A 465867-nucleotide genomic window follows, 5' to 3' on the forward strand; every position below is an offset into this window, starting at 1 on the left:
CTTTAAAATGTTTAAAATAAAAATAATTGTGGGGACAGAGCCCCAGAGAGCAGTTTCCAGGCTCTCGGCCTCATGTGGAGAGGTGCTGGCTCGGATAGTGGATGGCCGTCAGCTGTGGCTGGTTGGCCATCAGCTGTAGCCATTAAGCCATTGGTCACTGATATAACTGCTGCGGCTACGGAGGGGAGCCGAGGAGAGTGAAGGAGGAGACTGAAGGAGAGTAAGGAGAGTCGAGGAGAGTTGGTCGGTTGGCAGCAAAGCGGACAGCAGGTCGCACGTCGTGTAAACCCAGCCTCCAGTGAGACCATAGTGGTATGGCTTCCCTACCTATGGCTCCGTGGGTGTTCCTTTTTGGCCTTACCATGTCCTGCGTTCTTATGTGGGGAGTGGGAGCAGAGACCCCGCAGGCCTCCCCGCCGGACACCCCGCACGACAATAATATATAACCATAATGTAAAAATCAATTAACACATGTAAGAACTTATAATAAAGACCAACAGAACTCCATCCCAGCTTTCCGCACCCCCCATAGTTCCACTTCCCAAAGATAACCAGCTGGAATTCTTTTAGGTTTTCCTGTTGGTTACCTACACCCATATATGTATATATATCTATCCCTATCCTTATATCTATATCTATATCATCTATATCTGTATCATTTCCTGCTGTTTATCAGTTAGAAATTAGTCACTTAACAGGTGAATATTTAACTGTCTTACACCATACCCATCTCCTCTTTTTCACCCTCCCAATGTAGACATATTATCACAGTTTTTAGTTAATTATTATAAAAAACTCAGTGTTTAAACTCATGATTAGGTACCATGATCATAATTTATTTCTTGCAGTTTTAATTTTTCCCTGGTGTTTCTCATTGTCTTTCTTTTTCTTTGCACTTTTTATCTTTGTCACTCCCTTAAGTTGTTTCAAATTCTCAAGAAGGAGTGTATCAAATCTCTTGGGTTTCATCTTATTATTATTTATTTATTTATTTTTGGGAACAGGACTTTATTGGGGAACAGTGTGTACTTCTGGGACTTTTTTCCAAGTCAAGTTGTTGTCCTTTCAATCTTAGTTGCGGAGGGTGCCGTTCAGCTCCAGATCCAGTTGCCGTTGCTAGTTGCGGGAGTTGAACCGGCAACCTTGTGGTTGAGAGGACGTGCTCCAACCAACTGAGCCATCCAGGAGCTCAGCGGCAGCTCAGCTCAAGGTGCCGTGTTCAATCTTAGTTTCAGGGGGCGAAGCCCGCCATCCTTTGCAGGACTCGAGGAATCGAACTGGCAACCTTGTGGTTGAGAGCCCACTGGCCCAGGTGGGAATCGAACCGGCAGCCTTAGGAGTTAGGAGCACGGAGCTCTAACCGCCTGAACTACCGGGCCGGCCCCTTATTATTATTATTATCATTATTATTATTTATTTTATTTTATTTTTGGTGGTGGTGGCATAGCTCCTTCTGACACTTCACTTTTAGCTCTTTTGAGGACTGACTACTCTCCAGGGCTATAGCACAGCCGTCATCTAGGGACCTCCCTTCATTATTCTTCTGGTTGGACCACTCTCTCCTGAGTCCCATTGTCTTCCCCTTCTTGTTTTATGGTGGTAACATACTTAAGTAACTTCCTAGGAAGTTAGGAGAGAGAAGTAAAATGATTTCTTGCATGTTTGAAAATGTCTCCTACCCTCACATTTTTGTTGTTTGAGGCAAGGTCTCAGGGAGTCACTAGACTGGGAAGAGTTGTGGTTACCAGGTTCATGTAAATTCTAGTTTTATGCCAGTGTTGAGACTGAGGCTACTCAACAATAGTCTCAAACACACCGAGGCCAATAGCCACTCACCTGGGGTCTGTTCTACTCTGGTAGTTTTCCAAGAAACAGTGCAATGCAGGTGGGGCTGGCTGTTCAAGGAGAAAGTGCCTCTGGCTGTTGGATGGGGTGGGGTCCCAGTGAGTCAGCAGGGTGGAGCTTCGGAGCTCACCAGACCAATTAGATTCAGATTTGGTCGGAAGTGTAGGGGCGGGCTCAACACAGGAAAGATGGCGCCCATCTGCTGGCTGCATGGGCGGAGGACTCCACACAGTGAAATGGTGGCTGTCCTCCAGCCCTCAACCCAAAGCTACATAACTCAGTCTGTTCCCCGTATGTCTCTGACACCCCCGAGTTACTGTCCCTTTGCTGGAGCCCACGGTGAGTGCCTGGGAGTGAGATAGTCTGTGTGTGGGCCATTTAAGAGGATGCCTGGGTTTACTGCCGCCTTCCATCCCACCAAGATGGTCAGAATCCCACTGTTTTTCACAGCCAGATGTGGGGGCTCCTCTTCCTTGTACCAGTACTCTGGGCTGGGGAGGCTGGTGAGGGGGTGGGGCCCCTCACTCCTCTGGGGGAAACCTCTACGGCTGAGATATCTCCTGGTTCTCAACCGCCACGCGGAGGTTTGGGGTTAGCCAGTTCAGCATCCCTGGCCCTCCTCCCAGTCTCGACGTGGCTTCTTTATATACTTAGTTATAAAACTTCTATTTAGCCAGACTTCAGATGGTTCTCCAGGTTGATTGTTCTATAATTTAGTTGTAATTTTAATGTGTTTATGGAAGGAAGCAGGCACAGTGTTTAGCTACTCCGCCATCTTGGATCTTCCCTAGAAGGTTTTAGGATTTTTCTTTTCTTCACATTTAGCATTCTAAAATTTCATAGCAACATATCAAAGTGTGAGGATACTTTCCCTCCAATCATTCTTTGTGTAGAGTACTCAGTTGGCCTATTTTATCTGAGAGTATTATGTCACAGCGGGGAGTTCTCATTTCTTAAAATAAAAAAAAAATTATAAAATATGTCAAACTTGACGAATGATAGACATTCGTATATCACTGTCCAGAATTAACAGATGTTAACATTTTATCATATTTGCTTCACATCTATATCTATTCAAAACATCACAGATATAGCTAAAACATTAAACTATACCGCTCCCCCAGAGGTAACCTGAAGTTATTGTCTCAATCTCCTGCACAATTTTATGCTTTTATTACTTATAAATGTAGCAATAAACAATATTGTGTGTTTTAAAGTTTTATATAAATAATGTCATTTTGTTTGTATCTTTTTACAACTTGATGTTTTACTCATCATGTTTTTGAGGTTTATACACATTGATACATAGAGACCTGATTCATTGATTTGAACTCCCAACAGTGTTCCCTTATGTAGTATCAGTTAGGAAAGCCTTCAGCTAAAAGTAATATGAAACTTGGCTAACAGTTTTAATATATAAGGTAGAGGGGTTTTGTTGTTGTTGTTTTCTCCACATAACAGGAGCCCAGGTACAAGAAGTCTGGTGCCTGGTGATATTATCAAGAACCCAGATTTGTTCTAGCCTTCTGCTTTGTCCTTGGCCTGAGCTTGTGGTCTTCATACCTGTCACATCACTGCTGCAACATGGCTGCTTCATCTAGAAGTCTCATGTCCAAGGTCTATGCAGGAAAAGAGGGAGGGTAAAGGATAAAACATGCATTCCTGCCATTTTTTATTAAGAAAATAAAAGCTTTCCTAGAAGCCCTACCCCATGGATTTCCATTTAAATACCAGGGCTCATGGTACTGCCATGGGACGGGGAGCTGTGTCCTGCATAGCTAGACTGAGAGGCGGTGGCCCAAGAATGTGGGGTGGGGGTGGCGGACGAAGGGAAAAAAAAAGAAATTATTCTTAGTTTCCAAACATATATGTATATGTACATATATATTTACTATAGAAATATGAATACAAATTCTTTGAAATTTAAACATGGTGTGTTCTCTATTTGTTGGAGACAGATAGTTGAGCTTCTTCAATTTGTTTATACATTCTTTTGCCTTAATTTTTTCATGTGCATTCAGGTCTCCCACTATAAGTGTGGATTTGGCCATTTCTCCTTGAAATCCTCCCCTTTTGTATTGTATACATTTTGAGGTTGTGTCCATCTTTTACTTTACAGTTATGAAGGTGGAAAAGGAGAAGGCTGGAGTAGGGAAGCTGGACCCTGCTAACTATAGGAGGAGATGTCAGGATCAGGAAGGTAAGATCTCCTTGAGAACTTGATCCAAATCCTAGGATGGTCTGAGAATTCCTTGAAAATCCTTATGACAGCCCTTCTAGCTGGAAAATCTAAAGAGCTGATCCTTTTCCCTGATCCATCCCCAGTGTCTCCTCTAGATGAGTGGGACCAGCCTTCACAGTGTCTTAAAGGGACCACATGGTCAGTCTGAAGACAGGAAATTGGCACTTTGCTCCTATAGATTAGGGCACAAAATTAAACTCATCTAATTTTACAAGATCTACAAACCGTACTAAATGCCAAATATCATCATTTTATAGATTCTAAAAGTGGCAGCTCTGTTAAAACCATTGCAAGAAGGTGTTGAATGGAGGTATTTCTGTTGCTCCAGAATTGCTGACTCAGAGGACCTAAGGATCTTACACTCACCAGAGAAGCAGCCTCAGGGCTTATGAATAGGCAACAAGATGGGCTCTTGCCCCATCACTGCCCGAGCCCCACTTGGAGGGAAACACTACTGTTGCAGCCCAGTAAAATATTTCTCTGAGAGCCATCTCCCCTGATTTCTTTAATAAGCATACTTTTCATGTATATAGTCCCTTATAGTTTTCATAATCATATTCCCATATACCATTCCATTCTATCTTCTTAAAAACCTTGCTCAGCAGGTAGAGAAAGGACTTTTTATTCCCATATTACAGATGAGGACACTGAGTCCCAAAGAGGGGGATGTCCATAGGTATAGAGCAAGTGAAGGACAAGCCAGGGAGCACACAGGGCAGCTGACTCTCCAAAGTGCAGCTTGATGTGGTTTCTGTGTGATATCTGCAGTCGATCAATGCCCATGTGTCTAGCATCTGCATTTCAGGAGTCTGAGCCAAGAGGCAGTCCTCCCCTTCAGGGAAAAAAATACCAAGTTAATGTACATCTTGAAAAGCTGAAAGCGCTTAAGCTGAAAAGCTGAAAAGCTGAAAGCTGAAAGCGCTTAAGATCAGGAACATGATAAGGCTGCCCACTCTTGCCACTTTTATTAACATAGTATTATAAGTCCTAGCCAGAACAACAGGTCAAGAAAACAAAATTAAAGACATCCAAATTGGAAGAAAGAAGTCAAACTTTCTATTTGTAGATGACATGATTTTATATATAGAAAACTATAAAGAATCCACACAAAAAAACTTAGAATTCATAAATAAATTCAGTAAAGTTGCGGGATATGAAATCAATATATAAGTGAGTTGCATTTCTATACACGAATAATGAACTATCAGAAAGAAAACAATCCATTTATAATTGCAACAAAAAGAAGAAAAGACTTAGTAATAAATAAATTTAACCAAGGAGGTGAAAGGCCTGTACACTGAAAAGGATATTGATGAAAGAAACTCAAGACACACAAATAAATGGAAAGATATCCCATGCTCATGGTTTGGAAGAATAAATATTGTTAAAGTGTCCATACTAACCAAAGCAATCTACAGATTCAATGCGATCCTCATCAAAATCCCAACAGCATTTTTTTTCACAGAAATAGAACAAATAATCCTAAAATTTGAATGGAACCACAAAAGACCCTGAATAGCCAAAGCAATCTTGAGAAAGAACAAAGCTGGAGGCATCATGCATTCTGATTTCAAACTATATCACTAAGTTATAGTCATCAAGATAATATGGTGTTTGTATAAAAACAAACCTATAGATCAATGGAACAGAATAGAGAGTCCAGAAATAAAGCCATGCACATACGTTCAATTAATTTATAACAAAGGAGCCAAGAATATACAATGGGGAAAGGATAGTCTTTTCAATAAATGGTGATAGGAAAACAGGACAACCACATGCAAAGGAATAAAACTGGACCACTATCTTACACTAAACACAAAAATCAACTCAAAATGGATAAAAGACTCGAACGTAATATCTGAAACCATAAATCTCCTAGAAGAAAACATAGGTGGTAAGCTCCTTGACATTGGTTTTGGCAATGATTTTTTTTTTTTGGATTTGACACCCAAAGCAAAGGCAACAAAAACAAAAATAAATGGGACTACATCAAGCTTAAAATCTTCTGTACAGCAAAGGAAACCATCAACAAAATGAAAAGGCAACCTATGGAATGAGAGAAAATATTTGCAAATCATGTATCTGATAAGGGGTTAATATCCAAAGTATATAAAAACTCATACCACTTATTAATAGCACAAAAAATCCAATTAAAAATGAACAGAGGAACTAAATAGACATTTTTTCAAAGAAGACATCCAATCGCTAACAGGTACATGAAAAGGTACTCAGCATCAATAATCATCAGGAAAATGCAAATCTAAACCACAATGAAATACCACTTCACATCTATTAGAATATTTATTATCAAAAAGATAAGAGATAACAAATGTTGGCAGGGATGTGGAGAAAAGGGAACCCTTGTACACTGTTGGTTAAAATGTAAATTGGTGCAGCCACTATGGAAAACAATATGGAGTTTCCTCAAAAAATTAAAAATAGAACTACCATGTGATCCAGGAATCCCACTTCTGGGCATATATCTGAAGCAAACAAAATTACTATCTCGAAGAAATATCTGTACAGCTATGTTTATTGCAGCATTATTTACAATAGCCAAGATATGGAAACAACCTAATTGTTCAATGATGGATGAATGGATAAAGAAAATGTGAGGGAAAAAATGTGTGTGTGTATATATATATACATATATACATATATATGTATATATGTATATATGTATATATATATATAATGAGAAAGAAGAAAATCCTGTTATTTGCAACAACATAGATGGATCCTGAGGCCATTATGCTCAGTAAAATAAGTCAAAGACAAATACCATATGATGTCACTTATATTTGGAATCTAAAAAAACCAAACTCATAGAAACAGAACAAATGAATGGTTGCCAGCGGTGGGTGGTGGGGAGTGGGCAAAATGGGTAAAGGCCAAGGTACAAGCTTCCAGTTGTAAGATAAATAGGTCCTAGTGATGCAGTGCACGGCACGGTGACTATAGGTAACTGTCTGTGTTGTATATTTGAAAGTTGCTAAGACAGTAGATTTTAAAAGTTTTCATCACAAGAAAAAAATTGTAACTGTGAAGTGATGGATGTTAACTGAACTTATCGTGGTGATCATTTTGCAATATATACATATATCAATCATTACGTTGTACACCTGAAATGAATACAATGTTATATGTCAATTATACCTCAATAAAACATATAGGGGAAACTTTGTGGAGATGAGAGTATGTTGGGATAGGTACGTGGAAGTCTATGTACTATCTGCTCAATTGTTCTGTAAGTCTAAAACTGTACTACAAAATCTATTATTTAAAAAAAATTTTTTACCAACTCAAGACAACACTGATGAGAAGCTGGTAGCAGCATGTCCTTCCTGAGAGCTGAGAGAATTCTCTGTAAAGCCCCCATTAGGTCTGTGCACAAACCTAGTGGGGGGCTTTACGTAGCAGTCAGGCTTCTTAGTGGAATTCTGAATTTAAGGTTCTTAGTAACTCTAGTTCTTGAAAATTCTAGTTTACCAAACCAGCTTTGAGAAATCCTTTGTAACTCGCTTTTTTGATAAGTAGTTCATGTAGCCCTTAGTTGTTAGTAAAAATGGTCCTCGATGGAAGTGTTACGGGAAGTTTTGGTTCCCGTAACAACCAAAGAGGGGACTTGGCATTTTAGACTAAATCTGTGAGGGCTTCTCTCCTGGAGCGCTTCGTGAACTGTATATGGTCATCGCCGCTCTACACAAGCAAAAATGGGGAGACGGGAGTTCTGCTCATTCTAACAGTTCTAATTATAGCACCTAGGGTATCTTTTCCAGCAACTGTTGAGTTGTTCAGAAATGGAATTTTGTCAAACCTAAAATTTTGTCACATGGGGCAGTGGTCTTATGACTTCCGTGACTTCCCATGACTTCCACTTTGCTTTGGTGGCCTTCGCGCTTTGTAGCTAGAAGATAGTAAAGAGAAACGCCAATTTTTAGCAACTTTTGCTTCCCCCCCTCATTTGTGTTGTGCTCACAGGCTGCCGTTCCATCCATATTGGGCTTTCAGTCCCCAATTATGCTCAAAGGAAAAGAGACCAGCAGGGACATCTTTCAGGCCAGCAAAAGGTCTGCTGGGGCCGGTGGCCGGACAAGCCCCAGCGGGAACTGACAGGCATGGGGAGCAGGGGAAGCAGCCAGGATGGCAGCGTGGATCATGTCAGCAGGACCCGTGAGTTCTTGAGGGGTGCGTTGGGGAGCCATCGACTTGTGGGCCAGACAGGGCACAGCAGGACAAGGGGATTCTCTGGAGAACGAGGCTGAAGCCCCTCAGGCCCCCTCTGCTCTGCTGCTGCCATTGCAGACCCAAGCCTTGCTCCTCAGGGACACCTGTAGTCAGGCTGAGCTTCTTCTGTCTCTTGTGACTTTGAGTCCTTTGCTCTGACTCATTCTGTGTTGATTTATGGTGTAATTCTCAAGACGATTTCCCTCATTTCTAAATTCCTAGGGACCACATGCCGTTGCCCTAAGAATCAATGACAAACATGACTGGTGGGCATGAGGCATTGTGATCAGTAAATGGAGTTTCTTCTTACGTTCCCTCCACCCTCTCTCCTCACTGGAGCTTGAAGGAATGGTACAGAACCGTCAAGGACTCTGCATCAGGGCTTGCAGACCCTTGGGAAACTTTCTCCCAGGTCAACAACCCCCCAAGGCCTTCCTCTCCTGCTGTAGAGGAAGCAATTCTGAGCTGACTAAAAATCAGTCTTTTATTCTTTCCTGTGGAAAGAAAGGTATCACTCTTCAGAGGAGTGGAAAGACTGAAATCCTTAGATCACAACGGTGACATTTTATTCTTTTGAGATTTTACAGTTTCTAGGGACATGATTTCACCCTCAGCATACCCCAAATCTGCCTAATAAATGTTGTTTAATTGGTTTCTATTATATATTCCCACTGTTTTGTGCAAGGCAAAATTAGTTACTTTACCACCTAAACCTTCAAAGGGATGTCAGAGGCAGTAAAGGAACAGTCTTAGCGTCCCTGTGGAAGGAGACCTGACATACATGCGCCCAAGGGCCATCAGAGCCACCCCAGCCCTGCAGCTTCCCTGAACCACTGTTGGTACCAGGTCTGCCAGGGGCTGTGGCTTTTCCAGAGTAAATGTGTCTCTGTGGGAGATGGGCTAACGGAGAGTGCTGTGGAGGTGTCTAGGGTAAGAGATGGTGCTGATTAAAATACGCCTGTGCACACGTGCACACAAACACGCACACATGAGTGTGCACACACGCATGCTGGGGGTGGGAACATCAGAGACCCAGTGGAGAGCAAGGCTGGTGGGAAGAACTCCTGCTCCCCATGTTGGATCTGGATGCCTCACGCTCACTTTTGGGGGCCTTTTCCTGCCACCCCACCACTGCCCCACATTCAGGGATAAGTCACCTTATGAAAGTTGAGTCTGCTGGGTCCCTCCTGAGCCAGGGAAAAGGAAAGTGGGTTAGAGTTGGTGCTCTCTGCTCAAAGGGCTTGGAAGCGGCCTAATAACTGGTGTTTATTGACGTGATAGGGTTCATCACAAAAGTGGTTATGAATAGTGGAATTTACTTTGTTTTTGTGGTTTCTGCTTCAGTTAAGGGGACACTGGGTTTTACTGGAAACCGAAGGGGAGAGAATGTAGAATCCTTTGGCACATTTGTACATTTGATTCATTCCTCTCTCACAGCCTGCTTTCCCATACCATGTGCATGCTTTACTGGCTTGTCCCTGGTGTGGATATGGAACAAGGAGGAGAGAATGGGAGAGCCTACAAGGACATGAAATTTCAGGCCGTGTCTTTCAAGCTGGAGTGAAGTAGGGACCCCTTCAAGCTGGAGTGAAGTAGAGTCCAACTTCTTGTGGACCTGTGAAAATGCATGTGTACATCTGTAGAGCACCAGGTGGCCATAAAATCCCAGTTTCAGAAACATCTTAATTAACTCAGGTTTTATGCCATAAAAATGTGTACTAGTTGATTTAAAGGAGCCACAAAACCTGCGATAAAGTCAACAGCCACAGAGATTTTTTTCTGTATTTTCTGGGGTGCTGAGCCTGTTCCTGCCATTCTCCATGGGATGGTAGTGGTGGTAGAATGGCCGCTCGGTCATTCGCTTCTTGCCAGCCAAATGGGGCATTGTAAGTGGGATGCAGATATAAAGGCCCCTCCATCACATCACAGGGTCAGTGATGATGACCAGCAGAAGGGAACACAAAACGGTACCAGAATCCTTTTAACTGCATCATCTATATAATTGCCTGAATCTCCCGCTTTTCTTTGCTGTACGGCACCTGACCACATATGTTTTCCCTCTCCGAGTGTCCTGCGTATTCTGTGAAGCCATCCAGACAGCCCAGGCAGGAGGGGGATTGTGCATACTGTCGGGGGCCTGGGTGGGGCAGGGGTGGCTGGACGCAGCAGGGCCTAAGCGTAAGGCAGGCTGTGCAGATGAAGGATTGACAGGAGACCCCTTCAATCAGTTCCTGCCTCAACAGAATAATAGCCAGGATCCAGAAAGACAATGTATGTGAAGGAGCTTTGTACCTGTGAAATGGTACTTCATTATAATTTTGTTAATTAAATGTATAGTATTAATAAAAGGGAGCTCTTACTACCCATCTTCAGACTGGGAAATCAAGGTTCAAAGAGATACAGTGCGATACAGCTGTGATCAGTGAAGCTGGATTTGAAACCAGGTCTGTTGACTCCAAAGCCTGCGCATGGCCCTCCTACCACACTGCTGTCCTTTGTAGGAGGTCATTAGTCAGTCACTGTATTCAACACAGGCTGAGAATTACATCCTTGCAGGCAGCCAAATTGTCTTATGATGAAAGGAATAGGTAGGCAGGGAATAATATGCCACAGAAGTTGGTTTATTTATTTTCTCTCTTTCCTTACCACCCCTGTCCCCATTGTGAATATAATTTTAGCAAGTCAGTACTTAGCAGCCAATCAATTTCAACTCAAGCAGAACATATATGAAGAATACAATCATCAAGCTATGGTAAGAATTGGTAAGAATCATGCTTCTAACCCTGGTAAGGATGCATTTTCTGGCTCTGAAAACCTCTCGAGAGGCCATTAGTGGATAGAAGCAGGTTTGGAAATATGGTTGCACTTCCACTTTTCTTGGCTAATAAGAACTGGAGCCAAGATACAAGAAAAACGAGATTGACCAAGCCCAACCTGGGTGTGTAGACCCTGGAGTCTTGGTATCTTTATCTGTAGAGGGAAAGATGGTTGTAGGGTGACCAATTGTTTCAGTTTGCCTGAGACTGAGAGGTTTCCCAAGACAAGGGATATGGGACTTTCAGTGCTAAAACCAGGTTAGTCCCAAACAAACTGGGATTGTTGGTCACACTAAGCCGTTGTGAGTTGCTAAATGTTATATAAACAGATATGAAATACTTCACATGCTGCACAGTGCATGGCAGACACTTAACATACGTTAGTTCAATGTATGTATGTATGTATGTATATATATATATATTAACCTAGTTTAAGAGCAAGGAGCCCAAATCTTTTTCCTCTGCAATTGGTTATTGATTTGGTTTGGCTGATTGGTACCAAGGGCTTATGAGATCCTTCTGGTAGGAGGAGTGTGAAAAGTTATTAAGGCCATTTTCTATTTGCCAGGTATTCAACAACTCTGGAGTCACTAAAAGATCAAAACCACCCCCAAGCTGAGCAGTAAAATAGACAAAGGCAGTTTTCTAGGCAGACATTTGAGCCTCATATGGTTCCAAGGACTTAGGACCAAGGATATATATCATGTGGTCTTTCTTTCCCCGTTTCTGATGCGGAAGGAGCAAAGGTTGAGACAGAAGACATTTATTTTATTGAATGAACTCATAAAGAGTCTGGAAGTTTTGGCTAGAAATAAATGATAAAGATTTATTCAAGGGTCTTAGAGTTTGCATACTGGAAACACAGCTCGTCAAAAACCCAGAAGTGTTCCAAAGAAGAAAGGCCAAGTTAAAAGTTCTGATAGTAAAAATGTACATTCTTGAGAATAACTAGTCCTATATTCTTAGCCCTAGGATTGGTTCAGGATGTTTATCAGTCAGATGTCAGGCAGCTAGGAAGATGGACATCAGGAGGTCTGGTCATGTCCAGTGGCCTGAATAATGGATGTTAGGTGACCTGGATATATGAGTCCTTCAGGGAGTAATCAGAGGGTTATCTGGAGATCTGGTGTATGTCCAGACATATGTCCCGGCATTGACACAGGACAGAAAAGTTCAAGAAGTTCAAGAACTTCTCGGGCAAATTAGAACAAGAACACAGTCTTTCCTCATGCTTCAACCTTAATAATGTTAATAATTTTAGCAGCTTTGTTAAAGTGACTCCTCTCCTCTCCTCTCCTCTCCTCTCCTCTCCTCTCCTCTCCTCTCCTCTCCTCTCCTCTCCTCTCCTCTCCTCTTTTCTCCTCTTTCAGCCTGCTCTACCCTCTCTTTTATAGATTCCTCATTCCTTTATTCTAACTATATTTTTTACTACAGTGACTGTACATTCTAAGTCCAGTTTTGAAGAAGGTAGGCAGAAGAAAATCTCCATACCCTAGAGTTTCATATAAGGGGACTCATGATAAAGAAGGTAATTTTATCACAAGTATCAGAAACCTACTTGAGCTGGTTTGGGCAAGGATGGAGTGTGTGTGTGTGTGTGTGTGTGTGTGTGTGTGTGTGTGTGTGTGTGTGAGAGAGAGAGAGAGAGAGAGAGAAAGCGATTATATTATAACAGCAAAGGAGCTTCTCACAGCTCACAGAACAACCTGCCAGGCGCAGTGGGGGACACAGCCCCCTCTCAGTCACCTCTGGAACTGCATAGCTGCCTCCCCAGACTTCTCCTATAGATCTGCTTCATTCCCCTCTATCTCTGCAGGCTTTTCTGCCTGTCTGTGCCCTCAGCTTCCTGTTTACATGTTCTCCCAGAAACCATCAGGAAAGACCCAGCTATCTCAGAAACCTAATTCAAAATTTCCAGATTTCATGAGGTGTCCAGTTAACATTCCTGGTCCAATTAACTGTGGCCAAGGGGCACAGGTCATGCATTCTACAAACTCGGCTGCCAGAGGGTCATGCATTTTGGAGGGGGTTCGGGCTGAGCTGACTCCCCAAAGCTCCCTGTGACAGGAGGGGTTCCCATCAACACTACAAGCGGGCAGATTTTCTCCTCCTCAATCAACAAGCACATTTGGAGTTTATGGACAGCTTCCTATAAAAAGCACTTTACTGTCTCAAGACTAACTTCACACAATTGCAAGCATGACTTTGGGACCCTTGGGTTCGTCTTCCACTCCCCAATACTCAGTGGCCTTGGGCTACCCAAAGTCCCCACCCAGCTCCACCCCCAGCTCCATTTCCTTGTTCTTGGCTCTTCTCTTGCTGAGCCTAATCCCAGCTGATACACTCGTGAGTGTTAATCAGTAAAATTCATTCACCCAGACAATATTTATTGAGTGCCCATGCTGTGTGAGCCCCTGTGTCAGGGGCCAGCAGCGTAATGTGAGCAAGACAGACCCTGACTCTCCAAGTTGGCCATCCAGCAGTTCGTGTGCAGCCTAAGAGAAAGGAAGTGTCTGCAGGGACTGGCTCAGAGCCGAGCTCCCAGGACCAAGTCCTCATGCTGACTTCCTGATGGTCCTAAGTGCGTCCTGGGTCTTTATTAAGAATTGAAGGCTTGCTGGTTCATAGTCTGGTAGGTCGTTTTGTACTTTGCTCATCCAATGACTGGACAGTCCCCTCCCGGTAAAAACCCGATTCTGGTTGCTTGTTTTAGTGCTTCCTGAAGCTTGTTCCTGCCGAAGCTGTGTTTCCCCAGCAACTAACTGCTGGTTGAGTCCATTCCTACAGTTGGGCATCACTCTACGACCAGAGGGGCTATTATTTACGTGGATTAACTTCTGACATGCTGCATGTACCATGTTTCCCCCAAAATAAGACCTAACTGGAAAATAAGCCCTAGCATGAGTTTTCAGGATGACATCCCCTGAACATAGGCCCTAATGCGTCTTTTGGAGCAAACCTTAATATGAGACCTGGTCTTATTTCTGGGGAAACGTGGTATGTGGGACCCACTGTGCGTTAGAACCACTTGATCCAGTAGCTTAGCTTGTGGTGTGCTGAACCTTCCCTGGGCAGGAGGGAGGAGCAGAGAGAGGAGAGGGGCCTCAGGGTGGGGGGAGGGGAGCAGCACATAGATGGAAGCTAAAAAGGATGGAACTCTTGGAATGTTTAGAAGGGCCAGGCTGGTGACTGGTAATAAGGGAGGGAAGTGTCGTCTGTTGGCAACAATGAAAAGCGTGATATCATTTTATTGGGTGTGAAGCACATCATATATATTACCACAATGACCACCATAATCCAGTGAGGTAGGTGTAAAAATTCCCACTTTATAGATGGGGAAACTAAGGCTCAGAGGGCTTAATGCCTTGCCAAGATCCTACTGCTCGTAATTAGCAGGTCAGGAGTTGAACCCAGGTCTCGGCTCTTGAAAGCAGCACATGAATAGAACCGCCTAGCATCCTTGGTGATCTCTCTTTGGGTGTTTCTCGGGGTGTCGAGGTCACCCCCAGCCCCTGACTCGGTGTGGCGTGTAGACGCTCAGGAGGAGCTAGGTTGACTTTGGCCATAGTGCAGTGTGAGCTGTACAGCTTGGGACTCTCGGAGGGTCCCATCCCCCTCATTGTCCTGGCTGCTGAGAAGCCCACCAAGGCAGGAAATCCTTGAGGGTGGCGTTTGCTTGGATTCCACACGTAAACACACACTGCTGACCTTCTGCTGCTGTTTTCTCAGCTTTCCAGTAATCACATTTGATCCCTGAGCCTCAGGTATGAAAATGTGGTAAGTGGAGCCCCCCAGCAGGGCAGTGTGGGCGGGGGGGGGGGGGGATGTCAGCGGCTTCGCTCTCCTCCAGGCTCCCCTAACCTGGGACCTGAGGGAGCGTTCTGTGCTGTAATGTGGGTCTCAGGTTTCTCATCCGTGAAATGAAGGGTTTGGGCTGGGTGCTCACTAAGCTCCCTTCCAGCTCTAAGCTTGAGTGAATTCAGGGTTCAGAGCTCCTTGGAGCAGCAGCCGCTCAGTGACCTCTAATCAACCTTGGCGCATTCTGAGTACTCAGTAAGCACTTGTTGAACTGAACCCAGTAGATTAGGAGTTTCTCGGCAGAGCAAATAATTCCCCGGTGGGGTTCATCACACACCCTGAAGTGACCAGTTCCCACTGTTCACTGGCTCTCAGGAGACACCCATTGGGACTTTGTCTTAGAAGTAGATGAAGAGGGAAGAGAATCAGGAGTTGGGGTTTAAAGTTGGGGAAGGAAAGAAACCAGCCCCATGGAACATGATTGGCCAAGTGTGGTTGCTGTGAAATGTGAGACCCCACAGCAACCCTCCCCCAACAACCCCACCCACACTCGGGGCTGTGTGGCTGAGAGACCTACCTGGCCAGGCCACTCCAGCCAGCTCACCTGTGGGCCAGAGCTCTTAAGAAGTCCCTGGGGAGTCTCAAGGCAAATCCTGCCTCTGTCTTTATAAAGGGGCCTGAGGAGAGGTGCCTGGGGCCAGCCCCCAGGCACCTTGGACTAATTGGGGAAAGGGGATGGGGTAGTTCTGCCAGTCCCCTCACAGGCCCCTGCTGCTGTGGAGACTCGGATGCCTGCTGGAGGTTTTGCTGAGCCTTCTCTCTCCAGTGTACCTGAGTCTCTCTCTCTCTCTCTCTCTCTCTCTCTCTCTCTCTCTCTCTCTCTCTCCTTTCTCCTCTGCCCCCCTCTCTCTCTTCTCCTTAACCCACGCCTCTCCTGGGTCTTAACTGGAAACAAAAGTGAGTTTGTTGTGCCCGGCTAGAAGAGGACGTGTGGGGGCAGTGGCCAGGCCTAGGAAGAGGACGTGTGGGGGCAGTGGCCAGGGTGGCAGCAGCAGAAACAGGCTGGGGCCAGAAGCAGTGCCGACAGCTGGAGACACCAGCTCTCAGATATTCCAAGGAGCAGGTAATGCCCCAGACAAAGCTGGTTCCTGCTCTCTGCCCTGTCTTACTTCCCCATGACTATTCCATTTATTTGCCTTCTTATCTGGCCTTGAGGAGGGGAGGGGATTCCCAGCTTAGGGAATGGTAGGCACAAAGTCGGAGTGATGTGCCCTCTTCTTCAGAGAACTAGTGTGGTCTGATGTGGCTGGGGTGCAGGGCATATGGGGTCCAGGTTATCTGGGATCCAGGTGTCTGGGGTCCAGGAGTCTGGGGTCAAGGAATGTTGGGGTCAAGGGTGGCTGGAGTCCAGGGCATCTATTTGAGGGACATGACACGATCTAGAAAGGCAAGTTACGGCCAGATCAGAAGGGAAGTTTTGAGCCATGTCATAGACCTTGGGGTTTAGGTAATCGAGAACCATGGAAGGTTTTTCACCTAGAGAGTAACATGATCAAATCTACATTTTTAGAAACGTAGTTCTTGAACTGTGATCACACAGAAAGTTGGTGTGTCCTCTCAAAATCAAACAGTCTTCTCCTGATTTAAAGAAAAAGTGAGATTATTTGTTCAATTATTAGCTTTTCTTCTATACAATTTTCTTACACCTCTGACATCTGCTAGCAAGTGTCAGCAGTTAATAAGCCAACGAAAGAGATGGAAGTTTAAAGTAATACAAAAATTCAGGTATAAAATCCATTTACATAAATGAGGCCCACTGAGCTATATACAGATAAATTAATAGTGTTTTCTGCTAGTAAATTTATTTTTAACTCATATACACAATATTTATGGTGCTGCCCAAAGAGCACTGACTCCCAGGAGTCTGCCACGTGAACATGTTTGAAATGTTATAAAAGCAAACTCTGCTGAAACCTAGGGAGTAAGGATGGATGGGACAACCAGAAGCAGTGGGAGCAGTAGGGGGCAACTGCAGTGATAGGAACAGGAGATAATAAGAAACGGAACCAAGATGGTGGCAATGGGTGGGGAAAAAGGAGAGAGCTAAACAAACATTTAGGAAGCAAAGGAAAGAAGTCAGTGTCTGATTGGACATGGATGGTGAAAGAGGAGGAGGCTTCTTGAGTGAGTCCAACATTTCTTCTCTGGATGGCTGGGTAGCCAGGGGTGCTATTAATCAAAACAGAGGAGGGCAGGGTTGGGGGGCTGGAAGAAACGATGCAGAGCTGTTTTGAATATGTTGAGGTTGACTTGAGAAGGCTGCAGAACTCCCAGATGGAGCAGTTCTGTGGGCAGCTGGAAATGCTTGATACAAGCAGGACCTGAAATCATAGGTAACGTGGGGAAGATCAAGATTTAAGTGAGATGGCAAGAGGGGCCAGAGAAGGATATTGAGAAGGAGTCCTCAAAGAGATAAGAAAAAATGCCCAGAAAGTGCTGTGTTATGAGAAACAAGAGTAGTGTTTCTTTTTTTTTTCTTCATAAATTTTATTGGGGAATATTGGGAACAGTGTGTTTCTCCAGGGCCCATCAGCTCCAAGTCGTTGTCCTTCAATCTAGTTGTGGAGGCGCAGCTCAGTTCCAAGTCCAGTTGCTGTTTTCGACCTTTAGTTGCAGAGCCCACAGCCCACTATCCCATGTGGGAATTGAACCGGCAACCTCACTGTTGAGAGCTCATGCTCTAACCAACTGAGCCAACTGACTGCCCAAGAGTAGCATTTCAATTCAGGGAGCAGTCAGCACCACTGATGACCCGAAGAGATAAGCCAGACCATAGCTTCACAATACTGTTAGTTTGATTGATTTAATTAACTTAGTGCTTTGAGTATAAAATAGCAAGAAACATCTAAGGGTGGGGTTGTAAGCTCAAGTGCATAATGTATATGAGATTAGCAGGGCAAAGTAGGGAATAGTGGGGACTGTGGTAAACTAAAATGCATATGCCCAAGTAAAGCAGGCAGCCATCACTCAGCTCTGATGGATTGTTGCCAAGCAGGAATGTTGGCACAGTCATCAAAGCGTCTAAATGTTCGAGAAAAATAAGAAATTTGGATTTTTATATAAGATTTCACAATTCTTTATGTTAGCAACAATTTCAAAAACATTTATATTCTATGAGGGCTGAATCAAACACATCTTCAAGCTGCTAGTTTGCAATCTCTGCCTTACTCAATGTCCTTAGTTTGGTGGGACTGAACCAGTTGCAGCAGGTTGGGAAGTACCTGGGTCAGGAGGAAGTGGGGACAGCAAGTGTAGACCACTCCTTCAAGAAGTTGAGGGGAAAGGAAAAGAAAGGAAAGCGGGGAGTTTGGAAGGCAGGCAGGTTCAGGGGAGAGCATTTTAGGCTAGGAAGAGCTGTTGTTCATAGGCTGGCGAAAGAGGGTGGAGAAAGAGAAGTTGAAGACCTGGGTAAAGAAAGGCTAGTTGATGAAATAAGGATCCAGCAGAAGGGAATGGATGGGGCTAGAGATTAAGCTGGAGGTAGGATTCCTTTGTTCAAAGATGGAATGCAACAGTAATAAAGAATAGAGGGATTAGGAGGGAGGAAATTGATGGATTTCATGCCTGGAGGCCTGTATTTTCTTGGCGAAGTAGGGTAGGAGATGGTTCAAGAGGCTTGAAGAGAGGAGCAAAGGTTAGGAATGGCATTGAGAGACATGGGAAAGGGTGCTGACAAGGGTGAGTGGAAGGTGGCCACACTTCTGAAACCTACTAGAGTAGAAACCCTCCATTGGCACAGCTGGGTGGTTTTCTGTAGCAGGGCTCGTGATCCTGGGTTCTGGAGTTTGCGGTGAAGGGATTAGCACCTGTTAACATTCCAGGCCCCGAGTCACGTGTCACGTGTCTTGTTCTCCTTACCAGGTTTATTCCTCCCAATAGCCCTGTTCACTCAGGCTTCACTCATGAGTAAGTGGCAACTTTGAGATTCATATCAATAGCTAGCTAGATTGAAAACACATTGCCTCCACTGTTCCACTGTACCCCACTGCCTCTCCCTGTACCCCCAGGACACACCTGCCGAGATAAAGACTGGGCCAGTGAACTCTTGTTTGGGCACTGGCTGCTGTTGAAATTGTTGACCGTTGGGAGTCCATGAGGAAATAAGTGAAGGCCAAAGTGGATGACAAACTGAGGGACGGAGGAGATTTGGAGGAAGGGAAGACTTGGTGAAGCCCAGGAGACAGTCAGTGAGACACTGAACCAGGGCAGGACGATGGGATCGGTGAGGAGGGAATGTATTCTTGGAAACTTTCAGTATGGGGGTGGAGGTGAGAGGAAGAGGGCACATGAGGTGACGCCAGGGTGTCTAGCCTGTGCAGTTGGGTGGACAGTTCTGTCTTCAACCAAGACATTTGATTTGATGTCATGTCAAACCTCTTTCTCTTGCTCACCGTGCTGTCAATACACTGAGCAGCACACTCCCAGCTCGGGGTCTTGGGAACTCTGGAGCACTCTTCTTCCAGATACGTGTAGTACAAGTGGCTCCTTGCCATCTTTTATGTCACAATTCATATACGCCCTCCTCAGAGGGGCCTTTCTTGATCATGTTATCTAATTTAGCTCCCTGGTGATTTTATTTTTCAGAACACTTATCACTACCTGAAATAATTGTTTGTGGATTTGCTTACTTGTTTATTGTTTGTCTCTGCCACTAGAACAGATATTTAAGAGAGCAAGGACATATGGGCCTTCTTCATAGCTTTGTTTTGTAGCACCTGGAACATAGCAGATACCCATTCAAATTGAGAGAAAGAGAGAGAGAGAAAGGAAGGAAGGAAAGATAGAAAGAAGGAAGGAAAGAAGGAAGAAGAAAACAGGAGAAGCATGTTGGGAGGGGTAACGTTCAGTATTGGAATGCTAACTTTTGAGATACCTGAGACACACCCATGAGGCAACGTCCAGTGGGCAGTTGGAAAGCAGACTAGGAGCTCAGGAACAGGCTGTCATCGTGCCTATGAAGAAGGTGGGCCTGCGTATCACGCTGCTGCAAGTACATCCTTTCACACAGCTGCCTGTCCTGGCAAGGCCAATGTTGGAAATTGGTTTGGGGACCAATGGGAAAGGAATCCCTCTGGGATTTGTTATGCTGAAATTGGGTCAGAGTTTTTCTCATTTCACTTTTCTATTCTACTCCCCATCCTTGCTGCTGCCCCGGCGTTGGCCATTTTCCATCTTTCTTCATTGCCAGCTACAAGACCCTGGAGTTTGGAGGCAGGCTAAATCATTTCATCTCTGTTCTCTCAAAGAATATCTCACCCACATCCAATGCACAGAGACTTGAATTCAGCTTCACCCAGAAGCTGGATTTAGTTTTACTGAATTAGAAAGTACTTTTTCCTTGCCCTTGGCTCCATTTCAGTTGGACTGGCAGCCCTCTGCCCCTCACGGGGCACTCAGCGGACCATACTCTCCTCCTTTTGCAGGGTCTCCAGCTGCTGAGCAGCTCCAGGACATCCTGGGGGAGGAAGATGAGGCCCCCAACCCCACCCTCTTCACAGAGATGGACACTCTGCAGCATGATGGGGACCAGATGGAGTGGAAGGAGTCAGCCAGGTAAGCAGAGCCCCAGGTGGGAAGTAGAGGGGTCCTCCCACTGCAGTCTGCTCAGGATCCAGGCTGGGGCTGGCCCTCCTGGTGGGAAGACCACCGACCAATGCCACCTTGAATTCTGAGTTCCGCCGGGGACCTTCCTAGGCCCTAACGAGCTTCCCATCTGCCTTCCTTGGTATCCAGAACTGGGTTAGACACTAAGAAGCACATAGAAACTTAGGACTTTGCCTTTATCCTCAAGGAAATTAAAATCCAAGTGGGAAGGTAGAACAGACACCCATGAGACCATGAGAGAATAATACCAGGCCTATATTTTCTCATGTCAAATGGTTTAAACTAAATGCTATATTAGTAATAGAAAGGGAAGCACAAAATCGGCTGGGCTAGGGTTCAGGGGGCCACTGAAGAAAAGGGCCTTGGTGCAGTTTGGGGCAGGACAGGCTGCGCGGAGCCATGGAGGTGGGCGTGGGGAGCGGCAGTAGAAGGAAGAGGAGAGAGAAGGCTGGAGGGAACTGCGGGGTGAAGTCACAGGAGCCGAGAGAGGATCAGGATAAGTAGTGCTGGTGAGACCCCAGTGCCTGGGACAGAGTGACCTTTGAACTGAACTGGACTGGTCAGCAGTGCTAAATGCTGCCAAGAGCGCAAGGAGGAGGAGGGAGGATCTGACAGGAGGGGCTGAGAGGCGGAGGAGGACCCTGGGAAGGAAGTTGAGACTCTGCAAGACAGATCACACCAGTGTTTCTCAGCCTCTTCTGTGTTAGCATCCCCTACCCCGAGAACATTTTAGTTTAAGCTCACTTTATTAAATTAGAATTTATTGCTAATGAGAGAAATGAAATACTTCTGAGAAATAAGATTGCATCAGGTAAGGCTGAGCTTTGAAGTGCCACAAACCATTGTAATATCTAAAAGTTTTTTGCTCCCCCAAGAACCAATTTTCACCCCATTGGGGCTGATATTGCCCCAGTTGAGAATGCATGGACCAGCTGTGCCCAGGACTGGCTCTGCCAGGGGGCCACCATGACGCCCACAGCCTGGCAGCTGCCCCCAACCACAGCCTGGGTTCTGCCTTCTCCCACCTACCTCACTCACCTGGGTAGTTGTTCTGCAGAGTGAAGAGGGGCAGGTTTCAACATCCCTAAGCTCCCCTCCCCACCCCACCCCCCATTCCCAATCTGTCCTGGAAGAAAGGCCATTGGGTGAACTAGCCAATCTGTGCAGGCCTCAGGGAGGGAATGAATTCCTGGCCTCATGGCTGGGCTCAGGCCCCGTCTGGAAGCCGCTGAGCCTTCTCATCAGCCCATTCAGTGAGCCCCTACTATGTGCGAAACAATTCCCAGGCTCATCTCACTCAGGCTGCACAATGACCCTGACAAGGTGAGAACTATTATCTCCATTTTACAGATGAGAATACTGAGGTTCAGGGGGCAAATAGCTTGCAAGGGTCAGAACATGCCGGTAGCCAAGTCTAGATTCTAGCCCAGGCCTGTCTCACTCCCTAACTTGAGGGCTTCTGCACTTTGTCATGTTTTCCCCTTTTTCTTAGCCACCTCTCTCCTCTTCCTCCAACTTCCAGAGACTCTGTATTTTATTTCCACGGGAGGACATAAGTCTAGAGGCAATTCCACTGGGGGAGGAGATAAATGGGAACAGCCGCAGAGCCTAGGACATCTATCCAGGGCTGACAAGAAAGGGGAGGACATTTCAAATGACCAGGGCCCAGTCTGGGCTGTTGCGGATTAATTCCTCTGAGGGGCGAGAGTGTCTCTGGACAAGTGCATTTTTCTGTCCAAGGGTTCAAATAGAAAGAAGGAAAGTTGAGAAGGGCCTTCTCAGAGGCCCGATAGGGAAAGGGTGCTTTCTCCCCACCATGGGCAAGGTCTGCATCCAGAACCCCTGGTAATAATTGCCAGAACCAGACCCTCCAAGAGGGCCTCTCACGTACACCCACAGAGCCCTTTCTGAGGGCCTCAGGGCCCTCAGAGACCTGATTGGCTGTCCCCATAGATAAAACCCCCACTTTCTAGCCTCCCTGAGTGTGGATCCATAGAGCCTTTCCCACTACAGACCCTGCAACAAAGCTGATAAGCTACAGATGATGACGTTTCTAGAAGGAGGCTCCTCCTGAAATATGAAGGGCCTGACTGTTACCATCTGCAAGCTGGTGGGTTTTCCCACAAGGCAGCCTTTCTGAGGACAGCATCTGAGGAGGCCCTGGAAGGGCCTCAGTATAACCTGAGTGGACCTCAAACCAACAGTGAGAGGAAAGTGGTGACTGGAAGAAGTTAACATGGTTGAACCCCATTCCAGGCAGATCTGAGAGAGGAGTAGCTTGAGGGACAACATGGGTGCTGGAAACAGTGAGGAGAGGAGCTGGGGCCTCCTTACCACGTCTCCTTTCTCTACCCCAGGCTCCTTTAATCTCTCCAGCTGACCCCATCTGGTTTCCAGCTACCTGTTGGAGGTATGACCAGTAAACCTCTAGAGAGATCAGAGGGAGGCTTTGGCTGTTGGCCAACAAGTCCACCTTGGCCTAGGAAGGTGTGCTGGGTGCTCTTCAGGCACACTGGAACAGTAGAGGTGCTTGGGGCCAGGCCCGTTTGGGGCCTGTCACCCCCACAAAAGAATGGGAAGCATTTCCCTCAGCTGACAGGCTGTGGGATCTCCTCAGGTTAATCAGAGGTCTCAGAAGTTTCCAGAATTCAAGAATAAGCAAATCCTGGGTTCTGGGCTTTCTTGGAGTAACAGGAGAAAATGGTGGGGAGGGGGGCCAACACCTCACACAGACACTCAAGCCAGGTGGTGGGGGTGGGTCTGGGGGGGTTGCAGAACTATACCCACATCAAAGAGAACAGGGGAGGGGACCCTTTAATAAAAGTATTATATTTGCTGCAGGAGTGTTGCTTTATTGAGTTAGGAGATTAACAGTGAAAATCTCAAATCCGTGAGGAATTTTCCCGGCAGTGCTTTGTGGAGAGTTATTAGTTTGGGGGATGTTTTGGGCCCTTGGAGAAGGAGTTACCCCGAGACGGATTTAAAGGGCTTTCTGAGCTACTCAGAGCCTTGGCCCTTTGTGCACAATGGGACTGTGTGTAGGCGTCATTTCTAATGTGATCAATGCTGGTAGGTCAGGCCGTTAATAAGATAGATTTTTATTAACTGTGTCTTTAGCTTTCCCGGGAGGGAAATGCAGCTGGCCTCGGATACTGACCTTGCCTGAGGGGAGGGCTGGGTCAGGTGGGTGGGGGCCGGCAACTCCCTCCTGCCAGCAAACAAGTCACCCAGAATTCCGTCCTCTCTCAAGTCCAAGTTGGCCTGGGGACAAGGACAGGGAGGGAAGGAGAACGACCTGAGCTGGAACCTGCCCAAATGTGGGGGGCCCTTTGGGGTTACTTGAAAATATCCAGAGCTTAGAGCCTTCCAAGAGCTCTGAAATTTCAAATCCAAGCTGCCTCTGATCTCAAGTCAAGAAAAGACCAAAAGCATGAACTTGCCAGAAAGTTCTTAGGAGACACATACACTCTGAGAACATTCCTGCCGTGACCAGGGATGGACAGAAAGATAGGCAGGGGAAGTGGGTCAGCTTAGTTGGGTTAAAACATATCTGGACATTTTCAAAAGCCGTGAACTGTTCTCAGCACATCGGTGGGGATACTTTGTCACTCTACACAGGACGGAAGGGAAAGCCTGAACTTTGTCTCCACCCTGAAACTGTTCCCACTTAAGTGCTTATAGATTGCCCTCCTCGCGTGTTAGTCTGGGGCAGAACGCACCTCCAGCCCTCTGTTCTCACCGCTCACCAGGGCTCACCCTTTTGGGGCCAGAGCTGACCACTACTATGTGTAAAGCAGAGCAGGAAGCTGAGAGCTCTTAGCACAGAAGTCAACAAACCTCACTCATTCATTCAGCTAACATTTACTAAGGGTTTCCTACCTGGAAGCCCTGGGCCAGGTGCTAGAGATACAAAAATAAACACAACAGCTGCCATCCCTGTTCTCAGTCTCATGGGACACAGAAGTGAATAACGGGGCATTTGGTGCTGGGGTGTTCTGAAGGGACAGCGTAGTGACACCTAACAGGACCAGAGGGGCCAAGGAAGAAGTCCAGGAAGAAGAGGTGTTCATACTGAGACCTGAGGATGGTCAAAGTTAGCCAGGAGAGGGGACAGAAGGGGGAAGAGGCCCCGGAACAGGGGACACAGACACAAAGGAAGAGGCAGAAATTCCCTGCGGCTGGACTGTAGAGCGAGGGGCGGGAGTGGCAGGTCCTGTGCTGGCCGTGCTGTGGAGTTTGAACTCGATGCTGAGGGCTTCAGAGGGCCAGAGACGGGTTTGGGGTAGGAGAAGGACAGGACTGTGCTGGAGAGATCACTCTGGCTTCAGTGTGGAGAATGGAGAATGTACAGAAGGAGACAAGACTGCATCGGTTAGGGGGCTGGTCCAGGTGAGAGATGACGAGACCCTGAACCGGCATGTTGGCAGTGGGAATAGAGAGAGGGGTGGGGTTGGGACCTATGTTTTGAGTATATATACATATATATATATAGAGAGAGAGATTAAATATATATGTGTGTATATATTTCTTTTAAACATACTTTCTTTTTTAGAGCAGTTTTAGATTCACAGCAACACTGAGCAGAAGGTGCAGAGTTCCCGTGTGCCCCCGCCCCTGCACACAGCCGCCCCCATTACCAACACCCCCATCAGAGGGTTACGTTTGCTCCTATTGATGAACCTCCACTGACACATCAGAGTCACCCAAAGTCCATAGTTTACATCAGGGTTCACTCCTGTGTTGTGCCCTGTATGGGTTTGGACAGATAGATAACGACAGGTATCCACCGTTATGATATCATAGACAATGGTTTTATTGCCTTAAAAATCCTCTGTGCTCTACCATTCCTCTCTCCTCCCTAATCCCTGGTAACCACTGATCTTTTTACTGAATCTGAGACGTGTCTTAACAGGTAGAACTGACAGGCCTTCGTAACAGATGGCATGTAGGGGAGAAGGATCTTCAGGGAGATTCCCAGGTCTCCAGCTTGAGCAAATGGTAACTCATGGTAGCAGTTTAGGAAGCACCAGAGGAGTCGCAAGGTTTGGTTGCATTCGGAATTTTGTTTTCTTTGGGGGAGGTTGATGATGAGTTTCATTTTGGACACATTACGCTTGAGGACACTCCAAGGGGAGGTGTCCGGCAGGTCGCCATGTAGACATAGAGACCTGGAGTTCAGCTTCCAGGTGGACACCAAACCCACAGAAAAGGATATGGTTGTGCCTGAGATCTGCAAAGTGGGGAGAGAGCCCAGGACAGAGCCCCTAGGAACACGCATAAGGGATGGGCAGAGGAAGAGGACGCCTCCATGGAGACAGAGCTGGAGCAGCCACAGAGAGAAGGGAGCGAGAGGAAACCAGGGCAGGGAGACGTTAAGAGACAGGGAGGGGCCCCAAGTGGGGGAAGACCTGGAGAGTATCACAGGATGGAGAGACCTGAGCAGTCCTGGGGGAGGGACAGGGGCAGAGGCTGGAAAAGAGAGTCAGAAGGGCAAACGTGGGTTCAGTCGGACAGTTCTGTCAAGATACTCCTTTGTGGAGGGCGGGAGGTAGAGAAGACTCTCAAGGGGAACATGAGGCCTTTGTGTTTTGTTTTTGAGGATGAAAAAGATCTGAGCGTATTGAAGGCTGATGGAAAGGAACCAAATGAAAGAGAATAGTTTAAAGACGCAAGAAGCAGAGAAGGGCTGCTGGATGGAGGGTGCAGAGCCCTGGACCCAGGTTGTGGGGCTCCTAGCGGAGTTGAGAGAGTTCTGGGCTGGGGATTTTTAGACTGATCTCTTGTTGAAGGATAGAGGAGACTGGGAGAGTTGACTGGAGGAATTGCAGATTGCCAAAAGGTCCTGAGGCAGGTAAGCCTCAGGTTTTAAGGTTGTCTGACGTTGATTTGATGCTTATCTATTTGTCGTTATCAAGCTACTTTCCCATCCAATATCTAATCCTGCTCCCTCCAATAGTCAAACACTGACCTGATGCTTATGCTGGGCAAGTGGGAAAAAGTGATTTTATACGAATCAGAGCCTGGATCAAGTTCCAGAGAGAAGTGGGCAAGGTTCCCCCAGGCCTCAGAAGCCAGTGCTCTCACCTTTGACCTGTGTGAATACAGAATGGAGTCTGTGCTATGGGGGTTCCTTCCCCCAGGACTTAGTGATCACTTACAGTTAGCACAGCTTAGGGAGGGGCTTCATGAGACCTAGCCGACCAAGAGGGGCCACCTTCAAAGGTCCTGCAGTCAGATTAGGAAAGCACCAGTTCACAGCCAAGGGGACAGAGCCATCACACAGTGGACCCCGGGTGGTAAGATGGGATTAGTTGGCCAGTAAGTATGATGGGAAGGCTAGTTAAGTGAGCAGAGAAGGCAGGAGCTCTCCATGACCTGCTGGCAGCTTCTCAGAGCCCCTGGAGGCTGGTCAGCAGGAGGAACCACCTACCCCCAACAGAGGGCATCCTTGGACAGTTTCCACATTTGCAGTTGTCAGGAGGGGAGAAACCGCACCATCGACTACCTTGCATGCCAAGACCTTCTATGACTGTTATGAATCTCATTGTAAATTAAATAAATTGGCCTTTGGGTTTATACATCAGCCCTCGTGAGCTTGGTTGGCATGAGTCAGTATCCTTGGACCTAATCATCTCTGGGACAATATCTGGGTCTGGTCTGGGGTGGATACCCCAAGACACCTGTGAGGCCTTTTGGGGTCTCATCAGCCCCTCCTGGCACCTTCTAAACTTTTGGATATGCATTTTGGCCCTTGACCCATGCCTGACTTCTCAGTCTTTTGTACTTTACAATCTTTCAAATTCACCGTCGAATTGGGTTTGTGAGCATGCACACCATATGTGTCGTTTGAATCAACTATAGAAACAACTTTTTGCATTATTTCACATACATATTTTAATGCATGTGCTTGTCATTATATAGTAAGAATTGGCCAAATAAAATATACAAATGGGGAAGAATTTGCTCTTAGGAGTTCCCTTTTTGAAAAGCTTTCCTCCCATAAGTCATCTCTTGGTGCCTCTGTCAAAGACTGAACATAGGGAGTATCTGCTGGTTCCTCAGACATCTCTAGGAAAAGTCTTTGTTGACCTATAAGAGAATTCACACTGGCCTTTGGTTTCTGCCGGAAAATTCAGGTCTCTGATGTGACTCAATATGAAGTTAAATAGCTTTCCTAGATAATGGGGAAAACCTCACATTCATATTACTTTTAAGAAATGAATCTGTTAGAGTCATAAAATTTATTACCAGCAGGCCTTAGGCAGAAAAGGAAACACCAGGTCATGATAGTCTGTAACTAATACATGGTTGTCAAGGCTCAGGGTGATGGGTGATGGCGTAGGATGGGACAGTTAGAGTAAAGTCAGTGGGGCCACATAGATAGAACATTCCTACAGTATGTGTGAGTACTCACAACTTTTAGGTAAGCTTAACTTCATCTAAGAAGCAAATTCACACAAATATAAGTCTTAAAACAAATGTTTAGAGGCAACGTAACCCTGACGTTAAAGGTTGCATTCTATAGCAGATTATATTTTTTAAAAAATCTTTAAAATTAGGGGGATTTTTGCAAATTAACGATAACAATATGCAAAATAAATACAGAAAAGACCTTCACGCCAATCACAATGTTTATCTGTATTCTTCAGATTTTGCTTTTCACATAGTGGCCCACTCCTTGTTTTGTCTCCTCAAAGACCTATGTCTTTTTTTAAAAAAGCACTGATGTTGGATTCTTAGGCCCCTGAGATTCTGGGGTTCAGCCTAGATGTTGAAATTTGCTAAAATCTCCCAGATGATCCTAAAGCAGCTTAGGTTGAGAGCCGCTGATCCGTATGCCAGCCAGGGCAGGGGCAGTGGGGCTTAGAATTTAAGTCTCCATCTGAGGATGGAACTAGAATTCAGGTCTCTCAGTTTTCAGTCCTTTCCAGATCCTTCTTTAAACAGCACCTCCCTTTTCTTCTCACATCCCGTTGTTTGAGCATTGGAAAGCCCTGGTTGTACCTGGTAGCTCGCTCCACACACTTTCTACCACTCTTGAACAACAACTTCCTCTAATATCTGTGGTCGAGTTACTAGTCACCGAAAAGGCCTCCCCTCTGGACCCCCTATGCGTCACAGAGAACTGCTTTCTGTGACATGTGACTCTTCGAGGTTCTGTTTAGCTCCTTCCCAGCTGGGAGAAGGATGTCTGTGCCCACCCCTGGCCCAGGCAAAATCCCTGAGAGTCCTTTTCCAGCCCGGAGATTTTCTTTCCATTTGACCTGCTTTGCCAATTCGAATTCCCCACTGTTTGAAGCCAACTGTGGCACGAAGGTCACTTTGCAGAGTTGCTTGGGATTACACATTAACCATTTTATCAGGCTTCCAAGAGTTGAAACCTGGCTTTAGTCAGAGGCTTTTTAAAGAGCCCATTCCTTTACTCATTCTGAAAAGTGGTTAAAAACATTTTATTATGAAAAATTCAAATTTATGCAAAAGTAGTAGATAGTAGAATGAACCCCCATGTACCCATCACCCAGCGTCAATGGTTACTGGCTAACTCATGGCCAGCCTGTATCTCTAGCCCTGCCCACTGCCCCAGACCCACACACTCAGTCACGCTGACACCAATTCCAGCCACCATATCATTCCATTTGTAAATATTTCCATATGTGTCTCTAAAAGATAAGGCCTCTTTCTTTTCCATTTTTTTTAATTGTGGTAAAATACACTTACCATAAAATTTACCATCTTAACTATTTTAAATGTATTTTTAGTGGTATTAAATACATTCTTCATTTAGTGCAACCATCACCACCATCCATCTCCATAACTTTCTCCATCTTATAAAACTGAATCTCTCTACCCATTAAACAGTAACTCCCCATTTCCCCCCTCCCTCCAACCCTGGGAAACCACCATGCTACTTTCTATCTTTATGATTTTGACAACTCTAAATGCCTCATGTAAGTGGACTCATACAGTATTTGTCTTTCATGACTGGCTTATTTCACCTTGCATAATGTCATCAATGTTCATCCATGTCATAGGATGTATCAGAACTTCCTTTATTTTTAAGGCTCAATAATATTCCACCGTATGTACAGACCACATTTTGCTTATCCATCCATTGGTGGACAATTGGTTTGGGTCCACATTTTTAGCTATTGTGAATAATGTTGCTATGAACGTGGATATGCCAATATATCTTCAACACCCTGTTTTCAATTCTCTTGGGTAAAGACCTCTTTCTTTTTCTCACAACCACAAGAGCACTGTCACATTTTTTAAAAAGTGACAGTAATTTTTTATTTTCGTGGAATTATCCAGACAGTGCCCATAGTTCCCAGGTCATCTGACAGTTTTAAAATGTAATTGGTCCACACATTGCATTTGAGAGATATGTCTCTTAAGTCATTTTTAATCTACAGTTTCCTCCTTTGTTTTTCCTTTGTAGTTGTAAAAGAAATTGTGTTATTTGCCCTGTACCGTTTTCTACATTCTGCATTTTGTTCATTGTATGTGTCCCTGTGTGGCATTTAATCTGTTCCTCTGCCCCTGTATTTCCTCTAAAGTGATAGTTGGGTCCAGGCTTATCTGATTCCAGTGTGACTTTTTCACAAGACTATTTCGTAGGTGGGGGCGTCTTCTTCCATCAGGAGGCAGCTTCCGCCCGGCTGAGTTTTGTGTGTATTTCTGTGCAGTTACTAGACTATGCTGATCACTGCTGAGATCATTCTTAGTATTTTCAAACACTCTCAAACCCCATCACGGTCGAGATGTCTTTTCCCCAGTCATTTCCGCATAGCCAGACCACCCAAAGTCATCAGGGAGGCCTTGCTACCCTCACGCAGGACGAAACAATTATTTCATGAGGGGGGCTCTGGGTAGGGGCCGTATGGGACACCAGATGAGAAACAGTCCCTCTCCTCCAGAAGCTTGACGTCTGTGTGGGGAGGCAGGTACAAATGCTCCTTGATTCACCATGAGGCTAAGTCCTGAGAAACCCCAGACCTGCTGAGTCAGAATCTGCATTTTAACAAGACGCCCAGGTGATTTGTATGCACATTAAATTCTGACACGCACTGGTGTAGAGTATGCACTCCAGTTATAAAATCAGAGAAACGAAAGCGTAGCATGGCCATGCTAAGAAGGAGGTTCTGGAGACCTGGTTTCACTCTTTCAGCTGGTGTTCTCAGGCCCTTCTAAGGGAAAGAGGCCATGTCCCCTCTTATAGAAAGAGAATGGGTCCCATGTGCACACAGCCACTTGCCTGCATTGGTATCCCAAACAGGTCCAACTATCCCTAGTCACACAGCTCTATATTATTACAGAGCAAGGGCTCATCAACCCTCAAGGCACTGTCACATAACCTGGGAGTTTCCATGGCCAGGCCACTCTCCTGATGGGGCAACCATCCAGGCATCAGTATTTTAAAAATCTCCCCGGGCAATTCTATAATAATAGGGAGCCGAAGCTGAAAACCACTGCTGCAGGTCTTGGGTCCCCCATGTTTCCATGTTCCTCTCAAGGTGAAAGTGAGCTAGTTTCTAGCTGTAGCCATTAAAAACACAGAATTAAGTTCCACTGTGCAGGCTTGCTGTTTCAACATCTGGGTTCCCGAAATAGTTGCAAAGAAGACTGGAGAGGTGTTCCCTAGTGAAGTTGTCAAGTATCCCGGAATTTTTGGAAATCAAGTTCTCAAGGGATGCTGGTAGCTAGTTCTGGTATTACTATGAACCGGGATTAGGTAACTTTGCTTTTCTGCAGACTGTGCTCAAGTGGGTTGCTTGCCTACAGAGCTAATGTTTTGTGGATGCCTGTCGCAGTAGAAACAGCTGAAGTCTTGGGAGGCGGGGAGGACTCATGGTCCTTGCAATCTGGAGTTAATACAGGTTGTTTCAAAGAGGAGGCGTGCTCTCACCCCCTCCTTCCAGGTGGAGGAGCATTTGTATAGGCAGAAAGCCGAAGAATGGGGTGTCGTGGGAGAGAGCTGCCCGAGAATGTCCCCCAGGATGTTTCTGAGACAGTGCAGAGAACAATCAACTCACGTGGCCGGTTTACTGGGATACATCACCTTTGCGTGAATGGGTTAAGGCTGTGGAGTAGCAGAAGGGTCTTCACTGGCAAGGTAACAGTATAATTTGTGTATTTTTGAGGGGGAAAAAAGCAATGTGGTTGCTTTAATAGAAGAAAGACTCAGGGAGAAGGTGAGCATGCTTTTGACCAAAACATTTGGACTTGTCCTTTGATGTCTTCTTTGTAAATCTTTCTGTTAAACCTCTTAGAAAAACTTTGTATTGGTGTCACACAGACTTGGATCTTTCATCATTTAGATGATGTTCCCCGCAATAGATTTCCCCATTAAAAAAAGTCAGAGGCACTGAGTCTCCAAGACAAGTGTCTGTGTGGTCTCTGGCCCAGCCCCCATATTTTAGGTCTTCACCGCTCAGGCCTCCTCTAATCAAACCTCCCCAGCCTGTATCCACTCACACTCCCAAGGCCCTGCCAGGCACCTGGTTAACTGGTCTCAAATAAAAGGTATTGAATCAGGATGTTCAGTATTGATAATACGAAGTGCTCATGCAGTTGTGTAAAGAGGGAATCTGGCAAAGGAAAAGATCTTCAACCTCACTAGTAATCAAAATAATGCAAATGTGGTAGGATTTTTAAATTACTAAATGAACCAAGGTGAAAAAGAATGACAATACTAGAGTTTGATAGACTTCAGAGAAATGTGAGGCCTCCTGGACAGTGGTGGAAGTGTAATTGGCACAAGCTTTCTGAACAGTTTGGCAACGTCACATACTGAGAAATGTGCAGTCACAGCAATTCCACTTCTGAGAGTTTGTCCTAAGGAAATTAATGGGCAGAGGCCAAGGATATTCAAATCAGCCCTTTTTATAATAAAGACTAAATAGAAATAATCTAAGTAAGTGTCTACCAAGTGAAGATTATTCATGTCAATTATGGCCTATAAAATGGAATTCTAAAGAGCCTTTAAAATGATATGAATTTTATAAACATGAAAGGATGCCCATTAGATATTATGGTGTCAATAATGTAAAAGCGTGTGCATGCATGTGTGTGCACATGTGCACACGTGCATTCATGCACACAGAGCTCTACAATGATAGTTGTTAAAATGTCAGCCATGGTGTTTTCTGGCTTTGAATGCCTTTACCTTCTTATTTTTTTATTTTTTGTAAAATTACAAAAGCAGTGTATATATACATACATGCAGTGTATACATACATGTACTATATACATACATACAGTATGTGCATATGCTATACATTATATACATTCATACAAGATATATATAGTGTATACATACATACAGTATATACATACATACAGTATATACATACATACAGTGTATACATACATATGCTGTATACCAGCAATTAAGCACTCACCTCCTTCCCCCTGTTTTCATCAACATAGGAAGTTGTTAGTCTTTTTAATTATTGCCAATGAGAAGTAAAGAATGTTATTTCATTTGCAGTAATTTAAATGTCCTTGATTACAAGTAAACTTGAGCATCATTTCATATGTTTATTAGCCATTTTTATTTCTTTTCAGAATTGTTCATTTTTCACTTGGGTAATTTGAGGGTTTTTTTATTGATATGAAGGAGCTTTGTTATATTATAAATATCAGTCCTTTGATGCCCTGTTTGTTGCAAATATTTTCCCAATATGTTGTATTTCCTCGAACTTCATTTATGTCTTATTTTGTTATACAGATGTTTATTTCTTATAACAAAATCTGACCATTTTTTTCCTTTATGGTTTTATATTTTGTTTAGGAAGTCTACCTTCACAACCAAGAATGTAAGAATACTCTCCTATATTCTCTTCTAGCGTATTTATATATATTTTTATAGATTTAAAATTTTTTATTTACATATTTTAATTGTGGTGGAATATACATAAACTTTAATATTTTAACCCTTTTAAAATACACAATGCAGTGGCAATACGTACCTTCACATTGTTGTGGAACCAGCACCATCATCTATTAATATCTCCCGAACTCTTTACTCTTGCAAAACTGAAACTCTGTACCCACTGAGCAGTGACTCCCCCCACTACCCCCTCACCTCAGCCCCTGTCACCCACCCTTCTACTTTCTGTCTCTATGAATCTGACCACTCGAGGTGCCCCATATAAGTGGAATCGTACAGTGTCTGTCTTTTATGACAGGCTTATTGTACCTAGCATGTTGTCCTCAAGTTTCATTCATGTTGTAGCATATGTCAGAATTTACTTTCTTTTCAAAGCTCAATAATATTCTATTTTTGATTTATTTTTCTATTTAGACTTTAATCCTTGTAGAATTTACTATTGTGTTTGGTGAGAAGGAACTTTATTTTTAGGTTGGTCGTCTTTTAAACAACTCCTCCATCAGAACCCCAATTCCTGTGGGGGCCCAGGTCTGTTTCGGAACTTGTCTCTATCTGGACTGGAATCACACCCTTGTAGTTACTCAAGATTTTCAGCAAGTTTTTATATCTGCTAGAAGCATGTCCCATCACCATTCTTCTTTTTTAGACTTTCTCCAACCATTCTCAGATAGTACCTTTTTCAGAGGAACTTTAGAATTAGATAGTCATGGTCCAAAAATATTCCTTTGGGATTTTGATTGGAATAACTTGAAGCTCCCCACTGATTTGGGGTTGACGTCTTACAAAGTTCTCCTAGGAGCTCTCCCGGGCACCTGGTGCTGCCCTCTTCAGAGGAAGTATAGGCCAGTGCTGTGTCTGCATGAGGCCTTTCCTTCCCTCCACCCAGCCTATGGTTCCAGGGCTTCCGGGAAGGACAAATTCGTACTCACTCTTGGTTTAATTTCTGTCCTTCCCCTCAATGACACTTGGATTTCAGAACCAAAATCCAGAGTGGATGCTTGTAAACCTCAGGCCCTGCAGTAGAACCCATGGTCAGGAAATTCTTTCCCTGCCCCAGTAACCATACCCCATAAGGCAGACACTGACCACACGTGACCAGTGCCAGGTAACCAGGCATCAGCTGAAACGTTTTTTAAACAGCTTTGTTGTTATAGAATACCCTGAAGTCCTCTTATTTTATGTGTATATTTAAATGATTTTTAGTAAATGTACAAAGTTGTATAACCATAACCAAATCCAATTTTAGAACATTTCCACTCCCCACTCCCCAAGAACCCTCATACCCATTTATGGTCATTCTCTGGATGTCACTTTGCCTTGAGCATGAGGAGAGGAAGACAGACTGAGTGGGCCCCCAAGAAATCCTCTGCCCAGGAGTCTAATGCACTCCCATCGTGCATAGCATGACACCCCTCTCCTGAGGAGACCCAGCCAGGAACTCCCCTGAGGGCATGGCCATGCTGAGCCCCGTCCTTACCCTTCCAGGTGGATAAAGTTTGAAGAAAAGGTGGAGGAAGGAGGCGAACGCTGGAGTAAGCCCCATGTGGCCACGCTGTCCCTGCACAGCCTCTTCGAGCTCCGGACCTGCCTGCAGACGGGAACAGTGCTGCTCGATTTGGACAGTGGCTCCTTACCGCAGATCATAGGTGAGGTAGCGACCACACAAACCCGGCAGCCCCTCCCCCTCCCGCCTCATGCCCACCCTCAGTCTATGTGACTCCTTGACACCTGCCTGATTCTGCAGAGACCAGGCTTTTGATGCTCGCAAGGCAGAGTCACAGTGACTCCATGTTTCAGTCCCATGTAGAGTTCCAACGGGGAAAACTTATCATCTTCTGAAATGCCATCCAGAAATGCCAAATGGAGCAAAAGGGAAAGGGCCTTTTTAGTGACAGCCCAGACACCTGTTGCCATGGCAACTTATTTCTTATCAGGGTGAAGGGATCATCACGCATCTTTAGGAAATTAGCTCTCATTTTAGTGGGGTGCTGAAGGGAGGGGGTGGTTTGCATTATGGTCCCTAAACCTCTTTGTGAATTTTGTGCACAAAATATGTAGTTTTGCTGGAAGTATTTTGCCCAAAATACTTTTATAAAAAGAATTCATATTAGGACTAAAAACCACTTAGCACAGTACTTTCGTGTGTGTGATTTCATTTGCTTTTCACAATAGAATTGATAGAGCATTCTACATGCACACATGCACCCACATGTGTATGCACACACACACACACACACACACACACACACACGGACACACACATCCTCTTACCTATAAGGAGGCGGAGGGCTCATGATTTACCGAAGTTGCAATAGTTTGTGGCAGATCCGGGACTATTTCCACATCCCCTGCCTCCTTTAGCTCACTTTTAATCTAACAAACAACAGATGAAAATGAAGACCTCCACATCCCTGGTCATTCTGTCCCACACCACAAGGCGTGTTTGTTTCCCACTTAGATGATGTCATTGAGAAGCAAATTGAGGACGGCCTCCTGCGGCCAGAGCTCCGGGAGAGGGTCAGCTATGTCCTCCTGAGGAAACACCGTCACCAGACCAAAAAGCCCATCCACCGCTCCTTGGTGGACATTGGAAAGTCGGTCTCCTCCACCAGCAGTGAGTCGGGCCACACACTGGTGGGCTGTGGGCACGCGGGGGCTGTGGGCACCGGGGACTGCGTCGGGCCCCAGCGCCTGGTTGAGCCCACCCTAGTCACCATAGAGTCTTGGCACTTGGAAGCTTCCTGGACTTCATGATCTTGGAGACATTCTGAGGTTCTAGAGATTCCTTAGCCTCCTTCAATGGCCGGTCTGCAGGGACCCCAGATCCCTTGCAGGCATCTGGGGATATGAAACTCATCCTAATGCGCAGGCCCCGCCCTGGAGGGTTGCACTGAGTTGGTCCCGGGTGTGGCCTGGGAACAGGGAATTTAGAAGACAGCGTTGCAAAATGCTGTAGAGATGGTGTGTTTATGGTAAGGGCTTGAAGTTTTTCCCACTGAACCCCCACGAAGAGCCAAGAGTCTCGGCAGAAACCAAAGCACATCAAGATGGTAGAAGGGGCTGAGTCATCTCAAGGCTGTCAGGGCTGACCCGCCTGGTATCTGGTGTCCGTCTGATCAGTAGAGCCTGGAGCCATTAGGGAGAATGGCTGGGTCCATGCGTGCATAAACCTGCAACCTTCCTCCACTCTTGATATCCCAGAGTCGAGATGCCCAGGCACCAGCCTTGCTGGACCTATCAGCTAAATGCAGTAATCAGAACAAACTTGATACAGTTGCTAAATAAAGAGCCTTGATGAATCTCTTTAGATGAACTGTTTGAAATGAGGGAAGTGTTTAGCATATCATAATAATAGCAGATACATATCTGGCGCTTACTGCGTTCCAGGCACTGAGTGCTCAACATGTGTTAACCCACTTCATCCTCCCAATAACCCGGTGACTAGGTGCTGTACTCATCATCCCTGTTTTACAGATGAGGAGCCTGGGACACAGAGAGGTTAAGTAACTTGTCTAAGGTCACGCAGCCAGTCAGTGGGGCAATCAGGGACAAAACCAGGCCATCGACAACACCTGGTGCCTATTTAATCAATTGGGAATCTATCTCACTTTCAACAGTACAAATATGTTCTCGAATCTTGCTTAGACTATTAACTTGCTTCCCAACCCGCCCTCCCTCCCAAAACAAGAACAAGAGCAACAACAAAAAACCCGACACACCCTTTCTTCCTGGAAGGGGAAGAGACTAGTCTTGCAGTCCACTTTATTTAGGTGAAATGACAATAAATGTGTACCTCGTTAACGAGAGAGGCTGTGCCGCTGCAGCCAGGCTGCCAAGGCAAACCCCTTCTGTTCCTCCTCCCAGATCGCAGCCCCGCGCGGAGCCCTGCAGCGGGGCCCAGCCTGCACCTCTCCACCGAGGACCTGAGGATGCGGCAGAGCGCCAGTTACGGCCGTCTGTGTGAGTGTGTTCGCTGCAGCTGGGCCGCAGCTGCGTCCCGGCTGTGGCAGCTGGGGATTGTCGACTTTCATAGACTTTCAAAGGTAGAAGAGAGAAAGCCCAGGATCTGTCTAGAATTCTCAGGACAGGCATCAGGAAAACTCTAACTTTCACCCGGAACGTGGCCTTGTCTCGGAGCCTAACTTACTACCATAATTTTCTGCATATTTACTCCGAAAAATGCAGCTCTAAATCAAGTCCTGGCATAATCAATACCCAATCCTGTGTGCTAAGCATTTGTCTCTTAGTCAGTACCTTTGTTTTCATCAAACTGATCACTAGCCCTGATCGTGGTGAGGAGCCTTCCTAGAAACTGAGTTAAAAACAGGTGGGGTACTTTCTGTTAGGACAGTCGGAGAAGGTTGCCATCACGAGGTGACAGTGTCATGCCTGCACACCCCTGGCAGAGTCACAGCGCCCCCCTCCAAGTGCTGGGAATGGGGGAGAGGACTTGTGAGGTTCCTGGTGGCAGACAGGGCTTTTTCAGGGATGAACAGATGGTGAGCTGTGAGGCAAAGAAAAGAGGGAACTTGGGAAATGAAAAGAAAGAGCAGTGTGAAAATAACAGTCCGATTTTCCTTGAAATACTTTTACTAAAATGCCAAGACATGAACAGACAGCCCAGGGCCATGGCCTCCCAGGACCAAAGAATGTTTTGGGAGGATGTGTGGCCCCAGCCTGAGGTCTCGGCCGCAATTTGTTGGGGGCTTTTTCCCCTCTGTTCTTAGTGACCCTGGGGCCTCTTAGCACCCCCCCCACTTGGTTGTTCCACAGAGGGATGCCAGGGGCCATAAGTCAGCAGGTAGCCAATGCCTTCTACTCAGTGATTCATTATGTATGAGGTCGCCCCTGTGTCCTGCTACTGTGGTGGGGACAGGGATAAAAGGCATGCCGCCCCACCCCAAGGGGCACCTGGGAAAGCTCAGACTCAGTCACTCGCCTGAGTCTCCGAGAATAAGTAGGAGTTTTCCAGAAGCATGTGGTAGGAGGGTGTTCTAAATACAGGAGACAACGGAGTGACAGGCAGGAAGGCGCTGTGAAGGGTGCTGTGTGCAGGGGAACAGCCGTTCCGTTCACCAGGAGTGTGGGAGGCCCGGCAAAAGGACACAGCCTCTATTCAGAGGACAGCGGCACACCTGAGAAGTTTCAGGCAGGAGCAGACCATGCTCAGATTTTTATTTGAGAAAGAATAAACCAGAAGGGGAGACGATGAGAAGTGAGACACTGGGCCGCCTTGGGGCTATGAGAGCAAGAATGCAGAGGGTAGATCGAGGTGGGGGAGTTGATGACTGGGGAGAAGTAGGAGGTGAGGAAGAAGGGGGAGTCCAAGCTGGCACCTAGATCTCTGCTCTGATTGCCAGTGGATGGGAGGGAGGGGACACTGAGTGGGGTAGGGTCTGTGGCAGATGTCATTTGGTGGAAGACAATGAGTTCCACTTCCCAGTGTGTTGAGTGAGATGCCAGAGGAGTCCATGGAGTGGAGACCCTCCTTTTCCCCCCATCTTCCACCCATGTGATGCAGAAGCCATGTGAGTGGTGTGAGTGACCAGGATGGAGGGGGTGAAGCCTCCGGAGGGGAGGAGGGCAAAACAAGACCCTGGGGAGAGCCCAGCAAGAGAGGGTCCCAGATAGAAATAAGAGGAGGGGAGCCAAGGGAGCATGTTCTGGAAGTGAGGGGACGCACCAGGCCACAGAAAGCCAAGAAGTAACAGGTCTGAGAGTGCCCCCTGGATCTGGTTGACCTTCTCCTCCTGCCTTAATATCAGGCAGTTCAAATAAATCACCACCGCTGATCTCCCCCATGGGGAGCCCACCTTCCTTTCCTCTGCTAGCCCAAATCCCCATCTTTAAAGACTCACATGGGTCATGAGGGACGGAGGTGAAATGTCTTCGCTTTCCAACAAAATCCAAGCTTAGTGACACCTGGCACCTCACCTGGTAATGTGTCTGTGTCCCTCCCCACCTCCAGGGCCTGGCACAAAGCAGACATCTTGGTGTCTGCCCAAGAAGGTGGGGTGGAGGGTAGAGATGAGAAGGCAGCAGATTGAGAGATTGAGGAGTGAGGAAGGAGAAGCAGAATCTGGGGTCCGGCAACTCTTTTAAGAAAGCTACCATTGAAGGGAAGAAAAGAGAGCAGAGGCTAGCTCACGGGGGCTGCAGGATTAGGGGAAAAGGTTCTTGGTTTGGTTATGAAGATGGGAGAAGCATGTGTAGGGATCAAGGGAAAAGGACCTAGGAGAGCCTGGCTTCCCCTGATGGACCTTTTTTCCCTTGTCTCCTAGGTCACGCCCAGAGCAGAAGCATGAATGATATTTCTCGCACTCCAAGCACTGACCAGGTAGTAGAACCCCTGTACCAGGCCGCAGTGGAGGGCCAGGGTGGGCAGAAGCCATTGGTTTTGGGGGCAGGGAGCCCCTGTGGGCGGGGCTTCAATGCCATGAAGAAGCAGGAATCCCCAGGAAGGACCTGGGTGGAGTCTCTGGCTGCCTTGGTGACACTGCCCCGTCCATACTGACTGATCCCAAGTGCTGGCTCTGTGCCAGGCCCTGGGAGGAGTAGGGGGCAGAGAAGCATGATCGGCTGTTTCTGAGCTTGGGATTTGTTGGAGAGAGACCAACACGCTGAGTTCCACCTCCTGCATGACACGCAGTATCTTTAACAATGGATGGGGACGTGGGCTGGTTGAGACAAGCAATGGCTCCTCAGTGGTGGTGAATCCATTGGAATGGCCAGTAGAGGGTCTTCTTGAGTGGAGCAGGATAAAGTTGGTTGCTGTCTCCCACTGGCGTGGCTAAAATCCTCTTGATGAGACCAGAATCCTACAAGCAGGTAGAGTCCATGTTCTAAGGCCCACAGCCGGGGAACACTGTGACTGTGCCCCCTGAGGAAGCCCGGAGGAGCCCCCTCAGTTCCAAGCCCTATACACCTCAAGGGCACAAGCTCTCATGATCCCCTCTCTTGTGCCCCCAGGAGTAGGAAGAAAGGTGATAAAAGAACCCTGAAATTTGGTGAGGACTTGTCAGGGGCTTGGGTGGCCTTTACGACACCCCAAGTTTACTGGCAGGCAAAACAAAAGTCGTCTCTCATGTCGGTGTCCCAAGGGCCCTGTGGTGGCCAAAGTAATAACATAATTACAATAATAGCATCCACCACCACGGAAGGACCGCACACTGCGTGCACCACACCGTGCCGAAGATTTTCTGTGCGTCAGGGAGGTACTATTATCCTCTCTACTCAGGAAAACATTGACGCTTAAAGCAGCAGTTAAATAACGTGCCCAAGTTCATGCAGCTGAAAGGTGGCAGAACCATGATTTGATCTATGCAGTCCACCTCTAGAGCCCTTAATTTGGAAGTGACTTAGGAACAAGCATTCTGCGACATTACTGAGAGAGGAACCCACTTTACTACAGTCAGGCACACAAAGGGGGGAGCCACGATAAGGAAGCATTGCCAAGTCAAAGTCTTTCATAACCTATTTTAATGAATGTCTAGCTGTCACTTTCCCCAGGCAATGCTGCGTGGATTTAGGGATTGGAGCCCAGCGCTAAGGGCCCAGTGTTCAGCTCTCCTAACTGATCAGGTGACAATGCTGCTTCTCAGTATTTGCAACAGCAGCGGCTTGTTGTGGGAACAGCCATTTGTCCACCAGTGGGCACTATTTCCGGGCAAGCCCAGCGGTGTTTGCTCTGCAGGCTCTCTCTTCATCACTGCATGCGGGCCCTGGGAAGGCTGCTGGGTTCTCAGTAAGCAGAAGGCTGATTCAGACAGCATGGCTGTGTGTGATGACTCAGCAGCCCTGGAACAGAGTCCCCATGGTTTCGGGGAGTGGGGTCAGCAAGAGCCAGGTCCAGACTGTGGCTAAGCCAGGAGGCTAGAACACGAGCATGGCCCACTTCTGGGATGTCACCACCCTGGCCTCCTTACCAAACATGTTACCATCTGCAAGGGAGGACCACGGCCTCGTTTCAGTTCCTCTCCTTTCCTGGATTACGAGTGTGCTGGTTGGGCTGTCCCAAAGCGTTGTTTTCAAACCCTCGTTCTCCAGGCACTCCTGCCACCCTCTCTCTCCTCCTGTCCCCTGGACCTGCTCCTTGCCTGAGGCTCGAGGGCACAGAGAGGGCAGGGCCTGCCCTGGCACACCAAGTCCTCCACCCTGAAGAACGCTGCTTATGAATCAGCTGACTGCAGCTAGGACAAAGGAACTTTTTGAGTTGTGGGGACTCTGGCCTTCCCGTTAACTCCTACCCGTGCTTGTTCTCACTGCATTAAGGTCCTTGGGCTGTTGCTCAGTGGTTGTAGAGAGTTTTATTTTTTTGACTGAACTTAAAAGATGATAAGGGCGCAGCCCTTTCTCACATGCCCTTTCTCGTGCTGGTCGGCTACCTGGCTCAGTGTGTATCACGCCCACCGTGAGTGAATCAGAAAACAGCTATGGGCCCATATGGGCAGGACCTGCTGGCCATACCCATGCCCACAACTGATCCCTCGTCAGTATAGGAAGTGAAGCAAAGAACCTGTGTCTTTGTTGATCTTAGGAGAAGCAGACATTTCTGTGTCCACAGAGACTCCAACCAAGGAGGAGTGGGTGGCACATTTGTGGCATCCACAGGATCTCTAGGTAGTGCTCATATCTACCTTCTGGGCCCCTTCTTCCTTTGGTGGCCACAGTGGACTTCCACCAGCCCCGCCCTCCAAGATGTTCTCTCTACCCTCTCTCTACAAAATTATCTCTGTCCCTTGCTGCCCAGAGGGAAAGCAATCTGAAAAATGAGTGCATCCTAAGATGTGAGCTTGTATGTGACCTTCCCTGGGGCATTTTCATCATAAAAGAGGACTCAGGAGGAGTCAGTGTCTTACCCTAAGAATGACATCATAAACGCAGGGAATAGGAGTAAGTTGGGGAGGAGGGCTTGCCTCCAGCACCTCTCCCATCAGACCCCACTCACTTCGCCTCTCTGACCTTCCTGCCCTGAGCAGACATAGCCAGGACTGGAGAGGGGGCACCTGGACCGTCTCAGTTGGAAAGTCTCAGAAGCTACGAGTTTCCTGGGAGGTCGTGGGGGTGGACCTGGGGGTGACTTGGGGGCGAGGAAATCTCCTGCAGACTTGGAGGCATGGCCCAGGGGTTCCTGTCAGTCAGAAAGGAGATGGCAAAGGGGAAATAAAGCACGTCCACCCTGGCCATCACCAGGGGACTCAACCCTCCTGCAGCCACCCAAGGTGAAGGCAGAGAGGGAAGGGTGGAAAGCTGAAATGTAAGAGCCAAGATTCCCATCTGCTTGAGCCTCAAAGGCTGGGCCATGAGGCCTAACGTCCTGCAAGCCCAGGGCTCTCTTCTCTGACCCCTCAGCTCACACTTCAGTTGAACAAAGTTTTTACCCGTCAAGGAGCGTCTTAGAGATCAAGTCATTGCCTGTTCCTTCCCATCTAAAGTTGGTCCCTCATCTTAACCAAGTTTGAGTCTCCTCATCTGCAGAATGGAGGAGAATGCTTGGTTTGTTCTTTCAGTGTCTTGAGAAACGTTAGGAGAGCTCTTTAAAGGTAGGCCTCCACAGAGATCTAAAGAGGGCTGAGGGAGTGAGAACTGAAACCATCGTAACCCTGGGGGTCTTCTTTCCCCTCCTCACCCAGCGGAAAAACAAATTCATGAAGAAGATCCCCAAGGACTCAGAAGCCTCCAACGTGCTCGTGGGCGAGGTGGGACTTCCTGGACCAGCCCTTCATTGCCTTTGTGCGTCTGATCCAGTCAGCCATGCTGGGAGGAGTGACCGAGGTGCCCGTCCCCACCCGGTGAGGACCGTTGAAATCTGCCCACTACACCTGCCCCCAGGCAGCCAGCTGTCTGTGCAGGCAGCAGATGGTGCTGGTGGAGACACCCCTGAAACATAGAAGGAAAGTTAGGGAATTGGCTGGGGAGGAAAACCTTCTAACTAGGGAAAAGTTTTAGAGAGTTGACATAAAATAATCATTAAAAAGCGGAGCCAACAGCTAGGAGAGATGCTGTGGGGTGGGCTCTGGGACCCCAGAGCACAGTGAGGATGCTCTAGGGGGAGCTAGTGGGAGTGAAGAAGGAATGTCTCTCCAAAGCCAATGTGGGAGTCAAAAGGGGGAAGCGACAAGTACACCCAGTTAAAAAGATAAGAGTGGACACTGTTTAGAGAATCCTTCTCTTCACTGGCTTCTCTTTTTCCTTTTCACTTTCCTCCTCCTCTTCTCCTCCTCCTCCTCCTCCTTTCCTCCTCCTCCTCCTCCTCCTCCTTCCTCCTCCTCCTCCTCCTTCCTCCTCCTTCGCAGATTTCTGTTCATACTGCTGGGACCTTCTGGGAGAGCAAAGTCCTACAATGAAATTGGCCGTGCCATTGCAACCCTCATGGTAGACGACGTAAGTGGTAATGAAAAATGCGTACTCCCAAATGTCACGGCTCCTGCATCACGCACTATGCCTTCATTCATTCACCTACCCAATAAGTGCGTTTGAGCGCCTGCTGTGTACCAGGCTCTGTGCAGGGGGCTGAGGACTGTGAGAAAGAGGGAATAGTCACTGCCCTTTAGGAGTGCTAACCGTGTGGGGGAGACAGGCCTCTAATACAGGCAGTCAGGGAGCCCTCACACGAGAAGGGCTTTAAAGCTGCAGATGAGCAGGAGGTAGGCAGACCCAGCACAAGCCTAAGAGGCAGGCATTCCAGACAAAGGGAGCAGGGGCCAAGGTTCAGAGACAGAGAAGCTGGATGGAAATGGTTTGATGTAAGCTGGGTGTCAGAGCTTTGAGAGCAGGAGGTGACACAGAGAGGCAAGTCAGAGACCACACAGAGCCTGTGGGCAGAACAGAGACTTCACACTCTGTCCTTGGAGGAATGGGGAGCTTAGAGGATGTTAAACACAGGCATGATCCGATCAGATCTGCAGCTCAGACAGAACACTCTGGAGACAGTGTGGAATGAGGCAAACTGGCCCTCCAGGAACAAAGAGCTAGGAAGTTATAATATAAACAGATATGAAATAGCTGAGCTTCTCGAACTGCGCTCTGCACAGGTTTTCTAATGAGCTTGCTCTGTGCAAAACTGAAAGCAGAAAGGTGAAGTCATTCAACCAAAGTTTGACAGCTGGAACATGGAGACCTGGCCTTCTGATTCAAGGGGGGCCATATGCCCCCAAGGCTGCTGTTTCCCAGGTGGGCCATATTTCGCCTGCCGGGATATGTTCTCATCTGAAAAACTGAGATCAAATTGGCAGTAGGAACAGTGGTTCCACGCAATTTTCCTTGAAACTGTGTGTGGTGTGGTCCCAGGAGGTGGGTAACAAGGGGACCTCGGCCAGAGACCCGACTTTCTCTTCCTCTTCGCTGCCAGCTCTTCAGCTACGTGGCCTATAAAGCCCGCAATCGGGAAGATCTGATTGCCGGGATTGACGAGTTCCTGGATGAGGTAATCGTCCTTCCCCCTGGAGAATGGGACCCGAATATCCGAATCGAGCCCCCCAAGAAGGTGCCCTCTGCGGACAAGAGGTGAGTATGTGAATGGAGGGATGGAGAGAGGGAACGTGGTACAAAGGGAGCTTCAAGTCTGTCTGTTTCTTTCTTAGGATTCGAGAGAAAGATGTCAGCATACATGGGTTTATACTTATTCCCCCCAGTTTCATTTTAGTTCTCTAAAAATAAAATCAGAAGCAAATATGCTGACTTTGAACATCTGTAAAATCTGGGTGACCTGTGTGTGTGGGTATTGTTGGTCATTTTCTGCATTTTCCTCTGTATTTTAAGATCTTTTATGATATTCGTTGGAGAGGTAGAGTGTTCTGAGGACAGTCCTGGAGGGGCTGCGCCCTTCTCAGGATTGGAAGCCACACTGCCCCATGTCCCCTTTCTCCTTCCAGGAAATCTGTGTTCTCCCTGACTGAGCTAGGCCAGATGAATGGCTCCGTGGTGGGAGGTGGTGGAGCGGCTGCAGGAGGTGGCGCTGGAGGTGGCGGTGGCGGTGGCGGGGTCAGCGGCGGAGGGAACAGCGGGAATGACAAAGAGATGCCGGCCATGCATGAAGTTGGAGAAGAGCTTATCTGGACAGGAAGGTGCCCACCCCAGACCTGACAGTGACACCAGCTGTCCCTTACACTTGTCTCTTTCCTGCCTACCCTGTATGAACCTCCCCCACCTCTCCCTGCAGTGCCCACTCTGCTCCATGGGGTCTGACCCTGGGGGTCTGGCCACTGCACTCTTTTCTCCCCCACGCCCTCCAAGCCCCTCCTGCATCCAGAGAAAAAAAGTATTCCTGCAGGAGAGAGGAAGAGGGATCCAGTACGGGAGTGGAGGAACCCAAACTTTTCCCCAGACACCCTTTGTTACTTCTAGTAGTTTTCTAGGGCTCCTGTAACCAAGGATCACACACTAGGTGGCTTAAACAATAGGTACTTATTCTCTCAGAGATCTGGGCTAGAAGCTCCAAATCAAGGTGTCGGCAGGGCTGTGCTCCCTCTGAGACTCTGGGTAGAATCCTTCCTGTGTCTTCCTAGCTTCTGGTAGGGCCAGCGGACCTTGATGTCCCTTGGCTTGCAGCTGCACCACTCAAATCTCTGCCTCTGTCATCACATGGTGTTCTCTCCGTGTTTCCGTTTTTACATGGCATTTCCCTCTTATGAGGACACCAATCATATGAGATTCGGGTCCATCCTAATGACCTCATCTTATCTTGATTACCTCTGCAAAGACCCTCTTTCCAACTAAGATCCCATTCACAGGTACCAGGGCTTCAGATTTCGCTACATCTTTTGGGCAGGCACAGTGAATCTGGGACGTCTCTGCCTCCTAAATTTGGACCCACCTGTGTTTACCAAGCACAGGTGTCCTGCAGATGATCAGGGACGTGAGCAGGATGGCCATCTGTGGACCCCAGGATCTGCACCCCCGTGGAATGTTAGGTCTACTCCAGGATATAGTCTCATCAGGCCTTCCCGCCCTTATCCCGGCTGTCTGTGACCACCCTTCCCAGGGGGATGGCACTAACCACAAACTTTAGTCCTGAGAGAGTTCTTCCCTGGTCTTAAACGTTCTGGTGGAAAGATCCCTGCCCCCATCCACTCCTAGTCAGGTTCCCTTCCTTGCCCCAGACCCTCCAGGCTCCTGCCCTGCACTGGGATTTATGGGGAGAAAGCAGCCCTTGGGCCTGTCTTGAGCAGGTTCTTCGGTGGCCTGTGTCTGGATGTCAAGAGGAAGCTGCCCTGGTTCCCAAGTGATTTCTACGATGGCTTCCACATTCAGTCCATCTCTGCCATCCTGTTCATCTACCTCGGCTGCATCACCAACGCGATCACCTTCGGTGGGCTTCTGGGGGATGCCACTGACAATTACCAGGTGTGTGTGTGAGCTGAGGTGTGCAAACCTCAGGAAAATCTGCTTCCACCGGGTGGCAGTAAGGAGCTTCGCCCCATAATCCCACAACAAAAAATTATCTAGCCTGAAGTATCCATAGTGCTGAGGTGGAGAAACTCCGCCGTATGGAAATTGCCTGGTTATTTGTCTGTATCTCCCACAAAAGCAAAGATGAATTACCTTGTTCATGATGGGTCCCCAATATCTAGCACAATGCCTGGCACATAGTAGGTACTTAACGGATTTTGAATGAATGAATGGTCTACCTCCAAAAGCACCGAATCGATGTTTGAATGAATAAATGGTTGAAAGGATGAATCATTTAATAATTTGAATGAATGAATGATTGGCAGGATGAGTCACTGTCCTCTGGGAGTAGAATGGGCACGGAGACAAGCGGAAGCCTTGGCAGCCCTGTTTTCAAGGCCCTAGAGAGCCAGAAGGAAGTCACATCTGGATGTTTATCCAAATGCAATTGGAGACAGTGATGCTGGTGGTTATGGGGGTGGTGGAGGAAGAGGTGGGGAGCAGAATTTGGGGAGGAGGGAGCCTGGAATAAAGGCTGAGCACTTTGGCCTGGGAGCCTGGCAGACAGCTGGGCACCTCCTCCCATGTGTGCGGCCCCTCACACTGCTCGTCCCCCAGGGAGTGATGGAGAGCTTCCTGGGCACTGCCATGGCTGGGTCCTTGTTCTGCCTCTTCTCGGGACAGCCTCTCATCATTCTCAGCAGCACAGGGCCCATCCTCATCTTCGAGAAGCTCCTCTTCGACTTTAGCAAGTAGGTGCCCTGGGTGGCCCCCAGGGCCGCTCTCACACTTGGGGCAGTCTGCCGAGGTCGGGCAGGGGGATGATCCCAAAGGGAAGGCAGGGGTGAGGAGACACCAAAGCTGTCTCTACCTGTGCAAAGAACTGCCGGGCGGTCCCTCCTAACTCCCTCCAGCTCCCCGCCTTAAAGCCATCATAGTGCAAATTAGCATAGCTGATCAGAGCTATCCAGGCGAGATGAGAGGAGAGAATTCACACCGCTCTGCTTGTAAGCAGTTACGACCTGGGAGTCAGTGAGTGTGTGAAAAGCCTTGACCTGGAGGTCAGAAGGTTACAGTGTGACCTGGGGAGCTCCTGTTACTATTCCCGGCGCAGTTGCCTCCTCTCCAACAGGAGGCTGTTTCTGAGGCCTGCCCCAGCTCTGGCAGTCTGAAATTCTTTGTTTTTTTCATTACTCTCGGTGTTTGTTCCAAATTGTGAGAACTGAGCTGTCCTAGCACCTACCTGCCACCCGCATGAGATCCTTTCCCAGAATTCTCAAAGATCAGACAACCCCACCCAGGAATAGCCCCAGTCCCCAGTCCTTTCACAGTCCTAGGAGAGCATTTGTGCCACAGGAGGGGCAGATGAGCCCCTCCGAGTGGGTCTGGGGAGCCGAGCACAGCGCAGAGCCCCGGGCTGGAGGCCCCCCACTTTCTTCTGCCTTCCAGAGGCAATGGCCTGGACTACATGGAGTTCCGCCTGTGGATTGGCCTGCACTCAGCCGTCCAGTGCCTCATCCTGGTGGCCACAGATGCCAGCTTTATCATCAAGTATATTACCCGCTTCACCGAGGAGGGCTTCTCCACCCTTATCAGCTTCATCTTCATCTACGATGCCATCAAGAAGATGATCGGTGCCTTCAAATACTATCCCATCAACATGGACTTTAAGCCCAACTCCATCACCACCTACAAATGCGAGTGCGTCGCTCCAGACACAGGTGATCAGTAGCCTCAGTGGTGCCCTCAGCCCCCACCCACCCACCCACCCACTCCCCCGCGGCACGTCTCTACTCAAATGCAAGAGAGTGTGCCTGCTTGGGAAGATACCTACTGTCCCAAGGGAGCAAATGCAGGGTCTTGAACCCAGTGATTGGAAGAAAGCCAAACGGACAGTAGCTCTGATAAGGGTCATGATACCAGAGCCCAGGGTTGTGATCAGGAGTGATCAGGAACACCCCAAGAAGGTAAGAAGGCCTGCTTTGCCTCTGTGTGGGGGTGACGGGGAGGCCACACCTGTCAGGAATGCTGCCCAGGTTCCTGCTCCAGGCAAGAGGTAAACCGGATGGCGCCTAAAACCCCTCCCAGATCCGTGAGAGCATGAGATCCCCCTGACGTCGCTCCCAGTGAGTAAGGTGAGACTGCACCAGAGGGATGAACATCCCTACAGATGGGGACACATCCAGCGTGGAGGGCCGGTCAGGGTGAGGGAAGGCCTGGCAACCATGTCATCTGAAGGACAGTTGGAGAACCTGGTGTGATTCAGCATCGTGGAGAGGTGTGAGAGAGAAGGACTGTCATGTCTGTCACAGGGGGTCCAGATCCATCCTGTGTAACCACAGGAGGCAGAACAAGAGGAGCAGAAGCTCCAGGGAGCCGGGTGCTGGCTGAATTCAGGGGAGAACTTAGAGTGGTGGGAGCTGCCCCCCTGAGAGTATTGGCCCCCCAGGTGGTCGCAAGTTACTTGGACACTTCCTAGATGTCCATCTGCCAAGGGTGTTATAAGAAGGACCCCTACACTGGACAGGAGGCTGAATCAACCACCTGGTCAGTGCCATAATACTCAGTGTCACTCCTAGGGTTCCTTTCCGATCAAAAAACTGTTAAGTTAGGGCTTCCCATAGTCTAAACCCTGGCCTCCTTCACAGTAATAAGTATGCCCCAAAGAGCCTTCCGTGGGATGTGCCCAGAGTGCCACAGAGCAGGGGCCAGAGATCCATCCATAAGTCTCAGCAGCACCAGACTAGAACCACAGAGAGCAAACTGAGGTCCAGAGACCACCCAGGGTCACCCTGAACCTTGGTTTTCACAGCTGTAAAAGAGAGGCATCCACACTGGCCCTGCCAGTCTCATGGAACTCGCGTGAGGTTCTCAAATCGGGTTAGAGGAAACAAGAGGATATTGTGTTATTTAGCCCCTTAATGATACTATCGATCAAAGAAATTGGTCATAAGTCAATAAAACTATTTTCTGCACAGTTACTGTGCACCCTATTTTAGACTAGGCCTGTGGAGATAAAGATGTCCTGACCTCAGGGAGTACAGTTCCGGTAGCCTCTCTCCCTGCATCACTGCACTGATTTTGTAAAGAAAGCTAGACTTAATTTTTTTCTTTTATTTTTCTCTATCATTAATTTTGAGTCATTCCATTAAAATCCCCTGGGTGACGCGGTCCTTTGTCCTGACCTGGGACGTGTTGCTAGCCCAGGGGATCATGGGGATCCTACCTACAGGCCCTTTCTGTTCTGCCCTACGGCGACTCCTGTCTCTGTGGGCTGGGCCTCACCAGGGCACTCCTGTTTGCTGCTTGTGCCCTCTGGACTGTGGATTCATGGCACTGAACACAGGTATTCCCACACACAAAGCTTTTGAAAGTACACATGCTTGCTCTCTTCTAGAAACAGTCCAAATTCTGGGACCATATGTGGAACTTTGGCCAGTCTGAACCTCATGTGTCCACAGGAGAAGCCAAATCTAAGGGTGCCCTAGAAACGGCATATAGGAGCCTTAAGACAGGATTTGTATATGTGCTGCCGAAGCGAGCACACCTTAAGACAGGATTTGAGGAGCAAAAAGATACCCACGTGTCTCCAGCTAGCATCCGCTCTGGCCTTGCCCAGGTGCCTGATGTCACCTCATCATTTTGGGTCATGTTATTGCCATGGTTCTCCAGACCAGCAGCACCAGGGCCATCTAGGAACTTGTTAGAAATGCATATTCTTGGGCCCCATCCCAGACCTGCTGGATCAGAAAGTCTGGGCTAGGCCCAACTGTATATTAACAGTTCCAGGTGATTCTGACGCAGTCTTAAGTTTCTGTTGAACTATTAATTAGTAATACTGAGCCAGTATTAACCACTAACCCTAGTAAGATTGGATTTTCAGTTTCTTCACAGAAAATAAAAGAACTGAAATGAGGACAAGTTAGTTTTGATTAGAATATGAAAAGGAAAGTTCTGGACATTTAGGAGATTGGGGAGGAGGAACTGACTGAGGAGGGTTTCTTTCCCAGCCCGTGGGCCACTTGCTTATGAATTCCTAGTTTTCCTGCAAAACCCAGTCTGACTATGGCACGCTATCACTCACTGTCAGTCTCCACCATGAGAGCTTGTTTGGGGGCGTTCCTTTTTACATTTAGTCTTGTTTCCATTATAACTGATTTGTATTTTATTTATGGATGCTGCATACACTGACGTGGCTGCTTGCAATCCCAAGTGAGTACCACTTATAAGCACTAGAATTTCAAAATATTTGATACTTGGACACTCTGGAATTTTCCATGTCGAATTTCTTCCTTCTTCATCTTAAAGTCACTATCAGATAAATCCTACAAAGTTCTCGATACAAACGAATGGCTAAGCCTAAGCAAAAGACATAAAAGGGGTGTTTGGTATGACAACCTTGGCAATGGAAAGGCATCTAAGCTCGCCAGGCTCAGGCAGCAGCTGGAAGTCCTCGAGCATTTGCGTGGGTAGCCCTGAGTCTTGCCCGCCTTCTCTGCTCTATTGTTAACAGTGCGTCACGTTCTCTTGGTCAGTGGTGTGAGGAAAGGCAGCAAATGTCCCTAATTTCTAGGAAGTGAAGTTTTCTTCAGAATAATCCTAACAAACTGCTGCTGGTTGGAGAGCTTCCAGGAGTATTCTGACCTAGGTCAAGGCTGAATTCCTTAGCCACTCCCAGCCCAACTGTCCCAGAAGTGGACAACACAGACGGGCGCGGTGATCAGATCCACCAAGATAGAGGACAGCTTGTTGGAGGCTGAAGGAAGCTTCAAGAATAGCCTCTTCGTCCCTCTGGGTTCCTAACCACAGCCAACAGGAGCCATATGGGGCTTGCAGTGCATTTCAGATTTATTGCCAGCACACTGGCTGCCAGGCCTCCTCCCTCCCTCCCCAAACCTCTGCAGAGGAGCTCCCCAGTCGGCCTTCACTTGGAGGAGGAAGGCAAAGAGGACCCGGCCCTGCTCCATCCCTGCAATGCAGGAACAAGAGAGAGGAAAATGGTGGTCCTCCAAGGCCTGCCTTTATAAGGAAGGGCTGTATCCCCTAGGGAGGGGCTCATAGGTCCTCTCAACTCTCCTCATGGCCCCTGATGGGAACCCTCAGACGCTCCGTTAGAGTCAGGGATGCTGAGGCCAGGACCCAGATTTAGTTTTCTTCAGATTGTACTCAGGGGGCAGATTAGAGGAGATAATATCAAAGCCAGTGAGTTCCTAAAAGCCCAGCTGACCTGAAAAGAAAGAAAGAATGAAATCACACATATGAACAGGGCAGGAGAGAAGGGAAATGTGTGTGGAGGGGAACAGGGCAAGAAAAGGCACTCTCTGTGTAGAGCTGGGAGGTGTCTAGGCCCTGGGCCAGCCTACCTGGGGTGAATCATGGCTCCTCCAACTATGTACTGTGTGATCTTGGGCAATGGGCAGGTTACTTAACCTCTCTGGGCCTCAGTTACCTCAGCTTTAAAAATGGGGCAATGTCTTGCGGATTTAGGAACTTAGCAAGCTGTTGTGTGTAAAGGTTTGGCATAGTGCATGGCGTAGAGTAAGTTCTTTGAAACCGGTTAAAAGCACAGACACGTGTCCAGTGGTTGGTAGGGATTCACAAGGCACATAATTCACAACTCGTGTCAGCACTCTGTCTTGGCAGCAGATCCCTTATTTCAGGTTTTGAAGCCAGCCCTTCAGCATCAGGCAGGAGCTGTCTTAGCCTGGCCTAGATGGTCTGTCAGAGCTGTGGCCCGGGCTCCCCTTACCACCTGCCACCTTCCTTGGACAAAGTGAGGAGAGTGAAGAGGGTTTGATGAGCAGTCCTCACAGTAGGAAGCCATTCCTTGGCTCTAAGGAACTGGAGGGAGATGGGAAAGGGTGGGGGCCCAGGAGGGGGGTGTTCACAGGCTCCATGCCCAGCAGCTGCTGACCCTTCCCCATGTCCTGTGTTCATCCACAGCAAATACAACTGGGTTCAATGCTTCAGCCCTGCTGCCACCAAACACCAACACTTCTCTGGTAAGTCCTTTCCTCTTACGTCAGACATTTGAGAGCTTTCGTTTGTGGGCAGAGTGAGAAAAGTTGAGAAAATGAGACCATCTTATGGCAACCCAGGCTGGCAGTCAGCGCCAGCTGCCCATCAGGTCACCTGTGGAGCTTTGTCAACGCACGTTTTTATTTTACGTATGTGCTGTCAAAATCCCATTTTACAACATGCGTCACTCCATTAGATCTCTGTGCATGAATATCACACACACACACACACACACACACACACACACGAAGAGGAGGTAGATGTGAGGAATGGTACGTAGGGCTGCACAAACAATGCTGTCAGCAAAGTTTCCCATCCATCTTTCTACCTTCCTTGTTTTTCTACCGAAGACTCCCCCAATTCTCACCCAACAATGCCCCTCCCCAACCCCAGAAAGTTTATTCATGCTCCCCACTCATTGAATCTGGTCTGTTCTTTGTGCTCCTGAGTCCCCTGGCCCCCAGCTCTGGTCTGCCTTTCCAATAATAATGAGTGGTGGCCCTCAGGAGCCGGCACCCAGCCTAAGTGGCTCCAACGGTGGCAAGTCCAAAACCAGGTGAAGGTGAAGGGTAGCGCCTGGTAGGCCCTGGGGGAGATTCTGGGACCTCGCATGTCCCCAGGGTTGCTCCTGCTGACTACTCGGCTGGCAATTTAACATAAGATTTTTTCAAATATCTGATTTTGAGGAAGAATGGATTCAGTCAGCACCTATGTCTGAATACTTGCGGGCTAAAAAGACATCTAAGAAACAGACGTGGCCCTGACCTCAAACTTGCTTGTAATAAGCCTGTGGAGACAAACCTGATAAGTAATGAACAGCACAAGCAGAGTGTGCCATGTGTCAAATATGGCCAAATGTGTGCCCTGGATTGTAGGCTTCTGGGACACCAAAAGGGGAATAACTGACCCAACAAGGGTCTAACAAAAATGAAGTGTGAGCCCAAATATGTGAAGGGGTGTACACAGGGGAAGGAAAGGGGAGAGTAAATTTGCGACTCTCCAGGAGGGAGGTGCTGACAGGACCCATGGCTGATTGACTGAGTGGGGAGCCCGGCCCACTGAAGGAGAGGGCATCCCGCCCTCTGCGCTTTTCCTCTGCGCTAACAACACAGCAGTGCATCCCAAAATTCCACTAAGAGACACCTGTCAGCTCCTGATTTCCCCAGGGAGCCTCCTGTTGTTCATTCCTTACCCCGTCCCCAGGAGCCTCATTCTGTTGCTGGGTACCATGGGGCAGGAGGACTGGGGCCCCTTGGGGAGCAGGAAGGGCTGCCTGAGGACTGCGGGGGAGGAATCGCTGACCCACCAGGAAGGCCCTTACCCTTTGTCTCCTGTGCTTGGTCTCCAAGTACAACCCCCTTAACCTCACAGAGCTGGACTGGTCCCTGCTGAGCAAGAAGGAGTGTCTGAACTATGGTGGGCGCCTACTGGGGAATTCCTGCCAGTTCATCCCAGATCTGGCACTCATGTCCTTCATCCTTTTCTTCGGGACATACTCCATGACCTTGACCCTGAAAAAGTTCAAATTCAGCCGCTATTTCCCTACCAAGGTAAGCTCACCCTGCAGTTAAGAGGGGACTTATAGTAAGACCACTCACAAGACCTCCCTGAGAGGATTCTGACACACTCCCAGGATGGATGCCACAATCAGCACTCACTTACTAAGGTTTTTCAAATTAAGAGCACAGACATGGAATCAAAGAGAACTGGGTTCCCTTGCTCTCAAGTACCCTTGACGACACTTGGTTTTGTCATACTTTTATCTTTAGTCTTTCTGTGTTTTTATAATTTCCATTTCCCTGATGACTAATGAAGTTCAAATTTTTATCATGTGTTTATTGGGCATATGGCCATTTGACTTTTTTCTTGGAAGTGCCTATTTAAATCTCACACGTTTTCTATTGGGTTGTCTGACTTTTTTTTTTCTGATTTGCAAGAGTTCTTTACGTATTTTGGATAGAAACCTTTTTATGATCATATGTGTTGCCAGTATCTTCTCCCAGTCTGTGGGATTGGCCTTTTTTTTTCTTAATGGTATCTTTTGATTAACAGAAATTCTTAGTTTTACTGTAAAAAATATATCAAAATTTCCTCAAGGAAAATATTGGAGGAGTTATTCTTCTATGGTATCTTCTACAAGTTTCATAGTTTTTCTTTTATGTTAGATCTACAATCTATCAGGACTGCTTTTGACATTATAGTATGAGATAATATTTGTTTTTTGATATAGAGAGCCAGTTGTTTCAAAACTTTTTAAAAAAGATTGTTCTTTCCCCCACTGCTCTGCAATGCTTCCATTGCCACATGTTAAATGTTCACACACAGTGGGGTCCATTTCTAGGTTCTTTATTCTGTTTCACTAGTTTATTTGTATGTCAATATCACAGCCATCATTTCTATGGCTTATAATTAGTCTATGTATCTTACAGACCAACCTCTCCCTCCTTGGCCTTCTTTTTCACTAATGCCTTGGCTTTTTGCATTTCCACATAGGTTTTAGAATTATCTTAAATTTCACCAAAATGAAAAGCTTGTTGGAATTTTGATAAGATTACATGTGGGGGGGAACTGACACCCTTCAAATTTTGAGTCTTCTGAACCATGGTCTGCCTCACCATGTACTAAGGTCTTCTTTCTCTCCATAATGTATTGTTTATAGGTTTTGGTCTTAAGGTTTTGCACATTTTTTATTAGATTTATTCCTAGGTATTTGGTTTCTTAATGCTATTATAAATTCTAACTATGTTTTAATTTTATTTTCTGTTCTGTGGCCAGAATAAGACATTAATTAATCAAAACAGCCCTTGAAAATGTGAGCAATAGCTGTACCATGGGGATGAGCACTCAGAATTTTTTTTTTTAAAGATTTTATTGGTGAAGGGGAACAGGACTTTATTGGGGAACAGTGTGTACCTCCAGGACTTTTTTCCAAGTCAAGTTGTTGTCCTTTCAGTCTTAGTTGTGGAGGGCGCAGCTCAGCTCCAGGTCCAGTTGCTGTTTTCTAGTTGCAGAGGGCGCATCCCATCATCCCTTGCAGGAGTTGAACCAGCAACCTTGTGGTTGAGAGCCCACTGGCCCATGTGGGAATCGAACTGGCAGCCTTAGGAGTTAGGAGCATGGAGCTCTAACTGCCTGAGCCACCGGGCCGGCCCTAGAAGAATTTTTTAGCAACTTTCTGCCACCATAAAACCCACGGGTATTCTCCTCAAGCCACCTCCAATAAATATTACTGCTACCATTAATACTACTAATAATGATAAAAATCTTTGATATGAATAATTGGATATCCCCCCAATATTTTATAAAAATTAAATACAAACTCTTTTTAGGAAGCTTTGCAATCTATAAACTGAGTAAAAAATAGTGTGCTTGCATCAAGACAAATTCTCTCCCTTCATCCCTATTTCCAACCAGATCATTTCCCTAAGTCACCTCTTACCTAAAAAATATAGAGCAGTGACTGCATCTGAGAATGTCTGTTTCTTGAAGCACAAAATATTAATATAATTCATGTAGCATGAAATTCTTGACCATCTCCTCCCCCCCCCCCAAATTACTTACAAATTGCTCTGTTACATCCTGGAATTTAGTATTGCAGAGAAGAATGAGACCACACTATTTTATACCCATCAGATTGGTAAAAACAGAAAGGGTTTGGGATACCAAGTGTTGAAGATGAAAAGCGGTTAGTGGGAGTATAAACAGGTACACCCAGTTTAGAGAGCAGTTGGCACTCTCTGATAGAGCTTAAGGTGGATACGATCTTCATTCTGGCACTTCCACTCCCAGGTATACTCGTACACCCCAGAAAAACTCTCACACGTGTACAAGGATGTTCACAGAAACATTGATTCTAAGAGGAAAACAATGAAAATAATCTAAATGCATCTATCAACAGGAGAATAAAGAAATACATGAAAAACAACCATACAAACTAGGCTGCAATGCAGACACAGACTAGAGCTATCTCTCTCCACAAGGAAAACTATCACAAACATTATGTTGAACAAATAAAGTAAATTGCTGCTTATAAAGAAGATTACAGATAATTTGATACCATTTATATAATATTTTCAACGATGTAAAACAATATCATATTTCACTTAGGGTTATGTACATATTTAGTAAAAGTGTAAAGATGGGAATAATAAACTCCAAGTTCAGACCAGGGGGTCTCTAGAGAGCAGGGACAGTGATGCCACTGTACAATAGAAGAGTCATCAACTGAACGGGCACATTGCTATTTCTTTAGGTGGAAGGAACTTCACAGCTGTTTATTATATCCCTCTTTGTGCTAGGTTGGACCATGTGAAATTGCCTACAATGAGTCCTCACTTAACGTCATAGATAAGTTCTTGGAAACTGCGACTTGAAGCAAAACTACTTTTAACAATATCAGCTTCACCACAAGCTAATTGGTAGAAACAAAAGTTAAGTTCCTACAGCAAGCATATTTCTGGTTGCAAAAACATCACCAAATTTCTAAATAAAGAAACAAAACACTTATAATACTACACATTGAAATAAATGTGCACTATATATACATTTAAGACCGATTAATAAAAGCAAGTAAGGTAATTCTTTTCCAAGGGGCTTATTCCATTTCAGGGTGGCAGGTGGCAGGAGCTGATCCTTGCAACTCAGGGTGCCAGGTGGAACCCACCCTGGACAGGCCCCCTTCCATCTCAGGCCCCTCACACACACCCACACTCCCTCAGACGGGGACAATGCAGACACGCCAGTTCACCTCACATGCACATCTTTGGGGTGTGGGAGGAAACCGGAGTCCCTGGAGAAAACCCAGGCAGACATGGGGAGAACATCCTAACTCCACACAGACAGTGGCCCTGGCCAGGAATCGATGTTGTTTGTCATCAACATTATAACAAAACAACCTTGAACGAAATGACGTTATTTGAGGATGTGTTGTGTATTTGATGGTTTTGACCTACAAAAAAATGACAAATTCATATGGGTTAACCTACTCATGTTTTGGTCTGGATGCTGGGAATATTGTAGGAGAGCCAATTATAAACCTGGCACACTGCTTGGTTCTGTAGTGACCAGTGTTTTAAATGATCATAATAAGATAAAGCTGTTATTGATTTTCAACTTTTAGAATCCACTTATAGATAAAACCCAAAAGACATGTTTACAGAAGAGAATGTAAAGATCAAAGTGGAGCAACCACAGAATGGAAGGGGTTGGGGGAGGAGAAAGGCGATGGGAAGGAAGCTACAGCCAGCCTAGCCTCCCATCATGGACACTGACAGATCCCGGCAAAAGCTAGTGGAAAGAGAGGTTTGATTATAGAACTTGAAAGTGCAAAGGAAACCCATAGCAGGATTATGATAATAACCCTCAGAGATTGGGAAAGAGGAAAGCAGGGATAGTGCGAGTAAGCTAAATCCTCATCAATAGATAATGCCTTAAATTCGTAAATCAAAATATAAAAGTATAATATATTCATTAATGAATGGAGGAAACCACTAGAACAACTGAAGTCAAGTAGACATATGGGAGTATCCAGAAAGGGGGCTGGACTGAGAAAAGGTGAAGTGGGGGGACTTTGCTTTCTATACTATATGTGTTTTTAGATGTTATTCTAATACCAGTTTGAAAGTAAGAGGTACAGGGAGCGAATTCATTGTGCCTTAACCTGCCCCTGCCCTTCCTGATTTCTTTCCCTGTTGTTCTCTGGAAACTGCTGTCTCTAAAGAGACAGAGAAAAGGTGGCAGGGTAGCCAGTGGTGTGGAAGGCCAATGGTGTGGACGACAGAGAGGAAGGTGAACTCCAGAGCCTGGCCTAGGATGGGCCTCCTGAAACAGGGGAGCAAGAGGCGAAGGACTCTTGGTAAACAGGAGGTCTGAGAGTAGCCAGGGGTCCCCAGGAGAGTTGGGGGCTTCCCCCCACCCAGCTTGGGTGGCAGTGCAACAATCTGTCACACATTTCTAGGAGCTGAGATTTCCTTCAGAGTTCAGCCCTTGCCCTCACCACCCCTGATGGGTGACTTAGTTCAGTTGGTCATACCAGAAAATATCATCAGTGATGGCTGCCATGACACATGGCCTGTAACAATTCCCACTTTGACTAATGCAATCCCTTGGAATGCATCATAGCTCATTTATGCCTATGAGGTACGTGCTATCATTATCTCCATTTTACAGATGAGAAAAGTGAGGCTCCAAGAGATGACATGCTTCTCCGAGATCACACAGCCGGCAGGGGCAGAGTGGGGATGTGAGCCGAGGTCGGCTGACTTCAAAGCTTAAGCTCTTACCCGTTCTCCTCTTTGCTGCCTGAGGACAGGTCCGCCTGCAGTCGGGCAGGAGTTTTGCTCACTTGCTCATCTTTCTGCAGGTCCGGGCCCTGATAGCTGACTTTTCCATTGTCTTCTCCATCCTGCTGTTCTGTGGAATCGATGCCTGTTTCGGGCTGGAAACCCCCAAACTGCACGTGCCCAGTGTCATCAAGGTTTGCTCGGGACACTAGCTTGCCTGCCCACCAGCTGCAGATCCTTTCCCCTCTGAAATGATCACTTTCACACACCCTCAGCCAAGTGACCATGTGGGTGGGTTCTCTGTGCCCGCTCCACCCTTCCTGTGTAAAACAGCCTTCCAAGGGGCTGTCCTTTGAGGTGGTGTGTTGGGGACATATTCACAGTGAAATCCCACTGTGTAGCCACGGGGTGGGGATAATGCTGGAATTTAGCTGAAGCCCCTTGATTTCCACTTGAGGGTCTACAATTCCCTGGTTCCTGGCAGTCTACAAGCTGGGCCACCTGGGATTTGTTGAAAATGATCCCCGTAGAACAGTGATTCTCAAAGTGTGGTCCCCAGACCAGTATCACACCATCACCTGGGAACTTGTTAGAAATGCAGATTCCCAGCTCCAGCCCAGACCTGTGGAACCAGAAGCACCACGTGGGTGTGGAGGCCAGTGCTCTGCTTAACAAGGGGGCCTGGGGCCTGCTTACGTTTGAGAACCACTGCTTCACAAATTCCCCATTAGTCCAGACTTGGTGCCATTTGCTTGTACCTAGGCTTCAGCTGTGCTCCCTCACAAGGAGCACCCCCATCTCCACTGGGCTGGGAGGTACAGGTTCTAGAACTCGTCCTCCCTGCCTTTTGAGGGCTTGACTTTCCAAGTATTACTTCAGGGTTCTCCTAAGGAGCTTAAACACATCTCATAAAGCTGGTGTTGGCCTTGAAAATTAAAGTACCTCATTCTCTTAAAAAACAAAAACAAAAGCTGACCTTCAGCCCAACTCCTGCACAGATGGTCCTTTATCCTTAATATGCAAGGCTGAATTGATGTTCGGTATTTACAAACAATTCTAAATGCTCCCCAGACAGGTGACAGGGGAGAGACAGCAGCATCAGGCACTGGGCCCATCAAATTCTTTATTCTTGCCTCTTGGGCCTCATTTCTGCTTCTTGTTAGTTTGCAATTATGGAGTGACCGCAAGCTTTCCTTCAAACGCCCTCGGACTGCACCACCCTGTTTCCCAGGCGATCCCAGGCGGCTGCCACAAATGATCTCAGTTCTGCAGACACTGCACCCTGGCCAAGTCTGTCTGCCTTGGGTCTCTTTGTTCTAAAGTTGCAGGCGCCAATGTCTTTAAGGGAAAGGATTGCATTTGAAAAGTACCCCAGTTGCGGGAAAGGCAGGAAGGTGGGGAGAGTGGGGCCCTGGGCAGCAAGTGCATTGGGATAAGGGAGAGAGGAAAGGGCCCTCTCCGTTTGCTCCATGCAGCCCACGCGGCCAGACAGAGGCTGGTTTGTGGCCCCCTTCGGGAAGAACCCATGGTGGGTGTACCTGGCAAGCATCCTGCCCGCCCTGCTGGTGACCATCCTGATCTTCATGGACCAGCAGATCACAGCCGTTATCGTCAACAGGAAGGAAAACAAGCTGAAGGTAAGGCTGGTGCTCAGAGCAGAAGCACTACCTCTTTCCTCCCACAATTCAGAAGGAACAAAGAAGGGAGATGGTACGTCTATCAAAATTTGGGGCCATTTGTGAAGCAAAATATGAGTCCAGAGGACTGGATTTCTGGTGTGTGTGTGGAAATGTGACTTCCAGTTGCAGTAAGGCCACCAGGGCCAGGGTGACTTGATCCACGGACCAGGACCAAGCCCAGGGTGAGCCACTGGGCATCTTGTTACTTCTAAAGAGACCCTCCAGCTCTGTACCTCCTGACAGTGACCTTGGGAGTCTGAGCAGATCCAGAACCACGAGGCACAGGCATCCTTAGCCCTCCTGGTCTCTGCAGCTCCCCACCCTGCCTCTGAGGCTGGGCATTCGGGCTACCCTCTCCCCCATCCCATTCTGGAAGCCTCGAGGCTTGCTCTAGGGCCTGCCCCAGCCAAGTCCCTCATTCAGGAACTGCAGATATATTGTGGCCACTGGTAGCGTCCTTCTTCCCAAGGACCCAAGCCCAGGGCCTCTCCAAGCCTGAACACCCCTCTCCCTCACCTGTGTTTCTACCCTGGCTCACCAAGCCCTGGGGTTGGTGAGGCCTGAGCACCTCAGGGTGATGGCCCCTCAGAGTACTCTCTAGAAGGCCAAGGGGAGCCCTTGAACCATGTTCCACAAAATGGCTGCTTTGGGGAAGATTTCTGCGTAACCTACCCCACCCCAATATATGGTCAGCAACAGGCTTCTAGACAGCTTCTCCTCTCCTGCCGCCCCTGCAGAAGGCTGCTGGCTACCACCTGGACCTGTTCTGGGTGGGCATCCTTCTGGCCCTGTGCTCCTGCATGGGGCTCCCCTGGTACGTGGCCGCCACGGTCATCTCCATCGCCCACATCGACAGCCTCAAGATGGAAACGGAGACCAGCGCCCCTGGGGAGCAACCCCAGTTCCTGGGGGTCAGGTAGGTCGGGATCCGGGCCTGGGGTCCACCTGAGCAGGAGTGGTCAGGTTGAGGGAGGGGAAGCAGGTTTTCTTACCTTCAAGGTGTTTGGGTGAAAGGGCCCCTGCTCTGACAGCCCAGGAACCACATGGGTAGGAGGAATATTCCGGAAGTGAGGGAGGAGGGAGGTGAAAATGCAGTTCTAAGTGGTGCTTTTTTCCTAAAAGGTTCCAAATAGGACACCACCTTTGCCCATAAGCACGCTCTCGCCTCTCACCTACACAGGCCACTCAGGAGCCCCACATGCCACTTCTGACCTGCCCCTTTGTGTCCTCTTCAAGAAGCTCTGCGGCGACTGTCCCCCAAAGCCCTCCTGTGGCTTTCGGTCCTGCTCAATCTCCATTTCTCCAGAAAGCCTTTCAAGATCACTCCCACCCCCGGAGTGTGGCCCATGGCCTGTCACCTCTGTTCCCTCACTTGCCCCTCCTCTCACACCCACGTCAGGTCCCTGACCTGTTTCAGACAGAGAAGCACATCTTCCACCCTTTAGGGGGTCCGAGATGAGCCCATACCAGGCCTGGCATTCTCAGAAGTGGTTGTCCTAAGAGCTTCTCCCCACTGCCTCAGGAGACCTGGGCTGCCCAGCTGCCCCAGGCGAGACTTGTCTGGTCAGGGCAGGGTCCCCTCCCAGACCCCTGAGCCCCAGATGGCTTTGTCCTTGAGCAGTCTGTCCTAGAGCCCCCAGCTCTTCCCACCTGCTTGCATTGTGTCTGGGCCTGGGCATGAAGGAAAACACACCTGCTCTCCCACGCCTCAGACCTACTCTGCCAACAGCCAGGCCCCCTTCCAAATCCTCATTAGTCGTGTCCTACAAACATGGGAGCTTATTATAATCAAAGGGCAGAGATAATAAGCACTTTATATCCCATTTCACACTCACAACAGCCCACTCTCCAAGTAGGTGCCATTATCTCTCTTCTACTGGGGTGAAGACATTTAGGGCCTTGCCTGGTGCTACACAACTAGTAAGTGGCAGAGCCACCCCCAAGTTGGTCTGGCTCAAGCACCCCTGCTATTAGCCCCTGCCCTGGACAACCTCCCAAACACCCCTACAAAACTCCTTCACCTCTGTTGGGGCTCCCTCTCTCCCATGTGCCGGTCAGCTGAGCCTCTGGCGACCGGCTTTCTCTCTGGAGTCGGGGAGAAAGGCAGAGGCTAGGGCCTCGGACAAGCCTTTAGGTGCCCACAGAGGGCCGGAGGCTGGAGTGGTCCTGGAGCATCTCGTAATGCCCCCGACTGTCCCCCTGACTGTGCTCCTTTCTGCCAGGGAACAGAGAGTGACGGGCACTATCGTCTTCGTCCTGACAGGGATCTCCGTCTTCCTGGCTCCTGTCCTGAAGGTGAGACTTGGTACCAGCCCCCAGGTCCCCAGGTCCCCATCTACCTGAGAAAGCCCTGGCCCGATACCTCAGAGGTGGGGACAGGCTCTCCACATGGCCCCTAAAAAGGCAGAATCCTATTAGGCTAAAGAGATGTTTCATTATCATCATTGTTTTTTGGAATATTGCATTGTTTATTATCAACAGCAGGCAGTCCTTACTGCTCTTTCCACCCCTCCCAGGGTCCACTTTCACCTTTCTGGGAAACACTTACCTCAGAAAGTTCTGCCAAGCTCCATCTTTGCTTAGATCAGGAGCTCCCTGAACTGGTGATTCCACCTTGGTGTGTTTATGGCTCACGAGAGGCCTCCTGGCTCACCCGTTTTCTGAAGTTTAAAACTTGCAGCAGGGAAGTCGCACGCATCCGTGCTAGTATGCGTTCTGGGGGCCTGTTTTCTGCTTGTCTGTGTGGCATGTCTTAGGCACATAAGTGACTTTTCTCCACTGTCTGAAGCTCCTCTTGCTTGTGTCCCTACAAAAGCTGGAAGAGGCGAAATGAAATGGGAGTACCTTAGGAGCGTGTGTCCCCAGAAAGGTCTCTCTCTGCTCAGGTTTCTGCCTCTCTCCATTCCAGTCACTCACGTGTTGTATTTGTTTGCTGCCATAACAAAATACATACCACAGACTGTGGCTTCAACAACAGACACATTCACAGATCTGGAGGCTAGAAATCCAAGACCAGAGTGTTGGCAGTTTTGCTTTCTTCTGAGGCCTCTCTCTTTGGCTTGTGTATGGCTCCCTTCTTCGTGTCCTCATGGGCTTTGCTCTGTGTTGGCACATGTGTGTCCTAACACTTCTTCTTCTAAGGACACCAGTCATATTGAATTAGGGCCCTCCCGCGTGACCTCATTTGACCTTAATTCCCTCTTTTATAGACCCTGTCTCCAAAGTCAATCACATTCTGAGGTACAGAGGGTTAGGACTTCAACATATGAATTTGGGGAGCCAAAATTCAGCCCATAACACCCATCAATGGCCCCTTTTTCATAACCAATGCCTACAAAGGCTTTCTTCCTTTTTTTGAATTAATCTTAGTTGGAGTTGCCCCAGTCTTTTGCAGATATTTTCTCCCTTTGAATATCTCAAAACAACTCATTCAGGGATGACCTCGTGAAAAACAAAGACTGAAGAACCATGGTGTTAATTGATTCATTTACAATGGAAAATATTTCTAGCTTGAGAACTGGTGCTGGGCACACCCACACAGTAGGTTTGAGGCTAGATATTTTTTAAAGGATATTTCAATTGTGCAGAAAACAGATCACGCATAGGTGGGCAGACATTTTGTTTATTTAAAAGTGTATTTTAAACGGCCAGAGAATATTTAATTTTGTGGAGAGGGTTACAAAGAATCATTGTGCAGGTCAATCCTGACAGTGTTTAACAGAAATCATTTGCATAAAAAAGCTGAAATCTAAGAACATCCTACTTTAGGGGCCCAAAGCTGCAGGAAATACTGAGAGAGAGCTCAGGCAATCCCAGGCATGCCCTGGCTATTGGGTATGTTCGGGGATTTAGTTTTTTAACATTAGCTCTTATTAGTATCTGAATAGAACACAAAGCCGTTAGAAAATTCTGCTGCAGTTTTCCTCCTTTAGTTCCATTGACAATGTGTTCAATTATCTTATGGGTGCATTTATTATAAGCATACATTTTCTAGGCTTTTGTACTCATATGCTTGACATGTCTGATTTTAGTAAACTTTTGTTTGGGCACTAATATTGTCTATTTTCTGAATTTAAATAGTATGCCCACAGAGTATACTTAAATAAAATAATCAAAATGAAAATAGTTCTGTGACTCAGATTTGACATTGCCAAAGGCTTCGAGGGTCATCCTTTAAATGATATGTGGTCACATTGCTCATTTTCGGATGATATGTAATAGTTTTCTATTTTAAGCAGTAATGGAAACTTTTTTCTGCTGTACTTCTTGGCTCAAATGTTTGTAACTTTCCCAAGTTGTGGATTGTATTTCTGCATTAATTTATGTGCCTTATAAAAATAAATGGACTCTCTTAATAGGGTAAGACGTCATATATGGGGAGATGTTAATTATTACTCTTACCATCTTAGAAAACTTTCCATGGGTCCACATAGCTCCAAATGCTCTGATACTGTTTTTGCATTTAATCACAAAAGGATTTGAAAAATCCTGCCCATGTTCTTTTACAATAAGAGTGGAAAAAATATAATATTTTAGTTAATTGGTGAATTAATCTGTTCCACAAACTTAAAAATAATCTGGAGCCTTTTACTAGAAATAAATGATAGAGATTTATTCAAGGATTTGGAGTCTGTAATATGGGAACACAGCTAGGCAAAAACCCAGACGTGTTCCAAAGAAGAAAGTAAGGTAAAAAGTTCTTATTGTAAAAAGTACATTCTTGAGATTAATCAGTCCCGCATTCTTAGCCTTAGGATTGTTCCAGGATGGTTATCAATCAGATGTCAGGCAGTCAGGATGATGGATGCCAGGTGGTCCAGAGATGGGTGTCAGGAGGTCTGGTCACATACAGTGGTCTGGATAATGGATGTCAGGTGGATGTATGCATGAGTTTTTCAGGGGGTAATTATAGGGCTACCTGGAGGTCCAGATGTATATCCAGGCATTGACGCAGGACCTGAAAGTTCAAAAAAAAGTTTAAATTCCATGCTAGTTAGAACAAGAATGAAGTCTTTCCTCATACCTCAACTTTCATAATGTTAATTATTTTAGCAGCTTGGTTAAAATGACTCCATTTCTCCCCCATCTTCACTCTTTCCTCAATCTATTTGGTAAATTTTACAGCAGAGAAGACCCATATAGATTTCTTGATCATAAGATTTACGATTCTGATTTAAATACTAGATTGATTTTAGGTCAAGGAAGAGATATTTGGTATAGCCACTTCAAGAAAAATATAACTTAATACAAATCTGACATCTTAGATTTAATTGCAGCATTTATTTCCAATCAAGAACATTTTCTATAAAGTTTGTTCAACTTTTTGCAAAAGTAAGTTTGCTCAAATTAGGCATAGCTGAGTACTAGACTCAGAGAACTTGCACTGGAGAGCTGTTTACCTAAGACCATGCTTTAGTTGAAATCTTTAATTCTTGTTTATGTAGCCAACAGAGGAGCGGTCCCCCTGATGCTACAAATTTTAGAGCAAATTGGATCCTAGTGACTAGTGTTTCTATTAATGTTTCTATATCAGTTACTAACTATACCTGTCTTTGTACCAATTCCCCCAGTGGAGTTCTGTTCTAAGGCTTCTTAAATTTTAATGTATATAAAATCACCTGAATCTTGTTAAAGATACTGACTCAGTAGGTTTGGGTGGGACCCCAAATTCTGCATTTTCAATAAACTCACAGGGCCAAAGATGACACTTTGAGCAGCAAGGAATGAAATCTCTCTCTCTCTCTCAGGATGGTTGTACTAATTTAGACACAGTGACATTTATTGTTAGAGAATCAGTGGTAATCTTCAGTCCTTCTATGGCCCATTTGCAAACCTTTGGTTATTTTGCCAGATGACGGCACTGGGGGTGAAGTGGCCACGCAACTGATGGGCAGCATTAATGACGTTCACAGTCAGCTCTGCAGATTCCCAGTCTGTCCCAAACCCTGAAGTTTTGTTTTGGGGCTTCTTCAGGGCCCCAAGTGGGGGACCAGGTGGGAGAGCAGCTGCGCCCTGCGCTAACTACCCCAGCTTATGAAGATGGCAGGAGAGCCCCAGGGACCCTCTCCCTCTCCACGGACACTTTGGCTCCAGATCTGCTCTGAGACCCTCAATTCCTCCAAACATCCAGTTCCTTTGCTGCTTGGGTACAGCAGAGGCAGGCCAGGCTGACACTGTCATACAGAACAAGGTGGCCAAGAGTTTTGCTTCCCTCTCTTATTTCAGTACATCCCCATGCCCGTGCTCTATGGAGTCTTCCTCTACATGGGCGTGGCCTCCCTGAATGGCATCCAGGTAAGGCTTTTCCTTCCTCAAGCTGATGAGATGGAGTCAGCCCTCCAAATCTGCTTCCGGGTCATCAAGACCCCACGTGCTGCCTTTCCCAGTTCGATGGAAGAGTAATGACACTGCCATTTAGTATGTGCCAAGTAAACTAACTCTATCAGGCACTTTATGGGTGTTATGTAATTAAATCTGTATAAGTAGGTCCTCTGATACCTATTGTATAGATGAGGAAACTGAGGCTCAGAATTCAAAGCCCAGATCAGGCTGACTCCAGCAAGCATTTAGCTACATCTCTCTTTTCTCTAAGGCAACTCTGGCAGAAGAAAATATTTTGTTTTGTTCTTTATTTACCATGATACACTGGCATGTCTCGGATTGTTTGTGTGCCAATTAAGTTGCATTTTCCTTGACTGTGGATATTGTTCACTTGCGGCCAGTTTTAGCCTCACCGAGGGCTCAAGCCCCCTCCCCTAAGATCTCACTATATGTCCTCCTATCCCTCCAGTCTCCTTCCTGTACATCCTTATGGCCTGACCAGGGGCTCCCCTCTATGAGAACCCATCGCAGCACCCCTTCCCCGCCATCCCAAGCCCCCAGCAGGGCCACCTGGGTCCCCATGGCCTGGCTGAGACTCGAGCTGTCCTTGCCAGTTCTGGGAACGCTGCAAGCTCTTCCTGATGCCAGCCAAGCACCAGCCGGACCATGCCTTCCTGCGGCACGTGCCCCTGCGCCGGATTCACCTCTTCACCCTCGTGCAGATACTCTGCCTGGCGGTGCTCTGGATCCTTAAGTCCACCATGGCTGCCATCATCTTCCCTGTCATGGTAAGGTGGGGCCGGCTTCCCTCTCCTGCTCCATGGACTCATCCTGGGCAGATGTCCAAGGGGAGGTCCATCCTCGCTTTGCCTCTTGATGGCCTGACTCTCTCAGAGTCACAGAGGCAGGGACAGAACAAGACTGGGGTTGTGAGTCCAAACTAGATGGGGCAGAGGAAATGGAGAAGAGGGAAGGAGGAGAAGGTCTGTGTGGTGGGCAGAACTTGCAGAAACAGCTCAGCACTCCCAGCTCTACCCAGCTAAGGTGGGGCAGCTCAGGGAGAATACAGAAGCCACTCACCCCCCTCCCACACACGCACTCTGGGGTAGGATGGAGAAGCTGGGCAAATGCAACAAGGAGACTGAGGTCCCCACTGCTGAAATTCAGACCGAGTGCAGAAGTCGATCTGTGTTCAATATAAATCCTTTCACCACTCAAACTAACTGAATTTGAAAGGATAAATGAGGAGGGGGAGAACTAAAATCAGAGATCGAGAACTTCAAAGTCCAATGTCGTTAATATAATGTTTGGTGAAGCTGAGGGAAGTACATGAGAGTTCTTTGACTATTCTTGCAAATTTTATGTAAATGTAAAAGTATTCCAAAATAAAAAGTGAAAAGAAGAAAAAAACCGACAATAGGTTGCATCTGGCCCCTAGATAACCCCACCAGAGGGAAGTGGCCCCAGGCCCCTGCTGGGGCGTAGTGGAGCCTGAGAACTAACACTCGGGGAAAGCCCTGGGTGCGCCCCAAAGCTGGAGATGGAGCCAAAGTGAAGACACGGGGGTAGAATTTGAAATGGGGCCTCCTGAGAGGGCACTATGTCAGTGATTTTTTTCTTTTCTTTTCCCATTTATTTACTTATTTTTATTAAATTGATTAGGGTGATAATGGTTAGTAAAATTACATAGGTTTTAAGTAATTTTATAATAATTTCTATAATACTTCATCTATGTATCACATTGTGCGCTCACCACCACCCAGAGTCAGTTCTCCTTCCATCACCATATATTTGACCCCCTTTACCCTCTTCTACCCTCTGGTAACCACTAAACTGTTGTCTGTGTCTGTGAGTTTTGTTTCTTTGTTTGTCTTGTTCCTTTGTTGCTTTTAGTTGTTTTTTTTTTAATTTATTTATTGGGGTGACAATTGTTAATGAAATTACATAATTTCAGGTGTACAATTCTGTATTACATCAACTATAAATCCCATTGTGTGTTCACCACCCAGAGTCAGTTCTCCTTCCATCACCATATATTTGATCCCCCTTACCCTCATCTCCCTCCCCCCACCCCCCTTACCCTCTGCTTTTAGTTTTATATCCCACATATGAGTGAAGTTATATGGTTCTTGGCTTTTTGTGTCTGACTTATTTTGCTTAACATAATAATCTCAAGATCGATCCCTGTTGTCACAAATGGCAATATTTCATCTTTTCTTATGGCAGAATAGTATTCCACTGTGTATATGTACCATATCTTCTTTATCCAATCATCTGTTGAAGGACACTTTAGTTGTTTCCATGTCTTGGCCACCGTAAACAATGCTGCAATGAACATCGGAGAACATATATCTTTATGGATAAGTTTTTCAGATTCTTTGGGTAGATACCCAGGGGAGAGCTTGTTGGGTCATATGGTAATTCTATTCTTAATTTTTTGAGGAATCACCATACTGTTTTCCATAACGGCAGCACCAGTCTGCATTCCCACCAACAGTGTATGAGGGTTCCTTTTTCTTCACAGCATCTCCAGCACTTGTTATTGTTTGTCTTGTTGATGATAGCCATTTTTAACAGGTCTGAGGTGATAGCTCATTGTGCTTGATTTGCATTTCCCTAATAGCTAGTGAAGTTGAGCATTTTCCATATATCTTTTGGCCATTTGTATGTCTCCTTGGAAGAAATGTCTCTTCAGGTCCTCTGACCATTTTTTAATTGGGTTGTTTGGTTTTTTGTTGTTGAGTTGTTCAATGTCCGTGAACAACTCATTAGAGTCACCCAGCACCTAGCGGTGTGTGCATTAACAGCCTACCAGGCGATTTGATGCAAACTCAAGTTTGAGGAGCACTGATTTAAAGAATAACTGTAGTTCTCCAGCCCATGGTCTCCACATGGATCCCCACCTCAGTTATCACAGGCTTGTCATTTCTGGGTCACTGATAGGCATTGTCACTCGACTGAGGGAAGCCAGAGAGGAACCAAGATGAGCAGGAGGTGAATAATGGTTTGTGGGAACTTTGATATGGCTCCAAAGACACTGACCAGAAAAAGTCCCTGAACACAGCTGACTGAGGGAGGAAAAACTGTGCCCAAGTTTGGGGCCTTGAGTCTGCCATTTTCTCTGAACTCTCACCACAGATCCTGGGCCTCATCATTGTCCGAAGGCTGCTGGACCTTATCTTCTCCCAGCACGATCTGGCCTGGATTGACAACATCCTCCCAGAGAAGGAGAAAAAGGAGACGGATAAGAAGAAAAAGAGAAGGAAAGGGGCCCATGAGGACAATGAAGAGGAGGTAGGGACAATATGAGGCCCGGGCCTAGTGGGGAGACCAAGAGACCCTCCCGCTACTTCTACCAACGCCAGGAATGGGGTGACTTCTCAGGTGGCCAGCAGCAACCTAGCCCAGGATGAGCTGAGACTTCTGCTTTTCTTGGTCTGGGGTGCTGAGAGTTTATGTGTTTATGTGAATATCCTCAGGATGGGCCAAAGTGAAAGAGCCCCTCTACCCAGGGAAAACTTGACCATGTCCACTCTTTCCTATTCCTGTGGGCTCTTGAGGCCATAATCAAGAGCAGTGCAGTCCCCTGAGGGAACGGGGCGGAGACTGGCTTCATCATGGAGGAGGCTTTGAAGACTGACCTCCAAAGAATGGAGCAGGCTGGCGGGAGGGACCTGATGGGGGCTCAGCAGTAGACTGGACTTCTGGACAGACTGGAAGGCTGGGGACAAGGTTTGCTTGGTCCTGCTCCTCGGGTACCAGGAGGTGGGGGAAGAGGCACGTCTCCTCACGGAAAGGAGGGTGGCCACATTCCCCAGATGCCTGCAGTTGCCCTGACTGCCCCTCCCTTCTCTCATGTCTCCTCCCCATTCCACCCCCAGAACACTCAGGGAGTCAACAGACAAGAAGCTAGTCTACAACTTACAGTAAATCACAAAATGTTAGGCAAAAAATTGTCTCATTCAAGTGCTCATTACAGATGTTGAATCAGTTCGCCAAAAAGGAAATGATTCACCCACGATGGACCTATAGCTAAATGTCTTAGAGGGAATTAGGAAAACCATTCCTGACTTTGAATCTGATCATTTCCAATATACTAAGCTGCCCATGACATCTCCTAATCCCATGCCTGGTTCTCATTCTCCCAATTTGACCCAAAACCACAAATTGTTCTCCTAGTGACCTTGCCTTTTGCAGACCAAAGCTGTTCTTAGGTAAATCCTTGTTGACTGATTGGTGGCAATTAAACCAACTTCTGACAGTAGTGAGAGACCAAAACATCCTTGGTCCTTAATTACTGTCGTCTTCCAGGAAAGGAAGAGGCCCGCCATTCATTCACATGTTTTTCATTGATGTCTTAGATTTCCCTAGATATGTTCTGAGAACAAAGAAACCAAGAATCGAAGTGCCTTTTAAAGACAAATATTTATTCTTTCATTGATTCATTCAATAAATATTTCAGTGGCTACCATGTGCCAGGGACTATTCCAGGGTCGGGAAAAATTATCTCTGGATTACACGATATTTGATGGAAAAACAGGATCCAATTTACACAAATTTATTTTACACATGTCTTTAAATGGCTGTGTGAGGTTCACTCCCAAATGACTGGTTACTGTGACAGTTGAAACTGTTCTGATGAGTAACAGTATTGTCCCAGAAGAGGACAACGGGCTGTGTGATGCCCCTTCATTGGGCCCGAGTATTTGCAGCACGCGTTTTTAGTCTGGAATGTAAAGGGGTGATAGTTTGCACACTGTGGATGTATGTGTTTCCCATCTTGGCAAAAGAGCCAAAGCTGTTGTATTGGTGGTGTTTATCAGCTTTTCCCACTGTTTCTCTCCAGCCCCAGTTCCCTCCTCCCTCAGTTATAAAGATTCCCATGGAAAGTGTCCAATCAGATCCCCAAAACGATATCCACTGCATTGCCAGTAAGTAAAACATACGGTGTCTCTCCCTTCCTTACTACTAATCCTTTATCTCTTCCTTGAGGAGTATCTACCTTTAATTCAGAGCATCCAGTGGTCTTTGATGTGAAGCACTCCTGTACTAGGCAGAGTTCAGAGACTTGGTCCACGAGGACTGGAGCTCCAACCAGATGGAAACCCCAAACCCACCCTGCAGACTCCATCAATCTTCACTTTAGTTTAGGCAAAACCCCTCATTCCTTCCTTTCCCCTGGTGCCCTCAGATGCCTGTGGCACCACCTGGCATTGTTTCAGACCACTTCAATCCAAACATGACCAGCTGAGCCTCCCATGTTTTCTAGTGGTTGTTGAGATGATTGAGAGTTCAAATCTAAGTTGAGTTGTCCTTTAGAGAAACAGGTAGCACTGCATTTGGATTATAAATTAGTCAGAAAGTTGCACTCTTTGGCCTGTGATTCTGTATGAATCACAAGCACCTTCCACCTGCTGCGAAGGAGGCTGCCTGGTGCGGGGATCAGGCATTGCTTAGGAAGACGCTGGGGGGTTCTATAGCTGCCTTTACCCACTCCCAGCCTCAGCTCCATATTGGTGGACGGTACTGTCATGGAGACAACACAGCTTGAGATCCCAACCTGAGTCCATTGTTCCTAATACAGATCTTGCCACTTTCCTCAAAGACCCAGATTAGGGATCCTGCCAGCCCCCAACGGCCCTTGAAGGGCTTCCCATCACATTCTCCATCAGAGGTACCTCTGAGTTTCTCACGCTTCTTCCCCTTCCTATTTGTATAATTCCATCCTCCTTTCTCTTTCTTTCCTGGCCCTCCCTATGCCTCCCCCATGCCCAACCTGGCTATGAGCCCCCTGGGTGAAGGAATAACCGAATTGGAAGCCTCCCAACCCTGTGAGGGCCCTGTGTTCCTCTGTGTAGTGTTGGCCATGGGGATAGAGAATAGGAAACAATGGGCGAGGGAAAGAGGATCTTCTCCAGTATAGTCCTCTAACCTGCTCCACATCTGACATCTTGATTTTCCTTCCAGGAAAAAGATCTTCCAGTTGGAGTTACTCATTCTGATTCTTCCTTCAGTGACTCAGACCTTGACCGAAGGTAACAGCCGTGAGGTGAATTCCTTGGATGTTGGATAAGAGACTAAGAAATGGCCAGGAAGGTTGAGGGACTAGGAGCTCCAAGACTACTCAGTGTCTCAGTAAAAGGCCTTTGTGATCTACTGCAGAGAGAAAGGCTGACAGGCCTGATTACTGGATGTCCAGTGACAAATCTGTCCTCTTACTAGCGTAATAACATGATCTCAACACACAATGGTATTCCACTTTAGAAAAGGGAATTATAAAATATTAGGTAAAATGAAAATTGAAAGTAAATACTGAAAAAAGAAAACACAGAGGAAAATTAGACATGACTTAAGTATATAAATTATTGAAAGTTAAATGAATTCTAAGGATCAAAACACCTGGTAATCTAAATACTCTGTGGAATAAAATAACAGCATGGTTAATTAGCAAAGGTCAGAAAGGCTATCAAAGAAAGCTAACTAAATAACAAAGATTAAGTGGAGATAAGAACAGTCCAGAAAGGAGTTCAGATCTGGTTTCCAGGAGCCCCCATGCTGACAGTGTGATTCCCACCTGTTCTAAATGAGAAGCCATCCATGATGAAAGTGGGACTACTTGATGGTTGAAAATAAGGGGGACTCAAAAATCGAAAAAAGCATTTCAGAGGCAAGAACACCGGCCTCAGTAACTACCAGGGAAGATGGTAGGGGAAGCCCTACTCCTACACTGCACCCTAAACTGAGCAGGAATCACTTTGTACTGGGTAGGACAATAAAAGCACAAGTTATCCAAGGTCTAGAGGCAGATAAACCTCCAGACGTAGATGGTGCTCTCACAAGAGATTTTAGGAAACATGTACGGGATCTTCTGAGTTACAAGTCAGAGTTCTAATTCCATGCTAGGGTGAGAAGAAACTTAGCACCAATACAAGGCTCCCTGAGCAGTGGGCCCACGGCGGCTCTAGCCCAGGAGTGTCACATGTCCAAATTAGGTCTCTGACTGCCTTCTTATCACACCTCCCCAACCAAGGCTCGTAAGCCCATAAAGTCGCTGATCTTTATATGCAAATGTATTAGGAGAAAGCAGTCTGTCTATCCTGATTTATTTTCATTTTAAAATGGCCTATACTAAATTGAATCTCTAATTGCCTTAATTTCAGTCAGTGGAGAGAGAATTTGGACCATGACAGGGCATTTCCAGAACCCTGTTCGATTATACAAAGCATGGGACAAGATCAGAAATGTAGAAAACTTGGTAACTGGCAACTGCACCTCCCAACTCCACGGGTGTTTTACCAAATCTATGAAAGCAGATGGAAGCAGAGACCACTACATAGCAGGATTCGGTTTCAGTGAAGAAACAGGCTCAGCAACGTGCTCTAGTTTAACACACGTTCAGCAGCCAGGACCTACCAGGCACAGCGCTTATGATCCCTGGGGATAGAGAAGACAGGCATGTAACAAAAACACACAGCGCCTGGTGCCTCGAACAAGAGAGCACACAGAAGAGGAAAGACAGTAGCCCAAGGGAGGGATTTGCCTTATCTGGAACGATAAACAGGAGCCTGCCAGATAAAGTGAAGACGAGAAAAGGGCATTTCAGGCTGTGAGCAAAGGCTGGAAACACCATTTGAAAACACACACACACACACACACACACACACGCACATGAAGACGGGGATGGATGGAGCAAACTACAAGTAAACAGTAGTGTGAGCATAGGAGGCCCTGTCTTGCCGTGCTAAGGAGCTTGGATTCTATGAGGTGTGGTCACAAAATACAGTGAATGTCTAAATTTTTAAAAAAAATATTACAGTAAAAGACACCTTGCCATTAATCCCCCTCAAAATACTCCCCCTCGCTTCAAACACACTTGTCCCATCTTTCTTGCCTCTTTCTGAAGCAGTCTAGAAGTCCTCTTCGTGAGTGTCTAGTTGCGCTGTTGTGGCTGCCTCGATGTCCTGAATTTTTTGACTTTGGGGAAGAGCCAGAAGTCACACGGTGCCAGATCCGGTGAATGAGGTGGATGAGGACACACAGTAATGTTTTCATTTGACAGAAATTGCCGTACCAGTGCGATATGTGACACGGAGTGTGGTCATGATGGAGGATGAAGGAAACACACTCACGAAAGAGGACTTCCAGAACTGCTTCAGAAAGTGGCAAGAACAATGGGATAAACATGTCGAAAGTGAAGGAGAGTATTTTGAGGGGGATTAATGGCAATGTCTTTTACTGTAATAAATTTCTTTTTATTTAAACATTCACCATATTTTGTGATCACACCACCTATGTTTTGAACACTGGGAAACCATGGAAAAATTTAAGCAGGGGAATCAGGGATTTGTGATCCAGAGAGTTCACTTTGGAAGCAATGTGAGGAATAAGTTAAAACAGGGTGACACTAGTGATGGCGACAGCTGAAGACCAAGCAGATAGGATACTGCTAGTTCCTATGATACGTTAAGAGTTCCTCAGCAAAGAGAAACTTGCATTAGAGCCCTGCTCTGAGGAATAGCATGAAAAACACCAAACACTCAATAAAGCATGCTATTCTTTTTTCTCATTCAGCATCACCTTGCACTTCAAAATTTCCTGTCCAGCTTCACCTGCTTTCAACTACTCACAGAGCCCCGTGTTCATGGTGCCACAGATGAAGATAGAAATGGAGTCAGACTGTGACTTCCCAGACATGGACATATATGGAAGAGGAGCCAGCGAGACCACCCTCTAGGACAGTGTCCCCCAGATGGGGCACAGAGGTAGGGCATGGTTTAGTCTTCGCTGTGAGGGTCTGGGGCACAGCCCGCACTTCTCTGAGCTTGTTTCCTTATTTACCAGACAGACCGAGTCATTATCCCACTTGATAGAAAAGATGTCGATGAAAAGTACGACTACTAAGGGGCAAAACTCTCACCTTCCCTTTGTAGTTATGAAAACAACTAAAGCTAAATGTTATACCTTATTTTCAAATACAGTCCAGCATTGCAATTATAACATTTCTTTTGAAATGAAAAAAATGCTTGACTCCCAAAGCTGTAGTTAAGATAAAGGGGCAAGAGTCAATTTTTATTTAAGTGATCAGTTGAGAATTTTTTTAAAGGTTAGATTTTTGTCTAGATGATCTTGAAAGAACTCTTAAAGTACTCGTACTTCAATAGAGTAAGGTTGGAAAATATTTTGCAATTTTGCATATTATGCAATGCTTAAAGGTCCTATCTTTTCTCTTCATCTCATTCTGTTTGCTAAGGGTTGTATGAAAAGTTTAAACCACCGGCATTTGGGTCTTGCTCTACCAGAAGTTTGACTGGGACTTTCCCAGATTGAAAAGCCTGTTCCAAAAGTCTGTTAGTGAAAGAACCAACACATTTGAGTGGATATGCTTTTAAAATAAACTAGTTCTCATTAGAGTAAAATCGCAAACAATGTTAAAACAACAAAATGGTCCTTTAATTACTGGTTTTTCATGCCCAGAATCAAATTTCCTGATGCATTTGGCTAGGTCCTTCTTGCAAGTTTTCAATGGCCTCATTCCCCAAGTCAAACTCCCATTCACATGAACAGTGCACGTTAGGCAGAGATGATGTCAAATTCTGGAAGATTATGACTTTGCAATATTAGGCTATAGTACTTTAAAGGAATGCTTCGACGCAAATGGGGTAGATTAAAACCCATTACTCATGAAGCAAACATTTTCCTCATGTAAACTTACGATCAGTCTTTATCTTTGATCCACGATTAACAAACTCAAACTATGTTTATTTAGTATGTGCCTAATAGCCCCAATGCATCTGACGTTTACCTTCTCCAAAACTATGGATTTGAATCTTGAGTAAATCATTTAGTAAGAGTTACTACATTTACTCAAGATGACAAATGCAGGTGCTTTTTCTTTATTCCTATTTTTTAGAGTAGCACAACAGTTAAATGTCTCTCCAATCCCCAGAGCCTAGAAGTGACTGGTCCATAGAAAGCTCTCAATCAACTGTTTATTAAGTTAAATCTCAGAGCTCCCTTCCAAGGGTTACTGCCAAGAGGTAAAGCTCTAAACCTCTATCACTTCTGATAGCAGAATTACTTAGCTGCTCACTAATCCAGAACCATCACCTGAGTTTAAGTATAAATTCTCTATCTGCATCTGAATCAATACTGGGAGAGCTAACAGTCTACCCTTAGCATTTCAGTTTTAAAACTTGGCTAATTTTCAATATCACTTCGTTCAAATTAAATTGTAGAAATGTTATGGATTCAGGAGTAAATGTGCTTGATTAATCAAACAAGCTAGAAAACTACAATGGTAATTTTTGTTGTTGTAAATTGATCACTATAATTTTCACAGTATATGTCATTTATATTTTGTATATACATAAACATTTTAGTTTTTATAGCTTTGACATATTACTTCTCCATGCAATAGGTTGGTACTTTTTTCCACTTGTAACTACAGTTCAATAAAACTTAATCCTGTCTGCTCATCTTGCTCCATGTTTAATAATTTAGGTCAGTCAGCAGGCATGGCTTATGGACACGAGCTACACCTCACAAAAACATCTCTAGCAAACTATTAGCTTCTTTCATCACTAGAAAACTATGAAAAGAATAAAGGCAGCTGGCAAAGGAACAGGAGGGAGTAGGTCAACTCCCCATTGTTCTCTTTTCTTTGCCTCAAGCTGCCTGGAGCAGGAGCTGCTTCTCCCTGTGTGAAAGCCAAAATTCCCAGTTCTGGTGGGAATACACAGGGCCCTAGCCTAGGCTCAGAACGCGTACCACAAATACCTTCTAATCTGTCAAATCAAACACACCAATTTTAAAAAGTGTGTGTGTATATATATATATATATATATATGTATATATTATGTATATATATACATATATACACATATGTATGTATATATATATGGAGAGAGAGAGAGAGAATACACACATACACACGGGTAAAGAGAGAGAGGATGAATTTGGCAAGCACATCAAGTCCTGTGCAAATTAAATAATGTGTAAATTAAATACATGGTTTAGAAAACAGCCAGAACAAGACTAACTACTTAAATGAGTTTTACAGATTAAGGTCCTGCCTTGGCATGACCTGTTGGAATGTAAGATTAAAAGGACTAGTCCGGTTTCTCCACAGCTCTTTAAACCAATTTAAGGCATAGGGTTGGGTATTACCAAATATAGGAATACATCAATTATATCCAATGAGGAAAATTAACTATGGTTAGTTCATAACTAAGACAATACATTAGGAGGAAGATAAAGTATTTCAGAAATTCATTCCGTACCATTCAGAATTGTTTTATTAAACAAACAAATGAACAAATAAACAAACAAAATTCATTACTCAAGCTCTTAAAAACCTATTGGGGAAAACCAACAGGCTCTTCAGAGAAAAGCAGGCAGCTACTGACAAGTCTTTGGTGGAAAAGTTGCATACTTATACAAGCTGCCCTAATGATTATCAAGTCCAAGTTTTATTTTTCAAAAATAGGTTTCAAGATTTACCAAAGAAACCACACAGACACCCCCAACAGTACAAAAATTTAACAATGAAGTTTAAAGATACAGGAAAAACCAAATATAATAATACACTCAAGTTATTTATAAAATAAGCCTTTCAAGCCTAGAAAACTAAAATTGGGAGACCTCATGAATGGTAACACACAAAACGGGCTAATCACATATGGAACAACCCTAGACGTCTTTCCAGTGACTGACTAAGCTATAAAATGACAGCTCAGGATACTATTAACATGTAACTTTTCTTCTGGTTATCAGTCAGTACATACAAAATTAGAGTAAATATTTTTACTCAATTACCATCATTTCTTCCTTTTTACCTTTTCCCTAATTTTCTCTAGCAACAGTTTTCCTTTGGTTTGACCAGTTGAACTCGAAAGGTTTAGAACCTAACGTGAGTATCAACTCTTATTGGAATAGCACTTGGGAAATGCGATCCTAGAAAAGGCAAATTGTAACTGAAGTGATCTGACAAAGTTAAGCAGCCATTCTCAGTGTGACAACGACCTCCATGCTAATCATTAGGTTGACGGTTTCTCTTAAGGCTGGGTCACAGGACCCAGCACAATTACTGGCATGCTCCCTGGGAGGTGCTGCAGCTACGTGCCCAAACACCCACCCATTTAAGCTTTCAATAAATACAAAGCATCATTTAAAATCATTTCAGTAGAATAAATAAAAAATACTGCATTGCTATTGGCCTGTTTTGCCTCTTGCACTGGCGTAGAGTACTGTTCATGACGGGGGAGACACAACAGCTAATTAGTTGCCACTCCAAGCTCCTTAGGCTTCAGTACATCCCGTTCTTCAAGTCTTAGCACCTTTTTTGCAGCAATAATGGTATTCTTCATTAGCATTGCCACTGTCATGGGACCAACACCCCCAGGGACTGGAGTGATGTAACCGGCTTTCTTTCTGACTCCTATAGAGAAACAAGACAGGCAGATTGCTTTATTTATGACAAAGGAAATGTATATATTTTAACACATGGAAGAAGCATTCAAAGGAAAAGCAATAATATACATAAGCACCTTTATAAGCCTTGAACTCATACAGAAATCACATCTTATTACTTCAGAGTAAAGGCTTTTGAACCTACTACTAAAGTAACATGTATATAATAACCAAAGTTGTTCAATGAATATTTATACATCTAAATAACCTGTAATTTACTAGCCACTTCCCTCCATAGTAAATCAACTTAAAAAGAAACATCTCAGTAGGTTGTGTGTGAGGTATACCTATAATAACAATAAGCATTGCCTCAATTAATACCTGCCTACAACATTTTCTTAATTTTACTCTATATGCAATATTTATTTATATTGTTTACCCAAAACACTAAGCAAAGTAATTTTCTGGAGAGTAAGAAGTAAGTTATTTTTTTAACTCAATCTTAAAGGAAAAATGCTTAGATGCCTAGGTTCAGGTCTGACTGATTTAATATAAACAGAAAGCTAGAAATAGAATTATCACCATAAAATTCAAATAAATGTGATACCTTAAGAACTGACAGGAGAAATCTATCAAATTCCCAAATTTCAAGTATATGGCTTTTACCTGGACTATTTTAATATTCTGGGTCTGGGATCTCTCCTCTCAATGTGAAAAAGAGAAATCTGTAACACTTTTTAGGAGACTCAATGGTTTAGGAAAATCACTTCATTAAATTTTCAGACTTGTTAAAAGTCTTATAGTTGTTTTAATTATAAAATAACCCTAAAAAAATTTCCCTGAAAAATTTATACCTAGTCTCCATAATTTTATGATACAAACACCTAAAATAATTCTAGAATGTCTACAATTTTAAAAAAGATTTATCTTAATTCTTGTGGAAAGCATTTTAAATGGTATTATTTAAATGGTATAAGTTTAACAGTTAAAGTAAATGATTAGTCCTAAATGTCCATTAAAGATAGTATTTATTTTATATTTAAAAAAAATTACACCATTTACCTTCAAAATCCACATCTCCAACCAACTTGGGTTTAGCAGTGATGGGATCTTGAATTCTATTTATTCCCACATCAATAACGGCTGCGCCTTCCTTGATCATATCTGCTGTGATCAGATTTGGAATTCCTGGAAACGGAAACCGGAATGATCAATTTAGTATTGAAAATAAGATCCCACCTGTCAGATTCTTACCTAATTTTAATTTCAAGAAACCTAAAAGATCTAATTAGCTTGTTTTATAAAAACCTACAGAAACTATTAACCAAGGTTTTTAACATTTAAACTTCATGTAGTAAATAGAAATCTTTTAAGGCTGTAGAAATAACATTCACTCATCAAGTCTGTAATGGAATGCCAGAAACCACTATTCCAACAAACAACTCTCCTCATCTTTGTAAGTAGCTCACAGTGTCCATTCCAGAGCAGTGATGAATGCAATGGCAGTGAGGGGGGCAAATTCTAAGATAAGAGGTTCATCCTTTTAGGTGACATCCTCCCGTCCCTGGTGTTCTTACCTGCAGCAGAGACCACAATATCTGCAAGAATTGTATGTTTCTTCAGCTGCTCTTTGGGAGTGTATCGATGAGATATTGTAACAGTGGCATCACCTATGAGTTAAAAATTAGATGTCTTGATTTCTGAATCAAAGCTGGGGCTGGGCTATGTCTCAAATAGGCAAACCCTTGTAGAAATTCAACATCTCTGAAAAAATAATTGACTAAATTCATGTGCCATATTTTTGGGACAGCCAATTGTCATTTTTGAAAAAAACTAATACTTGATTTCTTGTAACTTTTACCTGTTGGTCCTAGCTCTACCCTTTGGAGTCAGATATAATTAGATTTCATCTTTATCCTAGTTAATGATTTTTCAAGAATTTGACCTTTTCTAAACAAAATATCACTAGAATTATCCAGTCTTTTTTTTTTTTTTTTATCTTTTTTTTTCTTTTTTTATCCAGTCTTTTTAAAAAATGTGCTGGAAGATACCTGGAAATATTTTATTTTGCCATTATTTCTGATATAATCACGAAGGATCGTATTATGATAATGATATACGATAACTCTGATTCAAGGCTTTTTCTCAAATTAACAGAATTTGACAAAATGACACTACAGACACATCAGTTCAATCCTTCGCAGTGGTCTTAAGACTTTTTTCCTACCAAATGACATAGAACAGAATACTAACTTTAAATAAGAATTGCTTCTTAGCTCCAACTATCAAAGCCATAACTGAAAATTTCTAAGCGCCTAACCATGCTTATACGCAAAGTTAACACGGTCAGAAATCCACAGGACAGCCTCTGAAAGCTCTCACATAAGAAAGAGGACACTCCTCCGAAAGCAATTTCCTTACCTCCAGGACGTTCGTGTGCCCCATCTGTGTGTAGTAGCATTGCAATAGGCATTCCAACATTTTTTGACCTTCCAGCTACAACCACATTCTTCCCTAGGGTTGGAATGCCTAGGAAAAAATACACATACTTGCATGAAAAGCAGGGCCAGACTGTCTTAGGATGGGAAGCAAAGGAACAGGAAGGCAGATGGCCTAGGACACAAATCTAATTGTGATAATGAAAGAAGTAGCTAAGCGTATGGCCTCATCAGTCAGTTGGCCCTATGACATAGTGAAGGCTAAAGAAAACATTTTGTAAGGTACAAAATGTTGCATGAATGTGCACCATCGCCGCTATTAAAGCTTAAGTTTCCTTCACTGAGGCTTCTGGATTAAATAACAAAAATAATCATAAGCAACTACTCTGGGAGTAGGACTAGAAGCCATGGGGTAGGAGTTTCCACTCTTTGCTACTATGAATTTTTACTATGTGCAAGTAGTACTTTTAAAATACTAACACAGACATACAATTACGGGATATACCTACCAGTTCGCTTAATTATCTCCCACACACCCCATGGAGTAGCCGGTAACATGGAATACTGGTCCAAACACATTCGTCCTACGTTAATTACATGAAAGCCATCAACATCCTTGTCTGGAGAAACAGCATTGCAGATCTTTCTCTCATCGATGTGCTCTGAAAAAGAAATCAGAGCCGGGGTCACTGTTGTATAGCTGGCACTGCTCGACTCCGGCTCATCTGATTTATTGCACAGACCCGGTCTCCTTCTACAGTTTGCCTCTACTTGCCTCGACAATTTGCTTCTTCCATCTGCACAGAAGGAACACATATCAACCAAAGCCAAATGCCAATATGAAAGCCAACATCCTCTTCCCTGCAATAACTGGTACCATGCACTGTCCTTTCCTGTCAAGATCTCAATAGCAAATCAAAGAGTAAGTTGTATTCTGACGTGGGGGAAGAAAAATGATTTTTCCTCCTACCTTTCTCAACTCTTCTGGCTAGGTTAATAATCAAAGTAACACAAAATAGCTTAACAGGAGAGAACAACCAAAATTATTATGTATGTATATGGGGTGGTCCATAAAAATGAGACCCAGGACAGACTGGGCAGTTAAGGCTTCTATGGCATCTTGAGCTAAGGAGAAGGGGAGTTTTGTTTGGGGACTTCAAAGGGCAGGAAGTCAATTCACGTGGAGATAGAAAAGCAAGTGTCTGGTAAATAAATGTTTGCTGGGCCATTTTTAACAATGGGACACAGGGAGAACTTTGACCAAAGGGCCTTGCTAGGTTCCTCCCTGTCTGTCACATCCAGTTCGTATTAAACCACAGTTATCTACAATGATAGCTCCCTTCCTGGAGCAGGTCCTCTATTTAAATTGCTTTAGGCCATTAGGAGGAAGGTCAAAGCTTTTCCCTGAGGCTTTTGTTTCTTAATAACCAGCTTAAGGTAATCAATATCCAGAAAGGCATATTTTTAGGGTGGCCAGCTGCTTCCTCCCCCTCAGTAGGTCTGTCCCGTATCTAATGAAATATTCAGTCTCTTGAGTTTCCCTCCCCTTTAAGTCCAATTCATACGAGGGGCCAGCTGTATAACGTAACCAAGTCAGTCCACTCCTCCAAAATTTTACATGGTGGCGCCCAGAACTCACCTGGAAGAGGCAGCTGAACAAGGAGGCCGTCGACATTATCATCATTATTCAGTTTATGGATTAAGTTCAACACTTCTTCCTCTGAAACCGAAGCTGGTTTCACAATTGTCTCACTGTTGATTCCTATTAAGAAAATGTCAAGGTTAAAAAACATTTAAGCATTTCACGAGCAATGCTGTAATATGTTGCCTGCCACAGTCTTCTACCTTTGAAGTTTTCTATTATCACACCCACCCTGGTAGCTGAAAAGCTTGAATCGGCTCAAAAAGCAGCCTAAAACAGTAACTTCACAAATATACACACTAGAGAACGCTGGCTTGACATTTTCTTTTTTAAAGATTTTTATTAAAAACATAGTTAACATATAATATTGTATTAGTTTCAGGGGTGCACCATAGTTAGTCAACATTTACATAACTGAAGTGATCACCATGAAACATTTGCTGTACATATTCCACGTGGTCCTCCTCAACCTCCTTTATGGGCAGGAGACTGAGGCACAGCAAAACGGAAACAAAAGCCAGCTAGTGACGAAGCCAGTCTTTCCAGTTCCAAAGTCCCTGTTCTTTCCACTGCACCATGGTACCTCCCAATGTCTTAGAAAGCCATGGTGGGCTATAGAGGTTCTAAAGGTTCTCAATGAAAAGGGCAGGAGGTGTCAATCCTCAGTAATACAGAATAGAGTAGACCAAGGACTCAGAATCCAGTAGCACCGCCCAGCCATGCCAGTGCTGTTACAGCCCTTCAGCAGGGCAGGGCACCTGGCGCTCAGACTACTGACCCACAGAAAGCCCACCCCCCTCTGGTTTACCACCACACCAAGTCCATGGCATAGCGAGGCCTAGAACACAAACCTCCCGTCGCCCAGGTCCACGCTTTCTGCATTCAAAACTCCAACCACTTCTAACCCACAGAATGTCATTGGTCTTTGAACCAATTGGTGAGGAAATCGAAGCTACTTCCCAGAAGTCATTCATTTCCTTCAAATCTGACTGTGCCCTAGGCTACCTCACTGAGGTCTCCTCCATCGTCCCCCCAACACTCTGTTGCCTTCAACCCCAAGTCCTGAAACACCTCAGTCAGAGATGCTCACCATCATGCTTAAAGCAGATGTCAGCTGTGTCCAAGCCCTCCTGTCCCACGTCAAGACTAAGAATGGCAGGCAAAGATCCGATAAACTAAGAATTCAGCTTACTTTTCAGAAGACACCAAGAATACCAACCACGCCGTTCCTTCTGTCCTAGTCTATACGCCTCCCAACTGATACAGCCTGCTTTCATTATGCCAAAGTCCTGGCTACAGTTCAATCACATTAGCCTCCTCTGCTTGGGCTTCTAGTCAGAAAAACAGGAATGATAAATTACAGTGGAGTTGGCCTGGGATCTGAGCGTGACACATACCCACATCTGCAGCAGCCCTGGTTTTGTTGAGGACATAGGAGTGACTTGCAGGATTCTCACCAACCAGAACCACGCTCAGATGCGGCCGTTTGTTGCCCGATGCCACCCACTCATCCACTTCCTGCCGCACTTCCTGCTTGATCTGCTGGGCAAGTTTCTTTCCAGAAATAACAACAGCTTCATTTCTGCAGAAGACAGGCGTCACAAAACCAAATACTAACTTGAATTATTGTAAAAAAGTGAAAAAATCAGACTACAAAAAAAGTGTTATTAAATACCCAAAAGTTGGGGGGTGTGGGAGGGGAATTGGAGGAAGGTGGTCAAAAGGTACGAGCTTCCAGTTAGAAGACAAGTAAGTACCAGGAGTGTAATGTACAATGTGATGACTATAGCTAACACTGCTGTATGATACACAGAAAGTCATGAAGAGAGTGGGTCCTAAGAGTTCTCATCACAAGAAATTTTCTGTTCTTTTTATTGGATCTTTATGAGATGAAAGATGTTAATTAACCTACTGTGGTAATCATTTCACAATATATGTAAATCAAACAATCGTGCTGTACACTTTGTGTCCTCAGTGTCATGAGGAATGCTCCAACCTCAAAACCAATGAAACATACAATTGTTTGAAACATTGAAACAATCTATTCTGCCTTGTGGCACATATTTAGTACTCAAAGACAATAGGTATCATGGTACTGGATGTCTTGTGTGGTTCAGACATGATTATGTCTCAAGGCCCATTAATTTAAATGGAATTTAAATGTTTTAACAGTCCTTAAGCCTTCAATGCCTGCTTTTTACTTGCATTACAATGAAATACCTACTTTAAACCAAATTTCAATGTCTTAGATATAATGCTGTAATTTTATACCTAACCCTTATATTAATCTGTATTTGCATCTTGTGAGGTATTAAGACGATAGCATAATTTTATAGCAAACCAAATACTTTTACCCAGATTTTATGTAATGATACTAGCACAGCACAAAATAATAAGAGCATTTTATGTACACTCATGGCACATTAAGGAATTGCAAACATGTTAATATTTACAAATTCATTTCAGAATTAGAGTTGAAGGGGACTTCATCACAAGAGCTTTGTTACACTTGATCTTAGCCAAAAGGCGAGAAGCGATGGGCTTTGTTGATACTAATACCCATGGCAACATTCCTTATCTATATAGTACCAGGAACAACCGCCCCAGGCCAGAAATACATTCCCAACCCTAGGAAACTATAGAGTGAAAGACTACTTACAGAAGGCTTAGGACACTCACTTATGTTGAATGAAATAACATATATAAAGCTCCAAACACCTATATATTCAATAAAAATCAATTTCTTACTCTCTTTTGTTGGTTAGATTTATATCTACATATACATACACATGTATCCTTAATACATATATTTTACACATACATATGTATGCTTAACATGCAGGAGATATATTTTATACATTCATAAGGAAAAAACTATTACAACTGTAATACTCAATATATACCAACAAAAAACGAATACAAGTCACGTTTGACCTCTGCAATTACAAGAGGTGCTCAAAGTGGTTACCATCAGTGTCCAGATACTTCTGATTATGGCGTACTGCTTGAGCAACGTTGACCAAAGTGTCCACTTGTATACATTTTTTTGGCATCCCTGATATATATATATATATATATATATATATATATATATATATATATATATATATACATATATATGTATATATATATATATGTATATAGTGTGTGTGTGTGAGTGAATATATATAATATATATTTAGTGAGGAGGATTTAGCTTGCAGTTCATTAAAAAGTTCCTTTTGAATGCAATAAACTTGGAGAAAATGGTAGCAGCACATTTGGGCTCAGAATGACACTAAAATTAAGGACACAGAGTTCTGGGAAAATTCAGTGTTCCAAGTCACAAAGGCAGGTTCTGGATGTTATGCCAATTTGCTTTAAAAAGAAAAAAAAACTCAAAAGTAACAAGAACCAAAAAAAAAAGAAAAAAAAAGCCACAATGCACTGTGCCTGAATAGCTCTCATAATGTAATTATTTTAGATTTCCTCTGCATACCACACAACTGTATAAAATGTGAATGAAACAGTCTTGTGAGTGAGTCATTACCTAATTTCCCATCATCCCTTTTGCCAAGAGGCAGAAAGAGTAACTACTACCCCAAAACAAACAGAAACACAGACTTAGCTCAGTCCCACAGGATTCCAAAATGTATTAGCTAATAGTTATTTTTTAATTAAATGCTCTTTTTAATTAAATGCTGATGTGTTTAGAAAATTTTCCATTAAAATTATGAACTAGAAAGAAGTCAAGAGGATTGTTCAAATAAAATTCAAAACTAAAATCCAAGTCAGTAGCATCTTCAATTTCCTCCTGATGCAATAGCTTACAGTACTGTAATTTTCCATGAAAAATTAACATCGGGTGCTTTTTACAATTCTTGATCATGTTATTTTAAAGAGTTCTGTTATCCACTAATTAATGGAAGCAGATACCAGTAAAGAAAGACACAAAGGGGAATGGCACTAATATCTGTTAAGTACTAGTAGGTGGTTTGCATGCTCTCAGTTACCTTGGGGCTGTTATAATTTGTGTTATAAAGACACAAATACAAATCTCTGCTTCCAAATTCCATTTTTCCCTGTATCCCATTGTCTCCTAGACCACAGTACTCTAAGGGCAGGCTGAGGTTCCTGAAACCCTCTCGCCTGAAACCACCTCCTTCCAAAAAAGGAATACATGTAAACTCATATTTAAAAAAAAAAAAAAAGTTTTGTTTTACCAGCCAACAGTAATCAAAGCAATATAGCAGAACTGTAAATACCAAACATAGTACTGTCCTCAGAGGTTTGGAAGTCTTACTTATTCACTCAGAAAGGCAAGTGAAAGGAGGGCAGTTGTTACTGCAGAATAAGCCAACTGGTCCAGTACTTGAGGTAATGAATTAGAGGATCTTTATAAATCTCTTTTCAGTCATGAAAGCCACAGGCACACGTGGCCAGTACTCAGGAAGACGGGAAGTGGGAGGAGAACCGTCTAGTAATGAGAGATGGGGCTGGAAAGGCAGGTCAGGCCCAGACCAAGAAAAGCCTTGAGTGCCCCCTCCCAGGTCTTCTTTCAAGAGCTCATATATCCGCATTCTGTGCTTCAATGGCACCTTGGCACTGTATCTAAAAACATTTTTAGAATGAGTGGAAATTACACGTGTTCTGCCCCCTGACTGCTAGGTGAGTGCCATTAAAGAACAGGTTTTATCATCCCTGAATTTGCAGCCTAGCCCCGTGCCTGGACGAAAGAGGGGGCTGCTGTTACCAGGCTTAGGTCTCTGGCGATGCAAAGGCTCTAAAGATTTAGGGGAGTGCACAGACCTAGGGAGAGAAACCACAGCCCCCCCCCCCCGCCCCGTTCCGTCCTCCCGCCCAAAGACTTCAACCTAGATTTAAGAATGCGAGTTTGAGGTCCAGAAAGATGAGGAGAAACCTATTACCTCCCCAGGTAAACTTCCCTTCTCCTCTCGGGTATGTATCACCTCCATTTACTCAGCCTGGCACTGACCAGCTGAGTGGGCTGCAGTCAAAGCCCTAGTGACCAGCGCAAATTGATTCTCGTGGGAGGGAGATGGGCAGCGCGAAGAGCAGCGCGAGTCACACTTACCTGGAGGAGGGAAGCGCGGGTACCACGGGAGCCAGCGGGCTCAGGATTTCATCAGACTGCACCTACCCCCTCCGCCGCTAGGGTCCCGGGAAGGGACCGCTCGCTGAAGGCAGCTCATTCAGCGCCCCGCCGGCGCTCACCAAAGCGTCTCAGCTTTCTCCAAGACCGCTCAGCATCACCGCCAAGGGCGGGGGCGGGTGCTGGCCGGTGACCTCCGTTTGTCCCCGTAAATCGGGGCACCTCAGAGCCCTCCAGTGCCTTTGCTGGGTACCCGGCCCGCCCGCGGACTGGTCACGGCACAGGGACACGCCGCGAGCCTGAAGGAGACCGGCTCCCTCCGAAAGGAGGGCTCCAGGTAACAGCCCACCCCGTCAAGCGAGCGCCCCGGTCCCCGGCTGCGGCCGCGCTGGGCTGCCACGTCGCCCCGCCACACCCTTCCCGGTGGCCACCACCGCCCGGGACGGAGATGCTCGGGGAAGTCCCTCGGCTCCCTCTGGAGCCCAGGCGGCCCCCCGCGCTCGGTTGCCCTTGGTTTCGGCGCTGCCCCAGCTCCCGACCCTCTTACCGAACTGCCGAGAGGTGGAAGGGACGATGGCGGAGGCGGCAGTTCTGGGCGGGCCGAAGCAGCCGGGTGGCCAGCGTGGACACGAGGGAGGCAGCAGCCATTGCCCACGCGGGTGTCGGTGCAGGGAGAGAAACGCGGGCGCGGGCCGCGCGATTATACGGCTGGCGCGTGTCAGGCCCCGCCTCCCGCCCGCACCCATTAGTCCCTGTCGGGTGAAGCCCTGCTTCTGATTGGACCCTGGAAGGCTCGCAAGCCTCGGCAGCGTGCGGTGATTGGCTGCGGAAGGCAAGCCCCTGCCAGACGCAGTTGGTGGTGCCCAAGCCAACACTAGCGTTTGTTCATTCATTGCTTGAACAAATATCTGAGCGCCTTCTGGGTGCAAGGCGCTGTAAAGAGTGTATGAAAAGATAGATAAAATACCAACTAATAAATGTAGACGAATGATGGAGTTAGAAAAGAACTATTTGGCAACCCATAGTAAAAATTGATTCAGAATCCTCAATGGATGTCAAAACAACTGGGTGAAGTTGGATTTGGAACAAGATATTCTCATAGAGGACTCCCAGATCCTGAAAATAAAAATACAAGACGCCCAACTAAATTTGAATTTTAGATAATTTGGGAGGAGAGTCGTACTTACATTCAAAAAAGTTTTCGTTGGTTGTGTGAAATTCAGATTAAATTGGGCTTCCTGTATTTTATCTGGCTGCCCTATTTGCGTAGTCTCAAAGTATCTCTTCCACAAAATTCGTACTAATAGAAAAGGTAAATTTACAGCCGAAAAACCTGACAGTCATCACCGTAAACACGTGATCAAAGTTACCACCAGTAATGGGAGACACACATTGTGTGTCCCCAGACATGACGCATTGGACACACCACTTCAGAACTCTTAACAAGTCTGAAAATGTAATGGTTATCCTACACCATTGAGTCCTCTAAAAAAATGTTACTGATTTTCCATTTACACACTGAGAGAAGAGAGGACAGACCTGAAATGTTAAAACAATCCAGGAAAAGGCCATATTCCTGAAATTTTGAAATATTCTATAGATCATAATTTAGTCTTGAGGAAATATCAGACTGTCGCTAGAGGCTCATGGGGATGTCCAAGAGAGGAGTGACCAGGTTCTTGTCTTCAGCAGGAGAAAGAACTCAAGAGGGAGACAGACGCGGGAAAGCACAGGAACTTTATTGAAAGTGCACACTTGAGAGGGAAGTGCTGGCCCACTCAGAGATTAAGATCCGCGGAGGAAATCCGGACCAGGGTTATTTATACCTCTCTGGGAGCAGGTTTTGGTGAAGACCCATTGACAGGCTCATCAGTTTCCTCCCAGTAGGTGGGATCCTTAGTTCCCCGCTCTTTCTTCCTTATTTGGCTCCTCTGGAACTGTCACAGCGTCAGATGCGTGCCGGGTGTCGTAGTAACTGCAACGTAAATAAGATTATAACAACATAATTAGCTAAAGGTCACGTCTGGGTGGGGGATTAGCCTTGCTGGATGAAACTGGTTCTTGTTCTTCTCCAGCTGCAGGTAGTCACTGACTGCTTGTATAACCAGTGAGGTTCCTCACGTTGTATTCTGGAGGGGGTTGTCAATTTCCCAGGACATCTATCCTGCCTCAAGAGAAGCCAAAATTGAGAGCTGTTATACAAGAAAAGTAGCCTCTACTGTTTGAAAATGTCAGTCATGAAAGACAAAGAATGAGGAACTATTTTAGATTAAAGGAGTCTAGACGTGACAATTAAATGCAATGTATGATTTCTGAATCAAAAAATTGGTTTTTTTTTCTCTTTTATTCTTTTTTTTCTCTCTGTCTTTTGCTATAAAGGACATTATAGGACAATTGGCAAAATATTGATAAGGTCTGTAGAACAGTTAATAGCATGGTATTGTTGACGAAAAAACATCCAGGCAAAAAGAAAGCTTATAAGAGTTTATTTGAGCCAAACTGACGACAATTGCCGGGAAGCAGTCTCAACGGATTGAGAAAATGCTCCGGAAAATGGCGGGTTTGCCACTTATTTTATACATTAGAATCAAAGGAGGAGGGTTACATGAAATCCATTGGGTGTACATTAAGGAGGTGGGAGAAAGCAAAATGGGGAAATCTCTCAGATTGGATAAAAAGTAAAATGGAGAGACACACACTTCTTTTACATTAGTTGGTACAGGATAGTTAATAGCATTTTATAATACGTAGAAATAGTATGGGGGGAGATAACAATGAGGGATTGTGTAGTTTCCAGCTCTGATATGGTGAGTTGTGCTCTCTGTGGCGTTCGGAAAAAGAGATTACTCTGACATTCCAAGGGTATGTTATCTTAGATGCAAAACACAACAAGTAGGCTCACTTAAGATAAAGATTGACCTTTGTCAAGGAAGCTACAGGCCAAGGATGTGACTACTGGCCAGACTCACTTTTAGTTAGGAATTTTTATGTTCAGACCATCTTATGTGGTTATTTTCAGTCTCCTGAGCTTGTCAGGCTTGACCTGTGGTCCCTTTTCCGTCCACAGTATCAGTGTTAATTTCCTGATTTAACTAGTCAATTGTGGTTACCTAAGAAAATGTACTTGCTTTTAGAGACAAAAGGGCATCATGTCTGCAACTTACCTTCAAATGGTTCGAAAAAAATATGTGTACATATAGTATAATATAATTTAGCATAATAAAATATAAATATTAGTTTGTTAGGGCTGCCATAACAAAATACCACAGACTGGTTGCCTCAAACAACAGAAATTTATTTTCTCCCAGTTTTAGAGGCTGGGAGTCCAAAGTCAAGGTATTGGCAGGTTTGTTTTCTCTTGAGGCTTCTCTCCTTGACTTACATATGTCTGCCCTCTCACTGTCCTCATGGCCTTTTCTCTGGCAGCATATCTCCAGATGTCTTAATCTCCTCTTCTTATAAGGACACCAGTCAGATTAAGACCCCTTAAGATCTCATTTTAACATTATTACCTTTTTAAGGCTCTATTTCTAAATACAATGATCTTCTAAGATACTGGGAGCTAGGGCTTCAAAATATGAATTGGGGCGGGGGACACAATCCTATCCATAACAATGTATATACATAAAGAGAAACTGATAAAGTATATGACAAACGTAACAACTTAAAAATTGGGGAATTGGGTGAAGAATACACAAGCATTCTTTGAACTTTACCCACAATTTTTCTGTGCCTGAAATTACTTCAAAATTAAAAAACAAACAAACAAACAAAAAACCAGCCCTCATGGTGTTTGGGGATAAGGTAGACATACAGTGAACAACAAAAGAAACTAAGAAAAAGAACTCCCAAGACAGCAGATGTGAAAGGCTGTATACAGTCAGAGCATTGTTCTGCAGAGGGAAAGGAACCAGAGGTGTCCAGATTTTAAGATACCTAACCCTCTCACCACTCTGCAAAATTTTAAAAATTATCTTTTCGCAAAACGTGAACTCTCAAGAGTAAAACCATAAGAACATTGTTATATGTATATATTTTTTAAATTTTTATTTATTTATTTTTCAGGAGGGCACAACTCCCAGTGGCCCATGAGGGGATCGGGGATCGAATCGGTAACCTTGGTGTTATTGGCACCATGCTCTAACCAACTTTTATTAAGCATACTAAAATTAAGCATGCTCTAACCTTTTATTAAGCATACTAAAAATATATAACCGGCCACCCCTGTAATATATTTTTAGTATGCTCAATAAAAGGATTTGCTTCTATGCTCCCACAGTATTATATAGAAATATCATTTGTTTAACAAAAATACTTCATGGTGCGATTTTTAGTCCAATTCTGTAGGGTGAAGATGGTCATGCCCTTCTACACTGGGGCCCCAACTAGCCTGCCTCCCTAACTGTTTCTTTGCTTTGCCCCTCACTGAGCACATCCTGTGTTTCTGTCTGGGGTTTGGTTGCCCTCCTCTCTCTGCTCCCCAGACCACTGCTACTCATCCGTAAGGCTGCGCCTTCAGGCTTCCTGATATAATAAAAGCTTTGCCTGTAGGCCTCCACTTTAAGTAGCTCCAAAGTTTCACTGACACATAAGGGAGAATCAGGATCACACCCTGGCAAAATAGTACTTTTGCTTCCAACACAACACAGTTAGGCAGAATGAATTGCCCTGTCCTCTGTGGGATCATAGTACATAGGGATACTCCTATTTCAGCCATCAGAATGACATCTTTTTTTTTTTTTCATTTAAATGTGTTTTTCCGGGACCATCAGCTCCAAGTCAAGTAGTTGTTTCAATCTAGTTGTGGAGGGCGCAGCTCACAGTGGCCCATGTGGGAATCAAACCGGCAACCTTGTTGTTAAGAGCTCTCTAACCAACTGAGCTAATTGGCCGCCCCTCAGAATGACATCTTAATATTATTTGTGCACCTGTTTATTTCCAGTATGGTGCAGGGTTATTTAACCAACACCATTCATATCTCATAACGCACATCAATCATGCAAGCACAAAGCACAGGAATTACCAACCCTCTATTATTAATCATTTTAATATCTAAGCTTTCTTGAACACTTAGAATGTGTCAGACACGATTTTAGGCACTTTGTGTATATGACACTTTTTTTTTATGCAATTTTATTGCAAAAACGTAAGACAAAAAGTGCAAGAGAAAAACAGCTCTCCGCAGATCGCTGAGAGGGGGATTCGAACGAAATGCCCCCTATATGACCCTATTGAATTCTCACAATAACCCCTTGAAGTAAATTCTATTATTATCTCCATCTTACAGATAGGGGAAATGAGGTACAAGAGGCGTAAGGAACGTGTCCAAGGTTACAGAGCTAGTAAGGAGAGAAGGAGGGATTGACCCCAGACAGGCTGGCTCCAGAGCCCAGGCTCTACTATTATTTACCATCTATTGAGCACTTATTCTGTTCTATGCACTGAATTCAACACTACCTCCTTTAATCCCATCAAACCTGTGAGGTAAATATTATTTTCCCCCTTTGAGTTGAAAGAAACGGAGACTCAGAGAGACGCTCCTTGCCTGAAGTCACCCACTCAGTAAGATGCGGCTGTGCCCCCAGATGGGCCTGGCATGAAAGCCTTGCCTCTAGCCTTCCACTTCGTCTGGGCCTGAATGTTTCATAGAGACACAAGGAGGAATCCAGACCTCACACAGGCAAAATCACCTAAAACTACAAATGGGTGAGAGAGAACAGTTTCACAAGAGAGGCCACGGTTGTGGAACCCACAGAGTTGACAACTAAACTACAACAGTGTTCTATGTCTGGAAGGAACCACAGAGTTTATGAACTCCAACCCACCCTACCACGGATCAAACTTCTATTTTAACTGACTAACCTGAAGAAATTAAGGAACATTTATCATCTCAGAGCGCTTTCTAAGCAATGATTATGCCTGGCACCAAAGTTTCACCCCTCATAAACTGGAGTCAACATGCACCAGGCAGGATAGCCATTGCAATGGTGAACATATTGAAGTTTTCCGTTCCAATTGATAAAACTTGCTCTCCCAAGCCCCCTGTCTACAATACCCTAGGACTCCTCCCTAGGGAAATTAATATTGACACCTAGATCATACTCCCATTTTCACACTAGGCCAGCTTGAGCCATGCACATCCATTCCACAATCCCTGAGTTTCTCTCATCTCAGAACACTCTAATTCGTGGCCAACAGGTCTGCTTTTTCAGTTCTACTGTAGCAGACAGCACTAAAGCAGGACAGCCCAGTCTCTGAAATATCCAGCCAGAAGGAGCTATATCTTTTTTTCTTACTATAAAAGCAATTCATGTTCTTTGTGTAACACACACATGCATATACATTGGAAACTACAAAAATGACTAAGGAGCAGAAACAAAATGACACCCATTGCATCACCAATCAGAGACACCCAGGATTAGATAAATGGCATTGTGCTTGAAAGTAAGGATATAAAAAAGTTAAATTAGAGGCAAACTTGTCCTAACCAGGTTTCTAGCCCCGTGGGATGGAAGACAAATCCTGTTAGTGGTTCAGTGGATAGAGATGACACAGGTATGCCCAGAGGGTTCTGGGAGCTTAATGGAAGGACCTCTGACTCACAGCAACGTCCTCTCCTTGCCTTTAAACTGTAATCACCTTTATGGCCACAGTGGATGTTTAGGCTGGGAAAGGAAGGGGAGGAGTATGTTTAGCCTTTTTGGAAGGATCTTAAGGGAGACAGGAAAAAGGAGACCTTGAGGTTCATAGGCAATGCACCCCAGCTCATAAAAAACTAAGAACTTCATACAGAAGAGTGCACAAAAACCTTCAGTGATTTTCAGGACCCGTTTGCCTATCTCTTTCATGAACCACTGTGGGAGGTTAGGGGGTAGCAGCTTGTTAAGGAACCTGTGATTGGAAAATACCAGCCTCAGAATTTTCAGGATTTAGATTCTTCGATTTTTTTCCTTTTGTCTTTTGAACTGAGGGTGCCTTCCTTTTAAGGGGCTCCTCTAGATCTGGGAGGAGTCCTTGTGGAGGAGATGTAACTTAGTTTTCTTCTAATTTCAAGGAGAAGTGAGGACACTTTACTTATTTGACCGGATAGGAAAAGGCACAGGGAGTGAGAGGGTCAGGAAGAAGGAAACTAAATACATGGACCACTTGCCAGGAACTGTGCTCGATACTTCCCCACATTTACTCATATAGTTGGAATGTTCCTGTGAGGTCATTATATTATTATCTCTGTGTTATAGAAGAAGAGACAAATTCACAAAGGTAAAGTAATTTGCCCACGGTCACCAGCTAGTAATGGTAGTGCCAGGATTGAACGTAGATTTGTCTTCATCCAAACGCATGTTCTTCCACAAAACATGATTATTACAGTCGTGTTCGTCCAGACTGAAGACAGGCCTTTGGCAGAATGCAGTGACCAGGATGTGGGACGAGGAACCTTGACATGGTTACAGAACATTTAAGAAAATGATTCTCCTTTGAAGGTCATAGTCTAACAAGCCTTCCTTTCTCTCCCTCCTTCTTAAACCTCCCGCCCTCTATTCCTCCCATCCTTCCTTCTTCCCTAGTTTCCCTTCTCCCTCTCTTCTTTCTCTCCTTCCTTTCTCTCCTCTTCTTTCTCATCCTCCTCCTTCTTTTTCTTTCTTCTTGGCCTGATAAAAGGAACTTATTAAATTTTAACCATTTACAAAATTTTGTATGATTTTTTTAAAGAATAGAGGAAACATTTTACTGACAGCAGCACCAAAAATTGTTAAGGAAAATATTGTTTGTCTTCTGAACTTCCGTACTTAGATGCCACTCCATCGTGTTTTTTGCTTATTATCTCTTTATTAGTAATTACATATCAACATATTTACATGTCATTAGTAAGCTACAACTTGTATTTTATCATGAAACAGATTCTATTTGTCCTAATTTTATTACATACAAGATTAAAGGTGGTAGTAACATTGAGGGAAATGATTTGCTGCAGAGGACAACATAACTGCCAGACACTGTTCTAAATTTTTATGGATTATAACTCATTTAATCCTCACAGTAACCCTATAAAATAGTATACTAGTATCCCCACTTTATAGATGAGGAAACTGAGGCACAGAGAGGTTAATAACTTCCTCAAAATCATGCAGCTAGTAAATGGCAGGTCCAACTTTTAAATCTATTTCTTTTCCTTTATTTTGTTAAGACACACACACACACACACACACACACACACACCCCACAAATAGTTTTTGAACTTTAAGAGAAAAGGAAGTCAATACCACAAACTTTAGTTTCTGAGACTAACAATAATAGCCAACATATATTAGACACTGTTCTGAGTATTTTATATGTATTATCCAATCCTCTTATCTGTTTTAGTAGTACCCCTATTTTCAGACACACAGCTAGGTGCACAGCTAGTAAGTTAGCAGAGTTAAGATAGCAAAGGGGAATGGCAAAACATAAGAGAAAAGGCATTAAAAATTGTAGGGTTATTGGGGTCTCTCCATGGCTAAAAGAGATATGACTTAAATTTTTGTCACCATTTCTCACTCAAGAGCACACTTTCAGAGAAGGCCTCTTTCGTGAGTGCTGCAGGACATGCCTGGGCGACAAAGGTTCTCATCAGTACATCTGGTTCCTGCCTGAATCCCTGTCCCCACAGCTGCGACATTTAACATGGCTTCCATCCTGACTCACGGCAGTAGAGCATGAAGATGAGAATGCTGTTAGAAGACTTTCCCACTTTTACAAACTTCCCCGTTAGTCCTCATCTTACTGGAACTTTCAAGATCATTCCAGAGTCGACCCCTCTCTGATTCTTCAACACTTTGCTTTTGCTTTTCTAACATCCCCTCCTAGTGTCCCTCCGACTTCTCTCACTGTTGCTTTTCAACCTCCTTTGCCAGTTTCTTCTCCTCTATGTGACCTTTAAATATCAGGGCTCATCAAGTTTCTCTCCTGGCACTTCTGTCTCTCTACCCTCCCCTCAGCTATTTTATACACTGCCATGGCTGAAAATATCTATATGCTGATAACGCCCAAGTGTATCTCCACACTGTTCTCTTCTCTGAGCCCCAGATTTGTACATATCAACATTATCGACATTTCAGAGTTAACACATTCAAAACAGACTTCCTGATCTACCCCTAAAGCTGCTTTTCCTCTCAGTCTTTTCCATCTCAGTAATTGAGAACAACCAGCTACCAGTTAGTTGTTTGTGCCAGAAACATAGGAGTTAGCCTGGACTCACATCCAGCTCATTGAAACCTGTATATTCTTTCTCCAGAATAGATGTCAATTCCATCTACTTCTCTCACATTGATCTAGTTCAGATCAATTCCATCTCCTGCCCAGACAACTACAATAGCTTCTTAACCGATTCAGTGTTTTAAAGTGTAGATGGCGTCATCTTTCTCCTGAAAACCTTTCAATGGCTGGCCACCTTGCTTCAAACAAGAGCCAAGATTCTTGGTGGCTGGTTTCAGTTCCCTTCACTTTCCCCCCTGCCTGCCACATTCTCATCACACTGGCTTCTTTCAGTTCCTTGATCATAGATCCTGCTTCAAAACCTTTGCACATGGTGTATGGACTCTAAGTAGAGCCTCTTCCCTCTTTCTTCATTCAGTTATCTCACCTCCTTGGGGTCTTGGCTTAAATAACATCTCCTAAGCCTCCCCAATCTCTCAGGTCTCCCCTGTTACAATCTCTTAATGTTCTTAATGCATTCAGTGCTTTTTCTCCTAGTGGTTACTATGTAATTATTTGACTAGTATCTATCTTTTCCAACTGAATGTAAGCTCTGGGATAGCCATGTATTTTATTCACCAATATATATAACTGATAGACGTCTGACCTTCCACTTTTATTTTCAAAGTGCAAACTTTCATAAGGCTTCTTTGCTGAGTGTGTTTCAGCGTCTGATACCTTGGGATTTCTCTTTCACAATCTGTGACCTGAGTCCTGAGATAACCGGCAGGGACAGCTTAGGAACCATATGTTTTTCACCCACTAGTGACAGGGTCTAAAACACTAGCTGCCCCAGAGAGCACCTACTAGCTGAGAGGGACAGGAACCTTACGGTGACCAAAGTGGGAAAAGGCCCTGCATGGATCAGGTTGTCAGGGTAAAGCTGAATTTCGCAAATGATGAGACAGGACACTTACACAGAATGAAAATGCAAGGTTGCAAATCCTGCTGCAGGGAGCTGGAAAGGAGAACTGTGTGACGAATGGTGTGTGAAAATGGGGGGTGGGAGAGGTTCAGAAAAGACGGTACTGGTGGCTTTGTAGTTTGCTGCTTAGCTTCTGCTTTCAAGCATCTGCTGTGACCAGATGGTGTGCAGTGATCTCTCCGGCCAGCTGAGCCAAAGAAGGAGCAAAACCTGCCCAGTCGTTGTAAGGTATAGGTTTTGTCTCTGGGGAAAAAAATGCCCTGCAGCAATTAGTGATCTTTCTATCTCTAGCTCTGTTTCTCTCTGTCTCTCTCTGTCTCTCTCGGTCTCTCTCTGTCTTTCTCTGTGTCTCTCTGTCTCTCTCTCTGTCTCTCTGTCTCTCTCTCATATCTTTATTGATATCCTGATCAAATATTGACTGATCACAAATGCCTGCGGCTCCCTGCCTCCTCCCCAAATTTAGCTGTCCTGAAAAATTTTCCTAATACATAGCTGGTTTTTCATATCCTCAGTGACTCTACAACTTGAAAAACAATACCATTAAAAGGAGGGGAGGAAACTTTCATAAATTCCTTTCTCCCTATGCAGTCTGAAAATATTTTGTATGATAATTATATTACTTAAATAATATAAATGATTATAAAAGTATAATCAATAAATGTCCTTATGTTTGTAGCTTTCATACAACTATCAAATCACACAGTTATAAATGAAACCCCAATAAAACTACAAAAGTTCAAATCAAAATAATAACATTACTTAATGTGACAGATGATTTTTCAGATGACATAAAATCACCTGCAACATGAATATGGGAATATGGCAGCGACAGATACAGGGTAAGTTCTTTTGTGCTGGGTATCCTGCGTCACCATTTGCTGAGCTGTGATTTGATTCTCCCCCAGTTTTCCTTTTCTTGCTTTCGTCATTTCACCAAGGTGTCATGTGGCTGTCACTTGGTGCTACTACATCATTTTCATACTGTATGCTTCTGATAATGTTTCATCAGATCATAACAATTTGGTACTTTGGTACCAACAAGAGCAAGCACAAATGGACCCGTGGTGCTGAAATTGTGTTTAGAATGGGAAAGTACTCTCTGGGCAAACAGATGAAACTACTTCTCAAGCTACACAAAACTTCTGAAATTCAGGGATTGCATCAGTTAAAGAATTGGTCTAAAATAATATTTAGGCAAAAATCCAATCGCATTCATTTAGCAAATATTTGCTGAGTATCTACTCTGATATAAGGCCCACAAGAGGCACATGTAAAATACAAGTAAATAGGGATTTACTTTCTGAAAGTTGGTCATCTAATAGAGGTGATAAGACATGTCAAAATTTCTTCCTATTAAATAGCAAATATTGATTTAGTGTATATATGTTCCAAGAACTGTCTAAGTGAATTCTATACCTTAAATCATTTAATCCTCACAACCCTATGAAATTCCCCCCATTTTACAGATGAGAAAACTGAGGCAAAATGTTATAAAAATAATCAAGGTTATATGGTTACTAAGTAGCAGTGGCAGGGTTCAAATCCAGACCATCACCTTCAAAATATAAGCTTTTTATCACTATTCTATCTTGATTCTCTTAAAATAAAATAAAAAGTAAAAAATAATATAACTATTTGTTTACTAGAGAAAAAATGGAATTTTCAGAAAAGCAAGAGAACATAAATCCTCCAATTCCGACTCTCTAACACAACAGCTATTTAATATGAAAATACTACTTTCTAAAAACTTGAATTGTGATTATATTGGGGGAGCCAAAAAAATGTATACAAGTGGACACTTTGGTCAACGTTGCCCAAGCAGTAGTTCACCATAATCAGAAGTGTCTGGACGCTGATGGTAACCGCTTTGAGCACCTCTTGTAATTGCAGAAGTCAAACGTGGCTTGTATTCACCTTTTGTTATCAGTATATATTGAGTATTACAATTTTAATAGTTTTTTTTCCTTTCTTAAAATGTGTATACGTTTTTTTGGTACCCTTTGTATATTGTAAGAAGGATATAAAGGTCTATAGAGGAAGAAAAGAGGACTTCTGGCTGGATCTTAAAGGACAGGGTGTGATGAGGATGTTGAGTCATTCCAGCCAGAAAGAATTTCAAGAACAGGAGCAAAGATTCAGGGAGGTCCAGGGTTTATTACAGAAATAGAAAAGAGTTGTTTGGCTGGAGCACAGTCTTGAGCAATGAAGCTAGAAAACCAGAAAACTAAAGGCCAAGTCAGAAAGAGCACTGAGTCACTTCGCCTTTCATCTTATCAGCACTGGTAATACTGCACTGATTACCACCTCTCTCTCTCTCTCTCTCTCTCTCTCTCTCTCTCTCTCTCTCTCTCAAGATTTTATTGGGGAAGGGCAACAGTGTGTTTTTTCCAGGACTTTGTTGGGCAACAGTGTGTTTTTCCCAAGACCCATCAGCTCCAAGTCAAGTTGTCCTTCAATCTAGTTGTGGAGGGCACAGCTCAGCTCCAAGTCCAGTCGCCATCTTCAATCTAGTTGGGGGGGGGCAGCCCACCATCCCATGCTGAAGTTGAACCAGTAACCCCGTTGCTCAGAGCTCGCGCTCTAACCAACTGAGCCATCCGGCCACCCCTGATTACCACTTATTTCTGTATCAATTTCCTCTATTAGACTGGGATTTCCAGTCTACATGTCCATTCATTCAATGAGCAGTTTCTGTATACCAGGCACTGTGCTGAGCATCAGATTGAATGAACAATCTATATCTCTGTCACTAAAGGAATTCACAATTTAGTGGGGAGAAAATGTAAGATAGTTCTGATGGAAATATGAACAGTGTGGGTTTTTGTCACTTGCTACCAAAAACACCTAGCTAAAGTAGACTATTACCAACAAATCTGGCCATGGTCTCCCCTTCTCTATGCCCCCACTCCCACCATATAGAAGCCAGATCATAGGGAGAAAACAAAAGAGGTTCTTAAAAAAATAAAATCACTGTTATCAAACGAGGACTCTGTTAGGATTGACCAGATAAAACTAAGTGGTGGGGGCCGGCCCAGTGGCTCAGATGGTTAGGGTTCCATGCTCCTAACTCCGAAGGCTGCCGGTTCGATTCCCACATGGGCCAGTGGGCTCTCAACCACAAGGTTGCCAGTTCAATTCCTCGAGTCCCACAAGGGATGGTGGGCAGCGCCCCCTGCAACTAAGATTGAACACGGCACCTTGAGCTGAGCTGCCACTGAGCTCCCAGATGGCTCAGTTGGTTGGAGCGCATCCTCTCAAGCACAGGTTGCCTGTTCGATTCCTAGAGTCCCACAAGTGATGGTGGGCTAAGCCCCCTGCAACTAGAAACGGCAACTAGTAACGGCAACTGGACCTGGAGCTGAGCTGCGCCCTCCACAACTAAGACTGAAAGGACAACAGCTTGACTTGTAAAAAGTACTGGAAGTACACACTGTTCCCCAATAAAGTCCTGTTCCCTTTCCCCAATAAAATCTTTAAACAACAACAACAAAAAAAACTAAGTGGCAAGTAAGACAATGACTGAAAAATGCCCATTGGATTTAGACTAAGCCAGTGGAGATCTTGGTGAGAAAAGTTTTTGTGGTAGGGTGGGCAGGGTGCAGAATCTGGACTGATGGGTGCTAAGGAATAAAGGGATGGATGGTGATGTCATGGAGACACTGAGGAAAGACTATTATTGTACCAGAACCCCTTTCTAAGTTGTTGGATGGTTCTTTGGGGGGGGGGGCCTGAGGTAACTTTAAAGTGAGATAAAAATAAATTTGTTTCAAATGGCCAATAAGCACATGAAAACATTCTCAAAATCAACCAACAGGGAAATGCAAATCGAAATTACAATGAGATGCCACTTCACACTCACTAGAATGTCTGTAATAAAAAAGATAGACAATAGCAAATGTTATTGAGGTTGTAGAAACATTAGAACCCTCAGGTATTTGCCAGTGGGAATATAAAATGGTACAGCTGATTTGGAAAATAGTATGACAGTTCCTCAAAAAGTTAAACATATAGTTACCGTATGACTGTGGGGGAAGAAAAAATAATTTTCCTCCTACCTTTCTAAGTTCCTTTGGCAGGACTAATAATCAAATTAACATGAGACAGAGTAACAGGAGAAAATGACCAACTTTATTACGTATGTATATATATGAGGGTTCCCTAAGAATATAGGACCAGAGTACAGATGGGCAGTTAAGGCTTATATACCATCTTGAGCTAAGGAGAAGAGAAGATTATAGTTGGGACTTCAAAGGACAAGAAGACAATTCACATGGAGATGAAAAAGCAAATGTTTGGTACATAAATGTTTCCCGGGTCATTTTAAACAATGGAACACAAAGAAAACTTGGATCAAAAGGCCTTGCTAGGTTCCTTCCTGTCACACTTGGTTCATATTAAATTATCGTTACGTAGGATAATAGTTCCCTTTCGGAGCAAGGTTCTCTATCTAAATTCTTTTAGGCAGTTGGGGGAAGATTAAAGTTCTCTCAGAGTCTTTTATTTCTTGAAAATAACCAGCTTAAAATAGTATCCTAAACGGCATGTTTTGGGGTGGTAACGTCTACTTCTCATGACCAACCGGTACAGAAACGTTCATAGCAGCATTATTCATAACAGCTAAAAAGTGGAAACAACAGAATGTCCATCGACAGATGACTGGATAAAATAAGGTATAATATATTTATACCATGGAATATTACTCATCCCTAAAGAGGCATGAAGTACCGATACATGCTACAATACAACATGGATAAATCTTGAACACATCAAGTTAGGTGAAAGAAGCCAGTCACAAAAGACCATATATTGTATAGTTCCGTTTACATGATGTGTCCAGCGTAGGGAAATGCACATAAAAAGGTAGACCAGTTATTGCCAGGGGTTGGGAGCAGGGAGGAATGGCGCATGACTGCTAATGGGTACTGGTTTCTTTTGGGGGTGATGAAAATATTCTAGAATTAAAGAGTGGTGATGGTTGCACAACTCCGTGAACACACTAAAGAAACACAACACTGGAGCATTTTTTTTTAAAAGTGTGGCTTCTATGCTATATGAAATATATGTCAATTTAAAATTACATCTTTACAATTGCAGCATTCATAGATGCTCCATGCTATCCAGGGAATGTAACCCGAAAGCAGCACATACAAGGCCAGCCACTCCCCCTCACAACCCGCACCCCACATACCCCCCTACACCCCCACACCCCCACATGTACCCCCACCCCGTCCAGGGCCGCAACACGACCACCCCCGTGGGAGAAGTAAGGCCCTGATTGACGGCTGTGACTGGGAGAGGTGATGACTGGGTGAGCTATAGAAGAGGGCGGGGCGAAAAGGGGCGCGTCCAGTCGCTGTCGGCGAGGGGCGGGGCAGAGCGAAGCCTTCTCTCGCGAGATTATGCTGGTTCCGCATTTGAGCTCTGTTAGGTGGGGGAGGCCGGCGAGGTGGGCGCAGCATCTTGTACCGGCTTATACCGGCTCGACCCCGGCTCGGAGCAGCAGAGCCCGGTGCTTCTGCTGTCGGCGGGCTGAGGACTGTGGGCTCCGTCCCGGTTTCCGCGCCGGCTCCGAATCCTGACCGCGGCGGGGGCCAGCGGCCCCTCCCGTGCCCTCCGAGGATAGAAGATGAGCTTCCTCTTGTGAGTGCGGCGCGGCTGAGGGGTCTAGACCTGAGGGCCGAGGGCGGGGCAGGGGGCGAGCGGGGTCTGGGGCGAGGGCCGGGCCCGGCGTGGCCCGCGCTTGCTTTGCCCCGGCTCGGGGCCACCGGGCAGGCCAGGACGTGGGCCGAGGCTGACGGTCGAGGCAAAGGAAGCGGAGCGAGAAGGCTGGGGAGCAGCAAGGCCCCAAGGCCGGTAGCGCCTCCAAACTTTTCCGCCCGGACGCCCCTGAGGTCGGAGGGACGGTCTGGGGGCGGAGCCCCAGGCCCCGGCGCGGGCTCCCAGTTCTCTGGTCCGGTGTCTTTTCTGTAGCGATTCTTTGCTGACTTAGCTTTTTACTCCACCGTGTGTCCGGCTTTATTAACGTCAGTATTAAAGGAACCCAGCGGAGAAATGCCGCCCCAGGAAAACGGGGAGCGCTGCAGTTTGAGAAGCGTTGCTCTAGCACCTGGTTAGTCTCAAGCGGCTCCCTCTACGTAGTCTATGTGTTGTAGGGTTGGATAAATATCCATTTTTAAAAAGTTACGGACATCACCCACAGACTTGACATTTTTATGACATTAAGTTGCATAGTGTTTCATAAGTAGGGGTTATCTACCTAGTTCCTTATTGTGAGAAATTTGGATTCTTTCGCTGTTACAAAATAGCACTGCTGGAAATATCTTTGTCCAAATCGTTTTTTCCCTCCTTTTGATTATTTTTTAAGGGTAGAGGCTCCGAAAGAATGTCAGAAAGTCTGTATGATTTACATTTTAATTACAAATTTCTGTGTTACTACAGCAGTCTCCCCAGTCCCCCAAGTCTTAGGAGATGGTGTGTAGTTAGCGGTTTGTTTGTGGACGCACAGTTGCTTGGTTGCGCACTGGACCAAATGTAAGGCTGTTTTATTTCTTTTAAACCTTGTGTTGTTGATGGACAGTTGAGTTTCCACTTTTGGCTTTTACGAATTACGCGGCCGTGAACTTTTGTGTACTACAGATTTTTGTATTGCATGTATGTGTTCGTTTCTGTTAGCCATATACCTAGAAGTGGAATTGATGAGTTACGTGGCAGCTATGTTTAACCTTTTGAGAAACTGCCAAACTTTTTCAAATCACTGCATCCCACCAGCACTGTTTTGAGTTTCATTTTCCCAGCGCCCTTGCTAGCTTTTGTTAGTCTTTTGGATTATAATCATCCTAGATGGTTGTGAAATGGTATCTTATTGTGATTTTAATTTGCGTTTCCCTAATGATTGAGAAGGTTGAACAGCTTTGGGTGCTTATTGGCCATCTGTAAATTTTTTTTGGACTAATGTCTTCAAATCTTGTGACCATTTTTATTTTTAATTATAGTTGACAACCTTGGATCATTTTTAAATTGGGTTGTCTGTCTTTTTGGTTTTGGGTTGTAAGAATTCTTTATCCTGGGTACAAGACCCTTATAACATCTATGATTTGCAAATATATTTTCCTATTTTGTGGATCGTTTTCACTGTCTTGACAGTGCCATTTGAAGTACAAAATTCTTAATTTAGATGAAGATCACATTGAATCATGAGCCATCATTCTGTTAGTTTTCCATATGTAGCTTTCTGTCATTCACAGCTTTCTATTTGTGAAGGACCATTCCTTCTAATTTAGTACTTCCCTGTTAAATGTAGGTATTTAGCATCTTAAGAATTTTCCATATTTAATATTTACTGTTTTTGTAATTCCTTTTTACTTCGTAATCAGCCTTATTTAAAATTCAAATTACCCGGGTAAAGTGAAAGCCCACAGTTTTTGTTCCCTTACTCCTTCTTAGAAGTAATCACCGTATCCATTCTTTTTTTTAAAACAAAAAATTTTTTTAATTTTTATTGGGGAATATTGGGGAACCGTGTGTTTCTCCAGGGCCCATCAGCTCCCAGTCAAGTCGTCCTTCGGTTTAGTTGTGGAGGGCGCAGCTCAGCTCCAAGTCCAGTCACTGTTTTCCATCTTAGTTGCAGGGGGCTGCCCACCATCCCATGTGGGAATTGAACCGGCAGCCTTGTAGTGAAGAGCTCAGGCTCTAACCAACTGAGCCATCTGGCCGCCCCTACGTGTATCCATTCTGACACTTGCAATGCATTTACAAAATGGGTTCTTGCTATACATTTGGATTTGTGTTTAACCATATCTTGAGATCTTTCCACTACATGTAGTGGATACATGTAGTTCTATCTTGTTCTTGTATCTTGTTTTTAACTACTATGTAGTATTCTATGATACGATGTATCCATTTTATTTACTCTATGATATGGATGTATCCAGTTTTATTCATGCTTCTAATAAACCTTATGATTGTTTCCAGGTTTTTTACCATTAAAAGCAATCTTGAAAAACGCGTCCTTGTCTATATCTTAAGAGAGATACCTAGAAGTGGGAGGGACAGATTGAGGAGCATTTCAGTGTTAACATATACTGCCATATTGCCCTCCCCCAAACACCTAACACTTTCACCAATAGTGTATTAAAGTACTAATTTCTCTATAACACATTTAATGTAATTAGGTGGTTTTAATTTTTGACACTCAGATTAAGGAAAAATAAATCTTACTTTAATTAAACAGGCTTTCAGATGTTCGTTGCTCAATGTTGTTTTTCCTTCTGAATTGCTTGTTCATCTCCTTAGCCCGTTTTTCTAAAGGGTTCCTTACCTTTTTCTTAACAGATAATATATTTATTATTCAGCCCATTATTATGCAGTTTATTCTTTATAATATGTGTTGCTAGTATTTTTTTTACTTGTCTTTTTGCTCTGTTACTGAAATTTTAATTGTTATGATTTGAAATCCATTTTTTTTTTTTTTAAGGTTTCTGGGTTTTGTGTCATGTTAGGAAGACCTTCCTTATGGACAGTGTGAGATAGGAATACAAACTTGTTTTTTTTTGCTCAGTAACCAGTAGTCTCATTTTTCCTGCTGAAAACTTCAAAATGTGTTACTTTCGCTGTGGTTTGCTTTGTGGCATCCCGAATATTTTAATATAGAAATTGGAGTTTTGAGCTATGTGAACCGTAAGGCTACCTCCCTCCCAGCACCATTTTTTGCAGGTGGAAATTGAGGCGAAAAGGAAGTTTAAGTTTCTCCAACAGTCAGAGGTAGTGGCAGATCAAGGACTAGAATCCAGGTTTTTTCTTCTTTTGGTTAAAGTGCCCTTTCTATTACACCAGACTGTTGCATGAAACATAGTTAAATTGCCTTCTTTGTGAAATTGTGCTGCTAATCCTGTTTCTTTGTGAGGAAAGAAATTTAAAGCATTCTTTCATTGTGATCCCGCCACCACCACTCGTGACACTAATTCTGTCACTTTCCAGGCAGTATTTTTTATTTCATTTTGCAGAGCAGTTTAATGCCTAAAATTATGCCATTCTGCTTCTAGTCCTAAAAATTGATATACTTTTTTCTTTTAACCTAATAGCAGCAGCCGCTCTTCTAAAACATTCAAACCAAAGAAGAATATCCCTGAAGGGTCTCATCAGTATGAACTCTTAAAACATGCAGAGGCAACTCTAGGAAGTGGGAATCTGAGGCAAGCTGTGATGTTGCCAGAGGGAGAGGATCTCAATGAGTGGATTGCCGTTAACAGTAAGTTTGTCATAACATTCAACTTTGCTGGTTTATAGGAGGATTTTCCTAAAATCTTTTTTTTTAATGAATTTTATTTTACAGGTATAATGGTTGTAATCCAGTAGATTATCTATAAAGGAACATGTACAAGTACATCTAAAACTGTAGTTGTCTTCAGAGTACTTGGTTGGTTGTAGCTTTTGTAGCTGAGTAGAGAGACCTGAGGAGAAATGAGGAGTGCTTTGGGGTATTTTCTAGGGAGAATGGAGCTGAGTAGGGTCAAATAAAAGATTGATAAATGCAAAGGTTCTACCTGTGGTGAACCATGACTTTGTAGGGAATCCATGTGTATAGTTGTGTTCCCACTCCCAGCAGCTCTCATCTGCCTGTGTACACAGAAAAGTCAATTGCAGTTGGCATCACCAGTCACTTGATTGTTGTGAGTTAGGAATACTCATAGGAAATTGAGAGATTGGGAGAAAAAGTAAGGACCCATGAGCTGAAAGTCACTCGAGTTCAAGAAGACGAAGACAAAGGCATGACATGGAAGGATATACTGAGGCTAGAGATTTGAATTATATCATTTCTGAGATGAGATCAGTTCTGGATGATAAGGTTTAAATCTATTAAGAATTTCAGATGTTCCAGAATATTTAAACTTTTTAATGGAAATTTTCAAACATACAGAAGTAGAGAAACTTGTACAGTGAATTCCCGGGTATCCATTATCCAGCTCCAGTAATTATCAGTTCATGGGCAATTCATGATTCTTCTATGTATCTCACCCTAATTCTTTAGAAGTGAATCCCAGACATATTATTTTATCTATAAACATTTCAGCATCTCTAAAAGATAGCTCCCCTTTTAAAGATAATTACAATACCGTCATTCCTTTGTTATCAAATATCCAACCAGTGTTCACATTTCCCCTGATTGTCTTATAAATTTTTTTTTTAATGTATGGTTTGTTTAAATCAGGATCCAGGAAGCCTGTACATGTTTCTTAAATCTCTAATTCCTAGGTTTCCCCTCATTATAGTCTTTTTTTTTTTCCTCGCTGTTTTGTTGTTCTTGAAGAAATCAGTTCATTTGTTCTCCACAGTGTGTATTTTGTTGATTGTATCCCCAAGGCATCCATTATGATGTTCTTTTCCTCCTTTTATTTCCTGTAAATGTTAGATGTGGAGCAGCACTGTCCAGTAGAACTCTCTGATGATGCAAATGTTCCATATCTGCATTGGCCATTTAGCACTTGAAATGTGGCTAATGTGACTGCAGAACTGAATTTTAAATTTAATTTCATTTTAGTGGTAAGTAGCCATGTGGCCAATGGCTACCATGCTAGCACAGATTTAGAACTTGGATCAGTCAGATTTGATTTTGTTTGTAACACTACTTCATAGGTGGTGGTATATACCTCCAATAGTGTAGATACTCCCATAGTGTCTAGTTGTCTTTTTATGTGGTATTAATCAGCTGTTGATAATTGTTGCCTTCATCAGCGCTGTCTGATAGAAATATAATGTATAAGCTACAAATGTAATTTAAAATTTTCTAGTAGACACAATGAAAAAAATTTTGTTTTTCTCAGCTCACTAAAAAGCCATTGTGCATATTACTAAGATAAAAAAAAGGTGTAGAACTATGTAAGATGTTATTTTTTGTGTTAGACAGGATAAGGAAACTTAGGGGGCAGGAGCCAAAGGGAGGATTTGGAATGGTTGGAATTCAGATTTTTTCACTGAACATTTCTATATATTTTGATATGTGAAGTACATGTATTCAAAAAAGACCCTTTTTTCAAACCTTACTCAAATGATCATCTTTTATTCTGAAGGCATCTGTTGGCCTTCTTCAGCCTTAGATTTTTCTTTGAGACTTATTGCTCTAGATCAACTGTTTTCAATCCTTTTTGTCTTAGGATCAATTTATTCTTTTAAAATTTATTGAGAACCCTAAAGAGCTTTTAATTACCGTGTTTCCTCCAAAGTAAGACTTAGCTGGACAATCAGCTCTAATGCGTCTTTTGGAGCAAAAATTAATGTAAGACCCAGTCTTATTTTACTATAAGATCGGGTATAACATAACATAACATCATTAATATAATATAATGTAATGTAGTGTAATATAATACAACATAATACATAATATAACATAACATAATATATATCGGGTCTTATTTTACTATAATGTAAGACCGGGTATTATATTATTTATATTATATTATATTATATTATATTATATTATATTATATTATATTATATTATATTATATATAATACCGGGTCTTATATTAATTTTTGCTCAAAAAGACACATTAGAGCTGGTTGTCCGGCTAGGTCTTTCGGGAAAAGGCGGTATTTAGGTTATGTCTAGGGATACTTACTGTGTTAGAAATTAAAACTGAGAAATTTTAAATAATCCTGATTTTTTTTTTTTGAAAGAATATTACTTAATTGATTAAAAGAAAAAAGGCACCTTTGAAGGTGTAAGTTTTAGGTGTTTAGAAAATTTAACTCAAATACTACTTACTTTTAAATTCATCTAAAAATTGCAATAACATACCCATTACCTGTTAACAGTTTTTTTTAATGAAAATGAATATTTTCCAAAATAAATCTTAGTGAGAAGTATGGCATTGTTTTTATATGTTTGTAAATCTTAATGTCTGACTTGATCAGAGGCAGATTCTCATGTCTGCTTCTGTATTCAGTCTGTTGTGGTGGAGCCTCTGGACAACTCCACTGTGTCTCCTGAGAGAAGGAGAGTGAAAAGGACAATTAAAATAGTTCCAACCTCACAGATTCCCCCCCCTGAAACGGAATCCCTGGACCACATTTGGAGAAGAGCTGCTTTAGACCAATAAGCTGGCACACCATCTGGGCACACTCTTTGTTTTGAATGAATATTGAGTGCTTAGTATTACTTTCTTAGAAACATGACTAAGAGAAAGGTTTACTAAAGGGAGTTTTGTACAAAATTCCTTTTGACAAGTAGAACTTTTTAGTCTTATTTTAAGAAACTTGGAGAAGCCTTAGTGGATTTTTAGGTACTCCTTTTTAGACAGGGAACTAAAACATTTTAAAAAACTTGTGTGGTTTTAAGGCTTATGTTGTTCTCTTTGCACAAGAGTGTATGTCTCACTGATCACCTTCCTCTTCCATTTTCTTCCAGATCTAGCTGAAGCTCCTTTAGGAAGTACTCCCTGACACCCTCAACTCGTCAATATGTTGCCTTTTCTCTGAACTGTCACACTTATTGTTGGCCTTTGGATACTATCTTCTCATATGTTGTGTTATTCATCTCTTATAATTGTGTCCCTTCTGTTAGCTGGAGACTCCAGGGCAATGAACATCATCCCGTGGCTTTTTTATATCCTTAGTATTCATTAGGCCTCAGGTTTTTTATGGTAAATTAGATTTTTTAAATGCCTATTAATAGCTGCTGTACTGCCTCCCTCACAATATATTCTGTAACACTCTTGTAACAGAGATGGTATTGTTTGGCCCAGATTGATAAGAAGCTATGGATTTTTTTTCATTCCCTTGGATGGAATCATTCTTTAACGATGTAGTAGTCACCATTAAGTTAGAAGTGTCTGATTTTTATTTTTCTGCTGTTATATACTGGTTAAAAGCTTAGTATATTTGAAAGTTAACTTCACTTGGGTATGAGAACTTACAAAGAGAAGAGAATTTACAGTATCTCTCTCTGGATTGTTGACTCTCCCAAGGATTTGCATTATCTATTTATCCTTCAACTGAGAGGTCTGGTGTTTTGTTGTGCTTACACAGACATTTTAATACAATTCTGCTTTTATCTTTCCAGCTGTGGATTTCTTCAACCAGATCAACATGTTATACGGAACTATTACAGAATTCTGCACTGAAGCAAGCTGTCCAGTCATGTCTGCAGGTCCAAGGTACTTGTGACTGCCTAGTATATAGGTGTTGGAATTACTGAATAAAGCTGATCACTGATAGAAATTAAAGACTTTGTTTTTCTTACCTTATTGCTTGTGTAAAAACCGTCAAATTTTATGAGGTCTTGAATACTTACCTATGAGCTTTTAGTTATTATTAAATACTTTGGCATTTGGTACTTAGGGTTTGATTTTTGTAATTGCATTATATTAAGTGTGAAAGTTCAATTGTAGAAGTAAAAGGAAAAAAATTTAGTTAGGTTTACCTTGCATTACAAAAGTTTTTGTTTTTCAATTTTATTACCGTATGGTTCTGTTTCTGGTTTTTATTTTTATTTATTTTATTTTTTTAAAAAGATTTTATTGGGGAAGGGGAGCAGGGCTTTATTGGGGAACACTGTGTACTTCCAGGACTTTTTTCCAAGTCAAGTTATTATCCTTTCAGTCTTAGTTGTGGAGGGCGCAGCTCAGCTCCAGGTCCAGTTGCCCTTGCTAGTTGCAGGGGGCACAGCCCACCATCCCTTGCGGGAGTCGAACCGGCAACCTTATGGTTGAGGTGACACGCTCCAGAGCCATCCGGGAGCTCAAGGTGCCTTGTTCAATCATAGTTGTAGGAGGTGGAGCCCACCATCCCTGTGAGACTCCAGGAATTGAACTGGCAACCTTGTTGAGAGCCCACTGGCCCATGTGGGAATTGAACCGGCAGCCTTCAGACTTAGGAGCATGGAGCTCTAACTGCCTCAGCCACCGGGCCAGACCTGGTTTTTATTTTTTTTTTAACTGCTATTTGTGTAATTCTTTTTGCCCCCCCTTCTTTCCCTTCCCCCCCACTTCGGTTTAAGCTGTTTCTCTGTCTAGTGTAGGACACAGCTCCCTGGCCCATGCTGATGTTATGAGCCTTGCAGGGGAGGGGGGGTGGGGGTGAGGCAGTTGATCTACAGTCGTTTGTCAGCCGCTCAGCGGCTCTCGGCAGCTCTCGCAGGCTGCGGTCCACTTACGGCAGCACACAGTAGTCACGGCAGCCTGCGGTAACTTACGCCAACGTCTGGGGGTGCTCACGGCAGCCCAGCTCCAGGTAGAGCTGTTGTTCACAATCTTAACTGTAGAGGGCGCAGCTCACTGGCCCATGTGGGAATCGAACCAGCGACCTCGGCGTTAGGAGCACTGCGCTGTTTCTGGTTTTTAAATCAATTTCTTGAAAGAGTTTTTAGTTGATTCTTTAGTATTTGATTATTTTTTTCTTTTGCTGATTTTGTGTTAATTACTTCCAAATAGTGCTGCTTCAGTTATCTGGCTTAAAGATGCTAGAAAAATTTGTCTATAACAAATTTCAAGAAATATTTGAGAAGGAGGTGGAACTCTTTGTCATTCTTAATGTTGGCAAGGTGTGATGGGATTAATGTTTCAGTGTGTTTCCATCTAATCTTTTTCCTATAGTAGATGACTGATTTTATGTGATAATAAATGGTATCAAGATGTTTACCTCTTGGGAAAAATTGTCTATTCTGAATTTGAAGTTGCTACAGGTATAAAGGGTAAATAGGTCCCTAATGAGTTTGTAGTCCTATTTTTATTATAGTATTTCAGGAGAGATGTTTTTATTTTGTGTTGTTTTAAGTTTTATTTCTCAAACTTTCTTAAAAGAAATTTAAGTAAAATGAGTAGGAAAATTAAAGTTATCTATGGCTTAAATGCTTTACACAGTAAAGTTTGTATAAGTTTTGTTAATCGTTCTAACTCAGCAAAGGTGAGGGGGAGGAAAGATGCATGCCTAACTAAGGATGTGTCTTTAACACTCTTTTCAAGAAACAGGGTTTATAATCTAACTCTTGGTGATAACTTGATGGCCAAGGATCTCAGAATGTGTTGATCCATCAGCTCCTTCCCCGGTCCTCTGCACCTTTTGCCTAACACAGGAATGCAGTTCCTTTATTTTTCCCAGGACTGTGTTAGAAAACATCCATTCTGGCATGCCAGCTGCCACATCATCTTCCTTTCCTCTTCCTTTCCTCCAGTTATAACCATCACATTTCAGAATCATTCTATAGGAAACTCTCAGTAATCTTCAGTATATGTTTAGGTAATTTACTAAAGATACGCATAACTTCTGTTGACAAAATGTGAACCTACTTTGATTATAAGTTGCACATTTGTTGATGTTTTTGATAACTTGATCAGTTACACCTTTCTCTCTTCAGATATGAATATCATTGGGCAGATGGTACTAATATTAAAAAGCCAATCAAATGTTCTGCACCAAAATACATTGACTATTTGATGACTTGGGTTCAGGATCAACTTGATGATGAAACTCTTTTTCCTTCTAAGATTGGTGAGTTAAGGTTGTAGAACTGTTTTTCTTTTTAAATAATAAATGTGTTCTTTTTAAAGCTCTGTTACTTTAAAACAATGTAACGGATTGCCAAATTTCTCTCCAAAAATATTATAAATGTATACTCCCTTCAGACATGTTTGTGTCTGCCTATGTTTCTTCACCAACACTGGTTGTTACCATTTTTTAAATCTTTCGTAATTTGGGTACATACATTTGTTTTAAGGTACATTTTTAAAATATTGATGAGACTGAACATTTTGTGGTTTATTAATCATTGTGTTTTCTGTTTATATCCTTTGTCCATTTCTTTGTATGTTATGGATATTAGCTTTTTGTCATACATGTTGTATGTATTTTTCTCCGGGTTGCCTTTGTCTTGTGTTCATGAGGTATTTTTACTACATATAACTTTTCTTATTTTGTCCTATTAATCTTTTCTTTAATGATGTCTGGAATTTAATCAGTGATTAGAAAGGTGTTCCCTCCTTCAGTATTATAAAACTATTTGTCCATATTTTCATTTTGGTACTTCTTTAGTTTTATTTTCACATTTAAATCCTCTGTCAGGAATTTTTTTTCTCTCAATGTTCCCTTCATTTTTTTTTTCCTATTATAAAAGCTAGTCAGTTTGTCCAGTGCTATTTGTCAAATACATGTGACTTTTCTCCCCTGATTATTACAGCGCTACATATTTTGGAGTCTTTTAATCCCTTTATCTGTTCCTGTAGAAATTCCCCACTGTTTTAATTAATCATGGCCATACATCTTTGAGCATCTTGTAGGGCTAGTCTCTTTTCCTTGCTCTTCTTTTTCAGAATATTCACGGCTATTCTGGGATATTTGTTCTTCCAAAGAACTTAGAATCATTTTGTCAAGGTAAAAAAAAAAACATCTTTGTGAGATTTTGATTATGATTTCATTCAATTTTTAGCTTAACATAGGGTTTCTTGTTCTCTTGACAATACTGTCTATCTAAGAACAAGGTATATTTCTTCATTTATTCATGTCTCTTATTATTCCTCTTGTAAAATTCTGTAGTTTATGCTAATCCTTCAAGTTTCTTAAGTTTATTTCTAGGCATTTAATGTTTTTTTATTGATACCTGGTTTCTAACTGGTTATTGTTTAGTATATAGAAAAGATGTTGATTTTTATATAAATTTTATAATTGACCATCAGACTGATTGTTTCTGTTGATTTTCTTGAGTTTTTTAAGAATACAATTACATCATACTGAGATAATAATAATTTTGCCTCTTCCTTGTGATATGTATACTTCTTGTGTAACTCTTACCTAATTGCACCAGCTGGTATTTTCAGAGCAGTGCTGACTAATGGTGATGACAGCAAACATCCTTTTCTTGCTTCCTTATACCAGGGGTGCCAAAAAATATATACACATGACTTGTATTCATCTTTTGTTATCAGTAAATGTTGAGTATTACAATTTTAATAGTTTTTCCTTTCTTAAAATGTCTCTACATTATTTTGACACCCTGTGTATATGAGTGCTTCTAGTACTTCAGCATTAAGCAGGAATCTTGCTTTTGGTGAGAGGTGTGTGAATTTTTAAGGTCAGGTATGGTTGTAGAATTTTGCCAGATACCTTTCCTGTATCTGTTGTTGATGACTATAAGGTTTTTTCCATTACTTTTTTAATGTTTTCCTGGAGGACTATTTTTTATTTGCTTGGATTAGGATTTTGGCATTGGTATTCATGGATGACATTAGTCCTTGTCATTTTCAGTTTAAGGTTGGCTTACGAAGAGCATATTGTGGGATTCTGTCTTGTCTGTTCGCGCCGCTATAACAAAAATGTCAGAGACTGTATGGCATATATAACAAGGGAAATTTATTTCTCACACTTCTGAAGGCTGAAAGTCCACTATCAGGACGCCAGCATGGTTGGGTTCTGGTGAAGGTCCAGTTCCAGACTGCAGACTGCCGACTTCTCACCTAGTCCTCACATAGAGGAAGGGCAATCTCTCTGGGGCATCTTTCATAAGGGCACTAATTTCATTCACAAGGGCTCTGCCCTAGCGACCAATTCACCTCCCAAAGGCTCTACCTACGAATGTCATCACCCAGGAGGTTAGGACTTCAACATGAGGATTTTGCTGTGGGAGGACACAAACATTCAGACCATAGCAGAGTTCTTTTTTTGCAGTCTAATCAGAGACTCTTTCCGGAGAAAAATTTACATCATGTCGTTACACTTGGTCTGTTTGCTGTTGGTTAGCTTTTCTGTTCTATTAAACCTTTTATTTCCTTTCTCACTGATTCATTATTGTATGTTCACTACGCATGACTGTTTCTGTTCAGTTGAGCTTGGAAAGTGCTTAGATTAAAACAAATTAGATTTCTTTATTCATGCTTTCCTCATGGAGGATAAAGAATATTTTTGACTTTATCTCTTTTCAGCTTCCCATTCTACAACAATTTATCCTACTGTTCTGGAATTCTTTTCTACCTAATTATTATCCACATCTTACTTATGCTGGTTATTTATTCATATTCGGTGAAACTTCATGATTCATTTTTAAAGTAATATATCCAAGTTATTACTGTTCCTTTCATTAGCAAGATGCCGATTTGTAAATTCTGAGAGAAAAGGAGTTTGTTTGAAAGGGCAAGTTGTCAGCCCAGACTTGGTGTGGGGGAACCCCCACAAAAATCAGCTTCTAAGAATAAAATATACTAAAGTTCAAGCTATTGAGGACTGATTGGGAAATAAAACAGAGAAGGAGAAAGGGTTTTTAGCGTTTATCCTCTGAAAGATTAAAGAAAGTTGCAAGAGTAATGTTCTGGAACAGACGTTTAAGGCCAACTAATCTAGGTTAGCAGATGCCTTCTTCTGTGTTTATTTACTGTACTCAGTGTCATTTGTCTTGTCTTTTTCCTATCCCTGCCTTCTAAGAGACTTTGGTCTTGTCAACCAAAATTCTCAGCAATGTAACCAGTCACATCCCCACCTGCACTGTTTGGAGAGATTACCAAACCCGTTCCCAGTACTTTTCTAAGGAGCTGTTTATTTTCTTTGAAAAGTAGGGAGCTGCCTTTCCTTCTTTTTTCAGGAAGTATATGCCCTTCTTAGACTACAAGAAAATGAAAATAGCACTTTTAAAAAATTAAAAAGTTGGGGACTTCTCGTTTAAGAAAGAAAACTAGCTTTTCGGAGTAATTCAGAAGATAAAATACTTTTTATTTGTGAATAGTAAATTATGATGTCTCAGAGTGCTCTTTGTTTTTTTCTTTTTTTTCTTTTTCTTTTTTTTTTTTTTTTTGCTTAGGAGAGTTTCCAGTCCTGGCTGAGCATGTTAAAAAAATTTTTTAGAGTTACAAATAACAAAGAGTAAAAATTTTCTATTTATAGTCAAAATGCTTATTCTTGTTGCAGTTAAGCTTAAGAAGAAACTCTTCGCTATTAAACAACTAAAATTATGTTTATTTTAACTTTGATTCAATAGCAGCTTATATAACTTTTGATACCTGTGCCTGCTATTCTAAGGCAGTTAGAAAAAGTGTGGTATGTGAACATAACCTCATATACTTAGGTTTGGGATTCTGTTTTCCCTTGTCTTTGAAAAAATACATGAAAATATTGGCTTGTATTTGTGAATGTGTGTGTTTCTTTGTTGGAGTTGTTCGTGGCTGTGTCTAAACTTGCTGCTGTTCAATTAGATAAAAGACTAATGGATATATATGTATATTTGATTATAGGTGTCCCATTTCCCAAAAACTTTATGTCTGTGGCAAAGACCATTCTGAAGCGTCTGTTCAGGGTTTATGCCCATATTTATCACCAGCACTTTGATTCCGTGATGCAGCTTCAGGAGGAGGCCCACCTCAACACCTCCTTTAAGCACTTTATTTTCTTTGTTCAGGTAAGTTGAACCTGTTGACTTCTGTGTCCTTTGAATTGGACACATTTGACTTGGTAACTTAAATAAAGAGCAACTTACAGAATCTTATTTATATATGTAGAGCTAAGTATAAGCAGGGTTCTCTTTTCTGCGTTGTTTATCTTACCGCGACGTGTGTAGCAGCATAGAAAGCATCACCCCCACCCCCCCCACCCCCATTTTGGGCTTTCTGCCTCTGGCTGCCCAGATCTCTGGTTAGGATATGAGAAGGAGCACCGAAACCCCAAGAAAGCTTGTCCATATCCTTCAGTTCCATTGCCACTGCTGCATGAAGGGATGCTATGAAAAACACCTGCAGTTGGCTTGTTTCATGAGATGTTTATGCCTAGAAGAGAAACTTTTAGAAGAACCTGTTAGCTGCTATCATGGATTGAGTTTCCAGAAGTCCCACCTCAGGCCAAATCTTATGAAATCAGTAGCTAGAAACTTAATAAAGGGCCACCCTTTCAGAAATGTGGCCCATTGCCTTATGGGCGTTAAGTTGGAATTGGAACTTTTAAAAATCAAAATAATTCACATTGCAAAAGAAATCAAAGAATGGGGACTTCTTTAGCCTCATTTTAGAGATATATAATTATGCAAAATACAAATGTGTCTAGATACTATTTTTTGGTGGAAAAACCAGTAGCTTTGTAGTAAGTATTGTGTATTAGAATTCTATGTATCACACAAAGGAGAATGTATTGTGCTCTTTCCTGTCTTCCTTCTGAGATTGTTGCAGGGCATAGATATATATACCATATAGCTATAAATACAGATATATGAAAGGAAAAGATCCACTGCTCAGAGGTGGCCACTATCAAGGGTTCAGTGTATGGTTTTCAAATAATTTCTATGTAAATGCAAACATACAGTTTTGATTTTAATGTTTTATACAGTGAGCATCATGCTAATATGTACAATTGCTTATTTAGTAAGTTATATTTTAAAAAGGGGAGTTAAAAAGTCACATTTTAAAATGTTTGCAGAGATCATTTCATCATTCTTTCAGATTTTAGAAAACTAGGGTTGAGAGTCCTTTCTCTGAATGGTATTGACAGAGTTTTAATTTGAGATCTATTTTTAAATTTTATTTTTTCTCTTTTTAGGAGTTTAATCTGATTGATAGGCGTGAGTTGGCACCTCTTCAGGAATTAATTGAGAAGCTTGGATCGAAGGACAGATAAATGTTTCTTCTAGAACACAGTTATCCTCTTGCTTCATCTAATGCTATAGAACTATCTCGTTGCTATCTGTTATAAACTAGTGATACAAACTTTAACAGGATAAAAAGACACCAATTGTCTGAGTCTACTGATAAAAATTGTCCCGAAGGATGGTTGGCCTAATATCTTCAGAGTGAGAAATGTAGGACACAGCCAAATCTGAGGCACTGTCTGACCACTCCTGTTGTTGTCACAGAATCACACTCGATTTATGTGATTATTAACCTGTAGTTTATCAGTTTACTTACTATTCTTTTATTGAAGATTTAGTCTTTTTCAGGTTACAGTATAATGGATATTAAGAATTTCCATCAATAATTTATTAATAGGTTTCCACAACAAATTTCCTCATAACATAATCAGATCAGTTTTATTCTGCTTTTATTTTACAAATAGAAGGGATATTTTTAAGTTTCCTTAAGATTTAGAATATGTGGGTCACTTTGGATAAGCTTTTAGTTTGAAGTTGTACACTAGTGTTTTTATAGAAAATACATGTATGTATATTTTTTCAAAATCCACGATTGCAATTTAAATCATCATATGATGTGTGGCAGTAACCAAAGTTATTTCAAAAATTACTTTATTTTTTAGTCTTTATTTGGGATTTTATTCATATATAAACCTAAATGTTGAGGAGTGTGTATCAGAAATAATTTTTTAAGGCATCTAAGATGGTCTTGTAGATTTTTATTTTGAAATACTTCATTCAGAATAATTTTAATATGCAGCTTCGGGCTGTGAAAAAGAAAACTTGCAAAAATTTATGACAAATTTAGATCTCAAAACCACTATCTTCATTCACATTGTCTTTCAGAGGCCTTGAAATTCCAGATAAGAGAATGGAACAAAGTATTCAGATTACTTATTTTGTTTTGAGTTTCCTTTTTTTAGAAAAACCACTCCTATATGTTTTTATTGTGACTTGAGACTTAGTTAAGAGTAGTGTAGAAATGCACAAACTTTATCCCAATAAGGATAAAACTTCAGGAAAACCGTAATAAAAAAAAACCTTGAAAGGTGTACACATTTTATAACACAGCTAAAAGTTTGGTGTGTTACCTATTCGTGTGTGTGTGTGTGTGTGTGTGTGTGTGTTTAAAGGAGACAAAAATGGGAAGAATAAGTAAAAAAAAAAGTGTTGAGCCCCCATTGGGGCTTCATCCTGTTATAATTGTTTTTGTATCAAAACTTGAAATTATTCTGTGTTTATTGGGATTAAAAGAATCTTTCTCATTAGTGAAGAAAAGATCTGATTTTCATTAGGTTTCTGACAGTTTAAAATGTATTGACCACAAGTATACTAAAGACTTGTAATATTGGCGCCACTTTGCCAGCATTCTGTTGCAGAGCTGTGACTTTTGCAATGTACTCACCAACTTCCTTGATGGCTTTGACAAAGGTTAGTTTTGACAGGGTTTTTCTGTATTTTTTATTATTATTCCACTAGAATATAAAGAAAAGAATTGCTTAGAAACTTCATTTTTATAACAATTTCAATAAATTCTTAAACATACAGAATTTTAAAGGAAACAACATTTTATTTGATTTAGGCAGAAACCATACCTCATTGTTTCAGGAATTAAAGAGTGGAATAATCAACTATGAAAAAAGAGAAAAGCCTTCTATGGGAAATTCCACAATCCACAGTTTAAGTTTATTCAAACTTATGTCAGGTGGTTTGTATGTTTATATTGATCATTTACAAACAAGAAAGCAAGTTTCTAAATGCCATGTAGAGTGTTAACTGCCTCTTGACTTTAAACATTGTTGGCTTTAATTAAGTCTGCAAGGAATGAAATTAGATTTAACTAGGGTTATACCCTCATCATCATTTCTGGTATTTCAAATATTCTCAACAAAAGGGTTCTCACTTTTTCCCATTTATTTTCAGTGATAGAAATCCTCCCTCTCTTCATGACTCAGCCCTAAAACAAACCAAAGATGGTCATGTTAGAATAGTAGTAAAGGCCTCTTATTAATAAAATATAAAATTGTTGGTAATTTGAGTCAGAATGTCCTCTTTTTAACAAAAAAAAATTGAAACATTACCAGGTTCCCAAGCTAATCTGGCTTAACCAACAATGCATCTAAACATTAGTGTTAACATTATTTGTTTACATCCAATGATATGGAGTTGAAGACTGAATTGGAGGAAGAGGAAAGGATGACACTTCCCTGACTTGGCTAAAGGGCCAACCTTTGATAAGACTTGGAAGAAATCAGTCTGTCTTTGACTCCTCTCACTTTTGATTTATCTATGTGCCCAGGGTCTGCCTGTTCACAACACTCCCTCCCTTATCCCCTCCCAATCATAAGTCATCTCTCAGTGTCTGATTTGCTGCTCCTCACACAACAGTCATGGGATGGAGAGTATTTTGTAAATTACGCAGTTAATCCTTTGGTGCTTTTATTTCCAGGCCTTTAAAAAAATCTTTTGGACAATGAGATGCAGATTTTTGTTTGAATATTGAAACTTCCTTGTACTCCAGTTTTTATATTGACAGCCAAATGCATCCTTCTCCAGACTGAATAAAGGGATTTTAGAGGGCTGCCAGCTAACAAAGTATTTCCTTTCATTTTAGACTTGTAGAGAACCCTAGCTCATGTAGCTGCCTGCTCAAGAAATGCAAATCTGTATTCATCATAACTCTGATAACAACAAAAGGAAAGTTTTCTTAGTGTGAGACGAGGAGCAATCCTGGTGGTGATTTGAACTTTTTAATCACTATTGTGCTTTTCTCAGAGCAGTGAGGTTACACAAGAAGTGGAGCTTCTGAACTTAACATTATTACCTCATAAGCGTAAAAAAATCGGGCCCAGAGTGTAAGTCCTAGAAGTTTGTGTCCAGGCAGCCCCAGTCATGGCGCTGGTGTTAACCTCTGCCTGGTTATAGGAGGCTCTCCTGTCTGTAGAACTCTGGCCTGAAAAATGCCGGCTGGGACACCAAACTGAGCACCGTCAACAGGAACATTTCCTCCTCATATCTGTTCAGTAAGTGGATTTGATTTTTACTGTTGTCGAATTCTGACAAAGGGAAAATAGTTGTCCCTCAGTCTTCCTGTGTTTTTGTGATATTTCAGACTGTAAAAGGCTTTGAAGATATTCCATGCTATAGCAGTAATTTTGTTGAAACAACTGCATTGAAATTCACTTGGGTTTTCTCATCACATTCTGTTGCAAACACATATTCTGTAAATCCAAATGGATTGCTCGTGTGCTATAGATTTATTATAGCACAACATTCTATGGTCTACATCAAAAAATAGCTTGCATAAGTGTTTTGGTTATCCTCGAAAATATTCTTAAATGTTCTTTACATGAAAATTTATGTTGTATTTTTAAACCTTTAGGGGCTTTATCTATTTTTCTAAGTCAGTTAACTGTACTTTTAAAAAAAGTATTTTGTATCTACTTTTGTAATTTCATCAGAATAAAATATATTGAAAGAAAAATGACTGATTAAAGTGTCTCAGCACACGTATTTGTGAAACTTCAGATTCTTGCAGCTTCTGTGGAAAGTTGTTTTTGCATATGATTTAGTAGCTAAAATATTTTCTTAAATCTTAAAAGAAAGGGAAGTTCTTAAATGAACTAAATATCTTATAATACCAGGGCCCCGCCCCTAAGGAACAAACTGTCGATTACAGTAGCTAAAACACCCCAGACAAAAAATAAGTAGTCTCCCTACCATGCTAACTAACCAAGCTCTTGACCTCTTGTACATTTCCTGGCAGTGAGATTGAGAAAAGGGGAGAGACTGGACTCCTTAATTTTCTGAACTTGAATTGAGTACTCAGCATATGTGAAAGACAACCCCTCACCCAGACAGCCATTTTTCATTATTATGGGAAAAATAGTTATTTTTAGAGGTCCAAATTATAGATACCTACTCGCAATTTTAGTTAGGTCTATTCAAAATACCAGTACTAGAGATGTTTTGACATTTTTTGAGTAAAGTTAAAAACTTAATAAATAATATGGATTAACACTCATTGTGTAAAAGCTATGGGTAAACAATCTGTTTTGGATTTTTTGGACAGTTATATTTCAGTAGGCTTAATTAAAATTGATCACAAAAATGTTAAGTTTATATGGGTGTCTTAAGTGACTAAATTTGAAAGCTGTTTCAAACTTTATACATGAGTAGTAGAATAAACCAAATAATCTTTGGAAGGGCCAGAGTTGGGCTGCAGAAACTATCCAAACTATGGCTTGGGCCCACCCCATTGCGGTAGGGCTAGGTGTGGACCCGACATCCTGCAGTGCTATCGGTGGGCACTAGATGTCAGTCTCGGTCTCAGCTCCTCCCAAAAGCTACCTGTGTCTTGAACAGAATAAAGGATTTTACCTACCACTTCCTTTTATGTGTTTTCCTAATCAAAAACCTGCATGGATGCCTCTGATTGGCAGGTCCTAGGTTACATACCTCTGTCCTGGCTGCAACATAGGCTGGGGAAAACTCTGGATTTTACTTAAGGGTTCAGAGCTCATAGCAAAATTGTTTAAAAGATGCTGGATGGTCCAGAAGATTGGACTGGCTGCCGATATGTGAGCTTCAGTGCGCTGTTTAGCTCAGCTGATATATATATATCTTTTTTTCTTTTTTTGGGGGGGGCTAGTATATTTCCTAAATGAAGGAAGTAGATTATTGATTCGGATTCTGGCCAAGCTCCTTATCTTGTGGTTGACCAGCATTTTGAATATCACTTTTTTAGAGGAACCTACCGGTTTTAGGGGAGTCCTTTAGTATGTTATTTAATCCTTACAGCAACCCGGGGAGTGGGTGGCAATTGAGAAGTATGTTAGGAATTTTTTGGTGTTTTTAACAGTGTCACGAAACCTCAGACTTCAAATAGCTAGGTCATAGTGAGGCAGATCTCTCTGTTGCATTTGTAAAAATTCTGTGTTCAAGAGTGCTAGAAGGCTCTATGAAATTACTGCCATTAATTTTTTAGCAGTAAGGTAAAAAAGGATATGTATCTAGGGATTCTATCTGAGAAGTTTTCTGCAGTTAACTCAGCTGTAAATATAACTGAAAACTGGGAGCGATCATAGACCAATATAGATGAAGATAAGAGAATCTCTGGGCAGACCTGTGGCTCAGTTGGTTAGAGCGTGAGCTCTGGGTAACAGGGCTGCCAGTTGATGCCCACATGGGCCAGCAAGCTGCGCTGCAACTCTAATGAAGTCTAATGAACTGCAGCTGAGCTGCCGGAGGGTCCGCCAGATGGCTCAGTTGGAGCATGGGCTGTCAACCACAAGGTTGCTGGTTCTACTCCCGCAAGGGATGGGGGGGTTCTCCCCCTGCAACTAAGATTGAAAGAACAACTTGACGTGGATGGAGCTGGTGAGTCCTGGGGAAAACACACTATTCTCCAATAAAGAGTCCTGGAAATACACATTGTTCCCCTGCCCCAATAAAATCTTAAGAAAAAAAATAAAGTTCAGGGCATAAAAGTAAAATGCAGAAGAGATATATCCATTTCCTGGGTCTAAAGGCATTACACTTATAACAAAGTAAAACTGGCCTTTTATTTGCTTCTGTCATTTAAAAAAAAATCATACTTGAACTGTGAAATTGGAACTAATTTGGAAGCCCAAGTTTGGTGAGATTGTTATACACATCTTTTCTGAAAAGGTTCAGATTCAGGCTGTGGAACTAGAATTGCTAAACCACTGTCAACTAGTTAAGTAATCACAGTGCATGCACTCTGTCCCATGGCATGCTGGGCCATTGACATAGATGAATAAAGCACAGGATCCTGTCTTGGAGCTTACGGACCAGTGGGAGAAACAGACACATAAACTGATAGTACTAAAGGGCCACATGTGCAATAAAAGTTATAAGGAGTCGTGGGCCCTTAGTTTACTGTGGGACAGTCAGCAGTGGCTTCCTGGAGAAGACAAGGCTTGAATTGGCTTAAAAGATGGGTAGCTACATAACCAAACTTGTACCATAGCTTGTACAGGTATGTACAAGCAGTCCAGTATTAGTGACGGGTGGACTTCAGTTGGACAGCTAGGTAGGGGTTAAAGCATATGAAAGAACTTGGGGCTTTCCCTATAGGTACTGAAGAGTCTAAAGGATTTTAAGTAAGCAAATAACGGACATTTTCATCTCAGATGGCTCTGATGGTAGTGTGGAAACGGCAGGGGGGGACACGAGGGCAGTGACAGCAGTCCAAAATAACAATGCGAGCAATTGTTAAAAGTATGGGTGTCATGCAGGGACTCATGCGGGTCTCTGGTCCCAGTTCCCACATAACGCAGGACATGGTGAGGCCAAAAAGGAACACCCACGGAGCCATAGATAGGGGAGTCATACCACTATAGTCTCTGGCGGCTAGGTTGGAGACACAGGAAGCAGGAGCCACATGATCCGCAACCCGCCGTCCACTTCTCTGGCAGAGAGACCCCGCTTGCTAATTGCAATCCGCGCTTGCTAGCTCAGCCACCATCTTCTTGCTAGGCCCCATTTGCTGCTAGTGTAGCCACAGCAGTTATATTAGTGGTCAGTGGCTCACTGGTTACAGCTGACAGCCAACTAGCCACAGCTGATGGCCATCCAATCACAGTTGATGGCCATTTACTACCTGAGCCAGCGCCTTTCCACGTGAGGCTGAGAGCCTGGAAACTGCACTCCTGGCTCTGTCCCCACAACGGGGAAGAGGAAGTTTGTACATAAGCAAAAGTACTGATTTTCAATAAATGAAAGAAGGAGGAATTCTGTAAATGTAGATTAGTGAGTTTAACATAGGTCTCTTAGTTACAAGTGACAAACCCAATGTAAATAATATAAATGGAGCCACTTTAAAATGGAGCCAGAGCTACTATACCAGAGGAACTACCTTGCATGTCATAACTCAAACCTTGGAACATGACCTTCAGACTGGGCCTAAGCAACCTTGTTTCCCAAAGAACTGTTTGCTATCCCAAAGATAACAACAAAAACTACAACAACAACAAAAAAACAGTTGCTGGACGGCTGGATGGCTCAGTTGGTTAGAGCATGAGCTCTTAACAACAGGATTGCGATTCAATTCCCACATGGGCCAGTGAGCTGAGCCCTCCACAACTAGATTGAAGACAATGCGCTGCCACCGAGCTGTGGGAGGGGCAGCTGGATGGCTCAATTGGTTAGAGCTCGAGCTCTTAACAAGGTCGCCTGGTTCCAATTCCCACATGGGATGGCGGGCTTTGCCCCCGCAACTAAGATTGAAAACAGCAATTGGACTTGGGGCTGAGCTGCGCCCTTCACAACTAGACTGAAGGACAATGACTTAGAGCTGATGGGCCCTGGAAAAACGCACTTCCCCAATAAAAAATTTTTTAAAAACACAGAGAAACCCCCCAAAAAACCCAGTTACTATGACTCCTGGATCAAAATTTAAAAACACTTTAGAATTAACATCACTATGTTATCTGCACCAATAAATACGCCTTCCTCCTAATGATGTAATTGTTCTCCTTCCCTATCATAAGTAACTATTGCTTTTCTCTCCTAATTGGAACATTATTTGGGTTTTTGCCTGAATTAATGATTCCAGAATAGCTATTCCTATTGATTTAAAACGCTTGTTTGCTCTCACTTTGAAAGGTCTTTTTATTTTTAAGTTAACAACAACTAAAATGACTTTAGTGCTCATTTCTGGCATTGCTGGTTTCCAGTTGCACAAGCCACCTCAAACTTCTGTCTCCTCTCAGCTCTGCTTTCTTCTGTTTCTGTTTCATTTCTGAAGTGGCGCTGCCCACATGGTTGCAAAGATGGCCACCAGCAATAGGCATTCTACCAGTTTAGCAATCCAGTTGCAAATTATCTTTTCTTTAGTTCCAGAGAAGTCCCTAGACCATCTGTCTTTGGTCTGGCTCAAATCATGTGACTAACCCTAAAACAATCCCTATGATTGATTGGCCAGACCTCGGTCTTATGATCACTCCCAGAACAGGGTTGGGTCCAGAATCAACTGAACTATGTGGTTTGAGGAGCAAGGGAGTGGTTAACCACTGCACCAGTGGATAAAATATTGTTTGGCAGTTTTAATTATATCATTGACATGAGTGAAGAAAAATTAAAAGTTAGCAAATTATCCTTAATTCCACCCAACCATAATTTTTAAGGAATCAACCAAAAATGTGAAAGGCTATTACATTAATCTAAAGGAGAAAGTAATGAGAGCCAAAATGTGGGAGTCACTCAATACATGAGTGGAATGAGCGTATTTTCAGTTGATCACTTTAAAGAATAACTAGGTCCAATTAACACATCCATTTGAAACGCTGACAGTTATTGATTGAATAGGTTGGAATGAAATACCAAAAAGACCTGGTAGAGCCCTCAGGGTGTACCAGACCACATGCTGCAACTACAACTAGAGAAAGGGCTTGGTAGAATTTCGGCCTTGATTTCTTTCTGTCTGATGTACTCCAGAGGCGGGCAGGTTAGCTGACAATCTTACCCATCCCTCGTGACATCAGCTTCCACTACATTCCTAGGACTTCACGGTCTGTGGAGTCTACACGTCTGGTGGGCGGTATCCCGCACGCACCTTCAATTCAGGCAAATCCAAAGCTGAATTTGTCGCCTCCCTTCACGCCCCACCTGGCCCTCCCCCTATTTCGTTGTCCAAGCCAGAAACTTAGGAGTCATCCTAGATGGCTTCCTCACCCTTTTCCCACCCCAATCCAGTCGCTGCATTCCACTCAGCTCCCAAATATCTCAACCCACTTCTCCCACCCCTCCAGCCGCTGCTGCTCCAGTTCAGGCCTCAAGTCGCACCGGGACCACTGCAATAGCCTGGAACTTAACGGCCTCGGCTCTAGCTCCAGCCCCTACAGTCCTCCTCCTCGCAGTTCTGGAACTCTTAATGCTTAGAATCCTGTCCCCCGGCTCCCTTTTTCTGAAGGGAGAAACCCAAACTCCTCAGCTGAGAAGCTAGGTTGCAGGTGGGGGTGGGGAGTGGGGAGTGGAGTTCCACCCAGGGCACAAGGGGCACTGGGACGAGGGACAGTCAGATCGAGGGCCAGGGACCCGGGTGGTGTTTCTAGCCGAGAGGGCAGCACCGGCTGGTGGCACGAGGTTGCGGGAGTCCAGCGGAGCGCTGCACGTGGGGGCGGGGCGCCCCGAGCGGGCGGTGCGGCGGGTCCCGGGAGGCACGTACCGGGCAGCGGCCCGCGGCCTCCGGGCGGCAGGGGGCGGCCTCGCCCACGGCCGCGCCTGTCGGTGCCGGGCCCCGCGCCTTTCGGGCCACACGGCGACCTCGGGCGGCGGGTCGCGTCGGCCGGGCATGGCGGCGTGGAGCCCGGCCGCGGCAGCGCGTCTGCTCCGCCACATTCGCCGGGTGAGCGCGGGCAGGGCCCCGGGCGCTGCCCCCGGGGTGGCAGCAGCGCCAGGGCCGGGGCGGGGGCTTCCCTCTCTTTCATTTATTCAGTCGTTGGTTTGTTCCTTCAGTGGCACCGGGCAACCGGCATTCGGGGAAGTGTCAGGTCCCCGCGCGCCGGGGGACCCCCCGGCCGGTGGAGGTGGCGCGACAACAGACACCTAACAGCCTAACACAGAGGGCGCGGGGACAGCGCTGCGGGCCCACGGAGCCGAGACGGACTCCGCGCCCAGGGTCACGGCGCGGGTGCCGGGCTCGGTGCCGGGGGCTGGGAGCCGGGGCTGCCCGCTGGCCTCCGTGACCTTGAGCCTCCCCCAAATGCCACGCACCCGTTGTCGAAGTCCAACAGGACACTCCCCACGCGTCCTCCTAATTTTCTCTCCCCGTTCTCATTCATCCTTTCCACGCGTTACCCACTCCATTTCCTTTCCTCTCACATCCTTCCTTCTCCCCCGTGGGCTTGGACCTGCCTCCCCCAAGCAGCCGCACTCATGACTTGCAGCGTGGACCCGCGGTACCGGGGCGTCGTCGGTAGATCGCGGGTTTAAAGGCCGCTGCTCACAGATCGGCTAAGATGAAGGAAAGACTTCTGAGGAATCTGCAGTGCTACCCACCCTCACCTCTTAGTGGTTATGTGTCTGCCTGCCCCCTGGTTACCTTCTGCCTTTGCCCTGCAAGGTGCTGGCCTCAAAAAAGGCGCCATCCGAACCCACACCCCGGTCTTACCCAGGTCCTCAACGTCAAGTTTCTCTCCCTCCACACAACGCTGACAGCCTAAGTCCAGAGCTGTCTACTGACTGTATTTCAACTGCCTGCCAGACGTCTTTGTGGGGGCCCAGTAGGCATGTCCTGAATTGTGGGTTCTTCCCCTCTTCCCCTGCTGGTCTGGCCATCCATCCCTCCATCCATCCATCCATCCATCCCTCCATCCCTCCATCCATCCATCCATCCCTCCATCCCTCCCTCCATCCATCCATCCATCCATCCCTCCATCCCTCCCTCCCTCCCTCCCTCCATCCCCCAACTCCTCCGGAGGGCAGGCCGTGAGCTTGACTGGCAGCCTGCAGTGACAGGACAGACTCAGTCTTGGCCTTTGAGACGAGTTGGTGAAAGAGCCCGTACCCAAGAGAGTGCTCCGAGATTCTATAACATAGGACCCTGCTCTGGGCCATTGGGAAAGGCTTTAATAGAGGATGGGCAGGACTGAGGGCGAAGGGGAGGGACCTTCAGCACCAGCTTGATGAACAGCGCTGGTGTTCTCCCACCTACCACCCTCCTCCAGTCAGGGACCCAAGCTGGCGCTACTCCCTTGGTAACATCTCTTAACCAGGTATGTTTCCTGACTACCGTGTTTCCCCGAAAATAACACCTAGCCAGACAATCAGCGGTATGTCTTATATTAATTTTTCCTCCAAAAGACGCTTTAGAGCTGATTGTCCTGCTAGGTCTTATTTTCGGGGAAACGCGGTAGCTTCAAAAGGTACTAGCTTCAAGACGTCTGCTAAGTAAGTCCAAAATCTTTAGCCTGACATTCAAGGCTTGCCATGCTCTGTTTTCAGTCTCCCTTTTCAGTGTCAACCCAGCCAAGGGGCTGCTGACCTGGTTTTCTGCCCCTTTATTCCTACGGGTTGAGACATGTTCCCCTCAGAAGCACTGGCTCCCTGTAGTTGCCATTGGGGGTGGAGGAAAGAGTGGCCAATGGCAAATAATCTAAAAATGTTCCTCCTTCAGGTCATTTAATAGAATTCTGCTTCCTTTCCCCCGTGAGAATTGGTACATGTTGCAAAGGGTAGCTGGCTTATTGGGCAGTAGGTCACACGGTCGTATCCCACTGGAGAGACTGGGATGTGAATCAGGTCTAAAGGGTGGGTGACATTTGCCCCCACCAGTGCCTGAGCAGGGGCACACTGACCCAGCAGGGCACATCTGAGGCAGGCTGCCCAGCCTCTCCCAGCTCTGCATTTTACTAACTGGTTCTGCCTTGGACATATTATTTTATGCCTCAGTTTTCTCACCTATAAAACTGACGTCATGATAGTATCTCTCATGGCATTATCGTGGCAAGTTAAACATCTATTGAATAAAGTTTGGGGCCTTGTCTCTAGAGTAAAAAGTAAGTTATTAGATTGGTGCAAAAGTAATTGTGGTTTTGCAATTATTGTTATTTAAAAAAATATTTTTTTATTGGAGAATGTTGGGGAACAGTGTGTTTTTCCAGGGCCCATCAGCTCCAAGTCAAGTCGTCCTTCAATCTAGTTGTCACTGGCCCATGTGGGAATCGAACCAGCAACCTTGGTGTTATGAGCACTGCTCTCTAACCATTGAGCCAACCGGCTGCCTTTTGCAATTATTTTTAACATTTTAAACTGTAGTTACTTTTGCACCAACCTAATATTTACAATCTCCTGACTCCCACCCCAAGAAAGTTTATTCTGTATCCTGGGAAGCTTAAGTGGACACCTGACACCATGCACACAGCCCCTCTGACTTACCCATGGCCATGGTGGCCCCGCCTCGCAAGGGAATGGCAGCTGGGGCCTGCATAGTGGCCCGGCCAGCCTGGGCAGCTTCATCGTACTCGCCATGACTCTTCTCTGTTCTGTGGCAGCTTTCTCTTCCCCACTGTGCGCAGCGGATGTTTGCCTCGAAGACTGAGGGGGAGCTCAGAGTGACCCAGATTCTCAAAGAAAGCTTTCCTCGAGCTACAGCAATCAAAGTCACTGACATTTCAGGTAAGGTTTGCTCTCATCTTCCCCATGGAGTTAAGTAGAATTTTGCCCTCTGGAGGGGCAGAGGGCAGGAGGCGTGGCGGAAGGAACTTGCTATCATGGCTTCTCAATATGTGTGTGACTTGTGGGCAGGTGTGGAACTGGGGATACAGAAACATTGAGGGAAACTGTGTGTGGGGACGAGGTCCCTCTCAGTCACCTTGAGGCTCTGGCCCACAGTCTTTAATATGACTGCAAGAGGGGTGGGCTTTCCAAAGATGTCTCCACATTCTTCTGACACCCTTGCATGTCAGAGCTGGAGTGGACCCCAGGAGGATTTTGCGCTTTTGAGGAAAGTAACTGCCTCACTTTCCACATGAGGAGCTGAGCCCAGGGAGGCCAAAGAGCCTGCCCAATCCCCCACAGGGAGGAGGTGGCAGAACCAGAACCAAGACCCATGGCAGACTCTGGCTTGAGCCCAGTTTCCTACCCCAGCCAGGCCCTGCTTTCTCAGATGGCTGCTGGTACCTCAGAAGCTCAGGCTGGCTGTGTGTTAGGAGCAGGCTGGGCAATCACCTTCTACACCCACAGGATGGGGAAGATAGGGCCTTTATAGAGACACACCCGTGGATCCGTGGCTTGGCCACGAGTGTCTGCCTGGCTCCCCACACCCAGACGTAGTCTTTGCCACTCTGCATTGCCATGATGGCTCACTAGCTTCTCTGAAAACATAACATTTACAAGGATTGGGGGAAGGGTTAGAAAGTAGTTTTCATTCTGGAAAACTAGAGGAAATGAATCAATCTAAAGATCGTTTGGAATGGTAGGTGGAATGAGCACTCTGCAGGGGTCTCAGGCAATGCTAAGGCCTGATGTCACCAGTTCTGTACCTGCCCCAGGCCCAGGTGTGGTAGAGCTGGAACGTGACGTCCTATCTGGCTGCCCAGCCCTGGACAGCATACAGAAAGGGAATTGAGGCTGGGAACCTTTATTTAACCAAAGCGTGGACTGACTCCTAGAGCCCATAAGAGAAACATAACAAAGAACTTCTCATACAGTGGCCTGGTGTTAACAGCACAGAGGACATTTTCTTTCTAGCCCAGGTTGTTTCATGCTAGGACAGCACGTTTTCTCATTAGTCATCAGCATTAGCTCTCCAGCCGTGTGGAGACTTGGTAAGGGGCTGGATGAGTCCACCACAAGCTCTGCATTGAGAGCTTCCCCGGAAAGCTGCTCCCTCCCTGCGGAAGCCCAGGATGAAACGCTCAGTGTTGCTTGCAGAGCAGGAGGTGCTGGAGAGCCCTAGCAGCCCAATGAACTGTGTGTCTGCAGTTTTTGTAATAATGCTGTGTCCCTGTCTCTCCCTCACTTCCGTGTTCCTTTCCTTTTCTTTGGGATAGTAGTCCACAGTTTTCAAACCAAATTTTAGTGTATTTTTGCACTTAAAAAAAAAAAATCCCGATTGCTGATATTTTTTGAGGTGGAACATTGAAATTCAGTCCTTCCCACCCTCTTCCATGGCATTTGCTGGCTTAATAAAATACCAGGAAAGCCTACATTTCCTAGGTTTTTCATGCTTTGTGCCTCCTCTTTCCTGTCCCACACATAATAGTCCTGTTGGTACAACTGCCTTGCAAAACGAAGAGCACGTTTTGGATCAGAGTAGCTTGCCAGGAAAAGTATGCGGTCAGATTGTCAGCCATGATCTTTGTCTAACAGTCTTAGCAACTTTCTACTGAATAATACTATGCAGACCTTCTTGAGATTGTACGGTACTTCCAGGACACATGGGACCGTGGCTGCCCTAACTTCGAGACTGAAACACTTTCAAATTGCATTTATTTCAGGAGGCTGTGGGGCGATGTATGAGATCCAGATCGAGTCAGAAGAATTTAAGGAGAAGAGGACTGTGCAGCAGCACCAGATGGTAAATCAGGTTAGTAGAGGCAACAGTGCTCCTTTGCCACCGTCTCCAGCCTCCGAAACGGCCTGCCAAGTGGGGATGGTATTTTATCGGCAGTCCTAAGGAAGGATAATGCAATACCTCAGACATGCAAACAGGACGTAGGACCTGAGAAAAATATAATCTGAAACTATCTGGAAACCGATTGTGGGCAAATACGACTTTTATTCAAAATTGAAAACAAGTCCCCCGATAGTTACTTAGATTGCATTTTTTTTGTATAACGTTACCAGTGTTTACTGTTATTGTCACATATTGAATAGTATTTGTAAATGCAAGAGTATCAAAAGATATATGTACATTTTTGTAGATTTGAAGGGTTTTTTTTAGCCTCTCTCTAGGACTGCTTTACAGATGGGTAAATTGAGGCTCGGCATGATTAAGAACTGCTCCAGCTGCCCCAGACCCAGTGACAGACAATGGGGTCTGAAACGTCAGAGTTAATGAGACAAGGCCGAGTTTATTCAAGATCTCCACTTATTTTACCTGGAATTAATACCAGCCTTGACCCCTGGGCCTGCCTATAAATAAACTCACCCCTTTCAGGAGAGGTGTTTGACATCATTCTGGAAGGTCTTGAACACTGTGAACGCTTTGGTCATGAGATTCCCTCTGTGACCCCTCGCACCTCCAGTTCAGGTGTCCCAGGTTGCTATTCCAGGCCTCCCCCACCCTTCGGGCATGCACCCTCCCTCAGCCTCTGCCTGTTGGTCTCTGTGCACCTGGATGGTTCTCCAGGTCAGACCTCCTCAGGGTTCCCCCCCTCCCTCCTCTGCCCAGCTCAAATGCTGCCTCCGCACCTGCCTTGTGTGGAAGAACGCCCTCCACCCTCTGACTCCAGTGTTTTCTGCCTTGTGTCCTGGAGACTTACCTCCCTGCCCTCTGTCCCTTGGCTCTGTCAGCCTCGTGGGGCTGGGTCTCCTCTGGATCCACCTTCGGATTCTCCTGGAGCCTAGCCCTTCCCTGGCATGTGGGCACCGAAGGCATGCTGATGGTCTGCCCGGCGAGTGGGCGTGCAACAGCTTCTAGCCCCACGTGATCTCAGGGATTGGAGTCAAGGTCAAAGACAAGGTAGAGAAGCCGTGACTTACCCAGCTCATCCCCCACTGACGGGCCTGGGTTCTGTTCAGGCCACCTCGGACGACTGGACTCCTAGGGGTGCTGTTGAGTGCATCGCCCGCCCTGAAGCCACACTTACAAGTGGTTAAAGATGCAGGTTCAGGGGTCGGATTCCGCACATTTCAAACGTAGGCTCTGCCACTTTCTAGCTGTGTGACCTTGAGCAAGTTACTCAACCTCCCTGTGCCTCAGTTTCCTAATCTGTAACACAGAGAGGAACAGCACTTGCCTCAAAGGGCTGTTTTGAGGATTAGTGATTAAGAACGCACAGAGCCCTGAGAACAGTGCTTGGCACATACATAGTAAACCCTCAATAAATGTCAGCTGCCGCCACTGTCATCAGCATCTAGGACACTGGGCAGAACCTGCGCCAAGTCCCCAGGAGGGCAGCAGTTCCTTCGGTTTGGAGGAAGGTCACCTACATCGTCTTGTGCTCAGGGTTTTCCCTGGGCCCCTGCGGAACGTGTACTCCCCCCACACCTTCCCAGCGGGAGGCATCGCCCTAGAAAGCCGATTCTAGGCTGGGCCTGGGTCTGTTTTGTTCACTGCTGTGTCCCCCACCAACAAAGGACCTGGCACATAAAGGAGCTCAGTCAGTACTTGAGTTTGCAGACAGTTAGGAGAGCTGGCCTGGGCTGGGTTATTGGCTTACAGAGAAATTACACGTTCAGTGCCTAAGAAGTGTCCCATTTTATAGAATCGCCCTCTTGGCACTGGTGTACTTTTACCCAGGGACACCACAGCGGCCCCTTTGCCCACGCGAGCACTGCTGGTTATGGAGCAGGTCCTGTGGTCCTCTAGCCAGGCGCCCACAGCTGCTGGAGCGGGGTTGGCAGGGGACGAAGGGCGTGCCGAGCCTGACCTTCAGCTTGAGCAGAGGCTCTCATTAGCCACAGCTGGCTGTTAGGGCTCTGACGTGCTTGTCTCAATGTACTGATGTGCTCGAGGGCATTTTCAGAGGATTAGGTTACATTTGCGGGTGTTGGCTATGGGAGGAGCGAAATAAAATGTCTTCAAGAGCGAATCTGTTGGCCTGTAGGCATCTAGCTGGGACCTGGAATTAGTGGCCCATCTTTTGAGGTGCTGGGAATTGGGGTCTGACAGGCACTCCACATAGGAGGAGGCCAATCGGAAGTGGGGTGGAGAAAGCAATGGGTCTGTTCCCCGAGTGCTGAGTGAGTGGGTTCTTGGGGAGTGGCTGAGAGTGGGCGGAGGTGCTCCGTCCAGATGCACTGGGTGCCCAGGCTGTCAGGTGGGGGTCTGGTGGTCCTGGGCCAGGGTGAAGCTTTCCTCATCAATCTTGCCTGGTCACCCTAGTAAAATTGAGACGCTCAGGCCCAAAGGGGCCAGGAAAGGCCTCCTGGTTCCTCTGATGTGGGAATCCCCTTCTCATCAGACAGTCCCTCCTGGCTTCCCTGGGGACTGGGTGCCCCTGCCATCATGACTCACAGCTGCTCCACCCTCCGAAGCAAACTCCCTGTTCCCCTGGGACCTGCCAGCTTGTGGCCCAGCCTCTCCCAGCTCGCATGGTTGATCAGGCTTCTCTTCTGAAATAATCACTAGCATCTGCTTTGGACCAGTCCCAAGGGAGGCCAGGTGACGGGTGTTCCTTCCCCATCCATCCTGTCCCCTCCCTGGGGAGCAGCCGTCGGGAGGACAGTGAGCACCGACTTCCCTTTTGTGTTGGACAGAGCTGGGCCCATCTTGGCTCTCAGCTCACAGTGAGATCTGAGCCTCAGCTTCTTCTCTGGCAGAGATGGTCTAAGGTATTGACCACACGTGCCCAGCCTTGTGCTGGCGTGTGGAAGGCATTGGTTAGTAGCAGTTGCCCTCTCCCCTTCTCTGGCCTCTTTCCTGTCTGGTGCCTATCACCCTCCCCAAAAGGAGTCTCCACCCATGTCTCCCCAGCTCAGAGCCCCTCCCTGTGCACCCTGGGTGCCCAGAGTCCAGGCCCACCCTCCTAGCCTGAGATTCCCGAGCCTCTGTGAGCTCTGCCTTAGTCTTCCACCCCATATGCCTCGCTCAAAGCCAGGCTTTTCCTGGTGAGTCGTGGTATGTTCCCAGCCTCTCCTCACCTGGCACTCCTGGGCCCAATGCTCTGTCCCTCTCTGCCCATTCCACTCTCAGCTGTCCAGCTCCTGGGCTGCCTCCTCCCTGAACGACCAGTGTGGTAGCAGGTGCTCCCTCCTAGTACACCCACAGCAGTCCCCAGCTGGCCTGCGGTCTGGCAAAGCCCATCACTGCTGAGTCCATTGCTCGTGGACCTGTGTTACTTCCCTTACCTTTCTCGTCATTTCTCCATACCTTTTTCATCTGGGCCCCTAGCACCGCAGCATAATGCTGTGGGCATAGCAGGTGCTGAAAAATGTTTATCCAAAGTCACTTCCCCACTAGGGCCTCCGTTTCCTCAACTGTAAACAGACCTAGGTGATCTCTAAGGCCCTCTGTAGCTGTACGATACTGTGACCTGTGCTGGCGAGTCCTCAGGGGGCTGTAAGAGAGCTGGGAGAAGGCACAGCTCAGGGCACAAGGGGTCAAGGCCTACCGTGTGACGGTGTGACCTCCCTCAGCTAGCCACGAAGGCTCAGGGATTGTGGCCTTGGCACAGGCACAGGGACAGCCTCTCGGGAGCATTCTGTGCCTGCAGAAAGCAGAGAGCATTTTTGATTGTTGAGCCAGGTTAGATTCTCACTCAAAAAAAAACAAAAAAAAGTTTTCCAAGAAAGGAAAAACTGCTTAAAGGAAGTGTGTGCAAAGTCTCCTACAAATCTGGAGCTATGTAAAAATACCCTCAGAGGGACTTACTGTAATCAATGTCAAATACAAAAGAAATGATGATTTTCTTTTACTTATTTAGGCACTAAAAGAAGAAATCAAAGGAATGCACGGATTGCGGATATTTACCTCTGTCCCCAAACACTGACCACGCCCTGGCTGGATGGATACTGCTGCTCAAACCTCGGAGGGACTTGATGAGTCTTTCCTAGGAGTTTGCCAAAAAATTATCTATTTTGTTCATAGACATTTCCATATTATAATTAAAGGAGAATATGTTATCTATTTAGATGTTAATTAAAGGCAACAGACAAGTTAGGCTTTTGAAGAGTCATTAGTAATACTTCTAGTTCCTTAAGTGGTCTCATCTTTGGATGGTTCTGTCCTGCTGCTGTAGAGGCAGAATGGCGTGCAGGCTACTTTTGTGTTGTCAAGAGATGTTCCTATTTCTCTTCTATAAAACTGCTCAGGCCCCTTACTCTTACCAAAAAGAAAAGAAAAGGTCCTTTGGTTCTGCTGTTCCCATAGTTTAACCACTCACTCTCTTTGCCTTCCCCTCCAAACTTCTTACAAGAATGATCTTGGACCCTCGGTTTGGAGCTGCCTGGATAAGGATCTTTTTCCTTTGTTTAAAGATTCCCCCACCCTTTGCATCTTGGTGAGAAGTGGAGCCTGCCTCCCCCTACAGAAGCTAAAAAGGCCTGCTTTCCTAGCTCTCCTGCAGATAAGGCACCAGCAGATGGCGCAGATTCAGCCAATCAGACACATCTGCCCTGCACTTTGAATTGGGAGCAAGTGATGCCCAGAAGCGGGGGCAGTGGTGCATTGATTCTGGCGACCGTGGCAGCAGTGTTCTGCGTGGTGGCAGAGTCGGTGTTACGAGTTGCTGTCTCGAGTCCACGGTGGTGGGCGCGGTGTCGGTGTCTGCGCTGCCATTTGCTCTGGCCACAGAGCCTTCCAGTTCCTGCCCATTTTCAGAAGCTGGTTCACCAGTGTTCCCAGAAATTCTGTGATTGCCCCCATATTCTTCCCTTAAATTCTTTTCTGCTCATATCAGCCTTGTCAGTGCCTGTTGCTTGCAACTGAGAGCCCCGATGGGTTCATTAGCAGTGTGGGTCCTGCCCTCCCACCCCCACTTCCCAGCGGTACAGCTTTCTGGAGATCCCAGGGCCACTGTTGCTCTCAATCCTCGGAGCCCCAGTCACTGTGGTGATGGCAGGTGGGTCATTCCTCACACTCCTCCTTTGTCTTTCCTGGAACTGACCACCAGTGGTCACTATTGGTCCTGACGGGCCCTCAGACCTCCCTAAGAAATAAGCGTATATAGGTAAAATAACCTTGGGCCGCAGAGTCTTAGAGCAGCACAGATTTTAAATACCCTGTTCACATATTTCATCCCCATTTTTTGTCTTAAAAATAGTCTATGTCTTCACAGTAGGGGGAAGGGATTGGTGTTCTGCCAAGGCAGAGCTGCCTCTTACATGGAATAGTCACTCAGTTGTATCAGAGCTGAGAAGCCGGGCTAAAACAGAACTCCTGAGGGCCCACGGCACCTCTGAAAGAGCTCTTAGGTGGTGTAGTGAGGAGACCCATCAAATGAGTCCCAGAGGCCAGAAGAAGGTGGTGGTCAGGGAGAACAGAGACCACAGAATAGAGTACATGGTGATTACTTGTGTGGTGCCTAATTGTCCAGGGTGGGCTAGACAGAGTGATCTGCTTCTAAAGAACAGAATAAAGTGGAAGTGACAATGTCCAGCTTCAGAGACGAGGTCATAAAAGGCACTGTGGCTTCCTCCTGGCTCTGCCTTTTGGATTGCTCGCTCTGAGGGAAGGTGGCCGCCATGTCGTGAGGACACCCCAGCAGCTTGTGGAGAGGCCCATGTGAGGAAGTGAGGCCTCTTACCAGCAGCCAATGAAACAGGCCTGCCAACAGCCAGCTGGGGTCTGGGCTTTGTGCCAAGACAAGAGCCATGTGAGGGGGCTATGTTGGCAGTGGGTCCTTCCAAGTCGCAGTCAAGCCTTCAGAAAACTGCAGCATCAGCTGACAGCTTGACTGCAACCTAACCAAAGCCACCTAGCTAAGCCACTCCCCAGTTCCTGACCACAAGGTAATAAATGTTTGTTGTTTTAAGCCATGAAGTTTGGGGGTAAATTTTTATGCAGTGATAGATAACTAATACTTGTGCATTGCTGGGAGGACTCGGGTCTTTCACATATTGAAGTAAGGGTTGAAGAGCCAAGCTGCAGAAAGGACGGGTACAGCTAAAAGTCAGGAACACCACTGCCACCAGGTCTCTGCATCTCCTGCCTGCTTCTCTCTGCAGATCAACATTATTATCTCTCACTCTGGATTGGTTTCCACCTTACAGCTGTGATTTTAGTGCCAGGAGCTCTTAATTTTTATATCTGAATGTCCAGGCCACAAAAAAAGCAGAATTTTCCTTCCAAGATCTGGTTCAAACGGCCAAGGAAGGCCTCTGATCATCCCCTCTTGAATCAGGAGCCACCTTAGACTAAACAGCTGTCATGTGTACTGGAGCCTGTCTCAGGACTCTGGTTTGCGGTGGAGGGAGGAGCAATGCCAAGGGTTCTGTTCTCCAAAGATGGGGCTGGATCAAAGCAACAGGTGTTCTCGCCTGGAGGAAAAGGCCATGAGGCCTAGCAGGCCTCCTAGGAGTCCAGGGACTCTTCCCTCTGCTGCACCCCACTCCCACCCCAGGGGACTTTTCGGGCCCAGTGAAATGTGTCACTCTTACCACCACTTATGTCCATCTGTGCCCAAATCTGGCAACAAGAACTTTTTAAAGTAGCCCCTCCTAGTTGTTATTCCACCCCACAAATTAAAAGGAAAGTTGGGAGAGGAATCACAGGGTTTCTTTTTAGTTGATTAAAAAAGAAGAAATTGTTATTGGCCAGAGTATAACATTGCATCTGATACAGCCAACTCCTAGCTTTTTGATTAAGTGCTACTTGTGGAAACTGCTGAATTATGATGAAAGATGATAGGTTTTCTGAGCTAAATGTCTTTTTAAAAACAGTGTACAGTTTTCCAGTGGAAAATCCAGAGTCCTAAGGTAGGTGCTTGCTGACTAGGCAAGTCAATCGGAGGGGAATGGCCCTGTCCACAGCCCTCGCCCAGGCCCGTTTTCTTCCATGGGTTCCTGTAGGGCCCTGTCACCCCTGACTAGACCACCTAACTTAGCAGTCATGGAGCAGACTGGCCTGTAACCTGGGAGGAGACCTGGGGCCACGAAGCCCCACCCAGACACTCACAGTGGCAAAGAATCAGTTGATCCAATTCCCTTTCTTGGGAATCCAAACTGGAAAGGGTGAGCAAATGACCCAGGGACAGCCAGCCCGCAGACTGACTAATGGCTGGTGGAAAGTTCAGGGCAAACAAATCTGAGCATTCAAATCGGGGAAAGATGGAGACAGTAGATCAGGTAAGAAGTGGAAGTTGAACAAGACCTTCTGGGAGATGTCATGAGTCGGAATTAAGAGGAAGTGGAGGGGGCCTCCAGATAGCTCAGTTGGTTAGAGGGTGAGCTCTGAACAGCAGGGTCGCTGGTTCGATTCCCACATGAGCCAGTGAGCTGCGCCCTCCACAACTAGATTGAAGGACAACCACTTGGAGCTGATGGGCCCTGGAGAAACACACTGTTCCCCAATATTACTCAATAAAAAAAAGGAAAAAAGAAGATGAAGTGGACACTACAACAAAGAAGGCAGAGTGATTTTCAATCTGGCAGTAAATGAAAACTACTTGGGGTGCTTAAAATACCCCCACCTGGGTCCCTCCCAAGTCAAAAATATTGGCTAGTGAGGGGCGGGGAGAGTGGACGCACAGAGACCACGTAGTCAAATTAAAGTTAGACTCCAGGGAACTGCCGCGACTCCTTAGAGCCGCATAGGTCAGCGCCCCCCATCTCTGCCCCCGCAGCCCCCCACCCCACTATGATGCCTGCCCAGCCCACCCTCTTGTCCCTCCAGGGAGCTGCTGCGCGCGGCATCAGTTTGCGGGCTCACTTCCATCCACCACCTGTTTGGGGGAGCAAGCCCCTAAATCCATAGGGAAAAAGGAGGGAGAGCACCAGTGCCCCCTGAGCCCGACGCAAGCCCCCGACCTGCGATATTAGAAGGTAAACAAGCCAGGCTGACACTCGCTGCGATGGTCTCCCGGGGAGCCCCTGGGAGCAGAGCGGTCTGGTCTCCGCGCCGCCTTCCACTGCCTGGAGACCACGGCCTCAGAAGCGTCGGCATCTGGCGTCTATCCGAACCCCTGGCTTGAGTCAAGAGCTGGCTTTCTTACCTGCATCCTAAGGGACCCCAGGCCACGCGGCACACAGCTCACAACTCTCCGCTACTGGGACGCGCTGGAGGGCGGCTCAGCTCCTGCCCGAATGAGCCCCACTTGACGTCTTTTATATTTGCATTTACCCTAATGATGCTGGTAAAGCCTCTCCTTAGGCACCTTATTTCAGGATGTTGATTTCATAGGTTGAAAGCTATCGCGTCACTGTGAATTTAAAAGCATATATATGAACGTTAATATTGTTGAGAAAAATATGTTTATTAGAGAGTCAGATAAAAAGGTACAGCTAAAAGATGCCAGGCTTATTCTTTTCTTTTAGAATAAGAATAAAAAGAAACGGTCATGTTGACATTCATCCAAACACAATTTATTCAGAACCCAAGTGTCTGTGATCTTCTCCCGCTAGCCTCGAGCAGGTGGTCCCCAGCAGTTATAACAACACAAGTCGGGCAGGGAGTAGAATAACCAGCTCAACAAATATGGTAGCTAAAAGAGTAAAAAGTTAAAATAACTGAAGTTCAAGTAATAACTTTAGTTTTTATTTATAAACTATTTTTAGAACAGCTTATATAACTCATAATTGTTTTTGGAACAGTTTTAGATTTACAGAAAAATTGAGAAGCTAGTACAGAGTTCCTCTATACCCCATTCCTAATTTCCCCCTATAACAGCTTACACTACTATGATCCTTTTGTTACAATAAATGAATCAACATTGATACAGTATTACAAATTAAAGCCTATGGTTGACTCAGATTGCCTTAGTTTTTTTCCCTAATGTCCTCTCCCAGGTCTTTCCTCCACAACACCCCTGTTACATTCCGTTGTCATGGTTCCTTAGGCTCCTCTCGGTCATGACAGTTTCTCAGACTTTCCTTGTTTTTGATGACCCTTTAATTTTTAAATAGCAGTATATAGAAATATAGCCTGTGGGGGAATTCTGGATGTGTTTGACAGAAAGCATTTTTAAAAACAAAAACAAGATCACAAAAGAAGTTACAATCCAGCTGGCCAATCGAAAGTTATGCTGTTCTAAACATTTTGGCTAACATTAAATAATCACATCTCAGACACCACACCAAAAAAGTGCACTGGTGTTACTAAAAACAAAACGGCCCTGAGTTACGGACATCTCCTCAGGAAGTAGCAGCTTTGCCCAGTGGGTTTTAAGGAGGGTGTTGCCTAGGGTGAGGTTTGGTAGATTTATAAACAAGGTGAGGGAGGAAAGGCTTCTACACATGCATTATTAACGTGTAAGTGTGTTACATTTAACCTGAAAAAATAAAGGAAGAAAACTTTATAAATAAGCTGAGATTTTCCTTCTTTATTTAACAGAGAGCTGTTGGAAGAAAACAAAGAATGCTTTGGGTGGAGATGGAAATTCCTGATGCGTTGGAAATTGTTTCAATACTTTTTCTAATACTTCAGGCATTGACTAGAGGAACTGAAACTACAAAATATCTTGAACTGTTGAGTCAGTGACCCACACCTTCATCTGTTCTCAGTGCTGAGGCATACAACTTAAAATAATGATCATAAATGTATGCGCAACGTGCTCCCCTTGCTCTGTACAAACCAATTAAGCTATTTTCTGCATCAAATTTGTCCAACTCTAAAGAAAACAAAACTTCAAAGAACAGGATGTTTTTCAAAGCAGGCTTTTTAGAAGCTAATGTTGACTTGCTGTGTTCTAGGCTTTCTCGGTGTTTCTTTGCTCTCTCTGACAGTTAACAGTTTGGAAATGAGGTCATCATCTGATATAGGAAGGTCAGAGTTTAATATCTTTGGTCTCCCATTCGTTTGGCTAAATACCTAAAGCTGGTTATGCACTAGTGCTGAAGTGGGGGGAAGCATTCACGGCTCACTAAAACAAACCCTATGGTTTAAGGGTCAGCTGATACTCTTGCTAGAGTGCTTAAAAAGGAGAACTGAGATCCCTGAAAGAGGTCTGTCTGGATCAAGGTAAGTGGCTTTATCAGTATCAGTCCCATCAGTGAAGGCATAATAATTCAAAAATAATTTTGATCACAACATTTAAAAAATTACACAGTTGAAAGTCAGGCTGTCATTAAGTTCACTACATTTCACTTAGGTAGCCCTGGTAAAATGTGAAGTTACTCACTGCTGGAACCTTGAAACGCTCCCACCGTTTTCTGATCCTCTAATTTCAGCTTATGAAATGAGCCCACAGTGTAGAGGCAAGAAGCTAATTTTCCCGTCTAAAAGTAGGAAGGACATGAATAAATGTTTTTTCAAAGCACATTAAAAAAACAAAAAGGAGAGTCTCAACTTGACACCTTCCATCTTACCCATTTATAGCTGGTTCTCTATGATCTCTGGGTAAATCTCATTACTGGGCATCATTAATCATTCAACACTGGATTTGGTAGCTGTCTATTCATGTGGCCATATTTCTTTAAAGAGGATGAGAAAATTGTTTTATTCTGGCCAACCTTAATCATGTTATTTTCTAAAGTGAGCCTTTATATTTACTGCTTTTAAATAATATCCAGGGGCCGGCCCGGTGGCTCAGGCGGTTGGAGCTCCATGCTCCACTCCGAAGGCTGCCGGTTCGATTCCCACATGGGCCAGTGGGCTCTCAAACACAAGGTTACTGGTTCAACTCCTCTACTCCTGCAAGGGATGGTAAGATTGAACATGGCACCTTGAGCTGAGCTGCCGCTGAGCTCCCAGATGGCTCAGTTGGTTGGAGCGTGTCCTCTCAACCACAAGGTTGACGGTTTGACTCCCACAAGGGATGGTGGGCTGCGCCCCCTGCAATTAACAAGGGCAACTGGAACTGGAGCTGAGCTGTGCCCTCCACAACTAAGACTGAAAGGACAACAACTTGAAGCTGAATGGCACCCTCCACAACTAAGACTGAAAGGACAACAACTTGAAGCTGAATGGCACCCTCCACAACTAAGATTGAAAGGACAACAACTTGACTTGGAAAAAAGTCCTGGAAGTACATACTGTTCCCCAATAAAAGTTCTGTTCCCCTTCCCCAATAAAATCTTTAAAAAAAAAAATCCAGCAAGCTCAAATTTTAGTTCTTAAAAATACCAATGATTTAAAAATCTACCTTTTGATAATCAATGTGCTGAGTTTTGTGTCTCTGTGTGACTAGTTACTGCCACACGCATTCTAGTTATAGCTCAGCCTAGGGAAGTGTGTGCTGAACACAGCTCCTGTTGCCACAAAACCTCCAGCTGACACAGAGCATAGATAATTGAGAAGTAGACGTGCACTGTTTGCATTATGGGTTTGCCTATACAGCATTAGAGCATTTGATCTGCTGTGTCAGTTTGGTGGAGAGATCACTTGGTATCATATGTAAAAATCAAGAGGTTAGTTGACCAAACTTTTCCAGCTTTCAATTTGTTATGTGGGATCAAAAATTAAAAAAAAAAAAGACATGATAGGATAATCATGATAAACTACCCATGATCTTAACCACATTTAAGGAAAAAAGAAAAATACAAATGTTCAGTATAAGTATTTTCTTATTTACTTCTTTACTCAAGAGATGTGAGCTTTTATTTTGTTCATGATTTCCTCTAAGTGAATAATAGTAAAAATTTTACAAACTACACATAATTCAATTTATTGTTACAAGTGTAAAATTCTAAAGTACTTCAATTTATGTCAGACACTGTATATACACATAAGAGAGTTGAAGTCTTCTACTCTGTACCCCCACTACTGTCTTTCCCCAAAAATAAGACCTAGCCAGACAATCAGCTCTAATGCGTCTTTTGGAGCAAAAATTAATATAAGACCCAGTCTTATTTACTATAATATAAGACCGGGTCTTATACAATATAATTAATATAAGACCCGGTCTTATATTAATTTTTGTTCCAAAGACGTATTAGAGCTGATTGTCCGGCTAGGTCTTATTTTCGGGGAAACAGGGTATGCTATATTTTTGATTCAGAAATAATGGTGAGAAGGTAGAATTCTTTTTGTTGTTATTTATAGATGCTGCCAAAAGAAGAAAAGTTTATCAGATTTCAAATGATACAGTTGTAAATTGGTAGTTGGCAGCTTTTGATGTAAAACTCCATCTGTCGTGCAGGAGACCCTGCTCACTGCGCCATTTGTCATGCAGGGCGTCCGGCGGGGTCTCAGCTCCTGCTCCCCTCATAAGAACGCAGGACACGGTGAGGCCAAAAAGGAACACCTACGGAGCCATAGGTAGGGGAGTCATACTACTATATTCTCGCTGGGCTGGCGGCTGGGCTGGAGACACAGGAAGCAGGATCTACATAATTTGCAACCCGCCATCGTAACAGCAGTCCGCGCTTGCCAGCCACCATCTTCTTGTTAGCCCCCCATTCTTTTTCTGCTAGCGTAGCCACAGCCGTTATATTAGTGGCCAATGGCTTACGGGTTACAGCTTATGGCCAACTAGCCACAGCTGATGGCCATCTGATCACAGTTAATGGCCATTTACTACCCGAGCCAGCAACTTTCTATGTGAAGCCGAGAGCCTGGAAACTGCTTTTTGGGGCTTTGTCCCCACACCATCTTAGCAAGAGGAACTTGATTAGAGTCAAAACCAGCTGAGGAAAATTCAGATGTGTGATGCCAATGTCTATGTCATGCGGGGTCTCAGCTCCTGCTCCCAGTATAAGAACCCAGGACACAGTGAGGCCAAAAAGGAACACCCACGGAGCCATAGATAGGGGAGTCATACCACTATAGTCTCACTGACGGCTGGGTTGGAGACACAGGAAGCAGGAGCCACACAATCCGCAACCCGCCCTCCGCTTCTCTGTCAACCAACCAACCCCCTAGTGTAGCCACGACTGTTGTATTAGTGGCTAATGGCTAACCGGTAATAGCTGATGGCCAACTAGTCACAGCTGATGGCCATCTACTATCCGAGCCAGCGCCTTTCCACGTGAGGCTGAGAGCCTGGAAACTGCTCTCTAGGACTCTCTAGGACTCTCCCCACAGTCCACTAGGTGACTATATGAAGACATGTACTGTGGTACTATCCACCCAGACAGCCCTTTTTTTTTTTAAAGATTTTATTGGGGAAGGGGAACAGGACTTTCTTGGGAAATAGTGTGTACTTCCAGGACTTTTTCCAAGTCAAGTTGTTGTCCTTTCAGTCTTAGTTGTGGAGGGCGCAGCTCAGCTCCTGGCCTAGTTGCCATTGCTAGTTGCAGGAGGCGCAGCCCACCATCCCTTGCGGGAGTCTAGGAGTTGAACCCGCAACCTTGTGGTTGAGAGCCCGCTGGCCCATGTGGGGATCGAACCGGCAGCTTTCAGAGTTAGGAGCACGGAGCTCCAACCGCCTGAGCCACCGGGAGGGCCCCCCCATCCAGTCTTTTTGAAGAATTATCTGTAACAGTCACAGTTATGGGAAGAAACAACTCCAGTTCTGTTTTTAAAAGTTTTAAAAGTGATATTAAATACACATCTTAGCACCGCTATCATTTTTGTCCAAACAGACTGTGACAAATAATGTAGGAATGTGACCCTTTTCATCTTCATTTCTCCAAATGCAGTCACCTTCATTTTCTTCTATAACATACAATGTTTCTGTTTCAACTACTGAAATGATGCCTTCATGCTGACCTTCAAGTACATAGAGAGACCTACAAGTCCCTAACGGTGGGAAGAGGTGTCTTGCTATCAGATTCATTATTAAAATCTGTGGCCAGAATCTTCACCTCACTCTCCTGACTTTGCTCCTTTATGTAATTGCCAGCTGTGTTCTCCCAGTCTGTGCGTAATTATTTGGGGTTTGAGGTTTCTGTACATTCCACTCTGTTGTCAGGCCTGTTCTTTTGGTGCTGGCAGGCTGCCTTCACCCTCAGCCAGCCAGACTTCAAATTTCTGAGCCTCTAGTCACAGTTCTATATTTTTGCCTGACTTTTGTTATCTGTCACCCAAACTGACTGGGTCTCCTGTCTGAGGATTCTTGAGACAGTCATTCTTCATCTTTGTTATGCCATCTCTTTGCCTCACCTCCATTTGGATTTCTTTCTTTAGGGCATTGACTTTATTTTGTAGCTTTTTCCTTCTTTGTTGAGGTGGAAGATTGCTGAAATCCTCTGGTGTGGCATGCCTACACTTTAGTTTTTTGAAGCAGTGAATTTGGGGTTTGGTGATCATGAGCTCACTGAAGTAAATGATTCCCTTTTCTATTTGGGAGACATATTTATCTTTATGAACAGACATAACTTTCCTCTGGATTTGCTACCAGATTTGACCTTCGGTTTGCCTTCTCTGGAATTTGAAAGATGATTGTCGTACCTAACACACTCCACTGGCTGAGTTGCACCCTCAGATGTCTCCAGGAGGCGCAAACTCCGACGTTAAAGTTTCTGTTACTGGCGGTGGCATTCTTCTGATCATTGTTCAGCTGCCTTTACAGTTCTGTCCAAGCCTTTCCCACTGATTGCTAGAGCCTGTTGGTCAACCCTTACATGTCTCTACTGATTCTCCAGTTCTCCCTGTCCTCCTTTCTTCCATCTCTGGTGTTTTCTGAAAGATGTCGGAAATCTGAGGATGGTAATGCTCATGCAGCTCTTGAAGAACTCATTGCATTTCTTGAAGAACTGAGGAGTAATCCGCTTTGCTGTCCTCTGCCAAAGGTGAAGCTTTTGAGCTTGTTGGTGTGCCTTTCCAATATCTGCTTTTTAAAACATTCTTGTCGGTGTCATGTCCTCAAAATATTGCTGTGCTCAGTGTTTTTGCAATCTCACTCAAGTCTTCCTTTGCTTGATTTTAGTAAGGTGCTTCCGGCAAGTATCAATGCGGAGTTGTGCCTTCTGCACCTCATGACGGTGCGATTCTCACTCAGGCTTAGGTCTTGAACCTAGCGCGCTAACTCCATCGTGACCTGTGAGGGCGCGTTCTCGAAGATAAGAGCGGTGCTGCCCAGTGAGATTGCTCATTTCGCTCACAGGGTGGAAAGGAAAGCTTTCTTTTATTATTATTATCATTATTATTATTATTATTATTATTTTAAATTTGTTGGGGTGACATTTGTTAGTAAAATTACATAGATTTCAGGTGTACAATTCTGTATTACATCACCTATAAATCCCATTGTGTGTTCACCACCCAGAGTCAGTTCTCCTTCCATCACCATATATTTGATCAAGGAAAGCTTTCTTTACATGATGTATTCCTGTATTCTTCTTCCTCCTTCAGTTTTTTTTTAGGTTGGTATTTCTTCAAAAGATTCCTAAGTGGTTCCGCATAGCTAAACTCAATCTCTGCTTTCCCTGACAAATGTGAAGTAGTTCTCAAGAATGCCCATGGCCCACTGTGCGTGTTCTTCTAAGTCAAACCAATTCCCGAGCTCGGTGCCCTAGTCCGCATGCAGGGGGTCGGAAGGAGTGCCCCAGGAGGTGGCACGGGCCCGGGTCTCTTCAGCGGCCCCTCCTCCCTGTCGCTCGTAAAACCGCGCGAGGAACCACCCCCCACCCCACCGCGCGCCCTGAGTGCTTTAATTTGTCAATGACCGGAATATTTGCCCGAATCCAGAAGCGCACACTCGCGCGTTCGTCCAGGGGAGGCGCGCCTAGGCCCGAGAGGGGACAGACGGAGAGGTAGGGACATCACCTGCCAATGTCCGGGAAGCTCGCGACCCGGGCCCAGGCCGCCCCTCGCCTCTGCGGAGGCCGCCCCCCAGGCCCAGGGATGGACCCCCCCCTCCCCCCCCCCGGGGAGGAGCCTGCGTCCTGGCCCCAGGGCTGGAGCGACCTCGGGAAGAAGTCCAACCGATCCCGGGGATGCAGCGCTCCGGGGTTGCAGCAACCTGGGGAGAACCTGGAGGTCCAAGAGGTCCTTTCGTATGAAAAAGGAGGCTGCCCATGGACTGTCCCTGAGCGCTAGTGGTAACAGGTCCCCTGGGCCCGTAGTGGGCCTTCCTCTGCACCCCCGGCCGGACTTCCCTCTGCCGCCTTCCTCTCTCCGTTGGCCACGCCTAAACCGACTGTATCCTCCCAACCTCCTTGCCCTCTGTCTGGTAGAAGTGGGCTATGTGACAAAATAAATGTTAAGCCAAAGCTAAGCATGGAATGGAATGCCATCATCAGAGAATTAACTTCAGGGATAAGTAACTTCAATCATCTGAAATTTTGTTTAAATTTTTTCCTTCTTTTCTTCCGCCTCCCCTACCCCACTCCAGTTCAAGCCATTGTTTCTCAGTCTAGTTGTGTAGGACACAGCTCCGTGACCCATGCTGGTATTAGGAGCCTTGCGCTCCCCCCGAACTGAGGCAGTCGGTCGCCAGTGGGTCAGCCGCTCACAGCAGCTCCTGGCAGCTCTCTCCGGCTGCCCGCCGCTCACGCCGGCCACGGGCCGCTCCTGGCAGCACACGGTGGCCCACCGCAGCGTAGCAGCCCATGACAGCACAGCAGCCCAGGGCAACACACAGCAGCCCCCCGCAGCTCTCACTGACCTCCAGCTGCTCAGGGCAGCCCAGCTCCAGGGAGAGCCGTTGTTCACAGTCTTAGCTGTAGAGGGCGCAGCTCACTGGCCCATGTGGGAATTGAATTGGTGACCTTGGCCTTAGGAGCATGGCGCTCCAACCACCTGAGCCACCCCGCTGGCCTTATGTTTAAAATTTTAACTAAAAGTTTAGAGTTATGAAGTATGGTGTAGACAATGTCTCAGAAGTGACAGATGTAGGGGCGGCCGGATGGCTCAGTTGGTTGCCAGTTCAATTCCCGCATGGGATGGTGGGCTCCCCCACCGCCACCCCGCAACTAAAGATTGAAAATGGCAACTGGACTTGGAGCTGAGCTGCGCCCTCCACAACTAGATTGAAGAAAACGACTTGGAGGTGATGAGCCCTGGAGAAACACGCTGTTCCCCAATATTCTCCAATAAAATTTAAAAAAAAAAAGAAAAACATGAGAAGTGACAGCTGTAGATCGCTCCTTTGCTCCCTATGCTACACATTTGCCATGTGAAACAAGGGCTCATGGTCACAGGTATATTTATTGATATCATTAACCTTAGTTCAGGAAGGAGATTTTTCAGTAAATTTTTCTAGAAGAAACTTTGTTCCTATGATTCACAGTTTGAATAGAAGTAAAAACAAAACAAAACAAAACAAACTTTCGTTTTATTCAAAAATAGTTGGCATGCTATAGTTATCTTTTGTTTAAATTTTTAGCTTTCTCAAAAATCTAGAAAAAAGACAAAAAGTTAACCAAAAGAAAGTACAAGGAAGGAAATAATAAACATGGAAGTAAAAATTAATCAGGTAGGAAACAAAAGATAGTAGAAATAATAAATCAAAATGCTAGTTCTTTGGAAAAAATTAACAACAAACCAATAACTAAACTAATATAGAAAAAAGAATAAAGCACAAAAACACAAAATAAGAAGTGGCATAGGGAAATAACCATTGGAACAGAAGAAATGAAAAAATAGGACAATTTTGTACAACTTAATGCAAATAAATTTCAAAACACAGATTACAATGAATAATTTCACAGGAAAGTACAGTTTACCATAATTGATCCCTGTAGAGATAGAAAGCATTAACATTAACAGACCAATTTCCGTAAAAATAATAAATGCATTAAATAAATACACCATACATAGGGGAATTCTATCAAACTTTTAAATACCAGATAATCCCAATACTACATAAATTGTTCCAGAGACTAAAAAATGAAGGAAAACTGCCAAATCCTTTTGTAAAGCAAATGCAAAAGTAATATGTAAATCTAATATAGCTAGCACAAAAGTAAAAACTATAAATCAATCTCACTTAAGAACTAAATAAAATATTGTACTCCTAACTCCATAGCCCATTAAGGAAATTAATCTTAATGACCTAGCTAGTTGTGGGGGAAATAAATAAATAGAGATAGTCATATGTGGAAATCCATTATATAATTCCATGTATTCTGAAAAGGTTTTTAAACAAAATTTAACGTCCCTTCCTGATCAAAACACCCAATAAAATAGTAATGTGTGGATTTTTTAAAAACATAATATATATGCTTATGTAAGTTCTAAATTCACATCTAACTTAATGGGGGTCAGAAACAAGGCAAGGATGCCCATAATTTCTACTATTTAGCATTGTGTTGGAATTATCAGGCAGTGCAATTAGGAAAACAATCAGAGCATAAGAATTGGAAAAGAAAAGGTAAAACTATCTCTATATGCAAATGACAGCATATCTGGAAATTCCAAAACAATCTATTTTAAAACTAACTCAAACAATAAAAGAATTCAGTAAATTAACAATATACAAAATTAACATACACAAATCAATAGCCTTCACATATAAAAATAACCAATTAGAATATAAAATGAAAGTGAAAGCCCCATTTACAATGCAACATAAAAAGGCAATATACTTAGAAACAAACTTAATAAATGTGCAAATCCTATATGAAGAAAACTTTAAAGCATCCCAAAAGATAGAGAAGCAGACTTAGACAGATGGGAAATGTAAGCTTGTTCTTGGATAGAAGAACTCAATAGCATAAAAAAATGTCAGTTTTAAGTTACTTTATAAGTTTAATGTGAGTTGAATAAAAGTATTAACAAGTATTCTTTTTCTGGCACTAGACAAGTGCATTCTAAAGTTCATATAGAAAAATAAACATGCAAGAATAGCCAGGAAACTTTTGAAAAAGAAGAGCAATGAAGGGACACCAGTCCTACTAGATGTTAAACTATACTATAAATATTAATATTAAATACAAATATTAAAATATACTATAAATATAAATATACTATACTATTAAGACAGTGATACTGGCACATGAGTAGACTGACCAGAGGAACAGAATAGAAAGGCCAGAGAATGGAAATTTAGTATATAACAAGGTGGCATCTCAAATTACTGAGGAAAAGATACACATTTTATATTAATTGTATTGAGGCAACTAGAGAACTATTTGGGAAAAGGTAAAATTGGATCCATTTCTTACACCAAATGTGCAAATGGCTCAGAGATCTAAATGTTAAAAATGTAACGACACAAGTAGTAGAAGAAAGAATATATACGGCCCACCCGGTGGCTCAGGCGGTTGGAGCTCCGTGCTCCTAACTCCGAAGGATGCCGGTTCGATTCCCACATGGGCCAGTGGGCTCTCAACCACAAGGATGCCAGTTCGATTCCTCGAGTCCTGCAAGGGATGGTGGGCTGCGCACCCTGCAACTAGTACTGGCAAATAGACCTGGAGCTGAGCTGCACCCTCCACGATTACGATTGAAAAGACAACAACTTGACGGGGGGAAAAAAAAAGTCCTGGGAGTACACATTGTTCCCCAATAAAGTCCTGTTCCCCTTCCCCAATAAAATCTTTAAAAAAAAGAAAAGAATATATAAAGAATTCATACAACTCAACAATGAAGACAAATATCTCAATTTAAAAATAGGCAAAAGATTTGAATAGAATAGATATTTCTCCAAAGAAATATACAAATGTCCAAAAGCACATGAAAAGCTTCTCACCAAGAATTGCCATTAGGAAAATGAATATCAAAACTACAGTGAGATAGCACTTCACACTCACTAGGATTGCTATAATCAAAACATGAACAGTAGCAAGTTTGGAGAGAATGTGGAGAAATCAGACGTCTCATATATGCTGGTGGGGCAACTGCTTTGGAAAACAGTCTGACAGTTTCTCAAAAGGTTAAACATAGAGTTACCATAGGACCAAGCAATTCCACTCCTAGCATCTATTCAAGAGAAGTGCAAACATAGGTCTGCATAAAAACTTGTACATGAATGTTCATAGCTTTGTTCATAACAGTCCAAGTGGAAACACTGTATGAACATACAGTGGAATATTATTCAGCCTTAAGGAGTGAAATTGTGACACTCTCTACAACATGGATGGACCTTGAAGACATTACTTTAAGTGAATCAAGCCAGACACAGAAGGAAAAATTTTGTATGATTCCACTTATATGAGTTACCTAAGTAATCAAATTCGTAGAGACAAAAAATAGAAAGGTAGTTGCCAGGGGCTGGGAGAGGGGCGAATGGGGAATTAGTGTATAGTGGGTTGAGTTTTTGTTGGAGATGATAAAAAAATTCTAGAGATGGATGGTGGTGATTGCACAATGTGAATGTATTTAATGTCACTGGATTGTAAACTTGTAAATAGTTAAAGTAGTAAATATTAATGTGATGTACACTTATAATAAAAAATAAATTTTAAAAATTGCTAAGGAAATAAAACCAAGGGAAAAACCCACTTTAGTAACAACAACAGCAAAAATCATGTGGCTGAGTCTGTGTGTCACAGCCTGACTTGTAATTAATTTGCCTGAAGATTATAATGCTTATTAAAGAGTAGTAATTTTAAAATGTGCTAATATGAAGGATACATATTGTTAAAATGGTAACCGCAGCAACTGTTAGACTTTAGACTGACAAAGTTGTCTTCTCAGGGAACCTCTCTAAAAACGGAGACTGGGCCTCAAAATTCCCAGCTGCGGTCTGACTTACTGTTTCTCCCCAGCACTTCTCACAGCCGACCTAGCGGCCAGAGTGACATGTCAAAATATAGATCCCATCAGGCCACTCCTCTTCCCTTTCCATTACCGCTCCTGCCTCATTTTCAACTGATAGCCCTCCTCCCTACCTGGGCTGGGAGCTTCTGCTCAGGCTTCCCGTTCTGTCTACAAGACACGAACTCTTCCCTTCCTTTCTCAAAACACACGTTAATGCAATTGAAAAGTGTTCTTTCCAGGGCGGCCAGGTGGCTCAGTGGGTTAGAGAGCGAGCCCTGAACAACAGGGTTGCTGGTTCGATTCCTACATAGGTCAGTGAGCTGTGCCCTCTACAACTAGATTGAAGACAATGAGCTGCAGCTGGGGTGGCCGGATGGCTCACTTGGTTAGAGTGAGAGCTCTCAACAAGGTTGCCAGTTCAATTCCCGCATGGGATGGTGGGCTGTGCCCCCCGCAACCAAAGATTGAAAACGGCAATTGGACTTGGAGCTGGGCTGCGCCCTCCACAACTAGACTGAAGGACAACGACTTGGAGCTGATGGGCCCTGGAGAAACACTGTTCCCCAATATTCCCCAATTGAAAAAAAAAAAGTGTTCATTCCAGTGATAAAAAGAAATGAGCTATCAAGCTACGAAAACACATGAAGTAACCATAAATGAACATTACTAAGTAAAAGAAGCCAATCTGAAAAGGCTACAAACTGTGATTCCAACTATATGACATTCTGAAAAAGGCAAAACTATGGCGCCAGTGAGAAAACATCAGTGATTGCCAGGAGTTAGAGGGAAGGGAGGGTTGAACAGGTGGCACAGAGAATTTTTAGGGCAGTGAAACTCTCTTGTATGACACTGTAATGGTGCATACATGTCATTATACTTTTGTTAAAACCCATAGGATGTACAAGACAAAGAGTGATCTGTAATGTAAAGTATGGACGTTAGTTTATAATTTTGTATGAATATTGGCTCATCAATCATAACAAACGTACCACACTAATGCAAGATGCGAATAATGAGGGATGAGGAGGTGGGTACATATAAAGGAAGTCTCTTTACTTACCGCTCAATTTTTCTATAAACCTAAAACTCCTCTAAAAATAAAGTTTATTGATTTAAAAACAAAAACGTGTTAATTCACTTTTCGTTTTTTGTACTACAATATTTAGTACATGGATTGCTTTGGCAATGACATTGTTTAGAATTGCCAGTGCCCGACCTTTGAATGTGGCCCTCTGCTCTGAAAGGCGTGGATGTCTGGACCTGGTCGCATGTGCCCAGAACCCAGCACGGCACCTGCTGAGAGCAAGACGCACAGTGCTGGTTGTGGAGTGAGCGGTCTGAGACCTGTAGGCCATGGGGCTGCCGCTTTTGCTCAGGGTTCCAGCTGAAAACATGGCTGAAGAGTCCAGATGTCTTTGCAGAAATGTTTCCCCAGCTAATTAGGAGGAAGTTAATTTCCAGGACTCACTTCTTGATGGGGTGAACCACTGCTTGCAATGCCTTTGGAGGTATCGGTTCTCATCTGATTGCACCCAGGACATTTTTCTTCCCACAGATATTTGATTACTGATTCAGAACCACCTACTCTGTGTGCTTTATTGGGAACCCCCAGTATTCTCAAGAGGCATTTTAGAGGTCCAGTCTCAAGGTTTTTTATGTCCTCGTGCAGCTCCCCGTATATTCTTTTGTATTAAACAGCTGTTTCCTGATCTGCTTTGGTTATTCTGTTCTCTGCACATCACTGTACTTTTGGAAGATTCTGGTAAGACAGTGCAAAAGTAATTGCGGTTTAAAAGGTTAAAAATAATTGCAAAAACCGCAATTACTTTTGCACCAACCTAATACTTGGTCTGTTTGTTATCTAGTATCTCGCTTTTGTTGATTAGGTGAGATGTTCTTTTTAATCTTTTTGGAAAATAGATTGCAATCATGTCTGACCTCTTATTTCTTGCAAAGGACTCATTGCTAGTCTTTGAATTCTTAATATTTGTTATTCTTTGTGCAGTAAACGATTGTCTTTGGTTTCTGATAACTTGGTTTCCTGTTTATTCCCACTCCTTTAAGTAGTATCTTGTTGATCTTTTTGTTCTTGATAATTTATTTAAAGTTGATTTACAGTTTATGGAAATATTTTAATAGATTTTAACATGAGTGAGTTCTTGATGGTATTACTTGTGCTACCATTAGCCAGAAAGCCCATTCATATTTGAGAAGCCACTTAGGGGTTGGGGCATTGAGATAATCAGACAAGTGGCCTGCAGTGGTACTGGAGGTGGGAGCTGGGGGCAGGTCCTGCAGGGCCCTATGACAAAGGATGTTGTACCTTATCCTGAGAGCTATACCCAATGGGAAGAATTGAGGAGTGTTACAGGGAAATAGCATCATCCAATTTGGTGTTTAGGAAAATTATCTGGGTAAGGTAAGTGGCGTTGGTGAGGTGTGCAGAGAGATCAAATGGGGGATAGGCTGCAGCCTTTCAAATACGGGTGCCTATTGAAAAATCGCCAAAGAGCACAAGTCTTCCTTCCAAAGCAGAGTCACTTTGTTGCAACCTGTGTTTCCTATGTCCACAGACCTCCAGGCTTCCAGCCATGCCCTAAACTCTGCTTGTGGGTAGATTCCTGCTAGTGGGGACAATGCATCTCCCTTGGGGAGATGGCTCTTAAAATGCAAAAGAAACGGGTATATTTATTTGGACAAGGCTCAGGCTTTGGTGTTTGAGTGTGGGCTCTACCACTTCCTATCTGGATGGTCTTGGGCAAGTCACGTCGTCCTTTTGAAAGGTCTCATTTTTCGACCAGTATGAGAGGCCTCTGCCTCAGGCCCCGGCTTTATAGGGCCCTTCGGTGGTCTTCTTTCAGAATGCTCCTGCTCATAGAGGGAGGAGTGTATCCCAATGACCAAAGGCAACATAATAGTCTGTATGAATTACAGACTGTATGAATTACAATCTTCCAGACTTGTGCAGTGCACAGCCTGTGCAACTGTAGAGTGTGGGCTGCTAATAACAGTGGCAAGGAAGGGCAGGATTGAGAACACTAAAGGGGTAGAATCCAGACTTGGCAGGTGCCAGGATGTGACCAGGAGAATGATGAGGACATCAATGGTCACAGGGAATTTTGGCAGAGATGAGAGGTGAGTTTTAGATGTGTTGAGAATTTGGCACTGCCAAACAGCCACCCAGAGTTATCCAGCAGCCTGAACTCATGAGGGAGACACAGCTAGATACGGTTTTGGAAATCATCAGCACCGGGGTCATAGTTGAGTTCTGGTGGCTGAATGAGTACTCTGAGGAAAGCCTATAGCCCGTGGACTAAGCCGCTTCTCTTGGGGACATCTGTGTTTGAAGAACATGAGTGCGCAAAGGGACCATGAGAGGGGCGGAGGGCTTTAGTGCCCTAGGACAATGGAATGTTACAGGTGGTACAGCCCAGGAATGAAAGGTTTTGGGGTCCACAGAGTCAAAGAGCGAAGAGCGTTCGAAGAGCGTCTTTGGTCTAGAAGACTGCTCTTTCTGGAGAGAGAAAGACATGGGCGTGGGTGAGTGAGAGGTGTGAACCAGGAGCCAGGAGCCTGTCGACACCTGCAGAAATGTGGTAGCGATCAGAAGGGGTGAGAAAGGTGGTGAGCCTGAGGGCAGAGTAGGATCAGGCTGGGGGACCTGAGAGCATCGTGAGGGGGAGAAGCTGCAGAAAGCAGGTAATTGATGAAGCCTGTCTCAGAGGAGAGGCAAAGGGTACCAAACAAGAGAACACATGGGGGGTGGGGGGAAGTTAGCCCAGAGGAGTCGGGATCAGTGTGTGTGAAGGAGTAAGATGAGACTATGTGAAGATGTTTGAAGTGTGGGGGAGGGAATTCAGGCAAGTTCACCACTGAGCCTGGGACTGGGCTTCTTGGTAGGCGGAAGCATCTGCCAAGGCTTCCAGAGGTAGGAATGGGGACGGGGCTGGAGGGAGCTAGATTTAGATGAGCTTTGGTGGTGTTCTCTATGTGTGGTCCTCATGTATCTTCTACCGTCCTGGATCTGACGGGAATGTGTGCAGGGTTATATGCGTTACACACATTTCCAGGAGAACCACCACACCTTGGGGGTGTTAAAGGATACGTTTCCTCTTACAGGATGGTGAGTGCCTATTGCTTTCAGAGTGCATGGGAGACACAAAGATGACAGCTCTCGCAGTTAAGAAGCTTACAAGAGCGTCAGCAGAAATCTGCGTCGCTGGGGAGGCTAAACCAATATTGACAACATTAAGATTCCAAACAGGAGGGAGGATGAGTTAAACAGTCCATTTAAGATGGCTAAATTTCAGTTACTGTTTGAGTAGAATTAAAAACACAAGATGAATTGTGTAAAGGCTGGAGTTGGGGACCTGACTTGTCAGTAGTTCACATAAGAAGTACCTGTGTGCTCTACAGCTAGTCTTGAACTCTTTAGTGCCCTAAGGTTTTGTATATGCCAGGAGTGATGATAGCTTCTATTATCTGCCATGTCCTGAATACCTGGTACTTTTACTGTATCTTTTTTTTTGATACTCATGTCAATCTTACATGGAATCATCAGCTTGCTTTACAGACAAAGAAAATGACATAGGGAGATTAAATGGTTCATTTCAGGACATAATTGGGAAGTGAGGGAGCCATGTTCTTTCCCCTGAGCCACACAGCCCTTAGCACGACTTAGCTGCTTAAAAAGTTAATAAGCCTTCGTGTGCGTTTATAAAACTGGTAAGTCCAGATTGTGGGAGTCCTTGGCGTCTCTGTTCTTGTCTTAGGCCAGCCAGATTCCATCTGGAACAAAGTGATGATTTCTAGAGAGTCTAATATAAAAAGGACGCTCTAGATGTGAAAAGATACGAGCATGGGGGATGATGGGTAGGACAGTGTCTGGAGCTATGTCACAAGAAGGTTCAGGGAATTAAGGACATGGTCCGTGACTGAGGGATTAATTGGGATGCTTCTTAAAGGGGAAATAAATTCAGTGGGTGGGGCTTAGAGTTCAATGTTACGTGATGATTAAAAGCTTCTATGTCCACACAATGAAATACTAGGCAACTCTTTAAAAAGATGTAGTTCTATATCACTGGTATTTAAATATAATATATTAAGTGAAAAAGATTACAACACAGTATTACGGTATTATTCCATTAAAAAATATATGTACACATATGGTTATATTTATATAACCATGTTATATCTATATAACATATAGAAAATGTTTGCAAGCAATATGTGGTTCTATTGTTCTGGGACTTCAGATAATTTTTAAAATCTTTGGTCTTCTAATTTTTCTGTATTTAACACCGAATTTGTATCAGCATATTTATAGTTACCCAGTAGTGAGTCGGCCCCTGCTGAAGTCACCGCAGACCCTGGAAATGGGGCCAACACAAGGGCTGGGGAAGGGGACAGGACTGGGTCTCTTTCAATGCACAGATGTCAAGTGGAAAGAAGCACTTTACCAAACACAGGGCAATCCCACTTCTGTAAAATCTGCAAACATGCATGAGGATCCCTGACAGCCATGCATGCCCAGGCATTTCCAGAGGGTTCTATTACAAGTATGGAGATGAAAGCCTTCGAGTCGGTCATCTGGCACCCCATTAGGATTGTGGGGTTTTCACCGTGATGCCCTCAGGTAGGCACTCTGCTCTGTGTACTGACCTAACGGGATGTTGGCATCCACTAGAAAGAATGCTGAGGTCTTTATGGACGGTAGGGTTGCTTGTCTTTCTGAGACGCTGAATCGATTTCAGTCAGATATTTCAAGCAGGAACGGACCGTTTCCCCTCCCACGTGCCCGTCTCTCTTGTTCTCCAGGATTCATAGTTCCCTTTTCACCATCACCCACCACCACAATGTGAATTACAAGAGGCAGCCTCAGGCATGGGACCTTATGGAAAACCTCCTTGCCCCAAGGAAAACAGAATCTAGGGCCCCATATTTGGCCCTCCCTACTAGACAAGGGATTCAGGCCATCAGACTGGAGCAGGATTCGGTGATCCTTTAGCAAACATAACATCAGAAGTGGACAGTTTCAAACTAATTAAAACAGATACTATACTTGATCTTAGCCAAAAGGCTGAGAAGCAATAGAAGTGAACAATTTTAATGGGGAGGGAGCACGTGGGGGAGAGAGAGGTTGGTCTCCAAACTGAATGGAAAAAGGGGACAAAGATAAAAGGGAAAGAAAGCAAAAGGAGAAACATAAATGAGACAAAGGCCATCTCTGTTTCCCCTCTTTTAGCCAGCTTTAAAAGCTGATAGCCTTTGAACATTAGTTTTTGCAGGTGGCAGAAGGGGACAAGGACAGTTCTATCACTGCCATTAGTGAGGGCTTCGTGTGTGCATCTACAACCTACAGGGGGAGGATGGGATTATAGCCAACCTTAAATACCCAAACTGGGACTGCGTCAAGGGGGGAAAAGAAGGATCGACACTGAATTTGAGTGCAAAAAATAAATATAAAATTTATTAAAACACCCACAATATTTTAAAGATACCAGGAGTAATACAGTTCACAAACCCAGTTGTTTGTGTAAATTATAATAAAATACAAATCAAAAAAGGATACATACTTGCAATTTCTAGGCACCCTAAATTAAATTTACTGAAACACTGGGGGAGAAGGGAGGGTAAGGAGGGGTAGCTCAGGAGGCAAACCAATAAAGTGGGAGGAAAAATATTAACAAAAAGGTAAAAATTATACAAAATAAAATTATCAGCATAAATTTACTGTACTAAGAATATCTACAGTTTAATAATACACATCCTATTGCCTTGAGACATTGCAAAAATCTACCATTCATCCATCAACCCCAGATAAACTTCATTTCAAGTAGCCACAGTTACAAAGTCAAGACGGAATATTCAAGTATGGTTGTTAAGTTCACCTCCATTGGAAGCCAAGTAACCAAACAGGAATTCAGAGAGAAGAAATAAAACACATCAAAAGCTACAGGGGTTCTAGATTAAGTCTAACGCATTTAAATGCCACAATATGATCTGCCCTTGTTTCTTTTGAAATTGGAGTACATGAAAAAGAAATGACATCACTCCTGTTTTTCTCCTCCTTTTTCCCCCTCAAAAGAAAAAAAAAAGTATTGGAACCAAGAAAATTTGGATGTTCAAATGAGCCAAATAGTATTTTTTAAATCCCCATGTGAATAGTGACAAAGTTATCCCTGAATGACGACGGGTAGTCAAAATGAGAAAAGAGAGCAAATAATACCACTACAAAAAGCATCCCTGATATCAGAATAGAAGCAAACGAGGAAGTAGGCCAAATCACTCACTGATTCTTAGGCAAAAAGCAACGTTAGATCTTGCATTTCTGTGCTGCAGTCTCTGCTCAGGGGAGAAGCCTATTGCTTTGCTGTGTGGGCAACTCTGCGGGAGGAAGGCCTGGGAGCGCGGAGACAGGCGCCTCACAGGTAGAAAAAACTGCACACGTGGGTGGAGGACTATAACCAATGTTGGGGGCACGCACCTCAAAAAGTATTCATTTTGGTCCAGGGTATGTTAAAATTGGCCATGTACTATTGTAGATGCAGCTGGCTAATAAAACTAGGTTTTGAAGGAGTCATTTCAAATGCCAGTAACGATGACTGAAAAAGCTCAATGAGATGGGCATAGGAAATTCACATTTTATTGAAAAGCAAAACTTAAGAAAATGAAAGTCAACCATGCTCCTTCCTTTAGACGTTCTGCCATTTTAACTGCCGAAGAATGAAAAAAATAAAATGACCCCAGATTCTTCAAGGTCAAGTACGTCATCAAATGGACAACCTGCAGGTGTCAGACCCTCACGGAATCTACTTTACCCAAGTTGTCATGATGTCCCATTTTTGAGGTATTTAAAAAAAAAAAAATTACTGTGACAGTGGATGACACAAAATGGAGCTTCCTGTTGAGTTTTTAGAACATCAACTTTTGTGGACCCAAGAAGAAATTTAGAATAGCACCAACTAAAAAACAGCCTCAGTGGCATTGAGTGAGCAAAAACAGCGCCTTCCTTTAGTCTGAATATGAGGGGTTTACCAATGAAGGACAGGGCCACGCCACGGCAAAGGCTGTGGAGCCCAGGAAGGAGCCCTTGCCCACCCTGACCAGTGCCAGGTGAGGAAGGAGATCTGTCTGGGGCACCTTGGCAGGCAAGATGCCTTTGGGACTCTCAGAGACATCTACTTAGCACCCTGCGCTGCAGGAGGAGAACAGGTGTCCTCGGCTATGAGAATGCCTGCCACGTTAAAAGAGGCAGGAGAACCTGACTCCTCTTCCTCAAGAAAAACAAAAAGCTCTTCACCCTTCCTTTCTCAGTAGGCCTGAGATGACAGATGTAAAATGGAGCACCAACCAAACCAGGCAGGCCCACTCCCATTGCAGCCAGGGAGCTAACTGCCTTTGCGACGTGCCTTTCTGTGTTTGGCCACCAAGGGAAGAACAAAAAACAAAACAGAAAAACTGCTCAGAGCAGGTTATAGCACGCGGTAAACAGAGGTCTAAGGAGACAGCACCAAAAGAGGGGAGGGGAAGCCAAGAGAGACTGGAGCCCACCTTGTTTTTGGTTGGTTGTGGTTTCAGAACCTGGATAGCACCTCAGCAGGACAGGGTCAGGGACAGTCACATGGAAACACCATAGCACCATTTTATTTAGACGGTTTCAATTCATAAAAATGCTTCCTAGGCCATAACACACACTTCAGTAACAAAAGGAAAGAGACTGGTTGAGGCACGTCAGGGATGTCATTTTCGTTTTCCACCAGCACTGCCTGGCTTTGAGATCTGGCAAACGTCACTATGTCGAGCTGGATTTCTCTCAGCGAAATCAGGTTACCAACTATTCATCGTCAACTGTCCTCACACACCTATTGCTGTTTCGGTACAAAGCAACTGAACTCTGCTACTTCTTTCTTTTTGCTTCAGCACTTTAAAAATCCCCTGCTCTGCACACTACAGTATCCAAAAGGGGCTGGTGAGAGGACCAAGATGGGGGACAGTATGATCTCTTTCCATGTGCACCACTGTCATCTCAGTGAGAAGATAAAGCAGTACCCACGAAGCTAGCGTGTGGGAAACTCAGGCCCTGCCAGAAAACAAACCAAACAACAACAAAAACAACAACAAAAATCCTCAGGATCCATGAAACACCTTTAGTCAAGATTTCTGATGGTTAGATAATGGTTTCTTGAGCTAGCACCAGTTATTTTGTGAGAACCTGCCACGAAGCGATTTTTACTTTAAAAATCTCTTAGCACAGAACTTTGTAAGCACGTCCCTTGCACCCAAAAGGCAGGGAAAACCAAACCAAACAAGAGGAACCAAATGTTTGCGCTGCACGTGGATGGTATTGGAACAGGGCACACTGGGGAGATGACGATAAGACTCCATTTTCCGTTGCTATAATATTACTCTTAAAACTTGGTCATGCTGTTAGGTTCTTTAGTTGCAATGGCTTTATTTTTCTTCTCATGATAAAAATGTCTGTTAATCATCTTTAGGACTTAAAAAAATGATAGTGCCAGTAAAAAATAAAAATTTGATTTTTCTCTTTAAGAAACCTTCAGCAGCAAGGGGGGATAAAGAGCTGTGCATAGTTACTTTTTAAATATACGTCTAAAGCATGCTAATTTTAATGACTGAGATTTGAGGTAGGTTATACGTGTAGTGTGTACAAATCAGCATGGGCTTGAGCATGGCAACAGCACCATCTAATTTTGGAAACACCATTCTGAGGGGACGGGAACGTCCAATGGAGACTGCCTCTTGGCTCACCTCTCAGCAGCCTGTTCGCTAATCTAGAAATTTATGCACCAAAGGCTGTTTGAGCTGGGGGGACAGACATCACATGCTTTGAGCTTGTACTGGATTCTCTTTTCAGCTAATGGCTTTGCTACCAAAGGGTGACGAGGGGAAGAGTATATTTAACATACATCAGGAAGATTCACACATGCCAAGTATCAGAATCACCTGGGTTACACTCGGGACCTTCCAAACCAACAGCCAACCTGGGGCTTTCCCGGGTCATACAGACGGTCACATTCTCCAAATGTTTCGTAAAATATTGTATTTCTTGCTTAAGATCATTTAAAATGAAGTTTTCAAGGCACCCCCGTATCTACCTAAGCACGGAGTCAAATGAGACCTGCATAAAAGTACTGATGCGATAAGCAAAATAGCATTTAAAGGACCGAACTTTTCCTCAAAACTAGAAAATTAGCATGCTCATTAAAGACTCTGCTTCCTTTAGCTTGTCAAACTGAAGGTCAGAGGTTTTCCTATAAATCTGAGTTCTGAATAATTCTAAATCCTGATAAGCTCTTGGGTATTTATTTCAAAAGCAATAATATTTCATTTTTGTCCTGTAAAATAAATGCAACTTTACAGAATATGGTAAAAGTGAAGGATAGACAAAGCACGTTAAATATTCAGCTACTATTTACAATTTCTCCCACAATTACATGTTAAAACATACTTTTTATTTTTCAAGTTGCTGTTTAAATCTAGGCAAAAGTGCTTAAAAAAATCTTTCACTATTTACAGTTAAAACCAGACCACATAAATGCTCAGGACATTTTACAGCGACTCTCCGCCAGGGCTTCTGGAACAGTTATAGCAAACACCCGGCGGGTCGGTTCTCAGCTCTTACACAAGGCACCTGGAAGCTCAGGAACGTGCCTTTAGCATCGTCATCTGATTGTTAAACTTGTTTTACGAAGACCCACATCTGAATAAAACTGCTCAATAGATATCTGACGTTTATCTCAGGGCTTGGTTGTCATTCACTGCGTGGCCATATTCCCCTCTGCGTGGCCTACGAAGCCTCCCAGCCTCCACATCCACATTGATGTAACTGCGGCTAATACCACCGGGAAAACAACCTCTTTAAGAAGTGTGACTTGCTGTGGATGAATGTTGCTTCCACCTGTCAGGCCCAACCTCTCTCAACATTGTGAAAATTAAGCACCACATTCTCATTTCAAAGAACTGAACAAATGCACCAGTATTTTCAAACAGATGTGTTAAAGTGGAAGGAGAGGGGAGGAAGGAAAGGAGAAACTGACTGAATAGAGAAATGGCACCAATTAGAGAGGAAAATCATAGCTACCTGCTGAAAAAGTTTGACTCTTGCATTTTAAAATTGTTAAGTGGAGGCCCAGTCCCCACATGATAGCATGGAGGGGTGGGCTCGGGTGTGAGGCATGCACCATTCTCCAACGTGAAAATCCAGGAATAAGGAAACATGTGTTAACTGCTGTTACACTGGTGTGCTGAGCTCCCGCAGGACGCGACCTGCCCGAGAGTCAAGGAAGTCCCAGCATAATACTACAGCACCAGGCTCTGCAAGCGCTGCACACAGGGCAACGCTGACTTTTCACAGCTTGGGTTCAACTTCTTGTTTTTAGATACAGTAGCCCTTTTTCGTTATCAGCATGGACTTGGGGGCATTTTTTAGAAAAACTGCCACTAAGACAAATCCCTTCAGCCCAGTATTCACTGGCCTGTCGACTTGGTGGAAAAGGCCCCTAAGAGCCTCTCAACTCCAGCTCCATCACGAGGTGCTGCCTAGGGAACCACGACATCATGTGACTTGATAAATAACGGACAGAGAGGATTCAGTGTGGAGACTAGCAAGCTTGAAGCTGTCTACTTCCAACCTGGTTGCTGGGAAAATCTACATCAGCCTCTCAGGTGTCTGGCCTGGGGTGAATCTGTCCCCCTCCCCGCCGACTCCAAGCGGTGCCTGGCAAATGGACCCCAGATGTCTTTCTACAGATTCTTCCATCCTACCGGAGAGGACAGAAAGAAGCTGTCCTGAGGACTCCGTCCCCTGAAGGGAAGGCGTATCTGTCCGGAGGGATGGACTGGGTGGCTACAATCTGCACCTGGCTCATGAGGGGCGGATGGCTGAGAGAACCACGTCAGCTCCCAAGGGGGCCAGGCTCGCTGGGCCCAGCAAGACGGGCCAGGAACCAGCGCTTCTGGCTTTTCCTGCCCATCCTTTACCATTACTATTGTCGCTTTTTAAAAATCCAATAAATACACATTTTAAATGGAATTTAAAACTACTCCTTTGTGAAAGGACACTATAAACTTTCTTTCCATTATTGTGATATACAAGGATAGAGTTTTTAAAAACAAGAGAAAATAAAAGCCCCCCAAACAAGGGGGGGGAAGCCAATGTGGAGATATAAATATTAAGATCACGAAAAAAATCACCCGACAGCCGTAGCTTCTTCTTCAAAGTGCTGGGGAAGTGGGGGGAAGGGAGGGGCGGGTCAGTTCTGAGGTTTGGACCATAAATACATATATATGCATATCTATATATGTATATATAGATAAAAAGACTTCTGCACCCCCAACCCGCCCCCAGGTGTGAGGGCAAAAGCACCACAGAGGCAGCTCGGGCCGGGCCCGACGCTGAGGTACGCTGGCACCCTGGCACCTAGATCCAGCGGCTGTAGGGACCAGTGACCTTTGTGTAGGCGTAGGAGGACACGGTGACCGCTGAGTCTGTGGGCACAGCCAGCGCCTGCCGGGTGGGGACAATCCCCTTCTTCTCCTTATGTTGGGGCTCGTTGACCACTGCGCCGCCCCACTTACGCTTCTTACCATAGAGCTTGGCCTCCTGCTGGCCCAGGCCCAGCCGGGCGGCCTCTTCCTGCCGCGCCCGTGCCCTCTCCGCCAGCTGCTTCATCTTGGCCTCCCAGAGGGCCAGCCCGTGGTTGGGCTGGTTGAGGTTCTTGTGCTGGTAGAAGACCAGCGAGATGCGGGTGGGGTGGCAGCGGTTGGGTTTCTTGAGGGGCGTGGTGGCATGCAGCTCCCGTCGGGCACACTCGATGAGGATGGAGCCGTGAGCGGGCGCCACGGCCACGCCGCCGATGTTCTCGTCCAGGAAGTTGTGTTCACTGTCTGACCACAGCTCTTCTTCCTCCTCGTCCACGGAGCCCTTCTCCTCCTTCACTGCCCCCTTGTTGGGGGGCTCCTCAGCCATCCCTTCCTCCAGGCTGAAGGGATCCCACAGCTTCTCCTCGGTCTTCAGGGCCCCAAACAGCTTCTCGCTGGAGCCCAGGGGCATGCTGAAGGACTGCCAGGCTTTGTCCAGCTGGCTGGCCCCCGGGGTTGGAATCCGTCCCTCCTCCCCTTTCAGGGGGCTCCACAACTTGTCTTGGAACCCAGGAGCACCTTTCAGGGCAGAGGTGAAATCCCCTGCCCCCACCCCCCACGGCTTCTCAGTCAGGCTGGGCCCAGCCAAGGCCGAGGTGTTGTTTCCAAACTTGCAGGGGCTCCACGGTTTGCCTCGCAACCGTCCTCCCGGCTGGGCAGCTGACTGCTGCCCGTCACCAGGGAACAGCCCCCACTGGCCATCTGGGAAGTGGGAAGGGGTCAGGCAGCCAGCCCCAAAAGAACCGAGCTTATCGGGGATGATGGCAGGGCTTTCCCCTGGAGGGAACACACCCCAGCTGCTACCCACACTGTTAGTCCTCTTGGGGGACATGCTTGAGCCTCCTGAGTACTGTCCCCATAGGTGATTGGGTCCCCCATTCTGAGATGCCTCGGGCAAAGGCATTTTGCCCATCTTACCAGGGTCTCTGGGTATGGATTCGGCCTGGACCAGTGGGTCTACTGGCTCTTGTTTGATGGACCTGTTGTAGCAGTTGGAGCTCTGTGCAAAGGGAGAGGGGTCCCTGGACACTGGGTGGATCTGGGGGGCCTTGGGGAGCAGATACTCCTTGGGGCCCGGATAAGCAGGCTGCTGGTGGTGAGGAGTGGGGTGGTGGGTATCTGTGGGAACAGCCTGGCCAGGCAGCTCGGCAAACTCAGCACCACCGTAGGCTGGGCTCAGGCTGTTGTGCAGAGCGTGGAGGTCTGGCTTCTTCTCGAAACTGCCAGTGCTGCCAGTGTGCCCCCAGGCGCCAGGCCCCAGGAACTGAGAGGGGAAGACAGGGTTGCTGGATGGAAAGCCATAGTAGCTGAATGATGGAAGAGCGAACTTGGAGTGGAAGCCATTGACAGAGGTCAGGCTGGGCTGTGCATAGTAGGAGTGGTAAGAGTACACGCTATTCATGCTGTACGGGTCCGACGGCCGGCAGTTGCCCAACACCGAGTAGCTCTCCACCACTGCGTTGCTGCCGTACTTGAAGGAGCTGAAGTGGTTCTGCGGTTCCACCTTGAGGGAGGGCTTCAGGCTCTGCTGGGACAACCCGCCCTTCAGAGATAGGCCTGGGGAGAACAGGAGGCAAAACGGAGAAGGAGCAGGGAGAAGCACAGCTGGCCAAGGCCCCGGGCAGGACTGGGGACAGAGCCTCCCTCTCCCCCTCAGAAGCTTCCTGTGTAAGACATGCACAACAAGCGAGGCTGGACTCGCTCTGGGCACAGCCTCCCACACCTGCTGAAGCCCTGGGAGAAGTGGCTCACACAGCCCACGGCCCGTGTCATGCCTCCTCCCCACCCTCGTGAACGGCACAAGTCCTCCCGGAAGCACTCTCCTCGTGCTGGCCAGGGCAGGGCCACGGGCCAGGAGCAGGGCGAGCCGGCCCACTCTGCCACCCCCCTGCAGCGCACGTGCCTAACGCTGTGGCACCCTCTGCAGACTCTCAGAGAAGTGGGCAAGCTGGAGGGGTAACCCAGCTCCTCTTGGGAAGGTAAGACGACCTCCTTGCCTTTGCTCCCCAGGTGCCTCCTACTAGGTTTGGTGTCCTGGGGCTGCTGCAGCTATTACACTGACGGACAGAATTAAGGTAATGGGATGGTCCAGATGGCTGAGAGGGGCCCCAGGACTTTTCCGCCTGGAGTTCTATCTCGAGGCAGGAAGGAGGCAGTGAGAGAGTCGTCCAGGGCCCCCACCCAACAGCACCAATGCCACCCTGGTGGGCGCCCGCGCCCCACACACCTGGGTCAGTGGAGATGCCAGCCAGCTCCAGGGCCTCCTGCTTGATCTTCTCTGGGGTGCTCAGCTTCTCCTTCTGAATCTTCTTCTTCTCGGCTGCCGCCTTCCTGGCTTCCAGCTGCCGCTGGCGGCAGGACTTGGCGGGTTCTGGCAGGCGCCGGACCTCGCGGGGGAAGGCGGTGAGCACCTGGATGGCCCCGCTGCCCACCTTGGCATTCTGGTTCTCTTCACTGCCAAACTCATCCGTGGTGGCCATCTTGTACAGGGGGAGCACGTGCAGCTGCTCGTCCTCGGGAATCTTGCCCACGCAGCGATTGTCTTCCTTGGTCAGGGTACAGACCTGCCCCAGAAGAGAGAGGGAGGGACGGGCATGGGGTTGGGGGAGCCCAGTGCGGGGAGGAGGAGCTGAGCATCCCTCACAGGCGACCCCTTCTCCACGCAGCCCCAACACGAGCCGTCGGCTTGGTCCCTCTGCTCCCTATTACTTAAGAGTGTCTAGACAGCACGTCCACCTTGGTTCAGAGACTAACAGTATCAGCAACCTTTAGTCCGCTCGGCAGCTTTCAAAGCACATCCATTCACACTATCGCATGTGATCTTAATAAGGCTGAGAGGGGATAAGACGACTGGCCCAGGCCACAGCGCTGACCAGGCGCTGGGTCAGGGCTGGGAGGCCCCCCAGCCCAGCATTACTGCCACGGCCCTAACTCACCCAGCAGAGCCTCAGAACGCCCACCAGTACCCTTTCTGCCGGAACACTCGGCCTCCTTTGGCTCTTAAAATACTTTTCCTTTATATTAAAAACTGCATGTGCTGGTTGTAGAAAATTTAGGTCAGCGAAAAGGAAATAAAGATTACCTCCATAATGCTACCACTCAGAAATAATCACTGTAAACATTTTGGTCAATGACACATGTACAGACTCACTTTTTGGTAATTAAATAGGATCATATTCTGCATGCAGTTTTAGAATAACTTCATTTTTTAAAATGTAGTACATTTTCTTATGCATTCAATATTTGCCTTCAATATGATTTAAGAGCTGATTCTACTGTATCAATGCATTAACTTATTTAACTAACATCTACATCTCATTACTACGTAAACTTATTTCCAATTTTTCCCTGTCATAAACAATACTTACATCCTTTTGGCTAAATTGTTGAAGATGCTTCATTCCTTAGGATAAACACTGTGAAACAGAGCAGCCACATATTGCTAAACTACCTTCCAAAATGATTATTGTCAGTGTTTCACTCCGATTGGCAGAAAGTGAGTTTTAATTTTCCTATACTTTTGCCAATAATTTTGCCATCAATTTCTTTAAAACTTTTTGCTCATTATCAAAAAATTTATCTCGTTGGTTTTCATGTCTCTGATTACTAACGAAGTTTGATTTTTTTCCCCTCAAGTTTACTCTCCACTCTTGTATTGACTATTTTCTTATTTTGTGTATTCTTGATACTCTGGCATTTGGGGCCTTGCTTCTAGTGGGACTGCCTCTCCCAGGGCTAGCTAATTACTAGAGATAGCAAATGATTCATTGCCCTGTGAGCACACCTTTGATATACAAACTAACCAATCCAGGGCCCACCCCCACAATCATCCTCTTTATCAAACTCTCACACCAAGATTCCCACTGCCCTAAATCACCCCAGGGCCAGGTATGGACAAGTAGGGACCACTCCTATTGCCCAGAGCCCACAGATATTATTCGAACTATCCAATTCTAAGCTTACTCAGTTTACCTACCCTGCCTCACCCATTCCTTCCCATGAAATCCCCCAATAAAGGCTCTGGGCCATGCTCTCCCCTCACTCCTGCCTCCTGACCAACCCTGGGGCTTCCTTATGTGGCTTGCTGCGCCTGTTTCTAGAGCTCTGTGAATATAAACTTCTTCCTTCAGGACAATCATTTCTGAGTCTTCCCATCTTATCCTACCTGATTAAAAAAAAAAGAGTCCTGGGTATATTTTAACACAACTCTCTGACGGTCTTCCTTTTTTTGTGAGTTTTATGCCTTTTGCTCATTTTTATACTAGATTATTCATTTGTTATCATTTATATAATCTTTGTATCATTCTCTTTGTCACTTATTACAAATAAAGTTTTCCTGTTTGTATTGGCTTTTCAATTTTGATTATGGTGTTTTATTACTGAATGTTTTTATGGAGTCAACCGTATTCATACTTTCATCTATAGTTTCGCCTTTGGTGTCAGGCGCTACCAAGTGTATTTCTTTCCAGAGTTTGTGTGGGTCTTCCGACTTACTCTGCTCTGACCAGACCCCTGTATACTTTCTGCATCCTACCATTCTCTAAAACTCAGTGTCATTAAACAACAGAGAGAAATAAAAGGCAAAAGATGAGAGACAACACAAGCTGTTTCTCTCTCCCTGACATACAGAGATACCTCAAAAACGTCAACAGATATGGCTAAAAAAATAACAGTAATAAGGACACAAATAGGATAGTCACAAAGATGACATTAACATGAGCCAAAAAAAAAAAAAAAAAGAAAAACAGGAAAAGATATTCAACCTCTCTAGTAATAAAAGAAACAAATTAAAATGAGGTCCTACGTTTGCCACTCAGGCAGGTAAAGACTAAAAAGGTTGACAAGACACTGTGTTGCCAAGTAAGCCAGAAAATAAACATGCTAAGCCTGAAATTGTCCTCAGCCTAGAACCTCAAGGAGAGTACACACCACTGCACAGGTGTGTGAGCGTGGCCCCTCCCTGTGGTTTACAGAGGGCCACGTCTGGAAGTACTAACTGTTCAACCAGAGGGGAATGGTCAAATAAATCCTACATACAGCCTTAGAACATGAAGTAAACCTACAGCCACGGACACAGAAAGCTGCCCACCATGTATCCTTGAGTTAAGAACGGCAGGTCATGGAACAGCATGTACACAAATGTGATCTCATTTGTGTGAAGCTTATATACCTGAACATGCACACACACGCATCTACGCAGGTGTCTAAACAGATGGTCATCAGAACGCTAACACTGGTTATCTCCATGAGATTTCAGGCGATTTTTACTTTATTTATTTCTACTTTCTTATATTATTTTAAACATTTTTACGAAGAATACTTGTTAATTAGTAAAAAAATACTGTTCATTTTGGAAAAAATTGACTTTTTTTCTCTTCAAACTCTAGAAGCTCTGGGATCCAAATAACCTCCGTGTGCTTCTATCTCCTGGTGTCCCGTCCTCCTTCTCTGCCTCTCTCCTAGTCCCGGAGGGCCGCCCTTTCGCTCTATTTCAGCTAGAAACCCTCACAACACAGTGTAGGCAGGAGCCTGCCCCATCTTGCTTCTCAGCCTTGGACATGGAGACATGAAACCCTAGGGTTGGGCCAGCAGTCTCCATGGGGACACAAGCTACACCACACTCTGGGAGCCCCCTTTTAGATGAATTTGTGCCAGTGTCCCTGCCTCTTCCACAGCCCCCCGGGAGCCCTGGCTGCCCAGGACCCAGGTAGAAAGCAGAGGAGAGAGCTGGCCTCACGCCTTCAAGGGTGTCCCCACCCAAGCACGAACCTCCTGTCTTCTCCATCTACACTCTCTCTCTGGGTGACCACCTCCAGCCTCATGGCTCTAACCACGAACTACATGCTCTCCAGTCCCCAGTCCATTTTTCCAGACCCTCCCTCTCCCTTCCCTTTCCACACCGCCACCTGGCCATCTAGCAGGCATCTCAAAACAGAAGTCTTGATTTTTAACCCCAACCTGGTCCTCCCCCATTATCTTACATCTCAGTAAATAACACCAACACTTGCCCAGTTGCTCAAGCAAAAAACCTTAGAGTGGTTCTCAAGTCTTCCCTCTTTTTCATCCTACATCCCGTCCATCAGCAAATATTCTCAGCTGTACTTGCAAACTCATTCAAAATCTGTCCAATTACCCCCCAGCCCCCACCCTCATTCCTGCCCAAGCCGTGCCGGCTCTGGCCTGGACAACTGTCTCAGCCTCCTACCTGGCCGCCTTCCTCTGATTCTCTCCCACCCTCCCTTACCCCCACGTCACATACTTTATTCTCCATCTGCAGAAGGAGGGAGCATGTCTAACTTTATAAATGAGATCTTACCATTCCCAGCTGAAGAACCCTCCCAGGATGTGCCATCACCATTACAACACAACCCACAGCCCTGCCCGGCCTCCTGGGCTCCCTTCGACCTGGTCCCCGCCCGCCCCTCTAACTCCCATTCCCGAGCCTCTGCCTGTGCTGGTCCTTCTGCCTGGCGTACTCCACCCCCAGACGAGCAGTCCCTTATCTCACTTCATTCACGTCTCAGCTCAGGGGCCCTCCTCGGAGAAGCAGCCTCTCTGACCACTAGGTTAAATATTTCATCTGAAATATCTCCTATCACTTCATCCCTTACCCTCCTTCGTCTTTTCCTCCCAGCCTTCCCTGTGTATCCCACAGGATATCACACACTCGGGCAGACCTTTGTCCATTTTATCCCTCGGCATCTAGAGCCGTACCTGGGCACAGCAAACATTTTCTCAATGAATGAATCGAGAGATCGTTTGGGTTTCAATCCAAGTGTTCACAGAGACCTGGAGCTGTGCTTTAGATAACTGGGGGCTCCAGGTGCCCAAGGGGCTGCTACATCCACCTCAGCACAGAAACAAGGCCAGGCCTGTGCACGCATCTGGCGAGTTTTCTCAGAGAGGCGGGCAGGAGTGGACAGGATGGAGGGCAGTCCCCGATGCTGAGAATCTGTCTCTTGGTCCCTCCCTATTCGAGCCCGCCTGACTGCACAGACCCGTTGGCCCCCTCCCAGGATGGTCCCGTGGGCGGGGCTGTGACAGGACATAGGCGTCCTTACCACTGTACAGCCGTTGTAGAGGTTATGCTGGTCCTTGTGGGCGTGGGCACAGAAGTCCATGCAGGCCGTGACCCCCGAGAAGGGCCGCCCTTCCTTCAGCCCCAGGCGGCAGTCGATCGCTATTTCCTCATTGGTCACCTGTGTGGATGGCCAAGGAGAGTTGCTCACATGGCCTGAGGTGAGTGGCCCTGATTCTGCACCTGGGGGGAGGCCAGGTCTTGGAGGAGGGAAGTTAAGGATTACCGGTGCCTTGCCTTTGGGCCAGAGGAGGGAGGTTTTCTGGCTGAGGCGCCTGTAGGAACCAGTTCCTCCTGGGTTATCTCAGGTCCCCCTAGCCTCAGCTGGGAGAGGCAAGGCTGGCAAGGGACAGGCACTCAAGCCTCGGCAGTAGGAACCAGACCAGAGGCGGTGGCCGGGAATGCAGACCAGGGATGGAGGAGAGGTGGTCTGGGGCGCAGTCAGCGGCATGGTGTGAAAAATGAATCTTATCAAAGAACTGCATCACTGCTCCATCTCTGGCTGGGCTTAAGGAGCACAGAGGAGCCCACTCCCCGATTCCCTACTTCAGGGAGCCTGGAGAGGGATGGGGATGACATGTGGGTAGAGAATGGCCCAGGAGCTAGTACCTGGTTCTGGTAAGCCTGGGGGGCCAGCCGCTTGTACAGGGGTGCAACTTCGGTAGCCAGGTCCTGAAAACTCTTTCGGAGCACTTCTTCCTGTGGAGAGAGGAGCAGTCACATATCCAGAGCAGCCTGCCTGGCAAAATGAACACTGGACATCAGCCACCACTCCAGAACCATCGCCATTCCAGAACTACCTGCCATTGGGAAGGTAGAAAGTAAGGTACCACCAGGTAGTTTTCACTGTGTTTCACTGTAGTTCACCCTTTGTGAGGGGTATGGTACCGTGTCTGTTGGAAAATTGGAGACACTGAAGCTCACCAGGAAAAGCCACTGCCTGAAGGCCCAGTCATCCCAACTGCCAAGCGACTGCTCTTCTAGGCTCTCTCCCAGTGACGCTCAGCACATAAAAACAGTTCTTGCTTTCGAGTCCTCCACACTCTGGGTTAGAGGTGCGGTATGGTAGCATGTAAAAGCATGAGCAATGAATGAGGATCCTTCTTCCCATGTTACAAACAGGTAAATAAAGGCTGAGATGGGTGATCAAGGTCTATGCTAGGAATTCCATAGCCAGCCAGGCCCACAGCCTGTCCTGAGCCAGGTAGACAGATTTCAAAGCTTTGTTCTCTACACACACCATCTCATGTGTTTCAAAGCCACGTGTGGCTATTGAAATATAAATTAATTCTAATTAAAATCAAATACAATTAAAATCTAGTCCCTCTACTGCACTAGCCACATTTCAAATGCCCAGTAGCTCCATGAGGCTCCTGCTCTGGACAGCAGAGAACATTCCCATCATCACAGAAAGTTCCAATGGACAGTGCTGCCCTAGACGAAGCAGCAGCCACCCCAACTACACTTGGTGCAAAGTTTCAGGTGTCCACAGCCGAACTCTGGTCCTCTGAGGGTAGCGAGAAGGACTGGAAGCTCCTAGCAGGCCTTGAAGAGTTTTCGGAGAAGAAAGCAGGAGAAAGCGGAGAGAGAAAAAGAACCAACTTCACAGAATTAGAAATGGAAGAATGAGACCAATGGCTCAGCTGTCCATTGAATGGGGCTGGCAGAGTTGCCAGTCACCCGACGGCACCTCTCAGGCTGCCATCCAGATGCTGCCACCAGCACAGTATGGAGGTGAGCTCGTGAACTCTGGGAAAACAGGCCTGGGCTGAAACCCTGACTTCGCCATTACTGCCATAAGGCCCTGGGCAAGTCATATGCCTCACCTGGAAAGTGAAGGGTAATGGTGCCGAGGTCATCAGGGTGTCGTGAAATTAACTGAGAGGTCCTGGGCAGAGCACCCAGCACTTAGTAAGCATACAGGGAACGGCAGCTGATGGAACGGGAAATACCAGTGAGAAATTAAATCAACACATTTTCATTCCTAGTTTCTGCATTCACCTCTTTGGGGCTCCTGCACTCATTGAAGCAAATGCATTTGCTGCTTCTGGGGAGGGTGGATGCTGTCGTAAATAAAAGTCTAGCGTCAAATCAAACCGTTAGACTAGTTCACGCAACAGTCTAAAGCTAGGCTTTGCGGATAAAAAGCGTTCTAAATGTGAATATGCTTCCTTTGACTTATGAATAGCAAAGCTTGGAAATCTGAACTAGAAGTTTCTATGTGGTATAGAACAAATGTGCCCCAGGGCAGTCGCTGCCCCAGGGAAAAGGGGGAATCTCTTCTGGTTCGAGGAGCTTTGGGAGGTAGGGGCTGGCATCGAGATGTTGCCTGGGTTCCAGCAGAGGGACCTCATAGGAGCTCAGGCAGGAGGGAGGCATGGAGGCTAGAGGGAAAGTGACAGAGAGCCCAGCTAGGCCTGAGCCTTCTTTGCATTTGGAACCTCTCAAGATGGCCTTCACCACGCAGACAGCAGAGGGGAGGTGGCAGAGGGGGAGGTGAGCTAACCTGATGCTTCTGGTACCTACAGCCTGAGTGGAGCCAACAGTGAAAACCAGAAGTCCCTGTCCTGTTGTCAATGGGCTGAGAAGGAGGCCAGGCCTCTGGTGAGGAGACTGCAGAGGAAGTCTCAGGCCTACAGGCCTTGCCACGTGAACGCCAGCCCAGTGCCTAAGGACTAGGCCAGGCCCCCAGGGAGGAGACTACCGGACAACTGCACAGAGAGGCCTGCCCAGCAGCCAGACAGAATGAGGGACGCCTTGGAAAGCCCAGCGCTGGCCCAGAGAATGGCCCAGGACCACAGGCCTCTTCCTGCTACGCCTCCCAGAAAGATGTCTTGGGAAGAATGGAGGAAAGAAATTACCCTTTTAAAGGGTCAAATTCTGATAAGGAATTCGAATATTTACCTTAAAGAGACTGTTTTAAACTGGAAGAGTCTGACGCATCTGTAATTGGTAAGCCTAATTTTTCACTCATTGCATCTCTTCACACATTATTTCACAGCAAGGTAAGCACAGAAAGCAACTTCCGTTTTCTGTACATCTGAGTCATGTTAAGCTCACCTCCCAGCTGGACAATGAAAGAAAGCAGGTGGGATGGGGCGAGTGGGAGGGTCTGGCAGCTCCGTGAGAGCTCCTCACCTCTTTGGGGTTGTCCCCGGCAAGGCGGAACTTTCGAGGCGTCTTGCTCCGAGCATATTTGCAGCCGTTGAAGTACATGCTCCAGGAACAACCAAAGGAGAAGGAGGCACCGCAGGTGTTGGGGTCTTTGCCTTGGCAAGCGCAGGTCCGGCTGCAACACACACCACGTGTTAGGCGCACACTACACTTGTCTGTTCTGGAATCTTTCCTCCTCCCTCAGGGCGAAGTCCTGCTGAGGCCTGGCATCCACTGGCTTCCCAGTGACAAGGACCACATCCTTCCCCACCCTCAACGCCTCTCCTGTTTCCTTGAGTAGAGAGCCAGCTCTGAGCACCCCATTCTGTTCCCACTCCTGGGCCTGGAGGTCTGAGTCTGTTGTTTGGGAAGTGCACGTGGGTTGTTAAAGTGGGAAGAATCTCGTCAAAAAAAAAAACACAGGAAGTTTTATATTTTGCCTTAACTCTAATATCTTGACCAGCTCCAACACAGACCACACAGACAAGGGAATGAAGTGAAACACGGGGTCTGAACACACCTGCTTCCTGCAGGCCCAGGAGTTGACGAGCCTTTAAACCAATAAACACTGCCATAACAGTTCAACTCTTAATAAAATCCAGACACAACCCAAATGCTCCTCAACTGGGGAACGGACAGGCAGTGATGCGTCCGGGCAGTGGAATACTACTCAGCAGTGAAGAGGGCCAAGCTACAGACGCACATCGGCAGAAGACGTTGGGAAACACTGTGCTCAGGGGAAGAAGCCAGAGTCAAAAAGCTATACACCGTGTGGGTCTGTTTATATGACGTTCTTGCAAAGGGACAGGAAACAGGATTGGTGGTTGCTGGGGTGGGGGAAGGGCCTGCCTATTAAGGGACACGAGGGAAAACTTTTGGATGATGGAACTGTTGTATCTCTGGACTACGGTGTACTGGTACATAACCGTGAACATTTGTCAAAACTCTTCTAACTGTATACCTCAAAGGAGGAATTTTACTCTAAGTAAAAACAGCTTGATTTTTAAAAATGGGGAACAACCCTGTAAGGATAGGTTTTGGCCTTATGTTAGTGGGGCACTCACACACTTTCACACTTACTAGCATCATTAGAGCCTCAGAGGCGATCAGGGCACAAGGGTAACCCTGAGCCAAGTTCACAGACGCTCCCCAGCCAGCATCAGAACCCGGGTCGGGATCCGTGGGTAAGCACTGTTTCTACCCCAAGCCTAACTGTAGGACAAACAGGGCCCTGGGTCTGGGGGCGAGTGATTTCCCAGAGTCCCCTGCATCTGCTGCCCGGGGCCCTGGCTACATACTCATCGTTGAGGCCACATCTCCGGCTGGTGGGGTTCCCGTACTTCCGGAGGGTATCAGTGAGCTCCTGGTAGAGGGTGTCTCCCAGGCTGCGGGGAATGCCCTCCCAGGCCAGGATAAGGATGACGATCACGGCATTCTGACAGTGGTGGCCCGCCCGCTGCCGCACGAGGCACAGCAGCTTCTCCTCCAGCGTGTGCCTGCGGATCACCTGCAGAGGCGCGGGGCGGGGCGGTGCCGTCAGCCGCATGACCAGCAAACACTCCTCTGCACAGGAAGCCACACACCCCTCCCCGCTGCCGACCAGACCTGAGCGTGCAGGCCTTGAGGGCAGTGTCCTGGGGTGTCACACCTGGGCGACAGCAACTACACAGGCTACGAGACCCTTATAATTAGGGAACGAAAAATACAGACGCTATTTTTTTTAAAGAAGAAAATAAGAAATGATTATTACACAATCTAAGTTATTGGTGATTTATGTAGACTTAGGAGTGAAAATACAGAGATAAAATTCTAAGCCAAAATATATTCAGAGACTTTCATGTTGTCCTAAAACATCTGAAGAGAAAATACTGCCTATCTGTATGTTCTTAGTTAGAAAGCAAAGACTTTGGTGCTGCAAAAAACAGTTTTTGGCAGTTCCTCAAGAAGCTAACCATCCAATTACCGCATGACTAGGCAAGCCCATTCCTAGATGTACACTTAAGGGAACTGAGAGCTGGGACTCAGATACCTGTACCCCCATGTTCAGAGCAGCATTATCTGCATCAGCCAAAGGTGGAATCCACAGTGTCCATCGATGGATGAATGGATAAACAAAATGCGGCATGGCCAGACGATGGATTATTCAGTCTTAAAAAGGAATGAAATTGTGACACCTGCTACAACGTGGATGAACCTCGAGGACATTATGCTGAGTGACACAAGGGGACAAATACTGTATGATTCCACTTCTATGAGGTACCTGGAGCAATCAAATACATAAAGAAAGTAGGACAGTGGTTGCCAGGTGCTGAGGGAGAAGAGGGAATGCGGAGTTTAACGGGTAGAGTTTCAGAATGGGACGACGAAAAAGTTTTGGAGATAAGATGGTGGTGACGGTTTCATAACAAGATGAATGTAACTGATATCACTGAACTGTACACTTAAAAATAGTTAATATGGCAAATTTTGTTATGTATATTTTAATATAATTTTTAAAAATTAATAATGTAATATACCCCAAATCACTGAATTGTATACTTCAAGTGGGTGGATTGTATCATATGTGACTCAATAAGGCTTTTGACAGAAAGCAAGGGCCACGGGCACTGCAGTGCTCTCTCCCTCAGGCTCCAGCCATTCCCTCCCCCAGGTTCTCACCTCCCTCTTCACTCACTCGCGAAACACTGTCCTGGCTAACAAAACAGTATGCCAAGGCAAAGGGTCCTGGGAGCTGGGGAAGGAGGTGGCTGAATCTCCTCAGAGGATCCCAAGTAATTCTGTGGGGGCCCGTGGAGAGGGGAGATGGGGAAGTGCTCTGAGAGGCCGGCTGATGGACAGGGACTCATGGCGGGGGTTCCAAAGACTATAAGCAAGGGGCTTATTTATGTAAATAGCTTCATGCTGTAGAAAGTGGGAGACAGATGGTTGGGAGAGCAGAGAGACTAAGGGGCCAGCTAGGAAACCATGGACGTAACACAAGCAAAACACCAAGTCTGGAACGAGAGCAGTGAAGAATGAAATAGGAAAAGGAACCGATTTCAGAGATACTCAGGAGAAGGGTGACTTTGGGACCATCTGATGATAGGGGCTGAGAAAAGTCTTAAAGGACTTTCACGTCATTTAAGTGTAGGAGAGTGGGTGGGTATTGTTAACGGGGAACACACCAGGGTTGAGGTATTTTGGAACCCCCAAGTAGCTACTGCATTTCCCCGAAAATAAGACCTAGCCGGACCATCAGTTCTAATGCGTCTTTGGGAGCAAAAATTCATATAAGATCCAGTATTATATGATATAATATGTGATATGATATGATACCTGGTCTTACATTATAGTAAAATAAGACCTGGTCTTATATTAATTTTTGCTCCAAAAGACACACTAGAGCTAATTGTCCGGCTAGGTCTCATTTTGGGGGAAACACAGTATTTCCAGTAGGTGCAGCAGGGTGGGCCTGGACGTCAGGAGGCGCCCGGGCTGAAGACAGACTTGGTCGTGAGTACATCAGTGCGGGGAGTGTCACGGGCAGCCAGGCAGGCGATGTAAATGGGGGACGCAGGCCAGAGGTCAGACCAGGGTGTGGTGTGGACCAAACCGCGAAAAGCACCGGCCCTTTCAGAAGGAGGAAGCCAGGCCGCCTCTTCATCAACGGCTGCATGGAGGCAATTCCAGCCTAGTGCAGCTACCTCTTCCAATTTTGTAAGGAGAAAATAGAAATCTATACCATTACATGAAAGCTCCCCTTAAAAGGATGAGAACACCAAATTCAATAATTTTGTGGCAAAATATACATGATACAAAATTGACCACTGTAGCTATTTTGAAGTGCACAGTACAGAGGCATTAAGTACACTCACACTGTTGTGTAACCATCACCAGAATTTTTCCATCTGCAGAACTTTTCCACCTTCCCAAACAGAAGCTCTATACCCATTAAACACCAACCAAAAGAGTTAAACACTAACTCTCCATTCTCCTGACCCCAGCCCACCCTTAGTAACCACTATTCTACTTTCTGACTCCATGAATTTGACTACTCTGAATAGCTCATATAAGTGAACTTGTCCAATATTTGTCCTTTTGTGATGGGTTTATTTCACTTAGCATAATGTCCTCAAGGTTCATCCATGTAGAAGAAGGTGTCAGAATTTCCTTCAAAATGTTAAAGAACACCTTGGATGCTAAGGAAAACACATCTCTAGGTCGCGAGTTCCTGCTTTGAGCCATGGCAAAAATGGTGCCCGCCACTGCCCCCATGGAAGCATCAATCATAGCATTATTTTTTAAATTGTTTTTTGGGATCCGTGACACCTGAACACACACATGCGTGTTAGAACTCCCGGTAAGATCGCCTGGCTTCCCACACACTGAGCTCGGCACATCAGGGCAGCAGCACAGACCTGCAGGTACTGGTAAGACGGTGTTCTGTGTGACTATGATTACTGAGCACTATGGTCAGCCTCAGCTCAGTGTCCAGGGCAGCTCACTGTCTTATTGCACTCATGGGACACGTGTTCGGAGCATGCAGGGAGACACCTGACCTGTCAAGCTGCGACTGAGCCACATCCTTTTGGTTTCCCAAGTGGCAAACACACACACACGTCACTAGGCACAAGCAGAAGCTCGCTGTGGCCGCACTTTCACCAGCCTATGGGTACAACTCAAGAAAACAATAAGGAGGCGGAACCCTACCCACACTCTATGAAGGAACCCAGGACGGAATGCACAGGACGGAATGCCAGCATCAAAGGCAACGAGAGGCACAAATAGGGCAGCACCCGAGTCACACGCCATCACAGAACCACAAACATCTCACCGAGATCCTGGGCAGGAATTCCTGCAACACTCCACTGAGAACAACACAGCACCCAACAGAACCACAAATCTATCCTCCTGTAATTCCCACCCTTGGTACTTAGCTCCACTCCCCGGGGATCCCCAGTAAGTCTCATGCCCCCGATGGGCCTTCACATACCTGCCTTCTGACATGTTACGTTTACAGACTGGCCCACCCAGCCTCTCTGCAGTTTTTCTACCAAAAGCCCTTTTTTTCTCTTCTAGCATGCCCCTGTTTATTCTGAGCCTTCAGAATGCTACGTGGGTCACTCTTTTACTCCCATGCTTGGTGACTTTCACACTTTGTCTAGGCCACCTTAAAAATCAGAGACTACCAGTGGCTCTCTGGGTCATCCCACTGCTTTCTTAACATACATTTGCTGAGTACCTATGATATGCCTCAACTTGGTTCCCAAGATCCTGGCCAGTCAGCTCTAGAACTTGTCAGGTACACTGCTTTTAGCTAAAGGTTCTGGTTAGGGGTTCAGGCTACAAACAGGGACACGAACCCTGGTTGGAAAAGAAAGCCCAGGCTCAGACATGGGACCAGGTAGGACGGGGAGAGCCACAAGAGGCACTGTCCCACTTGCTGTGGCCACATACCACTGTCCTGGGCTCTTGACACCACTCTGCTACCAAGAATAATCTTTCCTTCCTGGTGTTTGCTAGTGACTTCCTCAGGGGGGCAGGGAAGGGAATACCTGCCTCTTTCCAACTTCTAAGGAGGGGGTACTCTTTAGATGAACCCTACCAACCAAAACACGTAGGGTGTTTGGTGGCTGTGTAGACAAAAAAACAAGAAGTCCATCCCACTATAGGAGATGGTTAGAAAGCACACACACACACACACACACACACACACACACTACTGCCATTTTCTTGCCACTGTAAGAACTCTATGATCTACCACCATTTGTTCTTCTCGTAAAAAAATAATTTCTTTCTTCTGACCTTTTATCTTCACTCATCAGATACAGGAATTTCCCCACCTCTGGGAACGCTGTCACTATGCATTCCCTGCCATCTGGACTTCTCTTTCAAAGCTAGTGTCACCCAGGGCTCAGGGATGTCACCCATGAGCTGTTCCACCCTTTGGACAAAACCTTAAGTTCACAGTGCTCCCTGTGCTCCGTTCTGGGCTCTGTCCAGACCCCAGAGGACACACTGAGTACCAGTTCCTCACCCTCCATCATTCTACTCTCCTCGCACAGCCCTAGGAACTGTTGCCTCTCTCCTTCCTGCCCAGGTCACCATGCTCTTCCCAGCCCTTGGTAGGGACACACAGGTCCTGGCCAGGTGTTAACGCTTGATCATGGGTATCGAAGGGCTGGCAATGTATATTCTCTTCTTCTGTGCCATCCACTGAAAATAGCCAGCTGTTTTCTTTCCTTCAAGTGTTGTTTCTGAACCTAGAACAGTCCCTAGCTCTACCTGTGCCCTAAGGATCTTTAGTTTCCTGCCCAAGACTTTGGAATTCCTGCACTGCATGAATTAGCCGAAGAAAGGGGCAGATGTCACTTCCGTGATGGGTCCTCTGAGGGGGTAACACCCCCCCCCCCAATCAGCCCTAGACAGACATAGCCTCTCACTGAAACGACCATCTCATGAGGGTGGGGACAACGTGCTTCTTCATACCTGTGAATGCTCTACGTAGTTCCAGATTCTTTTGTTGCATATAATTCTGCAATACTGACTGAAAATTGCTACAAACAGACATGGGGTAGTTCAAGTTCAGACACCGTTTATGTTCATTAAGTACAAAGGTGCAAAGGCATGGGGTAGATACAAGATAAGAACAGGCATGCGCCCAGACGGACACAGGCTGACAAAGGGCATTTACCACCATCCCTCACCCCAAATGAGCCACATGAGAGTTCACTCAGCCTTCCTGCCTTTGTGCATATGACTCTCTCCAGGAATGCTGCTACCCTCGCCTCAGCCCGCTTAATATGGTCCTGCAAGCACAGCCCCACGCACGGCCACCTCCTCCGGGAAACCTAACCGGATGTTCCTGCCCCTGAACTCTCCAGTACCAAGTTGGCCTCTCAAAGTTAAACCTCGATGATTCACGTCGCTGTGACGTTATTTCACGTGTCGCGGCATCATAAGCAGCTGGAACATAGGGACAGAGCCTTCGCTTTTCCCTGCATATCCCCCTACCAAGCAACCAGCATGGTGCTGGGCTCAAAGCCCCTGATGACCTTGCTGCTGTCCCTGAGCACTCTTTCTGTGGTGGTTCTAGAACTCTCTTTATGGACTGGAAGCACCTTTGTGGTCAGAAAACTTTGTTTGGGTGAAACTGGTGTCTGAGTGACTGACATCTTCCTGCTGAGACACTCGGGCTGCCTTACAGGAAACAGCGGCTCAGAAGCAACGTAGGGGCAAGGCTGTCCCTGACCTGCCTAGCCTCACCCCTTCCAGACAGGAGACAGAAACGCCGGAAGCTCCAGGTACACAGAGGGGCAGAGGAGTCAAAGAGTTGGCACAGTGGGGCCCGTCTTGGGTAAGACACCATCTCCAGCTCCCCCTTCAATTCTCCAAAAAGTTCTGAAGCACAGACGGTACGCGCCGAGAATAACGACCAGAGCAGTTTGGAGGTCAGTCCAGGATGCCAGGTGCTGGCATTTAAATAAAAGGAGGACAAAGAGCTGGGGGAAAATGACTGTAACCAAGCACCAGATACCAGCTCCAAGATTCCCTGGACAGTAAACATGTCTGCTTCCTCCACACCCCAACCCTGGAGAGTGAGGCCCAGCTTTGGCCATGGGGTCAAGACACTCACCCACTTTGCAATGGGACAGCCACGTGAGCTCTTCCCCTCCTTCCCGGTGTAGATGACCTTCTCAATCCGGATGGCTTTCCCCTTCTCTCCATACCTGGAGAGGGAGACAGAAGCATCATGAGCACAACAGAGCCCAAAGGAGAGCAACTTACAGTAAGAAGGCAAGCCCCAGTGGGTTTCTAGTTACTGTGGGGGCAACAGAGAAGAAAGAGAAAGATGTGAATGTTTATTCTGCGCTTAGAGCCTCTGGGGACACAGTGGCCACTTCCAGGTTCCCAGGGCCTCTGGTCCATCTGGTCTTGCTCTGTCCCAGGGCAGAGGGGGAAGTCCAACAGAATGTGCCTGATTATTGCCTCGGAGCCTCCAGAAAGGTACTCAAACCAAAGGCCAAATGCAGGCATTTGTATCCAGCCCTGTTGGCTGAGTCACCCCCAGAGTCAGCTATTTATAAATTCAATACACAAAAGAAAATAAATGGGGACACCCTTATTACTCTCTTTCAACAATCCACAGCTGACACTTGAACATGATGAGGGCAGCTGAGGCTGGGGGGAAGTGACCCTACAAAGCACAGACTGGCTCCGAGATTCCCCCGGACAGTAAACACATCTGGTTCCCATAGAATCTCCTGCCTTGGCCCCCACACATGTGCACACACTCCAGGAGTCTGAGGCCATCTAATTAACCACAGCACATTCAGAGGTGATGCAACTATGGGCCCCAGAGCTGAACTGATCTGCCCGAGGCCACACAACTACCTGGGGGCCACGATGCTTAAAGCACAGCCTTGGAGGTCAGACAGACTGGGCTCGAGCGCCAGTCCAGCCACTTTCTTGCTAGAAGGACTGTGGTCCAACGACTGCACTTCTCTAAGCCTCAGCTTTCTCATCTGTAAAACGGAGATAAAAATAATTCCTACCTCCTAAGCTTTGAAAAAGATCAAATGAGGTAATCCACAGGGAGTGCATTATTTAAAGTGCTTTGAAGGTCCTGGCATGAGGGAAGAGCCCAATAAATATTAATTAGTCTTAATAATGTAAACAGCCATCTTACTGAATTGTCCTATTTTTAATAGCTTTTTGGTTTCAAGCACAATATTACATCATCTGCAAATAGCGGTCATTTCCCACCTCCCCCTTTCCCTCTTTATGTCTTTATTTCAGTCTCTCATCTCTCTGTACTGGCCAGAGCTTCTGAGGTGTGAGTAAGCATCTTTGCTTGTTTCCTGAATTTACCAGTTGTGAATAGTTGGGAACCAGAAACGTACCCAACTATTCACAACTGAGCACAAAGTTAGCTGACTTTGGGATGGAGACAGAGACTTCCTTATTTTGAAGGGTTTCCTGTTCTAAGGATTTTTAATCAAGAATTGATTACTTTTATCAAGTACATTTTTTTAGCATCTAAGGAGATAGACGATTGAATGGTTTTTCTCCTGTGGTCAATTAACATGGCATGCTATTTAAACAGACTGTCTAAATCAAACTGTCCTTAGATTTCTGCAATGAACCCAATTACGGCATATTATTTTAACATACTATTTAATAGAAGGTAATATTATCATAGCTATTATGATTATAATGTTGTTTACATACACTGTATAGTTACCCATATGTTCTATCTCATCCACTCCCCTTCTAGAAATCTCTACCTCAGAAATAACTGTACAAGATTTAGGAATTGGATTTATTGTTGCATCACCAACAGAAAAGTCAGAAACAACTTAAGTGTCCAGTATAGGGCTAGCTAAATAAAATATAATAAATATAGCAAATTTCCACACAGTCAATGGCAAACCACGTAGCCACTAAAAAGGAGTTGACAGAATTGCATGTACTGACATGGATGAAATTAAGGCGGGAAGCAACTGCAAACAGTGGGCATAGTATGATTGATTCCATTCAAAATTTCTTTATATCTATATGTATAGGTTTGTAAACGCTTCAGTTTTTTGGAAAAAAAATTGAAAGGTAAGCATCATTTCTTTAAAAGTTTCTTCTGGGAAGGATAATTGCTAGAAAGTTGTCTTCACTCTAAACTTTTTTTAGAAGTTCTCTTACAGACATGTTTTATTTTTGTGATTGGAAAAGACAGCAAGTATTTTTTAAAAGGTTGATCTCAGGGTTCTCTGAGTTCTCTAGTTCACTCAGGTCTCAGTGAAGAGTTGAAAAGTGTTTCTGATCATTACCACGTGAAAATTCTAAGGCTCTGTTAGTCCCTTATAGCACGTGCTTGAAGACGGGACTCGGGGGAGTTTGTATAACGTGCTGTGGCTCTAGAAAAAAGGCCAGATAGTGCCGCTTTTGTCTGGGACCTGGAAAGCTTTCAATTCAACAAGCATTTATCAGGAAGCGGCCCCTGAGTGCAGAGCCGGGGCACTCGGTGCTGGGGTCGCTGTGGGAAGAACAGCCCGAAGTGACCACACTGCTCTCACCAAAATGGACAGGATATCATGTTCCCCACAGGAGGGTGAGCTGAGGACACTGACGCGGGCTTTCTGACCAGGAACTTCTGCACCATCCCACCCTTGAGAAAAATGCTGCCTGCCGTCAACTTCATATTTGAGAGCAAATAAAAGGGCTAAGCACTGAATGACCAGCTAGACTTTTTTTTTTTTTTTTTTTTTTAAACCAGAACTGTCTCAGTGCTTAAAGACAACCAGCCAACTCTGGATTTAGTTCTTTTTATCTTGAACATGTCACTTCCTGGCCTACTATTAAGAGGCCCTTTTAGAATTTAGATGAATTCTTAGACCCTAAACTAAGTCTGCAAAGGACAGGCTGAAACCTTATTCTCGAGGGTAACCTGATCATCTTACCCAGTAGTTCTTACAGGTGGGTCCAGGGCCACCTGGGAACTCAGGAGGAAGGCAGACTCCAAGGTCCCACCCCAGACCTGCTGGGTCAGAAACTTGGGGGGTGGCACTCCGTGATGCGTACTCTCACAAGCCCTTCAGGAGAGTACAGCACGCCCAAGTTTCAGAACCACTGATCTAAAGTGCTATTTTTATCAGGGTTACCTCTATCACACAGTAATGAGACCAGCTCCCCCAAACTCTGAGGATTTGCTAGCACAGTGCTGGTTCTTCATTTCTAGAACAAACATTTAATGAACCCCTAAGCTGAAGAGAAGCCCCTTCCAATAAAGGACATGTGACACTGTGTAGCACACCATTCTCAGATGCGGATTTGAATAACTGACTGCAATTCCCTATGGAAACGAGGAGTTGGGTACCCAGGAAGTGTGGAATGCATAAATACATTGGGATAATAGTTTAGAATTTGCTTTGACTCCCCCCACTTCTCCAAATCTTTACCAGGTAAGTGAAAAGCACCAACATAAGCACACTTCCCCTCCCTGCCTCAGCCAGCTCCTGGCAGTACAGTGGTCCTGCAGAGAAAGGGTCCAGGAGAAGGTCTAGGGAAGAGACAGCCTGGCCCATTCACAAACTAGACCCCCAGTCAGGTGATATTCATCAATTGTTCATTTCCCTCCTTGTTTCCGAAAAGAATTTAAAGAGATGTCTATATGCTAAAAATAGCAGGTGATGGAATCAGGGTAAAGCAGGAAACAAACATGATGTTGTACACAAAATGTAAACAGTGGGGTCTTGTGTGTTTTTGAGATGAGCCTGGAACATTTCATCATATGAAAACTCAAGGAAGCTAATGAAGACTCCTTAGAATCAAGTCACAAGGAGGCAGGAGTGAACCTGAATAGGCCCCGATGGGCCAACGATGAGAACTTACGTTCCTCCTAACGGGGAATCTACAAATCTGCCTCGAAGCTTACTAACTGCCAACATAAAGATGGAAACGCAATCTGTTACATGATTTACAAGGTCCTCAAGATAAAAATAAACCAGTTGCTGAGGAAAAACATGAGTATTCCTGGTCTGGAAAGGAATTCCTCTCTTGGATCAGTTTCTGAAGAATCTACACTTGGCTGTTATTTTTAAAGCAATGAGAGGGGAAGAAAAGGACAAATCTCAACTTTATCACTATCTCTTAATCCTTGTTTCAAAACTGAAAATTATCTAGACAGCTATCTAGAAATCTTGTAAAATTGTGACCAAGAAACAAACACACACAAAAACTGTCTCCGATCAAACATACATTTGGACTCCCCCACAGCAAAGATAAGTGCGAGGATTCCTTACAAAAATCCATGGCCAAAATGATGTCTTATGCAACCTTGAAACTGCAATGCATACACATACATGTGGGCACATGCACACACAACACGCACACCCTGTTTTAAATCTGTTCATTCTCGTGGACTCAGAGGTCCAATTAGATCTGAATTTACAGATTGGGTCTTTGATCAACTGCTCTGCTGATGGCATGCATTGAATATGAATGTTTCCAGATGGTACAGGATGATTAAGAGTGATTACAGCAGATCACTGTCCGCCATCCATCTTACCTTTGATTCATTCAGGGGAATTATTATTCAGTTCAAAATCATGTTCCCTGCTATATTATTATAATGATGAGTTAGTCTGGCTCCCCTGGTCAGACAAAATCTGGTTCTTAAACTCTGAGCCACTCAGCCTTCCTCACATCTGTATGTGTATGTATGAACAAACATGTTTATGTCTATATAACCTTTGACTTCACTATTAAAATACTAATACTTGTTATGAAAAATGCAGCCAGTACATGTGTACGTGAGGTGGACACCCTGTGTGTAGTATTTGCTAATAAGCACGGTTTTACATATAGTCAATTCAGTTTATGCTCACAACCCTCCTCCTATCTTACCTCTCCATCTACTGGAACTCATAGCATTTGAAATCCCTTGTGGACATGTACACAGACTTTAAACTCTCTATCTATAAAAGCTGCTTAAACAACCGAAACAGAGCTATAAAGGAAAAACCCTATAGTCTTGAGTGTGAATTGGAAATGCCATTATAAACTCATGATGTATTAATAGTTAATCACTAAACAATAACAAAAATCAAAAACCTACACACACAATTTAGCGCCTTCTAATAAAATGGCCTAGAAACAATGAGCAGCACCCCAGCAGCAATGAACATGCAGAGCACCCAGAGTCTGTTTTCTAAATGCTTTTTCCCACAATAAAAGGAACCGGGACTTCTTGGGTAAACGTACACATGAGCCCAGAACAGCTTGTCACACGAGAAATCAAGAAAGTGATTAAAGAGTCCTAGGATCATGTCAAAAGGACTCAGGAGACACCCAGAACAGGCATCCACTGGCCAAAGATGACACAATACCTTCCTCCTGTAGGAGGTACAAAATATCACCCATGAAGCTGTTTTGAAAAAAAGGAAGAAAAAGCAATCTGATTCTGGTCAAGCCGTTAGATCTAACTACCAATTTATGGGACGTACAGCAGATAACCAGGTTAATACCACAGGAAAGACAGCAGCAAAATTCAGACCATGGGAAACTCTATAGGACATATGACCATTCGACGACATTTCTTCAATAAAAACCATTTCAAGAAAGAGCGAGAGAGAAAAGAGGGGAAGAGGATAGATGGAAGGCAGATCTACAGATAGAAACCCAAAAGCACCAGGGGTAAGAATCCCACATTCAACCTTCCACCGCCTGAATGTCAATATTCCTTTCTGTATGTCATCTAGTACAAGGCAATGAAAATGAGAGAGGCTTAAAAATCCATATTCTATTAATAAATTGCCCACTTTTCCTTGGACATCTGTACATCAACTCACCGCTCCTCCATGAGTTCCCGGATAGAGGCTACCGTGGGGCCAGATCCCAGGTGAGTATAATACGGACCTTCATCTTTCTCCACTATTTGTTCTGCAGAAACACAGAGTAAACATTATTTGGAGACATCAATTCATCAACATTCATTTAGAAAGGCAAACCACCAATAAAAAAATTAATGGGCACATTACAAAACAGGAAATTCAAATGGCTTTAAACATGTGACAATGTGTTCAACCCCATTAGAAATTAAGAAATACAAATTAAAATCACAATGAAATACCATTACACACAGGCCAAACTGGCAAAAATTTGAAAATCTAATAACCATGTGTTGTAAAGACCGTGGTCTACCCACGTTGGAATTCAGCTTCTTATTGTACATAGTCTAGACCACTCCACTCCTAGGTATCTGCCCAAACAAACTGAAAACAAGGGTTCAACAGTTGCTGTATGCACATGCTCGTACCATTATTCACAAAAGCCCAAAGGTAAAAACAACACAAGCATCCATCACCAGATAAACAAAATGTGTTCTAACCATTCAATATTATTCAACCATAAAAAGGGAAAAACGTTCTGGCACCTGCTGTAACATAGATGAACCTTAAAAACGTTATGCTAAGTGAAATAAGCCAGACACAAGAGGGCAAATAGTGTATGATTCCACTTATATGAACTATCTAGGACAGGCAAATTCACTGAGATAGAAATTAGAGGTCACCAGGGGCTGGGAGGAGTGGGAATGGGGAGTTATTAATGGGTGCAAGGTTTCTGTTTATGGCAACAAAAAGGTTTTGGAAATAGATACTTACATAATACTGTGAATGTAACGCCACTAAACTGTACACTTAAAAACGGTTAAAATGACAAATTTTATGTTACAATTTTAAAAAAGAAAGGAATGAAGTACTGATTCATGCTACAATATGGATAAACCTTAAAAACATTATGCCAAGTGAAACAAGGCAGACACAAAAGATCACATACGGTATGAGTCCATTCACATGAAATATCCCGAGCAGGTACGTGCACAGAAACAGAAAGCATATTAGTGGTTGCAAGAAGCTGGGAGGAGGAAGAAACAAAGGGTAACTGCTTCATGGATACAGGGTTTTATTTTGGAGTGATGAAAATGTTTTGGAACTAGGTAGAGGAAGTAGTTGCACAAGATTGTGAATATGTTAAATGTTATTGAATTGTTCACTTTAAAATGGTTAATTTTGTGTTATGTGAACTTCACTGAATTTTTTTAAAAAGGAAGAAACTACTGATTCACACAACAATATGGATTAAGTTTAAATAAAATTTTCTAAGTGAAAGAAACGAGACCCGAAAAACTATGTACTAGTAACTCTGGAAAACAGTGTTTTGACTGGGTACTATAAGGCTAAAAACAAAAAGTACTTCATACAAATACTGTACTACAGTTGGAAAGTTTGTTTCATATCTAAGGAGACAGGACAACTAAATGCAATGTAGTATCCTGTATTGGGCTCTCTAACAGAAAAGAAATACCAGTGGAAAAATTGATGAAACCCAAAGAGTCTTTAGCTAATAGTTTTGTACCAACATTAATGTCTTAGTTTTAAATGTACCATAATTACATAAGGCATTTTTATTAGGGGAAGGTGGGTACAGGGTATACAGGAACTCTCTGTACAACTCTGCAACTCTTCTACAAATGTAAAATTATTTCAAAATAAACCATTAAACAAAAAACTAGGCAGGAGGCCCAAATTTACTGATCCTGTCCTAGAGGAAATCTTGGCCACAAGCATCGAAACATGTACAAGAATTTTCACAGCAACACTAGTTGCAGTAGTCAAAACTGGAAACAACCCATAATCTAGCAACAGTGGAACAGACACATAAAATGTAGTAGTCATATAACGGCATACATCCAGCAATGAGAACTGACAACTTGCAACAACATGGCTGAATATTACAACACAGTGAGAGAAAGAAGCATAGCACAGGACAAATACAGTAAGATTACACTGAAATAATATTCAAAACCAGGCTTAACTCTACTGTTTAGAGCTCCATAGGTGGTAAAACTACTAGGTTGAAATATGAAATTGCAGATGTTAAAAAATTTTTACCTACAATCAAATGGCAATTTCATATGATTTAACTTTAATATAAAGAAAAACAAGGAAATCATTGTTTTTGGAAAGGAAACCACAAGTCAAGAGAGTGGTTACCTCTGGGGGATGGGAGAGGAATGTGATTGGGAAGGGTATACAAGGGACCTCTTAAAGCGCCCGAGCACAGACTCACTCCTCACAGACACTCATCCTGGGCTCAGGTGGAGGGACAGTGACTTGAGGGGCATCAGAGACATACAGGGAAAGAATGAGTTATGTGGCTCTGGGGCAATGACTGAAGGGACAATTGCCATTTTCCCCATGTGGGGTCCTCTTCCCATGCAGCCAGCAGGTGAGCGCCATCTTTCCTGTGTTGAGCCCACCTCCCATGGGCATGGCCAAATCTGAATCTGCACTGGCCTGGTGACCTCTGCTCATGCCACCCAGGTGACTCCCTGGGACACTGCCCCACGCAACTTGCCCAACGCCGGAAGCACTTTCTTGATGAGCAGCCAGTCATGCCCATGTAGTACTTTCTTGAACAACTCTCGGGGGTCTGTGGTCCCCACATGGGCAGTGACTAGCCTCAGTGTGCTCTGAGACATTTGTTGAGTAGCTCCAGGCTCAGCACGGGATCCAAACCAGAATCTACATAAACTCCTGAACACAACTTGTCCCACCTTGGTGACTCCCTGAGAACTCGCCTCACTCAACTCATGTGCCATACAAGGCTTTATCAGACACTGAGCCTTACGGGAGCAGCAGGTGGCAGCAAACCTCAGGGTGTCCTGGCTTTTTACAGTTACCCCAGGCCTGGTACTGGTGAAAGTGATCCTCGGTTTGAACTTGGCCTCTCCCATGTGCCTCCAGGTTTAGTACAGGGAACAACCAACTGCAGCTTGCTTTTTAGCTCCTACCAGGTAGTCTCTGGCTGGTCACAGGCAGTGGGTGAACTGGGCCTGCACTGGAGCCCCTCCCAAGAGGCCCCAGAACCAACATACTTGGAGGTGGGTTTCAGACCACAGCACAGCACAGCACCACCCAATTAGCCCTACAAGCGGTACGCCCAGAGGGTGGTCTCAGTGGCCACCAGAGTCCACTGGGGCAAATCCTGCTACATGGGGTAAGCACCCCTGCACAGCAGCCCGTAAGCTGTGGACATGGCTAAACCCCACAGCCAGTCAGCCTGAGAATCAATCCCACCTACTGATGGGCCAAGAGCAACCAAGGCTCAACTATAACAGAAGGGCACACACAACCCACACAAGGGACACTCTTGGAGCACCTGGTGCAGGTGACCAGGGACACTGCCACTGGGCCCCATAGGGCACCTACTACAAAAGTCCACTTTAAAGACTGGGAGACACAGCAGATCTACCTAATAGACAGAAACAAACAGAGAGGCAGCAAAATGAGGAAACAAAGAAATGTGTCCCAAATGAAAACAACAGGAGAAAACTCTAGGTAAAGAGCTAAACAAAATGGAGACCAGCAACCTATCAGACGCACAGTTCAAAACACTAGTTATAAGTATGCTCAAGGAACTCAGTGAGATAGCAAGCATAAAAAAGGACATAGAAACCACAAAAAAGAATGAGTCAGAGTGAAGAATACAATAACTGAAATGAATGCACTAGAAGAAACCATCAGCAGACTGGATGAAGCAGAGGATCAAATCAACGATTTGGAAGACAAGGTAGCAGAAAATATCCAAGCAGAACAGCAACAAGAAAAAAAGAATCCAAAAAAATGAGGATGGTTTAAGGGACCTCTGGGACATCAAGCATAACATTTGCATGACAAGGGTACCAGAAGGAGAAGAGAAGAAAGCGAGGAATTGAGAACCTACTTGAAGAAATAATCACTGAAAACTTCCCGAACCTGGTGAAGGAAAAGGACATACAAGCCCAGGAATAACAGAGTCCCAAACAAGATAAACTCAAAGAGGCCAACACCAAGACACATTATAATTAAAATGCCAAAGGTTAAAGACAAAGAGAATCCTAAAAGCAGCAAGAGAAAGGCCATTAGTTACTTATCAGGGAGCCCCCATAAGACTGTCAGCTGATTTCTCAACAGAAACTTTGCAGGCCCGAAGGGATTGACACAAAATATTTAAAGTGATGAAAAGCAAGGACCTACAACCAAGATTGTTCTACTCAGCAAAGCTATCATTTAGATTTGAAGGACACATAAAGAGCTTCCCAGAGAAGAAAAAGGTAAAGGAGTTCATCACCACCAAACCAGTATTACAAAAAATGTCCAAGGTACGTTTTTAAAAAGGGGGGGGAAAGATAAAAAATATGAATAAGATGGCAATAACTACGTATCTATCAACAATTACTTTAAATGTAAATGGATTAAATACCCCTATCAAAAGACATAGGATGGCTGAATGGGTAACAAAACCCTTACATATGCTGCTGATAAGAGACTCACTTCAGATTGAAAGACATATACAGACTAAAAGTGAAGGGATGCAAAAAGATATTTCATGAAAATGGAAACAAAGAAATATAAAAGCTGTGGTAGCAATACTTATACCAGTCAATTATATACATACTACTGTGTTTCCCCGAAAATAAGACCTAGCTGGATAATCAGCTCTAATGTGTCTTTTGGAGCAAAAATTAGTGTAAGACCCAGTCTTATTTTACTATAAGACTGGGTCATAATATAATATAATATTATGTAAATATATTATATATTTATTATATAAATATAATATAATATTTATATAATAAATATAATATAATACCAGATCTTATATGAAATTTTGCTCCAAAAGACGCATTAGAGCTGATTGTCCGGCTAGTTCTTACTTTCGGGGAAACAGGGTATGTATATATAGAGTGTGCCAAAAAAATGTATACACATTTTGAGAAAGGAAAACTGTATTAAAATTGTAATGATATATACCAATAACAAAGGATGAATACAAGTCATGTTTGACTTCTGCATCTACAAGAGGTGCTCAAAGTAGTTACCATCAGCATCCAGAAATTTCTGCTTGAGCAACGTTGACCAAAGTATCCACTTGTATATATTTTTTTGGCACTCCCAGTATATGTATGTGCATACACACACACACAGACACACACAGACACACACAGACACACACACATGTCTAACCACTATGCTGTACACTTTAATATAAAATAATATTGAATGTCAAGAGTAACTGAAAAAAAATGATTAAAAAATATTTGTGACTGGAAAGAAAATAAATGGATTCAGAATACCAAAAGAAAGCTGTAAGACTGAAACAATGTTTAATTAACTAGTTCCAAAAAATTTCAATATAGCATGTCTAATATGCTAGTTAGTGTACACACAATCCCACATGTGTATATATGTACACATACACAAGCATAAAGGTGTATATACTATTACCCACACTAAGAATAAGCATAAGAGGGGGCGCCTGGTTAGCTCAGTTGGTTAGAGCTCGGTGCTCTTAACAAGGTTGCTGGTTCGATCCCCACATGGGCCACTGTGAGCTGTGCCCTCCACAACTAGACTGAAACAACCACTTGACTTGGAGTTGATGGGTTCCGGAAAAACACAAATAAATAAAAGTTAAAAAAAAAAAAGCAGCAGCAGCATAGGAGCAAGTTTGGCAATGGTGTGTGCAGTTCAGTGAATTGAAGGAAGTTGCCTACTGCTTCTGGCTCTGCTCACAGAGGCTCTTCATTCCCCTCAATGTCCTGGGTCAGGCTCTTGCCTGAATTACTGTCATGGTCTCCTAACTAGTCTCAGCCCTCCGAGATCATCGTACCCAACACTACCAGTTACACTCCCCAGAACAGAAGTGCGACGTCATCACTTCCCACTGATAACTCCATGTTGGACAGAAGACAGAACCCGAATTCCAGGGCACAGTCCACACGGTTCCCGCAGAGCCACGTCCGCCTACTTCCCAGTCTTGCACCCTGCAATAGCCTCCGCAGATTCTTCCGCATTACTGGCGACATCCCTGTGTCGTTCAACATGTTCTCATTGATAACAGTGCCCTCCTTTATTGCTGTCTTTGTAAAACTCATCTCTTAAGGCCTCGTTTGAATGCCTCCTTTTCAGTGAAACCCTATTGGACTTCTCAGGTTCGTTTTCCCCCGGGATTCCCAGAGCACCTTGCATACAACAAAAATATCAAAGCACGTATCACAGGCCATTTTCAATGTTAACATGGAACAGCAGAATGAACATGGCTTTTGCAGAGACCTGGGCAACTGTGAGGAGTTACCTTCCCAGCCTCTCTAATCCTCATGCCTTCTTGTGTCAAATACGTCAAGGTCAAAGTGCATTACATGAACTCAAAATGTAGCTGCTGTCCAGACTCTGCCAAACAATTTATGTGATTGTGGCCAAGTTACACAACCCTTATGTGCCTTAAAGCAATTAAAATAATGTTTTGACATTACAGAATTGTTGAGTATTACATGACATGTGAGGTATACCTAGTCCAGTTCTCAAACTATTAACACTTAAGTATTTCATGAATGAGTGAATATTTTCAACTAAAGGATTAAAAATGACTTGCTCCAAATAGACACTATTTTGCACCATAAAACAGAGAGGATGACAGAAGGATACATGTGAGTGGGGGAGGGGAGGAGACCGAGGGGGCTACAGAGAAAGAGAATGTAAGAGTGTGGGTGTTGGAGGCAGTGTCTGAAAGCTCTTTACAGGCATTAGGATACCATACAGTATACAGAAAATAGAACGTAAGAACATGCCAGAACGTCTGGGCTGTATTCCAGTTTCTATTGTCTAGAGAAAAGTCAAAGCAATGGATTGACTGCAGGCTCTTAACACTGGAACTAGAACGTAATACAGCTCTTGGTAACTAACCTGTGTCCCAAATCAGAAAAACTCAAAACTTACAGTTAAGGGCAGAGAAAGGAGATTTTCAAGGAGAGGATGCAAACCAAATCTTGGCAACTCCATCCCAGCAGCTAGGAAAAAAGGTATCAAGATCCAAAACCAAGCCAACCTGGGCACGGAATGGTCAGGTTTTCTCTGGGGAAAGTCACAAAACATAAAGGGCAGATACAGCTCCAAGTGCCAAATAAACCCAAAGTTATTCTCTTCCTTTCAGCAGTTTACAAGGCAGCCCAAGGAGTCTCTTAGAAGTATTGTTTCTTTCAATTATATCCCTTTCCGTGATATGTAGATCCTTTTCTTTGATTATATATATCAGGGAGAAGATATTCTATGGGAAGAAATTGGACTTATAACCAAGTATGCTTATTTATAAAACCAGGATACATTTACAAAGTATCCTAATTTTTAAATATATATATATATATCCTCGTGTGTGTGTGTGTGTGTGTGTGTGTGTGTGTGTGTGTCTTTTCGTGTGGTAACAGGTTTGTACTCAGTTGTGGCACCAGACAGCTTACAACACTTCGCAAGGTTGTGGTAACGTCCAGTAATATGCAGTGTATGCTCTGAATCAGTGATTAATATATGCTTTTTTTCCCACAAAAATAACGTGTATTAACCATGTTGGTGCTGTTTAATGCCATTAATCTTAAATTCAACACAGGAGTTTACCCTATTTACATTTACGGTTATAACACATGCACAGGGTTTGTCATTTTATGTTTTCCATGTTTCCTTGTTTTCTTTCTTATCTTTTGTTATACATGTTTTATTTTTTACCACCCTCCCCCCATAATCTGGAAAATCTGTAGCATGTTCTTAGTAATGCTAATGTGACTTTTAGAGAGAAAGAAGTTAGCACCCTTATAATTCCTCCCACCTCCTCCTTCACTTTACCTCATGTTTGTTGTTCGTATCATCATGAACATACCGTGTTTCCCTGAAAATAAGACCTCGCTGGACCATCAGCTCTAATGCGTCTTTTGGAGCAGAAATTAATATAAGACCCAATATTACATTATATTATATTATATTATATTATATTATATTATATTATGACCTGGTCTTATATTAAAATAAGACCAGGTCTTATATTAATTTTTGCTCCAAAAGACGCATTAGAGCTGATGGTCCGGCTAGGTCTTATTTTCAGGGAAACACGGTATTTCCCTCTCTCTATTATAAAAGAGATATTTAAAATAAATTTATTTCAAGTATAGTGGACGTAAATATATTACATCTTGTTTTAGGAAAAAATTACTACAATTATTTAAATTTGGACTTTATATTTGAATACATTTCGTGTTCACTACCAGACCCTTCATACTACAAGCTCCCAATCTGTTAACTTATTTGATTCATTTCCAGAAAATTTGAGTTCTTGCATATTTGGAAATGTTTTTATGAAGGCTTTATATATGAATGGTAACGTCACTGAGTACAGAATCCTTAGATCACATGTTTACCTCAGTGCTCTGAGAACTGCAGTACATATATCCAGCAAAGAACTCATATCCAGAATTAATAAATAACTCTTACCAAGCGGTAAGAAAACGAAACACAAAAGAGAAATCGGCAAATGACTTGAACAGGTACTCTACAAAAGAGGACATAATAAAGGCTGCTCAACTTCATTAGTCATCAGGGAAATGTAAATTAAAGCCACAATGAGATAGGATTATACACCGACCACAATGGCAGGAAGACTGTTCAAACACTTGCCAATGAGAAGTGGAGCACTGCTGGTCGGAGTTTAAACTGTTATAACCACTTCAGAAAATGTGGTGACCTACTAAAGCTAAGCCTACATAATTTCAGTCCTATGTATACAAGTATACCCAAAAGAAATATGTGTATCTATACGTGTGCCAAGAGAGTATGTAAGAACCTCTTACATCAGCATGATTCGTAACCTCAAATTGGAAACAATCCAAAGGACTATCAACGATCTAGCAGGTAGCGGTATATTCATAAAATGGAATACTATACAGCAATGAAAATAAATGAACTACAGGTACCGCTACACACACACAGATCCGTATCACAAACACAACAATGAACAAAAGCCAAACTATAAAAGGATACACACACACACACACACACACTCATGTATGATTCCATATATATAAAGTTCAAAAACAGGCAAAACTGATCAATGTGGTTAAAAGTTAGAACAGTTACCTTAGGACGGGGGTCAGCAAACGTTTTATATTAAGGGCCAGATGGCAAACATTTAAGGCTTTGGGAGGCATGCAGTCTCATCTTCGCTGATGTAGTGCATAAACAAATGAGCATTGCTGTTTCATTAAAACTTAGGGACTAAGTTTAGAACTTTTTGGACTTCATGGAATTTTCATGAGCCTTGAAATAGCTTTCTTTTGATTTTTTTTTAACCATTTAAAAACAGAAAAATCGATTTTAGCTCACAAGTGTGGGCCAGATTTGGTCTGCAGGCCATAGTTTGCTGGAGGGGATCAGGTGTCATGACTGGGGGGGCCTGAGGGAACTTCTGAGGGGCTGTCCAAGTTCTGTTTCTTGATCTAAATGTGGTTACACAAGGCGTATGCCTTTTGTCAAACCGTATTTAGTTGTACACCTAAGATGTACATTATCTCCCTATATGTGTATTTCAATTAAAAGAATGGTTTTAAAAAGTATTTTCTTTAAAGTAAAAAAAAAAAAAAAGTTTAAAAACACCAAGTGAATGTGACCAACTCATTTTTGGGGGGTTAATTTATTTGTAGGCAATTCTTCATCCTATAATTAAGTAACTTCATCAGGATCATTATTTGTCCGTTTTTCTTCATTTTGATTTCAGACAAGTTTTCTACCCTATCTTTGACGTGCTTGCCTTTGTTCAGTTTGCTGCATGCTCTACACTGGGAACACCAAGGAATGATCCCAACTTTCCCACAGACTGAATCTGTGGAAAGGATCCCTTCTGTATCTCTTATCTCCACTCTTATGATGTTCATTTCTATTTTCTTCCCCTGTTTTGGAGGGGCCTTTCATGCTTGTCCCCCTTCTTCACTGATTAGCTTTTTCTGTAACGCTGATTCTGCTTTTCACAGCTTGTAGTATAGTTGTAAGTGCTCTGTGCAATGGCATGCTTCTTCTGGAATTTAATCCATACTTCTTGTGGCTTCTCTGTAACTTCATTCTAAAGCCCCATCTTTGCTTTCTGGTTTCACTGTGAACATTTTATTCAACTTCCTTGAAGATATAAATGAGTTGTTCCAACTCCTCTTGTCTTTCCTAATATAAATCTTCATTCTGAATGTTCTAATAACCCCTATACTTTCCACTCAGAATTTGAATGGATTGTGTGACGGATTTTTTGTTTGCTTGCTTGTTAATTTTTCAATGAAGGAAGTTTATCTCCAGGATTTCTCCTGCTTGACACTATTGACATTTTGGACTGGATGAGTCTTTACTGTGGGGGCTGTCCCATGCACTGTTGAAGGCTTAGCCACATCCCTGGCCTTTACCCACTAGATGCCAGTAGTACCACACCAATTGTGACAACGAAAAATGCCCTCAGACATTGTCAACATCCCCTGGGGAAAAGTGATAAAATAATTCCCAACTGAAAGCCAAGGGTCTAGACTCATTTGCCCCCAAAACAGAAAGGGTAGAATCTCCTTACTCCTCTCTATCTGGACATTGTCTTCTCTTAGAAATTAAGCCAGAGAATTGGGTGTTACAGAGGTTTCAAATTATTAGTTCAAATGTTCAGTAACCTGAAGGGGGATGGGAGTAATTGAAGCTGGCTGTGGACAGCTGCAACTGGGAAATTTCATCTCTGTGCTCTCTGGTTGTTGGGGCCAACACCTCTAAATTTGAGTGTTGAGAGTTGGGTTGTGCTGTCTTGAATCTGGGATTCTCATTTGTTCCCTCATATGGGAGTGAAGTGGTTACTCTGATAAGACATCAAGTTAAAATAAAACCGGACGGTTTGCAGGACTTTTGTCTGGTGGTTCAGCAAGTATTTCTCTCTGCACAATGGCCTTTGTTTGATACCGCTGGCCCTTGGCTACAAAGCTGGCTCCTAGGATATGTCTTTCCATCTGTCCAGCCAACCGTCCACACCCCACACCTTATCCCCATCAGAAGCTGGAGCAGAGAGGAAAAGGGAGACTTTGCATTCTCAACTTTCCAAAGAGCATGCCTTCTAGGTGGGTGGTCTCTAACCCATCTCTCCAAGTTGTGTGGTCCCTCTGAGTCTCCACTAATGCTTTTCCCAGTACTGAGAGTTATATATATAACCCATGTCATCCTTTATTTTAATTCAAATTGACCTTAAACTGGCAGACAGCCCTTGTAATTCATGTTTTAAGACAGGATATTTCAAATTTCAGTTGATGAAATTTCTCCTGTATTTTTTTTTATAGAAGCCTCAGTTTTGCCCATATGCCAGGGTGCTTATTTATTTCTTATTGACTATTTATTTCTTATCTATACTTTACATCCCCATGACTATTTTGTAACTACCAATTTGTACTCCTTACTCCCTTCCCCCTTATCACCCGTCCCTGCAACCCCCCTCCCATCTGGCAACAATCGAAATATTCTCTGTATGTGTGAGTTTGTTTCTTCATTTATTTTGTTCTTTAAATTTGACATATAAGTGAAATCACATGGCATTTGTCTTTCTTTGTGTGACTTACTCCACTTAGCATACCACCAAGGTTCATCCATGTTGTTGCAGATGGCAAGATTTAATTCTTTTTTATGGCTGAGTAATATTCCACTGTATATATGTACCACCTCTTCTTGATCCATTCACTCATTAAAGGACACCCAGGCTGCCTCCATATTTTGGCTATTGTAAACAATGCTGCAATAAACATTGGACGCACATGTCTCTTTGAAATAGTGTTTTGGGTTTCTTCAGATAAATACCCAGTAGTGGGATCACTGGGTCCTCCTTTGTCTCTTGTTAATAGCCTTTGTTTTAAAGTCTGTCTTTGTTTAAAGTCTGTCTTGTCCGGTACAAGTATTGCTACACCAGATTTTTGTTTCCATTTTCATGAAATGTCTTTTTCAATCCCCTTACTTGCAGTCTGTATGTGTCTTTCAATCTGAAGTGAGTTTCTGTGGGCAGCATATGTAAGGGTCTGGTTTTCCTATCCAGCCATCCTATCTTTTGATTGGAGCATTTCATACATCTACATTGAAAGAAAATGTTGATAGATATGTAGTTATTGCCACTTTATTATTCACATTTATCTTTTTTCCCTCCTTCTTAAAGAAGTCCCTTTAACATTCCTTGTAATACTGGTTTGGAGTTGATGAACTCCTTTAGCTTTTTCTTGTCTGAGAAGCTCTTTACCTCTGTGATTCTAAATACCGTGTTTCCCTGAAAATAAGACCTAACCGGACAATCAGCTCTAATGCGTCTTTTGGAGCAAAAATTACTATAAGACCTGGAAGTATATTAATTATATTATATATTATATTATATATTATATTATACTATACTATATTATATTATATTAATATAAGACTAATATAAATATAGTAAAATAAGACCGGGTCTTATATTAATTGTTGCTCCAAAAGACTCATTAGAGCTGATTGTCCAGCTAGGTCTCATTTTCAGGGAAACACAGTATAAGTCTTGCTGGGTAGAGTAATCTTGGTTGTACTTGGTTGTTCTTTTCATCACTTTGAATATTTCCTGCCATTACCTTCTGTTGAGAAATCAGCTGACAGTCTATGGGAACTCCCTTCTAGATAACTAACTGCTTTTCTTTTGCTGCTTTTAAGATTCTCTTTTTGTCTTTGTCTTTAACCTTTGGCATTTAAATTATAATGTGTCTCTTTGGGTTCATCTTGTTTGGGACTCTCTGCTCTTCCTGGGCTTGTATGTCTATTTCCTTTGCCAGGTTAGGGGAAGGTTTCCATCATTATTTCTTTACTACGTTTTCAATTCCTTGCTCTCTCTCTTCTCCTTCTGGTACCCCAATAATGTGAATGTTGGTACTCTTGTCTCAGAGGCCCCTTAAACTATCCACATTTTTTTTTTTTTGGATTCTTTTTTCTTTTTGCTCTTCAGCTTGGGTGTTTTCTGCTATCTCATCTCCTAAATCGCTGGTTCAAAAGTGTTTCATCTACTGTACTGTAGATTCCCTCTAATGTAGTCTTTATTTCAGTTATTGTATTCTTCATTTCTGACTGGCTCTTTTTTGTTTTCTATCTCCATTTTTATGTTTCCTATCTCTTTGTTGAAGTTCTCCCTGAGATCACTGAGCATCCTTATAACCAGTGTTTTGAACTCTACGTCTGGTAGGTTGCTTGTCTCCATTTTGTTTAGTTCTTTTTCTGGATTTTTGTTCTGTTCTCTGATTTGGCACGTTTCTTTGTCTCCCATTTTGGCTGCCTCCTTCTGTTTTTTTCTATGAATCAGGTAGAACTGCTTTGTTTCCCAGTGTTTAGTGTTACTATGTAGTAGGTGCCCTGTGGGGCCCAGGGGTTCAGTCTCCCTGGTCACCTGAGCCGGGTGCTCTAGGTATGTCCCTTGTGTGAGCTGTGTGTGCCCTCCTGTTATAGTTGAGCCTTAGTTGCTGTTTGCACGTCTGTAGGAGGGATTGACCCTTAGGCTGATTGGTTGTGAAGACTGGCCATGACTCATAGAGGAGTTGTTGTGCAAGAGCTGACCCTATGGAGCAGGATTTGCTTTAGCAGGGCTCTGGTGCCTGCCAAGTCTGCGCTTTGGATGTGTTCTGAGGAGAGAGCCTGGTGGTGCTCCAGCTTGGTCCAAAGCCAGCGACCAGGCATGCTGGCCTTAGGGCCTCCTCGGAGGGGCCCTGCCACAGGCCAAGTTCAGCTACAGCCTGTGCCCTGCCCAGGGCCACCTGGAATGAGCCACAAAGCCATTTGCAGATGTCTGCCACCGGGGCTGGGATTGAAGGCACTTGGGATAGGCCAAGCTGCAAACCATGGCTGGCACTGCCAAAGCCAGGTTTGGGGTTGCTCAGCAAGAGGTACGGGGCATGCTGAGGCCAGATGCTGTTAGTCTGCAGTTTGTGAATCTTTGAGAGGTTTTAGGAAATTCTGCAGCATGAGCCAAGGTCGTTTGTATGTAAAAGCCACTGGAAGAGGCTTGGGTAGGCCCACAAGTTGGGTGTGGCAGGGTCTCAGGGAATCACCAGGGTGGGGAGACCTGTGTTAGCCAGGTTGATGGAGATTCAGATACATCAGCCACCTGCGTATGCATGCCTGGAGGTGGGAGGGCCAACAAAGGAACAAGGCACCTGCCAGCACTTCTGTCTGGGAGAAAGCTGCCTCTCGAGCCCTTGCCCAGAAGTCAGACAATTCAGTTCCTCCCTGCGTGTCCCTGGCACATTTTGAGCTGCTGCCCCAGCGCTGGAGCTCAGAGCGAGTGATGCCTTCAGCGAATAAGTCTGTGCACCACGCACAGGCCATTTAACAGGAACACCTGGGACTTCAGCAGCTCTCCATCTCACTCAGCCACAATCTCCGCTGGTTTTCACAGCCAAAAGTTGTGGGACTTCTCTTTGTGACACTGGAACCTTGGCTGGGGAGTCTCGTGTGGGGCTGGAACCCCTCACTCCTCAGAGGGGAGCTCCATAGCTGAGATATCCCTCCCAATTTTTAACTTTCACACAAAGGTTTGAGACCAGCCCATTCCGTGTTCTCCATGTCTCAATGTGGCATCTTCTGTATGTCCTTAGTTGTAGGACTTCTATTCAGCTAGACTTCAGGCGATTCTCAATGATGGTTGTTCTGTAGTCAAGTTGTAATTCTGATGTGGTTGTGAGAGGATGCAAGAATAGCATTTACCTACTCCTCCATCTTGACTGGAAATCCTCTTCCTTATTTTTGTTTCATGGTTCCTTTCACTAAGTTTCAGGAAAGGGATATTTTGGTATCTTGTTAAGTCACCAGTTTTCCTTTTAGTCTCTGGTGTAATCTTTCTTCATCTTCCATAGAGGTAAAGTGACAGAGCAAGGAAACAGCTCAACAATTCTTAAAGAAAAATATGTTTCATGTCTCACTTTGAACTGTGGGAGCATAAGTGAAGTTTTTTTTTTTCCTAAAATACATGTAGAAAGCTCTGGGATAGAGCTTGGGAGGGCAAAATACAATTTTTAAGAAAATGCTGGTTATGTGGCTCCAGGTGCTTTTCTTCGCTCTGGGCACTTAATTTTATACTTTCCACTTCTGCAGTAGGCTGGGGAGAGACGGAAATGTATCCTTTCTGCTATCAGCAAGAGATACTGCACACAAGAGACTACTCCTTACTGCCTAACCGAAAGAGGGACCCTTAATTTCTAAATGCACCTTCCACCTTTCCCTCTCTCTCTACACGGAGACTAGGGCACCCACAGTTTATCGGGGGGGATCTCATGGCCAGGTGTACATATAGGCTGAGGAATTTCTTTTCTTTTTTTTCTTTTTTGGAATTTCTTTTCTTTATAACACTGATACAGGGAGATGGTTGATAACATACAATACATAGGTGTCAAGATCACACAAAGCTTTTATAGTAGCTATCTTCTTTTTCCAAACAATCCTATATAATGCCTAGGTTTCCTGATGCAATTTTTGTGAACTTAAAGCTGAACAGCTTAGCTTATGTAACTAATTAGATTGTACTTTATGACAACCAGTGGCTGCTAGCACAATACCTCCAGGCAGCCACAAATCTATGTGGAGAACAGGCAGATGTTTGGGTCCCACCCTGGATCAGGTGTGCCGGATGAACATTTTTGAACTAAAATCTCAGGTCAGTTGCCTATGAATTCATGGGCAGCATACTGGGCCTGCTGGTAGTAGACAGAAATCCTTTATAACAATGGGCACATTCACTGATGACAACAATTAAAGGTAAAGGAATCATTCCTAAACTGATCGGATGTCTTTGGAGAGTTTAAATGCGGAGGTAGAATACGGTTGACCAGTTAACTAAAGAATATGTAGCGCACTTACCATACACTCAGCACCAATCTAGATGCTTTAGCAATACAACATTAAGTCCCAATTTTTAAAGAACCTGGGATTTAATTGAAAAGACTAATGTACATGCAATATATAATGTAAGACAAAGAAGAATCCAGCATTAAATCTTGACCCTTCTTCAGTACTGGTGCTGTTAACTTTCTCAACCTCCCAAACTATCTGTTGGTTCTTTAACCTATCCTCAACTTCTTTCCACATCTCTTCCACACCTCTTTCATCGCTTCCTGTTTGAGATGCTCTCCCCTAAATGTTAGTATCTTCCATTCTCAGGTCTCTTCTTGAGCTATATATTTGTCCTGGTGAAATGACCCTGACTGAAACTTCAACTGCCATCAGTTTTCTGAAGAACCTCCAATGCACAGACAGATCCATCCAGAAACACACTTCCAGACATCTCCGAGGCTGCAGGTCCAAACTTGTTTCCCTCCCAGTATTTCAAATCTTGGTGACTGGCAACACCATTCCACGCAATCATCTAACCTGGAACCTCGGGAGTTACCTGTGACTGCTTCTTTCTCCTTCCTCCCAAATCCACCTGGTCACCAAATCAGTTCGTTCTTTTTCTTATTCTTTCTCTTTTCCACCCCCTTGTCTCCTCCCTCCTACTCAATGTCCATGTTAGTTCAGGCACCCATTATTTCTTGTCTGAACTACACTTGAGCTTGGAAACTGGTTTTTCTGCCTTTGGTACCATCCCTGCTTACCTTGAAACTTTCCTCTCTAATCACTCCCAGTCTTTTATCTAACACACCAGTCACTCTGGAACGACTTGTATTTCCCTGTTTTCTCATCTCCACATCTTAATGTGGACGCCCTTGCTTGGAACACTCTATCATCTCCCTCTTAATCTATTAAATTTCTACTTATCCTTTAAAACTCAGATCAGACATCATCTCCTCGAAGGAGTTCTTTCTGATACCCGCCTACCCAGAGTCAGATTCCCCACCTTCATACTGATGTCCAAATATCCTATCGCTTAAAAAAAAAATTTAAAAGATGAAGTTCCTCTTCAGCTCAAACTGAATATGGGGGGAATACATTCTCATAGAAACTGTAGGAAGCAGACTTTACATGAGTGTAAAAAGAGATGAGTATCTGTGCCCCCCCACCTTCAGAACCATGGTCCATATGGAAGTGACCCAGTGGACCCCACTGTTAACCACAGTTGCTGGAATATCCCTCCTTCACCCAAACTTTTACTATGTCCTAGGCAAAGGAGATGTTTTTCTTGTATTGGTCTTTACATACTTTTTTTTTTTTTTTTTTTAGGGCAGGACGATCAACTAGTTAAAAATACAGAATTTCTATGAAGGCAACCCCTAACATCTTTGTCTCCCAATCTGCTTTTGTTATGGTTTAATGTCTCCAGCTGCCTGTAGACCGTGCCTCAGAGACATGAAGACAAGACTTAAAAATTAACACAGACCTGTTTCTTTATCTATAAAACGATAAGCAGATGGTCTCAAGGATGCTTTTCTCACTAAAACATCATCTGGACTCATTCCCTGTCCTAAACTGGCTCTCCTTGTGAACTTCCCCATTTCTGAGAACAGATAAAATACAGGAGGGCCTAGCCCACAGTTCCCGTAACTCACTGTCCTGTCTCTGACCGTGATTTTAGGACGGTTAAGGCGTAGCTGGCAAGATTGCCAATGTGTGCCTCTGAACATTAGAAATATATCAATATTCTCTTCCTCTAATAATTCAATACAGAACTTCAATTTGTACTAAGTTTTCTCAAACTTGTACATGTCGTACTACCTTTTGGAGTCAAACATTTCCTTTCATGTCTTTTAAATTTATTTCTTTTAAGCCTCAAAGGGTGCCTTTAATTCTAGTATTTCCAGATACAGAGAACAAGTTCATATGAATTCCATCAATACCTTCAGAAACCCATGGTCTTTATACAAGGATAAAACAGTGCTCTGGGTGTTTGGGGTTTTTTGTATGTTTTTGTTTTTTACCTGGTGATGCCTATATTGGCCAAAATTGCTTATTTGGCAAAAATCATCACAGAGCTTGAATATTATGTCTCTTTTGCTATGCTATACAACATTTCTATGCTTTTATAAAGTTGTTTCTCTACCATGTTTCCCCCAAAATAAGACCTAGGGGCCGGCCCGGTGGCTCAGGCAGTTGGAGCTCCGTGCTCCTAACTCCACAGGCTGCCGGTTTGATTCCCACATGGGCCAGTGGGCTCTCAACCACAAGGTTGCTGGTTCAATTCCTCAATCCCGCAAGGGATGGTGGGCTCCGCCCCCTGAAACTAAGATTGAACATGGCACCTTGAGCTGAGCTGCCTCCCGATGGCTCAGTTGGTTGGAACGCGTCCTTTCAACCACAAGGTTGATGGTTTGACTCCCACAAGGGATGGTGGGCTGTGCCAACTAGCAGCGGCAACTGGACCTGGAGCTGAGCTGCGCCCTCCACAACTAAGACTGAAAGGACAACAACTTGAAGCTGAACGGCACCCTCCACAACTAAGATTGAAAGGACAACAACTTCACTTGGAAAAAAAGTCCTGGAAGTACACACTGTTCCCCAATAAAGTCCTGTTCCCCTTCCCCAATAAACTCTTTTAAAAAATAAATAAATAAGACCTAGCTGGACCATCAGCTCTAATGCAAAAATTAACATAAGACCCCGTCTTATTTTACTATAAGATGGGGTCTTTATATAATATAAGACTGGGTCTTATATTAATTTTTGCTCCAAAAGACACATTGGAACTGATGGTCCGGTTAGGTCTTATTTTCAGGGAAACACGGTAGTACTTAATTATCAATCATTTATTATGAGCACTTAACGGCGTCTCCAAATTTTACTATCACATCTACAGAAATTCTTCCTTACAGTGACATGCAATCTGCACCCCTCTACCTACCACAGCTGAGGGGTGAATTTCTGGAATAGGAGATGGTTCCCATCCAACATGAATCCCAGAGTGAGCAGCTTTATTTCTAACCCTTGTCCTGAGCTTGAGTTCACAAAGATAATTCTCCCGTGGCAGCTGACGGAAGCACCTGTCCAGATGTGGGGACCAGACGTTTCTGGAGAACAGGATGGCTCTCCCTCACGTAAACCTCAGCACCTCGAAAAACTGTTTTCCAGTGAATCCCTTCCTCTTTGGCTCTCTTCATTCCTAATACCACTGTTTGAGTTAGGAGTCATTTCTCAACTAAACAATCTCAATCACTGTGTGACATGGGTTGAGTCCAACTGCCTAGCTGTATGACCCGGGTAGGTTACTTACTGTCACTTTGCTTTCCTCACCATCATTCCTTATGTAACTACAGTACTGACAGCACCCAGCTCATATAGATGTTATGAGCATTGAATGAGGTGGGGACTGTACAGTACTTGGCACCATGCCTGGAGTAGAGCAAGGTTTCATAAATATTATTATTATCAATAGCTTCCTAACCGGTCTCTTGCCACCCCTCTTCACCAATCCATCTTCCATGTGATTTCTAAGATGTACTTTCAAAATTATTTCTTGATTATAAAATACCTATTTCATTACAGAAAATTCAGAAAACCTATGAGGGAAAAGTCACCCATAGTCTGACCATAGAAACCACCGTTGATATATTTTGTGCTGGAACTCTCCTCTCCCCTAATCTCTTCCCAGTGGCCCTGCCCATGCCCATTTGCCAAAGCAACAGCTCCCAGCATTGCACCTGCCGGGTTTCTCTGGTGCTGGCAGTCTACAGCCTGCACTCTTGCTCACTACCTTCCAGCCGAGACCTGTCTTCTGGTCCAAGGAACGCAGGAGAACACTGAGGTCCACCCCTGTGCTATGGTCTTACATCCTGCTAGCTTGCTCCTTGCTGCCCCTAAGACGGCTCATGCCTTCCACAGCCCGGAATTCCTGCTCGTCTCTCCCCATCTGTGTTCACTACATTTTTCAAGACCCAGCTCTGAAAGAGTTTGTTAAATAAAATATTACCCTCCATAATGACAACCAAGCCTGGTGTTTCAGAGCACTCTTAACAGTTTAGCCACTGCCCTATGCCAGCACAGGAACCTGCTGAATGCGTGACTGAATATTTTATTGTTTATAGTACCTCTTCAAACAAACCACAGGGTCCTTCAGAGATGAACTATTTCTCTTGATTTTTATTCTTATTGGTAGTTAGCACAGAGCTAGGTAATCAATAAATGATTGATGAGTCCAGTTAACAGCCAACACTTTTCTTCCTTTATCAGATGTATGTTTTCCCTTCTTTTTCTTGTCTTACTGCATTCAATGTGCTTCATAACAGCTAACACCCTCTGTGCTTACTGTGTGCCAGGTGGAGTTCTAAGTGCTTCACACATAGGAACTAATTTAATCTTCACAACAGCCCTGGAAAGCGGGTACTACTACCATTTTCATTTTATACACGAGGAAGTGATAGAATTAGAATTCAAATAAAAAAACTTGTTTGCTCAAGCACAATATCCACATAATTGAATAAACAATTAAAATATTTATGAAGGCTCAACTATGTCCTAAGCACTGGGTAAAGATGCTTCCCACCCTGAAGGAGGGGGAGAAACACCTAACACGAGGCAAATAGGGTAGATACCTATAAACACAGAGAGAAAATGGTAAAAGGGGCCCAATTCCTATGATCAGAACAAGCCTCTCCCAAATGCTGGGAAGTAAGGGGCCCTCAAAGTCATATCATAGTCCAGTAATAAACAGTGTTAGCACTCGGTGGGAACCACAATCCCGGAGCACATCTGTGAGCATTTGGCAGAACCCCGCACATCTGTTCATGCCTGGAGAGAAGCCTGGGGCCAACGCTTCCCTGCTCCCCAAGTGATTCCTTGTCACTGACCCTTATGCTCTGTACCCCAGGAGTCCGGGGTGGTTGGGTGGGGCAGGACAGCCCACCTCCTCCTCACTGACAAGGACACGGCATCCCAACAAGTCACACAATTGACTTGATATCAATGGCTTTTAACATGGAAGACAGCCTTTTGGTAGGACCTGTCGTGTGTCCCAAAATCAGAAGAATTCAACATAGTCACCATCAGCATCAACATCTGAAACATATGTATCTTTTAGGCAACACCATAAATACCAGAGAGCCCGGAGTCTAGAGTGGGATCAGGAGCCCAAGTATCAGCGACCCCCACCTCCCGGCCCGAGATAGCCGAAGTCCATGGAAACAGTTCTCACAGGCCTGTGTCTGCTTTGACTCCAGAAAGCAAGAGACGGACCCGAATCCTCCGTGATCTCACCTATACCACACCTGGATGCTGACTACGCCCAAAGCCCTAACCCCGATGTCCAGTTTCTCGGCCCCTCCAATCTCAGCTTGTCCAAACAGACCTCATCACGCCTCCTCCCAGTCTGTGCACTCAGTGTCCCCACCACCAAGGCAGGGATAAGCTGTCCTCATCCCCACACACCCTCTTCCTCAGAGGCCCTCAAACCCACTCACTCTGCGCCTCTCACCCACCCACCCTTTCAGTCCAGACCCTTGTGATTTCTTGTGTGGCTCAAGACACCTTTCTTACCGCTCTCCCCACCCATCTTGCCTCTCCACCACAGGCCAGTATACGCTTTCAGAAGCACAAGGTGACAGGTCATTACTCGCCTTCAAAGCCCCAGGCGCACCTATGACCTATGAGATCAAGTCAAACTCCCAATCTCGGCTCGCTGGGCTCTGCAAGACTTGATCCCTGCATGCCTCTCAGGCCACCTTTTGTTCATCCCCACAAAACCCCTCCCTTTCTGTTCCCCCCAGACCAAGAACAGTCCAAATAAGCCCCACCGTCTCACAGCCACCAAGCTCAAACCTCAGGACAAGCACCACCTCCCACAGGAAGGCCTCTAAGATGCCATCACCTCAATCTGTGCAACAAAGCACCTGTGCCCACCTCCACTGACATGCCATGTACCACATGGCATCAGCATCAGCTCCCCTAAATGTCTTTTCCTCTGGCCTGTGAGCTCGTTTCTGGGGCCCCAAACCCCCGAGTGGTAGCTGGCACGCAATAACTGCCAGATGAAAGAGAGCCTAGAAACCCAAGCCTGCCAGACCACATCCCTTTGCCCTTCCCCAACACCCAGGAGGAATTACCAACGCAGTCGCAGGTGGGGAACTCGGCCTGGGCTCTCTTGGCAGGTGTGTCCAGCAGACTCTTGGTGGGTGTGTCCAGGTACTTAAGAGGGGACTCCAGGAAGCCGCTGAGCGTGGGTGTGAGTGGATGCTCGGCCTTGGTGGGTGTGGCCTCCTGGCCCCCCTCTTCTGAATGGAAGCAGGTGGTTGAGAGCACAGTCACCGCCCCGGAAGATTCGATCTTGATTTGCTTGGGGGAGCGGGTGGCAAAAGGGCTCTCGGGGGCTGGGAGACACGTTGGCTGGTTCTCGGGATCCTGAATGGGAACAGACGGGGGGCCGGGAAGCCCAAAGCTATCCCCAAATTCAGCCTCAAACTGCCGAATGAGCTCTTCCAGCTTGTCATCGGCGGGGGGAAGAGGGCCAGTGGAGCCTGGCTGCAGGGTTGCCATGGGGCTGGGGGACCTCATTTCCTGAGTAGGGGGCAGCAGGCTGTCCCCGGAGGGACTAGGTGCAAATAGCGCAAGAGAAGGTTCTGGGGGCAGGGGAACAGCAGAGCCCTGTGAGGCGGGGACAGGGAGAGGTGGATGTGCCTGCGTATCCTCAGAGGCTGGGGACCTCAGCCCTTCCAGGACGATTTGCCTCACAGGCGGGAAGAGAGGCTGTGCTTCCCGCGGCCTGGACTTCTTGATCTGAATGGGCTTCCGGACACTGGGCTTGATCCCAGGAGCAACTTTCTCAGTTCCCAGGGGACCTCCAACTGGTGTCAGGGGCTTCTTTTTCTTCTCCTTGGGCAGTCTGTCTGGAGGCCGTGGCACAGGCGAGCTTGATGGTGCCCACCAGCTGGGAGCAGGAGGTTCCACGGCAGCAGGAAAGGAGGCATCGTGGGCCTGGTCCAGGAAGAGACTGCGCTTATGGTGGAGGTGCTGCTGCAGGGCGGTCTGGGCCTTCTGGTGGGTGTCAGGCTCAGAGGATGGTGTAGGAGCCTCCCTCTGGAGAATGGGGGATGGGGATGGAGCTGGGGCTGGGGAGGAAGAGGGCACCTCAACCTTGATCTTGGGCTTGGTGGGCAGGGCCTCGGGTCGCTTGAATACTGACTGGATGTAATCACTGGCACTGCCCAACAACTGCTCCAGTTCAGCCATGGGGTCCGGGCTTGGGCGGGGCATGGGCCAAGAGCTCCGGGGTGTTGCTGGTCGGGTGTCAGTGCCCCATGATTCAGGAAACTCTGTTCTAGGAGTTGCTGGAGGGAAGGCAGGGCTCTCAGGAGCAAAGGATGAGTGCTCTTCAGCAGGGACCACAGGCCACGAGGGGGCCCGGAGGTAGGACTGGGGAGATCTGAAAGGGGCGGGAGGGGACAAGGCCTCAGGAAGGGGGCAAGAAGCCTGGGAGGTGGAGTGAGAAGGCTGGGGGAGGGCAGAGGAGAGCTGTGTGAGGGCTTCAATGGCGATGGCGGTCTGCAGGCTGATGTTTTTCTCCTTGGCGATACTCAGGGCACTCTGCGACAGAGGCAGACCCTCTGGGGGAGGTACCTGGGGGGCCTCGGAGCTGAGGCGTGGCCTCGTGCTTGGTGCTGGGAGGCCAGCCTCACCTGGAGGCAGAGTCCCTGGGAGCCTGGCCCGCTGCTCCCCTCCCTCCACGACCACAGACTTGATCTTCCCCTCCAGCCACTCGAGGTAGTCAGGGCATTCTGGGCCATCGCAGTTGCAGTTGGGTGGTTTCATGCCATGCCGAGCGAGGGCCAGGGCTGTCTGCAGCGTGTCAAGGTCTTCACTGCCAGCAGAGCAGCTCTCGGGCCCTGACCCGGGTCCCCTGCTGTTGTTCCCAGCCTCGCGACTCATCTCACGGTTGAAGGTTTCATAGAGCCGGGTGCTAAGGGCCCCATAAGAGGATACAGCTTCGGCCACAGCCGAAAAGGCCACCAGATCGTGGGCATCTTCCAGGCGAGCAGTGTGGGCTGGGCCTGGGGTAGCGTCCCAGTCGGGCTTCTGGTCTACTCGCCAAGGACCCCCAGCCCCCAGCAGGCTGGGTCCAGCGGGTTCTCTAGCACCATTGACCGGCGCCCCTGAGGCGCTTAGCTGCCTTGAGTCCCCATGGTACACTGGCCCTGAGTCCATCTGACCTGGAACAGGTCCATCAACTGGGCTGAGCTCTGAGCCTGTCTGAAGAGAGAAAGAAAGAGAGAGAGAAAAAAAAAATAAGGAAAAAGATGAGCCATAGTATTTGAAAAGCTTGTCCTACCCTGAAGCCTGCTTTTCTTGTAAACCCTCTCTGTTTCTGATAGCTTGAACCTCAGCTCACCTTCCCACATCTCCTTTCTCAGCTAGCTGTACTGGCAGAAATGGAAGGCAGATCTTTAAGAGCCCCTAATTCTCAATGATGCGCGTAAGTTTTAGAGCCTCAGATCCGGCACACTGATGAGACTCCCCTGAAACTAAGTATTTGTTAAAGATGCACAGAAGGCCTATCACTCGCAATGACCAAGGGGCCACCAGGCCCACACCGATTTTGTTTTTTTGTCAAGGGGAAAAGAAAGCTACCCGAGTACACCAGGTAACAAAGTGCCCTAAGTGTGAAGTATGTGTAAGGAATGAGCAGCTTTGATTAACAAATTCAGCTGAGACAAAGGGTCAGCTATAGCTTCTCAGTGGAAAGGAACCCACATTTCTTTTCTGTGTCTGTTACTGTCTTCACTTAAACCCAGGCTGAGTTCAGAGTCTGGGACAAGAGGACATTCCCACTCCCAGCCCCAGGCCTGAGGGAAACACTGATGATTTGATACAGCATCTGTTTAGCCCCATGCTGAGCCAGTCATGCCTATGACAAGCCGGTTACTGCTTGGAAGAAGATCCAGGCCTCTCCCTAAGCCCCGGAAGCACCATTACACAGCTGACATCCACCAAAGCACAGAGCAGGGGAGGGCACAAGAGGAAGGGGACCAGGGGGCCCAGTCTAGCAAGTTGAAAGCTAATGCAAAGATGCAGAATTGAGTATTCAAGATTCATCCCTCTAGAAAGGAAAGCTCTTCCTTATTGTAGAATGCCAATTATATATATATACATGAAAAGAAATGACATATATAGAAGTCATCAGTAGATGCTACAACTAGTAGGTGAAAGCTTGCCAGGCACAGGATATACAGATACATGGTCCCAAAATGTGTCCTCCAAAGTTACCTAATTACAATAATAACTTCAGGGTGGAGAAATCTGGCACACACGTCCTTTACCAAATGATCAGTTATCATCACCATCAATGTCGGGACAAACCAACATCGTGTGCCTCTTGATATGATACAAGAAGAATATATCATCAGTCACACAGAAGTCCAGCCAAAACATACACCTGAACCTAATGATGAGGAAACAGCAGATAAACCCAAATTGAAGGACATGCCGGAAAGCACTTGGATTGCTCTCTTCAAAAAATTCAAAGGCAACTGGCCAAACGGCGGAGTAGGTAACCACTGTGCTTGCATCCTCTCAGGACCACATCAAAATTACAATTAAACTACAGAACAATTACTGAGAATCACCTGAAGTCTAGCTGAACAGAAGTCCTATAACTAGGAACATATAAAAGAAGCCATGTAGGACGGCCGGATGGCTCAGTTGGTGAGAGCGCGAGCTCTTAACAACAGGGTTGCCGGTTCTATTCCCACATGGGATGGTGAGCCGCGGCCCCTGTAACTAAGATTGAAAATGGTGACTGGACTTGGACCTGAGCTGCGCCCTCCACAAGTAGACTGAAGGGACAACAACTTGACTTGGAGCTGATGGGCCCTGAAAAAAACACACCGTTCCCCAATATTCCCCAACTTAAAAAAAAAAAAATTAAAAAAAAGAAGCCATCTAGAGACTGGTAAGAGGGGCACAGTTGAAGAAGGACTGGTCCCACACCCACGTGTGGCAGTTAAACATCAGGAGGGATATCTCAGTTGTGGAAGTCCCCCTAAGGAGCAAGGGGTCCCAGACCCACAACAGGCTCCTCAGCCCAGGATTCCAGAAGAGAAGTCCCCACAACTTCTGGCTGTGAAAACCAGTGGAGATTATGGGTGAGGGAGATAGAAGGCTGCTGAAGTTCCAGGCCTTCGTCTTAAAGGGCCTGTGCACGGACTTACTTGCTGATGACCTCACTCACTCTGAGCTCCAGTGCTGCAGCAGCAACTCCAAAGATGTCAGAGACAGACAGGGAGGAACTGAATTGTGTGGTTTCAGGGTAAGGACCAGAGGGGCAACTTTCTCCCAAACAGAAGTGCTGACAGAAGCCACTGTTCCTCTGTTGAGCCCTCCCCACTCCCAACATGCAGACTGAGTTTCCATCAACCTGGCTAACACTGTTTACCCCACCCTGGTGATTCCCTGAGATCTTGTCCCACCTAACTTTTGGGCCCACCCAAGCCTCTTCCAGTGGCTTTTCCATAAAAATGACCTGACTTGGCTCATGCTGTGGAATTTCCCAAAACCTCTCAAAGGTTCACAAACCACAAACAAGCAGCATCTGGCCTTGGTGTGCCCTGTACTTGTTAAGAAGCCCCAAGCCCAGCATCAGTAGCAGAAGGTCTCAGTTCACACCTCAGCCTCTCCCAGACACCTCCAAGCTCAGCCCTGGTGGTGGACATCTGTGGATGGCTTTGTAAATCATACCAAGTGGCCCCAGGCAGGGTACAAGCTGTGGCTGAACTTGGCATGTGGTGGGGCCCATCCCTGGAGGCCCTGGGATCAGCACCCTGGAGCACCATCAGGCTGCCTTTGTGGATGACACACCCAAAGGGCAGACTGAGCAGGCACCAGGGCCCTGCTAAAGCAAATCCTACTCCATAGGGTCAGCCTCTGCACAACAGCTCTTCCACTACAATCATGGCCAATCTTCACAACCAATCAGCCCAAGGGTCAATCCCTCCCACTGACATGCAAACAGCAACCAAGGCTCAACTACAACAGGAGAGCACACACAACCCACACAAGGGACCACCTAGTACACCTGGCTCAGGTGACCAGGAAGACTGCTCTACTGGCCCCACAGGTCACCTACTATATAAGGACACTCTAAAGACTGGGAGTCAAAGCAGTTCTATCTAATACCTAAAAACAAAGAGAGGGAGGCAGCCAAAATGGGGAGACAAAGAAACATGTGTCAAGTGAGAGAACAGAACAAAGCTCCAGAAAAGGAACTAAACAAAATGGAGACAAGCAACCTACCAGATGCAGAGTTCAAAACACTGGTTATGAGGATGCTCAATGATCTCAGGGAGAACTTCAACAAAGATAGGAAACATAAAAATGGAGATAGAAAACATAAACAAGAGCCAGTCAGAAATGAAGAATACAGCAACTGAAATAAACAATAGATTAGAGGGAATCAACAGTAGAGTAGATGAAGCAGAGTTTTGAATCAGTAATTTAGGAGATGAGGTAGCAGAAAACACCCAAGATGAAGAGCAAAAAGAAAAAAGAATCCAAAAAAATGAGGACCGTTTAAGGGGCCTCTGGGACAAGAGTACCAACATTCACATTATTGGGGTACCAGAAGGAGAAGAGAGAGAGCAAGGAATTGAAAACCTCATGAAGAAATAATGACAGAAACCTTCCCCTAACCTGGCAAAGGAAATAAGACATACAAGCCCAGGAAAATAGAGGTCCAAACAAGATAAACCCAAACAGGCCCACACCAAGACACATTATAATTTAAACGCCAAAGTTAAAGACAAAGACAAAAAGAGAATCTTAAAAACAGCAAAAGAAAAGCAGTTAGTTATCTACAAGGGAGCTCCCATGGACTGTCAGGTGATTTATCAAATAGAAACTTTGCAGGCCAGAAGGGATTGGCAGGAAATATTCAAATTGATGAAAAGTAAGGACCTACAACCAAGATTAGTCTACCCAGGAAGGCTAATCATTTAGCATCAAAAGACAGATAAAGAGCATACAAGACAAGAAAAACCTAAAGGAATACATCACCACCAAACCAGTATTACAAGAAATAAAGGGACTTCTTTAAGAAGAAGAAAAAAAAGATAAAAAAATATGAATAAAATGGCAATAACTACATTTTTATTTCTTTCGATGTAAATAACTACAACAATTTCTTTCAATATAGACTGGTTAAATGCTCCAATCAAAAGACATAGTATGGGGCCGGCCCAGTGGCTCAGGCGGTTAGAGCTCCGTGCTCCTAACTCCGAAGGCTGCCGATTTGATTCCCACATGGGCCAGTGGGCTCTCAACCACAAGGTTGCTGGTTCAATTCCTCGATCCCGCAAGGGATGGTGGGCAGCGCCCCCTGCAACTAAGATTGAACACGGCACCTTGAGCTGAGCTGCGGCTGAGCTCCTGGATGGCTCAGTTGGTTGGAGCGCATCCTCTCAACCACAAGGTTGCTGGACTCCCGCAAGGGATGGTGGGCTGTGCCCCCTGCAACTAGCAATGGCAACTGGACCTGGAGCTGAGCTGTGCCCTCCACAACTAAGATTGACAGGACAACAACTTGACTTGGAAAAAAAGTCCTGAAAGTACACACTGTTCCCCAATAAAGTCCTGTTCCCCTTCCCCAATAAAATCTTAAAAAAAAAAAAAAAAAAAGACATAGTATGGCTGAATGGATAAGAAGACCCAGGGGGGCAGCTGGTTAGCTCAGTTGGTTAGAATAGGGTGCTCTTAACAACAAGGTTGCCGGTTTGATCCCCACATGTGGCACTGTGAGCTGCACCCTCCACAACTAGATTGAAACAACTACTTGACTTGGCCCTGATGGGTCCTGGAAAAACACACTTCAAATAAATACAAGTTTTAAAAAAGAAAGAAAGAAAGAAAACAAGACCCATGTATATCTGCCTACAAGAAACTCACTTCAGATCCAAAGACACACTGATTGAAAAGAGATAGAAACAAACCAAAAGCTGGGGTAGCAATACTTATACCAGACAAAATAGGCTTTAAAACAAAGGCTATAACAAGAGACAAAGAAGGACCCAGTAATCCCACTTCTGGGTACTTATCTGAAGAAATGCAAAACACTAATTCAAAGGGACATGTGAATTCATATTACATGTAATCAAACAATATGGTGAATTTTTAAATTAAAAAAAATTTATTATAGCAAAAGGCACATTGCCATTAATCCCCCTCAAAATACTCCCCCTCACTTCGAACACACTTATCCCATTGTTCTTGCCACTTTCTCAAGCAGTTCTGGAAATCCTCTTTTGTGAGTGTCTTTAGTTGCACTGTCATGGCTGTTCTGAATCATTTTGACTTTGGGGAAGAATCAGAAGTCACACGGTGCCAGATCCAGTGAATAAGGTGGACAAGGACACACTATGTTTTTATTTGACAGAAATTGCCGTATATCAGAAGCGATGTGTGACATGGTATGTTGTCATGATGGAGGATGATTTACAGCACACTTTAAAACACACCTTCTCTCACCCATAGTTCACACCCAACCAACTGCACCAAACAAGTTGAAACTTGTCACATAGTGTTACTAAGGTTCGACGCACTGTTTCCCATATTGAAGATCCCTGCCTTTCCATTGGATGGCACTCGGCAGCAGCATGCACTGTATTTGTTGATATCAACAGAAAGGCTCCGTGTCACACATCACTTCTGATATGGCAATTTCTGCCCAACAGAAACATTACGATGTGTCCTCATCCACCTTATTCACCGGATCTGGCACCATGCAACTTCTTGCTCTTCTCCAAACCAAAAATGACCATGAAAGGAAAACATTTTGAATCGATTCAGTACACTGAGGCAACCACAACAGTACATCTAAATATAGTCACGAAGAGGACTTCCGGAACTGCTTCAGATAGTGGCAAGAATGATGGAATGAGTGTGTTGGAAGCGAGGAGGGCATTTTGAGAGGGATTAATGGCACTGTGTCTTCTACTTTAATAATTTTTTTAATTTAAATTTTCACCATATTTTGTGATCACACCTCATATGTTCACTGCAGAATTGTTTACAACAGCCAATATATGGAAGCAATCTGGGTGTCCGTCAATGGATGGATAGAGAAGAGGTGATACATATATACAACGGAATATTACTCAGCCATAAAAAAGAATGAAATCTTGCCATCTGCAACAACATGGATGAACACTGATGGTATTGTGCTGAGTGGAGTAGGTCATACAGAGAAAAACAACTGCCATTTGATTTCATTTATATGTGGAATCTAAAGAACAAGATAAATGAACAAACAAAACAGAAACAAACTCATAGATTCAGAGAAGATTTTGATGGTTGTCAGATGGGAGGGGGACTGAGGGCATGGGTGAAAATGGGGAAGGGATTAAGAAGTACAAACTGGTTATTAAAAAGCAATCATGGGGATATAGGGTATAGCATAAGGAATATAGACAATAATATTGTAATAACTATGTATGGTGTCAGAGGGGTACTAGATTTATTGAGATGATCACCTTACAAGTTATATAAATATCTAATCACTCTGTTGCACACCTGAAACTAATAGAATATTGTATGTCAACTGTAATTGAAAAGGTTTTTAAATATAGTTAAATAAATAAAGCAAAACATTTTTTTCAAAGACAAGGAAGACAAACACCTCTCCCAGCTTATACTAAGGAAACAGGACAGCAAAATGTATGCTCATGGGTCAGACCTGGGGAAAAACAGCTATAAAGTACATCATTGTGACAACTGATGAAATTTGAGTATGGGTGTGGATGAGACCATATTATGTCAATCTCAATCTTCTTGACTTCGCTCATTATACTATGATTACGTAAAAGAATATTCTTGTCCTTAGGGTACACACACACACACACACACACACACACACACACACACACACACACTGAAGTATTTGGTGTAAAGGGACCTGGCATCTTGAACTTATCCTCAAATGGTTCAGAAAAATTAGTTACATGCCATTGAATGACAAGGATACATTCTGAGATGTATTATTAGACAATTTCGTCATTCTGCAAACACCCCTTAAACAAACCTGTATGGTACAACCTACTGCACACTGAGGCTAGGTGGTACACCTCCATCATATATACAGTCGGGTGTTAACTTAAATGTTATGTGGTGTGACTGTACATACATATATAAAATATATATACAGACAGAAAATGATAAAGCAAATAGGCAAAATGTAAACGATTTTGGTATGTGGGAGTCCCAGGTATTCTTCTTGCAACTTTTCTGTAAGTTTTAAAATTCTATCAAAGCAAAAAGTTAAAAAAAACAAACTAGTCCCTCACGTAGAACCTAAGAGTATTAAACAGATAACAAAATGATCCTAGTCCCCAGGCTGTCAACCATCATGGGCCCCAAAGTGGTGGTGGGAAGCTGGGATTGGGGCTCAGCCCTGTGGGAGGTGAGCAGAGGCCCCAGCCTGTGGTTCCTGCCTCAACCTTGTCACTGTCCCAAATCTGGCCACAAAGAACCCTCATGCTTTTCCAGCATGCTTTTCTGAACCTTGCCAATGCAGTTCTCATTGCCTGGAATGCCCTTCCCAGCCCCTGTGAGGTCACTCTGGCTCTCCTACAGTGTAGCCTTCTCCCTGATCTGGTTAGCAGAATTACCTGTGGCGGGTTCCCGTGGCACCTGGTATGTGCCTCTGTTAGCACTTACCACATGCCACTGCCATTACTCAAGCAGCTGCCTCCCCCAGCAGATGGTGGTTCCTTCAAGACAAGGTCCAAATCTTCCTGCTCTGTGCCTCCTTAGCATAGCCACTGCAGTAACACATTCTCAGTCCAGTGAAAGGCCGCCCATCCCCCATGGCCACGAAGCCGCCAGCCTTTCCCTGATGGAGAACTATCTTTCTGAACTAGGAACAAATACCTTTCCTCTAGGAATGTGGCTGATCACCCAGCACTCCTTTCCTTCCTTCTTAGAAACCTAAACTCATGTATCTGCAAAGGCTACAAACTCTGAAGTGCTGTTTCCATGCTTATGTGTAAGATCCAGAAGGAGCTTGCATAACCAAGAAGACACGTGGGAGAGCAACATGGATTTACAAAAACAATGCCAGAAAGACTAATGCTACACGAGCTGAGGCTTCCCCAAAATGGTCAAGATAATGAAAAGGATTTAAAAAGTTATTTGCGGTGTGTCAATAAGAACAAGGAAGGCCCACTGTTGTGGTTCTGAATTCCCTGGAGAGGAAAATGCTCTTTGGATCAAAAAGAGAAGAAAGAGAAGAAAGGGAAGAGCAGACAGAAAGAAGAGGGAAGTGAAACCAGGGAGACTTTAAGAAACTCTAAATTCCAGTTTCCTGGCCAGAGGATCCCACTGATATATTCTTCACACTTGCTGGTGATCTTGGAGGAAACTTGTCATCAGGGGAAGGTGCCAACAGGTGAGAAAAGGGCAAGCGTTATTCCCAACTTTCAGGACAGTGAGTGAGAACAGCCCCAGGTGACATTCCTGAGTGGGTAACCAAAGGAACCACAGGAGTCGGTCAACCCATCAACGTCCAACTAGTCTTACTTTTTTGGGTCATGTGGTCCTTGGACTAGGAGGTGACAGGCCACACACACACTCAAGGGCTGCAGGCCAAATGGGCCACAGATCAGTTTTGTTTGGCCCATACAGGTATCTCATTTTCTGAAAGATCGCATTTGCCCTTTACCTTTGATGAAAGACCGACATTAGTACCTGCTTTTGCTAACCGACAGAAATCTGAAGAGGATTTTCACTTTTACGAGGAAAAAAAAAGTGGACTAGCATTCAGTGTTTGTTTTGCTGCGAGCCAGCATCTGCCATGAGCAGCATATACCGTGAGTAGCAGGAATGGCGCCTCCAGCTCTGTCCCTGAGAACTACACTCAGCGTCAAGCCCCGGAACACTGAACTGTGTGTGTGAGCACCCTGTTTTATCTAGATTTATTTTGTGCATCTGTTAGCAAGATGTGTCCTCAGGCACCAGAGAAGCCTAAGAGAGTTTGGAAGGGTGCTTAGTGTAAAACTGGACTTAATGTAACGTTTGGGTATGATTTGGCAGATTATTTTTTGGATCTGGGAACACTCCAAAATTTTTCCGTATAAATGAATGGTAATTGCTTCTTCACTTTACACCATTTCGGCTTACAAAAGGTTTCATAGGACCACAGTACTTTCAGATAGCAGGGGAAACCTGTGCAGTGTTAGGTTTTTATCTGTTTGTCTTGCCCATGCGAAAACATTAAATTTCACATGAAACCAAGATTTTCTCGAAGATCCACACTTCTGCCTGGCAACTTTGTCTACGACAAAGGAGCAATGGCAATGGCTCCAGCTCACCAGCAGCTTCACCGTGCGGCACTGCCTTCTTGAAACCAAGGCCAAGGGTCAGGGATCACTTATCAACCGCCTGAATTAATTATCACTTCATTCATTTGTGTTACTGCCAAGCCCCCGTAGGCATTTGGGTTTGTGACTCAGGCGGTAAACATTCAAGCTCCGCAAGGTCCACTGTGAGCCCTCTGCGGGCCAGCTACAGAGAATTACAGGCTGGCTCGGGGGGCTCAGCGCTGGCTGAATGACCATGCTCAAAGTACGAGGGGCGTATCTGCTAGGGGGAAAGGCTTTAGTGGTCTGCTACAGGGCTCGCTCCTCAGAACTGGCCTGTTCAACATAGCTGTCAGTAACGACAGCGAAGGCACACTTACTAAATAGGCAGATGCTGAAAATAGGAGGGACAAACCTATGTTAAGTGACAGAACCAAGTCCAAAAGGTGAGCACGTTGCAAAAAACAGAAAAATCTAACAGGGTAAGTAGGGTCCTATCCTTAGGCTCCAAACCACATCTGTGCAAATTAAAGACGGAAGTAGCACATGACGATGGCAGCAGTCACATAAAGATGTCTTAGCATTCGGGAGGGGTAGAAGACCCAATGGTACACTCAACATGATGTGCCTTGGCAGCTTCAAAGGGTCTGACAACCCAGGGTGTTTTCAGACTTTTTTTTACTACAATCCATAGTAAGAAATACATTGTATGCCATGATCTATTACATACTTATATATGTGACAAGTTTGCAAATAGTATTTCCCCTTACGAGGCTCATGAATCCCTCCCTCCCCACCTCTCTCTTTCTTGCAGGCTGCAACCCTCTAAGTTGACTTCACAGTCTACTAATGGGTCCCCACCTACAGTTAGATACACAGAACTGACTAGAACGGGCCCTGTGACAGGTAGTGATAACCCCGTTCTGTCCAGACAGTCCCTACCTAAAACACAGGCTTCTCTTTGGGGCTGTACCCTCTGAGGGGGGCACAGAGGAGAGCAAGCAGGACAGCTCAAAACCATGAGAGCAACGGGTGCCTTTGGTTTTGAAGAAGAGAAAACTCGAGAAGGTCTTTAAACATCTAAGGTTCTGCTGTTTGGAAAAAGAATTAGACTCGTTTTGAGTGGCCCTAAGAGGTGGAATTAGAAAACAGGTAACGCTTTAGAGAGAACTTAGGCTCGATTTAGGGAAGAGTTTTAATATTGAGAGACACTAAAATATGCATCAAACAAAATCCCGCCCCTCTAACAAGCAGGAGGTAGCAAGCTCTTATCAACAGAGAAGTTGAAAAGAAAACCAACCAGTTATTTGGTGATTATTGGCAGGGAGGCAGGACAATGGTGGAGGAAGAGGATGAATGCTAGCCTCGACCCTTTCAAACTCCCAGATCAGACATGACCCAGCCCTGAAACCCTCCACACTTTCCCCCTCGACTGTCACTCCCCTCTGGGATCCAACAAATGCCACTCGGAGATGCTCCTCAGTGCCTGCCTTTTGTCTGCCTCCAGTGAACTCCAGCCTCTGGGACGTGAGTCAGCTTCCCTAAAACAGAACCAAACCCTACCCCTACCTCCAACAGCTCCTTCTCCAGCTCATCTGTTTCTGCCATTGTTCTTACCAATGTCCTCAATCCAACATCACCCATGTTCTTCCAACGCAGCCCATCACCAGATCCAAACAATTCTAAACACAGATGCCTCTCTACTCTCTTCTGTCTCCTCCCTTTCTGTTCCTACTCTCCGGATGTCGGCCTTGGTGTGGGTGCACATTTTTTAAATTGTCCAACCTGACGGTGGCTCCTTTAAGCAACTCTACACCCCCCAAACACCTGTCACCACCATCCACACGCGTGCAACGTGCACACATGCACACAGTCTTTTCTCCACCCTACGAGCTCTGCTGTTGCTATGTGGCCCTCCCTCAAGACTCCCAGCCACCAACTCCATAACTCTTCCTCACATTCCACCCTCGTTCAACCTTCATATTTTAAGAATGCCATTTGCATACATCTAGTGTGACCGATTTTATTTTCCAAAGATGGCCACGACAAGCCCCCTATCCCACACGCATTTTTCCCATGGAGAGGCGGATCAGCATTCCTTCCCTTTGAATCCAGGAGGGATTGGGACAATGATGGAAGGGACACTACATGGCTTTCAAAGCGCGATTAAACAAGGCGAAACAGCTTCTGCCTGGTTCTCCTGGGACACTTACTCTTGGAGCCCAGCCACCATGCTGTGAGGAAACCCAGGCCACGTGGAAAGGGTACATGTAGGTGTCCCGCTGACATTCCCAGCTGAGGTCCCAGCCAACAGCTGGCATCACCCGCCAAGCGTGTGAGTGAGGGAGCCCTCCAAGGATTCCAGCCCAGTTGTCGAGTTGCCTCTAGCTTTTGAGCCTTCCCAGGTGAGGCCCTAAACATCAAGGACCAGAGACAAACTACCCATGCTGCGTCCTTTCTGGCTTCTGGGTCCACAGACGCCATGAGCATAATAAAACGACTGTTGTTTTATGTCACTAAATTCTGGGGTGGCTTCTTAACCAACGATACCAGACTGTTTATTTCAGGAATATCAAGACATTTATAAAGTAAAAGGCAAGAAACAGAACTATAAACAGAAAAATGCCCTAAAGCAGATTAGTGCAATGAAAACAGTCAAAACAGGGACCTGGAAGGCAGGCTGTGGGGTGGGGTCCATTCCCTCTGGGCAGGCAAACGTGTGTGTCAACAAAGGTTTCACCTCAAAGTAACCTTCAGGATGAGGCTCGAACAACGGGTAAATATTTAGAGGAGGGGGAAGGAGGGGGGATTCCAGATGGAGGGACTAGCAGAGTCACAAGGCACAGAATCACTGGCTGGCTGGCCAGGGAAGGATAAACTGTTTAGGGAAGGGTAAGCGGCTGGGTACATCCTGGTCATAAAATGTGGGGGGGCAGGTGTGTAGCTCACAGCATGAACACAAAAGGGCAGATTGACGTTTCAGGAGGGGCACTCACACATTCCCATAGAGCTCGGGGCTGCAGAGTTCAAGGTCAGTGGCTTGAAGACCATGTGGGAGACAATGCCACTGTCCAGATCAGTGATAATAAGGGCCTGAAGTAAGGCAACAGCAGAGACACGGGGATGGCGTGAGGTTCTGGAGGCAGATGATTAAATGCAGAGGACGAGACAGGAACGACAGCCCACCCTTTGCTGATAAAGTCCCCCTTGACCAGCCCTGCCCACTACAAGGTCCGAACCAGGTGCTACAGTCAGCAGGCACAACCACCGTCTGTTGGGGATGTTTCCTAAGAGTGTGTGACCAGCCACACTGTAAGCTCCTAGGCGGCAAGCTCTCCATCACGCCTTCGGAATCCAGCAGAGTGCTCGGTGTGTGTTCAAAAAGCTCTGCCGCACCTTCTTCCAGGGACCTGGTTGGTACAAGCCTCTTCACCCCTGGACTTCGAGAGGATGGCCTGGAGCAGCTCTGGGCAGCATTAGTGATCCACCCAGCAGTGGACACACAGGAGAGGTCGGAAAACGTCCAATGCCGTCAGGCATGCCTTTGCCACAAAGGACTCAGGACCCTGACAGCTGATCTCAACAGCCTGCCCCCCACCTGCCCTCCAGAGGGAGGTCCACCAAAGGAATCTCCTCTGGCCCTTCTTACAGCCACCTTCCAGGTACAAAACCCCACCCTGTCCTCACTGGGACACGCACACCCAGCCTTACCAGGTCTCTTCCCTGCCACGCAGTATCTCTGGAGGGCTCTGGCCCATCCCAGGGTTGGCCTTGCCCTGGCTGGGGGTGAACTCCCCTCATCTGGGGGCAGCAGGGGTCTGGTACTAGAAGACGCGCAGAGTAAATGCCCTTCTCAGATCTGAGAAGAGACCCGGCCCTCACCCTACCTCATGAAGAGACGACACGTGTATACAGCACCACCACCCCAGTCACAAGGCTCGTCTTCCAAAGATGCCAGGGCTCCCTGGGGGGGTCTAGAAACCTCTGCTGGAATCTGTCCCTGCACCCTGCCTGGTCAGGACTCCCGAGGTGCCACCTGCCTCCTGCTCTACAGCCCGCTTCCTTCTTATGCTCCCAAATCCCCACAGCTGGCCCTCCACAGCACTGGAATCCACAGTATTCAATAATAGCCTGTGCTCCCCACCCAAGGGCACCCCTCCACACACACACATTATATGTCTTTGATCTATGAAACAAAAGCAATCATTTGTCGAGTATTTTTCTATCAAGGCCTTTTGTCAACATTCTGTTCTCAGTATTTCAAGGATGTGTCTACGAAAATGTGCATCATTTCTGATAAAGATTCTTTTAGATAATTTTTTAAATGGGGGTTTATAGTTTTTAATTCTATACTATGAAGTGCTCTGGGCCCCTGTGCTCTGAAGTTTAAAAATACAAGATTTTTACCAATCGGAAAAGTATTTGTCTCTCTTCATCTTGGCTGTTAGTTCTAGAAGCAGCTCAGTGTGTGACTTCCACCACTGCCAACACCCACCTGGAAGTGACAATGCTCCAGTAACAGCTGTGCAGACAGTGCAGCAAAGGAGGCAGGAGGTAGCACATTGCACCTTGGGGACTGAGTCCCCACAGTGTAGGTGGAACGAGGGCAGAAAGAAAGGCAAGGTTGGAAAGGTGCGGAACCCCACCCCTCAGATACCTCATTTGGTCCGTCACACAATGAAAGAAGCAGATATACCACCAGGCTTTCCAAGTCGCTCCCGACTCTCAGAGGAGCAACACATCAAAAGCAGTTCAGCACCAGTTTAGAGGAAACAGGTCCAGGAAGGTATGTGCAGCCAGCATGAGTAAGTCTGCAGTCAACCTCCACAAGGGCCAGTGGCCAGGAGGCAGGCCGGTGTGGGGCGCATTCTCTCCAGTGGAATCTCCAAGAATGAATTCTCAGGGGACTCCAAGACGGTGGTGGCTGCTCCCCACCCAGCTGGCCAGTAAGTCCCACAGCGTTTTCCCAACCGCCGGCACCACCAGCTCCACGGCTCCACCCCTCCAGCCGCTGTTCAAGGAGTTGGACTGTCCAGCTCCATCCTGTTCCCTAATCCTAGAGTTCAGTGTTCCCCACACAAAGCCTATTCCTTCTGCTCCTCCCCAAACAGACAGCCCCACCCCTCTACGAGCACAGGGGTTGTATTCACAGCATGCTACAGCTAGATGTGAACCATTATTCATCTCCTAAGACAATTCTCCTCTTCTGGGACTTACTGATAAAAAATGTGCAGTGAGTGGCGTAAAAACCTTTCAGGGGAACCTTTGAGAGGATGTGTACATCTGCCTGCTTGTGTAAATGTGAGTGTGTGTACGTGTGTGTACACTGGCTAGCCTTGTCCTGTGTCTGCACGCTCCACATCCAGGCTCACTCTGCAGACAGCAAACCTGGGAGGCTGAGGACTAACGTCGCAAGACTGACGCGTGTTGGCAGAGGGTGTTCTTGTGTGAGGTGATGGGAGGTGCTGGTTCCTGTGGTTACTATGTACATAGTAATAAAACATTTTCCTGCTACAAAATGGACAGATAGAGCAGATCTCTCAAAGGCTGGGGTGATGCTCGTGGAAAAAGCTGAAACGAGGCCAAATTCCCTGAGGTCATCATATCTGGCAGAAGCACAGGACTGCGACTGTTCATGCCTTCTGACCCAATAGTAATTAATATGGTTTCAGGGTAAAAAAGAAAAGAAGAGGAGGAACTAGGAAAAGTCTCGACATAACTCTGATGGAACACGTTTACAATGTGCCAAGTATCATGCTAATCACTGCACACTCATTTATCTCCTCCAATCATTACAAAGTCCTACAAGGTAGACAGTTACCTTCATTGATAACACAGAAAGGTTAAGACACTTTCTCAAGATCACACAGCAATCCAAAAGAGAACAGCCATTTTTAACTACTAAGTACTACTCTTAAACTCACTTCAGAAAATATAAAACAAAATAAATAAGACAACAGAAGAAATAAAAAGGTTACATGTGCCAAAGATTTCCCAGAAGCATTAATTAGCAAAAAATTACAAGTAACCTAAGCACCCCAACAATAGGGGAATGGTTTTAAAATGTTATGATAGCATATGAAACGAGAATAGAAAATAAATATATGAAAAAATACTCAACTTCATTAATCAGATAAATACACGACAAAACCACTGCGATAGTCCATTTTATACCCAGTATACAGAATTTAAGATAAGAATGTTTAGTTCAAATCTTGCCCCCACTGTTTCCTACCTCTGTGACCTTGGGCAAGTTAGTTAACCTCTCTGTGCCTCATTTCATAATCTGTAAATTGGGGGTTAAAAACAGTACCTAACCTCATAGGGTTATCATGAGGATTAAACAAATGAATATATGGAGAGCACTTATAGCAGTACCAGTTACACAGCAAGCGCCAGGAAAGGGTAAAGTTTAATGTTAAGTGCTGGTGAAGTTTAGCAGAAACTTTTTCTAAACACCATTAGGAAAAGGCATAAGAGAACAACCATTCTGGAAAGGTCTGTGGTGCTATCTTTTAATGTTGAACATGCATTATTCCTATGGTTCTGCAATTCCACTCCTAGAGAAACTTTGCAACACGTGCATCAGGAGGTGTGTACACAACGCTCATAGCAGCATGACGCATAAAAAGCAAATTGTAGAAATATTCTAAGTGTCCACCAATCACAGAATGGACAATGGAATATTTTACAGCAGTGCAAATGAATGAATCACAGGAACACGAATGAATCTCAGAAACTATACTCAGTAAAAAAGAAAAGCAAGCTTCAAAAGACTACATGTAGTCGACCAATTCTAAAAAGCTCAAAGCAAGACTAAATGCATCATATAAGAACACAAACATATGTAATTAAAACTTTTTTAGGGGCCGGCCCAGTGGCTTAGGCAGTTAGAGCTCCATGCTCCTAACTCCCAAGGCTGCCGGTTCGAGTCCCACTTGGGCCAGTGGGCTCTCAACCACAAGGTTGCCAGTTCAATTCCTTCAGTCCCACAAGGGATGGTGGGCAGCGCCCCCTGCAACTAAGATTGAACACGGCACCTTGAGCTGAGCTGCCACTGAGCTCCCGGATGGCTCAGTTGGTTGGAGCGCATCCTCTCAACCACAAGGTTGCCGGGTTCGACTCCCGCAAGGGATGGTGGGCTGCGTGCCCTGCAACTAGAAAACGGCAACTGGACCTGGAGCTGAGCTGCACCCTCCACAACTAAGACTAAAAGGACAACCACTTGAATATGAGCTGCACCCTCCACAACTAAGATTGAAAGGAAAGGACAACAACTTGACTTGGAAAAAAGGCCTGGAAGTACACACTGTTCCCCAATAAAGTCCTGTTCCCCTTCACCAATAAAATCTTTAAAAAAAAAAAACTTTTAAAAAAGCAAGGGGATGAGAAATATAAAAGTCAAAGTAGTGGTTATCTCTGAAGGTGAAAAAGGGGAATAGGGTGGGGGAAAACACCCAGGTAGTTTCAGTGAGGTCTCAACGTTCTACCTCTTAATGTGGGTAGGGAGTTCACATGTATTTATTATTATGCTTCATCTGTGTAACATACAGGCACACCTCGGAGATATTTCCGGTTTAGTTCCAGACCACCACAATAAGACGAGTCATAATCTTTTTGCTGGGGAAGGGTCTTGCTTTCAATTTGTGAAAAACACCAACATCTATGAAGCTCAGTAAAGCCGAACACAATAAAACAAGGTCTGCTTGTATATAAAACACTAGGTCAAGTATATGTGTCATATAATACATAAGAAAATTACAATATATAATATTTTATCAATAGATGTATAACTGCCTAAAGTGATATAGAAGAAAAACATACAAAAACAGAAGGAAATGTCTTACATGAAAAAAAGGGAACTTGAGAATATACTTCTACTCATAAATAGATGCTGAGGGTTTTTATGACAGAGCAAGTGTTTATACTATTTGAAGTGGAAAAAAAGAAACAGGATTCAAAATGTCGCCCAATTTAAGAATTCAATTCCATTAACAATGCACACATGCAACCTCAAGAGGAAATATGCAGAAATGTTAACAGTACTTGTCTCCAGTGGCAGAGAATGGGTATATTTTGTTATTCATGGTCTCCAGAATTTATTGTAGGTATTACATTTTTATTTAAGGGGTACGTTTAAGAATAAAGTGCCTACAACACACCTGAAACTTTGCACTAACTATGTATGCCTCTGAACAAATATTGGAAGGGAGCCCCAGGGAGAGGAATTCGTGGGTGAATTTTCTTCTTGCTATTTCTGTTGCTAGAGTTGTTTGTGTTAACACACACACGCGCACACACACTATCTATCACACATATGCGGATAGTAAGAAAACTTCTACAAGATGAGCAGCACTCTGGGAGGGGAAGACAGAGTCTGGTTGAGGTGGGGACTGAGCCTGAAATTCCACCCCATGAAAAGTTTTCTGTAACTTGCTGGGCTCCAAAGCAAAGCACTGCAACTCCGACCCACACAGAAACCCCTCCTCCAGAAATTGGGTCCTCCCCTAAGGCAACCCGTGGCAGGAAGGGTGGGGATGGGGGAGCAGGGCCACTGCCGGCCCTGCAGGCTCCCCGACCAGCCCCTGGAGCAGCGGCCCCAGGAGCGGGCGCCAGCACTCTGACGGAAGCCCCTGCCTCAAGCAGCCGGTGGCTGCCTGCCGGCCGGAGGCCAACAAGAGGAAATTGAGCCGACCACATCTGAGGCCTGGCGCAAGGAGCAGCAGCTGCCTCCAAAGCCGCCAGCGCACGAGAAGCAGGTCAGGACGCTGAGACAGCTCCTCAGCCAGACAGCAAGAGCCCCGACTCCCTAATACACACACCACACCACACACACGTGTGCACACACACGCACACACCCCCTCCAGCAGCGCTGGGGCCATTGCCCAAACCACGCAGGGCACGTCTCTCAGCCAGAAAAGCCCCAATCGGTTCCCAGTGAGGGCGGGCATTCCCACAGCTCCACCTACAGAGGGCTCATACCCAGTTCTCACCACCCACCTCCTACCCAAAGTGTAAAAAGCTAAGGACATGAGAAAGGAAACCCTGTCAACGTCACAGTCCACTGACCTTGACTAATGGTCCCATGCACTTGCCCTAAAGGTACCCCAAGCCCCACACACTCCAAGGTTCCTAATTGGTGAGTGGCAAGAGCTGAATCTAACATCAGAGCCAATAGTGGATGCCCATGGCCTCCCAGCTGCCAGGGTTCTCATCTGTCTTCTGGAGAATGAATCCCACATTTGCAGGAGACTCTCAACAGCTATGGATTTCAAGCCTCGCACTTGGACTCCTGCCGAGTGAATTTGCCCCGGTCCATTCCTTTCTCAAGATCTCAAGAGGACTTAAATTTCTTTCATTCAAAGAAATTAATTGTTAAGCCACCACCCAAAAATCTGGAGGAAAAGTTAATGTTTGGCAGAGCAGCCTTCACCCATCAGTCATAAAGCTGACTTCACTCAGGGGACTAGGAAATGGAAAAGGGGGGAAGGCTGCCATTTCGGGAAGCCTGGTGCTGTCCAGAAGGCAGGAAATTAGGGAGTGTGAATACATTCTATTTGTCCTAAACCCCTGGGAAAATCACACAATACATTTCAGTGTAAAGTTTCATTATCCGCAATCACTGCTGGTCTGTTAGCCCAGAAAACTGAAAGACGCCGGTAATTTGGGTTCTTATACATGTCCATCTGAAAGTCTTATCTACAATGTTGGGTAACAAGGGGACAGGATCCTCAGCCCCTCCTCGTCCATCACCTTCTCCCTGAGGCTCAGGAGTGACGAGGAAGGTCCTGCCCCTCTAGCCTCTCTGTGACAGACCCCCCACTCTCCTGCCCACCCCACACCTCCCGCCATAGGATCCTGGTTCTCCTCCATTCTCTCCCTTTCCTCCTGAGTCCCCTCAAAAGAGCTGCCCTCCACCCTTCCCCCCTCGCCCTCACCTCTCTACTGGAAAGCTCACCTCCACCCAAAGCGCCAGCGTTCAGCCTGCACCTATAGCCACAAAGCTTCTTTTCCTCTGGACTGTTCCTCAAGCTCCTGCCTGGCTCTCCAGCTACCAGACACTTTTCCACTTGGATGCAACTTAAATCCTAATTCAGTAACTGTCCCCCTTTCCCAGCAACTCCTCCTCTGGACATTCCTTTTAAAAACTTCATGGGGGCCGGTCCGGTGGCTCAGGCAGTTAGAGCTCCGTAATCCTAACTCCGAAGGCTGCCAGTTCGATTCCCACATGGGCCAGTGGCCTCTCAACCACAAGGTTGCCAGTTCAACTCCTCGAGTCCTGCAAGGGATGGTGGGCTCCGCCCCCTGCAACTAAGATTGAACATGGCACCTTGAGCTGAGCTGCCGCTGAGCTCAGAGATGGCTCAGTTGGTTGGAGTGCATCCTCTCAACCACAAGGTTGCCGCTTTGACTCCTGCAAGGGATGGTGGGCTGTGCCCCCTGCAACTAGAAAGGGCAACTGGGCCTGGAGCTGAACTGTGCCCTCCACAACTAAGACTGAAAGGACAACAACTTGAAGCTGAACGGCACCCTCCACAACTAAGATTGAAAGGACAACAACCTGACTTGGAAAAAAGGCCTGAAAGTGCACACTGTTCCCCAATAAACTCTTAAAAAAAAAACAAACTTCATGGAAGGAGTCCTTCTCCTGGACATCCTGAGAATGCCCTTCCTTCCCTCACTTCTGATATGCTTCCCTCCTCTTTGTGCTTCCACATGCAGACCTTAGTCCTGTCCACGCTCTTCTCAAGAGGATTTTACACCTGCCTTCTTTCCGTGTTCTCCTTGTTTTTTCATGGGGACAATTGCGGCAGGAGGCTCACTGACTGGCCACCCCCCTTCTGCTTTCAGCCCCAGCACACCACTGTCGGAAACATATTCAATCCCCTGAGCCTCACACCCATGTCCCCCAACTCCCAGGCCAGGGTGCCTTCTAATTCACAACTTCAATCTTCTCTTTTGGTTCCAATGGTAAAAATAAACAAACAAATAAATGGTTAAGCAAATAAACACATAAATGTATAAAGGGCAACAAAGTCCCTTCTGGTAGTGCAGCTCCTAGGAACTTAGGTTTACAGATCTGCACTTCAAAAAAAAATCTTTTCTAGGGGGTAGTGGATGGGGGAGGGGGTTGTCACTGTGTGAAGGATATAAATGATAAATGTCTAACCGTTACGTTGTTTTGTGTACCTGAAGCTAATAAAAAAGTTTTTAAAAAAAGACTTAAAAACACTAACAAATATGTAAATTAAAAAAGAAAAAATCTTTTCTAGGGCCAGCCCGGTGGCTCAGGTGGTTGGAGCGCCATGCTCCTAACTCTAAGGTTGCCAGTTCGATTCCCACCTGGGCCAGTGAGCTGTGCCCTCTACAGCTAGGACTGTAGACAACAGCTACCCCCTGCCGAGAGCAGCCAGAGGTCAGCGTGAGTTGCCACGGGCTGCTGCGAACTGCTGTGTGCTGCCGTGGGCTACCGTGTGCTGCCAGGAGCCACTGGCAGCCAGCGTGAGCGGCCAGCAGCCAATCGATGATTGGTGACCAACTGCCTGAGCTGGGGGAGCGCAAGGCTCATAACACCAGCATGGGCCAGGGAGCTGTGTCCTACACAACTAGACTGAGAAACAGCGGCTTGAACCGGAGTGGGGGCGGGGGGACGTGGAAAAACGAGGGGAAAAAATCCTTTCTATACGTCTGTGAAAACCGAAAACCTAGGAAGAGAGCAACAGTTTGGTAAATGACGATACAACTCAGTAGATAGAACCTTATACAGTCATCAAAACCCATAAATTATAAGCACCAAGAAAAAGTGCTGGCTATGATGGGAAGTAAAAAGCACAGAATACAACACTGTACATGAAGGTTATGATCACAACCATGTAAAACCATACATGTAAATGACAAAAGAGGGAAGGTACTTTTTTTGGGGGGGGGAATACTGGGGAACAGTGTGTGTCTCCTGGGCCCATCTGCTCCAAGCCATTGAACTGTCAACCTTGTTGTTGAGAGCTCACACTCTAACTGAACCATCCGGCTGCCCCTCCGGCAGCTCAGTGGCAACTCACTGTCCACAATCTAGTTGTGGGGGGCGCAGCTCACTGGCCCACATGGGAATTGAACCAGCAACCCTGTTGTTTAGAGCTCGCGCTCTAACCATCCAGCCGCCCCGAGAGGTACTTTTTTTAAAAAGTGAAAATAGCTGCAGTAGCCCCATAGAATTATGAAATTTCAACTACTGATGCTATCAGCATATTATAGCAATTGTACCTTTCGTGTATGATATACTTATATACAGCTACGTATTGATTCACTTATCCCTCCAACAAATATGTATTGCGCATTTACTACCTGAGTGTCCCTTTGAGGCACAGGGGATACAGCAGTGAGCGAGCAGTCCCTGCCTCGTGCACAGAGACTTTCTAAATGTTTAGATTTGTCTTGGGTCCCAATCAAAAGTAGGTTCCTTTAGGACAGACACTGCACCACTATCTTGAAATGTGTGTGGCAGCATGAATCTATCTTATACACTCTGTGGCCCTGAGTGCGTGACAAAAGCAATGAAACTCATACTAACTGCCCTTTGTGTGGTTACTGACAGAATATCAAAGGCATACTAAAAACCATGACAGCCAGGGAAAACCCCAGTGGATGGCTCAGGACAATAAAGAAAGGTCATTAAGAATAGACTAATAAAGAAGGTAGAGAATAGTTTCAACAAAAGATGCTAAGAGAGATAGGAGAACAGGAAGTTCTGTCACTGCAAAGTGGAAAAGAAAAAAAATAAAAACAAGAAACTCTGACTTCTCAGAAATGACCATAGTTTATATTTGGTGCCTTTTCTTTCCTAGACAACATGGACAAAATTTACAAAACTGGGATCATTGTGTATATTTGGGTTTTTTATTCCCTTTCTGTAGCACAAGTATTTTCTATAGTCTTACCTCTTCTTCAAGAGTTTCGTTGTTAACAGCTGCACTGCTTTCCCTGGGATGTATGCAGCATTTACAGCCCTTGAGGGTGAATGTCTAGTTTCTGTCAAGTTTTGCCACACTCCCATGGCACGTATTGACTACTGAGATCACTTCTTCCTTCCTTCTCTCACCTCTATCTGGGTGAGGAGGATGGGGAAAGGGATGGAAAAATGGGCACAAAGGCAGGGCTCTCATCAGCTAAATGGATGGACTCTACCAGCCCCAAAGACTGTGGGTAACAACCTTGACTGATAACAACAGGTAGGATTTTACTCACATTCGCACAAGCATTTCACCTCATTTGGGGGACAACTTAGAAGGCATGTCTCTAGTGTGCCTTTGGGGAGGACTATTACACAGCCATAAAAAGGAACAAAGTGCTGACATGTGCTACAACACAGATGACCCTTAAACACAGTATAGTAAGTGAAAGAAGTCAGACACGAAAGGCCACACACACTGTATGATTCCATTGATATGAAATGGCCAGATTAGTCAAATCCGCAGAGACAAAAAGATTAGTGGTTGCCTAAGGCTGAGGGGATGGGAGGGGGGGCGGGATAAGGAGGGGTAAATGCTATTGGGTAGAGTTTTTTGGAGCAATGGAAATGTTCGGAAATAGACAATGGTGATGGTTGCACAACTCTGTGAATATACTAAAAACAACTGAATTGTACATTTTAAATGGGTGAATTATATGTTATGTGAATTACATCTCAATAGAACTTTGAAAAGAACTTTAGAGAAAATCTTCGCCTCCATTTCCGCAAAAAACTTTAAGACAAAAGCAGAAACTAAACACTTGTTCAAGTAGGGGAAGGCTGACCTGGCAAGCCCACCCCAAAGATGGAGGGAGAAGGATGGGGGAGTGACAGGAACATCAGTAAAAACCTCTTTGCATCTGCCTCACAGGTGTTTACCACTCCTTTTATGTCCCCATTGGGTTACTGGTGAAAGTGGAGACAAGAGGGCTCTTATTTCAGGGAAAGTGGTGGCCGTCAAGGTGAGGAGACCTCCCTCAACTCCACTGCCAAGCTGTGAAGGGAAGAGCCCCTCAAGCCAGCAGGGCAGCGGTGGGTAACTCCTGAGAGAAGAGAACAAACGGGTGAGGCCATGAGCTCTGACAAGACGTAGGCAGGGGTCCCTGAATTCAAGAACCAACGACATAAAACCCAATGATCAGCTGAGTAGTCACAGATACAGTCAGGTAGGAAATGTAGGTTGGTTCAAAGGTCCTTATTATTTAAAAAAAAAAAATAAAAGTTGGGGAGGGGAATTTACAAGATATTCAATAAAATAAAAACAAGTTAAGGCAAGAATATGTATTAAGCAATGAGCATGCCATTAGAAGTGAAACGCAAATCACTTTGTTGCAAAAAGGAATCACAGTTTTAATACCCACAATACAAGAGGGTGTTGCTACTGCAAGACAACCTCACAAGTCAATTCTCTGTTAAGTGTCCCCCTTGTAATGCGAATGACCATTTCGGAACCTGCACGGGAGAACCTGTGGCAGGTAAGCGGGGGACCTGCTTACTCTGGCCCAGCCTAGGGACATATACCAGACTCCCACTTCTGGCTGGCGTTGAACAAGTCCCAGCCACTAACCCCCAAACTGCCGAGGGGTTAATACCCACACCCCCAACCTGTGGATGTCACTTCTCAGAAAGCAGCAGCCCGTGCCCCACCCAAAGCCGTGATCCTTGTTCCTCAGCCCTGTTCTCAAGGGAGAGGCAGTGGCTAGACCAGTTTTAAAGTCCCTCTCTCCCCAACTATGGCCTTGATCCCCAGCCAACAGCAAACCAGCAAGGGAAGGGGTGAAGGCGGGGCGCTGTGGCCTGGCATTGCAGACAGAGGGGCAAAAGGGAAGGGCAGGAGAAGGCAGTTCCCTGCGGAACAGGGCCCGCCCCACCTCTCTGCCTGAGGAGTTGGCTGATGATAAAGACCTGGGAGCTAAGTAATGGGGGTGGGGTAAGGTGGGGGGGGGGGAAGGGCCCTAGGAGAGCACTTCAGCAGAGACCAAATTCCCAGCCCCAGCTCTTCTGAGACGGTCTTGCTGTAAGCCCTGGACAAGTCATTTTACCTATCTGGGCCTCAAATTCCTCATCTGCTTTTAAAAAATTCTTTTAAAATGTCGAGAAAAACTCAGGCTGTGCTCCAGATTAAAGGAGACAAAAAACCTGACCATTGAGTATGTGTGGTCCTCAGATTGTTCTCCTAGAAAAGAGGTTTTGACAATGGGCAGAATTTGAGTAAGGTCTGTAGAGTGGAGTTCGAGGTGTGCCCGAGGTCGGGAGGTTAGGTCTGTAGGCAACCCACGTAATTTGCTGATGTTGATCAATGCACTGTGGTTATGTATGTGATTTTAGAAAAGCTCACACTCATGTAGGGAAAAAAAGGCATCATGTCTGCTACCTACTTTTAAATGGTTCAAATAAAAATCATAAAGACATATCAAAGAATAAAGCAGACATAGTAAAATGTTACTACTTGGGAATCTGAGTGAAGAGAATTCTTTGTACTAGTCTTGCAACTTTTCTGAAACTCTGAAATTATGCCAAAATTTAAAAAAAAATTAGAGTTATGTTACTAGATGATCTCCAAGACTCTTCCAGTTTCTGTGAACCGGTAACATGATCCACATTTTACAGACGAGGAACAGGAAACAGGATGAGGCCGGCTCCTTAGCAGCAGCAGCAGCAGGAGGGCTCTATACTCGGCTCCCTGACTCAAGTCCCCTCTCCCCACCAGACCCCAGCTCTTCTGATCAGTGAGGGACAGTGAGCCCCAGGCACAACGCCAGGCCCTCGTCAAGAACGGAGAACCCCAGAGCGATAGGCAAGGAAGAAGGTGGCCATCTGACAGAGTCCATGCTGGCTGTCAGGAGAAGGGGAGAGCCTCAGAACAGGGACCCCCCCTGCTCCCCTCGCAAGACCCCTTCCCTCCACACGCACAGGGCCCAGGCAGCTCCCCATGCACACCCCAGAGGGCTCACTAACCCCAAGTTTCAATGCCACACTCGCACAAGCTCCGCCAGAACACGCCAGCCCACGTGGAGCACAGAATCACAGCCTGGAATGACCTGGACAAGCCCTCTCTAACCAATAGAAATACAGCTGAACTCCTAAGGTAAGTCTCCTAAATCACTCCAGGGTCAAGAGGGAAAAAATAAATAAAAATCACAATTACATTTACTTCCAATCTGTTTAAGCTAGTTGTGCTTGTTACAGTTGAGTATGTACTTTAAATATCATTAATATGTAAACTGATATGAGTATAAAAATAGAGTTGTTTCTGTGGGAAAAGTCACAATTACAGACTTGAAGATTAATATCAATGAAAACAACAGCTATTAACAGAGAAAAATTCATGCTTCTAAAATACTTTTGTTAAATAAGAAGAAAAAAATGAAGGTTTCAATCCAAGAAGTTAGAAAATAAAAACTAAGAAAGGCAGGAAAAAGGAATCAGTAGAGATAAAGACAGAAGTAACTGATTAGAAAACAAAATGTAGTGGTATTTATAAATGAATCTAAGAGGAGGTTCTCTAAAAGACCAAGAAAATAAACTGGTAAGGCTGATCCTTTTAAAAAGAAAAGCATAAATAAACAGTATTAGAAATGTAAAAAGGAACACAACCATCACCGGTGAACACAACATGAAATGCAGCATTAAAAACTTTGAAAATACGGATGAAAGAATGCTTTTCTGGAAAATTTATTCAAGAAGAGGTAGAAATATTGAAAATATCAATCACCAGAGAAATAGAAATTTGTCAGAGAACTACTCCCCAAAAAGTGTACCAGGCCCAATACTTGTTTATTAATTTTTCTAGCTCATAAAAAATGTTGACTTTTTTTTTTTAATTCTTTCATTATTTCCCCCAGATCCCTACGAGGTAAGCACTAGCTTTCCATTGTATACACAAAGAGCCCAAGGGCTCAGAAGGGCCAAGGCCGTCTGTCCGTCATCTAGCCAGATGTGGCCACGCTGGGCCTCAGTCCCACAGCTGGACATCTCCAGGCTATAGCCCAGAAAACTCCGTGTTCCAAATACTCCTCAAGTACCTCTGTGATCAGCCAGGTTTGGAAACTTCTGGCCCCTTGCTACTTAAAGTGTGGTCCAACAACCAGCATGTGCATCACCGGAGAGCCTGTCAGACGTGCAGACTCTCAAACCCTGCCCAGACCCGCTGAATCAGAAAACGCATTGGAAAGAGATTCCCAAGTGATCGGAAAGAACAATAAGATGTGAGCAGCACTGGCCCGGCTTCTGACTGTCCGGTCTCTTCCAATTCCTCTTAGATTTGCAAAAGCAGTGCCTGTTCTGTTTGGCAAACACCACACACGCACACACACAAAATCAACCTGATACACTACTAGAACCAGATTTGATCATCTAAGCATGTAAAAAAAACTTGGCAAAATAAAACCAAAACAAACATTAAAAAATTAAGACACCTGTAACAGTTGCCAAGCTGTGGCAAAGAGTTAACACCACTAATATATGAAGCTCCGTCAGGAATTCATAAGAAAAAAAATCACACAAAAGAAAAATAGGCAAACTATATTCATGAAGAAATGAAGATCACAACCAAACGGAGCAATACGAGATTTGTAAATCAAAATGTTTTACACCAATTAAAAATAAATCATTTTTATAATAAACGTATAATTTTGATAATCAAGGGGAAAAGTCAATAGACATGAAAATTTTTAAATATATCTGATTGTTTTAGGAAGAGTTCTAGAAAGGAGTTCTCTCTGAATGGTAAAATCATGGATGTTTTGTTTTCCCTACTTGCTTACCTGAACTTCCTCACTTTTCTGCAATGAATTTGCATTCTTTGTAATAGACAACAAAAAAGTTTTAACTATTTCCTAGAGTTTGATCTTAGGAATTTCACAGCTTTTACACTTAGTCTCCCCTGCTTTTTCACATGTGTTTGCATAATGCCTAGCCTTTTCACAACCGTGGCGGCATTTACAGGCATGTCGTTCCAGTCCTCAAGTATTGGGAACCCAGAGAAACAGAGCCCCTCTTACATTACTTCACAGGCCGACAGTTCTCAAAAGTCAGTGGGCAGAGGAATCACCTGTAGGGATCAGGCTCCAGATGCAGATTCCCAGGGCCCATCCCCAGAGATCAACCCTGTGTGTCTATGGTTGTCCCTGGACGGCCCTTTGAGAGCCTCCCTCCAATAACCCCTGGGGCTGAGGGTTATGCAGGAAAGGGGAAAAACCAGCTGGTTCAGAAATTGGGTGATCTGAGGGTCTTACAGACTGGCAGGGGACAGCAGTCTCTTTCCACCCCCGCCCCCTGCCATGTGCACACGCAGGCTCCACCAGACAGTGGTCAGCGGCCCGCTCTTTGAAAGAGGGCAACAAGTGAGCGGGGAGGCAGAGGTGGGAGAGGCTTTCTCCAACAGGTGAGCTAAAGCCCTGAGCAGCCCGGCAACGCAGCCTCACGGCCAGAACTCACTCTGCTCCGGAGAAGGAATTTGGAACAACTCCATGGGCTCACGGAGGTCCATCTGTCAGAGTTTCCGCTGGGCACCCTGAGAAGGCAGCTCCCCCAGAGCTGGCACACATACAGATATGGTTGCCATGAGGCACCCCAGGACCTCACAGGCCGGGCCCACGGTGACGGTCCCCAGACCTGAGGCTGCTCCCCAACCCCAGGTGGGCACTAGGAGAGGGGCTAAGACACGGGTGAGGTGGGGGCTCAGGGCAGCACTTCCACCTCCCTCCCTTGACCTCTTGGATGGATGTACCCTTGGTTCCACTGTTTCCCTGGGCATTTAAATAAACTAGCAGAAGAGCCAGAGAAAATGTTTCTATTATCTCTGCTGCCCTGAGCACCGAAGGAGAGGAGGAACACAGGCCGCGGACTAAATGAGAACCGTTCACTGCCACAGCCAAAAGTAACCCGGTGACACACTGAACCAGATGAGGATGGCACAGAGTGCCTGGGATGTGGCTCTCAGCCCCTCTAACTGGCATTTCTTTTGCACATGCCAGCAAAGTTGAACCCCTTTCCCCACTTATTTCCAGGCAGGACTCCTGACTTCTGCTTAAGAGCAGCAAGCACCCTCACACCTCCAGGTCTGGAGGCCCCTGTGCCCCCTTTTCCAGGGGTCCTGGTGGACCCAGGCTGCTTAGGCAAGTAGAAATCTCCATCTCCATCCTAGCTCTGTGGCAGCAGAGACGGGGGACCTGCACTATGGCAGGGGGACAAGGCAGAGTGGCCTGTACTACACAGCGCCATCAAGAAACAGGGTTTTTCATTCCCCAATTACAAATGAAAGCTTCAACTACAAACACAGTGAGGAGGAACAGCACACCAATAGGGATAAACTTCACCTAGAAATGAGTTGGGGGATGGGGAGGCCAGAGACTCTGGAGAACAGTAGGGAGAAGAAAGCCACTACCTTTGAGAAAGACCAGGCACACAGATGTGGAGCCAATGTCACCAGCGGTCTTTATAGGCTCTGCTTCAGACTCGCTGACTCCTCAGCCTCAAAGAGTAGCAGCAGGTAGGTTTGTGCTTCATGCCGCCTTCAGGTTTCTGGGAACCCAGAAGGCAGCTCTCCCTACTAGTTAGTGCTAATGAAGGTTAATGACAAGTGAGCTGTCAGTCCCAGGGTAATTATGAGGTGTCCATTCAGAGGGCTCCTCCCTGATGTCTGACTGTGGGAAAGTGGCCCAGGAGCTTCTTTTTACTGTGGGGACGGGCAGGTGCCCCACTTCTGTCGTCCGGCTCACAGCCCCCAGGCTCGGAGCCAGGGCTGCTGAAGCTGCTACAGCCCTGGCCTAGGTTGTCACACTCTGAGGAAGTGAAGCTCATCGTCTCTCTCATCAATCTGATTCCACACCGTTTATTAAAAAGATTTACTGCGTGCTCGGCTTTGTGCCAGGTACGAGGGAATGAAATTAAGTGAGATGAGTACCTCACCAAGTAGGAACTCATCCCGGACCCTAAGGTATTGCTACACAGGTACAGACAACACAGATGGGGGTTGAGGGAGCAAAGCGCTGCCTCGGCCCGGGGAGCTGGAGTGTCAGAGGTAGCAGCCCAGAGCCACTGACGAAAACCAGCGCATTTCTAATCTACTTCAGGTAATAGGTTTAAAAAGTGTAACAGGAAAGATCCCAGTAACTGTATCACCACCAAAAACACGACGACATTCTAGGAATACACATAATGGGAAATGTGTAAGAGCCATATGAAGAAAACTGTAAAACTTTGCTGGACATACAAAAAGGCTAGAATAAATAGAAAGATGTACTTCCCGACCCCTGGATGGGAGGACTCATTATAAAACTGTCCATTCTCCCCCGAACCTATAAATCCATGTGATTCCAACTGAAAAATCCCAACATTTTTCACAGAACTTGACAAGCTGTTTATAAGCTTATTTGGAAAAGGAAATGCAAAAGAAAAGCCAAAAAACTGTAGTGGAAAAAATGAGTTTTGGGTTTTTTTTAAACCAAACTGTTATATAAAAATTGCAGTAATTAAAACAGTGAAATACTGACATAGAATCAGACAAATAATTCAATGGAACTGAAGAGAGGCCCTAAAAAAAAAACAAACCCATGAATATGAGTATTTATAAAATACTTAAGGTACAATTATAAACCACCATTTGGGAAACTATAAATATTTGATGAATAGACTGGACAGAACAGGCTTTCTATTTGGGAAAACTTCAATCCCTATCTTATGCCATATACAAAAATAAATCTCAGCTTAGAGAGCTAAAGAGCTAAAATAAAACTATAAGGTAAAATCTTGGGCACCAAAATGTTGATGAATTCCAACTGTATAAAAATCAAATTTCCATATGACAGACACAATGCAATACAATATAAAAGGCCACAATTTTTTCAAAATATAAGAGAGGTTAATTGCCAGTTGTAGACATGGTCTCAGCATGTGGAGCGCTGCATGGGGCGTATGGTCAACAGAACTGTGGTGACTGCCATGTCTGATGGGCGCGGGACCTTTCAGGGTGATCGCTTCATGGGTTATAGAAACGTCTAATCGCTAGGTCATACACCTGAAACTAACATCATGTGGTATGTCAATTGTAATTGAAAAATTAAAAACTATGTAATAGAGGTTAATATTGATAATATATTAAGAACTTTTATGGATCAATACAAAGACAATCTAATTAAAGGTGGGTAATAGATGCAATAGATTATACACAGAAAAAATGCAAAATGGCTAATATTTAAAACATTCTCAGGTTCACTAATAAAATAAGTTAATATCAGATATCCTTTTCACCTACCAAACTGGCAAAAATTAAAGACTGAATTCCTCATTCAGTGTAGGTGGGACAGTAAATTTGATAGATATTATCAAATTACCTTTTGGGAGGGCAATTTGTTAATGTCAACTAAAATTCCATTTGTATGATTTTGTCCTATACAAACACTTGAACAGATAACCAAAAAAAATGTATGTATAAGTATATAAATTACCACATCATTAAAATTGCAAAAATTGAAACTGTAAATGTCCATCAAAAGGAAACAAATACAGTAAACCTGTAAAATGAAACACTCTATAGCCACTTAAAGGGCTAAGACAGATGTACTGACATGGAAAGATGTCCTCCACATATTCATGAGCAAATAAAAGAACACCTATGGTTCTTTTATTTGCTCATGAATATAAAATAATAAAAATAAAACAAAAACCGTGTGGTACGGACACATTCCTGTGGGAAAGACACTAAGTTCATGTACTCATTTTAAAGTCTGGAAAGATGTATAAATTGTTCATAGAGATTACAGTGGGATAGGGAAGAAATACGGATTTTCGGTTTCCAATTTATATACTTCTATATTATGTGATTTATTTAAATGGGTATGCATTACTTTTATTTAAAGTTCAAAAAGTTCTTTTCCATTTTGAAAAAAATAAAGAAGAATATTGCCATTGGTTTCCAGGTTGAACTCAAACTCCGTTGCTTGTCTGTCCCCCCATCCATACCCTCCCCATGGCCTTTCCTGCTCTCTACAGAGTCAAGATCAAGGGTAAGAAAATCTGTCCCCAAAGGTGCTGCACCTTCTCCCTTAAGTGTGGCCCCTGGACCAAGTCACTTCTCTGCTGACGCAAACAAGCTGGGTGCAGAGGGCTCCCCCTACCACACTGGCCCTGCTGGACCCAGACAGAGGAGACTGTGCCTTCCCAGTTGGGATTACTGTTGTCCTACACCCTGAGCTCTGGCGGGTACAGTCATGGATTTTCAGTGGAGCACTGGAGGCTGTGCCCAAGAGATGCCCATCCTGTTTTTCCTGGCACTAGGCTCCCTCTCTCTTCTCCTGCTGTCCTCTCCACCCTAGGATACTGTTCCCAGCCTCAGGGACACCAATGGGGCTGTATCTTCTAGAAGTGCATGAAAGTAGCAGGGAGCAAGACTTAAACCTGCAGCCTGGGCCAGCTCAGGTAGACCCTCTCCCACTCTCCTTAGCTTCTAGCTCCATTTCCTCTGTTGCTAATGTGTGAGGCTTTTCTAAATACTACGAAAACTTCCATTTGGGCTTGGGACATGCTCTGGTCCTGGACAATAAATTCAAACTGATTTTGCTTTGGTTAAAAAAAAAAAGTTTTCCACAGATCCTGGTTGCTAAGCTGGTACGTTATTACTAGGTCCCTATCTAGGGGTTTGGAGACAAAGACCCCAACAGTAACCAAGCACTATACTGTCTGGTCCTGTATTGTCCCAAGTACCGGGATTCTCCATGGCGTCCTTGTTGGAAGGAAGAGGAGTCAGGCTAAATCAGGACTTGGTACTCATACATGGGGTACACCCATCAGCATCTACCCAAGAGCTCTGGCAGACATAAAATATCAAAACCTGGACAATGAGGCCACGGTAGAATTTAGAAAAAAGGTCATGTTTTCAATGCGTTTGTGATCAAAGAAGAAAAAAGTAGAAAAAGATAGGAAAAAAATAGAGTGTCCTAAGGATCCAACTGAGAATCTAGAAAAAGCGTGTACCAAATAAACCTAAGGACAAGAAGACAATAAACACTAAGCAGAAATTAATGCTTTAGAAAACAGAAATCACAACTGACAAATCTATGCACTTTGAAAGTACACAAACCTCTGGCAAAGCTAATGAAAGACAACAGAAAACAATTAATATACATTAGAAATTAAGAACGTGAAAAAAATCACAGATACTGAGTGAACTGAAAAGCAGTAACTATACATACATTATGCCAATAAATTTGAAAATAGATCACTTTCATGGGAAACACAAAGTAAACATTTTATACTAATAGTCAACAGTGGGGAACAAAAATCAGAAAGCTGCAAAGACCCATCCCTCATAAAAGAAGTACCAGGCTCAGATGGTTTCCCCGGCAGAATTTTTTCAAATCCTTAAGGAATGAAATTATTAAACTGTATTATTTAAATTGTTCCACAGTTTAAAGAAAGAATGAAAGTTTCACTGTCCATTATCTGAAGTTTCTATTACTCTACTACCAACATCTGACAATGAAAACACAAAAGGAAAATTGTAGGTCAATCTCATTCACTAATATAGATGCAAGACTCCCACATTAGTGATTCAAATCAAACTGCATGGTAAGGAAAATACCCCGTCACCAAGTATGGTATATTCAAGGCATGCAAAGATAGTTCAATATTAAGAAATGTATTAACAAAATTCATCTCATTAAGAGGCAAAGGAGAAATATAATTTCATCTTCAAACCATGCTAAATAGATATGACAAAATGGAACATCCATTACAAGAGGAAAAAAACACTTCTTGATAAAATGGAATAGGAGACCAATACCTTAATATGACAGAAAACCTCAACAAATCAACAATACCAAGCTTATGGGTGAAACACTAGAGATATTCACATTAAAGTGAAAAGGAAAAAATCACTAAGAGAACATTATCCTCTGCTCAGTAAATATCTGCCAAATGAATTTAACGTGGAAGGATAGTCCTAGGAGAGAGACAGGCAGTAATCTACTGACAAGGGAATCAGCTCTGACGTCAGAAACCCCTGGCCTCCATTCCAGCTTCACCGCCTTGTGAACTATCAGCCAGTTTCCTTATTTGAAAGGTGGGGCTACCACTACTTGTCTTGGAGTTGTCATGAGAACTAAAGGAGCAAACAATGAAAACTTTGCCCCCACGAGCCCCACACATGGTAAGCGCTCAACAAAGAGCATTTCAGCTAGTCCTCGTGTAGGGAAAAGTGGGCAACAATGCAGCGTGACTCCATTTTTATAAACAGCACTTAACAACTGTCTGCATGCAGAGAACCAAGTCTGGAGGGACGCTCCAGGTAACTGGTTAACTAGGTTGTCAAACTATGGGCAAATTCCTCCCCTTCAGTCTATTTATATTTCCTAATTTTTTCAAAGAACCTATACTATTTATATAATCAAAAAAGAGAACAGAAAGCCAAGAAATGATATAGATTTTTGGATTCAGCCAAGATTAAGGACTGGCGAGCCTAAAGGCCAGGTTGGAAAAGGAGCTAAAGGTGAAGGGGAAGAGGGTGACTACTGGAGCGGGGCTGGCAGGATTCCTTTGCCCTGCACCCTGTCGCCATGAAACCCATGCAGCTTCAGGAACGCCCACACAGTGTGTGAAGGTGTTCCTTCCTGGCAGAGGACAGACGCTCTCCAAGCCGAAAGCCAGCACACATAGCTGTAGTACGCAGAGCCTGCCCCGACGGTGGCCAAATGCCACACAAATTCTGTACAATGGGAATGGGGTGAGGGTACTCATTTCTTGAGCCAGGTGCTGGTTACACAGGTGTGTTTACTTTGTGAAAACTCACCAAGCTATACACAGTATGTGCTTTTTGTATGTGTGTGCTATACTTCAGAGATTTTTAAATAATTAAAAATGGAGCGGAGAACACTGAGCTTCTGTCATCTGCTACAAGAGTTTTCCTCAAATTCTGGTTTTAATAAATCTGAACTCATAGATCAGTTTCATGGAACAGAACATTCAATCCAGTATTTCGTCTGACATATTTCACTGTCTTAATTTTTCCAGACTCTTTATTGCTTATCACTAAAATTATCAATGGATGAGAAAACAAATTCTGAGGCAACTCAGAGGTATGGGAGACACAGGGGAAGCCTAACTGGATGAGGGCAGTGGCTTCTCAACCCTGAGGGCACATTCAAATCACCTGGAGAGCTATGAAAAATGCTGGGGCCCAGCCTCCACTCCAGACCAGTTACATCAGACTCTCTGGGGCTTGGGCCCAGGAATTGATGTTTTCTTTTTTTAAAAGCTCCCAGATGATTCTAATATGCAGTGGAACTGAGAATCACTAAACTAGTTGAACGAGAGGGACTGGCCTCTGGAAACTCTCTAGGCAAGTTGAAGCATGTGTGGCCCTTGCCTGTCCTGGTGGAGGCCGTGGGGGTGGGAGGTAGGGGTAGTGTTTAGGGCTGAAGGGCACTGGCACCCACCCAAGTCCTCCTCCACATCTCGCTTCTCCCAGACCTCAGGCAGAGACCCGGCGAGGAGCAATGCCCTCCTGCGGAGGAGGCAGCCTCCGGAAAGTGAGGAGGAGGGGTTTCCCAGGGGTTGAACACAGAACCCTGGGCTCCCAGCGGGTGACAGACTGCTCTGGACCACTTAGCAGTACAGGCCCAAGACATACACCACTCCAACCACACAACCCCAGAGCTAAGCCCTAACTACTACCCAGGGTCCAAATGATACCACTGGGAACCCACAGCTAGAAAACAGGAAACCAAGGAGAAATAATAGTGGGAAGAAAGGCCACAGGGCAGAGGTCAGTGTATGTCTTAATCATCAGGTAAGACCTGGCTTAGGGAGAAGTGGCAGGGCCAGTGAGGAGGGGATGCCACCTGGCCCACCTGCTCAGACCGTTCCACGCTACCCTCATGCTGCATCCACTTTACCTAGCTGTGCCACAGGAACCCATGGGTTTGACCCCAGCAGATGGCTATCTGGGCCCAGCAGCCTCTCGGCATTTTACAAGTTTCTAGAAAATTCGGACCCTAGGAGCCCCACAAAGCAGTGTCCTCAGAGGCTCTCTCTGCTCAGTCAAGAACTTAAGAGCTGAGTTGAAAGCATGAGGGGCAAAGGGCGAGAGCAGTGGTGGGCTGAGATCGTGATGTGTGCCCCAGGATGGAGAGCACAGGAGAAGAGAAGAGGGAGCACGGTGCCAGGAAAAACAAGGTGGACATCTCTTGGGCACAGCCTCCAGTGCTCCACTGAAAATCCATGACTGTACCCGCCAGGGCTCAGGGTATAGGACAACGAGGAAGGCAGTCTCCCCTGTCTGGGTCCAGCAGGCCCTGGTACAGGCTCTGTACCCCAGAGTGGGGGTACCCTCTGCACCTTATCCTAACTTGTTCAAGCCAGCAGAGAAGTGACTTGGCCCTGGGGCCACACTCAACGGAGAAGGTACAGCAGAGAGAGAGTGTCTGGGGATCCCGCCTAGGCTCTCAGCTCAAACCCATCCAGGGTGTCTGCCTCTTCCAGAAGTTACTAGCTCCCCCTGATTCTTCCCTCTTCTGCAGAGTGGCCATCAGGAATCAGAGATGGAACCTCCCTATAGTACAAGAAGGTGGACTGGCAGGAAACAGCTCCTTCTGTAAACTCCATCTGCTTAGCAGGGCTGGGACCCAAGGCCTACAGGCTAAGAAAGCAGGTTGCTGGGGAGGAGGGTGTTGGGGCGGGGGACTCGATGCTTCAGAGGCGGCAAAGCAGGGAAACTCAGTCACAGGGCAGGGAGTTTAGGAGCTCACTGTCAGGGACAAGTTGCAAACCCTTTCAATGTCTTTGTTTCCTTCGCAAAGCCCGTGAGGTTAGGATTACACTGAAAAATGCTTGGAGGCGGGGTTGAGAAATCCAATTACTTAAGCACCAAGGGCATGAGTGCCAGGCCACAGAGGTAAGTAACCAGGATTTGCTCGGCCCTAATCTTACTGTCCTCTTAAGGAGTATTTTTGTGGCAAGACTGCGTTACCCACCTCTTACTCCCTCCCCAGTTTCCTCTAGGATGAGGCGGCCGGGGTAGAAGGAAATTAGTGTTTTTACTTTTTTGTCTAATCTTTAGCATCTCAAACGAAAAGGCCAGAAATCCTCAGCAGCAAAAATCTTTGCAATGTGTGTGTTGGGGGAGGGGAAATGAAGTAGGAAGGAGATGCCCAAACTCATGCAATCAAAAATAGTAGGATGTCTATCCTTCTGGAAGCCAGGACAGTTTGTGAGTCACCCTCAGAGCAAACGGGCTCTACCTCAAGGTCACTGAATGGGAAAAGTTAAAAATGCAAGGTGCCCTTCCTGAGGCAATGGGGCTTTAGTGTGTTGCAGAAACCAAGTCCACTCTGGCATGTACAGACCTGGCTTCCCCCTTAACTGTCCTCTCCCTCTAGGTCATGCAGTTTACACATGCGCGCGCATACACATACACAAGCAGACACACAGTCCTGTTCCTTGGAGCGGGGAGCTCTGCAGGTTCTAACACTTCTCCATCAGAATCTGAGGCTTGCAGAGATCACAGTGCAAACAGGAGGCTTCCTTATTTACAGAAGCTGAGATGCAAGTAAATCTTTTGAGGGACTCTGACAGAATCTCTGGAATAGCAAAATCTCTACTCTTCTAAGTAGTACTCTGTCCCCAAGATGGACAGCACAGAAGAGAGGGTAAGTCATGTCCAGAAAGGGGAGGAGTGGTCAAAACAGAGACCCTCTGCCCCCCCAGAAGCAAAGTTCAAAAGTAATGCTGTTCAGGCTATGGCCCGTGGACTGTTTCCCACCCATCCCCCATGACATAACTTAGGAGCCAAGGGTAAGACTTCAGAAGCCGTCACAGCAACTTGAACCTGCTGTGACATCCAAGAGCAAGGCCACTGACACCTCCCCCAGGGCTCTCAGACCAGTTGCGACGGAGCTGAACTTCTGAGCCACGTGTGGCGCAAGCTGAGAACTACCTGTACAAAGTAAGACTGTGAATCAGTCTGCAACATTTTGGAAATCAAGGGGGGAAAAAAAGAAGAAAATTGCCCCTTTGCCACATTTAGTTTGAGAAAAACAAACTTTGGAAGGCAACTCCTTCATTGTACAGAGGAAAGTGAAGCCCAGGGCATTAAGTGACCTCCTCACAACTAATGACAGAACCCAAGAGTAGGAGCAGAGCTGGGAACAAACAGGCGAAGAAACGGGAAAACTGTACTTCTCGCCCTCCTCATCTCAGCCAGAGGTTTCCGTGGGAGCTCCCGGCAGGGCCCTACGACGCCCAGTGCGTGGAAGGCAATTTCAGGTTCCAGGTAGACGCCCAGGCACAGCATTTCTATCCAGCCTTACCTGGATCTCAAATCCAAAATATCTAAAGCCAACATTTTCCTTTCAAAACTAAGCTCTCTTCCCATCTATTCGATTTGCAACCCACTTCCCTAATCTGTAATTATCAGATTCCGGAAACGCTAATTTATTGAAAACATGGTTGGCCCGTTGATTTTTCCTTCTAAGTCCCTTGATGTCCACTGAGCCAGTGATGAAAACAAAGGTACAAAGCTAGGCACAGCTGGGGGCAAAGAGTTTGGTCTGCCCTGTGCAAGTTCACAGCCCCAAGCACACAGATCAAGAGGCTTCACTGTACAAAAAAACAAAAACTGCCAACTCTGGTTTGCCCACTGAGTTATGAGTTTAGGTAACACAGTTAACGTCTTGCTTCCAGTGGTATCGTGAAGATCAAATAATAGTGATTTCCTGTATTTTTCAGGACCCAGTACTGTACCTGAAACATGGTAAATGTTCAGTAAATGTTGAAAGACAAAGAGAAGAGAAAGTGAATGGGGTCCAGTCCTGGAGAGCATGATAAGCTACAGATTCTCATCATCTGAGCCATCCCTGTCCGCTATCTGCCCAAAGGCTTCCTAAAGTAACCCACATGGAAGCCATCTCCTTCTCAGAAGCTGCAGACATGCTGGGAACAAGGAGGGAGTCCTCAGCTGACTGCCAGATGCCCAAGTGTGAGAGGAAATGAGGCTGAAAGCCCAAGAGGTCAGGGTGGGAAAGAGGATTTGCAGGGCTGGGAGACCCAAAAGCGGAGCCGCACCGAAGCCCCTCCTCACACTTTGTTCCCACCCCCAGCAAGCCAAACCATGTGCTGCAGCCTCGGGGTTGGGGAGGGGACTTGGCAAGACCACAAAGACTGTTTCTAGCAGAAATGTCCATCTGCAGCTGGAAGGAACCCAGGGCCAGGCCCTCCTCAGCCAGCCCATGGGAGGGATGCAGACGCCCTCACGGGGCTCCCTGTGGGCAGCACGGAGGACGGCTCTCCCTTCGGCTCACTCACCTGTCTATCTAGTAAAGTCCTCTCCTTCGGCCCCGTGACATTCAAAAACTGGGAGTCACCAAGGAGGTGGAGCTGAGCCCTGAGACGACTCCAGTTCTTGTTATACATGAGGGAAGACTCCGACCCCTCCCCCAACTCAACTCTGAAATCCTCCTGGTTGGCTCCTTTCCAGCGCTAGCCTGACATGCTCACCTGCTGCAGTATCTCCCCAAGTTCACAACTGCCTGTAAACGTATCTGAGAGAAAAGGAGTTCTGCTGGACCCTCACAAAGGGCTGCAGAGTTGGAAGTGCAGGCAAAGGAGGCAAGAAACTAGTAGGAGTCACCCTGTGTGTGTGTGTGTGTGTGTGTGTGAGAGATCAGGGATCATAGAGCCTCGAGGAAGGGGCGTTTCAGCAGTGGTCGAAGGGAGAGACAGAAGGCAGAGATCCTGGGCACCGTCCCCAAATAGTTTCCAGACATCCTCAGCCAGCTGAGGATTCCCATGGGGCAGCGCATGGGGGTAGCGTGGGAGTCCGAAAGCCAGGCGGCCTGCGGCTCTCAGCACTGGGCACTCACTCCTGGCCAGGCTGCCAAGGAGGAGGCAGCAGCAACAGTGTGTGCTCTGGCATGTTCCTTGGGATATCATGGGTAGACATGTAACACACTAGACAGTAAAATGACAACTTGTGTTTATCACACTTCACTCCACACACCCTGTATCATGGATGTTCTTGAAACCACGCAAGACTCAGCACACCGTGGATGAGCATATTCCCACTGGTTGCTGGATACCATTCATCCATGGGGCTCCTCAGCCCGCACCCAAGCCACAGGAACACAGACTGTGACACCCCCTGTTCTGTGACCCAGAGTCTTGGCCTGAGTTCAGAATGAGCTCACGCACACGAGACATCTTTCTACACCATGACCTGCTGATGGAAGAGGATCTCGCTAAACTGCCTCAGCCAGGGTATGGGGGACACTGCACCCAACTGGCCACCTAAGTGGGGGGGATGGCACCAGGAACAGGGGGATCAGATCCCTGTGCTTGCTGGCAGTGCCCAAGGCGGGGCTAAAGGAAGCGATGATTCTCTAACAAACAACTCAATAAAAACAAGCACAGACACAACCTTTAAAAACGCCGCCAGCTCAGGACCCACTCTGAGAAGGGGACAGGAGGAAGACGTGTTTGAAGGGCTTCCCTTGGTTTTCCAAGTAACCTCGACACGCACCCACAACACGGCCGTGATACTAAGGTTGAGATACTAGGTTGGGAGCTTCTAGCGGGACTGCACGGCCAGCAGAACGCAGGCAGAGAGAAATGGAGAACACACTTGGAAAGAGCTGACGAGAAGCCATCGCTATGCAGGAGGGAGGGGGTGCTCTCGGGAGTAAACAAACCTGCCAGCAGCCCTTCCTCCCAACAGAGAGGGAAGTTCTGGCTGACAAGGCCGGAGCCACAGAGGAGGGAGAGAGCTGCCTCCTCCCTGAGCCCATCTGTCCTCATCCCCATGTCCTGCTTTCCCCAGGGTGGGGGACAGAACAGGTGCACGCCACGATCTCTGTGCCCACAGCCCTCAACAGCACACGCGGTGATTATAGCTCCCCAGTCAGCAGTGGGAGGCCAGGGGAGGAAGCGGAGGTGGAACCTGGGGTTTCTGCTCAGCGAAGAGCATAGAGTGAGCTCACAGCTCTCCTTCCCACCCACAGAACTGCCAGTATCAACCACCCTCTGCTTGCCTCAGGGGCCTCCCACGGTCTCTTCCCAGGTGATCACCCACTCTTTCCAGCCTCACTAAGGCATACCCAGCTCCCCAGGGGAGCCAATGCCACCTGGCTCTTCTCCTTCCCCCAGAAGCTGCTCAGAAGCAAAATTCTTGCCCTCCCCCAAGCACTTCCTTCCCTGAAGTTCCTTGGGAGGAAGCCAAAGAACCACCCTGGCTTCTGATCCACCCTGCAGCCTCACCCAGGAGCCCCCATCCCACGTGGGGAAGCAGTGCCCCTCCCTGCCAGCATCCCCACCCAGGCAGTGAGCTGGCAGGGTGCCACTTCCAGCACCTCCACAGAGCTTCCCACAGCTTTCCCAGGAAGCAGGAGGAGGATTTCCAGGGAGGAGCGTCTGGGGACAAGAGCAGCTCACCCACCTGCTACCCAAGCAACCAGATTCCCCCAGCTCCCCACAGGTTCCGGCTGCCCAAGGGGCAGATGGGGCTGAGGCAGAGGCTGAAAGGGGCTCCCTCCTTCGTAGGAAAAGCCCATTCGGTCCTCTCCCTGCTCACCTGTCCCCACTCTTTCTCCAGCCTCTCTGCTCTGGACTTGAGAGGCAGCCACATCGAGCTGCCTCCCACTCTATTTTCTCCGCCCTGGGCAAGCAGAAGATACTGCTGAGTAATCCCAAACTCACCGCGGGTCCTCAGACCTGAAAACAGGGGCAAAGCCCAAGGAAACCTACTGATCCTGCTCCTTGTCAACCTGCGAGGAACTGTGTGTGTGTGTGTGTGTGTGTGTGTGTGTGTGTGTGTGTGTGTTTCCCAGTAATGGCTGATACCGTACAGACCCTACCCTGCCCCAAATCCCCCAGCCTGGCCCTCAGACAGCCACATGAAGCCGCTCAGCGCCCGCTTCTCTACTTCCCACTCACCTGGTAACATTCCCTTCCCAGTCCCCCAGACACCAAGATTCAGAGTAACAGCAGCCACCCACCAGATTCCCAGTCATGATGTTGCATCAGCCCCCACCCTACCCAAAATATCCTCACCCCCACCACCTCCTCTCCTCTTCAGCCATCTCCATGGTGACAGCAGCATGACTAATGACACCCTATCAGCTTCAGACTCAGGAGTGCAGCTCCCCCTCCCCCCTTTACCCCCCCCACCCGGGGATTTCTGCAGATTGGATGTAAACCAACAGTGCCAGGGACATTTCTCATTTCCAGAGGCAAGGGTGGGGAGTGGGTTGCATGTCTTAAAAAAAAAAAAACCAAAAAAAACACACAGTTCAACAAACCCAATCCCAACTGCACCCAAACCATCCAGCTGAGAAAGCAAAAAGAATCCAAACAAAACCCACACAGGCCTGAGAATTCATTGGCCGCCCACACCCCCGCCGCCCCTCCCCCTCAGCTGCTGCTACACACACACAGTGGGAGATTAAAGGATCACCCGAGGAGACCCTTTATTTTTATCCAATCCAGTCAAACACTTCACCCCCACCACACACACACACACACACACACACACACACACACACACACACAAGGTACCTTGACAGCGGCTCCTTGTCCCCACGGCACAGCTCCTTCACCAGCCTTTATTTCCACCTGCAAAAGAAGCCAGAAAGACTGATGAGCCAGGCTGACAGCAGGAAAGAAGCAAAGTCCTTCTGCTGCGCCCCTAACACCGCTGCAGGGGACGCGGGAGGGTGGGAGGGATGGGGCCTCGGAAAGAAAGGACAGCAAGGACCATCTTCCTCACTCCAGCTGCCGCCCAGACGCTCAGTGAAGGAGCTCATTCGCCTTCCCGTGTGTTTTTATTTTCATTTCTCCTTTTTCCACCCGCCCGAGATCGAGGAGGCCATTGCCCCTCCTCCTGCGTCCGGCCGCCTGTCCTTCCCCGCCCTGCCCGCTCTACCTCGGCCGGCCTCCTCTGGTGCATGGGCCGGCGGGCCTCCCATTATCCCCGCCGGAGCGCACGGAGGGAGGCACTGCAGAGGAGGCGGCCAGCTGCCGGCTTGGCTCCCCTCCCCGCCGCCGGCGAGGCTGGTGTGGAGGGGGCGGTACGCTCCCCAGCCAATCCCCGCGGCCGGCCGGGCGGGGGCAGGGCCGCCGGGGAGCTGGACCTGCCCAGCCGGGAGGCGGGGGCACCGCGGAGGGTGCCTCGGAGCCGCGCTGGCTGGTGCCCAGGTCCGGCCGCTCCCGGGCAGGCCGAGGATCCCGGGCACCCCGCCTCCTCCGAGGAGGTGACCCTAGGTAATTCCGGAGGCATCCTCTGCATCTCCAGGGTCAGATGACAGGCCACGCCTGGGGACGAGCAGACATTGGTGGGATTCCCCCTCCCACTACTGTCTAACCCCAGCACACCGGGCCACTGACTGCCTCACCCAGTGCCAGGCTGTGATAAAAGCAGGAGGTGCAATAGCCCCTGCAATCTTTGAAGGAGAAAAAAAAAAAAAAAGCCGTGGCAGTGCCAACCTTTACCCCATTTTGCAGATGAGGAAAGAAGGCAAGACAAGTAAAGTAACTTACCCAAGGTGACACAGCTAGAAAACAGCAGAGCTGGGACTCCAAGTCTGCCTGGCTCTAAAGATCAGGTTGGAAACCCTGTGCAGTACTGCTCCCCCCTAAACCCCCTTCCCCCGCCCCTTTCAGCGCCCACCTCAGAAAATAGACTTCTGCTTGAAGCCCACACGGCCTGTGGCTCAAAGCCTCACCAAGCCAGTCTGGTCCTCCCCACGCATACAAACACCCGCACCTCACCCTAGACTCCCTCATCCCCCTGCCTGAACATACCCCACCCCATCTACATAGCCTCCCCCACCCCCACCCCACTCTTTGATGCCTTCTCTGAAGGGCCACAAAGGCAGCCCCCACAGGCCTCAGGGCTTGCCACGCCCGGTGGGGGGACAAGGCTGAGGAAGGGAGGTGGGCCCAGACCCCAAGAGCTCTGGCCTGCGTTCCCAAACTCTAAGCCTTTGAAAGCTGCAATGCCCAGGAGGCTGAGGGCAGGAGAAGAACAGAATGGGGTGAGGAAGGCCCTGCACTCCACTCCTATATTTAATTCCTGGCATCTGTGGGCACGTCCTGCTCCACCCCATCCCCTTTCTGAGAGCCTCCACCTCCCAGGAAGGGGACCGCCACAGACTCAAGTCCTCACATACCTGGTTCCTCTCCTGGATCCAGCACTACCTAGCTGCAGGGCCCTGGTGGTGACACCTTACCTCTCTTAGCCTCACTCTGCTCATCTGTAGAGTGGAACTACACAGAGCAGCGACCTCATACACATGTGAAGATTCTGTGGAGAAATGCAGCACATCCCTGCACACTGTAGGTGCTGCTGGCTACCATCACCCTCTGTTTCCGGGAATGCTCATTTTGTGCTACTTCTCGTCTCAGATGAAGAAGCTGAGGCCAGAGAGAAGTGACTCAAGGCTTGTCAGGATGTGTGACAGCCCTGTTTCGGTGATGTGCTCGGCTACCTGCCACACCACAGATGCCCAATTGCTGCCGGGCCCCAAGGCGGTACTCAGATGGATGAGATGCTTTAGGAGAGACAGCAAAGCTTGCCTCTGGTGGGGAGACTCCAAGAGGCACGGAGGCCCACACCTTCGTCACCCCTGGGGACAAAGAGCAGCACTGCTGGGCTCCTCCCCAGGGCAGGTGACAGGCAGGGCAAGGAGCAGTGTCCTGAGCCATGGCTCAAGACAGGAAACTGGGCTTCTGCACCTCTTAGCTCTCACCTTGGCCAGACCAAGAGAAATCTCTCCTTCATTCTGGTTCCTAAAACCCGGGCCCCACCCACCCACGCCACACACAGTCTGCTGCCTGGACGGTAATAATTCATACTGTTGCCGCTGAGGCTGCCACCGTTTATCAAGCCCCTGCTCTGTACCAGGCTCCGTGCCAGCCAACCACTCCGTAGAAGCATCGCATTTGAATTACTCCACACACAACCTTGTCGCTTACGGAGAAAGGGACTTAGAGATAGATGTTGATTACTGGTCCACCCAACACACAACTGGTGAGTGGTGGGCTAGAATTCCAATCTAGGCCTTTCTCCCCCCAGTTCTCTAACCAACCCCCCCCCCATCAACCTCAGCGAAATGCAAAGAGGGATGGGGTCACCTGACCCCACCCACTTCCCTTTAAGCTATGGGTCTGAGAATAGTATCATTTTTCATGCCTTCGAGACTTCTGGATGCTGATCCTTGCCGGGATCCCCTCCTCTCCCCCACTTGGTGAAAAGCAAAATGCTGGATCCAGTGGTTGGTTACCTCCCTCTGCCGCTTTCCAGCTCATCGAGTTCTTCTGAGCATCACCTCCTTCTCCCAGGGCCTCTTCCAGAGCACCCGTCACTACCAAGTGCAGTTATTTATTTACAAGGAGATCTTCCCCACGTGGGCAGGGGCCTTGTCATCCCTACTTTACTAGCCTCTGCACAGAGCTGGAATGTGCTGAGCTGAGTTTCTACACATGCAGGGGGTTGGGTGCTGAGATACAGAGGCCACTCTCCCCGTCGTCGGCCTACTCTCTGAAGCCTCCAAGGATCGAAGGGTCATCTGCTCCCCTGGGAGGGCAGGACCTGCCACAGCTGAACTGGAGCTGAGTCCCAGCCTTGCTCAGCCCAGCCCATGTGCTCACCAGCCTGCAGAAGCCACCCTGACTTCCTGCTTCACCCACCCCCACAGTGCTAACTCTGTCCTACTGCAACCACAGTTCCCGGCCCAGCCCCATGCACATAACCTAAAGGAACCTGTGGTCCCTGAGGCCGTCCCCCTGTTCCCATCTCTGCCCCACGCTGGCCTCCTGCCCTTTTCTGAGGCAGCTGGAATGCCAGGGCTCCATGGAGTCACAAAGATGGGTGCTGGGGCCACTCTACCACAGCAGACACTCTCTACACCCCACACCCAGCTCCGTCTAATCCCTATCTGCCCCTCTTCCTACCTTTGGGATTTCACAGTGACCAACCAGAGGTCGTTGGGACCCCTCCACATGGAGGCTGAGAATCCCTATGCACCTTCCGTCATGACCCCCAGTCCCCACTACACTCCCAACAGGGTGGAGTGGGGCCACAGCCCTCCCTACAAGGGAGAAGTGAATGGATTCATTCATTCTCAGAACACACAAAATACCCCTATACCGAGAACCTCAGAAACACAGATATCCACAGGCCAGAACCCACAAAGATATAAAAAGACTGAGGGATGGGGACACCTCTAGATATGGACCAAGCACCAACCCCAGGTCAGGCCCCACACTGGGAGTAAAATGCCCATGTCTTAGTTAACCCCCAAAACACACCAGTGAAACAACAATCATTCACACCCATTCTACAGATGGAGAAATTAGGATACAGAGAGGCTAAGCACCCTGCCCAAGGTCACACAGCTAGAAAATGACTGAGCAGGGCTCTTGCTAACCCCTCACTTGCAGCTATACAGCCACTGCTGTTCTGTGTAGCTCTCTGATTTTCATACCAACCTACCTCTTCTCGAGTTGGCAGCAGGTAGACAGACTTCTCCTCCCTGGCCATGGCTGTGTCCTGCATGAGGTCACTTCCCACAAAGCTTTACTTCAAAGCTCAGTTCAAGCCCACTTCCTCCAGGAAGACTTCTCGTGTTACCATGGTCTTCTGCCAGCCAACAGCACTTGTAATATTTCTCACTTGACACTCGGTTCTTGCTATTTGTCTTTCTGGGTGTCCTGCCTCTCTAACCAGAGTGGCTGGAGTCGTGCCTTTCCAAAGCCCCTGTGGGGTTTTGCCCAACATTCCACACACTGAAGGCACTTGGACTCGCCTGTGGGGGAAGCCTGTGACCTCCTTCCCTTCCTTCTCCATCGCACAAAGGATCCTGCCAAAGAAACCCAACACCCCCTCCACCTTCAGAGCCTATGTTTGAAGTCCCCGGTGTCCACGCATCAATTTCCACCCAAGTAATTGCAGCCCATCACACACATCATCCCCTACATTTGAAACTCTTTGCGGTTGTCATGGGAACTGCCTTTGCCTTCATTCACTGATCAGGCCTCACAATTAGCTTTGGCAGTAGAAGTCTGTGTCAACAGCAATCTCAGGGAGGGGCGGGAGAAGGGCGGGTAGGAGGAGCAGCAGCAACAGAAGAAAAGGTACTCCTCCACGAGATACAGCAGAAGCAGACTGATCCCAGGCCCCCAGCAATGTCCGTGGGAAAACAGTCAGAGGCGGCCAGTAACTCTGCCTGCACGTTTCAGTACCCACAAACAGCATGCACCCGGGCCCCCCCTGCTGACGGGGAGCAGAGGCGGCTCTACCCACGTCCCACACCCCGCGTGCCCTCGGGATACGTGTGAGTCTTATAGTCTACGAACCTCAGCAGGGTCTCCGCGTCCCACATTCAACAGCCTGGGTCCACCAAATGTTCCAGGACCCAAGCAAGTAACACAGGACCTTAAGAGGTTGTGGAAAAGGTGGGACACAGGAACACTGACTGGTTTAGAAACCTGGGGTCAGCCTCGCAGGAGACTTCCAAGAGGAATTCACACAGAGAGTCTTACCTCCCCCCTGGTGGAGCCAGGACCAGTGGCATGTGGCCCTCTGCAGCCTGTGTGTGTCCTTCCACACCCCTGCCACCAGCCAGAGCACTTGAGCAGCATCTCTACACGCCTCTGGCACAGAGGAGATGCCTTCTTCCTTCCGAAAGAACGTTCCTCATCCTTCACATATCGCTACGCTGAAATTCTCAAAACACGTCCCTTCCCTTTCCCGCTGGGCTCTCGGGGCCCAAAGGTGACTAATGCAGGTCTCTGCCCTCAAGGCATCCCTCCCTTGTAGTCCTAGCAGACTGCACTGTAATTATTTGTTTCCAGGCTCGTCTCCTTCCACAGACTGTGAGCTCATTAGGACAGAGTACACACTACCTCGTCTTTGCCCACAGCTCAGGCTCCGCACCGCCTGCACAAAGCTAGTCCCGCCTCACACACAGCCAGTCCCAGCGAGAGGTGCTGAACGAGGCTGGGAAGGCAGCACACTGCGGGTCTACAAGCCAACGCCGATGACGTCCTGCCTCCGGAAACTGAAGCAACACCAGAGAGAGAGCTGCCCTCCCCCGGCCCAGGGGACACTGGAGGTGGTGGGGCCGAGGAAATGCTCCAGGAAGGTGTCTCTCTCCTCCGTCCTCGCACCAGCTCCTCTCCTCCCACTGGCTCCAGACGGGACCTAGCCCTCACAGCGAGATTGGCCCTTTCTCTCTCTCCGGGGTCATGCCCGGCACAGCGAGAGAACTAGGACACCCAGAGCTTACCCTTAGAAGGCAGAGCAATTAATAAAAAGTAAGACAGACAAAAAAAAAAATGAAACGAGAGTTACCCAATGTGCTTCTCCCAAGAATGGCTTAGAAGTGGAACAAAACTTTAGTCCAGGACTTTGTTACTGGTTTTGGACCCAGCATTTCCATACCCCTTCCTGAGGCTTCCTGGCCATAGTTAGGAGGGTGGGACGCTATGCGGCACGTGCAGGCTGGCAAATTCCTCCAAATGACTCTACCCAATGCAACTCCCCTTCCATTTGGAGAATTGAGAACTGCTGTTTTGCCAGTGGTGGAAGGTACGTTATTCTGTCCACAAACTCTCTGGCTGGGTGTGGGAAAGTGGGGCACGAGGGAGCTGGAACTTGTACAGGTCAGAGCCAGCAGGGCAGGAACAGAGCTTGTGCGACCTGAAGCGAGCCAGCAAGCAACTGTCAGACCTGCGGTCACCTGAAGGCCAGCCAATCACCCCACACTGAGCTGAGGCTTTCTTTTTTCCCTCCCTCAGTGACTAATAAAAACTTAGGTTATCGGATTTCTTATGTAAATGAGGAGACCAGGCCACAGAGGGGTGTGTCCACTCCAGGTGTTCCCCCAGCCTCACCCTGCAGACTCTCAGGCAGGGGCCACCTCCCCAATACAGCCAGCCAGACGGCATCAGGGCTCAAGAAAGGGAGGCAGTTCCTTCCTGAGCTTCCCATCCTCAGTCCACAAGGGAGCTGTAAAGGAGTGATGGGCAGGCGAGTGCAGAATTAGTGACGACTCCTAAGACCCCTATCGTGGTCTTCCAACTCACCCAGTCGTCTCGCTGCCTTCTAGAACAAGAGGCCCGCAGTAGAGAGGTGACAATGGACTTGGGGCGCTTCATAGAGAGCCTTGGGGCGGACAGCCATACTTCATTCCTCTGTTCTTCTTTCCCCATAGCAGACAATGAAAGCATGGCCATGCCCACAAAGAGAAGCAATGAGCCCAGGAAAGCACTGTCCCTTTCAGAGCCCTCACCACTTACCTTCCGGTGAAGACAGGGGTCCTAGCCCAAAATATCCTTCTGAGCGCAGCTAACCCAGACAGCCATTTCCCCAACCCAGAAAGAGGTCTGGGCAAAGCTTCAGAGACCACGCAGGGCAGCTCCACGTCCCAGACAACTTGCCACGATGATGGAAATGTTCTACGCCTTCGCTGTCCAGTACAAAAGCCGCTGGCCACACGCAGCTACTAAGCACTTGAAAGACACTTGTGTGGCTGAGTTACTGACTTTAATTTTATTTAACTTTAATTTAAATGTAAGTAGCCACATGTGGCTAATAGGTACCATACCGGACAGGTAGAATATGCTTCTTAAATTTGAGAGGTCATGAATATTCATGAGAATCTCCTGAAAACCATGGATGCTCTCCCCTGATAAAAAAAGATAACCCTACACATTCACACAACATTCGGCTGAAGTTTTCAGAAAGTTCACAGATTCTATTCCAAACCAGGTCTGACATTAGATCTCTGTATAAGATTGTCTAGAACATAACAAAAACTTCACAGCCTAAAGGTGTTTCTCAAATCTGTAAAAACAGATTTGATATTATACTTTACTTCATCTTAGCCAGAGACGCCAAATGTGGACGCCCCCACCCGACAGAAGCTGTCCCCTTAAGATCCCTGCCAGTCAGTCAGCACCCACCCTCCACCCTGACACACACACACACACACAGGAAACGCACCACCTCTTAGCGCCGGCTCTTACGTCTTGGAACAGCTGCAGATGTTACAGTTCTTTTGCTCACACAGGTTCAGTCTACCTGCTTATAACTCCCACCCCCTAACAAATGTTCTGCATGCTACTCTCTCCAGGACAGAAGTGACTCCCCCTCCCATACAAGATGTGCCTTAGCTGCGTTTCCCTACCCAGTTCCAAGCTGAACAAGCCTGTTTCCTTCAATTGTCCCTCACGTGACCACTCTGACAGATCTCTTCAATATAGGCGTTTCAACATCCCTTTTAGAGTTTCAGCTCTTCCGACCCACGAGGAAGGCAGGGTTCCTTACTTGTGCATTTATTTCTTCTATTTTTTTAAAGAAGTATCAGACTTTGGATTTACTCTGATTAAATTCCATCAAGTTTGGGTGGAGCCCATGATTCCAGACTGCCCCAATCTCCTCAACCCCTCGTTCTATCATTCAACTAAATACCTGCACCACCACCAGCACCCCACCCATCCACAGATGGGTGTAGGTAGATCCTCCCTACCTACATCTTACGAAGAGGGCACACATGCCTTCACCTGCATAAGCCTCTAGGCCCTTCCAGGAGAACCAAGATTCTACGGAAGCACCCTTCCTCTTCACGCCCATCGGCTGCTGCTGCTCTCTCAGGGGGCTACAACACCCCGAGTCGGGGCTGAGCCGCACACGCCTGACAGCCCTTTCCTGACTAGTGGCAGCACACACAGCGGTTCCTAAAGGCTTTCATTGATAACTCACTAGACTAGCAGAAAATGGACTCGAGAAGAACAAGTATAAACCTGGAATCAATCTCAAGAGGTTCTTGTCTCCCCAGCCTATAGTAAAGATATGGATTGGTCATCTTCCTTGCCCTTGTTGGCAACTGCAGTTCTTTTCCCTGTCGATCAAGACTTCCTTCTGTCCTGTTCTCCATGCCCCTCTGCCTCCACCCAGTCCCCAGCTCCTCACACGTACAAATCATCTGGGAGTCTGGTCAAAGCGCAGATTCTGACTCACTAGGTCTGACGTGGGGCCCGAGAGTCTGCATTTCTAATAAGCTCTCAGGTGATGCCAACACTGCTGGCCCCCTGATTAAGAAGGTGGGGGTCTGGGCGTGAACCATTCAGGTGCCCCAAGGCTCAGGTGAGCCATGTGCAGTAGAGGAGTACAAGCAGGTGCCCACCACCTCATCTCTCAGCAGCATCAGAGGACTTCCCCTCAACCTACACATTATATACACTTGGGGAGCCCCAGCCCGACTGGGTCCACCAGGACCAATTAAACCAGAATCCCTGGAGGTGGGATCCCTGATCCACATAGTTGATAAAAAAAATTGCACAGCACAGTTTTACCAGTGTCATCTCTTCAGGATGACTTTAAATAAAAAACTGGCCCTCTATTCTATCCAAGGAGATACCATCATTTAGGTGCAGAAATCCAGATCTGTGCATCTGACTGGGCTGCTTTGTGAAGAACCGCAGGGACCCCCAAACCTCACCACTTGATTTTCTCAAGCCTCACAACCACCTTTTAAACAATCTGCTCTAGAACTGTCAAAAATTGACGTCAAACTTATGCATTTATAATTTTCAAAATCTCTTTGAAAAATTGGACTTTTTGACTGTCTCTGATCTTTTGGCCCTTTTCAACCATCACAATTTGTAAAGCTGTCCTTCCACAAGCATATGTGAAGGTGGCCAGTAGGGAGCTAATGACTGACTCAGGTAGGGCAGCTGGCTGGCTCTTCTTCCCTAATCACGCACGCAGTGGTCCCTCCCCATTTATACCTCCCAACCAGACAGGGACCCAATGGCAGCTCTCTCTGTGTCATTAGCTAAGCTCCCAGAAGTTGTAAGCCTACCCCTTCCTTTTCACTCTTGCTGGGAGTATATAAAAGGCTTTTATTGTCTTGGGTATTTTCCACCAGCCTCAGCACATTCTGGCCACTGGACTTCTGACGCTCCTCTTAAGAGGTCAGACCGCTCTTGACTCTGCCTTTAGCATCATGCACCCCATTTCCACGGAAGGAGGGTGGTCTTTTACCATCTGTACTCACTAGACAGCAGCCATACAGCCACACAGATGGTTCAGTTCTTCCCTGCGCCTTCCACCTTCCTCCTTAGGGCACCACTAAGGACTGTTCTGTCAGCGTTTCCTTTTTAAAGAGCAATCCTATCCCTCCAGCTAACTTCCCTTTTAGTCTGTGGCCATGGGGTTAAAAACTGTTTGCATTTAAAAAAAAACAACCATCTCAAGTCTATGGTGAACAGCTCTCCTTGCCCAACCTTCTCTCTGGCCTCACAAATGGCCGACATGCGTCCCTTTCTCTAAAGAACTCAACACTTCTACTTCATTCATCAATCCTCTCTTTGTTGGTGGGAACCGATCCAGCCTGAAAGGATCCCTCCGTACAGGCTCAGTCTTTAAGAAGACAGACCTACCAGAAGGCGAGGCAAGAATCCATCAGGTGTTCTGATATTGTTGAGATAGCTCCCATTCCAAGGTATCTTGTCTCAAAAGTGGCATGGAGAGCTGTTTCAGCCACTAAATCCACTTGGCTGAGGGTCACACAGTGTTTCACACCGTATGTATTCTCACTTCTTTTTATTTTCTCTGATAACATTCTCAGCCATGCTTCTACCCTTATGCATACATTTTCCTATACAGTGTTTGGTTTTTTTCCAAAAAGGGTTTTTTCTCCTACCCTCCCTACCAGGTGTCTGCTTCCGTCACCCACGAGCAACGTTTCGGTCAGGCCCAGGGACACAGCAGCTCTTCGCTCCTGGTGTCCACCTCCTCCCCCAGCAGAGAGAGGCTGCAAACGCCTCCCTCCCTCTGCCTTGCCCCACAATTCTTCTATGAGCACCTTAGAGGATATCCTGAGATAAACATGCAATTTGAACTGCATCTTTACTATGACAACCCAGAGACTCACTAACACACAACTGTTTATGCGTAAAGATGAATTCTTTTCTGGATGTCCGAGGAGTGTTCTGTCACCATACAGATTACCTGTGTGCCAGACTTACGTATACTTCTGCTCAATTCATTCTCCCAACAACCCTGCAAACAAAGGGTCACCCCAAGTGACAAATGAGAAACCCAATGCTCAGGAGACTGAGCGGCACAGGGCTTACTTCGGGTTCCTAGGTCACTGAGTCTTCACACCTTCCAAATCGGACTTTTCTAATCAGCCATGTTGTGCTACAAGCCACCACTCAGGTAAAAAGAATGTGGAGGTCGAACAGCCCCAGGCATCATCAGCCCAGGATCTAAATCCTTCCTGGAACTAAGAAGGAAGACCACAGGACAGGATGAACCCCTTCAGGCATGTTACTGCACTTGAGGACCCACAGAAGTAGTCACCTGCCTCTGGTAGGAGGGCCCGCCCTGGAGCTGTCTCTAGTCTTAAAATGCTGAAAACTTCTCATCTGAGTAGAGGGGCTCTGCAGCACCACCACCGCCCTCCGCCCACTGAGAAAAGAGTGAGGAGCAGGGGAGGAGGATGGGAAGCCCAAGATAACATTCACCCGCTTACAGGATGACACAAAGCAGCTGTCAGCAGCAGACAGCTTCGAGGAAGCCCCAAAGGAAGCTGGGGGAGGTGGAGACAGGATGGAAGTAGGGAAAGGGTGCCCAGAAGAGGAAATACCAGGGAGCAGGGATGCAAGAAGATGGTCTGATTCCCAAGAGACGCCTGGGATGCTCTCTCTTGTACCAGCTGAATAGTCAGGACCAAATTCTAAAGGTCTGTTCCTGACCCCAAACCAAAGGAAACTCAGATGTCAGGAATGTCTCTTCCTTTCCCAACTTCCCCAAGCCTGGAACATGTTCCCTCTGCTACTCAGATCTAATGGCAGTCCCCTCAGGGTCTGGTAAATGGTGGGCTGGCTTCGGGGCTCCTTCATTCAGGCAGAGCCTCTAGGCGTGCCAGCTCTGCCAGAGCTGCTTCCATTAAATGCTGTGTAGTCTGGGTGGTGGTTCCCACATTTTCAGCCTTCACAGACCAATAAGAAACATTGTGAAGACGCACTAATTACCATTTTGTATTTTGCCAAGGAAAGAGTTCTTTTAAAAAAGAAAATCGATTCACTTTCTATCGACACCTTCATTTCATAAAAGCAAGCACATTTTAAACATCAAGTAGAAAGGACCAATATTATTAAAACAAAGTACTCCTCTTCAAGTCAAAGAAAGTTAGCTTTAAGAAAAAGCTCACTCCATTGTCCCCTTCCCATTGTTTCTCCAGAAACTGGGAGACTCTGCCATGGGCCAGCACTGGTCTACACCCCGCCAGCGTGTGGCCCTTCTGTCCTGGGATACCACAGGCCACCAGCCACACGTTCCCTGACCCTGGGGGCCTGGAGGGGCAGCCGGCCACATCAAGGTGCTGACGGATGCAGACATCTCTCAGCAGGGTTATCCCCAAGCCTCAGCCAAGCCAGCTCCCCGGTGTCTTCCCCATGACCAGCCAGCAGCCCAGGCCGGCAGCTCACACACCAGGACGCCAGGACCCGGGCCTCACTCCAGCCCTTCTCACTGATGCCTCATCGCTGCCGAAAGAAGAGCTTCAGCACAGTTCACAAGGGCCACTGGCTCTAGGAGCATCCAGCCTAGAAGGCTCAGACCCCACCCCTCAGGTCTGTTTAGGGGAGGAATGGAGGGAGACAACGGGGCGGAAAAAGGGGTGAACACTGGAAGGAAGCAAAGGAACCCAGCTTTACAAAGTAGACTGGCAGGTTCTCTTCACCCCAAAACACCAGCTCATCGCACACCCAAGAGTGAAACTCACCCCTGACCCCACCCCCTTTCAGAAATGATCCGCAGGGCACGGGGTCAGCAGGACACCAACTCCCCTGCACAGGGCTGGACACTGTCTCCTGAGTTGGGACGGGAGCTGCAGATGCGATCCAGATGTCTGCTTTAACTAGAGACTAGGAAAACAGGACACCGAGTCTGCGGTCCCCGGACTATGATATGCTGCTTCCATCGAGAGTGCACGAGAAGGTGAAAAGGGGCAGAAACATCCCAGCAACACCCACTTCCCCACCCCCAACACTTGAATCACTCTTCCCAGCCGTGGGACCACAACCCCACCAAGTCTGCGCACAGCTCTGCACTCAGCGGTCAGGAAAATCCTGAGCACCAGCAGCTCCCCATCAAAGCCACAGGTGCCTTCGCGCTCAGAAGCACAGCGGCTCACAGCCCAGCTGGAAAGGGCTTCAAAGGCCATCAAGCACAACCCCTCCACTTCCCCAGGGAGAAGATAGGCCCAGAGAGGGGGCCCGAGGTGCCTGAGCCGCTGGACAAATCAGTGGCAGAGCCGGGAGCCCCTCGGACAGCGCAGGCCTCAGTCCCTGTCCAGCGCTAGTTCCGCTGCCTGGAGCAACCTCAGCCGCTACTCGGCGCCTCCCAAGCTGCTCAACTTCACTGGTCCCTACTTCTGCCAACTCTCTGCTGTCGCAGCTGCCACCAACCTCGTGGAAGGGAAAGATGGCCAATGCAGGGTCACTGCCTCTCCATTTCCCTCCTTTGATCTCATCCCAATTCTTCCTTCCCTCCGACAACCCCGCTACTCCGAGTAAAGGGAGTACTCCTCCCTGGGGTTGACAGTGTCTTAAAAGATCGTCATTCATTCAATCAATTAGTATCTGAGCGCTTATGACACACCAAGGAACTGAGCCAGGTCCTGAAACACAGAGATAAATCTTTGACCTCAAGAAGTACTAAGTAGGGGAACCCAAATCCCGGGTTTCTCATTAAATTCCCAAACAGTTCCAACTGGCTCTCCTGCCATCTTTCTGAGAAAAATGATGGAACCCAAAAAGTTTATGGGAAAAACTATCCCACTCCTTCAGGGCAGCATAAAACCACTTGTCACTCCAAATTTTTCTTTCCAAACCCATCAGCCTCCATCCCCTACCTGACACCATCACTCTCCATATCACCCAAGCATCGGTGTGATCTTGAACTACATCTGAGTCTTCGAGCAGGACAAGAAACTTTTAGAGATAAAGCTGCGATGTCACTGTCCAGTGACAAACGCAGACTCAGAGATGAGTGCTGACTCAGTCCTCTGCGACCCAGTTACTTTCTTATAAATTGACAGCTTGGCACAGGAGCCCAAGCCAGCTTCCAACGACCGTTAACACTCAAAGTGGGACCAAGAAGACCAGGATGGGCTTACCTGTCTCTAAGAGAAAGCCCTGCAAATGCAGCACCCTCAAGGAAGGGACAGGGTAGCCAAGCACAGGCCAGCTTACCTCCTTGAGAAGCCCCACTTTTTTCTTCAGCACCTCACATTTGCGCAGTTTGCAGATTTGGTGTGTGCGGCGATTGGTACAGCTGGTGCAAGCCCCACAGTTTTCCAGCCGCCGGCAGGGCTCACAAGTACCACACCGTTTCCGTTTCTTTCGCCCATCTCCACCCCCTCGGAGTTGAGGTTCACTCGCAGCCATTGGGAGCCCAGGCCCCTGGAAGCCCCCTATCATCACCTGGCCCTGAGGGAATTCATAAAGACCTGGCAGGTCCGGCTGGACTGCCAGGGGCACCTGAAACTGGCTCATGATGCTGCCAGAAGTGGGGGCATAGGTGCCAGGGAGGAGCCACAGTCCAGCTTCCTGCCTGCCTACAAAGGCCACCAACAGGTCCTTCTCTCCTAAAACAGTCAAAAGTCTACAAGGTGAAGGCAAGTAGCTCCAGTCTCCCAGATGGGCGCCTCTTCTCAACCCCTCTTCACCTCCTCTGCAGCAGTCTGATAGGGCTCAGTTGGGGACCACTCTCCCACGTGCTGGGACCCAGGGTCTGAGGGAGGACATCAGCAGCAGTCCCCAGAGAAGGGATCATCTTGGCTGGGTGGACTCTTCACCCTCACCCACCCTGGACCCAGGCATGAAGTGAACAGGTGGGTGTGGTGGGGGCAGGGCAGGGTGAGGAGTTTCTCCTCCCGATATATCTCCTCCTGGGTCAGGACGATGGAGAAGGCAGCGCTGCCTGAAAGAGAGACAGAAAGGGGAAGCGGATCACTGGGGCTCAGGGATAACTTTCACGTGTTACCTCTTCCTGCTTCTGGGAAAAGAGAAAATAGGGGACGAGAAGGGGTTTGCTCAATAAGTTCTGCCCAGAACCCCTGGCAGGGCGCACCAGTACCCACTCCCTGTCAGAAAGAGGAGGCCGAGGGTCTAATGGGGTGCTAAGAGAGCCTGGACGAATTTAGGGGGTGGTCAAGGTGATTTCCAAGAAAGTTGTCTTCTACCCCACCCCCCACGAGCCTGGGAGAGTTTCACTCAAATTCCCACACACACCCCTCACTGGAGGTCGCTGGGGCCTCCCCAAGGGAGCAGAGCTTTCAAAATAAAGTTTACTGAGAGCTGCACTCGGCGGGGCTGCCCGGGCGCCCCCAGCACGGAAGCGGCCTGGAGGGGGGGCGCGCCCGGGGTAGAGCGTGCCGGCTGCACGGCCGCGACCCCCGCCCGCCAGCCAGACCCGGGAGGGCTGGCCGCTCCGCCAAGGGTACGCGGGGAGGGGGGCGCGCTGCAGCTCGGGCCGGGCCGCGCGCGCGCCGCCGCTCGGGCTCCTTTGTTCTGGGGCCTCGGCCGCTCGGCTCCGGCGGCTCTGCAGCCCCCGCCCCGCCCCGCCGCCCCCGCCCGGCTCCGCCACACTGTGACCCATAGCACCCCCGCCCCATCCCCCGCAACAAGGTAGCGGCCCCCACGCCGGCCCCCGGGCCGTCCCCTCCCCCCGGGCCGGGCCCCCCATGCCTCCCCGCCGCCCCTCCCCCACCCCGGAGCCGGAAAGGCACCGACTGCACCGACCTGCCCGCCGCCTCCGGGGCGGCGCGCACAAAGGGGCAAAGTTTCCCGGCCCGCGCCGCTGCCACCACCGTCGCGGCCGCCGCCGCCGCCGCCTGGGGCGCCCGCCTCCTGGAGCGCCTGGCCCTGCTGAGCTCGGCGCGCGGAGCCCCCCGCCCAGGCCGAGGAGGGGACGGCTCAGGAGGAAGGAAGAGGCAGCGGCGGCCGCGGCGGCAGCAGCAGCAGCAATGAAGGCGTTCGCGGGACTCCCCGCCCCCCGCGCGCCACGGCACGTGCTCGCCCGGGGACTCCCCCGCCCGGGAGGGCGCGCACGTGCGGCCCGATCGAGCCCCGCAGGCCCCGCCGCCGCCCCCTGCGCGGGGCCTGGGGCTGCGCGAGGGGGGAGTTCCCAGGGAGAGGGGGTGTGCGGAGCCGGCGGCCCACGAGCGGGTGGGGGCAGGGCCCGGTCCGACCACCGCGCCTTTGCACCTGCAGAACCTCCCCACCCCCGCGGTCGGCCCTCCCTGGCCCCGGCCTCCCCCTTCGGGCTGGCCGCCCCCACCCTCCCGCGCTTCTGCAGCTCCAGCGGGCAAGGCGGGCCGCACGGGGTGGGGCACGCGGACCTCCCAGCCTAGGCCCTCGCCGAGCTGGCCCCGATGTCCCCACTTCCTGCCACTCCCTGCGGGCCGGAGCGGTCTGGGACGGCCCCGGCGCCCTCGGGAACCCTGAGCTGCGGACATGACTGACCCTCCCACCCTTTTCCCGGCTGCCACTCGCTCATTCCAAGGCAGCACAATGGGGGACATCGCGCGTTTGCGTACCGAGTCAGCCTGGCGGGCAAGGAGGGGGTGCCTGGGGACAGAGGCCGTTGGCCGGCTGCAGGGCACCCGCGTGGGGGTCACGGCCGAGCGCCCTGCCCTGGCGGACCCCAGGGCCCTGCCATCGCGAGCCTCCCCCGCGCGGCGCTGGGCTCTTTCGCGTCGAAAACAAAGACTAATCCGATACCCCCGCCCTGCCTCCCAGAGGAGGGGGAACGGGCGCGTCGCGGAGGGTAACCTAGGAGGACAGCGTTCAGGAGGGGCTCGGACAGCTTCGGAGGATGTCATGGCGCGACCGAGCCCTGTAACCAGACGCAGACACTTTGAAAAGTCACCCCGGGCTATTTTCCAGGCAGGGGGCAAGGGGCAAGGCATAAGAATATTTCCAAGTTGCCAAACTGCCCGTTCTCTCTGTTGTTTTTTCCCCTCACCTGTTGTGCAGGCCAAGTTGAAATTCCAGGTTAGATTAATTCAACTCCACCCATCTGGCCTGACTGCCAGGCTGGTGCCCGCAGCTGCCTTCCACCTACCTGGGTTTCTGGGGAGAAGGGTGGGTCTCTAATACACACATACACACACGCACGCGCGGGCAAGTCCTGGCAGAAACATCCACGGGCAGACTGGCCTGACCAGTTTGGGTGGTGCTCACAGAGCCAGGTACCTGGCAGGCATCCCCGCCAGGCTGAAGCTAACAAGTCAGCCAGAACTGGAAAACGAGCATTCAGCCGGCTATTTAGAAAGAAAGAAAAAAAAGTAACTGATCTCCAGTAGCGCTGTCCAGAAAGCCCTAGGCGGTAGGAGAAGCCCTTCTGTCTGGAACTTCCCCCCTCGCAGGCCTGATTTTGACAGCCTGCTCGATTGGTCAGGTTGTCAGCTGTGGGGTGGGTGGTGAACATGGCTAGTGTACCTACTTCCTACCCTGGCCTTTGAGAGAACTGAAGAGTTTCTATTCAGGAAGTAAGTCTAAAACGGAGAGGAGATACCAATAGAGTGTAATTTTCAATCAAACATGAGAACAGGTTATGAACTTGTAATTGTTTTTAATGTTATAATTGTTTGATGTTTTAAATAATTATATTTTAATAAAATATGTATATTTTTAAAATGTAGAAAATACAGAGAATTAGAAGACAAAATAAAACATTGAACCATTGGCTGTATTTCCTTCTAGACTTTTCTATTTTAGATGAGTTTCCTATTTTTAATAAAATGGTTGTACTAATACTGATTATGCAATTGCTGTCCTCTTTTCACTTAACATTTTACCATAAGCATTTCCCTATTTGTTATACAATCTCCAGAGACACAATGTGACTGAGGTGAAGAACGTGGCTTAGGAGCCAGAGAACTTTGGGTTCCAGACCTGGCTCTGCTAGCAGAGTGACCTTGGACCAGGTACCCACCATCTCCGAGGGAATCCAAGTAAAGTACTTAACACAGGTTTAATAAATGACAACAATTATTGTTTAATCTATAGAACAACCTTGTGAGTTTGATACTATCACTAAACCCATTTTATAGATAAGGACACAGAGATTAAGTAACTTGCCCAAGGTCACTCAGCTAGTAAATTGTAGACTCAGAATTTGAGCCTGGCATCTTTCTTCCTATACTCTGTCTTGGTGAGTGGCACCAGCAACTTACTGTGCCAAGTTACTCTTTACCAGCTATCTATGAGAGGGTCATTTCACAAAATTCTCTGGCTTGGGTAACTAGGTGGATGCCCGTGCCATTCACCAAGACAGAGGACAGGAGGAAAAATGCCGGGGACATGTGTGTGGAGATGCATGTGGCGTTGAGGGGGCAAGGCCTGGCTGGAACATGCATGGGCCTCGTCAGTGAGCAGATTGTAAGTGAGGCTTCAGGTGTGGAAGAGCTCCTCAGGAGTGGACATGAAGAGTGAGAGGAAAAGGCAGCCAGGACAGAGCCCCAGGGAACACCAGCTCCTCAGGGACAGCAGCTGACAAGGGGCCAGCAGAAGAGACAGAGAAGGAGCCGCCATAGAGATAGGAGGGAAACCAGGCCCAGGCCTGAGACCTGCCTGTCAAGTCTTCCCAACTGCTTGTCCCCCCGCCCCCCCCCAACCTTGCACTTTGGCAGTCTTGTTGCTCTTTCCTTCTGTCTGGGGAAACCCCTTCCCACTTCACGCACTCCCAGTTACCCCTTCTACCCGCCAGATTCCCACGTATCCTCCAAGTCTTGGCCTCAATGCCAATTGTTCCATGAAACCTTTTCCTTCTTCTCAGACAGATTCCAGAGCCCCACTCACCCACCCTCCACAGAAGTCTGACACTCCCTCCATAGGAACAGTTATCTTACTGGCATTGTCACTTTGCACATTTCCCTCCCAGTTACTACTACTACTAGTTCCTGGAGGGCTGGGACCTTGTCTTTTCACCTTTGTAACCCTAGATCTAGCACCCAATCAATATGTGTGGAATGAAGAAAGGATGTCAGTAGAACACAATCAATGAAATATCCCAGTAACACCGAGGACCCACAGGCTTCCGAGGTTGTTTTTTTTTCTGCCTGCTTCCCTACAGGCACAAGCCCTTCAGGGGCCTCCACGATAAAATCCAAACTCCTCAGGCCCTGCCTTCTGGGGTCTGCCGCCTCCTGTGTGGCGGGGTTATTCCCTACTGGCACAGCGCTCAGGGAAGGAGAGCAGCTGGGGCAGGCGTCGGGGTGCCCAGCGAGCTTCTATCTGCGATCAGTAAGAACCGGTAGTGAGCTAGAGGCGGTGTTTCGCTAAGTGTGGTCCAGGGACTGCAGCATCACCACTACCTGGGAACTTGTTAGAAAGGCAAGGTCTCAGTCGCCACCCTAAACCTACTCAAGCAGAAACTCCGGGGGTGGGGGTCCCGCGATCTGTTTCAACAAACCCTTCAGGGAATGCGCGCTCAAGTTTGAAAAGCCCTGGACTAGAGGAAGCCGGCAAGAAGCAAGTTCAGCACCTCGGCGGCGGCCAGGATCAGGCCCCAGGCGCTTAGTGGAGGTAGACGGAGGGAGGCTCCTTTGACCGAGGTTTGGCGGCCCCACCCCCAACGGCCGAGCACCGGGCCTTTTAGGCCACTGCTCCCTTGAGGTCAGGACCTGGCGGCGCAGGTGCCCCAAGGGCTAGAAAGGGAAATCCCAGTCGCTAGGGAAAAACCTCTGACTGCAGACAATACAGTGTTGACAGGGAGCGTGTCCCGGGGGTGGAGATGGAGGTGGGGCTGGGAATAAGGAGGGCTTCCAGCTCCATTGATGAACTGCGGTTGATTCAGCACAGGGCCAAGGGCATAGGAAGTATAATTGGATGTGCGCCTGTGGTTCTCCGGGAAGTCACCGCGTGGAACCAACACTGCTGGGTGTTTGCCCAACCTGCAAATGATTGAATGCGACTAACCACCTTTGAGGTACTTGACCCCACTCCTTCTCTCTAGCTAATAAGCAATTTGTCCTATTTGAAGAATGAGCTTTGTACTATGGGACCTTTTTGCAGAAATGTAAATAGGCTATGTTCACACCTGGGCTTGGTTGTAAAGATTGAAGGCATTGGGAAGTTTATTTGATTTGGGATGTGTTTCTTCTTCAGTCATGTATTGGTTAAAAATATTATCAGCTAATATTTGCACAGAGCTTTCCCTGTTCAAAGCACTTCCACACGCATTATTGTTCTGTCTGTCCATAGTGGCTAATACACCAAAGGTTACTTTCCTTTTCTTTCTATGACATAGCTTTTATTATTATCACCATTATGTAGATAAGGGAACAGGGACTCAGAGGTCATTTGTCCAAGGTCATTCACTGTTAAGTGGCAGAATCAGGTTTACAATCCAGGACCTCTGAAATTAGCCTACCAAAAGCACAGCTAATATGGCGGAGAAGCTGGCATTTTGCTCTTGGGGAAAAGGAGAGTCAATAGTGGATTGCTTTTTGATGTGTATTGGTTAGTGTGATGTGTAGGGTAGCCACGACTATGCTTTTGAATAGCTCAGCAAGTGCTTTCACATTTTATAACTATTTCTGTGACTTCACTTTGAATCTAGGTTGAATCAAATAGACTATATAACTTACAAGGAGAATGCCAGGGTCCCCATCATAATGTGAAAGAAATAACTTGAAAATCTTCCAACCAAACGGGGCTGGGTAGGGATGGGAACTTTAATTGACTCAGAGACTCAGGCTGCTAAAAACCCAATGGGGATAAAGGCCTTGGTGCCCCCAGACCTTGATTTGACTCAATGTATCAGTCAGGATCAGTTAGGCTGTGCTACAGTAACAAACAATCCCCAGGTCTCAGTGCTTTGACATAACAAAATTTTATTTCTCAATCATGAAATATGTCCACTGTTGGTCAATCGGAGCTCTGCTTCCCACATCCACTCAGGGACACAGGCTGCTGCAATGGACATGTTGCCTACTGAACCCTGAAGGCAGGAAACGAGGATGAGGCAAATGGAGCACTGACTTCGAAAGGCTTTATCTGGAAGTAACACACGTCACATCTGTTCTTATTTCTCTGGCCACGGGGGGCAGGGAAGTGCAATAGATGCACTGCTCCCATGTGCCTGGAGGGAGAAGCAAAAACATTTGGCTAACAGCACTAATAACTAACACACAGGGAACGCACGTATGGACAGTGGACGTGGAAGTGTGCACTTGAGGCATATATAAGTGCAATCAGTCTGTCCATTTCCAGGGTGCTTCTCCCTCCTGGGGACAAGTACTTTAGATTCCCGCTCTGATGGGTTATCATTCCTCACCCTAGAGCAGGTTCAGAGATTTAGACCAGGGTGAAAAATCTGAGTTGAGGGAAGCATGGTGGAAGGGGTAAGTGGCAGTGGGGCAAACTAAGTAGAAACTAATTTGTAAATAGAGAAACAACCTAGCCAAGGAAAGGACTTGGAGTATCACTAAGGGACTGTCTGCTAAAGGAAACTTCTAAAACAGCACAGCTTTGGAGGAAGCATTTCCTGCCTTGTTGCCATTCCCTCCCACTCATCCTTCCTGGCTAAACTCAGGTGACACTCCAGGAAGCCTTTGATGACTGGGCCCACCAATCACATGGTGACAGTGCGTAGGTTCGTCTCATCCACTGTGCTGTGGATGGGGACCGCATGTCGCTGGGCACTGGCTGCAGTCTGGGGTATGCCTGAGTAGGGGCTGAGAATGGAGGCAGAGAGACCAGCTGGAAGGCTGTTGCAGAAACCCAGGTGAGGAAAAAAAGTATGGTCTCCACGAGGGTTGTGGGGATGCAGATAGAGAGAAGTATTAGGGAGAGATTTGGGGAGTCAGATCAACAGGATGGGGTTGACTGAATGAGGGGATAGGGAGGAAGTTTCTGGAAGAGCAATAGGATGGATGGTAGCACCAAGGGGCCCAGAGGAAGGGTGGGTTGCTGAGTAGGCTCAGCAAGGACATGGCCCTTTGAGGTGCATATGGGACAAGTCCACAGAGAGACCCAGGAAGCAACAATTATAGGGGCCTGAGGTTCAGGTGGGGAAACTGGCAGGGCCCAGATCCTATAATCTACCTCTTGGTTAAACTTTAGCATCAAATTCTCCAACAAAGTCAGCATTTTTAAAAGGAACTTATCAACAAAAAGAAAAGGTGGGGAGGGGAGAGATGCAAGCAGAGAAAATATGTGTAGTACAAAAATGGTGAAATTCCTGAACTATAAGGCCTAAGAATCCAGTGAGACTAGTGCAAAGGCTTTACAGAAAGAGTTGAGCAGCCCAGAAAGGCTGCTTCAACTTCAACTGCTTTGTCCCATTATCTTGCTTCCGTATGTTGCTCCCATCCTGTCTTCTGATGAGCAGCAGCCTGCTCGTCCCATCTGACACCTGAACTTGATATCAACCCCTTTCATCCTGGAGATGCCCCATTCCCCACATCATTTTATGGGTGAGGGTCCAGTCCTGTGTGCAGGAACTGGGCGATCGGGGGACCAAACCTCAGAGACCTCCTAGAGACCTCATTCTCCTCACTCTCCCGTTGTGGTCCACCCCCCACAACGCCTTCCCTCTTCCCTGCACAGTGAGATGCTCCCTCAGGATTTCCGGCTCCGTTCCAGCTTCTCCATGTGCTGGTTTGTGACTGGGGCTGAGGTATTATAATTCCCCCTCCTGACCTCCTTTTCTCTGTAAAACTGGGAGTCTTGATGCCTCCTTTGCAGAGGATAGAATGAGCCCTGCTATGGCAAAGTTCTATCTCAGACCTTGGTGTACAGCAGGCACTCAAACTGTCCCATTCTGCCGTCCCCACCTCATCATCATCCCCTGAATCCTCTTCTACTTCACAATATTTTAACCACATGTGGCCATGACCATATTTTAACCATATGTAGCCATGACAACCAGAGTTAAAATCTATACAGGAGTCAATGGGGACATTGTGTCACCTAAGGTAACAGGGATTCGATGTCCAGGTGCCCAGGATGACGCTTGGCACTGAGATGGAGCCCCTACTCAGCCTCCCCAGGGGGAAGTGGCAGTTTCCCAAACGCCTCCCTCCATATTCAGTCAGCCTGAGGTCCTGTCAGCTCCACTCTAAACTGTCCTGAACTTGTCCCCTCTCTCAGGCTTCCAGCCCTACCCGGCTCTCCCCCTGCAGCCTACTTCCTTTGTCCTCACTGTGTTCTCCTTTCTCACAGACCTGGATCATACTGCCTTTGATTCAGACCTCCGGGGCCCTGAGCAGTTTCCCTTCTCCCCCTCCCCCCAAATCCTGGAATTGAAAAGGCCAAGTACCCAGGCCACCCTGCAGCCAGTCAGGGAAAAAAGTTTCAGCCTTTTGCTGCTCAAAGTGTGATCACTGGATTTGCAGCTGCAGCATCACTGAGAGTTTGAGCACGTGCAGAATCGCAGCAGGCCCCAGAGCTGCTGAATCAGAATCCGCATTTTAACAAGACTTCAGGTGATTCAGAGACACCCTGAAGACGGAGAAGCTCTGCTTTAGAAGCCTTCAGGGGCAGGGATAAGTAGGCTAGAGATAAAGAGAACATAGGCATCCCCCCCAGAGCTGGGAGACGTTCTTGGAAACACCTGCACTGACGGATTGAGTCATTCAGAGTCACTCTAGCATCATTCCTGGGGAGACATCAAGTCTGACAATTAAGTCGTTAGCGAACTTGTCGCAACAATGTTGCTAACTTTTTTTGATATCAGAGGAATTATTTATTATGAATTTGTGCCAACTGGACAGTTAACCAAGTTCACTATTTGAAAGTGCTGAAAAGGCTGCATGAAAAAGTTAGACGACCTGAACTTTTCACTAACGGTTCATGGTTCTTGCATCACGACAATGCAGCAGCTCACACAGCACTGTCTGTGAGGGAGTTTTTAGCCAGTAAACAAATAAGTGTATTGGAACACCCTCCCTACTCACCTGATCTGGCCCCCAATGACTTGTTTCTTTACCCGAATATAAAGGAAATATTGAAAGGAAGACATTTTGATGACATTCAGGACATCAAGTGTAATACGATGACAGCTCTGATGGCCATTCCAGAAAAAGAGTTCCAAAATTGCTTTGAAGCGTGCGTGGACTAGACACTGGCATCGGTGCACACCTTCCCAAGGGGAGTACTTGGAAGGTGACCATAGCGATATTCAGCAATGAGGTATAAAGCACTTTTTCTAGGATGAATTTGTGAACTTAATTGTCTGGCTTCGTATACTGTATCCCAACATTGTACTATTTATCTCCTGAACTAGGGAGGGGGTTGTCAGCTGATGTCTCAATCTTCTTGCCATTCTTTAGGACTGCCCTAGTGGTCACATGACAAAGGTCATGATCCACATGCATGTGACATTCAGCCATCTCAAACAACAATCAAACTTGAATTTGAACATCCAGCCTTTGGGAAACAATCTAATTATTACTGGAAGACAAAAAACTGGAAGACAAAAAATAGGGTGTTAAAGGCAAAAAGAGGTGCAGGGAACAAACAGATCTTCCACTCAAGCAGGAAGGTGGGCTAAGGGCACCTGAGGGAGACAGTGGCCCATGTGTGCAAATGGAGCCTTGCAGCTGCTAGAAAAAGCAGGAAGAAGAGCAGTACGTGCAGGAAGCCTGGAAGCACCCATGAGGCTGGGGTGAAGAGCTTAGGTTGATAAGCTCATGCGGATCTACGTAGACAAGTCTACAGAGTGGGATTTTTTGAAACCATCTCTGGCCCAGGGAGGAGGCTGCTTCCTGTGCTTGAGAGCCCCCGTTGGAGGCAGGTAGGTGAATTCCTTCATGTGGTGAGCCAAAGGTGCGGGTCTGTCCACTGCTTCCTGTGTGCACTGCTGGGATGTTGGCGGAACATCAATACTGAAAGGAAACCTGAGGACTAGGGTGGCCAGATTTAGCAAATAGAAATAGAGGCTGTCCAGTTAACGTTTAATGTCAGAGAAACAACAAATAGCTTTTTTAGTATATACAGAGGGTGCCAAAAAAATGTATACACATTTTAAGAAAGGAAAACTATTAAAGTTGTAATCCTCAATATATACTGATAACAAAAGATGAATACAAGTCACATTTGACTTCTGCAATTACAAGAGGTGCTCAAAAAAGTTACCATCAGCGTCCAGACACTTCTGAATACGGCGAACTACTGCTTGAGCAACACTGACCAAAGTGTCCACTCGTATACATTTTTTTTGGCACCTCCGGTATATGTCCCAAATATTACATTGCCAGAACAGCCCTAGTCAGGACTAGTGTCTGTCCCCAAGGCATGGGACCAGGGCAGGTTTGAGCTGAAGTATAGTCTCCACCTGGGGAAGTTTGGGCTGAAGGATAGTCTCCACCAGTGGTACCATCCTAAAACCCACCCAATTTTTGAATACAGAGCAGAAATGGGCTTTGTTAGTTTTGGAGTGGGACAGTCTTTTGTGAGAGGCTATGCCATATTATTTGCTTTAAAAATGCTTTGCCCTACAAAGTAGATGGGAACTACCAACATGTTTTTGTGTGTGTCTGTGTGTGTGTGTGTGTGTGTGTGTGTGTGTGTGTGTGGTTTTTTTTTTTTAACATTTTCAGTATTGGGTGGGGTAGTTCAAGGAATGTATATTATAAAAGTATTGTTGTCTTGGTAATTCCAAGTCAGGTTCCTGTAGGAGGTGGATTGCTTCTTAGTCCAGAACAACAAAATCCTGTTCAACCAGACAAATTGCCCTTATATACATAAGCATTTATTCACTGAGACCTGTGAAGAAAATGTTGATGACTATTTACCTGATCAAGTAACCTAAAGGTTATTTCTAAGCATAAAATCAATAAACCCTTCTCTATGTGAAAAACCCCAAATTAAATGACAAGCCAAGGAAAAAATACTTACAAAACAAATGAACAGGAAAAATGTCATATATGAACTTAATATGTAAGAAAAAAGACAAAAAGGGAAAAAAGGGTAAAGGACATGAACGTTCACAAAAGAAGAAATACAAATGACTAAAAACGATATAAAAAGTCCAACCTCGTTAATAATCATAGCAGATGGACACATCACAAATGAAAATGCCCAGTTTTGCAAAGACTGTAACAATTTTGTTTACCAAGATAGACTACTGATGGGACCATAATCGTGTGCAACGTTCTGGGGAGTGATTTAGCAATGTTTGTCAATAACCTTCAAAATATTTATACCCTCTGACTCAATAATTTCATTTCTGGGAAAATGGTGCACACAAACCTGGTACGAGAATCTTCATTGAAGACTTGTAACAACAAAAAATTGGAAGCAACCTACCTGTTCAACATTAAAGAGTGAATCATTTATGGGCTATGAGCACACTGGAACATGATGCAGCCATTATAATGATTTTATTTATTTAAAAACTACAGGTTAATTATAGAAAAAATAAGAATATATAAAAGAGCAAAAAGAAAAATCTAAAAAGAATCTGTAGTTCAGTGATAATCACTGTTAATGTTGTGGACCATATCTTTCAAATCTTTTCTGTCTTAATAATAAAATAGTGTTTTCGAAAAATATTTAAGAACATTGGTAAATATTTACCATAGAAACCAAAGAAAACAATGTGTATATATTATCATTAAAAACTGGTGTGTAAATATGCATGAAGATTGGAAAAGAACACATCAAAATACTAACACTGGATCTCTCAGTTTTTGTTTTCTTCATACGTTTCTTCTAAAATTTCTTCAATAAATGCATATTAGTCCTATAATTGAGAAACAGAAACTTATTTTTGGAAAAAGACAATTAGAATGTCAATGACTTAAAGCAGCTACTTAAGAGAGAGAAAAGCAAATTCTGATTAACGGAATGATTGTGACTTTGCACATTGGAATTATCTGGTAAATTTACGGGATACTGATGCCCAGGCCCCACTCTCAGAGATTCTGGTTAATGGACCTGGATGGGGGCCCAGGCCTCGTGTCCTTGGCAACATCTAATCACACTTGGGGTGCGGGCGGGGGGGTCTAATGTGCAGCCAGACTGGGAACCACTGCTTATGCAGCGATCACAAGTTTCTATAGGAGTTTAGGAGACTACTGTCCTCTGGTGGAGGAGGAACTACGAGACCTGGTTTCAAGCCCCGAAAGTGACCCTCTCTAGCTGTGTCCTTTAGGCAAGTCATTTAAACAAACCTCAGTTTGTCTATCTGCAAAGTGGGAATATTTAATACCTACAGCAAGTGTTGGGTGTGGCTTCAAGGAAAGGACATATGAGAAAGTGCTGTGTGAAATAGAAAGACTATAGAACATGTTAGAAACTAGAAATCAGATGATAGTAATTATCTTTGATCAATGAAATATCCTTGGCAACACGGGAACCCATGGAAAAAGGCGGGTTTGTTTCTAAGCTATGTCAGTCTTGTAATTTGATTTGATTTGTAGGCAGGTGCTGTCAAGTGTGGGTGCCTGGGTTAGTCCTAGCCAGAGGGCTCACAAGCAGTGAGCCAATAGACTTGGGTTGGTTCAGACCATTTGGTCATCTTGCTTTAGAGATGGCTGGCCTCCAGAAGCCAAATCCTTGTTCTCATGAAAATGTGTCTTTGCTTTAAACAATCATCCCCAAATATCTACTTCCAAATGGAATGTTCTTATCTGAATTGTCTCCTTGGGAAGTTATGTGACCATTGCTTAAAATGTCTTGGGAATTCCTCTTTTGAGATTGCCTTTGTCTAAGCTACATGTTTTTCTGAGTATTTTTCAATCAGTGAATTCATTCTCCATCCTTTGAAGAGGAGCTTAATTTTAGAAAGCAGCCAAAAATATCTTTCAGTACCAAACCTGATGATTAAGATGGTATTCAAACCTAGGTAACACATTTTATTTTTTAAGTAAAGAGGTCACTTGTAAGGTACATATGTGTCTGTCTTGCTACCCAGTGTATTCCCAGCATCCTGCACAGTGCCTGGGACCCAATAGTTTAACAAACCATGTTTCCCCGAAAATAAGACCTAGCCGGATCATCAGCTCTAATGCGTCTTTTGGAGCAAAAATTCATATAAGACCTGGTCTTATATGAATTTTTGCTCCAAAAGACGCATTAGAGCTGATGATCCGGCTAGGTCTTATTTTCGGGGAAACAGGGTATTCTTGTTGAATGGTGAACAGAGCCTGGCTCTCTACAGGGACCCATAAAATGTCTCCAAATGTTAAGTCTGAAAAGGTTTTTGAGCAACTGCAACCTATGTGGGATTAATAATTTCTAGCTTGTATGCCAATTACAGATCAGTCCCTTTCTTTGATACCTACCGTGTTTCACCAAAAATAAGACCTAGCTGGACAATCAGCTCTAATGCATATTTTGGAGCAAAAATCAATATAAGATCCGGTATTATACTATATTGTACTGTATTATATCGTGTTATATTATATTATATTATATGTTATAGTAAAATAAGACCGGGTTTTATATTAATTTTTGCTCCAAAAGACACATTAGAGCTGATTGTTCGGCGAGGTCTTATTTCCGGGGAAACAGGGTAGCTAAGCTATGTATACTTCATGTATTTGATTTAGGAGAAAATGAAGCAGCTGCTTCCCCTTACAAGGGCTAATACTGGATTTAGTCTCCTAAGGCAACACTGATCAGTGACACTGGGCAACTAGAATTACATTTCATGCCAATCCACAAAACATCCAAGCATGGTATTATTAACAAGGGCAATGCCTAAAGCATAACTCACTTTTTCACACCAGGATTTCAAGACATTCACATTAATCTGGACTTGCAAATTAGCCTAGGTCCACACCTCCATACCCTAATGAATTTGAGGAGTGTGGAGTTAGGCGTGGGCCTGAGTCAGAACTCCTGGGCTGTGCCAGCTCTGCTGTTAACTAGCAGTGTGGCCCAGGGGAAACATTTCTTAGCTCCCACCTTGGTCTTTGTCCTTATCTATACCACGATCTTGCACTCTTAAAGTAGTCAGTTCTAAACTGAGAACAATAAAAGCTGATGAGAGGCAAGGAGAACAAGTTGCTAACTGGAGATGCCCCACTGGCACACAATGGAGAGGAAACCGAGGTCCTGCTCAGGTAATGGGGAGACTTTTGGAGGAGCAGAAGCCAGTCTCAGGCTGAGACAAATTCCCTACTTTGATGGAGAAAGAAAGCCAAAGACGAAACTCAACTGCTCCTGGCAAAGGAACAGTTTCCAGCAAGGGAACACACAGGTCATCTGAGGTCAAGTTCAGGGCACACAGCCAGCCACCGCCTGGAGGGAAGGAAGCTGCAGTGAATGCCTGCCTGCCTGCCTGCTCTCCCAACCCTCCACGTCTGAACACAAGTCCCGCACCAGTCCCTTTGCCAGGTCGCCCCCAAGAACTCAGAGGCTCCTCCAGACCCAGGCATTCTGGCTCTGGCCTCACAGACACGGCCCTCCCTCCCAGAGGTGTTGAAGGGACGCAGGTACGACAGCATGAGCAACGGGGCTCTGGCCTGTTTTGTCTTTGCCTTGCAAAGAAGAGAGGCCCAAGCACTTCTATTTAAAACATTTGTGCATTCCTCCTTCAATGTTGCCCTCTCCTCCAGCCTCACGGCCTCCCCTCCCCCAGACACACTGGACAGTTTCTTCTTTAGTACCCTGGCTTTGCCCACAGTGTTTACTCCAAAGCCACTTTTATCCCAACTGTTGCTCAGAAAATCGTACTATCATTTAATGCCCAGCTCGAATGCCATATGATCCATGAAGCTCTCTCAGCTGGAAGTAGCACCTGTTACAGTCTGTCTTGTATCACACATGGGGACATGCTGTCTCTCTCCATTTGGGACCACATTGTACCCACTCTTCACTATCACATCATGTGTGTTCCTTCCTTTGCTCATGCTGCTCACCTGTCTGGCATGTCCTACCACCCCGCCTGCCAACATGTGAGTATGCCTCCCCTCACCCTGCAAACTTCAGCTCAGCCAGACTCTGTTAAGGACTTTCCAATGCTCTCCAGTCTTGCCATCCACACAGACCTACCTGCTCCCTGTATTGAGTGGGTACTCTGTGCCCAGATGTTTGTCTACAGTATTTCTAATCCTTGGAGTATCTCTCTGCAAAGGAGGCACAAAGCTCATTTCACGTTCAGATTCAAGGACAGAAGCTCAGAGAGGTTAAGGCACTTGGCCAAGCTGCACTGCTGGTTAGTGGCCTGACCAGGATTGGAACGCACGCTTGTATGACACCTAAACCCCAGGCCTCCACCTATTCCATGCTACTTCTTCATTCCTAAGGCAGATCTTTTGAGTGTGTACTGTAAGGACCTTGAAGATCATCTTTCTTGTTTTCAAAGCAAGGAACCTAGAGAGGTCTGATGACTCGCCCAAGGTGACACAGCTTCTCCCTACCCCCTTTCTTCATTCCTGCCACGTGCCAGACTGGTGGCCCAGGAACCACTTATCAACTGCAAGGGGTCCCCAGTACTAGGTAACATTCCCTGGGGTCCCCAGTTACACGTTCTCTGGCCTTGCAAGCAGGGCCCCAAATTAGGCTAGAGAGACTGTTGCAACAAGCTCAGAGTCCGTGGATTATTAGCTCAGCTACATATTGTGACAAAATCCCAAACAGTGACTTATTAGAATTTGTATTTTTCTCTTGTAAAAGAAATCTGAGGAGGGCAGTCCAGGGCTATGTTGCAGTTTTACTGAGTTAGGGCCTGGGGCTTCTCGCTTTGGCAATTCCCTCCTCATGAGACACTTTGGGGTCCACAGTGGCCCCAGGAGCAGTGGCTCCGAGCCCATCTTGTATTCCCGCCATGTGCTCTAAGGATCTCACAATCACAGTCTAGTCTAGAGCTGGAGGGGCTCTGCTAGCTGGGGCCTGGCCTGGGACTCAGCAAGTGTGCAGCTGTCAGCACAAAGGGGAGAAGGTACGGAGGACGTTTCCATTGCATTGTCCAAGGCGCCCTTCTCAAGCTCAGCCTACTACTTTTCTCCTTTTCTTCTTTCTTTCCATTTGCTACTCACTCCTATGTGCCAGGCACTGGAGAGTCAAAGGGCTAAGACACATTCTGAGGTCTGACAAAACATCATTTTAACGCTGTGTAGTGAGAGCAACAGTAAGATGCAAAAGGCTCTCGACAGGAGCACAAAGAAGGACACCGACCCGCTGGGCGGGCCCGCACAGGCTCCCTGAAGAGGGTGCTTGCTGATGAGACAGACCTGAGACATACGAGGGGGAAGTGGCCCCAGATGATGGCCTGGATGCTGGGGACGAGTGAGGAGTGAATGCTTCTGGTGGTCAGAGGCATGACTTGGCCACCACTGATGGTAGAGAACACAGGGTCTTCTCCCACAGACCGAGTGCTTCATTGCCGTGGGGAATAGCCCCAGACTCAGATAGACTATCGCTTCCCCAGGGTCGCCATTTTCCATCGCTGCTCCCAAACGCATGCCCATGGGCCCATTTCACTTTAAGGGTTTTATCAGGTTGGTGCAAACGTAACTGCGGTTTCAAAGGTTAAAAGTAACTGCAAAAACCGCAATTACGTTTGCACCAACCGAATAATTCAAGTGCCTTCTTGGAGAGGAAGTCCCCAAGACTCCGGTCTAGTCAATCAAACATAGGGACCTAGTCTGCACCATGCCACCTCCAAGCCAAACCAAGCTGGAGTTTCACAAGTGTCACCTGAACCCGATGGTCCCTCGTGGAAGCTTTGGCTCTAGAAAATCCCCCTGTAGTGAACATCTGCCGCTTTGTGCAGAGCCAGCGAATGAATCGTCTTCCCGCATTTGGGCACTTACCCACCTAGGTTGGAAGTAGAGCCCGCCTCCCACAGTGAAGATGAAAAGTCACATACTGTCTTTCTCAGACTCCCTCGAAGTTTCTGGGCAAGTCAGGGGCATGTGGCCCAGACTCGGCAAAGTCAGATAGCCCTGCCGGAGTCTTGGGTCCATGAGGAATTTTCTGTGTCAGCAGCCATGGCTGGCTCTCCGGGGCCTTGCAAATGATGAGCCCGGAGGCTTAAGCTACATCAGGTTCACGGTAACTTACTTCTGTTTGCAATTAAGGATCAGAACTGATTCTTTGGTGGTATTTCAGTTCATCAGCGTACATGGTTAGGACAAATGCAGGGATGAGGAGAGTACAACTTTGTCCAGAGGACAGTGAGTGAAACCATTTAGTTAGAACAGAGGGTCCTTTCACAGGGGCAGGGAAAGATAAGGTTGGAGGACCCCAAAAGCCCAGTTAAGGAGTCTCTTCAGGAAGCCTTTGCTGCTCCCTACCCCCTGGACCCCACCCGTCCCCCAGTTGGCCAGGTGCTCTGCCCTGGTGCTCCTGTTGAGTGCCTTTTGCTTCTATCGTATTGTTGCTCTCACCACTTACTGGGGAACCCCAAATGCGTTATCGAATTTCTCCGAATTTCAGTTTCCTCACTGCTAAAACCTGGGATATAAAACTCCGTTCATAGGGTTATTGAGGGTTATTCACATTTCAAGTGTTCGGTAGGGAAGCTGGCACACGGTAGGCATTCAACAATCATCAGCTCCCTCGACAACCTGAAGGTGGGGTCTGGGCCCATCCTTTTCTTGCATATCCTCACAGTGCTTCACACACAGAATGTACGTAATAAACAGATTGTGATATGGAGCTCACAAAGCCAGTGACCTCAGAAAGGGCAGAGCATGTCTCCAGTTACACCATCCACTTAACAAGTCTATGCTAGGCACTCACTAAACAGCAATAGGCAGATAAATGCCAGCCATTGTGCTAAGTAACCAAGACATGGTCTGTGTCCACAATGACAAAGCCTAGGAGGGGAGAGATGTCTCCACACGACTTCCGTTCAGGTCTGACACACAGTTTGACAGTTTAATAAACAGAGTGCCCAGGAGCCCAAAGACTGGCTACTTCTGTGTGGGACGAGGGAAGAGTGTCACTGAGAGAGTGGTAGACTTAGGACTGACAGAATAAAAGCGGGGAGAGGTGAGAGAGAGCAGCATTCCATCATGTGGGAAACACACAATGTGTTCTGGAACCATGGGGAGTCTTGTGGAGTTTACGGAGTAAGGGGTGGGAGATGAGGCTGTAAAAACATGGCAGCTCTACGACTTCTGCAAAGGAAGGGCTGAGGGGCAGCTGTCTGGTGGCACGGCTGGGGCGGGAGACTCTGATGCTGTGCTTTCACATAGCAGCCAGTTCCTTTCTGCACGTGGTTCAGTTGGGGTGACTTGGGGAAGAGGTGACTATTGGTGGTAGTATGGGTGGCGGTGGGGCGGTGGGGGCAGGCATTCCAGCCATTCCTGACACAGCTGTGACCGCCATGAAAGAGGAGGTACAGTGACTGAATGTTGGGGAGTTGACCACAGCATCCACTACACCTTCAACTAGAGAAACAGAAATGAGGTACAGAGATTTGAGTCTTTTGATATGAAGAGGCAGAATTTGTTAAGAAAGGGTGTGAGAAGAGAGGTAGAGGGCCCATGAGGACTCCCAGGCTTCTGACGGGGTCAGCTGCGTACGTGGGGAAGAAGGGGAAACGGGCTTCGTGGGCTTGAGGTGGGGCTGGGATGAGAATACTGCTCCATACACACTGAGCATAAGAGATGTCCAGGCAATGACCTCCAGAGGTCAACATGGCTCTAGCTTTAAAAGTCACCTGTTGTCTGGGGTCTGCTTCAAAATAATCTATGAGAATGGTGGATAGGCTGTAGGTGAAACAAAATTGGCTATGAGTAGATCACTGGAGTGGGTGAGAAAGTCAAAATTAGCTCAGACTAAGAAAAAACCCTGACATTTCATCACGCTGGGAGGACAGACATAGGGACAAAGTTACCATGAAACAATAATCCTTCCAGGGGCACGCTGCAGCTAAAGTGTCATAGCCACCCCCTTCTTTGCGTGACTACTTTCTGACTCACCGAGAAACCTTGTTCTCTAAAATGATAGACCATCAGAAACTTTGGTGTCTGAAATTTCATCAGTAAAAATGAAACACCCTTCTGGTACTAGGAGGATCTGGTACCAGAGTATCACTTTGACACAGAGAAGTGGCCTTGCTTTGCAGCCCAGGTTCAGAGCTTCAAATAAGGGGATTCTGAACACAACACGCCACGTTGTCCTTTCAACGGAAATGGACCTGGGTCTCCTGGGTCTCAGACCAGGTATTGGCTCCTGCTTTGTTCTGAGCCTATCAAAAACACGGCTACATTTAAATTTGACCTCAACTCTGTCCTTCCCCCAAATCCTGTAACTCTTTGCTTATTTGGTGAGACGCCCCATAGTTCCTCAGGTATGTAGTCTCCTTCGCTGCAATGAGTTAATAAATCTGATTTTGTCAAACTACAGGTTTATTCCCAGTGGTTTTAGGCTGTTTGGGCCAGGGCATGGGTAGTGGGGATTCGGGAAGTCTTTGTACTATTCCCTCCACTACTGTAAACGATTCATACTTGTCATAACATTTCCAAGTTGTAAAGAAGTCCTCACCCCATAATAGGGCCAGCCATACCAGTGTTCCAGATCTGTGGGAGGCAGGATAATAGCCCCTCAAAGACGTCCACATCCTAATTCCTGGCACCTGGGAATGTTACCTTAAGAACAAAAGGGACTTTGCAGATGTAGTTAAGGTTAAAGACGACGATGGGGGAGAGTATTCTGGATTATCCAGGTGAGTTCAGTGCAATCATGTGGACACTTAAACCCAGAGACCTTTTCCTAGCTGTGGTCAGAGAAGAAGATGTAACAATAGAAGAAAAGTGAAAGATACAACGTTGCAGGCTTTGAAAATGGAGGAAGGGGCCATGAGCGAAAAGATGCAGGCAGCCTGTAGAATATACAAAAGGTAAGGAAACAGCTTCTTCTCTCAAACCCCCAGAAAGGACTGCAGCCCTGTTGATAATTTGGTTTTAGCCCAACGAGACCCATGTCAGAGTTCAGATGTCCAGAACTCTCCAGTAGTTAAGTTCGCGCTGCTTTAAACCACACTGTGGCTACTGGATGTGGCAGCGATAGAAAACGAATACAAGACCTCCCAGAGGAGTGAGGCAAGTCAGAAAGGAGCCTGGGGCCCACCAACACTTCAAGGCGGAGTCAGCCAAGGAGAGAAAAAGGGAGACATCAAGCAGTGGAAGAGCCACGAGCCCGACAAAGGAACAAGTTCCAAGGAGGAGAAAGCGGCCCAGAGATTTAAACTGCCTCCTCTTTAAAGTGAGGGCTGGAAGAGGTTGAACAGTCTTTCCAATTCTGCAAGTACGTTACTTCCTTGCTTCAGTTTGCCTGTGATTCTAGCATTTGCATATAACAGCCTCTTTCACCCGAAACCACTTTCTCCCTTCATGTTGAAAGCCTGAGAGTGAGAACTTGCACAACCTCAACCATGTTATAAACCCATTAAGGTAACAGTCTGGTTCCAGAATAGCAGGTTTTACCACATAGTGAGCCGGAAAGAAATGTAGCTGTTTTTATATGCGAATCCAAGTGACTGGACTCTGGGGGACGGCCTAAACTGGGTGAGAACAGCCACCCAAACTGGCCGATAGCGCAGTCCTTATCTTGGTATTTCAACACTCCACCCAGACCTAGTCTTCCTGACACTCAGGGTCCAAAAACTACTGCTCCTCACTAAAATATTTACTCTCTCTCTCTCTCCAGACCATCTCATGTGGAAAATGGCAAGATGTATCACCCAGGTGAGACTGTTGATGGCTTTGACTATCTCAGAGAAAGAACATTTACATTCTAAAAGGCAATGTTCACAAATGAAGGAAAACACTGAATTTATGCCTGTCAGGCTTTCGGACTAAGTCAAGAATGGGAAGGAGAGGAACGTATTCTTAAATGATAAACTCACTAAGCTCATCTGATTTTCACAGTCTGAGCCTAATGTCTTCTTCTCACACAAAGGCCTTGGCACATGACTTTTTTCTCTGCCTGAACACTTTATCCCATTCATTCTTCAGGAGAGCTGTCACTTTTGTAGGGGGCTGTCCCAGATTACTTGGCTCCTTCTGTAGAGGCCCCCACAGTACTTCTTTTGAAATGCTCCCCACATCTGCAATGACTTGTTCAGTGTCTGTCACCTTTTCCATTAGATGACAAGTTCTGCGACGTGAGAACCAGATCTGCCTTCTGCTGTGTTCACTGTTACCTCCTTGGTCCCCGGCATGTGGCAGATACTCAGAAATGTTTGCCGATGATTGAATACGTGAGTGAAGGGTAGGGGCCTAGTGTTCTTACCCTGGGTCTCCAGGTGATTTCTACATTAGTGGTTCCTGGAAAGGTAAACGGGAATCAATCATTTGGGCCCCTCAAAGCTAAAGGGCCCAAACCATTGAGTTCCCAAAACACACCCTATGTTCATCCCTGATCTCGTCCGAAGCCTGAAGCAGTAAACACATACAAGAACAAGTGGGACACATTTTCGACCTGGTGTCAAGACAATTCAATGGGAGAAAAGATTCATCTTTTCTACAAATGTGGTTGGCACTACTTGATTTGCACATGCAGAAGAATGAAGATGAATGCCTTCCTTACACCACAGACAAAAATTAACTCAAAATGGGTCACAATGAAATATAAGAGCTAAAATGACACAACTCTTACAAGAAAATGTAGATGTTTGTGACCTTAGATTATCCAAGACTTCCTCAGACGTGACGCCAGAACAACAAGTGACAGAATAAATTAGACTTCATCAAAATTAAAAACTTTTGTGTTTCAGAGGACACCAGCAAGATGAAAATACGACTCACAGGATGGGAGAATATATTTGTAAGTCATGTATCTGAGGACTCATACCCAGAATATATCAAATACTCTTACAACTCAACAATAAAAAACCAGTTGAAAAATGAACAAAGGATTTAAGTAGACATTTTTTCCCCAAAGAAGATACACAAATGACCAATAAGCACGAGAAGACGCTCTACATCACAGCTCAGGGGAATGTAGATGAAAACCACGGTGAGATACAACTTTACATCCACTAGGATGGCTACAATTGAAATGACAAACAGCAAGAGTTTTTAGGATGTGGAGACACTGGAACCCTCGTACATTGCTGGAGGGAATGTAATTGGTGCAGACACTTTGGAAAAGTTTAGCAGTTCCTCAAAAATTAAACATGGAGATACCACTTGACCCAGTAATTCTATTCCTCCACATACACTCAAGAGAAATTAAAACATAACATCTAGGGCTGGCCCGGTGGCTCAGGTGTTTGGAGCTCTGTGCTCCGAACACTAAAGGCTGCCAGTTCGATTCCCATATGGGCCAGTGGGCTCTCAACTACAAGGTTCGACTCCTAGATTCCCACAAGGGATGGTGGGCGGCGCCCCCTGAAACTAAGATTGAACACAGAACCTTGAACTGAGCTGCAGCTGAGCTCCCGGATGGCTCAGTTGGTTGGAGTGTGTCCTCTCAACCACAAGGTTGCTGGTTTGACTCCCGCAAGGGATGGTGGGCTGTGCCCCCTGCAACTAGGCAACGGCAACTGGACCTGGAGCTGAGCTGCACCCTCCACAACTAAGATTAAAAGAACATCTTGACTTGGAAAAAAGTCCTGGAAGTACACACTGTTCCCCAATGAAGTCCTGTTCCCCTTCTCCAATAAAAAAAGTCTAAAAAAAAACTATACATCTACACAAAAAATTGTATATGGATTTTCATAGCAGCATTATTCATAACACCAAAAAGTGGAATCTGCATGTCTATCAATGGATGGATAAACAAAATGTGGTACATCCATAAAATATTTTGCCATAAAAAGAAATGAAGTCCTAATACGTATTATAACATGGATGAACCTTGAAAACCTTGAAAGTGAAAGAAGCCAGTCACAAAAGACCACATATTATGTGACTCCATTTATATGCAATGTCTAGAATAGGCAAATCTATAAAGAGAGAAAGTAGACTCGTGGTTGCCTAGGGAAGGATGGGGGTGAGTGCAGATTCTTGGGGGTGGGAGATGGAGAGTGACTAATTGGCATGGCACTTCTTCTTGGGGTGATGAAAACATTTTGGAATTGATTGTGGTGATGGGTGCACAACCCTATGACTATACTAAAAATCTCTGAGTTGTACACTTTAAATGGGTGCCTTGGATGCTACGGGAATTGTATCTCCATAAAGCAGTTAAAATTTTTAAAGTAAAAATGAAGAAATGCTGTGCTGTTATTTAAAAACATCACACTTGTTAGAAACCAATCTCACACTCATTTTGCCAGGCATACAGGGAAACACAGGTTCCTGTCTTCTGGGATAGTCAGGCCCCAGGCTCCTTCGTGCGCCTGTGTGCCCGCACAACCGTCCTCAGCACAGGAATTCTGCTCCCAGTGACACATGGACCTGCGGGCTTCGTGAAATGGAGCACTTTGATTTTATACAGCCATGTGTTTTTCTCTGAACAATAAATTGTCCTTGAAGCTTGAAGTGCAGCACAAAAATTTTCTTTCTTTCCAGTGTAGACAGATTCACTCCATTAAGATTACCTGAAACTCCTTGGGTAAGGTGTTTGGAGCAGGCCACAGTGCCAGGATGACCAAACCCTAAATGTCAGATGCTGAATTTCTGGGCTCCAGATTTGTTCTGTCCCTCCCTCCCTTTCTTTCTTTTATCCAGGTTCTTTAGCTCTAGGATAAAGGTCTAAATCCCCACCCCATCCTCCATACCAAGGGTGCTGGATGGGAAGAGATAATGGAGCTTCCTGGAATTCGGGCTCCATTTCCTAGCTCTGGGGGCTCACACCTGAGCACCCACCCACTCCTGCGCCATTTACTTCTCATGCTTGGCAGGGCCTGGTTAAGGTCCTGGGAGCACTTCCGGCCCTAGAATGTCGGAGGGAACAAGTGAACACAAGGGACATCTGGTTGGTGAACGACACAGGAAGAAGAAAGCTAAGACTTTTCTCAGGTGAAAATGGCTCATTTAGAGGGGAGTTCGGAGCAGGAACCAGCACTGAAATATATGAACTGGATTAACAAAATAAGCAAAACTTAAACTTTATTTTAGAAATCTATGAGCTATAAAAGAAGACCATGGAAAAGTCTAAGGGTAACAGCAATCATACTAGAGTGTCGGAGCACTCTAGGAGTAAAAGGAGATGGGAATGAGGGTGGAAGGGTGGGTGACTCAGGATTTTTCTAGCTTCAGAAAGTCAGAGAGCCCAGACCACAGCCAGAACACCCTGATGTTGGTTACAGAATCTTTATGAAGGTGTTCACCTGCGGGAAAGAGAAAACCTCAATGTTAAATTTCGTATTTTCAGCAGACTACACAGTAGTCCATCCACAATGCATAGGTAGCCAAGCCCATGAGTTTTTTGTGAGGAAGGAAAAATAGGTATGGAAAGGAAATGTGACCTGCCCTGGGCCATACGCTATCAAGTGGCAGAGCTGGGAAGAGCATCCAGAAGTCTCATTTCCCTAGTTATAGAATGCCTTAGAGGAGGAAGTTAGCTGAGAAGCACACATTATAAGCCAATTATTTAACAACTATTAACCCAAAATACTTTAGAAAATAGGGATGATATTTGTGACTTGTACAAGACCCCACAGCCTTTGGTGTGTAAAATGCAATATGAGGCACGAAACGCATTATATTGAAGTTTGAAGCAAAGATAAAGTGCAATAAAGGAAAACCATTAGAAAGTAGGAGTTCGGGTCTTCCCCACCTTTTTTATGAGTTCCTCTTGTTTGGTTACGTCTTCAGAAAAATCATCATTGACGTCCAACACCAGCACGGGCATGTCCAGCAGAGCCTTAAAGTGGAGCCTATAAAAAACACAAACATTTAGGGAGCAGAAAAAAGAAAGCTGAGCCAAGCTGCACATTCTCACAAGGTCTTAAATATTCTGAGAACAGTTCAGAAGTCATATGACTTCTCAATGAAATGGCGTTTTACAGCAGTTTTAAAAAAGAATTCAATAAAGTTAGTAGGAAAGAGGAAGGCTGAACTTTCCCTTTCGAGTTGAGTCTAATCCTGAAGGTGAGAGCCCTAACATCCTAAATGGACGGCACACCACACCTGAGGAGCAAAGGCCCAAACGGGGAATGTCAACTTAGTAAACTGACAATTTCTCTAAAAATTGTTGGCTTCCCCCCCCTCCCCCAGCCAACTCTATCATCATCATCATCATCATCATCATCATCATCATCATCATCATCACCGTTTTTAACCCAGTGGAACTCTAAAAAAACAAAAAAGCTGGAGAAAGGGAATCTCAAAAAAAATCTCTTGGAATATACAGATTACTCCCAATATTAAATTTCTGAGTTGGATAATGCTTGACATTTCCTACCACTTCCAGTACATTCTGAACTTCCTCATGGGGCTGCATGTGAACTTTCTGTGTTAAGGTCTGGTGGAGGGGGCAGGCCTGTGTGCTGCTCTCTTCTCCACTTACTCGGTGGTCTTGTGAACCAGCCAGGCTTCGTGTTGACCATGCAGCTGCTCCAGATAAGCCAGCTCAACTCCCCTCTCTTCGTCCCTGGCCCTCTGGTGCAGTCTCTTCAGACAAACCTAGAAGACAATTGCCCAGCCCCACCGAGCTCACTGTTTGCCTGTCACAATGCAATCTTGAGGGGGCTCTTAGACCCACTCCTGATGTCTGGCCTGGACACTACACACCACCACACTGCTTCTGAAGCCTTGTTTTCTCATTCCATCACAGATTAATGGCAAACACCAGCCACCCAGGAACCTGAAATGACCCTTCTTTTTCCTCCTCCCAACCACATCTAGGAAGTCACTGAATGCCCTTTAATGTCTCTCCCGTTCATTCTCTCCCTGCCTCTGTCTCACCTCTTTCCCGGTCGGGTCCTCACCACCCCTCAGCTGGCCTACAGCAACAGCCTTCTGGCTTTCTGCCTCTTGGAAGCAGTGAAGTGGACGGAAAAAGACCAGGCCTTCACGCCAGAAAGTACAGGATTAAGTTTCCGTCTCCACCATGCACTGGTGGTGCAATCTTTGCGGGCTTCCCTTTCCTCATCCTCCACTCACCCACAGGTCGCTGTAGGGACTCACCGAGGAAAGGCATGGCAAGTTCCTGGTAAAAGCTGTTTTTTTTTCCTCCCGGTCTGTCCACTCAGTCCACCCTTCCATAGGACTCCAATGTAATGGCCTTATTCTCGTTGCTTAAAATACTCCACAGGCTCCTTATTGCCTACAGCCATCACCCCCAGGTTCAAGGAAGTATAAGCAGTGTCGCATTTACAAAAGGGTAAGTAATTTGAAACATCTCTTTTACACCAGAGCAAACACTCACTACAGCAGAATGCAAAATCTGCATAGGACAAATATAAAAAAGTAAAAAAAAAGCGAGGCTTGGGACTCTCTCTCTTTCCCACCCTCCTTCCAGGATGTGCACAATTCCATTCTACCTTCACCTGATAGAAAAGTCTGAAGCACATGGCTCGGAGACTGTCACCTTCTCCTTTACCTGTCATCGGAGGCCATTCGTGGAGTCTGGCCACGCTGCCTACCTCTACTAGCAGCTTCCTTAGCTCCTCCCCTGGACTCAAGGCTTTGACCTCCCACCTACAGGGCAGACCAAGCTCTTTCACACCTCCAAACTTTTGCTCCAAATGTTTGTTTCACCTGAATTGTTTTCCTTCCTCTCTCTGCCATTGAATAATGTCATTGAGATGACATTATTCTATGTCATCTGTCCTGGAAGAACAGGTGGATTAACCCAGAGTTAGGACTTCCGTCTTCCAAACACTTAAAAAACTATCCCCAAATGTAGTGCAGAATAGTCCCAAAGAGGCAGGGTCTTTGTGTTTCCCTCTTGTCCTATTTTTCCTCTAAGGAGACAAAATCATATAAACTAATTTCATTTATAATCTTATGTCCAACTTTTCAAATTGATTAACAGAGACAGATCTAACATGTTAATACTTTTAACTCTTATCCCTTCTGGTCTCTCCCTCTCCCCTGAATCAGTAATTGTCCGAAACTTAAACGAGGGCTTTATCTTAGGGATCTATAATGTAGTTAGATAATAAGACAAAATATGCAAAACAGTGAGTTAAGTGCTACACTGTGGAGTGTGGCTCTTAAGTGCAGCAGTCAGATAAGGGAGGGAACAAATGGGCCCCAGTAGTCAGAGTGGTATTTCCTGGACAGAGCAGGAGTTCCCCTTTATTTGTGGTACCAGTTCACTAAGCACCACTGTGAGAGCCGGGCCCCATGCTAGGCTTGGGCAAACATGACTACCAGTGGCGTTTTAGCTGTATCAGAAGACAGAGGGAGGTCTGCATAGGGTGCTCTGAGAGCATAGTGACGGGAAGACCCAGGAGCAGGCCAGAGTCCATCTTGTTCAGGCCTGGGCCTGGCAGAGTAGGTGGTCAACACATATATGTTGGTTGCATTCATTTAACGTTTTAAACATCTGATCTTGTCTCTCTCCATTTTCCCCTACTTTTATCTTTTTCATTCCTACTTTCCTTCACTCTGAACCTGCCTCTTTTTCTTTCCTTCTTTCTATCTTTCTACCCCTGTATCCCCACCCTATAGCTGATGGCTTCAAGACATGTCCCTTATTCCCCACCCTCCCCAATCACACAGCTTTACACCCCGGATTTCCAACTACCCAGTTCTCCACCCTGCTGACAACCAACCAATGTTACTTACTTTTTGTACACTTTCAGAAATATTTTACACATTCTTACCCCCACCTTTTTAAAACACACACACACATATATCGAGTGTCCTACCACATACTCTGTTTTTGCTTTTGTTCTCTTAACAATATGTCTTGGAGATTGTTATATGTCAGTACAGCACTTTCTCATTCTTTTTCATGACTTTAAGAGCTTTCCAGTGCATGGATGGAGCATAATATATTCAACCGGTCCCTACTGATGACCACTTGGATTGTTTCCAATAGTTTGCTCACAGTGCTGCCTTGCACATGAGCCTTCTTGCCTGTGTGGGAGCGTATTTATGGAGTAAATTCCAAGGAGCATAATAGGTCAGAAGGTATGTGCACTTGCTAGGATATCCGCCAAACTGCCTCCTTAGAGCCTAACCAATTTACATTCCCACCAGCCAGGCAGCTTCAGGATTTTTAAACATAGCAAAGCTACTTAATTATCCTCTCTGAGAAAAAAATATTATCAGAATTAATGAAAAGGCGTAATTTTAAAAATGTGACTTTATGTTTTCAATTATACATAAAGGCGGAGCAATTCTTTTTATAAAAACTATATTCATTCACTGCTGGCAGGCAAACATCGATGCTAAGGTCTCTCCTAAAATAGGCTGACATTTCCATTTTTACTATTAATTTGCTTAATAGAGCAAACTTTTCTTCCCCCCTAGAAGTCTAGGTAAACTCCTATTTTGAGCATTTGGCATAATTCTTGCTTTACTGATATGGTTACAAAAATTCTTTTTAAAAAAAATCCCATGCAAACAGTCCCTCTTCATCCCAGTCCTTTGGGGAGGACACATCTGAATGTAAATAGATGCAAATGGCAGGGAGGGACCCTCCTGCCATCTGCCTCCCTGCCCCCTCAGGCCTCCCCCAGGAAAGGCTGCTTTAGGTTCTGCGTTACCTGGGGAGAAGCCTGAAGGTAGATGAGGCCATGTAACTGGACCCGGTTGGCAAACTCCTGCAGGAGAAAAGAATGCCAGTCCTGATAGATATGCCACTCCATGTCACTGAGGGAACCATTTTCAAAAAGATTCTTTGCAAAGATATACCTAGTTGGAAATGTAAAGTGGGATGGGGGGAGGGGAGAAGAATGGGAAATGGAATGAAAGGCAAAAGAGAGAAGCAGAAAAATCAATAACCAACTTGTTCCACGTCTGTTCAAGCCACTTACCCCTTTTGGCTCCTTACCAATCTTTAAGAAATCTGAAATTTTTTTTAATTAAAATTTATTGGGGTGACAATTGTTAGTAAAGTTACATAGATTTCAGGTGTATAATTCTGCATTACATCATCTATAAATCCCATTGTGTGTTCACCACCCAGAGTCAGTTCTCCTTCCATCACCATATATTTGATCCCCTTTACCCTCATCTACCACCCTCCACCCCTCTTACCCTCTGATAATTACTAAACTATTGTCTGTGTCTATGAGTTTTTTCCCTCATTTGTTTCTCTTGTTCTTTTGTTGTTTTTGATTTATATACCACATATCAGTGAAATCATATGGTTCTCTGCTTTTTCTGACTTATTTCGCTTAGGATTATACTCTCAAGATCCATCCATGTTGTCACAAATGGTCCTATTTCATCTTTTCTTACCGCCGAATAGTATTCACTGTGTATATATACCACAACTTCTTTATCCATTCATCTATCAAAGGACATTTTGGTTGTTTCCATGTCTTGGCCACCGTAAACAAAGCTGCAATGAATATTGGAGCACACATGTCTTTATGTATAAATGTTTTCAGATTCTTTGGGTAGATACCCAGGAGAGGGATTGCTGGGTCATATGGTAATTCTATTTGTAATTTTTTGAGGAACCTCCACACTGCCTTCCATAACGGCTGCACCAGTCTGCATTCCCACCAACAGTGTATGAGGGTTCCTTTTTCTCTACAGCCTCTCCAACACTTGTTACTATTTGTCTTGTTGATGATAGCCATTCTGACTGGGGTGAAGTGATATCACATTGTGGTTTTTATTTGCATGCCTCTGATGATTAGTGATGTTAAGCATTTTTTTCATATGTCTATTTGCCATTTGTATGTCCTCTTTGGAGAAATGTCTCTTCGGGACCTTTGTCCATTTTTCAATTGGGTTGTTTGTTTTCTTGTTGTTGAGTTGCATGAGTTCCTTGTATATTTTGGATATTAACCCCTTATCGGAGGTGCTGTTTGCAAAAGTCTTCTCCCATTCAGTTGGTTGCCTATTTATTTTGTCAATGGTTTCTTTTGCTGTGCAGAAGTTTTTAGTTTGATATAGTCCCATTCATTTATTTTAGTTTTTATTTCCCTTGCCTTTGGAGTCAAATTCATAAAATGCTCTTTGAACCCAAGGTCCATAAGTTTAGTACCTATGTTTTCTTCTATGCAGTTTATTGTGTCAGGTCTTATGCTTAAGTCTTTGATCCATTTTGAATTAATTTTGGTACATGGTGACAGATAGCAGTCCAGTTTCATTCTTTTGCATGTGGCTATCCAATTCTGCCAGCACCATTTATTGAAGAGGCTGTCTTTTTTCCATTGTATGTTTTTTGCTTCTTTGTCAAAAATTATCTGTCCATATTTATGTGGTTTTATTTCTGGGTTCTCAATTCTATTCCATTGGTCTATGTGTCTGTTTTTCTGCCAATACCATGCTGTTTTGATTATTATAACCCTGTAGTACAAGCTAAAGTCAGGGAGTGTGATACCTCCAGCATTGTTCTTTTTTCTTAAGATTGCTTTGGCTATTCGGGGTCTTTTGTGGTGCCAAACAAATCTGGTGATTTTTTTGTTCTAAGAAATCTGAATTTTTGACCTCTATCTCCTTCCTTGCTCAACACTAAGACGGGAAATAGCATCTAGATTTTAGAGGCCCAGATCACAGCTCTCCAGATGGATTAATCCTCTGGAAGAAAAGGGGCATGGGAAGAGCGTATCTATTATTGGTCACTAGCAATTTTCCCTGCTGGAAACCAGTCAGGACATATAGCAAATGGTGCATGTACACTCAAATTTTTGTGATTTCCTTATTGTTACTGTAGCGAGCCCCCAAACAAAAACCAATCTAGTACAGACCACCCACCACATTTCATATAAGGACTAAGGGCTTCTGAGTCTCCAGGCTGCTGAGACATGCTTTTGTTTAGCTGAGAAGTGGAGAAGGAAGTGTATTTCAGCGGTGGCACCTCTGAAGCAGGAAAAGCATTTCCTACCAACTGCTGCATTACCAAGACAGCAGACTTTCCGCCAAAAGCACAGCTTCTTATTTACTGGCTTCATGTGCTGCAGAGCCTCTCACCCAGATAGGAGAAAGCGAAACCTAAAATCAACTAGTTTTGCCCTTTGCTTACTTCCACAACTTAAGGAACATTCTGGTAAATAGGAAATCAGAGCTAACTAGAGACCATCACTTCAGAAAGGTCAATTCTGCTTTCATACCTCAGGCATCTTGGTACAAAACACAATTTACATTCTACACAATAAACTCCAGTTTCTAAGGCAACGTTCAGCAACTGGCCACTTCTGAGAAAATGAAATTCAGAATCCTGGAGTACGAATGGCTCAGGGAGGAAGGGATATACTGCAAGGCTGTGTGTTGTGTGTAAGAGAATAGGCTGCAGAGTCACACTCCTGAGTCTGCCACTACCTCCAGAATTCACCAGTGGTGTCACCAGGGGCACATGCCAAACTCTCAGCCCGTTTCGCCCTCTGCACAGAGAGAACAACAGATGCCACCTTGCAGAGTTGTAGTGAGGCCCGTATATACTACTCGCAGGCGCTTGGAGGAGTGAATGGCACCTGGCAGTGAAGGTGTTGTGGTCGTTATTATAACTACCTCTTTGCTATAAGAAGAAACCAATTTGGGAGTCCAGAAGCCAACTCTCCCGGTCTGAAATGGTTTAGCTATAGTCTAGCTGAAGGCAACAAAGAAAAGAAGTGACTTTTGAAACTGAATTTCTGAAAAACGTTTTCAGCGTCTTCACAGGTAACGTGGAAATTAAGATCTTATAAAGAGAAATCAAGTATCTGTTAATAAGCCGTATAAAAGGGGCCCTCGCCATTTCTGAGGATGAGCATTTCTTTATTTCTGCAAAGCCGGTGGTGACGGAGAGTGAGAGTGGAAGGCCGGGACCCTGATCCCTACAGGGAGGGAACCACTGCAGTCTGCACGCAGCCGCTGCTCAGAGAACCAACTTGAGTTCAGAGGCGGCAGGGTCTCTGCTCTTAAAACCCCATGCTATCGTTTCTTTGATCTCAAACAGGGAAGATGTGGACTTCTTCCTGCCTGTCATCCACTCTCCCAAACAACCCGTGTTCCTCCTTTGGAACACACAGAACACGTGAGCACGTGTGCAGCCTCAGAGCTCCCTGGCAGACTAAGCCGCCGTGAAGGCAAGGACGGGTCTGTCTTGCTTCCTGCTGCAGCCCCAGCAGGCCTGGTACCTGAACACAGACAGCACTGAATGCATCTGCGCTCACTAAATGCATATGAATGAATTTTTAAGAGTGGAATCGCTCCGAATTACTATCAGGATTAGAATGCGTAATTAGTTATCCTTTCTGTCTCAAAACTTGCCCCCTTTGATGAAAACATCTAGAATGTTGTAGCTGCTTATAGTGCAATCTATTTTCATCTCCTCCTTTACAAGTAAATGTTAAGATCTTGTAGCTTCTAAACAAAGTATATTTCTGAGGGTTCCCTCATATGCCTACTTCACTAAAGGGCTGGAAATGAAAACATAGTTGGTGAGCATGTTCTAAGTAACTCCAGTGGTTATATGTGGTTCATCTTCCTGGTTCAGGAGACATAGCTTGAGAGAGGGGAAAGGAAAATAGGAAGTGTTATGCCCAACAGGTGAAAAACACCACCGTCTAGAGCCCAACCACTTGTTATCCACAAATTCAGCTCTTACAAAGGTTAGGCTTTCCTGGGGTACACAGAGAAGGAATGTGTAGCCCATAGGGTTATAGACCATCATGCTTTAAGACACCACTTCGCACCCACACAGGTGATTCACAGCCTTCAGATAAAAATCACCTTACCAGTGTCCAGATCAAGGAACCTTCACTGTGTCTCCAAATGGCTTAAGTCACAGCCTTGTCTGGTGGCACAGCCAGGAATTCTGGAGTTTCGATGGACTAACATCTCTGGAACAGATGGACTGAATCCCCAAGCCAGCTACTAGCTTTCACTAAAAGTGCCTCCACATCTCACTCTCTCAGGTGGTCAGGATGACGCCCTTCCCTGACCTGACACAGGCAGTAAATGTCCATTACACACTCTGGCCAAATGAATCACCACTGATTCATTCGGTTTCCTAGAACATATACTGCTTTAAGTTTCTATTCTGTGCCTTTTAGCATGTAATGTTTATATTAGGTAACTACCAGCTTGCCTCTGTGCCAGAAAATAGGAAAACAATCAGTGGTAATGTGGGAAACTAGTGAAAAATAGAATTTCCTTTCTTGACATATATAATAACCCTGTGGAATTATGTCTGAACAAATCTGTATAGCGTTATCTTCAAGAAGAAGACATTTTTTTAAAAGTCCATTTTTCAGTGACCAGAATGGTGCAGGATCTGAGGAAGAAAAAAAACATGCAGCGCAGAGCACGGGGCCTGTAACCAATGGAGGGTTCAGGGTCTTACCTGTCACTGTACACAGACCTCTCAAAGACCTGTATTGCTTTCCTGGCCCGTAAGAGCTTCTCAGGGAAGGGCTCCAGCTGTACTTTCAGGCGGCTCATAAAAGAGTATGTCTGGAATGTGTAGGACCATCGTGCTGGCTCCTGGTACATCATATCCAACAAGTTTCCAAGATTCTGGGTAGTGTAAGCCTAGAGGGAAATTACAAAAGTCCCTGGAAGACATATTTACTTCATGGTGTTTACCTCCCCTTCTCCCCCTGCAGGTTTACTAATCAATGAGAGAAGCAATTACAAATTTCCTTCTACTAAAAAGACACAATCACATCCCCCAGCTTGGTCAAAGCTGCATAATCAAGGAAGAGATTTTCCTACTTTATTAGACAAGCATCTGATAGAGGGAGATGACAAGCCACTTTCAACATACCAGAGAAAAGCAGAGGAAAAACCACACATAGAATTAGCGTATTACAGTTTGACAGGCTTGTGGAATCTGTCTGAGGGAGAGTTAAGAATCAACAACCATCTAAAACTACACTTGGAAACAAAGTTTTCCATTGTAATACTATGTTGCCTCCCTCTTGAGCTTCCATTTGTGGCTATTTCTTTATAACTTCAACTGAGACAAGAAAGCAACTTACTATTTGAAAAATCCAACCAACCAAATAGAACTCTCTCACAAGAAGGGCTACAATTTGTTAAGACAAACAAAACCCTCCTTCTCCATTCTACAGACTTTATGAAAGGCATCTGAAGACCCATTTACTCCACGTGGGACACTCAGAAGGAGCCCTGAATTCTTTCCTGGGCTCTACCATTGACTCAGTGCAAAAGTGAGTTCTACACAAAGCCCTTTGGATCTGCATTCCCTCAGTCACCATTAACTGAAGCCTGTGTGGAGGAGGTGCTTACAGGGACCAAGTCTGCTCAGGTTTATGTCCATGTTCATTGTGCTATGTCATCTCAATCTTCAAAACAGCTTCATGAGATACTACTGTCATGCCCACACTCCTGAGGAGCAAATCTACTCAGAAAGGTTAAGTCACTTACTTGGCCAAGGTCTCATGGCGAGTAAGTACCGAATGGGGACTCAAACCTGGCTTCCTGTAAGTTCTTCATTCTAATATTTCTCCATACGAGGGCAAGCAAGACATGATTCCCAAACTCAAGGAGCTCACAATGCAAAAGGAAAAGGGGCGGGGTGACAAGGATATAAAGAGCTAGAATATAAGGCAGAACGGTTCTGAAAACCCGCTGCGCGAAAGCCCGCTTAATGGAGGTGCTGTGTTAACAGATGCAGTAGATTGGCTGGGTGGGGCTATTCCACCAACAGGCTTTGGGCTACCAAAGGGAAACTGTTCTGCAACTAAAAACTGCACAGGGGTCTGCACAATTTCTGAAAGAACCGTCTCAGCTACAGAATCAATGCAAGCATCGCTTCAAACACATAAACACACAGAGGAATAATCATTGCACATAAAAATATTCAGCAATTAAAAAAGAGAGGACCAATCTGTGTGCTTAGGACAAGCAGCCTCTTAGGAGGCAGCTGTTGCCAGAAGCAGGAAAAAACAGAAGAGTCTCAATGAGATTCAAGAGATTGACACATTGATAAGAACAGGCTGTCATAAAAAAGGAGCAATATGAAAAGAACATTTTTTTTTTAAATGTGCATTCTGATATTTTACTCTACACCTTTTAAGCAAAGGAATCATAAAGAAAACTGCTTCTAGGTACATTATAATCCTATTGCTAAGTAAACAATAAAAAAAAAATCTCAAGTACAACAAAAGTTAAAGATGCATAATGTACAGTGGATAGCTATAGATATAAATGACAGCATGCTTCTCATCAGAAACTATTAAAAAAACTTTAACATTCTTGAAGAGGCTTTTTTTCCCAGATAAACAAAAGTTGAGACAATTTATTTATTTATTTATTTTTTGGTGATAATCTAGACCATTTATTTTGTTTTGTTTTGATTTTTTTTAAAGAAACATTTGTTTGGTTTTTTTTTTTTATTAGTTTCAGGTGCACAAGACAAGGTAATACTTAGACGTTCATCATTTATATCCCTCACACTGTGAACGCCCCTCCCCCATCCACTATCCCTCCGACCTCACACTGAGCCATCCCATTATATATATAAAATTATAGTTGGCATTCATTAATGTTTAGCTTCTGGTGTACAAAGCCATGATCAGGCATCCACATTATCTCTGAGATGGTCTCCCAAATAGGACGCATGTCCATCGGATACCCTGAAAAGAATATTCTTAAGAGAAAAATGCAATTGCCAAAAAACAAAACACCCAATGAAGATAAATAACTAGCAGACTATATACTGCAACGAATCTAATTATTGAATATCATAGAGTTATCAGCTCAAGAAATTTTCCCTCAACTAAGAGGAAAAAAAGCAGAAAATTATGAAAGAAATGAAAAGACATGCAGGTTGGAAAAAGGAGATGCAATACACATCTAATATAGTGGTAAGGCTGGGTTTTGTTTTTTTCTTTCTTTACTCTGGAAAGACAGATCAAGATACAATGCCACCAGTGCTCCATCTGACAGCAATTAATTAAATTATAACTCAAACAACTTTGTAAAGAGGGGCTAAAATGATCTGCAACTTCACAGTACGCCTAACTCAAAGTTACCTCGCTGAGGAAACAATTTTCCTTCTCATGTGACAAGAGTCCAATAGGGAGAGGTGAAATGCAACCCCCAACAAAAAAAGATGAGCAGAGGAAGGTCATTCCTCCTAAGGTGTGTGTCTCCCTCACATCAAATTTCACCATCATCGAGAATCACTGCCTAATAGAAACATTTCTTATCTCTAAGAACAGAACTAGTTTAAAACTCTGGTATAACTAGGAGTTAGTCAGAGGTAAATGACCTGAAAAAAGCTAAAATCAAAAGAAAAAATAAAGAAAATTTCTGGGATGCCAAGACTTTCCACCAGAGAAATTCACTGAGTACCAGAAAAGATTTTTTATGTATTAATGTATGAAGCGTGCACACACACGCGTGCGCACGTACCCACAATTGGATCTATCCTGGCAAAATGTCAACAACTCACAAAAAACAAAACAAAAACCTAATGAGGGGAAAGGGAAAAACATGAATTCCTTATATACATATATAAAAAGGATCATAACTATATAACACTTCTCTACAACAGAAACTACCTGTTATATTCCAGACCAAAAGAAAGACATTTTTGACAAGCAATCCCTCATAAATTAGACCACCCACATACCTTTATTGAAAAAACACTTCTCTAAAATATATTTCCACCAACTGAAACAGTAGTCAAAACAAAGAATTAAGAAATGGGAAGATGTGGTAATGAGTAAAAAGTGGTCAATGATCAACCAGCAGAACAGAGTTAAATATAAAGTAACCATTTTATAAATTTTAATGCCAATTTCTATTGTTAGAAAAGAAATTTCACAATGTGAAAACATTCTGGAGCTCTAAAATTTCAGCAGATTTCAATATACCTGGAAGACAGAGTCTGAAGAAAAGGGTAATAAAAAAGTAGTAGAGATTTTTTTTTCTTTCCTTCACAGAGACTCTATTAACGTTGAAAGATTTAAACATGTATCTTTTTAAAATTTAAATGTTTATGGTAGAATAAAAATAGTGAATTTGCCATTTGAATGATGGAGAGAAAAATAAAACATCAAAGATAGCAAAAAGAAAAAAAAGGAGATGAAAGCACAAATAAGGTGGCAGGATTAATTAAACATAATCATAATAAAAGAGAAAAATTCCCAGGAATGGCAAATTCTAAGATTGGGTAAAAACGAAAAATCCTGTTCATCAAAGAAATACTTAAAACAAGAAAAACCTAAAACAAGATGACATAAATTGGTTGGAGACAAAGAGACAGAAAAATCCACTAAGTAGATGCAAATAAAAAGAAAGCATGTATGGCAAAACCGAATTAAGAAAAAAAAAAGCATTAAATGCCACAGGAGGGTTATTTTAATACTAATAAACCAGTGAAGACTCCACAAACTTATGAACCTTTTTACATGAAATAATAAAGCACTGAAATATATACACATATAGCAAAGCCAATTAAAAGTACAAGGAGAAATAGACAAAACACAATAAAAACACAATACTTTAACATATTTGTCTCACAATTTAATACAAAAGGTAGAATCCAAAAATGAGAGCTCGGAGGATAAGACTCTAAATCATTTTTTCCCACATATCTAAAACTGGGATACAACTTAGTATGTTCATTAAATTAAACTTAACAGACATTTTAAATATTGTGTAGAAATTTTATTAAATTCATGATGTATCTTAATGATCAATGGCATCTTAAAATTCATAAACTACATCCCATCAAATTCCATACCTTATAGATAATACATATTCTTCTTAAAAGTCCATGGCACATTTACCAAAACTGATCATACAAAAAAATTGATCATACATAAGTCACGAAGAAAACCTCAGTAAATTCCTTCAATTAGAAATTATATAAGCCACACTCTCTGACCATAACAAAAATAAAATTAGAATAGCAAAATAATGCACACACAAAATCTCCTCAGAAAATGTAAAATACTTTAAAAATAATTACTGGGCAAAGAATAAATCGAAACTACAATTACAAACTATTTAGAAATTTCAGTTAAAATTTTGTTATGTCAAAATCTAGAAGACAGGGCCAAAGCTTATTCCATGAAGAAAATTTCCAATTGCAATTGCTTTTATTAAGGTAGAAAAAAGGAAAAAATACACAAACTAATCACTCAAACTAAAAAGCTTAAAAAAAAAAAGAAATTCTGAGAAAGTAATGAATAAATCTAAAGGCAAAAAATGATGCAAGCCCCCACAGAATTGAAAAACAAAATCCATTATTTGGATCTTCTAAAAAAGGACAAATAGATAATCTATCTAATCTATCCCTCCCAGAATAGTCACACAAATAAGCAACATCAGACAAAAGATACAATAATTCTGGATACAGAAGAGTTAAAAATATAAAAGAATACATGTACTAACTTTACTTTATTAAATTGGAAAATAAAAGGACAATTTTCTAAGAAAAATTATCAAAGTTGACTCAGGAAGGTTAAAAAAACCCCTAAATAATAATTGAGAAAGAAGCAGTTATCCAATAACTATTTCCCCCAAACAGTACTGAATCCTTATAATTTAAAAAATTTATTACCCTTTACATTTTCTTAGGGTAATCTAGAACTAGAATTTTGATGTGGAAAAATTATTTATCTTGTTGACACTTTTGTTAGATTTTACAAAATTTTCTTTCAGAAAAGTTGTACCAATTTCCTCATACTTTCAGCAACACTGGATATTATTCTTTTTCATCCTTGCTAATGGGAGAGTCAAGAAAATTATTTCTATCATTAACTTCAAGGAATAGGTAATTCCTATGCTAAAAATGATGCAAAACTTCTCATTTCATTTTCATAACCCTAATGGTAAAACCTGTCAAAACTATACACACAAATAGTAATGCCAATCAAACTTATACATGCAAAATTCCAAACATGTTAGTAAATGCTAAATGGAAAACTAACAAACTGGAGCTCATCACCTAGACAAAGAAATGTAAAATAAAACCACACACCATTTAGCTATTAAAAAGAAAAAAGATGTAGCTACAAAGATATTCATCATTGTTTATAATAAGGAAAAGTTAGAAAATTAAGTATTCAAAATAAAAGACTTTATCACTAAATGACAATATAGCATATTATGCAGTATACTGCCACCATTAAAATGACATTACTATGAAAGGAAGACCTTGTACATCAAGTGACATGCAGGTGATAATCATAATTTGTTTTAAAAAAGTAAATGTACATATGTTTTAATTCGTTTATGCAAGTGTATGTAAATATATGTATTTTCTCCTCTGTAGAAAGAAATCTAAAAAGACGAAATGTTAATTAACCATTTTACCTCTCAATAACGGGATTACGAGAGTATTAGTTATCTATTGCTGCACAACAAATTCTACAAACATTTAGTGGCTTAAACAAAAAAACATCCGTTATCTCATTTTCTGTGAACAAGGACTTTGGGACACACTTAGCTGAGTTGTTCTGCCTCAGGGTTTTCCATGAGGTTCAGCCAGGATGTTGGCTGAGACCAGAGCCATCTGAAGACTTGACTGGGGCTGAAGGATCCACTTCCGAGAAGACTCACTCACACAGCCATCGGCAGGACTTGGTTCCTTGCTGTGTGGGCCTCTTCACAGGTGGGGATGCTTCACGACATGGCAGCTGGCATTCCCAGAGCCAAAAGTGATCAAGAGAGAACAAGACGGAAGATGCGATGTCTCTTACAGCCTACCTCAGGGAGTCACACTCTGTCATTCCTGCCACATTCTATTCATCAGAAGCAAGTTCCTAAGTCTAGCCCACACTCATGAGGAGAATTAAGGTCCATCTCTTGAAGTGAAAGCGTATCAAACAATTTGTGGACATATTTCTAACCCCCCACAATAGGTGACCTGTGGCATACTCAGAAAAAAAGATATATAATTTATTCTCTAAATGGAAAAGTTAATTTCACAAATACACACACACACACACACACACACACACACACACACACACACCTACATACAAGACAATTTAAAAAACAAATGTCCTCAATATTTTGAGCAGGCATGGTGTGCCTGCTCAAAAAGGTAACACGATCCTAAGTTGGAATAATGGAAACATGGCACCCAGAACAATGGTACTGTGGACCATCTATGGTACTGTGGACCATTTAGATTGCATCCAGAATGTCCCGTTAAGCTCTGAGTTCCACTCTTAGTAAATTCTAAACGGAAAACCAGCAAACCGGAGCTCATCACCTAGACAAACTTACTTCAGAATGAGGAACAGTCTGGACGAAAATGGTGTTTGGCTTGAAAGAGAGAAGACTTGAGGGGGAGAAAGAGCAGGCAAATATTTCATCGCCTTCAACCCTCTGAAGACTTGCCATGTGGGAAAGTTAAAATACTTAAGAGACAGAACTTGAATCGATGAGTCATAGTCACAGGTATGCAAAGTGGCTCACACAAGAACTTTCTAACAATTCGGGTTGTACCCCCATGAGCCACTCAGTGAACGCTCCGGCTGGCTGCAGGAGGCATGGCGGGCCACTCCCTCAGCTACCTACCGCTCAGGCACATGTCCACACTGACCCTTCCTGCCTCGCACTGCCATGGATGGCATTGCGACCAACCCTGGAGCCTTTCCCAAAGCAGCAGAGCAGACACTAGGGCTGGGCCACGAGGCATAAATGACATGTGCAGTGCTGGCGCATGGGATGTGCTTCATAAATGTTAGTTATTGTATCTGCATTGACTCAAAGTATAACTAGCTGCTCTCTAAGGTCCTTTCCAATTTCTAAGACTTCATAAATAAGTTAAAATCATTATAATTAACTTACTCCTGATGGTCAGCTTCAGTAGTATACTTAAGGGTAGGAATGACAAAATTAATCTTCCAAACCAGAATGGCTGGACATGCTTTGGGAAACCACACAGAATAGAGGCAGTCACTTTTGTAGGCATGTAAAAACCACAAGAATCAAAATTAAACACATTCAAACAAGTCTTATCCTCTTTGGTGTACACGGTCTGCTTTCTGGAATGAAGGTATTTTAAAGAGGAGACGCAAACTGGGCTGCTTCACCTACTCAAAGCAAGTTAGATTACTACAATTAGTTTACTCACCCACACCTGCCCACGACCCACACAACTGAAAACTTACTTTTTGCGTGCCAGCAGCCTGGACATTCTGCCATGTTGCTACAGGTTCAGTAGCTACGTGCCATTCTGGGTAAGTTTTCATGAGTAACTTCACAAAGGTGGACTTTCCCACAGCTGCAATGCAAACAGCATGCATTGGGATACTTCCCACATCAGGGCTGAAGGGGAAGGCGGCTATCAAACTCTGCCCTACTCAAGGGAACAAGTACCAATGTTTCCCATTTCAAAACGCAGCAGCCATATACCATTGTCAGACTGACAATGGGTCAGGCCGTGCTAACTGGTCACCATGATGAATGCAGGCCACGGGGAGGAAAAATATCCCTAAGATTTGATTTGCAGTTTTAATGTCCCAACCTCCCAGAGACAAAGAGTGTTTAGTAAGAGTTAAAAATGTAATAGACTATCAAAAGTAGATGAAATCAGCTACATTGCTTGTAAAGTTTGAATCATAGTCCTATTCAATCTGTGACTAAAAATTGCAAGTTTTTCAAGATAGAAAATGAAGGTTATGATTCTTGTTCATTCAACAAATTTGACCAATATTCAGGGAACGCTGCTACGTGCTCAGGACTGCCTGCGCTAGGGGTACAATGATAAACAAATGCAGGATCGATTTTGCCCTCACAGAGCTCGTACGGACAGATTACTGAACACACAAGCAACTAGTAACACAACACATTGTGTTAAAAGAAGCGCTAGAAAATAAAAATGCAGGATGGCTCCAGTATAGCTTAGATTAGGGAAGGTTCCTCGGAAACATACCTGAGGTAAAACCTGAAGCATAGGGGAAGGGGAGCAGCATGAACAGAGGTCGGGAGAGGAGAAAGAACTAGGTGCACAACAGGACAAAAGGGAAGTCTGTGGCCTTGAAGAAGCCAGTGCAGCTACAGTGGTCAGTGAGGGAGAAGAATGAACGACTGAAATATGCGTGGAGAGGCAGGTAGGCAGGTCGGGGCCAGGTCACGCAGAGCCTTGCACCCATGGTAAGGAGTCTGACTCTCTTCTAAGAGTGATGGGAAGTCAGTGCTGATGGGCTTTAAGCAGGGAAATGACAAATTTCCATCTCATTTCTAAAAGAGCACTCCGCCAGCTGTATAAGAATGGACCGATAAGGCAGACCAGTTAGAAGACAGTAGCTTGAACCAACATCATGATGGCAGAAGAGGTGGACATTAGCAGTTGCTTTGGAAACTACTTTGGAGATGAAATCAACCTAGTGCCACAACATTCAAGTTATCTTTTCCCATTTACACCAATGTCTGGCCCATACCTTCCGGAGCTCCAGACTCAGTATCCAACAGCCCTCCAGACATCTCTACGTGGAGACCCCACAAACACCTCCAAGTCAATACATTCCCTAAGTGAACTCATCATCTTCCCCACCAAACTGAACCTCCCCCATCCCAGGCCTCAGGGTATGTATGGCAATACCACCCGCTCAGCGTCCGAACTTATTCCTCTGCCAAACCGCAAGTGGGCACCAAGTGCCTTTGCACCTGCCTTCTCAATACATTTTCCCCATCTGTCCTTTCCTCTCTAGTTCCACCTCCTGCTCAAGACCAGGCTCTCATCTCTTGCCTCGCCAACTCTGGCCTTGCCCTCTTCAAGCCATCATTCATGCTGCAGCCACAGTGAACACAAAACAGCATTACTTCAAACTCTCTGACTCTCCCTATTGCCTTCATGACAAAATCCAAGCCTTCAGCACGGTCTACAAGACACAATCTTCTAGCCCCTTCATACACCTCTCTGGCCTCAGTTTCCCTTCAGGTATCCTGTGCTCCCCTGGACCAAACTCCTTGCAGCTCCAATCATGCCACGTCCTCCGCTGCAAATGTGACTGTGCATACTTCCCATTTCCTGGTACAGCTCCTCTCCTCACCTGGCCAACTCCAATTCAACCTTCAAGACTCTGCTCAGAAGCACCTCCTGTGTAAGGCCTTAACACGGGACTAGCTAATCCTCCTTCATGCCCGGGCTGGTGTCTGGGTAACACTCCACCACTGGCATTGTAACTGCGTTTCTCCAGGGAGAAGATGGAGCTCCTCAGGACCTGAGTGGATGAAACACTTAATACATTAATTTCAGTTCCCTCTGAAACCCACATTTGTTAAAAACCAAAAAATGAATCTTAAGAGTGCACCTAGAACTTCATCTCCTCTGTGGGAGATGATCTTTCTCAAGTGAGTTCTACCCTAAGGAGGAACCCAAGTGGAACCAAGAGAAGGAAGGAGGCACACTTCCGGTGATTCCATGAGCCACTCATGGTTATTGATCGAGCATCGAGATGTCTCAGCAGAAGAGCCCACACATCCACTGTGACATTTATTACACACCACTCCAACTCCTCCTCTGAGCACAGAACAAACAACATGAATCTATGCATTTTGCAGTCACACTCCTCTGTCCCACCCCCACCCTCTTATGAGTGCCTTTGCACATTGGCTCAGCCTCTGCTCTTCCCACATTTCAGTGAATAAATGCCTTCCCCTACTCTTCCAGGCCTGTGTCTAAATCCTCTCCCCACCAAACCCAAGGTCCGTGAAGTTCAGGACTTCTCTAACTCACACCGAATTCCTACCATACTGGGCAGCTGAATCAAACAAGAAATATTAACTGCCTGTGGTATGTTTAGCATCTAATTATTTTGATTGTTTCATGCGTCTTGGTTTTGGTTTCTTAACAGGATTTGAATCTCTGGGGTTGGGCCCCAGGAATTCATATTTTTAAAGTATGCTCGAAGTGATCCTGGTGCACACTTATTTTTGTGAATGCCATCCAGAACAATCTGGTCAAAATCAGAGGTAGCTTTTTAAAAATACAGGTTTCAGAAACACATACTAGACTACTAAATAAATACTAGACTACCAAATAAATCCTGTGCTCGTCAAGACAGGAATTACAAATTGGTTGAGTTCGTGTATTATCAGATACCTGCCTGCTCTGAGTAGCCCACAGTTTAAAATGTCTGGCACAGTTAGTAATTAGATTGCAGGTTGTTGACTAAGTTTAAAGCATGGTCCCAGCCTATCAGCTGAAAAACTATTTTAATTCATATGAAAAGATGAAGGTAACTGAGTTGTTAGCTGGGTGGGCCTGAATGATTGTTAGAATTACTTAAATTTTTTTGAAGTTAAAAACAATTACCTAAGAAACAACTGCAAGGAAGGGCCCTGCGGGTTAGGGAGTGCCACCTATACCTGAGATCAGACACTATTAGTTCATCTAAGAGCAGTCAGGACTCTCAGAAACTGACTCATGCCATTTAAACACACAGAACCCGGGATGCCAACAAATGAGATATAATGGGAAATACACAGTTCCAATTACTGGAACAATCACCCCAGGACAGCACCCCACTCCCCATTCCAAAGTTTAGTAATCAGAAACCGGCTTTGGCAAAGAATGACAGTAAGTGGTGGTGGAAATCCCTAAGAGCGGTGCCATCCATGCTGCTGTAGGGGTCGGAGCGTCTGGGGCACGTATGACAGGGCAGTATTTCTTCAACTGCATTCCAAAGGAACGTGGCTCTGCCAGGCAGCACTCACAGATATGGAATAATTATTTTAAAAAAGAATTCAAAGTTACATGTTTACATTAAAACCAGACATAGCATAACTGTTTTTAGTGCTGTGATACCTGATCATAACAGTTTTTTCTTCCTGCTTGGGTTTTGTTTTTTTTGTTTTTTTTAAAGATTTTATTGGGGAAGAGGAACAGGACTTTATTGGGGAACAGTGTGTACTTCCAGGACATTTTTCCAAGTCAAGTTGTTGTCCTTTCAGTCTTAGTTGTGGAGAGCGCAGCTCAGCTCCAGTCCAGTTGCCATTGCTAGTTGCAGGGGACGCAGCCACCATCCCTTGTGGGAGTCAAACCGGCAACCTTGTGGTTGAGAGGACGTGCTCCAGCTCAGCTCAAGGTGCCATGTTCAATCTTAGTTGCAGGGGGCGGAGCTCACCATCCCTTGCGGGACTCAAGGAGTTGAACCGGCAACCTTGTGGTTGAGAGCCCACTGGCCCATGTGGGAATCGAACCGGCAGCCTTCGGAGTTAGGAGCAAGGAGTTCTATCTAACCATCTGAGCCACCGGGCCAGCCCCGGAGTTTGTTTTGTTTTGTTTTGTTTTTTAACATAAATGTTTTCAGGTGTTCCCAGGAGCCACCGAGTGTCTGCAGTGGTGTTGGCTGCTTCTCCAAGGCTACACTGGCCTCCTCCCAATGGCCAGAGAACTCAGGTCCCCCGAAAGCCACTCTTCATGAAACACTGGGCAAACTGACAAATTCCTCCCTTTGGTCTCTATGCAGAGCCCCAGGTTCTTGTATAATTAGCTTCTGAAATACTTTTTAGTATCATGAAAGTTCGGGGGTATCAGATCTCAGCATCAGCCTTCCCTTGGGCCTTGGCTATCCTTGTACTTGATTATATGTGCCGTGACTTGAAAAGGGGTGGGAGCTACATCCTTAGAGTATATTACTTCAACATGTTGATTTTTATTAGCACCAGGATTGTCATTCCACAAGTTGGACGAAAGAGTTCTGCTATTAATGTTCACCTTTTCCTAAGTCATGTTTTTCCTCCTGCAAATTTTTCTATAAACTACGATGCCTGCTATAACCACATTACACTAAAATCTAGTAGTAAGGTAATACATTAAACTACTACACCTAACGTAATACATTAAACTACTACAGTTGTATTTCATGGGAGCCTCTTAAACATCCCATCACCTCCAAGCATTTTCTTCTCCTAAACAAGATGAAAAGCATGGGGAAAGAAATCAATTTCTGAAAACTTTTACCAAGAAGCAAACAAAGGCAGTAAATATAACAATGTCTGTCTTGAAACAGAAAATTCTTCATAGAAAATTAAAAGCCTTTACTTCAGGAATTTCATTTTGGTGCTGCATTCATTTACTCAGTCACTCAGTCAATCGTTCAGGGAGTAGCTGCTAAATGGTTGGTACTAACAAGAACTAGGCTGAGACCCTGCCCTCAAGAAACTTATACCCAACACAGAGTCTAAGTACCAGGATCAGATGGGCTCTGCGGTTACAGGCATTCTGGGAAAACTTTCAAAAATCACTCAGCAGGCTTAAAATAAACTTAATACATTTTTGCCCTGATTCCTTTTATTATTGTTATTTTATGAGAAACTACAAAAAAAAAAAAAAAAAGGGAAAAAAGAAGGTCCTTCACAGCTTCCAGAGCATGATCCAAACTCAGGCGACCCTCTCGGATCTGGAATGCCCTCCTCCCCGACTGTGCTCACCAGCCCATTCCTCCTTTCACTGCCGCTTTCTCTCTGAACTCTCTCCAGTTCCTTCATCCCTAGGCAGAGTATCCCAAGGTATTACACCGTAATGATTTGATGACTCATACCTCTCTCCAGCTAGACTGGGAGCTCACCTTTTTGAAGACACAGACTGATCTTATGCCCTTTGCATCCTGAGTATCTAGCCAGGTACTAAGAATGGAGATGGATGGACGGATGGACTGAGGTGAGTCACAGAAAGAGCGACTCCAATTTACAGTATTTGTAATAAGCAGGTCTTTCCCCTAGGAATTCTTGGCCCAATTGTTTACACTCAATAAAAGATGCATAGTAATGCTCTTCAGTCACTCACCTGGAATGTTGGAGGAGAAGCGTTACTAGGGGAGCCCTCCCCTCCTTCATGTACAAGTCTCTAGACTGTAAAACAGTTTCCCCTTCTCCGGTGGGGTGTTTAAAACCAAAGTGAGAAAGGTCTGAGACGACTCACTGACAATATTTCAAATGGCACTCCTGTCTTCAATTTAGGTTTGTAATCATAACATAATTGTTTTTGGAAGGCGATACGACACCTTACTGATGAATACTTTTAAAAATATAGGCTATTTTATTTTTCAGATTTTAAGGGATTCTAAGCACCAAGCTTTTCTCTTTCAATCACACATGGCCTACGACTTAACAACTCATGCTAGGTGCCATTAGTTGTCACTTCACCGATCCATTTGCCTTACACACGCTGCGGTCTACACCTACAGGGTCAGAAGAACAAGACTCAGAGCAGTCTGACGACAAGACAAGCCACTCTAAAGAGCTCTAACTTCAGGTAGGACAGGGGTTCACCTTCCCCTGTTCAGGTTTCCTAAATAGGTATTCTCATTCTGAGTTGTTTGGAGATGCCACCTGTGATTAGAGCACAAGCTAACTCTTGACTTGATTCCAACAGCAGTTTAAAATATTTCCTTTGTGGGCCCAATGACTAACTTCCACGTGGCAATCACAGCACAGGATTCAGGCACCGGTAAACAGTGAATGAGCACAATGGGTCAGGCAGGGGGTTAGGTGCTGGTGACACAAAGATGAACAAGACAAGAAGTGGCCAACCCAGGGAAGAGGTTGGATGTGCAAACATTCTCAACAGAACTCAAGTGCTTGCAGCAGCTGTGGGTACAAAATGTGATGAGAGCACAGAGGAGACCGTGACTAATTCTGTCTCGGGAAGAGTCATCACGGTGGGTGGGGTGATGAAACGATGGGAGATAAAACTAACGAGAGCCACATCAAAGGACCCCAGTCCACTTCTCATTAGTCACTTTCCCTGGGCAACTGCATTTACTTCCCAGGATTCAACAACTACCTCAAGTCAACAACTTCCACAGCTGAAATCTCAACTCCCATATATCTTTTAACTTCAGGCACATACTGTAATCTATCTCGGAACACCTCTCTCTATAATACCGTGTTTCCCCGAAAATAAGACGCAGCCAGACCATCAGCTCTAATGTGTCTGTTGGAGCAAAAATTAATATAAGACTCGGTATTATATTATATTACATTATGTTATATAAGACCCAGTCTTATATTATAGTAAAATAAAACCAGGTCTTATATTAATTTTTGTTCCAAAAGCCCCATTAGAGCTGATGGTCCAGCTAGGTCTTATTTTTGGGAAAACAGTATTTCAGGGGCACCTCCTATAAAATACATCTCTCTTGCCTCCCCAGACTTCCTCTTCATTTTCATCTTCAGTTTTCAGAGTCAATGTGCAAATTAGAAACCTCACGGTCATCTTCTACGAGTATGCCTCCTTATCCCTCCCCTCCAAGTGGCCACCAAGTCCTGCCAATTCTACTTCCAAAATCTCTTTCAAACCACCACTTCTTCTCTGTCCCTTCATTCCTGCATCTTCTCTCCCCCCAACTACTATGATAGCCACAAAACTAGTTTATCTACTCCAAACTCTTTTCCTATTTATTCATTCAACAAACTGGATGCAAGGCACTATGGGAACTACAACAAACAAGACATGCAAAGAAAGTTCCTGCGTTATGGACCTTTTTTATTTGCTCATTCTAGCCAATTTCCTTTTCAAAATTATTCTGGTCATGGCACATACTGGCTTCATGCTTTCAGTAGCCTCCCACTGCTTATAGAAGAAATTCCTAGCATGGCCCACAAGGCTTTTCAGTATCTGGCAAATCCTACCCTTCTGACTTCTTGTTCTGCCATCCTCTCCCAGGCCTTTTTAATCCAGGCACATCCAGCTACTTCTGTTATTACAACCGCATGTTCCTTCAGGCTTTGCCTTGGCAAACGTTACTTCCTGTGCCTGAAACACGCTTTCCTTTCTTCCGTCTGGGGAGTTCCTACCCCAGAGACTGAGTTTCCAAGCCCAAACATGGCACTCATCTCAAGGTATACCAATTATGTTTAGAAGCCTGTCTTGGATCTCCCACTTGTCTTGGATCTCCTTGAAGGACAGGAGCTGTATCACATATGAGCCCACCTTGTAGCAGGTATTCAGTGAGCCTCGGTTGCATGAGAAAGCGAGGAAGAAGCATAGCAATCTGGAAAGGTTAAGAAGCAAAGATCAAGAAAATTGGGAGAGGGAACTCACACCTCACCTGATGGCCTCTCCAAAGTTCTTACTTTGTGAAGTACTTTGTACCTCTCTAGGCTCTGAGGACAGAGCTTTCTTTAGGGGCATGTTTCCCAAAGTACAAGACAGAACATCTTTGAATAACACTATCAGGCACCTCTCTTCTCATTCCTTTCAATGTTTCTGATCTGGCTGGAAAAACACACCCAGCCGTGGTGACTGGTCTTGCTTTAAATTCACGACCGCTAAGTCCAACAGCGGTCCTTAGTGTTGCCCAGCAGTTCTACGTTGCTCCCCTTCACTCACTAGAAACTTCATGTCTCTCTTCTGTTCTCACTCACTCTTTCCTGATCTTTCTTCCTATTTCACTGAGAAAACATACAACCAAAAGACCTTCCCTAAGTCCCCACTCCACCTACTCGTGTCAGTACGCATTTAATCGCCATGCTCCCCATCATGAGAAGTAAACTGCTCCCAGCTAAGGCCAACCACGCTCCACTTGGGCTACAGGGGCCATTCCTTCTTGCTTACTGACATCACTCCAGCAACGCTATCTTCCCTCCTGTCTCACCAAGTTCTTCCTCTTTACTAGACCATTTCCACCAGCTTACAAATGTAATCTAATTTCTCTTACAAAAAGAAAGAAAAACCCCTCTCAAATCCTCTTCTCATTTCACCCATGTCTCCCCTTTCTAGGAAAATTTCTAAGCAGTTGCTTAACCCACGGGCTCCAATTCCTCACCTCCCATTCTCCTTGAACCCACACCAACCAGACTTTCACCCCTCCTGCTCCTAGAAGTTGTTCAAGTTCACCAAAGAGCTCCATCACTTAAACAGCATTACACAGTGGACCATCCCCTCTCCCTCAACAAGTTCTTCACTTGGCCTTCAGGATATCATTCTCTTTTGGTTTCTCAGCGTCATTCCTTCTCGTCTTTTGTTGGTTCCTTCCCATCTTTCCAATGTCTTGAACATTTATGTGCCTCACGGCTTAGTCCTTTCCATCAACACACAATCTTCTGGCTTTAAATACCATCTGCATTTATAACTCCAGTCCAGGGAGATGCTGAACTCCAGGCTCATATATCCAACTGCCTATTCAACATCCCCACTTAGATATCTAAAACCATATAAAACCATACACACCTAAAAACAAAATATTGAAACCACTCCCTGCCCCAAGTCTGTTCTTCCCATTCTCCTGCATTTTAAGATAATAGGAACTCCATCTTTCAAGTTACTCAGTCATTTACCCCTCTCTGTATCTCACACTCCACATGTAGTATGATAACAAACCTAGTTAGCCCTACCTTAAAATATAACTAGAATCCAATCACTTCTCACCACCTCCACTATTACCACCCTGGTCCAACTCACTGAAGGTCATCATTGCAATAACCTCCAGACACTTTCTACCTTCAATATATCAGCCAGAGTGGTCTTTTTATAATCTAAGTCAAACCATGTCACTCGACTGCTCAACCCTTCCTATGGCTTCCCATCTCAATCACAATAAAATCACATCGTGGACTCCAAGGCCTACACACACTTTGACCACCTCGGACCTCTGACCTTATCTCCCCCTTGCTCCTGTCACTCCAGCCACAATGGCTTCCCGCCTCTTCCCTGAACACACTTTCCACCTCAGGGATTTTGCACTGGGTTTCTTCTCTGCCTGGAAGATTCTTCTCCCAGTTATCCACATGGTTCACTTTCTCACCATCAAGTTTTTAAGTGAGCCTGTCTTCACTACCCTATTTAAAACTGCAACTTCCCTCAATCTCTCATCACTAAAATTTCTCCATCACACTAATACTACCTAACACATGGTCTACTTTGCTTAATGTATGTTGTTTATTGTCTCTCTCTCTCTGAGTTCCAGGAGAGCAGAGACATTAGTTCTGTTCACTGTTGCACGCTCAGAGCCAAGAACAGTGCTGGCTTGTGGAAGGGGCTCAAAGAGTTATTTGTTGAATGAATAAAATAAGAAATTCTCAGTTTACTGCTGGCAATGCAAGACTAGCTAATCCCCTTTTAGGGCTCAGCACCTTAGAAGGGAAAAGTGTCAAGTTAGAATTTAGTAACATTAAATTGAAAAGTTTTGCTTTCATTCGGTTTTAATTACTGTGAATTTAAGACACTCGGTTTCCATTTGCTCTCGTGACAGTTCTTTTTAAGTCAATACATGTTTTTTTTAGGTTTAAAAAGTGAGTTTCTTCTAAGAAAAACGTTCAGAAATTATAGTGGGACTAGCAAAGAGACGTGGCAAAAATAGCGACAGTGGTATGTGAATAAATGAAATTTAGAGACTCTCTTAGGGTAGAGTTGTCAAGATAAAATACAGGACGCTCAGTTAAATCTGCATTTTAGAGAATGACTTTTTTAGTGTATGCCCCAAATATTGTATGGCACACACCTGCACTAAAAAATTACTCAAACAAGTTGTCTGAAATCCTATTTGAAACGGGCACCTTCCCCCGCCCCCCCCAAATGTGGCAACCCTCTCTTAGGAGAACAGAGAAATGACACCCAGCTCCTTGTCGCTTCCATTTCGGTCCATCCTACCTACAGACTGCGTGGCTTTTATACCCCAACAGATGTGTCCCTGTGGGCGAGGACTGAGGCCCGAGCTCCTAAACATCAGAGGCAATGGCCCACAGTGTACTTTGGAGGGGAATGGCCCTGGCAGCTCACAACAAGCAGTCCCGCCGCGTCAAACCGGCGGAGGAGGAAAGAGGAAGGGGGGTGTTCAGGGCCCAGCTCCCTTTCCCAGCTTCTCAGGCACCTGCTCAGCGGAGGCCAAGGCTTGGCAGCCACTTTGCGGCCCTTACCAATGTTGCCTTCGATGGAGAGCCTTCGGGGCCCGCGCCCTGGGTGCAGGCCCCTGGAAAGGGGCACGCCCTCGAGTGGGCTCTGAGGCATGGGCCTGGCGGGTACTCGCAGCAGCTTTAGAAAGAGCTTGCCTGCAGCCATCCCACCCACGACCAGCACAGCGAGCACTTCCGCCGAGAACACTTCCTCCGAGAGCACTTCCGCCCCCGCCGTGGCCTTTCACGAGCTCCGGCGCGCCTCTGACGTCAGCAGACCGCCAGGCAGGAAGTGGGTGGGGTGGAGCTGACTGGGAAGGAGGGGCCAAAGGGACCGCTCTGGTCTCGCGATGTTTGTAGAGAAGCAGTGCGAGAAGGAAACGTCGTCCAGCTTGGGACTGGGGAGTGTGTTGGCAACTGAAGGTGCATGGGTGTGATTCGCCCCTCAGTATTTGTTCATTGGATAAATAACATTTTGAAAAAGACATAACAATTCCATCACTTTTGCATTTTTGTGTTACCTTCAATTTCATAACTAAAGACAAATCAAAAAATTGTAATTGTAAACGAGATTTCTTTTCTCCAGGTGTTTGTTGTCTGGTTTTTATTCTAATATGGGATAAAATTGGACGGTTTTAAGTAGGAAAACGACGCAACCTGATAATTCACACAACTTATCTTTTTCCCATTCCCTGTAAGGCGCAGCACAACGCTGGCACGTTATTGACAAAAATCAACAAATTAGTTCGGTTACACCCCACCTCCTCCTTTTGTCTGTTTTATGAATAAATACACGTTCGCTCACTCGATTTGCATAGTAACCCTAAAATCCCATTAGGATCAAGTGTGGGAGGCTTGGATGTGACTGCAACTCGTTTAAACTTGATGCATTGGGTTCCAGGGGCGAGAACCATGGTGGGGGCGAGGAGTTATGGGGATGCTGAATGGGATTTGTAAGAGGAGAAGAGCAGGGTAGGGAGGAACCTGCCAGCGTATAAAACGAGTCCTGCGGTCGGTGGAGAATTGCTCTGCAGCGGGGCGGGGACAGTGCTGAGCTGCCGGGGGTGGGGGTGGGGGTTGGGGGGGGTGGGGGGTGGGGAAGTAGGGGGGTGGGGGGGTGGGGGGGTGGGGGGGTGGGGGGGTGGGCCCTGGGGTGTCCTGCCACACCCCGACGTCTTAACGACCTCAGAACTCAAGATTAATGAAATGTTGTCAGGGAGTGCTTCCATCTTCCAAGTTTAAACCACAAGAGTCAAACCAAGAGTTAACAGGTAAACCCGTCAGCCAGGCAGCACTCTTAGAGATGGGAGCTTTTAGGAAACAGTGACCTGGGTGCAAGAGGGTGGGTAGGGGTTGGTGGCTGGGACACCTGTCTTGAAGCTGCTTGTATAGCAAGCACAGGGCCTTTTTCCAATATTGGTGTTTATATGGTTTATATGGGATGATTGAAGTGATATTTGTATATTATACACATTATTTTTTTAAAAATCCATTGTAAATTTATTTAGGATAACAGGTGGAATGCTAATGGATATTGGAACAGCTAAACTCTGTCCCATCCCTCTCTCCCACAGCCACCTCTATGTAACTATACTGCTTACATTTATTTATGTAAACTCAGACTTGGAAAATATGTGTCCAGAAAAGTTTGAGAAGCTCTCTGCACCCCCCAAGGTCTAGCTGCTTCATTGCCCTCAGGGTTACTGTAAAGGTTGAATGAGGAAGTTGTCCACAGGTTTCTGTACAGACAGGCAACTAACCTGCTCCTAAAATTATTTTTAAAAACTTTATAGTGAAGTATAATATGTCATGAAGAAAAGAGCATGTTATCGTTAAGTGTACAGTTTAATGGAATTTTCACAAACTGAACACACCCCTAGTACCTGGATTCAGATCAGGAAATAGAACATTATCAGTATCCCCAAAATCCATTCCCCCTGCCAGTTACTATCCCCCACTGGTAACGAATAGCTTGAGTTCTAACAGTAGACATTAGTTTTGCCTGTTCTTTATATAAATGAAATCATATAGTAAGTACTTGTTTCATTTAACATAATATCTGTGAGATTTATATATTTTATATGTGTAGTTGTTCATTCATTCTCATTGCTGTATAGTATTTTACTAATGTCACTATATCACAATGTATTTTCTCTATTCTACTTTTGGTAGACATTTGAGAGTTTCTAGATTTGAGCTATTAAGTATAGTGTTGTTGGGAATATTCTGGACAATGTCTTTTGGTAAAGTTAAGTATGCCATTCTCTTGGGTGTAGAGTTACAAATGGAATGGCTACATGATAGGTGGTTTGTATGCTCAGCTTTAGTTACTATTCCCAAACAGTAGACGGCTCCACAGCGTTTGTACCAGTTGACACAGCCACCAGCAGTGACTGAGGGCTCTGGTTGTTCCACATTCTTATTAACAATTAGTATTGTCAGTTTTTGTTTTTTTTCATTTTATCCATTCTGCTAGATATAATGGTGTCTTGTTGTAGTTTTAACCTGCATTTTCCTAATGATTCATGAAGTGGTACCCTTTTCATATGTTTATTGGCCATTTCAGTAACCTCTGGAGTGAAGGACCTGTTCAAGTCCTGTGTCCATTTTTCTAGTATTGATTGTCTCTTTTATTTACTATTGTTATTGTTCTTAATATATTCTAGATATGAGCCCTTTGTGAATATTTTTCTCTCACTCTGTGCCTTGCTTCCAAAAGCTTAAAAATTTTTTTGATGTATAAAGAAACTAAATTATCTTTTGCCTAAATTGCCTATCAGTTATCCCGATATTAGTGATGATCTTTCTATTCCCCTTTATTTCTTTATGCTTGTTTTATTATGTTACACCATGCATAAAAATTCAATATCTTTCTTGGTAGTAATTCCAAATTCTCAGAAGAGAGAATCTGATTGGCCCAGCTGTTCCCAAAAGATAGCGTCTCATGGAACAAACGTTGAGTATTGAGGCCCCACCATTGTGTATGAGGAAGGAGGGTTATAAAAGGACTGTGGTGAGCAAGGAAGGCACTTAAGGTGGCGATCAGTTTCTCCTGGAAGTAGTAAACGGTGTTTTCATTCCACCTCAGGTGTTGGCCAGAAGATAGTAAATAGTGGCATGTTGGTGAGCAGAATTATTTCCCACTTGCCTGGAGGAATGAGGCCACTTCCTGCTTCTGGGAGATTGTCAGATATCTGCTGGGGTCGAGTGAGAGCTGATTGCCCTACTTGGACTCTAGCCATTCAGCATACATTCCTTCATTTGATATTTGCTGAGCGTCTACTATGTACTAGGCACTCTGCTTAGTTCTTGGAGTGAGGATATGAAGGAATTATTTTCAAATATTTGTAAGTGCTATTGTGACAAATAAAATACTGGCTCATATTACAGAAATGCTATGCAGCTATTAAAAACGGGGAAATAAACATACACAAATGTGACCTTGACTTTCTTCTGCTGCTTTCGTGTCTGGTCAGTTATATTCTTATCTGTATTAAACATATTCAAATGTGCTAGATTGTGTTAACTCAAGTCGGTGAAGCTGGGAAGTATGCTTCCAGAATCCCCTCCTGACAGGGCTCTGAGTTAGAGTTGGCCAAAAGAGGACCCAGTGTCAGATTTGGAAGGCAGAATGGGGGCCTCAACCACTCTTCTGGGGAGATCTCCACCGTCAGATACTGTGACAGACAGACGTGCCCACGGATTGATCCCAGCTAATCATCAAGGCCACTCTGATCATTAGTAAGCCACTCTGATCATCCCGCGATTCATTCCAGACCTTCACTTCTGCAGTCCCGCCCTTCTGGGATAGTCTCATTCCTAGAACTCCCTGATTTCCACAATGAGCTCTACTCCCCTGAGTGAACTGTGACTGATACACCTGGTCATAAAGGGAAGCATATAGGAAGATGGTTAAGAGTGTGGGCTCTGGATTCAGGCAGCCAGGGGTGAGGATTAAGAAAGATAATCCACATGCAATTTCTAACACAATGCATGCCACACAGCTACAATGCATACCACCCTACAGTATGCATACCACCCTACAGTATAGTAAGTAATGGCTCCTTCAGGTTGGCTCTGTGTCTGGGACATAACTTCTATTTACCTTTAGTTGACTTCCGGTTGGATTTCCACTCTGACATAACTTCTATTTACCTTTAGTTGACTTCCTGTTGGATTTCCACTCTGCTCAAGCCATTGTAACCAATCCACTGAAGAATTCTAGGACAGCACTTCTTGAAGTGGGGCAAGACTGGGTAGGGGAGGGAAGGGAATGACCAGTCAGCCTCCCTTTCTTCCCCCATGTGGAGATTCTAATATGTCCCTCTATAGCAGGGCATGTCAGTTCTCCACATCTCCATGGGTCCGTGTGTGCGTGCACGCGTGCACATGCCCTCTGATCTCCTCCCTGTGCTTTGTCTCCCAACAGCCAGAGCTTGCAGCTCTTCTCTGCGCGAGTGCCCTCAGCCTACTGGAGCACTGTCCCTGCACAAGAGGAAAGCCTGAGACTTTATGTCCCTCAGGGTTCTCCTTCACCAGTCCCTGCCAGGCAACTGTGAAAGCCCAGCTCATTGCCTGCAGTCAGGCTTACACTCCAGAGCTCCTTGGGGACCAGGCTGAAGCTGTGCCTGAGAGGTCCCCTGCTGGGCCTCTCGCCTTTCCTGTCCTGCTTCTTCCACTCTGCTCGCTGGCTTCCCCTTAGAGCCTTCCTTAATAAATCACTTGTATGTGAATCCTCACTGTATGTTCTGCTTCTGGGAAACCCTTCCAAAGACATAAATCTTCTAGGGTTTTTTTTTTTAAAAAACCATGCTTCTCCACCCTACCTCCAGAGGGAGAGTGCGGAGATGGTGGAGGAGGAATGTCTGATGTTGAGGTCCCTGCACTTCCACTGGGCTCTGCTGTGTCCAAATAGGGGTGTCTGGGAAGGTTCATGGACCAGTTAGACCAGTTAGGATCTGCTGGGGAGCATCAAGCATGGGACGTGGCTAGGTGGAGAGAGGAAAGGGTATACCAGGCAGAAGTGAGGACCTAGCTCCGCTAAAAACTAGCTGGTACTTAACTAGTAAACTAGCTATAAAATAAGAATGACCCTGTTTTGTAGTATTTGATACTATTTCATAGGGCTGTGATGAGGACTCTTCACCTAGCGCCTAACATATTGTAAGCACTCAATCAGTGTTAGCTGTTATCATTACCCCCTATTTTCCCATAGTCCTTTGTGGGTGCTTCTGTTTCACCTTATATCATAGCCATGTGTGTATGTGTGTGTCTCCCACTTTATGCAGGGAGTCCCGATGGGTGGGAGTCACCTATGTGGAGTACATGAATCAATGTGGCCTTACCCAGTATAGATGCCAACTATTCAGTAAATACTGTGAAATTAAACAAAACTGACCACGGGCAGGGATGAGTAACAAATGACAGAGAGAGAGAAAGAGAGAGAGAGAGAGAGAGAGAGAGAGAGAGAGAGGAGTAGCCGAGCGGGCAGTAAAAATATTTTTCCTGGTGGTTTCATTCGTCTGGGGGTAAAATACAACCCAATCCTCAATGACAAAGGACCTCATAGAGATTTTAAGCCCACTGTGCCCCTCCTTCACCTAAGTTCAAATAACACTGTATTGAACCATGCATCCTATAAGCCTGTGTTTCTCCTTCTGTTCGTGTTCTCTGTGCATCACCTTTGAGTACAGAGACTAATATCTCTGAAAGTGCTGTTTCCTAAACCCCCTCCCCAAGAGTCATCTAGCCCCCATTCTTACTCATGTTCAAGGGAAAGGAAGCAAGGTAATATAGTAGGAGTACTAGCTTTAGAGTCAGCTACACTTGGATTTTAATCTCCGTTCCGGGTTCTCTTCAAAAAATGCTTAAGTTCTCTGAGCCTCAATTTCCTCATCTGTCATGTGGAGGTAATAATGGTACTTATTTCACAAGGTCATGTGTGGGTTAGAAAGAAGATGTGAAAAACCCTTCACACTGTGAGACACAGCCCAGAGGGGAAAAAAAGAGCCCCACCCAGAGAAGTAAGGCTTGCAGGTTTTAATGTTTCATGATTGGTAACAGAGCAGTCTCAAGGAGATCCCCAGAGAATGTGTTCTGACTTTAGAAGCACTTCCTGTGGACAATGGAGGGCCCTGCCTCGTCATACTCCGGCTTGCTGATCCACATCTGCTGGAAGGTAGAGAGAGAGGCCAGGATGGAGCCTCCGATCCAGACTGAGTACTTCCGCTCTGGGGGAGCAATAATCTGGAAAGAGTAAAGGTGGTGAATGAAGCATGATCAGTCCCCAAGGGCATGGAGGTGGGGTCCAGGCACCACCCGTCACACTGCCGGGCTGGGCTGGAAACGACAGCCTCCACGTTCAGAAAGGAACAGGGCAAACCTTGTGGTAGATTGAATTATTGCTCAAATCTTCACTCCCCCTCTACCCTGTCCCCCTCCGTAGGAAGAGTGTACTGTTCCACCCTGTCACTTAGGGCCAGGCCAACGAAATGGTAGCAGACATGACCCACATAGGAGCTTGCAATGTGCTTCAGGCATGCAGTTGGGCCTGTTCTCTTGTGCCTCTGCCATCTTCCTGAGAAGAGCTCCCTTGAGGAGCTGCTGGGCCTTTAGCCCGGGTCCCCTAATGAGCCATGTGGACCAGACCTGACCTGGATCAGGCCTAGCTGGCCTGCAGATACATGAGCGATGACCGCTCCTTGTTATGTGCCCTGAGATTCCACAGCTGCTTGGTGCTCAGCAGTAGCTGAACAGCACAAACATCTACAGGGAGAGAGCAGTTTGGGTCTTGCCTGGAGTTTGGCTGCATGGGCAGCTCAGGCTGGGCCTCCTCCATTTCTGAGTCTGAGCCAGGCTACTCAGACCCTGTCTTGAGCATTATCTGTGAACAGCCACTTGTATCTGAGAAGTTCTCAAATTCACACAGACATTGTTCATTCTTGCCACTGGGAGTCCTTAGCGTAGCCTTTAGAAATTGGTTGTCCTGTCAAACAACTTTGAACTCCACCTAAAAATGGGTCTAGAAGGATTGTGATTCTTCAACTAATTTCCCAGTTTCTGAAGGGTCTAAGATTTCAGTGCTAAAACAAACTAGAAACTAGTTTTTTGTCTCCTTAGAACCTCACTACATATGTCCTAATTTACAGAGCTCATGGAATTGCAGAATAAGAAGGGTCTTTAGAAGGTATCTTATTCAGGCTGACAAAAGTTACCCCATCACTCTTTGGACAGACACCTCAGGGACTGGCAGAGGCACTGAAAAGGAACAGATTTTATGGCTGGGCGGGTCTAGTTGTGAGAAAACTCTGGCTTGTCTTGGGCTGAAGGTCCTCAGTCTCAGTCCCACCCCAACTCCACATCTCTTCCCTCATCTCCCCCAATTCCTCTACACAAATCGTGCTGCTCACTTTGTCTCAGGTGCTTGTACACACACATACACATACACACACACACACAAACACACACCCTTGGACACCTTTGCTCGCTCTATTGCCTGGAGGGCCCTTTCCTCTCTTCTCGTCTTACTTAAGTTACCCTTTCTTTGATCACGTCTACTAATTACACCCTAAACCCTGAAGGCTGGTACGTGATGTTAAACTCAGGCAGAGGCTCACAAATAGGGATATGCATTAAACCACTGGTGTTCATTTATCAGTGTAGGTGATGAGACTTCCTCGGACCTGATGAACCAGAATCTGGGCGTGAGGCTAGGTGTGGTGTCCTGACACCTGGTCCTGGTATAAAGTCCCCGTTCCAGGCCTGGCGCGATGCCCCCGGGAGGCAGGCCTCAGTAAGTGAGGCTGCTCCAGTGGCTCTGGGTGCAGATAAGAACTGACACGTTCTCATTTGTTTTCTGGGGAAAGCTTTGCTTCCCTGTGCTGAGCACCCTCTAGCCGGGGGGTGGCCTGGGGAAGCCTTCTTTTGTGAAGAGGGTTCTTAGAATACTGACACAGAGAATATACTTCCTCAGATCAGGCCTCCTTCCCAGGGACCAACTTGATTGTGAGACTTTGTAACTTTCAACCTATTTGTTATCTCCATTCTATTCCCAGCTCTTTTTCTATACCTGCTAGCAGCAAAGTGCCTGCAAGTTCCTATTATTGATAGCTTGGGGACCAGAGGCTGGGGAGAAGCAGTAAGACAAGTGAGCTCCCATTCCACCAAGGCTACAAGGTGAGAAGCCCTGGAGAGACGCAGTGTGGGGAGGGCTGTAGCTGAGCTGGGACAACAGGCTGTCTAGGAATCACGGATGCCCCTGTCAGTTCAAACCAGCAGCCCGTCCCATGGCCAAACTTCCTCTTTGAAATTTTCATCCTCCTCGGGGGTAACACGCAAGTCCTTTTTAAAGTTTAGAGATGCTGTCGTGTTGCTTCCTTCTTTTCTTCACCTCTATTTCCCTCTTCCTGGTTTCCTCCTCAAAATTTTTCACCCCCTTGTCACATGACATCATGTGATTATGTCTGAGAACCCATGCTAAACGTGTTTCCAGTTCATCAGTGCCCAAGGAACACAATTCTCCCAGGATGAAATCTGGCCTGTACCAGGAAGAGCGGAACCCAAGAGACCTCTGAGCTCCAGGCCTGGCAGAGTGACTGAGCATCTGGTAGCTCACAGTACAAAGGACAGGATGAAGGAACTGGGTCAACACCCACCTTGATCTTCATGGTGCTGGGGGCCAGGGCTGTGATCTCCTTCTGCATCCTATCAGCAATGCCAGGGTACATGGTGGTGCCCCCGGAGAGGACGTTGTTGGCGTATAAGTCCTTGCGGATGTCAATGTCACACTTCATGATGGAATTGTAGGTTGTTTCATGAATTCCGGCAGACTCCATGCCTAGGGGAGAGCATAGTATTTCGTCAACATCTATCACTCATGAACACCAGCACCCCCAGCTCCTCAGGTGACCCTTCTGGTGTTGCAGACCCTTAATCACCTCCCAAATGGTTTTCAAGATCAGACCCTCTAACAGGTTATTGCCCTGCCTTTCATTGCCCCCTGTTCTGATTGATCTTTCACATTGTTGCCTGAGGTATATTTCTGAAGGAACACTTTCATCTATTCTCACAACTTACTTGAGATATAATTCACATGCCATGAAGAGTACCTCTTTAAAGAGTACAGGTTAGTTTCTAGTATGTTCACAGAGTTGTGAACATTGCCACAATGTAATTTTAGAACATTTTTAACACCCTCCAACAGAAACCCCAGGCCCATTAGCAGATACTCCTCTTTTCCCCCTTCTCCAGCTCTAGGCAACCACTAATCTACTTTCTGTCTCTAGCTTTGCCTATTCTGGGCATTTCATATAAATGGAGCCATACATTATGTGGCCTTTTGTGTCTGGCTCCTTTCACTTCGCACGTTTGCAAGCATCATGCATGTCATAGCACGGGTCAGTACTTCCTTCTCTTTTATTGCTACAGACTCCTCCCTCGTGTGCACATACCCAGTGTCATCTTCAGCAGCCCCCCATTCCCTGCAGGTTGACATTTAGCTCCCTTAGCGTGGCACCAAGATCTTCCTGTGTGCCAAACCAGTTCATACCCACCTACCTGCCTCTCTCACCTCTAGTCTTTTGTCCATGTGGTATAATTTCACACAGTAGATAGAAGAATCTTCCTAAAATACAAACCTGACCTTGCTACTCTGCTGCCTAAAAGCTTTCAGGGGATTTCCACAGCTGATATGATTAACCCCTATGTTCTTTGTGTAGTCCAGCCATTCTCCCCCAGTTCCCCTGTGTGCACACATGACAAACACACACACACACACACACACACACACATACACACACACACAGAATTCTTTTCATATCCCAAATAGAACGTGACCTTTCACACCTCCATGCCTTTACATATACAATTCCATCTGCCTTCTATGCCATTCCCCACTCTGCAGTGCTTCCATCCCCGGATACCATAAAATGATATTCATTCTTCAAGGTCCTGCTCAAATATTTACCTTCTCAAAGAAGGCTTTCACGATTTCTTAGGCCTGTAACACACTGTCTAGTTTGCTATTTACTGCTGCACTGTGTATCAACATTTGCTTATAGGCCCATCTTTTCTTACACGCTTCTCAAGAAAGTAGTTGTCCTTGTACTATTCTCTTATTTAATCCTGTCACAACCCTATCTGGTAGGTACTATCATTATTTCCACTTTATAGATAAGAAAACTGAGATTTGAAGAAGGTAACATGTCCAAGGTAACAGGGCTTGAAAAGGTAGAGTCAAGACTTAAAACCAGGTCTGACCCCCAAACCCATCCTGTTTATTGCTACAAATTTCAGCCCCATGACCTAAATGTTGAGTGATCCAAGAAGTATTTTGTTTATTAAACTCATTCTTAGTTTCTTATTATATTGCCTCTCCTGCTTTTCCTTTGTCTTGATTTCCTCACCCTGTTATTTAAAATTAGATTTTATCTACTTGTATTGTTTATGTATTTTTGGCTCTTCCTGGAAAAATATGGCCTATGTATACACAAAAAACAAAGTTTGTGTGACCCCTGGTGTTTGTCTTTCCATCTCTTACCCACCCCTGCACCGTGCCCTCCCAGCTGGCAGGGGCTGGGGGCAGCGCCTCACCAATGAAGGAAGGCTGGAAGAGGGTCTCGGGGCAGCGGAAGCGCTCATTGCCAATGGTGATCACCTGCCCATCAGGCAGCTCATAGCTCTTCTCCAGGGAGGAAGAGGAGGCTGCTGTGGCCATCTCATTCTCAAAATCCAGGGCCACATAGCACAGCTTCTCCTTGATGTCTCTCACAATTTCTCGCTCGGCTGGAAGGAGTAGAAGGACAGAAAATAGGTACTCAGTGGGAAGGGGGAGTTCAAAGCAAAATGTTGCATGGACTTTTCTCCTTGCTGTTTTCACTCTGCTCTGACAATGCTGCAGACCTTCCTGAGGGCCCTGCAGGACACATTTCTTGTCTAGATGGAGGCTTGTATGTGTGATCTTATGGAGTCTAGGACAGCCTCTATCCCAAAGCCCCTCTTGCCCAGGGTGCCCACTGAGGCATGACACCTCCCCCTTAGCCATACCATAAATGCCCCCAGGTAGAGAAATGCATCACGCATTACTACCATTCAGGGCTGTTCAAAACTAGCTCTGATGGGGTGTGTTCATGGACAGCGGTGGGGCAGGTTCCTGGGGAGGGAGGGGTGCTGTGAAAGGGCACGTCTGGAGGGCTCAGCTGAGCACCGTGTAGGAGAAGTAGGCCTAGGCCTGTCCCCCATCCCGGGGCATTTCGGTTGGGAAACTTCTTTCTTAAATAAGACGACCTTGACTATCTGGTTTTGTCTGGAGGCCCGGCCCCAGCCGAGGGCTTCCCTGTCTATCCTAAGAGAGTTTGAGTACACAGAGCCACGACTCCTCATCATTCCTAAGAACTTCTGGTCCTAGATAAGATTTGGTCGTGAGCAGCACTCTGAATCAGGAAAGGGGCTGGATACCTGTGGTCACAAAGGAATAGCCTCTCTCTGTGAGGATCTTCATGAGGTAGTCTGTGAGGTCACGGCCAGCCAGGTCAAGGCGCATGATGGCGTGGGGCAGGGCATAGCCCTCATAGATGGGGACGTTGTGGGTGACGCCGTCCCCGGAATCCAGGACGATGCCTGTGGACAGAGGGGATAGGACCTAGGAAAACCTTTCTGGTCTTTCATCTGTCTCGTCTGGGACCCGTTACCGATATCTCCAACTATCTTATTTTCCTTTCGCAGCTGAGAAAATTCACCCACCATGCAATAATCAATCATATTTTTTGTTTACATCAATTTATTCTCCCAAATGATACTGCAGTCTTCTGGAAAGTGAGTAAAATGTCTCCTCTTCTTGTATTCCTTGAAACATTTTTCACGATAACGCACATTTGTCAATTTGCATCTAGACGGCACGTTCTTTAAGTGAGACTGGATAATTTGCACATCTTTCATGCATCAAATTAACACATATGCACATGCAATTGGAATGTTTAATCTGAAAGGGACGATCAAAACCAAGCAATTTGAAAAAATTAACATTCTCTACTGATGAAAGTTTTAGGAAACCATGAATAGAAATAAGCTTCCTCAGCATGATAAGAAATCTCTCTCAATCCTACAGCCACATCATAATTGATGGGGAAACACCACGAGGTTGTTATTTTATTATTATTATTTAATATCGTCCTGAGAGTTCTGGCCAATGCAGTAAGGCACAAAATGGAGATAAGAGGTGTTATTGTCAAAAGGAGACAGAATTGTCATTATTTGCAGATGATGTGGTTTATATACCTAGAAGACCCAAGAGAATCAACTGAGAAATGATTGGAGCTAAAAAGATGGTTCAGTAAGGGCCAGATGTAAAATAAACATCCGGGGACCACCAGTTTACTCTCGTACAAGAATGCTGATCATAGTATATTTTATAACAAAAAAGAAAAATTGGAGAAAACCTAAAGATCCTGCAATAGACAAATGGTAAAATAAATAAACAAATTATGGAACTATCATATAATGACTACCATGTGGCCATTAAACATGATGTTTACAACATAAAATCAAGTGCAAAGCACGGGACATAAAACAGTACACACCCTGTACTTCCCTATTACTGTTCTTATTCACCGTCAGTGAAATACCTTTCACTTTTGTCTCTCCCCCACTAGACTGTTAGCTCCATAATAGCGGCAGCGGTCTTGTTTGTCAGTGTGTGCTCATGGCCTGGTACAATGGTTGGCACGTGGTAGACAGTAATGGAAAATATCAAATTAATGAAGGGATGGACAAATCAATGAATACATGACTAAATGTTTGAACAATATTCATGGAAGTTGTCAAGCCTCTATTAAAAATGACTTTATTTTGAAGGTCTCTCTATTTCCCTGATCACTTTTCTATACCAAGGCCACATACTTTCATATCCACCATCACAGGTTCTGCTGTTGCTGCTTCATGAGCAGAAACATTCCAGCATTGTTGGGAAGTGTGTGTAAGCTCCCGGTCTGGCCACTATGAGGGAAATGGCGCTTGCTGGATACACTAATCATGGTTTGTTTATGCGAACTCTTTCCAGCTATACTGGGCAGACTCGCCTCTGCACGGGCTTTCCTTCTGTTATCCCTATGCAAGGTTTTCCCTGGACTTTGGCTGTCCCTTTGATTCTTCTGAACAGGAACCTCTACAGGAGCCCAGCTTCCCCCTCCTCCCCCTGAAATCAGAAAGGGCATGGATTACAGCAGGGTTACTCACCTGTTGTGCGACCAGAAGCATAGAGGGAGAGCACAGCTTGAATGGCAACGTACATGGCAGGGACATTAAAAGTTTCAAACATGATCTGAAAGGGCAATACAGAATTAAAGACCGTCTGGCAGAAATCAAAGCATCTCTTGGCCCAAAGAATGGCTTGTAATCTTATTAAGGGCAGGAACTATGCCTATTACCCTACTCCCACCTACCAAGGGTTTGGCATGGACTACGCACATAGTAGGTTCTCAAAAAAATTCTGTTGCAGTAATGCATGAATGGGAGAGAGGCTTTGGCCATCCGTGTTGCATTCTCATGCCAGTGCAAGTCTGCCTGGCCTCTTACCTGGGTCATCTTCTCCCTGTTGGCCTTGGGATTTAGGGGGGCCTCCGTGAGCAGGGTGGGGTGCTCCTCAGGTGCTACCCGCAGCTCATTGTAGAAGGAGTGGTGCCAGATCTGTTTGGAAGAAAAGTCAGATGAGTCCAGCAGACTCCCAGTGGGCTGGAAAATTCCAGTTGACATGTGCACGCTGGGGGAGTATGGCTCAATGTTCTCAGGATGGGCTGGATCTGGAGAGAACTGTCAGCCCTGGAAATTTCTGATGGACCTTTAGAAGTTATTATATCCCTTCTCAAAAGAGCCCCAGACAGGACTCAGGCCTGGGGCCATTATACTCAGTGTATTGATTATTTCCCTCCAATCTTCCTTTCTCTCTATCCTTCTCCCTCCTCACCTCTGCTTTGTATGTTCCTTGCTTTTTGGCTTCTGACTACACGTATGTTTTGCTGATGAAAGATACCAGCAAAAAGTTGAAGAATGGAAAAAAAAAAAGTTGAAGAATGGGAGGAGGGAGAGAGGTCAGGGTGTTTCTCCCGGCAATGGTAGCCCTCTATAGCACAGTCCTATTGGGTGGCCCCTCTCCCAGGGCTCCAGCTCTCACCGAGTTCTAGTGACATTGTGTCCCCCACCCCCCAGCCTAGTGGTGTAAGACCTACCCTCTGTTCTTTCTGGTTCCCTAACTCTGCTCACACCTCTGTAAGTAGTTCTTCCTTAAATTAATTCCCCAACCCCAGCTGAGTACATATACTGTCTCCTGCTGGGAACCTGACAGATAAGCTTGAACTTCCACTGTTTCTTATTGAACAGGTTGATGCGTTAGAGCAAGGCTTCTCAACCTCAGCACTTTGACATTTTAGGTCGGATAAGTCTTCGTTGCAGGGGTTCTGGCCTGTGCCTTGTAGGATGTTTAGCAGCATCCCTGCCCTTCACCCACCAGATGCCAGGAGCACCCCTCTAGCTGTGTGACAAGTGAAAATGTCTCCCGACTTTGCCAAATGCTCTCAGGGAGGCAAAATCGCCTCAGTGGAGAGCCACTGTTTCAGAGGAAGTTATTTCTTCCCTCTGTGTCCAGTTCCCTCTTCAGTGAGCCAGGACCACAACACAGGAGTTTTTCATTTTTTATTTCAGAGGGATTCAGCAAAGAGTACCAGGGACCTAGGGCTTTCATCTCCTCAGAGGTGGGGCACAGGATCATTTGATTCCACTGTACCCATATATTTACAGGCCCCCGGCTTTGTGCTAGGATGGTGCTAAATGTGAAAAGGGCAGACATAAACTAGACATGGCACCTAGACCTTAGTTTCAAAGTCTGGAGGGGAGAAAGACAGACAAAAAGACAAAACACAAAGACACATTCACATTTTAAGTGAAGCACTAGGTAGCTGCAGCTCTCATTTCCTGGGGGATATAGGTGGGCTCTGGAGGCAAAGGAAGGTCATCAGAGGCCGGGAAGGCCATCTGAGGCGGAGCAATTGGCAAAAGCCAGGGCTCTGGACTGTGAAAGTGTCACAGGAGATGGCAATCAGTCTGAATAAGTAATGTTAGTCTTTCTTCAAATGTGGGCGTCAGATACCTTCTAGCAGCACCACCTGGGTTGTTACAGGAGACACAGGTCCCCAGACCCACGACTCAGAACCGTTGGGTGTTGGGCCCAAGCAGCTGCATTTCATCTTACTTCATTTTTTGGAGTTTTTATAAAGTACTTTAAAAATGAAAGATATGGATAATGTTAAAATTTGAAAAAATGTTTTTAAGAGGAATAAAAATCTTCCATATTTCTATCACCTAATAATAAACAGTTAATATTTGGCTTTTTTTCTTCTTTCCAGTCTTTCATCTTGATGTATTTTCAAATGTATCACTATTAGCATTCATTTATTTCATATACTTTTATTTATTATTATACTATTATATTTTTATGTTCATTGCTTCCTGCTACTTTTCAGTTAATACAACATAATTTCCTTTTTATAGTAAATATTTATCTTTAACCAGCTGAACAAACATCTGTGTGTAAGGCTTACACATCATTTCATCAGATACTATCATGTATTTAATCACATTACTATTCTTGGTATCTTCAATTTTTGTTTTCAAATAATCCTGTGATCGTTATCTTTGTGCATATTACATTTTTTTTCTTTTCAAAATATTCGCCAAAAAAAAGAATTTTAACAGTGCAATTACTGGGCTAAAGAGTATGGTAATTGGAAGACTTTTTGACTTTTATTACCAACAAAGAGGTTAAATTACTCTTTACTCCAGAATAATAAAGTGCCCATCTTATCTTAACCTTCATATGTGTTCTTGCTCTTAAAATATGAAATAATTGGATAGATAGAAATAGTACCTAGTTGTTTTACTTTGAGTATTTCTGTTTCAAATGAGTTTAATAATTTCTATTTGGCAGATTATCTGTTCATAGGCTTTATTTGTCTCATGGAGACTGTATTTTTTTTTTCTTTTTTTTAAGGAGGGCACAGCTCACAGTGGCCTGCCTATGCAGGTATCGGACTGGCAACTTTGGTGTTATTACTAGTACCACGCTCTATCCAACTGAGTTAACTGGCCACCTGAGACCATATTTTTAATAATCAATTTGCACTAGCTGTTTATATTAATCCTTCATTGCCCTTGTTATGAATATATTTTGCAATTTGTTGCTTGCATTTTAAATTTGGTTTTATTTTTCACATGCTAGAAGTTAGGATTTTTAAGAAATCACATTTGTTATTTTTTTCTCAATGACTTCTTTCACCAGAAATTTGATGAATACTGTGTTTCCCCGAAAATAAGACCTAGCAGGACCATCAGCTCTAATGCATCTTTTGGAGCAAAAATTAATATAAGACCAGGTCTTATTTTCAGGGAAATACAGTGTAAGACCTGGTCTGATTTTCGGGGAAACACGGTAGTTGTGGAGGGCGCAGCTCACTGGCGCATGTGGCAATTAAACTGGCAACCCTGTTGTTCAGAGCTCGTGCTCTAACCAACTGAGCCATCTGGCCGCCCCTCTATATTATATTTTAATATTTGGATATGGAAAGTCTCTTCTCATAGTTTTTCTTATTCATTTTGTTCTCATACATTTAGCCTTATTTTTTCTCCAACTACACTTTTAATTATCTTGCATAATTAAAAATTGTGACTTTTTTTTGTTTTTTAAGTCAAACTCACAGAAGTGGAGAATAGAATGGTAGTTACCAGGAAGTGGGCAGAGGGAAAAATGAGGAGATTTTGGTCAAGGGAATCCAAGTCTCAGTTATGCAAGATAAATAAATTCTGGAGATTTAATGTATAGCATGGGGACTATAGATAACAGTACTGTATTATATACTTGAAATTTGCTAAGAAAGGAAATCCTAAGTGTTCTCACAAGAAAAAATTGAGTAACTATGTGAGGTGACAGGTATGTTAATTAGCTTGAATATAGTGATTGCTACACAATGTATATGGGTATCAAATCATCAAATTGTACTCCTTAAATGTATACAGTTTAAAAATTGTGAGATTTTTATTGGAATGGCAAAGAGCCCATAAATTAATTTGAGAAGATTTGACAGCTTTATCTTATTCAGCTTTTCTCTTAAGTCACAAGACATATTTTCAGGGTTTTTAAAAAAGAGTTCGTATTGTTACTGCTGTGAATAAAATGTTTTTGTCTGTTATATTTTCGAATTAGATATTGTTAGATATATACAAGTACTCTGTACCATTTATTGAGCATTAAGTATGTTCCATGCCTTGGAATTACACTAAATATTTACTTAATTCAATCTCCAAAGCAACCTAATGAAGAAAGTTTTTTTATCTCCACAAATGAGGAAACTGAAGCTTGGAGGGAAGGATTTGCAACAAGATCTCCCTCTCACTGACTCCAATGTCTGTGCTCTTAACCATTACATTGTGTGAAATGAAAGCTATTGCCCTTTATCTGTTGATCTCACACCCAGAGTGACCCAATCTAGGAGGCAGAGAAAAGTATAGTGGATTACAGATTTTGAACCAACATCCTTTATTCCCAAGGGCGGACTGCTCAATAAGCCCTCTATAACATGTCAAAAGGCATTCACTGCAGAAACAAGAACTCTCAGCCAACTGTCTGAAGAATTTATCAAAAGAATATTTAGAAGGCTGTATTAGCATTTTGCACACATGATTTTGTTGATCACACGCTACCATTTAAAAATTGCTCCCTCCCACATTTTCTCACACAAAAACAAGCTTCCAAAAACCCCTATAAATTCCTACTTAAAATTTTCATTAGAAAATCGTCATAATAATACAGCAGCAATGCATTATCTGAGGTCATGACAGGGAAAATAAAAAGAAGAGAAGCTATTTGCCTCTCCAGAGGCAGTAGCATTTGAAAGAAGGGATAAGCACTGGCTTAGAGTGAAAGCTTGTGAAAGGATGATGCTGGGAATTAGGCAAGGTCAGGTCCTCGTATGCCAGACCGGGAGTTCGGCACTACTGTTGGTTAGTGAGGAGCCACTAACCTCAGGAAGATTCCCGAGGAGGTTGAGTGACATGACCTGAGCTGTTTTTAGAGAGATGTGCTTTGCAGCAGGTAAATTTAATTGCGTGACTGAGGCAGGAGACAAATCAAGGAAGCCACTGCAGTGTCCAGTGAGAGACGTTGGAATTCTTGGTTGGAGAATAGCCAGGGGATGGACAGGAAGGAAAAAAGGACGTAAGAAACATTTTAGAGAAAGAGTTGACTGGGCACAATGGTCATGATGACGTATTATTAGTAAAATGAGCACGTTCAAGGGGAGTCCACTCATACCTTCTCCATGTCGTCCCAGTTGGTGATGATGCCGTGTTCAATGGGGTATTTGAGAGTCAGGATCCCACGCTTGCTTTGAGCCTCGTCTCCCACGTAGCTGTCTTTCTGGCCCATTCCCACCATTACACCCTGCAAAGCAAATGAAGAGAGATGTGAATTGGCTGAGGGCTTGCAGCAGAGGGACTCAGGCATCAGAGGGCCTCTGAAGAAAGAGGAAAAGAGGAAAAATGTCCTTCTTCTCCAGGAAGCAGAACAGCAGGAGACGAGGGTAAAGCAGATGCCAGTGAATGAGAAGGTGATGGGGAGAGAAGGTGGAGGCTTTCTTGTGGGCTTGTCTTTCTTCTCTCTCCTAAGATAGTATCATTTTCTTAGATAGAACAGGGACCATCCATACACTTCCTCCCCTTACTTCATAACACACGCTCACACACACACACACACACACACGCACACACACACTACTCGTACTTGTCCTCCTCAAATACCCTACGCTCATACTATACCTTCAGGTTGTACAGTTCTCTGCACATGCTGAGATACTCCTTAGCCTCAGTTATTCCTTTTTCTACAGTCTTCCCCTTCCCTAGTTCCTCCATTCACATTTAATCTCTCCCTCCTTTGTGCTTGCTGGGTAAAATATTTTGCCTCTATTCCAGACTGTGATCTCAAGTGAGTTGTGGGTATATCTTCATGGAGTATAAATTTCTTAAAGGCAAGGGGCTTGCTTAATTGCATATATTTTTAACAGGTTTCTTCCAAACCTAGCAACCCCAAAGATTTAAGCCAGACATGATACCGTCATTGTGTGCCTGATGGATGATTTTGGTTCTGGATATTTCTATTGAAAGCCTTCCTCTATTAGTTAATCAGAAGAGAGAACCCTACCCCCAACGCGTGCGTGTACACACACACACACACTCACTCACTCATACCCCCATTCTTCCCCCCACCCACAGCTCTGCATAGTCTCTGCAATGCAGTGCGTACTCCAAGTGGCTCAAAGCCTTGTGTCCCGATGAGCACACACCTGGTGGCGAGGACGGCCCACGATGGATGGGAAAACAGCTCGAGGAGCATCATCCCCTGCGAATCCTGCCTTGCACAGGCCAGAGCCATTGTCACACACAAGCGCAGTGGTCTCGTCTTCACACATGGTGAGTGTGGCTGAGTGAACCTGGGGCTGGAGCACCTTGGGGGTTGGGGAAGAAAGGAACTAGTCAGCCACTTGTCAAAATCAGGTTGGAGACGGTCTTCTTGACTTTGGGGCCTGCCCCCACCTGTAGCCAGGGCCCAGCCAGGAGGAACGCGTGCACCTGGCCTCCCAGTCTCTGGCAACTGGGCCTCTTCCCTCTACCCTGCTGTTATGGGCTGAATTGTGTACCCCCCAAATTCATATGTTGATGTCTTAACCTCTACTACCTCAGAGTGTGACTGTATTTGGAGATAAGGCGTTTGAATGCAATATGACTGGTGTCCAATACGACTAATCCAATAGGATGGGTGTCTCCATAAGAAGAGGAAATTGGGACCAGACATGCCCAAACGGAAGAGCATATGAAAACGCAGCAAGTGGGGAGCTATCAACAAGCCAAGGAGAGAGCCTCGGCAGAAATCAACGCTGCCAACACCTTCATCTTGGACTTCTAACCTCCAGAACTGAGAAAAAATAAATTTCTCTTTTTAAGCCACCCAGTCTGTGATACATGGTTATGGCAGTTGGAACAAACTATTCCACCTGCCTCTTAAAGACCTGAAGTGGCTACAGAGCTTTTAGAATCTCTAAAACAACTTGAAGATTAGAAAGGTGTTGATAAAATGTTCAGAATACATAACAAAAGCCTTTTATTTATTATGTATAAAGAACTCTTACAAATCAATGAGAAGGAAACAGCCCAAAAGAAAAACAAAGACTGTGAATAGATAGTTGACGGAAAAGGAAGCCCAAATACCCAATGACTACATGAAAAGATGAACAACCTCACTGGTCACCAGGGAAGTGCAAATGAAATAAGACCATTTTCACCCATCATAGTATTAAGATTCAAAATTTCATAATAGGTGTTGGTAAAGGTGTGGGAAAACTGGACCTCTTTAACTAGAGAAACACACAAACACACAATTTGGAACTACCCCAAGGTCCAAATTATAGGATATTTACTGAAGTTAAGAGAAGAGCCAGGCCCATCTATATGGACTAACTAGATTTCTAAATGGTTCTACTGAGTCAACAAAGCACGTTGTTGCAGAACAGAATGTATAGCATAAAACCACGTATGTGAGTTCTTTCTAAAACAACAAAAGAAAACCAATATGGTGTATTTTCCATAATTTGCTATTTGTAGATATGAATACATAGCAAAATGGTCTGGAAGAAAGTCTAAGATATATAGTGATTACCTCTGGAGGTGGGAAGAGGAGGTGCTGGTTTATAGCTGTAATGTTTTAAGTGTTTACAAGGAGACTGTGTTCTCTAATAGTTTATCATTAAAATCAATATAAGATAGCATTAAGGAAAAAAGCTGCAGTAGTTACAGGGGACACATACAATCCTAAAGGTAGAAGCACCTTGAGGGGGAAGGTGCAGCCTGAGAGGAGAGCAAAGCAAGGGACTGCCGGTGGGACACACGGCCCCTGCCACTTCAGATGGAGAAACCCGAGAAGTCCCTCTTCCATCACTGATATCTGAATTGGGACGGCTGCAAAGTGATGAGGGAGTTGGTTTTTCCAACATCTATTGCAGGTTTTCTTTCTTTGGGGAAGTTAAAAGACAACTTCTGAGACATTTTTGGTACTGCATGATAAAGGAGACGCAGCAAACAGTCAGGAGACCGGTGAGCTGATTGCCTCACACACCTCGTGTGAAAGGCCTGGAAAGGCCTGGATGGGTCAGGGGGGATGGAGGTGGGAAAGGTCCTAGCTGAGGGGTTGGGAAGGTCAGCTTCCAGGAGTCCACAGAAAAAGAGGCAGGAGGCATGGAAAGAGCAGGTCGTGGCAGTGGAGAAGGCCCCACCCAAGCTTCATTCAGACTGTGCAAGCACAGAGGGGAAGGAGATGGGTATTCTGGAAACACATGACCTTGGCCCCTCAGTGCCCTCAGGCTGAAGATGGACAGGGAAGATGATGATCAAAGCAAAGAGGAGACAGAGTCACAGGCCTGTGAACACAAGGTCAGAAAGGAGAGACCGAGCGGAAGCTTATTAACAAAATGTGATGTCTAGAAAGTCCTTCTCTGTTGTGTTCGAAGCAGAGGGCACACTAGGGGAGAGGCTCACTGGGATTTCTGGAGCCAGCCCTGCTTCTGTCTCTGTTGATCCTCGTGACCCTCTGTGGCCATAGAAATCAAGTCCTAGCTCTCGAAATTGGCCTCTAACAGGGCCCAACACGGCCTGGTCCCTGCCTGCGTCTCCAGTCTCATCCAGCCTCCTCTTGGCCTTCTCACTCGGGCTCTGTGGAGTTTCTCTCCATTCTCTGAACTGTGTCACTTCCTCTCCCTTCTGGACCTTTAGGGTCTGGAACGCTCATCCCCTCCCCTGTTTGCTGCTCTTAACTCCGATCACCTGCCAGGTCTCTGTGTTGACACTGCATTCTCACGAGGAATCTCTGGCCACTTGTCTTAGTTAGTGACCCCACTTCTTCTTCCCACAGCACCTTGAATTTGCCCCAGCAGTGATCAACCCTGCATATCCCGGCTCATTCATAGCTCTGTAAAGGCAGGAGCTGGGTCTGTTTGATTCCCCGGTGATTCTTCAGTGTACCTACCCTGTTTCACCAAAAATAAGACCTAGCCGGACTATCAGCTTTAATGCGTCTTTTGGAGCAGAAATGAATATAAGACCCGGTCTTATTTTACTATAATATAAGACCAGGTATCATATAATAAAGACTGAGTCTTATATTAATTTTTGCTCCAAAAAACACATTAGAGCTGATTGTCCAGCTAGGTCTTATTTTCGGGGAAACACGGTAATACAATATCCGGCACAGAATGGGCTCTTTAAATGTTTGTTATCAAAATGAATGAGTGAATGCATCAATGGCTGTCAAGGAGAAAGGTATTCAGAACAGAGAGAACAAATATTGGTAAGAGGAAATCAAGATTTGAGGTTAAGTGGAGATTGAAGGAAAGCACCCAGCTGCTCTGGGTCTGGATTGCAGAGAAGATCCTCAGTCTCCCACCATATTGGAAGAATGGAGAAGGAGAGAGATGCTAGAAGCCAGGAGATGGGCAAATGTTCGATGTCCAACAGAGAAAAAAGGCAAATCTCTAAAACCTCAGATAATCTTGAAATGTAAGTTAAGTAGGTTTCCAGAGGCATTATTAAAAAGCAGTGCTTTCTTAGACCTGGTCATTTACCAAGAGCAAATGTTGTCAGAGTAAGAGTCCTCCCTTTTCTCTCAGAACCACTGGGCAGGAGAAGGTGGGAGACAGTGAGCTTAGGTTGATCTTGGCATCTGACAAGGTCTCCTGTGATGTCCCTATTGATAAAGCCATGGGGGCTGAACAATAAATCAATTAGGCATATTTGTAGCTGCCTGAATTACTGTCACTGAAAGGTGATAAGTGATGGGTCAACCTGGAGATAGCAATATGCCTCAGGGCTCTACTCTTGGTTTTTGTCTCATGTGACAATTTAATGAGTTGGATGAAAATATAGAGCATATGCTGATCAAATTTCCAGATAAAACAGACCCAGGGAGAGAGTAATATTAAATATGTTGGATGGAAGAACCAAAACCCAAGAAGATCTCAAAAAGCAGAGAAAATAAGCTGACTCCAATCATATTAAATTTAATAGGATAAATATGAGGTTCTGTATATGAGTCTAACTAACCAAACCGTGAAAGCTTTGTTCAGCATCCGAGAGCAAGACCTGGGGGCTTATTGGCAGTTGGCATTGTGCTGTGGCCAAGATAAAAGCTAACCCCACCTCCGGCTGGAGTACCGTGTCCGGTTCTTGGGGTCACCTTTCCTGGAAAAAAGGGGGCTTGCAGTCACTGCTGATGTGTCAAATTGTACTACGTCTTGGAAGGGGAATTTGAAAATACTATTCAAATGCCTTAAAATGTATATATTTATATCTTTTGTATATAATGTATATATCTTTTGATTCGATAAAGGCACTTGTAGGGATTTATCCTTGGAAAACACTCGGGTGAATGCAAAGATTTGGCCAAGAGCTAGTTTATCACAGCTTTGTTTAAAATAACCAAAATCAGAAACAACTTCAATATTGAGAAAGTAGTTGAATAATACACAAACTGGTTTATAACCTAATTGCCAGAAAGGTCCATACAATGGAGAGAGCAAAGGCACAGCTGCTTTGTTAGGTGACTATATTCCATGTTCCAGTTTTGGTTAAAAAAAAAAAAAGTAATTTTAATTTTAAAAAATTGGGGGCCCTTCACATATATTATCTACTTAATCCTCACAAAAGCCCTAAGGGAAGATATTTTTCTTTCCATATTACAGATTTAAAAACCAAGTCTCAGAGAAGTGAAAAAAACTTAGCCTGAGGTCTCTTAGCCAGGAAGAGGCGGGGCTGGCATCAGCCCAGGACAGGTTCCAAAGCCTGAGCTTGTCCCTTCGTCACCACCCCTGTCATAACGTCTCCATGTTTGGTGTTTTTGCTTCTGCCTCTCGGTCTCTCTAGAGCTGTTGGCAGCAAAAGCCCTCAAACAAAAGGGTCTATGTTCTTTTCTCTCTCTGAGCTTCTGAATCCCTCCTACCCCATGATTACATCTAGATTTGTTTATAACTCCTGCCCTGTCTCACGGTTTAGCACGTAGTAGGTGCACAATATATGTTGTGGCAATCCCACCGCCGGAGTGGTCCCCTTCCCAGACGTGGTCTGCACTGGCCCTAGTAGTCCCAGGTCTCCACAGTCCAGTCTCATGACAGCTTGGTCATGTTGCACGGGCCGAGTTAGAACCACACAGAGACAGTTTTCTCATCACAAGCTGTTCAGCAAACAGTTATGCTTCCCGGTTCTAGCAAGAGGCCCACCTTGAGAGGAAAGCAACCTTGGAGGCTAGAGGGTAGCTAAGAGGCAAAGCCACACCTCTCTGATTATCTCCTTCTAGGGTCCCCTCAGCATCTCTCTCTCATGTGATTTATAGCTCAAGCCTGTCTGGCTTTTCAGTGAGCCCTTTTGTCACCCCCTGTGTTTCCCACACACCGAAAGAGAGTATTGGACTTGTTTCCCAGGGACAAGCCACAAAGCGACTTAAAACTGTCAACAACGCCATTCTGCAGCACTCTGGGTGGATTTAAATCTGCTTTCTTGAAGGCAGAACCAAATGAGCAGCGAGGGAGCTGCAGGCGGGGTCAGGGCCGCTGGCCGGGAGTGGAGCCTCCGCGGGGCCCCAAGCTGCCTCCGGAAGACGGGTGTCACCGAGCACGGAGCCAGACTCTCCTGGAATGTCTCTGCCGAGAGAAATACTACACCCGCCTCAGCTGCTTGCTGGTAACTTGTGGCTAGACTTGAGTGTGTCCGCTGAGCCACAGCCAAAATCACTGTGGTTTCCAGGGGTCACAACCGCTTTGCACTCACAGAAAGCTGAGTGGCATGTTCTGGCTCTGTCAGCACGCACTACATCTGGGCTTCATTGAGGAGTTCACAAAGTTAGAAACACAGTTCACCCCACCCCCAAAGGTGGCCCAAAACCAAAGACAATAATGAGTGCAAAGAATTTGCTCACTCACTTATCTTCCGGGCCGGCCCCCAAGCAACTATGAGGACAGAGGCATTAACGCCCCTCCCGGTCACTCTGAAGGTTTGGCCTCAGACTTCCCTCCACTTCTCCTTTCTTTGCGCTTCTCCTCCCAATCGGCAGACTCTTCCCATGGCTCAGGCCCATGCCTCCTTCTCTGGCCTTCAGTTTCCTCAACTATGAAATGGAAACCATAACATCTATCTCCCGGGGGTGATGGAGCAAATAAAACAATGGAAATGAAAGTGCTTTGTAAATTGTCAATCAGGATTGGTAAACTAAGGCCTGTTTTTGTGCGTGTGGTCCACGAGCTAGGAAGGCTTTTGACATTTTAAAATGGTTGCCGAAAAGCCCAAGAAAAATATTCCATGACCCCCCCAAATTACAGGAAATTCAAATTTCAGTGTCTACAAATAAAGTTTTATTGGAACACAGCCATGCCCATCATTTGTTCACAAACTGTCTATGGCTGCTATTACAACAGTGGCAGATTTGAGTTGTTGCAACAGAGACCTTTAGGCTCACAAAGCCTAAAATATTTATTATCTGGCCCTCTACATCAAAAGTTTGCCCATCCCTGTTTCAAAAGACTGCAAAAGTAATAATTCTTATTATCTCTCTTACTCTTTTCCATCAGAACTTGCTCCTAGGATGAAGTCTGTCATATTGGAAGCAGTTGAATGATCCATTTCACATATGAATGATTACTGAAGGTTGAATTTATGCCAGTTCCCAAAGACAGTTTGGAAATAAGCGGGAAGTTTAAGTCCTAAAAGGAAAGCCTTGATGGTGAGGCTTCAAATAACAGTTGGGGAAATACTGGGGGTGAGGGCTTCAATGACATATAAGCAGCTGCCTATTATAATCTGCACACACACATATATTCATATGATCAAAGAGCCTGGCAGAGAGAAATCATTTCACGAAAAACATTCTTTCAGTGGAAAATTCTAGTAGCACCTCTAATTAACCTCAGGGTATCTGGACTTGCCTGATGTATGTTAATTAAATTTAAAATGATTCCTAATTAGTGATATTTCTGATCCTTAGGATTCTGCCTTTTGGACCTTTTCTGCCGGCTTCTACCTGGGGCTCTCATTTACTCCCCCAGCTGTGTCCAGACCCCTCTCCTGGGCTCCAGATGTGCAGAGCCAGCTGCCTGCTGCGCCTCTAGCCCCACGCCCTCTGGCAGCTCAATTCTACCTCCAGGACTGTTCTCCACATCACCACCCTCTAACCTGGAATGGCCCCTCAGAGAACTGCACCACTCACCCTGGAGCCTATGCCTAACACCCTGACTCTTCCTGCCTCCTTGCCAACCAACCCCAGGGTGTCTTAATTCTATCTCCATGCCACCCTGCATGACCAACTCGGTACCACTGCACTCTCACCCTGTTCCAGTGCACTCTCCTCACAGCTGCCAGAGCAGTCCCTTCAAAAGGCAGATCTCTTTTGTCACCCTTCTGTAGTACCGCATTGCCCAATCCTTTAGCGTAGTACATAAGGCCCTAATAATCCAGCCCTGTTCGCCCCTCTGAACTTAGCTCTCCCTATTTCCTGCCTTGAAGTCTAAATTCAGTAGAGTAAGCCACTTAACGAGTCTCAAAGGCCATGCTTCCTTACTACTGGGATCGCCCAACTGAAGGACCTAGCTTGGGTACCGTTTCCTCCAGGAAGACTTCCCTGATAACTCTTGGGTGAGGGGCTCCTCCTGGAGCCTTTTCATACATTTATTTATTCCTTGGTTCTCATATGTTTCTCTGCTTTTCCCAATGATTTCAGAAGCCTCTACACTGTCCCTATGGAGCCAGGACAGTGTTCGCAGATAGTAAGAGCTCAATAAATATTGGTGGCATGAACAAAGGGAAGGAAAAAAGAAATTGCTCCTCAAGGTCAGGATGTCATAATGCCTATCTTGGTTTCCCAGGCTTGGCATGTAGAATCTCTCTGCCCATTGAAGTTTCTCCAGCACCCATTCATCTCTGTCACAGGAAGCACAATTTTCAGCCCAAGGGATAACCTCAAAGTCTAAACCCATTCAAATAATAAAAGCAAGTGCTTAGTTAAAGCCTCCCTATTCAACGTGCAGTCTCAGACCTGCAGAATTAAACATCACCTGGGAGGTTATTAGGAATGCAAATTAGCAGGCCCCACCCCAGTCTCCTGAATCAGAATCTGGGTGGGGTGTAGGACAGACTGTGTTTGAACAAGCCCTCCAGGTGATTCTTAAATTTTGAGCACTCAGGGCCAGGCCCTGATTGCGCTAAACCAAGCACTTTATACATGTACTATCTCATTTAATCCTCACAACAGCATTGCCAAGTAGTGTTACTATTACTCCCATTGTACAGGAGAGCAAATTGAGGTCACTCAGTAACTTTGGTAACCAAATGGTAGCCTGCCTCCAATGCCTGCAGCACTACACCAGCCTGCCTCAGCCATAAAGAGATATGAAGGCCTGAGGGGAACAATGGCATTGGCAGGGTGTGAGTTTCGGACAAGTCACTTAACTTCTGTAGGCCTCAGTATCCCCATCAGAGAATGACTTAAATGGTTCCTATATTCCTTCCAGGCCTAAAACTGCTTGATGCCACAGAACACTCATCCCTACCCAACTCCTGACTTTCCACCTCCCCAGTTGACCCTGAAGCCTTCAAGGGCTGAGAAAATTATCTGTTCATCTCAGCCCAGCACAAACCACAGGACAGGAAGACCCACAGGGGACTGAAGAAAATACACTCTTATTCCCAACAGAGACATCTCGCAGACACTGAGACCATCGTTGGCTTGGATACAAAGACCCTGAGAAGAAGCCGGCTTTCTAAAAAGCATCCGCTCCCTTAGAACAGCCTGACAGACATTCGGAGCCCTGACAGAGCACAGGAGAGTGTGGATGGGCACTGCTCCTAGTGAGCAGGGGGAGTAGACACCACGGGTGTTATTTCCCACCCCCACCCAGTGAGGGGTGCAGGGAGCACTGATCCAGGCTGCCCCTGCTCCCAAAGGCTCCGTGGCCAGAAACGCCTGGTACTGGCAGGCGGCAGCGTGCTTGCAGGCACCACTGCACACCCAGAGCCTTGTTGTGTGACCTGGGCCAGCGTCATGGAAGCCAGGCCAATCTGGAGGCGCTCCTGCACCCAGGGGGCCAGGCAGCCCCGGGAAGGAAGAGCTGGCAGAAGCTGCAGGTACTCACCGAATGTATGAGAGGTCCTTCTCCCAGTGTCTGAGGGCTGGTGTGTCTTTGGCATAAATACCAGAGCAATATAAAACCCCAGAGGCGGATCTTCTTTAAACAGAGTCCCTAAAAAGGCCAGCTGACGGTGTGTTAGCCATATTGCCATATAAGGTGGTTTTTTCAATAAATCGGCTTTGGGGGTGGGGGAAGAGATTGGGTAGAGTGAATTATCATTTGAAAAATGTATGCAAAAGGCCTTCAGTGGCAACAGCCCCAGTGCTGGTGGATTTGTTCCTTTTATGCTGCACTCTCATAAACAAAACTCACACCAGGCCTTATAAGCTGCCCAGAGTGAGGCCAGATGCAGCTCGGCTCCTGGAAAGAGAACCATACCAAGAATGGCAGTGGGCCTCCTTCCTCCACACCTCCTGCCTCAGGCTCTGCTGCCCGCCATCCGGGTTGGCCTGGGACGCCCATGCAGTGGCCCAAAGTGGATGCAATTGTCCCGGTCTGGTGCAACCCCAAGACAGCTCAAAATGGAAGGGAGATGCTATGGTACGTGAGAAAGTAATCCCCTGTATCCTACTCACCTGCTGCCCCTCACACAAGCTCCTAAGCCCTAGGCTGAGTCACCTGGGGTCCCAGACCAACTTAAGCTGCCTCTCGAACTTCACTGTCTCCTATCTTTCTCCTTTCCTTACTGGATTTCCTCTACCAGTCCGTAAATATTGGGAATTACAGACCAAGGGAGATGCCTTAGGGTTGAGGCACACCTAACAAGACTCATAAGCCTGGGGCAGCTGGTTAGCTCAGTTGGTTAGAGCACGGTGCTCATAACCAAGGTTGCCGGTTCGATTCCTGCATGGGCCAGTGAGCTGTGCCCTCCACAACTAAATTGAAACAACTACAATGGTACCTTGGTTTTTGAACGTCTCCATTGACGCACATTTTGGTTTATGAACGCTGTAAACCCGAAAGTAAATGCTTCGGTTTTCGAACACAACTCAGAAGTCGAACATGTCACATGGCTTCCGCTGAGTGCAAGATCCTGAGGCCTCGCTGTCGGCTGTTTCTGAACGTTTCAGAACTCGTGGATTACAGTCGAAACCCGAGGTACCACTACTTGACTCGGAGCTGATGGGTCCTGGAAAAACACATTTAAAATAAATAAAAGGTAAAAAAAGAAGACTCACAAGCTTATAGAATTTTCCACAGTCCTGTGGTTCTTGCTGTTTTCATAATTCATGTACTCTCCCTGGATGGCTGTTGCGTTTTCTGCACCATCAACCACAAGCTGTGTGGCAACTGCCTTTCTCTCCACATTCCCAGTCCCAATACCTCATGTCAATCACAGTCTAAGATTACTGATTGCCCACCAGACACACACTCCCAGAGGACGCTCCAAAAACAGAACCCCTGTCCCCGGCCCTCAGTGCTGATGTGCCTCCTGGAATCCTACCCCTCGGCTCTTCAAGCTAGAAACCTCCGCGTCAGTGCAGACGTCTCTCTCCCCTTCATGCTTTTCTACCACCTGGTCACCTTTCCTGGTGGCCCTCTCCTCAGAAACGTCTCTCAGCTCTGCATTCTCCCCTCTGGCCCTGGTTGCCATGCCTTACGGGCCCTGCCCTGCTGTAGGCTCTGGCTCTGTCTGGCCTGGAGCCACCATAGCTCCCTGACTGGCTTTCCTGACTCTGCTTCATCTTCAAATCCAGTGGTTCCCAGAGTCCTGTCCCCAGTCCCACTGGAAGGGAGCATCAACATGGCCTGGGACCCTGTTAGAAACACAGATTCCAGGCTTCACCCAGATGGATTGAGTCTGACACCCTGTGGGAGGGACTCAGCCATCTGTGTTTTATAAACCTCCCCCTGCCCAGGTGCCCAGGATACCTACCCTTCACCAGAAGGAGCATGCATCATGCGTGGAACACCTGCTTCATGTGACCTAGGACCCCAGGTGACTCAGCCCAGGACTTAGGAGCCTGTGTGAGGAGCAGCAGGTGGGTGGGGCACAGGGGATTTCTTTCCCAAGTATGGGTGACATTCCCCTTCGGCTTTCAGCTGTCCTGGGCTTGCACCAGACCCGGATAATTGCATCCGCTTTGGGGACACTGAATGGGAGTTCTGGTGGTTTCAGTTGTCCTGGCCCCATGGCTTGGTACAGGTCCGTCTTCCTCATTAACTGAGGATTGAGGGGGGTGGCGACGTGGATAAGGAGTGCTCGCAGCTGAGAGAACCCCCTGTAGGGAAGGGGGCCTGCAGGCATACTTCCTCCTCCTTGGATGACTGTCCAGAGTGTTTAGCATTAAGTCTAAAATCTAAGGCTCCTGGACAGCTTTCCTGAATCTTGCAGGGCCCTGGAAAAATCCTTCTGCAGTTGGTGGGGGCCTGCAAAGCAGCTGCTGGGGTGGGAGCTGTCCAGCAGGGACAGAGTGCTGTCAGTCCTGACTGGCAGAGGCCACTAAGAGCTAGTGCCCAGACCTCCTTCCGTGTCTCTCTCTCTCTGGGCAGGGACAGGGTGCCAGTCTCCCTTACCCCGATCAGGAATCCAGAGGGGCATCGTTTCCCTTCACTGTGGCAAGGTTGGCTCCACTCCCTTCTAATCATTCAGCACCGTGGCCAAGTGGACGTTCACACCTTGGTTGGCGCAATCAGCTGGTAAACAATAAAGAGCGTGTCATGAAAGAGGATTGGTTGTGATTCAGGGTCCACAGAGCCCGGAGGTCAGAAAGGAAGGCTGGCTGAGTAAACTGAAGCCCTTAGGAAATGCTTAGGGAGGTGGGGTCTCCTCGACTTAGATAGAGAGCAGGAGGTGGGGGAGGCGGCAGGCTAACCTCGTGCCAGAAGCACTCATTTTTTTATAGTATGAGCAAACCCACCCTCAACATTTCTTTCTTTGTTCCCCTCCCCGTTTCAAAAATCAATGCAAAGAATTCAAAACACACAAAAATGTTTATTTTAGAAAGCAAATGTCCCTTACACAGACCTGAGTCAGAGATGGCTGCTGTTAACAGTATGATGTGTATTCTTTCAGATTTTTTCAGACTTTTCCTATCGTTTGTATATTGCTTCGTAAAAATGGGATTATGTTATAACATGTTTTTACAACTGTTCTGAAACTTGCCATGTTCTCGTAATAATACTCTTGGATGTCTTTCCAAATCAGTTTAGGTAATTTTTAAACCCTACCATCGTTTTCCACCATAGAGAAACACCATAAATTATTTAACCAATATCCTATTGATGGGCTCTTGGGTCATTTCTAATTTTTCACTTGTGCAAACATTGCTGAAATTAATAAAATTTTATATGTGCCTGTGTGCATGTGTGAGTATCTATATGGTGAATTTCTTAAAGTGCAATTTTTGGTTAAAGCAAGAACATTTGAAATAATGAAACTGCCAAATTGTCCTCCAAAAACTTTGCACAAGTTTGTACTTCTGCTAGTAGTGTATGAGACCACCTTGCTCTTCATACGCTTTCAGACACTGAACATCAATGTTTTTTGTTCAGTACATTTGTTTATTACATTTGGAAACGTTCGTTTTCATATGACTCACCACTTAAGAATTGTTTAGCTTTTTTCCTGATCATAAAATACATTCAATGGTTTCAAAAAAAAAAGGAAAATATGAAAATAGGTGCCAACTGAGCCATGGTGCTTTCCTTGTGCCTGAAAGAACCATGTGAAACATTGGCAATTACCCATCTTTTTAATTTTTCCTAATCTAATACACTGAATCTTGTTTTAAAATTAAAAATTTAAATTATTTGGTAACTAATTAGAACGAACACATTTGGCCTCTATTAACCTTTTTGGTTTGTTTTTTTTTCTGTCTTTCTCTGAGAATGGCTGGATCATTTTCCTGTTGTTAATAGATTGTTTACCCTTTTCTTCTTGAGTTATAAGTGTTCTTGGTATATTACATTAGTGAAACGAGTAGCTTTTTGCCTGTCACAGAGGTCGCAAATATTCCCCTGCCGGTTTAACTCTGCTTTTTGATTTTGTTTGGTAACATTTGCCTTACTGAAGTTTCATCCAATGTCTTTCCGTTTTGGTGTCTGTGTTTCTTAACAGCCTTAGGAAGGCTGAACACTTTTATTTTCATTTTATTTTTAATTGTGGTAAAATATTAATATTAATACACATAACATAAAATTTATTATCTTAACCATTTTAAGTGTAAAGTTTAGTAGTTCTAAATATACTCACTTTGTTGCACAATCTCCAGAACTTTTTCATGTTACAAAACTGAAACTCTTATTGCCACCCTCCCCCTTCCCCCAACCTCTTAGCAACCACCATTCTACTTTCCATCTTTATGAATTTTACTTCTTTAGATACTTCTTTAGAATCATACAGTATTTGTCTTTTTGTGACTGGCTTATTTTACTTAGCACAACGTCCTTAAGATTCATTCATGTTGTTTGTGTCAGAATTTTTTTACTTTTTAAAGCTGTGAATAATATTCCGTTACATGTATATCCCACATTTCATTTATTTATTCATCCATTGAGGGATGCTTGGGTTATCCCCTTGACTATTGTGAATAATGCTTCTATGAACATAAGTGTGCAAATATCTCTTTGAGGCCTTGCTTTCAATTCTTTGGGGGTATAAACCCAGAAGTGGAATTGCTAGATCATATGGTAATTCTATTTTTAATCTTTTGAGGAACACCCATACTGTTTTCATAGTAGGGATATATCATAAATCATTTAACCAGCAATTACATATTTTTACATTCCCATCAATGTGCACAAGGGTTCCAATTTCTCCACAATCTCACCGACACTTGTTATTTTATGTTTGTTTGGTTTTTTTCTATAGTAGAAATCCTAATGGGTATGAGGTGGTATCTTATTGTTTTTTTAATTAAATAGATTTTTATTTTTTAAAGTAGTTTTAGGTTCATAGCAAAATGGAGCAGAACTTGCAGAGATTTCTCATATTCCCTCTACGCTCCACCTCCGTGCACAGCTTCTCCCACTATCAACATCCCCACCAGGGGTACATTTGTTACAATCGATGAACCCACACTGACACATCATTACCACCCAAAGTCCATCGTTGACACTATGGTTCTCTCTTGGTGTTGTACATTCTATGGGTCTGACAAAGGAATGATGACACGTGTCCACTATTACAGTACCATACAGACTAGTTTCACTGCCCTAAAAATCCTCCACCTCTGCAGCCCTTTCCACTCCCACCAGCCCCTGGCAATCACAGATCTTTTTACTATCTTCATAGTTTTGGCTTTTCTAGAATGTCATATAGTTGGAATGTTCCTTCATGTCTTTTTATGGTTGGATAGCTCATTTCTTTTTAGTGCTGAATAACATTCCATGCATTGTCTGGATGTAGCCCAGTTTATTTACCCATTCACCTACTGCAGGGTATCTTAGTTGCTTTCAATTTGTGTCAATTATAAACAAAGCTGTTCTTAACATCTTGAGCAGGTTTTTGTATAGATGTAAGTTTTCAACTAATTTAAGTAAATACCCAGGAGTGCTATTCCTGGATCATACATAGTGAGAGTATGTTTGGTTTTGTAAGGAACTTTCAAACTGTTTTTCCAAGTGCCTGTACCATTTGCATTCCCACTAGCGATGAACGAGAGTTTCTATTATTCCACGTCACTGTGGTTTTCATTTGCATTCGAGCACTTCTTTTTAATGTCAAAACATTTGTCTCACATGACAGTTGTTGATCTTTTCATTTCTTTGGAGGAAAGAAATAGCAAATATCAATTATTCAGATGCTCTTTAAATTAATTTTTGTCATTTTATTTTTGTCAAAATAGAAATTCATTTATTTTCTTCTGATTTAAAGGGAACACTCATTCAAAAAATATGAAGTAGAAAATTTTTTAAAATCCCATCATCTAGGTAAACACCATGAACTAAAAATTCCCATTTGTCAATGCAAAACACTTTTAGAAAAAACAGTATCATATTGTATATACTGCTTTATAGACTACATAATTTATGTAACTTTTTACTAGCTTTCATTTGCCACTAGAATGTCAGCTCCAGGAAGGCAGTAATTTTTTTTTTCTTTTTTGCTCACTGTTCTATCCCTCAGGCCTAGAGAAGGGCCTGACACATGAGGCCACTCCATAAACGTCTGCTAAATGAAGTAATAAATAAATCATACTTTTACCATTTAAAAAGATCTTGGAATTTCTTTTTTCTGTGTTGATTAATTTAGATTTTCAACATCATCTATTTTATCAACTGCATATATTTCAATGTATTTATCCAACCAGTCCTTTACTGATTAGCTATGTAAGTGGTTTCCAATTTGTTACCATTATAAACAATATCATAATAAATTGTGTTTTTACTTATGTTTGTGTACCTGTGGGATTATCTCCTCAGAGCATTCTGAAAACAGAAATTTCTTGGTCAAGGCACATTTTAATTATAAATCATTTTGCTATGCCAAATATCCAGAAAGTAACTGTAGTTTATACGCCCACTCGTGTATGAAGTGGGAGAATTTCTTTATAATGCAGCTAGAGAGCATCAAATTTTTTTTTAATGTTTGCAATCTAATATGTAAAATATAGTGCTGCACTGGGTTCTAATTTGCATTTATTTGCTTATTGGTGAGTTATGCATCTTTTCTTATTTATAGTCTATTTGTATTTTTTCTTTTGTGAATTGTCTGTGCTTTTTGCATTTGTATTAGAGTGCTTAATCTTTATATATTAAACATTAGTTCTTAGTTCTTTATATATTAAAGATATTAATTAACCCTTTCTATGTCATAAATGTTGCAAATATTTCCTCCTAGTTTACTTCTTTTAAAATTATTTTCCAAACAGAAAACTTACTTGATTTCTTAAATTGAGGGATAACATACATACAGAAACACAGACAAATTTTAAGTGTGTAATGAGTCTTTACACCCACATCATTACTCCCCTCATGTTTCCATGCAACTTCTCCCAGTCAGTAATCTTCCCAAGGAAAACACTACTCCGATACATTTTTAACTTTTATCATAACAATATCTGTCTTATCCTTCATTGTATACATCTTTAGAAAAGCATTCCTCAACACATAATTACGTAAATATTCACCTACATTTTATTCTGGCATTTTGATTATTTATTATATTAAATCTTTAATCCAGCTGAAATGTATTCTAATGTATTTTAAATGTATTCTCAACCATGAGATAAGGATTAAACTCTCCTGTCTTCTCTGTTCCTTCAAGGGCGATGACGCAACACCACTGATTAATTAGCCAATATCATTTGTAAATTAGTCAATACCATCTCCATAATTTGAAATGTTCCCTCTTTCTATACTCTCCTATCTTCCTTTATTTGTCTGTTTGTTTCTACACCAGTCTCTCACTCTTTTAAATATAACTCCAGATTTTTAAAAAAATTTTATTGGGGAATATTGGGGAACAGTGCGTTTCTCCAGGGCCTATCAGCTCCAAGTTGTTGTCCTTCAATCCAGTTGTGGAGGGCGCAGCTCACTGGCCCATGTGGGAATCTAATGTGCCAAATGTGCCAAATCCTGTTGTTCAGAGCTCATGCTCTAACCAACGGAGCCATCTGGCTGCCCCTAACTCTAGATTTTTAATATCTGCTGAAGTAAATATTGCATCATCACTCTCTTTCTTGGGTATTGTTGCTCGTTTATTCTCCCAGGAAAACTTTTAAATCATTTTGTGAAATTCCGTCACCACATTCCCTGAAAAAGTTGAGATCCTAATTGGATTTACATTGAATTTATAACTAATTTAGAAATGTTTATACTTTTACATTGTTGGACTTTCCATTTGTGTCTTTCCGTTTACTTAAAACTTCATGTTACTCAGTAACATCTCAAAGTTTTCATCATATAGATCCTGTACAGTTCTAGTTTTTAACTAAGTTTTTATTTTTTATTTTTTTGTTGTTGCTATGGTATTAACATTTTTGTTATATTTTCTAACTGATTACTGACATATAGGATATATATATGTGTGTGTGTATATATTATATATATATATTATACAAATATATGTATAATACGTTGTTATACACACAAATCTAGTCATCTTGCTAAACTCATTAGTGAGACATTTTTCTTTTTTCTTTTTTATTTATTTTTTATTTTTTATTTTATTTATTTATTTTTTTTAAAGATTTTATTGGGGAAGAGGAACAGGACTTTATTAGGGAACAAGTGTGTACTTCCAGGACTTTTCTCCAAGTCAAGTTGTTGTCCTTTCAATTTTAGTTGTGGAGGGTGCCATTCAGCTTCAAGTTGTTGTGCTTTCAGTCTTAGTTGTGGAGGGCGCAGCTCAATTCCAGGTCCAGTTGCCTTTGCTAGTTGCAGGGGGCGCAGCCCACCATGCCTTGCGCGGAACTCAAGGAATTGAACTGGCAACCTTGTGGTTGAGAGCCCAGTGGCCCATGTGGGAATCGAACTGGCGGCCTTCGGAGTTAGGAGCACAGAGCTCTAACCGCCTGAGCCACCAGGCCGGCCCAACATTTTTCTTTTTTAGATAGATAACATACCATTTGAAATAATGCTTCTTTTAACCAAATTTCTACCATTTATTTATTTTCTTATTTTTATTTCACTATTTAGAACTTTCAGAACAATGTTTGACATTTTGCCCTTACAGCTGGCATCCTTGTCTTTAAGGAGAATGCCTCTAGTTCAGTGTTCTAAACCCTTACAACCCCCACTGGTTATAATTCATTAAATCTGGGCTGAGACCCAAGCAACTCTGTTCTGTGAATTACACAGATAATATTGAAGCATGATCTCTCCCATTACGCCACTGAGGAGCCTACTCTAGTGTGTCCCCATTAAATATTATTCAATACAATATGCATTATTTTATATTAAGGAAGTATTACTTCATTCTAGGTTTATTAAGAGTTATTAATTGGGAGTTGCATTTAATAAAATGTCTTTTCAGCATCTCAATAGTCCTACCTCTAGGATAAAATATGAAAAAACACCTGTTTGAAGGCACAGAGAACTACCAAAGCAGACAGGATGCGAGAGGCCAGAGAGAGAAAACTCATCTAAGTGACTCTGACATTCTAAGCCATTTTCCTCCTGAAACATCTTTCAGTGTTAAAGCAGCACAGAACAGAGGCCAAGCAGTTGAGCAAGAAGCAGTAACTCAGAGGCTGAGAAGCTTCTCAGTGCTTTTGGAGGATATACAGGATTTGAACAACAGGATTAACATTTATCTGTGTACAGAATGTTGAGTGAACATTTTTCTGTTTCCCTGAAATTGTCTCTATGGCCCCAGCTGCAAACAACAAGCTCTAGGAAATGGCCCCAAACGGAGCCCACCACCTCCCCCAGGGTTTACTGAGAGGAAGCTTCCCTGGCCGGTCCCCTCCCCCTCGGTGTCTACACAAGAGTCTTCCTGTGGGGTCCTCAGCCGGTGGAGAGAGCAGTGTGTTGGGAAGAGGAGATTCTTTCCTTTCACTGTGGGGAGGGCTGCACCCCCCGCCAAGTAAGGAGGGATTTCAAGAGGGCAATTTGGAAGATCCAGGTTCCCACAAAGTTCTCCTGTGCTAGGTGTCTGCTGGTGCGGCAGCTGTACCAATCTGCCCCAAGCCCACCTGACAGCGGGAAGGCGATGAGCGAGGGGCAGACAGTGAGGAAGTCTGTGGGGGCAGGCTGACCACCTCCCAATGAGGAAGTCTGTGGGGCGGCTTGAGCCTTCTTGCCAATGCCCCACCCAAGCAAAGGGCTATGGTGTCCCCCTGGAGGGGGTGGGGATAAGGGAGGATGAAATCGTTTGAACTACGCCAGATTTCCCATGTGAAGGAAGAATGCAGTTTGGGGGCTGAGGGTACAGTTTGCACTGGACCCACATAAAACCCCACACGTGATCGCTACAAGAAAGCCAGCATTTGTACAGTAAGTGCTAAATGGAGAAGTGACAGCCAAAGGGGAGAACTCTGAAACCTATCTGCCAGCTTAGTAAAAAGACGCAGGTCCTTTTTCCCATCCGTCCTCTGGGATGACACCACCCCTGGAGCAGCTAGAAGCGACTACACTCCTCTTCATTTTCCAAGTGTTCTGAGCCTTGGGCTGGCCTGGGAGCCCAGCTCCTTCTTACTTAGTATCAGGCAGTTCCCTCCCCTCACTCTGCCACCTGTGCCACCTGGCAAGCCCTTGGGGTGTGGTTCCCCAGATGCCTGTTCTAACCCCTCCCCCTCCAGAGACAGGAATAGCTTGGGGGCAGGGTGGGTTGGTAGCCTTCCTGTTGGCTAGCTCCTTTAAAAGTCAAGCTCTCCCTGAACTCAGGCCTGCATACCCAGAAAGGTGGCTTGTCAAGGAAAGCTTTTTGTGATTAGTGGTTTCCCTAGGAAAGGCCTCAGCTGAACTGCGGCCTTTAGGATCTTCTACCCATCTTCCAGACAAGACAAGAGTTCCCAGAGGGTGATTTGGAGCACCCTACTGGCCTTGGGCCTCGTTATTACTATTGATAGCTGCCATTTATTGAGTTGTGTCTATGTGCTACACTTTGTACTAAGCCCTCTGTGTGCATTTCCCTATTTAGTTCTGGAATTATTCACATTTTATAATTGAGGACTTTGAAGCTGGGGAGGATAAGACACTTATTGAAGTGACAAAGCCAGTAAGTGAAGAAGCCAGGAATCCATCCCAGGCCAGTCTAGCTTCAGAGACTGTTCTTATAACCTCAGCATCACGCCCTCCCCTAGTTAGTACTGAGGGAAAACAATCCACTTGTAACTTGGTAATAGCTGAGAACTATTAGCATCAATTGTAGTGCCCTGAAAGGGAGGTTCTCCCACAAAATCATAATGCAAATAATTTAGATTCAATCTTAATTTCAAAATGTTACCGTAAATGCCGGTCCTGCTTTTCCTGTATTTGGCGTAAGAATTCTTGGGTTGTTAAAATAACCTTGAACAAGTCAAATGGGGAATCTGTAAAAAACAAAATAGGAAGAGGCCACTCAGGACCTCATAAAAGTTAAGAGTTTAGAATACATTTTTCACTGTTTTAAAAATACTTTACTTTGATAACACCTTGTGGTGAGAATGGAACCTAGCAACAAGGGCAGACTCGAGAAGAGGCTTTTAAGCAGTTATCCTGGAAAGTGAGTTCCTGTGGGACCAAGTACTAGATAACCCCTAGGAAATTCACTCCTGGTTTTCACCAAACAAGTCAACTGCCCCAATTTTTACAAATATGAGACCAGTCTCTGACTAGAGCCCGGTTATGGCCCTTCAATGCCCAATTTTAAAACTTGAGCTAAATAAAACACTCATGGGAGACTTTTTGACACTGGAATTGTTAATACTTCTCCTGAATGGTGGGCTTTGATCCCCAGTTTTATTTATTAATTATGCTTATTATTTATTTTTTACTCTATGGACTTAGCTCTGTTTGGCCAGATCCAGAGTCCAAACCTGTGCCTCCCCTGGCTCAAATTAAAGGTCTATTTGTTTATAGACCAATAAACAAATAGAATTCTACTCAAATTCTACACCAGCTCTTTAACAAGTTGTGCAGATCCAGGATTCTCAGATCAACTTTTGACATGAGGAACACATGGGCTTCGAACAACAATTCCACCACAGGTCACGGCCATAATTTTTGCCTGACAGTGGCAAGAATCATATCAAATTGCTTGTAACTTTCATTGACCTTTCCTCAGTCTTGCTATTCTACTTCATGGGCCAGAGCAGGGGAAAGCAGCTTTCCTAGAACTGATCCAGGCTGAGTTCTGGCACCAATATTTTCCACTTATCAAGAAAACAAAAAAAATATCTGATACTATCTCTGGATAAGCTGGCTGTATGGCCTCTTGCCATCTAAAAGGGGAGATATTCTTTTTACTCTGATGCTATGACTTTCTTAAACAAGGAATGGTCTGTACATACAGTATACCCTGCTAACAAATTAGGACAGAAAGAAGGACTACAGATCAAAACTTCTAACATTGAAGTCATTACCTAGGTAAGTATTCCTGTGTTGTTCCCAAGTTCATAAATAAGGCGACAAACCCATTGTCCATAATTTGATTCCCCAAATTTGCTTGTACAAAAATCCTTTGTGGTTACTGCAAATTCCTTTTCTGCTGTAAAGTGGGAATCAATGTAATAAGTGGGCCAGGGGCTCTCTTACTCCACCTGGGTGAGCTGTGTTAAAGCAAAACAAAAAATGGTTGGGAAGTCGAGAACCTTGAATGGTACTCGGCCACCAACAGAAAAATGGCAGCTGTACCCCAGGCACTTGCCAAACATTACAATTCCAAGTTCACTGTCACTAAATATTTATTAAAATATCACCAAAGAGAAGCTTGGAGTTGTTTATAATCCATGCAGCCCATCTGAGCTCTCAGATATGGTGAAATACATTCCCAGGTTAAACCAGGTTAGCAGCCAGCTAGGATCTGAGCTGAACTGTACTACCCCCACCACCATGCCCACCTGAGTGCCAGAATTACTTTTACCGTATATTGTACTTTAGTGAGATGCCATCTTTTCTATGGAAAAACAGACCCCTCTATGTGCTGTCTGGGTTTATAATGCAAATGTTTATATTGTCTATGACATCACACATCATGTGGCCCATCCACAGCGGGAATGTGAGTGATGCTGGTTTACATTTTTGGCTCTTATTATTGGATCCACTCTGTGGTATCTTTGTAGTCTATATTCCTTTGCCCTTACTTTTAATCTGTTGCTTCTTTGTGATATTTCACATATCCTGGAAAACCTTTCTACAGGTGTCCAGAGTCCAGCATGGGGCTTGGCACTTAGTAGACACGCAGTGAATACTTGTTGAAAAAAATTAAAAGTGGAGCACAAATAAATTATAACTATAAATAGAGTATAAATTAAATGATAAAAGTGAAGTATAAATTAAAATGAAAACTGTTGTGCAGGGCGGCCTGCGGGGTGTCAGCTCCCACTGCCCACATAAGAACACAGGACATGGTGAGGCCAAAAAGGAACACCCACGGAGCCATAGATAGGGGAGTCATACCATTATATTCTCGCTGGAGGCTGGGCTGGAGACACAGGAAGCAGGAGCCACACTATTCGCAACCCTCACTGCGCCGCTTGCAGGCTCAGCCATCTTCTTGCTAGCCCCCATTTCCTGCTAGCGTAGCCACGGCAGTTATATTAGTGGCCAATGGCTCAAGGGTTACAGCTGACGGCCAACTAGCCACAGCTGATGGCCATCCAATCGCAGCTGACGGCCATCTACTCCCCGAGCCAGCACCTTTCTATGTGAGGCCAAGAGCCTGGAAACTGCTCTCTGGGGCTCTGCCCCCACAAAAACGTCCACTTCTCCCTTACTTGGGTTCCCTCAACACTCAGGCAGAAAGTTGGTGCTCATCCCGTGTACATGGATCAATTATGAAGAAATTAATCTTTTTGAACAGAGCTCTGTACACAGGGTGTGCAATAAACGCAAGTTAAATGGATGAATGACCCATGGCCTGGATATGTGACCCACTTTCTTGGGGAGTGACAGGGTTACTACCCCATAGTTCAGCTGCTATTATCTAAAGCCAGTAGCACTTGGGGTTCCCATTTATATTTTCTTAGCTCGCTCACCTTGGGTCATACTACCCATAGTGGTGATGCTAGGCCCTAGCTTTTTCTCCTAGACACCTATTGTAGACATCTATCGCTTCAGCCTGCCCAGCATCCACACACCCTTCTACTGTTAATGCCATCGTGATTTTTCTTTGGAGAGTGAATGCTCCCCCATTTTCAGTGCATAGAGTTCAGATGGGGTGTAGACATGTGACTCAGGCCTGGCCAATCAAAGCATTCCATTGCCCTGGCCAGTGATTGGAGCTCAGATGAGTCATGACCAAAGCCATGTCTCAATGACTCAGTTCCAGGACTTTTGTTGATATTGTTGGACATAGACATTCTTTTTCCTGCTGGATTTACCACAATAGGCTATAAACCTATAGCTAATAAATAGCTAATTAAATGAATAAACACTGCCTATATAGAGCCAGAGAGGAATACAAAATGAGTCTTGATGACAATGGGCACTGCATTCAGCTGTGCTGAATACCAGTTTGAATTTTCTGTCAGTACAACAAAAATAATTCAAACACAGCATTCTATTCTCATTATATGGTCTCTTCCTAGGCCACGCTGAAGTCACAAGCACCATAATTAGAGGCCTTGTGCTTACAGAGCAATGCTGGCACTGAGAACTAAAATTTTTGTGTCAACTTATCCTGAGCCTACCATGGTTCAATGAAAAATAATTTAAAGCTCCACAGCCATGGGAAAGGTATATGCTACTAGGTAGGCTAGGTGAGAGAAGTTCTACACATAGATGCTTAAGTAGGGTGGGCAGGGGTGTTACCAACTGTTCAAAGTGGCAAAAGGGCCAGTGCTGTAGATGGCACAGACTTTATTTTGATGGAATTGTGCTTGGTATGATGCCGCTGGCTTTTTTTAAGGCGATGAGAGGTGAACAGAGAAGATAGCCAGGGATAGGGAAGCTGACTACAGGGAATAACAGGAATATCTAAGAATATGCTTCTTTCTTTTCCTCTTGGTGATGTTTCCACTTTCTTCACCCACCAATAACCTATTACTATTTGTCCAACACAAGTAACATCCTACATTCTCACTCAGGTCCAGGGAAAAGACAGAAAGTACCCTGGGAGTTCTTTTTTGAGGAGGGTGGGTAGGGGGAAACTATTCCTTCCCTAGGAACTGATCAGAGGAGACTGGCTAAGCCCAGATGGATACACTGGACTTCTCCAGGCTATAAGCCCAGTTCTTTCTTCATTAAGTCAGTTCTTTCTTGGCTCTTCACCCTTTAGGTTTTGTCCAAAGAACTCTGCTAGCTCTTGCAGGCAAGGTTTACGTTGAATAGGTTCCAGTGGTGAGGTCATTCTCATGGAAGGTTTCCATATATGACATGCCTCCGCTGCTGTGCCCAGAGCTTTCCCAAGGCCCTTCCCTGGTGCTATCCAAGAATAAGGTCTTGGCTGGGTTCCCACATCGAAGGGGCAGTGGAGCTTTGGTTTCGGAAAATAGTAGAATTGTCCTTTCTGTTCAATTATAAAAGCAATTATAATGTTCTCTGTAGAATATTTGGAAAATTCAAAAAAGTATGGAGGAAAAAAATCATGCCATTTCTATCACCTACAGATAACTAATATTAATATTTTGGTATACTTATTTCTCATGGTTTTTATGAATGCATGTATCTATGTGTATTTTAGGAGGGCAGTATTGCGTTGCGGTTAAGAATGTGGTTTGGAAGTCTGACACCACTCATTTAGAGTTCTGTGGGCTTTGGCAACTTAATCTCTTTAAGTCTTACCTCCTTCAACAATAAAGTTTGTGAATTCTTAATCTAGTCCTCCACCAGCACGATATTATTTTAATTTATAGGTTTACAATAAGAGTTATCTGGTAATAAAATTTCCAACATTGTTCTTTGTTCAACTTTTTTAAATGGTTATTTCACTTATTCCAATTTTAGAATAATCTTTTCAAGTTAAAAAAATAAAATTTTTTTAGACTTGGTTTTAAATTTATGGATTAAAGGATTAACATCTTTAAATCATTAAGTCTTCCCTCATGGAATACAGCTTATTTGTCCTTCCATTTATTTTCTCTATGTCCCTCTGTAAATCTTAGTAGTTTCTTCATGTAAATCCTGTTAATTTTGTTCCAAAGTAGTTTATAGCTTTGGTTGCTAGGGGAATGAGATTTTTTCCCTCCAAGCACAACTGGCTTTTACCTACAGTAGAAAGCTGTCTTAGGGGCGGCCGGATGGCTCAGTTGGTTAGAGTGTGAGCTCTGAACAACAGGGTTGCTGGTTCAATTCCCACATGGGCCAGTGAGCTGCGCCCTCCACCTAGATTGAAGGACAACTACTTGGAGCTGATGGGCCCTGTAGAAACACACTGTTCCCCAATATTCCCCAATAAAATTTAAAAAGAAAAGAAAAAGAAAGCTGTTTTAGAAGTTTTACATGTATCTTTTACTGGACAACCTTGCTGCTTTCTTGTTAGGTCTATTTTTCATGATTATCTTCAGATTTCTAGGTAGATACTTAGTTTGAGCCAAATGCTGTGTCTCTTTATCCTGCTTAATTATAGCAGCTAGCTATCCTTTAAGGACACTATTCAGTAACAGTATTTGCAATGGGTCTGTCTTATCCCCGAAACCATTATTTCTTTATTAAAGATGATGCTGGGTTTTGTTTCAGAAGTGTATTTTATCCTGTTAACAAAGCTTCTTACTTTCCTAATTTATTAGGGAAGTTTAAAAATAAAGGATAGATGTTAATTTTCATCTTCTAATACTTTATTTATGAGAGATTCTTGGGTCTGTTTTTTTTCCTTTGACCTACTTCTGTGATGTATTATGTCAGTGGATTTCTTTAATGGGGCCATCATTACCTTCTCAACACTCACCATACGCATCAAGGCCTTTGGAGTCAGGCACACCTGGGCTGCCTTCCTGGCCCACCACCTACTAGCTGGGGGATAATGGGCAAGTTCTAAATGGGATGCATCATAAATGCTGGCAGTTATGATACATTATTCCTTTAATATATTGATGAATTTGTTAGTGCTTTATTGAGGATTTTTGTATCTATATTACTGAGATCCATGTGATGTGTGTAATGAGTTATTAGGTGAGTTCACAAAAATAAATTATGTTGGTTTTCTTATTTTCCTATGCCCTATAGCAGTAAACAGCAAGGGATACTAATACATCCCCGTCCACAGCAGCACTATTTACAACAGCCAAAAAGGGCAGGCAACCCAAGTGTCAACTGATGAACAAAATGTGTTATATATACATACAGTGGACTATTAGTCAGCCTTAAAAAGGAAATTCTGACATGCTACAACATAGATGAACCTTGAGGAATTAATTATGCTAAATAAGCCAGTCACATAAAGACAAATACTGTATGATTCTACTTATATATCGAAAGAAGTCAAATTCATTGAGATTCAGACAGAAAATAGAAGGGTGGTTGCCATGGCCTGGGGGAAGGAGGAAAAGGGAAGATGTTGGTCAATGGGTACAGTTTCAATTTGCAAGATGAGAAAGTTTTGGAGACCTGTTTCACAATAATGTGAGTATGCTTAATACTGCTGAACTGTACAATTAAATATGATTAATATGGCAAATTTTAGGTAATGTGATTTTTTTTTAACAGGACTTTATTGGGGGACAGTGTGTACTTCCAGGCCTTTTGTCCAAGTCAAGTTGTTGTCCCCCCGATCCCAGTCATGGAGGGTGCCGTTCAGCTTCAAGTTGTTGTCCTCTCAGTCTTAGTTGTGGAGGGCGCAGCTCAGCTCCAGGTCCAGTTGCTATTTTTTCTAGTTGCAGGGGGCACAGCCCACCATCCCTTGCGGGAGTCGAACCGGCAACCTTGTGGTTGAGAGGACACGCTCCAACCAACTGAGCCATCTGGGAGTTCAGCGGCAGCTCAGCTCAAAGTGCCGTGTTCAATCTTAGTTGCAGGGGGCACAGCCCTCCATCCCTTGCGGGACTCGAGGAGTTGAACTGGCAACCTTGTGGTTGAGAGCCCACTGGCCCATGTGGGAATTGAACCGGCAGCCTTCGGAGTCAGGAGCACGGAGCTCTAACCGCCTGAGCCACCGGGCCGGCCCTAATGTGATTTTTTTTTTAACAATAAAAAATGGCATAAGAATTATCTGTTCCTTGAAAGTTTGAAAGAACTCATTCATAAACGCATGCGGAGATAATACTTGCACACTTCTTTCCCCATTTCATTTCTTCATTGAATATTGATTTTTCAAGTTTTCCACTTAAGATAATTTCGGTTTCATTCACATGTATAATTTTTTTTAACCAGAAAATCATCTATTTCATTGAGTAGCAAATTCATTAGCCTAGTTATACATAGGACTTTCTTATAATGTACATTTGTTCTATACCCTTGTTCATTTCTAATTTTCATTTTCCTCTTTGACTACTGCTTTCTTAAAGAATGACATTATGAATTTATCTACCAATTGTCTTATTTTAAAATTTAGTAATATCTTCTTTCTTATTTCTTTCTTCCTGGCTTTCCCAGTATATTTTGTTATTCTTTTTTCTAATTTGAGTCAAATGCTTAATTCATATCTTTTGATTCTTTCTTATTAAATAATTAAAGCATTTAAAGTTCTAAATTTCCTTCTCTGTACAATTTCTAGAAAGTCCAGAAGTTTTAATTTGTGATATTGCATTATTATTCATCTCTAAATAAAGACAAAAGCTATATATATATAGTATTTTTTTCATGTTTTCCTTCTTTTACCTCCTAAAACATAACCTTCGATAACTGATTGTAATTATACAATCTAAATCATTATTTAAATCATGCACATTTACTACTCTGTTCCCCCTGTCCCCCCAAAAAAAACCCAAAGCTAATTAATTGATGACTTTGGACAAGTCTATGCATTTATTGTATCTTATTGAGTGTCAGGCACTATTATGAGAGCTGAGAATTACAAGGGTGAACAAGAGAGACAACCAAGATGGCGCAGTAGGTAAACGCTGTGTTTACCTTCTCTCACAAGCACATCAAAATTACAACTGATCTACAAAAAACCATTATTGAGAATCACCTAAAATCAAGCTGAACTGAAGCCTTTCAACTAAGGACTTGCAGAAGTAGCCACCTCCACTGGTAGGAAGGTCAGAGTCACGGAACAGGCTGGTCCCACACCCGTGTGTGACCATTAAAGATCGGGAGGGCTATTTCAGTGGTGGGGGTACCCCCCCATCCCATAAAGGAGTGAGATACCAGCCCCATCCCTGCCCGGGGTTTCAATGCTGGGGGGACAAGTCCCCATAATTTTTGATTGTGAAAAACAGCGGAGTGGCCGGCCCAGTGGCTAAGGTGGTTGGAGCGCCATGCTCCTAACGCCAAGGTCGCCTGTTCAATTCCCACATGAGCCAGTGAGCTGTGCCCTTTACAATAAGATTGTGAACAATGGCTCTCCCTGGAGCTGGGCTGCCATGAGCAGCCAGAGGACGGTGAGGACTACCATGTGCTGCCAGGAGTGGCCGGTGGCCAATGTGAGTGGCTGGCAGTCAAAGTGAGCGGCTGGCAGCCTGGGTGAGCGGCCTTGAGCTGCTGTGAGTGGCCGGCCAACTGACGACCGACGACTGGCGACCGACTGCCTCAGCTGGGGGGCGGGAGGGAGCACAAGGCTCATAATACCAGCATGGGTCACGGAGCTGTGTCCCACACAACTAGACTGAGAAACAATGGCTTGAATTGGAGTGGGGTAGGGGAGGCGGAAGAAAAAGAAATCATTCCTCTCCTATCCACACTATTTACTTGTCTGCCCCCACCTGAGGGACCATGCACAATGGACCATGAGCAACACCGTCATTTCTAGGCTGCCTTAGAACACTAGGCTCAGCTCACAGAAAGAAAAACACAGGATCGACTACAGCTTTAAACACCTTCCTAGATGTGGCTTAAGTCAGAAAAGAATAGCCAACACAATAAAATTGGTAGGGTGAGGCGGCATGGGAATGTAATCATTTCTTTGTGGAGTATAACCTGGCACTCCAAATAAAGGCTCTATTATCTTCACCTGAAAGCTTTTAGGGCACAAGGAGGAAGTGAATGGGATGACCCACTTGAGACAGCACCAAAAGAACAGGTGACTTCACAGCCCTGGACGATGGCAACAGGCAGACAAAAAACACTGAACAATTAAAAGTGAACTGGGACACACCTTCGATGGTAGTACATCTCAAATTCCATTTTCCCCAAACAACCAGACCTTTTAGTCAGCCTGTTTAGACAATGCTTGATCAAACAGATCACTCCAGAACATACACAAACAAGTTAACTGTTATTTTATTGTAGAGGAAAAAAATATCCTGAAATATTTGTTAAATAACAATAATTCCTGACACAATCATTCTTCAGGGTGTTCAAGCCTCACCATTTGGTCAGACATACTGAGCTGTCCCTGGCCCTTGTTATAAACTTCATTAATATTGCCATAAACCACAGGAAAACCCAAAGATTTTCTGAATGGCTTTCAAATTTCTGCATAGATGCCCTTAATTAGTCCAAAGGTAAACAATAAACAAGTTGGCAGAGAAATTAGGTGAGCTGAAAGAAAAAAACTGTTAACTACTAACTCGAGAACAAAGGATATATGAGTGTTCACTATACCATTCTTTCAACTTAACTTTTTAGTTGCAGGTAGACTGAAAAATTGCTTTAGCATGACAGTGCTATTTTCCAGACTTGCCTAAATATATATATTCAATTATTTCTTTTCAAGCCAGAAATGGAAAGTCAGTTCTCCCCCAGATGATACTCACTTTCTACTCTGTCTAAAAAAGCTTTCAGAGCTTTCTGAAAAGTTTAAATTAAGGGGCTACAGTACACTGATGCGGTTTTAAAGTTCTTGACAGGTGTCTGAGTCAAACTCTCATCGAAGGTCTGTGATGGTCACTGCTCTGTCCACAACGGTCACGTGGCTGCAGCTCTGCAAGAGGGGAAAAGGGAAAGTCCTGGAAAATTCTGGAAAGTCCTTTTTTAAGACTGCTTACTTAAAACACTCATTCTAGCTAGTCGTTCCCAGTCTGGAAGCCAGGCTGCTTACTTAACTGGCAGTTATGGTAAGGGGTATGGAAATCATTACTTTCGCCAATTCCTATCTTAGCCTGAATCAACATAGGTCCATATATTTTCATTTATTTTTAAAATGCATCTATATTCTAGAATCATTCATAAAGTATACATTTATCTAAAAGAACCGCTGAATTCATTGCAGTTTTTTTTGGTTACTATGTGAACCAGATAATAAATCACACGCACTCTCACATGGGAAACGCTAACTTTTGACATGCAAAGGGGTCTTCGTAACTGAAAACCTCGGCCTTTTGGGGGGATTGTGTAGCCTCTGTTTCAACATTCTGGTACCTTGACATTTATTATATTCTAAGGCAGCCTAACCTATTTGAAGAGATGCATCAGAAAGTTCTTTCTCACGATCAGCTAAAAACTGTCATTCCACGAGGTCTTAGTTTTATTTCTGTGAGTCATTGGAACTACCCCCAACACCTTTTCATACAACAATTCTTCCAACACTTAGTTAGTTCTCAGGTCCTCCCTGGGGTTTCTCTTCTAAACATCCCCAGTTCCTTTTATAAGATAAGATTCTGAGTCCCTTTTCCATATTGGTCACTTTTCAGTGAACCCAAAAGTAATAATAATACTCCATGGCCAGCATGGAGTAAAGCAATACTATCATATTAGATTTTTTTTTTTTATCATATTGGATTTGAGAAGCAAACTGAAACATACTGATCTTATCACCAACTGAAACTTTTTATTCTCAGAATACAACTTAGGGGAGAAAAGCGTCCTAAGAAAGTTATAAAAATCCCTATTATCTAAGCAAAACTCCAGAATCAAATATACTTTACCTATCTTAAGTAGCTTTTTTCCTTTGACTTCAAATCTCCTATCAAAGTATAGGCTTAGCAACTGATGTTGATGGAAAAAAAACAAAAAAACCCAACTAACATTTAATAAGCCACCTTACTGCACTAGGTACTTTCTGTACATTATTTCATTTAATCCTCTCGATAACCCTATAAAATAGGTATTATTATTATCATCCCCACTTAGAGATAAGAAAGCTGAGGCCCAGGAAGGTTAAGTAGCCCGATCAAAAACACACAGTCCATAAGTGGCAGAGCAAAGACTCCTAACAGCTCCTATCCCACACTGCTTCCCACGTATGTCCTTATTAGGAAGATTTGGAAAGATAGGTGACAAGGCTAGGCTTCTATGTGGGTCAGAAAGTGTAATGCACCTCATCAGCTCTGACTATCCTGCCTGCTTGAGGCACAGCCCTGCTGTCTCCTACACAGATACATACACAGAAGAGAGGTGGATCCTTGCTGTGTGGATGAAATCCTTTCTGGCGACAGGAAGAAATCTCCTCAAGTCCATGGTCAGTTAGTTTAAAAAATCCAGTTCTGAAATAACAAAAATCAGGCCCAGAATCAAGCAAAGGTGGTTCTGCAATCCTGCACGCGCGCACGTGCACACACACACACACACACACAGAGCAACAGGGCAGAGCTCATTTTGAGACAGCTTCAAAAGTGTTCTGGCTCATAGGTCTCTTCCCGGCGAATGAATCAGTTAGGGAATGACTCATTGCTACCACCACACTAACTTTGCTGGGAGAAGTCATAGTAAACAACAGGTTTTAGAATGAAAAAGAAGTTAACATTGAGATAATCTGTTTACTTTGAAATTCTCTAATCTGACATCAATCTCTTAAAATTCCTACTGCTTCACATCAAACATTTCAAATTTCTTATGTCCTTTTCTTAGAAAAGCAACGTAATTATTGCTCGGATATCTTTTTAAACAAGTATAACAGATTTATCAGGATATGGGGCTCAAAAGGAAGCCTTTTAGAACAATCCATTAATACCACAATCTACATATTTCACAGAGAACAAGGCCTTAAGAATAGAGAGCTTGTCATCGGAGGCTTTCCCCCACTATCTCCCTGTAATGCCCTGAGCCGCATCCTGTGTACTTACTCCTGGAACTTGGGGGAGCAGACAATGGCTATCGACTCCGGCAACATCAACTGGTAGGAGCAGTGAGTGTGCAGGTCAACACTGGAAAGGAAGGCGGTCTGTGTGGGATGAGTCTGAGAAGAGAAAAAAGGTGAGAGACCCCCTCATGAGAATACACAGCCACGAAGGAAGGTAGAGACAAATAGTTCTCAACAGCTGGCACAATGGCCTTGTCAAGTACAAAGCCATTTGCAGCCATGAGGGGTACACCTGAAGTTCATAATAACTAATGAACTTCCTTTCCAGCATTGTAAATAAGTACAGTTTAACATGAATATGTGAAGAGACTTATAATTTCTAGTTGACCATCAAGTCTTATTTAGCTCCTCACAAGCTCTCTCTATACAATGGAGAGTCAGCGTTCTGCAACAGAAGGTAGACGCTGCGCAATGCTGCAACCTGGTAGAAGTCAAGGACTTAACAAAGCACACTTAGATGAATGAGTCTTCTTCCTGATAGAGGTGTTAAAAGGTCAAGCAGGAGTCTGGGGCTCTAAAAGAAAAAGTGGCAAAACCTGTCCTTTGGTTAAAGCATAACATCCACGGATATGAGAGGCAGAGGGGGCTGGGATTTCAGTGGGTAGTTAAATCACACAAAGGACCCTGTCTTATTTAGGAAAAGGAAAAAGATATTGAAATGTAAGGGTAACACTTAAAGCACCATCTAAATGTACATTCAGTTTCTCTCATTTGTTTTCAATTAAACATATAATGTTTTATCCAGCACATACCTTATATACAAATAAACAACTATATAATGACTTATGTTCATCTTAGAGGGGGTGTGATCTTAGATAACAAGAACGGGAAAAGACCCAATATGACTCGAAAAGACCTTCACTGTTCACTGCAGAAAAGCACAGAAAATAAATACGTGTACTTGACCAGTGTTTTTAAATCTGCTGTGCAAAACAGGAAGCTCCTGAAGAGCCTGACAAAAGCACAGTCTCTTGTGATCTGCCCCTGGAAATACCCATCCTGAGAGGGAGCTCTTCTTTTTTAAAAAGCTCACCAAATGATTCTCATGTGCTGCCTTGTCTGAGGGGCACCACTCTGCAGAACGCTGTGAGCAGCTCAGGTGGAAGAGGGCTGCAGGACAGGAACGTGGTAGCTGAGTGCTGACAGGAAATCCACACACACGTCCTCACAGGCAGGTAACAACTTTGGTGACCACAAGGGAAAAACGGTTTCTACCTGATAATAATATGATCCCATAGACTGCTAGGGACAAACGGCCCGTGCCAGCACATTTCATCCCACGGTTAGAAATTCTAACTGGGAACAAACGAGGCCAACAGAAGCCAATCTAGGCCTCTTATCTAAAGTTGGGTTAGCTAGAAAGACAGTGTGGAGACACATACCAGGGGCTCAATAAATAATTGTTAAACTAAATAAAAAAACTTGGTCTTGAGCCTGTTTTCCTCTAACTACTATGCCTTCTCTCTCTCCTTCCCTTCCCAGTTTTTTTTCAAATTATCAGTTATGAAATTTAATATTTATACACTACTATTATCTAATGCTCAGTTCACATTCTAATTTTAATAACTGTCCCCAAAAAGGAACTTTACGTTTTTTTCCTTTTTTTCACATTTTTATTTTTTATTTATTGACTTTTTCCTTATTAGTTTCAGGTGCACCAGTGCTGTGGTTAGGCATTTATATAATTTATGCGGTGATTCTCCCTGATAAGTCTAGTACCCATCTGACACCATACATAGTTTTTACGTTATTGGCTATATTCCCCATACTGTATTTCATACCTTCACAGATTCTTGAAAACATAGTTATGCCCATTGTGCTGGAAACAAAGGAAGGCATTTTTATGAAGAGAAAACAACACACCAAAGGAACGGAAACGAGCAAGGGGGGTGAATGCTGAGGGCGGCCTGGGCCCCTCAGCGGGAGTGGAGCGGCCACAGGAGCGCACTGCTGGCTAAGTCAGCCTGAGACCACGTGAAGGCGTACCTGGAATATTGGGTTGGGGGTAACACAATAGTTGTGATCAATACACAGCCATACAAAGCTTTCGATCAGGAACTTGGTTTGTATAATAGCTAGCAAGGTGCAGAAGGAAGAGCTGATCTTTTGCATTCTCCTCCTGCCAATAGTAAGATATGAATACACTGTTGGGTGTACTTTTTGTTTGTTTATAATCCCAAGTTATGAAGGAATAGTACAGAAATATCATGGAGGAGAAATATCAATTTAGGCCCTAAATTTGTTCCCAGCTGGGCACTCACTGCTATTAGAAATCCTTTTATTAATTTGTGACTAAGTTCTACCTAAAGTCTAAACAGTAATTACTTCAAACTTTCCCCCATCTTCTCCAGTTCCTAAACCCATCTCCCTCCCGTGGGGCAGTGGGTCTAGACTCCGACCTTGCTGAAATCAAGGCCACCTAAAACGAGTTTCCTCAACCTCTCCAAATATAACCCCGAAAGTCTCTCTGGTTCTTTCTCTCTTCCTTCAATTCTGTCTCTGAGAAATGCATGTTTGCTTCTCCACGTGAAGATGAGCGCCCCATTTGTATTTTTGATTTGAGACATTCCTACCTCCACATTACCTGTCTCTCCTGCCCCCACTGGCTCACCAAGCAATAAAAACATTCAGACAACCACACACAAGAATGTAGGTAAGCCTTAGAAATGTTGAACAAAAGAAGCCAGACACAAAAGAATACATACAGTGTTTCCCTGAAAATAAGATCTAACTGGAAAACAAGCCCTAGCATGATTTCTCAGAATGACAACCCTTGAACATAAGCCCTAATGTGTCTTTTGGAGCAAAAATTAATATAAGACCCGGTCTTATTTTGGGGGAAACGCAGTCTTATGTACTTATGGTTATATACCTATGAATACCTATGTTGGTATTTAAGATTTATGAAAATATTCATATGTATGGCTACACAACCATATTATGTACACAGTTATACTATTACTTTCAAATAAAGTATTTCTAATGAAAAAAAAAGAGTACATGTTATATAATTCTATTTACATAAAGTTCAAAGCCAGGCAAAACTGTAAGCTATCGCATGTAGGAAGACACATTTAGGTGGTAAAACTGAAAAGGCAGCAAAGGATTTCCAGAAGAGTCAGGAGAGGGATTACCTGTCCCCGGGAGGAAGCGTGACTGGGGAGGGCATGGCAATGGGAGCAGGCTCTGGACAATGTTCCATTTCTTGACCTTGGTGTGTACAAGTGTGTGTACACAGATGTTTGCTAAACGATTCGTAATTCAGTTTATGTATTTTCTTATATGTTATATTTCAAATATAAAGGTTTCAAAAAAATAGAATTGAAGCAAAACACGGTCAAGCCTTTCACACTACACCATAAATCAGGCAACCTTTCTGTCAGCCTGGCTACTCCTTAATCCACCTCCCCATCTCTTTCCTTTAGAGCTGAGCTCTTCAAAAACTTAGTGTGCAGTTTCCTATCACCACAACCTCAATCTCCATTACTTCTTTATTTTTTTTCCTCCCTTTCTTCCACCTCCTCCCGAATCCAATTCAAGCTGTTGTTTCTCAGTCTAGTTGTGTAGGACCCAGCTCCCTGGCCCATGCTGGTGTTATGAGCGTTGCACTACTCCCAGCTGAGGCAGTGGGTCTGTTGTCAGACCTCCAGCTGCTCACTGCAGCCCAGCTCGGGGGAGAGCTGTTGTTCACAATTTTAGCTGTAGAGGGCGCTGCTCACTGGCCCATGTGGGAATTGAACTGGCACCTAGGTGTTAGGAGCACTGCGCTCCAACCACCTGAGCCACGGGGGCCGGGGTCCACCGCCCCTCACCCCATTACTTCTTAAACCCTTATAATCTACTCCCACCACTGTTTAAAACCTACAAAATCGAGGTCATTAGTGATTTCACTAAATCCAACAGACTCATCCAGGTCTTCATCGTTCTTGAGCTCTCTGCAGTATGTGACATAGTTGACATCCTAAAGTTTCTTCTTAAAATGTTCCTCCTCCTTTGGCTTCTGTGCCTTAACCCTACCCCCACGTTTCTCTTACGTCTCTTTGCTTCATAACTGCCTACTCCCTATAAACCCTGGCTAGCCTGTCCCCCAAGCGGCCAGTGAATCTCTTCTTGCTCTCCACTCTCCTCTAGTTGCAAGGCCTCCAAGGGCAGCTCTATGCAGAGGTCTCCCAGATCTCTTTCTACCTTGGCCTTGCTCCCAAGTTCCAGCCACATATCCAACTGCCTGATAACTATTTCCACTGATTTACTGTCTCACCAGTACCTTAAATTCAACATGCTTAGAACTGCACACACCATTTACAAAGTAAGTTCTCTTCCTTGAGCCCCTGCTTCTGCCTATGACAGGATCACTGCCATTCCCATGAGTCAGGCCCCAAATCTCTAAGTCATCACTGACTTTTACTCATCATCCTCTCTTACTCATTCCCACATCCTCTGAAATGTACATTCATCTCCTCCCCCCCAAATGCACTGTCATCACCCTAGCTCACATTATTATGAGATTTTTATCATCATTCTAATCTCTTAAATGATCTTCCTGCCTTGACCTATCTTAAAACTACCTTTATTTTACATTTTCTGAAGTATGGCTTTGATCATTAACTGCTCTACTCAAAAAGTCAAATCACTACATTGTACACCTGAAACTAATATAATATTGCATGTCAACTATACTTTAATAAAAAAAGAAGTAATCATGAATACAGAAAAAGAAACCGAAAAACCAAAAAGCCTTTAAGGGCTCTCCACTTATTAAAAAGGATAACTATTCTGCCTGTCCACCCAATGTATCATGTTAAAGCTTGTCTACTACCATTTCTTGATAAGAACCATCAGCTCCAGCAAACTGGACCACTCGATGATGATGCAGGAATGCAGTCTGCTATTCCAGTGCTTTCCCTTCCTTATGGAACTCTCCCTGGACCCATCTTGTCAAAATTTTAGTAAATTACATGAAGTGCAATGCTTCCCTTCTCTGAATTCCACAGGGCTCTCTGTGCAGCTCGAGGCATTTGGCACATTCTGCCTCGCAGGAAGAGTTATTACTTGTCTGTCTGTGAGTCTAATCTCCTAATGAGATATGAGACTAAAATCATATCTTACTCAAATTGGTATCCCCTGGCAGGTAAGGAACAAGTTTTCATCCCTGATATGCTATAATGGGGGATACACAACAGTAATTAAGCTGAATAAAGGACAGAGGCACATGGGACTGCCTCGCAGGTCAGTATTTCCCAAATTCTAACATACAAGTGTGTGTAATCTTGCCAAATCCAGAAATGAGCCGAATTGTTTCTAAGTAACCCTGTCACACAACATGAAAAGCAGCTTGGTCTGTGAGAGTGAGGGATTGAAAAGGAATAGAAAGAAAACTTTAGAAATAATCTTTAGGGATAGAATTATATTTTACCTGAATATTACCAAAAGATTACAGAAGATATGCAGATACTTAAAAATCACCTATATTGGTGGCTCTTCTTGTTTACATAAAGGTATGTGCTACTTTAAGAAAAACCAAATGCAAGCAACTGAATTAACTTCTTTGGCTAATTTAAAATATTTGGACTTATATTTAGAAACATCATCTGTATAAAGGTATAGTCAATGTCCACATATATTCTAGGCCAGCATCCCAACACCATTCACACTCCAGGGAAACTTTAAAAACAAGTTTGTGAGATACCACCTCACTCCTGTCAGAATGGCTATCTAACAACAGGTGTTGGCGAGGATGTGGAGAAAAGGAAACCATCATGCACTGTTGCTCGGACTGCAAACTGGTGCAGCCACCCTGGAAAACGGAGGTTCCTCAGAAAATTAAAAATAGAACTACCTTATGACCCAGCAATTCCACTTCTCGATATTTATCCAAAGAAATCCAAAACACTACATTCAAAAAACTACATGCACCCCTGTTTACTGAAGAGCGAATCACAATAGCCAAGATATGGAAACAATCAAAATGCCTATCAATAGACAATTGGATAAATAAATTGTGGTACATTTATACAATGAAATATTACTCTGCAATAAAAAAGGATGAAATCTTACCATTTGCAACACCATGGATGGACCTAGAGGGTATTACGCTAAGTAAAAGAAGTCAGACTGAGAAAGACAAATACCATATGATCTCACTTACGTGTGGAATCAAACAAAACGGAAATAGACTCATAGATACAGAGAAAAAAACTGATGGTTGCTAGATGGGAGGGGGTTGGGGGTGGGAGAAAAGGTAAAGGGATAGGAAAATACAAACCAGTAGTCACAACATAGTCACAGGAATGTGAAATACAGTATGGGGAATCTAATCAATAATGTCATAAAGATTGTGTAGGGTGTCAGATGGGTATTGGACTTATCAGGGGGATCACTTCGTAGATTATACAAATGCCTAACCACTGCACTGTACACTGGAAACTAACATAAAGTAATATTGAATGTCAACTATAATTAAATATATATTTATAGTCACAGGAGATAAAGTACAGCATAAGGAACACAGTCAATGGTATTGGAATAGCTACGGTACATACGATGTACAATGTCAGAGTGGTAGTAGACTTGGGGCAATCACTTTGTGAGAGGTGTAAATGTCTAATTATTATGTTGTTTTGCACACCTGAAACTAAAAAAATAAAATAAAAAACAAAAAAAACCTACTATTTGCCAAAAAAAAGGATCATTTTTATTTAAAAAGTTTTTCATAACAAAAATTTAAAAGCCCTAAGTAGTTCCCAGCAGTCATACTGGAGTGTAAGTAATCAAGTATGCTAGGGAAATCAAGCCTGCATCCAAGGGAGGGGAAAAACAATCATCTAAATAATCTGAATATGATTCACTTTGCTCAAAGAAAGAAACTAGCAGTGTGTTTATAACATCATGAAAGAAGAGCCTACTCCTCGGAGAGCTCGGAACTGCTTACATGAATCCATCCGAGTGTGATGAGGCGCTGCTGATCCTGTATGAGGAAAAGCTCTTCTTCGTTCTCTGTGTTGCAATAATCAGATCCAGCACTTTGCTTGGGGATGAGAACATGGGTGATGGTAAATTCATTCCTCATCTGCCCAAGGAGAAAACAGCTCGTCACAATTCCCTGGCACTGATGCAACCTCTCTCTGTCACAGCAGTGGAAAGGTAAACATCTGTATAAGTGAAGGCCCCTCCTACCCCAGTCTACATCTTGCTCACTGAGCCCCTCACCTCTGGGGTTCGCCTCCTTCCCTGCTCATGTGCATTGCCTGGGGGGCGCTTGCAAAGCCACAGATGCCCACAGCCGTTTGGGAATCTCCTGCTGCCGTGAAATGCGTCTACTCGAGGTTCTTGAGAAGCTCACGTACAGTACCACTTCTCTTCCTTTGCTCGTGTCTAAAGTAGTTTCCCTTTCACTGCTCCTCTAAGTCTTCCTCACCCGTTAAGACTCAGTCTAATGCGATTCCACTTCACCCATCTGTTCATTCAGCAGTTAGTGATGGGTTCTGTAAGTGGCTCCATTCAATGACCTTTCCTTCCTCAAAATTCCTAGTGCTCTTATTGTACACACTATTTAGCATGCTATTTATCTTTTGGTGTATAGCTCCCATCTCTCCAAAGTGCAGGGGTACTTTTTATGAACACATGCTCTGTGCCTTACATATTTCATATTCCCCGGTCCTACCCTAAAGAAGCTGTTCGAAAAGTGACACACAGGTAATGACTGGATCTTCCGATGAAGTTTAGAATTAGGTATTTCTTACTACTAGCATTAAAAGAATCAGTTCAATAGTAACCAAAGGACTCTGAAAATCAATCAAATACAGGGTCACCAAATTCAAAGGGACACAGCATTTTGCTGTCCACGGTGCCTTCAGCAGAGGGGTCGGTGCAAAGAGTAACTGACCCTGGATATCTTCTCTGACTCACAGGAGGCCAAGGGGGAAGAAACAGTCTCGGCTCAGGGGAGTGTTTCTTTTTACCAGTTTTCCACAGAGAATTCCACATGTCTCTACTCCCTGCGCAGTGTTGGCGCTGGCTAATTGGAGAAACTGTGGGCAGAGCCTCCCGGGCACCACCACGTGGCGCAGTCCGTCGATTGTAGGAGCTGTAGTGGAGAAAGGGGAACAGTCTGAGAGCACCGGCTAAGCTTCCCCAAGCAGACTCAGAGCTGGCAGCCCTGGGAGAGCAATGCCAAATCACTGCTCACCCCACACCCCAATTTCAGGCAGTGAGTGGGAATCTCAACCTAAATGGCAGAAGAAAGAGGGCTATCAAGTCTCTCCTCTAACCTCTGGCCACAGCTGTGGGGAGTACATTATTCCAAGAAAAGAAAAGAGGCTTTAATCATTCAAGTTAAGACAAGAATAAACTACTACTTAAAAGAAGTTTCTGAGCTATTCAGAAATTCTGTCACCATCTAATATAAAGGATTAAAAAAAAAATCTCATTCAACTAAATTTTCATTTTTATTTTAAATCTCTCTTTTCTCTCAGATAAGAATATCAAAGAGTATGACTTTCAAAGAAATAAACCAGGATACATTCTAGACAACAGAAAGTAATTTGGGTACCTACTTACTTCTAAGTTAGTTCATTTAGAAGAAAGTTAAAGTGATAAAACAAAACAAGAAACATATTCTGGTCCTGAAAAAAAGCATACATGAACCGAGCAGCTCATCACCTGGTTCAGATGCCAACACCGGACTCAGGCCCTGAGCACTGGGGAGAAACCCTGGGAGAGAGCCAGCAGGCGAAAGTCAGTGAGTATCGCTCACAGTCGCAGTTCCATTAAAAAGAAAAAGAAAAAGTGAAAAAGGGTGTTCTGCTTCTGTACATTCAACAGCAAGATCTGAAATGCTGGAGAGGTAATGTCAGAGCAGGAGCCAAAGAGTCATATGGGAGTCTAAGGACAGGATCTGAAGATTCTGAATTAAGGTTTGGTACAGTCCTGTCCTTTCAATTTAATAATCACTTACCAAGTGCATACCAAGTAGATACTGTGCTCAGTCCACAGGGAACACAAATAGGAATAAGACTCAAGCCCTAACCTGCAAGAAGTTAAAATCTAGTTATTGTAAAGGACTACACTCTTAGGTAATGATTTCAACTGTACTACAGATGATAAGAGTTCTAGGAGTTTTAAGAACAGAATTAATCTGATCGAAGGGAAGGAGATCTGGGAAACCGTGAAGAAAAGTAGGGAAGGCAGAGATAGAGAAAGGAGATTTGAGGTTCAGGGCAAATGTTAACAGACCTCTTTGGGTAAGACAGTCCAGGAAGTGTTCTGGGAATGTGAGAGCTCAATGTTCCCAGAGTAGTGAAGACGTATGAAGGAACAGTAGTAAGATAGAAGACTGCCGACGTGTGGGAAGAAACCCTAAAGGCCAGGCGTCGGAGTCCAGCACCCCTTGCCCTCTCTTACACTGTCTCTGTAAGTGGATCGTCAGCAAAGCTAACTTCCTTAAATGACCACTGGAAAGCCTGTTCCTACACCAAAAGATCTATTCTATAACCAAGGTATTCTTATCATTTTGCAGCTACTATTATTTTCTCAGATGGTCAATCACTGGCGAGAGGAGGCAAGACTGTCAACAGGCTGTAGGGCTAGACTGAACTATCACCGACTATATACACTATATTTCCCAACTAAGCTCCGTAAGAATCAGAACGCTTTCAGGGCAAGCACAATTCAGTGGCCCCTGTCCCCCACCTTACTGTGAAAGTCAGTGGTTAAATTGCAAAGTGGTACAATAAATTTCAAGTTTCCTTTACAGAAGGCCAACACTGGTCTCTAGTTTTCTGAACATTGCAAATCTCTGTATAACCCTTCAAAGCTGAGGGTATGATTTTCAAGGACATTATTCGTGCTTCTGAAAATCCACCTGGGATCAGGTAAATGATATGGTTCAACTGAAGGCCACTTTGATAGTATAGGCAACGTGGTCGGATGGTCATATTGATCAAATGGGTTTCTGTGACCAGAGCCTACGGACTGGAATCGTGGGGGTAATCTTCGGCTGAATGGCCTAGAATGACACTCTGTTGGCTGCAGCTGAGATGGAAGAGGACGTGAGAAAAGGGACTCACTACTTTTGGAGTTGGTCAGTGCTCCAGGTTTCAAGGACCTGTCCACCACAGGTGGCTTGGCAGGCCTCACAGTTGTATGACAGTCGGAAGGCTGTGTGGGTGCGACAGGTGCGGTGGGGGACACATCTAGGGAGGGCTTCTCCACGTCAGGCACCAGAGGTCCACCTAGGCTGGGGTCCGCCTTCCCAAACTCCTGTACAATTTTCAGGCGCTCTTTTTCTAGCTCCTGGTTCCGGATCATCTCCTCAAAGGCATGGAACTGGTCCTGCTCCAACTGTTGCTGCTTCTGTTGTGTTACCCTCTGTCTTTCCTTTTCCAGCGCCTGCTGGATGGCCATGTTCCGGGCAAATTCTTCCGCTTCCTTCTTCTACAAGAAAAGAATAGGAGTTAAGCTAACACTCCAGTCAGGCAACTTTACACCTCAGGAGGACAAGGCTTTTGGGGGAGGGATTTCCCAAAATGTACCTCTGCTCTGGCCTGATTTCCCCACACAGAATCCATGCTTCCCTCGGAACCTCTCCTGACGTGGAAGAGTAGCCACTCCTGTCCATCTAGCCACTGCATACCTATTCTTCAAGGGCAGTTCGAGTCCCATCCTCTTAGGACCATTCCCAATGACTCTAACTAAAGCATTTTCTTCTTTACCAAACTCTTGATGCAACTTTTGTCTGCACCTCATAATTGGTATCATACCGTTTTATTTTCTATCTGTGCCATGTATACATTCTATATCCCAAGTGAGTCTATAAAATAGAACCAAATCCAAACTTAGACTGGCTATGTTGGGGGTCTCTATTGAATATTAACTCCGAAATTTTTCTGGTGACCAGTTCAACATAGAGTGACATTTTTAATGAACAAGAAATAGCAAGTAATAATCTCCTTCATTAAGGTTTTCACTCACTGGATGCCTTAGAAACATATGCCTTGTAGCTGTTCACCTCTCTGCTGATTCCCACCATCAGAGTCCCGAACAGAGCTCGGCAGAGCGCTACAAAATAAGGCAGAAGTGCCTGCAGCGTGTACTCACACCTGACAGAGCACTGACGGCGTCTTGGGAGTTTCTCCACGTGCCTGAGCTGACTCTTTCTAACAAGAATCATTTGAAAATGGCTTTTAAAAAGTCAATTATTTCAAACAGGTACAGCCTGTTTCAGGTATAACCAAATGTGAATCAAATCCGGCATATTCTCTGATCTGAAAACTTATGTTTTAGTGAAAATTTTCATTGTTCTTAGGTTCTCGCTCTAGATACAGCAGACAAGCAATAGATTTTCTGTCCCTTAAGTTACCCTCATGGACAAGCAGGCTAAACCTGTGTTAGAATTCTCAGCCTAAACACTTGTGTTTTACTTTTTTTAGTTTCTGGCCTTTGCCAAAAAAAAGTAAAGCATCACGTTAAAATCAAAGGATCTGCGGAAATATCATATAATCACAGGGCACAGCCTAAGAAACCAAAAAGATTTCCTTTTTTTGTTGTTATATACTTACTTTTTCTTCATTATATTCTGCATATTCTTTGGTATATCGTTTTAATAGCTTTGCCTTCAGCTCTTCTGCTTTGGGAAATGCAATCTCCTTTAATTTCTGAGACACACACACACACACAAAACTGAGCATTAGAACAATTCCCAGCTAATTAAGTAGAACAGTAAAAAAGATGTAAGTCAAATTTGCAATGGCAACAATGTTTCCAAATATGATTTAAAATAGCCCCCTATAGTACCATACCTGCTACTTCATACTGATCTGGTGAAACGGCCTCACATCCTATTGTAGGATTTGATGCTCAGATGCAGACATACCACTTTTACCTTGAAATTAGTGTGTGCTGCTTTGAAAATTTTAGATGGGCAATAGTGAAAGTGAAGACCCACCTTTAATGTGTCTTTCTTTTCAGGAATGACAGCCAATTTGTAATCTCGATGCTTTGGAAGTTTCTCAATAAAGAGCCTAAGGGAACAGATCCGAACGATTACGATACAAAGAAAATGTCCACAAGTCCAAAAGACGTTAAAGCAACGTAACTCCCTTATATCGTAGCCACTGCATGACGGGTTTCCAGATGTGCAGGGGAGGGATAACAGGCACACTCAGACAGGCCAGGCCCCCCAACCATCTCTAACCCTGTAAAGAGCAATAGACTGTTTCCCTCTACTCCCAAAGCAGGCCTGCAGCAGCAAGCACCAGACTCCTGCAACAACAAAAAAGCCTATCCTGTGCCCAAAAATATATCTCCAAAGAGATTCTTTTCTTGTTGAGACAGTGACAAAATTTCAAAGGAAAGGGCTTCTGTCACAAATCATTCTTCAGAGAACAGTTTGGCAGCCAAGGGCAGGAAGCTAAAAGAAAACCCACGTTCTACTTCTACTCCTCCTCTGTGACCTTTAACTTTGGCTTTTTCTCTTTTGGGATTCGTGTTCCTGCAAAGAAGAATACTCTTTGCATCATATTAAGCACTTAGACAGTAAACGCATTACATGTGCATAATATGTGCATGTTACATGTGGAATGTGCACTATGATCTCTGATGAAAAGTGCTTAGAGAAACTTAAGTGCTAGATATTCTCCTTCAGTTTTTGTCCTTGGCTGGCAAGCTCAGTGGGAAAAATAAACTGACTCAATTCCCAGACCTCTAACATTCAGGATGTCTACTTGGGGCCATCCACAAATAAGTGGAAGTCCAGTATCTTGTCAGAGCCCAAGGTGGTGAATCCAGGATTTCAGTGCCAGGAGGCCAGCTCGAGTCTACTCTTTTAACCACTGCACCACAACTGCCTCCCGATGGCTCCTGGGAAGTTCACAACTGTTGGAAGGGTTCTGAACAAAGAGGTCTTTGAATAGAATTAAGCTGTAATAAATATAAGTTGAGACCCAAAACAAGTAAATTGAGGGTAGCTGGCTCATGGCCCTAAAAAACGCTGTAGCTGGGACTAACTGACTCTTTTGCATTTTCTGCACTTGGGCAGGAGAAAACAGAGGAGGAAGCCTCAGTAAGGGGAAAAGAAGAAAATATCCCCACCCTCAAACAAAGCCTCTATAAATTCGCCCTCCGCTTTCAGTTCTATATTTGACACGTAAAAATTTTATTTCAATCCAATCTGACAAGACCCCTCAGGCAGGGAGGAATTCTAAAATCAAAATGATTCTAAAAACCTTCCCTTTGAGTTCATGAAAAAGATATAAAACAGTTTCCTTGACGTCTATATTTAAAACAAGTACAGATTTATTTGTTCAACCATGGAGTCCTAAGAGGATATTAAGATAAAGACACAGTTCTTATGTTCAAGAGACTTATAATTCAGTAACTTTCTCACCTTGGCACTAAAGACCAAGGTGTACGTGAATACCTTTTCCTTGTTTTAACAACTGTTGTCCACTTTCTGGATGGGGACACATGGGCAGAAGGGTCTCTTGAAAGCAGAGAATGGGCAACATAACCCCCTTCCCATCCTGGAGGAAACAGAACTTAGTGGTTAGGAGGGCAGGCTCCGGAGCCACCCTGCCCAGGCTCAAATCCTGGCACGGCCATTTACTGGCCACGTGACCTCAGGCAAATTACTTAATCTTACCATCCCTCGGTTTCTTTATAGGTATAAATTATATATACGGAGAGAAAATAGTACCACCTGATAGGGTTGCTGTGATGCTTAAAGAGATAAAGAAATAAAGCGCTGAGCACAGGGCCCGGTACACGGCTAGCATCTACTACATGCTTACGTGATTGTTTATACTCATAAACAAACAAACAAAACGTGAGCAAGAAGAACGCGTGAAAACGTTAACACTGGGGTTAGAAACGTTCTAGGCATAGAAGAGCTGTGGCCCAGATGTATACTGTTCTCTGGAGTTAGATCTGGTTGCAGCCTGGAGAGAGGAAATGTACGAAAACAAAGACGTGTTGGCAAAAACACAAGGCAAACAACCTCACAGAACAATGGAAGGAAAAAAAAAGACAAGAAAAGTAAATACAAAAGGTGAATAAGTATATGAAACAGTACTCAACTTTACTTATAACGAAAGAAATTGAAATTAAGATACCATTTTCATCTATCAGATTAGCAAAGGCTTACAGGTTGATTATAACCAATGTAGGGAAATGGGTGTCCTTACACACTCTTAACAAGACTATAATTTGATAATATTTTTTTCTTAGGGGAGGGCGAGGGGGGGAAGACAGTATTAAAAATTTTAAATTTGCATAACCTTTAAACTCACAATTCTATTTGTGGGAATTTGTCCTACACAATAGTACAAAGATATATGTATAAGACTATTCAATATAGCATTGTTCATAAAAGCAGGGAAAACTGAAAACCTAAATGGCTATCAATAGAGGATTATTTAACAAGTTATGGTGTACTCGAATGTGATAAAAAGCATAATCACCTATTCATTCATTCAACAAATATCTATAGAGCATCTACTAGGAGGTCAAGCATTGTCGTAAAGGCTGAGATTTGGCAATGAATGACAGTCACAAATTCTTCCCCAGAGAGTATACATTACAGTGGAGGAACAGACAATAAACAAAACAAAAACTATGTATATAATCCGTACAAGAAAAAGTCATTAACAGGGAAGGGGAATAGAAAGTGAAGGGGGGCTGAGAATTTAGATAGGCAGCTAAGGGTATCACTGGAAAGGCAATAGATAAGTAAGGATGCGGAGAGGGAGCCATGGAGAGGTCTGGGATAAAACTGTTCCAGGCAGAAGAAAGAGCCCTGAGGCGGAGTGAGATAAACCAGGATGTCCTGATATGGAAAGATAGGACTGTTAAGAAAGCAAGTTGTAGAACAGAATATACTGTATGATTTCATTCATGCTTTACGGAAAAGGGATAAACATGTGAGCCCACGTGCTTGCATGGGCATAAACATTTCCTTCTACACACAAGACACATAACAGTGGTCATCTCTGGTGGATGAGGCTTTTCACTTTAATTTTTCCCTTGCTGTTGTTTAAAAAAAATCCTTTTAACCATGAGCAAATATTAATTTTGTATAAAAATAACCAATTAAAAAATTTAAGCAGAAATTATGTAACATGAATGTACTAAGGACTCTCATTCCTTCCGATCTTAAAAAGCTAATCAGAAAAATAAGCATCATCACAGACGAAGACCCTCTTCAGCCTATAAGCCTCAATCCTAGGTGGCCACTTTCAGTGCAGGTGACGGACCATTTTCAGAAAGCACATTTGTGTTACGGGAGGCTCACTCACTAGACAGGAATTGCTTAAGTCCTCTGTAACTCCTTTCTATGTAGCCTAGTCAATGACCATAAAAAGCTGTGAAAGAATCTACTGCCTGGATTATTGTCTGTGCTCAGCATGAAAATATGTACTGCTTTCATCTGCGGAAGCTCCTTCTATACTGGGGTCTGCAAAAGGCAAAGCATTCCTGCAGCAGGGAAAAGCTCTGCGGGGGGACATGTGCTGGAGATCATTAAGATGCCAGAACTGCTCCAGGGAAAAGAACAAACATGCCTTTTAAACTCCTGAATTAAACGATCCACAAAAGGTCTAGAACAATGACTCCCAACGGTGGGGGAGGCAGAGGAGTGGTGAGGTAGATGCCTGCCCTCCTCCTGCCTCTCTCCTCAGTTTAATAATTGCCAAACGGAGCCATTGTTACTGACAGGAATAGACCAAGCAAAATGCAATAGAAAAACAGACCAAGAATACTGAGCTAGAGCTGTTTTCCTATTCTTAGGACTTGTCAGTTCACAGAATCAGAATTAGGGTCTTGAGGATATCTGCAAGAAAAATGAAGGTAGCTACATTGTGTGATCCAGGTCAAGTCAATCCAATGAATTCCCAAATTAAACCCTAAATCTAACAAATTAAGTGAAAAAGCTGCTACATCCCACCCCCCTTCTCACTCAACTCTCCTCCAGGCCTACTTCATCATAACAAATGGTCTTATGAGTGGAACTGTATACAGGGACAGACTCCCCATACAGTCTTGCTGTTAACACTAATATTCATGAGATAGGGTGGGGGTAGGGCCTCCAAGAAAACCATTAACCAGGACCAGTAAATGAGACAAGGAAACCAACCAGAACTGGCCAAGACCAAGATGGCAACACAAGTCCCCTCTAAATAACCTCCGGCCACATTATACAGTCATTGTAATACATCTCCAAATACATCTCCAAGCTAAACGACATGCCCACCTGCTCCATGACACCTCTGGAGAGGACCATATAAGGACAAAAAAGAGGAACATCCCAAACTCCCGGAAAAACCCACCCCTTCCGAGAACTAATAAGAATATTCCTCCCCTTATTCCCATATTTAAAAGCTTAACTGACTAAAAGCCCAGCCATGAGGAGGATGGGGCTGTCTCTTGCCTCAGACAGCCTCTACTCTGCCTGTGGAGCGGACTCCCTCACGATAAACTACTTTTGTTCTTTTGTCTGGCGCACGCTTGCACTCTTTCCTGCGTGAAGCCAAGAACGCTCCTTCCTGCAACATCTATGTCACTCAAAGTAACACTCAGTCACAGAAAAATACCAATGTCTTAAGAACGCATGTACTCTTAATCCTACCGCTTGCCCATTTAGGAGTTTACTGCTACCGTTAAACTTTCTCTTTTCTGTAACACCAGCCTCTTCTCCACAGGATCTTTGCTGTCAGCAAATAAGATGCTCTATAATCTCTTATCTTAAAATATATACCACACATTCATGTCCTCCTTGGCCCCCTTCAATTACTTTCTCATTTTTCCAATTTATTTACTTCCTATCCAAACTTCTACAAAGAGTTGTCTATGCCAGGTCTTGGCAAACCACAGCTAGTGGAGCCAATCCAGCTCACCACCTGTTTTCGTAAATAAAGTTTCACTGGAACACAGCCACAGCCACTTCATTCGTTTATTGTCTATGGTTGCTTTCACACTACAAAGTAGAGGTTGTGACAGATTAAATGCCTGCAAAGCCAAAAATATTTACTAAGTGGCCCTTCACAAAAAGTTTGCTGTTATATACTCACTGTCTCCACTTTCTTGCTGTCCATTCACCTTTCAACACACCCTAATCTAGTGTCTCTTTAATGCTAGTGAAATGGCTTACCAAAATCATCAATGACATCACGTTCCCAAACCCAAATTCTCACCCATTTGACCCATCTGACCCAGATGGCTCCTCTCTTGTAAACACTGGTCTCTTTTGGCTCCCAAGACACCACTCTCTCCTGAACTTCCTCCTACTTCTCGAACTTTCTTTCACAGTCTGCTTTGCTGGCCCTCCCTCCACTAACCAAGCACAGGGCTCAGTCCTGGGTTCCTTTTCTCATTGTATAGTCTCATTAACAAGGATTCTTTATCCTTTTATGGGCTGTGGATCCTTCCGCACTTGGTGAAGCCGATGGACTCCTCCTCAGATTTTTTTTTTTTAAGATATAACATACAATACAAAGAGTTACAAAAGAAACCAATTCTAAAATACAGTTTTCAAAATACAAAAAATTGTGATGTGTGCTTCTTTATTAATGAATTGTTGGTGCATTAAAAAACAGGATCTAGTCATGGGTTTAATAGCTCTGCACTGTAATTCTGAAGTAGTAATAAGTGTAAATGCTACCTTGAGATATCAGCAACAACTGTAATGTGATATGAAATATCTTGATTTCTATTGGCGACAAAATTACAAATACAGGCATCCTTTGTTTTACTGTGCTTCGCAGATGTTGGATTTTCATCAACATGACCCTCCACCAGCAAAAAGATTACAACTCGCTGAAGGCTCAGATGATAGTTAACAATTTTCAGCTATAAAGTATTTTTAAATTAAAGTATGCACATAGTGGTTTTTAGACAGAATACTATTGCACACTTAACAGACCACAGTATAGTGTAAACATAACTTTTATATGCACCGGGAAAACAGAAAGTTTGCTTTATGGCAAAATTTGCTTTACTATGGTGGTCTGGAACCGAACCCTCAATATCTCTAAGATATGCCTATATCATTAATACTACCACCATCTGAGGCCTATATTAAAAATGGAAGGAAATGCTAAATTTCAGGTAGAGGTAGTAAACATAATAAGTTTTTCCCAACCAAATCCATGGACCCCGAGTTCTATCACTGAACCCCCATGGGGTTTCTGGATCCCAGAAGAAGAACCTCTGTGCTAGAAGGTCTTAGTGGTTCTCATGGCTTCAGAACCACTGTATGCTGAGGACTCCTCTGTTTGTATTTCCAACCCAGATGTCTCTGAGTTCAAACGGAAACATCCGACCTCCTACCAGACATCTCTACTGGGATGTCTCACATCAATCTCCAACTTAACATCTTAACGTCAAAAAAACCCAGAGCTGAACTCTTGAATTTATGCCCTACCCAACCCCTTTCAACACTCTCCCCATCTCAGTAAATGGACAACCACATTCTGAGTTACTCAAGGCAGAAACCTTCTTTCCCAAACCCTAAGTAAGTTCCCTGTACTCTACCGCCTGAATACCAAATCCATCTGCTGCTTTCCAGGCCACCACCCGCCTTCAAGCCACCAGCCTCCTTCCTGAATCGCTGTTTCCTAACTAATATCCCTGCCTTCTCTTAACACTCCCTCCACTATTCACCACGCAGCAACCAAAATTTATATTTTTAAAATGTAAGATTAGGTTACAGTCTCACTTAAAACTTTCAATGGCTTTCTATTGTTCTCAAGATAAAATGTAAATTCCTTACTGTGGCCTATAAGGTTCTGAATGATTCCGCCCTGCCTGCCTCTCTGACCTTATCTGGAGTCGTTCTCCCTCCTCACCTGCTGCACTCCAAACGCAATGACCAACGCTACTGCAACGCTACTGCCAGTCTCGGTTTAAATCTTATATTCTCAGACAGACCTTACCGTGACCACTCTATTAAAGTAGATATTGGTTATTCTCTATCACAGCACTCTCTCTGTTGCTTTCCTCATTTTGTGACTACGTATTTATTAGTTTACTGTTTGTTGTCTTCTCCTAGAACTAGAAAGGTACACCAATAAGGGCACGCACCATTTTACTTACCATATATCCAGGGCCTAGCGCAGTGCCAAGTAGATGGTAAGTATACGCAATATATATTTATTGAACGAATATGGTCCTTGTCGTCAAAGCACTTTCTATGTGAGGAAACAGGGCCCTTCAGAAAACATCTGGTAGAGTAATTCCAGGATTCTACTGAACTTTCCCCAAAGAATTATGCCTCTGAGTCTCATTCTGGAAGAACTGAACTATCTATGAGATTACTGGAAGTATACAAGAATACTACTTCTATCAGTAGAAAAATATATGAAGAGAGGGCTAGAAGCCAAAGAAACATCTCAGGAAAATAAAATTTGCACTCACTGTGCCTAGGAATGAAAAACTCAAAACAGCAAGGAGAGACTGAAAGTAATTATAATTCTATGAAACTTTACCAACATTAAGGCCACATGACAAGGTGTGATAGCATGGAAGAAATGCAAGATCTTTCAGGAAACAGGCACTGCTTCTAAACTTAAAAAAAATAAAAAATAAAAAGACAACAATGGTCCGTTTTCTCCTCTCTAAAATTACAATATGAATCCTAGGGAATCCACTGTTAACACCTACTTTTATTTAGAGCACTGGTTCTCAACCGAGGCAATTTTGCCTCTCAGAGAACATTAGGTTAAGTCCTGCAGACATTTTTTGGTTTTTACAACTGGTATGGGGGAGGTGCTGCAGGCATCTAGTGGGTAGAGACTAGGGATGCTGATAAACACCCTACAATGCACAGGACAGTCCCCACATATTATTCAGCCCAAAATGTCAGTGATGCCAACACTGAGATAGATACCCTGCTTTAGAGTAGTATGTGATCAAAAACTTATTGTGATATAATTAACATACATATATCATCTCTGGGAGAAGATATGGGAAATTAAGAGTGAATGTCTCTGGGCAAGGTAACTGAGGGTTTGGGGGAACAGAGGAGTAGTGGGAGACTTAGTTTTTAAGAATTTACACCCTTTTGTGCCTTCTGAATTCTGCACCATATGTATGAGTTACCTATTCAAAAAACAATAATAAAAAGTAATAAAAAAAATAGTCATTATGCTCAAGACTCCACTCACAGAACATTACTCAAAGGAAAACAAAAAGAACAGGACTGATGCTCTAGAATGAATCCTGAATGAAGAGTTGGAAAATCTGGGGTTTGTCACTCTAAACTGTGGAACAAAGCATATCCCTAACCCCTGAGTTTGTTTCCTCACTTGCAGCACGGGAAGATGATGAGTACTAATCAGTACACACAGAACTGTTAAGATCATGTGAAACAATGCAGGTGAAATGCTCTATGAACTAGTAAGAGACATACTGATACATTTTAATTATTATTATTTTTTATAAGGTCCTGGTATTATGAAAGAACAAGACTAGGAATTATAAATGAAGCCCTTAACATTATTCTTTTCTTAAATCACACACATCATTTCCTTATCACTGAGGCTTTAGGAGGTGTTCCCTGTTAATTATACAGAAATCTTCCATTTTTTGCTGCCCACGCTAAGATGTTAAGCAACTGAAGGGAAAGGTCTTACAATGAGCCACACAAGCAGTAGGTGGTCGATTCTTATTTGATGAGTTGCATGATCATGATAAAGGTTAAGAAAAAAACTATTTCCTGAATCACTCAATTTGCTACACAAAATAAGTACAGATGAGGAATGTTGGCTCTGCAAAGCCTTCAATATTAATCCCATGATTGGCTGCCTTGATAGATGAGAGATGACTGGAAAAACATATATCCATACAAAACATGTGACGTTTAACCACCAACTCTTGCCTAACAGCTGGGCCGTGTGGGCACAATCCAAAGAGCTCGGTCTCTTACTCATGAAATTACTGAGTCATGAAAAGAATACATTCAGTACTCATGCCTTTGAATGTCAAGGACAGCTAATATGTAAAAGCTGACAGCAAAAATGATTAATGCTAATGATGTTGTGAAGTTCTCTAGCATTAGCAATTCTGGCAAATAAATGAGCACAAGAGTGAGGCATCATCGGTCACCAGAAAATAAAAAGAAACTGGAGGTGTCTTACGTGATATACTTGTTATAGAGGATGAAAGCATGTTCAATGTTGCCTTCCTCAGAGTAAATGGATGCCATTCGGATAATTTCGACTCCAGAGCGGAAGTACCGACGGGGTGGAATGTCTTCATTTATCTCTACCGCACTACCCATCTGGGAGAGAGCCCTCACCCGGTCTTCGGGAGGGAGGCTCACATCTCCATGGTCAGACATCAGGACCGAGAAGTTCTGAAACAGAAGAGAAAAAAGATGGCATCAACATAATGGGATGCCATGTGGGATGGCAACCACATCATCCCAGTACAACTTAGCATATCGTGTGTTTATCACACAAACCTCTACCTTGCGAAGACATTTAGAGAAAAATACCATATGCTATGGCTCCTATCAAATAAGGTCCTTTTCCCACAAGAAGGCTGAGACCCTCGAGGAAGCCCATATCACAATGATAAAACGATTGGCAGACTCAAAATCCCACGATTACGTGATACAGGAGTATAATTATAATGGGCCACAAGGGGTTCAGTTCTACGCTTCACGCTAATCATTCCGTCAGTAGGTGGCCTTGCTCTCAGCACTGTAAGAGGGACAGCACCTTATACGTTTTGCATTATTTCTCCTCCCGGTTACCCACTTCCATCCACTCCAGTGCCTGGCAGATCATACTCAACGAACTTTCTTGATGATCGTTAACTGACTTCAAGTTAATAATTTTTATTTAACCTGAGAGTAACTGATATTTTTCTGTGGTGTCCTTTTTCATAGTTGTGCGCAAGGTTAGTGAGGGGAACTGGTCTGGGAAGGGATGCTCATAATCTTACTAAATCACAACTCACTAAATCACACCTCCGGTCTATGTTCATCATTCATCATACCAGGGCAAGGAATTTAGATCTCGAAAACAATGTACTCAACTCGAGCTTCAAAAACAAAGCACTCTCTGAATAACGAAAGAGCACAAAGGTATCTTGAAAGCAAAAAAAAACACAAAACAAACAAAAAACCTGGGAGTCTTCCCTCCCTGGTCTCAAACTGCAGTAATTGTACAATCTTCCTAGATATTGTCGCCGTGGGAATCAGATTCCAGCTTCTAATTAGATAGCACTCAACATCGTTTCCAAAGTGTCTGGGTATTTGACACCCATTGAACTACAGCACATCCTAACCAGCACGCTCTAGAACGTACAAGCTACGGTAGAATTCATTTTGGAATTCAAGGCCCTATGTCAACTGGCCCCTTTTCGTCTTTTCAGTCTTCAGTCGTACTCCTCCCCAAGAGAGACTGTTTGCTTCCGTCAGGATGCTGATCTGCCCAGAAATCCTCACATTTCAGTTCCACGTGTCGATCACCTCTTTTCCTGCTTCTCCACTATCGCCTCCTTCAGAGACAGCCTTCTCCTGGCCAGTTCTATCTCCAGGTCGCACTTTCCCCACCGCGCTCTTTCTAAAACATCCTCACGACCGGTACAACAGCGGTGGCTAATTACCAGGGATGCAGAGGCATTCCATCTCCCGCAAAGCCTTTTTAGGGGGCTCGGAAAGCAATTAGGAAATCTAAAACCTCCTCGAGGCGTCTAATTAGGAAAGTCAGCCCAGGGCCCGCTAAAGCTCACTGAAGCCGAGGATGCTTGTGGCACCTCAGGACCTCTCGGGAGAGGAGCTTTTGGGTCGAGAATGCAACCCCCTCCCGGGGCCAGCAAGGGGCGCCGGGTCCTACAGGGCCGACTAACACTCCAAAGGGGAGATGAGCACCCGCAAGTAAGCGGGAGCACGGGGAGATGTCGTGAAGAGCTGAGGGGGAGGGATGAGGAGGACAAAGGAGGTAGCAGGAACGAGCCGAGGGGGCGTATGCGGCGGACAGGGGCCTCCGGACAACCGCTTGAGGCCCCCTTCTTGAAGACACTCAAGCCCAAGCTGCCAACCCCGGGCAAAAATCATCCAAGGTTTTCGGGTCTTTCGAGTACGAGAGGCGTGGACGCGCTGGGCCTGGCTGGCGACCGGAGCCGCCAGGGGCCTCGCGAGCGGCGGGCCACGCGGGGGTCCGAGGGAGGCGCAGGCTGCAAGCCCCACACTCACGACGGCTGCTCCCCTGGAGTCCGACCACGCTCAACGTCGCGGCCCCTCCATGTTCCCGGGACCCTTCCCCACCTGTGCCTGCGGACGGCACTCGTAGCTTCCGTGAACGTCACATCCGGCGCCCGCCCCGCCCACTCCCGCTGGTCTGTGCCGGTTACACACCCGAGAATTTAGGAAACGGGAGTGTGGGGGGCGGGGGCAGGGCTAGAACAGCCGCCTGAAAATCTGACCAATCAGGGGAGAGCTCGCCGGCGGCCATCTTGGTAAAGGGAATCAACAGGGAAGAAGGGGAACCAAATAGTTGAAGGAACCAATGACCAAACTAACTTGTGTTTTTAGAATTATTTTGGTTTGGGGTGGGGATTCTTATCAGATAGCGCCTCTGTCGCTCTCACACAAATCCAGCATTCAAGGAGGCGCTGCTGATCGGGAGCCCCTGGCCAAACTAACCACGGTTTCTAAATCAGGGAAAGGAAAACTGAAAATCTCTGGTGAAGTCTAAGTATTTATTACCTTGTCTTGTACACCTGAAACTAATAAAAAAAAAAAAAAAAAAAAAAGAAAACTGAAAATCTCAGCTTGTTTGTGTTACTCTCTACACAAAGTTGATGGCCTGGGGTATTAGGCAATCAATTTTATTTCCTAGAAAAGAACAAAAGAGTAACTCTTAATGTCAGAACACCAAAATTGATTGAAAAATGGGTGTTTATTTTTTTTTAAAAGACTTTATTGGGGAAGGGGAACAGGACTTTATTGGGGAACAGTGTGTACTTCCAGGCCTTTTTTCCAAGTCAAGTTGTTGTCCTTTCAATCTTAGTTGTGGAGGGTGCGGTTCAGCTTCAAGTTGTTGTTCTTTCAATCTTAGTTGCAGGGGGCGCAGCCCACCATCCCTTGTGGGACTCGAGGAGTTGAACCTGCAACCTTGTGGTTGAGAGCCCACTGGCCCATGTGGGAATCGAACCGGGAGCCTTAGGAGTCAGGAGCATGGAGCTCCAACCGCCTGGGCCACTGGGTCGGCCCCAGGTGTTTAATTTCTAAGGGTCACTGTGCAAAGCAATGGGGACACAAAGAGCTGTATGACAGTTTTTGACCCCAGGACAAGATGGTCATTTACACCAAAAAGAAACAGAATGACACATTCTGTGTGTGGATGTGTGGATGTATGAATATACATACAGCCTTTTTCTGAAAGAGTCCTGCAAGCCAGCTAGTCAGCCTATCTCAGGAGACTTTGTATGTCACCACTCTGAAACTGTATGCTTTAGTTTAAAAGTTTAACTCTCGGGACTGCCGGATGGCTCAGTTGGTCAGAGCACGAGCTCTCGACAACAAGATCGCTGATTCAATTCCCACATGGGATGGTGGGCTGCGCCCCCTGCAACTAAAGAATGAAAACTGGACTTGGAGCTGAGCTGCGCCCTCCACAACTAGATTGAAGGACAACGACTTGGAGCTGATGGGCCCTGGGAAAACACACTGTTCCCCAGTATTCCCCAATTAAAAAAAAAAAGCTTAACTCTGTAGGGATACTTTACCCACCATCTCCCTGTAAATTTGTTATTGATGTTAGTGATGACATAACCTATCTTTCAAAGCCTAGCTTAAAGTTCTTGCACAGGTGTTACCTCCTCCACCAGGTAACCATATATCTAAAATCTCCCTATCTCCGTATCTCTAAAATCTCCCTCTCCCTTTTGTGTATATTCCTCTTGGATTTCCTTGAAGTGATTCTGTGTGGTCATTGGCTTTTCAGACTTATGGCTGAAAGCACTTAGCAGATTCTCCCCCCACCCCCAAACATAAATATGTATGTCAGAGTTAAAATCCATTGTTGATACTCCTGGATCCCCTACGGATAACTCTGGGAAGACAATTGTAAAGGGCACTCTAATAGGTCTTCAAAACTCTTACTTCTCTACTGCCTCTTTCCCTTCAGAATGTAAACATACTGGATTGAGCCTAAAGAAACTGATGCACTGGGGGTGCTGGTAATAGGGAGGGCATACAGTGCAGATGGGGTCCTGGCAGGAGCCAACACAAAACAAAAATGAACCCATTTAATCTCTTACTCAGTAAATATTTCTTGAGCATCTACTAGTATGTGCCAGCTTCTATTCTAGATGATAGGAATGCAGCAGTGAACAAATCCAGCAGGTGGATACTATTTTTCTGGTAGTACAGACAGAAGCAGAGCTGGTGGGGTGTGGAGCAGAGGGCTCTGCTCCCATTGAGCACAGTCTCCAAAAAAGTAGCTCTTTTTTGTAATGTTCAACTTCACAAGAGAGTTTACAAATGTGCTGGATGTTAAGACTGTGATGACAAGGCTTTAAGAAGCTGTGACTTGAGAGCACATAAAAAAAGGATGTGCATGGGCGGCTGGATGGCTCAACTGGTTGGAGCCTGAGTTCTGAGCAGCGGGGTTGCCAGTTCAATTCCCACATGGGCCAGTGGGCTGCGCCCTTCGCAACTAGATTAAAGACAGTAACTTGAACTGCGCTGCCTCTGAGCTTGCAGTGGGTGGCCAGATGGCTCAGTTGGTTAGAGCACATGCTCTTAACAACAAGGTTACTGGTTCAATTCCCACATGGGATGGTGGGCTGTGCCCCCTGCAACTAGACTAAAAATGGTGACTGGCTTGGAGCTGAGCTGCGCCCTCCATAACTAAGATTAAAGGACAACAACTTAACTTGGAACTGATGGGTCCTGGAAAACACAAACTGTTCCCCCCATAAAGTCCTGGAAATACACACTCTTCCCCTTCCCTAATAAAATCTTTAAAAACAACCAAAAAAAGAGGGATGTGCTTAATCACAAACACAGCAACCACCACACACAGGTTGTCCCTAACTTCAGAAAGCAAATATGCCCAGGTGCTAGCACTTCTTAAATTAATGGGTAAAAGGATATAGGAAGTAGGATCTGGTCCTTTTAGGGAAAAGAAATTTGTAAATGTTGACAGAGCTTTTGGCATCTGGGGCAAGTGGTCAGCACTCTTGGCTTTATAAGGACCAGAAACAATAAGCAAGAAAACCCTGGCCAAGGTGAACATCTAACATTCCTCATTTCCTGATTAACTAAGGTTGAAAAGTGGATAATTTTGTACATGCAACCAGGAAATTAAGGCTACAAAAATTCTGTTGGTTCTTGGCATAACTGAGAATATTCTACTCCTGCCCCAAAGGTTGGAGGCTAAGCATGGAAGATATTCTGTCAGCAAATGGTTTCAGCAGTTCACCTGGTGGGCCAAGGCCAGGCTAGGAAGTGAGGTGCTCTTTCCTTCCGGTGCCCACACCGGGCCATGGACACTTTCCCTGAACAGTCTCCATACGGTCTCTTGCACACCCAGTGTCACAGACTCCTGCACTCTTGCATGTTTATTCCTACCTGCTCTTTCCGGGGAAGCAGCAAGAGACTCCTAGAAGATAAAATTTTCGATAGACAGCATCATGGTATAGAAAACAGGCCCAGATGAGCTTTCTGGGGGAGCTAAATGTTTCTCTGGTGTGAGTCCAATGAGCCTCTCCAACTGCAGGAAATGCATATTGAGCTGTCCAAGTGATGAAGGCCTGTCCAGGTCTGGAGTGAAGCGCTTGCACTGTGATTCCTTCCTGAAACAGGCCCTATGGTGGGTGAATTATCACAGATTAACCCAGTCTTTCCTTATGCGGAGCCTGGAGGGAAAGGCAGAGGGGAAAGAGCCTGGTCCATACTCCTGCTGGACTTTCGAGGGAAAGGTGGGGCAGCCTATGAACTTGACTCGAGTTTGGAATTCTGGGTAATTCCAGTAGACCCGTCAGATACAGCAAATAAAATACAGGACTCCGAGTTAAATTTGAATATTAGATGAACAAATGTTTTAGTATAAGTCTTTCCCATGCTATGTGAGACATACTTATACTAAAAAAACCAACCCTATTGTTTATGTGAAATTCCAATTTATTGGGGCACCCTTTATTTTATCTGAGAAACTTAGTCCACAGATACTAGTGGGCAGTCTTTAAGTAGAAGCCGGCAACAACAGGACACATGAAGGGGTAATAGCGGGACAAAACTTTCCAATTGCTGTGTGGGTTAGAGAAATACTGCCAGTGAAAGAGGAGAGACCAGACTGAGAGAACCCCTGCTGATGTCCGGCAGTGACCTCAGCGCAACACAAGGGTGCTAAATGCCTGGGAAGGATTTTGAATCTGTCTCAAGTTATACAGGAGACTTCTTTGGAAAGTCAACCTTAAAGAAGATAGATCTATTAAAGGGCACCAAGGAGATGACTTCAAAGAGAACTGGATGGCAGGAGAAGGTCAGTCTTCACTATGACGTGACCCTGTCAGCACGACAAAGCAAAAAGCACTATCATAAAAACAATTTTAAATTAAAGATGCAAATAGACAAAAATCCAATGTGATAGTCATTTAGAGTGAAAGGCAAAAAGAAGTAAGACAAATATTGTGTGATTCCATTTATATGAGGTACCTAGAGTAGGCAAATTCATCGCCACAGAAAGTAGAATAGAAATTAGGGGCTGGGGGGAGGGGGAACAGGGAGTTATTGTTTAATGGGTACAAAGTTTCTGTTTGGGATGATGAAAATGTTCTAGAAATGAATGGTGGTGACGGTTATACAATAATGTGGATATATTAACGCTATTGAATTGTACAATTATAAATGATTAAGATGCGAAATTTTATATTATGTATATTTTCCACAGTTAAAATATAAATGAAATATAATGAAAGGACTTATCATGTATAAGAAATAAAAATCACAAATATCATGAAATTTGTAGAATATATAGCTTGGAATTGAAAAGCCTAAATTAAAATATTTAAAATGTCAACAGAAGAGAAATTTTAAAACTTCAAAGGCATGACTTTTAAAAAGTAATAAAAAATATTTTTTTTAAATACATGATTAAACCAGTTTATAAATTAAGGTAGGATAGGTATAAATCAAGGTAGCTTCCTTTTTAAAAGGAAGATAAAAATGCCAAGTCAGGAAATCTAAGTGAAGACAGGTTAAGCTAAAACAATTCAAAAGACAAACTACAATCTGTCAACAGTGAGGACAAAATAAACTAAGTCTTCGAAAGGAAAACAGGGTAGCAGTTTGAAAAGTGCGATGAGAAAGAAAATGAAGGTCATGCTGAGTAGAAGAGAGAAGGGGTGGCTTGTGTGAGCTCCCCAGACAGACGGAGTGTGTGTGGCAAGCAGGTTTATCTTGCTCACCTTTCTATCTCTTATCAGGCAGTTCAAGTTCAGAGATCCCCAGGTTACCAGCATCATCAAGTCTCCAGCTGCTAGTTAGTGCTTCGAAAGAGAAGCTGCTCCCTTATCTCTGGCACCATATGGGAACTCCTCCTGCAGGGTCACTGATTGGGCCCAGGAGAGCTGGTAGGAGCAGCGGCAGAGGCTAGTCCCCACCTCTTCCTGCCCCCTTCAGGTAGGACAGACTCAAAGCCACACCATTAAATATGGCCAGAACACAGCTTGGGTGGCACAGAAGTTTGATTTAGAACCTGGAAGTGGGAGCACAGTTTCATGAGTTCTTTGGATGGTTGAATGTTCTGCCAAGCTCGAGGGGAAGGCAGCAGACCTGGAGGAGGAAGATGGCCTGGCAGAAGGGACTGTGGGGGGCCCCAAAGCCAGGGAGAAAAGCGACGGAAATAGAGGAACAGAGTCGAGGCCCAAGTCTTGGTCAAGAAAACATGAATGTTTGGAGCTGCACTATGCACTTGGTGAAAGGTCTCCATTTAGGTGAATTGTGCCTGTTACAATGCCAGGTGGCAGGTGTCATGCAGGGTGTCCTGCGGGGACTCCGCTCCCTCTCCCCATATAAGAACGCAGGATACGGTGAGGCCAAAAAGGAACACCCACAGAGCCATAGGTAGGGGAGTCATACCACTATAGTCTCACTGGAGGCTGGATTCACACGATGTGCGACCTGCTGGCCGCTTTGCTGCCAACCGACCGACTCTCCTCAGCTCCCATCAACTCCACTCCCCAGAGCAGCCGCGACAGTTATATTAGTGGCCAATGGCTCAAGGGTTACAGCTGACGGCCAACTAGCCACAGCTGACGGCCATCTACTCCCCGAGCCAGCACCTTTCCACGTGAGGCCGAGAGCCTGGAAACGGCTTTCTGGGGCTCTGTCCCCACAGCAGGATTGGGCCTTGTTTGTGGCCTGGCTGACACAAGTTCCTGGAACTTGGCCTCTGGGTTGGAGATACCTGGTGAGAGGCTCCAGACATGTGTGGGGTACCCATGCCGGTGACGAGCTAGCTGGCAAGGGTGCATGGGGCTGCACACACCAGCAGGGCCTGAGCCCCACCTCGCCATTGATCAGGGGCTTAAACGAGGAAGCGGTCAGCCCTGAGGGAACTGTGAGTGTCTGGAGTCTCTGGGATGTGGGGGCAGAGGCAGCGTCCCTGGAGTGGCAAATCTAGGAAATCTGCCGATCCCATTTCCTCTTCCTGGACATGCATTTCCCAACCTTCCTTCAGGCATGCTGGGGTCACGTTTCTGGGTCCTGGCCAGTGGGATGTGGGTTGCATGACCTCTAGGTCCAGCCCATGTCAATATCCCACATCCTGTCCCTGGCTGCCTTCTTTCTCTTCAGCGGAGCAACTGGGGGCCAGAACAAATTGATGGCATCAGTGGCCCCAGTCCTAATTACCTGGATTCATCCCACACTTTTCCAAGTCCTTTTGCCATGTGAATGCATCTCTCACTGAAGAGATAGGTCACTTTCTCCTACTGAGTCTGGGATGTTAGCAGACATGAGATCTGTAGAGGCTTGAAAAAGCATTTACTTGTTTCTGCTTTACTTTGGCTCATCTGCAGTCATCTGGAAACCATGCCTGAGCAAGGCTGTTGGAGCATAAAGAAACAGTCACCCTGTCACTTTAGCCATTGCCACACATGTGAACAAGGCCAAGACCAAAAGAGCTGCCCAGCTAAGCCCAGCCCAAACTACTGATCTACAGACTCATGAATAAGTAAATGTTTATTATTTTTTTGGCACTCTTGTGGCACTGTTACCAGACAGTGGGCCCTCCTCAGCACAGTGTCCATGTTCTTGGCATCTCAAACAAAGAATTGAGTGAAATACCAAGGTAAAGTAGTGAAAAAGCAGTTTATTAGAAGAAAAGGTAACGCTTCAAAGAAATAGAAGCGGGCCTGAGCAGAACGCAGTGGCTCAAGGGACATTATTAAAAGGGACAGTACACTCCAAAGAATTTGGAGCCGGCTGAGCAAAAGAAGAGGCTCAAAAAAGGCCCAAGGGGCTCAAGGTGGCATGATTAGGAGAAAAAGTACACTCCAAAAGGTTTGGACTGGGCCCCGAGCAAAGGCAAGGCTCAGGAGGCTCTAAGGGCCTCAAAAAAGGGAAGGGGTGACTGGCGAGGACTGGAGTTTTTATCCTTTTTTCTTCAGAATGGGCTGTTCCTTTGCAGGCATGCGACCACTTGATAGACATCTGTGATTGACAAGAGGCTATTACCTCATCTTTTTAGACTGTGAATGTTCTTTCCCAGAATTCAGTCTCTTGTAATGAACTTCTGGGCATATGTATGATATTACAATTATGATATAATAAGGCCCAGGTGAAATGAAGGTCGTTGTGGCCTTTACTGCGGAGATGTGAGTGGCCAGTAATCTAGTTGGGTATTTTGTATCCATTTGTTCCTCATAGGGATAGATAATTACAATGAAACGTTTTGGGTGGAAAGGGGTCTTTTGGGTGGTAATGCAGAGACCCGATGTCTATCTCTAACTGCCCGCCTTGGTTTCCACTTGAGAGGCATGATCCCCATACAATCTCTATGGGAAGTGGAGGGACAGGAGGTCTGTTCTTCTATATCTGCTTCCTGCTGGGCAGGGGCGTAGAGCTGTCCCTACCTATTGGGGGATTCACGGAACTCTCACCCTGTCTGATCTCAGATGAGAGGAAGGGGTCTCGAGATCCTCCTGGAAGACCATGTTGGACTGGCAATCTTGCTGGGGTATTCTCTGTATTCCCAGGGCCCCTAAATGAGGAAAAGTAGACTTTAATTAATAAATCGATTAGCTATATGGAGCCTGTGGTCAACCAATCATTCAGGTGGCATCAATTGTCCAGGAACTGGGCCCAGAATGGGTTGGAAAGAACATTAGGCTCTAGTGATTATAATCAACAAGTATACTGGCCTGGGGGAATGTTAAAACCTACATATTTGGTTTCTGGGATGGAATTATCCAAGAGTTAGTTCCGGAAATGGCTTGGGGGGTGTTGGGAAGTCACAGGCTTTGAAGTAGTTATCTGAAGCAGGGGTGGGAGACTTTTGGTGATTCAGGCTAGGAGCAATCTTTAGGATTCAGAAACTGATTAGGAGAGTAATCAAAGCCCGGGTTAATAAGCTAAGAAACTATGGAAAGGGAGACTTAAAATTTCTTTAGTGAAGAAGGCTTAAAACTTTTGTAGCGAGGGAGCTCTCCCATATCATTTCTCCCCAATCAGTAACAGGGTCTCATATCTTTGAGACCATGGGGGAATTACGGCCCATTTGGTCTCCATGTGAGAGCTGGAGTTCTGAAGTAGCTCCAACTGAAACTGGCCCAGAGCCCTGATGAAGTGTCATTTGGAAGTTGAGGAAGAAATAAATTTTGTTAAAAGGTTTAGGATGCAAAGTCCAAAAACAAGGGTTAAAATGATCATTAGCAATGGTCCGGCAAGGGGAAGAAGCCAGGATGCCCAGCTCCAGATCTTGGACCAGGATCCCCAAGATTCACTAAATTGTTGGCGGATCCCGGAGGCTCTATCTTTGAACTCTTGTGACTACGTCAGGCTGATTAACATAGCAACAACAGTCTTCTTCTAAAAATAAGCATAGCCCCCTTTTCCAGCAGTTTTTCAAAGGGAATGGTTAGGGACTGATTATTGGGGGCTATTTTGATCTTTGGAGCCAAATAGACGAAAGTATAGGTTGCTATCCAATTAGCTGGAAGGCGCAGATAAGACTTCGCGGAGCAATACTGAGCAGCTCCAGCAGTTCTGTTTGAAGACAGCTTCGGGTCTTCAATTGGCTCACAGGAACAGGAGTGACAGTCTTCCTTTTGGGGGAGTCCTGTGGAGACTTAAATGAAATACGTTTAATTCGAGGGAAGTGGACTCAGTCACTGACTCTCTGAGGTCCAACAGCCATTGGGGTGCTTGGAAAAATTGCAAAGGGTTCCTTCCATATACTAGGAGCTAAACTGGTCTGTTAGAGACTTCTCCCCTTAAGTTTTTAATAGTACTTGGTTCCCTTTATTTCTTAAGTGACTGTTGAGCCTTTCCCAAGACATTTCAGGTTATTTGAACATTCTATAGTGAGGGAGGTTTAAAACTTTTGCAGTGAGGGGGTTCTCCCCTATCAGCACTAGATAAATGAAACAGGAACAACCCCACAAGGCTGACGAGAGCAGAGCCCCCAGACACCCCATTGAGTTGCGATGTGAAGGAGCAACGCGCTTTTCCTATGCTGTCACAGCGAGAGTTCAGGGTTTGCTTGTTACTGCCACAGCGCTCATCCTCTCCTTGCTAATCCACAAGGAAACAGATCGCAGGCTCCCTCTCTGCCGTGATGCCTAAGAGACCTGTGTGGAGGGGAGCCGGTAGCTGAATTGTACCACAGTGACAGCCATGAGTGCCCAGCTCTTGTTGTAGAAGTACTGACCTGTCTTCTGGAAGCCCATGTGCTGGTAGAGGGCCAGGGCGGAGTGCTGCATCATGCTGGTGCTGAGGACAACTTCCCTGTAGCCTTGGTCCCGCGCAAACTGGAGGACAGTCCTGACCAGGGCTTTTGCTATCCCCTCACCCCGGCGCTCCAAGGCCACACTTAGGTGAAACAGCTCCACCTGCTCCTTCCGCAGGCTGGGCTTCTCCACGGGCAGAGCTCCCACTGTGCCCACCACCTGCCCCTCAGACTCGGCCACCCAGAAGCAGGAGCCACGCTCACTCAAGTAGGTTTTGGTGATGTCAGACATGTCTGTGTGCAAAGAGGTGACCACGTACTGGGTAAAGCAGTGTTTGACAAGGAACCTCAAGGCAGCAAGGAGGGTGAGGTCGGCTCCGAGGGCCAGGAGCCAGGAGCCGGAGACCAGGAATAGGGCAAGGGGCCCCCCAAGCAAAAGCACGAGGGTTCTCGGCAGCTTCAGGACATAGCGGAAGGTGGTAGGGATGTGCTCAACTATGCCTCGGGAGAACAAGGCCACAACCTGTTGGCGGTCACTCTCCTGATATTTGCGGATGTGATAAGGAGCCATGGCAAAGTTCTGTGTCTGAATCTCAAAGTCCACGGGAGAAAGCTGGGCGTCCCTGCACTCTGCCCTGGCAGCCCTGGGGAAGAGAAAGGAAACAATGTGAATAACCCCATCTCTTCCACCTCCCAGGAACCCGACAGACCTGCTTAAGAGCATGTCTTTCTGCTTTTGCCTGAAAAAACAGACCACAGCCACTGGGAGAACGTATAGGGTCAGAAAGACCCGCATCTGAACCTGATTCCATTCCTTTCTAGCTGTGTGACCTTGGGCATGTCAGTTAACCTCTCTGAGCCTGTGTTTCTTCATCTATAGAACAAGGTAAAATCAAAACCTGCCTTGTGAGGTTGTTTTGAGGACTTAATAAAATAACATATACAAAGCTCTGGTGTGTAAAGTATCGTCCCCTATGCCCTCTTTCCCTCTTTTTCTGGTTCTCCGCTTCTTGGTACCTTGAGGTGACAGTGAATCCGGAGGCCAAATGAGTCCAGGGCTCATGCTGCCTGCGCCGCTCAGCCAATAGACTGACACAGGAGTTGGGTCATAGAATAAGCATTTATTATCAGAGAACCGGTGGTCTGAGAAGGCAGCGGGTTAACACCTCCAAAAACTGCCTTCACATTGTCAGACCAGCTTGGGGCATTTAAGGGAAAATCTGGGTGTTCCTCCAGAGGTCTATTGTGGAGTCAGCAACCCAAGGACAATGATGGGAGTAGCCTGGTACACCATTGAGATTGTGATCAATAAGCCAAAGGTATCAATCATAAGTTTCAGGGTAATTTTCTAAAACAGGGAACTGGGTGGGACAGGGGACATTCCGAGCTTGAGCTCAAACCACAGGGGGATGACCTATTTTTAAAGTATAGTACGTCAAGGAAAGGTGAGGCCAGGGACGCGGAGAGGCCTCTATCATGGGGGTGCCAACCAACCCCTGTTTCAACAGCACCAGCCAGAGCACATGTCCCACCCTTTGGTCCCTCTCCTGGGGACCATACATGGCAGGAATCCTGTTTCCAAGAACAGGTTTCAGCAAACGGTTCTTCCCCCTTGATTGCAAAGTTTTAGGCTGCTGAGGTGGCAGAAGAGCCAAACACCAAAAATGGCCCAGCCTTGAGACCCGGAGGAGGGCGTGGGGCTCCAGGCCACACTCAGAGCGCTGTCCTTCCACCCATGTCCTCTCACCTGCTACTACAAAAGCCTTGAGTGTCCAGTGGCTTCAGCCTGGCCTCTTCCCTCAGCCTCTGAATGGCAACCAGGAAACTGTTCAGGGCGTGCTCCACTTCTGGGGACCAAACACTGGCGGCATCCTCTTTAGCTGGCTCCTGGACGAGTATTTGTTAATCATAAACCCTGTTGTGGCTAGCTGCTTGCCCACGGGTTGTAAAGGAATTCATGAATCAGGTAGAAATACAGAAGGAAGATTTATTAAAGTAGGAGAAGTATCAGCAGGGTAGAGTCTGCTGGAAACTACTGCCCTGAGTCTTTGTTTCATCTGAAGCTTTAGGTTTTCTAACCAGATGTAAATTGCTTTGGCCTGTAGTGGAATTTTCTGTCAAGTTTGGCTTTGTCCTTTGGCGTGGAGTCAGGTGCGGTTAAACTGGTTATTGCAACCTTTTCATGTGTTATGTAGATTTAAGTGGGCACCAGGAGTGGATCCTGTACAAATGCAAAACCTTCCCCAAGTCCCAGGGCCAGCATGGGCAACGTGAACAGAAACATTGAAACTGGTTTGCATAGTAAATGTACATCAAGCAGAGACAAGGAAAGCTTTTCAAGAGCCCCAAGCCAACTTATACTATTAAATCGAATTATACCAGAGGTCCAAATCTCAAAATAGAAGACTTAACACCACTGACGCAGGGCTCAACTGGGCCCCCTGCACTCAGAATGCCTCCGGGGTGCCCTGCCCTGCATCCAGGCTCGTTTCACTCTATTTGGCCCTTAAACAGTAAATCGCACCCCTACCGGCCTGAGCTCAGAATGCCCCGGGGAGACCTTGCCCTGTTTTGGCTTCTGGCCCCAGAGCCTGTACATGCTTGTTAATTACAAACTTTAATGGTTAGCATTTTTCCAGGTTACTCCCCCCCCAGTTTCCAGACCAGGGACGCCACAAGAGATACGATGACAGAAGGGGGCATCTCGAAAGGAAAACAGACCTCAGAGACGTCTGTCATGCATCCTCTGGGAGAATGCCCAGATTTTCCCTTAAATAACCCAATCTGGTCTGTGAATGTAAGGCAGTTTTTGGAGGTGTTAACCTGCCCCACTGCCTTCTCAGACCACCGGTTCTCTGATAATAAACGTTTATTGTACGACCCAACGCCTGTGTTGGTCTATTGGCTGAGTGGCGCAGGCATGAGCCCCAGACTCCTTTGGCCTCCGGTTACACTGATGTATGAATATGTCTCTGTGAGTCCACAAATGATGTAGGGGACTTTGGAGTGAGTGCAGGGATCGTTGCTCGTGAGACCGAAGAATGGAAACATGGACTCAGAAGAGGTAAAGAGTTTTAGAAAAGGACAGTTTATTGAAAGCAAAGGGTCAGAGCTCTCGAGACATTGTGTCCTATGAGACATTGTGTCCTTTTTATCTTTTTCTCTAAATTTCACTATTGATATATCAGCACCAAGGCAATTTATTTAGCCCTATGATGAAACATGATATATGAACGCTGGATAAAAATGTGCAAGGCCTTTAATTATGTTATTTACAAAGGAAAGGAGTTCGCCAACATCTTTTGTTGCTTGACCTCTGAGGAGATATTGTAATTGAGGTCACCCACAGTTTCTGAAGGTCTGATGTCTTTCTAGGATACCATCTCATCTTCTTGGACCCAATGCCAGAAGTAAAACCCCCTCCCACCCGCCCTCCCCCGGAGGGAAGGGGTCCCAAATAGGGGTGCCCAGTGATTGAGGCAAAAGTTCTTACTTTTATACCTTCCTTGGCCTTCTTGGAGAAGGGGGCTGGAGCCTTCTAATTGGATTCATCTATCAGGTTTTTCCTGTTTGCTCATCCTGAAGGGATTAACGAAATAATCCTTTCCTATCTATCAGATCTGCTCCTTCGTCTGGCCAGAGGGGATTTGAGATCATTTATTAACCTTAAGGAGCATTCTCATGTCTGTCCTGGAGTGAAGGAGACATTCCAGGGCCTGGAGTTTCAGGATATGGCTGCTTTCTGTTTATTCCATCAGAGACGCCCCTGTCCACCTAGTAACATGCTAATTAACCTGTCTCAACACCCCTATTACAATCCCATCTTAATAAACCCTAGTATCAAGAAGCTGGGCTGTGACGAGGTAGGGAGCCTGTGTTTCATTCACCTCTGCAGTCGGATGACCAGAAATTAGTGGGGAGAAATTAGTGGGGAGTTGGTAAGCAGGGTCTGGAACAGCTGAAAAAAGAAGGCACAGGGTTTATGATCAATCCCTGTAGTTTTGAGTGTGGGAGGTGGATAGTAGATAGGTGATTAAAAAAACCTTCCCATGAGGTGAGTCAGCCTCTGCTGCTCTCAAAACTGGGGAGATGGGGGTGCAACAATACCCAGCTAACAGAGCCCCCTTCCCTCACCCTATCCCAGGGCACAGAGGACACAGCTTTTTGCTTTAATATATAATCCTTGACTAAGGAACCAAGCCCATGTGGCCTATCCAACTGTGTCCTTTTCCTTCTAGCACCAAAGACCCTCTAGTAACAGGTTGCGTTTGCTGGTAGAGGATTTAGACTCTGGAGCTACCTGGTTAATGCAAAGGACACGTTCCGAAATTGGCTCAAAATGACTTTCCCTAAAAGACTTGTGGAGCTTAGGTTAAACTCTTCTTTCCCAGGAAATGACATTGCTTTTTCCCTTGTTACAAAGAGTTGAAACATTACAGTTACAGAGTTCAACCTTACCAATAGTCAGACATCTCAAAATGGCAAAAACTGCTTACAAGTTAAGAGGCTGGCGAGCTTGCTGACATCAGCATGCGTGTCCTCTGCTATTGGGAGTGCAAAATGGTACCTTTCTAGGATTAAAAACCTCTTCCCCAATAACCCCACTTCTGGGAAGCTATCCTAAAGAGAAACATGTACCAATATTTACTTGTAAAAGTGAAGTGAAAATTTGAAAGCAACACAAATGTGTAAAAATAAAATTACATATGTTACATGTTACACACTGATAAAAAGAATATGTTTGAGGTGATGGCGCAGAAAGAGGTGCTGCGAGGAAACCATCAGCAGAGCATCAGGGATCACACACAAATGTGAGATTTAACCCTGACTACAGCATTTTGAGTTTTGGGGGAGCTTCAATTCTCTAAGCTTCAAGGGAAAAGCTGCCTTTATAATGGACAGGTCTGGGGGTACCACCCGAACCAAGTGGTTAGGTAGAAGTTAGAAAATGTAGGAGAAGCGGTGGGAGGTACATAGTGCCTACAGAAAGAGCTCATAACTTAGATTACCTGCCTCCAGCCACATATCAAGTTTCTACAACAACAGGTGACAAGAGGTGGTATGGGGCAAGATAAGGATCTGAGTCAACAGACCTCCACCCATCTTAGGACAACATACCCTCCAGTGGAAGAGCAGGCACCACTTTTTCCTGCCATATCTATAAGTAACTCCCTCCTCCCACCCAGCAAACTACAAGTCCTAGGGACAAGGTCCCTCTCCTCTCCTCTCCTCTCCTCCCCTCCCCTCCCCTCCCCTCCCTCTCTCTCTGTCCCTTAAGCTCTCTTGCCCTTGCTTGCTACCTCTCCCCTTCCCCCCACCTCGGCTAGGTCCTTGTCTTCCCTGAGAATGTATCACTAATAAACCCTGCTTGCACATTAATCAGCTTGCTGACCTTTGATTCTTCACTGTGTCGGCAAGAAAAACCCAGACTCAAGTAATCAAACTTTGTATACCAAGGTGTTAAGCCATATTTAGGCCAGGAGCAGAAACCTTATCTTAAAAGCCATTTTGTCTTGATCCTGTCTTGCTTAATCTTCTAGGGGCCTGGGCAGTCTGGTGGGAGACCTGGGGTCAGGATGTGGAGCTGGAGCCCGGAAACCCTTCGTCATTGAAGGGGAAACAGCCTTGTTTACCCCCGTCTCATAAAAGTCCATACCCCTTTTGCTCAGAGAGGTTATGATCTTTTCCCTCTGCTCTAGCTTGACTTCCTGCAGCTCAAACAAGCTAACTAAATCCTAATAGACCAATCTTGGTCTCCTGCTCCTCTGGCTGTGCCTAACACAATGTGGGTGCCAACTGACATTATGGGCCTCTTGATGACACCCAATGGGAAGGACACAAAAATCTATTATCATTCCCTGAAATATTTAAACTGACTCAAATCGTGAACAAATCCAGATTGTGTAATTCTGAAAGACATCTAGGGTACTCTTTAAAAAAATGTCAACATCATGTATTTTATTTTATTGGGGTGGGGGTAATGACTTAATGTGTGATTTTTATTTCATATTACAGAAATACGAATCAAACACCCAGTAAGTAGTCAGGCCAACGCCAAGCAGTATGACAAACTCTCTAAAGAGGTTAAGAACTGAGTTTCTCAGAGTTTTAGTATGTTAACCGGGGCCAGCCCGGTGGCTCAGGTGGTTGGAGCACTGTGCTACTAACACCGAGGTCACCAGTTTGATTCCCATATGGGCCAGTGAGATGCGCCCTCTACAGCTAAGATTGTGAATAATGGCTCTCCCTGGAGCTGGGCTGCCACCGGCAGTCAGCATGTGCTGCCTGCCATGAGCAGCTGGTGGGCAGCGCTGAGTGGCCGGCAGCCTGTGTGAGCAGCTGGCAAGAGCTGCTGTGAGCTGTCCTGAGCCACCGTCAACCAACTGCCTCAGCCAGGGGAAGCGCAAGGCTCCTAATACCAGCATGGGCCAGGGAGCTGTGTCCTACACAACTAGACTGAGAACGGCTTGAACTGCAGTGGAGGGTGGAGACAGAAGAGGGGAAAAAAAAGAACTGTAGTTTGTTTAAAATGCAGATTTTCAGGCCAAACCCCACATTTTAATTTAGTAGGCCTGGGACAGAGTCTAGGAATCTGCAAATTGTTGACCCCCTCGGGCTGTAATACGAAATAAATAGATTACTATGGAGTTAAGCATGCCGTTTCTTACTTGACCTGGATAAATGGATATGGGTGGGAGAGTGAACAGTATTAGGAGAATCAAGGTAGAGGGAACAAGCCATGGTGTTTTATCCTAGCTTAAGGGGTTCCGATTAGAAAAGCCTTCCACTATCAACCTACAAAACCTGGGGATTAAATCTTGAACCATCTAAAGTTTCAGAATAGGGGAGTATGAGTGTGATTTTTACAAGAATGTTGATTTGATAAGATGAGTTGTAAAGCTAGAAAGCCAGGAAGGTTTAGAATGAGGTGATAAAAATAAGCATCAAGGAGTAGGTATTGACAACAGAAAATAAAATGTCAGGAAACATATTGGTAAAAATGGTGAACTTCCTTTCAGATGCCTAAGGATAGGAAGTTAATATTAAATATATTAAAAATATCCATTATGAACATAACATCAGCAAAAATAAAATAGACTAAAATAACCAACAGATTTTTCAGATGTTTATTTGCCTGGTGCTTAAAACTCCATAGGAGCTCAACAGCAGTTTGTATTACCTACCTTCTTTTAAGAGTTTTGAGGGCAAAATTTTCTTTACTTTCATGAAGAAAAAGCCTTTGAAGGATCAAAGTGTTTGATATCCAGAACTGTGTTCTCATGAGACAAGTAAAGAGTTAACGGGAGCAAGCTTGTGAGCTAGCAGGAATGAGCTTACAAATGAACTGCTTGGCTCTGTATCCCCTGGCTAGCACTGCCCCTGCAAGCTGAAAAGCACCTTACATCCATCACTGGCAGGACCAGAACAATTCCTAATCACGATGGCAGGCCCCTGCAAGCTAACAAACACCCATCATAGATGGGAATAGAAGAGTTCCCGGAAGAAGCCAGTTGTAACAGCAACCCCCTGCAAGCTGACATCCGTCATAGACGGGAACAAGACAAAATAACTGCAACGGCAGGCCCCTTGCAAGTTGACAAGCACCCTACAACATGCATAGAAAAATATGAAACAGGTGACCTGTTGGCTCAGGTGGTTGGAGTGCCATGCTCCTAACGCCGAGGTCGCTGGTTCAATTCCCACATGGGCCAGTGAGCTGCGCCCTCTACAAGTAGATTGAAAACAATGACATGACCTGGAGCTGAGCTGTGTCTGCACTAGATTGAAAAACAATGACTTGACATGGAGCTAACGGGTCCTGGAAAAACAGTTCCCCAATATCCCCCCCCCCCCAAAATGAAACCCCAGCACTCCTCATCGGGGCAGCCATCTTCTCTAGACACTGCCATGGGCATCCTTGCTGCTCGACTTTCAATAAACCTTTTCTTGCTTTCCTACTTTTTCTGAGTCTCGTGAATTCTTTCATGTTCTGCAAATGACCGAGGATAATTATAGATCAATACATGTTCAATTCCTCCTGAAGTTTTCTCTCACCTTGTTTCTTTTTTAGCAAGCTGAGAGTGGAGTTTTGACATTGTAAGGGTGAAATTCAGTAAATCAATAACGTAATTAGACTAGCTAGTTTGCAGTTTGGCTCACTGCACAGCTTGCTATCTAGTCACCTGTACTAAGTTACTACTTAGTGTGCAGTTTGATCTACCCTGACATTCAGCTATTTCCTCTTTGCTTCTCCCCTCACTGATTAACTGAGGAACTGTTTTATTCCCTTTCTCAAGGCTACCCATACCTTGTTAACCCATTTAATCAACAGAATCCTAACCTGAAAAGAACAATTTCTTAGTCCTCAGGCACCCAGACACTGGAATACACATAAAGCCCCAGCCCTCGGTGGTCCTGACCGAGTGCAGGTAACATTATTGTAAAACAGACTGACCCCAGGAAGGATGTCAGCCCTCGGACCTGCCTGACAGATGCCCCCTATCCTTTGTTCTTGTGTACCTCTACAACCTTCTGAGAGGTCTAAGGACGGGGAGGTGGCCTTTGGACAGGAGTTCGCCATCCTCCCAGAATGCTGGCATTCTGAATAAATCTGGCTTTTCTTTCCACCAACCATGTATCTCGATTATTAACTTTTTTAAGCAGCAGGCAGCCGGACCTTAGCACGGTATCAACACCTCCAATTTGAGTTGGTTATTTTCACTTTTCATTTCACAACATGCTTGATTTTTTGCTGTAGATTCTGATAACCCAATAATTTAGCATGTGAATCTCTAGTTCATTTAGCTGTTCCTAAGCTGTACCAGCCTGTTTCTCTGCTTCAAATGTAGCTGAAAAAGTTTTATTACATAGTTCTTCATAAACGACATGCCGCTTATTCATTTCCTCAGTTAATTCTGTCATTGAACTTTCTTCTTTAGTTTTTCTTGTAAATGTTTGCAATTGCTATCCCAATTACATAAAAATAAAATATATTTGAACAGAAATAAAAAACTAGAAGACAGTAACAAATAATAGTTAACAGTGATTATCTTTTAAGCTATTAAGAGGTAGGAGTAAAAGGCTTATTTCCCCCTTTGCTGTACCATTTTGTGTTTTAAAATTTTCTATGATGAACAAATATAAATTTTGTAATCAGGAAAAGAAAACCAATGTTTTTTTTAAATGATGAAAATTATTAATATTTCTGTCATTTCACAAAACATCTTTTGTTGACATTCTACAAATGACACCATCCAATAGTGTTCCAATACTTTCTTCTTGTGAAGATAGTTTATAGAGCTGTAAAAATAAGACAAAGTATGACATGCTGTTATATTCACAAACTACTAATTTTCACCATACAAACGTGTATAAGTGAAGTTATCATTCCATTATTGGGATAATGGTATGAAATTACAAATGTGATTAAAATATACAAAGTAGACGGTAAGTCATCACTTATGTCAAATTGCAGGTGTGGTGGTAACTCTCTAAACATAGAAACCAAATTTGTACCAGTTTTAAAAGCATACAGCTAGACACTGACTTCATACTAAATTAATTTTTTATGTAGGCTTGATATTTAAAGTTATTCTTTCTTTCTTAATTAGAGAATCAACTAAGTTTCTAATTTTATTTTACATAAACCTACATCTCCAATCTTTGCATCTGTAACTATTTTTCAAGTAAGTTTTAGTAATAGTAACCTTTCTTAAAAGTTAAAAAAAACAGAAGCATTGGTGATCAATAGTAAACAGCATCATTAGTATTATTCCTCATCGATCACACTCTTTCTACAAATGCAGATTTACGAACCTTTTTGACTTCTGGAATGTTTGTTATTTCAGAAAGATTTTCCAGAGAAACTTGATGACCTTCTACTTGAGATATTAGGTTTTCTTGATCTATTTGTTTTACTCCATCTTCAATGTAAACAATTAGAACTGAAGTGTCATTTCCTGAGATACCAAATTTTTTCAAAGCCTCTGAAATCTAAGGAAAAATAAAGACAATAAACCAGTAGTTTCTATATCTGAAGCATCTCCCCCTTCACCTTCTTCTCTGCTCGGGTTCTTATTTTCACATCCTAAGGGTTCTGTCTGCCACAGCTTTTCTCTTTAATAATCCCTTCCTAACACTGACAAGTTCTGTCTCTAGAGTGCGCACTGCTCCAAGTTGCACCTCATTCCTGTGGAAGCAAGCCCAGAATTCTTGGCATAGCACAGAAACATCCCTCCCTCTGGCCTCATGTGACCCTAAGCCATGTATTCCTGTCTTCCAGCCAGTCTGGACTTCATATTTCTTTGCCTGTGCTCATACTTTGTCCTGTGCTGGAAGTGCCCTCATCTTTCAAGGTCCAGTTCAAATGTCATGCCCCACTGTACCCTCCTCCTTACAGAATGTTCTTTGCTGCTCCCACAGCTTTGACTTATTATTCCCACTACATCATTTATCTTAGGGCACTTGAACTTCTGTCTTGTTCAAATGCCTTCCTCAGGAACATATTTGTTTCTACTGCCTCTAGAACTGTAACTGGAACAGGGACAAGCTCAAAGGATGTTTACTGAATTAAATAGTTTCTGGAATTATTTCAAGTGATCTCAAAGAAACAATAATTATCTGGTCATTTTTTCCTTCCGGTACTGGGGAATTCTATTACCATGCATTTTATAAAGTTTTCAAATATCTGAATTTCAAACCATGCCACAGGTTTCCTAATTTTTCTCTTGATGATATTAGTACCTGGTTGTATGATTAACAGTAATACTAATGCTAAAACTTCACCAGCAAAATTTCAGTTTGTTTTTTTATATGTCACATGTGGAATGTTGTTAGCTCAGTAACTTTGATTACTATCACCATCTCAAACCCCAAACTCTTCTATGCACTGGGTGTGTGAACGAGAATGCGTTAAGGGCTGATCCGGGTACCAGAGAGGCTTTTGGTATATGGAAAAGACACAGATTCTTCCTCAAGGAGTTTACAGAGAGAATAAAAGACGCTTATAACACACAAATATCTATGCCTAATGTTTTAGTACATATGCCTAATGTAAAACATTATCATTTAGAGGGATCTTCTTGACCTTATATGATAAAGAGGACACATAAAACTATCCTCAGTTAGCTAAACTTTTGCTTACTCACATGTGAAGTGACTCCAAAGCTTATTTATCTAGTAAGAGGTAGTGCTAAACCTTCACTCTCTGCCCAAAGCTCTCTTCATTTATTATTTTGGTTTGTTACTAACATTAGGCTTACAGGAATTTAGCCTCCAACCCATCACTAGGAAACACACAGGTTATCATGACAAGGTCAACAGAAATAAAGTAAAATCCATATTAATTACATTGTTATTTGGGGAAAGGTTGAAAATAATTTCAGTAGATAGAGTTCTCGTCTTCATTTTTCCCAGTTTGTAGAGGTGAACTGCTTTGTTTGCTGCCACAAGTATCTGAAATGGATCAACGATCTACCAAAGAGAACAAAAAGAATTACACAGAGAATCCGGAGCACTCTGAAGATGCATGCTCTCTCGTGGTAACTCCAATGTCAGGCTGTTCTGCTTTATCACAATTTCTATGGACTATATTTTCAAAATTTCTATCTCAAAGTCCTGCGTGTTCAGAAAAGCATAGACTTTTAAAGCTGCAAAAACAAACAGTAAAAATTAAAAAAACACATTAGGAGCTAATGTTATGGGAAAGGCCATATTCTGAACATTTTATACCTGTATTATCTTCTTTCTTAAAACTATACTATGAAATTGGTATCATTATTCACATGCAGTACATGAGGAAACCAAGGCAAAGAATGTGTGGGTTTGAATCTCAGCTCTGTCACTTACTACCGAGAAAAGGTGTGCAAATTCCGTAGACTATCTGTTAGATGCAGGTAATCTTACTTCACAGAGTTGTTGTGAAGTGAGTCAGTATATGTAAAGCGCTTAGAAGAATGTAAGTATGCGTAAAGCCAGATACAGAGTAAGCACTCTATAAAGGTTGGCTTCTCCTTGCTCAAAGTCATAATAAATGGCAGAGCTTGGATTAAGTCCTGGAAATGTACTTTCACACGTGTGTTCTTCATCACTATGCAATGCTGCCTTTGCAGAGATTCTGTAGTTCAGATGAGATGGAGATCTACTTATCTGCCACAATGTCAGTGCCAGACTACCACCTTTCCCATCTCCTAGAGCAGGGCCTGGCACTTCATCTTCTATTCACTGTTCAATTCAAGGTTGGCCACATGTGATTCAACTTAACAGCTTGGACAAGAACTTTTCACCGGAAGATGACAATTTTAGGCTAACCTGTAACATCATGGAAAATGAACACATTCTTAAATGCCCTGTAGACCTCACTCGTTCTCACTTGTACTTACCACCATAGGGTTTATTAATGAACCATCAATGGCACCTTCCATGGCCTTTTTTCTCAAGTCTCCAGCATTTTTTACATCTTTAAATAACAGAAGGGTCACCCTGCATTCGGGAAATAAGTCCAGCTGATGTGTTAACTGCATTTCGTAGATACGCAGGATTCTAGTATATAAAACCAAAAAGACCAGTCTTTTGTTTAAAAGTCAACATTATAATTCATTAACAAATATCTTTGCTAACAAATAAATTTTCAAAAAGTTAATAAGATGATAGAACTGATAAACTAGGAAAATCCATCCCCAAAGCACTTTTGGCATCCTCATGAGATGTTGTATTCCTCACACTGCTGAGCTGTTTCTAGCTTCCTTTATCAGTCCTGGGAGAGGATCAAGGTTGCTGCCTGCTCTTCTGGTTGTACAGATGAGGTAAGCTCAGCTGCATGGCTGAGGGGCAACTTCCCCAATAGACAACTAGGTGCAGAATACCAGGAATTTTTTTTTATTTAATTTTTATTGGGGAATACTGGGGGACTGTGTTTTTGCAGGACCCATCAGCTCCATGTCAAGTCACTGTTTTTTCAATCTAGTTGTGGGGTGCACAGCTCAGCTCCAGGGTCAAGTTGTTTTCAATCTAGTTGTAGAGGGCATAGCTCACAGTGGCTGATGTGAGTATCGAACCAGCAACCTTGGTGTTATGAGCACTGAGTTCCAACCACTGAGCCAACCAGCCACCCACAGGTGGCTCAGGTCCAAGCTTAAGCTGAGACCAGTTGTTTCTCACTGGTCCAACTGGCCCATGTAGGACTCGAACAGGCAACCTTGGTGTTATGAGCACCACACTCCAACTACTGAGCCAACTGGCCACCCACCGGCGGCTCAGCTCCAAGCTCAAGCCGTTGCTTCTCACTGGTCCATGTGGGAATTGAATCGGTGACCCTGGGATTATGAGCACCTCGCTCCAACCACTGAGCCAACCGGCCATCCATCAGGAATTTTTTAGACCACAGGTTACCTATGGTATTAATGAAACCTCACTAGAACTTAGCCTTTTTAGCTTTCTGATCTCACTGTTTTATTTGTATTTTAGCAGAACCTAGACACACATATAAGGAGAAAAACAATTCTAGAGAAAAGAAGTATTACACTTGACTCAAAGATATTCAGTTCACACATGCAATTTAACCAGAGGATACAACTATTAAATAATTAGTAAGATTGGCCCTTTCTTAGACATAAGTTTAAGAAGGAAAAGACAGGGTATGTATAAATACATAAAAGATGCATGAGACACAACTTAAATAACTGGAAAGATATAACCATATTCGTTAGGTCCCTGAATGTTAGAGACCTTGACTTAATGTTAGGTCTATGAATGTCAGGTCTCAGAGGCCTTGACTTACGGACAAAGCCATGTTTGCAATAAAACAACAAAATGTCTGTTGACCTGTACCTACAGACAGAGCCGAACTTGTGATACAAGAAAACAAAACAGTATAGCTAGTGGCTTACAGGCAGTCAACATTTTCTGTTCAAACAATGCCACCCTGTCAGCAGAGCCCCTGTAAAACACTCCTCACCCCCTCTTTCGGGGCTGCAAGTCTCCTTTAGGGGTGTAGCCCAGACTGTAATGGTCTCTGCTCAGTCCGATATAGACTTTTCTCCCTTACCATAAAAACTTCCTTAACGTGCCTGACCATGCACGTTCCTTTTCTGGTTGACCTGTCAATATTTTTGAATGGGAAAACAAAGTATTACAAAAATGTGATCTTTAAAACAATTTTTATCAACATCTTCATGAGCTATTTCGGTGAGGCAATTTGATAGGTTCATTTTACTTTTTTAATCTGGTAGGTTCCATAGCTAAGACTCTTTCTCAAGGAATAAATTGGAAATCTGAGAATTTAGGTAATAAAAAGTTCCTCTCAGCATCCTAATAGTAAAAAGTTGAAAAGTTACCTAGCTAACAACGGGACTGGTTGTGACTAAACAACCATTAAAAACTAAGATCTTAAGGAGTAAAGATGTGTGAAAATAGCAATAAATAATGAAGTAAAAATATCTGACTGGAAAACAAAACATAAAATGTGGCATAAATTGTGGGGTTTTTAAAAAGGTAAAAAAAAGAAACAACACTGCAAGGAAATTTCATCAATCAAGTTCTCTCTGACTGGGTGGAATTCTATGTGTTTTTTTCTGTTACAACGAGGAATAAAATATCTGTGAATAACGTCCCGGCACATAGCAGCTCAATCTTTATTGTCATGATAGTGTCCAACGGAAAAACTACAGAAATGTGTAACAAATATAGTCCCAATTATACAACAACAAAAAAAAAAAGAACACAGAAAACAAATTCATGAAGGAAACACACCACAAGATGCCCATCTTGGTAACTGGATTACAGGTAATTTATATGGTCCTCTCTAAAAAATACTTTTGTATGCATGTTCTGAATTTTTTTATAGGGAACACACAACATATAATGAGCACACATAATCATGGAGGGAAAAAAACCTTTGGTGGTTTTTGTTTTTACGCTAGTAAAAAGGACCCCCGGCACACGTCAAAATAGTTTGTTTTATATAATTCACTCACCTAGGCCAGACATTTCGATTAATCTCAAGTCCCATTTCTAACCCATAAAATCGTGCCAATTTTACCTCTTAAATAGCATTCTAACCAGTCCACTTCTCTCCCACACCCACTGCCACCGCGCGAGGCCACCATCTCTCATCCACACCCGTGGCCTCTTGGGAGCGGTCGCCTCACAATCCCTGCTCTCCTACCATCCAACCTCCACCGGGCAGAGTGACCCTGTCCAACTGGAAACCAAACCTTGTCCTTCCACTGCTCTTGTGATAAGGCCTCGGCTTTATGCCAAAGCTCCCGGATCCTACGAGCGGGCGCTTGCTCCCTCTTCCGCTTCCAGGCGCGCCTCTTCCCTGACTGCGCTCCTTCCGCTGCCGCCGCCATGGCCTTCTGGGCTTCAAGCCACCAAGCTTTCTCCCCACCTCTGCCCTCTCCGGGAGCGAGTTCCCGACTCAATTCGTCCCTCCCATCAACTCGCCGTGAAAGAGTCTATATACTGGAGAGCCCACAGCCCCGGCGCTGGGTCCCTGTTATACGAGCTCCTTCTCGTCACAACTTCAATGAGGCGGGACCTGAGTGGTTTTCTGTATCCTCACTACGGTGTATAAACCTTGAAGGTAGAGACTGAGTGTATCACTTTGGTGCTACATTTCCAGGGCCCGGTCTCGGGAGGCGCCTGTTAAACAAGGGCGGAAGGAGCTCCAGGCCTGGACTCAAAATAACTGGGTTACAGCTGCCCGGTACCGGCCCTCCCATCTCCCACCTCCGGCCTCCGCCCCGCAGCCCGGCCCGGAGGACTCACCGCCGCCTGCGCCGTCCGTGTTGGAATATCTTCCCCTCGGAAACAAAGCCCACAACTTCCGGAAGCTTGGCCGCAGCTTCTCTTTCCGGATCCCGGCGGGAGGCAGTTTCCGGTGCGCCGTCCCGCCCACTCTTCCGCGGGTCCTTCTTCCCCCGCGTGAGTCCCCTCAGCGGACGCGAAGGAGAGCTCCGTCCGTCACTTCCCGTGAGGGAGGGCTGGGAAGGATGCGGGGGCCGGGGCCGGGGTCTGGGTGCGAGCCTCCACTTTGTTCCTAACTTGTATTGGGCCTTGAACGAGGCGTCTTCACCTTCCCGTGCAAAGCATTGGCCACCAAGAGCTCTACATGTCTCCGATGGTCGAGATTCAAGTTTTTTCTCGGCACGCGGGACTCGGTTGCCTTTTTGCTCTCGGTGCGGTCATTTAGGGAGGATCTGTTAGAGCGGATGGCGCTGGGCTATTTGCCTTGGATACTTATGAAGAGATTGGTGACTACATTAATGAAACCAACCTTTTCTTCACCTACCAGGCACAGGAATTTGGTTTGTCGTCCCTGAATGTACCAGCCTCCAAGAGAGGAGGAAATGCCCTAAACAGGCTGCAGAGAGTTATTGCCCATGTTCTTGATGGTTGGTTGGGGTTCATTCTGGTCAACACTTTACACAGGACAGGTAAACAACACACACAGCTGTCAGGGAATATGTGCCGTGGAGAAAAAAATGGAGAAAAGGGGGAATGCCAGGTCGTGAGTATTACTGTTTTCAATAGGACGGTTAGGAAATATCTCACCAAAAAGGACCATTTGAATAGTGACTGGAGGCGGTCTGTGTATATCTGGGAGAGCAGCATTCCAGGCAACAAAGAGACTTCAAAGGCTCTCATCCTATTTAAGGAATAGCAGGCAGAACTGTGGCTTGAACCAATGGGAATACATATATATTGGTAACAATTTATTCTGACAAAAGGCTTGTATCCAGATTCTATAAAGAAGTACAACTCAAAAATAAAACAACTAAGTAAGAATGGGTGACATTTGAACAGACACTCCACAAAAGATATCTGAAAGGTCAACAAACACATAAAAAGATGCTCAACATCATTAGTTATCAGGGAAATGCAAATTAAAAACATAAATACTACTAGATACCCACATGATGGCTAAAATTTAAAAGACTAATAGTATCAAGTGTTGTCCAATATGCAGAATAACTAAAACCCTCATGTATTGCTGGTCTGAATATAACACAGTATAACCACTTTAGAAAAGACTTGCAGTTTCTTTAAAAATTATATATAATTTAATAAAAAATTACTTATAAAATATACTTATCATACCCAGAAATTTCATTCCTGGATATTTACCCGGGAAAAATGAAAATGTGTGCACAAAAGGCTCATACATGAATGTTTATAGCAAATTGACTCATAATAGCCATAAACTGTAAACCCAGTGCCCAACAACACATCAATGGATAAACAAATAGTGGTAAAATTATACAATGAAACGCTACTCAGTAATGGAAAGGAATGAATTACTGATACTTGCAACAATACTTGCAATAAGAACAAGGATGAATCTAAAAACGTGATCAGCAATAAAAAAAAGAAACTGAAATTATGTTACTGCATGATCCCATTTCTACAAAATTCCAGAAATTACAAATTTATTCTACAGTGACTAATAGCAAATTAGTGGTTGCTAGGATTGGAAGAATGGGAGACCTTGTCTGGAAAGGACCCCAAAAGAACCTATGCAATGAAGCCAATGTTCTGTATCTTGATGTGTTAGTTACAAGGAAATAGGAATTTGTCAAAATTCATCATATTACACACTTTAAAAGGGTACATTTTATAAACTATAAATTATGCCTAAAGTTGTTTAAAAAACAGACATTAAAAAAAGTTGTCACCATTCATAGTAGCTTGAAGTTGTCTCTGTTCAGAGCAGCTTGTCTGTAACCACCAAAAGCTAGAAACAACCCAAATGTTCATCAAGTGAGTGAATAGATAAACAAATTGTACATCCATGCAATGGACTGCAACTTGGGAATAAAAAGAATCAACTATTGCTACATACTATAACAGGGATGAATCTCAAAATAGTTATGCTAAATTTAAAAAGCCAGACATAAAAATACTACATGCTGTATGATTCCATTTATATAACACTAGTCTATAGTGACAGAAAGCAGATCAGCAGTTGCTTGGGTAGAGGGTATGGGGTGGCAAAGGGGAATTACAAAGGGGCACAAGGAAATGGGGTAATAGGTATGTTTGATCTTAACTGTGGTAATGGTTTCATGGATGTATACATGTCAAACGTATCAAATGGTATACTTTAAAAATGTAGTGTATTGTACATCAATCATATTTCTAAAGTTCACTTTAAAATCACAAGACAACACTATATCTGTATTAGAATAGCTAGAAAAGAAAAAAACAGACAATACTGTGCTGGTGAGGATGTAAATGACCAAACTCTTATACCTTATTGCCAGGATTATAAAACAGTACAGCCATTTTGGAAATGTTTGGTAGTTTCTTACAAAATTAAACTTACAGCTACTTACTCCATAGCAGCAATGCCACTCCACCCAGAGGAAAACATATATGCTCATAAAAACCTGTACACAAATGTTTATAGCATCTTTGTTCGTAAGTCAAAAACTGGAAACCCAATCCTTCAACTGGCAGATGGGTAAACAAACTGGGGTATATCCATACAACAGAGTACTAACTCAGCAATAAAAAGGAAGGAACTATGGGTCCACTCAGTGACATGGATGAATCTCAAAAGCATGCTAAATGAAAGAAGTCACATTCAAAAGGTTATATACTGTATGATTCTGCTTACATGACATTCTATAAAAGGCAAAACTACAGGGAACTGAAAACAAATCAGTGGTTGCCAGGTCTGGGGTTGGTAGGAGCAGTTGGGTTACAAAGTGACATGAGTGAATTACCAGTGGTGATGAAACTGTTCTCAATTATAGTTACAAAACGGAATGCATTTGTCAAAACTCATAGAATTGTACACTTAAAAAAGGATGCATTTTACGGTTTTTCAAAAAGGCATCTCAGAGGTAAAGATGATCCTTTTACCTACAGCTGCACAGGAAGAGAGATCATTACGTATCATAAAATTAGTTCAAAAGATCTGATTTGATGAAGTGTTAACTGAGAACTCTCCTAAGAATATCAACCTTGTTCTCCCCTGCAATAATATAGACTTGCATAAATATACGTAAGTGTTATCATCTGTTAAAGTAAATCTAACCTTGGTAGTGTTATCTGAACAAGTAGGTCATAGAAGACACCCAGACTCCAAAAACTATTCCCATGTCCTGAGAAAATAACCCACAAAATGAAACCTGTACTTCTTGAAAAACTGTTATGTTGGACGTAATTGACATTTCTGTATTCCTAAAAGATGAATATGTGTGGGATCTCAGTGTCCAATCAGCGGAAGAGCTCTGGTACTTCCTGCTCTCATGCATAGTTGAACATTAAAAAGTATGACTTTGCCAGATTTATTAACAAATACTAGTGTCTTACCTAGGTCCTACAAAGCAGAGCCTGAGGCAAGGATTAAAGTGCTGGTGTTTTATTTGGGTGGTGAGAGTGAGGAAAAAAGAGAAATGAAGCAAGGAAAGATGGAAAGCAACGTGAGGAAATGTATTACCTTCCCGGTAGACTTCACAAGGAACCAGAAGGAAACAGGTTGTTTGGTATGTGTTTGCTCAGCAGGCTGGACTTTCCCCGGGAAGCTTGAAAGGAAAAAACCATGCCTGAGAGTAGTCCACAGAAGAAAGCCAGGAGGGGGAATTTGCCTGTCAGGCTCCTCCTGTCTCTTGTGTTTCATTATTCCAAGATCTCTACTGTGGGAGCTTGTTGTCATTCAGCAGCCTAACTGTCTGTGCCCTCGTACCTGCCCCTAAAGAAAGGAGAGTCCGAGAAACTGATCCTTTCAGGGACTTTGCCTCACCTTTGTGCTTACACCTTATATCTCCCTTTTTGGCCCCAAAGGATGGCTGGTTAGTCAATGACGGGTAAGATTCCTTGAGGGAGGAACACCTAAGAGAAGCACAGTTGCATAGGAGCCATCTGGAGAACTTCTGGGGTTGATAGAGGTGGACACAGACACCCCCCTAAGGAGAGCTTCTGCCTCTGTGGCTATATTCCTTCCCACACCTGCTTGGGAAGAGATTCAATGATGTGATAACCTCAGTTCTCCATCTATTCATATGCATAAAGTTTTTGTCCCTTGGAGAAGTACATACATCTTGAGACTTACAGTTCTGGCTGCCTGCAGGCAAGGGTGATTGGCTTGAATCAGTTTCCTAGTATAAAGTGTGAAATTCACAGATCTTGAGATTAACAAGCTTTACTTTCTCATTTGTTAACCAATAAAAGCTATGCATTGGCCTGATTCGGGACTCAGTCCTTGAGGCTGGAGTCCTTTGGCCTCTCTTGCACTCTATTTTGGGCTACAGTCTTTCTTAACCCTGCGCCGCCCTTCTCGCTTCCCACAGCTCTTGTCGTGCAGGATGCGACAGGAGCTGACTCCTTCACACTTCTGATCATCTCACACTTCAGTGGCAGCTCAGAAAACCAGATCCTGTGGCCCATAGTGTGGCATTTCCTCCGACTCTAAAGTGGAGGGATGTGGTGTGGGGGTTGGAAGGGCCATGCAGGCCCAGTTTAAGCAGGGCTCTAGTCAGCTCTGGGAGCACAATACTGGCAAGGCAATAAAGAAGTGTGGTGCAGGTGGCAGATGGCACCTTCATGAAGGAGGAGGGGGTTGAAGGAACCTGAGACCATGCTTGGAGCCTGTGTTTCACAGAACAGGAGATATGAATGAAATAAATGCTAAACAATGACACAAGGTACAGTGTAGAAAAAGAAATCAGTAGAGGAGTAGAGTTGGGAGAAGGCTCTAGTGAGATGGGGCTTCAAAAATGAGAATGGTTTGCTCACAGAAACCACAAGAGAACCATTATAGCCAAGCAAACAACTTGAAAGACAAAGACATGGTGGAATAAACATGCACAACACAACGTACTCAGGAAACGACCGGCACACTGACAAATGGGAGAGGAATATCGCAGTGAAACATCGGCTGGGAGTCAGATCACAGAAAGCCTTGTCAAGGACTTAGAAGTGGCTCCTGAAGGCCATTAGCCATGCAAGATTTCCAATGGGAATGACATGAATGAATTTGTTTCCAGGACATAATTCTGGGGCAGTTATTAAAAGTTATTAGAAGTATGCTAGAAAGGTGGTTCAGACAGGACCCTGGATGGGATCCCCTCCACAATAGGAATGTTTGTGGTTGACAGAGTAGGACCAAATCATGACTTAGGGTACTCAATGGCCTACACTCATGGGACATGATGCATAAAAATCAACTTACCGGACTGAGGAGAAATCCAAAACCCACTTTTATTGGCTCATTTATAGTCTCATTACACTGGCTGGACTAAACTCATGCCTATGTCTCTACTCCCTGACCAAAATGACAGTAAGGGCATTTTTACAGATTGAAAACTCACAAGAGAATGGGAGATGACAAAATGGTAGATGAGAGAGAGCAATAAAATTATCAAAGATGGTAGTGGTCAGAATGGAGAAAAATAAAATGTAAATGCATACAGCATGGGGAAAGGAAACAAAAGGCAAGCTGACCACCTTATTACAAATCTACCACAACACAACCAGGGTGTCCATCAGCTTAAAATGCCACAATTCTTAGTACAGAGAAATGTGCAAAGGTCACCAGATATTTCAAGAATACCTCCAACATAAGAGACAATAAACAGGAAAAAGAAAAATGAAAACAGTAGATGCAGGGAACAGAAGAAACCTAAAAATACTGATAACTTGAGGGCAAAGATAATACATCCATTAAAAATAGAATCAATTCACAAATATGTTTTCCTCTAATCTGAACATCATCGGCCTTGTGTATTTGCATGTCTTTCCTTAAGAAAAAGAATCAGTCAGTTGAACTTCAAAGAATTTTCAGAATATGCTAAAATTTGGGTAAGGACTTTGACAGAACATAGAGGTTTTAATGGGTACTTGTTACAGTTAGTGGTGATAATCACTTGTCAGAACATATTTTTCTTGCAAAATTAATAAAATTATCTAAGCGTTATTTAAAATGAAATGCCTGGGGAAAACATCATTTGGAAAATAAGAACTAGTTCTTGGAAATTAAAAATGTATATAAAAAATGCATAAATAGCAGAAAATGTAAACTATCAATAGAAGAATAGAAAATAAAGCTGAGGAAATTCTCTTGGTTTAAAAAAAGCAAAAAGGTTAAAAATAGAAAATAAGAGAAACAATATATTATTAACCTAGAGGTACATTTCAGAAAATCCAATATTCAACTAACAGAAGTTCCTGGAAAAGAAAATTGGATAAAGTAAAAAGAAAATTTCTCAGATGCACATAAGTTGCCAGACTGAAAGAGCTCACTAAGTATCTAGCATTATGAATAATAGTAAAAAAAAAAAAAAAATACCCACACTAAGGCATATCATGAAATTTCAGGAAATCTGAGATAAAGAAGATCCTAAAGCTTTCAGAAAGAAAAATTGTAGGTCACAGATAAAAGCTCTGGAATCAGAATAGCACAGGGTTTCAACAACAACAAACGTGGAAAACAATGAATAAATGCATTTGAAAGTGTCTACCTATAATTCTGTAATTTATCAAATTATCAATGCAGTTTAACAATAAAATAAACCCATTGCAGAAATGCAAATCTCAAAAAATTTACATCCCATTAACCCTCCTTGGGAAGCTACAGGAGGATATATTCCACCAAACAGGGAAGAAAATCACAAAAGCAGTGGCTATGGGGTCCAGGAAACAGAAGAGGGTATAAGAAATGACCAGGGCGAAGGTGAGGAGAAATCCCAGGGAAAGAGCTATGCCCCAGGTGTAGAGAACCACCAATGTGCCTATCATGGGCTGAGTTGTGCCTTCCCAAAATTCGTATGTTGAAGCTATCTTAACCCCCAGGACCTTAGAATGTGATTATTATTTGGAGATAGTCTTTAAAGAGGTAAATAAGTTTGTATGGGGTCGTAAAGGTGGGCACTAATCCAATATAACTGGTGTCCTTATAAGATAGGGAAATCTCGACACAGACACAGAAGGAAGACCATGGAAAGACACAGAGAGAAGATGGCTATCTATAAACAAAGAAGAAAGGCCTCAGAAACCAACCCTGCTGACACCTTGATTTCAGACTTCCAGCCTCTGGAACTGTGAGAAAATAAATTTCTACTGTTTAAGCCACCCAGTCTGTGGTACTTTGTTATGGTAGCCCTAGCAAACTAACACAGCATCCAACCTGGAACAGGTCAAGAAGGTTCCAGGAAAGATTTTAAATAAAAAAGAATCTGATGTGTTCATCTTATCCATGTTAAGAGAAATGTTATAATGGTGTTAGAGATTTGAGGATGAATTAGTGATAGGTCCATAGGAAAAGAAGCACACAAATTAGGAAAAAATGAAGGGGACAAAAATGGTGCAAGAAAGGAAACATAATCATGGTACACTATGGCTCAGAGGTGAGTAATATTTACCTAGTAAATAACTTGAACTTAGAATATCGATTTAACCAAAAGCTGGGAAATAACTATACTGAAAAAATGAGGCAACATAAGTGTGCGTGTGGGTAGATGATGTTTTTAAAAAGCTAAATCCTCATCTTCCACAGTAGGAAGTCAATAGATAATACCACAAACTGAAAAATCAAGAAGTGGCAATACAAGCATAGTATTTAAATATGGAGGCAAATGCAGAATACCAAAATCCTTAGTGACTGCCTTTGGGGTTGTGGGTGGTGGTGGCTGGGGACTATTCTTTTTCATGGTAACCTTGGTAGAACTATTTGAACTTTAAACTACTCATATGTGCTTTTTCTAACAAAAATAAAATTTAAAAGCTTAAACAGAACATTAAAGACCTTTTGAAAAGGAGTTGCTGGTCCTTTCAGCCAGAAAACTTTAAATGGTCCGGTGTGAGCAGAAGCCAGAACTACACTCTACTGAACAACAAATGAGACACAAGACAGGAAAAGGAGACTAGTTTTTAACAAGCCTGTTGATAACTGAAACAAGAGGAAAGGGACAATAGTGTCATGAAAGGTTTTTTGAAGGTGGCAGTGCTTATATGAAGACACTTCTGCTGGCAAGGTCCTCCTTAGAAACTGCCTGCCAAGGAACCATTAGAACTATAAGACTAGCAGATTCCCATACCTGCTCCTGCTTGTTCTTTTTACCTCATCAGTTGTCTTCTTCCCATTTCTTTTCCAGTGAGCCTTCAGGATGTATCCTGGGGGACAATTTCACAAGAGCAGCCTTTTAGCAAGAACTCTTGTATCTCTGTTAAATGTGGTAGGTAGAGAAAAACTTGATAAGCCATCACTTAGATGAAGGGTAGCAACTTGACTGGGCTACCTAATTAGACACAGACCAGGGCAGTGGTTGAATTACAGGACTTCCTTAGGGTCAGGTTCCGTATGTCGTTCATATATAAAAGAGCAGAGAGACAACAACTATCACATGAAGAATCAGACGTTCTGATACAAATGTTGAAAATCAGAGGCTTTAAAAAAATCAAGCCAAATTGCTGAAATATTCATCAAATATCTACCAAGGCTCATGATGTCATGATGATGAGACACTCCCCCTGCCCCTTTTTCCGCCTCCCCCCGCCCTGCCGACTCCAGTTCAAGCCGTTGTTTCTTAGTCTAGTTGTGTAAGTAAGACACAGCTGCATGGCCCATGCTGGTATTACGAGGCTTGCACTGAATCGAACCGCTGACCTCGGCGTTAGGAGCATGGTGCTCCAACCACCTGAGCCACCGGCCGGCCCAGTGAGACATTTTCTTAAACAAACAAAGGTTCTGGCTTCCTTTGCAACTAAAAATAATGAACAACTCTCAAGTGATCCATCTGTGTGTTCTAGAGGTATAAGGCAAAACAGACAATTTAGAAAAAGACAAGGTCAAGGCACCACTCCACTGTGAGACGCAAGTGGAGAAAGATCCCAGCAAGTTATGTTTAATAGAGAAGCAAAAACACAAGGAGCCATGCAAGTCTTCCAGACATCCCAGGCTTTATATGTCGTATCCTATTCTGTTCATTAAGCAACCTTTACTGTCTATAAAAGTTTTCAAGTTTTCTGAATTGTTCTACCCAGTTGATCCCAATTACCCTGTCAGGTAAATTACCCAGTTTATCAATCAGTCTCTCCCATCCAATTGACAATCAATCCCTAAAAGTTTATCCATTTCTGTGTTAGATGGTATATCTGACAATTCAGTAAAAGGAAGCTGGTCAAATCCCACAACAGAATGTCAAAGAAAGAAATGGATAACCACAAAAATACCACAACTAATTACAAATAATGATTAGATTCCAAAGAGATTGTCTCCTAGGTAGATTTTAATAGAAATCTTGAACAGTTAGGGGTTAAAAAAAAAGATACCCTTAATGATTGGGTTAAAATTAGAACATGGCAAAATAGAACATGACTAAAAACTTCTGTATACACATATACATATCACAAGTCTAGTCAAAAGGAAATACATAGAAAAGATAGAATTTTAAAAAATTATGTAAAAGGGATGATCTTTATCAGTTCTAGAATAACATCTTTTAAAAAAATTTAAGACTGGAACAATATAACTTCTTTCAATGTTGTAAACACTGCAAATTTATCAGCAGAGTTAAGTATCAATATAATTTTTCCATAAGTTTGAACATATAAGGGAGAAGTAAAACAGTTTTTATAAACCTCATTTGACCTGATCTTATAAAAAGTCACTCCAGCTGTCTTCCTCCTGTCTCCAGATAGATTTCCAGGACAGGTTTGTGTCACTCGGTCCACCCACAATAGCTTCGATAGGATAGTCCATAGTAACTGCCAGGATACCATCTTTTATTCTGGACTACTTGACTGGCATTTGGCTTTACATTCCATGAATACCTTCTTTGTAAATAGTCCTCCCTGGGAGGACCACGAGGACGGTTATGGCCTCTGTGGTAAACGTTCTGATTCTGTGAAAATTTTCTTAAAACAAAGCAAAAAATTGTAAACTATTATTAATTTTAATAAAATACATAATAAACTTATAAAATAATACATATTCTGGTTCTACTGTTTTCTACCTGTGTGATCTTAGCAGAAAAATTGCTTAATCTTTGGATTTCTTAATTCTTCATTTATCTATTCAAATCCTTGGCAAATTTCTCTACTAGAATTTTACTATTTTCCCTATAATTTATATTTACTCTTTAAATAACAATCTTCCTTATTCTGAAAACTATACCACTATTAACGTAGCCAAAGAATGCAAGATCCTTCTTGGAAGTCACATCAAATTATTATTGGCTTAAACTGTTTATAGTCAATGAAAATTTCTAAGTCCCTTTCCCAATTGCCTCTGAAAAGTCACATATTCCTCATCCCATATATGATTTTCCAGCCCTAAATTCAATCAATAAGAAAACATCAATTCCTCACCATTATCATAACGTGTTTGCACTAATTTACAATATTATTGATTTCTAATGTCAATTTTAGAAAAAGGGAAAGCAGGGATACCTTACTGACTGCTGCAAATCTTGGGTCTGGGTGTGGAAATGCCGAGAAGGTGTTGGGTAACCTTGGGTCCAATGTATGTTATTGCTAGGTCCTTGGTTATTAGTGGTGTGGACTGGTTCCATCATATATGTTGAGTATTCACAAGCACTTGGTCTGGATACACTAGAATCCCGATCCCTCAAAAAGAATGTTTTTATACACAGTGTGACTGGTTTCCAAATTTGGTAGCCAATTTAGTGTCTACATTTCAGCCCTTGAAACTAACAATCCCATTCTCCCCACCCATTCCTATTTGTTTAGGTTTCCCTGGGCAAATAAACAAGAAGAATGGGTATATGCAACTTAAATGATATAAAAACAGATCGCCTTAACCACAAATCTCACATATAAAATGCAACTTACTTTCTGATGGGACCATTCTGAAGGTCTTCAATGTAGTTTTGTCTCTCTAAGCAATGTCCCCGGCACCTATTGAATACTGAGGAATTGAAGAACTGTTAAAAATAACTGTACGAAAAGCAAACAAACCTTTTCCAGAGACAGCAGTTCAAAGGTGAAATCCACTGACTAATTATCCAGGCTGTTAAATCTCACTATTTCCAGATACATCACTTTATAAACTTTTCGTAAAAGATTATCTTATGTCAGAACAATGAACTACAAACTTTTCTTTTTTTTTCTCCAAAATGTGACATTCATCTACACTTCCACCTTCAACTTTTATCAAAAGGGAAAAATGGTGACAAGCCTTGTACTTACATTCAATTGCATCATCTGGCCTCATGCCTTCTACATCAATCAAATATCTAACAAAACAACATAATTCGAGTCATTTATATATAAAAAGAAAAAAATCAAGTTTTTTCAGAAAGGTCCAATTTCATTTACAAATATAAAAATCCTAAGAAAATATCAGTTCATCTAATCCTATAATTATTAAATAACAAAACGACATGACCACAAAAAGGCTTTATGCCAAGAATACAAGGATGACCTAACTTTAGGAAATCTATTAATAAAATTATTTAAATTAACACAACAATTTAATAAAATGAAAGAGAAGAAAATACAGAGCCAAATCATCAGGTGTTAAAAAATGTATCTGGGGTGGGCCGGTTGGTTCAGTTGGTTAGAGCGAGGTGCTCATAACACCAACGTTGCCAGTTCAATTCCCCAATAAAAATTTTAAAAAATGTATCTGATAAAATACAAGTCATTTTTTTTAATTGGGGAATATTGGGGAACAGTGTGTTTTTCCAGGACCCATCAGCTCCAAGTCAAGTCGTTGTTTTCAATCTAGTTATGGAGGGCGCAGCTCAGCTCCAAGTGGTTGTCTTCAATCTAACTGTGGAGGGCGCAGCTCACTGGCCCATGTGGCAACTGAACTGGCAACTGGTGTTATGAGTACTGTGCTCTAATCAACTGAGCCAACCAGCTGTTCAAAAGTCATGTGGTTTTTTTTTTTTTTTTTTTTTTTTTAATTGGGGAAGGGGAACAGGACTTTATTGGGGAACAGTGAGTACTTCCAGGACTTTTTTCCAAGTCAAGTTTTGTCCTTTCAAATTAGTTGTGGAGGGTGCTGTTCAACTTCAAGTTGTTGTCCTTTCAGTCTTAGTTGTGGCGGGCACAGCTCAGCTCCAGGCCCAGTTGCCGTTGCTAGTTGCAGGAGGCGCTGCCCACCATCCCTTGCGGGAGTTGAACTGGCAACCTTGTGGTTGAGAGCCCAGTGGCCCATGTGGGAATTGAACCAGCAGCCTTCAGAATTAGGAGCATGGAGCTCTAACCGCCTGAGCCACTGGGCCGGCCCCTAAAAGTCATTTTTGATCAAAATGCTTTGTTCACTAAAAACAGGAGACTCACTTACTATGACAGAATATTTACCAGGAATCAATAAATAGCAAAGACAAATTGGGAAAAATATTAGTATCGTATCTAAAAAATATTATCTAACCTACTGCATGAGCCAGAAACTTGAGTCACCATCGTCAGCCATTTCTTCCTTGTCTTCATCTTCAACCCCACCACCTCCTTAACACTATTACTTAAATGCCTCTAGAATATGTCCACATCTTTCTACCAAAATGACTATCACACCCTGATCCAAGCCACCATTATGCCTCAATTTCTACAAGAGCCTCCTAACTTGTCTACTTGCTTCCACTCGTTGCCCCCCGAGTGTATTCCCCACTCAGTACCAAAATGATAGGCTGAAACCGCAAACTTCATTATGTTCCACACGCTCACCCTCCGGAGTACCACAGAAACTGTTCTGTAACAGAAAAAGTTCTATGGCTTTCTATTACTCTTAAAGTCTAAAACCTTAAACATAGGCCTGCACGATCTAGCTCCTACACATACTTCCAGCTCCATTTAAAAATTTTTTTATTAATTTCAGGTAATAGTTAGACATTTAAAACTCCTAATAAAGTTATAACCCACCCTCCAAGCAACTACCTCTCTGACATCTTACATAGCTGTTACAATACCATCGACTATCTTCCCTATGTTGTACTCCACATCCCGTGACTACATAAATACTTATATATTTAGTTATAGTTGACATTCACTATTATTCTACTTCAGCTCTTGAGGTGTATAGCCCATTGGTCAGGCATCTACACAGTCTATGACGTGATCCCCCTGATAAGTCCAGTGCCCATCTGGCACCTTACATGTTCTTTACAGCATTGTTGATTATATTCCCCATACTATATTAACTATCAATTTGTATTTCTTAATGCCTTCACCTTTTCCACCCTGACCGCAACCCCATTTACAACTATAACACTGATAAATCTAGTACCTATATGACACCATACCTAGTTATTATAATATTGTTGACTATATTCCTTATGCTATACCCCACATCCCCATGACTACTGTATAACAACCAACTTGTACTTAATCCTTTCCCCTTTCACCCATCCTTAACCCCTCACTCATCCTTAACCCCTCTCCCATCTTAAAGAAGTCCCTCTAAAATTCCTTGTAATACTGGTTTGGTGGTGATGAAATCCTTCAGCTTTTTCTTGTCTGGGAAACTCCTTATCTGTCCTCAATTCTAAATGACAGCCTTGCTGAGTAGAGCAATCTTGGTTGTATGTCGTTGCTTTTCATCACTTGGAATATTTCCTGACACTCTCTTCTTGCCTGCAAAGTTTCTGTTGAGAAATCAGCTGACAGTCTTATGGGCGCTCCCTTGTAGGTAACTAACTGCTTTTCTCTTGCTGCTGTTTAGATTCTTTGTATTTAACCTTTGGCATTTTAATTACGATGTGTCTTGGTGTTGACCTCTTTGAGTTTATCTTGTTTGGGACTCTGTTATTCCTGGGCTCGTGTGTCCTTTTCCTTCAGGTTAGGGAAGTTTCTGTCATTGTTTCTTCAAATAGGTTTTCAATTCCTTGCTTTCTCTTTTCTCCTTCTGGTACCCTTAAAATGTGAATGTTGGTATGCTTGATATTGTCCTGGAGGCCCCTTCAACTCTCCTCAATTTTTTAGATTCTTTTTGTTGTTCTGGTTGGGTGTTTTCTGCTACCTTATCTTCTACATTGCTGGTTGGATCCTCTGCTTCATCTAATCTACTCTTGATTCCTCGTAATATATTCTTCATTTCCATTATTGTATCCTTTATTTCTGACTGGTTCTTTTTTTATGGTTTCCATCTCCATTATTATGCTTCCTATCTGTCTGTTGAAGTTCTCCCTGAGATCATTGAGCATTCTTATAACCAGTGTTTGCAACTCTTTGTCTGATAGATTGCTTATTTCCGTTTCGCTTAGCTATTTTTCTGGAGCTTTGTTCTGTTATTTGGGACATGTTTCTTTGTCTCCCCATTTTGGCTACCTCCCTGTGTTTGTTTCTATGTGCTAGGTAGAGCTGCTATGTCTTCCAATCTTAGTAGTGCGGCCTTATGTGGGGTTCAGTGGCGCAGCTTTCTGGTCTTATGCTCCAGGTGTGTCCAGGTGTGTGGGTTGTGTGTGCTCTCCTCTTACAGTTGAGACTTAGTTGAAAATTGCCCATCAATGTGAGGGACTGACCCTTGGGTTTACTGGTTGTAAGGACTGGCCTTGATTTCAGTGGAAGAATTATTGTGCAGAGGCTGACCCTACGGAGCAGGACCTGTCTCAGCAGAATTCTGGTGCCTGCCCAATCTGCTCCATGGGTGTGTCGTACTTGGAGGTAGCTGGGTGATGCTCCAGTTTGTTTTGAAGCTGGCCACTGGAGGCACCAGCCCCAGGACCATCTGGGAGGGGATTCGCTGGAGGTTTACTTCAGCCACTGCCCATGTCCCACCCAGGACTACCCAGTGGGAGCCAGAAAGAAATCTATAGATGGCTGCCGCTGGTGCTGTGCTTGGAAGTGCCTTGAGAGGCCAAGCCACGAACCAAGGCTGGCTTGGCCTAAGTGCCAGCTTAGGGCTGCTTAGCCAGAGGTACAGGACATACTCAAGGCAAATACTGCTTATCTGGGTTCTGCAAACCTTTGAGAGACCCTAGGAAAGTCTGAAGCTTGAGCCAAGGCAGGTGGTCTGCACGAAAAAGCTACTGAAAGCAGTCTGGGTGTGCCTGAAAGTTGGGCGGGGCCAGATCTCAAATCGCCAGGGCGTAGCAAACTAACAGGGGAGACTCAGAAATGGTGGCTGCCTGTGTTCACATGCAGGGAAAGGGGAGGACTTAACAAAGAAACAATGGCCTCCACCAGCTACCCAGTCCAGGAGAAAGCCATCTCTCCAGCCCGTCTCAAGCCAGACAACTAAATTCCCCACCATCTGTCCCTGCTGCTTCTCCAGCTATTGCCCCAGCGCTAGAACTCAGAACATGTGATTCCGTTGGTGGGTAAGTCTGCACACCCCATCCCTTTAAGAGAAGCACCTGTGAGTGCAGGTGTACTCAGTCTCAGTCAGTCACAATCTCCACTGGTTTTCACAGCCAGAAATTATGGGGACTTTTCTTCCTGACACTGGAACCCTGGGCCGGAATCTCTCGCTCCTCTAGGGGATGGGGAGGGGACCCCCACAGCCAAAATAGCCCTCCCGATCTTTAACAGTCACACAGGTGTGGGACTAGCCCGTTCTGCATCTCTGACCTTCCTACCAGTCTGGAGGTGGCTTCTTCTGCAAGTCCTTAGTTGAAAGGCTTCAGTTCAACTTGATTTTAGGTGATTCTCAATAATGGTTGTTTTGTACATTAGTTATAATTTTGATGTGGTTGTGAGAGAAGGTAAACACAGTGTTTAACTACTGTGCCATCTTGGTTGTTCTCCCCCCAGCTCCATTTTGATACCATACTTCCCCCATGGCCCAGCCTCCCTGGTCAGTTCCTCCAACACAGTATATGCTTTCCTGTTATGGGATCTTCACCATTCCAGAATTGTCTCTCCAATGTCCCTATCTTGTTGCTACCTACTCATCCTTTAGATATTAGCTCAAACATCCCCATGGAAACCTTCTCTAATCTCCATGATGAGGTCAAATCCTATTAATATGTTCTCATAGTACCATGTCCCTCTCTTTCTTGGCACTTGTCAGAGTTGTAATTCTATATGCATTTGTGTGATTCTTGAATAGCTATTACCTCTCTAGACTAGTAGGGTCCAAAAGGACTTGCCAAGTCTCTTTGTGCCCAAAGTCTCACAAGTCTTTTTGCTAGCACCCCACATAGTGCTTACACATATCAGATGCTAAACAAATATTTTTGGAATGAACAAATATAAATATCCACAAAAAGCATAATGGCATAAACTCTTTGATTCAGAAATTCCATTCTGAATAAAATTATATTTGAGACAATAGCATATATAGTCTAAGATGTTCATGGAGGAATATTCAATATTTCAATGTTTTATGATATCAAAATCTTCTGATTTTTAAGTTCATCAATTAGCAAAGGAATAATGCACCCTTTAAAAAGAATGAGGTCTCCAAATACTTTCATAGGAAGATGTCTAACATATATTGAATTGTAAAACAGAATGTCTAAATATTATACCAATATACAGAGGGTGCCAAAAAAATATATAAACATTTTAAGAAAGGGAAAAACTGTATTAAAATTGTAATAATCAATATATACCGATAACAAAAGATGAATACAAGTCATGTGTATATATTTTTTTGGCACTCCCGGTATACCATATGCTTGTATCTGCATTTTTAAAGTGTGAAAAAATAGGTACCAAATCATTACTGGTGATAATCGAGGTGAAGGACTGTTTTCTACTTCACACATTTCTGTGCCAATTACATTTTTTACAATTAGTTCGCATTACTGTTTACAAAAAAACCACTTAAACATGGTCTGCCTCTTGGGGTTGGCAACTCACCTGCAGATGAGGTAGCCAGTCCTGTTTAAACCATGGGTACAGTGGACGCCAATAAGTTTATCTATAAAGTAGGGAATATAGAGTTAAATAAATGAAGTAGAAACCCTAAAAACAAATTACACAATCTTATTTTCTGAAGAGTAACATTTATTAGTTATAACACTAGCGCTGCCCTGAAAATAAATAATTCTGAAGAGAAACGTGTTTTTTTAGGAACATACTATAAACAATCATGTAATATAAAGTCAAAATTCATTGTCTCTGGGAAATTTTGCATAGTCCCCAGTTAGACACAATAGTGTAAACTGAGAAATGCCTGGTCAGATACTAACAATAAAACTGCTTTGAGACAAACCCATTTGTCTTAATATAGAATGCTCATCAGTAATTGACTGAATTATAGAAAAAGAGAGTTAAAGAAAAACAGGCTGTATGAAAAATGAAATGTGTTTGAGTGAAACAAATGGAATGCCTTAATTTTTAATACTGAATGCTAAAGAGAACATTTTCTATAGTACTCCCGAGTTCCCAAGGCACTTCCAGGCCTCCTCTCATTTGCTGCTTAACTGCTACAGGTCTATGTGCCTGGTGAATGAAGTACTCATAAGCACTCGGATAAACACTTTGTAGTTTACAATGAGAAAAGCAAGACTTGGAGATTTAAGACTAGGCTATACAGCAGGCATCAGAACAAAGATGAGAATGAAATCTAAGATTTTTCCAACTATGCTATAGGATTTCTAAGTCCATCATTTAAAAAAAATCATATGAGAAACTAAATGGAAAAACAACATGTAATAATTCACCGCAAAATTTATGCGTGTGAGTAGGTGGTGTCTGGTAGGAAGGCACTCACCATCTCCTGCCTAGACGACTACCTAGTTCTACTCTCTTGTATTTCAATTGATCCTCTATATGGAAGATGTCCTTCCTAAAATATATACTTGGCTGGGTTGCTCCCTTGCTGAAAAATTTTCGTTTTGCAAGGAATAAAGCCCAAATGTGTAGCATAGCATTTAGAACTCTTTATAAATAAGCATCAATCTGTCTCACTGAACTGTAAATCCAGTGATCTGAACTGACTTACAAGGACCTACATGATCCACAGCCTCCTGCTCCTTGCCAACCTCTCTGATTCCATTTTCTACTGCTTTAACTTTACTCACTCTCCCTGCTCCAGCCACACTGCCTCCTCAATAGTCCTCAAACATTCTGAGGATAGTCATGCCTCAGGGACTTTGCACCTACTATTCCCTCTGCTTTACAACACTACCCACTTGCCTCCCCCAGATATCCAATGGCTTGGCTCCTCCTTTCCATGAAGACTCTGCTAAAATGGTATCTTCATAAACATATGAATTCTATGCCCTTTCACACTACTATCTAACGGCGCCAGAGACCACCTCTCCATGCCACAAGTTTAAGCCCTGTGCCTTTTTCTAGCTATTCCCAATACCTGAGCTGGCCTTTCCTCATTCTGGTAAAATCCTCTTTCCCCCCAGCCTGGCTCAAACATTGACTCCTCGGTAAGGCCTTCCTAAATCTCTATCTTCCTAATGCACTTAACTTATTCTTTTATTATAATTGACCCACTGTCTTACAGTTACATGTTTATCTTCCTAGATAACTGTAACGTTCTAATGAACAAAGACTGCTGTTCACCTCTGAGTCCCCGTACCCTAACAATAAACCTAAAAGGCTCTCAAGTGTTTACTGAATAATTTATTTTCTGTGTCTCTACCAGTTCTAGGGAGGGGATTATGTAGGCTCCTCCTCTTCTTCAGTGAGCCTGGTATCTGTGGGAGGGGCTTATAGCAGAGGTAGCCCAATGGATCATAAGCCAGGTCCCGAGCCCGCTACAGCAGGGAGCACTGCAAGACACAGTGAAGTTAGCACAACGCAAGCAGAAGATGAGTACGGGGGTCAGCCTATGCAACAGACTATACTCAGTGTAACGTGAACATCAAGGTCACACACATGTTCTCATGCACTCTTTCAGCCCTCACAGAAACAGATGGAACACTTTATAGTAATTCCAGACAAAGGAGCCTGGAAGCAGTGAGCAGGCCGGCAGCTGCACCCTAGTATCTTAAAGAGGCAATATTTCTGTGACTACAGTTAACACAAATAAGATAATTTACCTCTGCAGACATTGTGGTTATCACAGGCAAAGCCCAACCTCTCAAGTTTTAAAGCACAGGGGAGATCTATGATCAGGGCTTAAGATATTTAAGAGCTAGTGCCTACATTAAGAGACCAGGTTATAGTTGGAAAATTTATCTTAAAACCCATTGACCCCCCCCCCCCCACCTCACACCCCCTATCTTCCCATCTCCATTCTAGTCTTTCTCCCCTACTCTGTTTATTTGCATATACACACACAGTTATATGGCATATTTACTACGTTAGATTTACTTAATAAAGAGTACACCCCTTAAGCTAAATTTAGGAAGAGGGCAAAACGAACACTTGTCCTCTGGGTGAGTGGCTTCCCAAAGAAAAAAGATTCCTGTCTAAAAATACGGCAAATGCCATGTTCCTTCTGATAGTCAGATGCCAGAAAAAGGCAACTGAATGCTTAAAATTTAGAAGCTATTAACTATTTTCAACAGAGTAAGGTAGATTTTAAAGCAGGAACAAGAAAACACCACCCTCTTTAAGTTCTTCCTGTCTGAAGATTAAGAATAAGAGGTGGCAGTGCCCTTCCTCACTTGCACCCGAAGTGGAAAAACAGCAGAATTATCTTAAATTAAGTACACATGATGAGGATGTAGCTCCACTAGTCAGTCCACTCCGTTTTCTTCTGCTTCTAGGCGTCTGTCTCACTCCAAATCTTTGCCTTTTGTTTACTCCAAGAAGCTGAGATTCTAATCTTTTCTTCCACTCACCTCTTATCCAATAAATAAGACAAATGAACATATTTATTTTAATATATATATTTCCCATTCAAATTTTTTAGAAAAGAGATGAGTGAGCTAGTGCAGTTCACATGTCTCACTAAATCCACTTTCCAAACTAAATTACTTATTTGTAACCATAAAAAGAAAAAATGACTTACTCTATCAGTACCACTTGGTATGTCCACATTATCAAACATAAGGCCTAATTTCAGAACTATTAAAAATATTTAAAAATCCCCAATCCCATTCAAAATGCACACCAAAGTTCAGGTAAGAAAAAAAATAAACTCACCGTTATCTTTATTTTCTTTCAAAAACCCATTAACAGCACACTTGAATTTAAAAATAGTGTCATCATCAGGTACCTGATGCCCAACTGTATAAATCTTTAAGTAAGGAACAGTTTCTGGTAAGTCCTATAAGGCAAAACCATGAAAATATATATTATTTCTTCTGTAGGAAAATAATTAAAAATTAATTAGAAGAGCCAGAATATAAACCAAGAGATTATAATAAATTTAGTATCTCAGTAATTCTGATGAAACAGACATTTTTTCCAAAGCTGCTTTAATCAGAAAGTATCACTTGATTTTCATTAAAACTACAGAATGGATAGTCAATAAGTATATAAAACTGAAAGCAAAATTCATGTGAATGAATGCATATATAACTAAAAATTGTATGAATAGTTCTACCTAATATTTTATATTTCAAGGGTCATGAAGCAGCTGTGATTTAAATAAAATAGAATCAGAAAAACTTGGATTTGAATTGTGAGACAGTAAATTCCTATTTGGCACTATTGAGAACTACTATTCTTGGGGTGGGAGAAAGTAGATACTGATAAAAGCCAGAAGTTAAAAAAAAATCCTATAGCTCTGAATTTAATCCTGTAGTTCTGAAGTATGAGCCTATGGTGTATTTTATATTAAAAACAAACATACAAACACATTTCCTAACTGTGACCACTGAAAAAGTGTAGGAACAACTGATGTCATGTTATGTCTAAAGGACTCAGGAATCAAACTGAGAAGCTCCAACTGGCCAAAGATAGGGCCTCAATTTGTGCCTCAATAAGAATACCTGCAAAGAAATCCATAACGATACAAAAAAATAAAAGCTAACTGGTCACTACTAGAGGATGTTAGTGAATCAACTCACTATTTTGAAAACTGATAAAAGGAAAGAATCACACCTCTACAACTGGGCAGCCAAATAGTTGATGAGGGAAAGCTTCTCTTGATAGAAATATACCCAGATTATAAAAGAAAAGAACAACAGAAATCATCACTTTTGAAGCCCCAACTGAATTAATGGATATAGGCATCAATCATTAGTGACTTAGTTACTATTACAGAAAGAGGCCATCACTTGCATGTCTGCATAGAAAAACATGTTATCTATCACCTATAAAAATGTCTTGCAAAAAAAGAAAAAATAAATCAAGCCTGAATCTGATCAAGCTTCTAGATCCAACAATCAATTTACAAGAAAAGGACTGAAGAATATGTTAACAACCCATGGGGATGCAATCACCAAAATCTATATGGGACAAACTACCTGGTTTCTTCAGAAAATAAAATTCAAGAGGGGAAATAAAAGAACGTGAGAGAGAGACATGGAGGGAGAACCTATAGATTAAATAAGACTTCAGATACCTAACAATCAAATGCAAAATGTGGAACTTATTTGGATCTAATTCAAATTCTCAAAAACAAGTTTTTAATGACATTTAGAAGACAACTGTAAATTTGTGTGCTGACTGGATATTTAATATTAAAGAATGATATTAAGGAATAAAAGTCCTTTACTTTAAACATGTATACAAAAAATGTGCAATTGAAATGATAGATCCGGAATCTGCTTCAAAGTAACACGAAATGTGGTGAAACAGGAGTGTAGATGAAACACGGTATCAGTTGATAAATATTAAAGCTGGATGAGTTCATGGGAGTACAACAAGCACTCTACAGTATTATGTCTACTCCTATACATGTTTAAAATTTATATAACTGTTTAAAAACAAGAAGACACTGGAAAACAGTCTAGTGGTTTCTCAAAGGTTAAACAGAACTATCATATGATCCAACAACTCCATTTCTACTTATACATCTAAAATAACCCAAAGCAGGGATTTGAACAAGTATTTGCAAAACCCATGTTCATAGCACCATGATTCATAATAGCCAAAAAGTGGAAACAACCCAAGTGGCCATCAACAGATGAATGGATAAAGAAAATACGGTACATACACACATGGAATATTATTCAGCTCTGAAAAGGAGTGTCATTTTATTACATGCTATAACATGGATGAACCTCGAAAACATGTTTAGTGAAATAATCCAGACAAAGGACAAATAATGTATGATTCTACTTCTATGAGGTACATAGCATAGGCAAATTCACAGAGACAGAAAATAAGAGTTGAGGGGAGGGGAAATGAGGTTGTTATTGCTTAATGGTTACAGTGCTTTTGTTGAGGAGAATGAAAAAGTTTTGCTTATAAACAGTGGTGGTGGTTACACTGTGAAGTATTTAATGCCACTGAATTGGACACTTGTGGTTCAAATGACAAATGTCATTTATGTATATTTTACCACAATAAAAAAAGAACTGAGTTCAAGCTTTAATTCTTCCTTTTCTAAGCCTCAGCTTCATCATTTGTAAAATTAGTAATTGTGATATTTATCCTCCGAGCTTAGTGCAGAGTGAGCACTCAGTAGGATATATCAGTACTACTACTACTTCATCAGCAAAGGACTGTGTGGATTAACTAAGTCAAGGTATGTGAAATTACTTTTTAAACGGCAAACTACTACATAAATATTAACAAACATTGGGTGTTATTGTTTTCCAAGGCCATGGAACTGCTCAGAATTCTTCCCCACAGATATGCCATATGGGCTAACAGAATATATGGGGTTTGCATTACACCAAAAGGTGTTAGGAAAAGCAAGTATACATCTTTGAGAACAACTTGTCTTTTACCGTGATGTTTATACAGGCTCAGACAACTGCTTAACACAAGTGCTAAAGACATAATGAATATTCCTTTCTTTCCTTTTAGGCTACTACTATGCTTTCTAAAAGTTTACTTCATTTTCAGAATACAAAACACAGAAGCTCATAGAATTTAAGCACATACAGAGCCTACTGCCAAATTTCGAGTTCAATTCATGTCTTTAATCTCATTTTGAGACAGCAATTAGTTATGTGTAATTAAGGAAACTACTTGGTTCCCTGTTTGAACCCATGAAAGAAGGCCTGGATTCATCTTAGCATAAGGTGATAACTACTAATTACTATGAATTATTATAGAATCAATTTTCAATTGAGGTTTCCACTTACCTCTGGTTTATAATAGCGGTGAGTATACGTTAAATCAATAATCAGTCCAAGTTCTTCATTCTGTTCTTGGATTTTGTTAAAAAGATCCAAGGGAGAAAAACGTTCTTCTGGAACAAGATTCTCTTCAAAACTCTGTCAGAGACAATGAAATAATAAGAAACAGCAAAGGTATACTTAGAATCCTTTATTACATGATCCATTTATTCAAGCCCTGTGATGCTAATATACAATGAGACGCAAAGGCAAGTTCACGTTTCTGAAATTGACAAGCTATGTTACAGTCCTTTCTTCCAGACAGATTGGAGAGAAGAAAATAAATTTAGATCTATATATTTATTTCTATGTTTGTTTCATGTTGATCTCCTACCAGATTGTAAACCCCAGAAGGCAGGGACCACATCAATTTTGTACACCACTGCACCTCTAGCTCCAAGGGGAGTGCCTACACATAGGTACTTAAAAATGCTTCTTCAATGTCTCTATATTGAAGAATGGCTTTCACTGCTAAGTATTCTTTGTGTACTTGGCTTATTTATGTACTCTGTTCCATTGATCTTATTGGTTATTCAAGTGCCAGCAAAACCCTGTTGTGTTTTTTTTTTTAATTAGTTTTTAGAGCACTTTTAGGTTCCCAGTAAAACTGAGCAGAATATTCAGAGTTCCCACTTACACCCTCTCCTTTACCCCACACAGCCTTCCCCGCCATCAACATTCCACACTAGTGTACATTTGTTAGAATCAATGAACCAACACTGACACATCATTATCAATAGAAGTTCATGGTTTACATTATGAATCATTCTGTTTTGTAATTCCATGGGTTTTGACCAATTTATAATGATGTGTATTTACCGTTATAGCATTATACAGAATAGTTTCACTGCCCTAAAAATCCTGTGTTCCAGCAACTTTTAATATGGTTTAGTATCTGGTAGGGCTAGATGACCCCCTTCCACCATTCTTCTTCTTTTTCAGAATTTTCCTGGTTATTTACGTTTATTTTTCTATCTGAGTTTTAGAATCAGCCTATTGGAGATGTTAAACTTACAAATTAACTTAGGAAGATTTAACAGATTCATGACGTTGAGTCTTCCACATAATACTGTAAAAGTTTTGAAGAGTAAATGAATTACAAGGCAGACAAAATAATTTCCAGTTTCTTGAAGACTTGGAGCTGATGGGATCAATGATCATCTCGAGCTATCTGAAAAATAACTAACTTTAGAAAATGAAATAAGTCACACCCTGTAGGAAGCCTCCTTGATTAACTCTGTTATTATTTTCCCCTCCTTTGAATTCCTAGGTGTTTCTTGCCATCATATTTATCTGACACGTAACATATTCTATTTTATATTCCAGTGTGCTTGAGAAGTGACTGTCAAGGATTGAGGCTGCTTTTCCACGGGTGACTTCCCTAAAACACATGGGAAACCAATGTCACATTTCACTGCCACACAGGGGTAATTACGTCATCTCCCTCACTCTACTGGATGAATAGGGACTGCATGGGGAGTGGTTACACAGCTTTGTAATCTCCTTTATGGTGCTTTAAACAATCCCAGCACTGAATAAAATCACTTGAGTATACAGAGCTACAAGAGGCTTTTAATAATGACATCACATAGGGAAGATTTGTGGCTGTGTGGAGGAAAGGAAACTGAAGAGACTGCCTGTTTTCTCTCTTGCTGATATACTTTCAGGCAAGGGACTAAGCGGGCACCCTTATAAAACCTCAGGAATACACACGTTCAGAGGCCATGGAGTAGGGACTTGAGGAGTCAGGCCAACTGCATAGAGAGGAGGAGGACCATACGAGACAATTCACAGCAACTGCAAATGTGGGTGGGGAGTCCATTCATTCAACAACAGGTTATTAAATATTTCTTATATGTCAAACACCATGCTTTGGTGTTGGTGGACGTGAATGAGAACCATGTTCATCTTGATGAAACGACAAATTTTTAAGCCCAGAGATGCAGAAGAACTGACATAGTAGGTGAAGAAGAAACTATGACCTGAGTCACAAATTAAATTCCCAATACATTCAAAGTGCGCTTTTCCTGATCCTAATCCATACTATGCTGGGCAGTTTAATGAGACATCGTATCTCTTCTCACCTTTTGTACAATTGATGAAATACTTTCCCCACCTATTGCTTTCTTAGTTCAAACAAAAAACACAATTTTCAGAATTTCCATGCCGAAATCCTAACCTTGCTGATCTAGGACATTTTTTTGGTGGTAATGATGGGAGTGACGGGATCTCACTGGCATTTACCTGGGTGGGGTCAAGGATGCTAGACATCTTGCCAAATCAGAACAGTCCTACAAATGTGTCGCATACCTGAATGACTCCTGAATGTCCTCAACTGTTCATAATTATCTAAGCCTTAGATACTAATGCTGTTTCACAAATAAACACAAAGGGTTTTTCCAGTTTTAACATACATTGAATTTTCCTGAATAGTAATCACCTTACTAACCAAGTGAAGACTACATTTTGTTTTATTTGGAAGACTACTAAGAGCTGTGCACTGTCATGGAAACTCCTACCACTAAGGCCACATAACCCATCCAGATCAGTCTGCATTTGCAGTTTCTGCATTCACGGTGCAAGTAACTACTTCTTTATAACTAGTACAGTCACCCCTAAAGATTTACAAAATAAAATATAAATACATTACTTTATCATAAATTCTTTTACTTATTACTTAAAGTAATAATTTTTTTCTTTAAAATTAAGTATGGAAGTAGGTCGTATTTATCTACGATGGGAGCCAAGGGGTCTTACTGGCATTTAGTGGGTGGGGTCAATTTTCATTTCAGGAAAGTAAAGGGTGGATTACAAAGTATTTGCTATCAAAAGAGAAAATGGAGTATGATAGGACTTAGAATCAGTGTTCTACAGGGTGAATTCAGATTTCCGAAAGAATATTGAATTAACTTTTGCTTACCTTCTTCAAAGGAACTTTGAAAGCAATGAAACGAGTCCCAGGCATCCGCTGTCCAACTGGGAGGTAGTCTTTCCACCTATTAATACATTTTTTGTTAGCCAGATTGTATGTCAGCCTGTCTCCCTGCAGCCTGAAGACTCCTTGAAAATGGAAGTAACATCCCACACACTAAGTCCCTTCTTCTCTCTGCTGTACTTATTCAACCCCGCCTAGTAACAACCTGTACTTCCTTTCTTCCTGTTTCCCCATCTTGAAAACAGATACAAGGCAACAAAACCGTGCCAAGTTTTCAACAAAATACGGCACACCTAAAAACCACAGACGGGCAGAACTTCTGAAACCCTGATAAAACCTAGCCTCGTCCTGAACACTAAGGTGTCACTAAGACATACATGTCGACTGAAAATAATTTAAATTCAATTCTTTCCCTTCAAAGTTTATTTTTTTTGTTCTCATATAACTCATGCCGTCAAATTCCATCAGTAGGGAACTTCAAGTTGGCGTTTTAAAAGAAAACGAAGAGGGACTGTGACCGTTCCTTGACAATGCTAGGAGTCACAGTGAAAATGTGCGAGCTGCCTTCTGTCGGGTGCCTCAGCACGCAGTCAAGTTGATTCAGTATAACAAGCATGCAAAATGAGGGCAAACGTGGCACACGTTGGGGCAGGAGAAGCAGACAAGATTCTAGACCATACAGTCTTAAGGGTCACGGGAGAGCTTGTTTTCATTCTGGAAACAACGCTTTTGAGCGATGTTTGTGAGCTATGTTCCAGTTCACCTATTAAAAAGACTTCTTATGCGAAGAACGGGTTGGAAGGAAACAAGAGGAAACATACGTACACTAGTTAGGACCTGACTGCAATAGGTAGAGCAAGTTCTGGATTAGGACGCTGACCGATTCAAAATGTTTTCAGGACTTAATGCGGCATGAGACGGAAGAAAAGAAGGTCTCAAGCAACAAAAAAAGAGTTCACTGCACCGATGACCAAAGCCTCAAAATTAATCACCCGAACCTGCAGGAAAAGGTCTTTCCTACGAGAGCTGTCAGGAAGCAACAGCATGCCCTTCGTGAGTCCGGCACACAGCAGAAAGTTCGGCGGCAAAGGTGGGTTTTTTTTTTCACTCAGACTCAGTTCTTATTCCTCCCATTTTCTGGGCCAAAATAACACAGTTCCAGGAATTCAGGGAGACTCCATTTTGGTAACTAATGGGTGTCCCCAAGGCGGACGGTTCCATGCGGAAGAAACAGTCCCTCGGCACTTTCCCCGAAGGGCAATGGCCAGAGCCTCCCCTTTAAAAGGGTGGGAGAAATCACAACATCGCAGACGGTCCCTTTTGGCTACCGGGGGGCGGATCAGCGAAAGGGTCAATGCCTCCTGGAAGTGACGGCCGGGCCAAGCGCGCAGCGACAGTGACGGGCACACGCCCAGGCCCAAGAGCAGAGCGGACAGGGCTGCGCGAGCCGTGGGGCAAATTACCTTTCGGGGATATGGTTTCCGCCCTTCTTCCGCTTGACTGAGGCACGTCCAGAGAAGACGCGTCCCTGGTCCCAGCTGCCGCGGGCATGACGCCACTGGCTCATGGGGGCCCCCAAATGCCGCCCACCAAACACCCAAGGCGCCCAAAGAGCCAGTCCAACCCCCGCCCGCTCCAAAACAAGACGCCGGACCGGAAGAGTCGAGGCAGCTCCCAGGCTCCTTTGCTACTGCGACTGCGCCGCCGCCGTCGTGATGACGTCACTCCGCAGGCTGACTGAGAAACGGGCTTAATAAACGGGGCTCTGGTGGCTGCAGTGCCCTCCCTGGCCGGCGGCCGGCAGCAGAGGTGCATGAGCTCCCGGACGCACCCTTCGGAATTCAAACACTGCCGCTTACGGAATGAAAAATCCTACTCCTCTACTTCCTTGTGTGGCTCTCTTAGATAGTTCCAAGTGCTTCCGTGCACACTTGTTGTATAGTTTATACAAATATTTGTTTGTACATATATGGACATCCTCTATTTCATACAAAAGCAGCAGACTATACATATTCTACAGTATATCTCGGATTCCGATTTTTCCCAGTCAATTTATGTGTACATTCTATTATTTTTAATGGCTGCGTAGTATCCCACTGATCATAAACACCACCATAATTTATATAACCAGTTCAATATCGATGGACTTTTAGGTGTTTTCAGTTTTTTTGTTCTCCATTACAGAAAGGCTGCAATGTAAACGTCCTTAAACATATATACAACTATATCTAAATTCCAGAAGTAGAATTGCTGGAATGAAGGATATGCAAAACAAATTTTTGAAAGATACTGCCTAATTACCCTCCTCAATCTACACCCCTACTCAAAGGAAATTTTTATTGGGTTCCTATCATATGCCAGGTATCATGCTAGAGGATAACAGCATGTATTTACATTTAGAAAATACAAAAAATAACTGGGAGACAAGAAAGGAGCTCAAGTCTAAAATGTCCACACAATATCAGACATGGAGATCTGTACCTGTTAGAAAAAATCTCTGATTTCTGTTACAAGTGAAACAGCAAAGACCTACTACATGTCCTACAGTAGGTCCAAAGGCAGAATAAAATACTAAATTCCAGATTAAACTGTAGATAATTATAATAGCAAATGTTTTTTTGTGTTTTTCCACTTTTTAGTTTCTAATTTCTGAAAGTATCTTACATACAAGGTTAGTAACATTCACAACCTTTTGAGAGCTAGGTAAATGGAGGGTCAGAAAGGTCAGAGTTATTGAATGAATGAATGAATGAATGAATGAATGAATGGGTATAAAGATCACTAGCTTTAACATTTCTGGGACAGTCACATTCTAACCAAATTTAGATCCACAAACATTTACAATTCTGAAGACTTCCACATAATTTAAAATGAATCAGTATTTAAAAACTTACTATTTGGAGGGGCAATCAGATGGCTCATTTGGTTAGACCATGAGCTCCTAACAACAAGGTTGCCAGTTCAATTCTTGCATGGGACGGTGGGGTGCGCCCCCCTGCAACTAAGATTGGACTTGGAGCTGAGCTGTGCCCTCCACAACTAGACTGAAGGACAATGACTTGACTTGGAGCTGATGGGCCCTGGCAAAACACTGTTCTCCTATATTCCCAATAAAAACAAAAATAAATTGCTATTTAGAAAAAGAAAAAGACATCAGTTAGCACAGCACATTTTACACACTTACAATTAGGCACATTCAAATGTGGTGCTAAATCACAAAATATTCTTTTGCAATTTATGAAAAAATATCCAATAGGTGTGTAGTCACCAAAAAGTATGAGTTCTGACAATTAAGTTCGCTAACTCATCCTAGAAAAACTGTTACATACTTCATTGCTGAATATCACTATGGTCACCTTCGAAGTACTCCCCTTGGGAAGGTATGCGCCGAAGCCAGTGCCTAGTCCATCTTTCAAAGCAATTTTGGAACACTTTTTATGGAATGGCCGTCAGAGCTGTCATTGTATTACACTTGATGTCCTGAATGTCATCAAAATGTCTTCCTTTCAATATTTCCTTTATCTCCAGGTAAAGAAAGAAGTCATTGGGGGCCAGATCAGGTGAGTAGGGAGGGTGTTTCACTACAGTTATTTGTTTACTGGCTCAAAACTCCCTCACAGACAGTGCCGTGTGAGCTGGTGCATTGTCGTGATGCAAGAGCCATGAATTGTTGGCGAAAAGTTCAGGTCATTTTCGTCTAACTTTTTCATGCAGCCTTTTCAGTACTTCCAAATAGTAAACTTGGTTGACTGTCCAGTTGGTACAAATTCATAATGAATAATCCCTCTGATATAAAAAATGATTAGCAACATCATTTTGACTCTTGATTTGGACTGACAGAACTTTTTTGGTTGTGGAGAACTGGCTGACTTCCATTGTGCACTTTGATGCTTTGTTTCAGGGTGATATTGGTACACCCATGTTTCATCACCAGTGATAACACGGCCCAAAACATCTTTTGCCTCTCCAAAAGGTCTTGGCAATTTCTACTCTCCTTTGTTTTTGTTCATTGGGGAGCTCCTTCAGGACCATTTTGCACTCATCTTTCTCATGTCAAGATTTTCAGTTAAGATTTTTATAACTGCTTCTGTCTCGATGTTTACTTCGTCTGCTATGCTTCTCACAGTCAGCTAATGTTTTTGACGCATAATTCGATGAATTTTTGTAATGTTTTTGTCAGTTCTGCTTGTTACTGGCCTCCCTGACCTCTCTTCATCAGCGAGGTGTTCTCTCCCCTCAGAAAATTGTTTAATCCATTTGCACACTGTAGTTTTATTCATGGCATTATCCCCGTAAACTTGGACTAACATGTCCCTGATTTCATTTCCACTCTTGCAAAGTTTAATATGAAACTTAATGTTTGTTCATTGTTCTAATTCAAGTTTAGACATTCCTGCGACGGCACACAGAAACACACAACAACAATAATGAACGCCACTCAGCAAGACACCGCCATATGTTGACATGAACACAGCTGTAAGACACTGATATACCAGGGTTATGAAACCTTACAGAGCTGTTTGTACAGTGCTGCCAATGTAAGTGCATGGGGGCAAGTTCTCGAATGTAATTGTCAGACCTCGTATACAAAATGGGACATAAATCTATCAGAAATTTAAAAAGTTATATTGGTTTTGCATTTCCAATTTGCTAAAAGACAAAAGCTTGGGGTGGGAACAAACTCAGTTATAGATGATACAAGAAAAATCCAGACCTATGCATAATAGGATTTCTAGTAAGTATGGAAACTAGCAAAGCCAGACCTAGACATAATAGGGTTTTCAGAAAGTATGGGATGGGAATGGGTCCAACAGGAGGTAAAATAATGTTTTAATAGGTATGTAATAGACTGAAATGGAAAATATAGAAGCAAGGGATATTTGGAGCACCAAACAGCTAAGTAGTTGACATTACAAAACCTATCAGCATCTGGGCCGCCCGGTGGCTCAGGCGGTTAGAGCTCCATGCTCCTAAGTCCTAAGGCTGCAGGTTCAATTCCCACATGGGCGAGTGGGCTCCAACCACAAGGTTGCTGGTTCAACTCCTCAAGTCCCACAAGGGATGGTGGGCTCGGCCCCCTGCAACTAAGATTGAACACGGCACCTTGAGCTGAGCTGCTGCTGAGCTCCCGGATGGCTCAGTTGGTTGGAGCGCGGTCTCTCAACCACAAGATTGCTGGTTCGATTCCTCGACTCCCGCAAGGGATGGTGGGCTCACTAGAAAACGGCAACTGGACCTGGAGCTGAGCTGCGCCCTCCACAACGAAGACTGAAAGGACAACAACTTGAAGCTGAACGGCACCCTCCACAACTAAGACTGAAAGGACAACTTGACTTGGAAAAAAGTCCTGGAAGTACACACTGTTCCCTAATACAGTCCTGTTCCCCTTCCCCAATAAAATCTTTAAAAAAAGAATCTACCAGTATCTGGTAGAGCCCCTGGTACCATGTGGGTGTTTGAAGGATTCCAGTCTTTAATTGAATCAAATAGTGACAATGGGGAGAATAAGGAAAAGCCTACAGGTAGATGGACTTGGTATGTTTCACTAAAACAAGTCCCAGTTATCTTGATGGGTACACAATGCAGAAAGTGGTTTTATGGGACAGGACAATACCCTAACTATAAAGATAAGGCTGTAGATCAGGGTAGGGCTTGATGCTAAGCTTCAGACTGTTGGACTAAAGTTCTTTAGGTTTTTCCTCCTTCTTTTGAGGCTCTTTTAGAGTTTAAGACGATGCTGAGCCTGCAAGCTAAAGTTAAATGGCTGGAACTATGGAGCAAAAATAGTCATAGAGGCTGGGGACCAGGAAAGACCTAGTTAAGGGTTTGCCTAAATAGAATAAAATGTTGGAACTGAGTATTTTAACATGTAAACATTTTACTGCTACCAGAATTTGTCTCACCACACTTCCCCCAGTCTTATTCTACCCAGCCTAACCTGCAGTAGCTATGAATTCCCTTTATTTCCATGTGAACATAGAAAAAAGAGAGACTAGTCTGGCTTGCAGATATTTAGCATATGTCGTTAGCCTCACATTGCATACCATATCATGGAAGTTGGTTACCTGAGGTATGAAACTTAAGGAAAAAACCTTGAAAAAAGTTTATAAGTTTACTCTACACTGTAATACCCTTCACAATTTCTTCTCAAATAAGCATCATTCCTCATCATTGAAAAAACTCATATTTTATAATAGGAAATATAGGCCTCTAAATAAAACATGTCTCTTTGGAGAGCCTATCTATGAGCTATCTTCTTGTGGGCTCTTGGTATCTTGTATCACACTTCCTACTCATTGGCACTAGAAAAATCCCCAGACAGGTCGATCTAAGCACCCCTAAATGCTTACCACCAAGGAAAATGACTAGATTAATAGATTTCCTCTTCCAAACCAGCTTACTCCATATAGGAATCATTAGCAACTCAGCCCTAACTGACAGTCACAAGAGTGGTTAGTGACAAAGGCACTAACCAGGGGAACAAAACAGAGGCAATCCAGGCCAAGTCCGGCTGACTGCAGACTTCTGTTCCTTGTGCTTGGGTGCACAGCGTAACTCACCACATGTGTTTTTTCATCAATCCCTTTTGAAGTTTCTCCACAAAATCCATAGATCAACTTAGTTCATGATTCTTCAAAATAAAGTCATCGAGAGAAAAACATGTTTTACAATGTTAGATTTTTTAAAAATATAAGGGGAAAAGAACATGTAGACAAAACCAGAGCATTGATACAGAGCACAAAAACAATCTCTCTCTGTCTCTGTCTCTGTGTATATATATACACATATATGTATCATATATATATCAGGGATACACTTTTCAGATGAGCTTTCCACCATGTAAATTCATGGTGGAAAGTTCATGAACTTAATTGTCCAAACTTTTCTCGTGTGTAAATAAAACGGGTGCCAAAAACATGTATAAAGTGGACACTTTGGTCAATGTTGCTCAAGCAGTAGTTTGCTGAATCAGAAGTGTCTGGACGCTGATGGCAACCACTTTGAGCACCTTTTTTAATTGTAGAAGTCAAACGTGACTTGTATTCATCTTTCGTTATCAGTGTATGTTATCACAATTTTAATACAATTTTCCTGTCTTAAAATGTATATACAGTTTTGGGCACCATATATAAGAATCTATTTATCTATATATCTATCTACATCTATCTATCTATGTATCTATGTATCTATCTATCTATCTATCTATCTATCTATCTATCTATCTATCTATCTTTTATTCTGTTAATACAAAATGAGGCCAAAATATGTCAACTTGTTTCTCACAGAAACCAAAACGTCCACATGAATCTCTCTTTTACTGTACCCTTTTACCTTGCCTGTTCCCTATTTTCCATGAATGTCCTCTTCTTTGTCTAACAATTCTTCTCTTCATTTTGCCTGGCCTTGCACCCAAGCATGAAGAGAGAGAGAATCCTAAATGCCCAAGATTCCATAGTGGCTGTTTGTAAGGGGGGAGGAGACTACAATAACTGACACACTGGATACATTTATGTGAGAAGGAAAAAGGAAAGTATCATAAATGCCTCTAACGTACAAAAGAGAGGGACGGCAGGATGCCTGCATGGCCCAAGGAATCAAAGGTAGTAAAGTATGGGCAAAAGAATTGCCCCCAAAGGCTGAAAGAGGAAATGTTTGCAATCAGCTGTGTCTCTTAGCTCTCTGGTGTTTGTTTCTAATGAGCAGAGTCCATTTGGGGACCTATCAGGCACTGAAGAGAAGATCCCTGCTGCTGGAAGTTGACAGGAAGTAACATCCATGAGTGTAAGAATTGAAAAACCAAAGCTTGTGTCAGAAACAATGCCTACAATGAAGATGGGGGAAAAAAAGGAGAGCAGAAGAGAGATGCAAGAACAACCTGGCCCAGCCCAGCCCAGCCCAAGGAAGGTAGGAGTCAAGAAGAAACTGAAAGAGAAGAGCTTTGGCCCACCATCATTCTCCTCAAGGTGCACTCAACAAACTTCACCCTACTCTAACCAAGTTACAGAAGGAGCTCCTTAACCCCTTCTTTGTTCCTTAAAAGCTGCAATAAGTTCACGAATCAGATGGGCTGATATGATTTCAGAACAACTGTAATTGTGCAACCTAAATGTCCCCTTCCTTCCTCTCTAAGGATATTAATTAACAGTATGTATAATTATAAATATATTTAATAAAATATAATATGGAGAATATAAATAACTCCTACAGAATTATATTAATGAATGTATTTAAAAAACATTAAGATTATTTCCCTATCATAAGAGCCTCGGGAAAGTGAGACTGCCACAGGTGTGTTGTAGACCATCACATCCGTCCCCAGAGCTCAGCCACTAGGAGTTGGTTTAACTCCCGTACATCTCCCCCCACCCAATCCTATCTTGTTGGGCATCTGACCCCCCTATTGGCTCTCTCATACCTTTAAACTGCCTGCTTTATGACATCATTCTCCCACCAAGCCTACCACCACCTGGTAAAAATCTTGGTGTTTCCATGGAGTTGTCTGTAAATACATTTGAATCATCACAAGTGACCAGTGACCAGTGACCAGTGACCAGTGTGACCAGTGATCGTCTTACTGAACACATGCGCTCTTTGGCTTCAGCCACTCAGACAACCTCTAGTGTCGTCTCCGCGTCCACTGTATCTGCAGCGGATGTTTCTTCTCCTCTGACCATGTCAGGTAAGCAAGGAAACTTTCTCAAGTTTTTCATTAGATTTTTTTGGTCCCTAAATTTAGCAGGAGAGTCATAAATCACATAGAATAATGGGGGAAAGTATTGAACTAGAAACCTGGAGACCTAATTTCAGTTTTGATTTTGACATTTACTAACTGTGTGACTTTAGACGAGTCATTGACTCTCTCACAAAATCTGTTTTTTCCTCATCTGTTACATTAGGATATTAAATTGGTTGTTCTCTCTAATCCCATTCTTTTGTAATATTGAGTCTTAAAGGAAACCCATATAGAAAATGAAACCAAAGACTTCTTGAGAGTGTTTCAACAGAAACAGAGAGGAAACCTAGGTGACATAGAAAACTAGCAATATATACACAATGTCTCATATGTAATGGTCTCCCACCACTAATATTTCAACTTTAGTATTTTAAATGTAATGCTGTTTAAAAAGTAATATTCACCTGTTTTGAAGTTTTCTATCTAAACTAGGTGAAAAGAGAGAATAGGGAGAGAGGATGGAGAGTACTGGGCTATGGGAAGGCAAGTATTTAAAGATGAGTCGGATTGTCGCCATCAACACAGGCCAACAGGAACCAAGAGGGAGGAGAAAATATAAGATTGAGGGAGGGATAAATAAAAGAACGAAGAGGGAGAGCGTGGAGGAACTCTAAAAAATAAAAGAGGTAGTTTGGGATGGAATGTTGAGGGGAACCAAAGATTTCAAATTAAAGCAGAAAGAGCATAGTGTGAAATCTGCTCACAGCAGGACAAAAGAAAGTTGATTTTACCAAATGCTTACATTAACAGACTACTAGGAAGGAAAGGCCAGAAATGGGTATCTCTAGGCAATGCAGCTGATCAGAAAAGTTATATTCAGTTGTTTTCCTATTGCCCTTCTGAACACAGATGGCACTTGACTGTTGCGAATATAAATATTTTAGGACTGATACTTCCTATAAATAAGAAACTAATAGAAGTGGTTATCTAGCAGGCTGGAGGAAATAGAATGTTCAGTGTTTAATTTCATTCTGATTTTTAAACTATGTAGATGGTTTGCCTATTAAAAATAAAATTATTATTCTTTAAAAATGAATAAGAAAGATTAATTCCTTTGTGTGTGATAATAGCTTCCAAGTCAAAACTGCTTTTCATCTTTACAGTTATATTCTCTGTAACACAGAGAGCACACTAATAAACAGCCATCATCCTTTTTAGATCTTAGCCACCTCAAAAGAAAATAAGTCCCACGTCTCTAATTTCACATTTATCTAAAAGCAAGTTTGTCGAATCCTTGGGTTTTCCTACATGAAAATTTTTTTAAAATTGGATTCTAGTGATGATGGTTTTTAAGGGTTTGGGGGTGACACTTTCCTGGAGGTTGAAGATGATTGTGATTTAGGTTTTAGGATAAATATAAAAACTTTCATGATACTTTTAAAGCGTACTTTTCTGTTTGGTTTGTGGCTATATTAATTGAAATATATATATATTTTTTTACTAGGCTGTTGAGCCTATTACTTGCTGGGTAGTATTCAGAAAAACACGAATGAGCACAATAATGGATTTTTTCACTTTATTTTGCTCTCTGCTTTGCACCAGTTTTTACTGAAATGTTTGTTTACATATATTGTGGCTACCTATGCATTCACCTTTATTACATCTTGCTGCTTGTTATACAATTTTCCTGATATATCTTTTCTGTCTGTATGTACTGGCTAGGAATTCATTCAAAATTACCTTCTCTTGTGGGCTGTTTTTTGGTTAATAGGATTCACTAAAATAGAGTAGGCAATATTCGTTTTCATAACATTGCATGTATGATACAGCACTTTATTTATTAGTAAATGTATTATGCTTTGATGCTTGCTACATACCCGTTTTCATTACCTATATATTTCTTTTTAGATCTGTGATATGCTTTCCACGATTTTTCTCTTTGTCTTTCCAAAACTTATTGTACCTTCTTCCATATAAATCATATGTAATATATCACTTATTCATGTATGAATTATTGCTGTTATTATTATAACCACTTTACAGATGAGTAATCTACAGCTCAGAGAGTTTCTCAAAAAGTGGTTTTTGAAATAACATTTTTCTTTCACAAAGCACTTCTTGAGAAACTCACTCTTAGTTATTTTGAGGTAGGATCAGAAACTAGGCTTGAAGAAGGTAAGAATGACCCTTGAAATTTACCACCTGTACTGAACTACATGTGAATTCTAGGGAATAGCATGTGAATTGTACAGGCAAAATGAGACACTGAAAAATACAGTGATAATAGCCATACTGTTTTCTAATGGACCCAAAACCACCTATGTTAAAATTTCTATTACTTCCAGTTTGGGGCAGTGTAATGCGCAGAGCAGAGTCCTAGCAAGGAAGTCAGGGTGCTTAGGTTATATAACCCGGCAACGATACTCACATAATGGGAGAACTTGAATAAGTCTATCTGACCTCTCTGAGCCTCAGTTGCCTCACTTATAAAATGAGAATGTTAGAACAGAGGTTCTCTAAAGACTCCTGGGTCTAAAATGCTTCAATATTAGGAAACAGCATATGAGTCAATACTAGTTCAGGCTGAAGGGAAAGATAAGGCAGAAGTGGTTGCTTCCAGGCTAGAGAACAATGTCTAAGCAACACCACTTGGGTCTTCTGCACCTTTGTGCCCAAGTTGGGAGCAGAGGCAGTTAATACAGAAGAGCGGGAAACTGCTCCAGCACTTACAACCATTGAAAAGTGCTTGATTTTTATTATCTCTGTGAATATTGGTATTAGAGGTTTCCTGATAGCAACAACCTTCAGATAATGCTATTTCTCAAATACAGTGAGAGTTTATCAATCTCATTGATTTTTCCCCATCACCCTCGTGTTCCATACAGAGAATTTCCAAAATCCACCTTTACTTGGAACTCCAAATGCTGTGCAGCTCTCTCTTCCTGTAGTGAGCAACGCAGCCTCCCTAAGAGGAAGTACCTGCAATTTCTCCAGTCTCTCTGCTCCAGCCGTTAGTTCAGCATGGCTACTACCAACAGCCTCGGGAACCTCTTTCGAGTCACTCATGGGTAGTGCCTATCTTTACCAACATTCTAGCACAACTATGCTGTCTGGAGTTACTGGCCAGAACCAGCTCTCCACTTCTGCTGCTTCCTACCCACGTGTTTTTGAGTGGGATATGACGAGAGGCACTGAAAAGCAGGCATCGTCACTCAGTGACTGCACTGTGACTGTCATTGACCAGAACACAGCTGGACCTTCCATGTCTATGGCACCCCAATATGATAAAACTTCAGATGGCTATAACATGGTCCCTCTGTATCCATCATTTTCTGCCAGCCTTGTTCAGAGGACACCATCTGAAATTCTAAATCATGGACATAGCCTGTCACTTCCCTACCAGGAAGGAAGTCAGGTATATTACTATAATCAAAGCACACTGGGGCATCTGCTCTCTGGAGAACTTGGCCCCTGTCTGCAGTCCTATGGCTCTGTGTCGTACACAGGGAGTGGGCTGTCTGCCTCCCAACCAGAAATGGTCATGGTACTGAAAGAGGTTCAGCCCACAAACGTCCTACCACAGGCCTCCACCTCTGGAATCTACTACCCTGTGTCTGCTCAACCCATCGCAGAGACAAGTTTTCAAGGTGAGTACCAACAACCATGAGAAGGGAGAGGAAGAAAGTCAGCATTCAAAACTAGGGTCTGTCTGCATTTGGGAAGTGGTGAGTCTACAGATAAGTGGAATTTAAGTCTTGAGACTTTAATAACCATTGCCCTCACTCAGTGCTCTCCATTTTCAGACTCTATATCACCTAATAGAAGTGGGACACTGTAATGGCCATGCATTCTATCTGTATGAGAACACCAAGGGCATACCAAGGGATACCACACTTTTCACTGCCCTACCGATCAGTCCTCATATACTACCACACTGCAATGAATCCCTTTCCCTGATATATTGCTTTAGTCTCTTTGGAAGGTGTTTCAGAACTCTTACTGTCATAGTGCCAGTTTAACTTCCCCTCACTTCTTTAGTTTATACCAGGATTTAAGACCTTGTGTTCCAAGATCTTGCCCAAAGCAAGCAGGCTAAGAATCTCTCCTTGATTATCTGTTTCATCAGGAAGCGCTCCATTCCCTCTCCTAGTGCATGGTGTGAAGTGTTCTTATTCTCTCAGGAAAGTGAAGAGAATTGAAAGGATTCCATACGAGAATGCCAGGCTTGTAGAACATTTTAAAAAAATCACTTTTACTTTTTATTTGATTTATAACAACCCTGTAAAATACAAAGAAAACCAAGAAACGATAACACGGAACGATCACCATAAGAACTAGAACAGTGGCCTCCTATCTCCTAGCACAGGGCGCTGTCCGTGACCCTTAGGAGAGCTGGTAGAAATGACTTTTCTATTGTTGGAAGGTGCATGATTGCTGTATTGATAGGTGATAGGAGGAACACCTTACTTACTAGGAACTGACTTCTTCCTTGGTTCCTTTGTAGTGATGGAGACTTCCCTGGGATTGCAACCTTCAAACCAAACATTTCATCTACCACAAACTTCTACCCCCAAGACCTGCAAAAACAGAAATATCCAGATACATGAGAGTAAACCACCACCTGAGCTTGGGGAAATTTCAATGATCTCTCCAGTCCAGAGTTCTAGTAATCTCCTGTCACTGCCTTCAGCTCCAAGCCAGGAACAAAAAGAGAATAACACTTTTGATATTAATATTAACCTTTCAAACCCTCTGGATGCCTACCAGATCCCAATAGAAAACCAAGATCCTCCACTGCTCCCTTTAGAAATACCTGATATTCACCAGCTCCTGGCCTGCATCGATCCCCTTGGCCAAGGGGAGCAATCTGGTTTTGAAAACACTGATCTGGGAAAGAATAGCCTGAGTCTTAAGGACCAAGGGACACTTGAAAACAATGGGATTGAATCTAGTGGTGGTTTGGCTGACATCACAATGGTGGAGGACTTTCACCTTCCCCAGCTCTTCAATTCTTTGAATGACCTTGATGAATCCAAAGGACCCGAGGTGATCAAAGCCAAAGAGACCACAACCATCAAGGTGAACCAAGTGCAGGAAAAGTCAAATGTCATAAAGGCTCCCTCTGATCAAATCAGGAAGAACAAACGTAAAGCCTCTGAGCCTATCAGTAGTGCTCCCAAAGTCAAAATCCAGTCCAACAATCGAGAGTGCCCGTTACAGGAAGAAGTCGTCATTTGCAATATTACAACCAGTGACAGGGCTCCTGTGAACACAGCCAAGCATTCTTCCAACAGCAAACCTAAGAAAGCTGCATCCAGCAGGATCGGCAAAACTAAGAGCCATGGGCAGGAAAAGAGCAGACAGACCAGAGAAAACAACTCCAAGAAAACTGAAGAGAGTAAGCAGTCAGGGAACAGAGTCAAGTCAGAAGAGAAGCCAATCATTCCCAAGATGAAACGAAAGAAAAATCAACCCGAGCTGAGCCTAGAGACTTTCATAAAGCCTCGAAGCTGCCTGGGCATGCACATGCTGGAGTCTGTGCAGGTTTTCCATGCACTAGGAAAGAAGAGTGATAAGAAAACTGGACTCTCTTCCTCCCGGGCCCTGGGCAACTCAAGCAACCCCAAAGGCCCCCAGCCATCATCAGTTCTCAAACGACGGCTGGATACCTCACAGGAGGAAAAAGGTCCTGAGAAAACTCAAGTCAAACCCCAGAAACCAGAGGGCAGTGCTGACAAAGAATGTTCATCTCCATCCCAGTATGAGCTGCCACCTCCTGGGAAGGTCAAATTGGTACCTTTGCCTTTTCCAACCTTGGACAAGCCTCAGGCTCGACCTGTTCACCGCAGGCCACAGACCCTGGCACCACATCGGCGTGCTGTGGCCTGCCCTGCCCAGCCTGGTTCTGCTAACTCAGCTCAGCCTATTGCAGTCAATTCAGTTCGGCCAGCTCCTGTGTCTTTCACAGGTCCTGTCAGACCACCTCGGCCAATTTTGACCAACCCAACCCAACCAGGTTTGGCAAACCCTACACGACCTAGTGGCCCTCAATCTGCTGCTCCAAGGCCTGCACCCTACAAAACATCATCTTGCACTTCTGTCCAGCGGGAGCCCATTCCTACTGCTGTGACCAAGTTTCGGTCCCCACCCAAGCCTCAAACCCAATATCTACTTGAAGACTTCAGCTCCCAACCAATTCCATGGAGAAAACCCAATGTTCCTGAACCTGTAATGTCAAAGCCCATCACAAAAGAGCAAAGGCCAGAGCGGGAGGCCATGAAGAAGAAAGCTCAACAAGAGCGTGAGAATGCTGCCAAATACACCTCTTTGGGGAAACTGCAGTTTTTCATTGAGAGGGAAAAAGATATGGAAATTGCTCGATACTATGGCTATGCAATATAGAGATGCTAGAATTGTTGTTTCCGCTTTGGATACCAGCTGTTTTTCCATAGATAGATATAAGTTTCTCTATTCTGATATATTAAAACAATAAAAATGAATAAATGTAATAGAATTAATAGATGAGTAATAAAGAAACCTTTGGAGTTTTGAGATGCTGTTAAGAGTGGTTTTTCTTCGGTGAGGGTGGGGATCAAAGGCTGCCTGAGAAAGAATTCGAAGTTAAGATGGGAGAATGAGGGGAAAAAGATAAAAATTGAGGAAAGAGGAAGAAACTTATGCCAGGACCAGAAAAGCCAAAATGGGGAGAGATTTTTATGGGTTTATAAAAAGAAGCGGGAGTGGGGAAAATGGCAGAAGTAAGAAGCAGGGTCTGAGGTTAGGGTTAAAAGAAAAAAATTGGAATAGAGTTGAAGATGGCAGAAGATGAGTCTAGGTTGACCAGGAGAAATGTAAAAAGTCTCTCGTGGAGGCTGGCCTTGCTCATGACCATCAGATAGGTATTTTAGAAAACAGATTCAGGACACACTTCCAAAAGGTTTGGATTGCCTTATCCATGTATGATCATAGATGGAGTAGGTGAGTACAAATCAGGGGAATCTACCAGATGAGTGGCAAGGGCTCAGAGTTATCCTGGGGGAGCTGATAACAGGGGCTCAGCTAAGTGAAATGCTGCAGCAGGAGGCCCACCCAGGACAGGGCATGGGATATAAATCACCATTTACTCAACACCTACGCAACCAGGCCCACTAATGCACTACTTCAGTTAGCCTTCACAACACCACCTAAGGCCAGTATCACTGTGCCACTTTACTAGTGAAGTTCAGCAATGGGCTGAGATCACATTGCACCTGGTGGAGCAAAGCCCCATTCTGAGGCCTATCTGCCACTGAAGTCCTCAGTATTTGCGGGTGTCCATAGGTGACCAACCTGGCTTCAGAGCACTGCATCCAGAGGTTACTGGTAAACAAGGTCAAACTTTGGGAGGGGCCTAAATATTAACTTGAGGGGCTGGCCAAGTCCTCCGTCAAACCGCTTTCCCGCGAGCCGCTTTATTTAAACACCGCCATCAACAGAAGCCCACGAGAGAAATCCGCTGGAAACGTCCATTCCCACCTGGTGAGAGCATTGGGCAGGCGTGCACACTGGGTCACCACTGTGTCCCGGGGGGTCACAGCCCGCGGGACGCAGGAGCCAATTCAAAGATGCTTCTTGGTAGGCCTGTGGGGCAGCTGGAGGAAGTGAGGGTGGGGGAGAGTGGGCGGGTGATCAAAGGGAACAGAATAGGGGAAGGAGAGATAGGGGGATCTTCACCATGGGAAAATCAGTAATTTACATATTTAAAATTACTTTTAAAATATAATTTACAAGCCATAAAATTCACCTTTTGAAACTAAATTCAGTAGCATTTAATACATTCACAAGCTTGTGCAGCCATCACCATTATCTAACCTGTCACATGTTCATCAGTCCCCAAAGAAACCCCCTTAACCATTTGCAGTGGTTCCTTTGTGGCTCCTCCCTCCAGCTCCTGGCAACCGCTAACCTGCTTTCTGTCTGAATGGAAGTGCCTTTTCTGGACATTTCACAGATGTAATGCAATATGTGACCTTTGTGTCTGGCTTCTTTCACTTAGCATGTTTTCAGAGTTCATCCATGTTGTCACGTGTGTCAGTGCTTCATTCTTTTTTATTTTATCATATGGATCCACCACATTTGTTTATCCATTCATCAGTTGATGGACATTGCGTTTTTTTCCACTAGTAATTTACGTTTATTGAGAGTTTATTCTGTGGCAGGCAGCACACGCTAATTTATTCACCCCATTGTACAGATAAGTAGATAGGTTTGGAGCGTGTCAAGTATTTGCTCAAGATTAAGAGCTAGCAATTGGGGGAGCTAGGGTTTGAACTAAAGCAGTCAGACTTCAGAGGTAATACATTCACATAACAAAACATTAGGTACAAAGGGTATTCACCCTCTTGCCCAAGTTCCCCAGCCATTCATTTCCCTCCCCTCTTAGACACAATACTGTGATCCTTCCAGTGAAATTATACTCCAACATATACAGAGGGTGCCAAAACAATGTATATACATTTTAAGAAAGGAAAAAACTGTTTTGAAATTGTAATACTCAGTATACCAATAACAAAAGATGAACACAAGTCGTGTGTATACATTGTTTTGGCACGCCGGTATGCGTCACCATTAATTGATGAATCTGTCCCACTAATTTGAAATGTCACTTTTATGGTATCCGAAATTATGGTATCCGAAATTCTTACACGTATTTGTATTAATCTGTTCAGAATTATCCTGGATTTTTGGCCTATCTTTTACATTTGCCATTTCTCTAGGTTTTTTTTTTTGTTTTTGATTTTTAAAAATGTTCTTGTCTTGTTTGTTTCTCTCAAGGCATTATCCATTTGGTTCATTCAGTCTTGCATTATATTTAATTTAGTTTTCATTTCTGAAAATTTAAAAAAATTTTAATTCTCTCCTGAGTTCTATCATCTCACCTAATTCTGATTTATGTTGTTCTTTTACCTTTTTCTATTACAGCAAAATATACATAACACAAAATTTAGCATTTTAACCATTTTTAAGTGTACAATTCAATGGCATTAAGCATATTCATGATATTGTGCAACCACCAACAAATATTGTGCATTACCACCAACCAAATTAAAATAATT

At 44.4% G+C, this 465867-nt stretch overlaps 12 protein-coding genes across 38 annotated transcripts; 4 read left to right on the plus strand and 8 right to left on the minus strand.

The window, feature by feature from the left end:
• Nucleotides 1–15924: 15924 nt before the first annotated feature.
• On the plus strand, nucleotides 15925–77647 carry SLC4A5 (solute carrier family 4 member 5). The gene is given in 25 exon segments (XM_081069062.1): nucleotides 15925–16051; nucleotides 20412–20541; nucleotides 34970–35130; nucleotides 35943–36098; nucleotides 37349–37444; nucleotides 39766–39821; nucleotides 43117–43185; nucleotides 43187–43275; nucleotides 43780–43867; nucleotides 44835–44989; nucleotides 45358–45549; nucleotides 46654–46828; nucleotides 47492–47625; nucleotides 48323–48594; nucleotides 52817–52875; nucleotides 54241–54441; nucleotides 59253–59366; nucleotides 60648–60809; nucleotides 61589–61767; nucleotides 63074–63146; nucleotides 67077–67145; nucleotides 67787–67960; nucleotides 70311–70466; nucleotides 73140–73207; nucleotides 75744–77647. Coding segments are annotated over 24 exon segments (3114 nt in total). The 5' UTR covers nucleotides 15925–16051; nucleotides 20412–20488; the 3' UTR covers nucleotides 75907–77647.
• An 801-nt stretch (nucleotides 77648–78448) lies between these two features.
• On the minus strand, nucleotides 78449–89484 carry MTHFD2 (methylenetetrahydrofolate dehydrogenase (NADP+ dependent) 2, methenyltetrahydrofolate cyclohydrolase). The gene is made up of 8 exons (XM_081068583.1): nucleotides 89300–89484; nucleotides 85058–85242; nucleotides 83658–83780; nucleotides 82528–82680; nucleotides 82002–82109; nucleotides 81158–81250; nucleotides 80643–80768; nucleotides 78449–79608 (listed from the first exon to the last, which is right to left on the minus strand). Exons 1-8 carry the CDS (start codon nucleotides 89398–89400, stop codon nucleotides 79445–79447), a joined length of 1053 nt encoding a protein of 350 aa, XP_080924709.1. The 5' UTR covers nucleotides 89401–89484; the 3' UTR covers nucleotides 78449–79444.
• Nucleotides 89485–104307: 14823 nt separating this feature from the next.
• Nucleotides 104308–123009, plus strand: MOB1A (MOB kinase activator 1A). Of its 2 annotated transcripts, none has more exons than XM_081069631.1 (6): nucleotides 104308–104548; nucleotides 107989–108155; nucleotides 111965–112058; nucleotides 114257–114390; nucleotides 118113–118276; nucleotides 119404–123009. In XM_081069631.1, the coding sequence occupies exons 1-6, from the start codon at nucleotides 104535–104537 to the stop codon at nucleotides 119479–119481; spliced, it is 651 nt and encodes a 216-aa protein (XP_080925757.1). In that variant the 5' UTR covers nucleotides 104308–104534; the 3' UTR covers nucleotides 119482–123009. The 2 variants fall into 2 exon arrangements, with proteins under 2 accessions (XP_080925757.1, XP_080925758.1); XM_081069632.1 differs by having other exon boundaries at nucleotides 104335–104548; nucleotides 107992–108155.
• A 5737-nt stretch (nucleotides 123010–128746) lies between these two features.
• Nucleotides 128747–137779, plus strand: BOLA3 (bolA family member 3). The gene is made up of 4 exons (XM_081068318.1): nucleotides 128747–128861; nucleotides 131509–131632; nucleotides 133456–133544; nucleotides 137548–137779. The coding sequence occupies exons 1-4, from the start codon at nucleotides 128808–128810 to the stop codon at nucleotides 137611–137613; spliced, it is 333 nt and encodes a 110-aa protein (XP_080924444.1). The 5' UTR covers nucleotides 128747–128807; the 3' UTR covers nucleotides 137614–137779.
• A 22915-nt stretch (nucleotides 137780–160694) lies between these two features.
• On the minus strand, nucleotides 160695–270666 carry TET3 (tet methylcytosine dioxygenase 3). Of its 2 annotated transcripts, none has more exons than XM_081068187.1 (11): nucleotides 269988–270666; nucleotides 256275–256331; nucleotides 212495–214634; nucleotides 190461–190551; nucleotides 184754–184847; nucleotides 178437–178645; nucleotides 177124–177274; nucleotides 174595–174684; nucleotides 173969–174106; nucleotides 169135–169471; nucleotides 160695–168464 (listed from the first exon to the last, which is right to left on the minus strand). In XM_081068187.1, the coding sequence occupies exons 1-11, from the start codon at nucleotides 270288–270290 to the stop codon at nucleotides 166687–166689; spliced, it is 5388 nt and encodes a 1795-aa protein (XP_080924313.1). In that variant the 5' UTR covers nucleotides 270291–270666; the 3' UTR covers nucleotides 160695–166686. The 2 variants fall into 2 exon arrangements, with proteins under 2 accessions (XP_080924313.1, XP_080924314.1); XM_081068188.1 differs by lacking the exon at nucleotides 269988–270666 and adding an exon at nucleotides 256642–256708.
• A 6074-nt stretch (nucleotides 270667–276740) lies between these two features.
• DGUOK (deoxyguanosine kinase) lies at nucleotides 276741–322674 on the minus strand. Of its 6 annotated transcripts, none has more exons than XM_081068243.1 (7): nucleotides 322457–322644; nucleotides 311761–311873; nucleotides 304002–304189; nucleotides 299266–299413; nucleotides 296112–296227; nucleotides 295380–295479; nucleotides 282358–282492 (listed from the first exon to the last, which is right to left on the minus strand). In XM_081068243.1, exons 1-7 carry the CDS (start codon nucleotides 322596–322598, stop codon nucleotides 282487–282489), a joined length of 813 nt encoding a protein of 270 aa, XP_080924369.1. In that variant the 5' UTR covers nucleotides 322599–322644; the 3' UTR covers nucleotides 282358–282486. The 6 variants fall into 6 exon arrangements, with proteins under 6 accessions (XP_080924370.1, XP_080924369.1, XP_080924368.1 ...); XM_081068242.1 differs by lacking the exon at nucleotides 282358–282492 and adding an exon at nucleotides 293888–294930 and having other exon boundaries at nucleotides 322457–322645; XM_081068244.1 differs by lacking the exons at nucleotides 282358–282492; nucleotides 296112–296227 and adding an exon at nucleotides 276741–276885 and having other exon boundaries at nucleotides 299266–299322.
• A 5783-nt stretch (nucleotides 322675–328457) lies between these two features.
• ACTG2 (actin gamma 2, smooth muscle) lies at nucleotides 328458–351814 on the minus strand. 3 transcript variants are annotated; one of them, XM_081069515.1, is made up of 9 exons: nucleotides 351587–351814; nucleotides 341812–341973; nucleotides 340785–340913; nucleotides 336002–336112; nucleotides 335663–335747; nucleotides 333887–334048; nucleotides 333023–333214; nucleotides 331087–331268; nucleotides 328458–328678 (listed from the first exon to the last, which is right to left on the minus strand). In XM_081069515.1, exons 2-9 carry the CDS (start codon nucleotides 341935–341937, stop codon nucleotides 328535–328537), a joined length of 1131 nt encoding a protein of 376 aa, XP_080925641.1. In that variant the 5' UTR covers nucleotides 341938–341973; nucleotides 351587–351814; the 3' UTR covers nucleotides 328458–328534. The 3 variants fall into 3 exon arrangements, with proteins under 3 accessions (XP_080925641.1, XP_080925640.1, XP_080925642.1); XM_081069514.1 differs by lacking the exon at nucleotides 351587–351814 and adding an exon at nucleotides 350689–350966; XM_081069516.1 differs by lacking the exon at nucleotides 351587–351814 and having other exon boundaries at nucleotides 341772–342035.
• An 18700-nt stretch (nucleotides 351815–370514) lies between these two features.
• On the minus strand, nucleotides 370515–396599 carry STAMBP (STAM binding protein). Of its 8 annotated transcripts, none has more exons than XM_081069519.1 (10): nucleotides 396531–396599; nucleotides 394393–394610; nucleotides 385212–385287; nucleotides 384826–384921; nucleotides 383335–383701; nucleotides 381229–381353; nucleotides 380199–380336; nucleotides 373254–373366; nucleotides 372575–372674; nucleotides 370515–371173 (listed from the first exon to the last, which is right to left on the minus strand). In XM_081069519.1, exons 2-10 carry the CDS (start codon nucleotides 394593–394595, stop codon nucleotides 371117–371119), a joined length of 1275 nt encoding a protein of 424 aa, XP_080925645.1. In that variant the 5' UTR covers nucleotides 394596–394610; nucleotides 396531–396599; the 3' UTR covers nucleotides 370515–371116. The 8 variants fall into 8 exon arrangements, with proteins under 8 accessions (XP_080925645.1, XP_080925646.1, XP_080925649.1 ...); XM_081069520.1 differs by having other exon boundaries at nucleotides 396459–396569; XM_081069523.1 differs by having other exon boundaries at nucleotides 395870–396551.
• Nucleotides 396600–402156: 5557 nt separating this feature from the next.
• NAT8 (N-acetyltransferase 8 (putative)) lies at nucleotides 402157–421942 on the minus strand. 6 transcript variants are annotated; one of them, XM_081069530.1, is made up of 6 exons: nucleotides 421933–421942; nucleotides 407912–408051; nucleotides 406147–406808; nucleotides 405520–405564; nucleotides 404378–404478; nucleotides 402157–403928 (listed from the first exon to the last, which is right to left on the minus strand). In XM_081069530.1, exons 3-6 carry the CDS (start codon nucleotides 406733–406735, stop codon nucleotides 403719–403721), a joined length of 945 nt encoding a protein of 314 aa, XP_080925656.1. In that variant the 5' UTR covers nucleotides 406736–406808; nucleotides 407912–408051; nucleotides 421933–421942; the 3' UTR covers nucleotides 402157–403718. The 6 variants fall into 6 exon arrangements, with proteins under 6 accessions (XP_080925656.1, XP_080925651.1, XP_080925654.1 ...); XM_081069528.1 differs by lacking the exon at nucleotides 421933–421942 and having other exon boundaries at nucleotides 403569–403928; nucleotides 405465–405555; nucleotides 407912–408014; XM_081069527.1 differs by lacking the exon at nucleotides 421933–421942 and having other exon boundaries at nucleotides 403569–403928; nucleotides 405465–405564; nucleotides 407912–408014.
• TPRKB (TP53RK binding protein) lies at nucleotides 413276–422859 on the minus strand. 4 transcript variants are annotated; one of them, XM_081069533.1, is made up of 5 exons: nucleotides 421933–422859; nucleotides 418545–418704; nucleotides 417514–417636; nucleotides 415981–416157; nucleotides 413276–415464 (listed from the first exon to the last, which is right to left on the minus strand). In XM_081069533.1, the coding sequence occupies exons 2-5, from the start codon at nucleotides 418683–418685 to the stop codon at nucleotides 415378–415380; spliced, it is 528 nt and encodes a 175-aa protein (XP_080925659.1). In that variant the 5' UTR covers nucleotides 418686–418704; nucleotides 421933–422859; the 3' UTR covers nucleotides 413276–415377. The 4 variants fall into 4 exon arrangements, with proteins under 4 accessions (XP_080925659.1, XP_080925660.1, XP_080925657.1 ...); XM_081069534.1 differs by lacking the exon at nucleotides 421933–422859 and adding an exon at nucleotides 421377–421546 and having other exon boundaries at nucleotides 413278–415464; XM_081069531.1 differs by lacking the exon at nucleotides 421933–422859 and adding an exon at nucleotides 421202–421380 and having other exon boundaries at nucleotides 413278–415464.
• Nucleotides 422860–430943: 8084 nt separating this feature from the next.
• DUSP11 (dual specificity phosphatase 11) lies at nucleotides 430944–449826 on the minus strand. 3 transcript variants are annotated; one of them, XM_081068396.1, is made up of 9 exons: nucleotides 449562–449826; nucleotides 448084–448159; nucleotides 445131–445262; nucleotides 442072–442195; nucleotides 438880–438940; nucleotides 433318–433364; nucleotides 432961–433036; nucleotides 432559–432735; nucleotides 430988–432024 (listed from the first exon to the last, which is right to left on the minus strand). In XM_081068396.1, the coding sequence occupies exons 1-9, from the start codon at nucleotides 449663–449665 to the stop codon at nucleotides 431829–431831; spliced, it is 993 nt and encodes a 330-aa protein (XP_080924522.1). In that variant the 5' UTR covers nucleotides 449666–449826; the 3' UTR covers nucleotides 430988–431828. The 3 variants fall into 3 exon arrangements, with proteins under 3 accessions (XP_080924524.1, XP_080924522.1, XP_080924523.1); XM_081068398.1 differs by lacking the exon at nucleotides 432559–432735 and having other exon boundaries at nucleotides 430944–432024; XM_081068397.1 differs by lacking the exon at nucleotides 433318–433364 and having other exon boundaries at nucleotides 430994–432024; nucleotides 432961–433026; nucleotides 449562–449798.
• A 6855-nt stretch (nucleotides 449827–456681) lies between these two features.
• Nucleotides 456682–463174, plus strand: LOC308505885 (uncharacterized protein C2orf78; the record flags this gene model as incomplete). Its single annotated transcript, XM_081068674.1, has 3 exons — nucleotides 456682–456778; nucleotides 459658–460419; nucleotides 461247–463174. 3 exons carry the CDS (start codon nucleotides 456682–456684, stop codon nucleotides 463172–463174), a joined length of 2787 nt encoding a protein of 928 aa, XP_080924800.1.
• Nucleotides 463175–465867: the final 2693 nt, after the last annotated feature.

Source organism: Rhinolophus hipposideros, assembly GCF_964194185.1.
Source record: "Rhinolophus hipposideros genome assembly, chromosome: 12".
Lineage (NCBI taxonomy): Eukaryota > Metazoa > Chordata > Mammalia > Chiroptera > Rhinolophidae > Rhinolophus > Rhinolophus hipposideros.

What these genes read in the sequence shown, in the direction of transcription:
- TET3 (XM_081068187.1), bottom strand. Translation starts at nt 270,290, where the DNA reads ATGAGCCAGTTTCAGGTGCCCCTGGCAGTCCAGCCGGACCTGCCAGGT. An exon ending in AAGTGGGGCTTCTCAAGGAG is followed by an intron (nt 256,332 to 269,987) that starts GTAAGCTGGCCT and finishes CTTCTTTTGCAG; the next exon opens with GTGGAAATAAAGGCTGGTGA. An exon ending in AGATGTGGCCTCAACGATGA is followed by an intron (nt 177,275 to 178,436) that starts GTATGTAGCCAG and finishes TGTGTGTTGCAG; the next exon opens with CCGGACCTGCGCTTGCCAAG.
- MOB1A (XM_081069631.1), top strand. An exon ending in TCTTTTTCCTTCTAAGATTG is followed by an intron (nt 114,391 to 118,112) that starts GTGAGTTAAGGT and finishes ATTTGATTATAG; the next exon opens with GTGTCCCATTTCCCAAAAAC. An exon ending in ACTTTATTTTCTTTGTTCAG is followed by an intron (nt 118,277 to 119,403) that starts GTAAGTTGAACC and finishes TTCTCTTTTTAG; the next exon opens with GAGTTTAATCTGATTGATAG.
- TPRKB (XM_081069531.1), bottom strand. Translation starts at nt 421,275, where the DNA reads ATGAGAGATGGTGGCCTCGCGCGGTGGCAGTGGGTGTGGGAGAGAAGT. An exon ending in CATTAATAAACCCTATGGTG is followed by an intron (nt 417,637 to 418,544) that starts GTAAGTACAAGT and finishes TCTCTTTGGTAG; the next exon opens with ATCGTTGATCCATTTCAGAT. An exon ending in ACATTCCAGAAGTCAAAAAG is followed by an intron (nt 415,465 to 415,980) that starts GTTCGTAAATCT and finishes TTATTTTTACAG; the next exon opens with CTCTATAAACTATCTTCACA.
- DUSP11 (XM_081068396.1), bottom strand. Translation starts at nt 449,665, where the DNA reads ATGAGCCAGTGGCGTCATGCCCGCGGCAGCTGGGACCAGGGACGCGTC. An exon ending in ACCGCTATTATAAACCAGAG is followed by an intron (nt 442,196 to 445,130) that starts GTAAGTGGAAAC and finishes TTTGCCTTATAG; the next exon opens with GACTTACCAGAAACTGTTCC. An exon ending in GAAAGAAAATAAAGATAACG is followed by an intron (nt 438,941 to 442,071) that starts GTGAGTTTATTT and finishes CCTACTTTATAG; the next exon opens with ATAAACTTATTGGCGTCCAC.
- STAMBP (XM_081069517.1), bottom strand. Translation starts at nt 395,248, where the DNA reads ATGATGAACATAGACCGGAGGTGTGATTTA. An exon ending in CTCTATAACAAGTATATCAC is followed by an intron (nt 385,288 to 394,392) that starts GTAAGACACCTC and finishes CTGTTCCCTTAG; the next exon opens with GCTCTTTATTGAGAAACTTC. An exon ending in TCACACTCGGATGGATTCAT is followed by an intron (nt 373,367 to 380,198) that starts GTAAGCAGTTCC and finishes TTCTCTTCTCAG; the next exon opens with ACTCATCCCACACAGACCGC.
- DGUOK (XM_081068241.1), bottom strand. Translation starts at nt 322,598, where the DNA reads ATGGCTGCAGGCAAGCTCTTTCTAAAGCTGCTGCGAGTACCCGCCAGG. An exon ending in AGGCTGCTGGCACGCAAAAA is followed by an intron (nt 304,190 to 311,760) that starts GTAAGTTTTCAG and finishes ATTTCCCTCTAG; the next exon opens with GCTTACACTACCCAGAATCT. An exon ending in AGGTCTGTGTACAGTGACAG is followed by an intron (nt 299,414 to 304,001) that starts GTAAGACCCTGA and finishes ATTTCCAACTAG; the next exon opens with GTATATCTTTGCAAAGAATC.
- MTHFD2 (XM_081068583.1), bottom strand. Translation starts at nt 89,400, where the DNA reads ATGGCTGCTGCCTCCCTCGTGTCCACGCTGGCCACCCGGCTGCTTCGG. An exon ending in CAGGGCTGCTGCAGATGTGG is followed by an intron (nt 83,781 to 85,057) that starts GTATGTGTCACG and finishes TTTTCTTAATAG; the next exon opens with GAATCAACAGTGAGACAATT. An exon ending in TGGAGATGTGGATTTTGAAG is followed by an intron (nt 79,609 to 80,642) that starts GTAAATGGTGTA and finishes GTTTCTCTATAG; the next exon opens with GAGTCAGAAAGAAAGCCGGT.
- ACTG2 (XM_081069516.1), bottom strand. Translation starts at nt 341,900, where the DNA reads ATGGCTCTGGCCTGTGCAAGGCAGGATTCGCAGGGGATGATGCTCCTC. An exon ending in AAGGCTTTGAGCCACTTGGA is followed by an intron (nt 340,914 to 341,771) that starts GTACGCACTGCA and finishes TTTGCTTTGCAG; the next exon opens with GGTGTAATGGTGGGAATGGG. An exon ending in ACAGGGAGAAGATGACCCAG is followed by an intron (nt 335,748 to 336,001) that starts GTAAGAGGCCAG and finishes TTGCCCTTTCAG; the next exon opens with ATCATGTTTGAAACTTTTAA.
- NAT8 (XM_081069530.1), bottom strand. Translation starts at nt 406,735, where the DNA reads ATGGCTCCTTATCACATCCGCAAATATCAGGAGAGTGACCGCCAACAG. An exon ending in AGACTGTCACTCCTGTTCCT is followed by an intron (nt 404,479 to 405,519) that starts GTGAGCCAATTG and finishes TTCCTCATTTAG; the next exon opens with GGGCCCTGGGAATACAGAGA. An exon ending in CTCATCTGAGATCAGACAGG is followed by an intron (nt 403,929 to 404,377) that starts GTGAGAGTTCCG and finishes TGTCAATCACAG; the next exon opens with ATGTCTATCAAGTGGTCGCA.
- BOLA3 (XM_081068318.1), top strand. Translation starts at nt 128,808, where the DNA reads ATGGCGGCGTGGAGCCCGGCCGCGGCAGCGCGTCTGCTCCGCCACATT. An exon ending in CAAAGTCACTGACATTTCAG is followed by an intron (nt 131,633 to 133,455) that starts GTAAGGTTTGCT and finishes CATTTATTTCAG; the next exon opens with GAGGCTGTGGGGCGATGTAT. An exon ending in AGCACCAGATGGTAAATCAG is followed by an intron (nt 133,545 to 137,547) that starts GTTAGTAGAGGC and finishes TTACTTATTTAG; the next exon opens with GCACTAAAAGAAGAAATCAA.